This window comes from Mixophyes fleayi, chromosome 2, assembly GCF_038048845.1.
Source record: "Mixophyes fleayi isolate aMixFle1 chromosome 2, aMixFle1.hap1, whole genome shotgun sequence".
Classification (NCBI taxonomy): Eukaryota; Metazoa; Chordata; class Amphibia; order Anura; family Limnodynastidae; genus Mixophyes; species Mixophyes fleayi.
The window spans coordinates 297,444,717-298,021,432 of NC_134403.1; the positions used below are offsets into that span (position 1 = coordinate 297,444,717).

Consider the following 576,716-nt stretch of genomic DNA (forward strand, 5'->3'; position numbering starts at 1 on the left):
TTGATACATGAGGTTAATTGCTACATTGCAGATTGGTACAGCCAGATTGCAAAAAAGTGCTTAGTGAGCTATATGATCTAGTCACACAGCAATGTTGGCCAGGGGGTCAGAGGGCTGTTGTCTTGTGTGAACTGAGTAAAGGGTGATAATAGGGTACCATAGGGAGGTTAAAAGGGTGGTTGAGGAATTTTATAAGCTTGCCTGTAGAGGTGGGTTTCCAGAGAATGCTTGAATTTTAGAAGACTAGTGGAAAGTCTTGTTGTGCAAGGGAGGAAATTCCACAAAGTGGGTACAGCCCAAAAAAAAAAAAGTCCTGTAACCTGGAGTGGGTGTAGGTAATAAGTATGCAGAGATGATGAATAAGAGATGCAGATCTTGTGCATCTCTTATGTCGAGTTCAAAGCTACTTTGAGACAAGTGAGGAGATGTATGTTGGTGCAGCTTTGTTGATGGCCATGTATGTTAGAAGTATTTCATATTGGATTCGGTAAAGAACAGGCAACCAATGTAGAGCAGGTCAGCAGTGGAACAACGAATTGATTTTAATCAACCAGTTGCGTGCAAAATAGATTGAAGGAGTGAGAGTCTGATTCAGGGAAGACCGGTAAGGATGGTATTGCAAAAGTTAATGCGGGAGTTCATGAGTGGATGAATTAAAATTATTTGCAGTGTCTTGCGTGAGATATGTGCATATTCTAAAATGTTTTTAGATCTATGTAACAGAATTTAGATAGAGATTGGATATGGTTAATGGATAGTTCTCAAGGATCACACCTAGGCAGCGAGCTTGTGCGTTATGATTTATTGTCATGTCAGCACAAATAAAATTGTCAGGTAGGTATCATCATTTGCTCTGTTTTAGAAAGATTGAGTGTGAGTTGGCGAGAGGATTTCCAAGATGAAATGAGAGAAAGACAGCCACAAATGTGGGACAACACAGATGGTGACAGATTTGCAGAGGATACATTTGGTTGTCATCTGCATAGAGATGATTCTGGTATCTTAGTCATTTTCCAAGAGTAGTGGTATAGATAGAGAAGAGCAGATGACCTAGGATTGAGCCTTGTGGTACTCAAACTGAGAAAGGAAGCAGAGAGGGGGTACACTCCTCAAACACTGATGGTGCGATTAGATGTGAGAACCAGGATAGGACAGTATCCTGAAGACCTAGGGATTGCAGTGTTTATATGAGAAGAGAGTGGTCAACAGTGTCAAATGCAGCAGAATCAAGAAGAATTAGAAGAGAGTAATGGCATTTAAATATAGTAGTGATCAAATCATTGACAACCTTTGTCAGTGCAGTTTCTGTGGAGTTTTGGGAACAAATGCCTGACTGAAGAGGGACCAAGAAAATAGTATTTATATGGGTGGGTAGAGATGCTCGAGCCAGCCTTGTATCCTTTCTTAAGCGGTATTTTTTTTTTGTCGAAGTGGTTAAAAATTTGGCAAGGATTTCTCTAATTTTTGTTCATTCAAAATAAATTATTCATGAAAATAAACTTATGGTAGCCCAGAGCTGTGGTTTTTAAAGGACATGTCCATCTATAAATAAAAACTCGAACATTCAAGAAAGTTGAACAGGTTCGATGGTGGCTGAGCAGACTAGCACATGATCAATCCAACTTGTGCTTAAATTGAAGTATGTTAAAGTTTTTAAATGACAAACTTTGTGAATGATGAAGTTCAGACACAGAAGTGTTCACAGTTTAAATAAGTGTTATGAGTCGCGGTGGTGCCTCAGGCCGCCGCGACTCTCTCTGCCCGACAGGAAGTGTCCCGCCATCTCCATGACGACAGGGACGTCACTTCCTGTTTCTCCCCGGCCGTTGCCTAGGCAACGACCGGGACGCGCTGTGGTTGGAGTGTCGCGTCCCGGCATTAGTGGCAGCCGGGCGCGTGCGCAGAACATAGGGAACAACTTATTATAATTATTCACCTCCTGGGGCTGATTTAGCTGCTAGTTCCCCTGCTTGCCATTGGTCAGTGGTAGTATATAAGGCAGGGAGGGCTTAGCCTCCCTGCCGGTTATAGCTTCCTGTGCCAGTTTGCTGACCTTCCGTGTTCCCAGTGTTGTCCTCTGGATATTGAGATCGGATTGCCTGTGTATGACCCCTTGCCTGGATTTGTACCTTGCCTGTGTTTCCTGTGACCCTGACCTTTGGCGTGATTATTGACTTTCCTGTTTGCTCGTGACCCTTGACCTTGGCTTGTTCTTTGGATTCCCTGTCTGCTGCCGGCCCTCGACCCTTGCCTGGACCTCACTCCGCTTTCCTGAGTTCTCCCTAGTCGCTACGCACTTCACGGCCCTCTGCTAGTCTGCGGCCAAGTCTGTCCCCACCACTAGGGGCTCCAGTGAACACCTGACTGGCAGAGCAGACTCCGGGTTGTGCTGTACCGGCTAGAGGGGTTCCTAACAATAAGAAAGTATTTTCCTTTTTTATTTCAAATATATTTGTTTTTCAAAAATAGAACTAATTACAAACAAAAAGCAAACAGCAAACCTCAAAAACGAGCTGCAAATTCCAAACTCTAAATTCATATTGGGTCAATTTTCAATCGTACTGCTAACAAGTTGGCGGCCATCAACTGGTGAAATATGATCAAATTTCGAACAGGTTCAAAATGTCCAAGCATCTCTATAAATGGGTATGAAGAATTATAGGAAAGTCAATTTTGTACACACATAGTAACACAGACAAGGAAGAAGTACATCAAATGCTTAAAGAAAGAGGACACCATTGCTGCCTATGCACACTGGAGTAATACCTTTCGTGTACTGAATGAGCTCTGTAGAATGTACAAGGAATGTAGAAGGCAGTGATATTACTGGTTCCTACCAAATTGATTGGCTTCCAGATAATAAAATGGATCACTCCACTATCTGGTCACAAGAGGCTATTATCCCCTTGAACAAGTTCTAACATTGCCTGTGGTTACTTATAGGTAATTTTGATGAGTGCATAGGTTGGTAAACGTTGTGATGGAGGCACAAAGTGGTAAATGGTAAGATGGGGATACAGGCTGGCAAGATGCGTGATGGGGCATAACCTGGTAAATGGTCTGATAGCCCACTCACCTGGTATTTGTGATGGGACATTTGTGGGGGAAATTTATCCAGGTCTGCTCTAAGGATTTCATCACACAACCATTTTGGCAGATTTGTTTACACCTCCTTCCAAACAGAATGTGACACAAGCAAGCAGCTCTGAAAATACTATAATCATCATGAATCTCACCAGTAGGACCAATTATGGAAACTGCAAGAATCCAGTCATTAGGGGCAGCACAAAAACAGGATTGCAGTGTGGCCGAACAATGACCACAAACACAAGCGCAGTTTACATTTCTAAAAAAAATGTAATCTACTAGACAACCTGCTGAATGTGCATGTAAACATCACTGGTATTTAGCAAGAAATGGTAGCAGGAATTACAGAAACAAATAAGTAAAAATAAGAATTTCTGAAATAACTCACACGCATTCTATATACATAGGCAATGTTTTATATACGATTGAATCAAGAAATGTTAATTCATAACAGCAGATAAACTTTCTTGAATTAAGCATTTAAACAGGCCTAAAACATTGTTTATGTACATCATAACAGCATGTCACTGATTCTCATGTACAACTATCAAATTACATCACTTGTTTATTCAAAAACAATCTCTCCCAAGACTTTTAAAATTGAGATTACAATAGCTGTTATATATGCAACAAACCTAATAAATGAGCTGTTACTTAGCAACCTTGTTACCTGAAACTTTAATTAATTGAACTCTATATCAACACTCTGGTATACACTAACCAAACAGATATAATACAGTGAATAGTACAATGCATTCGCGACAATTCCAAAAGCATCATGGCCATTAGCATTATGAGAGCTTAAGCAGATACAAGCAAGCATTTAGCCAGGAAACTACAAAATTAAACCGTTGAATGCCAAGATGAGAAACACACAATAGGAAGGGCTGCCACAAGTTAAACATTTCTTCAGAACATCTCGTATTTTTGTAACTTTATATCTTTTAGTGTGTGCTCTAAATTTTACAGTCATGGACAAAAGTTTTGAGAATGACTTTTTATAAATATTACTTCTCAGAAAGTCTGCTGCCTCAGTTTTTATGATAGCAATTTGCATATACTCCAGAATGTCATTAAGAGTCATCAGATGAATTGCAATTAATTTCAAAGTCCCTCTTTGCCATGACAATGAACTTTTTCCCAAAAACAACATTTCAGCTGCATTTCAGCCCTGCCACAAAAGGACCAGCTGACATCAGGTCAGCGATTTTCCTTTTAACATAGGTAAGAGTGTTGACGAGGATAAGGCTAGAGATCACTCTGTCATGCTGATTGAGCTAGAATAACAGACTGGAAGCTTTAAAAGATGGGTGCTGCTTGAAATCATTGTTCTTCTTCTGTTAACCATGGTTACCTGCAAGGAAACACGTGCGGTCATCATTGCTTTGCACAAAAAGGGCTTCACGGGAAAGGATATGGCTGCCACCAGTGCAGAGCTTGTTCAGGAATCAGGAATGGCAGCAGGCAGGTGTGAGTGCATCTGTGAAGCGAAGACTTTTGGAGGCTGGTCTGGTGTCAAGAAGGCCAGCAAAGAAGCCACTTCTCTCCAGGAAAAACATCTGGGACTGACTGAAATTCTGAAAAAGGTACATGGATTGGACGGCTGAGGACTGGGGGTAAAGTAATTTTCACTAATGAATCCCCTTTCAGATTGTTTGGGACATCTGGAAAAACGCTTGTTCGAAGAAGGAAAGGTGAGCGCTACCATCAGTTCTGTGTCATGCCGACAGTAAAGCATCCTGAGACTATTCATGTGTGGGGTTACTTCTCAGCCATGGGAGTGGGCTCACTTACAATTCTGCCTAAGATCACAGCGATGAATAAAGAATGGTACAAAAACTTCTCCCAACCATCCAGGAACAGTTTGGTGACGAACAATGCCTTTTATCAGCATGATGGAGCACCTTGCCATAAGGCAAAAGTGATAACTAAGTGGCTCAGGGATCAAAACATCAAAATTTTGGGTCCATGGCCAGGAAACTCCCCAGACCTTAACCCCACTAGAACTTGTAGTGACTCCTCAAGAGGTGGGTGGACAAACAAAAACCCACAAATTCTGACAAACTCCAAGCATTGATTAAGCAAGAATGGGCAGCCATCAGTCAGGGTGGGGACCATAAGTTGACTGACCGCAGGCCAGGGCGAATTGCAGAGGTCTTCAAAAAGAAGAGTCAACACAGAAAATGTTGACTCTTCGCATAAACTTAATGTAATCGTCAATAAAAGCCTTTGACACTTATGAGATGCTTGTAATTTTACTCCAGTATAACATACATCTGACAAAAAAGGTCTAAAAAAGCAGCAAACTTTGTGAAAACTAATACTTGTGTCATTCTCAAAACTTTTAGCCATAACTGTATATATACACACACATTGAAAATTTATATATATATATATATATATATATATATATACTCTTTATTCATCCTCTTTGGGGAAATGTGTCCTTGCAGGAATGCAGACAGTTCAATCAGCACTTACATGAAAAAGATGAAAAACTCGTTAGAGCATTTCTTTCTTAGCCGAACACAAGGGATTGATTTCACTTTTAAATTAATATTCTGCATGGAAAGGCAGGGACCACACAGATGTGATTGTTTTACATGGACAACTTCCTGTGTGGTCCACGAAAGACATAGCTTGTACAATTAGTTTCAAAATATAGAGACCGGTAAGATTAAATAATTCACTGTACGGCTACACTAAATTCATTTGGCAATCTAAAAACAGACAGATGAATTTCAATGGGACACTGAAAAGGAGCAGCAATCCCACATAGAAGGTTGTTTTCTTTAACTAGGAAGTTAAATACCTCTAAAGCATGAATCCGATTCTGTCTATCCTCTTACAAATCCTTATCTCCTTTTCAAAATCTTACTTGAGGAAAGACCAGTATAACTACCAGTCACTCTCACACAGACACGCAGCTCTCAACGGGTCGTGTCATGGCAAAGGGGGAGGAGGATTTTACAGTGCAGACAGAGCTCACGCACAGCTACAAAATACACAACTCATTTTTTTCATGGGATTGCCGCTTTAAGTAGAAGATCGGTTTCCTTATCTGTTCTCATCAACATTTTCAACAAGTTTATAACTATATCTATAAATTAACTAAACTGATTGCACTCCACCCATAGTTTGCTTATTTTCTATATAAATATAAAGAGTGAAGAGGCATTCCTCAAAAAAAATAGAAAAGTTGCTGTAAGTACAAAAATCTCTTTGTAACAATGACAAATGAGAACAAATGATTTTACGGAATATTTGTATACCTTCAGAAATTTGTTACAAAATAATTAATTCCAGAGTTAACTTTTTCCAGGAACCGCTCCCAACAGGACAGTTGTTTACTCTCCTGCAATGTTCTGGAGACTCCTGAAATATTGATAGACCTCCCAGACTCCCATGAAATAGCCCACTGTGCTACAAGAAAATGGGTTTTGTTCCCCAACACACAGAAAGAGGTGCTCTACAAGAAAATGGCCGTCACTCTCCAGCGCGTGTGCTACAAAAAAATGCCTGACAATCTCAAAATAGCTATTAAAAGTTGTCTGTCTCTTTCAGTTCCCTACTCCTCCAGAATGTCTGCAAGACTCCCAGAATATTGGGAGAGCTCCAGGGAAGGTAAAATAATCTCTGAGATCCCCACTGTACCTCCCACACTGCTGACCTGTGCGTGTGCGCACATAATGATGCACAGACACATGCAAGTCCAGCCTACCATAACCCCGCTAATCAGTATGTGACATATCAGGGAACAGATAGAAGACTGCGGATCCTTGTGACTCAATGAGTCAGCACATGGCTTGGAAGTCATTTTTGACTGTTTTGTTTATATAATTTTGTATTTATTTTTTTATAAATTTATTAGAAGTCCAAAATGTATTTGGAAAAGTACAACATTTGATAAAGAGACTTTTGATAGTTAAAGAAATTAGGGCCCTATTAATGCAATGAAACCTTAATCACAACAATAGTTTTTCTTTGCTCTATTTATGCACCCCGTTATCACAGGCGACTGGCCCCCATGTTTCTGCATGGGAAACATTATATATTAAGCAGTGCACTGCTAGGCTAAGGCCGGAATTGCCATAGTTTGCATAAGTTTACGGTAAAATACAAATAATCTTCCCTGCAGTCCTGCTACATTTCCCTGCAGCCTCTGGCATCATGCCACCTATGTTAATTAAGAAACACATGTACATTACGGTTATCCAATAATAACTCCAGATATACTACTTTATCTGCTGGGTCTGCACTTAATTTGGCCTACATATCACATATTCATCTCAAAGCCAGAGATGGTGGAACCAGGAAATATAGCAGGAGGAGAGAGTGTGATTTTAGTAACAGACCCAATACATAATAGCTTGCAAACCATCAATAAACCTAGGTGATAACGTATCTGCCAACTCTTACCGAATGTCCAAGAGACTCCCAAGTTTCACCCTCCCAGATACCGCTTGATCTTCCTGCAAAGTGTGTGGGCCGTTATAATGCGAATTGCGCCACCATGCCCCCAAGTCTTGCTCTTTCGACACTGTGACCGGATGGGCTTCCTTCACCACCCGATCTGTAGGGGGAAGGAGGAATGAAGGGGTGTTTTTTCTGGACAGTTTATCTAAGTTTCCTTCTCACAGTCAGTAGCCAACTGTTACTGACCACTCCTACCGGTGTCACCTTACCACCAGACACTCGCCGACTGCGAATGTCAACTGTGCGATAGTTGTAGGTGAATTCGGCTGCCACCACTGGGCTCCTTTGTGGCGCCTAGAACCGCTTACTTCTGGGGTAGCTGGTATAGTTACTGCAATGCCTCTTTGCTGTGGGCTGGCTGGTACCTCCTGACTGCTTACTATAGATCAGGACTGCTGAGTAGCGGACAGAGTGTTAAAACAGAGACACTGGGTTCAACACAGGACAGCCGGGGAACGGAGCGTAAGCGCTTATCTGTTGGCCACAGGATACAGCAGTTAGTTGCAGGCAGAATCTTCACAAACAGTGGTATTTTATTGCTCAAAAGCTCTGATAAGGAATTTTACAGGCTAGTTTGAGGTACTAGCGATTCTTCAGAAGTTACAGATGGAATGACATGGTAAAATATAGCTCTTACAGTTTTGCAGCTCTGGCCTAGCAGAAGGTAACCCAGCCCCTGTCCTAGCCTCACCGCAACATCTGATAAATAAAATTCAATAATTAGCATCAAGATGCAATATATTCGCTAATCTTGCATTTCACCCTATTTAACGTACAAATGTCACATCAATCTGTGGTTTCCTAAATCACTTGCACTTTACATTATTCATGTAGTTTGTCTATCTTTTTAACAAGACATGATACAGGTAACTGCCCCAGCTGCATATTCAAGTGCTGGTTCCTCACAGATGAAAAAAGTCTAATTATCCTAAAAGAGATTTCCTCTAGAAATGTTATTAAAAAAAAACAAAAAACTTCTTCCAGCAAATAACTATTGCATCAGAAATCAATACATGAATATGAAAAAAATACATTTATACTCCCAGCGCAGGAACTTGGTCCTTTCTGGCGCTGTGCGTCAGTTACTACCTGGCGTCACAGCGCCCATACATTAAATATTTACATATAAATTAATAAATATACCCTTTAATACATATTTAATCCCTTAGTGCTGGGGTTTAACCCATTAGGCACAAAAACATCAGATATTAACTCATTCGATGCTGCAGCAGTCATCTTGGCCATGTGGGAAGTGAGGGGGACCCCGCCACAGACATTTCCCAGAGGAGATATAGAAAAGAAGTTCAATTTGAATTCTAATGTATAGGTAAATTGCTAGTCTGAACGATGGCTGAGACAGTGGGTTTAAATAACCAATATGTTTGCCTTTTAGTGAACTTTTTTAGTGAATATGCTTAAAATTAAAGCTTGGCAGTACACTACAATGCAATTATCACTAATTCAATAAGCCCATTTATAGTAAATAAACACATATTCTTTACATACACAAACTAAACATTCACCACTGGCTCAAAGCCAGGTTTGTAAAAAATGATGAAGCAAATTACAATTTGAAAAATAAGAATGAATACAGTTGATGGAAAAGGCCTTTACTTTTAACTTCAGTGTGACTAGGTTTAATGTACACTATATGGAGAAAAGTATTCGAACCATTACACCAAGAGGGATTGTAATCATCATCATCATCTATTTATATAGCGCCATTAATTCCACAGTGCTGTACAGAGAACTTACTCATATCAGTCCCTGATGGTTAGGAACTGAACTCATGACCCAAGTGCTGTGGGGCAGCAGTGCTAACCACTAAGCCACCGTGCTGCCCATAACTGACTAACTATAATGACATTGTATTCAAGCACATAAACCCATTTTCAATAATGATTTTATTAAAGTGTTTCCTTTTGGTTGCATGGTACAAAAAACAAACAAACAGAAAAACATACATTGTAAAATACAAGGGAGAAAGAAGAAAGAAGGGGGGAGGGAATCAGGGGAGGGGGAGGGGGTGGGGCAATACACACATAAACCCCTTTTGCAGTGATAACACCTTCCACTCTTCTTGGAAGGCTTTCCACAAGATGTTGGAGTGCTTCTGTGGGAATTTGTGCCCATTCATTCTGTAGAGCATTTATGAGGTTAGGCACTGATGTTGGATGAGAAGGCCTGGCTAGCAATCTCCATTCCAGTTCACCCCAAAGGTGTTCGATTGGGTTGAGGTCAGGGCTCTGTGCAGGCCAGTCGAGTTCTTCCACACCAAACTCATCAAACCATGTCTTTGTAGTCCTTGCTTTGTGCACTGGGGCACAGTCATGTTGAAATAGAAAAAGGCCTTCCCCAAACTGTTACCACAAAGTTGAAAGCATAGCATTATCCATAATGATTTGGTATGCTGAAGCATTAAGATTCCCTTCACTGTAGATAAGGAGCCTAGCCCAAACTCTGGAAAATAGCCCCATACCATTATCCCTCCTCCACCAAACTTCACAGTTGGCATAATTTAGTCAGGCAGGCAACATCCTCCTGGCCTCCACCAATCCCAGACTCGCCCATATGACTGCCAAACTGAGAAGTGTTATTCATCACTCCACAGAACACGTTTCCACTGCTCCACAGTCCAGTGTCAGTGTGCTTTACACCACTCCATCTGACACTTGGCATTGGTCTTGGTGATGTGAGGCTTGCATATAGCTGCTCGGCCATGGAAACCCATTCAATTAAGCTCCCGCCGCACAGTTTTTGTGCTTACATTAATGCCAGTTGAAGTTCAGAACTCTTCAGCTATGGAATCAGCAGAACATTGGCGACTTTTACGCACCATGTGCTTTAGCAGTCATTGACCCCCCTCTGTGATTTTACGTGGCCTTCCACTTCATGACTAAGTGCTATTATTCCTAAAAACTTGCACTTTCTAATAATACAGTTGACCGTGGAATATCCAAGAGGGATGAAATTTCACAAACAGTTTTATTGTAAAGGTGGTACCCTATCACAGTACCACGATTGAAGTCACTGAGCTCTTCAGAACGACCCATTTTGTATCACAAATGTTTGCAGATGGAGACTGCATTGCTAGGTGCTTGATTTTATACACTTCTGGCAATGAGTCCGATTGACACACCTCAATTCAATAATAGGTGTGGCCAAATACTTTTTTCCATATAGTGCATCTTTGTAGATACAGAAAAAAATGCTTTGTGGTGTCATGTAAAAACATCTGCAGCGAGAAGCCTATATCCATCATTCTGGTAGTGGAAAAGATAAAAAAAAAATTAAATAGAAAAAAAAAATTTTTTTTAGTTCAGAATGTAAAAAAGACAAAGTTGTTCATTCAGTTAATAACTGGTACACAAATACCAAATTCCATCTGCACTCATTGGCCAGACAGGAAGAAAGACCTCATTTAATACTTAAAATTAAATATATGAATTTATCATTTATTTATAAAACCTCACAATATTATGTAGCTCTGTACAGAGAATATTTAATTACTCACATCAGTCCCTGACCCTTTGGAGCTTACAATCTAAATGTCTGCCTCACACAGTGTAGTTATTAGCCTACCAGTATGTATTTGGACTTTTGGAGGAAACAGACACAAAACGGGAAGAACATACAACTCTACACAGTAACGGCCCTGGTTGGGATTGAACTCATGACTCCAGCACAGTGAGGCAGTAAAACGAACCACTATGCTGCCTACGTTAGCACAGTATGTGTGAGCCATCCACCATCACTTATTTCTCTTAATATTGTTGTTGATTTGTAAGGCACAACATTGCTCATCAGAGCCGGACAGGGGAGGGGACAGCATATATAAAACAGGGACGTACAAGGTAGCCAAAATTGATGCAAATGTGAAAACAAAGGATATGGAGCGATCAGCTTGTGAGAGTTTACAATCTAGTGGGAAAAGGGCAGAGCTAAGACAAGAGATTGGGACAGTAGCTAGGGTGCACCAATGTGAGCAGTAAAGACAGGAGAAGGGTAGGCTATATAAAAAAAAAGTTTGCTGAAAGTGTATAAACATATGAAAGCTGGGGAAGAGTCAGTTTACATATAATAGGGAATTCCATAGAAAGGCAGCAGCATGGGAGAGAAGCGATGGTTATCAGAAAGAAGGCAAGGCGCAGGTCAGAGGCAGATCTAAGACTACATGGAGGTGAGTATTTCAAGATGAGGTTTGAGATGTATAATGATGGCATTGTTGAGGGCTTTGTAGGCGAGGTTGAATAACTTGAATCAGAACCTGGAAGATCTTGAGAACCAGTATAGGGCTTGGTAGAGTGTTATAGTCTTTGTGGTGCGGCGACAGAGGATGATCAGATTTGTCGCAGCATTTAGGATGGATTAAAGTGGGGACTAATGGTTGAGAGAAAACCAGGTAGGGAAACGTTTCAGTAGTCAAGGCAGGAGATTATGAGATCATGCATAAAAAGTTTTGCTTTTTGTTGCAACTTGGGTAAGAAAAGGATAGTAAAAAACACATTTCAAATTAGTGGTTCATTGGTTATCAGTAGTGATCATTGATACGGTCATTAGATATTGATACATTTTTCATATTTTGGGTGAGGAAAAATTCTATAGATGTGGCAGCACATTATATTTTCAGAGCTCTAGAATGAAAAATGTACTTAATTAACTTACATATTTCTGTTCATGTATAATCAGGTGTGTAGGGACAAAAAGTCGAAGGACTACTTGGAGTCCCTTTTTCTTGCGTTTGGTATCGCATTTTATCACAGTTGTAACAGTGACTGTATACATAGACTCCCAATCCTATGTTAATTTTTGTCAGTGTTTCAGGGGTTGGCCAAAAATGTATACATTAGTAAATATTATTATTAATATTAAATTAACAATTAGTAACCATTAGAAAGATAGATAAATTCAATTGTTCATCTTCAAAATTTACATTGTTCATAGTCATTAACCTGGTTTTTATTCAGATTTTGTTGACAGCCTAATCTCATTTGATTGGGAGTATTTTTAAATCTATAGTCACTGCCTCACTGGTTATGGTATGTGCTATAAATTTAAACTGCTACATCTCATGTTTGTTACTGGACGAGTTTCAATATAAAAGTAAAGTGAATAATTGTTCATCATCAATACAGGTTATTTATTAAAAATTTATGAACGCAACACTTAGAGATTTTTAAATAAACAAATCAATCTGTATTAAATTTATACTAAGGCAATCTATATTAAAGAACATTTGGTAATTATACATCAATCATTTAAAGAAGTTTCACAAGTTTAGAGCAGATACCATGACTTCAGAAAGTAGCATGAAGACTTTGTGTAGATGTTCATGGGGGGGGGGGGGGAGGGGGGGAGCAGAGGGGGCGGAGGGGCAAAACACAGTCTTTGCCCACCCAACAGAAATCATGGGGGAGCACAATCCCCTCTGTCCCCCTGATTCCTACACCCCTTTGTATAATCTGCAGTGTTTGCTTGGTCTCCACTCTGACATTTAAAATTAAGTATTCTTTCAGCTACAGTAGAAGACCACATCCTCCAAGTTGGAGGACATAGAACTGTAGGATATGCCTGATAGATACATAAATCTTATCACCCAAAAACTGGAATACAAATACATGATAAACAATGCAACAGAGGAAAAACAGTGCATCTTCAATGTTTTGAATAATCTAAAAGCAAATTGTAACCCTTTAGATTATAAATTTTAGAATGTCCTCTTACTTTTTGCTTCATTGTTTGTTGTGGTATTTGTTGATCCTTTTATCATTCTTTTTTTTCCCCCTCAGTGTACAGTTTTGCAGAATATATTAGCACATAATACTACTGTATTAATATCAAATATATTTAGACTGTGTTCTTTTTCTACTTTGGCACGCACTGGGCATGCGTTCTATTGACGGAGCTCAGATAACTAAGTGCACATACAGAGATAGTATGTGGACATTATCTGTATTGGTTTGACCTAATGTCGGCTCTTATCTGCATCTAAATTCTAATTATAGACAAAGCACACAAAAAAATAGATAGTTGATTATATGCTAACAAATTAGCCAAGGGAAGTCCATGATTTTATGCTTTATTTCCTTAATACAGCAGGCAGAGTACGTGCTGTGAATGATGCAGACAGTGTTCACATGCTCATCAGCTCTCCTGTGACAGTAAGTTGCACTGTTATGTGCAGGAAAATACAGCGCAAAAGAGCAGAATTTCCTTGGCTACAAAATGCGGGCATAGAATGCATGTTGCCACAAGCATTCCAACTGCCCTATGTACCACCAACTTAAGGTGGTCATTTAAGTGACATGTTATATTCAAAGAGAAGATAGGTGTACATTGAGAGCTTTCATTATAAAAATAAATCCAAGCTTCGGTTTGTCACCATGTGAAAATGTTCTTCACAACATATGATTGTAGAAGTGGACGATACCCCATGAAAATAGATTTCTGTGGTATGGTAAGAGTTACAAATCCGCTACTAATACCTTTGGTCGCAACCTTTCCATGCACAGACACATAAAGGCTGATGAAGTGTTGGATGTTCACCCCCTGTCTTGCCTGAAATTACTCGCATACCCAGAAAGTGGGCACACCTGTATGTGCTGGTTCCTTAGGTTTGACCTGACATTTTCTTTAATTCAACTGAAGTGTTGTAGATCACAAGGAGTGAAAAGTAAATTCAAGGAAGCTCACAAGTTAGAATGAGCTGATAGCCCATTCCCATTAACAGAACTATGTGTCTACAAGCAAAAGTAAAGCACCGATTATAGTAGGCCCTGCTAAAGGCAAAGACAAAACCTTCTACTTTGTTCTCCCTTTTAGCAGATCATTCTCAAAGCCTCCCTGCAACACAGTGTACCAAGTCTTAGTGCTCGCATACGCTGCAGGCAACATCAACATTGACACAAAGTGAATGTCTGTCAGAAAGTGTGTGTGTGCACAAGTCCATTCTTTCACATTCATTTTTACATTATCAGTGCTAATGGGCATTTAGCATGCTTCAAGAATGAGCAATGAATACCTGATTTCAACACCTCTGGGTATAAATGCTTAAAGAAAAATATGACTAAAAGTTATTACTACTAAGAGGTTCTCATTACTAATGCTTTTCCTTGATATATTAGTAGAATTAAAACAGAGATCATAATTTAGATCAAATTAATTCTGGAATAAAGATAATTCCAACATGTTAACAAACTTTCACTACTGTTCTTTTAAAGGCTATTGTTTAAAAACTGACCACCAACTACATTTGAAATAAATTATACAAAACATCCTTACAAAATGTCCAACAGAGGAAATATCATTTTCTGCACCTAAAGGCCATTACCAACCATTCTAATTAGTGTGGATAGTGCATGTGAACTACACGTGCTGATTGGCTGCACTGCAATTAGTGCAACTGAATGCTTTCTGTTCCAATGAAGATATGAAATATACATACAACATTTGTAATGTATGTAAGCACAGTTTCTAAATAGCTTATCTGACAGGCCCAGTTACAGCTACAGTTATCACAGCCAATAAATGTAAAACATTCATTTACAGGGTAAATGATCCAGATGCAAACCAAGCCTAAATAAGGAATATTGAATCTACTTTCACAGCAGAGGACACAACACGTGAAGATTAACTGATTGCCGAGACTTACGACGTATTTAAAATTCAGCTCTTTTGCAATTGTCATAGCAGCGGAGTTGTTAAATCAGACTCTGTATATTTAATCAAGTGGGTATCTAAACCAGATGGCCACTTCTGCATTCCCTAGAGCCGGCTGCAAATTGAACGGCTTTTCACTGTGTGATGGTTTATGTTACCTACACATTTGTTTTTCATATCACATTTTATATAGATATTCATTTTTAGTAACTTGTAACACAGGTTTAAATCATCTATAGGATTACTACATGTTTAAAATTGTTTTGGATCATTTTTCCAGTATGAGCCTGGAACCATCAGGAATTATCATCGTGTACTACATAATTGAGCCTCATAGATATCCATTGTTTTTATTCAGTGTCAACGCTTCTAAATTCTGCAGACAATACTTAAATTGACGCAAATGCTTGTCAGAATGTGTTGTGGAAGTCAAATCATTGGATGAAGTAAACTAAATTAATATTGTTTTACTGTGCGATTGTGATTAGTATGCCAGGTGTAATGACGCAATGTTACGGATTAATAACACACACATTTACATTCGCACTTACACTTGTAAATAAAATACATTTATTAAGCTTCCATTCCATATTTAGTTGTTAGTAAAATGTTTTAGAGATTAATTATACCTAGATAATATTAAAGATAGGGTTTTTATAGTTCAGGTCATCTAAAAGGTAAAGAGTTTGGTCTCATATTAAAGCTTATTTCACCAGCATTAACCCAGTTTCGACAAAGTAGCAATCACATCTAGTGGTCGCAAGTTATAAGCAATATGAGAATAATACTGAAAAGTACTTTGCGGGTCAGTTTGAACTGGTGATTTGGCAGGAAGACATGTAGATAACAGTTGGGGGAAGATGCCCCCCGCCCTCGGAGAAAAACATCAAATGAACGGACATATGACCAGCAGACAACTGGAATATCGTTAACCCTGGACCAATAAAGACCTCTCTGAGTGTTATCTGTGTACATAGTGACATCATCAGTGTTTTTTTGTATACTGAAACTGCATATAAGCAAGGTCCTGGGCCATTGTTCTCTCCCTTCGCGACTGCAAACTACATGGCCCTGGGCCCAGGTGAAGCGCTAGCGAAAATGTAATGTATTCGGTTTTTATAGTTTCCTGTTCATTGTTATATCTTTTATGCACCAGCATGGCTTGCTGTAAATCCTGCTATAGTATAACTCTTTGTGCGCTGGTACCACAATAACCGCATTGGACAATGTTTATTGGTAAGCGACAAAACGAACATAACAGTGTGCATGCATATAGGTCCATTTTCTTGCAAAATTTTGGTGAATATCAGCATCAAAGCGCATGTAATAGGCTTAAGGATTATTATTATACACTTTAAATAAATACCTGTGTACAAGGCCATACAATTACATGTTATAAATCCATAACGTCCAATTTGAAAATGTAGGATAACACCTAGCTTGCAGCATTGGTAGGTTGCACTCTGCACAGAGTGCTATCCTATAGATACAACGTTCCTCACTCTGGCATATAATGCAAGCCTCTGCCAACGTCAGACACTGGCGTTCCCAACTATTTTTATGGGTAGTTTAAAAATCCTCGACATTGGGCAAGTAACTTTGCAGTGTGTACAGGCATGCATGCACCCTCAATGAACGATTTGTATTTAGATGAAATAGACTGAAATATGTTATGTGATATGTTTTCCTGACTTTTCAGATTATTTCAAACAGCAAAAGATGCACATGGAACATTTATTGTAAAACAATTAATATTTTTCATATTTTTTTTAAGCAAAATGCAGACAAATAAATGTACCTTGGTAGATTATCAGAAACTATATAATATGGTTACAAAGACCACAGGGCATAATACTGTACATGATAGGCTAAAACAAAAAAAAATATAAAGAGTGCATATTGGTAAACATTTAGGATACCTGACAGACACATTTTAGAGCCTAAGGGAGAATTTTATCTCCATAAATCTGTATATCACTATAAAAATATATGTAGGGAATTGAAACACACAAATGGAAATATTATTCTATTCTACAAAAGAACTTTAAGCCATGAAATGGTGCATGCACTATATATATATATATATATATATATATATATATATATATATATATATATATATATATATATATATATAAATAAGCTTTACCCCACCTGAACACACATGTTCATTTTATGTAGCAGACCTGCATTATTTAATTACTTACATAGCTCCAACATATTTAGGCTAGGCTAGGTACACACTGGAGAATTTTCCAATCAACTTGTTATCTACAACGACTCTACCTTCGCCCGTAGGTCTGATCGGTCAGACGATTAATGCGTACACACTAGTCACGTTTTAGGTGATTAACGAAAGACCGACCATCTGGGCAGCGAATTTTCACAGCCATGAGCAAAGGAGTCAGAGCTTGAGTAACTATCGGCAGTTGCTCGTGGATCAATCGGAAATGTATGCACACTACATGATCGTTAGGTGATTGGTTGTTCGTACTATTTAATATTTTCTGACCAAATGAGCCAACAATCGACACTTTGGAACAACTTTTGACCATCGTGTCACTATACACACTAACCCGACTTCTGACCGGACAGTCGTATGTTGGCTGATTTGCCCTTTTGTTGGGTGAAAACACAATTCCTAAGTAATAATAGTTACCCAAAGCTGCATACCAATATTTTACTGCTACATGCAGCCACTTTTCTTGGAGCTCCTCCGTTCCTCGTACAGCCGAATCTGAAACTATGGGAAAGAGGGAGTGTGGATTGAGCAGAAGGGGGGGGGGGGGGGGGGAGGTGAATCACTAGATCCTCCTCTACCACCATTTTCATGTGATCAACTACACAGATTTGCTGGGACACACATGCATGTATGTACCTGGGGGGAGCATTAGTAGGTTATCTTCCTAGGGAGTAGTGCAGCTTTAATCTGTCCAAACAAGTTGCAATATCACCAGCAACATCAGGAGAACTGTGTTTGGTCACACATAATATTGAATATTGATTGTTACCAGAAGATGACCGACATTGGCTTGGGTGTGTGACCACTTTTTGACCACACTGGAAACCTTCATGATGTCCAAAAGTGATCCAGCCAATTGGCCCGAGCGCCCAAAGGCATCATTTCATCTAATTTAGGCACGCACATGCATGTCTAAACTGGGCATTAATCCTGTTTCTTGTTTGTAACCAAATGGGGACACTGAAAAAAACAGGCAACATTTTCACAGCGTTCTACCTGAATACAAAAGACAAAGTGAAAACACTAATACTAAGAACTTACCACCAAAAACACAACAGTCACAGAACAATCCCTGCAATATACACATCAGATACTCTATGTTGATTGTGAGGGGCATTTGTTGATCAGTGAATTGTACAATTCTTCAGGGACTGTAGAATAGAATAGACTCTAAAGAAGGGGCAATACACAGGGGGAGGTGGGCACCGATGACAGGTACTACAGACAGACACTGTTGTCAGGCAGCAAAGGTTTGTGCACATTCAAAACCACTATAAAAGGCTGTAATATTAGGCAGCACCATTTGGTACATAAAGGTTTCAAAAGTGGAGAAATATGAGGTGGTTAATACAAATAGACAATTATCTGTCCTTAGGGATTTACACAACAAAGGGGGAAATCACTGACTACCATGGCAGAATATGTTGATTCGTTTTTCCCCTTTAAGCCCAAGACGATGGAAGGAATTATTTTGCTGGTTTATCATATGCTTATTTCTAGTCATGATGATGCAAATGTCTAGCCATAAAATAGAGAGAAATCAGAAAACTGCAAAAGCGGCCCCTTACACTGTTGTATTTTGGGAACAGATGGCACATAAAGACTCAGCAGATTTGTGATATTTGTGCTTGTGACAACATGTAGAAGGGAGACTGGTTAATTGTGACCACAGACAATGTGACCAAGCCGACCGCACAGCAGGACATGCTGCTCTTCCACTCTACCATGGAAATGAGATATGAATCACACACACAAATTACTAGAAGGCTGGGCATGCTCACAAATGTCTGCTAATTCAGACAGTATCAAAGAAAGGAGACAGACATGACTGAGACCAGCTCATTTACATAGACACGGCATAGACAAAGTGATGTTTACCTCCATACATGATAAGCAAGAGGAGCTATGGAAATTGTCAATTTAACATGGTACAACACCACAAAACATAGTATTTTACTATAACAGTACATTAAAACCGCTAAAGATATAAAGAAGCCCTTTAATAAGTAAATATTTATGTGGGATCTAGATAAAAGTGAATAAAATGCTGATTTTCCGTCTGCAAAAAAATAACCACCAAAATGACATGACAATTCAAATCCATGCAACTTCATGTAGATTATTGCTCATTTTGTTTCACTGGCTGGGAGAGGATTTCACAATACAGATCCATTCAACTTTTAAAAAGGTTTTATTTACATTATAAAACACGAGCTAAAAAGTTAACAGCTGTGTTATGACTAGTGTCAGGATGGGCTTACTCTGCCCCACTGTCTCAAAGCAACCAGTGATTTTATCAATTTCCTGTTCTTACTGACCACTCCTACTGGTGTTACCTGGTCATCAGACACTCACAGACTGGAAGTGCTAACTGCAAAAAAGTGGTAGAAGAGTAGTCGCTGGTACAACTAGGCTCCACCTAGTGGTGGAGAAGAGTAGTCACTGGTACAACTAGGCTCCACCTAGTGGTGAAGAGTAGTCACTGGTACAACTAGGCTCCACCTATTGGTGGAGAAGTTTAGTCGCTTGTACCATTAGGCTCTTTTACCAGCACCCGCAGCCCTAGAGGGTGCGTGGCCAGATACTGAGGCATTAGTCTCCTCCATGGGGCTCCAGCAGTGCCTTTACAACAAATGCTGACACTGCTGTACTGCAGCTGCTGGCTGAGGCTGTAGACCAGCAGGTAGACATTGCCGGAGGAGCCACAATCCCCACTTTACCAGCAGGGTGAGATAACACATTGATTTTATTATAATACATTTTCACAACTACACTGAAAATGGAACACTCCATATTTTAACACAAGGCACGAAGTGCCAGGAGCCGCAGCAGCGGACATTAACTCTTCCGGTGCTGGCCAGTAACTGCGGCATAAAGAGGGGACCCAGCCACAACTATTATATAAACCTAGGACTAAGTGATAACAAGATAGAGTTAGCCAAACATGCGTAAGTATGGCACGTTGCAGTGGTCAACTGGATACTGCACTCAACACTACTTTTCCATTGCCTTTCAATTGTAGATAAGGCAGATTATTTTTTTATTTTATTTACTAAAAGGACCTTACATACACTGATTTAATTTATTTAAGAAATATGTCTGTTATTAGACGCTCACAATCCAGTTCAAGAGATGGAGCCATTAGGCTTCCACTTCCTTGAACATTTCTAAAGCTCTGCCTTTTGGGGTAATGGAAGATTTAGTCCCTGGGGAAAGCTTTGGTTGACCCAAAGGTTAAGAGGCTCCTCCCTCACCGTGCTACAAAGACATTTGCCACTAACAAGCCTTAGGTCACTGTGCCTCAGGAAGCTAGGAGGCTTTCATCCTTTTGGAGTGGGTCCAAAGATTTGAGTCCAAAAAAGCACCTGCACACTTTTGGTTTTTGTATAATACACTTAAATGACAGGAAGCACCTACTGTAACTTTGGCTTATAAAATAAATAATTCAATAAAAATGATGTTGTCCTAAGGCCTAGAAAAGCTATTTTCTACCATTATATATTCAAAGATACCGGTAAAGAATAGAGAAGAGAGGGGTTGGAGTATTATATGCCCATTTAATCATTTGGTGAGGTTTGGTGCACAGAGGCATCTTGCTTAATAGACGGTGAATGACTTCGGGATGAATGATCCCTATGGAAAAGGGTCCTTAAATGAATACGAGAATTTAAACAAAATAAAAAAAAATATATTATTACTTTTCTCCTAGTCCCAACAACTTTTATCATTAATGATAAAATGTCCAAAAGTGAACATTTAAATAAAAATAGTTTTAATCAAATAATTTAAATAACAAAATATGTAAAATGAAACAGAACACCAAGAAAAAAACAAAACACCATACTTTTACAAACGTGAAAGAGAACGGAAACCCACATCAATGGAATGTCATTGTCTTACTGAGTCAGATCATCTACAACATGTTACTGCCAGAGAAAGTGATTTCCTGCCTCAGGATTTTAAAACTTATGAGATTACTAAATATGTGCCAATAAATCTTCACTTGAAACTTAGAGACAATATATTATAGAGGAAGCAACACCGTACCATGCCATTGTCATCACTGAGCAGATCTTTGCCCTCAAAAACAATACAGTACAATAAATACTCAGAATTCGAGACGTCTGCCGTGGTATTTATATTCAGCGGAATGCATGTTATTGTTCTCTGTTATCAGTGATTTCAGGCTCAGAGATGACAGCTATTATTTATTTAACAAGATCCACTTCTGGACATTCTCCACTCTATGTAGTGCCCCCAACCACACCCAAATACAGCTACACTAGTGCAGTATCGGTATTCTGTTATTGCCAGAAAGTCCCAGTGCAACAGATGACTCACTCTTTGACTTACAAGTATAAATATTTTAGCAGGACAACTATCTGCTTTGCATCCTGCAGGCTGGAGAACAGTCCATTTGCAGTTAACCCTAGGCTAAAATGAATGTGTCCCAGAGAAGGACCCTTCCAATGTCTATTGAGGAAATCACTATCAATAGAAGAGGATGTCTGGACATCTCTTATAAAAGGAGTTGGACTACTCCCAACTCATTACATTATTCAATGCCATCAGCTGGAGAGTCTGAACCAGCAGACATTCCATTAAGAAGAAGGTGCCATGAAACTGGATGTGAAGCACACACACGATGCCAACATCCCTTCATGTGCCTTCTGCAGCTTCCATTAGTGCATCCTGGCCGAGAGTGAGATTGCTTTATCAGCCAGAACGGTTTCAAACATTCTAAGGGGTAAATTTACTAAACTGCAGGTTTGAAAATGTGGAGATGTTGCCTATAGCAAGCAATCAGATTCTGTCTGTCATTACTATAGGCAACATCTCCACCTTTTTAAAACCTGCAATTTAGTAAATATACCCCTAAGTCTTTCAGATTTTAATCAACAGATTTAGTTGCTTTCAAACAAACTGACCTTTGCACTGTGTGTGGCTCCGTAAAGGAAAATTCTAAATAAGTCAAAATATTGTCCAATCAGATAGAACCAAAGACCAGATGACCAATGACATGCCTGTATGTGCGATTTCATTAGCCAGAAGTGGTGTGCACACATTAATGCCCAACGTTTATTGTATATTGTAATTTGTCCAAGAGCCTAAACAACCATATCAATATAATATGGCAATCTAGTGTTGACAGACAACTGGATCTGTAAATTGAACCAAAGAAAATTTCTAGTACATGCAGGCAGGGTCAGATATTACAAAAGGGTGTATGCTCTCACAATCATGTTTTATCGCACCAAAGTGTGTCATATCATTTGATTTGTTTTTCTGAACTTCCTAAAAATCAACGATGGTACGTTGTCGGGGAAATGTGGAAGTGTGTATGCACTCATGACCAGGATTGTAGGCAGATATCTGTAGAGTGTTTATGGAGACACAATCTTTTCAGCAGATGGTTACGAGAGATGAAGATCACAGATCTGAAGGTAAATTGTGTAGGTGTGTACACATGTATTGAGATGCTCATCTGGGCTTTCAGTCACTGGTGAAATTGATACAGAAATAGCATCTGGAGTAAGAATGCATAAGTGTGTAACCAGCTTTATTTATTTACATATAATGAAAAGTATACAAAGTAGGTACATCAACAACAGCGCCAAATGTCTATCATCTGGGCAGTACTAGTTTTTAGAAGACCAGAGTGGGACCATTAGAGGTGTCATACACCTAGAAGATTAACAGCTTACTGCAAAACGGACATCACTGCTTCTGATAAAAATCATTACGCGCACCGACACTATTGTTAGCTTTGCTGTTTTTTTGCATTTTAGAGAATTTGCTTACAATTAATAGGGATACTAACCTCAAAAACTTCTGTGCTTAATTCTATTTAGCCAGGGAAATATATATATATATATATATATATATATATATATATATATATATATATATATATATATATATGCTAGCCCATACTTGCCCACTCTCCCGGAATGTCCGGGAGACTCCCGTATTTTGCGAGAGTCTCCCGGACTCCCGGGAGAGTGTGACAATATCCCGGATCTGCCCACTTCACTAGGAAGTGCCCACTTCCTAGTGAAGTGGGCAGAATTAGCTCCCAAACGCCGCGATTTACCGGGAATCGCCGCGTTTGGCCCCACCCCCGCTGTCAAATGACGCGTTTGCATCATTACATCCCGGCCCCGCCCCCATCACACCCACCTCTCCCGGAAACCAACTTTGTCAAGTTGGTAAGTATGTGCTAGACAAATATTTAGTTACCCATCTGTACAGTCTATGAGCAAAAGTAGAGGAGTTAGACATTAGTCGTTAGACATTTCCGGTCTGACTTGTCCCCTGTGATTTCATGCCCCCACCCACCCAATGATGTCATATGTCCCTTGCCATTTGGCCATGCCCAAAATTATTGTACTAGGAGAGGACTATCACACCTCAATTAGACCATCAGGAGAACTCTGAAAGGAGGGAAAGTGATTATAAGAAAGTGGAGCCAAAATATGGATCTATACTAAAAGTTGAGCTTGGCAAGCAGATTACCAACAGTAGCACATAAACTAGGTAAAGTCCTATAACAAAGATATTGTTATATAACTCTCCCTTAATATTTACATCTAGCGCACACAAAATAAAAACAAAACAAAAAAAAACAAACAAACAGTACCTTTAAAGATGTCCACTCAAGTAAAAAAAAAAAAAATATACATATATTCCCCAATAGACGTATGATTTGCAAACATGGTTATTACATTTTCAAATGCCTTTTGGTGTAAGTTATTGTTACATGGGTGCCTTAAACGCTAGATGAAACTACACGACATGCAACATTCAATTCCTGTCATTGTGACAATTTGAAATTAAGACAGATTTCTTATCCCCTGTCGCTCAAGAACAATTAAGGTCAGAATGTTCACCAGAGCAGTATTTTAATGCTTATAAATTCTGCACTCTTCTAACTGGAAAAGTGCTACCGTTCAATGTGCCCTTGTGCCAACACCTTTAAAACCAGCTTCACTACTAGGCTAGGGCTACATGGGTGATTTGCAGTGACTGTGATTGCAAATGAGAGATAAAAAAAAAAAAAAAAAACATTTTAATGAGCATTTCTTGCCTAAAATTGCTTCTGATCTCCTTAAACTCTATAGAAGAGATTACTCACCTGAAGTTCATGAGAGGCAATAACATTGCAGTATTGCGTGATTGAATCATATCATCATACCATCAAATTACTTAGGAAAGCATGAGTTACAAAACAAATAGTCTCTGTTATGAGCATACACTGATGAAATTGCATTGCTAAAATTGGCCTAAGCCTAAGGGTTAAATGTATTCGAACAGCAACATTATTGAAACAAAGAAAGAATTCTGGCTATGTGCCAATTTCAATTTGGTACTAAGGAAAATAGATGAATACAATTGCTCAGACAACTATGTTTTTAAACGGAATAGGTCTGCTGACCAAAATTTTAAATAACTTTAATAAGTTTTACTTTTCCAGCAGTAGAAATCAGATTCAGTATCTGTGAACAAGGAGTTTGGTTTTAAAAACAGTTTGGCAATTTTACCAACCTAAAATATGACAAAATAGATAAAACATGTGAAATGGATAAAAATATACTATAAAAAAAACAACAACAACAACAACAACAACCGTACATACACACACATTGCATTACAGCTTATAGGAAATAAATGTACAAGCACCAAAGTGTCATGTTACAGCTTAAAAAAAAAAAAAAAAAGATGATATACAGATTTCAGCACATTAATGTTGGAAACAAATCCAGCCAAAGGCTGCAAATTTGCACCTGGACAAACCATGTTGCAATACAAGGGGTGTGATTGCAATTTTTCTTTTTTCATGCCCAGAAAGAAAATACTGCCTGTTTTATCATGTAGCACATAAATACTGGGCAGCTTTATTTTCACACTGCAATTTAGAGTTAAGCTACAACCAAACCCATCCTACTATTAAATCTGTCAAAGCATTTTAAAATTGCCCCATCCCCTGCAAACGAACATGGTTTTACCAAGGTGCAAAACGGCATCTTCCAGGTGGATTTACTCCTAACACTACATTAGGCTCTTAATGTATGCTGCAAGTTATGTCCTATCTGTTTGCACTATACATTTATCTTTGCAATCAATCGGTGTGTTTAGCTCATTATTGAACCACTCCTGTCTATGTATTAAGCAAGGACAGGTGAGATCACACTCAATAACTGTGTCATCCCAAGATGAGAGATAGTGAGTTGTTAAATAAACAAGGAACTGAAGCAATTCTTGAAAGGTGTATTCACATTTACACAACAACTTCTGCCTTCTGGCAGCAAATAGACAAGAATGTTTCATGAAAATTACACAATATTTAACCCATGTAATGAATTCCCTTTTTACACAAATGAGAAAACATAATATTTATTACATTAATATTATATCATATATAACATAGACCTAGTAAGTAGTACCCAGTGCTAGACATAAAAATATTTTTCCTTCTTTTTTCTATATTTTTCCCAAATCTTGTATGGGGGGAGGGGGGGGGGGGCTCTCATTAATTTTGTTATTTGTCCTCCCTTCTGATTCCACCCAAGATACAGTTTTCCATACAGACAGTGTGTTGTCGGATGGCTGAAGGGTGGAGACTATGGTCAGGCCGCAACAGAAATGATGGGAGCCACTGACAAGGTGGAGCACCGGAACAGTCAGAGACAACCAAAACATCTGAAGTTGCCCATAACGTTCTCATGAACGTGCCTAATTGGTTGATACATACTTGTCAAGTTTGGAGATCACCCCTCGGAGAGATCTCCAAAGTTGGCCGTGTCCTGAGGGCGTGGCCACGCTATTCGCGTCATTAGGTCCTGCCCCCTGCTATACTATATCATTTTTTGTCTATTATAGCAATGGGTGGGGCCAGGATGACGCGATTAGCCCCACCCCACCCAATTCACCAAGAAGCGGGCCGATTCAGGAGGTTGATCGGCTGTCCTGGGAGTCCAGGAGAGCTCCCAAAAATTTGAAAGTCTCCCAGACAATCCGGGAGTGTAGGCAACTATGAGTTGATGTCATGTGAAAATATCACTCACTGAACCCAATATAAGCAATATCCTTAATGCACTTCTATGACCATAATACATTTATATTATATATATCCTGTTGAATTAATAACATTTGGGAAAACTAATTTAGTTCCACTTTAAACCCATTCAGTTTTCAGCTATTTTGGTTTGAGCATGCAGAGGGGCAGGGCCGGTGCTAGGATCCCCGGCGCCCTAGGCGCAATTTTGAAATCCACCCCCCCCCCAAAATAAATCCGCCACCCACCCCCAAAATATCTGCCCCCCCCCCCCCCCAAAAAAAAAATTGGCAACCCCCCCTCCAAAATAACCGCCCCCAGGACTTTCCTTACCTTACACTCCATAACGCTGCTCCTCTCTGCAGGGTCCCGTCCCTCACTGACACTGTCGGGCCCTGATGATGATGTCACACCCGACAGTCAGTGAGGTGAGGGGGAGTGGAGGAGACGGAGGTGCGCCCGCCCCATCAGCCGTTGTAGGGCGCCGTTGCGGCGATGGTGATCCATAGCTGTGCAGCGTCCGTGGAAGGTATGCCCGCGGTTGCCGCACAGTTTTATAGTATAATGTATACCTGCTTTTTAATCCTGTGGCGCCCTTCAGAGCCCGGCGTCCTAGGCAACTGCCTAACGTTGCCTAATGGGAGCGCCGGGCCTGCAGAGGGGAATACATATGCTTACAGGATTAGTAGCTCTATAGTTGCCAACTGAGCCTAAGGCTGGGTACACACTACAGAAAATTTCTCCCAACATCGTTAATGATTTTACCAATGAGAAAGTCCCGATCAGCATGCCGATTCATATGTACACAATATACATGTTTTACTACATTTACCTTCAGATCTGTGCTCTTTATCTGTCATAACCATCGACTAAAAGATCATGACTCTGCACACTCCATAGAGATCTATAGACAGTGCCGGTCGTGAGTGCATGCACACAGCAGAATTTGCCCAAAATTGTTCCATCATTTATAGAGATTTTTAGTCTGTTTCTAAAAACAAACAATACTATGTGGTTTGGAACAATAACACATGATCATGTTAGCAAACACATTAATGCGATTTCGGACCAAAAACAGTTTATTGTTTGATTGACACAATAATCGTATTAAAATTTTTTAGTGTATACCCAGCCTAATTTCCAGGGACGGCTCCGGTTTATAGAGATTTGGCCTTGAAACTGTTTGTCCCTGGAAGTCTGCAACTAAAATTTGACCATAGAACAATAAAAGTCCTCCATATCTGCCTCTCAGAGGCAACATCCATTCTTATTTTCTGTGCTTTAAGAGTAGATATTTATTGAAGGTGAATATTTAAAATACTAAATAATGTATAATAATAAAATTGAGGAAACATGACATGATGGAGATTGTAGTGCTCCAAGTTCTGCTGAGAGAGCATCACCAGTGTCCTACAAAGCGAAGCCAGTTCACCAGAAAATTGTCTAATTATTTTAAAATGTTGTGAATTATGCTGTAATCTTTAGTGTAGCAATAAATGACTGGCCAAAAATACTCTGCTGAAATTCATATAAATAATCCCATTTGGATTTCTGACTGGATCTGTTGTGTAACAGAGAGCTGAATCCGATGGGACACTTCATTAGAAATGTAATGTCATATAAATGATGCAGCACCTACTCCCACACAAATACCTCTACCACTCCCTTCCTGCACAGTTCTTCCTCCACACAGAATTCCTCATAGTGACTGCGCTTGAAGTGTGGTCTGCAAAGTTTGCAACCAGAGGGTTCCTGTGTGGTCAGATAACCTTACTGTGAGGTTCAGATCACCAATAAACAGTCTGCTTTATCCCTTCCAGTTTTATATTTTTGTGGACATTTCATTTTGTTGTACTTGGAAATAAACCGTTGGATGAAAGCGAGTCATGTGCCGGTTCTTCAGAATGTGATTACTGATGCTCCTTGTTAGGACCGCATGTCCTAATGGGTTCTATGAAATCACCTAAGCAGATTGTTGCAACCAAAATGCAGTTTATGCTATATATGACAATACAGACATGCGGATACACAATCACCAGGAAGATGCGATTCTTTGCAGGTACAGCATACACGTGACAGAAGCGCAGTTCCTAGTCACTAATCCAGAAACACACCCAATACAATCAAAAACACAGGTTATGTCCCCTCCGTAACTCCCACAGTGGTGGAGCCAACGGTGGGCAGACTAGGGACAGTATCCAGGTTATGATAGGTGGAAAAATGATAAGACTAAACCCCTGAGTGTCCTCCCCCATGGTGGTTGGAGAGTGTTGACTCCCTGTGATGAAAGTGCCAATTGGTCTAATCCAGGGTACTAGTATAACATGACCATCATCATCATTTATATAGCGCCAGCAGATTCCATAGCGCTTTACAATTGGCCATTTTGGCTAAACATGAAAAGCTCCATGATTTTCAATGAGTTGCTTTAGAAGAGAAACATCCTTTTGGATCCCTCACAGAACACATCCAACGGCCATTGGTGGCTGGGATATTATCTTGTGTTAAGTTTTGGTAAGACTGGAAGCAGATGTGGATGGTGAGAATGGTCTGTTGGCGTATAGAGTTGTGGTAACTTATGTTTACTTGGCACATTGGCATCATAATGGTGTATATGATGCTACTGCTTGTAAACATATATCAGCCTTGTCTTTACTGTGCATTTTGTTACTACTATTGAATAATACTTTGTCTCAGATTTGGAAATCTCAGGGATCTATTTACTAAGATGCCATCAACCATAAAAACAGAGAAAACAACAATGGGCAAATGCATAATTTCTGAAGGGTTCAACGCAGGAGAAATAATAGATTTCCTCTGCCATAACATATTAAATGTTTCTTAAAGCAAACACCATATATAAATATGGGGACTGCGTAGTTCTCCGATTAATGAAGCTGTGTAAAGTTTTTCGTGGAGGAGGGGGGACTTCGCTGGGGCTCCCGAAGCAGACCCGGCATGCTAAATTACAGCAGTATTTCATTATGTATCACTGAGATTTGCAGCGATTCAAATTAATTGACATCATACTATCTTACTAAATAGACCCCGAATTTTGAAACCAGCTTGTTTAGTTTAGTTGCCTTGTAAACTTTTATCATTTGTGAATTACTGTTAAATTTGTGGGCGCTTTTTTTGTTCCAAGTGTAGGTGTGATAAATTTGATTCTGAAGCTATGACAGACCACAGGGCAAAATGGGAATCCATCACGTTTCTATGTTATGTGGGGTCTCTTTTGCCCCGTTTCATTGCTGTGAAAATATCTGCTTTGATTACAGTCTGCTTTGGGTGGATGCTTGCAGATGCAGGGTAATGGGTCCCTTTCAATTATTAGTTTCAGTCGCTTTTCCTATTTGTGCTGTTCACACTTCACTTGTTGGATCAACTTTTCTATTCATCTCTTAGGCGCTGTTACTGTGGCTGTTTGAGCCTCAGAGATGCGGATGTGCAAATGAGTTGTAGGTTTGGGTTATGCAGGTTCAAGACTTATGTTCATCCTCATTTATTATGGTTTTCTATTGATAATTTCAGGTTCATCAGCGGGTAGATCATAATGCTGACAGTTGGGTTTTACCCCGATTTGGTTAAGATTTAGGTACTGAGGCAATTGGCAAATTAAATTAGCTTTAAATTTCTTTACATTTTTTGTTTTTACGTTCACCCTCATGTTTGTGACACCCCCCCTCCCCCCCCCAAATCGCCATTCATGCATTATATAATTGTTCATTTGGACAACAATAACCTGAGCTAGATCAGGAATGTGGACGGCTTTCATTTGATTAAGCAGTATCTAGCAAAATGTGTCACCTTATTCAATGGTATTGTGCTGGTCTGGTCCAATGTCATTGCACATAAATACTACAAGGGTGAAGGGACGCTGTGAGCGCTGTCACAGTACAACAATGTCTTTGTAAAAACAATTGGTGATGTTGCGCTATGGCACAAAGAGCTTGAAAATAACAGTTCTCACATTTGCACAGAGATGGAATGTTAAGGCCATTGAACTAGACATGCTGAATTCGAACTTTCTCAATGGCATTGACCAGGCTTTGGCGGGGCTGTATGCGCACGCTGGAAGCGTGCGCTTGCCTGATTCAGACTTACCAGCCCATAATTATATTTCATGTGTGTGCATTGGAAGTTGATTCAGGAGATGGTCTTCAGGTTGGTAGCCTATGGCCCGATTAAAAAAAAAACCTGTAAGTAGTGTTAAATAGAGGCCTCAGTTTCCCACCTGGCTACCAGTGTCTATTGTGCTCATTTTTTTAAAATAATTCTTTCAGGTCATACACTATATGGACTAAGGCAGTGGATTCCAAACTTTTTCAGTTCAAGGCACCCTTAGGGTCCCCAAAATTTTTTCAAGGCACCCCTAAGCCAAAATAATTACCAAGTAGTCCCCCGCCTTGCTTAGCACTGGCCCTGGCCGAGGCACCCCTGTGAGATCTCCAAGGCACCCCAGGGAGCCTAGGCACACAGTTTGGGAACCACTGGACTAAGGTATTTGGCCACACCTGTTAATTATTGAATGGAGGTGTATCAATCAGACCAGTTGCCAGAGGTGTATAAAATCACACCCCTAGCCATGCAGTCTCCATTTACAAATATTTGTGATACAAAATGGGTAATTCTGAAGAACTCAGTGACTTCAAGTGTGGTGCTGTGATAGGATGCCACCTTTGTAATAAGATGCTTCATGCAATGTTATCCCTGCTGGAAATTTTCCACGGTCAACTGGAAGTGATATTATTAGAAAGTGGAAACGTTTAGACACAACAGCAACTCAGCCATAAAGCGGTAAAATGACAGAGCGGAGTCAATGATTGCTGAGGCACATGGTGCGTAAAAGTCTCCAACGCTCTGCTGATTCCATAGCTGAAGAGTTCCGAACTTCCCCTGGCATTAATGTAAGCACAAAAACTGTGCGATGGGAGCTTAATGGAATGGGTTTCCATGGCCTAACAGCTGCATGCACCTCACATCACCAAGACCATTGCCAAGCATCGGATGGAGTGGTGTAAAGCACACCAACACTGGACTGTGGAGCAGTGGAAACGTGTTCTGTGGAGTGATGAATCACGCTTCTCTGTTTGGCAGTCAGATGGGCAAGTTTGGGTTTGGTGGATGCCAGGAGAACATTACCTGGCTGACTGCATTATGCTAACTGTGAAGTTTGGTGGAGGAGGGATAATGGTATGGGCCTGTTTTTCAGGGTTTGAGCTAGGCCCCTTATCTCCAGTATAGGGCAACCTTAATGCTTCAGCATACCAAGCCATTTTAGACAATGCTATGCTTCCAACTTTGTGGCAACAGTTAGGGGAAGGCCTTTTTCTATTCCGACATGACTGTGCCCCAGTGCAAAAAGCAAGGGCTACAAAGACATGGTTTGAGGAGTTTGATGGCGAAGAACTTGACTGGCCGACACAGAGCCCTGACCTCAACCCCATCGAACATCTTTGGGATGAAATGGAACAGAGATTGCGAGTCAGGCCTTCTCGTCCAACATCAGTGCCTGACCTCATAATTTCTCTACAGACTAAAATGGGCACAAATTCTCACAGAGACACTCCAACATCTTGTGGAAAGTCTTCCAAGAAGAGTGGAAGTTGTTATTGCTACAAAAGGAAGACCAACTGCATATTAAAGTATATGTATTTGAATACAATGTCATTACAGTCCTTGGTGTAATGGTCAAGCATCCGAATACTTTTGTCCATATAGCGTATATAATTTCCATCTTGATTTTTGACTGACTCACAAACATTGCAACATTGATATCGTCATGCTACGTTCAATGATGCAACATTAGATTTGATAGAATGTAGAGACCACTAATCATTAACTATAGCTGGCCCCAGCGCCAATCTGGAAGCCACTGGTAAAGGTAAAGGAGTTATGACTTCTCCTTTCCTCCCAGAGCCCACAATCCAACAAAAGTAGACATCCTTATTGTTTGGGGACAGTTAAAAATAAACTATATTGTGATTGTGCACTTATGTTTGTTGGAGCGAATCCATTGGAGTATCTTTCTGGTGTATTAATGATTTGCATTCACGCCTGTGTACAGTCATGGCCAAAGGTTTTGAGAATGACAGAAGTAGAATATCAATAACATATAAAACCAAGAAGTAAAATCAAAAAATAAAATATAGATAAACTTCTTGGTTTTATATGTTGTTATCAATGGCATGTTATATATCTATGCAATGGTTAAATTTTAATTGTATAGAGAACCTTTTTTGTTTTGTTACTAAATAATTTATACAGATGTGTGTTATTGTTATATTCAATCTGCACAGTGCAGTTCTGTTTTCCTTTTTGTTTCTAAGCATTTCATAAGTGTCAAAGGCTTTCAATGACAATTACATTAAGTTTATGCAAAGAGTCAATATTTGCAGTGTTGATTTTTTCAAGACCTCTGCAATCCGCCCTGGCATGCTGTCAATCAACTTCTGGGCCACATACTGACTGATGGCCGCCCATTCTTGCCTAATCAATGCTTTGAGTTTGTCAGAATTTGGGTGTTTTTTTGTCCACCTGCCGCTTGAGGATTGACCACAAGTTCTCAATGGGATTAAGGTCTGGGGTGTTTCCTGGCCATGGACCCAAAATTTTGATGTTTTGATCCCCGAGCCACTTTGTTATCACTTTTGCTTTATAGCAAGGTGCTCCATCATGCTGGAAAAGGCATTTTGTCACCAAACTGTTCTTGGATGGTTGGGAGAAGTTGCACTTAGAGGATGTTTTTGTACCATTCTTTATTCATGGCTGTATTCTTAGGCAAAATTGTGAGTGAGCCGACTCCATTGGCTGAGAAGCAACCACACACATGAATGGTCTCAGGATGCTTTACTGTTGGCATGACACAGGACTGATGGTAGTGCTCACCTTTCCTTCTCAGGACAAGCATTTTTCCAGATGCCCCAAACAATCTGAAATGGTATTCATCAGAGAAAATGACTTTACCCCAGTCCTCAGCAGTCCAATCCCTGCACCTTTTGCAGAATATGAGTGTGTCCCTGATGTTTTTCCTGGAGAGAAGTGACTTCTTTGCTGGCTTTCTTGACACCAGGCCATCCTCCAAAAGTCTCTGCCCCACTATACGTGCAGATGCACTCACACCTGCCTGTTGCCATTCCTGAGCAAGCTCTGCACTGGTGGTGCCCCGATCCTGCAGCTGAATCAACTTTAGGAGACAGTCCTGGCGCTTGCTGGACATTTTTGGAAGCCCTGAAGCCTTCTTCGCAACTATTGAACCTCTCTCCCTGAAGTTCTTGATGATGCGATAAATGGATGATTTAGGTGCAATCTTACTAGCAGCAATATCCTTGCCAGTGAATCCCATTTTGTGCAAAGCAATGATGACTGCACGTGTTTATTTGCAGGTAACCATGGTTAACAGATGAAGAACAATGATTTCAAGCACCACCCTCCTTTTAAAGCTTCCAGTCTGTTATTCTAACTCAATCAGCATAACAGAGTGATCTTCAGCCTTGTCCTCCTCAACACTCTCACTTGTGTTAACCAGAGAATCACTGACCTGATGTCAGCTGGTCCTATTATGGCAGGGCTGAAATGCAGTGAAAATGTTTGTTGGGAGAAAGTTCATTTTCAAGAGGGACTTTGTAATTAAATGCAATTAATCGGATCACTCTTCATGACAATCAGGAGGATATATAAATTGCCATCATAAAAACTGAGGCGGCAGACTTTGTGAAGAATAATATTTGTGTCATTCTCAAAACTTTTGGCCATGACTGTCTATTGGTAGTGCGATGTTAACAAATTAACCATATACACTGAATGCAAGAAGATGGTGACAGCAGAAAGCCAAGGAAGAGACATTTTTAAAGGGATTATAAATATTGAACACTTTCAATACAAGAGGTAATCTCACATAATGGGAAAGTGTCGATAGTTTGTCATCATCATCATTTATTTATATAGTACCACCAGCCACTAAGTCCGCAGCGCTGTACAGGGAACTCACTCACATCAGTCCCTGCCCCCATTGGAACTTACAGTCTAAATTCCCAAACACACAGACAGACTAGGGTCAATTTGAGAGCAGCCAATTTACCTACTATTATGTTTTTAGAGTGTGGGAGGAAACCAGAGCACCCAGAGGAAACCCACGCAAACACTGGGAGAACATACAAACTCCAAACAGATAAGGCCATGGTCGGGAATGGAACACATGACCCCAGTTCTGTGAGGCAGAAGTGCTAACCACTAAGCCACCATGCTGTCAATAAAGAGTGTGGAATAGCAGTACTGTAGTGAGGCATTTACTTGAGCTTGTCTTCTTTATGCTCTGATCAACAGTGGTCACATGTCAAAGATAGGAAACTAAAGAATAATTAAAATATTTGCCAACATTTATAATAGAAAAGAGATGCAAAAAAATAACATCTGGTTGTATTTTTTACCCTGAGCAAAAGATCTTGGCAAATTACTGATCTTAAAAGTAGTGACCTTCCTTTTAAAAGAAAACATTGCTCTTATAAGAGTTTATTTTGTCCTAACAATATATTATTATTGTACTGAAACTGGCTGATAACTGCACTAAAAAATGTCTACACAATGAGTCACCGACAAGTCAGGCACTTACTTTGTTGAAAACTAACAAAATTAAAGTGTTACTCTTGCCTCTGTTTTCATTTAACCAATGAGGTGCGTTTAATGCAGACAATGTATAGAATTCATTAGCTGGAGTAGGAAGAATTGGGGGGTATTCAATTGTTCCTCCGGGCGCCGCCGGAACGAGCGCGTTAAAACTATTACCGTTTATACGGTAAACTTGCGCGTAAAAACCGTTAATACGGTAGTTTACTCGCTGAATTTCAGCTGCGAGATGAAATTCAGCGAGTAATTACCATATAAACGGTAATAGTTTTAACACGCTCGTTCCGGCGGCGCCTGGAGGAACAATTGAATACCCCCCATTGATCACTACAGTAAACGTTTACGTGAATGGGAAGGCACATATGCCAGAAGTATGAATAATCCTTGGAACTTTCCTTCTTCCTTGGTTTTCATGCACCATGGGTAAACTAACCCTCATCAAATGCGTAGGTCTGAAAAGATCAAATAAACAAGTTATGCCTACATTAAAATGACTTTGGAATCCTTAACACACACATTATACGTCTTTTCAAGATATTTATTTTCTCTCATTGCTAACTCTCCAGCCACCCCCAACTCTGACCATGTATGCACTTTGTGAAAGTACAGGGGCATATTCAATACTGAAGAACATTGCGGATGTGCATTTTTAACGTTACTATGGCAAATTTTCCTCTGATTTTTTCCTCACACCTCTATGGGGCGCAAGGAAAAATCAGCAGAAATTTCTTGTAAAAATCCAGCGTCATCGCGGCTAGATGAATCTCCCCCTAAGTAGCTTATGCAAAGTTATGAGTACCGTCTTCTGACATTGCTCAGGTACATACAAAATAATTTCTCATGGTACCATGATTAAAAGTAGTTAACGCATGAGCCTTGAGCATGTCCCTGCTGACTGACCAAGACTAATATATTGTTGATTTTGGTATAAAACTATTATCAATTATTGATAATTGAATGTTTATATCCTGTCACCCAGGACACTACACTGAAGAATAAACCTACATGTGAACATATTGTGCGGATGCTCGGATTTGTTATGTGGGGAGACGGTACACACAATCATGGATGATGCAGCTAAATTGCTCCTAAAATGCTAAATTGTTACTCTGTCACCAGTTATATATGTGACAGGATAGGCTTACTCCCAACGTCCTGCCGGCAGTAACGGTGGCTTTATTTATCTGTCTCGGGGTTCCTATTATCGTCAGTAGCCTGCCAGAAAGGATCACTCCTACTGGTGTTCTTTGGCCAATTGTATCAGTTGTAGGAGACGTTCTTGGAACCACTTCCTCCTTCTTGATCATATGTGTAGCTGCTGCAGCCCTCTTTGCTGGTGACTGTGGCTGGTTCCTCCTCAACATTTACAGTGGTCCAGGTCTACAGGGTAACAAGATGCTGGATTCATCACAGGACAGTCGGAGATCAATTAGAGGGTTAACTTTTCTCTGTTAGTCACAGAATTTTAGCAGATAATAGGCATGCAGAATATTTAGGAACAGGAGTCATTATTACTCAATAGTAATCAAAAAGAGCTGTTACACATCCCGAGAGGTAATGATGATACCCACACACAATAGAGACAATACGTTAACATGTGCTCTTTATATACAGCCAAATGTATTTTTCACTCGTCATAAATTCAAATAAGCATGTGAACCCCTAGGTGATGCGATCAGGGATGCCAATCTTGGAGAGGGGGGTAGAATACATTGATCCATCCAATCAGGACTAGATTTGACTGGGAGAATGGACAAGGTCTTGTACAGTTAATTTATTCCCTGGTTAGGCTTGAGGAAAAACCTCACCTCTTGCAAACCTGGGCTTAGACCAAATGCTTACTTGACCTGCAGTATCCTACATATTAATTTAATGCTACATGCATTTAGAATAATACACACCAAGTGTACTCCGACTATAAAAATAATGTTATACAATCTTATTTCTTCCCATTTTTGTGTGGGGAATTGTGGATCCAACCATACTGAAATAAATACAATAGTGTGTATATAGCATTTACCGGTAGTGAAGATACAGTCCTCCTCGTGAGGCCGGTCCTAGTAAGTCCTCTGTGTATAACCGGGCCAGTTGCTGTGTCATCTTCTTAAGGTCACTCCATTGGACCAGAGTAGCAGTCGTTCAAACCCAATGGTTTTGGGCTTATGATGATGCAAGAGGGCACCAGCTGTAGCCACAGGACTATCTATGGCATGTCCTGCAGTTTTAGGACATGCAAGTGCTATTTACAGACTATACTTGGAGTGTATATAGCAAATGGGTATGGATAGGGTATAAAAGAGAAGAGAAATCAGCACTCTTAAATGAACCTGGAAACATGCAGCTGTAAATTCGATAAGACATACATGTATAAATTAAATGAGGTTTTATTTTTGTGCATGATCTTATAGTATAGTGTGGGTGATATTAATCCATAAAGGAGAGGGGTGTGCCAATATAACCTGAATATTGCAATGTTATAGCTCTTTTGTATATATGGCAAGGCACGGTATAGGGTCTGTTTTGCAATTTACCTTCAGAAATACAAACAAACAAAAACGATGAAAGCCTTGAAGGAATGAAAGTAGCATTCACCCTCCTGTACAACATACACACACACACACATATATATATATATATTTATTTTTATTTTTATTATTATTATTTTTTTTTGGCTAGTTTCTCATTAAATTCAGGTCGAATATATCACCAATTGCACTACAGGGGAGATCTAACTTTTTTTTTTTTTTTTTTAAACGTTGCCCTCCCTTCAACTAACAGATATATGGGCTCCTATGCCAGAGATAGTTGCAGTTCAGGGTGACGTTGTATTAAACTTTCAGGTTTCAAGAGAGATGAGAGAAGCTCGAGGCAATATGCTTCATAGTACTTGCATACAGATTGCCCTGAGACGAAAGGGCTCAGAGATCCAGTCTACTTGGAGGTCCGAGTACAAAAAGGAGTGCGGCAGGAAACCCTAAAATCCACTGGGGATCTCAGCTTATAAAGCAAAAAGAACGTAAAAGAGCTAGTGTTTATTTTTCTTAACACACTCCACCCAAAACTAAACATTTATAGTTAAACTTTCCTCCAAATATGCAGTAAAGCCATGTATTCTTACTTCTAACCCTTTTCGAAAGACATTCATTTTTGTATTTTGCACCCTACACTGTTTTCCAGCAGCTATGCAAAAAGTTTATGTTGAAGAGATGTAATCTGATCCCAATAAACAACATAAATTACTGCAACAAAAAAGGAAGGGCTTCCTCACAGTAGAAAAGCATTGGGGAGTTTCAAAATGAATGAGTAAAAAGGAACATAAAAGCTTTCCATGCAATACAATACAGTAGATACAGAGAAAGACAAGTATATGCTGTCTCGACGATGGCCAAAGGTCTTTCTGTGTAAAAATAATAGTACATTATCTATGACAGAGACATCAAGCCAAGAGTGATCGCTTAAATAGACTTCTGTGTTGCACAAATGCAAAACTACTGGAACCTCTTCGGACATTAAAAGCATAATGTTAGCATGCCAACAATACAACAAGGAAGAAAACAATAGATGTGAAAAGCTTCCTTAAAAATATAATGAAGCTATTGTTACAACTTGCATTACTCAAAATGCAAACATACTGGAAATTTTGTTTCCCCAAAGCCAATGTAGAATAGATCTTTATTCTAAAAGAGTATACAATAAATGAGCCGTAGGTAAAAGCCTTGATGGCCGCGTGTGGTCACTCAATAAAGCTAGCCACAAACATAACTGGCATGAGTGTGACCCCCAGTCAACAGATAACATGGACCATTTGATAAACTTTTGTTTTTCTTGCTCACCAAATAACTACAGCAATCAAGGTGCTTAATATGTGCAGCAATAAAGGACACGTAGTCTGGTCACTCTGCCTGACCAGGATCTACTATATAAATGCCTAGTGGCGTGTGTGAAAAAAAAAAAAAACAAGCTGCAGCGCCACCTGCTGGGCAGAGTTATACACTGACCTATATATTTCTTGAAGGAGAAGTGACAGTTGGGAGTGGTTGGTGGTTGCCGGGGGTGACAGTGGGGAGTTTTTAACACCTTAAGTAGCTTGATGAAGAATGTGGCGATGAAGATGAAGAATGAGGTGATGGAGAAAAATGATGAGGTGGTGACATGTGGACAAAACCACGTTAAAAAAGGGCACTTGCGTCGGGAAGTAACGCTCTTCCCCTGAGGAGGCCTGGGCTAGGCCCAAATGCATGACAAGAACCTTTTTAACACCTTAAGTAGCTTGATTTGACTAGAATGCATGAGTATCATGCACGGGTTAACTTGTCTAACATATGTGGCCAAGTTTTAAATTGGCCCAGGCTACTTAAGTTATAGACAACACAATTAAATCGGTAAAAAAGGCAGCACGGTGAAAACAACATTGAGACTTAGGGAGAAAATCAAACCTAATAACATGTGCCAAGCAGTGAAATATTTGTGCAGAATAACTAGAACATGATGTCTGCCCTCCATAAAAGGCATATTTTAAAAAAAATGTGATGTCTCTTTTAATGAGAAAAAATTATTTAGGTTTCATATTTTGTATTTTTCTGTACAAGTGAGTAATTAGGGCTGGTAAGCCAATGGCATGTGAATAACTGCACGACTCCCCTCCTCCATATAGCATTACTGAACACTAAATAGTGGTTCCTGGAGATCTGAGGAGTGCCTCGCCTCCCCAACGCTGGAAACCTCAGGTTACTAGCTGGTAGGACTGGTAGCATTCGGCCTCCTAAACGTTCATCATACATACACCATATACCCGCACAGTCGCATATGGACATCTCATTTATGAAGTGAAGATATCACCATACATCGATACTGGCCGTGGATCTAGTCTCTAGGTAGCATCCCGCAAACACACAGAAACCCGTTAAGGAAACTACAATACACCTCTTCGCCGATTGCTCCTTTTGCGCATCCTGTTGTGAGCTTTTTCTTGGACATATCCATAAGGGAAAACATATCCACATAAAAAAAAAAAAATTTTCAAAGTTTATCCCTTACGCTACACCATATAGAAGTGCCGTACTCCTATCTGGTGTATCGTAAGTGATAGCTACTGTGCACGGATGTACTTCCTACACATTGGTACCTCCTGACCGCTTACTATAGATCAGGACTGCTGGATAACGAGCAAAGCATTAACACAGAGACAATGGGTTCCCACATGACAGCCGGGAACGGATTAGAGTGTATGCTTTTATCTGTTGGTCACAGGATACAGCAGGCAATAGTCGCAGGCAGACTCTTCAAGCAGTGATGGTTTATTGCTCAAAAGTCCCAACAAGGACAGCTAAATACATTAGTTTAAGATACTAGAAATCTTCCAGAAGCACAGATGGAATAATAGATTACATACAAATAGGAAAAGCGCAAAGCCACAAGCATAAAATATGAATAAAAATAAACAATTTATTATGAGCATATATACTCGTTCAACATGTAAACAGGATAAGATATAAAGCGAATAAACTGATATAGGCAGTAATTAGCCAATATACAGCTGTAAGTAAGCTGACTGCAATTAGTGCAAAGGTATACCCAGATCCAAGGCCAGAAAAAAATATATAGATATATGGTACCATATGTGGAAAAATATACTGCTGTTGCAGAAACAGATCACGGAATGGCACTTATGCCGAAGATTATATCCTTTTGTGACTCAATCTGTGGCAAATGGTTATATTCCCTGTAACAGTGTCCAGATAACAAGCACCGATAGGTGCAATTTAGCACCAAAAAGTTCAAACAGGTACTTAGCTTTGCTCCATAAGCCCGTGGACTTTATCCACCATGAGTAGTTACAGCCACATGTCTTCAATGCGATTGCATTGAGGAATCTTCAATCCATCTACTTGTTTTCTGAAGTGCTTGCGGACAAAGTCCGTAGTGAATTTAGTGATTTTCCCTGTAGGAATAGTTCCTAAAAAGACGGAAGGCAAATATCAGTTGATCCAACATCTATCCCCCCCGTAAGGGAGGGTTAGTCAACGTTATTGCTGGAATTTCTATAGGAATTCAATGGAGTCTGCATAAGGCCTGCGCCCCTCCCCCCCCCCCCCCCTCTAGTATCTAATCTGGCACTAAATCTTCATACAGCTGCCTCCAGTGCAAATTGCTTCGGGGTGTTCTTCCAAGGGGAATGGTGCGCAGCACCTTGGCGGGCCTCGTGGCAGTACAGTGGTTTAGTCCGTAACTTGTTAGTTTTAGAATTGATCCCACTAGTGGTCGCCATTGAGTTGTGGTCCCATCGCCTCCGTGGCAGGAATGTGGTGTTTTGGTGTAACAATCTCAGTGTGGTACAGGCAACTAACAACCAGAGCACTACCTTGTTGCCAGCAGTTAACAGCCTGTGTAAGCTGGTACTGCGCTGTCTTGCATACGACATCACATTTCGTGCTCAACGCGTTCCCGGCACAGACAATTGCATGATGGACACGCTTTCACATTTTAATTGGCGCGTCTTTAGGGAATTAGCCCCCTCTGCACAAATGACAGGTGTCCCTTGTCCCTCTTACGTTTCACAGATGGTCGAGCCAGTATAAGTGGACTCATGGAGGAGTCATTGGCCGCCCCCACCAGGAGGGCTTATCAAGCGGCCTGGCATCAATGGATAAACTTTCTGGACTCAAGGGTTCTCACCAGGGACAGCAAAATAACACGTTTCATTTCATGTGGTCATAATATCAAGATGGGGCAACTGAAACAACTATTGTGGCTACTCTGTCCGGCATCTCATTTATGGCTCGTCCTCGAGGCGAGTCGGACCCCACAAATTCATTCCTCATAACAAAGTTCCTCAAAAAGCTGAGCTAAGATACACCCCACATTAATGGATAAAAGGTGACCCATTGATAATAATATCTTGAAACAAATGATTAGTGTTTTGCCGGCAATAACAACAGACCCATACAAAGCCCTTGTGTTTATCGTTGCTTTTTACCCCTCGCATTTCACAAAGCCTTTCTGGTCAGAATTATTTGCTTAGTCCAGGGATCACTGGGGTGCTGCGCTTTTGGCTAGGAACATTGTTAGTGCTAATACACATTTATCTTGTAATGTAATTAAATCTAAGACAGATCAATACGGTAGAGGGCAGTGGTTGTACTTACCCACATGGGACGACCCGGTTATCTGCCCAGTCGCCCTTCGGTGCTAGATTAGCAGGAGTATGCCCCCTGGGGGGCAAACATGTGATTACTACATGCCAATGGTTCCCTGCTTACCAAATTTCAATGCAACGCACTGATGAATCTCTTTAGCACAAGCGGTCTCAACCAGTGTGCGGCTCACTGCTCTACTTGGCCTCCAGTCGCACATGGTGAACAATATTTCCTGAAGGAACATTATATGCTTTGCCATAGGTACCCCCTCAAGAAGATCAGGATTTGTATCATGGGCCACTCATTCGTGTACTGGGCGTCCAGACACCGTTTAGCCAGAGACTGGACCTCTTTTTCCCACCTCGTAGACATCAGGTGCCCCTTTTAACAGATTAGGTGGAGGTCAATTATTGTTAATGGTTATTACATTGTAAATACAGTAATAATAAACAACATCTGAAAGGGGTTGGGTGCATGAAAGTGAGACATCTACACTATGCAGTTTAAAGAAAATCTTTGAGGATCTAGCTGTAGAAAGTATCGAGTGCCTCAAATTATTCAGACATCAGCATGTGCTTTATCTACAAACTGACACACAAAACCGCTGCAAAGGGCAAACATAAAATATACACAGGCCTGCTAGCTAAGTGCTCATGTGATCTAAAGGTGAAAGGTAAATGCAAGTCAGTTTCCAACTCCTGCAGTAGAACTCATCATTTTAGTCCCATGACTAACAAAGGGTTTCCAGTGTTTGTAATAAAGAAGTGTTATTAACTAACAAAAGCAGAAGTTAGAGTATTTATGTTACCTAAACTAACTACAGTGCTACTTCTCTATACCAACCCTTTTTCTAAACACCAGCCTCACTTACCACCAGCTATGATCTCTACACCAAAATGCATTAATAGTGTTTAGTTCAATTATATATCATCCACTTTAGAAGTTAACCCTTACTAGAACAAATGTTGTGGTCTGTGTTTTACAGCTGGTGTTATAAATAGGGAGCATTGTACTAAAATGTGCCATGAGGTTTAGTCCCCGGTATAATAAAGTAATATTGTACAGCAAATGCACAACACACTATCAGCTCCACAGAATCTGCAGCTGAAGCCACGGAAATAAATTTCACCATGAAACCAAAACCCACTCTGCCTTGTAAACTAGGCTTATCCTTTATTTATAAGGCTCCAATATCTGCGCACACTGTACAGCTCATACATGTTCCTGTATGTAAAAGTTAATTTCAAATGATTTTGTTGAATAAAGAATTGCAACGTTTTTCAAGTTTACTGTTAGATTAAACCATGTTAAACAATTACAACAAGCCACAATACACGTACAACGGACTGCAGAACTCTGAGTATCTTTATATATAACGCAGCTGGTTATGGTGGGAGCACGCTCTGCCATCATTGTACTCAGTGTTTCTGGGACAACCCAAGGGTCTCTGGTTCTTATTAATCCAAAACCAAATTCCAATGGACAGATCTCAAACAAAAACTACAGGACCTTTATACATAGAATCATGTCGTAGCTTGGAGTACTACAAGTCCCAGGGACAACTCTACCGCAGAACTCCTTACTGTCTAGATGGGTTTCAATTATGCTAATGTTGTGTCCTAAGAGCAAGCTTAACAATTTTAATACGCACATTTTTTTTAATTTTATAGCTACTGTAATAAAGTAGGCTGAACTTGATATATACAAACTGAGTTGATATAAGGATCATAACTTCACCATTTTTATTTTATGTAATTTTTATAAAGCAGTTGGTGTGTGTGTGTGTGTGTCTGTCTCTTTAGGAGGAACTGTTGTAATTCACTTTTCTCTCCCAAAAGCACAGCAGTAAAGGTCATCTTCCTTTTTATAATGCTACAAAATAATGCATCTTTTGGGCCCTATAGAAAGTATGATTTTTAGGGGGTTTTGTATTTATTAAGGAAATGCAGTGACAGATGACAACAATGTTTTCTATTGTTTGAACACACAACTCAAGTGCTATAGTCCTCTCAAACTGTTGCATGAATAAGATAAATATCTGTGAACAGTTGAAAAATGGTCTACAGAGCACAGGGGCTGATAGGGCTTTAAATCCACATTCAGATTAATATGTGACAGCATAAGTCTCCTGGAGTGCAAGAACTACAGTATTTTGAAGAACTGTGTCTGAAAGAAACCAATAATCCAATTGCTATGCTGCAGAGAAACACACTTTTTGATTATCACATCTAAACCAATTTAATATAATATATACATACACATGGCAGTAGCAGATATTATTCAATGTGCCAGTCACTGACAAAGGATATATTTTTGTTGGCAGCTAAACACCCCTTACTTTCTAAGGCAAGGCTGAACAGTTTTTAGTAAGCGAGTATAAAATCTCTGGCCAACCATATTATAGTCAAAGCAGTGAGCTCAGAGGTGGAACTAGCGAACTGTGGGTCCCAATGCAGGGAGGCGGAGAGGAGGGAACCAGGGCCCCCGACCCCCTGCATCTACCATGAAGTGCTCCCCCATTATCTCCATGGGCCCCAGTGCACTGCACCTGCCGCACCAAAGGTAGCTCCGCCAGTGAGTGAGCACTCAAGCTTTTATCTTAGGCTTCCTTTTCCCCATTGAATATCAATGCAATAAATAATAAATAATCATATATCAACAGAAATGTAATAGATGGAGGGCAAAGCGCAATCATTGTAGAATCTAATGCTCATTAGCCAGATGTAATAAATATAGCTGCACTGCCTTCCTTAAAATGTCAAACGTTAGGGTGGTATCAGGCAGGCGCTAGCAATTTTCAAGCTACTGTCATATGAAACAGTTAAGCTGTGAAGAAACTACGTTTTCTGAGCGTAATGACTCCAAAGTGACAGAGGATGAGCATTCCCCAAACAGGTCATTGTGTCCACACAGAGAACACTAGCGCTTTTCTACCAGAAAAAAGTGCTGGCATTTAAAGAGCCCTATATAAACTGTTCTGAGTGCTATACAAGTATTATTACTGCTTTCACTTGCTGTCAGAATAGTTGTGCTCCTTCCAATAATAACTGAAGCCAAGAGCAGAGCAGACAATTAGAGCAATGGAAGATTTAGAATTCCCTGAGGATTGTGTTCTGAGCACACGCTTACTGTGTATTTAATTAAAACGTCTCAACAAAAGCCCACGTTGATATTAACGAAGAAAATGTTTGCCACGCCAATTACACACATACCAATAACCACACTTTTGACTCATTTCCATTCTGTTGCAATAAAGTAAACATCACTGTTTTCAGTGCAGTTTTAGCTTTAAAACAATGATGTCTTGTCTATAACATACATATACAGGAATAATGACTAGCTTTTAGATTTCACAGATCAATATGGACTTGTTTAGGGAGTGACTTGCTGTGAAAGTATAAATAGATCCATGCAAACTATGGTAGGACAGTGGACACCCGGAATTATTAACCATGCAAATAATAATCTGCATACTAAGCAGTACAGGTAAATGTTCCAAAAGATAAATTTAGGACAGATCTAAAGTTAATATTTGGTCATACCCTCTTAGGGGCTTTACTTATGGTCTGCTGACACTGCTTCCCTTCCCGGTGAACGCAGAAGAAAAGGATTGAAGAATGGGCGGATGTACAAACACCCACAGGTACATACCACAAGAAGAATGAAGTGGTGAGTAAAGTCCTGGTCGGATTATCCAATAAGCTGACTAGGCTTGTTGTTGGGGTGCAAAATTGTAAAAACAGAGAGGTATAAACTGAAATTTATTTTAAAATATAAAAGACTAGCTGCTCATTAAAGACAAATGTAGTGAGGTTATAATTTTTGACGTATTACCATGTAAAAGCTGAAGACAATGAGTCATCCTTGGGCAGGCGCTTGACAATAAGCGAAAATGAGAGACAAGGATGGCAACAGGCGCAGATGTGACAGCCCCCTCCCATCTTCACCCTCAATAGCGCTAGTTCATACCCAGTGGCGGATCTAGGGAGGGGGGGCGATCGGGGCAATCCGACGGCTGCACACTATGTGCAGGTCCATTTGGCAGCGACAGGCCTGGACAATGTGCTGCCCGGCTGCACTGATTGTGTTCAGAGCAGCCGGGCAGCACACTCTCCCTACCTGTCACTGCCGAGCGGACCTGCACATAGTGTGCAGCCGCCGGAATCCTCAGAAGTCAGAAAGGGGGGTGGGGCATAAATCACCCCCCTAAATCGCCCCGGGTACAACAATTTTCTAGATCCGCCCCTGTTCATACCTCTGTTCTGATACATAGTTCTGATTTTAATAAAAACAAAATGAGACAAAGATTGCCATTTCCCATTTCAAAAGTCAAGTGTAGCGCGACAATTACATTGAAGCTTTGTTCAATAAGTATCATTGTTCTATAGTTGTATTAGGACAATATCTACATTTTACCTTGAGGGGGCATTTCCCATTCAATTTAATTAATCCAAATGTACTACATATCGCAAATAAGTTTCTTTCTGTAAAATAGCCGATGCAAATACATGTAACTGAAAATTTATAGAAAATAAATATATGTACTCTATGTTCCCTTTAAGTGATATTTCTTAGAATTGTGGGTTTGTGAGCAATAGGGTGCTTATTAGCACAATTAGGATTCACGTCAGGGAATTCTCCAGTACTTTATCCTGAAGTTTCCCAGCAACAACGCAGGAACAATAAAGCAAAGTGCCTGGTAGTTTTCCACGATCCTCTGCTACAGCGGCAACAACATACGTGAAAAGAACCTATTGAGAATTCAAGGCTGACAAACCAAAAACAAACCACATACTCCGGCTTTGTGAAAAGATAGTTGTGCAGCTTTATCGGCTCTTCCTGTAATTTTAAAATAAACAGGTCTACCTATTTATACATAAACCACAGACACTCAAACATTTAGATAGTAGTGCATGCATGAGCCAGCAGTTTGTGAGCAAGTTTAAAATACACATGCATGTGGTTTTCATTCCAAGCCGTGTTAGCCGCAAATGCTTAAAGTGGCAAGACCTCAATGGGATCACACTAATGGCAGCATTATTCTGTATTTATGGTGCCATGTGGTACCAGTCCTGGTCACTGCCATCTCTGTACTACTACAAAAACTAGACAGACACAATATACATATTTCAGCCTCCGTCAAGACTAAGCTTCATAAGAACACCAATGTACGAATAGGCATTTTCTTTTATCCGCGAGATCAATTTACATATCTTGGACAGTAGAAGGTGCTCCATAATGGAATTTGTAACCTCAAATCTCTACACCACATCATGAACTTGTGCAACGTAATGTAACCTGTGTGATAGGTGTTGCTTATTTCTGTCCAGTCGCAGTACTGACTCTCTAATTAAAACCTGTAGGAGCCCCAACGAGAAAGGAGGATTTTAGGATGCTCTATAAGGAAACCCCATGGGCGTGTAGATGTTTGTCTCTATATTATAGCGAATATCAATAGATACTGTATGCAAGCAAATCCTTTAAATTGTAACCAATCAAAAGCAGGGCTTTCTTCACCCTTTTGTATCTTTTTTTACAAATGTAATGTACGTGTACCTCTTAGAAATTCTACAACGCTACATACATTTTTGTGCTTAATATATACTGGACAATATTATTAGAAAATAAAAGGAATTTATTTGCAGGACCGAAAAAGCAGATTCCAGTTTCTCTATATGAGAAAGTACTGCACCCTCCCCAAATAACCGACCAGTGGAGGGGAGTGTGGGAGTCTGCAGGATAACCTATTTCCCTAGGACCTCAATAGTTTTCAGTCCCTTACCCTGAATAATCTAGATGGCAGCACTGTGGCTGTTTGATGACCCTGCTCCACACTGTGTTTTTCAACCAACATCACTACGTTTGAAAATCGAAAATTGTAAATCTGAAATTCGTAAATAATTTTGGAAGGCGTTAGTTTCGGAAAAGAAAATATCCATCTCCTTTAAATATATAAACGTTGATCTTTAATTGATACTAGGTTACTATGTTTAGTTATCAAAATTCTGTAGGAAAAAAAAAACACACTAACATAAATTGCAAATCTAATATTGTTCATTTTGATTAATATTGTACTGTCCAGAATTCACTTATATTAAAGAACTCCAGATAGGTTGACAAAAACAATTAACCTTTCACTGAGTGATGTACATATGTAAAATTTGTAGCACAGTGGTTTACAAACCTGTCCTCAACTACCCCCCAACAGGTCAAGTTTTGAAGATTTCCCTATGTGATCACATCAAGGGTAATTACTAGTCAATTAAATTAATTATTCCCGTTAATGATTTAAGCAGAAATCCAGGAACAATGAGACTGCAGGGTTCCATGCCCAATGGGGCCTGCAATTCATGATAAAACCCTAAGCAGTTGGAAAGTAAACACTTCTCAGGGTAAGGGCTGTCAATGTCTGGTATCATGGCTTGCTGAGGCAACATCACAGGCTTTAATTATGAGAAGGCTAACTAGAGGAGGCAATTGGCTCTACCGCTGATCTCTTGCCTCACATGCAGAGGTTCCCCATCACAGCTGTGCTCCCATCTTTCCCAACACTCAAGCTACAACCATAGAAATTAGACAAAGGAGCATGCAGCCCAGCTCGTTGGGAGCGAGGGGAGGGCAGAAGAGCTGCACAAGTCACAGAAGCCGTCAGATGACGCACTTCCAGAGGGGCATTCAAACATTCCACAGTTGAGCTTGCTCTCTCCCTGCCTCTCAATACAGAATTAGAGCCATAGCTCCTGTCACTCACCGGACTGTGAGTGCTACTTCTAAGGTAGCTAGGAACCGTGTCAGTCCATTATTATGAGGTACTGCGCATGTGTAGTCCCTTTTAACCTTCAGTTCTGTTCCTTTAACTTAATTGGCTGATCAGGCAACACTCCCTATGTTAAGCACCTGTGGTCAATACCACGTTGCCTGATCTTGGAGTCTCATTCCTCATGAGTCTCTGAAGGTGTTCCAGTGCCTGCTCATGTGTTCAGCTTATGCTGATTCCTGTTTGCCGTTTGTGGTTTCCAGACCACTTCTATTCCTCGTGTTCCTAGTGACTCCAGCAGCTGATTCCTATCCGCTGCCTCCGTATATCTACAGTTACAGATTACTGCAAACTCTCCTGTGTTTCATCGTGACTCCAGCAGCTGATTCCTATCCGCTGCCTCCGTATATCTACAGTTACAGATTACTGCAAACTCTACTGTGTTTCATCGTGACTCCAGCAGCTGATTCCTATCCGCTGCCTCCGTGTATCTACAGTTACAGATTACTGCAAACTCTCCTGTGTTTCATCGTGACTCCAGCAGCTGATTCCTGTTCGCTACTTCAGCGTGTCTACAGAGTCCTGCTCGTCTCAGCGCTCCAGTCTGCATTCTACCTGCCGTCAGCTGACCCGCTGCCTACTGCTTCTACAGTGTGTCCATTTGTGTCAACTTGCCTGTTGCATCGAGTCTACGCTCCTCGGCTTCCAGCTTTGCTACATCGCTTCAACTCTCCCGTGGTCTCCTGCTGTTCTATTCAATATACTACTGCTTCCTGAGTATTTGTCATCCTTGCTGGCCTACCTACAGTGCGCTGCACCTACCTGCTGCTTCCATTCTGCAAGGACTTCTCATCTCGTCTGTTCCCTGCCGCTCAGGTATCCCTGCAGCTATACCTAACAGCCTGCTCATCTGAACCACGGTATGCATACTTCTCATTGACTGTGCTGGTGTATTGCATATCCATCTGGACTGAGTTGTTCTCCTCCGGAGTTTCCATCCTCTGAGACTATTGCTATTATTGACTGTGTTTCCTTTTGCTGGACTATTTGAGTGACTTTGTTTATCTGTGCAGTGCTGTTCATTCATTATTATTATTGTGTGCAGTTCAACGTGGGATCAAGTTCAGTGTACCCGTGTAGACTCTGCATAGCATTTATCTCCTCGTGTCCTTCCTCACATATATATTCAGTGGTACAACTTGCTAGAGGCAGACCACCGATTCCTGTTTCCCTGTGTCACCAGTTGCATATATCCTCTCACATAAGCAGTGGTACAACTTGCTACTCGCAGACCACTGACTTCCCTGTTACCTTCACCTGGATTCCATTCCTTCACTACAGACAGCGGTACAACTTGCTATACGCAGACCGCTGACTTCCACCTCCTTATTACTCCTGGACATTCTTCTCACTATAGCAGTGGTACAACTTGCCGTGCGCAGACCACTGACTACCCTCACGTGTCATTGTCCATCCAGATCCTCGTATTCAGTTACCTATTGTTTACCAGTGCTGCTAGTCATAGACTTTCTGAGCATTCTCTAACCATCTGCTGTTTCCAGTTCCATTATCACCCTGCCATCAGAATATCATATACCAACTCTACTGCTCTGATAAGACCATCAGCGGGTGATACTGGGTAAAGACTCCTAGTGCCCGTGACAGCTCCGTTCTGCTGCCAAGCAACTGTTACTCAACCATGTGGCCCAATAAAAGTCTTCTATCAGTCACATTGGTGCAAGATGTTGGAAGCTCTACCTCCCTTTCCCTCAGTTAAATTGCTTACTAAAGCACCAAAGCTGTGGTACCATCCTATGGACACTGGAGAGTACTGCTACCTGAGGATGCCTAGATGCCTGAATGGAGAAAATGTCAATTGTAAAAGCAGTCACCTGGTACACACAAACATAACTTTCCTCTGTTTGGATTTACAACTTTAACAGTGTATACAATTTTATTATGTGTATATTTGCCCCCACTCCACCTGGACTCACAAACGTGCCTTATACATCAACTTGTCCTGAGGTTTTAACGAGTACCAAGCATAGATTTGCCTTCAATTACAGATGTGTTTTTTTTTTACATAAATCACTGTGGCAGGCTAAAAGAAGAAGCTTGGTAATAACCATTTTTCCTGGATTTAGGCTGCTATTAATGATCTATAAATCTGCAGGAGTTTCCACAGAGTCTTCTGAATACCATGGCAACTACAGTCACATGGCAAAAAAGCAGATACTCTTTGGAACTCCCCTGTGAGTGGTGTCTGCCCTGTGAAATCCTAACCACTCTGCCTTCACATGACATACCGAGAGTCCAAGTGTGAGGGAGGATTTTAAAGTGCAGGCAATGCTCAGCTATATCATGTGCCATGTGACTGTGGTCCCCATGGTTAGGCAACACTGTGTAGAGTTATAAATCATTAATAGCAGCCTTAAGAAACAAACCAAAGACAAAATGGTAATTACCAAGCTTCTTCTTATAGCCTGCCACAGTAATCTATGTTAAAAAATACACCTCATTTTTCATGGGGCTGCTGCTTTAAATATAACTTATAGGAAAATTGAGTAATGATGTCTGCAGTAAATGAGTGGTGGAACTGGTGGGCTGGAGCTTTTTCAGATGGGCTTTAGGACTGCTCTCTGCCGCAGGGACCATTACAGAATCTACAAAAAGTCTTTCTAAGCAAATGCATTTCGTAATGCTGTTCACTAGATTCATTTTTTGGTAATATTTTATGGTGATAAAATTTGTCTCGAACTTTCTTTTAATGTCAAACATTGATATTGTTACACAGGAAAATGCCTGCTGGTTGATAGCAGACTAGTGCAGGTAGCTTTGGCCATTGTATTGCCTTGACCAAGCAGACATTGTAGATGCAAATTAGCCAGACTTGGTTCACCAATTGGCACCAAAGCATTTGTTTTATTGTGTAAAAACCTTCAAAATTAAGATTATTGCTGTGATATTAATGGTAAGTACTATGTTTTTCCTAGTCTATTATTTATGCTAGCCACACCTTGCTGCCATAGCTGATAGCTGTAGCAATAGCGAAATCAACTGGATCATCATCATGCAGTGAAAAGGTTGGAAAATAAACATCTGTGCTCTTCATCTTCGGTACATAATAACATATCACAGTGAAGTCAGAAAAGATCCACCTGTTCTGTCCGTACATCAATCAGCCACTTCCAAATTGACCACCCACATGTACAGCCAAAGCGGACACTCAACCTGTCATTTGGTGGAGCTGTAGGTTCAGCGCTTGTGTGCCCAGCACTCATATTATAGTCTTGTTTTATCCTACACTTGTCTCCATATACCAGTTGGCCATCACCTGTGTTTGGATGCTTCTCACCAGATGTTTTTATAATATCATCCAGGCTTCAGATACCCAAGTCCAGACACCATCTTGGCCCCTGTACCTTCTAGTCTGAGAAGTATTCTGGGGGATGATGTAGTGCATTGTTTTGAGGTCGGCAGATCTCTTACTAATGTCACAAAATTAGATCAGCCAAACCAGTTAAATGGTCCATCAAAATGATCAACTCCAGACTTATACCTACTTTAGAAAGGATCAAGATTACAAACATAAGTAAACATCATGGATCTGTCACTTAAAAACACTGCAGAGACTATAAATACCAGGGTCATTGTTTTAAGAAAGTAGAGTGATGCGACTGTCTTTGGCAGCAGGTAACAAACTGGCACATATCTAATCTAGAAATGCTAATTTTCTCGCTACCAATGTCTGAATTAATGTTTTTGGTAGGTAATGAACGACTAATATTAAATAATGTGATACTTGTCTTTTACAGGTTATAATGTAATATGATGATTAGGAGATGATCATGCTGGTTTGTGTTTAATACCATTCTTATACACCATCTCAATTAGAAAAACGTTTAAAGGTTTCCTATAATAAAGACTGCATACTACTGCAAGATGTCTTTAAAGGTCTTCATAATTCCGAACACTGTAATGGAATAGATACCCATCATCTGTGTTGTATGGTTCTGAACTACTGTTATTGGGGGACTAAACATAAAAGAAAATTACTTTTTATATTGTAGAAAACTGTATAAGATACATGTAAAAGTTTCCCTACCCTTATTGGTTATTTAAAGGGCTTTTTAGCGACTAATTAACACATGAAAACCACATAACAAATAAGATAAATAGTTTCTTGTGAACTTGTTCCAACTGTTGCGTTCTAAAATTTTATGTTGTTTTAGAGTTTTAGAACATGGCTTGACCTTTGCTATGTGTTAATGCACATCAAAATTTGTATTGGTAAAAGTGCAATGCATGAAAGGCACTTAGAAAAATGCATCACTAAATTTCATCTAAACGTGTTAGTTTTCATGTGTTTCACCCATTTACCCAACGCATGTATGTGAAAAAAATTTTCTTTTTTGTGCTCTGTTTTATCTTGCAAAAAAAACCAAACAAGCAAAAGTAACCTAAGGAGACATACTGCAGGCATAAATTCTTAAGCTTTTTTCAGGCTCTTAAAAGTATGTTTACAGTGCAACTATATTTTTATATTATTATTAGTAATCTTTATTTATTTGGCACCACAAGGTTTCTGCAGCACCGTACAAATACAAAAAAACAAAACACAAAACAAACAAACAGTAGAACAAAACAGTACAGAGCAAAACAAGTAGAACCAAGACTCCAAAAGCTGTCAGAGAAGAAGAAATGGAATTAAGACAGAAGCAAAGAGGGCCCTGCTCGTAAGAGCTTACATACTAAAGGGAGGGGAGACAGACAGCAGGCATGAGAGGAGACAGTGGAGGGGATCAGGTGCAAGAGGAGACAGGGAAGAGGGAGGTGAGGAGAACAAGGCTGGGGAAGGTTAGATGGATGGCTGGTAGGCTTTGAGGAAGAGATCCCATGTAAAAGTGCTCAGATTAGGGGACAAACGGATGGAGCGAGGGAGGTCGTTCCAGTGGAGGGGGGCAGCACGGGAGAAGTCTTGAATTCTGGTGTGGAATGAGGTGTTCAGTGCGGAGGAGAGGCGACAGTGATTGGCCGAACGGAGGGAACGGGCAGGAGTGTGAATGGAGAGGTTAGATAAGGGGCCGTGGAATGGGAGAGGACCTTGTAGGGGATGGTGTGGAGTTTGAAGAGGATTCTGTAGAGGAAAGGGAAGCAGTGCAGAGAAAGGCAGAGAGGGGAGGAAGAGGAAGAGCGGCGTGAAAGAAAGGCGAGTCTTGCAGCCGCATTGAGAATAGAGCGAAGGGGGGCAAGATGGGTGTGAGGAAGGCCAGTGAGAAGGTTACAATAATCGAGACACAAAATTATGACAGTGTGGATAATAGTTTTGGCGGCGTCCTGAGAAATTAAGGCCGAATGCAGGCAATATTCTGAAGTTGGAAACGACAGACAAAAGAGAGAGAGGAGTCGATCACTGGAGACGGACACTGAAACCGTGCAAATCAACCAAACTGCGGCCATAACCAGAACCCTCGGAGTATGGACGATTTGTAACAGAAATTTAAATTGTTGTTAAAAAAAAAAAAAAAAGACAAAAAAAAAAATTGCAGCACTTTACACCCCTATATTCAATATTAAAAATGTACTTTTCACAGTAAATGGGAATAGCTGCCATTGCTGCATGCTGATTTTTTTGGTGAAGTTAGAAAAAAAAGCCTAATATAATTCAATGAGAAGTCTTAAGGCTAGACACATGGGTGTTTCACTACCATTATATGCCACTTGCTGATGTGAAATGAGCTTGAAGCTGACCTTTTAAATCATATCAACAAAACATTAGTTTGGCATATTGAGCAGGGCCGTCTTTCCCATTGGGCACGATAGGCAGGTGCCCGGGGGCCCAGGGGGAAAGGGGGCCCTGGCAGGTCTGCTGCTGTAAAAAAATCCTGTAAAGAAGTTCAGGTCAGGTGACGATCCGGCTCACTCCCTGGTCCTCTCTTCCGTGATGCACTCGCAGTGAATGTTGGGCGTGATGACGTCATCACGCCAGACATTCACTGCGAGCACAGCATGAAGGAGCACAGCGAAGAGGATTCAACCTATCGCGATTTAAAGGGACGTTAAGAGGGGGATATATATATATATATATATATATATATATATATATATATATATATATATATATATATATATTCTCCTTTTTTTTTTTTGTTACTTATATATTTATATATAGGGGTCCCGGTGCACTGCTGTGCCCGGGGGCCCATACTGTTGTTAAGGTGGCCCTGATATTGAGGCATTTTATAGTAGTGAATTTTTTAAAGAAAAAAAAGTCACTGATGATCTGATGAGGTAATGAAAAGAAGACAGGAAGAACAAGACAAATATTAATCAGAGATATTCCTATTTTGTGATAATAGGTCACCACATGTCAGCATTTGAATGTATTATTTGTCAGTCTGATAATCTTTATTATTTAAGCCGGGAGGGTCTTTAACTCAAAACATATAAAACATCAATAAAAAGAAACTGGATTAATTAACGCATAAAGAATATATTCCAAAATAGAACAATGAAGTTTGGAAACATATCAGGAATTACATTTTACAGCATTTGAAGAACACAGGCTTTAAAATACAAAATAATGTGATTGCTTAGTACTATTATATTCATAAAATAGCTTGCATTTAACAAATAAGTGAACCTATGTATCCTGGCTGACTATTACCACTAAAAAAATAGTGTTCTTATAGGTTTCACATGTCCCAAACTAATGTTAAGGATTTACAAGTTTATTTTAGCGCACTGTTGTTGTATTTACTTACAAGTGGTTATTTTATTTATACATTCTGTTTTGTCAGTGTGCTTGTTGCACTAACTAGTAAAGAAGTGTATTATCTAGGTGTTGTGTGCCTCATCACATTAGAACATCAGTACCAAATGTGCATCGTCAGACAAATAAATGGCCTACAACAACCATGACAACGCCACTTTCATACTTGTTTCTAACACAGACAGCTAGGCTGGTGTAAAGCATGTCTTCAGACACAGCACTGATATCAAATATCGCTTAATCTCAAACATAGCACACCTACATGGAAAATAATAACAAGATACTGTCTCTTTTCAGTCACACTCAGAAAAGAAAGGGTGTAGGGCTGACAGGTCTCACAAACTGATGATTAGACATTGAAAGTTCTATCCACCCCTCTAATTATTTCCTTTCAAATATTTCACTTCTAAAACAAAACCATCCTTTTGAAGTGATATAAATTTGTGGATAGTTTTCCCTTTTGATGAAGCCTGAAAAGATAATTTAAGTGGCAAAGATGGGAAGCACCAAAGAGCGATGATTATGTCTGGGAAGCCAGCTTTACTGGGAAGACGCAAGATCAGACAGTGGAAATGTAATTAAATAATTTAGACGATAACAAGCTTTTAAATACACTCAGAACAGATGTTGTAGGCGCAGCATAGTACACAGCGGAGATAGTTGCTGTATACATTAGTATCTTTAATATATAAACAATGCTCAAGAACGTTAAAATAAAAACTAAAAATAAGAAAATAGCGAAACATGCTAAACTTTTATTACTTACAAATAAGCACCAAAATCTTCATATTATTTGCCATATATAAAAAGATATTTAATACATTTTCAGATTTTCATAACAGCAGATATTAGAGTAGTCACTAAACATATCTCCCCACTTTTAAAATTGAGGAACTGGGACAATGTTCAGTACTTGCGAGAGCTGACCCAGCCCCAGCCACCTTCAAAACATAATTTCAATGCCGCACGCAGCAATGACAGGAGTGAAGGGTACATGCCTTATAAAACTTTCCCACCGCCGGACAAAGTTGTCCACAGGCAGGACAATGGGACAGAACCCTTAAGTTGGGACAGTCGGGAGGCATGATTAAGCAATAATGTTCAGATAAAACTGCTAGTATAATAAACAGAACAAATTAAGTCACTGTATTTGACTTAGACTGTAAAGGAAGATACCAACAGACCGGTTTCATGTATTACGCACAGGCCTACTGTTACCTTTATTGATTTGGTACTTGTTAGTATACAGATGACTCCTGACTCCACCCACCTGTCATTCTATGGAGTGTTCTGTTCCCTATGAGTGGAGTGCTAGCACTACTGAAGCAAATCCTCCCCCACTGCTTGGTCCACTTAAGAGGTCAGTCACTGCCTTCCACCAAGAACTGTGTGCAAGCAGACACAGATGACATAGACTGCAAAGACTGGTGGGTGAGGAGAGACACAGTGGGATGATTAGCATTGCTGGTAGCGAGATGTGGAACAGAGTCAGGATCAGCATGGTGATGTCTGGTTTCGAGTGGCGCCTGTATAATTAACAAGTACCTTTATTTTTACTTTTTTAAGTATCACAAGTTACAGCATAGTAAATTACAGTGTAATAAAAGTAATTGTGAATATATTGGAAACTTCTACATACATACAGTTTCCATGTTTAGATGAAATATATTTTTCTTACCTTAGTGATGATTAGAAGTTCTCCATGTTCTTTGCCACCTTTCAATGTAAATCCCCAAGGAGCCCCACCAGTAAGAAATACATCTGCAAATCTATACCCTTCAACTACTTTCCTCTCCACCATCATGTTCGGTCCTTGGTCCAAGCCTGGAAGATTCCTCATGACATCAGGTAAAATCCTCTCATGTCCACCTCTAGTTTCCAAGTTCTCCATGGTGCTGGGCAGTAATGTCCCAGGTATGTATTCCTCCAGAAGTAGCAAATGATGAATATTGTTTTCTCAATCACACTACATAGCAGATTATGTGCTCTTTTCCACTATGCAAATATTAAGTATAAAAACAATGTAACCAAATAGTATATTAGAAAAAAAGAGAAATGTTCCACTTACTGCATTTATTGTCAAGAGATCGCAAGCTGATTAAATATTGAACTTTTTAGTATGAGGTCATCTAAAATAATAAAATGCTAATCACTTGTATAAGAATAGTTCCGGTTGCACATACACCAAAGGTCCAGAGAGGGCCCTACTCTTGCTCCCAATACAATGGCCATTGCTCTCACCCTTCAAGATCAAACATGGTGAGCAGGTAACACATGCCCTTGTTGATCCCGGTGAACCAGTGCAGATGAAACCACAGAAATAGTTCGGTCTCGCTCAGTCACGTCCCAGAAGTGATCTTATCGGGGACACTTTAAAGAGTTTTCCAAGAGCCACCTGTTTAAATAAAAAGCAGGAACAACAACGATCGCAGGTTGTTTAGGCTCCAAGCACTGGGTTAGTCACCTTCCTTAGATCCACACAGCTGACAATTTCCTTCTTCTGTCCCCTCCCCGATACGGCACAGGATCTGATCGCCTATTTTCCCTATTAGAAGTGACTGTGCAGAGCTGACTAGTGAGCTGGTGTCTCCTTTCTGCCTGAAACGTGAATGAATAATCAGCTCCGGCTTTTTCCTGCTTCCCCCCTCTCCAGCCTGTTACTTTCCTTTCGCAAGGGACGGCTTGTTTTTGTTTTGTTTTGTTTTGTCAGCCGGAGATTGGCGATTGGGAACTGTTGAGGGTGTACAGACACTAAATAATAAAGGGCTTGCAGGAGTCGCTTCCCTGCTGACTGGTTACCTCCCTTCCCCCCTCCTGCTTAGCAATCACTCACTGATTATCCCTAGGAGAGAATGCGTGTGTCACTAGCGTACAGTGTGGATAGAAAGCTGCTGCTGGCTCCATTATTTTTTTCACTACTTAAATTTTTTGACCAGACCAATTCATTATCTCATTTGCTACAAAAGGATTCTGAAAATCTGAAAATAAAACTCATGGTGTGTTCTTAAATATACATATATTTATTATAGCTATTTCCATCTGCTACTGATTAAGCTACTTTTTCCTGTTAAAAGCTAAAAGAGGTATGGGGGTTTCTTGTATCTAAAATATGGGTTTAAATGGAAAAAAAATATTATACATTTGCATAATTTATAAGTGTAAAATCTTAATATGAAGATATATGATATTTTACATTATAATAGAAAATAGAGTTTGATTAAACTATTGTAACTGCATAGAACTGAAGACATTCCAGGAACAAATGACCAGATAACATGGGTTGTTTTTCTAGAGTGTTTTGAATTTATGAACAAAAGAACCAATTTTTCAGATAAATGAATAACACCTTACACTCAGTATTGTCTCTCAGAGAAACATAAGCTGAAAGTGTCCAGAAAAGCATTGCAGAGCTGGGGCCTTCAGTTCATCTCTGACTATGCCGCTATCTGTGTGGAGTTTGTTCTCACAATGTTCTATGGGACATATTTAACAAGCACCGCAGAATATGAAAAATAGTTTTCAATCCTTATCGTATTGATAAGGGTTGAACTATTTCTCATTTTTATTAAAAAGTCTCCACAGGAGCAGCAGTCACGAAAAACTGCTGTTCCTGTGAAGTTAAAAACGTACCTTTTCACTGCCTCTTCGTTCCCGAAGCTGCTGTGCGCTCCACAGAAGCCTTGTGCGCATGCTCCGTCTGATAACTTCCCTGCACTTCAGTGTTGCAGAGAGCGGAGTGTGACGGAGGGATCATGTGATCCCTCCACACGCGCTGTAAAGCTCTGCTCTTCTGAAAAATAGCAGAAACGGTAATGTATGGCAGCCTGAGCTGGCGTACATTACCGTATGTATGTGTTAAAGCATTTTCATTTATTGTTAAATTGCGGTACATATCAGTCCCCGTAGACATCTACGTGGATTGCTATGTATTGCAATAAAAAGTGCAAAGCAGCAGATATCTATGATATCTGCTGCGATGCACTGTTGATAGATTAGACCAATACTTTGATTGGCGCCATTTTCGAGATATTGACATGAAAATGAGGTTGAATAAATAGGCCCCTATAACTCTCAGGATATGGATGGGCAGCAAAGTGACAGGGCACTTCAAGATGGGGGCGAGCATTTGAAGCGCTAGGCTGCCCTGTTCTCCCCTCCCCTTCAAACCCCACCACTGGTGTGCACGGCACCCATTCACTGCTGTGAACAGAATACCTCCCAACTTTCCCACCAATCGGGGAAAAGCTGTATTTTTTGTCCCTCTGTTAGCTGCGAAAAACAAGTGAAGCCTACTGATTTTTGCACAGAACTATAGGATTGGGCATGGTTTGAGTAGATTGGGCGTGGCTTTAATTGTCTCAGCTTTTCCATTGTGAGAGACTTTACATAATTAAAACATGGGAGTGGTTTACACAAATAATCATTTACTGCATACTACTAACAAAGGACCACAACACACACAAATGAAGCTTATTGTTCTTAAATGTATATTCAGATTTCCATTTACTGCACTGCCAACAAATAACCAGCTCATCAAACCTAGAAAAAGGCAAATAGATAGAAACCATTCTCTTGCTTCCAATACAAAATGAACCCATTCTGGTGGCAACTGTACAAAGCAGTGCCCATTCTTGATAACTATAAACAAAGTAGATTCTTAGGGGCTTATTTAAAAAGCCCCTAATCCCCCCAAAATGTCAGTTTTCAGGGGACCACAGCAAATGTAAGTATCCCCTCTACTTATAACTAGTGGATCCTACTATTATCGTAAGCAACAGCAAAGGTTTCTACGGATACTGCTATTTGTTGTGATTTAACCAGTTCTGAAAATCAAAGACTTGTGCCCGATGGCATTAGCTCTTGAAGCCTATGGGGAGAGCATTGTGTAAAGGGGTCTTCGGACCCCTCACCACATTTTACCTGCTCTCCCCTACTGTCATTATCACAAAAGTGGCCGATTTGAAATAGTGACCATAGAAGAGATAGGTGTTTGCCAGGACAGCCGTTTATCATGACAACTGTTCCAGCAGAACACTTTTAATAAATGGTCATGATCTTTCATTCCTTATCATTGCCATAAGGAATGAAAATGACCATGCCAAAAAAACACTTATTGTTAAATATTATTCTGGGAACCAGTATAAAAAAGCAGAGGCCATTCTGGTGGATAGTTTACAAAGCAGCACATTATTCTGGGTACCAGCATACAGAGTGGAATAAAATTCTGGGCACCAGTATACAAAACATCTTTTGGGGTACATTGTACACTGCAGTGCCCCATGCCATGCTGGTGACAACCATCTACAGCCTAAATGTAAAGTGAAGCTATAATGTCACTCATCCAGTGATGTTAATGCCCCTGCGGTGCCCATATACGGAGTGCCGGTCACTGACATGAAGGAGAAACAGCCAGTAATTTCTTAGAGCAGCTGCAGGATACTGCTCCACCAGTCAGTGTGGGACTTTGTTATGTTGTCACAGCCAAGTGCCACAATCCCAGTCTGAGAAGCCAGAGGTGTTGCCCCAACCTCCATCCTGATAAGGTAGGCAGTGCGGGTGGGGGCATCGCTTCTGAGGAAGGTGGGAGGGGCGCACCCGTGGGCATGCTCTGGCCCCGACTGCCACAAATAAGGTGCACTTCATAATATGCAGGCTGCACTAGTAATCAATGACTGAGCATGCTGCCTGCTGTACGTTAGTATGACTGATTGTTGACACTGAACATGTAGCCGCCTTGGGTGATGGTGGATTACCCAGGGGAGAGACATTGCTCAGGTGTTGATTACTAGTGCAGGCTACTTGCTATGGACTCTGCCCTAATTATGGCAGGTAGCTGTGAGGCTACTTCAGACTCAATAGGAGAGAGAGGGTAGGGAACATAGGTATGGAGGTGTCTGAAAGGAACCAAACCAGTTGACCACATTTTAAAATACTTTGCAAAGACACTCTGCTGCTCAGCATGTTATGATTGGTACCATCTCAGCAGATGATGGATCACTATAATCCCCAACATGTAATGTTTACTGTATTTGATTAGAGCATACGTTTTAACATTTTAAATACCATTACTCAATAAATATTAACCCAGAGAATAGGAATTACATTGTAAGAATTTCATCTAACATGCAGAAAAAGAAGATTATTATTCTGCAGTTGGTCAATACTGACAAATATTTTAATTTCCAGGGACACATCTTTAAAACTTGGGACTGTTCCTAAAATATTAGGGGCATTAGGCAACTGCATCTACACAAATCATAACAAGCAGCCAGTTTTGGAAATATGTGATTGAGCAGGCTGCTATTGATAAAGCTTGATGATATGCGCATATATGATAAGTGCTGGGGCTGCCAGTCATAGTAATTTACAGCAACCAGCCTGCTTAATCATTATTTACTAGTGCGGGCTGCTTGCTATAAACCACATCTGGCCCTAATTGTGGCACCTAAGAGGCTGCAGCAGGGAAAAGATTAGAGGCAAAGTGGTTTCAATAGAGGTCAAGGACTAAGTTCTAGAGAACTATGCTTCAGGTATAGACAACCAATGTTATCTTAATTTAAAACAAAAAAACATGATGTTTATAAACATCAACAGCTCTTACAAAAAAATACAACTACAAAACATTTTTGATGTTATTGTGACTTTTTTTAAATATATAAACAATCTGAAACTAACATGACTTCAAGTTATTTTTAAATAATATTTATAATAGTGAAAATAAAAAGGAGATAATCAGGGGGAGGAGAAAGTGAACAAGAAGGTGTGAGGTACAATACATGTGACTGTATAACCTCGACTAAGTAATACTCAGCAATCTATAGGTTAGCTTGCTTCAAAATAGAAATTCATTAAATACTGTGATGGAGGTTCCAGTGCTGCTCAGCATTGGATCCAGAAGAGGGGAGGCAGATTCTGAGGTTGTGATGGTGGATCTTTGTTGCCAGGCTCAGGGGGTACAGGTTACTCTAGAGGGTCTTACCTGAGTACTTCTCTGTGTAAAAAAAACAGGGTGCCCAAATCTCCTAAAATATATGTTTATTATATAGAAAGAATGTTATTTTTTCCATGCGTGCCAGACATATTTCTTAAAGGCTGAGGTAGATGGGTGGGTTTGATTGTATCCATTTTTTTTTTTAGCAATTAGCCCTTTAGCTGCGGCCAGTAAGTGAGAGACTAGTTTTGGTTGGACATGCTAACATTCTGGGGAGGTTGATAGAGTAGAAAGCCCCAGGGATAATTTGGTATCTGTTGTTCAGCAAGGTATTAATAATTATTATTATCTTTTATTTATAAGGCGCCACAAAAGGTCCGCAACACAGTACATGTCATACAGCATACAGTAATACACCACAAACAGACAACAAAGAACCATAACACATTGCATAATACATAATACATGAAAAACAAAATACAAAGACCAGACCTACTGATTAAACAAAGAATACACAGATAACATGGTAATGCAGATCAAATTGTTTACAGGACAGAGATTCCAATGTCTGAGCTCCAAAAAAACAGAGCTAGGGAAGCAGGCCAAGAGGTACAGAAGGTGATGGAATAGTAGAAGGAGAATACGAGGAAAGAGGGCCCTGGTTGTGAGAACTTACATTCTGAAGGAAAGGGGAAGACACAAATAGAGTGGTATTGAGTGGGGGAGTGGAGGTCATAGCCAAGACAAAGGAGTTCGGAGGAGGGCTGACAGGCTTGAATAAAGAAGAGAGTGAGGTGGTAATTGTTGGCAGAGAAGAGGGGGCAGCAAGGAGTGTGGGAAGAGAGGAGGTTGGAGTTATAGGGAGGAGGGAGGATTGGTTGAGAGTATTGTATGCGAGGGTGAGGAGTTTAAATTGAATTCTGTAGGCTACGGGGAGCCAAAGTAGTGACGGACAGAGAGGAACTGTAGATAGAGATAGAGTGGCCGGCAGCAGCATTGAAGGTAGACTTAAGAGGGGCAAGGCAGGGGTCGGTTAGACCAGAGAAAGGAGGGCACAGTAATCAAAGCGAGAGATTACAAGGGAGTGCATAAGAGTTTCGGAAGCTTCTATCATCATCAACATAATCATCCACATTTTTTTTATATAGCGCCAACAAATTTCGTAGCGCTTTACAATTGGGAGCAAACAGTAATAAAACAATATAGGGTAATACATACAGACAGAGAGGTAAGAGGGCCCTGCTTACAAGATTACATTCTATGGAGAAAAGAGCCTGATCTCGGATACATTCTGGAGTTGGATGTAACGCGGACAGCCAAGGCATAGCTGAGCCATGCAGTGCAAAAGTGCCAGCACTGTCTAAGTGAGCCTCACGTGGGGGACCAGAGTCCATGAAGACTCTGGTTTCCCTGCAAATTGGGGGGAGGTGGCCATATTGCCGGGGACCTCTGACAGGTAAGGTGGAGGTCCTGGGCTCCCCTAGCATGTGGGAAGGAGGGTTTGCAGCTAATCTCGTGAGGCACCAGTTATAAATGGCCCCTGGAGGGGTAATGAGAAGAGTACCCCATGTAGTGTGCTACATGAAAAAACAGGCAATATTTATCTAATGTGCAAAACAGAACACTCATTTGCACCCCTTGCATTGTAACATGGTTTTGTCCAGGAGACTGAAATAAGGATCCTCTTCATTTAAGATCCTTAATGAATCAGGCCCCTGGTTCTGATTTCTCACTCAGTCTAACTATTTATGTTCCTGTTACATATCTGGCTGACAAATACTTAGCACTCCATTCCTGGCTGAGATGGTGGTGCAACGAGAAAGCAGCTACAGCGGTACCATTACCATTTATGCAACCCATTCTGTTTGCTGACGTCTGGCCGTACATCTCTCTGGTGTTCAGCTACTCCACTTGCTTTCTGGACTGCATCCTGACCATTAGTTGGCCAACTCCACGCAATCCAAAGTGGTAATATATTGCATTGACTTTTGTACTGCTTCAAGTGCTATTATGGCCGGCTGTTCTGAGGGACTCTGGGTCTGTCTCAGAATACTTTGGATTCTCTGGACCTTGCTATACTGCTAATAAGTACACTGTAACATTCTGCTGCAAAATGTCTGCTGATTTGGATTAATCTCTTGCTCTGATATTGGGACTTTCTCTATCCTGTATTTCTGCCTCTTGATAGCAAAGCCATCTGTATATGATTCTAAACCTGATAAATCTGCATACGATTCTGAACTTGATAATCTACATATGATTCTGAGCCTGATAGTCTGCATCTGATATCCTGCGTTTGATGCTCTGCATATTATGTTTACTGCTGATCAATTGTGTTCTAAAATAAAGACTGTCACACACCTCATAATTTCTGCTGCTAACCTGACAGACTGTGTGATAGGGCAGAATTGTAAAAGGAGAGAAAAAACTAATTTGAAGGAAGTCAGTATGAGTGCGTTAATTCCTCCAGAGCCATCAAAGGAGTTGCCACTGGGGTGGGAGGGAGAGGAGGTCATTTGAGAGAGACCGAGGGGGGAGGAGAGGAAGAGATGTTTGGAAGCAGCAGGTTCTGAGGCTTTCTATAGGGATATTAAAGTCCCCCAAAATGAGGGAGAGAAGGTCAGAAGAGAGAAAGTGAGGGAGCCAGGTGGCAAACTGATCAAGGAATTGAAAAACAGTACCAGGAGAACGGAAGATAATGGCTACACAAAGGTGGATTGGGTGGAAGAGGCGGATGGAGAGTAACTCGAAGGAGGAGAAATAGAGGGCGGGTTCGGTGGGTTAACCCGAAAAGAGCAGAGAGGGGAAAGAATAATTGCCCCCAGGTCTGGGTGTGTGGGAGAAGGACATGCCCTGAATAGGGAGATAAGCAGGTTTCAGTGATGGCAAGTAGGTTGAAGGAGCTAGTGATAAAGAGATAATGGATGGAGGCCAATTTGTTACAGGCAAACCTAATATTCCAGAGTCCCCAGGATAGAGAAATGTGGATGAGGTTGTTGGGGTTGCTGGACTGCAGGATGGTGAGCAGGATTTTGAATGAGGGGCGTGACAGGGAGAGAGGGTTGGAATGGGATGAGAAACAACTATTAGTGGCCATTCAGTCGTGACGGGAGACAAGGGGAAAGGGGAACAGCAGGTGGGGAATAATCGGGCTTCTTTCTGGGGCATGGTTGGGAGAGGCAGGAGAAAGAAGAAGTGATGAGAGGGAATATATTTTTTGGGGGGAGAAAGGGGTAGGTAGGAACAGAAGAAAGCAAAAAGAAGAGCAACGAGGGGCACTAAAGGAAGAGGGTGAGAAGGAGAGAGGGGTCAGCAAGTCAGAGGGGAGGGACAGGGAGGACGAAAGGAAGAGAAGTTGGTGGGAGGAGAGGGGAGAACATAGGAAGGTTGGGCAAGTGAAGCAGAGGGATAGATGGAGAGGACAGGAGGGAGAGAAGAGCAAATCTAGAGATAGAGATGAGCGTGAGATAGAGAATTGAAGTATGAAAGAAAGAAGGGTGTTGAGAGGTTAGAAGGTGATGGCGAGAAAGGATAAAGTGATTGGAGGGAGAGAATGGAGAGGTAGCAGGAGAAAAAAACTGGTGCAAAGGAGGTAATGTATCAGCAAGGAAATGGAAAGTATTTATGACAGTAGTGATGAAGGATAGGTGAGTAAAACACAGTGGCTTGACAGTGACATTAGCTTGGAATGGAAAGGGCCTGTGTGAAATAAGGCATACTAGATGGTGCACTGAAGTGGCTGTGTATATCTAGTGGGTAAGGGGAGCTGGAGAGGCAGTTAGAGAATAAAAGTAAGTGCTACAGTAAGTGTGGTATTAAGGTGGGAATACAAGCAGCAGTAAATATTAAACTTCCAAATCATGGTAAAAGTACAGCTGTAGGAAGCATGGTTGACAAAGAGTTCAGCAGGGTGTTCCAGATGCACAAGGCAAGTGCATGGGGTGGAGGATAACATGACTTACAGATTGTTGGATGTTGTCCTCATCTAACTGTTATTACAATGTTTCCCTCCTGTTAACCTCATGTGTAACTCTTAATATGCTATATAAATCGGCATATACACTTAAAAAACCCCACACTGCCTGATCACCCTAACATAACCAAACAGGCTGACAGGCCCCACTAATCTCACACTACAAAGATATATGAAATCCTCACCTCCTCCTGGCATTATTCTCTCTTCTCTCTCCTGATCTCTCCCCTTCTCTTCCTTATATTATTTTCTTCCCTGTTCCCCACTTTCTCTCTCTGACCACCTGTTATACCCCACTCCCCTCTCTTTCCCCCATGCTCTCCTCCTTTTCAATATTTGGAAAACCCCCAACAACCTGTGAGCATCTTGTTTTTAGCCCACATTCCTGAAACTGCATAGCATCGCTGTGGTCAAGCTCTTTAATGTTGGTCTACAAGGCTGATACTGTTACCTCTCTGTTTACTAGGTAATTGGCCACGTCTAATAATATATATCACCACATGAATGTCATTGTTCTTACTATTGCTTTCCATGTTATTCTGTATTATCTGTTGTTGAGAACAATAAAAAGTTTCAAAAGAAAGATATATGAACCATTTTAGATAGTCTGTCAGGGGTGTAATATCAGATGTGATAGATTTTATATGCAGTTTTTTTGATGCGAGTGGAAATGAAGCTTGTGGCATCTCCCTCTCTGGACTCCTCCTAGCACACTTCATCAGGTAGGCAACCCAGGTCTCTTTCCCATTCCCTTTCATGATGCCTCTGAGATTCAAGGGTGACTTCAATTAACAGACTTTACGGGGATGAGATCATACCTTTTCTTAGTGGAGACTTCAAACAGATATGCTCAAATGGAGTTGGGTCTCATAGGACATCTGCTGAGGAAAGAGACATAATAAAATCTCTCATATGAATTAAAAAAAAAAAAAAAAAAAAAAAAAGATTTGAAGGATGGGAATGTCCTGTAGAGATGCCCATCGTCTCCGGACAGTCAGGTCATTGACAACTCTGATATCTGTCTGCATCCAAAGTGGGGGCCTGACATTCCAGGAAAGAAATCTGTGTTGTCCCATAATAGAGTCATAGGTGAGATCTTAGAGGAAAACTTGAATTGGCTCTTACAGTACTCCCAAATATTTAGAGAAAAATTGATTGAAGGGAGAAGATTCAGTTGTGTGGGGCACGGTTCAGTAGCTGTTATTTGGCTCAGGTGCAAGATTAGATTATAGCTTTATGTCAGGAAACCCCCTGCCACCCTGTTTCTTGGTTTCGTAAGAATGGAAAGGGATGTTCTTGGGGATTTGTCATTCCATATGTTAGTGTCCCTTTTAAGAAGGCAAAAAGGTTTATCAATACATGTAAATAAGAGTAGTAATATATTGGCACTTTCTGCACTCAACGTGATTCCACCAGAGGAACCCATCGTTTATCCTGTCATGCTTAGACATTGCATACAGGCTGTGTAAATGCTGATTCCTGTCATACAACTGCTGACATGCTTTATGAATGCTGTGACTGACATGCCTGCTAACTAGTGGGTGAACACTGTTTTCCTGTGTGTAGTAATAAAATGCAGAAAGTGCTTGTATGTCACTACCATTATTTGGGTGTAGTGTTAAAAAACAAACTCTTTGTAACTTTGTTGGCATCTTTAAATGGACACTAACCTCAAAAAGTTATTTCCTTAGTGGCAGATATAATCTGGGTACAAAAAGTGTTAATGTGTCACTTCTGTTAAGGGCTGGCTAAAGAGCCATTGCAACATTTAAAAATATTTGTATACCAGGTGAGATGACTTTTAGATGGCAGTACAGGTACTCACCAGAAAATAAGGACCCTTGATGTTGCAACATTGCAGATCTGCCTAAATTATAAACTGCTCCTCTGCTATCTGTGTATCAAGACTAAGGGCTAGATTTACTAAGCTGCGGGTTTGAAAAAGTGGGGATATTGCCTATAGTAACCAATCAGATTCTAGCTTTCATTTATTTAGTACCTTCTACAAAATGACAGCTAGAATCTGATTGGTTGCTATAGGCAACATCCCCACTTTTTCAAACCCGCAGCTTAGTAAATCTAGCCCTAAGGGGCATATTTAACAAGTAGTGATGGTGCACTATCATGCACTTACCGTGAGATCCAGGTCCCTCCGTGACACTCGCATATTTAAGAAGGGTGCATTGGATATCTGCTGCTTTGCACTCCTCTTCGTTTTTGCGAGCAGTCACCATTCTACAGTATGGTGACTGCTCCTGGCCGCAATCTAACAAGTTCCGAAAAAACATTTTTTTCTGGAAAATTGTCATGTTAATGTACACTAGCTGAAGCTGGCGTACATTATCATAATTGAAAAAATCCAATGCTGTCAGCTCTGCTCCGAAGAGCAGAGCTGTACAGCGCATGTGTGGAGGGATCACATGATCCCTTCCTGTTACTCAGCGCGCTCTCTCTGCAACGATAGTTGCAGAGACAGAGCGGGGATCTTTGTGCGCATGTGAAGTTCTTCGAAATGCACATGTGCAATTGAAGGATGAAGAGGAGCGAAGAACACCTGGAGGAGATCCTGAGACAGCGCTTCCGAAGAGGGGGGTAAGTATGATTTTTTTTTACCACAGAACAGCAGTTTATCGGAACTGCTGTTTCTGTGATCCGTTTTTCATAAATTTGAGAAATAGTTCAATCCTTATCAATGCGATAAGGATTGAAAACTATTTTTCACTTTATGAAAAGATTGATAAATGTGCCCCTAAGGCTGGGAACACACTACAAAAAATTTCTCTTTAACAATTTTACCAACAACAGAAAAAAAAAAGAAAAGTCCCGATCTGCATGCCGATTCATGCGTACACATGCATGATTTGTATGTTTTACACAATTTACTTTCAGATCTGTGCTCTTCATCTGTCATAACCATCGGTTGAAAGGATTGTGACTCTGCACACTCCATAGAGATCTATGGACAATGCCGGTCGTGAGTGCATACACACTGCAGAATTAGAACGATATTGTTCCATCGTTGAACAAGATTTTTAGTCTGGTTTAAAAATCGAATGAAGCGATATGATGTGCTTTGGAACGATACTCCTTCATCATTGCAGAGTATACACTAATACGTTTATCATTTGATTAGCCCGATAATCGTCTAAAACCCTGTATTGTGTACCAAGCCTAAATACAGCAAATGTTGAGGCCACTCAGGACAACCTACCAAAGTACTGTTATTGCTACAGAAAGTTATTTAGTAACATTGATTTTTAAAGTGGAAAAGGCCTTTAAAGGTTTGTCTAAATTTGTACAGATCCTGCTATTTAGGGCCTCACCTGCCTCACTGCTCTGTACTCTCCCTGTTACTCCAAGACAGGCACTTTAGAATGCTGAAACACCTGAGATAGATGGAGGAAGATATGTCCCTATATGGAGTAATTGTTCAAAGATCGATAACGCCTTTTGTATAGTCAAATAAATCTATATTTTGTGTTTAGTGCCATATAATACATTTTTGTGCATTATTTATAAGTTTGCTAGGGGGCAAGATTAATTTTGTTTGCTATAGAAAGAATTTAGTAAAACAAGTATAACTCTACTGACAAGAGATAAATACTTTAAACATAATTTGAATGACAGAGGCACAAGGATATACATTGTTATTTATTTTCTTTCTGTTCCCATGAACTTTACTGCCTGGATCAGGAGACAGGAGATGTTTTCCATCTGGTGAATTCCAGGCCGATTTGTATATTCTCTTTAAATTCCTTTAGTTTCCAAACAAATCAACTTTAACCTTTTGAATAGTTAATTATTATATGCCTTCTGATAGTAATGGGGTGTTACCTCTGAGCTGAGAGCGGGCAACTGCTACATACAGATGCACACACATTTTTAGCTAACATGTGGTGCTTTGTTTCTGAACTAGGCCATGCTTTACATTTACCAGGTACACAATGATATAAAAGCATGACGTGTGCACAGCTCCAGCAAACGGTTGATCTATTGCCCCCTGTCTGCTATCTGCATTATTGAAAATTTTTTGCATGGAATTTGGTCAAATCTGTTTTTTTCTCTGTTAAGCTGTAGACGTATATTGAAGACAGAAGAGCCCGAGAGAAGAAATGACAACAAAATTTGGCATGTTTTTCACTTCTCACTACTGTTTGAATACAGTACTTTGGCTAACACTCAGGCCTGATTTAACAACTTGCTTCCTATGTTGTACAACTATCTCCAAATTATTTACCTGTTCAAGCTAACAGGGCCATCTTAACAACATTATGGGCCCCCGGGGCCTTTATATATATATATACTGAAGGTTTTTTTGCAGGTTTTTTCTTTTGCAGGATTATTTATTCTAATTAAGAGCCCTGGCTATGGGGCCCCCTTGCCCGTGGGGCCCCGGGCACCTGCCCATCGTGCCCAATGGAAAAGATGGCCCTGCAAGCTAAGCCTACTTCCGTATTCCTGGAGTATGACCTACCAGTGTCTCACCTCACCCTGACCACCCGCTATACCTTTTGTCACTGGCTAGTGCAACCATTGCTCTTCTAATATATTTGGAGTTTCCTATGCCTATTTCAGCAAGCTTCTCAATGTGTCAGAATTCCATTATATCTTAATGTTTGATAAGTGATCCCACCTCCCCTTCACCAGTCACCGCCATGCAATGTGTTAGTGATGTGTGAATAAGAGATAATACTAATAGTAACCGTTATTCACATATGCTATTTGTTACAATGATAACATTTTACTGTGAAGAGGAACACTGTGGAGAAGACCAGTCCCGGCTATGTTAAACGATTTAAAACCAGATTTCAAGTTCAGACGGGCTGCTAGACTGGTGCTCAGCCCTATGTATGGTGTGGAGCAGTATTTAACATGTTACTCACACTTGTCGAAGACACTGACCGGTTCTGGAAACCCACTTGAAATAAGGATCAAAGGCCTTAATTGGTTGCTATAGGCAACATCTCCACTTTTTCAAATCCGCAGTTTAGTAAACATACCCCCTGGACCCAAATCTGTACTCCATTTGGATACCTGGATGGAATTTGGACATCTGAACTTGATCTGGACTCCCTCTGGGCACCTAGACTAGGTCTGGACTCCTTCTGAACATCTGGACACAATCTGGATTGCCTCTAGACCCCTGGACCGAATCTGGACCCCCTCTGGGGTCTGTGGTGTGGTTTTTAATCTTCATAGAACAAAAATGATAAGGAGCATTCAGCATGAAACACTTAAGGCCAAATTCCACTGGAGAAATGTGCAAAATTCTGAACTAAAAATCTCGTTCAACCATGAAAGAACTTTGTTCCAATTCTTCTGTATGCACATATTTGCAACCATCTGTCTGTCAATCTGCTGATAGTTTCTCCAACATCAACGCCTTTCTGGGCATATATATTTAAATTTATGATGCTATACATCTCCCACGTGGTGCGTTGTCAAAAATGTCAAGCAAATGAAAATAGTGATCTTTTAATGGCGAAGCAATAATAAGCCTATGACATTTATGCGTTCCTGTATTGTTAACACATGTGAAATTACATATTGTCATTAAAGTTTCATTAATTTACTGATGTGACGTGTCCATTTCTTCAATTCACTATTATTTTATTATATTAACATTACATGTTTTTTTCCTATACCTCTGTATATTTAATTTTTTATATATAACGGCAGAGTACATATTAATTTTTTTTTTAATATAATGGCAGTTTGTTGTGAGAAGCAAGAAACCACAAACTTTATGTTGATTTATTGTGGCCATTATAATAAAAAGAATTGTAGTAATTGTGCAGTTGTGAACGGAGCTGACGAACGTACACTATACACAAAGCTGTACAATAAAGTGAATGGTGATGATGTATATCCATTTCCTGAATCTTTGTTTGTGGGTGTTTAGCCTTTTATTTAAATATTTATTTAAACTTAATTATCATATTGCTGCTGGGAGGCCATATATCTGTGCATTGTGTATGGTGTCCTGATCTTGTGAGATCATGGTTATGACAGACAAAAATCACAGCTTAGACACTAAATTGTGTAAAAATCTTTTAAACCGTCTGTAGATTGTACACATGAGTAGGCGTACTATTTAGGACTTCAATCGTTGGAAAAATCGTTTACGATATTGCATCGTTAGAAATTTCCTGTAGTGTGTACCCAACCTTAGTTAAGAACGCAACAATTAGATCATTTACTACTCATGCCTATGTGAGATGTGCTCTGCCAATGTTGTGCAATGGCTTGATAAAGAGACAATAGTCTTGAAACATTAAAACCCATACTTTGTCTCAAGAGTGTGATGTCTTACTGACTTGTTCCCATTACTTGTTTTTAGGGCACTTGTGGAATCCCCTAAATACTTGCGTCATTGTTGAATTTATTGGGTGCATACAGTCCCCTTTGACTGTTGCATATTATTGGATTATTGTTGTTCAGACAGTGTAAATGTCCTACAAGTGCCCCTGATGTTGCAGAAAAGTTTGTTTGTAGACCATCCCTCTATTTCTACAGAACTGCAAATGTCCAACTCAAAATATGCCCTAAATTTTACACAGGATGATAAGTGTACTTGTAGGTACCTGAATGGTTCATAGATACTCTGAAGGAGTGCAGTTTAGTACGGTGGTGTAACTAACTATAAGCAAAGTGTACTTCTATTCTGCTATATGAAATGGACAGGGTGGACTGATGCTGCATTGGGAACAACTGCATTTCGATAACTGGTGGCTTAATAAGGAAATTAATAAGTTTTCTGAAGTCACCATTTATCAGGGGCAGGATATAAAGAGTTGACAGGAGATTACTCATGTATGAAGTCGATCCTGATTTTAAATAGAACTGCAGGGCTTTAAAGTCATGCAAAATAATATGAAATGAATGCCCAACCTCGTCTGTTATATACATGAGATTTATGTTCCCTTATTGACAGGAGATGTATGATTAATGAAGATCAAACAAGCAGTATGGGAGAACACAGTATGTATGAATGAAGGAGCAGGTAAATATGGTAGAAGGGCGTACTTTGTGGTGATGTTTCCACTTGTGCGATTGATGCACTGTGGATTACTCAGGCTTCCAAGCCGCAGTAATCATACAGATCAGATGTGCAAATGGGCCCATTGTAGGCGTTAACAAATGTATGCTCTGACATTTTAAAATACTACAAGAGCAATTATGCATAAAGAATAAAGAAATGCACCACCCCTTGCTCTTTATAAATGAGCCAATCTGTCACCATAGCTGGTCTCTGCTAGAGTGCACAATCTATGTACAGATGAATACAAGCAGAAACAGAGATAATAGAAACATTATGGTTTTTTTTTTTCCAGAATTTGAGATGTACCACTTAAAGGGGGGATACAGTATTTTACAAAATCCCACCACTTATAATCTGCCCCTATCCGTTCTTCTAGGTATTACAGAATGCTTCCAAACAGTAGTAAAATAGCAATTTCTTAAAGAATGTGTTTAATAGAAGTTTTATTTAGTATTTAAGGAAACAAATTACTGAGGTGTGTAAGTAGTTAAGGACAAGGAGAAACTATGTTGAAGTATTCAATGCATTACGATGGGCAGGTGCAAATTAAAATATGCCCTTGTCCTGGAATCAATATCTGAGCCAGGCTCAGCCTAGTCCACCAGGCTACTAGGGACATTCCTGGTGGGCCACATTGCTTGTGACTCTCCCCATGGCCCGCACTCTGCAGTAAGAGCATACATCTGTCCATTCCACTCTGGAGAGGGGCAATGTTCATTCTCCACCTGGACCACCATGGCCCATGGCTGTTGCTGATGGATCACGACACAGACACACTCCTGCCAGAGTCAGAGGCAAAGCATGTGAAGAGAAAGGTGAGGGATCTGACCATTCTCTCTTTATTGGCTGGCCATGCCTCTCTGGTAGGGTACACCAGCAGCAGATCCTGTATTCTGGGAAACTCCTGCCTCTAACAGAACGTTACCGCTTCCACGAGTTCCATTCCCTGGCCCTTGATGATGCTGAATTCAAGAACATGCCTATGGTTCTTTCAGTGGGAAAATATAGCACTGGCAAGACCACCTTTATCAGGTAAGATCCCTAATGTCACGGTTTACCACCATTATGCCAGAGTCCTATATTATCAAGGGGATAACCACTTGTCTGTAAAATATAATAAACCTTTCAATCTTTGGTATGTTTCTGCTCTTTTGATAACATGTTTACCATGTGCCATTTTCACTGGCCAGGTGGCAATCCTCTTTAGGTAAGATACCAAATGTCATGGATTTACCACCACATGTCAGAGTTCTGTAGCACAGGCTCACACTGACCTGCTGGAGACCAGGATAAATTCTGTTGGGCACCACTGCCTGTGACCCTCCCCACTGACCGCCCTCTGCAGTAATAGCCATGCCTCACTGGCACACTGAAATGCTGAAATAATATGTGCTGCTGGGATCATGCTGATGATCTGATTGGTTACATGTTGTTCTGTCCCTATCTACTTTACAACTGGGGTCTTATAGGTGAGCAGGAGATAAACATTGTTACGAAAAAGTTGCTCTCTAGAGAAACACACCTTATAAAATAAGCCCAAATTGGACACACAACAGTGATATGACACATTTTCACTTCCATTTATTACATTTTTGAATCCTAATTAGTTGGTTATGCGACATTTGTTTTCTTATGTTTGGTTAGTGATACAAATTGTTAGGCAGCATTATCTAAGCAGAGAGCTGTTATAGAGCACCTGGAGTCAATAGCCCTGATTCATTAAGGAAAGTGAAGCTAATAAAGGAGTAACTTTGCACCTTGTTGCATTGGAGGGGGAGGTAAATTTTAAATGTGATGACAGATTTATAGTTAGGTTAGGGCATGTCCTAGATCAACTTTAAATTTCAGTGTTAAAATAAAGCTATCAAGTATTTGTGTGCTACATGAAAAAACAGCCAGTATTTAACTTATGTGCAAAATAATAAACTCATTTGCACCCCTTGCATTGTAACGTGGTTTGTCCAGGAGAAAACTTACTCCTTCTTTTGCCTTACTTTCCTTACTGAATCAGGCCCAATGTCGCCCTCTAATGGTCACTTGGAAAAAAGACAGAATGCCACATCATTTTACAAATAGAGATGTTTATCTGTTTGTTGATTGTATTAAATTGCTTAAGAAAGAAAATATATTAATGTAAAGGTAAGAAGCTAATTCGTAACATTGATTTGAGAATAAAACAGCACATTTAAACAGTATTTGATGGAACATGAAACAATGCCAACATTCAATGAGGAAACATTGCTAAATAATTTTATTGGGTTCAATCCAATTGCAGTTGGCATAATGTTTATAACAATGTTGGCAAAAGTCAATGTTTTGTAACTACATACACACGTAACATATTTAATATGAATAAAATACATGCATTTTGATGATTTTGAGAAAATCCCATTCACTTTCTTTATGTATGTAAACTTTCCTTTATCTATGTAACCCTTTAATACATAAGATTATCACACAATATACATTAAGGGGTATTTACTAATCTGCGGGTTTGAAAAAGTGGAGATGATGCCTATAGCAACCAATCAGATTGTACCTGTCATTTTGTAGAATACACTAAATAAATGACAGCTAGAATCTGATTGGTTGCTATAGGCAACATCTCCACTTTCTCAAGCCCGCAGTTTAGTAAATATACCCCTAAAGGTCGTTGAGAATCAGCACTTTAAAAAATGTAGACACTAGTGGCGAAACTACAGCAACTGTGGGAGGTGTCTTGGGCCCAGAGGTGAGGGTGGTCGGCAATGCTAGTCCACCCTCCTGAGACCCCAGTTTGCTCTTTTGAACACATCATTTGGGCAGGGCCGTAACTAGGGCTGTGTGATAGGGGCGATCGCCCAGGGCACCACGCAGTTTATGAAAAAATTGAGAGCTAGGAGGGGCGGCATTTGTGTATCTCGCCCCAGGCGCTAAAATTTGAATTTACAGCTCTGCATTTGGGGCTTCACTGCGCATGCACCAGACCCACGCATGCTCAGAGGAGCCAGCAAATGTGGCCTGGCAATGCCATGCCCAGCCCCTGGTACACACATAACAAATGCAGATCAGTGGCAGCAACAGTTCTCATGGTGCTGTATATGGTGTTAAGATATAGGGGAGGAAGAATAAGTGCCCATCATTTTAAATAGAATTTGCAATGCCTTACCTATTCATTTCATGCATCCAGTTTCAGAGTGTGGCACAATCAGTCCTGGAAGGAATCCCAAAATACATGAGCACTGCAGAAATAAACATGTAGGAAATTGCACAAAGCACGGGATTCATAGCCTGGTACATTGTGGTAATGTCAAAATAAATCCAGTGACCACTTTTATGGGACTGATCCCATATTTATTGTTGCAGAGACCAAAATATATACAATATTTTGGTGTTGATACTCCCTTGTTCAGGTTTTAAGTTGTAAAATGGTTTTGGGATCTGTAATCAAATCTATAGAGAGGATAAGTTGCAAGAACTACACTTAACATTGTGAAAAATATGTAGTGTAGCTCTAGTGTGTCTGGACTGCCTGGAAAAGTAAATGTTGCTAAACTTAAACATTCCAACATCAGTGCTATAACTATTATCAAATCTGTTATTTTTTTTGTTATGGGTTATGATATTGGTTAAGCAATATTGTGTTTAGTACAATTTTTTTAACCTATAAACTAGAGATGAGCGGTTTGGATTCAGAGAAATCTGACAGATCCAAGATTTGGGGCTCCGATTAGAACCAAAACACGACTCCATTCTTCACAGCAAAATCAGATTGAACATAATTTGCAGGAGAATATCAATGCAAATCTCATGAGAATTTTGAATCGATAAATGTGTTTGATAATAAATTATGAATGGTTGAATTTAAGGAACCAATATAAATAAATATAAAAAGATAGATATACTAGTGCTTCTTTTGCATAGTGACAATAAGCATACAGGGCCGGTGAATGTGCTCTGTATACCTTAGATGCCTGAGCCTGACTTGTTTCCTTGTATGATGGGCTAGTGTGACGATTATGCAGTATATCTAATGACTGATTGTTATTTTCTGTTGAATTCATGTATGACAATGTATATTGAATGTAACCTTGTAATGTAATCTCAACGTGTGCTTTGCTAGATGACATGAGTTTGAACCTATCCACTTCTTTGAAACTTGCCAGGCCCGAGATAAATAAGGATTTTGGAGGAGTTTGAAGCTCCAAAGTTGTATACCATCTAGCCACTCAAGCAGTGCAGAGGTGAGAGATTCTCTGAGGTGTCCAAACATATATCTTAGTGATAGATAATTTACTTAGGAAAGCTCTGTGTAATTTTGGGAATCAATCTGACTTAATTGAAAATGTAATTTCTAAGGGGGAGATAAAGAGCCTGTAAGAAGAGTTTAAAATCTTCTGCCTTAGACAATAACATATATATTTTCATGAGGGGTCTATCAAGACTGAAATGTCCCATTTTTCTCAATTGTGTTCCCTCACACACCAAGTTTTAACTAGTAACTCTAGTGACTCTGATTTTATTTCCTATTTTATTTTCTGAAATTTATTTGTGCAATATATTGTATGTCTTGTTATTAATTTTTGTAACTAAGCCTTGGAACCATTTTTCAGATTGAATAAATGAAATCTAGTGTGTTATCCGTGTTTCTTTGTGAATTTACGGAGCCCAGGGAGGCTCATGCTACATGTGTATATGGTTTAAGTCTGAAACATTAATAAGTGGTTCTGGTGAACGTAAGGACACCGTAATAAATCCTTTGTGGTGGTAGAAAAGGTGTATTCATTGCTAAGGTGACGTCAGTCACCGCCAGCTGTTCAGATTGCTGTATCTGGGAGTTTGTGGCTGGGAGTTTGTGACTTCCGGCATCTTCTCTTCTTGGGAGTGTGGTGCTTGCCTGCAACATCATAGAATGTAGTAAACAGCTATTAAAAATATGATTTCATTTTTCAGAAAATCTTACTCTGTCATTCATTGTTTTGGAGTCTTTTTAAAAATATCTTTGAGGTTATCTGCTCAGGATGAATGAGTCTATGAATCAGCTGTTCTTCTGTGTGATCTATCCCTATCTATCCTATTTTGAAATAATGAAAAAGAGAGACAGCAGAGGAAATATATCAGCCATTGCAACATACAGTCACTGTAATATTTGCACATTTGTACACATAGCGGTGTAGCACACACCGGAGGTAATTTATGGAGAGCAAAATGGCCAAGCACGAATCCCTGTTTGGAGTGCCATAAATCTCTATAAATATGTCTAGATTTCCAGCATAGACATACGGATAAAGGTTGCAGAGCTTGCAGAGGAGCAGAGCTTTGCATCTGCCGATGGGAGGAGATAGTCAATGTGAGGGTTTTCCTAGAAAAGTTTGGAGTTGATGATCAGTGCACTGGAACAATATTTTAATTTTCAAAGCCAGATTATTGAAATAAGATCAATATGGGGAGAGGGGACACAGACATTTCTAGCCTGCAAGGCAACTGGATTTTTGCAATAGTTATTGGGGAGTGGATCTCATCCTACACGATCATTGGGAAGAATTTTGTGCCTTTCACAATGTTTCTAGGCACACTTTGCCCGTTCTAAACAAACCGTTGAACACACAAAAGTGCCGTATGTAATAAACTCATTTCCCTCATGATTAATGTAAGTCATAAAAACCTGAGAAATATTTAAGAAGAAAAACAGAAATGTTTTATTTATTGGATAGGGGTGGTTGGATTTTTAACGTAACGCTTATTTGTTTTTAATAGTGTGCTTCTTCCAGAAGTCAGGCTAAAAAAGTACATCTTTCGTGAAATCACTCTGCGCACGCCCACAATGTGGGGGCATGCATCTGTGCTTGTGCAGACTTGTGTAATTCTGTGGTTTACGGCAGCCTGCTCTTTGGGAGCCGAGCAGTGGAAGGACGGGGCGTTCTAATGTTGGCTGAATGCAGTAAATGTGTGTTTACAGAAATGCAGCTAATGCAGACCTGCAGATACACACACGTATGCCTGGTAGGAGGCGTATCTATTGCACGTGCTACACAGCAGGTGCAAGTATTCACTGATGATGATTTGTCGCAACCAAACGCATATGCTGCTGATGTGCAATCCATAAATAGATATAAAAGGAGAAGTTCTTCCAGAAATGTCACCTACCGACAGGGCCGGATTTACCGCTAGGCACCTGCCTAGGGCCGAGCGGTCCCCAGGGGGCCCAGAGGTAAGCCAGCGGGGAGGTGTCACCAGCCCAAAAAAATAAATATTGCTGCAGAGGAAATATTGCAGCCTCCTCCCCTTCTCTCCGCTCCATTGCGTTCCACTGAATGTCGTGCGTGAGTGACACTGTGTGAAGTATTTAACACACAGTGATTATAGAAAGATTATATGCAGACTGTAGTTTTGAATTTTTAGAAGTCATTCAGTAACTCAAGGTTATAACATCTATGAGGGTGACTCGCCAGGGTAGTAGAGCACATATTGTGCTTAGTAGTAATACATTTTTTGGGGAAAGGTGTCCTGTAAGGTGAGCACCAATATAATTTAAATGTTTGCATCCTTTTTCTGACAATATTGCACTACATACTGATCTCTCATTCATGCTTATGAGAAACGGTTACACTTGGATGTAGTTTCAGGTATGCGTTTGATCCTTAGATTATTTCCCTTTTTTAAACTCTTAGGGCTAGATTTACTAAGCTGCGGGTTTGAAAAAGTGGGGATGTTGCCTATATCAGATTCTAGCTGTCATTTTGTAGAAAGTACTAAATAAATAAAAGCTAGAATCTGATTGGTTGCTACAGGCAACATCCCCACTTTTTCAAACCCGCAGCTTAGTAAATACACCCCTTAGTTTTTTAGCTCTTAGAGTTCTCTGTTCATATAATATGGGTCCTATCTGTGTCTCATTGAAACCACTGCAAGTCTTCATGGAGTTTCTCCTCTGTTGACCTATGAAATGCAAGGCCAGATATGTCTGATTTGATTGATGTGACAATCTATTGTATTTCAGCTTCAAAAACAATTGCTTAAGGTGTGTAATTATGTAAAACCTTGTAAGGACCTTGTAAAGTTATCCCCGTTTGTAATGGGTGCTGAGTCAAGAAATTCACCCTGTTCGGCTGGAACATCCGCCAACTGCAGCGTCTCCGACTGTAGGCGAGTTTTGTCCTGCTTTGTGAAGTATTGGGTAACTTCTGAGAAGTCATCTCTTCCTGATTGACAGCTTTCCACTGAGCATTACAGGAGGGTAAATGAGATAGTAGTAGGTGACAAGCCATCCCATAAAATGCTAAAAATAAGCTTAACAATTGTCAGGAGCAACTCTCCTAAGCAGCCATTTACTAGGAGCACCCCATATGACCGCCTCTCAGCTATCCTCTGTTTATATTGGCTTAATATTCATCCTATGAAGAATATGATGAGTATGATTTAAAATTATGCTAGATCCTTTGACAAAATATATGGTCCATGGTCTTTATTCTTTAACCGCTGGGACCACAGTGTGATGCAGTGTAATGATAAAGGAGGACACAGTGTGATGAGATGGGCTGTAGAGAGGGCACCAGTGTGATGCAGTGTAATGATAAAGGAGGGCACAGTGTGATGAGAAGGGCTGTAGAGAGGGCCACAGTGTGGTGCAGTGTAATGATAAAGGAGGGCACAGTGTGATGAGAAGGGCTGTAGAGAGGGCACCAGTGTGATGCAGTGTAATGATAAAGGAGGGCACAGTGTGATGAGACGGGCTGTAGAGAGGGCACCAGTGTGATGCAGTGTAATGATAAAGGAGGGCACAGTGTGATGAGAAGGGCTGTAGTGAGGGCCACAGTGTGATGCAGTGTAATGACAAAGGAGGGCATAGTATGATGAGAGGGACTGTAATGAGGGGCCGCAGTTTGATCCAGGGCAAGCAGCGTGAACTTCTTTAGGTTCAAGGTTCAAGACAGTAGTATTGTAATTTCACTTGGAAGTATGATTTACTTACAAATACAGATAATAGTAATAAAACAGCAGGCTCTTCTACAAGGTTCAGGTACAGCACAAAACAAATATTTGCAAAAACATAAAATAGTTGAAATTACATATCATCCACTAAAAATGCTGCTTTTAGGTGTCACTGTCCCTTGTCCTGAAAGTCAGGTCTGCTCTGGGACATAAGTAACGCTCTGGCGAGCGGGCGCTGCACACTTCTACCAATGATGTATGCAACAATGCAGGGTTTTTGCTGTAGGAGGGTGGCCTAGCTCTTTTCATCTGCTAGGCACACCCTCAATAATGCAAGCCACACCCCCAATAGTATGGTCAATCCTCTTTTGACGGTGTGCTGCCGCTTTATGGCGGATCATAGCTTGCCCTTCTAGTCGGCTATAGGAGTTTATGCTATGGCAAAAAATGATAGTCCTATGGATTGTTTCAAAGAGGGGACCCAAACCAGTATCTTGCATAGGGCCCCATGAGCAGGGGCCCTAGGCAATGGAAAAAAATGGAAAAAATGCAGGTGGTCCAGTCACCGAGCCCATGGTTGTCCACTATGGGACCGGCCCGAGGGGGGGGGGGGCAGATGCCCCCCAGCCCAGCCTGCTCATGAGTTCTAAATCCAGCACTGCCTACTGATATCCAACTAAATGCTAAGTCGGGAAATATCTGAAGGACTTGTTTAATCGGCTTGTTCATGTTTATATATTTTTTTATGTATGTGCATTATTATTTGTGTTTTCATTTAATAAATGTTTTTAAAGTATTACTCTATGTTGCTATTTTATATATTTTTCTGGGTTCACAAGGAGTGATGTGGTACATACTAAAGAGATTTGATTCTAAAATAAACCTATTGAGAAAGGAGATATGCTCTGTATTATAAGATTGTTGGTACATTCATTCATTTCTATTCATTTATACACTATATGGACAAATTATTTGGCCACACCTGTTAATTATTGAATTGAAGTGTTTCAATCAGACCCGTTGCCAGAGATGTATAAAATCAAGCACCTAGCCATTCAGTCTCCATTTGCAAACATTTGTGATACAAAATGGGTGGTTCTGAAGAGCTCAGTGACTTCAAGTGTGGTATCCCTGCTGGATATTCCACGGTCAACTGTAAGTGATATTATTAGAAAGTGGAAACATTTAGGAACAACAGTAACTCAGCCACGTAGCGTAGGACCACGTTAAATCACAGAGCGGGGCCAATGACTGCTAAGGCACATGGTGCATAAAAGTCGCCAATGCTCTGCTGATTCCATAGCTGAATAGTTCCAAATTTCCACTGGCATTAATGTAAACACAAAAACTGCGTGGCGACAGCTTAATGGAATGGGTTTCCATGACTGAGCAGCTGCATGCAAGCCTCACATCACAAGACCAATGCCAAGCGTTGGATGGAGTGGTGTAAAGCACACCGACACTGGACTGTGGAGCGGTGTAAACGTGTTCTGTGGAGTGACGAATCACGCCTCTCTGTCTGGCAATCAGATGGGTGAAAACAAAAGTGGAAGCTGCTCAAATCAATTTATAGGCCATAACAGGTGCTTGAAAGGGTGGGGTTATCCTGCAAGGAACATACACACAACATTTTTTCCCCAAGCACACTGCTATAGCCAGCAACAGATCTGCCATTTCTACTGTAGATAAAAATGCAAAAGTCTTTGTTGCACACATTTGCAAATGTATGTTTAAGCCATCCGCCACGCCAAGGCGCTTTTGCTAATAGGATGGTCCTACTCTAAACAATGAGAGTCCCATATATTTGGGCCATACATATGTGTTTTTAAATTGAGAGCCAACTTACCAAAGAGGTACCCCAGAAGCCTCCAAACAGCAATTCAGTGCCAGTACCCCCTCTCAGCTACTGACACCAACATGCCTCTCAGACAAATACAAAAGTGGAAGCTGCTCAAATCAATTTATAGGCCATAACAGGTGCTTGAAAGGGTGGGGTTATCCTGCAAGATGGGTGAGTCTGGGTTTGGCGGATGCCGGGAGAACGTTACCTGCTGGACTGCATTATGCCAACTGTGAAGTTTGGTGGAGGAGGGATAATGGTATGGGACTGTTTTTCAGAATTTGGGCTAGGCCCCTTATCTCCAGTGAAGGACAATCTTAATGCTTCAGCATACCAAGTCATTTTGGACAAAGCTATGCTTCCAACTTTCTGGCAACAGTTTGGGGAAGGCCCTTTTCTATTCCATCATGACTGTGCCCCAGTGCACAAAGCAAGCACTACAAAGACATGGTTTGATGAGTTTGGTGTGGAAGAACTTGACTGACCCACAGAGAGCCCTCACCTCAACCCCATCGAACACCTTTGGAATGGACTGGGACAGAGATTGCAAGCCGGGCCTTCTCATCCAACATCAGTGCCTGACCTCATAAATCCTCTACAAAATGAATGGGCACAAATTCCCACAGAAACACTCCATCATCTTGTGGAAAGTCTTCCATGAAGAGTGGAAGCTGTCGTTACAGTCTCTGTTGGTGTAACGGTCAAACATCTGAATACTTTTGTCCATATAGTGTATTTCACGGGTGATGTGTTAAAGCACTGGACCATTCAGTTGTTTTTTTTCTGTCCACGGGAAGACGTTACTTGAAATTTCACAGATCTTTTGGATACCTGCTTAAAAAAGAAAGATTTCTGGTATAAAAACACATTATAAATGTGGTATTACAGGGTGTTTATTTTTAGGAAAACAATATTGCACTATTACATGGATCTATATGAAAAATGTTGGATTACCATAATACACAGACGGGCTGTATATGATCGCTTATCTGGTACGCAGTTCTAGGCACCTTTTTGTACCATTGTTTTCTTTTTTACTGAATTTACGTGGGTATATATATATATATATATATATATATATATATATATATATATAGTGACACCATCAGGGGAATAGGTACCATCTCCAGGGAAGATGGCAACGAACAGCAGCAGCAAACCACACAAGTCCAAAGGTTTTAGGTTAAAAGCCACAATTAGTTTGTTCACCAGCTTGCAAACAAAACAAAACATAAACAAAATCCTAGCCGTCTGGCTACTGGCTAAAACATTTTAGCGACACCCTCTCTCAGGTGTTGGACCTTGTGTCCAAACACACACTCAACATATCATTGCTCACCACAGCAGAGTCTCTTATGAGCCATCTGGCCTCCTCCCCAGGTTGAGAGACTGTTTGCATATTCTAGCTACAATTTCATAGGCAATTTCATAGGCACCTCTCAGGTGCAACTCCTGATCATTCTGTTTAGAGACTGGCAGATCAGAAGACCCGGACTGAATAAATCTCTGACAAGGAAAGAATGGTGGAGGAACGTAATGTATATGAATAGAAGAGCGTGAGTAGTGCATAAGTGGCATATATCCTCTCCACTCTCCCCTTATCACATATGCTCCCACCATCCTCCACATTACATTAATACCCCTCAATACGTTACATTACAAATCCCTACTAAATTAGATTATTATTACCCGACATTAATATTATCATTTATTTATATACCGCTACCAAATTGTGCATCGCTGTACTAATGTTTGTCACTCCCACATTGCATTAATATTTGCCACCTTACATTAATTGTCCCATCCAGCCCTCATGTTACGTTAACATCCCCACTACATAACCTTAATATCCCACCCTACATTACGCTGATACCATTCCACCATCACAGTTACCCTGAGCTACAGAACTTAATTTCTGTGTGTGGCATTCTTCTCTGTCTGCCTCCTGCACAGGGCCGGTGCTAGGGTTCTCAGCGCCCTAGGCAAAATTTCAAAATACCGCCCCCCCCCCCCCCCCCCTCCCCAAGACACGCCAAATACCCACTTCCCAGACCCTTACACACTTCACTTTCGGTAAAAAAAATTAAAAAAATAAGCCTTACCTCCTACAGCGGTCTGGCTGCCGTGATGTTTCATAGAGAACGTTGTCCAGACGCCACTGCTGTCCAGGGGCAATCACAGGATTTCTAGAGGGGAAGTATCCAAGTATTAGATATGGGAACAAAAACTTGTGAGAATGACCCATCACACTCTGCTCCCCCTGCAGCATACTGCCCCCCCACTGCTTGACCATGTCCTCTGTCCCCCCCCTGCAGCACCATGTCCTCTGTCTCCCCCCTGCAGCTCCATGTCCTCTGTCCCCCCCTGCAGCACCATGTCCTCTGTCCCCCCTTTGCAGCACCATGTCCTCTGTCCCCCCCCCCTGTAGCACCATGTCCTCTATCCCCCCCTGCAGCACCATGTCCTCTGTCCCCCCCCTGCAGCACCATGTCCTCTGTCCCCCCCCTGCAGCACCATGTCCTCTATCCCCCCCTGCAGCACCATGTCCTCTGTCCCCCCCTGCAGCACCATGTCCTCTGTCCCCCCCCCTGCAGCACCATGTCCTCTGTCCCTCCCCTGCAGCACCATGTCCTCTGTCCCCCCCCTGCAGCACCATGTCCTCTGTCCCCCCCCCTGCAGCACCATGTCCTATGTCCCCCCCCTGCAGCACCATGTCCTCTGTCCCCCTCCCCTGCAGCACCATGTCCTCTGTCCCCCCCCCTGCAGCACCATGTCCTCTGTCCCTCCCCTGCAGCACCATGTCCTCTGCCCCCCCCCCATGCAGCACCATGTCCTCTGTCCCCCCCCTGCAGCACCATGTCCTCTGTCCCCCCCCTGCAGCACCATGTCCTCTGTCCCCCTCCCCTGCAGCACCATGTCCTCTGTCCCCCCCCTGCAGCACCATGTCCTCCGTCCCCCCGCCTGCAGCACCATGTCCTCTGTCCCCCCCCTGCACCACCATGTCCTCTGTCCCCCCCCCCACAGCACCATGTCCTCCATCCCCCCCCTGCAGCACCATGTTCTCTGTCCCCCCCCCCCTGCAGCACCATGTCCTCTGCCCCCCCCCCCCTGCAGCACCATGATTTTATTGGCACGTCATGCTCTATATTTGACTTGCAGCAAGTCAATAATAGAGCATGAGGTGCCAATAAAATAATTATTTTATCCACCATAGTTTTTAAATTAAATATAGACCATAATGTGTGACATAATAATAAAAAAATCCCACCACAAACATTTTTTGGGCCTCCACACTTCCCCTTTGGGTACCCCATTTTTTATAAAATGAAATTAATAATACAAAAAAAAATAAAAGATAAAGATACTTACGGTTTTGGATGCTGAAGGCTGTTCAGATGCAGGGAGGCTCTTCTGTAATGGCTGCCCACCGCTCCTCAGCTTCTTTACACCAGACGAGAGGGTGGAGCAGCCGTGGCATGCTGGGAAGGGAGGGGGGCGCTGGGTAGCAAACTTTATTCACACTGTCTGTCACTGACAGACAGTGTGATATACATACTGCACAGGCGCCGCGGAAGAGTGACCCAGTGTCACCTGATCACTGATGTCAGTGATCAGGTGTGTGACAGACAGCGGGAGCGACGGGCCGGACAGCCTGGGCGGACATTGAAGAAACAGCGGCGGCACCCGGCCGCCGCTGCACCACCTCTCCCACTTCTCACCGCTGACTAGATTTTCAAATCTAGTCAGCGGCAGCGGCGCCCTGCAGGTCCCGGCGCCCTAGGCAACTGCCTAAGGTTGCCTAATGGGAGCGCCGGGCCTGCTCTTGCATGATCTGGGGGATGGAGCCAGGAGAGCAAAAGGAAAGGGGAATAACAGAAGGGGAGGATCAGAGGGGGGTGAGAGAAAAAGCTGAGGGGAAGGAAAGGGAGTAGCAGAATGGAAGGGATAGGTGGTGCAGGAAGCTAGCTGGACATCAGACTGCCTGTACCTACGTCTACCAGCCTAAACATCTGGCCCTAGGCTGACAGACAAAGAGCTGAGATAATCAGGGCATGAGGATGATCCCTGCTGACAACAGTAGGACATTTAATAGGCTTGCTGATCCCTGTGGAGGAGCCAACTACCACGAAGGACCAAAATGCTGGGTCATCCCCCTATAGTCCAGGTTGGCCAGACCTGTGCCCCTTGTCTCCCTCCTTCTACAGAGTGAGCTAAACAGAGGCCCATAGCTGTGCTTCCCACTGGAGATTTCCTTGTTACCAAAGTGGGCCTGTCCAAGCCTGTAACTAGCATTCACATATAAAGCTCTATACAATGAATATATCAGACATGCACATATAGGATAGCAACAGTTATTTTTCTTGTGGTCATTCTCCTTGCAATACGAAGGTCAAATGGATTTAGACCTTATCAAATATATGGTCAAACATGGGATTACCACACTTAGGAACTACAGATTCAGCACTACAGATGATGTTCTACATTTGATCTGCTTATATATTGATTGGAGAGGCAGCTGTGCAGTCCAAGCAGCATTCTTGATTTAATGTACTCTGACTGTAATCATTCAAAGTTCTCGAGGGTGGCAATCCCTGAAGCCATAACATCGGCGCAAGGTGTCTGCAGATGTTCCAGAGACACCTCACGCCAGATTCAGTGTGTGTGTTTGTGTGTGTGTGTGTGTTAGGGAATTTATACTGTAAGCTCCAATGGGGCAGGAACTGATGTGAGTGCGCTCTCTGTACAGTGCTGCGGAATTGGTGGAGCTATGTAAATAAATGGTGATGGTGATGAATGTCACATAAAATGAATGGCATAGTCAGAAGTTGGAGAAGGTGTCAATGTGTTTTCTTCTTTTTTTGCAATTTGTTTCTTATTGTGGGAGACCCTTTATAGAGAGAGGAGGGTTCAGTGAATTTCCACTGTACTGTTGTTACCGCCAATGTTATGTAGATCTGATAGCAGTTTTCATTTAACTTCAATCAGATTTACATAGCACTATCACTAATAGTGTTGGTGTTAGGGAATAATTACATAATCACCTTTTAACTAAATTATTATTTTATGGCATTTGGATGCACCTGCAATAAATCCAAATCAGCCTCTATCCTAACAAACATTAATAAGATGTTATTGGTCAAAGTGTGTACACCAGGAAAACACAGGAGTTTTGCCTTCAGCACGTCTAAAAGAAAAGTGATACTCTGAACTGCAATATGGCCTTTATGGTCAGTGATTATAAAATGGACTGTGGCATAATTTTACAGGAAGGCAAATAACAATTCTCAACAAAAGATATTTGGCAAAAGTTATTATACTCAAACTATGATTATAATTTTGATTTTGAGGCTTTAATGATGTGAGTGTTACTAATATTTTCATTTAGAATGATTACACATAGTCCATTCTCAAATATGCTGATTTGAATGCAGTTCTCAAATAATCTCTGTTGGCTGGTATGGTGCCTTCTATCTTTGCATTTCAGGATGTTCTGTTTCGTAATGGAACAAAAGTCATGTGTTTAATGTGCCTGTGTGAACAAGCCTCAAAAGAAAAGCAGAAATACTTGATTTTAATTTAACACAGGAGGCTATTTAAAATGCAAATTCCTGTCTGCTACAGTATGGCACTCTGAGTCAATGTGGCTTACCCTAAAGTGTCTCTTCTTTAAGTGACTAGCACATTAGATGCATTTTGTTGCAGCCTTATTTAGTAGTAAGTATGTACGTAGTATAAGTGTGTACTATAAACCAAGCTGGCAAAGTCTCCTGAGTCATTCATTGAATAAGACAAGGCAGAGACATAGCTGTAGGGATTGTAAAGCACATGATCAGAGTAAACTCGTGATGAACAGCACCGAAGAATGAAGCCTAGAAGTCAAGAAGGAATTTGATTAAGAATATCCTTTCTTTTTCTGACTTGTGTGTACTTGAAGGGTTTGGGAGCACAGCCATGGCTACTCCCCGGCTGGAGACTTTCTGCTGCCTCAACAGGGATCCTGCCACCCAACTAGTGCTGGATTATCAGCCAAAGGTGTTTGGATCTCTCTGTATTGGTAGTGGGCTGGTTAGTCTGCTGCTGACTATTGTACAACTGCTACCAAAAACAAAACAAGGCTGTATAAAACGGTGGAGGTCCTCCTTGCCTAAACCATCCTCATCAAGAATACTTCTCCTAGTCATTGTCTGTGACCTGCTTGGATGCTTAGGTAAGGAGATACAGTTTGTGTTTCTTTTGTATCAATACTTGCTTGTGTGTTTTACTTATATGACCTAAAACTTTATAAATGACTAATATTTCAAGTGTTTTCTATTCATAACAGCATGTGCAGTTATTAAGTCACTGCTGGTAGTACGGTGAGGATTTTATATCAATCAATTCAATGCTGCACAACTTGTTTAAAATGAATACGTACAGTAAGTTTATAATGTATCAACTGGGAAAAGCAAAATAAAAAAGTAAAGAAGAATATTTCAATAAGAGCAGTGTTAATAACTTAAGCCATTAATGCTTGGGAAGTTATAGTTGGATTCAGAGAGAACATTTAGAATGGTCATCAGATTAATTAGGTGTGTTTATAATATAGAGCTCAGGGGTCTGTCTGACATCGTGGGTGAGATTCATAGAGGTGCACAGGAAAAAACGAGCGGGGAGCAACAGCTGGCAATGTGTGCGTCACATGGCCGGCAATAGAATGTCCCACTATATTTGAAACCAGTCTTATCTGTAGCTTTATAATGAAGATTTTCAGTCTAAAAATAAAGTATACAATGTATTACCAGCAATAGTCTTATTTCGTTATACAGGTTACAAGTGGAGTTATATAGCGTTCTTTCTTGCTCCTCAAGAAGATTTGTTTAGTTCTATTTCACAGATAATTTGAAACTTATTTTATTATTTGGTTCATAGATTGCTATTCACAGCTATAAAATTACTATTTCAGCTCATTGGGTTTAACTACACTCTTGCAAACTGCAAGGTACTTTTGTACAGAAGTGGTCCAGAACTAGCAAACTGCATGTGACTAAAGAATAACAATTGTGATGTGTGTTGTATAGCTCACTACAAGGTAGCCCAGTCTGTATGGGAACAATAACCTATTTAGTGGGTAGAGAACATGCCTCCAATACATACAGAGACATATAGTTGTGTTCTGTTCTAATAGTTATCTTGCACTGAGGCTTTTTTCTTCACTGTACTCAGGGGAGGAGTGGCAAATTTTAGCCCTGGGGCCAAGACTCAACTCAGCAGCAGATTAGTAACATTTTAAAGGGGAAAAAATGCAGGTGACCCAGCCCAAGGTAGCCCACTAAGGCACCGGCCCCGGGGGCATAGGCCCTCTGTCCCCCAACCCAGGATGCCCCTGTCTGTGCTGAGACTATTTTAGCACTTTTGGACTGGTCACATTCCTAGATCAATATCAGAGATTTGTTTATACATTACCCCCACAAATTATACCTTATTTGTTTTAGAAGCTTAGGTATGTCAGAAAATAGCATTAATCTGCTTATATCTCCTGACATGAGGAATAAAACCTACCAAAATGTCCAAAAAAGTTTTTAATTGACAGTGCAAGAAAATGAACTACAAGCAGATGTGTATAACTTTGACAAAACAGCAAAAAGTAAGATTCTACACTTGGATAAATAAATAAACTGGATTGCCCCCCTCTCTCCCCCAAAAAAGTTCCCAGCACCAGCGCTCATAGCCTAGGCTGGTAGTGATAATACTGTGGCAATAAACAGCTGCTACTAGCACTAAGCTATGAAAGGTTAGGCTGGTGGTGGGTTTCCCTTACTCTATATCAGGGAAACCAGCAGTGTGGTGTCCCCTGTAATAGTGTCACACAGCCCTACAATGTTTAGTATATGGCTGAATTCCCTATGAGAATCAGGCCCACAAAAAATTGCGACCCTCCCCCTAAAAGAAACAAAATCCATTCTAATGTTAATGTGATCCCTATACTGTGGGATGGATGGAGATTTTAATTATTTTAAATACATTTAATCTATTTTTTAAAATAAAAAATATTTGTTTTTTCCCCCCAGCAAAAAGACATTGGGAGAAAGAGGTACACCACCAAACACTAGAAAAAGAAACACAAAGGGGCAACAGAATTAGGGGGAGATGATTAGAGACAGAAACACAGGGGAAGGGGGGCAAGAAACACAGATGAGACACAAAACCATGGAGTGGTAAAGAAGTCAGGGATGGGCTGTGAAAAAAGTGTAAGTGAACAACATGTCCCACTAACCTGAGTAGAGGTGGAGGCGGGACCAGTGTTATTTAAAGTAAATTATAGCGCACTGCCTTCTTTATGGTAATATTCAGCATAAAAGGTACAAAAGGGGAGCCCTTTTAGAAGACAGGACCACCAGAGCAGAAATAAGGGGTCTGTACAGCAACAATAGGCTTCAGAGCTCCTGCATTCTTCTGGTACCCCCATTATGACTATGGGGGCGCCGGTCTACAAGAAAACTTCCAAGCTCTGCATCCTGGAGGTGGAGGTGGGGACTTGAGCTTGGCGGGGGGGGTGAAGGGTTCCAGTCAAGTTATAACCCCCCCTAAGTGCGTGTCTGACAGGTGCTTGTGGAGCTACAAGTGCCAACATACCCATGGGCACAGAGGTTTGCATTATTGGTCCTCTAGACTTTTATTTCACAAATACCACATTTATAAATTATGAGCTTCTGGGATTTCAGTCTCCTTATCCTAGGAAATCAGGTAAACCAAAATTATATCACCCAAGGTGAAATTATATATCACCAACAACCGAGTCAATAGACAATAATTATGCAAAAAATAGGTTTCTAATCCCACATACTGAGAAATCTATAGCTACCTGCACCAGAAACGCAGGACTGAAGGTCACAGACATAATGCATCTGGAAAATATATAGGACAGTGGTCATGTCTGATATGTAAGGGTAAACATATGTTTTTTATTATATTGATTAGGACTAGTTGACTACCAGTAGAGCATAATATTTTTTTTTCAGACACGGCAACACTTACTACTTCCTGATTGGGACACCATTTAAAGTACATACTTGTGGCACTTCAAGTGGCAACATGCACAGGCTGTTACGTTTACCCAACTATAGCACAAAGAGGAAACAATAAAATAAAATAACTCTGCTCTGTCACAATTAATGTGTAGGATACGACACTGGGGAGAGGGGTTTAAACTCTGGGGTGAGGATGAAACTCACTGTTTAAAAAACTGGTCTCAGCAGTGCCTCTGTGGTTCTTCTTTTGGCATCAAACCACCTTTCCAAAACTACATAGTGTTTCATAACAAATTCTGCACAGATGTTTTTTTTTTCCATTGTCTTGAATTAAATGCATAAAATGTGTAGGAACAATATAGGTAGCCCAACAAGTCATAATGGGCCTGATTCATTAAGGAACTTAGGCAAGAATTTGAGTAAGTTTTCTTACTTAGGTTTTCTGGACAAAACCATCTTGCAACGCAAGGGGTGTAAATTAGTTTATCATTTTGGACATAATTAAATACTGGCTGTTTTTTCATGCAAGAAAACTTACTCCGTTTCTTGCCTAAGTTCCTTAATGAATCTGGCCCAATATTTAAAAAAAATAGACAACTGAGGGTACCTCTGAGTTTATCAAAGTCAGGATGGGTTTTATATAGAGTAGGGTGTTATTTATCACCAGACAATAACTATTAAGGGGTCACCCTCTCTCCCGTCTTTTGGCTTGTCATTAATTTTATGTAGACGGTGGTTGAGGAGGTGTAGCTTAATGACGTAATCACATTTCAGGGTGTTAATATAACTAAGCCCCATCCCCCCCAACCACTACTGCTAGGAAATACTTGGGGAAGGTGGGGAAGGGGTGCCAGGTAACTATAACGTCCTTAGCACAGAAGCACAGAAAAGGTTACATGTGGAAATGAATAAGGAAGAGGGCTGAAGGTGGCAATTATACCAGAAATGGGTTTGAAATGAGTGCAAATATAAGTGGATATGTGTGTGTGTGTGTGTGTGTGTGTGTGTGTGTGCATGTGTGAGAGTGAGAATGCAACATTTTGACACCATATAATTTTCCTTTCAGGTGTTACACTACGATCAACAGTATGGATCTCTTCCCCATCTTTTATTGGCAATATATCAGTAAAGAACACTACAGATATTTGGCCTATTGCTTTTTGTGTTGGAAGTGCAGTAAGTATGATGATACTTTTATCCCTGTTTAGTTGCTTCAGCATATAAATAAATGTTTCAGCTATTGTAAGGTTGACTGCTTTGTTGTATAACTGTATACTGTCTGTATGAAGCAACATCGTCTTCCAGGCCTAGATTAGTTGAAAGGCCACAGACAGAGGCCTATTTAATTAGCATGCCACGTGGCTTATGTCCTTTACCTGTGAGCAGGGCCAGACTGGCTATCTGGCAGTTCTGGCAAATGCCAGACTGCCAGTTATAAACTGGCCGGACCCATTACTCGGCAGACAGACTGTCATGCCGGGTTCTGGCATGACAGTCTGTGCGCCGAGTAATGGGGCTGGCCCTACACTGACTTACTTGTGGCCGCGCTTCTACCCTCCCTCCCTCCCCTATGAATGGCTTAGTGACACATGGGATCGTGCACCATGTGACATGTGCCGTCCCATGTGTGAAGAGAGACTACAGAGCGTGCCTTGGATCGAACAAGGTAAGAGAGGGGTAGTTTGTTAGTTTGTGTGTGTGTGTGGCAGGGTATAACTATAGTGTGTGTGTGTGACATGGTATAACTATAGTGTGTGTGTGTGACAGGGTATAACTATAATGTGTTTGTGACAGGGTATAACTATAGTGTGTGTGTGTGTGTGTGTGTGTGACAGTGTATGACTATAGTATGTGTGTGTGGGCCAGTGTATGACTATAGTGTGTGTATATGTGTGACAGTGTATGACTATAGTGTTTGTGTGTGTTTGGGCCAGTGTATGACTATAGTGTGTGTATGACAATGTATGACTATAGTATGGGTGTGTGGGCCAGTGTACGACTACAGTGTATGTGTTACAGTGTATGACTATAGTATGTTTGTGTGTGGGCCAGTGTATGACTATAGTATGTGTGTGACAATGTATGACTTTAATATGTGTGTGTGGGCCAGTGTATGACTATAGGGTCTGTGGGCCAGTGTATGACTATAGTTTGTGTGTGTGTGGGCCAGTGTATGACTATAGTGTGTGTGTGACAATGTATCACTTTAATATGTGTGTTGGGCCAGTGTATGACTATAGTTTGTGTGTGTTTGGGACAGTGTATGACTATAGTGTGTGTGACAGCGTCTGACTATAGTATGTGTGTGTGGACAGTATATGACTATAGTGTGTGTGGGGACAGTATATGACTATATTGTGTGTGGGAGACAGTATATGACTATAATGTGTGTGGGAAACAGTATATGACTATAATGTGTGTGGAGGACGGTGTAGGACTATAATGTGTGAGTGTGGGGGATAGTATATGACTATAATGTATGAGTGTGGGGGACGGTATATGACTATAATGTGTGTATGTGGGGGACAGTATATGACTATAATATGTGAGTGTGGGGGACAGTATATGACTATAATGTGTGAATGTGGGGGACAGTATATGAATATAATGTGCGAGGGAAGGGGGCAGTATCGGACTGGGGCATGTAGGGCCCACCGGGAGACTGCAACGCTAGGGGCCCACAAGAGGGGGTGTGGCCAGCCATCATAGAGGCGAGACCAGACACTAGAGGGGGAGTGGTCAGCCCACGAAGGACAGCTCGCACCATAGAGTAGTATTTAAAGAATGCAGTGTGTATAAAGAGTACACAGTCTTGACCTGCCCCTTAGATTGGGCAGAACAGTCACCAAAAATCTGGATTGTCCCAATAGACCAGGATTGGCTAACCTGTGGCACTCCAGGTGTTGTGAAACTACAAGCCCCAGCACGCTTTGCCAATTTATAGCAGCTTATTGCTGGAAGGGTATGCTGGGACTTGTAGTTTCACAACACCTGGAGTGCCACAGGTTAGCCAAACCTGTACTAGACTCAGAACATTTGACAGACTGTCCTACCTGTTCTTGTCCCTTTTACCACCTGTGGCTGCTGGTTTCTTTAGCTGCGGCTTGTCTGGATCCTGGATGTTGGGGGCCCTATTTGGAAAAAATAATGGGTAGATTTAGAAAATTTCAACCAGCCCTGGCGTTAAATCAATAGGACCCACAAATAATACTTTGCCACCACCTACCACACACACATTACATTGCCACAAGCCTGCTGTGCCATCACACACACTACTGTGCCCCTTAATCACCATGCTGTGCCTCCTTATGATCGCAGAGATTGGGTAGCTCATCTGTTAAAGGCTAATTAACACCAACACTGAAAACTGTTTTGGGTGGAACTTAAATAAGTTAAACATAAATAAAAAACCTGTGTTCCAGCAAATCTCCCCATTCAGGGGCCCCCCTATTCCATCAAGGGGGGGCTGTCCTTGCTCCTGTCAGCAACATGATATTAATGGACAGCTAAGAGAGCATCGCTGGATTGCAGTGGACTTTTTCATGCAGACAGCATGTGAATCGCCCACACACTGCTGGCAGGAGAGAGGACCGCATGGATGGAAGCAACACCCTAAACTAAGTCCTTGCCTTTATGTTTAATGTATTTAATTCCACCATAAAAACTGTTTTTCAGTTTTTATCTTAGAAAGTTTTTATTAGTTTTGAAGAATTTTTGAAGGGGTACAAAAATAAAAATGGGAGGAAGGGAAGGACAATAAAACAAAATGGGGTAGGGCAGTGCCGTAACTAGACATTTTGGTGCCCTGGGCGAGATAGGGCACCGGCGCCCCCATCTAAGTGGGAGTGGCATTTGACAAGTGGGCGTGGTCAACCTAATGTGGGTGTGTCTAGCACTTTACTGAAAGAATTTGTATATATATATATACATATCTGCACCACCCTAGTTACGGCTCTGTGTTGTCGGTAGTAATGATTTTTAATGCAAATTTTTTTTCTTTCGTTACACATGGACAATATGTATAGGTGCTCTGCAATTCATGCACACAAACCATCTTTGTAAATCATATCATCCTTATTAAAATCATGTTAAATCTTTCAAACAAATATAATATTAATATGCTTCTTTACTTTGCTGAGGATTCTAGTATGAGACAAATATGATATGATTTTAGTTGAAATAGCAGAAATGTAAATATATTCACCATCCATCACATAGTCCTCATGAGGAAAATCCTGAATATACAGTACTTAATTTGCTAAGTAGCAGCTGGTGTTAAATTGGATGAAACCAGCATCTTCTAAGGGGCATTGTTATTCCTCCAGTGTTGACCTTTTGTCTTAATCAATAATATTTGGAACCATCTGTCCAGAAATTATTTTGTGGAGTTTAAAAATGAAAAAATACATTGACTATTCAACAGCTTCACTTTCTGGTGTGTTCAACTGCATATTAGAATTGCAGTCACAATATATTAGTGTTTCACATTAGTCATAGGTAAAACAGTTACAGTGATACTTCTGTTTAATCCCCTCTATATTATTAAGAGCCTGGATTTACTCCTCCAGAATCCAGAAACAGATTAGTAGAGAAGACAGATACAATTAGAAGCCAAAGGGAATCATGCAACATTTTACAGAAGCGGCTAATGGATACATGGAATATATTTCTAACAGATGATGTGGAGACACGGGAGGGGACAAACAGCAAACCTGGAGGAGAGTGCAGACAGGACGCAGCGGAGCCTTTCACTCAAGATGTGCCTTTGCCTTCCGCAGTGGAACGCATGTGCGTTCCACAGACAGGAAGTTCGGTATTTGGAACTTCCTGTCTGTGGAACGCATATGCGTTGTGTTCCACTGTGGAAGTCTTTTCTTATTACTGGCATCAGAGCTAGGTAGCGGGCGGCTGCTGCGCCCTCTTTGGGCTTGCGCCCTGGGCGACGGCACCGCCCACACCACCCTAGTTACGGCTCTGGGGTAGGGGGGTACATAGTGGGTGAGGAACACAACCGTATATCAAAAGGTACATGTTATAGCCAAAAGTCACACATCAGAACCATTGCAATAAATTATTACTGGCACAATAACAGACCTAGTAGCCCAACAGTATTCCCTCTCTTAGGACATAGCTCTTACCCATACCAATCTCCCACCCCCTCTATAGGACTACATAGATCTACTAGAAGCTATAAGTTTGAGGGCTGGACCCTCAAGCTTTGTGCTTTTCAGTTTTAAGAGGAATAATACTGTTACCTGTGCTGCCCATATAACAATGACGTTGAGAGGGTTGCTGGAGATTTGTGTCCGCTTCTTTCAGTGTCACCAGCTTGTGACCTGGGTCAGGTTAATTTGTCTCCTTGTGTCTCCGGGAACAAACGACTTTATTTGGCAGGGAAACCGATGATTTTCTCTACAGAAGACAGCAACATTGTGCACAGTATCACCATCCTAGTAGAGGTGCCACCTGTAGACGATGGGCCGTCATCTGCTCCTCTGTCAAGAGGCCGGTCGCTCGAAGTTCGTGGTACTATGTGCCCTCAGTGCTGCCCTAGCCGGGGGTGCCCAGGAACGCACAATGTGTTGGGATGTCGCCTTCTGCACAGAGTAAGGCACTTTGCGCAAAACCCCTTTACCTTGGCCTTTTTGCCGGGGCACCTGCGCGGTAGTGTGTAGTCTCCCCGCCGCCGTCGCCATCGCACTTGTCATCTGGTCTGTAAGCTCCGCCCTAACAACAGAGGGGGCGGAGCTTAATCGCAAAGGGGCCTACCGGCAGTTAGTCCGGCTGTCCGGCAGGCCAGTCCAAGGCTGGAAGGGGGGGTCTTAATATAATGTGGGAGGTAGGCTATTAATCAAATGGTGAAGTGCAGGTGGCAGCTAATTATTGGGTGCTATTTTATTTGTGGGGTGATGGTGGGGCAATTTAATTTAATAGTGGGGCCTATCAATTTAAGATTGGTTGATTGGATTTTAATTTAATGCTGGGAGCTATTAATTGAACGTGGGGCTGTTTGGGGAAAATTGTTATATTTATTAAACGTAAATGCTATTTAATTTCTTGGTGGGGTTGTTTGGAGGGACGGAAATAGGTTTATTTATTAAATGGGAATACTATTAATTTAATGTCAGGGCTAGTTGGAGGGAAATAAATGTATTTATCAAATGTGAATTCTCTTATTTTAATGTTGGGGCTGGAGGGGGGGTCTAATTTTAAAATGTGGGTGCTATATTGATTTAACAACAGGGCTGGTTGGAGTTTTCTAAATTTCATGTACTCATTCTTTTTCCCCAAATAGGGCCCCCAACCTTCCAGGATCCAGACAAGCAGCAACTGATCTAAAGACACCAGCAGCCACAAGTGATGAAATTGACAAGACAGGTAGGAGAGAACAGGATAGTCTGCCAAGTGTCCTGAATTTGGTGAGTGACTGTCCCGCTTAGTCAGGATTTGGTCTGATTATAAGGACAGTTGGGAGGTATGTCCTGCTTCACACTGTACTGCTTGTGATGGCAGAAATGCGTGCACCTTACAGTAGTGCACACAGTATTGCCTGTGTATTTATCGTAAATGTGTCTAATAACCATATTATATCATAGAGCCCCCTGTCTTAAGTGCCTTGGGCCCCCGAGCATTAATTCAGTTCAAGTCAGCAGGAGGAATCTGATAGTTGCTCCCAGTCCCAGACAGGACAGAGACTGCAGAGCAAGCCAAGGAGCTCTAAGTCTCAATGAGATTTATTAATCTCGTGAGACTAAGAGCTTCCCTGCTCACGCTACAGGAAGTTCCCACCCGAGGGATGTCAGCAGCATCAGAAGCATAGATAAGTAGAGTGGACTGGGGTGTCAAAATGTGTCTGGGGGGGTGGTGGCGTGATGTGGATGGGGAGGGCCTGATAAATGTAATGTTTTATTATAATGTATGTATCAACGCACCATGTTGACCACACCCCCAACATAATATGGCTACGCCCTTGGCGGCGCCACCTCTGCACGGTGGCACACAGGATTTTCCTGATCATCACAGAGGTGGGCCCGTGTGCTTTAAATGCCAGGGCTGATTTTTAGTCCCAGTCCCGCCCTGCCTGTGAGTGTGCGTGAGTTACTTCAAATGGTGTTTAGGGAGTTAGGCAGAGGTCAACCACTGGTGGGGCCTACAGTAACCCATAGCCTAAAGAGTGACACTGACTTATGTGGTGACAAGAAGAAAACCTGGAAAAGGTGAGGTAATATTAATTGTGAGGTTTATCAACCTTTTTCCCTCCAGGTGCAGGGGTTTACACAAGCATCAGTTACACAAGCATAATACCTGATGGTGATACCTGACTCTGTCAATCATCATTGTCACTTTTTAGTGTGAACCCAGTGTTTCATTTCAAATGCAACCTGATGGTTTTACAGCTGAATTGAGCAAAGTTTCTGTTATATATTTATATAGTGTTAAGGAGACTTACTAAGTCACGTAGCTTTGCAAAGCATATCATACACGAATATCTATGTATAAAATATCAATTACAGAGCATAGCCAGGCCAGACAATTCTTATGTTGTTACTTTAAAAAGCAGAACAACCCGTGACTAAACATTTCCTGCAGGGAATGTTACCCCTAGTGTGATGGCAGAATGTACCTTCACAAGATTAGATTTAGTTTTGCAACTCCTCAAATGTGTGAAATTAAAAATTAAACGACTGCCTTAAATATGATGACTAAGTCAGGCATCCAATCATCTAAAATCTGATACTTATGAAACACATATTGGACCCTACTTATAATGGAGGCTTAGTGGTACATTAGATGCGATTTGTTGATTTCATGTATGTATATATGTTTTACCCATTTATATGTTTTATTAAATAGATGTTTTAGTTGAGTATTTCTACCATATTGTCTCTGATCAGCACTGTTCCTAATTTGTTTTGTTTCTTATATGAATTTGTTGGAGAGAGGGAGAGTGGCTACAATCTGTATCAAAACAGTGGCTGTAATTATTTCCAAAAACTAGGAGGCTCTAATATACTCCATCTTTTAACATTTCTGTATAATTAGTCCCTGAACATGTAAAGTAGTAACTCTATCATCTATAGCAAAAAAAAGAGTCATGCTTGATTGTGACCCTATGAACCCTGGAAAAGGAGGAAACATCTCTATAAAATACACCATCTGAAATATTTGTGGAATTTAATGTAGTCATATACGTTTATTTGAAAATGGTGTATGTGTGTTTCTTTTGGTATAATTTTGCGGCTGGTTTTCACTATGGAGGGATGGGGTATTTCATTTTTTCCTTACACAAGGCACTGTACAAGAGGACAGATTTATTACAGGTGGTGAGTGGACCTGAAAATTGGAATACTAATTATTTAATATTGGGCTATTTTGGGGGATATAAGTGTATTTTTTAAATGTAAGTAGTACCATTCATTTAATGGCAGGGCATGCCGGGGGAGAAATAAGTCTATTGATTAATTCTGAATGCTGTTAATTTAATGTTGGGGCTAATTTTGGGGGGTAAATATGTCTTTTTATTAAATGTGAACGCTATTAATTTAATTTTTTGAGCTGATGTCTATTTATTACTTATGAATGTAATTCATTTAATATCCGCACTGGTTTCAGGTAGGGAGGCCTAATTGTTAAATGTAGGTGCTATTGATTTAACATTGGACTAATTGTTGCGGAAGAGGGGTTAGAGAAAGCTTAAATGGATCAGTCACTACTAGACTTTCCATATTTTATGTACTTATCCTTTTTGTCCAAACAAGACTCTAACATTCCAGGAACCAAACAAGCAGCAATTGAGCTTAAGACACCAGCAGCCACAGGTAGTGGGAGTCTCAAGAACAGGTAGAAGAGATCAGTACAGTCTGCCAGCTGTCCTGAATCTGGTGAGGTAGTGCCACCTTTGTGTGACTGTCCTGCTCAGTCACGAGGATAGTTGAATGGTATGTCCTGTTTCACACTGTACTGCTCCTCCCAACTATCCTTGCAGTTGGGACAAAATACTGCATGAGCGGGGCTGTCACACACAAATAAGACTACCCCACCAGAATGAGGACAGTTGGCTACCATTGCCCATGTATTTGAAGGGGAAACGAAGAGCTGGGGAGCAGTCTAGTGCTGCCTCAAATGATAGCCACGGCCCTTGCATACACTCTGGCAGTGTGCTATGGAACCTCCCATCTATAAATCCTGTGCATGCAGCAGCCCCATAGCACCTTAATACATTCTTAACTAGATGGTAGGGCAGCTTTCAAATGATAAGATTGAAGTGCAGTTCTTAGCATGTCTAGGTGTACTATGAGCACTGTAATGAAAATATTCATACACACAGAAGGGCCACGTGTAATAAAAGCAGTCAGGATGTCCCCTCACTCCCTTGATTTATTTAAGCCATATGTAATGCTAAACTGAGCTGTATTTTTGGAGAATAACAGAAACATTTATTCTTTTACAACCGGTGCTACAGTGATAAAAGGGTTGAACTTTGACATCATTTTTCCACAGTGCAGCTCCTAGAGATTTTTCCATGTATACCTTGATGTGTACTGGGTGGACCTTCAAGCATCAGGGCAAAACCAAGGTGCTTAGTGCTGCACATCGTTTAGTCCAGAGATGGAATAATATTTGCCTGTTCCTGCTTGTAAAACGGCTTACATTCATTTACATTAGTTAGGAATAGGCAGTGGATAACAATTTTGAGTTATTGCCAGAGGTTTTCACTGGGATTAATGTCAGAATTCACCGATCCACTAAGGAACATTTATTTCCTTCATTTTCAGCCACTCTAGTATTGCTCTTGCCGAATGCCTTACCGTCCCCCCGGCCCCACCTCCCTTTTCCTGGACAACTTCGCTGCCTGGCTCCCCCACTACCTTTCCTCCGACCTCCCCTCCATCATACTTGGCGACTTTAACATCCCTATTGACAACTGCTCTGACCCTGCCACCATCAAACTTCTCGCCATTTCCAGCTCCCTAGGCCTCACTCAGTGGACCTCCTCCCCCACCCACTGTCTTGGTCACTCCCTGGACCTTGTCTTCTCTCATCTTTGCGATCTCACCAACTTCTCCAACTCTCCCTTCCCTCTCTCTGACCACCATCTACTCTCCTTCACTCTGTCCTCCTCCCCTGCTCCCACTTCGCCTAAAGCTACCTTCACTAGGCGCAACCTTGAGGCTATTGACCCTACCTCTTTCTCCTCCTCTCTTGACACTCTCCTTTCACCTCTTCCCTCCCTGGTCTGCCCTGACCAGACATCCTCTCTCTACAACCTCTCCCTCTCTAGTGCCTTGGACGCTTTTGCCCCGGCCTCTTCTATTCGCCAGCGCCGCCTCATTCCCCAACCCTGGCACTCCAAACTCACCCGTTCCCTCCAAAAGTGCTCTCGCACTGCTGAACGCCTATGGAGGAAATCTCGCTCCCTGGCCGACTTCCTTCATTTCAAATTTATACTCACCTCTTTCTGCTCCGCCCTCTACCTGGCTAAACAATCCTTCTTTAAGTCCCTGATTTCTTCTCAGTCCTCCAATCCCCGCCACCTCTTTGCCACTTTCAACTCCCTCCTCTCTCCCCCTTCTCCTGTCCCACCTTCCCTCTCCGCTTCCGACTTCTCCACTTTTTTCTCTTCCAAAATTGAGAACATCTCCTCCTCCCATCCCTCGCCCGCCCTCATCCCTTCTCCCTCCAACATACAACTCTGGTGCTCCTTCTGCCCCACCTCGGGTGAAGAAGTTCGCTCCCTCATTCTTTCCTCTCCACCCTCCACCTGTCCTCTAGACCCTATCCCCTCTCACCTCCTTCGCTCTCTCTCTCCTACTGCCTGCTCTTACCTTGCACACCTTTTCAACCTATCGCTCTCCTCTGGTGTAGTCCCCTCTTCATTCAAACATGCTCTTATCTCTCCCATCCTCAAAAAACCCAATCTTGACCCCACCTCTCTTGCTAACTATCGCCCTATCTCACTTCTCCCCTTTGCCTCCAAATTACTTGAGAGGATTGTCTGTAGCCGCCTCACTAGACACCTCTCGGACAATTCCCTCCTCGACCCTCTTCAATCAGGTTACCGCCCCCTCCACTCCCCCGAAACTGCCCTGGCCAAAGTCACTAATGATCTACTTTTAGCCAAATCCAAGGGTCACTTCTCCCTGCTCATCCTCCTTGACCTTTCTGCAGCCTTCGACACCGTGGACCACCCCCTCCTGCTTCAAACACTTCTCTCTCTTGGCCTCTCTGGATCTGTCCTCGCCTGGTTCACCTCATACCTCGCTAACCGCTCCTTCTCTGTATCCATGTCTGGCTCCTCCTCCACTCCCTCCTCCCCTCTCCCTGTTGGTGTCCCTCAGGGTTCTGTTCTTGGCCCTCTACTCTTTTCGCTTTACACCTCCTCCCTGGGGGCTCTCATCTCCTCCTTCGGTCTTCAGTATCACCTTTATGCTGACGACATCCAACTCTACATCTCCTCGCCCGATCTCTCCTCCACCCTCCTCTCTCGTGTATCTGACTGCCTCTCTGCCATTTCTTCCTGGATGTCCTCGCGCTTTCTCAAAATTAACATCTCCAAAACTGAACTCATTGTCTTTCCTCCCCCTAGACTCCCCTCCCACCACATCCTCTCTATCACTGTTAACAATACCACCATCTCCTCTGTCACCCAACACTGGTGCCTGGGCGTCACCCTCGACTCCTCTCTCTCCTTCGCCCCCCACATCCAATCCCTTGCCCAAGCCTGTCGCTACCAGCTACGCAACATTGCCCGCATCCGGCCCTTCCTCTCCCAAGATGCCACCAAAACTATCATCCACGCACTCATCATCTCCCGCCTTGATTATTGCAACCTCCTTCTTACTGGCCTTCCCCTTTCCCATCTCGCCTTCCTCCGCTCTGTACTCAATGCGGCTGCAAGGCTCATCTTCCTTTCTCGCCGCTCCTCATCCGCCTCCCCTCTCTGCCTTGCCCTACACTGGCTCCCCATTCCTTACAGAATCCTTTTCAAACTCCTAACCGTCACTTTCAAGGCTCTCTCCCAGTCTACCGCCCCCTATATCTCTAACCTCCTCTCTATTCACACCCCTGCCCGCCCCCTGCGCTCGGCCAATGACCGTCGCCTCTCCTCCACTCTGATCACCTCTTCCCACTCCAGAATCCAAGACTTCTCCCGTGCTGCCCCCCTTCACTGGAACAACCTCCCTCACTCCATCCGTCTTTCTCCCAATTTGTCCTCCTTCAAGAAGGCACTCAAAACGTACCTGTTCCTAAAAGCCTACCAACCTTACACCTAACCCCGTCATCTTATCTCCTCCACCTGCTCTCCCCCTCTCTCCTCCCAGCCCCCCTGTTCTCTCCCCACTTCTTCAACTTGCTCCCTGTGTGCCTGTGTTCTGTCTACCCTCCCTTAGGATGTAAGCTCCTTTGAGCAGGGCCCTCTTCCCTTTGTTCTCCATACCTGTTCTTCTGCTCCGTCTTTACTGCATTAGCCTGCCTGGAGTCTCTGAAGTTTTGGTATTTTTTGTTTACTGTGTGTAATGTTTCACCTTGGTTAGTCTACTGTTTGTGCTGTGTACGGCGCTGCGGAACTCTTGTGGCGCCTAACAAATAAAGGATAATAATAATAATAATAATAATGCTTTGGATCATCGTCTTGTTGAAAGTTCCTTCCCAGTTTGAGTTTTTTTGGCAGAGGGCAGCTGGTGCTTGTCTAGGATTTGTCTGTAATGTGCACCTGTCCTCTTCTCATTGATTATATATGTTGCTACCACTAGAATATTTCATATTGGAAATGGTGTTATGTTGCTGCTGTGTAGTGTTTCATTTGCACCATAGATAGATAAGAATTTAGTTCAAACAGTAGAGGGGTATTTATATTTTGAAAGTAAATGACAGTACGTGATGCATGAACTTCTGGCATAGGTGCAGTGTGACTTTTTGGAGGTAATGTACTGCAGCTGTGCAAATGTGATATTGCAGATATAAGGGGTATGAATACTTTTTACATTTGTTTTTACATTTTTGTCAATTATGGAAACAGTTTGGCATATTGATTTTGATATGTGATGGCACGCCATACTTTATGGATCAGTGCCAAAAATCCTATGTCTATCTCTTTCAAATTCAGACTCTGTGGCAACAAAATGTGGAAAAAGTGTTGGGAGCTGAACACTTTTTCAAAGCACTAGTATTTACCATTCCATCCAGCCGTCTGCACTACCTAACCTAATCTTTTGGCACTTGCTAGACCCAGTGTCGGACTGGGGCATGAAGGGCCCACCGGGGGACTGCAACACTAGGGACCCACCAGAGGGGGTGTGGCCAGCCAACATAGAGGCGAGAGCAGACACTAGAGTGGGAGGGATCAGCCCACAAAGGACAGATAGCACCATAGTGTAGTATATAAAGAATGCAGTGTGTATATAAAGAGTACACAGTCTTGACCTGCCCCTTAGATGGGGCAGAACAGTCACCACTAGACCAGGCTTGGCTAACCTGTGGCACTCCAGATGTTGTGAAACTACAAGCCCCAGCACGCTTTGCCAATATATAGCAGCTTATTGCTGGAAGGGTATGCTGGGACTTGTAGTTTCACAACACCTGGAGTGCCACAAGTTAGCCAAGCCTGCACTAGACTCAGAACATTTGACAGACTGTCCTACCTGCTCTTGTCCCTTTTACCACCTGTGGCTGCTGGTTTCTTTAGCTGCGGCTTGTCTGGATCCTGGATGTTGGGGGCCCTATTTGGAAAAAATAATGGGTAGATTTAGAAAATTCCAACCAGCCCCGGTGTTAAATCAATAGGACCCACAATTAATACTTAGGCCTTCCTCCAGCCCCAACATTAAAGTAATAGTATTGCCATTTAATAAACCTATTTCCCTCCCTCCAGACAGCCCCTGCAATACATTGATCGCATTTACGTATAATAAATATACCTATTTCCCGCAACCATCACTGCCATTAAACAATTCATATTCACATTTAATAAATAGACCTCATGATCCTCAAACCCACATTCAATTAATAGCCCCTAAATCACCCAACTTAAATTAATAGTCCCCACTATAAAATTAAATTACCCCACCCTCACCCTACAAACAAAATAGCACCCATTATTTAGCCACCACCTACCACACACACACATTACATTGCCACAAGCCCGCTGTGCCATCACACACACATTACTGTACCCCTTCATCACAATGCTGTGCCTCCTTATGATCACACTGCACCCTCCACGCTGCTTTTGCCCCCCTTCTCCTGGCACCCCTTCATCACCCTGTGCCATGCTGCTTTTGCTCCCCATCACCCTGTGCCATGCTTCTGCTTTGGCCCCCCTTCACCCTGTGCCATGCTGCCCTGGCCCCTCTTCACACTCTGCCATCCTGTCTGTGCACCCCCTGCACACTCTGCCATGCTGTCTGTGCTCCCCCTTCACACTCTGCCATGCTGTCTTTGCCCCTTTTCACTCTACCATGCTGTCTTTGCCCCTTTTCACTCTCCTCCATGCTGTCTTTGCCCCTTTTTACTTTCTGCCATGCTCTCTGTGCTCCCCCTTCACCCTCTGCCAAGCTGTCTGTGCTCCCCCTTCACCCTCTGCCATGCTCCCCCTTCACTCTGCCTTGCTTCCCCTTCACTCTACTCCCCCCTTGCTTCCGTTCCTTCACTTACCTTTTCTATCGGCTTCTTTTTTCTCTTCTGTCTTCTTCCCGACTGCTCTCTGCGCCGCTCCTCACTGAAAGACAGGCGTGATGATGTCACACCTGACATTCAGTGCGAATGGAGCAGAGATGAGTCAGGGAGCGCCGCGTTCACGTGAGTATTTTTTTTTACATTTTCCGCTTCCCCCACCAACGAAGAGGGGAGCAATCAGGGTCGGGGCCTACCAGGGGATAGCCCAGTCCCCCGGCAGGGCCAGTCCGACCCTGGCTAGACCTCAGCATTATCCGGATCTTTCAGGACTCTGTTCTATTCTCTGCACCATCGTGGTCCCATCTAGACCTCTGCACCATCACGGACTCAACGGAACCTATTGTCCCATTTGCTCCTATTGTCACTTATAACCCCCTCCCTTTAGAATATAAACTCTGGGGCAGGGTCCTCTACCCTGTGTTTCATGACTGTCTATTCTCCGTCTTCCACCCCTTGTCTTTTGCTGACTTGTGTTATGTATACAATGTGATTTGTTCTATTAATTGTATTCATGCATTTTGTTAGGAACTCCCAAGTCAGTACAGTGAAACTCGGGAACTACTCAGAAGGCCAGGTGTTCGCTGGAGCCCCTAGTGGTGGGGACAGACTGGGCTGCCGGCCGACCGAGGGTCGAGTAACGTATACTGACTTAAAGGAGTTCCCAGGAGTGGAGTGATTGGTGGACTGTAGTATAAGAAGAATCCTAGGTCAAAAGGTCACAGGCACAGATGCAATATCCAAGGGCAAGCGAAGGGTCAAACTCACAGGCAGAGAAGCAAAATCCGAATTCCAGGCAAAAGGTCAAGGTCAGAAGAGAAGGGTCACAGGTCCAATAACAAGCAAGGGTCAAAACACGGGTAGTCAAATCCAAGGTAGCAGGAACCAAAATGGATAGCACAAGCAAGCAGCAGAACTGAGGACAGAACGCTATAACCGGCAGTGAGGCTGCAGACCTCACTGCCCTAAATACCACAAGCCACCAATCAGAGCCTAGCTCTGAGTCTCACACAGCCCCTATGATGATTGCATTAATCAGCCCACAGGCTGTGTTAAATGACGCGCATGCGCCCGGCCCCTAGTACCGCCGGGACGCAGCGCTCGATTATCAGCATCGGACCGTTGCTTTGGCAACGGCCGACCAGGAAGCGGAAGTGACGTCCCGGTCGTCAAGGTGACGGCCGGAACGCTAGCAGAACCAGGAGACGAGCCGCAGCGGCTCGTAACACATTTATTATTCTTTTTATTTGTACCCATGTACATGTTATTGTCCCTGTCTTATCTTTTGCTGAATTGTGTCTGTATGCCATGCATTTTGTTTTTGTGGTACATGTATCCATGCATTTATTATTCTACTTCACTCTACTCTGTTTGTACTTACTGTTATCATATATGTCCCATCTTTACACTCTGTACTGCCCTGTGGACCCTTTGTGGTGCCTTATAGACTAAAAAACTGGAGTGAGCTGTATTGTTATCTGCTGAACCCAAATGGTAAGGTAGCATTTTTTTTTTAACTGTCTTGAACATTCTAGGAAGTATTTTTGGATATAAAGAATTCCAGTCAAATTTAATCATTTCTTAAAATACTTATTCATAAAATCATTCTCCTAATCCTAATTTCCCTTTGAACTGAGGACCTGGAGATCTGGGCTTCTGTAGATTTCATGCTAAATCAATAATTGCTCACCACTCTGGCCCCCAAGAGTACTGCTCACCACTGTGGCCCATTGGTATGTAGAGTTGGTTATTGTCACTAACAACTGGGTTTTGGCTTTAATACATACAGTCTGATCAACTGAACTGTGAAATTACTCTAAATATAGCAGTTGTAGACTAACAGTGCAGACTATCTGTAAAAAGGCTGGTAATGGTTGAGCATATATCCATCACATATTGTTACACACATAGTGCTGCAGCCAGGTCTGGGAGGCAAAATCTATTCGTCTCTGGCAATACCAGTGCTACAAAAAAACACACACAAATGCACAAGTGAGTTTGCTAAAACCACGTTTTATGTCAATTACTCTAGAGATGCCTTTGTTTTTTCTGCAGATGTGGATACAGCTATTCTACAGTGCAAGTTTCTGGTGGTTGTTCTGCTATGCAGTGGATGCTTACCTAGTGGTGAGAAGATCAGCAGGAATAAGGTATTTCTAAATACTTGTTATGCACAGCACAAGAAGAATTGTTACTATAGATGGATAGTGGCCTTTTAGAATGCTTGTTATGAAGCATACCGATTGCATCAGCTGCTCCACACTCACATAGAAGAATATCTGAGTGGGTGGGCTAACCATACTCACATAGAAGAATATCTGAGTGGGTGGGCTAACCACACTAACATAGCAGAATATCTGAGTGGGGGTGCTAATGTAGCGCATGGTGCTGCACTTATGACTACTATATATCATAATTGTCAACTCTCCCGGAATGTCCGGGAGGCTCCCGAAATCCGGGTCGGTCTCCCGGACTCCCGGGAGAGCAGGCAAGTCTCCCGCATCTGGCAAATACCTGGCCAAAATAACGTGATTCACTGTGAATTGCGTCATTTTGGCCCCGCCCTTGCATAAAAACATATTTCCTATGTAGGGGCGGGGCCAAAATGATGTGCTTCACCGAGCCCCACCCCTCCTGCCCTCTAGCTACGTCCCCTGTCCGGGATCTCCTAAAAGTAGGCAAGTATGCTATATATAGATGTATATGATGTATTTATGACTAATTAGGCATGTATGATGATGATGATGTACCAGATCAAGCTGTTTACCTAAAAAACCTGAGCTCCAGCAGGACATCTCTCTATTAATCAGCAAGTGTGCCAAGGATGATTATAGTTGTAGAACCTAACTTTGCCTGTCCATTTGCATAAAACAATTTACGCAAATTAATGAAATATACATAAATCAAAATTTTAAATATAGTATTTTGTCTGAAATGGTATAAATTTTAACTTACAATTTTTTTCCATAGAAAATATAAATGAATTTAACTATATTGTTGCATGGTGTTCCTCCCCTTCAATATGTGTAACTACATGCATCAGTTTTTAACCTTTGAGGGATAACAGTTTACCAAACTAGAGTGTACCAAGTGTTACAAGTTTGCCATACAATGTATTTTTTCCTACTCGTCAGCTTTATCATGTGAGACTGTTCTTTCATTCTTAGAAGTTGCAGGATGATATTAATGTTTCTGAAGCGTTTGCGCTTTAGAGGTTTAGAACTTGTGGCTAGTGTTGTTTTACTAATGTCATGACCAGAGCTAAAACTAATGAATATGTCTAACAAAGCATTAAGACTGTGTTTAGCATTATTTTTCATTATTAACTCTGTTTATTTTGACCCAGGAAATCATAGAATGTCATAGGAACCATAGAATCGTCTAGATCAACAATTCATGTCCATGATTAAGAGAACATTTCTCTGCTTAAAACAAAGGCTACTAGTTTAAATACAGGGTGTTGAGAGAGAAATTTGTTTATCTTTGCCTCTATTGTTTTAAAGTTCAACCTTTGGTAATTTAGAAGAAAAATTAATAATTGTAACCGGTATTCTAACCGACTCCATTCAGCCTGTAAATGATTGGAAAGTTCGTGGCCAGATTAACATGTTAAAAGAGTTGGTTGGATGATTTTAAATGAAAAAACTACATATCATTTGATATTTATTTTATTTTTATTGTAAGCAGAAGACGTATATGACGTCAGGTGACAGGGTCTTAAGGGACAGGGATAGTATCCAAAGGGATAGGGAGCTAGGGAGAGGGTGTCAGGGGATGGGGGTGAGGGACCCATCAGACAGGGTTACATGCTAAAGAGGAGAAGGTGGCAGGGGTGTAGGAAATGATGCTGCATGCTGACTGGGCTTGAGTGCATTATGACAGGTGGACCACATGTTGTGGGTATATGATATGTTATAGTGTTATCAGTCCAGTCTTACGTAGGTTGGTGTTGGTTGCTGCTTTTGCAGCAGGATTTCATGTACTTTGTTCCCTGCATTAGTGGTTTCCAGGCACTTTAAAGAAAGAAAAATAGATATTTCTGGTGCACAAACACATATAATGAAAATAATAGGAGCCAAGTCATATTCTATGGTGATATATATTTTTTAACAGTCTTTTGACTTCATAAAACATATTGGTCCTGATTCATTAAGGAAAGTAAAGCAAAAAAATGTGTAACTTTTACCTTGGCAAAACCATGTTGCAATGCAAGGGGTGCAAATGAGTGTATTGTTTTGCACATAAGTTAAATACTGGCTGCTTTTTCATGTAGAACACAAATCCTTGATAAATTTAATTTTACACTGAAATTTAAAGTTGATTTAGGGCATGACTTACACTATCTATAAATCTGTCCCCACACTTTAAATTTACCCCCCCCCCCCTCCAATGCAACAAGGTTTTGCCCAGGTGCAAAGTTTCTCATTTTTTTGCTTTACTCTCCTTAATGAATCAGGACCAAGGTATTTATACATACATTATTTAAGTATATTCAATATTTCTACATAATCAATCCCACAAATTTTCATAATTTCTCAGGTTTATTGGGAGATACTAAAATCCACATGCATCAGAAGCTGACACTCACCACCTTATAATGGTTATTACCCCCTCTTCTCTTTTTTTGTGCTGTAGAATATGGAGTAATGGATTATAGGTCTTCCAACCCTAGTTTGCAGGTCTCCTCTTACTAATATCTCTATGTTGCGCTGATTGATCCCGTGTACTAGAATCTCTGGATTCTCTCTGCTAGGTCTCACATAATTCGCTCTCAGCTTACACCCATGACGTTGGATTCTGGATTCTGCTAAGCTACTTTCTTTACTTGGATCCTCTCTTGTTTCTCTCGACACTCAATTTGAACTAGAACTAGGACTAACCCAAAACTAACTGGACATTTCACCATCCTCTCCTTAAAAAGTGCATCACTATCACTCTTATGTCCAAATTGAATATTTCAATCTGCTCCTAGTAGCACAATACACAAAGGATGCCACCTCTAAATGTCAATAGGTTAGGGTCAAAAGGATAGTCCACACCCAGCTCCACCAATAATTTACATGGATTACACAGCATCAAAGATCTCCCACCCCTGCAAATCAGAGTCACAAATATTATCTTTATGACTTGAACAATTCACTTATAACTTGAACATCAAGTCAACATATGCAGGAAGCCTTGCCAGCCCAGGTCTATCAACATTTCCAGGAACAAGGGGAACTTGGTGGCTCTCTGCAAATATTCATGAAGATGGGAAAAGGTACATTTATGAGTTGTAGTCACCTTGGTGTGGCTTCCAAACCTTAGTTCCATCTGGGCCATTATGAAACATGAAATACCCTGCCTCTCTGCCATAGTTAGACACAAAGAGGAACTTGTGTTTAAGAACACATTGACCTCTGAATCTGACCATCATTTCCTCCTTGATTTAAGTAGACACCTCAAAGCTATGTCACTAGTCTAGATTGACCTTCTTTTGGGCTAGTAGATGATCTCTTACCCACTTGTGCTGATGAGTATTGATCTCATAAAAACCTTCTCTGAGAATGCCGGGTATTGGAAACAACATCTTGACACTGTGCTGTAACATCTCCTTGGCAAGACTCAAGGATAATACCCCATTTTGAAAGCTCATCCCTGGCAATACCCAGAACACCAAATGTACATTTTCACGACTGCAGTGATTATAGTGGGTAAGGTTCAAGATTTTTTATGTATCTATCACTTTAGGATTTTAAAGGTCTTTAGAGCTAATTTATGCATGTTGGTCACATTACACAAGATAACTTGAGTGAGATAGCTGTTTATGTATTGAATATGAAGGCACAGGAGACCAGTGAATGAGAAAATAGGGTATGCTTCGATGGCTACCTACTGTCACTTAACAATGGTTGCCAGATGTCACTTAATTTATGGACAGCGGGGCCTGATTACCCAATAGGCTGTCTATACTGCAGCCTAGGCAACAAGGCTTTTTTGGGAGGCATATGATTATAAGCTTTTAGGGGAGACAAGGATGGCGACAGGTGCAGATGAGACAGCCGCCTACAAATCTTCACCCTCAGTAGTAATCATTCATGCCTCCATTCTGCTATACGGACAAGTTTGTTTTTACTTACGGTGTATTAGCCTGGATTGGACGGTGAGGATGCACCATGAGTGTAGTAGTCTAGTCAGGCCCTGATGAACACTCATTTTGAAATAAGCAAAAATTTGCTAATGATCAGTAAAAATATAACATTTTACTGACAATGTTAACTTGAATGTAACATGAACCACACCAGTTATTTGTGCCATAGCAGAGTTGTGAACCATTATTTCCAATTCAAGATGCCATCTATCATTTTTGATAGATTGCTTCTGTAATGTGTCAATACAAGAAATTGGTCTTCAGTCATGTTTTTACATTATATCAGGAACCATGACACAGTTGCCACTTTATCATAGCCCACATTACTCAGCAGCGGCGGGTTGGGAACTTAAAGTGGCCGGCAGGGCCAAATAAATGGTAGGCAGGGCCCAGTAAGTGTGTGCACCCAGTGTGTCTGCCCGTGTGTGTGCCCAGAGTATGTGTGCCCAGTGTGTGTGTACCTGTATACGTGTGTCCTGTTCTTGTCACTTTCACCTCCTGTAGCTGCTGGTGTCTTTAGCTCAGTTGCTACTTGTCTGGATCCTGGAATGTTGGAATCCCTATTTGGAAAAAAAATGGGTACATGAAATTTAGAAAACTCCAACCATCCCCAGTATTAAATCAATAGCATATACATTTACTAAATAGCCATCCTCTCTCCAAACTCAGCACCACATTCAATTAATAGACTCCATGCTACCCCATCTTAAATTAATAGGTCCCACCAATAAATTAAATTGCCCCACCATCACCCCACAAATAAAATATTACCCATTAAATAATTAGCCCTCACCTAAACACCACCATTAATTTAATAGCCTTCCTCCCACAAACATTATATTATGAACCCCTCCTCACACTCTATTTTAAGAACCCCCCTCCCTTCCATCCCTCGCACATAATATTAAGAACCCCCCCTCCCTTCCAACCCTCTCACATAATATGGAAGGGAGGGTGGGTTCTTAATATTATGTGCGAGGGATGGAAGGGAGGGGGAGTCCTTAATATTAAGTGCGAGAGATGGAAGGGAGGGTGGGTTCTTAATCTCTCGCACTTAATATTAAGAACCCCCCCTCCCTTCCATCCCTCGCACATAATATTAAGAACCCCCCTCTCATCTATCCCTCTCACATAATATTAAGAACCCCCCTCTCTTCCATCCCTCTCACAAAATATTAAGAACTCCCCCTCTCTTACATCCCTCCCACTTAATATTAAGAATTTATTTATTTAAAAAATAAAAATAAAAAATAAATACATTCAGCAGCCGCCTGAGGCTAGCAGCCTACTGAGAAAAGTCCTGGTAGGTTATATGGCCAATCCGCCCCTGTTACTCAGGCCTCCACATCCTGGGACCATGTACTTTTCAGCTTGGCTCTAATAGAGAGATCATGACATTGTTGGCGCAGCCTCTACAATCAACTAACCGTAATATAATTTAGGCATTTTTTACAAAGCAGGAAGTGCTGATGAACTGCAAACCTCAAGATACAGAGAAGTGAAGACTGAATTTACAGAACAAATATCTATGTCCAAAGAGACACATTTTTAGTTTCAAACGTGCCAGCTATAGAAGTAAAATAGGGAGAATGAACGGGAAGGTAGGAGGGCATCAGGGAAGTGGAGCAGAGAAAATGCCGGATGACCCGAACCACCAGCAAGAAACTGGTTACAGTTAAGGAAAGGTCTACACACAAGTGAAGAGGATCTTCAGCCCATTTGTAGTGGAAGCGGGTAACTCAGAACGGAAAGAGTGTGTTAAAATGTAATAACCATGGATTCCAAGTGGCAATAAATGGTTCTTCTAAACTTAGCAAAATACTTGTTATATATGAATTGACCGTAGTCGACTAGTCAGTGCGTTCTGGAGGGTCAATGGGCTTCCATTTCAAAGTGATAGAGCAAGTAACAGCCCAGCAAATATACCAAATGAGCTTACATGTATGTTTCAGGATATAGAGGTCCAGGAGGGGAATCAAAACGAATTCCCTGAAGCAAGATAGCTGGACACCTACTGAAGTCAAGAACAAATCACCCACTTCTGACCAAAAAACACATAGTGTTCAGCTACTCCACTCAATATGCTTGAACGTACCTGTTTGACTTTGCTTATAAGTAGCTTATACAATAGCCAATCAAATAAAATATATACATATTTCAATACACTGCTAAAAAAAGCAGTGTCTATCCTGAAAAAAAAAGATTATGAAATGAGCTTAAAAAAATAGAAACATTATAATCAATGAAACCAACATACTTAAAACATAAACAATGGTCTGGTCATTAAGTAGTTAATATATTTTTGATAAGTAATCTATGAACATGAGCTCAAAAGAATTATATGGAATCTCTGTAGCATTCAGGTGACCCACGCCCAATAAAGTGCTTTACAGTTTAATTCAAAGAATATTATCAAACATGCTGTATTATTTCTAAAACATGCACACAAATTATTACATGTCAATGATGTTCTGGTGACCTCATTCATAAAATGATGTGACAAATGATATAATCATGTGAATTATGACATCACAGAGAGCATTCCAAATAGTATCTATTACAACACTGATAATTATTAATTATGTCATTTATTTGTCAGACCATTTTATGAATGGTATCCACAGAAAATTCAAGGTGGGTAGTGGGGATTAATTAAGGTTTGTGCAGATCTTTAATAGCAAGATTTCCTGTTTTGTTTATAAAATCTTGAAGGTATTTCAGTGACTTTATTAAAATTTTAAACAAGTGTTACAAGCTATAACAAATAATTCTGACAATAGAGCAAGAAGGAACTGGAGGTGAAGGCTTGTAGGCTGCCTGTTGCCCAGCACTGGCTTAGACTCTATGTCAGAAAGAGCATAAAGTAGGAGAATATATAGGAAGTATTCTTTGTCATATTTTTGGGATCCTATTTTATTCCCCTGGATCAGAAGATGAAACATAATTGAGAGTGACCTATAGGTTGCTTTATTGGTGTAAGTATGTGATTTAAAAAATGTTTATATATTAAATTAAAAAGGTCTCCTCTGGACAGTTGCCCGGTCAGACCATGCCTTGTGCTGGTACTGATGGGAGTTCCTGATCCAAGGGGCAATCTGAGAGAGTTGTGCAAGGGACATGTGGCCCATGGACCCTCGCCCCCCTTAATCTGGTTCTGCATACAGTATACATGTCTGCTGTAAAACAAGAGGCAGGAATAAAGTGTTTGCACTAAGCCTATGTGAAATAAATAGTTAAAAAAATAGAAGTTATTCATTTTTTCTCTGAGCTGCAAGTTAATACAAAGTTATATTATATAAATAAATTAACTTGGAAGTCATGCTTTCATTCACGCATTATCCACATGTTACAAATACATCATTCTTCCTTTCTACTGATAGCCACAGGCAGGAAAAAACTCATCTGTATTTCACATGAGCAACTGCTCTTAAAAGGTCAAAAGGAACGTGATTTCTTATGATATGAGCTGAATTATAGTAAAAAGAATTAATACAACCAGAAGTTTAGGTTTGGAATAACTATAGTGGGGAATATAGTGGTAGAGAGCCACCAGAGGGTGTGTGGCCAGCCAGTAGAGAGGCTTAACCAAACCACTAGAGTGGGTGTGGTAACCCACAAATGACAGCTAGCACCATAGTGTAGTATATAAAGAATGCAGCGTGTATATAAAGAGTATACAGTCTTGACCTGCCCCTTAGATTGGGCAGAACAGTCACCAAAAATCGGGATTGTCCCACTAGAATTAGAACATTTGACAGACTGTCCTGCTCCCTCCTACCTGTTCTTGTCACTTTCACCACCTGTGGCTGCTGGTTTGTTTAGTTGCGGCTTTTCTGGATATTGGACTGTTGGGCGCCCTATTTGGAAAAAAAAATGGGTACATTTAGAAAATGTCAACCAACCCTGGCACCAATCAATCGCACCCACGATTAATAATTAGGCCTTCCTCCAGCCCCAACATTAAAATAATAGTAAACCCATTTAATAAATAGATCTATATCCCTCCAACCAACCCCAACATTAAAGTAATAGTATTCCCATTTAATAAATAAATATATTTTCCTCCCTCCAAACAGCACCTGCAATAAATTAATAGTATTTACATTTAATAAATATACCTAATTCCCGCAACCGTCACTGCCATTAAATAATTCATATTCACATTTAATAAATAGACCACATTCTCCCAAAACGCACCCCCACATTCAATTAATAGCCTCCAACCACCCCATCTTAAATAAATAGTCCCACTATTAAATTAAATTGCCCCACCATTACCCATAAACAAAATATCATCTATTAATTAGATACCAACTACCTCACAAACACACTACATTGCCACAAGCCCCTTGTGCCATCACACACACACACACTACATTGCCACAAGCACCTTGTGCCATCACACACACACACACCACATTGTCACAAGCCCCCTGTGCCATCATATATGTATACACACACACATACACACTACATTTCCACAAGCCCCCTGTGCCATCCCACACACATACACACACACACACACACCTACACATAGACTACATTGCCACAGGTCCCCTGTGCCATCCCACATATACAACTAAACACGCACACTACATTTTCCCCAGTGGCATCCCACACACGCATTACATTGCCACAAACCCCAATGCCATCACACACACTACATTGCCACAAGTCCCCTGTGCCATCACACACACATTACTGTGCCATCACACTGCATCCTCCATGCTGCTTTTGCTCCCCCCTTCATATGGCCCCCCTTCTTCACACTGTGCAATACTGCTTTTGCTCCCCCTTCTCCTGGCCCCCTTCCTCACACTGTTGCATGCTGCTTTTGCTCCCCCCTTCTCCTGTTTCCCTTCCTCACACTGTGCCATACTGCTTTTGCTCCACCTTCCTTACTCTGTGCCATCCTGCTCCCTCCCTTCATCACTCTATGCCATCCTGCCCCTCCCTTGCCTCCTTTCCTTTATTGGCTTCTTTCTTCTCTTTTCTTCTCTCGTTCTCTACTGTCTTCTTGCTTGCTGCCTGGCTCCGCTCTGCACCACTCCTCACTGAATGTCTAATGTGATGACATCACGCCCGACATTCAGTGTGAAGGGAGCAGGGAGGAGTGGTGCCGTCTCTGCGATCAGGTAAGTTTTTTTGTTATTGTTGTTATTTTGTTAGTACCCCTCCCCACCAACGAAGAGGGGGGAGCTATCGGCGCTGGGGCCCACCAGGGAATACCCTGGCTCCCCTGCGGGCAAGTCCGACCCTACAGGTGGCATGTAGTGTGAGAGAAGGAATGTTTTAGGGGGCAATATAAAAAATGTGCATAACTCTTTTTTTTTTAATCTTAAAGGTAATCTCACCATAGTTTCATCTGGACCAATGTACCCCAGTCCTACACTGCATGTAACTTTATTTACTGATTCCATCCAATGTCTTACAGAAATGGAAGTTGCTCAATCAATTTATAGGTTCATAGCAGGTGCTTGAAAGGGTGGGGTTATCCTGAAAGGAACAAACACAGAGAAAGAAATCCCCCAGCGCACTGCTATTACCAGCAAAGGAGCTGCTATTTCTACTTGTACATAAAAATGCTTCCAGTGTCTTCTCACCTGGAATGAAAGATGATTCAGTCCAGGGAATGCGATGATAGATGTGCTGCTTATCCAATAAGAAGACTTGGCAGTCTGTGCTTTTTTTATGTGACTCAGATAAGGAGCACTCGGCCATGTAGATGGTGCTCTTTAGAAAATGAAATTAGCCAATCCAACATTTCCCCCTGATCATGGAGAATGAAAGTTTTGTCATCTCCTATCTCTCACTCTGCACACATCCCTTTACCGCCAGGGTGCGTTGGAAGGGAGTCCTGCCACAGCGTGTTAGAAGGCAGAGCCCAGCGCTGACAGGATTGCATGGCCCACAGTCACACAAGGGGGAGGGATTAAAGAGCCTGCCCACCTTTTTTTTTTGAGGCATACAAAAATCTTTCTGGTGGCCATCAGGAGCATGGGGGGAAGGGGGTGTTTCTTGGCAACAGGAAAGCCCCTCTAAGTGCTCTCCTTAATGGAATTAAACTCAAACAACTGTAAAACTGTATGAAAGTGCCCATGCCATTAAATATGAGAGATAGATTAAAACTTACACGAAGTCTATTGAAATTAAAAGGTTGCCTTTCAACTGAAGAATGCTGTCTTCAACTGGCACAGACACAATTTTATAGATCTCATGTCAGTGTCCAAATGATTTCTCGTGTAATTATAATGTGGATTAAATTGTAGATCAATTTATTCTAAATCTTAATGCAGCAGTTATGTACCTATAGACGTGCCTTTACATTTCCAAATGGATTTACCAATGGACACAAAAGGTTAAGTGGACCCTGTTAACATGCTTTAAAATGTGTACTCAGTATATTCGTGTTGACCTAGTACAGGCCTTTTAGCTCGATTCAAGATTTTTCAGATGGATGTGCCATACATCATCATGTACCGTCATTACATCATCATAAAGCCAGGAACAATTCTCACATGTGTTTTAAGGATACATATTAGCTTTTCAGTCATAATCCAGTTAAAGCATCTGTACCTCCTGAAAAATTAAGTATTGATGTTTTTCATGCTTTAACAATTTGCTGCTTAGCTAGTTTAGCTCTGATAACACAGTTTATGCACAAATGTATTTATAGAGTTAATTTTACTATTGGAAAAGGGCTTCTAAAGTTTTTCTGTAATTTTTTGTTAAAATTTGTGGTAAGACTTTGTGCACATGAACATCTTTGTATCCATTACTTCTCCATTCCATTTGTTCGCAGATGAGCTTAGGAGAGACAGGAGAGACTCACATATGGGTAATTGATCTCTATTGAGAGATATAGGGGTAGATTTACTAAAACATGGGTTTGAAAAAGTGGAAATGTTGCCCATAGCCACCAATCAGATTCTAGCTGTCATTTTGTAGAATGTACTAAATAAATGATAGCTACAATCTGATTGGTGGTTGTAGGTAACATCTCCACTTTGCAGACCTGCAGTTTAGTATACCCCATAGTGTTAGTAAGTATGTTAAGTCGAATATGCTCTACTTTCCATAGTTTCTTTTCATTTATTTGCACTCAAGCTACAGAAATGAAATGGACTCTGAGTATTCATCTCTGCTCTGTTCACCTTTCAAAAAAATGAATGGAGGATAGGGAGGTATGGTGTGCTTTAAATAAGGTCGTAGTGGTGGTATTCTTGGTGGGACTAATTGCCACCATTATTGTATCTTGCAGTATGCCTCTAAGATTAATATATTTATAATGCTTTTAGCTGAGGTTCTGCAGTTATTGCTGATCGATGGACTTGCAGCATCCTTTTCCTGGCACCTAATCATTAGAAGCAGAACAAACAGGGAGAGTTTCAGATCAATAACCACTTGAGATCAGAAGTAGAGTCCCTCTTATGTCTTCACATTTATGATAAATACACACTTATGGTGATGTTATTACAAAACCTAAAAGAGATGTAGGAATGTTCGAACATTTTTCTCATGTTCTCTGCACTGCTATGTTGGAGATAATGATTTCATTTATACCATTTGCTCATAGATATGCTCTCACATGGTAACTATCTTGTTTAAAGTTGATGATGCAATACTAATTGCATAAATATTAAGTGGACTTGAAGTTAAACTAAAATACACATGTATTGTTGTTTTTTCAGTACAATTGTCCTTTATCATATGATGGCATGGGGCCTGGCAATTCTGCTTGGTGTAGAAGGTGTTGCTATGCTCTACTACCCTTCAGTATCAAAGTAAGTATCACCGTACTCCATTTATTATTCAGGCCTGTCTTTATGTACAGTCTCAATGAGAAATAAAGTGCTTTCCTCCCAGATATTTGGCCTTCTATGGTACTTACCTGAACTATAACCACCATAGACTGTGATTAACAGCTTTCTGTATGGTGCGGAAATGGTAAGTTCCTAAGAATGATATAGGTGACTTAGCACAAAGAGGGTGCTCTTGTGGAAATTATATCCAGCACTCCTTGTTGCCAGATACTCATCTAATGGTCTATCTCACTTAGATAGATAGATAGATAAATAGATAGATAGATAGATAGATAGTCAACTTGGTCTTCAGTGGCCTGACTATATGCTGTCCAATGTCATGGAGATTGACCTGACTAGCGTAAATCTGTTTTCATGCCAATCAATTCCAACTATTTGTAGTGGGAAGATGATACAACAGTGGCCACAATTGTCCAGTTTAAGAAGCAATGAAGAGACAAAATGCCGGCTTGAACCCCAGCAAAAGGCTCTTTCACTGCTTTTTGTTACTTATTAAAGGGTTAATGTCATAGAAATCTTAGATTTCTCTGACATTACCCAAAGTTTGGGAGCTTATCACTGAGGTTTGCAGCGATACATAATGAGGGCTACCACACTGGGATCATAAATAAACTCCTAAATCTCCTCAAAAAATGTACTAGTTATATACATTTTGCTAGATAATGTATTTAACCAAAGGTTACTGATAGTATAGGAGTTACATTTACAAGGTACATTTAGTCTTTACGGCTCAGTGATGCAGTCTCTGAGTTTGTTCTGGCTTTTTAGATGAAGGACTGCTTGAAATATTGGGCTGGACAATCAAGTTGTGAAATACGTTCCAAGACCAATCCTGAGAGAGGAAAGAGGTTGGTCTTGCTGGTAGCATATAACATTGTTTGGAGTTTAGTTTTATGGAGAGTCAGAGGCAGCAGTTTGTCCTGCTAGATCTTATGTGGTACATGGCCTTAAATATTAGGCTTTTATTGAGTGGCCTAAAGCAGAGTATTTTGATGTGGACTGTTTGGGAAAAAAATAAATGACATAGGATATTCCCATAAGTATCCACTGTTCCTCTGAAATTTGAGAAACCTGTCTGGTTGAATCTATAAGTAGTATCAAGCTTGCTGCAAACTAGAGGTAACCTAGACACCTTGCCAATCCTCATAAATCTATCAATCAATTAAGGAAAGCAATATTTTTTACTGAGTATTAACATTGCTTGTGCACAATTTCTTCACACACTACTAAACGATTTCAAACTTTTACACCATCTGGGACAGCCTGTCAACCATGAAGCATCCCCAGCAGCATGCACATAGCTTCAGGTCGGGCATTACCAAGTATATTTTGTTTTACCACCAAATGAATTTTTGTTGTATCATTTTCCCCCTATTAGTAGTTTCAATTAATTAGCGTGAAAAACCTATTCATGCTAGTCAGTGCAAACTCCACTACATTGCACTGCTTATACTCAGGCAGCAGAAGTACAAAACTCTTCAGCAAACGGTATTAAGTAGATATACTCTGCTAATAGAGTGTATCAAATGAATATTTAGTGATGCCAACCTGGAACTTATCTTCATGGAAATGCATTTGAGGTAAACGGCTGCTGCTAAAATGAGGCCAAATCCCAAAAAATAAAACATATATTAAAACTAAATATCAGAGGCCTCTAGCTATACATGTGACCATGATAATCAGGTTTCTGTAGTGACCTCTATCACTTCTACAATCCCAGTTTTGTATCACCAATGACATTGTTGGTATATTTACGGGTTTACATAAATGTCAGGTCAGTAGGAAAAATATGTTTGGTTTGATTTTGTTTTCCAGTTGTGAGGAAAGTCTGGAGCATGCCATTCCTCATTATATCACCACCTATGCCCCTCTTCTGCTTGTAATGGTAGCTAATCCAATCCTGTTCAGCAGAACCGTCGCAGCAGGTAATAAAACACAACAGTCATATTTATTGATGTACATTGTGGCACATTTGAGGTTTATTAGCTTTAATAATATAATATAGAAATGTTGGGATTGCCATTTGTTTTTTCATACAGAATCGCACAGACTTATTGATTCCAGCCTGTGACCTTATGTACAAAATAGCTTTGGTTCTCGATTGCCTGTGTTATTAGTGACCTGATTTGTCAGACCTTGTTCCTGTCTAGTCATCACTTGTTCTCTCATACTTGTCAACTTTCACCTTTGTATGGCCCTAGTTGAAGTCTCAAGGGCTCTGTACTAAAATCATGGTGGCACACAGGTATTGGAACTTACTACTGAATGGAATGGGAAAGTAGTTGCTATAGGTGCAGGAGCATGCCAACAATAGTTTCCTGGCATTCCTCTGGGGTTTTTAGGTGTCAGACATGGCAAATTACAATACCATCTGTTTTAGGAATAATGTACTTTTTTTTATAATTGTATACAATTCTCAGTGATCAATGTGTTTGTATTATGTTTTATTAGTTGCCTTATTATTAAAAAGAAGACAAGGAATCTATACAGAAAATGAAAGACGCCTAGGAACAGAAATTCAGATTCGGTTTTTCAAGATTATGTTGGTCTTCATAATATGGTAATCTGGTTTTGGGTTTATTTTTTATGTGCATAAAATTGACAAAAAAATATAGCAAAAAGTAATGCATTAAACTGGTGAATGAATTTTTAACTAGAAATCAGAGTGATGTAGTGCTTTGAAGTACTGGAGTATTGTGGTAGGTGTTACAGTGTCACTTTATATTGTATGCAGGGGCGGGCTGGGCCGGGGGGCAGGGGGGCATCGGGCCGCTCTGTCTGACAGCTGTTTGGGCCCCCCCCCACCCCATTGAATACAATATTTAATCTATATTACAAGCAGCCGCATCACAAGACATGCAATGCGGCCGCGGCAGCTCACAGGCCGCATCGCGTGTCATGTGATGCGGCCGCTTGTGCGCCCCCCGGGCTGAACTTTACCAGCCCGCATCTGATTGTATGCACTTAGAGATATAGGGCCTGATTCATTAAGGAAAGTAAGACAAAAAAGGAGTACATTTTCTCCTGGAAAAAACATGTTACAATGCAAGGGGTGCAAATTACTTTATTATTTTGCACATAAGTTAAATACTGGCTGTGTTTTCATGTAGCACCCAAATATGTGATAGCTTTACTTTTACACTGAAATTTAAAGTTGATCTAGGGCATGCCTTACCCCAACTATAAATCTGTCTCCACATTTTAAATTTACCTCCCCTCCAATGCAACATGGTTTTGCCAAGATGCAAAGTTACACCATTTTTTTAGGTTTACTTTCCTTAATGAATCAGGCCCATATTGTTTTAGGTAACTGACATATAACTTTAAATCAATCATTCTCACCACTCAGTCTCATCAATACTTTTCACTATATGTTTGAGTGGAATCACACCCCAAGTAACCCACACATTTTAAGTTATGATGTCACCATCAAATGATTCATTTAAAACCAGTGGCCTAAGTGGACATTTAGAAGTGTCACTATGGGAATTTAGAAGCGTCAGTATGAAAAATGTAATGGCAATGTAAGTGAACGAAATGTAATAGTGTTATAATGGAGGCAGTAGGAGAAGTGGTGGTATGGCATACCACCATATATACCATCACTGTTTAAAACTACCTACACATGGTAAGATTATGGTTGGTTAATTTGACCAACTGTTTTATAGTAAAAATTAATATTGCCTGGATTTCATACTGCAGGGTGGAAAACCAGGTTGGCCAGAGTCAGTCACCTATGTGACATCATAGACTGTCCCAATGCATTCCAATAGTACTGGATCACGGCAAGCCATTTGGCCCACCACGTATGTTGCCTAATTGATCACAGATCGAGTCACTCTGCAATGCTCCAATATGATCAGATTGTAACTTGTGCAACAAGCATTATATATACCACCTAATGCCATCAGATTCCCACTACGCATTTAGCACACACATTGCAGGCCATCCTACAGCTCTCTAGATGACAAACAGATGCTATTGCTCAAAGAGACTTGTAAACTTGCTTAGAGCATCAAGAACAACTTTTAAGAGTTTGTAATGGAAACCTATTGTGTGTATACATAAAATGTTCTAAAAACAATATCAATGATTTGGTCTATGGCTAGGGAATATTTGGTTATGCTCCCAATTAGTAGTCAGATCAAAATGCAACAACTTATATACATTTTTTGTCTTCTGTTTTAAACTTTTCTTTCAAGCAGGGGTGCTGCTCTCATGCTCCTCTCATGGGTCATTGTGTGAACCTTGCTTTAGGTGCCACAATTCTAGAGGTAGTAGAAACGAGGTTCTCACCTCACCTTCTGACCCCTACCTCTTCCTCCCCAATACCTCCAGTCATAAGATCTGTGATTCCTTTTACAGCCACTGTATTAGAAGCAGAGGGACACCATGAGTGCCCCTACACCAATCCTGGAAATTACAGGGGTTGGTAGGAGCATTAAAAATGCCATGTCAAGTATTAGTTGTCCTAATGTAATAGGAAGGTCCGATTCCCTTACTACACCCTTTGAAGCTTGCCTGTGCTACCATAAACCTTACATGGCGGAGCACCTGTCTTGATAAATCATGGATAACCTATAGTAAGGGTACACATATATGAATACTTAGTTGGTATCACCTTTTATAATGCAAAAAGCACACAAGCGATCCCAGGCCTGGCAGGGCCCATCTAAGAAATCATTCATAATTGGTTTCTTATTTTCTTATACTCTCTAATAAAGACTCCATCAACTCTAGAGTTATGTTGATAAACTATTTCCTGGAATGTCCATCTATTTCTCTATTGTATAAGTTTCAATATACATACAATGTAGATATAAGACAGGTCAATCACTTATTTAGTGAAGTGATCACTGAAACAACAAGCATAGCTAATAAAAATGAGACAAAATAACTTTGCAAAATGTCCACAGTGCTGTTAAACTTTGAGGTGTGTGCGCATTTCATCATTATCATCATCATCAATATTTATTTATTTAGCATCAGCAAATTCTATAGCATTTTACAATTGGGGACAAACACAGTAATAAAACAATACCGGTTATACAGACAAAGAGGAAAGAAGGCCCTGCTCGCAAGCTTACAATCTATGGGACATTTTCCAAGGAGTCCTCTCCTACACCATATAGATCTGACTGCAGAAAAGAAAAGACAGACTCTTCTGCAATTGCTGAAAGGGTTTTGCTGAGGTTAAGTCATGGCATGGTTAGGATAAGTGATACACTTCACCCAATGAAACGTATCAATTACGTTGTAAATTAGCTTAAGCACTAACACCTTTTATTGCAAATAAAGAAGAGTCTGTTTTTGGTTCATAAATGGACTTGCATCTTACTGTCTTCTAAGGATAATAATACTTTCCACTTACAAGTTCAGAGTGCTTAGAATGGTTACAATAATTTCTGATGTTGTCAGTATTGCTGAGTGTAGGAATTTGGCTACCAGGAGGAATCACGGCACACAGTCAGCTTTTCGTGCCTGTTCATCTCACTCTGCTGGGAGTTCTCATCTGAGACTAAAGATGCTGTAGATACATTTAATTGCAATGAACCTGAAGGTTGAATCAATAATTTCTGGGTTGCACATTTAAGATCTGACTGGGCAAATCTGTTAAACATTTGGTGATTCCTAGCCCCACAGGGGTTTGGTGCTTATTACTTAAAGAGACCATTGGTGATTGGCTTCCTGTGCTTTGGAATGATCCTAGCACCTGGCGTTTTGGGAAGAGTGACAGGTACCTGCCAAACGCTAACTGCTGACATTGCTCATTCCTTTTCAGGGCAGTGTATTTTATTAACCTTTTATATCAGCTAGATAACTTAGCAAAATGCAAGTTATGTTGTTAAGCAAATACAGGCTAATTTTTTAACTGTATTATGTATGCAACTGTTTTATGCTATATAAAAATAATATGAATAGTAAGTGGGTCCTGATGTACGTTGAACTAGTTGAATTTAATGTTCACATGTGAAGTTTACTGATTTGGATACTGTTATAACCAGCTGTGTTTTGGTGAAGTAGGCTCAGTTTACAGTGAAATGTATTTGCCCTTTGTATGACCTGAATGGAGTCCCATGAATTAATTGTATTTTGCAAACTGTACGTCATCAGTTTAGAAACTTTAACTGTTGAAAACCACGTAAAGTTACTACATAGCAAGAAAGATCATATGCTAGTAACTACGGGCCTGATTCATTAAGGAAACTTAAGCAAAATTAAGTAAGGCAAAACCATATTGCATTGGAGGGGGGGTACATTTAAAATGTGATGGCAGATTTGGATTTGGGGTAGGACATTTCCTAAATCAACTTTAACTTTCAGTGTACAAATAAGCTATCAAGTATTTGTGTGCTACATGAAAAAACAGATAATATTTTCCTTATGTGCAAAATAATAAACTAATTTGCACCCCTTGCATTGCAACATGATTTTGTCCAGAAAACTTGAGTAAGAAAACTTACTCAGTTTTCTGCTTAACTTTCCTTAATGAATCAGACCCTACATATTTTTTTATCATTTAGAAAATAAATGTATTAGATACAATATTGCCTAGTGAGTGGTGTAGATGCACTGCTCACTAGCACCTTCCATTTAAAGTACCCTTAGGTCTGCCATCTGAATTCTGTTTCACACTAGGCACCAATATACCCTACAAATGCTCTGTCACCATTCAAGTGTGACTGTTGCAGTGAATACCCACACTCATACTGCTCGATTCCCTCACAGGTTGGGCAACCATCAACCTACTCTATAATCTCTCTTGAGCTCAATCCCCGACTCTCCCTTAATTTAGTTTGCAGAATTATTTTCCCTGAAATCTAGAAAGTTTATTTTTAGGCTGAATTATATTATGAAACTTTAGGCCTTCGATGAAAAACATTGCTTTGGAATGTTGGAAACCTTAAATTTCTTAAACATCATTACCCAATATACCCAGAATTCCACTATCAATATACCTATAAAAAAATACAGTTAAACATAATTAATATAGGATTTAAAGAGTAAAATAGTAACAAATAATTTTGGATGGAGAGTATTGAATCAAAAAAATAGTGCTTATTTGTGCTCCATGATCTGTTCACCAGATCCTCTGGGGTCCAATGAGTCTTACAGTCAACACTGACAGCTGCAACATGTGAGAATTTGCAGCAATACCACCTACAGATGACAGGCGGCAGTGAATGTCAACCATGACAACATTATTTTTCACTGCCTGCAATCAGTAAAGCCTTTGTAACAGCTTCACTCCTACAAATCATTGAATTGTACTTGAATATGTGCAGGGCTGGATTGGGACTAAAAATTAGCCTTGGTATTTAAAGTACACAGGCCCACCTCAGTTCCAGCAGGAAAGAAACTATGTGCCGCCGCGCAGCAGCAGCCCCGAAAAAGGGCTGACTAAATTGTGTTGTGGGTGTGGCCAACATGGGGCATTGATATATACATTATAATAAAACATTATCACGCCCTGCAAGCCACATCATGCCATCCCCCCAGGCACATTATGACACCCCCAGCCCACTGTACTTATCTATGCTTCTGGTGCTGCTGACATCCATAAGGGTGGTGGGAACTTCCTGTAGAGTAAGCAGGGAAGCTCTTTGTCTCACGAGATACTTAGAGCTCCTCGGCTTGCTCTGCAGTCTGTGTCTTGTCCGGGAACTGGGAGCAGCTATCAGTTCCCTTCCCCTAACCAGAGGTGGATTAAGGCTCAGGGGGCACAGGGTATTTAAGACAGCAGGGCCCCTATTATGTAACATGGTTAACATTTTAGACAAGTACACAGACACTACTGTTAGAAGCACACAGCCCTGCCTTCACAAACAGTACGTTGTGAAGCGGGACATACCTCCCAACTGTCCTTGCAGTTGGACCAAATCCTGACTAAGTGAGACAGTCACCCAAATTCAGGACTGTCTTCTGCCTGTCTTGGTCATTTTCACCACTTGTAGCAGCTGGTTTCTTTAGCTCAATTACTTCTTGTCTTGATCCTGGAATATTGGATGCCCTATTTTGAAAAAAAATGGGTACATGAGATTTAGAAATCTCCAACCAGCCCCAGTGTTCAAACAATAGCACTCACGTTTTATAATTAGGCCTCCCTCCAGTCCTCACAGTAATAATATGCACATTTAATAAGTAGACCAATTTCCCTCCAACCAGCCCCAACATTAAATTAACAGTATACACATTTACTCAAAACATATCTCCCTCCCTCCAAACAGTCCCAGCAATAAATTAAATAGCATTAAAGTTTAATAAATATAGCAATCTTCCACAACCATCCCCTGCAATAAATAATTCATATTCACATTTAATAAATAACCCCCCACCCCAAAATCAGCCCCATATTCAATTGATTGCCCTAAACCACCCCAGCAATAAATGAAAGGTTCCTTCACCTCACCTTAAATAATTAGCCCCCACCTACACTCCACCATTAAATAGCCTACTTCCCACACTATATTAAGATCCTCCCTTCCCTCACATATTATATTAACATACTGCGCACACAAACACGCACACTATATGAACATGGCTAAACACACACATGCACACTATAGCAACACGGGGCCACACATACACTCTATAGCAGCACGGGGCCACACACGTACACTATAGCAACACAGGGCCACACACGCACACTATAGCAACACTGGGCCACACACGCACACTATAGTCACACAGACACACTATAGCCACACTATAGTCACACAGACACACTATTGTCATAGAGACACACTATACTATAGCCACACAGACACATTATAACCACACTATAGCCACACAGACACACTATAGTCACACAGACACACTATAACCACACAGGCACACTATAGCCACACAGACACAATGTAGCCACACTATAGCCACACAGACACACTATAGCCACACTATAGCCACACAGACACATTATAACCACACTATAGCAACACAGACACACTATAGTCACACAGACACACTATAGCCAAACAGACACACTATAGCAACACAGACACACTATAGCCACACAGACACATTATAACCACACTATAGCCACACAGGCACACTATAGCCACACAGACACATTATAACCACACTATAGCCACACAGGCACACTATAGCCACACAGCTAACGGAGAGTCAGTGAAGTGCCGCCTATGCAAGTGATCACATAGGACGGCACCTGTCACGTGGTGCCGTCCCATGTGATTACTTGCCTAGGTAAGGTGACACTTCACTGATTCCTCGTACGCCGAGCAGCTCGCAGGGAAGAGGGAATGGCAAGTCCAGCCCTGAATATGGGTGTATGTGTATACAAGTTACATTTGACTTTTTTGTTAACAAAGTTGCGTTCACATTGTGTTCGAAGATAAATCAGGCCCCAAATCTCTATAATGTAAGCGTTCACAGGCAGAGTCTGAGCTTCCTGTTGTCTTATGTCTGTCTACTGTCCGTGTCGATCATAAGTCCTGTCATGTCTTTTGCTACATTTTGTGTGAGTCACCACAGTTTTACTCACAGTTATCTGTGCTACTTACGTGTAATTGCCTCTTGTATTTGTGATTTTGCTTACTGTATTAATTGATTAATAGCTAGTGTCAGGAGATAACTACACACATGGTGATATCACAGTATTGTCTGACCACATTTTCCAAATGACATCAGAACATTTCTGATCAAAGGTTATTAGTGTAGATGGGTGATTTGTGCCCACACATGTTGAGATTTGTGTGCAATTAGTTCTAAAACTATCTAGCTGGCCATCAAGTGCGGCATAAAATCAGATAAACTGGTAATATTGTATAAATCGTTTTATTTAAATTAGAAACAAATAAATTCTTTCTTGATTCTATATTATTAAAAATGATTAAATTACTATTTTAAAAATAATTACATAAAAATAGAGGCTGATCAGTTGTTTTGACTGTTTTCAATTTGATTTTTTAATTCCTTTAAAGCCTATTATATAAACAGAATAATGTAGCATTGGAAATATTATATTTTAACACACAATTCTAATTCTAATTGCTTTATGAAATAGTATATATACAATACTGTGCAAACGTTTTAGGCATGTGTGGAAAAAATTCTGCAAAGTAAGCATGCTTTAAAAAATAGAAGTATTAATAGTTTATTTTTATCAGTTAACTAAATGCAAAGTGAATGGACAGTGTGTATATATATAAACATATATTATATATATATATATATATATATATATATATATATATATATATATATATATATATATATAAAAATTCCTTATATCAGCATATAGATGATTTACCTATTTTTTCTAGTACATGACAATATTGTCTTCAAGTTTTATAATATATGTGATATCCCAGAAGAAAAATGCATGACAGATGAGGTTAATAAGAACCTCAATATTCCCAGGTATTCTCAAAATACTGAGTAGCTTTTATTACAAAGAGCTGTGTGTTTGTGGGGAGGATGGGTTGTAACAAATGTGTCTGCTTTTACCATTATGAACACTAATATTTTTGTTTAATCTTTTTATCAGTTGGTTGTCCAATATTATCAATGAAAGCCTTTTGTTGTATCTGGAAATGCAGCCAGACATCAATGCAGATCAGCTGAAAAATGTCAGGAATGCAGCTCTTATCACATGGTTCATCATGGTAAGCCAAGCATGACTTTAATTAACTTACATACTATGACTAATGAAATATGCACCAACACTTCCTGTGATTGCAGCTATTCTATATATAGTAATACTTCAAAGTATTACAATGATGAAATAATAAAAAATAGTTGCATTAAAGCTGCAATCCCATGAAAAATAATGTAGTCTGATTACTTGTAAGAATAATCATGTGGTTGTTCTATTTTCCTTAGTGTTTTTCTTCAAGCTACAAGTAATTATTTACATTTTTTTAAGTCTGTCGTTTACCATGGCAATTGTAGTCACATGACGGACTATGATGCCTGAGTGAGCAGAAAGGATTTGGAATGATGCTTTCATCGGCATGGACATCCATAGCATAATTCCCCTCACCACTCCTTCCTCTGCCATCACTTGACCACTGAGGAGCTTCATGACTGACCGGCTCAGACTCAGAGATTTAAATCTATCTAAATGGGAGGAACACTGCTTCCCTTTATAGGATATGTATAATGCTGCCTCTATGGAAAACTTAGAGGAATAGAGGTGGGTCCCTTACCTCTAGAGCAAAGATACAATAAAGGTTTTGATTTCCCTCGTGCTCTGAAATGACAATAATCAAGGTGTAGATGATTGTGATGCAGATAATAAAGTGACAATTTTTATTAATAAAATAAAACAAATTTAGCAAAGCAGATGCGTATCATAAAAGGTCCAGACCAAATAAAGAATATTCAAATCCAATCAATCTCTTATAGCACAATAATTGATACAAACATTGTATATAAAAGATCTTAATCACTGAGACCTCCTATCCCTTATACAGGTAATGACAACAAAAGCCATGTTTATAACCAGGATAGGTTTCAAAACAGCAAAATTATAGTTCAACAAGCCATACATATAAGCCGAAAAAGTCCAATATAGACTGGGGGACAAACGTTCAATTGCAAGTGCCTTCTAATCTTGTAACTATATTTCTCAGTCCATATGACTCTAAGTAAAGTCAGTAAGTCCAGTAAAGCTGGTCAATAAGTACTTTGGAATAAGCAGTGTCAAGTTCTGCAAACTTTAAAGGTGTCAGACTCACCACATGCTGTGTTCGGCGTTTGTATGGTAATAAACGGAGCCAGTTGTTTTCCCTCAAATGTGCTGCCGGAGTGGGGTGTAGATGCAGAAGTCACCCATGGTGGTAATCTCTGGTTACCCGGTCCTTAATTGCCCCTTATCCAGCATAAGATTTCCTCAACAGGGGTGATCTATTTATTAGAATCTGGTTACAAGATTAGCAGTGACGTCATTTATGTGCTGGGGCGCATACCTGAGGCTATATGATCTGGTTAGTGCAAAGCTACTTTGCCAGAGTATTGAGTCTATCTCACCGGCAGGGGCAGGCTGGGCTGGGGGGCAGGGGGGCATCTGCCCCATGGGCCGGTCCCATAGTGTGCTACCTTTGGCTGGGTCACCTGTTTTTTTTCCTTTAAAATGTTCCTAATAGGCTGCATACCTGTTCCTTTGTGTTTCTAACCCAGCCTCTGTTTGACTACTGTTTGATCGCTACCCGTCATACTGATCTAACTATTCATGTTGAGTATCACTTGTCTACAGTATATGCTGCTCCAGGTTTCAGTCATGACTATTACCATCAGTGCATAGTATTGCTCTGAAACCCATGAGTGAATCTACTGCTGAATTAACTGTATAACTAACTCCTAACTCAGTTGTTAATGAACCAGTATGTGTCTTCCTGCCCATTCATTGTTTACCCCATGGTGTTCTCGGTGCTTTACCCTGGCTGAGGTTTTGGCTTCAACTCTATTACACCAAGTTACCATTGCCACTTTAAGGTTCTCTGAATCTGATGATGTATATGTTATTGCTTGAGATTGTGTTTAATTTCAAAGCAAGTTGCCATTTGTAATCTGTCAACTGCTATTTGGTTGCACTGCACTTGCTCCGGTGCTGTACTCTGGCTGGAGAGTAATCATTCTGTGAGACTGTGCTATAATTGCTGTGATCATATTCAGTGGATCACTATGTGTGAATATTACTAGTATTATTGGTCTGGAAAACCGGGAATGGGCCGCAGCTGGAGCTTCTCACAGAATCCTCTGGGAACTGTGCCTGAGAGCTACTTTGCTGCCTTTTGTTTCTTTCTCTGCACAGTCCAGACATTTTAGAACAGTAATGTAATTGTTACGAGCCGCGGCGGTACTCACAGCCGCAGTTTGCTTCCTGTGCCTCTTCCTGGCGTCTCGGCCGTCGCTGTGCCAGGGCAACGGCCGGACGCCGAAAACTATCTTTAGGCGCTCCGGCAGGCTCAATAGCCGGGCGCATGTGCAGGAGAAGTCCCAGCCTGTGGGCTAATTAAACAGTGTGGCATTAATTAAGCAGGGGGCTGTGGATGATTTCAGAGCTAAGCTCTGATTGGCTGTCAGTAGTATTTAAGGCAGTGAGGTCTGAAGCCTCACTGCCGGTTATAGTGATTTAGACCCTGTCTTGCTGACCTGCTCCTGTTTGCTTACACTGTCCTGTGGATACTCTGTTGGATTTCCCGTGTATGACCTCTGCTAGGATTTTGGATTCTGCCTGTTTTCTCGTGACCCTGACCCTTTTGGCCTGTACCTTGGACCTTGCTACCTTGCCTGTGACCCCGACCTCTGGCATGTTAATTGACTGTCCCGCTTGCCTGTGACCCTTGACCTTGGCTATCATTTTGACTACCTGATGCTTTCTACCAGACTCCTGGCCTGCCGCTGTGGTCCTGCCTTACCAACCCACACTACATCTGTAGCTAAGTCCTGGGGGCATCTGAGTACCGGTGAGCGCATCAAGCTCTAAGGGAAAGGCGGCTTCTAAAGGTGAAAACCTCCGTCATCTAGTTCTGTGGGTTGGTGATCAGGCCAACAGCCTAACAGTCATAGAGTAAATGATATATGACTGCATTTTTAGATCAACTTTTAATCGTCAAACCTGTTTTCTTGTTCCTGTTACACCTGCTATAAATAGTGAAGTGTATTGCTGTAGTTACAGAAACTGCTAATGAGTATTAAAAGTTGCCAGCCATTGAAGTCTGATTGTGTATGCATCTATTAAGAACATAATGACACTTATATTAACGTTCAGCACTTCTGCTGTAGCAAAAGAAGGCTTATATCAGTGGTTCCCAAACTTTTTCAGTTCGCGGCACCCTTAGAGTCTCCAAATTTTTTCAAGGCACCCCTCCAAAATAATTACTGAGCAGTCCTGTTTTAGAAGTAGTTGGGTCAAAAAAATGTAATAAGTATTTAGGTCAGGACAGAAATACTTATTTAGTTGTATGCAAAAATGCCCCCTCTACATCCAGACACACTGCCCCCTGTCACACTGTCCCCCTTCTCTGTCACACTTTCCCCCTCCTCTGCCCTCTGTCACACTTCCCCCTCTGCATCCAGTCACTCTGCCCCCTCTCACGCTGCCCCCTCTGCCCTCTGTCACCTCTCACTGCCCTCTGTCATGCTGTCCCCCTCCTCTGTCACGCTGTCCCCCTCCTCTGCCCTCTGTCCCCCTCCTCTGCCCTCTGTCACACTACCCCCTCTGCATCCAGGCACTCTGCCCCCTCTGCAGCCCTCTGTCACGCTGCCCCCCTCTGCTGCCCTCCGTCACTCTGCTGCCCTCTGTCACTCTGCTGCCCGCTGCCCCCCTCTGCTGCACGCTGCCACCCTCTGCTTCCCTGCTGTCCTCCTCTGCTGCCCTCTGTCCTCCTCTGCTGCCCTATGTCCTCCTCTGCTTCCCGCTGTCCTCTGTCCTCCTCTGCTTCCCGCTGTCCTCCTCTGCTGCCCTCCTCTGCTGCCCGCTGTCCTCCTCTGCTTCCCGCTATCCTCCTCTGCTTCCCGCTGTCCTCCTCTGCTGCCCGCTGTCCTCCTCTGCCGCCCTCCTCTGCTGCCCTCTGTCCTCCTCTGCTGCCCTCTGTCCTCCTCTGCTGCCCGCTGTCCTCCTCTGCTGCCCGCTGTCCTCCTCTGCTGCCCTCTGTCCTCCTCTGCTGCCCGCTGTCCTCCTCTGCTGCCCTCCTCTGCTGCCCTCTGTCTTCCTCTGCTGCCCGCTGTCCTCCTCTGCTGCCCGCTGTCCTCCTCTGCTGCCCACTGTCCTCCTCCGTTGCCCTATGTCCTCCTCTCCTGCCCGCTGTCCTCCTCTGCTCCCCTATGTCCTCCTCTGCTGCCCGCTGTCCTCCTCTGCTGCCCGCTGTCCTCCTCCGCTTCCCGCTGTCCTCCTCCGCTTCTCCCAGCCATAAAAAAAAGAAAGAGCACATAAACTTACCAATCCGCCGGGCGCCGGGACCCAGCAGCCTCCTCTCCCGCAGCTGTCACTGACGTCGATATTCAGTGACAGCTGCGGGAGAGAGGAGGCTGCTGGGTCCCGGCGCCCGGCGGATTGGTAAGTTTATGTGCTCTTTCTTTTTTTTTATGACTGGCCCGCGGCACCCCTGGGAGCTGCGGCGCACAGTTTGGGAACCGCCATTTGGTCCTGGAATGCTGCTGTGAGGGCGCTCAGCAGTGAAGCTCTACTGCAAGTATACAGGGAACCACTGGAACTCAAGCTCACAATGTTATGATTATACTCTGATCAGGATAATTCTGAAAATAGAATGCCGATCTTTCCCAAAATGTCCTCTTCTTATCTTGTGGTTTTTTGCTGAAAAGACCCCAGTCTGTGTTTATTTGTTTATTGCCTCTTGTCAATCTGTTTGATCTGCTGTCATCAAAAGGAGAATTTCATCATCATCATCAGTTATTTATATAGCGCCACTAATTCCACAGCGCTGTACAGATAACTCATTCACATCAGTCCCTGCCCCATTGTAGCTTACAGTCTAAATTCCCTAACATACACACACACACAGACACACACACACACACACACACACAGTCTAGGGTCAATTTTGATAGCAGCCAATTAACCTACCAGTATGTTTTTGGAGTGTGGGAGGAAACCGGAGCACCCGGAGGAAGCCCACGCAAACACGGGGAGAACATACAAACTCCACACAGATAAGGCTATGGTTGTGAATCGAACTCATGACCCTAGTGCTGTGAGGCAGAAGGGCTAACCACTAGGTATAACTGTCGATGGTATATACATTCCCCATATGTATATGTGCAGAAGAGTATATTAGTTGTAGTGAACTTTATGCACAGTTCTGCTATGTTCCATAAGGGTTCCATTATATGGCATATAATTGGAAGACATTAATAGAACTGTCGGACCTGAGAGCAATAAATCAATTGTAAAACAGAATAGCATACTAGCACTTCTCTTTCATTGAGAAAACAGCGCAGGTGGGTTTCCGTCAAAGAAGAAGAGTGAGTGTGGTTTTTCAGTTTTTGTTATATTTTAAAACTGCTTTGCATTTGTATATCAGGATGTAGATATGTTATATTCTTTATTTAACAAACATTGGGACTTTTGTCATATTTTATCTCATTTAATAGCATTCTCTATTTGTGTTGTGAATGAATTCACGTGTAAGAGAAACTTAGCTTTTGTAACACTACATTTGTGTTGGAAATCGTTTGGTTTAGTCTCTTGGTTTGATTGTATTTTGAACAATCATTAGGTTGATTGTATTTTGAAATAATTCAGGAAGCAACTGTAGACTTCTTATGAGTATTAACTCTTGAACTAAAGCTTAGTAAATGTTGGTTTTCCCGTTAATAGTGAGTATAAAATAGATTTGGAGGTGGGGGGGGGGGGCTGGTTAGTTGTTATTAAACAGACTGGGTGGTTTTGTTTTTAATAACCATTTCACACCCATATGCCGCACTCATTTTTATGTGGCGCCCCTGGTCTGTAATTTTACTAACTGGTAAACCTTCATTCAGTTAATTGAATGTATACATTTTGTAAGCATCCAGCTGCAGGCAAGTCACATTGCAACTAAAGCTAAAGAGAATACGCCTGCAATGGTGGCTGATGGTGGGAAAAACTATCCAGCCAGCACACTACTGATCCCAGAACCTTCAAATTTAATAATTCATTAAAGAAACCATGGAGCTCCTTATGTCATCCCAGCCAGAGCCAGATTTAGACCTCATGGGGCCCTAGGCAAGATACTGGTTTGGGGCCCCCTCCCTGAAAAAATCCATAGCACTATAGTTTTTAGCATTACATATATCCCTATTCAGGGGCTGGCTGGCAGACTTTAGCCCAGGGGGGCAAGGACATAGCACTGGCCCATAAGTAGCGGCCCATTTTTAAAGGTTGGTCTCACCGCCGGCCCTGGGAGGGTCCTCTGGGGACCGCTGGGCCCTAGGCAATTGCCTAGGTTGCATAGTGGTAAATCCGGCCCTGATCCCAGCCAGCTACATCCAGAGCTACTGTGAGTTCAAGGAACAGCTTGCCCAAGTATCCAAATAGGTTAAAGCTAATGAGCACAGAATTGGAAAAACCTTTTCAAGCATAACTTCAATTAAGATGAATGCTTTAACCCTGCAAAAGTGTCATAAACAGTTAGTGGATGCAATCGTAGACCTCAAAATTAACTTAAGGCTGGTGGGTTGTTATATTATTATATATGAATTATACCCACAAAAACAGCTTTATGGTTAGCAAATAAAAAAACAAAAACACATTCCTTTTAGAGAGACAAAAATGTATTTATTTCAAGATTATTTAAGGTTATGAAACCAAGGAAAAAAATATCACCATTATGTGCAAAACTATTACAAAATGTCCACAAATATGCCCTTCTGACATGGTAGAGGTCAGGTGTTTTGAACTGCATTCACAAACTGTGGTGGCGGGGGTAGCAGAGTAGAGGGTGTGGTTGTATAGGGAGGTCACCTGGTTGGGACAGCCCAGGGTCATTATAGGGGAAAGGAGAGTTTCAAGTGAGCAGGAGAAGACAGTAGGCACAAAATTTCATCTAGAGAGGGAGGGTTTTGGAGAGGGGAGAGGTTCAGCAGAAGGAGAAGGAAGAGATGGAGGTCAGAAAGTGGGAAGGAAGAGTTGGAGAATTCAGAAAAAGTTAAGTGGTTTATGGCAATAGCCTGGTACCTATTTAGCCTGAATAAGAAAAATAGTTGTTTTTTCTCTGATCAGCTGACAAATTACATAAAAACATATCACCTGTTTCCCATCTCTTACAAAGTACTTTAAATGTGCCCTATGGAATGTATGCTTTTTTTTGTAATAAACTCTATAGACGACCACTTCCTCTCAAACAACCTGAACCTTCATTGCTTACATAATCAGACACTGCCTCACCTGCAGCTCTTTCACATGGTGACCTCACCCACACTTCCATACCTGGTATCAGACAAGGACGTGGGTTTGGAATATGTCTTTCCCTACATTGTACATTTGCAGTTTTATCAAATGTCCCATCACTCATGTTCATATCTTTTGGAGTACATTTTATTAGGATTTTCAACCCATTCCCCATGCGTGTTGCTGTGAACTATCGTTCCTTTTCTTGAACATTTCTCTGTCAGTGGACTGACTGATCTACTCATTGGGATAGCCACTGCCTTGATCTTGTTTTCTCTGGACTATGTTCAGTTTCTTATTACCTTAAAACTAATTTTTCCCTCTTAGATTATCACCTTATCAACTACAAGCTCTCCACCATTACTTCAATCTGTCTGCTGTCAAACTCTACTAAGCCTCCTCATACCCACAGAATTCTTAACTCAACAGCTTTCCACCTTTCTGTAACAGCTTCTCTCCCCAATTTTTACATTTTCTTCTACTGATCTTTCAGTAGCACATCTTCACCAAACCCTAGAATCAGCTCATGATCAAGTGTCTCCCGCTGCACTTCATATAGCACATGGCATACTAAAGAAACATGACATCTAAAAATTTCTCGCAAAGCAGAACATTATTGGCTTAAATCTCGTACCACTAGTGATTTCCTCACATATACTGCTATTGAAATGCTCTGGACACTGCCAAACAAACAGGCTTCCACTCTCTCATCTCTGCTCAAGCTTATAACCACAATGTTAGGGTTTGGTAAACTGGATTCTTAGGTCTGCCCAACTTGGCACTACTCCCAGTAAGTCGCGAAGTCTAACGAACAGATGGTTTTCACCAAGACCCACCGCAAGTTGGTTTGGGCTTAGCTGCGTCCGTCCACAAGTCGCAGCCCTTACCAGGAGTATCAGGCGAGACCCTATAGGGGAGTGAGTAGAATAAGATGCTGTAGGGAGGCAGGAACACAAGACCAGAAGCCAACGGGATAGTGGAGTCAGATGGAGCGTAAGCTCTTAAGCCAGCGGCACAGTAGAGACCGGTAGAGAGTGAGCTCTTTAGCCAGCGGCACAGTGGAGACAAGTGGAGCGTAAGCTCTTCAGCCAGCGGAACAATGGAGAAGATGAAATGTGAGTTCTTTAGCCAGTGGCACAATGGAGACAGGTGGAGCGTAAGCTCTTTAGCCAGCGGCACAATGGAGACAGATGATGTGTGAGTTCTTTAGCCAGCAGCACAATGGAGACAGATGGAGCGTCAGCTCTTTGGCCAGTGGCACAATGGAGACAAGTGGAATGTGAGATCTTTTGCAGGCGGCACAAGACAGATGAAGTGTAAGTAATTCAGCCAGCGAGACAGCGGAGACAAGTGTAGCGTGAGCAGTTCAGCCAGCGGCACAGCGGAAACAGGTACAGCGTGAACAGTTCAGCCAGCGGTATAGCGGAGACAGGTGGAGTGTGAACAGTTCAGCCAGCGGTATAGCGGAGACAGGTGCAGCGTGAGCAGTTCAATCAGCGGCACAGCGGAGACAGGTGCAGCATGAACAGTTCAGCCAGCGGTACATTGCGGAGATAAGTGCAGCTTGAGCAGTTCAGCCAGTGGCACAGCGGAGACAGGTGCAGTGTGAACAGTTTAGCCAGCAGTATATTGCGGAGACAGGTGCAGCTTGAGCAGTTTAGCCAGCGGCACAGCGGAGACAGATAGGCGCTGAGGATACAAGGTAGAACACACAGGAGACAAGACGGTAAGTCTAACCAGGCAGGTAACTTGATTAACAGCCACTGAGGAGAAGGGGGAAGTGCCTTTTAAAGTTTGGAGCCAGACTGATTAGCCAATAGAAAACTTGCAGAGGACATAAAGGATAAGGTCCGCGCATGCGCAGAACCAAAGTCAGGACGCCAGCAGCTGAAACATGAATCAGTGAGAAACAAATGAGCATGTCGGTCTTTGGTTATGGAAGCCGAATGACCGTCGTGTGACACACAAACACCTTTTTAATACATTTTAATCTCTTCTCAGCCCTCCCTCCCCAAACTTTCTCACTACTATTAGTGCCCAAGATCTTGCTTCCTACTTCAAGAACAAGATTGGTAAGATCCAACATGAAATGGTATCCTCTTCTACGACAAATAACCAACTCAATTCCTTCCCTACACCCTCTGGCACCTTCTCTTCATTTGATCCCACAAATGAAGATGAAGTATTTACTCTCTCCTTAACTTCCTACTCTACTACATGTTCTCTTGATCCAATACCCTCATAAATTAGTTGATCCCTGTCTCCTGTGCTAATCCCAACTTTAACTAAAATCTGTAATCTCTCTCTCTCTCTCTCTCTCTACTGGTATATTTCCATCATAATGCAAGAACGCTGTTATCTCCCCTATTCTGAAAAAAACAAAATACATTCCCAAACTCTCTCTCAAATTACATTTCCCATTTCTCAGCTCCCATCCCCTTCTAGCTTATTGAGAGACTTGCCTACACTCGACTCACACGCTTTCTTTCCTCACACAAGCTAATAGACCCTATTCAGGCAGGTTTTTGTTTCCACGACTCCACAGAGACTGCAGTGACTAAGGATGTCAATGATTTGATCATTGCTAAATCATAAGGCCATTTTTCACTACTAATTGGATATCTTTGCTGTATTTGACATTGTTGACCTCTCTTTTCTAATACAAATGTACCAATTCCTAGGTCTTCAGGACACTGTCCTATCCCGGTTCTCATCCTACCTATAACATCACTCTTTCAGTGTTCGTTTCTCTAGACTCCCCACCTCTTCCTTTATCAGTTGGGATACCACAAGACACTGTCCTAGGCCCTCTACTGTTCTCTATCTACACCACTTTTCTTGGAAAACTAATAAGCTTCTTTGGATTTCAGTATCATCTCTATGTGGATAATACGCAAATTTAAATATCCTGTCTGGATCTCTCACCATCAGTGTTGGTCCATGTTACCAACTGTCTTTCTGCCATTTAATTTTGGATCTCCTCTCGCCAACTCAAACTCAATTTTTCAAAAACCGAGCTAATGATATTCCCACCAGCCAACAGAAGTTACCTACCTAACATTTCTATTTCAGTTGACAACGTGACAATAGATCCTACCACTTAAGCTTGCTTCCTAGGTGTGATCCTTAATGCAGAATCACCCTTTGTTTCCCACATCCAATCTATATCTAAATCCTGTTACATACTGTACATCTCAAAAATATTTCCAGAATACACACATTTCTCACTCACTGTAAAAAGTTTAATTGATGCACTCATTATCTTGCGCATTGACTATTGACTACTATCCTTACTGGTCTTCCCTTAATCAGATTCTCACACCTACAACCTGTTATGCATGCATGGCTAGATTGATTTTCCTTGCAAATTGCTCCTCCTCTGGTGATCTGCTCTGTTAGTCTCTACATTGGTTGCCTGTTTTTTACTGAATCCAATATAAAATACTTCAACTAATATACAAGGCCATCAACAAAACTGCAGTTCCCTTTTCTTGAAATATCTCCCAACTCAACACCTCAGTTCTTCACAAGTTCTGCGTTTCTCATCCTCACTCATTTTCTGCTCCCACTTGCGGTTACAGGGCATTGTTTGGCTGCATTTACTTGTGGAATTTACTCCCTCACACATCAAGACTTTCTACTAGTCTTCAAACCTTCAAGCGTTCTTTGAAAGCCCAGGCTAGCTTGTCAAATTCCTCTTAACATCCCTAGGGTACCCTACTACCACCCTCTACACACTTCATATAAAACTTGTATGTGTTCTTTCTATACTCAATCAACCCTCTGACCCCCGACCAACATTGCTCTGTGATTGGATTATATAGCCCACTAAGCACTTTCTACCTTTGCAATCTGGCTGAAACAATATGCAATTTGTAACACTTAGGGGTATATTTACTAAACTGCGGGTTTGAAAAAGTGGAGATGTTGCCTATAGCAACCAATCAGATTCTAGCTGTCATGTTGTAGAATGCACTAAATAAATGAAAGCTAGAATCTGATTGGTTGCTATAGGCAACATCTCCACTTTTTCAAGCCCGCAGTTTAATAAATCTAGCCCTTAATCTCATGTATCAAACTCCTATTGTCATAAAAATTGTAAGCTTCTGAGTGGGCCCTATTACCACTCTGTCTATGTGTAACACCCAGTATTGTTTTATTACGGTGTTGTTCCCAATTGTAAAGCACTACAGAATATGCTGGATCAATATAAATAAATGTTAATTATAATAATGATAATAATAAACAAGGTGGGAGAAGACACGATCAAGGGAATGACCACGACAGTGAGTAGGGAAGGAGGTCCATTTTGAAAAGCTGAAGACCAGGAAGGACCAGGGGGTAAATGTATTAAAGGCCGATTTCCGGCGAGTTGAAAAAAACGGAATTTAATACATTTACCCTCAGAAGTTTGATGAACGGTGGGTCAGAGGGATTGTCAAGTGGAGATGTTGCCTATAGCAACCAATCAGATTCTAGTTGTCATTTTGTATAATGTGCTACAAAAATGATAACTAAAATCTGATTGGTTGCTATAGGCAACATCTCCACTTTTAAATATACCTCAGTATCTTTCCCATCTAAGTAACAATTACCACAATCTCCACTTCAGGCTTTGTAAGCACCATGTATCCAAACACTTAACCAACACTAGACATTCTACTAACTTCCATTACAAACCCATTTTCTTGCATTCTCCATGCAATCTGCAAAACAAAAACATCTATTTTACTTTCTTACAAAACTTTTAGAGACATACTACAACTCCTATTGCTGTACACTTTAACCAAACATTGTATAACTTTTTTGCTATACACTTACTTTAGCCAACATTATACAACTCATATTGCTAAATATATTAAACATTATTACAATAAACACTGGACATATAAAACATACTTATCTATTCCCTTATGTTCATATTACCACAGCCCAAGAGGACTCATAAAATACTCCACTTTTCCTGTGTCCAAAATAGGGAGAAAGAGAGAGAGTGTGTGTGTGTGTGTGTGTGTGTGTGTGTGTGTGTGTGTGTGTGTGTGTGTGTGTGTGTGTGTGTGTGTGTGTGTGTGTGTGTGTGTGTGTGTGTGTGTGTGTGTGTGTGTGTGTGTGTGTGTGTGTTGACTCCAGGGGGTAAATGTATCAAAGTGCGAGTTTGCCAGCGTGTTTAAATCGCGGCAAATCGCGGGTTTACCCGCGATTTTTTTTTTAAAAAAATGGAAATGTATCAAGTTGCGATTTTGACACTCATGTTCAAAATCGCTGGTCATCTCTGGCGATTTTGAGCGATGTAAACACTCCCGAGTTTAGCTAACTCTCCTGTGTTTGGCAAACTCTCCTGTGTTGTAACTTGTAACAGTGAGTTGTAAACACATCACTGTTACAACGACCTGTCATACAGCTGCCAGAGCTCTGGCAGCTGTTAAAATGTTAAAGAACAGATAAAAGTTGAAAAAAAAAAAAAAGCGTGAGGTCCCCCCACTATTAATGCTTAACCCTAGTGCTGCCTGACTAGTGCTGGTCCCGTGAAAATCGGGGAAAAATTTTGCGTGGGGTTCCCCCGATTTTCACTTTACCAGCACTAGGCAAACCAGCCAGGGTTGGCGGCACTATAGCAGGGAGATGCGCAGCAGGGGTCCCCCTTCCATAATGACTAACCAACCCTAGACTGTTCAGCGCTGGGCTGGATTCCCTAGGGAGTGGCGTCCGCTGAAAAAACGAGCGGGCCCCCCCCCTAGAAAGAACCAGCCCAGTGCTGATAGCACTAGGGCTCTTCCTACCACCCCTGGGCTGTGGGTAGTAGGGTAATACGGCGTAAAGTAGTAAAAAAACCAAACTGACACCAATTTTGTTTGTGGAACTACAAGTCCCAGCCAGCCAGGTTGCCAAAAACAGTGTGGCCATGCTGGTGCTTGTATAACTACAAGCACCAGCATACCCACGGCAGCCAGGGCATGTTGGCACTTGGAGAACCACAAGTGCCAACATGCCCTGACATCCCTGGCTTGCTGGGCCCTGTAGTTCCACAAAGAAAAAAGTTTACAAAGCCACAACAACCTCTTATAAACCACATACATTTATTAAAAATAATAAAACCCACAATAAAGACACTAACCACCCTCTTTTAAACCACAAGTATTTATTAAAATAATAAAACCCAAATACTTACCAATGATGCCTTCTTTCTTGCTCCAATGTCACTTATTATTTGTAAATCCATCTTGCCGGCTTGCCCCAGTCCCAGCCATTTGTACCTCCATAAGGGAATCTTTGCCAACAGGAACTCTTCGCCCAGAAGGGGCACATATTTGTACATCCCGACTCTTTAGTGTTGCTTGAAGATAAAAAATAAAAAAAACCAGGAGCCGCCGCAAACACCTCCTACCTAGTAGGAGGTCCGTTTTGCAATGCTCTTACGCTGTTTGCGTAAGAGCTAACTACTGTATTATGGTATTTTCCCACGCTAGTGGGGAAATCGCATAATACTGTATCTAGCGCTTACCCAATTGTGGGTTTTATTATTTTTAATAAATGTATGTTTATAAGAGGTTGTTGTGGCTTTGTAAACTTTTTTCTTTGTGGAACTACAGGGCCCAGCAAGCCAGGGATGTCAGGGCATGTTGGCACTTGTGGTTCTCCAAGTGCCAACATGCCCTGGCTGCCGTGGGTATGCTGGTGCTTGTAGTTATACAAGCACCAGCATGGCCACACTGTTTTTGGCAACTTGGCTGGCTGGGACTTGTAGTTCCACAAACAAAATTGGTGTCAGTTTGTTTTTTTACTACTTTACGCCGTATTACCCTACTACCCACAGCCCAGGGGTGGTAGGAAGAGCCCTAGTGCTATCAGCACTGGGCTGGTTCTTTCTAGGGGGGGGGGCCCGCTCGTTTTTATCAGCGGACCCCACTCCCTAGGGAATCCAGCCCAGCGCTGAACAGTCTAGGGTTGGTTAGTCATTATGGCAGGGGGACCCCTGCTGCGCGTCTCCCTGCTATAGTGCCGCCAACCCTGGCTGGTTTGCCTAGTGCTGGTAAAGTGAAAATCGGGGGAACCCCACGCAAAATTTTTCCCCAATTTTCACGGGACCAGCACTAGTCAGGCAGCACTAGGGTTAAGCATAAATAGCGGGGGGACCTCACGCTTTTTTTTTTTTCAACTTTTATCTGTTCTTTACCATTTTAACACTGCCAGGGCAGTATAACAGTGATGTGCTTGATAGCAGCGTGTTGTATCTGGCGTGTTTTGAAGCGAGAGTTTGCTAACTCGCAGCTTCATACATTTGAGAGCTGTATAGCTGCAGTGGCAAACAGTCGGGAGTTTGATCACTGGCGATTTTGCAAACAGCGATTTTGACAGAAGCACAACTCTGGCGATTTTGCATGAAATCTCAGCTTCATACATCGGCGAGTTTCAACTCTCCTGAGAAAATCGCTGTAGTTGCAAACTCGCAGCTTGATACATTTACCCCCAGTTCTTTGTTATGTAAATGTCGACAGGCTTCAAAGGCCAAAACCTGTTTTTGTAGTTGGGGCATACTTTTTGATGTTCCTGGAGAGGGGGTGGGGTGTGTGAGCGGAAGGGGACAGGACTTGGTGAATCGTGCCAAAATGATGCAATTCCCTGATAATTGCATCATGGCAGCTCTCATTTGAGAGATTTGGGAGGATGTCCTACTTTCCAGGGAGTCCAGGAGACCTACCCGGAATTCGGGAGTCTCCCGAACATCCCGAGAGAGTTGGCAAGTGTTAGTTTAAGGTGGGAGAGTAGGGTTATGTGCAGGGAAATCAGTTTTGATAATGGCTTCTCCTGATGGAAAATGGAATATATTATATATAATATAGATTATATATAATGTTCTTCAGGAGGACAACATGAAATTGAAAACCAAGGAAATTAACCAATTGTATAAATGACTGACACTTATACATTGTACAGGCTTTGCAGTTCTGCACTTTCCTTGGTTTTATTTCCCCTATGGACCAATATAATTTACATGTGCTAGTAATGCTATGTGTTAAAACTCTTTGTGCATGCATTCACTTGCGCTATGCTTATTAAATGACCCTGTCTCAAGCTGCATTATTTATTATAGAGAATATAATATTTTTTGTGTTCTTCCGTGGAAGAGGGGGGTAATGGAGATGCTAGCGACAGACTACATCAATTTGAAGCTTTATTGGGGGCATATGACACTGTTCTTCAATAAGGAATTCCATCAGTTGAGGTTTTGTGAATAGTGGTGGGAATCATAGTCTTAAACAAGTTAAGTTGCCTTTGTAACACAAGTTTCTCCTGAACATGCCCCAACTGCCGTCCCACTGTGAAGCCTTTATTTAGCCATGGTAAACCAAAGTCTGGGTAACTGGGTCTTTCCAGCATTTGTTTTTTCTTATCACATTAAGAATTATGTAATGTAATTTGCTTTAGGGGCATTGAAACCACAGCTGTGAAGAAGCACCAGCTTTCAATGTACTTTGCGTCCCTCATTTGCTGATGTCTTTCCTTTGTTTTGGTAGATGCTTGAATGTATCATAGTAATATTTCAATATGTCAAATGAACTGTTCAGATCAACTATTTTCCTACTTTTTAGGGCATACTGAATCCATTGCAGGGCTTCCTGATTACTCTGGCACTGTATGGATGGACAGGATTGGATATCGATTTAAAGTTTCAGCAGAAAGAAATCACTTGGGAACATCTGTCCAGTTCCTCAGCTGCTGAGACGGCACGAAATGGCAGAGTTGGTTCTTTCCTGAACTATCCTGGCTACATCCAGGACCCAAACAAGTCTGAGATGGGGAATAGCCAGCAAACTGATGAAGCAGTGAGCATGCTCTCTGAAGGTAATGAGAGTATAGATGAGAGTATAAGCAGGCACTCCCCAATTTACCAAGGCTGGTAATTATTAGATATTTGCATCAATTGTTTATTATCACTTCAGTATTTTCCTGGAATCTTCACCAATGAAAAGGCTTAAGTTTTGTGTTGTGGGACTACTGTGTAATTATACAATGTTTCTCTTTACCGCTAAAGAAGTTATTAGAAAACTTGTATTAAAATGTATCCATTTACATACACAGAAGACCATGAGTAAGGTCCTTTTTTTTTATACCGCAACAACATATATAGATTGATCTAGTTTCTCATCCTTTTAGCCCAGCACCAGATTCTTGTGTTTTTGATCCATCATCTGATATAAGGTGCATAGGAATGCAGCCAATTAATTCTCTAGAAACCAGTGACATCACAAAGTGTCTAGTGCCTCAGTGATGTCACTGGTTCCTAGTGAATTTTACATTCACATGAACACTAGTTCAGCCATGAAACAGCTGCCTCCTATGTATGTACAATAAGTAATACATTTTTATGAACGTGATCACTGAACATATGAGTGCATTATTACTGTTTATCTATTGCAGTTTTGGAAGCTAATTCGTAATGGAATCTTTGCAATCAGGTATTCACTATATTACACCACTATATTTTCCCCCTTAGTCCTGGCCAATGTTGAACTGGAATTAATATTACTATTATGTGATGCTACGAGTACTCTATGTGTACTCCATCATAGCTATTGAAGTACTCTATGTGTACTCTATCATGGCTATTGTAGTACTCTATGTGTATTCTATCAGGGATATTGTAGAGCTACCTATATTTTCATGTAAAAAGTCTGTAAAATTATAATTACACCCATAAATGAATGATTATTTCTACCCAATGTTGACTGGATAATCACATTTTATTGTACAATGTAATTTGCTTTGCATTATCAAAATATTCTTATTCATTGATGGTACAACTAATAGGTAGTAGAAGAATCTACATAACATTGTTCTACCTCACTGTAACAGCATGTAAGATGTATGTAGTATAGTGACTAATTATTACATTTTTCAAATGTAACCAGTCAGATGGAGCCGTTCCTTAAATGATAGTGCTCTAAGGTGTTCATCCAATTAGTAGGGTTAGGTGGATCGGGGGTGTTTGTACAAATGTGTGCACCTACTTTTTCACAGTTACAGGGGAATTCTGTGCGTTTTAGAAGGGCTCATCGCCTTTTTCTATCTGCAAAAGGACTTGATATGGTCTTGTCTTGTACTTCTCCCAGCTGCACTCAGTGAAAGAACATTTCTAGGTTCACTTCAAGCAATGTAATATAAACAACCTTCAAAAACACAATCATGACAGATATTATTAAGACAATCCTGGCAGTCTCCTAACTCTCATGATTACTTGAAGGCATAAATTAAGGACAATTGAAGGGGTTGTTTCTAAAGTGTTAGTGGGGTGCACTTTAAAATGAGGTTTCACTAGTTTCACCATGCACATTTTTACACACATCCCCAAAGCTAGTAGCAGATGTTCTGGGGTTAGTGTGCAGGGGTCATACACAACGCTGACAAGTAGGTGCACTTGTATACATATGCATTGCCGGTCCACACTTTTTGCGGTTTGTAAATGAGCCATCTAATTTAAATGACACATGTATGTGTTATATCCTAAAATATATACAATTAACATCTTATATTATACATGACTCTTATGTGTCCCACATTAGGTGAAACCCCCCTTAACGATCTATTTATTATGCTGGTTACCTTTCAATTTCATGTTGTCTTTCTAAAGAAGATTATATATAATCTATTATTATATATCCCATTTTCCATCAGGAGCAGTCATTATCAAAATGAACTGATTTCCCTACACATAACCCTACTCTGCCACCCTAATATTTAGTGTTTTATAATAGTGTTTCTAAATGACAGTAGCATCACAATGTTTACTTTTTCAAGATTCTGAAATCTTTACAATAAATATTTTTGCAAATATACGTTTCTCTTTTATTGTATGTATTTCAATCACAAGTACAGTGACAAACATGTTGTTAAATAAATCTTTTGTTTGTTCGTTTTTTGCTTTATATTTAAACTTTATAAAATATATCATAGTAAATCATGGTAGAAAATTGAGATGGCTTTAACAGTGGTGTTATACAGGAAAAGTATTGTAAATAAATTTGTAAGTTTGACCTGTATATATTATATACAAGTAACAACAGAAGAAAGTGAGGTCATTAGTAGGACATTGGTTGGAGCAGCACCAAAGAGTATAAGATTTAATCTTATTGTTCTCATTGAAACCAGACCTCAGTGAGTTTCTCCATAGTGTTTGATAAAGTAGCAGTTAATCTTTCACTTTTTATGCAACTAGGTTAACGAAGGAGACAACTAGGAAATGTGGTTAGTTATGTTCCTGTGCAGGATTATGCCCTTGAGCAGTCTGTAGTTTCTGAATAAACAGATACAAAATATATGTACCATAAACCAAACCTTTTCATTAAAGATTAGTGAAGTTGCGGTCCTATCACAAATAGAATTTTGCAGCGGAACATGCTGCAGATCTGGTGATACGTGCATTCAAAGGTTAGTGGAAGACAGCGTGTGGGGATGTTTGGCCCCACACTCTCGGGCAAACAGTCGTATGCAGTCGGAGCCTCTGAATTGTGACAAGGCAGCTGGTCTGGCGAACATGTAGACATTTTGGAGTTCCACTCCACATTTGTCATGCTTTTCTGTGAGAAGTTCCATTGGAGCTTGCATGGCTGGTGTCAGCATGATGGGGACTTTTCTCCCTCGTTTGCGAGTGAAGTGCCGACAGAGCTTCCTCTCAAACTCAGAAAAGCGCTAGGAACACATTTTCATGGAGATCCGAAGTATTTTTTGAGGAGAAGGTAGTCAGCAACATTTTTGAAACTTCCCCTTCCCTTCTTCAATTGAACAAGATCACCTGTGCCAGGGTGACTTTTGCAAGTAGTGCCCAGTGGTTAACTGTAGGCTCGGTGGACAGACCACTTCGGTGGGCTTGCTGCTTCTCATCAGGGTACAGATGCATCTTTTTCACAACTTCCATGAAAGATAAGAGCTGAGGCATGTTCCACTTGGACTCCTTAAAAGTTTTCAAGGCAGCCGATGAGATCAACTCATTCCATCTTGCCTCATATATCTTCCTGAAATTTCGTGTGTTGTCACCGCAGCAGTGCAGGCCTCCATCATGGCTTGGCATCATCATCATCATCATTTATTTATATAGCGCCACTAATTCCGCAGCGCTGTACAGAGAACTCATTCACATCCATCACATCACATCCTTGCAAACAAGCCCTGGCAGGCTACACAGTGCATGAAGCCTTCAGCATCCATCTCTTTGTCTGGAAGTTTGCACAGGACCAGAAGGCCATGGCCTGCCCTCATTGCCTCAGCATTGTGTGCAAAGTTGCCCCCATTGCAAAGATGTGCCAATTGCATGCATCTTTCTGTCAAGTGCTTGGGGAATTTCAGGGCTCAAGCTACTTTGGTCTCATTTCAGTGAACATGCTCCATGTGCCGGGCAATTTTTAAAAGGGACTTCTCACAGTACAGGCAGTACCGCTTTTTGTTATACACCCTGGAGCCATCACTGTTTCTGGTTAGCATTTAAACAGATACCACGTAGTCTCTCCGACCCTCTGTGTATAAAATACAGCTGCCAGAAGAATGGTCATACATAGAACTCATCTCTGGGTACCTGCACTCTGCTGCGCTGGTGGGCAACGGGTCATCACCGCTGGTGTCTGAACCGATCTCCTCTGAAGTGTCAGGGGCATACTCATCTCCACTGCTGTCTGGGCTATAGTCGGAGCTACCGGGGAGCTCAGTCATGCTTCAATGTCCCTGCTTTACCTTTAGTAGCAGACGGATTCGACTGTGTCTTTACCCGCTTGATGTATAAAGCGCTGGCACGCTGCAGTCACTTCCTATTCTTGCTCCTGCTATACATTTGGACGGTATACTGGCCTCTGGTCGTCGGATGCTCACATACTTTCCCCTCCACATTGGACACACGCACACTTTTGTTCCGACATGTGATTCGCGGGGACATGACAGATTTTTATGCTGAGCATATCAGCAAGTCCCCTGCATTGATTATACTTGGGAAGATTGGTGGGGACCTCAATTGTTGTCCCCACTACGACTCAGATCCCCACAGTGTTGGTGTGTATGCAGGTCACTGCCCCCACAAGCATATAAATGCAAGTACACACACACACACACACACATACACACACACACACTGGACAGCCAATGAACTTACTCTCAATCTCTGCACAACTAAGTGGACCACTCTTGGAGATGGACGTAATTGTAGTATTCATATGTTCTTTTCAAGATATTTACTGTCTCCACCATATGGCTTTTGTAATTCCAAATAAATTGCTTAAAAGCAGATGTGAGTAAAGCCCCTTATGTACTACCAGTGGAAATATTTCACAATAGTAGAAGAATTTAGGGGAAATATTCATTTTAACCAGATATCCTGCCCATTAACAAGCCTTTGTAGTGTTTCCTTATTGTAGGGTGTGAATATCTGAGAGTAAACTAAGGATATTCTGGGTGAATAAAGTAGGACAGAATGCAATGTAAGTGTCACACTCCCAGTTTGATGAGCCAAGGATGCCATCCCCATCTCCCACCAGCCAGGGTAAGAAGTGGTGGCACAAAGCCCAAGAAGAGGGGAAGATTCTGAATTGATATCTCCATATCCACTCCCTCATCCACCCCCCCACCTTTCCGTACTCCCCCCCCCCTAGCCACCTTCCCTTCCACTCCTTCCGCCCCACCACGGGCGAGGAAGTCCACTCTCTCATTTCATCCTCCCCTACCTTCTACCTGTCCCCTGGATCCCATCCCCTCCCACCTTCTTTGCTCCCTTTCCCCCACCACCTGCTCCCACCTCGCTCACCTCTTTAATCTTTCCCTCTCCACCGGCATCTTCCCCTCCTCCTTCAAACATGCTCTTGTATCCCCCATCCTCAAGAAACCTAATCTTGACCCTACTTCTCCCTCTAAATATCGCCCATATCACTTCTCCCCTTTGCCTCCAAAATTCTCGAGAGGCTCGTCTACAGCCGTCTCTCCTCCTACCTTTCAGAACACTCCCTCCTTGATCCTCTCCAGTCTGGTTTCCGCCCCCTTCACTCCACTGAAACGGCCCTAGCTAAAGTCACCAACGATCTCCTATCTGCTAAAGCCAGGGGCCCCTTCTCCCTTCTCATCCTCCTTCATCTCTCTGCTGCCTTCGACACCGTCGACCACCCCCTCCTCCTCCACACCCTCCAGTCCTTTGGCCTCTCCGGCCCAGTCTTGTCTTGGTTCACCTCTTACCTTGCCGACCGATCCTTCTCCGTCACCACCTCTGGATCTCTCTCCCCCCGTCCACCCTTCCAGTCGGGGTCCCTCAGGGCTCTGTCCTGGGACCCTTACTCTTCTCTCTATACACCTCTTCCCTGGGTGAACTCGTCAGCTCCTACGGCCTTAACTACCACCTCTATGCTGACGACACTCAACTTTACCTCTCCTCTCCCGATCTCTCCCCCTCCCTCCTCTCTCGGGTGTCCGCCTGCCTCTCTGCCATCTCCTCCTGGATGTCCTCTCAATTCCTCAAACTTAACCTTGCCAAAACAGAACTCATAGTCTTTCCTCCCTCTCACACCTCTCTATCACTGTCGACAACACCTCTATCTCCCCTGTCCCCCAACTTCGCTGCCTCTGTGTCATCGACTCCTCTCTCTTCTTTGGCCCCCACATTCTCTCTCTTGCTAAATCCTGCCGTTTCCAGCTGCGTAACATCGCTCGCATCCGGCCTTTCCTCTCCCAAGATGCCACCAAGTGTCTTATTCACTCTCTGATCATCTCCCGCTTTGACTACTGCAACCTCCTCCTTACTGGCCTCCCCCACTCTCATCTCACTCCCCTTTGACCTGATCTTAACGCAGCCGCTAGGCTTATCTTCCTTTCTCGCCGCTCCTCGTCTGTCTCCTCCCTCTACCTATTCCTTCATTGGCTCCCCTTCCCCTACAGATCCCTCTTCAAGCTTCTTACTCTTACATACAAGGCCCTCACCAACTCCACTGCACCCTACATTTCCACCCTCCTCTCTCTATTCATGCTCCATCCCGCCCTTTCCAATCTGCCAATGACCGTCGCCTCTCTTCCCCCCTGATCACCTCCTCCCATATGCGTATCCAAGACTTTGCCTGCGCTGCCCCCCTCCAATGGAACAAGCTCCCTCCCTCTATCAGAACTTCCCCTAATCTGTCCAGTTTCAAACGGGCTCTAAAAACCCACCTTTTTCTTAAAGCCTTCCAGTCTCCCACTTAACTTCCTACCTTATCTTCTGCCTCTTCCCCTTTATCCCCCTTCCCTTATCCTTATCCTCCATTCCTCCTTCTCTCCCTCCCTCCCCCGTGTCTCTCTGTCTGTCTACCCCACCCCTTAGATTGTACGCTCCTTTGAGCAGGGTCATCTCTCCTCCTGTCTTCACCACTTTTAACTCTGCTCTCCAGCTACCTAGCTCTCCTCCTCAAGGACCTTCTTCTCTCCGTCCCCTCTTGCTCCCTCCTCTCCACTCTGGGGGTTTCCCTGTCATCCGTGCCCTCCCTCTTGGGCTCCGCCGTATGTGGGACCTTCCCCTCTCCCCTCCCCCGCCCCTCTAGCTGTGCTTTGAGCTCACTGAGTTACTGTGCTTATTGTTTACTGTACTGTGCTGTCTCACCTTGTATTGTAAATTTGTTTGTCCCTGTACGGCGCTACGGACAACTAGTGGCGCCCTATAAATAAAAATTAATAATAATAATAATAATAATAATAATGGGGATAGGCTTCTAGGGCACCTCTAGTACTTGCACTGGCTCTGCTGAAAACACTATATAAAAGATCAAATTTAGTGCCTTCTACATAAATTATACAACATGAGACTGCAAAAGCATCAGGAAATGCAACAGTATATAAAAGCCATTCTAGAAATGCCATGGCAGTTAAGAAGAATATGAGATTACATTAAATATATAGATGTAGTAGCCTTACTCCTTTGCAGTCTTCCTGAATTATATGGGAATTTAATTAAAGTAATTGAAGTTAGGTTATTGAACCAGAATCAGAACTCACAATGGAATTTGTCACAGGGAAGTTAAATGATGAATAAAACAGAAGGAAGAAAATTAGAGCATAAAACGACTGTGAGAACAGAAACGGCTTTTAAAGCAAGATAAATTCTGAAAGCTAAAGCAGAATGCAAAGTGTGTTCTCGCTGTAAGAAACTAGACCTTTAAAAAATTGTTACATTTGGAAAATGAGCAAAGCAGGTGAGTGTCCATTACAACAAATTAATCTGCAAATGCTAGCATTGAATATAGTCAGTAGAATGGGCATATGAAACTTAGTAAAGAAAGCTCATTAAAGGGGCAGTGAGTAACACGACTTATGACAATTTTGTTTTCCTGATCAAATAGCCTGATACAGATCTGAAAGTGTTTCTTGCAAACAGGGCTGCCATCAGAAACCGTGGGACCCAGTACTAATTAATCTGACAGGGCCCCACTCCTCCCTCTTCACCGTACATCCTCCCTTTCCCATTAGACAGTGGATGCGCTTCGCCCTCCTTATAACAGAGTGGATGAGCTTCCCCCCTCCCCATAACACAGTGGATGAGCTTCCCCCCTCCACATAATACAGTAGATGCACTTGGTCCCTCCTCATAACACTGTGATGAGCTCCACCCTCCCCATAACACAGTAGATGCGCTCCCCTCCCTCACCTCCCATAACCCAGTAGATGCTCTCCTCTCCCTCCCTCCCCCTAACACATTGGATGAGCTCCCCACCTCCCCATAACACAGTAGATGCACTCACCTCCCTCCCTCCCCATAATAAAGTAGATGCACCCCCCCTCAACACAGTGGATGCGCTGCGCATCCCTCCCTCCATCCCCATAACACAGTAGATGCTCTCCCCTCCCTCCCTTCCTCCCCATAACACAGTAAATGCACTCCCCCTCTGCTCCCCTCAACACAGTGGATGCGCTGCGTACCCCTTCCTCCCGCCCCATAACACAGTGAATGAGCTCCCCTCCCTCCCCATAGCAAAGTAGATGCGCTCCCCTTCCACTCCCTCAAAACAGTGGATGTGCTGCGTACCCCTCCCTCCCCGTAACACAGTAGATGCACGTAGCCCCCTGATGGCAGCAGTGCTTGCAAAAGAGGGAGGTCAAAATGTTAATGAAATTGCTTAAGCTGTGTCACAAGGATGGAGGAATTTGCAAAATTGCTGTGATTTGTAACATTTCTAACAAGGGCATGAGTCTCTGTTCATTTCACAGGCAAAGTATGCACAGTTTAGTATTATTCAGAAATCCTAACTGATCAACAGTCACCTGTATGGAGCTGAAAACAATTAAGTTAATGACACTATTCTGTTCCTAAATCAGAAGTTCATTCATGCATGGCATTGGTTACTTGGACACATGCATCCAGATTTAATAAATTAACTGATGAACAAAAACATGGGGGTATATTTACTAAACGGCAGGTTGGAAAAAGTGGAGATGTTGCCTATAGCAACCAATCAGATTCTAGTTATCGTTTATTTAGTACATTCTACAAAATGATAACTACAATCGGATTGGTTGCTATAGGCAACATCACTTTTTCAAACCTGCAGTTTAGTAAATATACCACATGATCTCTGATTGAGCTAAATAACTGTCCAATATTCTGATGAAATGCACCTGCTGTATTAAAACTATAAAGATTCTTGTTAGGAACACTCTCTCAGCTGCCGTTCACTATATGAGGTTACACACGATTGCAGCCTGCAGTCTCTCTCTACCTATCACACAGGTTATAGACCTATTGAATCGACCCCAAACACAGCGCTCTCATCCCCCAGACACTTCAGGTTTGCCACCACCTATTGAATACGGGCAATAGGACCCCAATATACTGTCCAATACTGGCACTCAATGCTTCTAGCTATCCACAGACTAGCAAGACCCACACCAGCATGCAAAGGGTTAACTCTTCACACCTCCAGACTGTTACACAAATGTAAATGCAAGCACACACAGCTTGTTAATCAAATGTATCAACAAATCACACACTGGCATTCAAAGGGTTAACTTGGCCGAGCTATATTCTTCTTAACATGCTAATGGATTCGTTAAAGTATCAAGGACGCAACATATTATATTAGAGATTTAATATACAAAAGTACAGGGTATACAGATATAAAAAATAAGTAATAATCAAATAACAGATTGATATAACATACACAAGTAAAGCAGTTTAAAATAAAAGGGGTTACATTTAGAATAGCACTTACATGAATTGCTTTTCTGGCCAAGGGAAATTGGCTTGGAAGATGGACAGCTTATCAATGTGAATTGATTTCCCAAAAAGTCTGACAATTTGTTGTAACTGGTTTCAGTTATTTAAAGACACTTCCACACCTGTCTCCGCCCCCAGGGGTTGTGTCTGTGATACTTTTTTCAATCACCATTTGCATGTTGCCTGATTTACTACCCAATTCTACTATGTGACCTAACTTTTCTGTGGAGCGTCACACAGACCAAATTTCATTATTAATACATCCCTTATGAATCTGTCCTTCTTTTGATACCAAACACTCCTAAATAAAGTGTATTTGCAGAGCTTACACTCATTTCCTTAACTTCTCTGTGAGGCAGAATTCTGAACTTGACGTATGAGCTGTCATTCATCATGCTATTGAGGAATATGTGGTTGATCACTACTTTTGTTGATTTTAAGTGGCATATTTTAAAACTGAATTCTTTTTGTCTATATCATATATAGCCTACATCAGCACATGGCCTCTTTGAGCCAGACAACATGCTGTGCGGTTCCTAAAAGTCTATTCAGGTGTCACAACTCCATTCCAGGCCAGGGTGTATCTCATAGTAGGAGCTCTTTGACGCTGCCACAGGTGACACTCCTATCTTCTCACACTGGAATGTGCAAAGCCATAAAATACATTTACATCAGACTTTCTGTCTTCACATTTTACAATTTTGTAGCTAAACTTCAATGGATTCATTTGATATAACATATTTACACTGCAGTTATGATTTATTACTTATTCCCCACAATTATGTGATGGGTTGACCCTTATAAATAACTGTAAGTTCTCTATGTTCACGAGATTGCTACTACCTAAAGCAGATCAGAGCAGAGCAAACTATCAATTAGAATTTTACCAAAGTGATGGTTGCAGGGCCAATGAGAAAAGAAACCCAGCTGGAAACAAATATCTAATGAAGCACAAAAGTGAGACACTAGAACATCTCACGGAGTACATAGCAGCATCATTTGCTATGAACTGATAATGGAGAAAGTATATGTGCATAAAAACGCAGGCATATTTTTGGAAGTAGGATACTAAGCACCAAACTACTGTACCTGATACTCCAGAGTAAAATAGATTTGCAGAAAGAAAAAAATAACTGCACAAACATCTAGAGGACAAGAAATATGCTAAGGAATATGATAATGGACACCAGCAATTAAATCAAATCCTGGAGAGAAGCATTAATCACAGCAACTTACTTATAATATTGCCTGCCATCAAAATGAATAATCGCCACCCGGTATGAGCTGTTGGTAAGAATCCAAGTGTGGGCCATCTGAGAATATTCAGGCATATTTACACAAACCCGAATTTAAGAGTGCTTAGTATTGGGAGATAGAACAGAAGACATATCAGAACCTAAAACTTGGAAAGAGATGAGTCTGGTGTCAGAGAAGGCAAGAAATGGGAAATGGCAACACAAGAGTAATTGAGTCCTTGCATAAGAATGAAATAGGCATAGGAACTGATTCATTAAGGAAAGTAAGGCAAAACAAAGGAGTACGTTTTTTCATGGACAAACCATGTTACAATACAAGGGGTGCAAATTAGTTTATTATTTTGCACTTAAGGAAAATACTGTCTGTTTTTCCATGCAGCACACAAATACTTGATAGCTTTATTTTTAACTGAAATTTAAAGTTGATCTAGGACATGCTCTACCTCAACTATAAATCTGCCATCACATTTTAAATAATCCCCCCCTCCATGTAACATGGTTTTGCCAAGGTGTAAAGTTACTCATTTTTTGCTTTACTTTCCTTAATGAATCAGGCCCATTGCGTCAATTCGCAAAGCAATAGGGTTAAATGGATATTTAATTACAATGCAAAGTAGAATTTGAATGTTAGAAAGCTAGACTCATTGCCAAAGGTTTGCAAAAATGTAGTGAAGTCTATAGTAAAACATTTGCCTCAATGGTAAATCTTAAAATAAATACATAAACGTACATTTTTGTATTCATTCACAGTACAAACGCATATCTTAGGCAAAAAAGGCATACACCAAACTCTATGGGCCTGATTCAAAAAGGAAAGTAAGGCAAAAAATGAGTAGGTTTTCTACTGGACAAACCATGTTACAATACAATGGGTGCAAATGAGTTTATTATTTTGCACATAAGATGAATACTGGCTGTTTTTGTCATGTAGCACACACATACTTGATAGCTTTATTTTTATACTGAAATATAAAGTTGATCTAGGACATACCCTACCCAAAATATAAATCTGGCCCCACATTTTAAATTTACATCACCTCCAATGCAACATGGTTTTGCCAAGGTGCAAAGTTACTCATTTTTTTATGCTTTACTTTCCTTAATGAATCAGGCTCTACCTGAGCACCCTAGTGACACTGCAGGCGGCATTTTTAAACCAAAGAAAGAGAGAATTACTTTTGTTTAGCAGCACAGAAAATGTAAATGCAATTTAAAATATCTCAAGTTCTGTCAGGTTATATAAACTTTTACATACATATTTGTGAATGTTATTAGCAGTTGTTTTATAGAAGACAACTTGTACAAGTTTGACTGGCCCTTTAAGCAAGCAGACAGAATCTTGAATAAGAAGGTAAATTACGTTTTCTTGCATGGAGGACATGGTTTATTCACTAATTAAGAAAATAATAGATGGATATGAGTCTTGATTTACACAAGCTGAATATGTCATTGCATATCAAGCTTGTTAGCAAGTGTTCTGGTTACATAAATTCTGTTTGGACTCGGGGATGGACATGCATGAATTAGTCCCTACTCTAGAAGACAATTAAGGATATATAAAGGGAGACTTATAAAACATAGATATTATTGAACTGCAATACTGTCAAACTGAGACACTGATTGTGATGCATTGTCCAAGCCACTACTCAGTGAGAGGAACCCATGAATTTTATGGAATAATTCCTATGCTGTTTACAGGGGTTGTTACAGTTACCACAGACATAGATTATTCCACAATAACTAAAGTGTTTACAGTAATTTATAACGGATTACTGCAGGAGAATGGACTGATCGCTAGGCAATGTTAGCTTATGTGTTACCTATGACCCTCTGTTTGGATGTGTTATAGGCAAGTCAGTGTATACTGATTATAGCTCAATTCTTGTTCTCCAAGTATGTATTCCTGTCTTCATTTACAAAGGATGAGAAACTATGCCTCTCATGGCGTGATTGATTTTAGATACCTGGGCTGCTGACATATTGTCATAACCCATACCATAATCTTTGTTGGTTGTTGTTTATTTAGTTTCAAGAAAAGTCATGGTACAGTGTATCTAATTAAAATAGTTGCCAATCTGTGCTAACTCCATACCTATCATTACTTCAGTTTGATAGCAGAGGAGAACAGTAGATATCATATTACCGCGATAAATCACTAGTGTTTATTATCCAATGATGCTCATCCAGTCTGGTTACAACCGTGAATTTAGTAAGTAAATAAAACAACCTTCTTGACCAATAGTACAAAAATAAAGTGATCGGAAATATGACTTCCTATGGACACATGAGATGCACCACAGCCATTATTTGAATGGGCTACAATTGTAGAAGGCTTCTGTTGCCCTCTGAATGCCCTTTATAACGTTTTCTTTTAATTTTTATCATTACAGAACTTAAAAAGACTTTTATTAGTAAATGATTATAAAATTGGCTTGACAATTTGTTTGTAAACTGCCAAACTATTTAATCAAAGACCATAGCTCAGACAGTGCAGCCAAATTACATTATTATTATTATTATTACCACCATTTATTTATATAGCGACACTAATTCCGCAGCGCTGTACAGAGAACTCATTCACATCATTCCCTGCCCCTTTGGGGCTTACAGTCTAAATGCCCTAACGCACACACACACACACACACACACACAGCCAGACACACAGACAGACACACAGACAGACACACAGACTAGGGTCAATTTTTTAGCAGCCAATTAACCTACCATCGCATGTCTACAAACACACTATTAAATATTATTTGAAAATGTACCTTGTGAAACCCCATTAAAATAAATGAACTATTGAAATAAATGTGTGAAGCTCCACTATTAAATAATTATAAATTCGGGCAGGGTGCACCCACCCCCCCCCCACAATTCTTAAACCAGCTCCAGCTCTAGACAGCCTGGGACGATTCCCACTCCATTGGTGGGACAATGTGTTCAAATCCCTGTTGCTATAGTGGAAAATAGACTGAGGCTAGACAGCCTGTGCTTGTTCCTCATATTAACAGGGAAACCTGTAGAGAGGCTCCATGCTATGGGAGGGTCCTAAAAAACCCAATATGGTTAAAATACATTGGAGCTCTTCCTGGCACCCCTGGGTTGTAGGTACTGAGGTAATGAAGAATGGGATCTCTGGAGCGGTAATTGTGCCTCCTCAGTAGTTCCAGTGGTTCATCATTGTTGAGCGATCCCTGGTCATAGTGCAAATATAGTATAAAAAAAGTAAATAAAACACAAACATTTGTAAAAATTTAAATTTCAACAACATAAAATAATCTCTGATACCCTCATTCACCACTATTATTACAAAAGGCTCCTTCTTGTCCAAATACAATTCAATGGAATTCTTGCATAATCTAATCCAATGGAATTCTGTGATTTTTTTTTTATTCTAAAAGGAAATCGTACATCTTTTTCTTTCATTTGTAATCCACAAAGAAATCCAAATTCGATCTTTCTCTTCCTTTTTTTAATCCAAAATTCAAGCCTAACAAGATCTTCTATGAATCCACTGGAAAGAAGAAAAAAAACCATTTAGACAATGGAAACTACTTTACGTTGACTCCTGATATACACTCTTATCGTATATAAAGAATTGCTGATTACATGGAAAAATAAATATAGACCAACAAAATGACCACATATACTTAAACTCTTGACAGAACTTGACATTTGGCACTGCATTTCCATCTATTCAGCTTCATGCAAATTATTTCCCTCTGTTTTCAATCATCTTAGTTTGTAGAAGCTGTTCAAAATTCTTCATTGAACAACCTTCCTTCAGTCTGGAAATAACGTTACATTTTCCAGGCTGCTATACCTGGAAAATACTGGTGCGGTGAGTATTTCACAAATGGAAGGTGTAGGGGCTGGAGTTATTTTTTAGTATTGATATGTGTTTCTATGACTTGCCCAATTAGTACATTTGCTCTGGTAATAACTGGCTTTGTATACAACTGATTTTTCTTCCCGAAACAAACTGTATTTTCCTTTGCTAACATATTGGGATAAATAGAGAAGTAAAGAGCAGAAATAGGAAAAATGCAGTTAACCATTATCGTCGTAACCCCACAAATATTTTGCAAAATTTATTCTACAACTATTTTTGTTTATTGAGATACCTAATATTAGTACTTTATTAAAGATTATGGGGGTGAATTCACATTAAAGGATGACTGTATATGTGCAAATATGTGTCTCCACAGTTTTGTTTCCTTGTCTGTATTTTATTATTTGAGTTATATAAATTTCAAGATACATACACCCTTAAGTCTTGTGCATAGTAGACATATGTGACAATCCTCATAATCAACTCGAGAACTGCAACCCTCTTGTATACACACAGAATTCCTACTTGGTAAGGTGCATCTTTTAAAGATACATGTAACAACCCAAAAGAAGATGCACTGCAAAGGGTATTTTGAATTTGCATCCGCACTCTCATACTGGTACTGCCCTTGTACATGAACACCCCTGATCTGTCTCTCCAAGTGCAAGAGGCGGCAAATGTCAGATAAATTCAATCCAAAATACAGACGCAAGCTGTGCACATTTATAGTGTGACTAATTTTATGTGGAATGCAAAATTACACCATGTAAATGCACTTAAGTGCAACTCTAAATCATCATTGTTCACTAAGTATCATAATAAATGTTATAAAAAATGGTGTGTTGTTTTTTTGCTGTTTTGGACTTTTTAAAACACGTTTTACATTTTAATCCTCTTTAAGGAGGCGGTATTTTCTTTTTTTTCTTTGAATAAGAAAAGCATGTATTTACATAAAGAAACATAAGCTCAGGTGTAAGTGCTAGGTCCATGGCTCTACCTCCTCTATAGTCAGGGTTGAATTGTGGAGTTAAGTAGCATTGAAAAATATTCTGAAACTTGTCAGTAGGCTGGTTCAAAGCAACAGGAGGTGGGGCAATGCATTTGGTGCCATCGTAGCTAGGGGCATGGGTGTCACTTTGGAAAGTGTGTCCCCCAACCTCATTCCTTACCCATAAAACACAGTGGCAATTCTGTGCACACCACTGTTAGGTGCATGTGGCATACCTTTCATGAGCAAAACAGAGAGACCTCCCAATTGCCCCTGCAGTTGAGACATAGTACTGACAGTTCCCACAAAATTGGGACTATCTCACCAGAATCCGGACAAATGACAGATTGTGCTGTTCACGCAAATTCATGCAAAATCATGCAGCTTTCACTACATGCTGCTCCTTGTGTCTTAAGCTCAATTGTTGCTTGGGGCGAGACTGGTGCTGTTTGGAAATTGGATAGGTATTGTTCACCTCCTAGAAAGCAGAGCAACGAGTGAACACTATAGGTTTATATCCCCTCAAACCAGTTTTTAGGGGTGCAACATTGTGTCAGGGAGATGTATAAACTGAAATTAATTTTAAAATATAAAAGAATAGTTGTTTTTCAAAGTAAAAAGAAGTCATGAAAGACAAATATAGTAAGGTTTTAATCTTGACGTGTTCCCATGATAAAGTCTGAAGACAATGAGTCATCCTTGGGCAGGCACTTGAGGATAAGCGAGTAGGAGAGACAAGAAAGGAGACACATATTCACCCACTTCAGTCCTCCGTTCTGCTATACAGTTCTGATTTTAATTGGTGACAAAGATTGTTGTGATGCTATTAATAAGCCAAGTGGAGCGGATGTTTGAAAAAACAGAAACATAAACAAGTGTGAGAAAGAAGCTGGATTTTAAATTAAGGACTAGTTCGTTTTTACTAACGCATATTAACCTGGCGTGAAAAGAGAAGGGGTGCTATGAGCATGTTAGCCAAAGGCAACCTGAAACCTTAATCAGGCCCTGCAGGTGACTTTTAACATCTGTCTTATATTACAGTAGTGGGTACATTATTTCTTATAATACACTAATTTAAATTTGAAACAAACAAGCTGCATGCATGAGGTGATTCAGGCATGTTTTACCTTCCGTGGTTAACACTTTGACATTGAGTCCTGTTACACAAATGACGCCAGCGATCACCAAGTATAAGTTGTGAGGATATATTTTAGAAGTGTTTTTAGGTGTTTTCTGGCTTTAATTTAATGGGACAGATACAATATTATATTGCAGATTACAAAACAAAAAAACACTTATGGTTTACCAGAATATGAGTCAATTCTCTTTTGTTTTGCTAGGTTCTGAAGCTAGCACAATTGAAATCCACATATCCAATGAACTCCCAAACTTAGATGACATAGCGGCTGACGAACCAGTCGAAAACGGCGAAATCCAAAAGCTGGTGAAATGACTGCCAAATCGGGCCAATCCCAGGACACCGACCATGAGTTTTATCCCTACCCATATTACCATATAGAATGACAGGATAATTCACTGAAAATGCAGTTTTAATACAATTATGGCCCTAGCTATGAAAAATGTGGACAACAATTGACACCTAACATATTGTAACATAACAAAAATCGCCAATAAAAGTGATAGTTTGAACCCTAACTGGGTGGGGGGGGACTGATGAGTGATACCCATTGGGAAAGCAAAATAAAGAAATGTCACAGCTGTTCCCGGTGCCACATCCTTTGAACGCCTCAGTATGTAAATGACGTTGTGTGTTTGTTTATACAAAGATGTTCATGGGTGACAATATATACTTCCTTCAACACTTAAGACACAAATTACCTCACTCACAAGAACAATAACTACGTTTCAAAATGGAGTCATCATTTAATACTGCTGGCAAAGTAATTTATACTTTTTTTTATGTAATGTATTCCTACAAAATATTTTATGTCTTTGAATAAGGATAATAGGGAAAAAATATCTGCCCTTTTAGTTATATTTTTTTATGTTTTGAATTGTGTGACTCCATTACAATGTGTGGAAAAATTAGTGTAACATTTATAAGGATACTAGAAGTTTTTGACCGTCTAAGAGCACAAGTCAGTGCCTTTATGCAGGTTCAAATCCAAGGTGACTTGTAGTATCTGTAATAAATATAACAGCCGGTACATAATTCCTTATAATACACAAGTGAGGGTAATATGTATAAACTCCTGAAACTATCTGTATAAACAGTGATGCCATTGTCTCAATGTTCATTAGGATAATTTGGGAATTTTAAGTAGTAACATGATCACATAACTCATTGCCGAGTTTTAATGTCCTTCTCATTTACAGCAGGAGATACATTACCCCATATATAATACACAAAACCTCCTAGAGAATATTGCAGGGATGGAATCATCACTGGTTATAAATGAGGACATCACCATCTATGTTCATAGCACCCCATAGCAAGCAAGTTGTGTTATTTGGTTCAAATGTTACCTTTAAAGGAAAATAAGGAGTAAGACAACTTTAAACATTAGAAAAGCTCTGGCCACAAGGCAATAATAATCCTAGTAGCAGCAGGGCTTACCTGGCTGAAGAGATCATCCCAGTATGGGATGCAAGTCACGTGATGCTCCAGGAGTGTACTCCTGCTGTTGAGTTTCATAACTCCTCAAAGATAACATCCACCCCAAATATGACTTTCCAATAAGTTTACACAACACTCTCAGTAGTGACCACTTTGGAAAATAAACTTCTTCTGCATTGCTGGTGGTGGAATAGTAGATACTGTGTGCTGACTGGGATGAGTACCCCACACATGCAAGAGGTCTGTATGTCTACTTTGTAGAACGTGGTTTTCCTGGAGTTCTATAAGGAATGTATGTAGAGGAAATGGTTGTACAACTTGCTCATGGGACATGCATTGCAGTCTGTTGCCTACATTTACAAGTAAATATGTTCAAAATCCACAGCAACTCAGTTCAAAAGGACAGTCATTGAATGATTTGTAAATTAGTTGTTAAATAATTCTAATCCGCACGAATCAGATAAGATTACAAAATAACAATAATGTAACACTAAATATTTATAAATAATTATTTTTCAGTTTCCATATATTTTACCATCTAGATTATATTATTAATTTTTATAGTATTAATTGTATGTGCAAATAATCAATTTTCCTTTGATTATTTACATATAATAAGGCATGTGGACAGTAAATTATGCTTGTAATAAGTTTTTGAAGTCTGGAAAACAACTAAACTGCCCTATTGTAGCTAAATGCAAAACATATGAAGGTGCAAATGAAAATATGCGCTAAGTATTCAAAGAAGCACCGGTTTATAAATCTACTGACATCACTGAGCCACAAGTCCTGGAAAAAAAAGTGCTTTGGAGATGACTTAATTAATATTTTTAACACAAACATTGTCTAGCAGAGCGTTTGTACCTACAAGGACAAGAGGTAATCAACTGCTAGTGGAAGAAAGAAGGTTTTATGATCTCTTTAGCTGTAATTAGTAGAGGGCATTATGGGAATGATTGATCTTGGGAATTGTTGGGGCCAGGAAGGAATTTTTCCCCATTTAAGGCTGAATCGCCAACGTCACAGTGGGGTTATTGTTTTGTATTCTTCTTGATCAATCTAATAAGGGTCCATATAAGGATGAGCTTAATCGACATTTGTCTTTTTTCAACCTTATTAACTATCATCATCATCCTCATTTATTTATATAGCGCCAGAAAATTCCATTGCGCTTTACAATTAACTATGAAACAAAATAAGTTCTGTGTGCAATAAATCTATAAGAAACTGACATGTAGTTCTCAATGTATTAATGAACTTTTACCAGAGGCCACTGCAAGGGGTATCCAGATCGGGTTATTCCCAGAATAACCAAACCAAAACCATAGGCCAAGTCCGAAGCTGTCCATGGATCAAACCCCACTGCATTCCAGCTGTATAAATTAAATACATGGGAATGGTTCAGCCTTAAATGATCCCATGGTTGCACAATTATAACATATACATCATTATTAATATATAAAGTGTAATACATAAAAAACAACAATGTATGCGATCAGAGTGCCTCTACTATACCTCTGTCATCATAGGCCCTGGCCGCTGTGGACTATTGACAAATCAAAGACCGCTGAGGAAAATCTTTATTAAATGCTTTGATCAAACATTCACTATCAGGATAAATTTGTGTTCCAGTCAATTAAATGACAGTCAGATGTTAATTTAATGGGTCCAATAGAGATAACTGTAGTCAGTCTCATTAATCCAAAAAGTTTAAGAAAACATTTATTGAATTAGAGGGGTTTCTCACATACAGAAAACATTATTGCATTGTTGAACGGAAAAAGATTGAATTCAGCAGCCTCACCGTAGATCCATTAATGGCATAATTAGCCACAAATACAGTATATTCACTGTGGAATGTCAATTCCATTGTGTATATTTCTTTTGCACATGCAAATATTTATAGACTCACTCTTGAGTACCTTGTGAATATTGTTAAGTTAAAGAGACATTATAGAGAAACATTATTTGATTTGAAGATCGTATCTTGAAGATTAGAACTTTCATGTCAGATAAATAGCATTTTACTGTTGACATGGCCTGTAAGTACTTTGTTCCACTGGAGATTACGGGGATATTTTCAAAGGTGGTGATAAATGATTGGCTAAACACTGGCAAAAGAACTTCATAATCTCTATAACTTTCTACACTGAGTGGTAAACTGGAGTACTAGTGGAGGATGTATTTTTACTGACATTTTTACTGGAATTCTGCTTCTATCACTCTTAGACAATATCTCCTAATGTCAGTATTTCTCTTTGCCATAGCCAAGAAAGATTTTACTCACATATAAATGTAAACTATCCTCTATATTTTAAACCGAACATTTATAAAGTTAACCTTAAAAATATTTTTTCTTTTAAGTCACAATTGGCATATGAGGCCTCAGTTATGACCCTGAATGAATCCCCCCACAGTCCATGTAAATCTGTGTTTATATTAAAGAGCACATGACAAGGGCAGCCATTTTGTTAGCTGAATGCACATTCACGAGAATTTAGCCTATTAATTCACTAAGAAAGAGTGACAACACTGTAACTTTATATCTCAGTGATGTCATTGGTCAATGCATTCGCAGGTTGTATTCTCATGAATATTAGTTCAGTCTTCAAAAGGGTTAGCTCCTCTTTGAGCATCAGTAATGTCACCAGTCTGGGGCAGAACTCTGCATTGTCTGACTCCATAGCAAAGTTTGGGTAGAGGTCTGGCAAAGTAACCTTCCAGGCTCCCACTCCCCCATGACCTCTTCTGAGCATGAGCAGCTGTATATGCCATTCAGTAGAGGACTCTGCTCTGTTCTTTTTAGAGTAGAGCAGCAGCCTTCGGGGGTGATGTGGGGCCCCATGGTGTGCGGCAGGCCTCCTGCGGCTGCGCCCACGATAGCTCTGCCACTAGTTCTGAATGAGTTTACAGTCCGCATTCCCCTGAATATTGGCTCAGCTTACAAAATAGCTGCCTATACTATGTGTAGAAGTCAGGTGGAGCAAAGTGGAAGTAATAAAAGTAAATTATATTTATTGTATGCACAAGGATATTTTTTTGTTGTTTGCCACAAAGACACAGACATAGAATAAAAGAGCAAAGCTCAAAATCAAAAAAGGGTACCGAGTCTTTAATATACCTTGTATTTTTTTACTTTGTTTTTGCATGACTTAGACAATCCCAACATTTGCATTTTTTCTCATTTTTAGAATTAAGATTTTTAACATAAAAAATATTTGTTTTTCTTTTCAAAAAATACAGTGGGTTCTTTCTCTTCAAAAGTTCATCTTTCTTTTTGTAAAAAGCTTTCCCGGCGTTGCGTTCTTATAAAAAGCATGTCACACTGTGTCATGAAAAGTGCCCTTAAAAGCTAAGCTGTGGAGGGGAAAACTCCTCAGTGCAGTAGAGGTCCTCAGTGCTATGAAAATGCAATGCTGGACACTCCATACTGAACTTGTTAAGAGCATATCAAGATAGGAGCCAAGATAGTGACCAGAAAAAAAAGAGATTTTCGCAAAAAGCAAGATTAAGCGTTTCTTCAAGTGTGTTACTAGCCAGCAGGTCACATTGATTGTGGACAAAGGAGAAAAGCTGAACTGAAAGCAACATTAGTTCCTTACTTAACCGTGTGATGTCCCCTAATTCACTAGTTTGAGCTGGTAGAAAACCACTGAACAGATAAAGTAAGCAAACAAAAAGTAGTCTAGAAAATAGAAAGTGTTGTCATACAAAGTCATGTAGATTTTTTTTTTAATTAAAAACTGGTCTTTGTAGGTCCTTTGGGAAAACTATCTAAATTAGAGATTTGAAGTAACACAAATTAATATAAATCGGTTTTCCCTTTTGGTTCATCGCATCCTTTTCCTTTCTTTTTCTATCTTGACTTGCATTGTGTTTTCACTTTATTTTTTGGCACTGCTGTTTCTGCCATAACAACTCTCAAACCAGACATGGGAATCCAAAAATTTGGCCTGCTACTTCTGAGGCAGAAATACAGTAAGACCGGCTGGAAAACCGTCAACTCCAGGAGGATGTCTTGTGAAACGGGTCCATGAAGATTGTGGACATCCTCCAGTGTTCTGCGATTAGGGAGGTTTGGTTATGTTGTACGTTCTGACGTTGTCAGGATTGTACAATGCCGGAATCTGTGATTTCAGACAGTGCACATTTGCTGCTGGTCCATTTAAACTTTATGGATTATTGGCTTCACTTCCTCAGATCCAAAACACAGACCTGGAAGGAAAAGTCACATGTCAGTAAAGGTAATGGCTGAGATAACTGTTCTGTGACTGCATTGCTAATCATATTATAATGTGACATTGTAAATTTTCCTCTGTAAGGGATAAATAGTGCCCCACCTTGCTATTAAGCAATAATCCATTATACCAAAAATAAAACAAAAAAACCCACAAACACAATTTTGAATTAAACTTACATTAAAGACTCCAGAATACTGAGTCACTGCATTTTAAAATAAAAATATAATTCAAATATCTACTTTTCTTGTTTTGTGTTACAATTTTGGTATGATAGACAGAAGTCTTTGGGAGTTGCCACTCCTTGGTTCCAAATTTCATTCATTAACCTGGCCCGCATGGCCTCTCTGGGAGGTACACGGCTTGTGCATTCCCCCTTCCCCATAAAGGCAAAAACCCTGTGCTGACAAGACAAGATTTAGGGGTCTGTTTTAAAAAATCCATTAACAGTGCCTGTGGTTTAGGTAGGTAGCAGTTTTTTGTTTGTTTGTTTCTTTTTAATGTAGCATTCATAGTTAAATACTCACTGATCCATCAGATGCACTTGCTCCTACTTTGTCACCTCTGGCATTCCAGCAAACTTCAAATATTCCTCCTGTTCCTCTGTAGCTGTGTACTAGAGATCCACTCTGCCAATAATATAAGGAAACGTTTAATATCTGTTTTTGTTTTCTGGATTCAGTTCTTTTTATTTACGATTATTGCTTTCCTACGTCTATGCACTTACCTACCAATCTTATATAGAACATAGACAAAGAGCACATCTAATTTAATCATTTTACCTATTAAGGGTCTCTTTACAGACTAGTTTTATCCCAAGTGTGTTTGTATACCTTCACAGTAGCTTTCATGCCACATGTGTCCATCGGTTTCAGCGAGTGACCTCTTCTTTTTTCGACCTTTAGGGGTATATTTACTAAACTGCGGGTTTGAAAAAGTGGGGATGTTGCCTATAGAAACCAACCAGATTCTTGTTATCATTAATTTAGTACATTCTACAAAATGACAGCTAGAATCTGATTGGTTGATATAGGCAACATCTCCACTTTTTCAAACCCGCAGTTTAGTAAATATACCCCTTAATGTTACAGCTAAGCTCAGTGGTCGAAGTGGGATGGCATACGGTAGTAGTGCCTTCATTGAAAAACTAGCAAATTCCATTCACTTACATTTTATATACTGTCACTTCTAAATTCCCATACCCCAACTTCTAAATTTCCACTTCGACCACTTATAAAAAAACATGCCCTGTATGACAATGTAGATCACGTCATCTATTTAGTTGTAAACGGGAACTGAAGTATGTGCAGTGATCAAGTTTGCTTGTACATGAAACACAGAATCCTATGTATAAAATATAGGTTACAATGTCTATATGTTTACTAAAATCTAAACTTACCTGAGTGTTCCATATATGGACGCATTTATCAAATGAGCCACTAGCCAGATACTTTCCATCAGGACTAAAGGCTACACTATAGACAGGTTCTTGATGTTTTGTTAAAGTATGGATGCAAACGCCTCGCTCAACATCCCATAGTCGGACTGTTGAATCAAATGAAGCACTATAAAGAGAGAAGGAATAATAAAAAATGCGTGAATACGTTTAATTTTAGGCAGTAACAGTAATTGTACATGACAGCTTTAGTTATTAGATTGACTTGATCTGATTACAAGATTACAGCAATTTGTACCATTTCTAATTAAAATATTACTTATATATGAAATAAGTACACAAAGCATGGTCCAATTACTATGGTCAATGACATGTTGTGGCAGAGGTAGATAGTGTGATAGCCACAGTAGGAATACACAATAGTATGTATTGATAGTGCAGCATAATGCTTTGTTACTTTAGTGTTTAATGCAATGTAGTTGTTGGTCTTCCTATAATTTGTTTTATGTCTTTCTAGCAGTGTGTTTAAAGTAGTTGATTAATGTGTTTGACTATTTGATTATTTTCTGAATAATACATTTCAATTAAATCTGGCACTTTAAGGCAAGAGTTACATTTCTCATGTTCTGCATACTGGATGCATATCTGCTAATATCAGGAATGCTTCAATATCATCACTTGGACCTATTGTATTGTGCCATGTCCTTGTAGAATATAGGGCTCGAAACTTACAAGCTTACAATATAAATTGACATATCTTTGTATTAACCTTGCTAGCATGATGTTTGAGTTTGGGTTGCTGGTGCCGGGACCTGTCGGGCTCCATTTGATTGTGTAGATCTCTTTATTATGGGCCTGCAGGTCATGTACACAAACGTCCTGTTTCATACTCCAGATCTACAGTAAACACATAAAGAATGACAATACTGAGAATAATGGTGTTCAAAGTAGCTGTGTGCTTATTAGGTGAGAGCCTCCGGCTATTGGCCAACCATAAAAATCAATAGTAGACAACCATAACATGGGCTAAAACAGGCTCTGCTGTCAATAATATTGATATAATGATGAACAGTGGGAAAATGTGAAATCACACAGAATTGATTAGGGTGGAATCAAACAGTAGACTGACATGGAAATTCAAGAATGGCAGTTCTCCTCCTCAGGGGATATGATCAAACCCCAGTTTCATTAACAGATTCAGTTATTTTACAAAAGGCACTAAATTGAACACACACACAAAAAAATCTAAAATAATATAAAAATAAACATGGATGTTTTGAAGCATGCTGCTGAGGAACAATAATAACTATATGACTTAATATGTTTTTAATTATTTTTAACTAAGGTAAAATAATGTTTTTATAAATGTTTTCAGGAAATATTTACTGGTCTGAAGATACAATAGTTGATCTATGGTTGGGCATGGCCTGGAAGGATTAAGATGGGGATTATTTTGTCCTGATTTCTGCTATTCCAATGTTGGGAAGCAATGTTATGTCCGAGCACTGGGGCTGCCAGTATGTGATAAAGTATAGAAGTGGAATGAGCCAACTGTGATGTACATATGGAGCACAATCCATCTTTACAAACAATGTTAACAAAGAGCTGCAGGGAAAGAGCTCAAACCACAGCTGGATCATACATTAGGCAACATAAGACTAAGGTCAAAGGACATAGGTCATAGGTCTAAGGACACAGGTCATAGGACATAGGTTTAAGGACATAGGTCATAGGTCATAGGTCTAAGGCCCAGTGGACACGGAGGACCCAGATTACCCAAATTCGTTTATTTGTTTTAATGTGCGGTTTTTGACAAAAGGAGGATATAGATGGGAGCCCAAATCAGTATCATGCCTAGAGCCTCATGGGGTCTAAATCTGGCTCTGGCTCAAACTCAGCCTGTTGCATATCAATTCATCTTATTAAGAAATGCACACACAGGCATGGGGCAGACATATTAACTGTATTGCAACAGTACAGGGCAGCAGAGCCCTCAGAAAATCCTGCCGGATTCTGCAGATTTAATGGTAACAGATATGCACATGGAAGGTGTATGTTACTCTGGCATTTCCTAGGTGCTTGTTGTCAGTAATAGTGAATATTGAACATTGACTTTGATTTCAAAGGGACATTTGCTGTAAAAAAATATAATTTAGATAAAGGTGAGTTTGTTACAAAATAAGGGCCACAACAGCAGGCAACAGGTTTTTATGGGCTCCTGTATTCATAGCTAACGTGGTAGTGGCAATAACACCAAGTTTGCTTAGAACCACATATACCATATAGATTTGTTATAGTGCTAGCGGCAGTTTGACTTTTCCTTGTGGCCCTATCCATGTAATAGAACTTTGAGATGTACACAATATGAAATAATTTGGGGGTGCTGTAAAATGCCATGTGCTAAATGAAGTGAGGTCAATAAATGTTGTTATCTAAAAGTCTCCAGTGATGCTTTTACAGGAAATAAGTCCATCTATAATATTATCTTTAACAAAACATTTGTTTTTTTACATATCTCAGGCAACTTACCTTCAATGTCATATCATCTGAGCATGAAGCTAGAAGCAGCCCTGATGGGTCCCATTTAATTGCATTTACTTCATTCTAAAAAAAATGTTATATTGTAAAGACAGTGGGAATGCATCTGCTATCCAGTGGAGGGCAATCATGTATCACTTTAGAACACCGTATTATCCATGTATAAGACATTTTTCACAAAGCTCATTTCTTCCCTGGTGTTCGACAATAATTCTTTACAAACCTATTTTTTCTGGCCTGCATTTTATAACAAACAGTACACGTCAGAGGTTAATGCCAAAACTGCTACAATTCTTCTTTTCAGCAAAGACGATTAGGGTGCTGTCTTTTTCTCCTATGTCACAGTGGATTGCCCCTGTATTTCAGCATTGGACCCACTAGAAAAACAGTCTCCATGGCTTTGCATGGCAGCACCACTGCTTTGCAACTAACATCCTGATTTACCAATCTGTGCTGTTCAGCAAGGACAGTGGACACCACAATTTAAATTGAATTGAATGAACTTTTAGGTGGAAAGGTTCATTATTTTCTACAGGAGTATGCCATCCCAGCATTCTCATCATACAAGCTCTTCTGTCGTGGCCCCACCTGTTTTATTATGGGATCGGTGTAGAGTAACAAAAAAATAACAAAAAACACACACCTGTCTTTGGAGTAATGATTGTACTCAGCTCTATTTAGCTCAGTGCCAGTCTGTGGTATGAAAAACTAATGGGTTAATATAATATCTTATTAATTGCATCTTTCTCAAACAAGCAGATCATGGGGGCATTCACACCCTCCACACAAACACACATACACCCTCAAATGAGCCATGTGTGTTGTGCGGCACCTAGAGAATTTGCGCAGTCAGTGTGCAACACAAGACAGAGTAAACAAGGCACTTCTGTTGGCAAGTATCCCATGAATAGTGACTGTTTAGAGGTAGAACCTTTGTTGTTTTACCAGATGGAGGGAAAGAAACTTACTCTCTAAAAATATACATGCATTTAGTTTTCCTTAAAGTTTATTATTTTGCTTTAGTTAGAGAAGTGTCCCTACCTCTTTCTTGTTGAAACATATCTTTCACTTACTACATTTCAAATGGGAAAGTGGTGAAATAAGCACACACTTAAGTCTGCCAAGTACCCATATTGAAATTTGGAAAACGCAATACTTTAACAGGACATATTTAAATTCTATTTTGCATGCAGTTTTTAATAGCTGCACAGTGCAGTGTTGCTGAAACACATTTAAGAGCTATGGTACACAAGTGACTTTTCATTCTCAAAATGCTACTAGCAGAAGCAGAACTGTCAGCATGTTTGGTATAGTAAAGCCATTAGAAATGTGGCTTTATCACCCTCTAATATTGCAAAATAATTAAATGAACCTGCCCATACTGTAGCTTATAGTGTATTTGTGGTATTAAATGGTTATATTACAAAGCATTTTTTTGATTCTACAGAGAGCCCATGAGCTGAGCAACTAGATAACTGTCTAACTTGGTCCCATGTGGCTTGTCAAGTTGGACAATATCAGGTTGTCCTGCACTGTGGACAAGCTGCTGGATAATTTTTCATGCCGGTGTTAGATGGCTGGACACACAGAGCACTAATGGTCATCTTCCAACTGCAATATTCAACCTGTCCCATAATAAGTGATCCTATTGATTTTAATAAGATCATTATCAGGCATAATGTTGTTTTGGGGCCACATCTGCTGTAATATTGAAGCCAAAATAAAGGCAAACAGGTGAATGACTGAGGGAGACATATGGCTTGGTAACATTGAATACACACTATTTAAAAGAGGAGCATCAACAGACGCGGGCCGGCAGGTTGCAGCCCGGGGGGCGCACAGGCGGCCGCATCACATGAGACGCGTGTCATGTGATTCGGCCGCATTGTGTGACAAGTGATGCGGCCGACGGTAGTATTCGGCCAGTATTGCATCCACGGGGGGGCGGCCGGCCCGAACAGCCGTTAGACAGAGCGGCCCGGACCGCTGCCCCCTTTCCCCCCCGGTCCAGCCTGCCCCCGAGCATTAATAAATATTTAAAAACATTATTATTTTATAACTATTTTGAGATTTAGCATCATATATATGTAAGAAAGAAAACTTGAGTGTCAAATAAATCAGTTTTCTTAAAAGCAAGTTGTCCTTTTACATTGTCACTTTATTTGTGTTTCCATGGATCTGTTCATTGTGACTATTGTGATTTACGTGGGGGGATCAAATTGATTGTCATTTGCCTAAGTTACACAAATAATGGGTCAATGCATAAAAAGTAGCATGCTATTGAATTAATAGTGTGAATTAAAAATATTTTTAAGCTGAATTGATCACATTAAACAATACCAACTGTTCATGAAACTTGTATTTACACTTTTGTTTTCAGAAAGCAAAGGGAATTATTACTCCTGTAAATCTATAAACCTGTTATTATAAACATAATTTCCTTAACATGAAACAATATAGGATTACTCCCATGCTTTCTGCTCCATTCTGTGACCTAATGCTTACACTATATATGATCATTATATTATTGCAATATTGTTTTAATATAGCAGTTTTCAATTAAAGAGCAAACTTATTTCATATCGTCATAGAATGTGCTTTTCCTGCAGTAAATTAATAGACCAATAGACAATATTCCCTTTTGGATGACATTTTCTGCATGATTCAATACTTACTGTATGTCCTTGAAAGGTTTTGACTGGGCGATCACAGCCAAGTCTGCAAACATGAATACACATGTCGGTGCTACAAGAGGCAAAGGTGGTATTGTTCTGCCAGTCCACATCTAGCGCCGGAGCTGTAGGGAAAATACAACAGGATTCAAAAACTTTATAGATAATCATTATCATCTCATGTAATCTCCCCCATTATGAGATTATCCATATGTAGAATCCTTATACCCAAAATGCACTATTAGACGCTTATCCTTTTCTAGATACACACCTTATACAAGTGTATTTAATGGTTGGCTGCTTTTTCATTTCAAACTGTTGTAAATCGGACCTCCCAGTAAAACAGACCTCCCCACCGCTAGATCATTCACCGTGACATTTTTGGGTTTTATATTACCTATGTGCAATACTATACCACATTGAACACAGTTTGAAACGGTTTCCCCTGACAACCCGGCAAGTGATCAAGAAGCAGCCAGACATTAGACACACTCTCACAGACTGTGTACTTTGTAAAGGGAGAGAGCCATGTAAGGCAATTGTTTAGCAAACATGTCCTTAGGGGGTAAGCATTTAAGACATACATATTTCCTATGACTGAGAGATATATATTGATTTTTGTGATAATTTTGTACATAATTGGGATTGAAACTGTGCACTGTTCTCTTTGTACAATCAAGAAGTTGAATAATAAGAAAAATAGCATCTGAGAATACATGTAGGTACAGTACCTGAATGAAATGGAAACTGTTGTTTTGCCTCTCCTGTGTGAGCATCCCAGATTATAGTTGTCTACATAGAGAAAAGTACAAATAGCATTAACGGTGTAAGTTTCTCTAGTACATAAAATACAGGAACAAAATCCCTACTTTAAATAGTTCCACTGTAAAACAACATTATTCCATCCTTTGCCTCTTAATCGTTTTGTCATCTGGCATATCTGTGATTCATACATCAGTATTTGGTCAAACTGGTAAACAATTATATTTTATTACAGTTTACTCACCCCACAGGCATTTCTGTGGAGCATTCAGCTTAATCCTTACAAAGTTTAACCATTTTTACCAGTGTAAAATAATTTTAGGCTGTGCCTTCTAAACAGCATTATTAAAAGAAGAATCATTTAAATTTAAATCATTGGGTAGTTATTGTATTACAGTTAGTGCTAGTGATGAATTTCAGGTATGAAACATGTAATGTAATGTAAACCTGGACTATAAATAGCCTTTTTTCTTTTAAACTAGTGCCAGGTTGTGAATACTATTAAAAATCACCCCTGCAGACTACAATAGCTTGTATCATAACAATAACAATACCCTGTCCTAAATGCAGTTCACACCCCCAACATTTAAAATTAGTAAGGCTGGGTACACACTGGAGCATTTTCGTCCAATACTCGGGCAAATCAGCCGACATACGAAGTCGGTTTAGTGTATATAGAGACACAATGGTCAAAGTTGTTCCAAAGTGTCGAATGTTGGCTCATTTGGTTGGTCGTACTGTTTAATATTTCCTGACCAATCCACCTAACGATCATGTAGTGTGTTCAAGTTTCCTATTGATCCAGGAGCAACTGCCGATAATTCCTCGAGCTGCGACTTCTTTGGGGGTGTGTGTATGTTAATTTATGATGCCTGTACCAGTCACACCTGGTGCAGTGTCCGCACGTCACTCATTTGGCAATTAGGTGCTTCTAGCGGTAAAGCAATAGCAGGTGTCTATTGCAGTAATGCGTACAACATATGTCTGCCATTTTAATTAGAAACCTTTGTCAGTGTAGTGTTGTAAAAAAACAACATTTCATTTATATGTGTATTGCTTATGTCTGCCTCCTTAATTATAGCTATGTGTCACTTTATTGAACACTCAATACACATTAATAAAAATGCAAAATATGTATTACATTTGACCGCATGCATAATTATATACATTTTTGTATATAACATGTGTTTGTGATTCCTATAGATGTGTATAGATGTGTATTTTATATATGTCTGGTTGCACATTAGTACACCTATGTAAATTGTTCTGCATGATGCACCTGTATTCTGTAAAATCCTTTACATGTATATTGAACTTGTTTTATAATTGAACTTTTATTTACTTGTTAATGCATATATGTGTAAAATACACAGAATAAACCTCACATTGTACATCCAGCAGATTTATTGTTGAATTCTGTAGAATAAATGAACAGTTGAAAAATAAAATGTTTCAAAATATATATATATATATTAGTACTATAACATTGGACTTTTTAATGGTGAAAGTGGCTAGTGCTTTGTGGCATAAGTGTGTGCTTTGTTTGCTTTTTCATGAGGTTTGGGGTGGGTGCTATTGAACATGCTCTGCCCTTTATTTAAATTGCTTGGGGATATCTTTACATGGACCTTTATAAGTCTTTCAGTGTGTACGAAATTCTAATCTTTGTTCACGACAATATGGTGGTCAAAAGTCGCTACCCGGATGGTCTGTCTTTCATTAATCATCTAAAACGTGACTAGTGTGTACGCATTAGTCATCCGAGCGATCGGACCTTTGGTCTAAGGTAAAGTCGTTGTAGATAACACGTCGGTCGGAAAATTCTTCAGTGTGTACCTAGCCTAAGACAGAATAGAAGATCCATCCGATTCCCCCAAATGACCCCACCCACATTTGACAAAAAACACACCCATTTCTAATAGGCCACATTCCTTTTATAAGTTGGATTTTTTTTTTTTTAAACCTCTTATATCTCGTATTTTCCTAAACCATCTACAATGGCTGAGGATGTTTAGGTTTTAAGTTTAGAGAGCACTTGTTGTCTACACACACAATGAGGTTTTAACCTATCAGTTTACTAGGAAATTACCTTTAAGCATTGATGATAAAGTGTCTAGTGATGTCACTGGTTTGTACTAAATTGATAAGCTTGGGCTGCATGGTCAAGAATATTTGTTCAGACATCAAAATGACTATCTGGAGGACACTTTAAAAACAGATGAGTTACAAGAATGACATGATCATTGCATGGCCTCTAGGATATTTCATCGTCTCTGAAAGCAAAGGCACACCGTACATTTCCTGGAACAAAGGCATTTGTGCTTGTGGGAACAGAGAGATGGCTACAGATGGAGTAAACTTTGCTTCACAGCACTGGAGATTTCTCAGTTATAGCCCAATGAGCTCAGTGGTGAATAAAGACTTCTTCATCTGTATAAGTGAGTTCCAGGAAGTATGTGGGAAACGCTATCAATAAGGCTAAAGTCACCTAGTCCAAAATTGGCGGGGAAAATACTTAACTAAAAGTAATGTAAATGTAGATTGACTGTCAAATGTGTTAGGCTTTGTACATTAATCACATAATACAATTTAGATTTTATTTTACCTTTATTACAGTCCAATGCATACCTTATCAACTCCTGCACTCAATATGTAGTTCCCCTTCTTATTCCACTTCAGTGCAAAAATGGGACCTTTATGTTGTCCTAACGTGCTAGCAAGATTGCCTGTAGAGAGTGTATGACAATGTTCATTTTTACAATTAACATACCGTTTGTGTACAGAATATTATTATTATTCAACACTTGTTTTCTCAATTTTTGGAATTATTCAAGGCTGATGTGAAAAAATAGTACAATTTTGGAGATGCAGATTCAACTGTTTTATTACAGGAAATTGGCGGGGTATCAAAAACCACCAGGCATCTGAGTATTATACTGATGGGCACATTAGCGCATATGGGTAACTTTTTGAGCATACCTTGCAAAGGCTGCTTGTCTATGCAATACTAAGTTACAGAAAAAAAATTATTTCTCTTTTAAAAATCTCTTGACATAAGCTTTCTGAAAATAGTACATTTGAATTTTTTATTAAACAGGTACTTTTTGAAATAGTAGAGGGAATCTTTGTAGGACCATAGCAAACTATTTTTATTCACTTTAATTTACATAACACCTGCATTCTCTGCAATGATTTAAATTGGGAACAAACACAGAGGTTAAAACAAACCAAGAGGCTAGATTGTAAATAGAAAAAAAAGACAAGTGTCACAAGGACAGAAACAAGTATAGTGCTATTTGTTAGCACCTAAATATTATATCTAAAAATTATCTTCTTGAATCATGGACCTCTCATCAATTATATTTGTGCACATATGACTGGAAGCTTACGGCCAACCTGAAGTAGACAAAGTGGCCTTGAAAATTGATTGTTATTAATGTACCATCAAAACTAAGCAAGATTTTAATCAACACAAATATGTCTGTTTTGGACAACCAAAATATGATGATCTCTAAAAATTGTGGGTAAACAAAAATGTATGTATGTATGTTATATTTGCTGATATATTTTAAAAATAAGTTAAAATTTATCATTATTATCTTTCATTTATAAGGCGGTGCAAAAGGTCCGCAGTGCCGTACAGAGAGCATTGCATGATACTGTTTTGTTTTTGCCCTGTATGCTGTGTACTAAGTGCAATTAAATTATCGACCCAGCTGAGAAGAGGTGCACTGGGCAAGTGAGTGACTCCCAGAGTACTACAGAAACTATAAAAGGGAAGGTGGAGGTGCAGGCTGGACTTGTGCCCAGGAGTGCGGGTACAGCTAACAGGGTCAGGGCCCATGATGGAGATGCAAAGGAAGGGGAGAAGAGGATACCAAGGGCAGGGGCCTAGTGTCGAGGTTGCAAAATGAGGTTGGGGTGCCAAAGGCACAAGTCACAGGAGGAGGACATAAGAATAAGAGGGCCCTGCTCGCGGGAGCTGACTCTAAAGGGAAAGGGCAGACTACACAGGAAACACAAAGAAGGTCGATAGGGTGAGTGGACTATGAAGAGTGAAGAAGAATCAAGAAAAGGCAGGTTGAGGATTGGACAGAGTAAGTTAGGCAGAGGAAGGGTAACAGGTGACTTTGAGTGATCGTTTGAAGATTTGCAGGATAGGGGATAGCCTGCTAAGTAGTATTGCGTAATGTGTACTTTAATATGATATTACAGCTGTAACTTTATTTCAGTTCATTTTAGCTGTCAGGTTTGTGAATACTCCTTAAAAAACTTTAAATATTTTTTTTTCATTTTTGAAATGAGACTATCCTTTTACACCAAATTTGTACACATTTTTAATATAACTTTGCTGCACCTGGCTAGTCCACCATTTATGACATTAATGTATGAATGGTACTTACTATAAATGAATATTGAGTGATAACCTGACAAGCATATTATTCCTTCCTGTATGAGCCCTTTTTCATGCAGTACATATTAATGAGTCTTGCTAGCTATTGTTCCCACTATTCATTTCAATACAAACACAGTAGGAGTCTTTAGAAACAGCAAAATGTGTTGAAATGAGCCAGTGGAGTGTTAACACACTGTCATAAAAAACCCACATTTTAAATGTGCATAAGGCACAATATGTATTTATAGCTGGTGTAGATGTTGCTTAATTAAAGCAAATACAATATTATATAGTCTAAGTTAATAAGTATGTTCTATATACGACTAGGGAAATATTGTTAAGGAGAAAACACATTAAGTACCTAGTAACTTTTATACATTAAATCTATGTGTATTTACATAATTCTTTTTTTTTTAGATCATGCAATTCCACTTGGAACACTAAAAAATTGCTGCGCCTGCAAACACTTTTAGTCATAATATTTACTGTGAAATCATGGGTGCATTGTATTTACATCTTAATTACAATATTTCTCCCTGCCATTTTATTAAACATAACATCAGCCATAACAATAGGAATATTGTCAAGTTAAGTTGCTGCAAATTCAATAATAGTGATTTTATAAGTGGAAAGTCTTGCAAAAAAAAAACCTCAAATACTTATGTAATGTTGAATTTACCATCCTGCGTCCAAATTCTTGCAAAGCCATCATATGATCCTGTAGCTAAGAGTGTGCCATCAGCCTGTTGGAAAAGAAAAATATAAAACAAATTAGTCAAATTGTCTGTTTTCCAACTCTGGACTTAGCATTGCATTGAATATGTCAGCATTTCGCCAGCAAACACTGAAAGCAGAACCGTCATGGGCGTCAATTTATTAAGTGGATCTGCAGATTGTCTGTAATTACATAATGATACTAATACTACTATTACTAATAATAATAAAATTATGATTATTATTACATAACCATAATCAACAATTACAAAATCATCATTGTGCTCTGCTTAAAGCAATTTGTGCACATAAATATTAAAGATAAAGGTTATTCAGTGGGGCGTGATTAGATATGACAGTGGTAGCACTTGCAGTGGGCAGATTCCATGTGATAATTAATGTGTGCATCATTTTGGTGAGCTCCCACCACTGACATGAGCTTTTCACATGACCATAGAACTTGGGCATAGTGTTATTTTGAGGCTTGATTAAATGGCTGAGGGGGGTGATGAATTGGCTGGGTGAGTGAGTGAGTGATGAAATGACTGATTGGATGGGTGATGAAATAGCAGGGTGGATGGAGGATCAAATCCCAGGGAGGGGGGGGGGGGGGTGAAATGCCGCTGGTTGATAAACTGTCTGAGGGGGGTAACAAATTTAAAGCGGTTGATGAAATGACTGAAGGGGGGCGTGATCTCTGTATTGTGTGGTGTTTACGAGGATGCTCTCTGTATTGTGTAGTGGTCACAAGGATGTTCTCTGTGGTCACAGCAGTCACTGGAATGCTAAATACTGTTATATGGGGCTGATAAATATTTGTATTCGATTTAATGCTGGATAATATGAATATTCATTATATGACTTGGTAAGGTGGAGGGGGGGGGGGGGTGGGACTACAGATGTATTAGCCTAGGGCGGTTGGAACCCTTTATCAGGTGCAGTATATGTGCTGTGTACATGACCTTCATCATCACCTACAGTATTTGGAAGGTGCTGCAAAACTGCAACACTGGAGAGCCAGAGTGACAAATCACCTTAGATGTTTCATGGCCTTACATGTTTCCCAAATGAAAAGAAGCATATTGACATATTAATATCATAAGGATTAAAATACATTACTGAGTACCATCTACTGAACCTTCGGTTTATCATCAGTTCTGGGTGGGAGTTGCTTTTCCCTAGTTACCAGCTGAACTGAAAGCTCACATAGGCAGAACTTTTTTGTAGTAATTGTATATTTAGATTAAGAACCAAAACCAACTTTACATGGACTGACTTTAAGAATCAGTCCTTATGGTAATAGAACCTGAAAGTCCATTACTATTGGTGTTGTTGTTCCTACATTGCATAGTACTTTGGATCGCTTTGTTTTGATTCATAAATACTAATAATGTCATCAGAGTTAGCTTTGTGCATTAGTAATCAGCAATGTTTAAGAACTGGACTCTTAATTTCAGACATAGACAGTAACATCAGTTTAAATTATAAATCTTCATTAGCAACAACAAATTCTGTATCAGCATGTTCTCTACATGACTAAGAGTGTTTTTCAGATATCCATTAGTGCATAACACATATATTATTCACATACTGCATTATAACTCAATCCAGTGCACACAATATGCAAATGAGAAATATTTTCTTTGAAAGACCATTAAACCATTTTAAACAAGCTAATGTAAACATATTACTTCAAAGAATCAATATATCTATGGAAATGCAGAGTGCAGTTTTAAGGAATCGTCTGGTACAGATCAGGGAGATAATTAACAGTCTAGAATGTGATAATTAGAGATCAAAATGTATTGCACTAAATAAAATATTTACATTTTGTTATTAATAAATTCTGACAGTAAATAGCTTACATTCCAGTCCAACGAGGTGACATCTTTGTTGCTCGGAACATCTTGTCCCCCTTCTCGTATACAATGCCTTAAAACTAGCTGAGTGGTGCTACTACTGTTTTCATTCAAATTCCATATTCTTGCTGTCGAGTCTCCAGACCTTAAAATCGGAAAATATGAGAAAAAAAGATGATCTTCATACTATTGTAGCCATGGACAACCATTATTTTCACTATTAAAGATCCAGATAACTTGGAATAACTAAAATAATAAAATAAATAAATTTTATACTTATACTTATAAGTATACTTATTTTTTTTTGGGTGTGTTTTTTTCCATGATTTAAAAAGACTATGTACTTTTACATAGGCTTTACCAGATGTACCTGCTTGCTGATTCTGCTCATATGTGGACTGCTTTGAATCCATTTTAATGAGCCCAAACCACTTGTAGTGCAAAATATTCAATAGATAATGCTGCTAAATATGACTTAGGCAAAGTTTGGGTGGGTTCGGTTCTCGGGGAAGCAAGCCCGCCCATCTCTATTTAAAACAAACACACAACGCTCTGTACGCGTGTCTTAATGACTCACTGTTTACTGCATTACTTAAGGGTGTATCAGTGGTCGCAGTGGGTCCACTGTCTCAGAGCCCATCTCTTACTTCTATTCTCAACAGTGGGTGCCGACCCTCTCTGTCAGCATCTAACCTGCTAGATTTTTTTGCACTCTCCCACAGACATGCAGGGCAGGTCCCATTTATGCGCACAACACACAACATGATGACTTATGTGCGTACAGGCACGTGCATGCCACGCACCTCATAGCTTGTCAGCCACAGACTCGATGAATTAGATGGTGCTGCCTGGCTTACACATTGATGTGAGATATTGACTATTTACACCATGATTTACATCTGGTCCTATAATCCTGTGCAGAGCATTTGACTTCCTTGGCAGTGAAGCAGGTGTGCACCTATGTGTGTGTAAGCACATTTTCACATCTCACTTCAGCACATTTTGGTAATATTAGTAAATTATCCTCTATGCATTTATGCTTCTAAATTTCTCCTTATTAATGTATACTAAATATAAAATAATGGTATGAATACTCTGTTATTATCAGTTTGCTTTGGCATGTAAGTGTACTCTTTAACCATCTAAAATGAATAGATGATAACCTGGTCACAGCCCCAGGCTACTTCCATCTTCTATTTAGAGATGGTGAACATGGTTACTCTGGGACCTAGGTAGAATGACTGAAGTCTAATAAGATCCTAAGCACTCAAAAAATATGTAACCTGTTATCTATGGCTGCCATCTCTATGCCCATCATAGGAGGCTTCAGGTTGACCTGGAAGTCATTGTGAACAGGTTTATTTTCTCTATCCAAGTGGTGTTCTTTTCCTCAGGACACATGTATGACTGCCAACATCATACGACAAAATGAGCAGATGGCCAAAAGGCTACATCATTAGCAGGTTAGGTTAAACAGAATTTCCCTTACTGATTGCTTTGGGGCCTTTGTTGTACATATTTAGTGGCATGTCCCAAGGTGTCCTAAGTATGGGCTAGGTGACGTAGCTGGTGAACAACCTCTTTCCCAGCCTGACTATGCTGACCCCAAATAACTCTCATTGTCAAGCAACCCTCATTGCCTACTGGGAATAGGGGCTGTTCAGAAAACTTTTTTTTTTAAATTTAATTTGTATGATCTTTTTATCAATTTGACTTTTTACATTTGCATTAATTACATTTCTAAATTTGTATTAATAATGTGATGTTGTTAACCACTATCTGCATTCAACTATTTTGTAACTTCTATTATTATGTTATATCATCTTTATTATATGTATGAAACATATGTTTGTTTGGTTTTGTACTTTTACACTTTTAAATATAAACCTACTTTGTGGAAAATGACATTATCTTTCTATTGCTAAATTCAGAAACAACAATACATTCCAACAGAAATTACACTTTTCCAGTATCCTAGATGCATTAAAAGTGTTCCACTTGCACAGTTATTAATATTAACATCCCACTTACCCAGATGCTAGGAGATCACTGACTGGATTCCAGGCACAGATGAATACCTCTGACTCATGCCCACGAAGGACTGTTGCTTTGTTAGGTGGAATTTCCACATCACCATCAATTTCCATTGGTTCTGCATGGTTATCTGCAAAACACATCAGAATCTTGTCATACGTCAAATATCACACAATGGTTATTTAATTATACTGTCAGCCGCTGGTGAGGGAAGAGTAATTTGTGAGTCTGCCCTGTATCGAATTTTAATTCAATAGAATTACCAAAGGAAAATTGAAATGTTGAAATTCTAATAATTTTCTGTGATAAGCATCATTTTATATTCAACATGCTTTATGAAAACTTCTAGCGAGAAGGTTGACATTGTAATTACATTTATAAACCAATTCTACAAAGACCAGAAATACTTAAGATTATAATGATTAATCAAAAACTGTGTGCCCAATTTAGTATGTGTATTTAAGAAAACTACAGTATTGAAAGTATTTGCTCTAAGAAAATTTACACTAAACATATATTAAAACAATGTAACAATAATTATAAAAAGACTAGATCCTATCCAACTGTCAGAGCCAGTGGAGGAATATACATCTTACAAAGATCTGAATTATTGTAATTAGAATAAACTACTGCTGGTATTATATGCTAATTAAGCTTCCAAATCATTAGAAAACTATAGGTAAGCAGGGGTGCACACAGGGGGGGTTTCTGGGTCTCCAGAGACCCCTCCCCTCTGCTAACGAGGTGCTACACATAGCGGCACTGTACTATATAGCAGCCGCGACGCTGTCAAAGAAGCATCCGTGGCGGTGCTGTATTGTATACAGCACCGCCGCGGACCCTTCTTTTACAGCGCCGCGGCTGCTGTATAGTACAGTGCTGCCGAAACGGAGCGGGCGCATGCGCAGCAGCTCTCTCGCTTTCCCCCTTCTCTAAAAATCCTGCGTGCGCCCCTGGTAAGATGTTAAAGATACATTATCCCTATTGCCCTCTGTATTTGTCTTCTGCAAATATAATGTTTAAAAACTGTAACTAAGGTGTTACTAACTAACAAGCACAGAACCACTGTCTTTTCACTCTTACGGACGTGTGACAATACTCTCACGATACAACAGTTGGAAGCATAGTCTATGGATAGGGCAGTTCTTGCATCACTGGGGGTATGGCCAGGTAAGATATCAGAAAATATAATGGACAGCTGTCAAAGTGGGTGCTGTCCCAAACCATACATCGGGTCAGACCATAGAACTGAGTCTAGCATATAAACACCCTGTACAAACCACAAATAAGCAGAGTACATATTAGAAAGTTAAACCATCTAAAATGTTATATGTGCACTACTGAAGTTTTTTTAGGTAAGTACAGCTCATCCCAGGGTAAGGCGAGTTTTGTTTTTGGCATGTTTTGGCAAAGACAAGAAGCACCTTGTTTTTAAAGTAGTAAGGGTAATAACGTCAATTATAACCATAAACGACCCTCAATAGTGATGTTTGCATACAAAATTTTCCAGGCTGTAATGCCTGGAAAAGTGTCCACTGCATGTAAGCGCCAACAGGTGTTCACAAGTCACTAATGGGGATACCAAGCATAGGACCTCGTCAGTTGTAAAAGTTGGGGGAACAGTGGTTAAGAATGAAATATAACTTGATGCCTGGACTCTCCCTATAAATGGGACATGATAGTTTACTTACTTATTGCATGTGCCCCATTTTCTTCACCATTCACAGTGGCTGCTCCATTCTTTGGTGTGTTCTGCTGTAATGCAGGAGCGGCTGATGCAGTGGTGACAGGTGCTGCACTTGGTGCAGATACTGCTGTAGCAGCCTGTTGCTGAGCCAACTTCTCTCTGAAGGCTTGTTGTCTGGTTTGTACAACATCTGGCATCACAGCATCAATCAAAGATAAAGATTCTATTGGCCGACCATCAAACACTGTGCCGTCCTAGACAAAGAGGTTAGTATATATGTTATGTTTTGATTCTCTATACAATACTTTGTAAAAGGCAATTTTAAAATCAAGAGTGCTGCTCCTGACAACAAAGGTAAAATAATGACAAAAGAAAATGAAACAAATGTCATTATCTAAAAAAAGTCTGACAAGTCTAAAAAGCGAGTTTACTATGACGTTGAAGATGTCTTTAGATTTTCCAAAAACCAATTGTTTGAAAACTATATTTAGGTAAAAAAACAAAAACATTATATTCTTTTTTTTACCCTATCCTGGTCCTTGAGTTGACCAATTGTGCAGATGATATATGGAACTGTAGAAATAAGTGAAAATACAATGCTTCCACACATTCTCAGATTTATTATACTTACAAATCCACAAAAAATAACTTTCCTTTCTCTGTATTTTTTGTTTTGAAATATTAATTCCAGTTTGCAAAAACAACATTAGCAAGTAGTTTGCCAAATAAGCACAATGTACAAGAATTTTACAGCACAAGTTACAATTCCCCCATTAAGACCCCTGTCCATCATCGATGCTGATTACTTTAAACAGAACCAAATGATTTTGAGTCTAAATATAAAAGCACCGTATCATGAAAAAAGATGTTGCCTAATCCTGCCAAGTATAGGGAAATACATATGCAATATTGTTGTCACGGATCCTGTGTTTGGAATAGGCCTCGAAGCCCCGCTCTACATAGACTTACCCCTAGAGACGTGCGGAGTCTAACGGTAGAGAGGTATTTACCAGGAATCCCTGCAAGGGAATATGAACTTAGCTGCCCTATAGCCGGTTGCGGTCCAATAAAGGGAATTAGAACAGGATGAGATGGAACCGTGGAGTGGAGCAGGACTGCTGGACGATAAATGCAGAGATTCAGGTGAACGGCAGTAAATCAAAGCGTTGAGGTCTTTAGAAAGAAAATAGCTGAGAACAGAACAGATTATGAGGGACGAGGTTCCTGCAACAATACCGCAGGTCTTGATCGTTGAACAAGTAACACAGGATACCAACTGAGAGGTGGTGAACTGCAGAGAACTGATGCACTGAGATCCCTGGAAAGCGAATAGCTTGAGAACGGGACCGATGCTGAGGACGAGGTTCTTTCAATAATACCACATGTCTTGATCGTGGAACAGGTAACACAGGATACCGATGTGCAGATGGGAGCCAGAGAGAACAGCGTCCTAACAGGTAAGGAGACCTGAAGATCTAGCACCTTAGTAGAGAAGCAGGTGCTTTAAACAGACAGAGCTGACAGGCAATTAGCCAATCAAGAGAATGCAGGAAGTTTTGAAAAGACCAGGTGTGCGTATGCTCAGTTCAGACCAGCAAGTGAATGCAGGGAGTGAGAACCAAGGGACACAGGTAAAAACATTGACCAAAATGCAGGTTAGCTGGTGCAATGTGTGACAATTGTCTCTGTCAACCATTTACACAGGTTCTGAAGTTTTTGAACACTATAGCCCCTACCTATTATAGTGAAAGCCTTTGTTAAGCAAAATCATCTGTTCTTGCTGGATTTTCTCCCTCTACATCAAAGGGTTAGACCCCACCAAAGAAAACTTGCACAGGGTTTCTTTGAACAGTTACCCTTTGCCTATTTACCATGAATAAAGTGGGTAGAAGAACCACCATTGTCAGATATAGCAGGGACTAATGAATGAAAACATGCTTTATTTACTTAAACAAATCATGTTTCATTCCAGATTCTGGCCAAAGTTTTTTCTTTATTTGTTTTATATATATTCTTAACATTTAATTTTAATTAATTTATTAATTTATTTTTTTGTAGTGGAAGTGGTAGCACTGTCAAGACTTCCAGTTCCACTGCACATATTTGATCTGGCAAAGCCAGTTAGTAAGTAAATAATTAAATATCATAATTGATTAAAATACTAGTAGGTTAATTGGTTGCTATCAAAAAATTGACCCTAGTCGCTCTCTTTCTGTCTGTCTGTGTGTATGTGTGTGTGTATGTTAGGGAATTTAGACTGTAAGCTCCAATGGGGCAGGGACTGATGTGGGTGAGTTCTCTGTACAGCGCTGTGGAATTAGTGGTGCTATATAAATAAATGAGGATGATGATGAATGCTGGTAGTTATAAATAACAGGAAAATGTAGTAAGGTGATGATACAAGGGCAGGCGGCTGCTAAGCCAAGGTCTATGTGGCCTTTCCACATGACCAGACCAAGGAAGTACTAGACAGAGCCTCCTGCCAAAGTGAAGTAATATATGTGTACTGTTTTGCAAACTGGAATACAGGAAACTACAGTGTGGAAACCACTCCTCTTCCCTTCCAGTCAATGGGCCTCCAGTAAGCATGATGGTCGTTAAGGGTGAAATATAGGTGTTAATGAATCAGCCCCTTGGCATCATTTAGTCCACTTATGGTAATGCCCTTAGCCCTAAACTGACCTTGGAGAATGGTAGCTCGTAGCTTTATAGCTTCACCTTGTAGACTCTAGGGACTGTCTGAGATATGTATATATTAGTATTGCGTTATAATGCCATTATTTATTTTTTATACAAATACGTTGACAATAAAGTGTACTTGAAGATTGGAAGAAAAATGGGACAAAAGCAAAGGCTCTCTAGGCAAGTTAAATTCTACACACAGGCTGCAAACAGGCTCTATACAATAGTTGTGTAAGCTAGGATAGTCCTGGAGCAAAACAATTATTATATGCACCTATAATTATTTACATTAGACAAATAAAAAGGGAACATAATTACACATTTAGTGCGCCTTTACGTTTACCAAATTCTATGTCAGGGGGGAGACAGTTCTAAGTTAGAAGACACAGACTGTGCAACGGCAAGTTTCTATTTTCTGAGGATACTGGGTTAAGTTTTTCTCTCCACATGGCCTTATTTCAATATTTGCTGTATGAATGTATGTATTTATATCACCCCAAGGATTTAGGCTATCCTAATGAATGGATTACTTTCAAATCCAAATGTCAATGATTCCTTTGGTAATATTCTTGGATATTTCAGCAGTTTATGTTACAATTAAAAACAAAAAAACTAAATTCTATTTGTCCCCATGACCCAACTCTTTCCTTGTTTTCTTCCTACCACTGTTTTAGTGTCTCACACAATGGTATAACCTCATCTCTTCCACTTTCAGCTGGAGTACCTAAATTGCTCTGTCCTTGGCCTCCTTCTGTTTTCAATCTACACTTTATCCCCTGGTAAAAGGATAGAGCCTATGGCTTCCGAAACCACCTCTACACTGACAATATTCAAATGAATCTCTCTACTCCCCAAGTCACTCATTCCTCGCCGTCTACTGTTACTAAATTCATATCTGCTATATTGTCTTAAATGTCCCCTCCCCATCTTAAACTAAACGTATCTAAAACAAAATTAGTAATATTTATGGAATTTCTCGTGCCTCATATCCCCAAATTTTTCATCAATATAAACAGCACAATCTTTACACCTGCTTCTCATGCCTCTGCCCTCCACCTTGCTCCTCACATCTAATATTATGTAACATCTTCTAAAAAAAAAGCCACCAAGGTCTATGTTTATATAATTATTATTTCATGACTTATTCATTGAAGCTCTTTGTTCCCCTTCACAGCTTGATCCCGCTTTAGTCCATTATAAATGCTGCTGCCAGGCTTTTCTACCTCACCAATTGCAACTGTCCCAGTCTGCCAACCTTGCAAGGCTCCGCTAAGGGTAAAATTGTAAGTAATGTCCTTAACCCACAGCCATCCACAAATCTATCCCGGTCTATATCTTTACCCTTATCTCAAAGTAAAATCATACTGCCCAGTACGCTTCTCCCAAGACCTGTTGCCACTTGTTACCTCCTAATAAATACATATACAGGAAAATTCGGGAGTGGCTCTTCTCCGTGAACTCTCTCGCTCCATTATTTGGTGCCCCAACTTCGATACCTTTAATTAGCGAGTGAAAACTCATCTTTTCAGAGAATCTACACTGTCTCCTCTTTTTTCCACCATTCTGCTTTTACACGTCTATTTACCAAAAGTTTAAACCTGCTTACCTCCACTTAGCACACTAACTTGTTCACTTTAGGTTGTAAACTCTAATAAGCAGGGTCCTCTCCACCCTTTTGCATCAATTTTTTAAGCATCAATTGTCTGTGTACTTCTTAAACGTGATACAGTAGTACAGAAAATATGAGGGATTTATAAATACTGAATGATAATAATAATAGGGGCCAATTTGGCCCCTGTACGCCGCTATACCATGAATAGTTATAATTCTGATATATATATATATATATATAAAATTTATGTTGCTTTTTTATTATAGGATTTCTTGTATTGTACAGATATTGAAATAAATAATGAAACCTTTTTTTGAGACTTATCTACACTAATGTTATTTCCCTCTTATTCTCTTTTTTTTTACTTTGGAAAATAATGATAAAACTGCTATAAAAAACAGCTGATAACTGTGGACAAAAGGCAGCTGATAAAAAAAACTGCAGTCCTCCTGTTGATAAGAAAACAGTACTCGATCACAAACATACATTTTTTCCTTAAAACTTGATTATATATTTTCCTATAAATGCAATTACATTACTAATTTAGAAAAATGAAATATTCAGTCTAAAGAGCTTGCCACTTAATCTCTTTGTTGTAGACTAAGACAAATAGCAGATGTTACTTATTTCTACAGAAACAGTTAAATACAAAATAATGGGAAAGTAAAACAAGTTCAAGGATTGAGCTTTGTTTAATTTGGAAGTACATTACACACATTCATCTCCTATGTTATACCTTAATAAAACAGCAATGCTACATCTCCAGCATAACCCCTGTCATTAGTATTATATAAAAGGTCAACATGCCCCCTCTCTTACATTCTCAGTAACCAACTCAATGATTTTGGAAACGTTGGGTGTGCCCTAATCATGGTAATCAAACCATGGGCTGGTCAGCAAGGGGCAAAAAACTGTGGCCCACCCTTATTGCTGAACATTACTATTCCCATTTCCAAGAAGCACAAGGGTTCTTCTTAGCCAGCCTGGTGCTGATGATGACCCGGGTAATACCTTGAAATAGCATTTACTAATGAACATCTCAAGATGGCCCTGAATTATGACAATCATGAGAGTGTTTTGCCTACTGACAATGAAAGCTTATTACATGCACTGGGTAACAATTTAATAATTGAAGTGTGTGGAGGGAGTACTTTGCATTACACTACTATTTCTAACTAACCAAATATATATATGTGGGGCTCCCATATCTTGGTTTTCCCAGCTCTGTCCCAGATTTCATGCCAGTAGAAATGCATGTATAACTTGGAAACCTTTTTACTAAAATACAGAATTCTAATACATCTAGATTAACTGGAGGTTATAAATACCTACAAGTCTACAAGCCCCAAGATGAACAAAACTTCATGTCCCATGGGTGTTGTGGATTCATATTTAAAAATGATGTAAGCACTGAGAAATTGATAGCTCCAATCAAGCCATGTACTCGATCCATATAGTTTAAACATGGTAATATATGTTGCTTGCACACATTATATAGTACAATACATAGTGAATATGCTTTTTCATCTCTCTTCAATGCTACATACAGTATAAAAGACCTTGAGGAAGTCATGCATCAGTTTCAAACTCAAGTGACAATGCAATTATATTTCAAAATGTTCAGATCAGACTGAGCAGGCAATCAGTTATGTGACTCATACAATATAAATGGAATCTGCAGTAATTCTCAGTGCATAACACAGATCTACTGTTACAGGTCATCATGATTGTATGGATAACAGATACAGCATGTAAGACTGTGAGGATAAGGTGCAGCTATCCATGGCTTAAGAGCTCCAAGATATCATATATCTGCTTGTGATGTGAAGGCACAATGATGTCAGAAATTACTTAGAAATGGATGATAATATCCAACTTTAACAGTCATATATATATACACACATATATATATATATATATATATATATATATATATATATATATATATATACACACACACACATATATATATACACACATATATATATACACATATATATATACACACATATATATATACACATATATATATATATATATATATATATATATATATATATATATATATATATATTGTAACAAAAGGAGGCATTTAGCCAAAGTTGAGGCGGTCTTAGCTTCATTAAGGTCAGCAGGGTTAACAGCTAACCCAGAGAAATGGGCCATAGCCATGAGGGAAGCCAAATATTTGGGGTACGTTGTTGGTCGAGGGTATGTCAAACCTCAGCTAGACGAAGTGGAGGCAGTGAAAAATTGGGCAAGACCAGAGAAAAAGTCACAGTTAAGAACCTTTTTAGGCTTAGTAGGTTACAACAGGCGGTTTGTAAGCCACTTCACCACTAGAGCTGCTCCACTAACGGACATGTTAAAAAAAAAGTTGTCCAGATAGATTAACCTGGTCTGATTCTGCAGAAACCGCCTGGTCTGATCTTCGGTTAGCTCTTTGTTCCTCCCCAGTTCTACAAGCACCGGATTTTACCCAGAGGTTCTTCCTCCAAACTGATGCTTCTGGTGTTGGCTTTGGTGCAGTCTTGTCACAGGAGAAGAATGGAGTAGAAAATCCTGTCCTGTACCTAAGTTGTAAGTTGCTTCCAAGGGAACAAAAATATGCCACTGTGGAGAAAGAATGTCTTGCCATAAAATTGGCTACAGAAGCTCTGCGCTATTATCTCCTAGGCAGAGAGTTCACCTTAATAACAGACCAGGCACCATTGAGATGGATGCAGAACAACCGGGAGGTAAATGCCAAGGTAACTCGCTGGTTCTTGGCACTTCAACCTTTCAAGTTCTCAGTAGAACATAGACCTGGGATTCTACACAAAAATGTAGATGCGTTGTCACGAAAATATGCGCTCCTCGCGAAGTCCGCGCCCCCCTACTTGGAGACGGTAGGGGGAGGGATATGTAACAAAAGGAGGCATTTAGCTGGCAATATATGCAGAGAAAGCAGGGAAGTACAGTAAAACATTTGTGCAGTAATGCACCTAGATTGAATGTAAAGACTTATGTATGAAAAGCAATAGTTTAAGTTTGGTTAAACTTACATGATTTAAAATCCTTCCTCTCAGCAAACAGGCAGGGTGTGTCTGTTAGTGCAAACAGAGCCAGGGATGGGCGTTTCCTTTTAAAGAGAAGGTGGGTGTGTCACCTGTCCATCAAGCTAAGGCTGGGGGAGGAGTATCAGGTATAAAAGTTTGTTTGTATCATTTGTGCACGGAGACCAACGCTGGGGAAGCTGGCTGGTCTTGAGAGAGAGCTGGTCTATGTATAGCTAGCGTTTAGGGTCTCCATAATTGCTGTGAAAGAATACGGTGTCAAAACATTTACCATCCTGACAATAAAACTACATAAAAAGGAAGAAGTTGTTTGCGTGTGCTTCAGCAGTAGCGGGCTCTTGCCACAATATATATGTGGCAAGAGCTCCATCTCGTTGACTATAATCAAACTAGGTTCGCTATTTTCATTATTTATCTCTAATTGAAGTCCGTAAAATCTTCGTATGGTTAGGCATCATTAATCATGAGTAAAACAATATACATATGTTCAAACCTACTCTCACGTAGGCTAATATAGACTATGGGTTGGGGAAGCAAAATGAGTTAAATGAGTTTGGAGCCCATTTTATAATGGATATTTCATCCGTTGTTTGGAAATAGAAGATTTTTGATGGAAAGGAGATTATCTCATGTGCCTTTTCCACATTATGCAATAGGAAGCTCAAACACCCATTTGATCTTCTCATTTCCAACAGCTAATGAAATGTTAATGTCTTATTTGTCTGTGTCGTTACTATGTCTAGAGTTAAGACACTTACTTCATTGATGCTGATCTCAGCTTCCACATACTGTAAACCTTTCTGCAGGATAGAGATAAGAGCTGCAGGTGGCACTAGTGTCCCATTGATGTTTGACTGGCTGATATGGCTTTCAATACCGAATGTGAACGCAGAGTGAGAGAAACCTGAAAAACACAAGAAGCAGCCATGATATTCACCAACAACACCCCTGCATTAAAAAATAACAACAACACAGATTTATAATCAGTCATTTATTCAGCTACTGGTTGGATGCACCACAGTATATTTCACAGTCTCATTCACAAAAGTATCTCAGTAGGTAATAAATTTCATATCAATGATGTGACATTTTCGTCTCTGATAACACACTCTGCTTATTCCTTACAGGCACTTTTATTAGCATTATGCTAGATGTCAATGATTATGGCTTTGAAATGACTGTGTCTGCACAGGAAATAAGAACATAATTATCTCCAGCATTCTAATTGATTCAAATCTCCTGGAGAGATAAGAGTGTATACCAGATCATGATGGGATATGCAACATTTGCCGTTAGTCATGTGACCAGTAGAGACATCCAGCACCATCCGTTAAACATATTAATGAGTCATCATCATAGGTTTGTGGCACCAAATTGATAACCACAATATAATTTATTTAAAAGTGATATACACAGCTCTATTTAATCAATGAAATATTTAAATTTCAGATTTAAAATACAGATAAGATAACAAAGGTCATTTTTGAAAGTGCAAAAGTGAGGCTGCTGTAGCACAAATGTGTTTGTGCCAATGTTTGAACAAACATGCTGAGTCTCTACGTCAACTTTCTGGTGTCTGCAGGATTGGAAAATGTTGTATGTTCATATCAAAATGTGCGTTAGGTGTACTCGTCTTGCTCATTTTACGCCACATGCAAAAGTTTGATTTGGTTTTGCAATACAAGAAATTTAAATGAGATAAAGGAGGTATTTATGGGGCCTATACTTTCAATGACAAACTTTTTGTACTTTCTAGGTGCACTTTATACAGGTTTAATGGTGACACATGTAATAAACACAGTCCCGATGTCATCGTCATCTCACTCTCTTAAATTGTTTAAGACAAAAATAAGGCTTTATAGAACAATAGTTGAGGAGGTAAAAAGGAATAAATGAAGAGGTTTGTCAGAAAGTGGTAGGAGGGTGGACTTTACATTGACATTTTTACTATTTCCACAATGCGCATTTACAGCTGGACCCACAAAAAGTTTTGTAGATCATGTTTACAGGTACGTTTCAAAGAGTATAATGTGGGCATGCTGTTTGTTATGTTATCGTTGTGCAAAACAAGAATGCCCTGCAGGCCTGTATGTCTTGTGGCTTGTTAATGAGTCTTATTGTGTGAGTCAGCCTGGGTACACACTACTGTGTTTTCTGCCCATTATCAGGCCAATCAGATGATAAACGACCAGTTGACCCAATATCACAGTACTGTGTACCATGCAAAGAGGAACGATTATCGTTTCAAAGCCCATTGTTTCATTAAACAAGATTTTTAAACTGAACTAAATATCTCGGTCGATGATAGAACAATGTCGTTCCAATTCTGAGAAGTGTATTCAGTTGGGTTGGGTACACTTGAACGCTGACGATAAAAAACAACAGAGAAAACTTATAAAAAAAAAATCAGATTTCATCCAAAAACGATTGCAATATACACAGACTTACCTGAAAACCGACTCTGCAGATTTGCGATGGCACCAGAAGGCTGACAGGAGCTCATTCCGAATGGACAGCTCTCCGGCAGTAGAGTTTGACGTCAGTGCTTTCTCCATCCATGTTAATTTAAAGCGGCAATGTCGGGACCCCGCAGGTTAATTGTTACCAGTTAACCGGCGGGGTCCGGACATTGTCAGCGTTCTGGTGCCATCGGAAATCTGCAGAGTCGGTTTTCAGGTAAGTCTGTGTATATTGCAATCGTTTTTGGATTAAATCGGATCATTAAACTGACATGTGCAACCATCTCTCTTCTCTGTGATTGTTAGATTTATAGGGGGTATCTGTGAGGGTAAATAACTGCTTTCTCGCCATTCACCAGTGATCAAGTTCTGTCTGGATCCATCCTATGCAGGTGATGGGTGCAGGTCATTTGCAATCTCTGTGTTAACCCATTAGTGACCACAATATTTTTTTCCCACATAATCAAATCGATGTTTATATTTATGACCCAGATGCAACAAAAACCCCCCTGTTATACATTGTTTGTATTGATGGGGATTTGATTACCCTACAATGACCCTTGTGATTAGATTAGGGTTAAGAATCCAGGGTGACCAACTACGCAGGGTATCTCAGGAAGTGGCATTGGACTCGCGCTCACGAACAGGATACAGGGGTGTTTGACATTGAGGGCTGCATATGGCAGCATTGGACTCGGGCGCATGTTCCTTGCAGCAGATGGTTATGACAGATGAAGAGCACAGATCTGAAGGTAATCGTGTCCAACGGGTATAGTGTGTACACATGGATTGGCATGATCTGGACTTTTTTTTCCCTCTCTTTAGAATGTTGCTGCAACTATCGCATCGTTAGAATTTTCTTGTAGTGTGTAAACAGCCTCAATATATCAGCCAAATTTCAACATGATATATGAAATTAATATTGTGGGTCTCTGGTGGAAAGCTAATCTGCTTAAAATAATTTTCTTCTAAGCCGTCCCTGCTATTGGAAGTAATTATATGTCTGAATTTCTTATAAATTCTTTAAGAATAACATGTTCTTATGTTTTCATTTGCATATTTCTTGTACAGTGTATAATCTAAAACCACACTGAAAAAGCCCTGCTGTGCGATTTGTGAGGATAACATATAAATTAAGGAAAGAAGTAATTCACAGTGCATTGTTGCTAGGAGTGATATTTATGTCTTAAAATGAAAAGAAAAGATTAACAGCTTGTTAAAAAGAAATGTTCTGTCATCACAACACGGAAGTTATAATACTGTATTTTTCAGAAAAGAAAGAAAAATAAGAATACTGTATGTTTCACAATATCATTGCGGACAACATAGAGATAGATATATATATATATATATATATATATATATATATATATATATATACATACACACAGGCTAGGGTCAATTTGATAGCAGTCAATTAACCTACCAGCATGCCCTTGGAGTGTGTGAGGAATCCAGAGCACCTGGAGGAAACCCACGCAAACACCGGGAGAACATAAAAACTCCACACACACAGATATACATAAATATAGATATACATATCTATATCTATATATATATATATATATATATATATATATATATATATATATATATATATATAGTTTCAAAGTACAATCTGCAGCAGTAAGTCAAAAAGATGAAATGTATCATCCATAGCAGCAAGTCAAAAGTAGCAACAAAATTGCAATACACTCATCTTGGAATGGCCTGGAAGTTAATAATAGTGTAATATTGTATGCTTCAGTGCTCTGGAGGCACCTTATTCAAGGGCTGCCATATAGATACTAGAGATGAGCGCACTCGGATTTCTGAAATCCGAGCCCACCCGAGCATTGCGGATCCGAGCCGAATCCGAGACAGATCGGGGTATTCCCGCCAATTGCAAAACTGAAACCGAGGCTCTGAGTCATAATCCCGCTGTCGGATCTCGCGATACTCGGATCCTATAAATTCCCCGCTAGTCGCCGCCATCTTCACTCGGGCATTGATCAGGGTAGAGGGATGGTGTGTTAGGTGGTCCTCTGTCCTGCTATATCTCGTGCTGTTCAGTTCTGTGCTGTGCTCTGTGTTCTGCTCAGTCCAGTGGTGCTGTGTCCTGTGCTCTGTCCTTCTGAGTTCAGTGGTGCTGCTGGGTCCTGTGCTGTGTCCTGTTCAGTCCAATGGTGCTGTGTCCTGTGCTCTGTCCTTCTGAGTTCAGTGGTGCTGCTGGGTCCTGTGCTGTGTCCTGTTCAGTCCAGTGGTGCTGTGTCCTGTGCTCTGTCGTTCTGAGTTCAGTGGTGCTGCTGGGTCCTGTGCTGTGTCCTGTTCAGTGGTGCTGTGTCCTGTGCTCTGTCCTTCTAAGGGCATTGTTATTTCCCCATTATTCCCAAATTATAAAAAATGTAAAAAAAAGTTTTAAAAAAAAATAACAAAAAAAGTAATTATAAAAAAAATAAAAATATCCCAAAACATTCCTGCAGTATAAGTCCATTGGTACTGCTATATTACAAAGTTCACTGATTTTGCAGTATAAGTCCATTGGTACTGCTATATTACAAGTTCACTCATTCTGCAGTATAAGTCCAGTGGTACTGCAATATTACAAAGTTCACTCATTCTGCAGTATAAGTCCAGTGGTACTGCAATATTACAAAGTTCACTCATTCTGCAGTATAAGTCCATTGTTGTTACTGCCATATTACAAATTTCACTGATTCTGCAGTATAAGTCCAGTGGTACTGCTGTATAACTCCAGTCCAGTGGTACTCTCCTGTGCCGCATATAATTTTTAAAGGCTTTGCCGAGTGTGTGTGGCTTCGGGGTACACTCTCTTGTGCTACATATAATGCAGAACAAAAATTTGGAGGATAAAGTAGGGAAAGATCAAGACCCACTTCCTCCTAATGCTGAAGCTGCTGCCACTAGTCATGACATAGACGATGAAATGCCATCAACGTCGTCTGGCAAGCATGATGCCCAATCTCCTAGTACAGGGCATGTAAAATCCAAAAAGCCCAAGTTCAGTAAAAGTAGCAAAAAGAGAAACTTAAAATCATCTGAGGAGAAACGTAAAGTTGCCAATATGCCATTTACGACACGGAGTGGCAAGGAACGGCTTAGGCCCTGGCCCGTGTTCATGACTAGTGGTTCAGCTTCACCCAAGGAACTAAGCCTTCCCCCCCCCCCCTACAAAAAATTTAAGAGAGTTATGCTGTCAGCAACAACACAGCAAACAACTCTGCCTTCTAAAGAGAAATTATCACAAATCCCCAAGGCGAGTCCAAGGGTGTTGGTGGTTGCGAAGCCTGATCTTCCCATCACTGTACGAGAAGAGGTGGCTCCTTCCACCATTTGCAGCATGCCCTCTGCATATGCTGGAAGGATCACCCACAGTCCAGTTACAGATTTGGCTAATGAAGGTGTGAATGTTGTACACCGGGAGGAGAATATTGATGTAGCTGGCGCTGAGGAGGATGTTGATGATTATGATGCAGACAGATACCAAATTGCCTTTCTCAATTTCTATTTATATTCTAGATTATATAACGGCTGAATAGTTTTCTATTTTACTCCTAATGGAGAGGGGATCTGATGCAGACAGATACCAAACTGCCTTTGTCCATTTCTTTGTATATTTGAATTTCTAGTTCTACAGTCTATGCAGGCTGCTTTTTTTATATTCAACTACAAGTGTAGGGCGGGGGGCGCATAGATAGCCACCAAAGTAACGTGGTCCATTTAATTTCACTTTCTAGCTCCACAGTCTGTGCAGCCTGCTTTTTTTTATCTTCAAAGTATTTACAAGCCTTGCAATCTAAATTAACTAGAGGTAGTGACGTGCTAGAACTCCACCCTCTATATGCTGCAGAGGATGGAGGAGCATCAAAAGGCCATTCAAGCCTACACAGCCACCTACGACATAGGAAAAGGAGTGGGGATGCGCCTGAGTCAAGCGCACTGGAGAATGATTTCCGTGTTGTGCAAGGGTTTGCAGCCATTTGAACTTGCCACACGAGAAGTCAGTTCCGACACTGCCAGCTTGAGTCAGGTGATTCCCCTGATCAGGCTTTTGCAGAAGCAGCTGGAGAAAGTGAGGGAGGAGCTGATACACCATTGCGATTCCACCAAGCATGTAGCTCTTGTGGATGAAGCCCTTCGTACGCTTTGCCAGGATCCGAGGGTGGTCAGTCTTTTAAAGTCAGATGAATACATTCTGGCCACCGTTCTCGATCCTCGGTTTAAAGCGTATGTTGTGTCTCTGTTTCCGGCGGACACAAGTCTACAGCGGTGCAAAGACCTGCTGGTCAGGAGATTGTCCTCTGAAGAGGACCGTGACATGCCACCAGCTCCACCTTCATTTTCATCACTGTTTGTGCAGTTCCAAAAAAGAGGAACTGCCATTTCTATTGCTACCTTCTTTCTTTCTGTATTTCCTGTGTCCTGTGGAATGTTCTGCTAAGGGCATTGTTATTTCCAAGTTATCCAAAAGTTCTAAAAAAACAAATTAAAATTTATAAAAAAAATTGTAAAAAATTAATTTTAAAAAATCAATAAATAAATAATAAAAAAATGTCCAAAAATAATTGGAAAAAAATATTACAAAATTTTTAAAAAATCTAGCTTGTACTGCTATTTAAAAGTCTAACTACGATCATTAACTGTTGCTGTACCCAAAAATAATAGGTACTGCTATTAAAGTACAGTCCAGTGGTACTCTCCTGTGCCGCAGATAATTTGTAAAAGCTTTGCCGAGTGTGTGTAGTTATGTATCACAGGTTTTAAGAAGAGGCACAACACTGACAACCTGTTAGAGAAACTGAGGGAAATAATCTCTCTGTGGCTCACCCCACTTAGATTCTCCTGGGGATTCGAATAACTGCCATTTCTATTACTACCTTCTTTCTTTCTCTATTTAAAAAAAAACAAAAAAACTGTCATTTCTATTACTACGTTAATTGTTTGTGCAGTCACAAAAAAGAGGAACTGCGCCCTTAACTGCTATGTTGGTTTTAGACGTCCATCCGGTGTCCGCCATCTGTGCACTGGAATTCAGACCAGTTTAGGGTTTTATTATTATATTGTGGCCCCGGTACCAAATTGGGTACCGGGGCCACTCCACTACGCAGTCCAGATACTTTTTTGGTGGAATTTAGACCAGTTGAGTGTTTTTTTATATTGTGGGGACCACTCCACTACGCAGTCCAGATACTTTTTTGGTGGAATTCAGACCAGTTGAGTGTTTTTTTATATTGTGGGGACCACTCCACTACGCAGTCCAGATACTTTTTTGGTGGAATTGAGACCAGTTGAGGGTGATATATTGTGGCCCTGGTACCAAATTGGGTACCGGGACCACACCACTATGCAGTCCAGAAAGCTACCTCGGTGAAACGTTTTGGACTAAAAACAATATTGTGAGGTGTGAGGGTGTTCAGAATAGACTGGAAATTAGTGGAACTGATTGTTATTGAATGTTATTGAGGTTAATAATAGCGTAGGAGTGAAAATAAGCCCAAAAACTTGATTTTGGAACTTTTTATGCTTTTTTGAAAATAAATCCGAATCCAAAACCTTAAATCCGAACCAAAACCTTTCGACAGGTGTTTTGCGAAACAAATTCAAACCCAAAACATCAAGCAAATCCGAACCCAAAACACAAAACACGAGACACCAAAAGTGGCCGGTGCACATCCCTAATAGATACTGAGCACAGACCAGTCAATAACGGCACTCTGATCACTTATTAACACCCCCCACCATTACATTCACCTGCGCACAGAACGTGCACACTAGCTAGCAAAAAAAAGGAACAAAAACCACAGCACCAAACTACAAAAATAACCAACCAAAGCATGTATGTATGTATAACCCCATCATGTATATACCACCAAGTTATATATAATCTCATGTATTTAGATGTTACAACACAAATGTAGATTACGAATGCTGTTTAATTCCCTTATATTACCTGTTGACCTTTAACAGATCACATATCATGGACACTGAAAATCCTCCCATATAAATGGAAAAATATAGTTATTCCATCTGACTTAGCCAATCACATATATAGGGGTATATCATAATCATCACCATTTATTTATATAGTGCCACTAATTCTGCAGTGATGTACAGAGAACTCACTCACATCTGTCCCTGCCCCATTGGGGCTTACAGTCTAAATTCCCTAACACACACTCACAAACAGACAGACTAGGGTCAATTTGCTAGCAGCCAATTAACCTACCAGTATGTTTTTGGAGTGTGGGAGGAAACTGGAGCACCCGGAGGAAACCCACGCAAACATGGGGAGAACATACAAACTCCACATAGATAAGGCCATGGTCTGAAATTGGAGTCATGACCTCAGTGCTGTAAGGCAGAAGTGCTTAGCCACTGTGCTGCCCAAAATTTACTAAACTGCAGGTTTGAAAAGTGGAGATGTTGCCTATAGCAACCAATCAGATTCTAGCTGTCGTTTTGTAGAATGCACTAAATAAATGAAAGCTACAATCTAATTGGCTGCTATAGGCAACGTCTCAACTTTTTCAAACCTGCAGTTTAGTAAATATACCCCATAGTGTGAAATTCACAGATGTTTCCAAACATTTTAAAACAGGTCAAAAAAAAAAAAAAAAAAAAATCCCCAAAAACATATAAACTTTCAAATGCTGGTTATATAATCTCATTCTACAGAGATACTAAATAGCTGATCACATGATCGGACTACGTGCCTAAACTCATGAAGTCAAAACAATAAACTCGCTCCCTTAAAATCCCCATACCTAAAGGAGAAGAGACATGTATAAATACAGTTTGTTAGTATCTCCAAAAAATCAGCATGGAAAAGGTCTCATTGTATATAATGTATTAGGATAGCTGATCCCTGTGTGCAATGTTGTTAGATAGCCAATCACAAGATCGGTCATGAAAGTCAGCACTTGAAACGGTTTAAAATAGCAGAAGCCACTTCCATGATAACCATATTGAGTCGGCATATCAGACCACTACATTGCCAGTCATGTGATCATATAGTGCCATCTGCAATATGGATCATACACACAAAACCAAAATCAATCATATATAAGGAATATTTTGGTAAAAAATCCCAAAATCAAATAAATCCTTACAAAAAATATAAATAAAAGAAGAAACAGAAAACATAAAAACACATAAACAAAACTATTGAGTGAAAACACAAAAACAAATTAAATCTATAATAATTAATAAAGAAACAGATATTACAAAAAATGCCACTTTTCTAAATCCATGAATGCTTATGTTCAATAAATATTCACAATGTTTGAATCAATACAATAAATGTACATTCATCTACTGTACAACTATTAGAACAAAAACCTAAAAGTAGAACCATACTCAAAAAACCTTTACACAAAGGCTCTATAAAAAGAGGGACAATTCTTAATTTAAACCATAGGGTGTCACTGCATTCACCCAATGGATCAAGCGAGCTTCTTTTGTAATTACAGTTTATCATGATCTCTTCCTCTCCGTAATAGCAAAATCTGATCAATTGTCATAAATCTAAATTGAACAATTTTATGATTGAACTGAACAAAGAGGCATGATACTGGTGGAGTTTAGATGTCAACTTGTAGCATGGCTTTTTTAATGGTAGATCTATGCATAGCTATCTGTTCTTTTAACATGTGCAAGGTCTTGCCAACATGATTTTCTGACATGAAAAATGATGACATACACAACAAACTTGTTGTCACAAGTGAGCCATTGGGTAATATTAAATAATTTACCTGTACATGGATTGGTGAATTTATCCACAGTTAAAAGAAATGGACAATTGACACATCCTGAGCATTTAAATACGCCAAATCTGGGTGCAAGCCATCCTGTAGTTTTGCTCTGTGCAACATTCTGCACTATATCATTCCGAGTCAGAATATCTTTAAGATTAGAACTCAATTTATAGAAATCATCGATCGTAAAGAACCGGGTCTGAGTTTAATATGTGCCAATGTCAGTGAAAGACTTTACGTACCTTCTTGGAACTTATTGAAATGGTAATATTGAAGATGAAATGATCATTTTTTATTATTATTAGTGTCCTTGTCTCTAACAGCTTATCTCAATCAAATTGTAAACATTGAAGGATCGTCTCATTAATCTCTCCTCCATTATAGCCTCTTTGTAAAAAGAGATCACCCATATCTCTGAAAGCTCCTGGTAATAGTTCCTATTTGGATTTTATATGAGCAACTATTATCATTTGACGCAACGGTAGTGCTCTCTTCAATGGTTTGGGATGAAAATTACCTGTTTGTAGCAGGGTATGTTTTTTTTTCTTCTGTCACCTCTCGGTAAACAGTAATTACAGAAAGGTGACAGGTGTTTGCGCCTGGGAACTTTTTGCTGTTACTTGGGGATTGGAACTACACCCCCTTTCCACTCGCGTTGGCAGCAAAACTCACATACATTCTACATAGGGAAGCGCCCCCCCCCAAGCATTACCGTGCACTAGTGATTACAAAACCCATATCTTAACGAGTAATAGTAACATGAGGAAAGTTGATTGTCACTGGGCTAAAGATCAATGTAAATCTAATAGTACTGTCAAGTTTATCAATGAACGCTGTGAGGAACATTTCGTTCCCAGTCCACAGCATGAAGGGGTCACCAATATATCTTACATAAAACAAAATATAACGTGAAAAAACAGAATCTCCCAAAATATGTATATTCTCATATTGATGCATAAAAAGATTTGCATACGATGGGACCATATTCGATTCCACTGCAGCCCCTTATAACTGCAATTAAAGAGATTTGATCAAACAAAAAATAAATTTTATGTAGAATTCAATCAGTAATTAATATTAAGAAGCCCATGGGGGGACCTTCATACTGTGGACTAGAGGAAACAATGTCCCTCATGGCACTCATACCTGCTGAATGAGGAATGCTTGTCTAAAGACTGGACACATCCAATGTGACCAAAAGACAAGATTTGGGAATGTTGTTTACACTTGATAACCATTTCAGAAAGTGCGCTGTATCACATGTAAAGGAAGATGTCCTTTGCACAACGGGTTGCAAAAAAATAATCAACAAACTGAAAGAGAGGCTGGCACAAGGAGCCACAAGAGGAGATAAAGGGTCTACCCAGTGGGTTAACCAAAGTTTTATGTACCTTCGCTAAAATGTATATAACAGGAAGGATGGGATAATCATGTTTTAAAAAACTTGCTGTAGTCTCATTAATCCAGGTATTATTCATACCCAAGAATATGATGTTATCAATTTCTGCTTTACAGATCAAATATCAAACTTTTATATATAACACAGCTCATCCACTGTCTTCTAACATCCCGAATATAATCCTGACAATTAAGCAAAACTATTCCCCCAGCCTTGTCCATGGGGCAAAAGATCAGATTAACATTATTACATAATGATTTAACAGGATATCCCTATTCAAATTAATATGACATCCCTTTTGTTTATGTAAACAAGGTAATATAATCAAACTTACTTTTAAGGTACAAAAGTCCCCTGACCTCTCGTAGCACCTTGTGTCTAGTAAAATAATCCTTTACTCTAAATTGTCTATGAAAATTGTAGAATTCAACCTCAAAGTCAAAGGAATTTTGATGAGGAGTCTGTATAAAAGACAATTCCTTGGAAAGAACACACATTTCAATTGGAGTAGGAGTATAATCAGTGAGATTAAACACTACTGTTTCCTTCTATTCTATTGAGATGTATTTGGTTGAGAACCTATGTTGACGCCCGCCCCTTCTAGCTGGCTTTTGTTCTTTCTTTCCACCTGATGCGGGTACCAATATCATTTTTTGCAGATGAAGCTGAAACAACATTACTGGATTGTGACTGATCACAGTCACTCAAAGAGGTATATGACTTAAGATCACTAAAGGATCTCACACATCTCTGATGTCTAAACCTCCTAGGGGCTGAACACTGGTGTCTATTCTCACTACCAAATAACCAAGCATATACTAGCTTATCTTTAGAATATTCTTTTCACCTTCTTATATTTTTCTTTTTTAAATGACAACAGATCAGCCTTGAAAGAAATAATCATTTATATATATTATTATGTTGAAAGCCAACTATAGATGTATTTGATTTTAAAGTACTGAGGGAGAGGGAGCTCCAGCTGCCGGCCTCCCAAACGCCAAACATTTTCACATATAGAGCCCCCCAGTCTACACAATCAGACGTTCCTAGGTCTCAGTAAATATGGTGTTTTCTTGATGACAAAATGTGTTAGTTTTTCTCCTTGATAAGATGAAGTACTGTTGTTAAACTGTTGTGTTCTTACCCCACTATGTACCCCCCCCCTTTTTACCCTTTGCACCTTGTCCTTTACTTACCTCCTTCCTTTTTTGCTTTTTGCATCCCTTAATCCTTTAGAAAATCAATAAAAATACTACTGAATTTAAAAAATATTCAACAATATGGTAAATATTCATGGACATATATATTTGGTCCCTCTTTAATCCCCCCCCCTTCCCCAGTGTAAGTACTACTAACCTGTTTTTTTGCTAATCCTGATTGACCAATTTGCATATAATGTGAGACCCAAGTCTTTATAGCTAATGGCGCCTAATTGGATAATTAATTTACTGTAAAGCAGTGATGAAACAAAAGTAGATCGTGGAGATTCAGTGAGTGATAGAAGACACTACAATTTCCTATTGGAAAAAGTGGAGTTTTTCAATTTAAAACAACTTTCTTAATCATGTCTTTAGCAAAAAAGAGAATATAAGGATAACTCCTAGCAAATTAAAGTTATATTCAAGGTACTTCCTCTGAAGGTAATAAAGCATCTTTGGTATTGTGGTTTAAAGCAGAGATTGTTGTCTGATACCCATTTGTAAATGGATGGCTTTGCTAGAATGGCCATACCTTCCTTTGTGATCCAACCAAGGCGGTCTTAATAAATGGTCATAAGGGGAATTTGTCATGGGTCTATGAGGTAATAGGCTCCCACTAAACATTATGGCTCAGGATGGAGCCTCTACCTTCTCCATTGTGTATCCTAGGAAGACAACAATGGAGACCTTTTTCCAACAAAATGTTGATTGGAGTAGGTGATCTAAGCTGTTTTGGGTTCAATTTAGAGGAAAAAGGTAACAAAACTCTAATACTAGATCTGATGAAACTAGCCATAACATTTGCCTATCATATGCCACAATTTATAACGATCCTAAACTTTTGCAATATATTATGTATCATCTGACTAAGCAGACAAGCCCTAGTCCAAGCTTAAGTTTTAATGTAAACTAGCCTAAGCTTTTTACTTATCCTTGGCCCTAAAAGCGCACTAATTTCAACTCTCAAAAATCTCAATTTGAGACTCAGATCAGCAGCCTATGAGTAACATATTAATGGTAAAAAAAAAAAAAATCAAGGTAGTCCAGTGACCTAGCCCAAGGTAACCCACTATGAGACTGGCCCTGGGGGAAGGGGGTGGGGGTAGATTCCCCCTGACCCCCAACCTAGCCATCCCCTTAGTGTCAAATATTTCCATAACAGTTTTGTGACAAAGAACGAACAAAAAGGACAAGGGTTATACCATCGGAATTATATTGCGGTACATGACTAAAAATGAGTGTGGTTATGCACATTTTTGTCGTGGCTATGATTATTTTAAATAGGAGTGAGACTAGGTGAAGGTTCTGTAAAAATTAACTTCCATATTCATAAAAAAAAAAATATATATGATCTGCAAGGATAATTCTTTACATTTTAATTGTAAAGCATTTATTTACATAGAACAGATTGAGGCAATTGCAACTGTTTTATTGTAGCTTTTGAGAACAAAATCCCTAAAATGGGATTGGTTTTATTTTACTAAGGCTGAATACTGAAAACTGCATTCAAAATAAATAAAACTTTATCAGCAGCTGTTTGCGAAACAATCAAATACATATGTAAATCATTGGCTTTTTGCAAGTCCCCTTATCATGAATTATTGTAGTTTCTGTGATCATTTCAGTGGATTAAATCAACACACCAACACTACACACACTGAACAATGCTAAAAATATTTTACCGTTTTTAAGATTAAGTAATGTGTCTGGGTTTGCTTGTGGGTAGCTGAACAGGATGCAGATAACATTGTCGGAACCTGTGTATCAGCACAATGTCCTTACTACATTGATCTAACAGTGAGGGCTTTATGACAGCTGTGTCAGGGCACAGATAGCAACAGGAAGTTCTGGACTTTAGCTCCCTTTGTTCACACAAAAATGACAAAACAAATAAAATAAGTCCCTTATGTATTATTTAGTCTTTTTTTCATTTTACTAATGTAAAATACACCTTAATTAAAGTATTACTTAAACTTAACATTTAATCAATAATGCTAGGCCTCTAGAAAACTTTAAACAATAAGGAGCTTAATATTAAAGCAAACAAAGATTGTACTTTAAATCTGCATTACACCTAGGAACAATTTCCTAGGTGGACCCATCCCTAGATGCAGCCCCAGGGACTGCTCATGCAGCCGTTTTTCCCCAAGGTTCCTTCTTTTCTCTGCCAATCCTGGCCTAAAACCACAGGGGATGGGTTGAAGGTAGATGTGAGTCGGAGGATCAATCACAAGGGAATTTGGCTTGTGATTGGTCCTCCCACATACCTCTAGCTCCAACCCATGAGTGGGAGGACCAATCACAAGCCGCATTGCCTTGTGATTGGTCCTCCCACTTCAAACACCCTCTGTCGCCATTTAAAAATGGTAATCTTTGTTTTTTATTTGCATGTAGCAGTCACCGGGGCTCTGGTTCGAGGGATGGAGCACCTTAGGAAAAACCTTTTCCTAGATGGTAACTCAGTTTTAACAGGTATCAAAGTCTCTGTATTCTAAACTTAGGCGTTAAAAAAATATCTCCACGATAATGATATATATCAAGATATCCATATAGTAGAATATATATATAAAAATATATGTATTGTGTAATATATATATATATATATATATATATATATATATATATATATATATATATATATATAATACTCTGAAATGCCTTTGAGGATTAATCCACAAAATTGTCTAGCATTATGTGCCAATGTTTCCTTCGTCAAGGGGAAAGTGAAGAAAACCACCAGCTGGTTGAAACATTGGCATTCACCGCTAAACACTGTTGCTGATTAACTATTAACACTCCTTTAAATCTTGAGACCATTTCAGACACACCCACTGCTAACAGGTTAATACAATCAAGCATACAGCCGTGCAATCTCCATAGTCAACCATTAGCAGCATAATGAGTTATACTAAGTAGCACAGTGACTTTCAACGTGACAATGTCATAGGAAACCACCTTTCCAATTAATCAGTCAAATTTCTGCCCTGTTTGAGCTGCCTTAGTCAACTGTAAGTGCTATTATTGTGAAGTGGTAATGTTTAAAAGCAACAACAACTCAGCCAGGACTCCAGAGTGCTGAAGCGCGTAGATTGTAAAAATTGTCTGTCCTTGATTGCAATACCCACTACTGAGTTCCAAACTGCCTCTAGTAGTGACATGAGCACAAGAACGGTTTGCCAGGAACATCATGCATTGGGTTTCTATTCGCAAACAGCTGCAAGTCGCAGGTCATCAAGCGCAATGTCAAACATCAGCTGGAGTGGCATGACAATGCCTCCAGGCACAAAGCAAGGTCCATTAAAACATGGTTTCTTGAGTTTGCTGTGGAAAAACTTGACTGGTCAGTACAGAGTCCTGACCTCAACCCCATCAAATACCTTTTGGATGAATAGGAAGTCAACTGCGAGCCACATCTTATTGTCCAACATCAGTAAGTGACCTCACTAATGCTCTTGTGGCTGAATGGATGCGAATCGCCACAGCGATGTTCCAGAACCTACAAGAAAGCTGTCCCAGAAGAGTGGAGGCAAAGGGGGGACAATCTCCATATAAGTGCCCATGGTTTTGAAATGAGAACAAGCACATTTGGATATTATGTTTAGGTCTATCTAACTTCAGTTTGCAAACTACATCTAGGCTTATATGGCTACATAAAGTATGGGTTTTATATTTTATATATTTTTTTATCTTTCATAGGTACTTATACTCTATCAATATGATATCACATCTATCTGTCTGTCTATTTATCGCACTTATGCAGACTACATGTATGCTTCTACGGCTAGACCAAATTCAACTTTTTATTGTAGAATACACAGATATGACATACAATAAAAAGTATTTAAACAGAGGTATTATTCTATATAATATATATATATATATATATATATATATATATATATATATATATATATATTATAGAATAATACCTCTAAGTTGCATCACTAAATTACAATTTGTTTATGTTACAAAGAAAATAGGCGTTTATCCTATTGAAGTAAGTTTGACTGTAAGAAGGGTAAAGGTATAGGAGAGAGAGGGAGCTATGGGGTGAAGAGGAGATGATGGAATCCAACAAGGGAGTATTAGTGTTTTCCAGAAGCTCTCTAGACCACACCTAGCTGCATTGAGAACACAGAAAGCAAGCACATCTAGGTGCTCCTGCACCCTGGGATTACATGACCAACATAGAAGCTCCAATGGTTTTCATCAATAATCAAATATAATACTGTTTTCATAATTTTTTTTTATCTCATCACAAAATGTAAATTTTGGGGCATGGCCACCAGATATGGAGGAATGGACCAATCTGAACATTTGTTCCTCAACAAATAAGGGGTGGTTGTGGGGAAAATCGTAGGTAATCTAGTTGGGACCAGGGACCATCTATAGTGAATTTTACAGAGATTTTTCCTTTCCTTGGTATATGAAACCCTTGACTATCCTCCATCGAATATTCGCCCAAATTTCTACATCTGGCAGGGGACCTTGGTCTTTATCCATACGGACATGTGCTTTAAAATGGAGGTAATTTTGGGTTCTAATAAGATGTTATAACATTAATTAAGAAGAATGGGACTCCTGGACTGGCAGCTGTGCCTCACCAGTAGTCCCACTATAAGATATGTTTCATTTAAATCAAGCGTAAAAAAAAAAAGAAATAATGATTTGAAAACAAACTCTAGTTGAATAAACAACTCCCCAAAACTTTCGTTCCCTACTAATTATGTGAAATAAAATATTTTTTTTCGTTGTTCAACAAACCATACCTGATTTTGTGTGTTTTTTTAGAATTCATGTGTTCCGGCACAGCATGAGTTGCACCAAAATAAAAGGGTGGTAGATCACCATATAGTCACTAAATCTTGCAACCCCTGACCTAAAATGCCACACATATGTACATTCTCAATCCCTCAGTTCATCTTCTCTGCCACTGTATAAGAAACAAAGCAATTCATTATGTCACTCATAGACATGGGCTTCCTAGTGCTTTATGTGTATTCCTGTGCTGTCACACAGGGGCATCATGAAATTAATTGTGAAGCTGTGTAATGTGTCTGTAGTGACCAGCAATACATAGAGCTAGGGCATATTTATTCGCAGCAGATATCGTGGATATCTGCTGCTTTGCATTCTGCTTCATTTTTGGGAGCAGTCACCATTCAATAGTATGGTGACTGCTCCCTCTCGCAATCTAACAAGTTCCGAAAAATTGTTTTTTTTCCGAAATTTATCATGTTAATGTACGCCAGCTGAAGCGGAGATTAATATATGTACAACTTTGTAATTAATATGATTGGGTTACATTTGACCTTTGACAGAGGTGGTTTAATCCCGGCAAACCCAACATCTTCTTGTCTGTGATATGTTGTTAACTGTCAGCTGAATGCGTACACTAAAATCGGTAAAAACACTTTTTGCTATGTGACAAAAAATAGACTGATGTAAGAAGGGGGTGAGAGTAGCACCAGAATGGGTATCTCTGCACTGTGGACAAAGGATGAGGCTTTAAAATGTCTGATGCAAAGAGTTCCTCTTTAACATCATCTCCTAAATGGGGTTGTCATAGCTAATAATGAGATGATTATCTTATATCACAAGAAAATACAAAAGTGCATCTAAGCAGCTTTCCTGTTATCACAAGTGACATTCTTCCTCCTTAGCAGTATAACTTCATTAGCTGTTCTATTTCTCATCTGAAATGTCACAATTCCAGTATCTCACCATAGCACCATCACAGGTCCTTACTGTTGATGACATAATATGAAATCCTAACTATAATGTCTTCATTCTACTGTGAAGTGTGAAAAAAACAGTTAATCTTGACATTTAAGTGAGATATGAGTTTTCACATTATCCTTTCAGTGTTTTTCTGCTTATAAAATATATCTATTTTTAACACTCAAATGGATGTTGCTATGTTCTATAAGATGCAACTGTGCTATGCTAGCTATAACTTTCCAACTGCCCAACTTTTCTATCATGCTGGAATTATATACATATATAAGACAAGCTTCTGTAGCATTTTGCCAATGAATTATGTAAAACAATCAGATAAGGCCGATTTCATCAGTTATTGGTAAAAGTGAAGCTTTCAAGTCTATTTCATAAATCCTTCATAAATATAAATATGGATATTAAGTGAAGCACTACACAAATGTTTTATTCTTACTGTAATTTTCTACTCGTTTGAATAAAATATTAACCACTTTTAAAATACTGCTTAGAATCTTGGAATAGTGTAAAGGAAAAGTTTACTTTCATTAACTATATATAACTGTATATGACCCTAAGGCTCATGTTATGTAGCAGAAATCTCAATCTCCTGGCTTTAGTTTTATAACAAAGACCTAACTAGGTTGATGCAATGGCTTCTTCCTTTACTGTTGGTCTACATGGTATAAACATTAATGGCTCAAAAGCAATTCAATTGAGACACTTGCCATAGGTTACAAGGTAATAAAGGCTCCACTTAGCACATCAAACTGTTAAAAGGATTACCTCCCTGTTTGTTGTCCATGAAATCATACCCCTAACATTCCCAAAATGTCCTATGTATCATTTATGCTGATTATCCATCATCATCACCATTTATTTATATAGCGCCACTGATCCGGCAGCGCTGTACAGAGAACTCACTCACATCAGTCCCTGCCCCATTGGGGCTTATAGTCTAAATTCCCTAACATACAGACAAACATAGAGAAAGAGATTAGGGTCAATTTAATAGCAGCCAATTAATCTACCAGTATGTTTTTGGAGTGTGGGAGGAAACTGGAGCACCCGGAGGAAACCCACGCGAACACAATGAGAACATACAAACTCCACACAGAAAAGACCATGGTCGGGAAATGAACTCATGACCCCAGTGCTGTAAGGCAGAACTGCTAACCACTTAGCCACCATGCTGCCCCATCTTATAAATTGCCTTTGTTACTTACTCACAGTGAAGCCATTTTTTGGGTTTGACCAACATTTATGAGATCGTTGCCTGTCAACCACTGGTATCTCATGAATATTCATGCAGCAGGCAAAACGGCGGCCCTCACTGACTACAGGTGACAGGTGACCTTTAAACATGTGGCGTCCCCATTTAGAATGAACATATCATTAACAGATAAAGTTCAGTGTCCTTTTTACAATAGCAAAAAAAATGTGAAAATATGATCTGATTAGCTGGCAGTGGGGAGGGAGAAGTCTGCTACCATAACTGTGTGTCCTTAAACATTTGTGCATATCGGGTGATGTATTTTCCAGCATTACCAGCCAGCTGGAAGAGCCTGAGAGTTACACGAAGGCAGCCTACACTGCCCAACTGCAGAACTATAATGCGACCATCCCAGAAAAATTCCAGACATGCCAGTATAACAATGCCAAATAAGCCAGATGCTACTGAAAGAAATGTATCTTCTGTATCCTGACATCTGGATAAACCGTCATTTAGAAGGGAGGAGTGGAGCTGGAAATAAAATGTAATACAGCACGCCACTAATCTATTACACAAAGCAATGTGCCTCTTAATAAAATGTGTATATACAGTAAGAAGACATTAAATCCGTTATATGTTGGCAAAGTTATTTTCCCCACTGATATTCGTGGGAAATAAGGGTGTGATTTTTGGAATAACAATACACGTCAGGAAAATTACATTTTTGAATTTAACCATCAGCTGGTTTATAAGAGACTAAAAGGTATAAATATATAGAATGATACTGACATATAACAAGCATGCAAGAGGCGCTTGGCAGCTTACTGTATGTCCGATCACAATGTAGAGGGTCTACAAGTTATGAGAGGTGAGATGAAATACAAAAGGTAATAGGGAAAACAATAAATAACTAAACATAAACATTGTTTGTTGTTATACTAAGTTAATAATGACAATGAAAAAAGCAAAATACCACCACACAAGCGGTGAAGTACTCACCACCCAACTTGTATAACAATATAAGTCATTTCTTTTTTACCTAACGCTCTGTATGCAACTGTCATCTTTTGCCCCCATCAAGTCACAGAATATATGAACTATCTGTCCCTACCATCCCCCATATATATACCTGTTTGATACTGCTCCACCTTTCCAAGAAATTCAACACATGTACACAGGGCCGCCAAGAGGAATTTTTGGCACTGGTACAGCAACATCTTAGAGCCACTTCCATAGCTGCCATAAGGGGCGTGGTCACAACAGGTTGGTCGCACAGGAAGGCCAGGAACCATAAGCAGGACTGGGCCTGATACATTTCCTTCACGGAAATATGGTGAACATTTGAGTGACTGCTTGCCGCACAGATCAGTTCCTCAGCCCCCTTCCCTGTCTCACTGCTTATGACCTCACATCACAAGGCACGCATCATGTGACATACACATGGTCCCATCAAGCAGGAGAGGCAGATAGAAGACTGCCTCTGCTGCACTGGAGGGAAGATGGTAAGTGTGGGGAAGGGGATTTCAGTACTTGTTGTTTGTAAGATGTTATACAGTAGTAATAGTAAAATTATTTGGACAGAAATGCAAAGAATGCTGTAATAGGCAAATTATGTATAGTAACTACTTCCTGGTATATTCAAGAGACTGCTTGAAATAAAAAATGATTAATTTTGCGTTTCAAAAATGAGCAATATTCAAAGAAATGAAGCTATAAAGTATAATAGTTACCTGTATAGTACATATTTTTGTAAATACTTTTTTCTTTTACCATTTGAAGATCTGTGACATTGTCGGGCCAGATTATGTGCCACATGGAGCTGGGGCTGAAAATTATAAAGGGCCTACTGTGAAAAGTGTTGTCCCATCGGAGGTGTGGCCAGATGTGTGTGGGCGTGGTCAGCACCATGGAGGGCATAGCTTGCACTTCCCTCCAACCACCTACATCTCTCTCCCATCCTCTCTTATATAAAGAGTGCACCACTAAGTGGTTCACACAGCATGTATGTAAAATGAAGAGTAAAAATATGTTCCAGCTGTCCCTCAGGACAGTACCCTAAAATTAGGACTATCCTGATGGAATCCTGAGAGGTAAAGGTATGTTATTCTATTGACGATTGAAGACAAATATACAAATAATGCATGTTATTTTTATTTATAGTGCTTTAACAGAAACCCACATGAAAAATGCACATTTACTGTTTTTTAACATTGAACAAAGTACAGGGTGCAGAAAACTTAAGAAAAAAATGAATAACAAAACTTGACTCCAAGTATATATATATATATATATAAATACACTGTCTATTGTATGTATCTATATTGACAATATATAGACTCTATCTATCTATCTATCTATCTATCTATCATTGTCCACTCAGGTATACCTGAACACCTGCTAGTTTAATGCACATATCTAATCAGCCAATTAAAGACATGGTCAACAATTGCAATTGTTGTTTAAACCAAACACCAGAATAGAGAAGAAATGTGATCTAAGTTACTTTTACTGTAGAGTGATTGTTGGTGCCACACGGGTTGTTTCAGTACCTCAGAAACTGCTGATTTCTTGGGATCTTTAGACGGAGTCTCTAGAGTTTACAGAGAACAATGCTCAAAACCAAAACCAAAAACACACAGTGAACGCCAGTTCTGTGGGTGAAAACACCTTGCTAATGAGAGACGTCAGGAGAGAATGGCCAGCTTGGTTCCAGCTGACAGAAACTTAATTAACCATGGATGGTATGCAGAAGAGCACCTCTGAATGCACAGCACATCCAACCTTGAAGTGGATGTGCTACATCAGCAGAAGACCACACAGCACCAATGTGACCGCCACACAATACACAGCACCTTTGGGACCAACACACAATATATAGAACCCTTGTGACCACCACACAATACATAGCACCCATATGACCACCAAACAACACATAGCACCCTTCTCACCGCTACACAATACAGAGGGCAACCTTGTGACCAGCACACCATACAGAGGGCAGCCATGAGACTGCCACCCGATACAGAGAGCAAAATATGATTTTTATTGATACAGACATACTGTGCAGTTAATGTGTGAGAATGTGATTATCAGCTGTTGGTCATTTTCATACCTCCTAACACCTCAAATGGCCAAAGGAGAATGTATAACATTTGTTATATATAACTATTCTTTCTTCAATTGTTCATACATCTGAGCAGACTTCAAAATACAAATAGTCAAACACAGTTAACTGTCAGTGGCACCAGGACACAATCTCTAATGAAAAAGTTGACAATTTTGTTGTAAGAAAGGAACTGATCCCTATGCTAATACACACTGATTCCGATTATGTGCTGCTTCATACTGCTGTACTCGTGAAAGGGAAACTACAGCCACCTAGTAATAGTGCAATCAGAATTATCCTTGTATTTGAAGTGTATGGGAAGAGGTTGGTTAGCGTCCTAGCATGCTTTTCATATCTGCTCTGGTGGCGTAGAAACTTGTCCCTATGTATGTTGGGGCATAGGGATGTCTGGTCTCCGTCATAGACCGCATCACTGACATTATACCCACATATAATTGAAAAAAAGGTTTTTAACAAATATAAACACTAGATTAAATCACTGGGGTCATTACATGTTAATCATATTACAAATTGAGTAATGGCCATGGGGATACTTATAAAAAGCCAAATTCTTTGTTTCAATTACATACCTTACATGAATTATTGATGGGGTAATCTTTTTTATGTATTTAGATTTAGTTGCTATGGATACTCTTTATATCTCTTTCCTATCTGACCTAGTTAGGTACCAGAAATGTACTGAAGATATTTGTGCAGGGAAAAATAAAGTAACAGTACATTGCAGTAGTACAGTTTGTTGCGCTGTTCTCCAGCTTTATTTTTTAGCACCCTCTGTATTTTGCATGTTGTAAAAGTAATCAAAATGAGGTATAGACGGAAGTAGAAATGTATAGTAAGGGTGTGCCAAGGACGTCCCGACGCAGATGCAGCCGATTCAAGTCTCGAGTAAATACACTAGTTTCAGCCATATCATTTGCACCAGCTACAGGGCAGATGTAAGTGCCGACTGACAGTGATCACGGGCACTGCATAGTATTTGTTTGGAAAAGTACACATATGCATGCTATTAGCTAGCACAGAATATATGTATATAACTAAGATAAAAACACATTGCACGTACAGTGCGCATTAAGAACATCTTGATTTATGTATTTAATGTAAAAAAATATATATAAAATATTTTTTTTTAACCAACCATATTTTTATTAATGATTATACTGTTTACAGTTCATTTATTATATAATATATCTGTTTTTGAATGCATCCTGATGTGACCTTATATTGCACATATGCTTTTGTATATACTGTAGCTCTTTCTGTCTGTTACTATACAGCACATAACGTTTAGGCAGAGCATTCCTAGACCCAGATTCTAATGGAAACACATCTTGGGGTCCACATGGATTTTAATATGGCCAATACGTTTATGTTCCATGCTCTTTTTTAATTGAAAGTTGCTTGCAATTTACGTTCGGACTTAAATCAGGCCCAAAATGTTCAGTATAGGAAGCTTCTCTAAGCCTAACGATTCTGCTGCTTGTTAATTTGTGGTGAGTATGACAGGGTAGAGCTACATGCCTGATTTTGTTGCACACACATCTGATACAACAATACATTGGATAAAATATACATGCAGCATTATGCAACTGCACACAACTTGTACTGACACAGCAATTTAGCTGTCATCATTTATTTAAAATTGTTTATTCTGCTCATTGCCTGGGAATTGCAAAAAATGTTCTCTACATATATCTCACAAATTTAAGGTATGCAAAACCAGAACATGCACAAGAAGGAGTGTTGGACACATCCGTTGGTAAGTGTCAATCTATTTGTAAGATAAGGTTTGGATTAAGTCTTGTATTTTCTGACAAACTGATAATCCCTGAGCAAGGCCTGATTAAGGGTTCAGGCCGTCCTAGGTCTACGCTCGTAGAGCTCCCTCACCTTCCACGACAGACAATTATGCGGTAGGCAAAAACAAACCTGATCTTAATTTAAAATCCGGCTTCCTTCACCCTCCACCGATAATTACATATGAATCTTTTTCGAAACTCGGCTTCATTTGGCTTTTTAAACTGGTCACGATAATCTTTGTCACTCATTTCACTTTCATTCAACCCAGAATATTGTAGCAAAACTAAGGCGCGAACAAGCGTCACTTAGGGTGATATCACAATTGTGCACACCCAAAAACCTTGAGCCCTAGGCTGCAACCTAAGACAATGTATATTTTAAATTACAGGTAATACCACTTTCATACTGCCGCCCCGGCAATATCCCGGGTTTTTCAAGCCGGGTTTTTGCCGGGGCTCGGAGCGTCCCAGCTCAGAAACACCATTCATACTGCACCTCGGACCCGGGTATTTCTCGGGTTGACCCCATTCATACTGCACAAGTCTGTGCCCTGGCAATTTGTGGGAGTCATCACCAGAGCAGTTTTCATTGGCTGAAAAATGAAGACTGGATGCTGCTTCAGTGTTTAAATCCTGGCAGAAAAACCTGAAGTTTGCTTCCTTTCACACAACTAGTATTTCCCAGACTTTGTACCTCTGTAATGTGGGATATCAGCTACATCAGACACCCAAATAAATACACAGCACTGCACTTTAATCAGGACAAGTAGCCTTTAAAGGGAAATATACTCTATTAGCATGATTTATAAAAATAAAAAAGTACAATAGTGATGGTATGCCTTCTCTATATATCTCCAATCATGTATACCCAATGGTATATTTATGTATGTAATAGCCATTAATAAAATTTCTGTAAACTGCCCTTCTTTTCATATACATTCTTTGTATTCTCCTGCTTTAAATCCTCCAGAGACAGGCAGACAGCCAATCATCTTGTTTTCTGTGCAACCCGGGTTGAAAAACCCGGGTTGCACCATTCATAGTGCAGGCAACCCAGGTCCGACCTGGGAATTACCCCTCGATGAATCCCGGGTTAAAGACCCGGGTTTTTAGACCCGGGATTTTTGACTTGTACCATTCATACTGCACCAAGACCCGGGTCGTTTCAGCTCGCCCCGGGAAAAACCCGGGATTTTGGTGCAGTATGAACGGGGTATTAGAGATCAATTATCTGAAATCTCGGTATCCAGAAAGTTTGGAAAACCAGAAAGTAGAAACAAGCACAGTAAATTATATAATTAGAGAGTAATACACTTTCCTACTCTCCCGGAATTTCTGAGAGTCTTTTGAATTCCAGGTGCCTCTCCCGGACTCCCAGGAGAGCAGGCTGTCCTCCCACCCCCTGCCTACATCCTAGCATACTGGGTGGGACAAGGACCTCAATGATGTCATTAGTTGCGAATCACGTCATTTTTGGAGGGGTGGGGCCAATTCATTCTATACATTGCACCACGCCCCCGTCCCCACTAGCAGCTTGACCTCCCCTAGGGGATCTCTCGGAGGGGAGTCAGAAAGTTGCCAACTGTGGCGTGATGCCAAGTTATTACATTTCATTCTGCATATTTTAGGCATGGTGCTTCAAATTACGAAAACATTGCTCATCAGGAAATCCTCCAGTCCCAATCATATGGGATAATAGATTCATACATGTATTAATTGTTTAAGTTTATTTTTAAATATGCATTTACTTTATTTCTTTTTTATTAATTTTCTTTTAAATACAAGCATACGTTTTTAACGTGAAAGTAAGGCACTATTCCTGAGTCCTTGAATATAGTCATTTACATAAAACGGAGCTACTCTTTTGCACCCATCAGCACTATATATCAACTGTAATAATAAGGAATATTGTTTATAACAAATATATTTAATGTACCTTCATGCCCTGAGAGCTTTCATATCTTAAATGTTAAAGGAGGTCAAGGAAGTCTTCTATTGACTTCAGCTGCAGATCTCATAGGTGTGCTGCAAATGGAATACATTTCTGTACGATAACAATGCATTTTGTACTCTTAGTGCTGAGTTCAAACCAAGTATCAGTAGAACAACAATATTTGAATTCTTCTCATTTCTCAGCCGCCCCGCTGTTACACAGCTGAGGCTTATTTGTAATGTTCCAGGAATGGTTCATTGTTCACAATTCTGTTCTTCTCTGCCATGTTACCACGTAAATAGCAAAGTTCTTAAAGGAACATTAGGCAAATTCTTAAATTAATTCTTTGCGCTACATTTACAGAATGATGCATAGCACAATTCTGCAGGACTTCCAAGAAAATAATATTGGTAGAGAATTAACAGCATTTCAAATGTTGATCTTTAATTTTCAAAAGCGACAATTTTAAAAGGGTCATAATTTATTTTACTTTGTTAAAAGAAAAGGGACCAAATGCCAGCATTTAAGATAAGTACATTGGATACATTACAGATAGGTTCAAAATAACAGCACAAATATTTTGTATATATCAGTCTAGACTAGAGCAAAGCCATGGGGACAGTCCTGATTGAGTTCATTTAGTCATCACACCCCTGCCCACACAGTGGTTCATGTTGAGTTGAACCCAATTTGTGTTTTTTGCATATAATACGCTTTCTTACATCTGAGCATGAGCACAAAGCACCTACCAGTGCAAAAGTAAAAAAGCGTACTATACGCCAAAAATGCAAATTGTGTTCAACTCAACATAAGCCCCTCAGTGTTCATCAATGTGAGCAAGACACAATTTGCGCATGTGGCTGGGGGACCGGGATCGTGTGGCGGCCATCTTGAAATTGACTCCGGCGTCGGGAGGATTAATACACGGCGCCAGAGGGGTTAAATCACTGGCGCTAGGCACCCCGTGAAAGGTTATTAATAAAAATGTTTTAAAAGTAAATAAAAATGTATTTTGAGATGTGCGCTGCAGCGTTGGCTGGGTAGCACCCAGCGCTGCAGCAGGGAAAGGGTTAAACCCCGGCGCCTAAAAATGTACTTTAAATGGAAAAGTGTTTGTGTAGGTGTTAAAGAACTGTCGCTTAGCGCTGAAGGGGTTAACTTCCGGCAGTGTAACTGTATATTTCAAATGTAAAAATGCATATTTTAAATGTAAAAGTGCAATGTATATATGTATAATGAAGAAAGAGTACTTACCCTGTGCTGGGGCTGCAGAGGCAGCCCTGGATCCCCTTCACCCTCCGTCAGCCAGCCTCAGTGGGTCCAGGAGGTGCAGTGCCTCTTGGGGGTCACAGGAAGCTAAGTCCCTAGTTGGAGCTCCAATAGCTTCAACCAGCGACAGGGCAGGGACCCGGAGCAGGGTCCCTGGAAGTAACTTTGGGCGGGAGATTTAAAAGATAAATATCTCGCCCCAGACAGAGAGGCATCAGGGGAGGAGAGTGAGCTGAGCCCCCCCACTCCCTGGCAGTTTGTGGAAAGGGGGAAAGTATACTCCCCCCTGCCACTAGCAGCAATGTTAAAGGTGTTAAACTCTCTTTGATTCACGTGCAGGGTGCATGAATCAGCCCAGATTGGTTAAAGGGACAGGAGGACGGATTACCTCCTGCTAAAACAAGTCTCAAATGTTTATAAAAAAAAGCTCTGTTTTGTATTAAAAGCTGTTCTTCTTGTATAATCTGACCTGAGCACTGATACCTTCAATCACTGTGACTGCAAATAAACATCACTTGCTTCATAGACCTGCTTGGAAACTTCTCTATCCTGTGACCTACAGATTAGACCCAACTCTAATCCGTTCTCCGGCTGTTCTGAGGTTTGGACTCAGCACCCAGTATCACCACTCTGCCCGCTACCCAGCATTGTGATAGGCCAGGGGGGATCCATCTACAGCAACCCTGATATATAGGACGAGGTCTGGGGTACCAGCCCAGGTATACCAGTAAAAGGGTACGCTAGCAGCGTCAGTCACCCCTAAGAAACCCGGTTCTGGGTGCCGTTAAGGAGTCCAATGGTGGCAGCACTTGTAAGCCCCTCCTTCTGCGGCAAGAGGGCGCATTTGGGATAACGAAAGGGAACAGTGGCAAAGTAAGCCCAACCGGTTCCCAGCAACAGCAGACAGGGTGGCACAGACGATCCATCCTGTCACAGCGCATATCCGCATTTCCTGCCTGTGCTAAGAAGTCTTGGGGGTATATTTAATAAACTGCGGGTTTAAAAAGGGGAGATGCTGCCTATGGCAAACAATCGGATTCTAGCTGCCATTTTGTACAATGTAACTAGAATATGATTGGTTGCTATAGGCAATATCTCCACTTTTTCAAACCCGCAGTTTAGTAATTCTAGCCCTTGGGTATAATGCAACAAAAGAAAATTATACCCAGAAATGAGATGTGACATATAGCAACCAATCACAATCTGTCTAACAGAAGTATAGCAAATGAACGCACTCATCCTTCAGTTTTCCTCTGCACTAGTAGTAATAAATAGCCTGCATTGTGTCATAACAATGTTGAAATTGGGCATTTCCATTTTGTTACATTAATACTTATTTTTCTCTGACATTATATTACTGTTGAAGTTTAATATTTGGACAAAGTTGGTAATTAATAATTTCTGCACACTACAATCAGTTGTGATGCCATTAATACGCAACATAATTATTATTGTAACATTTAAATATGTTTAAAATATTTTCTATCTTTTAATATAAAATATGAAGTGGTGAAGAGGCTAATTAATTTCCAACATTTAAATTACAATGAGTTTGGTATCATTCTGTTTGCAATTGCATGAGAACATTTCCGGTATTATTTATGTAGCATCTGCACATTGCGAACGCTAGTTATAAATAATGTCACTTTTCATATACCAAATAGCAAGTCCAGAGATGTCATGAAAGAACCAGTTTATACAGGTCTAGAGGCTGGTGCCTAAGGAAGGACACCTGGCCACTTCAAGGATCAATGACCAGAGAAATCAACCAATGGCACGTAAGTTCTTGGAAGGTCATGACCCATCAACCAATGAATGTGGACCTTAATCCTGTAACTGTGTATCTTTGTGATGTGCTTTTTACAACTGTACAGTGTATAAATTGTTCCCCCCTGGCTTTGGAAATCAGGGCGTTCTAATTGCAGCTTGTGTTAGTGCTAATAGCGCAAGCGTATGCATGCCAAACTTTTCCTCGTAATACTTTGCGAATAAAACCTTTTGTGCTTTGGAACCACAGCGATCACATCAGAGAGTCTTTATTGCAAATGATAGATATGGACATAACATTACACACACATTAACTTATGTATGCGATCATCTTGATCTCTATGTATATACAAGTATGGGATCCATTACCAATAATGCTTGGGAGTTACGGTTTTCAATGTAAGTGGATTTTTTGTCATTTGGAGCACCCTTTTCTCCATATTAGATTACATTTACAATGTTCCTGTCTTTCTTCAGACAGTCCCTGACATTATCGTCCTCATTCAATTCTTTAGAAGTGCTCCTCACAGTAACAGTCGAATGGGCACTTGGTAATCAATTTTGCGTGTATGAAAGCAGGAACTTTAATTGTTAGTTTTATTCAAAGATTTTTGAATAATGAGTTTCTGGATAAAAGATCCCACACCTTTTTGGTGACCCAAATCTTCTATGAGAGGCCATGGAAATCCATGGAGACCTCCAAAAACCGCCATAATTTACTGTATTCTATATTTCTGTTATTTATTTTAACACACAAGCTTGACTAGTGAACAATGATGGGATGACATCAGAACTCACAGATTATAATCAATGACATCACCGTTTATCCAGATACAGGTACAGGAGTATATAAATATATCAGCGCCACTAGTTTTATAATGAAAATATAAATTAGCCACACATCACAAAGCAGGGTTTTCTTCTGATCAAATAGATTGTAAAGTTCAGTCATAAGAACTGTGAAAGTCCTTTTTTGAAACTAAAGGATTTTATCTGCTGTCAATTATTACATACCCTCACTTTCTGTCTTTAATGACTGCAAACGGACTAAAGGCTTTTTTCAACTTTGGGAGAGCGATATAGATTTATTGCCCAGTTTATTAAAGGTCAATTTCACTCTTGTTTTGGTTTAACATCATGGTATGAGCTTAGATTATTGTCAGATGATCCTCTAATTGTTTTTTACGGAAGGTTAATGTCACTCTAAACACCTCCCTGATTTATTTGGTCGCATCTGGGTCTCAAGGGTTTTAATGAATTAGGGCTTATAGATTTAAAAACAGATAATTTTTATAAACTTTTTCTAAGTTTTGTTACGCCTGTTAATTATTTATGTAAAATTCAAAGGATTGTATGATTATATATGTTTTATTGCTGCAATTTTGTATCTTTTTCCTTCGTAGATGAAATTATTTAAAAAATAAAAACTTTTAATGACTGTAAATGGAACATACTAGTTTATCCATCACCTACTCACAGTGGATACAGCCATTTCAGGTGCTGATACAAAAGTCAATGTAATGGATGAATTTACAGTGCACATAACTCTATTATTAATGTCAGGCCATGTAAACTATCTCAGCTTTTTGCTAAATCTGAAATTAGAAACTGAAAGTGCTTAAACTACCTATTTTTGGAAATCAATGACAAACTGATGAGTTAACATTTGAATAGTAGACACATATACCCTAATATCAGGATTTTGTTCTATAACATGAACAAATCTTTACCTGACTCCTGAAGATAGCGATACACCAAGAAATTCACCTCGTCGCTGGTTATGCTCATCTTAGCCCAACCTCAAAATGATGAGGTCTACAGGAAGTGAGATTCCCGCTCTGAAAGAAGAAAAATAGATAATGTAACAAACTGTATATTGTGCTTTATAAGATATATTGAATAAGCATATTTTAAATGCAGAACATGTAACAACCAGAGAGTAAAGTTGCAGTGAAATTACCCACAAGTTGAATTTCGTGGAGGGACAGAACATTTTTCAGATATGCACAGTTATTGTTCTGCAATGAATTTGTAAATTTGTACATTTCACTTTCAAAAGACTGTATAAATAGAGCTGGGACAATCCCTGTGTCAGTTTACCCTGCTCAGACAAAAATGATAGGTGTCAATCTGCAGAAAATACTTACTGTCAAATTCTGGCAAAGAAATGGTTAAAATTCCGTGGAACAGTTTTGATCAATAACACACTAACCATGATGGAATATAGTGCAGTGGTTCTAACTGACTGTTAACGTGGCCCTGGAATCTATTTGAAAATGTTACATTTTGCCCATGTCTTATACTCTGTTCAAATAATATTGCTTTGTAATGCCAAGCAACGACTACTGTCATTGAGTGACAACAGAAAACAATAGAGGAAGAAATATTACATTAAAGGCAAAGACCATTTAAAAATAGAAATACATAATAATTAACTACTTAATATAAGGATCATTTTACACTATTGGCTACTATGCGTTACTGTAACTGACAGGCAGTTACAGCATCTCTCCCTTGCTGTTTTTGATGTCCATTTTCTTATTGCTTTTTTTGGTCGCCAGGGACAACAGTATCATACCTCTTAACATTTTAAAAAACAAAATTGTGACAATATAAGCCCCCTTGCCATGATCCACCCAAATCCCATCCCAATCAGCCCAAACCAGGCATCATTGCAATAAAACACATTTATGTTCTCATGGAACTACGCTGCATAAAAGGTAACAGAATCGGGACAGTCCTTGAAAAATCAGGACTGTATGGAGGTATGTTGTAGGCTGGCTTCCTCTGCCGATATGATCGGCTGATTAATAGTATATGACCATAAGAGTTAGGGGCTGTCAATTATCCAATCGTGCTGTTGAAAAGTCTGAATTTAAGTCAAACAATGAAAAATGTAAACATGCAGAGAAATCCAGCCATCTATGCAGATCTATATGTATTATTAAACACATTTTAGGAAAATACTATAGTATCTTTTATTTATATAGTGCTAACATATTACACAGAGATACACAGTCAGAGAATGTTTATTTTGCTATCAGTCCCTGCCCAATGGAGCTTATTACCTAATTTCCCTAACGCAGGTACAGAGATGCATACCCAACAGGGCCAAGTTAGTCACAAGCTTATTCACCTACCAGTATCCCAACTGTGGGAGAAAAAAACAAGCCCCTTGAGGCAACCCACATAGACCCAGGAAGAACATACAAACTCTACACAGTTAGAACCATGGTCCTAAGTAAACCCAAGGCCACATCACTGCGAGGCGTCAATGCTAACCACTGTGCCGAAAAATACTTAGGAACAGTACATTCCCCTTCATTAACAATTAAATGTCATGCCCCCGTAACAAGAACACTCTCCATTTCGTACAAATATTAGGTGGCTCTGCCCTTTTGCCCTCTCTGCTTCACAACAAATATGATATTAAGTATGTCTATTATGTTCTTATAAATGTATCTATTCTCTTTGTATTCTGTCACCTCCAGTTCACCTAGCAACATTCCACTGTAATTGTGACAACAAATATACTGTCTGTTACTCCTAAATAATACAGTGGGGAATATTTTCTATTTCTCTCTTCCTGTTCTTGCAGCTGTCCGCTTACCGTGTAAAAGTAAGGCATGGTAATGTTTTGATACTTCAATATATTCATTCCCCAGGGGTTATGGAATTAACATGCAAAATGATTTCATTTTTGATGAAACATTCTACAACACAAATGCCATGTTTTTAATCAGTTAATAGAAAATAAAACAAAAAAGTATCCGTGATAATTAATGGAGCTCAAGCGCACTATGGGCCCCAGCTATAAGTGAGGCTTCAAATGGGCTATGGAAGACAGGAATATCAATAGATTAGCAGCGAGCCAAAGTCTGTTGTCTCCATGGAGAAGTTTATTACAGCTGTCACAGCAACCAGCTATATATGATAAGGATAAATAGGACAAAACAACTCACAAAACATGTATCCACTGATATCTTATTAGACCCTCAATAAATCTTCCTTAAAGTGGATCCGTCACTGTCACACACAGTGGAGGCAGCCATTTTGTGTAGGTGATGCGTCCACTTTAATAAGAGGCAAAATATTTTTATTTATATTTTTTCACATTAAAAAGGAAAAAGTCTGACTAAAATTTAATTTGCTTATACAACACAAGAAGGAAAACTAAGATATTAAGATTGACAAATACTGTCAAAGTAATCATCCAAACCTGGCCTAACAGTTCCATTTTTTTGTCAACTCATTCACTCCAAGTTGGTGTTTTTTGGTTGCTTTGTGGAAACAATAAAGGACCAATGATGATCGGGTTTGAGAACCGTTCAAAATAATACTGTCAAAATGTTTCATTTCCCATAATAATATATCTGAATGTACTGCCTACAAGTTACTTCACTAATTCGAGAGCCTGAGCCAGTCAAAATGTGGCAAATTATAAATCTCCTCAAATCTTATCAGCACCTTTTTTGTACAAACATATATAACAGTTTGCATACTTTGCCAGATTATGTTAAATGATGAATTCTTTAGTGAGTGGTACATTTATCCCTACAAAGATGGAGATCAATGGAAGTTTCCATCTAAAGCTATTAAAGAGTAACTCCAGTCAAAAACTATAAAACATGATTTTGTGGTTTTATGGGAGGTTATATTTCAAGAATCAGGAATTATTCCAGTAAGCTGCTTTACCAAGCCTAACGATTTTAATTAAGCAAAATAATTTTTATCATGTTTGAGTGTAGTTAGAGACCCTTAAAGACTACTTCCATTGCTATGTGTATTCTCTTATCCAACGTTATAAACATACAGATAGTTGACAAAACCATGGAGTTTAGTTCTCTACATACACTATATGGTTAAAAGTATTTAGACGCTTGACCATTACACACTTAGGGCTAGATTTACTAAGCTGCGGGTTTGAAAAAGTGGGGATGTTGCCTATAGCAACCAATCAGATTCTAGCTATCATTTTGTAGAAGGTACTAAATAAATGAAAGCTAGAATCTGATTGGTTGCTATAGGCAATATCCCCACTTTTTCAAACCCGCAGCTTAGTAAATATAGCCCACAGAGAATGTAATGACTTTGTATTCAAATACAATTACTTTAATAGAGAGCAGGTCCCCCTTTTGCAGCAATAACAGCTTCCACTCTTCTTGGAAGTATTTCCACAAGATGTTGGAGTGTTTCTGTGGAAATTTGTGCCCATTCATTCTGTTGAGCATTTATGAGGTCAGGCACTGATGTGGGATGAGAAGACCTGGCTCGCAATCTCTGATCCAGTTCCTCCCAAAGGTGTTCCATGGGGTTAAGGTCAAGGCTATGTGTGGGCCAGTCAAGTTCTTTCACACTGAACTCATCAAACCATGTCTCTGTAGTCCTTGCTTTGTGCACTGGGGCACAGTGATATTGGAATAGAAAAGGGCCTTCCCCAAACTGCTGCCACAAAGTTGGAAGCATAGCGTTGTCCAAAATGACTTGGTATGGTGAAGCATTAAGGTTGCCCTATACTGGAGATAAGGGCCCAGCCCAAACTCTGACAAAATAGCCCCATACCATTATCCCTCCTCCACCAAACATCACAGTTGGCATAATGCAGTTAGGCAGGCAACGTTATCCCGGCATCCACCAAACCAAGACACGTCCATCTGTCTGCCAAACAGAGATGTGTGATTCATCAATCCACAGAACACGTTTCCACTGCTCCACAGTCCAGTGTCGATGTGCTTTACACCACTCCATCTGATGCTTGGCATTTGTCTTGGTGACGTGAGGCTTGCATGTAGCTGCTTGACCATGGAATCCCATTCCATTAAGCTCTCGTCACACAGTTTTTGTGCTTACATTAATGCCAGCGTAGGTCTATAACTCTTCAGCTATGGAATCAGCAGAGCATTGGCGACTTTTACGCTGCATGCACCTTAACAGTCGTTGACCCCACTCTGTGATTTTTGATGTGGTCTTCCACTACGTGGCTGAGTTGCTGCTGTTCCTAAACACTTCCACTTTCTAATAATATCACTTACAGTTGACCATAGAATATCCAGCAGGAATGAAATTTCACGAACCGTCTTATTGCAAAGGTGGCGTCCTATCACAGTACCACGCTTGAAGTCACTGAGCTCTTCAGAGCGACCCACTTTGTATCACAAATGTTTGTAAATGGAGACTGCATGGCTAGGTGCTTGATTTTATACACCTCTGGCAACAGGTCTGATTGAAACATCTCAATTCAATAACTAACAGGAGTGGCCAAAAATACTTTTGTCCATATAGTGTATGAGAGTTAAACCTACTGGACTTCTACAAAGCACATTTAATTTTCAAACAGGGATCTATTTATTATTATGTGGCGATATATCTTTAAACAAAATCACCTATGTCTGCAACCAAGCAATAAAATATTGCCTGGGCTGCTCAGATGCTGCGAGGCTCCTGGCCCAGAGTGGTAGGAGTTACTTTACAGTTTCACCGGGGCAACCTGAGGGGATATGTGTATGTGTGACCTGACTAGCATGGTCACGTATGCGCAGTGGAACTTAAAGCCAAGATTAGGACGTTCAGTACCATTTATTAAAAAAAAAAAGAAAAGTTAATTTTAAAAACAAAATAAAACCATATTTGGCTACTCTTCTGTAATTCCCTAGAGGCTACCAAATTTCAGGGAGTCCTCGTAGGTACCCTCCCAGGTCTCGGTGCAGGCAGGGCTTAATGGGGCAATGAGCATCATTAAGCTCCACCCTCACTATGCATTCAGGGGGCGGGGCTACGGTGTCGCAAACGCGTCACCTCACCACCCACTGAACTGTCACCAGATCTTCCGCAGGGAAGGTTATAAAAACTGTCAAGTATAAATAAAATACTCAAAAACAAAAGATTGCTGCTGTAAATAAGTAGTGATCTTATAATTATTTGATTTGATTTTAGTGATAACAATAAGACAAATGTGTTTAAAGTAAAAAAAAAATAAATCACAATTTTGTACTTTAATAATTCAACACAGTAAATAACGCAAAAGTAAACAAAATAATTAAAAGGAGTTCTATGTCTATTTTTTCTGTATTTGTTGCTGTACTGGAGCCCATTGTTAATTGTAGAATACATTAATACCGGATGCTAACAATACCTACTTAATAATCGCTGACCAATTTCTCTGTATAAGCTCAATTGTCTGTTTCCCCCATACACTCATCTAAATATTTTCTGTATCTGATCCATGTATGTACCAGGTCAGCAATCAATGCTAAGGATCCCAGTTTTTTTTGTTTACCATTTTCCCGCATGATTAGGTTAGTTTATAGATGTTTCCTATAATCACTTGACAACATGTACCATTAAACTGCAACACATGCAACAGTTTTCTTAATTCCAGATATCACAACATCTAACTCTTTGGACAATAGATTCCCAAAAAAGTATACCTCAGCCTATAGATCTCTCAGACTTCCGAAGCACAGAATAGGCAGTTTACCGAGATAAAGTTATGCACTGAGGATGCCTGCTACACCTCCTGCAATATAGTCTAGTGAGAGACTAAACAAATTATGTCACATCCTGGAAACAGCAGTCTGGGGTGAGACAAATCCACAGTCTAGTCTGCAAAGAAGCGAAAATATATCCATAGAAAAAACTGACTCCAAAGTGCCATGAAGATTACAATCCTACCCCTTCATTTTGAGGTTTGAAGGTGTGTACAGCCTCTGACATTAAAGCTAAGACCAACCTATGTTTATCATATCTATTTGACTCCATGCTCCCTCTTGTTTTTCTTTTATATATATCGAAAGTTAAGCATATCATATAGACCCAGTGAGCTTCATTTATTATAGAAAAAAAACCCCATCTATCAAGGGGTTACCACCGTCTACTCCTAGTGAGATTGTGTACTGCCACAGTCCTCTTATCGCCATCGCTACCTCAGGATGGCGATAGCACAGGATATTGATTGAAAATTATATTTTTATATATATATATATATATATATATATATATACACACACACATACACACACACACATATACATATTTAAATAAAACATTTTCTTCTGAAGAGTCCCAGGATATATTATAGTTGAAATATTTAAAGAAATATTTTTAGTTTTGTGTTGAAAGTGGAACTGGAAATCCAAATCAGGGCTTCTAGTACCACTGCACATGTGTGAAATGGCAAAGTTGGGTCAAATATGTAACTGCAGGCAGGACTGGCTGGTAAGAGGAGACAGTATCCCTGTAAACTGCGGAAATACAAGATTTGCTTTCGCTGCTATAAGCGGCGAAACAAAATCTTAATTATAGCAAATAATAGTAAACAGTGCCAGGGGCGCACGGAGGATTGTCGACCCAAAAAAAAACAACCCGAGAGAGAGGCGCATGCGCAGCAGCTCCGTTTTCGTCAGCTCTGTCCTATACAGCAGCCACGGCGCTGTCTAAGAAGCGTCCGCGGCGGTGCTGTATACACTACAGCACCGCCGCGGACGCTTCTTTGACAGCGCCGCGGCTGCTGTATAGGACAGTGGCCACTTAGTTAGCGCAGGGGTGGTTTCTAGAGACTCAGAAACCCCACCTGTGTGCGCCACTGAGTGCCCAGTGTATGGTGTACAGCTACACATTGTCCATTATACAGCTCCCAGAACCAATGTCCTCGGTATACTAGTCCATTGTATACAGATAGGATGCAGTTTATGGCTGCTGTCATAGTAAAAATTAATTGGGAGACATGTTGTGCTGTTAGTACTGCAAAGCACATAATACGACATGCACATGGGAAAGTAGAAAGTCAGGGAAACTCACAAATTTCAGGGAGTCCTTCAGGACTCTCGACAGAGTAGGAGTAGTATCTCCCGGATCCCGCTTTTAGATGAGGTGGTGCCGTGATAACGTGTTTCACTGCAAACCGCGTCATCACAGCCCTGACCCCATTGCGTGATGACAACCTGTGTCTTTCTGTAATGTGGATGGGCATGTGATGACGCGATTTGCACTGTGAACATGTTCCTTGACCTCCCCTCCAAAGAACCAGGCAAATATTTACAGGGACAGACACAAAAGTAGGCATACTCACACCAGACGTACTCATCCATAAACGCATGCACCTATCCAGTATGTTTTAAAAGACCACTAAATTCAAAAACAGTAATTTTGGCTATGAATCATAAAGATAAATACAATGTTCTGCATGAACCTGGCATTATACTGTTGTTCTATTAAAATGTAAAATATTACCTACCCACTTAACTGTGAGTATGGGGTCACTAAAACCAATAGGTCCATCTCTATAGCTGTTTACATGCCTAAACTAGCAATAAAAAAATTCTAACAAAAGCCTGATTTATTTATGCCAGTGGTAAGGGACTTCCATAATCCGATTCAAATTACTCACCCTTATCTATAAAGACCTCAACAACACCGCCCCTTTATGCATCTCAAGTCTCATGTCAAAATACTCTACTTCTCCTCCTCTTAGGCTTACAACTGACCTGCACCTTGCCTTGGATAACAACTTGCCTACAAGACTTCTCCCATTCTGCTACCTATTTATGAAATTCCCTACCACAATAGTTGGCAACTTTCTGACTCTCCCCTCTGGAAAACCCCGGATGGGAGGTAAGCGAAGAGGTGGACATAACGCAGCGAACCACGTCATTTGGCCCAATTCCACAATTGCATCATCTTGCCCCGAGGGCAGGGCCAAAATAACAAGATATGCAACGCATCGGGCATCGAGGTCCCTGACCGGGCAACTTTGCTTGGAAGTGACAGTTCTGCCAAAATAGGAAGAGTTGGGAGACATCCTTTATTAGCACTTACCGACTCCCACCTATACTACTATCACTAATGCACCCTCACAACTGTCCCAATCTCCACTCTGAGCCACACCCTCTCCTTTTGTTTCAGCGGTGCGCTTATCCAATTAGTATGAATATTCTCGCATAATCAGGGCCCTCCCTAATCATTGTTTTCATGTCTGCATTTACGCTGTCTACCTTGTATGACCCTATATTATGTATGTGTTGTTTTCCGTATTGATGTTTTATGTATGTCCTGTTTCCCCAACTATAATAATAAGGAACCTTGTTTAGCTCAGTATTATCTAATACTTGCTGTCAAGTTACAAATTGACTGAGCAACTTCCATTTGTGTATTGCTGTTTCTTAGGCATGTATGGGATCAGTAGCTGACAGGGAGTGCTCATCTTTCTATAGTCATTTTGGTAGTTAGCTCTCAATTTAAAACCACATGAATATGGGGTTAGAGTTAGATCCACTCTATTAGCAGATGCTTCTTGACGTGGCAGGTGGCTTGTCATACATTTGCAAATATGTGTATCTGCCCAGGGCCATCTTAACAACATTATGGGCCCCCGAGCAAAGCAGTGCACCGGGGCCCTTAGATATAGATATAGATGTATACAGATACAGATATAGATATAGATATATAGAGATAGAGATAGATAGATGTACTTGCTCAGTGACCCTTTAAGGTTTTTTTGCAGGTTTTTTTCTTTTGCATGATTATTTATTCTCATTAAGAGCCATGCCTATAGGGCCCCCGGGCAGCTGCCCATCGTGCCCAATGGAAAAGATGGCCCTGTATCTGCCACTCCTGCAGTTTATGTACAAACAGAATATCAGCTCCTACTGTTTCTCTGTGGTGTGCTGGGGGAATTTTTGGTGTATGTCTCTTTTTTAGGTAGTATTTTTTTATATATAGTTCTGTCAAATAATAGATTTACTTAAACTAAAGTTTTAATCTATTTTTATTTATCTGCTAAATTTAAATCTGTGTGTTCATTAGCTCTTTAAATTGGAAAAATTTGTTGAAATCCCAAAATGAATATTTGTTAACATTGAAGTAATTTAGGTATATTTAGTTGCGTTTTTGTCATTTGATATATTATATCCCTTATTTAATGAAAAAGTATATTTTTGTATATTTTTTTTTTGTAAACTGAAGGAAAAAGCCTCCTCTGTTCTTAAAAATGTGATCAAGAGACAAAATTCCTGTGATATAATAGCACTCTTTTTTTTGAGCAATTTTGGCATGTCCCACTCCTGTGACTTTTTGACAAACGTTCTTTCTATAAATATATCAAAGCCTGAAACCAGATATTTTCTTTCTATGAGTGCATTCAAACATGTGCCATTTGAACTTTTGTACATCTAGATATTTATTTGGCACATCTCTCCTAGTTATTCTATTTCAAATGTTGGCTGTTCCCAAAAATAACTACATTATAGTCAGAATTCTTTCTTTATATTGTTTACTGGAGCTGAATAAAAATAGATAGTTCAATCTAAATTATTTATTTTATAATTCTATGAAGAGTTTGTGAAACTAAAGTTGCTTTGCTTTGGAATTATTAGAGAGATATGCATATAATACAATGTCCCCTTTATGCATAAATAAAATCTCTTTATCTATATCTATTACTTTCACCTTCTGTTTTATATTCGGCCATCCTCACCCAAGAAAATTAGCAGAAGTCCTTCTAAAGGGCTCTAAACTATGGCTAAACTGAAGTTAAAGTCTGCATAGTGTCGAAGTCAGCAAATTGGATAAAGTCATTTCAATTGATATTGGTTGTCTTTGTCTGAAAATATGCGTAGAGCACGCTACGGAGTGGAAGGGCGTGTCCAGCCGCAACACGTGGCAATAATAGTTTTTACACTTTTGTATACATTTGCACAAACACACACATTTGTAAATAGTACACATTAATTGTAGTTGCAACACATAGTTATTTATGTCAAAATATAGTAGTGTTTATGTGTAATATTATAAGTTATATGCATATTAGTAATACATATGGTACAGGTTAAAGAAAATGTCTGGTATCATATTAATCTCCTTTACATCAGCAGCTGTCCGGTTCATTCGATTGCACATTGCATACTCTAGTTATTGATGTTAGGGAATAAACCATTACTGTGATACTGACTATAAAATGCTAATGGACTAGTTGAAACTGGAGTCTTGGCGGGAAGATCGGAGCACATCCGCTGGAGAGATGACCCCCACCTTTGGATTCTTTAGTTTGAACTAGCCTATGATCTGCAATCCCCTGGACCTTCCTGAAACCTGGACCAATAGAAGCAAGCCACACCATCTGCATTGTTTTACTGTATTTCTGTTTGCATATAAGCAGGAGCTTTTCATCTAGTGTTGAGTCATCTTGACCACAGACTTCAGACCTGAATGACTGTTCACTGGATCCAGAGCGCCTGCGATAAGTAACGGCTGTACTTATTATTATTTCGCTTGAATTATTCTGCTACATTTTGAGAATAAATATTTGTGCGTTGGAAACACAAATCGAGATTCGACAATCGTTATTGGATAGCGACAAAACGTGCATAACAATTGTTCAACACAAAGCATGTCAAGCACATAACAACTGCTTCAGGACTCCTATGTCATACTTGCCTACTTTTTTGCTCTAAGTTCTGGGAGATCCCAGAAGGGGGAGCCAAAGGGTAAGTGACAAGTGTGGGGACCGTGATTATGCATTTTGTATGATCAGGGCTTCTAGGCCCAGCCATCTTCACAAGGGGAAGATGCAGGATACGAGAAGGGGGCCTAATCTCCTGGCAGGCCAGGAGAACTCCACAAATTCGGGAGTCTCCTGGACTTCCGGGAGGGTAGGCAAGTAAGTCCTATGTATGAAATCTACATGTATACAAGTGACGTTTTCCATAGTTTGAACTAGAGATGTTCACTCACCCCCGTGTTTTGGTTTTGGATCTGGATTAACTTCGTGTTTTAGTTTTGGCAAAACCGCCCTAGTGTGTTTTGGTTTTGGATCCCTATATTTTTCTAAAATCCCTATTTTTTTTTTCTAAAATAACATAATTTGGTTCTTTTTTTGTTACTACAGTATTATTAACCTCAATAACATTTATTTACAGTCATTTCCAGTCAATTTTTGTCAAGTGACAAGAACACTGCTACCCCTTCTGTTTCTGTATGAGCAATGGCACTGACCAATGACACTGGAGACTGGAGAGTGACAAGAACACTGCTACTCCTGTTTCTGTGTGAGCAATGGCGCTAGATCTCCTGGGAAGGGAAGTATCCAAAACTCACGAGATCCGACAACGCACTGATGACGTTTTGCTTTGATGCAGATCCTAAGACGTGCGAAAGTACCGATTCGGCTCGCGAGCCTACTCGGATCCCCTAAGTTCGGGTGGGTTCGGTTTTCAGAAAACCGAGCCTGAGCATCTCTAGTTTGAACTATTAAAATTATGTTGTGCCCTTATTAGGAATACTCACTTTGAGAACTGAACTGAATTACCAGTAAATTTCAGAATGGAAAGTTCATCTAACAGAGATTCATAGCTGTCACAGACGTGACCTTAGTACCTGCAAGTATTGGCACTACTACACCAGGAGGCGCGGAGTCTAACACGCCGCTGGTGTTCACCAGGGACCCCCGCAAGGAAGTTTGGACTTAGCGGCAACGACGTGCAGGTCGCGGCCCTCCCAGGTAGCTACTTGCGAGATATAGAGAACCGTAGTCAAACAGGCAGAGTCAGGAACCAACCGGGCAGATGAGGTACCGAATCAGAAGACAGAGAATGGTCAGCAAGCCGAGGTCAAACCAGAATATCAGGATGGAACAAATGGAGAATCCGAAAGCGAGGTCAGGAAGCCGGGTCAAACACAGGAAACCAGATATAACTATACAGGAACGCTGGAGACTAAGTAAACCAGTTGTTCTGGCACCCTAATGGTGTCAGAGCAGACTTTAAATAGGAAGTGAAGCTTCCTCATTGGTGGGCAGGGAGTCGGCGGTCAGCTGTTCTGACCCCCGTCAGGAACTAGAAAGACGCGTCCCGTTGCTATGGCGACGGGCGCGCCTGCGCACCTCGCCGCCGGAAGAGGCGTCCCCGTTGCTTGGCAACGGGGCGCTCTGCAGACAGACGTCCGTCCCTGCTCGAGGAGGAGGCGCAGGGACGGCGTCTGACAGTACCCCTCTCCTTACAACTGGGGGAATCACTGGGTACAGAACGATGTTTCAGGAAGTCTGCCAGTAGTCTAGGAGCATGCAAATCTTCTTTAAAGACCCAAGATCTCTCCTCTAGGCCGAAGCCTTTCCAGTGTACTAGATATTGGAACCGACCTCGAACTTTGCGTTCAGCAAGAATTTGGCTAATCTCATATTCATTGCCCATAGTAGTGGAAATGGCCTGAGGAACAGTAGAGGTATGAACAAATTTGTTTAGGACCAGCGGTTTGAGGAGGGAAATATGGAAGGTGTTATGAATCTTCATCTGTGGAGGGAGTTGGAGTCGAACCGTAACTGGATTAATTACTTGAGTTACTGGGAAAGGACCAATGAAACGAGGTGCAAGTTTCATGGAAGGAACCCGTAGTTTTAGATTCCTGGTGGACAGCCACACTTTGTCCCCCACTTGGAGAGCTGGCACAACTCTTCTATGATGATCGGCAGAAGATTTATAATGCCGTCCGGATTTCAGGAGGTTCTCTTTGGTGGTAGCCCATAACTTAGCCATATCTTGAGTCATGGCATGGGCGGCAGGAACCGTGGAGGAGGTGGAGGAGAACGTGGGGAGGGTAGGATGAGTCCCATACACAGTGAAGAAGGGCGAAAACCCAGAAGAACAATGGACATGATTGTTGTGTGTGAACTCGGCCCAAGGTAGCAGAAGACTCCAATTAGATTGGTTAAGAGAAGAGAAACAACGAAGGAACGCCTCCAGGTCTTGGTTTACTCGCTCCGTCTGGCCGTTCGTCTGGGGATGATATCCAGAGGAGAACTTGAGAGTAATACCTATATCTTTGCAGAAGGCTCTCCAGAAGCGAGACACGAACTGGACACCTCGGTCAGAGATTATTTCCAGAGGACACCCGTGGAGACGAAAGATTTCTTTGATGAAGACTTGTGCCAATCTGGATGCAGATGGAAGGCCTTTTAGAGGAACGAAATGAGCCATTTTAGAGAACCGGTCTACTGTGACCCAAATGGTGTCAAAGCCGCTGCTGGGTGGCAAATCAGTAATAAAATCCATTGAGATGCTGGACCATGGGCGATCAGGAATCGGAAGAGGTTGTAACAATCCAGCGGGGGATTGTCTAGGCACTTTGTTCTGGGCACAAATAGAGCATGAGGCTACAAACTCTTGGACATCCGTACGGGCAGTTGGCCACCAGTAATGTCGTGATAACAGCGAGAGAGTCTTCTCAGTACCAGCATGACCGGCAAATCTAGAGGCATGAGCCCAACGTAACGCCTTTAAGCGTAGATGTGGTACTAGGAAAGAACAACCCACAGGAGGAGTACGGGTGATGGCTACAATACAGGAGGGTTCAAACACTGGTGGGGGTACAGTAGTGGGTGAAGAATCGGAGACATCGAAAGAGCGAGAGAGGGCATCAGCTTTGGAATTGAGATAACCAGCACGATAAGTAAGAATGAGATTAAAGCGGGCGAAGAATGAGGACCATCTGGCTTGCCGGGGGTTGAAACACCGAGCATCCCGGAGATAGATGAGGTTCTTGTGGTCGGTGAATACAGTAACAGGATGACGTGCCCCTTCTAGAAGATGACGCCATTCTTCAAGCGCAGACTTCACCGCCAATAACTCTTTATCCCCTATACCGTAGTTAAATTCAGAGGAAGTGAATCTCCTCGAAAAGAACCCACATGGCAGTAGTCCCCCTGAAATGGATTCTTGTGAAAGAACTGCCCCGACTCCTACTGCAGATGCGTCCACTTCTACCAGGAATGGTTTATCTTGATCCGGTTGAACAAGCACAGAGGCGGAAGAAAAGGCTTTCTTGAGTGCTTCAAAGGCGTCGATGGCCTCCGTGGGCCACACATGAGGATTAGCAGTTTTCTTAGTCAGAGCGGTAATTGGTGCGATGATAGAAGAAAACCGTGGAATGAACTGCCGGTAATAGTTGGCGAAGCCAATGAATCTCTGGGTAGCTTTCAGACCCATAGGTCTAGGCCATTTGAGGATGGCAGATAGCTTGACTGGATCCATCTGTAGACCGGAGCCTGACACGATGTAGCCCAGGAAGGGAATCTGTGGCTTCTCAAATACACATTTCTCCAGCTTACAATACAACTTATTGGCTCGTAGACGAGACAGGACCTCTCTTACATGAACACGATGGCTGGTCAAGTCTGAAGAAAAGATTAAGATGTCATCCAGATAAGCTACTACGGAGATGTAGAGAAGGTCTTGGAAAATCTCATTAATAAAAGATTGGAAAACAGCGGGGGCATTGCACAACCCGAAGGGCATGACTAGGTATTCGAAGTGGCCTTCTTTAGTGCAGAATGCAGTCTTCCACTCGTCTCCTGAGCGTATACGGATGAGGTTATACGCCCCCCGCAGGTCGAGCTTAGTAAAGACCTTGGATCCCGCGATTCTATCAAAGAGCTCAGAGATGAGAGGTAACGGGTATCTGTTCTTTATAGTGATGGCGTTCAATCGCCGGTAGTCAATACACGGCCGTAGGGAACCGTCTTTCTTCTTGACGAAGAAGAATCCCGCGCCCGCGGGAGAGGAAGATTTCCTGATAAACCCACGTTTAAACCCATATCTCAGAGATATAGGTGGTCATCGCAGTATTCTCAGGGAGAGATAGGGGATAGATTCTGCCCTTAGGAAGAGGTTTATCCGGTAGTAATTCGATGGAGCAGTCCCAGGGCCGATGGGGGGGCAGGATCTCGGCCGCAGCTTTGCAAAACACATCCTGATAAGCAATATATGGACGTGGCAGTTCAACATGTGGAGATATCAGAAGACACGGAAGAGAGGTCTGGCTGGGTTTTAGACCAGACAAACAGGACTTAAAACATTGTGGGCCCCAAGAAGTAACCATCGCACGATTCCAATCAAATTGGGGTGAATGAAGCTTGAGCCAAGGTAATCCTAGAATGACGGTGTTGACAGAACGAGGAAGAACCAGGAACTCGATGACTTCAGAATGTAGCACCCCTACCGTCAGCCGGACTGGAGCGCAGGCGTGAGAAACAGACCCGTTGGAGATCCGATTCCCATCTACCGCGGTGAGGAATAACGGCTGAGGCAATTTGATAGTAGTTAATTGGAGTTGCGATGCCAGAGTGGCAGAGATGAAATTTCCGGCAGAGCCGGAATCCACAAAGGCTAAGGTCTCAAAGGGGCCGACAGAGGTATGCAAGGAGATGGGCATGAGGCAGTCGTTGCTAGCAATGGTGTAGGGAGTAATAACTCCAACTCCTAAATCGGCCTCCCTTCCACCGATTAGGAGGGGGCGTTTCCCGGTCTCTTGGTACAAGATGAGATGGTATGACCAGGATCTCCACAATACAAACATAGATTTTGCTTGAAGCGGCGTTGACGTTCCTCGGCGGACAGCCGGGAACGGCCGATTTGCATCGGTTCTTCAGGAAGGACCGGGTTTTGAAACATGGGAGCAAGGCGAGTAGAGGACCGTCTGGAAGTGGCACGTTCCATAGTCCGCTCACGGAAACGTAGATCAATGCGATTGCATAACGAAATCAGGGAATCCAAATCAGCGGGAAGCTCACGGGAAGTTAACTCATCCTTAACTCGGTCAGAGAGTCCTTGCCAAAAGGTTGCTACCAAAGCTTCGTTATTCCAACTGAGCTCAGAGGACAGCGTGCGGAATGGTATAGCATACTGCCCGACGGTCAGGGATCCCTGGCGGAGGTTAAGGAGACTGGAGGCAGCCGAGGAGATGCGTCCGGGCTCATCAAAAACCTTGCGGAAGGTTTCAATGAAGGTGGTGACGTTGGACAGCATAGGGTCATCTCGCTCCCACAGGGGGGAGGCCCAAGCAAGGGCCTGTCCGGATAATAAGGACATAATAAATGCCACCTTAATGCGTTCAGAGGGAAAAGATGCAGGACTACACTCGAAGTGAATCAGACATTGATTAAGGAATCCTCTGCATCTTTTAGGCTCGCCATCAAACTTGTCCGGTGGAGAGAGTCTCAGGGCTGTAGAGGAAACCACTGCAGGAGAGGAGGAGGTGGCGGCGACTACCGCGGTAGTCACGGGAACATTTTGAGCAGAAGCCATGGAGACCTGGAGGGTCTCAAGACGAGTTGCGACTCCTTGGATACAGTGAAGTAACTGTGCCTGCTCTGCTTCTTGCTTCTCCACCCTATGAGCCAAGTGGAGTAGGAGGTCACGTGCAGAGGGTTCATTAGCTGAGTCGGTTGACATGGCCAGAGCAAACTGTCACAGACGTGACCTTAGTACCTGCAAGTATTGGCACTACTACACCAGGAGGCGCGGAGTCTAACACGCCGCTGGTGTTCACCAGGGACCCCCGCAAGGAAGTTTGGACTTAGCGGCAACGACGTGCAGGTCGCGGCCCTCCCAGGTAGCTACTTGCGAGATATAGAGAACCGTAGTCAAACAGGCAGAGTCAGGAACCAACCGGGCAGATGAGGTACCGAATCAGAAGACAGAGAATGGTCAGCAAGCCGAGGTCAAACCAGAATATCAGGATGGAACAAATGGAGAATCCGAAAGCGAGGTCAGGAAGCCGGGTCAAACACAGGAAACCAGATATAACTATACAGGAACGCTGGAGACTAAGTAAACCAGTTGCTCTGGCACCCTAATGGTGTCAGAGCAGACTTTAAATAGGAAGTGAAGCTTCCTCATTGGTGGGCAGGGAGTCGGCGGTCAGCTGTTCTGACCGCCGACAGGAACTAGAAAGACGCGTCCCGTTGCTATGGCGACGGGCGCGCCTGCGCACCTCGTCGCCGGAAGAGGCGTCCCCGTTGCTTGGCAACGGGGCGCTCTGCAGACAGACGTCCGTCCCTGCTCGAGGAGGAGGCGCAGGGACGGCGTCTGACAATAGCATACACTGGAGCATGGTGGTATCATACTTCCCAACAGAATCACGAAATCAGGACAAAACCCACACTCCGCACACAATTTGTTTGGTAAATGTTAAACACTGCACAATTTTTGTTGAGTTCCAACCCTTTGCAGCCCGAGAATCTGGATGTCCAGGCAAAATTGAAAAAGATTGGGAGGTATGTTTCATACTCACTTCTACGGGTTTATCGGTGGGACAGGAGATCCATATGACCAACTATGAGCACTAAAATATGTTTAAATGTGGTCTGCATATATATGAAGGTGGCACACATTAAAATGAAAAATGTCTTTAATGCATTGAAAATAACTGATAATAACTTATAAAAACAGGGATTACTGTGATATATGGCTAACAATGCTGACGTTTTAGGTCTTTGCTATCAGTGGAATGATATAATAAAAGAGCTCTGGGATATATTAAAAATTCTTCTGGAAAATGAAAATAGCTTCTTTTTAATACTTTTAACACAAGTGCACAATTTAACCCCATATGTACAAGCATGGTCATTTCCCCCAAAAATGTGCTTATAATTATACATACGCACATCAATATTTATTTTATATATCAAAAATGTTTTACAACAGTCAACAGTGGCGCACGCAGGGGGGGTTTCTGAGTCTCTAGAAACCCCCCCTGCGCTAACTAAGTTGCCACTGTCCTATACAGCAGCCGCGGCGCTGTCAAAGAAGCATCCGCGGCGGTGCTGTATTGTATACAGCACCGCCGCAGACGCTTCTTAGACAGCGCCGCGGCTGCTGTATAGGACAGTGCTGGCTAAACGGAGCTGCTGCGCTCTCTCGTGGGTTTTTTTTTTTTTTGGTCGGCGGCGAGAAACCCCCCTCCCCGACAATCCTCCGTGCGCCCCTGGTCAATAATATCAAACTGGTATCTTCCTTTCATACGCTTACTTTTTACAGATTCCAAAGGCCAATTAACACAAAAGTTGTGCTACAATTTTAAAGAATGAGTTACTAATATGTTTAGATAAAAACCTTGCATGCCTGATATTTGTGTAGTCACAAAAATTGATCATTGAGAATTATCACTGTTTCCAGGTACAACGACAATGTCAAAGATTCACACATGAAGCATTACAGAGTCCTGCTAGTCCCATTTCCATCACTCATGAAAATACTTCCCAGAAGGTTACTTTCCTTTTTAAATATTAAAATGTTATTAGATGTTAAGTAATAACTTCCTGGAGCCTTTCAGTCGAGATGTTAAGTTAAGCGAAAGCAATAAATATGAATAATGCCTTAACCCTTTTGCAAGGATTTCTTGAGTCACATAGTGTTAGAGTAGAATATAGAATTGTTGTTTGTAATGTTATTGACAGATGCCTATTTAAAATTTCTAAAATACTACCCAACCAACAAGCAATAAATCAAAGCCCCTAAAAGCATCAAAATAAGAATGGTGAAAAAAACAGGTTAAAGGTTATTTGGGTTGTAACTTCTGTCCTTAAATACAATGTAGTGTTCTAATCAGAGACAATGATTTTAAATGAATTACATTTCTTTTAGTTATTTTAATAGTTTCACCACCCAAAAAAATATTAAAACAGCAGCATTGAGACAATGTAAGACTGTGGGCTTTATAAATATAAATTTCCAAATCAATGACAAGATTAAAAAGAGAAAATATAGAGATTTACATACAAAACATGACAAATTAACCCAGAGATGCAACAATTTAGACTGTAAGCTCCAATGGGGCAGGGACTGATGTGAATGAGTTCTCTGTACAGCGCTGCAGAATTTAGTGGCGCTATATAAATAAATGATGATGACGATGATGATGATGAAGGGGGAACCAGGCAAAACCATCAGTATTATAAAATGATTGTAAAAGATGGTAAATTAAACTAGACTGGGGCGTATTTAGTATCTGAATATATTGGATGCTAATTCATATTTGCTAAGCAATAGTCCGACTGTCAGCAGAAGCTGCTTCAAAATGCAATGCAATAACAGGTAAAATGTATGAGTAAATATGTGAAAAGTTATTGGCTGAAGCATTTGTACATGAGGTTTTTGCTGGACCAAGAATGTAAACTAGGGACCCCAATGCATAACATTTTAACTGATCCCACCTTCTGTACCGAGAATATCTGGCAAATTTACGCAAAACTGGAAGGACTCATAGCTCCCTCATTGAGAACTTAATGTCTCAATCTTTTAAACAGGTAACATAGTATTTGGACAAGTTACAAATATGTAGAGAGCAATTTCAAAAAGCTATTACTTTTAGTGTGGGCCACAAATAAAACAAAAATAATTAATTAATTCATTAGTGATAATTAAGTCCCTTATAGTGTTCGCCGCCCCTCTTAGATTGTAAGCTCATTTGGGTAAGGCTCTCTTTACCTTCTATTTCATGTAATTGTTTGCAATTTGTTTGTGCCATGACCCCCTCAATATACAGTGCTGCATAATATGTTAGAGCTTTATAGATAAAGGATAATAATACTTTGACCTAATATTTGCAGCATAGTAAAAAGCTATTGGGAAATTAAAATCAACATTAAAAAACAGCTATAGCTCCAATAACCACAACAACAAAAAGGTAAAACATGATGCTTTTTTCTTTTAATCTTCTAGATGTGATAAATATACATCATACAATTTAGATAACAGTGGTAGGTCTAAGTAGGTCCGATTTCAAACAAATCCCAACTCTGTATTGTTTTGGCCAGTGTGCAGAAGGGCATGTGCTCCCCAAGCTGGTCCTCTACTGAATGCTTTGTATTGGCATTCGGTTGGCTAGGAAGTAGTGGACACTCTAGCAGGCCACATATGTCATCCACTGACTCAGATTCATACTATGGGGTTCCTGCAGCCTATGTGCTTATGGTGACTGAGGTGGCCTTATAGGCTGCTACCAATACTATCAGACTGGCGGGATGTCTGGCTAAGGAATACAATGGGAGTTTTTTTGCTCCCATAGGCAAGGCTTTAGTGTTTGTACCCTGCCCCTCCCTCGCAAGAGACAGAAAGCAGAAAAGGGAAGACAGAAACAGAGTAAAAAGTACAGAGAAAAAGGAAAGAAAGTACAGGTTTCTTCCACCTGAACCGCTGTTTCTTAAATGTTATGCTGCCTGGCTGACGTGATATTCACTGACTTGAGCCAGGCAGTGGGAGGCTTGAAAATAAAGGTTCAAGTGGAAGAAGATGCTCTGATGAGCTACAATGAACTCCATATAATTAACAAGTATCTTTACTTAAAAATAATTAAAAAATACTGCAATAAATGAAGACACCATCTGAGGATGGCATTATCAAAACAGGTAGTATCACATCAATGCTTGATAAATAGGCTCTGCCAAAGGGGGTGATTGCTGATAGTAACCATTTTGTCGGCAAAAAGTTTTTTCACCTTTTGATAAATCATCATTAAAATGTGTACCTGAAGCATCCTTTTAAGGATAGCCTGTTGCAGTAAGGTAACAATGGAGGAGATTGGAGCAGGCGCAAATAAGTTCTATAGGGGGCATATATATATATATATATATTCTAGGGGGGACATTTACTTTTTTTATATTTCATTTACTTTAATCTATTGTGTCGGCTGTGTGAAAAATGTATACTCTCTTTTCTGCTTTTTATTTAGTCTGATTATTTCAGACCAAGGGCCACGTATGCTGCCCATTGATGACATTGACATTGGTTGTGAAACAATAATCCAATACATATTGCATTATAGGATGGATAGATAGATAGATAGATAGATAGATAGATAGATAGATAGATAGATAGATAGATAGATAGATAGAGAGATATTGTCTTTAAATACTTTCAGGAAAAATAGGCTAAATTGAATTTGTCGAATTAATGATTCATGTGTGTCAGGTATATTTTCCAGCACCGGCTCATGCATTATATTTGTGATAAGGGAATTAAAATGTAGGCATATGATAGAACCGAGATGGTAATGGAAAAATGATTTGGTTTAATCTGATTCATGCAATACTTCCAGGAACAATCATCCATGATAATAATATATATATTTTATGAGTTCCATAATTCATTGTTACATTATTGAAAAGGTCTAATTTTAAACATGGCTATTCTGAATTATAGCAGTAAGGTCAGTTAGGTCCCAGGCACGTTTCTATAACTACCATACAGTAAGATTTCTAACTTGAGTAACTGCAGTACTGGACTGAGTTTGCAAAATCATGTCTATTGTTGTGTTTCTCTACATATTTATCTTGAGTTGTGTGGATCTATTGGGAAATATACTGACACAAATAAAAGGCTTAACTTCGCTGCTGCTGAGTAAAAGATTAAAATATTTGATGCAGAGCAACATACTGTTTTTCACCATTATGTTTTCATAAAGGTGCAAATGAATGGATAACTTCACACTTGTGGTTTTTTTAGATGCTAGATGTTCATAACGGACCTAGTTTGTAAATATAGCCCCTATACTATCTTTAAGCTATTTATATATACACTCTCTATAGTGTATATAGCACTTACATGTCCTGAAGCTCTTGTCACCTGCGGTGGGTGTGAGGGGGGCTATAGTTGGTCCTCAGTTAGCCTCCTCTATTGCATCACTAACCCGTTTCCATTGGGTATGAACAGAGTGGTTGAAATAGAGTTTCAAATTGCTCTGTGGAAAACCGATGATGCGGTAAGTTAAGGAGGACAATAAGGAGGGGGCCTGGGGTAGACGGTGGTCACACAATGGTCAGCCCACAAAGATGGCAAGAGCTTCAGTAAAGATAAGTACTATACACACTATGCTAAAGAGTGTGTAAAGAAAATGGTGTCAAATAGGATAAGGTTTACATTAGCAACATAAGCCTTGGACTATTATGCAGATAAAACCACTAAAACAACCAAGAAAAGTGGAGTTATCCTTTAATTTGAGCCTATATGAAAACATCATTATTAAAAAAAAAAAACATTATCCTAGTCTGCATCACATCTTTTTTTAATTCATTCACATTAAACATGCTGTGCCCTTGAAATAAACCAGCACTATCCGGGGTTATACATGTCATTCCAAGCATTGAAAACTAAATGTATACAGGACAGTGCTCATACAGTGTATTCTATATTAGATCTTATGGGTGCTCTATTATTAAGAAAAGTATTTGCTATAATGGACCCCTTTTCATACTTGTCAAAATTTGAATAACATTTCATTTTCCTATTTGAATTTATGTAGAAATTGGATAGTATGCAGTAAAGCACCTGGGAATAAGAAATAACATCTAGACATGATCTGTCAATTGTACTTCTAAATCTCATGTTCAATAAATCAGCATACAAAATAAATAATGAAAATTGCATTCAGCGCACATAGCAACAGAACTGATTAAAGTGATGCTACCATGTTTTTAAACGGTGCATATTTAACACATACAAAATCAGCTGATACTGTTGAAGGCATTTATTAACATATTCCTATAAGATTTTGCTATGGGAGTTATGAAGAAATGTATATTGTATAATATTACAACTGCATAGCTTCCCACTGTTTTACTTAACTGTACTTATGTAACAGTGTAGCAAGACAAGGGAAGACCGCAAGACCTTTACATTTCGCAACATAAGCCTTGGACTATTTTGCAAATAAATCCTTTCTTTGATGCACAACCATTGTTTTATTTTTATTATCAGATAAGGAAAAATAAAGCCCAATTAGGGCCCAAGGTTGTGTGCGTTACACTGACACTCCAGCTCTTCCAAGGATTTGTAACACTGGCTCAGTCCAGTTCTTTCCTGTTAGAATGTTCACCACCCTCATTTATATATTCCTGTATCTCCCTCTTCCATCCCATCTTCCATCCCACCCTCCCGTCCCCCTTTTTTGAGATGTTGCCTTTATCATTGTTTTTTCTCTGTTTAACATTTTACATTTTCAGATGAGGCCACAACTAAGCGGTACAGAGGTTTTGAGTGGAGTTGAGCCGCGGAGCAGCTGTATGTGTTAATCTCGCCTGAGCAGGGAGATCTGGAGCTGGCCTTTGCGGGAGGTCCGGAATGAACCAAAGGAGGGGATGGTGGGTCTCTGTGACCTGGGAGGCACCGGAGGGTACGGCCTATTTTATAGTATTGGTTGTTTTAGCAAACTTCTTTTCTGTTGTTATTTACTATATACTTTATGATGTGTATGCACAATTTATGGAGTGTTCAAGGTAAAGACATCAAGTGATAGGGCGTTTAGTCATTTTCCTTTTTCTTTTCAAAACTCTTTTCCTCAGTTTCCCTCCACCTCTTTCTCGTACTCGAAGAATCACACAATTGGGTCTATTTACTAATGCATGGAAATAGGGCTGTTTTTCTGTTACTGCTAATCGCTTCCAAAGAAAACCACCTAACGCGTGATTTATTATTACTGGCCCAGAGCATTAGGAGTTAACATACTGCTATGCCAGGTCAGTCTGAGGGGATCTGTGCATGTGCGACCCTGCTAGCCGGTTCACACATGCGTAGTAGAACCAAGACAAAAAAAAGAAAAAAATGTATATATAGATAAAAAATAATAAAATAATTACCATGTAAAAAAATGCATTCAAATAATGACGCATTTATTTAATTGAGTACTATAGCCGGAGATGCCACCACTATCACTCACAGTCACCCTTTAATGTATAGGGTGACCTTTAATATATAGAGCCCAAAGTTAGAGCTGGACATGATCCAAAAAAACCAAAAAGATTATGCCAAGCTAAAGTTATCTCACCACACTATGCTTATTGTCTACTAAATATAAACAACCTATTCTCCTGTAAATCTGGTGGCTAGATCCAAACAACCAGATTGCAAAATACTTCACATTTGCTGCTTACTGTTTAGCTCTATGATACCGCCAGCATCCCAGCGGGGATCACTGATTTATCAGATTTTGTATTCTGACACTAAAATCAGATAATATTGTCACTCACATCAGTCCCTGCCCCATTGGAGCTTACACTCTAAATTCCCTAACACATACACAGACAGAAACACAGACAAGGGTCAATTTTGATAGCAGGCAATTAACCTACTAGTATGTTTTTGGAGTGTGGGAGGAAATCGGAGCACCTACAGGAAATCCACGCAAACACGGGGAGAACATACAAATTCCACACAGATAAGTTAATGGTCGGGAATTGAACTCATGAACCCCAGTGCTGTGAGGCAGAAGAGCTAACCACATTATCTATCCTCTACCTCTATCTATTATCTCATCACTACACGTTTACCTGCACAATATTTTGCACAACTTTATCAGCACTCATTATATGTAACATGTAGCTATGTTCCTTATGATTTTGTATGTTTGTTTTTTGTTATGATGTACACTTAGTAACTGTTGCTAGTCATTAACTGTCACCTCCTACTTCTTCCTTACCTAGACCTTTAACTACCTATTAACTCTGTTATATCTAGTATCTTCATCACATACTTCATCTCTGTCATATTTACTAGAGATGGTCACTGACCCCCGTGTTTTGGTTTTGGATTCGGTTTTGGATCTGGATTACCGTCGTGTTTTGGTTTTGGTTTTGGTTTTGCAAAACCTCCATTGCGTGTTTTGGTTTTGGTTTTGGTTTTGTTTGGTTTTGTTTTGCTATTTTTTGGGAAAATCCATGTTTTTGGGCCTAAATTAACCCAATTTAGTGCTCCAACTGTTTTAGAGACAAGTAATCTAATTGTTGAGGTAATAAATCATCCCAAAAAACAGTTTAATTCTTCGTTGGTAGGCCTATTCTACACACAAAACAGATTGTCTTCCTCTCCATCTATGCATATTGGCAATGCAGCCATCGTCTTTGAATGTATATTACACCCTACACTTATAGTTAAATATGTAAAGAAATGGAAAAAGCCAGTTTGGTTTCTGTCTCTCAAGGCCCCCCTCCACTTGTATAAAATACCAAAAAATTCAGCCATTATAGACTGTACAATATTAATTGACATGGAGAAAGCCAGTTTGGTTTCTGTCTCTCAAGGCCCCCCTCCACTTGTATAAAATACCCAAAAATTCAGCCATTATAGACTGTACAATATTAATTGACATGGAGAAAGCCAGTTTGGTTTCTGTCTCTCTAGGCCCCCCTCCACTTGTATAAAATACTAAAAAATTCAGCCATTATAGACTGTACAATATTAATTGACATGGAGAAAGACAGTTTGGTTTCTGTCTCTCTAGGCCCCCCTCCACTTGTATAAAATACTAAAAAATTCAGCCATTATAGACTGTACAATATTAATTGACATGGAGAAAGCCAGTTTGGTTTCTGTCTCTCTAGGCCCCCCTCCACTTGTATAAAATACTAAAAAATTCAGCCATTATAGACTGTACAATATTAATTGACATGGAGAAAGACAGTTTGGTTTCTGTCTCTCTAGGCCCCCCTCCACTTGTATAAAATACTAAAAAATTCAGCCATTATAGACTGTACAATATTAATTGACATGGAGAAAGCCAGTTTGGTTTCTGTCTCTCTAGGCCCCCCTCCACTTGTATAAAATACTAAAAAATTCAGCCATTATAGACTGTACAATATTAATTGACATGGAGAAAGACAGTTTGGTTTCTGTCTCTCTAGGCCCCCCTCCACTTGTATAAAATACTAAAAAATTCAGCCATTATAGACTGTACAATATTAATTGACATGGAGAAAGCCAGTTTGGTTTCTGTCTCTCTAGGCCCCCCTCCACTTGTATAAAATACTAAAAAATTCAGCCATTATAGACTGTACAATATTAATTGACATGGAGAAAGACAGTTTGGTTTCTGTCTCTCTAGGCCCCCCTCCACTTGTATAAAATACTAAAAAATTCAGCCATTATAGACTGTACAATATTAATTGACATGGAGAAAGCCAGTTTGGTTTCTGTCTCTCTAGGCCCCCCTCCACTTGTATAAAATACTAAAAAATTCAGCCATTATAGACTGTACAATATTATGAAAAATGGACAAAGCCAGTTTAGGGTCACTCTGTCTATGACACCCTACCCTTAAGGATAAATTGCCCTAACAGCAGCCTTTCAAGATGGTATGTGATATGGAAATGCCACAAGTCCCTTTCCTCTTTGGGGGTAGATTGCACCCTACACTTACATAGAAAGTTTTAAAAAGATGTTATCGGCATCATCTTCAGCTTCATCCTCACCCTCATCAGTGTTATCGTCATCATCACAGACTATCAATTCATCGCCGCTTGAATCCGCCATTAGAGAACAGTCAGTGCTTGCATGTCTTGGATGGTGAAGGCCTTCCTCGTGGAAGATGTAGTTCATTTTTATAAACATCATTTTCTCCACATTTTTGGGAAGTAACCTTCTACGGCGATCACTGACTAAGTTCCCTGCTGTGCTGAACACTCGTTCAGAGTACACACTGGAGGGTGGGCAGCTTAGGTATTGCAAAGCAAGTTTGTACATGGGTTTCCAAATAGCTTGCTTTTCTTCCCAGTAAGGAAAGGGACTGTCTGACATTTCCATATCAACTACCTCTTGAAAGTAATCCTCCACCATCCTTTGCATGTTTATACTCATATTGGATGGACTTATGGGCAAAGTGACACTTTTTTTTGAAAAATCCTTCAAACCAGCCCAGATGTTAAATTGTTCTCGTCTGCCCCCTGTGTCTTCCCTGCTTCTTTTTTGGAAATTTAATTTTTTACGAGCAACAGCTTGAGAAAGTGAAGGAGGACACGTCGTCAAGCCGAGGCCCAGTTCAGCGGCCAACTTGCTGAGCAATAGCTCCTTGCAAAAGTTCACATCTCGCTCATTTACAAGTAAAGACTCAATGTAGGTTTTAAACCTTGGATCAAGCACAGTGGCCAAAACGTACTGATCCGAGTTCAAGATCTTAATAACTCGAGGATCATTGTGAAGCGAATTAAGTACTTGATCGACAAGGCCAACATACTTTGCTGAATTGCTTGCTTTCAGCTCCTCCTTCATTTTCTCAAGCTGCTTTTCCAATAGTCTAATTAAAGGAATGACTTGGCTCAAACTAGCAGAGTCTGCACTGACCTCACATGTCACAACTTCAAATGGTTTCAGCACCTTGCACAGCACTGAAAGGATTCCCCACTGTGCAAGAGTGAAATACATCCCCCCTCCTTTCCCAATGTCATGACTTGTGCAATATGCTTGGATGGCTTTGCGCTGTTCCTCCATCCTCTGAAGCATGTACAGGGTGGAATTCCACCGAGTTACCACCTCTTGCTTAAGTTGGTGGCAGGGCAAGTTAAACTGCTCTTGGAGCTGCTGTAATCTCCTACATGCTGTGGCTGAATGCCTGAAATGGCCTGAAATTTTACGGGCCACCGAAAGCATCTCCTGCACCTCACGGTTGTTTCGTAGGAAGCTCTGCACCACCAAGTTGATGGTGTGAGCAAAACAGGGAATATGTTGGAAATCACCCAGCTGTAATGCTCGCACTATATTGTTGGCGTTATCTGAAATGACATACCCTGGGGAGAGTCCGAGTGGTATAAGCCATGCATCAATCACATCTCTCAGTTTGCGTAACAAATTGTCAGCCGTATGCCTGTTAGTGAAGCCGGTGATACAAAGAGTGGCCTGCCTGTGACAAATGTTACGTAGTGGTGTACATGCTGCTGCTGTTCCTGCTGGTGAAGGTGAATGACCAACCCAGTGGGCTGTCACAGTCATATAGTCTTTGGTTTGGCCACTTCCACTTGTCCACATATCTGTGGTTAAGTGAACAGTGGGCAGAATGGCATTTTTCAGCGCAATCTCTACATTTTTACACACTTTTTGGTATAGTTGTGGAATAGCTTTACGGGAGAAATGGTGTCGCAATGGAATTCTGTAACGCGGACACAAAACCTCAATTAACTGTGAAAAACCAGCTGCGTTTATGGTGGAGATTGGACGCAGATCTAACACTAACATTGCAGCCATGGCGTCTGTGATTCGCTTGGCGACTGGGTGACTGCTGTCATATTTGCTTCCCCTCGCAAAGGATTGTTTCACAGTTAATTGCTGAAATGTAGGACTGCTCATTTTATTCACCTGCCTCTGGGATGACGATTCACCCCCAGCAGCAGCAACAGCAGCAGCAGGACTAACGCTTTCTTCAGAGGAATCAATAATAGTGCCGGAGTCATCCAGCCTTAAGTGGGATGCCGGGCTAACTCCGAGCGCTACTGAGGATATTGATGAGGATGGTGTGGTGGGTGTATTTTGTGGCCGTCGGTATGTCGGTGAGCGGAGGGTCTTAGCTGATGAGGGAGTGCTTGTATTCTTTTGGGAAGAACTTTCAGCTTTTCCCAACACTTTGCCATGAACTCTCGTTAAATGGCGTAACATAGACGAGGTTCCAAGATGGTTAAGGTCCCTCCCTCGACTGACTGTGGCTTCACATACACTACAAATGGCTATACAATTGTTGTCTGGATTTGGGTAGAAATAATTCCACACATAAGAAGTGGATTTTTTTGTTTTATGCCCAGGCATGACAATGGCCTTTTTCTTGTCACGTGCCAGAACTGCTGCCACTGGTGCAGGACTTACACAAACAACCTCATCCTCATCAACATCCTCATTAGCGCCCTCGTCGCCTACACAAATCTCCCCCTCATCCTCTTCTAATTCCAAAGTGGCATCCTCAATTTGGGTATCACCGGCTACACTCGGGCTATTAAGGCACACATCAGCAGAATGCTCACGATTAGACATCCCACTGTTGGATGGACTCTCCACAGGGATTGTTGTCATTTGTGAATCAGAGCAAATATTCTCCTGTAATGCCTCACTGGTATCTTGCAGCTCAGCTTTGACGCGTAACAGTAGTTGTGCACCAATTGTAGGCTGGGTAACTTTTTGGGATCTGCCACTAATAGCCAAAGGTGAAGGCCTCATTCTCTCTTTGCCACTGCGTGTGTAGAATGGCATGCTTGCAATTTTTTTTTTATCGTCACTTAACTTTTGCTCAGTTACACTTCGTTTTCGCTTCAATACAGTAAATTTTTTTTTGGTTTTTGTTTTTTGCACTAATTTGAAAACACTCTGTTGTTTGACATCGCCTTGGCCAGATGACGTACTGGGAACACTAACATCAGGACTGGTGACAGAACCTGGTTGCTCATTTAGATCATATGTGGACTGCTTTGAATCCATTGCGTAGATACTGCTGACAGATATGACTTTTGACAGCCAGAAATATTAATGCACAATTAGAGAGGACACCCCAAAAACACTGAGGAGTGCTTAAAATTATTGAGTAGATACTGCTGACAGATATGACTTTTGACAGCCAGAAATATTAATGCACAATTAGAGAGGACACCCCAAAAACACTGAGGAGTGCTAACATTTATTGAGTAGATACTGCTGACAGATATGACTTTTGACAGCCAGAAATATTAATGCACAATTAGGGAGGACACCCCAAAAACACAGAGGAGTGCTAAAATTTATTGAGTAGATACTGCTGACAGATATGACTTTTGACAGCCAGAAATATTAATGCACAATTAGAGAGGACACCCCAAAAACACTGAGGAGTGCTTAAAATTATTGAGTAGATACTGCTGACAGATATGACTTTTGACAGCCAGAAATATTAATGCACAATTAGGGAGGACACCCCAAAAACACAGAGGAGTGCTAAAATTTATTGAGTAGATACTGCTGACAGATATGACTTTTGACAGCCAGAAATATTAATGCACAATTAGAGAGGACACCCCAAAAACACTGAGGAGTGCTTAAAATTATTGAGTAGATACTGCTGACAGATATGACTTTTGACAGCCAGAAATATTAATGCACAATTAGGGAGGACACCCCAAAAACACAGAGGAGTGCTAAAATTTATTGAGTAGATACTGCTGACAGATATGACTTTTGACAGCCAGAAATATTAATGCACAATTAGAGAGGACACCCCAAAAACACTGAGGAGTGCTTAAAATTATTGAGTAGATACTGCTGACAGATATGACTTTTGACAGCCAGAAATATTAATGCACAATTAGAGAGGACACCCCAAAAACACTGAGGAGTGCTAACATTTATTGAGTAGATACTGCTGACAGATATGACTTTTGACAGCCAGAAATATTAATGCACAATTAGGGAGGACACCCCAAAAACACAGAGGAGTGCTAAAATTTATTGAGTAGATACTGCTGACAGATATGACTTTTGACAGCCAGAAATATTAATGCACAATTAGAGAGGACACCCCAAAAACACTGAGGAGTGCTTAAAATTATTGAGTAGATACTGCTGACAGATATGACTTTTGACAGCCAGAAATATTAATGCACAATTAGGGAGGACACCCCAAAAACACAGAGGAGTGCTAAAATTTATTGAGTAGATACTGCTGACAGATATGACTTTTGACAGCCAGAAATATTAATGCACAATTAGAGAGGACACCCCAAAAACACTGAGGAGTGCTTAAAATTATTGAGTAGATACTGCTGACAGATATGACTTTTGACAGCCAGAAATATTAATGCACAATTAGAGAGGACACCCCAAAAACACTGAGGAGTGCTTAAAATTATTGAGTAGATACTGCTGACAGATATGACTTTTGACAGCCAGAAATATTAATGCACAATTAGAGAGGACACCCCAAAAACACTGAGGAGTGCTAACATTTATTGAGTAGATACTGCTGACAGATATGACTTTTGACAGCCAGAAATATTAATGCACAATTATGGGGGACAACCCAAAAGCGCTGGGGAGTGCCAAATATGAAGAAAAAATAATAAACCTCTATCCTCCTCTCTGCACTAGCGATTTTGGTTAGAGCAATTGCAAGAACAATATTGTATTCTTTCTCTGTCCCTGCTCTAATTAGCCTATGACTACACCCTGCTCTCTCCCTCTGTCAAATGGCGATGGATTGCTGTGGAGGCGTGTATTTATAAAGTTGAAGTATCGCGAGAACCGAGTCCCGAGATCCGACGACGTCACAATGACGTTCGGCCTCGATTTGGATTCGGAATTGGCGGGAGAGTACCGAGCTGCTCAGCTCGGTACTCGGATACCCAAAGTTCGGGTGGGTTCGGTTCTCGGAGAACCGGACCCGCCCATCTCTAATATTTACCAGCAATATCATGCTAAACTAAGAATAGTGTCACTTATATTTGCCCTAAATCCCTAGATCTTATCGATACTCAATACCACACACACAACCACATTTCTTTGTTCCCCATCTCTACTCATCCCTTTCACAAACACCATCCAGTCTGTTATTTATGTCGATCCTATGCACCATATTTGCCAATTTTAAAAATCTTGATCTCCTGGAGGGGAGGTGAAGTGGTAAGATGCATGGAGTACCAAATTGCATCACGGTGGCGAAAGGCGTCATTGTGGCCCCCCATTCCACCCACTACACTAGGAAGTGTACCAGATCTAGGAGAAAGGACTTCTCTCCTGTGGGTATGGGAAAACCACCAAAATTTGTGAGTCTCCCACATATTCTGGGAAAGTAGGAAACTGTGATATCCACCTAACCCTATACAGCTTCTCGTGCTTCCTTGCCCACCTCATCTCAGGATGGCAATAGCCATTGTATGTTTTTTCCAGGCTTCCATTTACATTTTGCATATGTGAGCCAGCAATGCTGGACTGGCTGGCAAAGAGGTAATAGTCCTTCTCAGGCACTGTCCCTCTTCTGCTCCGGGACGGCCGCCTGTCCACACTCCTGCTACGTCTGTTTCCCAAGCAACCAGAGGCGGTACTTCTGTCTCACCGACGGGGTCCTCTGCACATGCACGTCCCATTGCTAGACAACGGGAGACTACTGGGAGCTCTGGCGGCGTCCAATGACGCTGCACCGCCGGCGTCCAATGGCGCTGCACTGCCGGCGCTAATCATTGGGTGCACTCCTCTATATAAAGCTGCCTCTGCCACCAGTAGTATTGGGTCCCCCAGCTCCAGCGTTCCAGTTGTTTATGCTATCTGTTTTCCAGTGTATGACCTTGGCTGTTTCCTGACTCTTCTTCTGATTGCTCCCCTGATTGTGGCTTACCTGGTATCTACTAACTGCCTGTTCCTGACTACTCCTTTGGATATCCCTGTGTACCGCCTATGTTTGAAAGTTAGATATCCGGCTTGTTATTAGACTACTCCTTTGGATATCCCTGTGTACTGCTATTGTCCGAATTTTACCGATCCGGCTTGTTGTGACCACTCCTGTGGAATCCTCGTGTACCACTACTGTCTGAACTTCCTACCGGCTAGACTACCATGCACTGTTCTCTGTATCTCGCTGCTAACTCATTAGGAGGAAGGTAACCTGCGTGTCTTCCACAACAAAACCCATACCTCCTTGCGGGAGTTTTCCTGGAGAAGACCAGAAGCGCACATCTTGAGCCATGCCAACTCCAGCAGGTACATTTCAGTGTTCAGATCTGTGACATTCCTCTTATTGCTGCCATCTAGCATCACCGTGGAACTGATTATCTCTCAGTTTCCCATGCAGAATCTTTGTAAATTGTGGCTATAGGAGGTTTCTTTATTTATAATCTATAGACAATCTCAGTGTTAATCAAAATCCTACTAAGAACCAGGATATATTTTCTCTTTAAATTCTAAAACATCCTAACAACACCAAAAATATATTTATATACATAGAATTATAAAATATTCCAACCAGAGGGAAAGACAAATAGGAAAAAAGGAGTTATATCTTATAATTTGCCTTTGTCTTAAACAAAAAAATATTGTAATACTATTCTGCAACAAAAAGGTGAAAATTCAAATGCTTATATAACACACACTATATACTGAGGAACCATGCTTCCAAGCCCAAAAAAAACAAGCATAGAATAAAACACCTGTCTATTTATCACACTTGCTCATGATGAAGCAGGGCATCAATGTTTGATAATTGAAGTGTCACAGTACTGTAAACTCATAGCTTTACAATATTGACATTGCATAATCACAATTTGCGTAAAAGCCAGTTCTGTTTATCTGCATGTCTAGTGTAAGTCAATCATGCATTTATTTTCATTCCAAAATCCATGGCAAAACTACACTATATGAATGACAATTTAAGAAAATGCACTCAACTTGTGTTTTATAGGAGGAATTTATTTCTACAGTCATTCCAGTCTTTCAGCGGCTTAATGTCTGACATCTGTCATTATACAATGCTGGTTATCATAAAGCTAATATATTGCATCAGTCTAAAATCTATTGATTTATTAATGTTTGTAAGGAATAAAATAGCAAGTCATGTGAAATGCCACCACAGAAAAACAGTTAATATATATGAAACCTTGGTGAGAGTTTTCATCAAAGTATGGTACGCTTTAAGGATGCTAAGTGCAAGAGTGGGACGTCACAATGCAATTTGTGTCATTACTTCTACCCCCGCTCCGTGCTATGCAACAATGTAATTTGCATATTTATGCATCATGTATATTTTTGCGGGTTTAGTACATAGTGATGTTAAATTTGTCACTGAATTCAGGAATACAGAACATATAGAAACGTAGTAACTTGGATCCATTGTCTACAGACATAAGCACTAGTCTAGGTCTAGCCAACCTGTGGCCTGCACCAGTATGTGTTAATATAAAATGGACAGAGCCAAAGGCATCCCATTAAAAGTGGTGGGAAACTACCAATTACAACTACCTCCAAGCCAGTGGCAATTTTGCAGGGCTTCAGAAGCCCTGCGGACACTTTCAGACTCATGTACACCTATAAAATGCATAACATCCACACCTTGTAGTTCATTATTACATTCCCTCTTGCAAACCTTGTTTTTTCATTTATAGAGATAGAGATAGAGATATATATATATATATATATATATATATATATATATATATATATATATTTTCCATAGTCCGCTTATATCCAGCCTGGTCTATACTTCTTTGGGGCCTATTTAACAATCTCCACATTTTTGTTCCATTAAGAATATATTATGCCACATAGTAGTGCCCCCATTTCATATTATGCTATACAGTAGTGCCCCCAGATGATATTATCCCAAACTAAAGTGTTACCAATTCCTATTATGCCACATAGTTGTGCCCCCATTTCATATTACGCCACGCAGTAGTGTACCCATTTCATACTATGCCAGATAGTAGTGCCCCAGTTCATATTATGCCACACAGTAGTGCCCCCTTTCATATTATGCCACACAGTAGTGCCCCAGTTCATATTATGCCACACAGTAGTGCCCCCAGTTCTTACTATGGTTTACAGTAGTAGTAGTGCCCCCCACTCACCTCTGAAGTCACACAGAGTCCAAAGTTTTTCGGTTTCCCAAAGGAGCATGGGAGGAGCTGCTGCAGGCTGAGCATGCACACCAGCTCCGCTTCGGCTGTATTGTATTTATTGCGGTCACTTGAGACAAGCAGCAGCGGGTGTTGTAAATGAACCACTTGTGCTCCCATCTTGATTAAGCTGTGCATTAGGGTATGCCTGTTCACGCCTGGAACACCGTGTGCATACGACTATGTGACCATTGAACACAGGGATATAATTTGCATTTTTATATTCATGTCCCGAACATTCAACTCAAATCATGCATGGCATACACCATAATGCTCTCTACGTTGTATGGTGGTCACTAGGATGCTCTTTATATTGTATGACTTGTCACCAAGGATGCTCTTTGTATTGTATATGTATCACTAATACTGGTCAAATTATCATGTATAACAGTATAAACATCGTGTTTTGTATGGTGCATCAATGGGAGTATTTTTGTTTAATTTGGGGGAAAAAGTGTTCATGATAGAGTGTTTACAAGTAATCACACTTATTTTAAAGTATGTGGTTTTTATCTTTAGTAAGTGTTGATAATGAAGCAAGTATCACTAAATGTATTAAGACTCAGATAAGAACTCATTTTTGCTCTGCGCAAGAAATACTTTTCCTAGGTGCAGATCTCTTGCATACCACCAAGTGTCCCAAGTTAGGAGGAACAGCTTTGTCCCGACCGGGCCAGAAATTTGGAAGGCTTGTCTTGTTCTCTGTGCATAGCCGAGCAGTGGTGAATGGGTGCTGCCCGCACTTCCACTGGTGCGTGCAACATTCAAAGGGTGTTCTTAAGGGAAGGGGTAGGGTCGTAGTCAGGCATGTCCCCTTCGTGGTGGCGCACACACCATTGTCCTGATTTCTTAAATTGAAAAGTTGGGAGCTATGCCAATGTGCCTAATGGTAATTCCAATTCTGCATTTCGTTAGTTAAGATCTATAGACAACCTCATTGTTTAACAAAAACCTACTTAAAACCCTGGTATATGTTTTCTTTAAATACTAAAACCTACTAAGAACAAAAAAACGATTTAGAAACTAGAATTACAAAATGTCACTACCAGATGGTAAGATAAATATACAATTTAGAGTCTGACATGATTAGGCTCAGAAAAAACACAGATTTATCTTATATTTTGCATTTGTCTTAAAAAAAAAAAAAAGTGTTGCAAGATTTATACCTCGTTTAGTCAATGATATCACTCTAGTTTAGAGAAATGAATTTTACAGACTTATGATTAAATATATTAAGACGCAGTGATGCTTTGGAAAACACACATGGTTTTACTAGGTTTGCTTGATTGGATGTGTTCATTCACATCATCACTTAGGCTCATAAAAATGATTATATTGTTTATGGGGTGCTCATGTACCAAAGTCATGAGGGAAATTAATGCTAATGAGAAAATAAGTCATTTGAACTAAGCTTATTTCAAATGATTTAGGGTAGCTATGAATACAAGTAATGTTTGCAAAAGCTCTCTCCTATGAGAATTTATCTGATAGGAAATTATCTTTTACCGCAGTGAAACAGACATCAACAACATTTGAAGTATATGCTGCACAGATACTGCATCATAAAACATATTTCCTAGCAGCAGCAGGGGTTACGAGATTTGAAAGAAATCTGTTTGGTTCTGTAATTTAACACACGCGTTACCATTATTTGAAAATACAAAGTGCTGAGACAAGTGTAGGACTGCTTTATAAGTAGGGATGTGCACCGGCCACTTTTGGTGTCTCGTGTTTTGGATTCGGATTTGATTGAGGTTTTGGGTTCGGATTTGTTTCGCAAAACACCTGACGAAAGGTTTTGGTTCGGATTTAAGGTTTTGGATTTATTTTGAAAAATAAAGCACAGCACAGCACAGCACGAGATATAGCAGGACAGAGGACCACCTAACACAACCTCCCTCTACCCTGATCAATGCCCGAGTGAAGATGGCGGCGGCTAGCAGGGCGGCTAGCGGGGAATTTATAGAATATGAATATTTTGAGATCCGACAGCGGGATTATGACTCAGAGCCTCGGTTTCAGTTTTGCAATTGGCGGGAATACCCGGATCTGTCTCGGATCCGGCTCGGATCGGCAACGTTCGGGTAGGCTCGGATTTCAGATATCCGAGCCCGCTCATCTCTATTTATAAGCATTTCTAATTTCTCATTTCCCATTATACAACAAGACAGTAGGTGTTGTCAGTTCCTTATTATCGTAGTTGATACTTTCTTGCTTGAATTAAATCTAGTACTTATTTGGAAATTCATTTTCTTATAGTACAGTATATAATTATCATGTAGTGGCTTTAAGGTGCTAGTGCAGGAAGGACATGCAGAGGCAAGTTAAGTACACCCCTTTGAGATGATTCTTAATTTGCGTTACACAGATCTGGAAATGCATTATCTGCAAGATGTTTTGCATCTACAGAAACGAGTGAAAGTTTAGGTGTTGATGATGATGATGATTGTCACATCTTTGCTCTGTGCTGCTTATCGCAACAATAAAAAAAAAAAATCGCCATGATTTATCATTAAAATTGTTCTCCAAAGTAAAAATAAAACATGAAAGAAAAATGTAGTAAGGTTATAATCTTGACGTATTTCCATATTTCCATGGAAAAGGCTGGAGACAATGAGTCATCCTTAGGCGGGTGCTTGAGGATAAGTGAGCTTAATAGACAGATGCAGGCGTGACAGCTCCCTCTAGCTTAACCCCTTCACTGAAGTACAGTTCTGATTTTAATGAAAATGAAATGAGTGACAAAGATTTCCGCAATCCTTTTAAAAAGCCAAGTGGAGCTATATTAATATTAATCTGGCGTGGAAGACGAAGGTGCGCTACTAGCATATAAGCCTAGGTAGACATGAACCCTTAATAAGGCCCTGCCAAGGCAGGTGAGCAACACTCAGCTGCCTCAATGATACTTTCCCGGAGCTGTAGGCTTAAATTACAGCTTTGCTGGCCCAGTCTCTGGGGATGGGCGCATGCGCCAACCTGTGTAGCTGGATTGCGCACTAAGAATTCCGCTAACAAAATGAATAAATAATAAAACAAATAATAAAGCATTTTTTTCATTCATTATCTTCCGCTATTGTCATCCTGAAATGGCAATAACAGAAGAAGAATTATAGCAATCCTTGTTAAATAGATTTCCCCATGCATTGCAGTGCTGTCACCTATGGTGACCTTTGGATAGATAGGGAGAAGCCATTTTTGCCAGATATAGGACTTTTCTCCATTTAATAGTTAGAGCTCTGGGGGGTTTGCTTGCCTTCTGGTGGACCTATATAACTATAGATGTACTAGGAAGACAACTGAACCTGGACATGGGTTTTTATTGGCTGATTGATGTCTTTTAATATATTATATAACAAGATAATAGCTCAGACTACTGCTTTTGATAATAAAAATAATATATTCAAATTATACAATTCAGTAGGAACAATCCAGATGTGGACAACATAAGTTTTCCCAGGGTTCCTGACTGTCTTAACTGTTTATGCAGTCTGTTTTATTAGTAAATGCAAATTTACAAAAGCAGGATTCTAAAATTATGAAAATATAATAAATAATTATATAGAACAATTAATAATGAAACCATGTGAACAATAAAAAAAAATTAGAAAAATAACTAAGGGAAGGGGGCACAATATATCAATAATCTGAAACATACAGCAGGACTTAGGTGACAAGGGAGAACAATGTGGTTGGGAGTGAGGTAAGGATGTGTGAAGTATGTGTTAAGTGGACTAAGGATTACAATAAGATATTTATGTTTTATTCCTATCAAGGTAATTTCTTGGGGCAGTATCGACTCATTTTGGGTCAACTTAATTAGATGCTCATTTAGAGTAGCTGACGGAAACTCTCCAAGGAACGTGAATATTAAAAGGTTATAATGTACTAAGGCTAGATAAGGTTCAAATATTTATTTTTTCTATCAGGTTCTTTATATTTCAACCAGTAGTACCAAGTGGTACCACGTTTAAACCACTCTAGGATGGTCAAAGGAAGAGGGGATATCTATCTGAGAGTAATGATTTCTTGAATCTGGAGATGGACATACTCTTAAGTCTAAAGAGCCAGACTACTGGGGTTCAATGGTAAATAAACACCTGTTGTTTCCTCTGAGACAACCTTATCTTGTTGACAAAATCCTTTCAGTTTTGGTCAAGTCCACCAAATGTAGGTTGGAATGCCAGGGGATTAATTATAGCTACAACATTGGTCTGAGGAACATTTTAAGAATACTTGGGCATCTGTACCATCTGGAATAAGCCCCCCCCTGCTCGAAGTTGGCACATGTTCCACAAGGCCCCTTTGACATTTCACTGTGTATTTGCTGCTCCCCCATACCCCTGCACTTGTCCCGACACCTGCTCTGTTCAGAGAGAATACTCTGTATCTAAGGGTGCAAGTTGCAAGAACGCAAAAAAAATTTTTGGACGAAGGCTGACTAGAGAAGCATTGTGTTAAGCACGGTGCTCTCCTGCGATGCCTACCGGGCTTACTGTGTTCTGCCAACCTTGCCACCACAGAAATACTACATAGGCTTATGTAAGAGAACTTGAAGATCAGGTGCCATTGTTCATAGTCCAGACTTTGCTCTAGTTCCATGTTCCAGCTCAGTTTTTTGGAAGAGAGTGAAAATAGAATTCAATGATTAACAAATACGTTAAAAATAAGAAAGTTCATACTAGCAACTATTATTATATTGCACTTGAAAACTTCAATAAAGTCCTTAAAACAAAATAAAAGAAAAGACCATACCCCTCTTGCATCCACCAGCTCCCAGATTGTGACAATGCTTTTACATATTTGGAAGAAAGTCTTGTAGGAAATTAGGAGGATGTATTATAGGGGTTAAATGGAATATATTTGGAGCAAAGGATTTAAAATGTTTAAATTAAGGGAAGTGGAATTCCTCAATATTAACCCATTGTTTTCTTGTCTTCTTCTTGTCTAAGGCAAGATAGACAATAACATATAAAGTGGGGGAGTTGTATGCCACCACACAAATTCTATATTAATAAGATATCAGACCTGAGTCATTAAGCAAAAGCAAAAAAAAGGGAGTAAGTTTGATCCTGGACAAACCATGTTACAATGCAAGAGAAGCAAATGAGTTTATCATTTTGCAAATAAGTTAAGTACTGGCTGTTTTTCCATGTACCACACAATACTTGATAGCTTTATTTTTTCCCTGAAATTTAAAGTTGATCTAAGACATGCCCCCTACCTCAACTCTAAATCTGTCCCCACATTTTAAATGTAGCTCCCCCTCCAATGCAACATGGTTTTGCCCAGGCGCAAAGTTACTCCTTATTATGCTTTGCTCTGCTTAATGACTCAGGCTTATTGTGTTTCAGTCTGTCTCCCCCCACCCCTTTACAAAGCTCAGCATCAGCTCTCTAAAGCTCTGTGTAAAATGTTTATTTTTAATTCCCAGGTGTTAATTATCTATATGGCTCTTAGTAAAACATTGACCCACCAGCCTAACACAGACATCAACAGTGCTCTGCAGGACTACAAGATAGGGGATAGTTTACTTCAAAGACGTGTCTGAATGTTTGAAGCTAAGCTTACATATGAAAGCTCTAATAAAAGGCTTGACACTTTTCCCTTGAACTATAGTTTTCCCCCTGAAACCAGGTAATACACATGACGTGAGATGGATCACATTCAAAGGTAAAATTCTTTATTCTGTACAGAAATTTGATTATCTACAAAACACTAGAGAATAAAGGGAGCTGTTCACTTTTACACAAAACATGAATGCTGTAATACAAAACCTGACAGATCATATATTATCTTTAGCAGTTTTTCTCTAACTATAGCTGTACATGTGTTTTGGATGATGAACTCCTTTTTACTTATATTTTTCCGAAATATGACCACAATAATAACAGCAAACTTTGTGCAAATTGACACATAATTCATGTTTCCGTTATTGTCTTTTGCAAAGATATGAGTAATATTAACAAAAGTCAAATAGGGCAGATGTGGGCAACCTGTGGATCATGATGCCAGGCAGTGTTCCAAAATCTGTTTTTGGGATCATCTGATTGTCAGATGTGCTATACACCGGGAACCACATCTTCTGGGGTCTCAGAACAATTGCACAGTAATACTTGGAATCCAGGCTGATAAAAAAGGTTGAAATCCTTCGATATAGGGATTACTGTACTGCACACAGGGCCGGATTAACCATAGGGCTAACTGGGCTACAGCCCAGGGGCCTATGGCAACCAGGGGGCCCTTGAAAGTGCTCAGCAGCAGTATTGATCGGTTGGGGGCGGGGGCGCCCCCGTCGCAATCAGTGCTGTGGTCCTTCCTGGCAAGCTGTAGTCTCCTTACTGAGGAGATCTCGTGAGTCTCACTCTCACGAGACCTCCTCAGTAAAGAGCGTACAGCGCGCCGGGGAAGGAGGTAAGTGCCGGGGGGGGGGGGGGGGGGGCAGCTCAGATGACAGGGGGGGGGGCCTCATGGGGGAATGGAGGCCCCCTTAGCCCAGGGGCCTCCATTCCCTTAATCCGGCACTGACTGCACATTGTACAAAGATATAAGAAGTCAAGGAGGACTTAGTTGACCATATAAAGGATGGAGCTGCTGATATCTTTATATAATAATATGGAGTGCTTCTCAACAACAAGACAATAGACAGCCAGAGGCTACTGTAGTTAGAGTTATTGGAATGGGGTAAATATCTCACTTGAGGTGGCACAATTCTAGGGGAGGAAGACCTCATGGCTCCTTGTCTGCTTTTACCCGCCACCCATCCAACAAGTATTGACCTCAATGTTTGCAGAAAAGAAAGCAGTACCACTGATTATTTGTCATTTACCCTGCAGTCACTCAGATAGCAGAGCAGTGACTGGCAGCGTTAGCAGAGAAGGAACAGTTTGGGCAGGATATTTCCTCTACCTCCAAATATCCCCACTCACACCGCTGGCCACCTCACAGCTATTGCAATGACTACAGGAGACAATTACAGAAGTCCCTTAGGTATCCCATAGGTGTTATAATGATTACTACATTCACAATGCAAAATGTATGAGAAATGGATGTGGTAGTTCATGTAGGTCCTACGCTGTGGGAAAGCTGAAATCTGTAGGTGCGCAGCAGCAGTTCAACTGGTTACTATCACTCCTTCCTTCATTTGTGTTATCTGTGAAAAGGTGGTCTGCAAGATTTACACCAATCAGCCACAACATTAAAACCAGTGACAGGTGGAGGGAATAATATTGATTATCTCATTGTCAAGGAGTGGGATATATTAGGCATCAAGTGAACAGTCAGTTATTAAATTTGATGTGTTGCAAGGCGGTGAAAATGGGCCTAATTTAGGAATCTGAGTGAATCTTGCAAGGGCTAAATTGTGATGGCTAGACAAACTGGGTTAGAGCAACTTTAAAACGGCAGGTCTTTAGGCAGTGTTTCTGGTATGCCGTGGTTAGTACCTACCAAGAGTGATCCAAGGAAGAACAAACGGTGAACTGCTTACAGGGTCATGGGCTCCCAAGGTTCAGGCTCACTGATACGAGTGAGGAGTGAAGGCTAGCCCAACTGGTCCAATGCCACAGAAGAGCTACTGTAGCACAAATTGCTAAAAAAAAGTTAATGCTGGCATTGATAGAAAGGTGACAGAACACAAAGTGCATCGCCGCTTGCTGCGTATGGGACTGCGTAGCCGTGTCAGGGTGCCCATGCTGACCCCTGTCCACTGCCGAAAGTGCCTACAATGGGCATGTGAGCACCAGACCAGGACCATGGAGCAATGGAAGAAAGTGGAGTGGTCTGATAAATCAAGTTTTATTTTACATCATGTGGATGGCTGGGTGCATGTGAGTCGTTTACCGAGGGAAGACATGGTACCAGGATGCACTATGGGAAGCAGGCAAGCCGGCAGAGGCAGTGTGATGCTCTGGGGAATGTTCTGCTGGAAAACCTTGGGTCCTGGCGTTCATGTGGATGTTACATTGACACGTACCTAAACATTGTTGCAGACCAACTACACTCCTTCATGGCAACAGTATTCCCCGATGGCAATGGCCTCTTTCAGTGGGATAATACACCTGTCACACTGCAGAAATTGTTTAGGAATGGTTTGAAGAACATGACAAAGCATTCAAGGTGTGAACTTGGCCTCCAATTTCCCCAGATCGCAATCCAATTGTGTATCTGTGGAATGTGCTGAGAAAAAAAGTCTGAGCCATGGAGGCACCAACTTACAGGACTTAAAGGATCTGCTGCTAACATCTTGGTGCCAGATACCACAGGACACCTACAGAGGTCTTGTGGAGTCCATGCCTCAACGGGTCAGAGCAGTTCTGGCAGCACGAGGGAGACCTACACAATATTAGGCAAGAGGTTTTAATGTTGTGGCTGATCAATGTATATGGACACAGTAAGAGTTGTAAAAAGACATAAGGCTCTATGTATTGTGCTCAGTTTTGGAGCACAACACCGTCATAAGAAATATTTAATTATTACATATAATGCAGCTAAGCTCAAAAACTGAGCAGTGGTGATGAAGAATATTGATTAATTTCCTTATCATGTATGCACCCCCTCGCTCCGTCCTGACTCCTCTGGGCATGCCCAGTGGATGGTTATGCAAAACAGCTGTCTGGAGGCAAATACATAGAAAAGAGTAGAAATGCGCCCCTTACTTGCCTTTATATATAGACCCCACCCATCAGGGCCGTTCCGAGGGTGGTGCGGGCGGTGCAGTCGCCCAGGGCGCAAAGCCAAGGGGGCGCAGCACCCGCCCGCTATCTGCCTTCAGCCCTTAAGTGAAGAGAGAGAGAGAGATTTTAATTTACCAGAGTTTGATGCTTCAGCCGTTAAGTTCCGCATGTGCGTTGCCCTGACAGTTCGGCATTTGGAACGCAAGTTTGCGTTTCAAATGTCTGTCTGTGGAATGCACATGCGTTCCATGGCGGAACTTAATGGTTGAAGCATCAAACTCTGGTAAGTTAACCTCTCTTTCTAGCTCTCTCCTCCTACCCCTCCCCCCCACCCCCCTCCTTAGATGGGGGGCGCCGGTGCCCTATCTCGCCCAGGGCACCAAAATGTATAGTTACGGCACTTCCACCCATAGATTGTAAGCTTGCGAGCAGGGCCTTCTCACCTCTTTGTCTGTTTTACCCAGCTTGTTTATTAGTTTACTATGTTTTTCCCCAATTGTAAATCGCTACGGAATATGTTGGCGCTATATAAATAAATTATGATGATGATGATGATGGTGTATATCTCTCCAGCATTATAACATAATAAAACAACCACAGGCATAGAGTTTTAAAACCAAACCCTAAATCCCTAATAGTTAATGTATATCTGACCTAGATCTACTAAAATTCACTTATATATTCTTACTCTGTAAACTGCAACTATGCCAAGGACACTCTCAATTCTTCATAACATAAACAAAACAACAAACAGTATAACTATTAGGGATGGAAGACCAATCTATTAATTAAGCATCATGCAAGTGTTTATAATATTATCTTTTAGTAATAAAGTGCCAGTTTTATGTAGCACTACACATCAGGGAATCATGCTACAAATAATTACATATAATGAATGACATGAGATGGAAGGTGAGGGTAGCCCTGCCTGCATTAGTAAGAGATTTCCTGCAATCATGTATAAAATGCCTGTACAGGTTTATAAGGTTACTATATTCCACCATAATAAGTAAGTTAACTTTTTATGCAGCATGTAATATAGGGTACACCCAGGGCCTCAGAAAAAATCGGGCCCAGTACGGGCCCCTGTGCCACCCGGGCCCCCCCCCCCATGAGCGCCCCCCCCCCCCCCTTCCCCCCATGAGCAACACATACTTACCTGGGGCCCGCCGCTGGTCTCCGCTATTCTGTCTTCAGCCTGGCTGTCACCGTGACAGCCAGGCACCAGGATCCGATCGCAGGGGTGGAGGAATCATTCCCGCTGCGATCATGTGATCTGTCACAGGCAGAGCACATGATCGCAGGGGGAATGAATCCTCCACCCCTGCGATCAGTCTGTGCTAAGCTGTTGTACCGGGCCCCCTGGTGAGCCCGGGCCCGGTACAAAAGTACCCCCCGTATCCCCCTGATGGCGGCCCTGGGTACACCTGGGTATCCTTAGACACTAAAATAGGAAAAAGTGCTTTACAATAAGAGTAGTAAAGTGGAATGATCTGCCGCAGTAGATAGGCTTGGTTTATAATCTACAATCTTTCATGGAATTTTCACATTATTTTACAAAAGAGTGTTACAAAATTATGACCTTGTAGTCTCTCTATAAAGCAGTGATAGGCAACCTTATAGACTTGAAACTTCGCAATTGAGGCCCTCTAACCTTCAAAAGGGCCGCACATTACCCTTAAGCTTAGTAATAAGCTAAAACAATACATTTAATCAAAGAAATAGACTCCTATCTGTTATAATATATCCACAAGACAAACAAGTTTTACAAGCTATGGCAAACACATCTGACAATTCAATGTGATGGAGAAAAGGACTGACGGAGCACAAAGAAGGAAGGAGCTTGGGCCGGAGAGAGGTATGTGGCCCTAGGGCCGCCTTTTGTCCATCACTGGTATATAGGATATATAGAGGGTAATGAGTGAGTAATTCCACAAAGCACCTGAAACAGAATACACAAACTAGAGAAGATTTGTTCTTTGTTCTTTTGTTCTTAATTGTTTTTTTTGTTAACCAGTATTGATGAAAAGAAGATGTTTAATAAAAACAATACATTATCAAATGGCCATAAATGTGCTTGAGATTTTAATTTGATATGGAGCTATTGTTGCAAATAATATAAAATAATGTATGCACTTTGCCTTGTATTGAAGAGTGCACAGAAGATAACATTTGCTAAATGCTGCTCATATTGTTAGTGTTATTAGCGCAGCAGCCTGATGAATAGTATAGGTTTTGCACTGTTTTTATAATGAATCAACTCGTTTAAAATTGGAACATTACAACTGCTAGATGGCATTGTTGTTGAAACATAAACGTTGTTGCTCTCAATATTTTTATTGTTGTTTATATACCAATAAAAATTTATAGCACAAGATTAAACACCCTCTTTATCCTTCAGCAAATCATGCAGGAGGATTTGAGGGAAGCTCTGCCTTTTTGCTGTTCCTGAAATATCATTGGAACTTGTCCTTCGAGGGTGGAGCTGGGTAACATGACATGATTTGCATTGTGTTGGCTCACATGCCCCCTGTGTGTGCCAGTCGGCACGTACACAGTGGTGAGAACCACCAGGGGTAATGACATCATCACCCCTGGACACACACAACATCCACGTGTGTGTGGTGAATCACACACACCTTGCTGCTGGGGAGGCTGGGAGTTTCCAGGTCTGGCCCATAAAAGCCAGACCCAGGACTTCCCCTCTCCCTCTCTCTGCCTGCCCCTGGACAACGAGCACTGTCCTGCACTACACTACACTACACTTCAGAAAATATATATTATAACACAGTACACTACAGAAAATATATATTACATAGGGATATACTGCATTACAGAAAATACACTATACTACAGAAAACCTACACTAAGCTCTATAATACAGCCACGTTCCCTACATTGCAGATAAAGAATTGGATTCAGGATACAAGGATCATTGATAATATATATATCTATAAAGCTATATGGTTTTGTAATGTGCACTTAACTATTTATATACATATAACTGTGTAGATATTGTCTGATATCTGTGATAGTTAAATCAATATTATAAATACTAATTCTTATTAAGGATACATATGTAAAGCTAGGATAGTGTAAGGAATAAAGGTGGTGAACATAGGGTTAATCTTATATTGATATACTATGTTAAGTTGAACAATGTTATGATATATGTGCATACTTGCCAGCTTTTCCTTGTTGGCTTCAGGGAGATCCCGGGGGGAGGTGGGTGTGCGGGGGCGGGGTTTGACGAATTGCTTAAGATGACACGATATTTGCGTCATTAAGCCCCCAACTTATCTATTGCGGGGGCGAGAACCGGTAGGTTGCCCTGCTCTCCCGGGAGTCCGGGAGGTCACACAGAAAACGTCATAGTGCAGATAGACAGACCTCAGAGAGGCGTTTCAAGGCATCTCTGCCCAGCAAAATGTTCCATGTGTTGCCATGGTAGTCACATGACACCGTGGAAACTGTGCAGAAATAGCAGCCTGAAGAAACAAACCTTGGAAAAATTGTAATAATCAAATTTCTTCTTAGAGCCTGACAAAGTAACTTATGTTAAAGAAACACAACTCTTGTTTTCATGGGATTGCGGCTTTAAACACAGCCTTTTCTAATTTTGAAAGCTGTTATTATCAGACACATTAAAGGGTCAGCATCTACTGCTGAATAAGGAGATGGACCAGAAGCACAAATAAAATGTATTTTGGGGTATTGATTCCTGCTCACTATTTCATATCAGCTTCCAAGATTCCAGGCAGAGCAAAGCATGAAAGGGTAATGAATTTCAGAACACACAGTGTAATGGTGTACACTGCATCAAAGCTTTCAGCAGTTGCCTAGATGCAGCTTCCCAGCAGTACTAAACAACTTAAATATAATTAGCTGGCAGGCCAATAGGCTACATTTCCCCACTGGAACACAGCTTATACTAATCCATTTATCAGGCTGACAGATGACTGAATCATTGGTAACGTGGGTCCCATTCCATTTATATATTTTGCAGTCAAAATGTCAGATCCCTATTTATATTGATGTCATTTACATTGTTGGGGGATGGAGGAGAGCAAAGGCATACTTTAGTATTAGAGGAATAAAGTCAAGTTTCAGAATTTGCACCTTGCTGAGAAATGACAATTATTCTGAAGTTACTTTAAGCCTTTAAAGAATAGAAATATACCAAAGAGCATTTGCTAGTTGTCAGGAAATAATATAGCAAGAGGCCTACAGAGAATGATATGCCACAGGAGGATACAAGCATCATTGTCAAGTTCAGACTGTTCAGATTTAACAAATAGAGTTCTGGGTGTACAATAACCTGGTGCAGGAGGCGTGTCTCTTTATAGGGCTGAGTCCAAACAGTGGCTCTTCAAGGGGTGATTCTCCAATAGAACGCAGTGGAGCCACCTGCTTTGCATTTCTGCAGACTTGAGCAACTAGATATCTGCGCCTTAGGACTATTGGATCAAGCTCAGTGAGGGTACTAACATTACAGGCTGGAACGTTTACATCAATAACATCAGGCTAAACAGGTGTTACATATTTATGAGAGGCAGGATCCAGGACCACATGTATTAAAGCAGATCTATAGCAGTTACTATAAACTATTATAGCCAAACATACGCAACCTTCTCTGGTAGTGTCTCTTCCCACAAGCTTCTCTAACATACAATGATGTATCTACTTTTTTGGAAGCATTCCATTTTAATGTTATTACTCTGATCTGTAAATGTGATCAGATACTCCTCTGTAAAGGTAATGGGAGAGAAAAATGTCATGTTCCCGTTGTGTATATCCAGTTCCAATATGAAAGCATAAACACTATAAACTTGTAAAATAGTATAATAATAATAATACGCTGATGGAGCACATTTGTTATTTAGATATGTGGCTTGTTTGTTTGTCAGAGCCGCGGAGCATGTGCCTTGTCACACAACATGCCGCCAGTTTGGGGTAGTCTTCTCTCTTGATCTGCTCTGTGACATTGCATGTTTAAAAGCAGAATTAACCTGACAGGTTAAATAAAGATGTTTATTTTAAGACTGTCTGAATGATGCCTGACACTATAGGACTGAAGAAGCAGTTAGATATGACCAGTTTAGTATTTTACATAAACTGAATAGATGTCATTATCATGAAGCATTAATTCACATTTTATTTTGTGTATCATTCCATTGTCGCTACAATACACTGTCTGTAACAAAATGTCAACAGAGCTTTACAATAAAATGTACTTAATGTTATAGATTAAGTTAGTTGCACTCAATATAAACATCCCTAATAGCCCAAAAGAGGTGATCAGACCACGAGTCATAGTCAATAAACAGTGAATGGTGAAACATGTAAATCTTTTGCTATTCCAGTTTTTCTAAAATGTTTTCATTGATGAAAGAAGACATAATAAACTAATAGAGTATAAGTCAATAAGTACCACAGACATTATTTTATGAATTACAGTAAAGTTGTTGTCCTAAAATGTTTTCTATGAAACACCCACATGTGCTAGGCATTGTCTAGTATCTCAATTCCTTTAAAGCCAGGGTGACGGGGGAGGTTGGGTGGAAAACAAAGTAAAGTGCTGGAAAGCACTTGGAGCTCACTCATTCTGCTGATGCATTGCCCAGAACTTCTAGTTGTCCCCAGGAAGCAAATAACATGAGTATGCTATGACCATGTGGTTAGACAAATGTAACTAAAAGAAAATAAAACACACACAAATTTGCAGAAATATTTTTCACGTATATTTTTATAAAAAGATTCCTTAACCCTTGCGGAGCATGTTATTAAATAGCTAAAGGGAATCTTCTTACTGAAGTAGCCTCTATGCCACTAGCAGCCCTCCGAACTTTCACCTAAGGCTTAAGTTTGCTCCTGCTTTTTGACAATTTGTTTATTAGTTTGTAACACTTGTTTAAAGGGCCTTCTGTTATGTTAATACAAATAGGTGTCTCTTTTATTAATTAAATGTATTGTTATAACTTATTACTGAGATTAAGGATAATGTGCAACTGTTTTGAAGGCTAGAGTCCCCCCCCCATGCATTGCCTATCACTGTACAATAAAAAACAAATATACAGCTGCTATTTACAGCCCTCCGACAATAAGTGACATAGAACTGATGGAGCCAGGCGAGACTTATGTCATATACCTACTGGGCAGTTAAATAAGCTATTTTCATGGGAAAGAATGAACCACTTGTGAAAATGTACATTACTTCTTGACTGGTGCAATGCAGTTCACATTTTTCATGCTTTTCGCACATTCACACAAACTTACAACCAATTTTTTTTTTTTTTTACTATACAAACGTGTAAGTGGACGTGAAAAGTCCAATTCAATGGCTAAAACCTGTGAAGTTATTGCACATGCATTGGTGATAAATTCCCTAAAAACAGTTTGCACCTCGGTAGTGAAAAATGTTACACATCAACTTTAATGTGGAAATACCCCACAACTTATGTAAAGCATGCAAAATGTAAGTTATATTAAAATATAAAATAAATTATGTTTAATAATAGCAAATCTCAGAAAAAATCCTTTGCTTCAATTCTATACCCTTTCGCTATTTTGGGCTCTATTTATTCTATTTGTAGTGATATACAAATGAATTATCTCTGCAATTAACTATTATTTTAAAGCTCAACTGCCACTGTGAATATTATCCAAAGCTAAAAAAGAGTTACTTATCTCTCTGGAGGCCCCATGTTGAGCATGGATGGGGGTCCAGAGCATACGTGGAACTGGAAGCTCAATTTGAGCTTCAACTTACATCTTTTAAATTGAAAAATTAAATAAAATAGATGCTGTTTTTTAGAAATAAAAAATAATACAGATATAATAAAAGTTATACAATATCTATCTTCTTCCCCAATTTCCATTTTTTTTTTAATTATTTCTTAGCCCCATTAATTTAAAAAAAAGATGGCATCAACAGAACAGGTATTGTGACAATACAAGTATTTCATAGATAGGCTTGCCATGCAAAGTCATAGGCATATGAATGTCCTACTGCTAGAGGGACTATTGTAGATGATTAGCGGTGATAAAAAAAATTCTCTGCAATATCCATTACATTGATAAATAACTCTCAGAATATGTTATGTATTCAGTTAAATAGTTGTCATACTAAACTCCAAATATTGTAAATCCCTTAATAAATATGCTGCTTAAAGAAATTCTGTTATGTGTTCTTCGCAGGCATTTGCGGACTGCAGGGTAATCCCCACCAATGTTTTGGCAAATAACATATTTTACATGCAATATGTGTGAGTGAAGCATGGGATCAGTGTGTGCTATAAATTCACTGTTAAAACTTAATATATAATATTTTGTCATGTTCTGTGTATGACGCATTTTTGTTTCTGACACAACCATATGCCGACATCAACAATACAATGACGTACAATTTTAGTGTTTTATTGTTGTTTTGTTTAAATCTGCTTATTATAGCAGCAAACAGAATTAACACAACAAATGTTGCTTAGTAGAGCTGTAAACAAGATAGAGTATACATATATGTCCTTTTACAAAATAAAACGGTCAGCTCAGAACCTTTCATTGAACTTACACTTTGACTTACAAACCTGCATTACTGCTATATTTTTGTTTTTAACTTAGACAGTAAAGGGGGAGGGAAAAAAGGAAAAGATGGGAGAGGCAACTAGGTGATGGTAGTATCCATTTATTTATCATCATCATCATCACCATTTATTTATATAGCGCCACTCATTTCGCAGCGCTGTACAGAGAACTCACTCACATCAGTCCCTGCCCCATTGGAGCTTACAGTCTCAATTCCCTAACACACACAGACAGACAGAGAGAGAGAGAGACTAGGGTCAATTTTTGAGAGCAGCCAATTAACCTACTAGTATGTTTTTGGAGTGTGGGGGGAAACCGGAGCACCCGGAGGAAACCCACGCAAACACGGGGAGAACATACAAACCACCCAGATAAGGCCATGGTCGGAAATTGAACTCATGACCCCAGCGCTGTGAGGCAGAAGTGCTAACCACTTAGGAATGTGGGAATTGCTGTATTGATACCCAAGTTCCCAGGTTTTGTGATGTATCATTATAGTATTAGTCAATCTTTTGATTAGTTAAAGATTGCAACGGCTTGTTTAGATGTATTATTATAATATGTATGAATCTAATGGTTCCTGGGACCCAGGACTTTGCTACTTTGCACAACATATCTACTACTAAGGTGCTGCTGCCATCTCCAGTGTGTGAGGTGCCCTTTGGGTTATCCTGTAGCCAGGCAGCCATATAATAATAGAATAAATACATTATTCCAATAATGTGGAAAACTCAGAATCTAGCAAGCAAAACTCAATAAAATAACAATTCCATTGTTTGCTGATATAAATAAAAAAGAGGTAAGCGTAAGATTTGTAATAAAAAAAAGAAATACAATTTTACTCAGTGGATATTTACGACATTTAAAACATGTTACAAATGTGAAGCTATGCTAACATTCAGCTTAGGATTTCTCATATGTGACCGCTATCACCAAGGGAAGACATTCCGGGGCCAAGTCTTAACCAACATCATGCACAGACCATCCAAAATAAAGAACGTTTTTTTAAAGCAGGTGTTCTATATTTGTTTAACACATTTCCCGAAAAGATTTACCACGGGCATGAAATGTGTAATTTTTGCAACGCAAACTACAGAGACTTATAAAAGACCTTTTGATTCTAAGCATGAGGATTTAGGGCTGTGGATACATTGAAAAAAATAGACAGGAGACAGATACACTCTGAATCTGCTTTTCATCTAATAAATGATTCAGGAAGTTTTGTCTCAATATTCCCCAGCATCATCACATAACATGTGTGGTTAAACAAGGGTCCCAAGTTAAGTTTTATTGACGTACTAGTTATTAGACCAATGCAACGCGCGTGCAAAGTTCTACTGTACAAACTTTTTAGTGGGAATAATGGGGTGCTAAATTGTGGTCTGACGCATCTATACAGGTGTCCTAAGCTCAAACTCATTTTTTTTAATTCTCTGTGCAATTATATGGTAAATTTTAGGAATATGGGGTCTATTTATTAAAATGATTTTTCAAAGCAATTTATGAATATTTTATATTTATTATGCAATACTCAGCTGGTGCAGCGAAAGCTACCCAGCGTGATAAATGTTACTTATTACCCTGGAGGCCCCAGTTCTGCTCTACTTGGGGCCTGGAACTGGTAGTCCAGTTTGATAGTGCAGTTCAAAAAAAAGATTAATTAAACCTGTCTAAAAAAAGCGCATATACAGAGAGTAAATATATTGCGGTAACCATAATATAAAAGATATATTACTACTACTATTCACCCCAGAACCCTGCGCTAAAAATAATTGATTTAATCAACAAATAATTGTTTTGGATAGTCTCCTCCTGATAACACCATCCTGAGATGGACTGCGCAAAAGCATAAGGGAACCGAAAACACATAGGACCTTATTTAGAGTAGGTCGCAAGTCCTTTTGTTCAGTGCAAAAAGCACTTTTAGCCAAAGATCAGTCTCAGTTTGCACTCCGACTGAAACGGATCTCCTCGTTGCACCTCTCTGCGCTTAGAGAGGTGTAACGGGGGAGGTATTGGGTGAGCCCAGCAATGTAAAGGCGTGTTCTTTATTTTGCGCTCTTTATTTTGAGTTGAAAGCAACTGCAGATAAGTCTCTAGGAGACATATCTTTTGCAGGTGCTTTCAGCTGGTGCAAGAGACCTTGATGTATTAAAAAACAAAGTAAAAAAAAAATTAAATTTAAAAAAAAAAGGTGTGTACCCCCTCCCAAACAGTATAACCAACCCTTGTGCTGTTAGGGGAGCAAAATAATTAAAAAATGTAAAAAAAAAAATCTGCTTTACAGGGCGCTGTGCATGATACCCTTGCATGCCAGCCAATAAGGCAGATAAATGAGTATGTTTGTGCAATTTGCACAGTATTCTAAGTCGCAGGGATCTAAAAATTCGTTCCACTCTAAATACTGTGTAAATTATGGAATGCAATTTACACTTACAATTTCAGTGTAAATTGCATCCGACTCTAAATGAGGCCCATAATGTAGAGAGGGTAATCTCTAGCGGTAACCCCCTAATATATAGGGCAAAACAAGCCCTATAGCTAGTGAAAATAACCATTTTCTTTGATGTAGGTAAAAAAAGACAACATTTTTATTTTAATGGATACCCTTATTAAAAATATATAACAAATTAAATAAATAAGTTGCAACCAGTATAGTTGCCTATTTCACGGAGTTGTGGGGGATTTATCATACACCTTGTCCTGCCCCTTTGTTGGTGTCATAAAGTCATGCCCACCTCTTCTTTTCAAAGCTCCCCTCCATATCTCCCAGAAGTAAGAACGTATGACATACGGAGATGTATGCCTGTGCTCTTTGGTCCGTCCAGAATTGGGTGAACGCAGCAACACAGAACTCCTGAGATAAGTGTAATTGATTCTCTGCTTGAAACAGAATTTGGAAATTGGTGCAAAGGAAAAAGGTTCTGAAGTCCATAGCAACTAATCAGTTGCTTTCATTTTATAAACTGTGCTAGAAAAAATGAAATGCTAGAACACCTTTTCCCTTGCATCAGTTTCATAAATGTCATCCTTAGTGTTTAGTATAATCTCAAAGACATGAAAACACACCAGTACTGGAGGCTAATTGGAATGAAGTTGCTCAGGTTCACAGCAAATGCATAGTGAACAATGCATCCATATGCCAATGTACACTAACACCTTTGTGTACAGACTATTCATTCATCATAGAGACTAATGATACCTATTTCAAGATCATTGTCATCAAACAATAGATGGAACATGTGTATGTATTATGAAAAAATGCACTATTTAAGCTGGGATTATATGCATTATTCACTTGGGGGGCATTTTACAAGCAGAACTTCACTAGTAATATTCATGAACGGAGCTGCAAAACGGTTTTCAGTTAACCGATTTACTTGAATGGTTTTTTTTTTATATAAAATTAATTGCAATTATTTGGATGAACAAATGTAGCAATAGACATAATGTACATGCTTCAACTTGCCCAAAATGTCTTTGTCTTCAGGTTTCAAAAAGAATATAAATGTGCACTTCAGCTAGTGAATGAGTTGCTGTTAAAAACATTTGTTTGTGCCTCTATAGATCAAACTAAATACCATTACCATATCATTGCCAGAAGGAACTAGATGACTCACATCAGGTATATGGCATCAGATTGGTAATAATATTTTGGGTGAAGTATAAATAAATTAATGAACACATTGGAGATTCCATTGATAACATTAGAAAACACTAATACTCTGCTATTTTTTCCAGTTTTAAAGCTGCTGTTTTTGACAATCACTGTGTGACACTGGGGAGGGGTTGTGACAGCGAATACCAATACAAATGGCTACCTGGTAGTGCAGCTTTAATTTGTTCCACTTTTATTTACACTTCTCCTTATAGAGTACATAACGAACTTACGGAATGGATTAACAATGTCAATGTAAGCTGTGTTGATCTGTCATGTGATCCTTTCAGAGTATACTTGCCGTCTTTCCTAATTAAAATAAATGGCAACTGGATCATAGATATTTTGTTATAAGAATACTTTTTGTTCTTTAATTTGCGAATGTAAGCAATTTTATTGTGTTGCACTCACAGGTACTTATATTAAACTGCACCACACACCTAGACTAGACTGTAGCATCCTTGCTGCAAGGCACCAGTGTGAAAGGACCACTTGTACTAGTAAGGGCATAATGATTTCTATTCTACACTATGTTTCTACGTTATGTGCAGTCCACTTGGCAGGCACTCAATTGCAGCGCAGGTGTCATGATGAAGAACCATATATGTGAAAGAACCCTTAAAAATGAAGCAGGAAGCAGATTATCTAAAATATGGTGTTATATGGACGCGTATACATATTTTGAACTCCCTGGTTCTTAATGTATTTAATTTGTGACCTGTGCAAATGTAAATAGCATTATGGGGTGCACCATAAAAAACAAAAAATGTCTCAAACCGGTCGGATAAAGATAGTTGATCCAGGAAATTGGATCAACAGACAATATGGCACGCAGGCCATCGTGTACAAATCTGGCCATTCAGTGTTCATTCAGTAACTGGACCCCAACTGGATACAAAGAGAAAAAAACTGCATACACAATGAGTGTTTATCATCAGCAAACAGTTTCCTCCAGTTCGACATCTAAACATTGATGTCCGAGGGTTGATTGGAATGGCAGTTGTTTTGATAACACACTTCAATTTGTGGCCAAATAAGTTTAAAAACAGTCTAATTGTAACAATTAGATTATGCATGGTTACCTAGGTTTTGGGATATTTTTTAACAACTTTATATATTTGAAGGTCAGCCTATTACAGCATTTGATAAAGTTGTACAAGGTACAAATACACCAATACTCAAAGGAAAGTAGCTGTATATACACAACATACACCATACATCAGCCACCTGTCAAATTTTATGTAGGTGTCCCTTGTGCTACCAAAACAGCTCTGAACCTTCAAGGCATGGACTCCACAGGACCTTTGAAGGTGTCCTGTGGTATCTGGCACCAAGATGTTAGCAGCAGATCCTTTAAGCCCTGTAAGTTGTGAAGTGGGGCCTTCATGGCTTGGACTTGTTTTTCCAGCACATCCCACAGATGCTCGATTGGATTGAGATCTGGGGAATTTGGACAAAGGGGGAAAAGGAGGGGGAGGACCAGGTGGACCAAGACAAGAAGATTAGAGAATTATACTGAGAAGGAAAAATGTATGCGGACGTAGAAGGCACACGTTTCCCAAACTCTAGTTTACAACAAAGTATTATGAAGAAAAGTAGTCATGCACTCCATTTTATATGTGTGCCAGATTCCAATAAGGACTCTCTGTAGTGTTGAGGCATTAGGTTGGTTTCAATCAGAGACTGTCTGAGACATGGCTGCTGAGACTATATGTCTGAACATCTTATTCTGGTGAGTAGTGACTGTTGGGATCCCAAGTGGAAGGAGGAAAAACACGGGGAAGAGGAGGAGATGGAAATGTAATAAAATGGTCACAAAATTTTAGACTAAGCTCCAAACAGAATGGTATTAGTTTGGGGCATTGCCACCATATGTATAGAAATGAGCCATCGTTTGAGCAGCCTCTCCAGCATCTGCTAGACAAGCCAGGGAAAATCTTGTTCAAATTAGTGGGGATTAAGTACCACCGATACAGGAGTTTATAAGTGTTCTCTTTCACCTTTACACAAATAGAAGTATTTGTTCTTATTTCCTCCCAGAGCTCATTGTCCAGAGTCTCCCCCCAGATCCTCCTCCCAAGCTCCTTCATGCGGGTCTTTTACATCTGTGGCAGAGGATTTAAGTTCCCAATACAGAAGGAATGTGAGACCTTTTGTTGATGACTGCATTAGGGAAAACAATTTAAAAAAGTTCTGGCATGTAAATGAAATTTAACAGTAGAATTGATATTCCGCAGCTGCAAGAATTGAAAGAAAAATGTAGATATTGAATTTCGTTTTTAGGTCATGAACTGAAGGGAAGGAGGGATCTTTAGTGATATCATTCAGGTATCTGATACCTCTTTCCTTCCACAATTCAAAAGAGGTCACCAACATACATCTTCTATCTTGTCTCAAAATATCTCCCAACTCTGCAACTCCACTCTTCACAAGATCTGCGTCTCTCATCCACCCTCATTACATCCTCCCATTCATGGTTACAGGACTTTTTTTGGGCTGCACCCATTCTATGGAATTCACTCCCTCACACAATAAGACTCTCCTCTGGTCTACAAACTTTCAAGCGTTCTCTGAAAACAAACCTCTTCAGACAAGCTTATAATATTTCTCAACCACCCTTTTAACCTCACTAGATTACCCTTTTACCACCCTTTACACAATTCACACAAAAAAACAACCCCTTGACCAACATTGCTGTGTGACGGGATCATTTAGCTTAAGAATCACTTTTTACCTTTGTAGTCTGGCTGGACCGAAATGCAAAATGTAGACTAAACCTCATGTATCAAACTCCCATTGTCCCATAGATTGTAAGCTTGTGAGCAGGGCCTTCTCACCTCTTTGTCTGTTTTACCCAGTTTGTTTATTACTTTACTGTGTTTGTCCCCAATTGTAAAGTGCTATGGAATATGTTGGCGCTATATAAATAAATGATTATGATGATGATTATACAGCCTGGTGGAAATTTAGGATTATCATAGAGTGGGATAATCGAACTGGGAGTTGGAGCTAATGTAAATATTGTTTTTTTTCGATCCCAAAGTGCTAATGTGTGAGCAATAACCGGATGACGAAGAGGCGATTTTGGACGGTTAGGTCGAGGGAGCAAGAGGAGAGAGCAGACCAAGGATATACTTAAGCCTCAATTGAGGTCCAAACTCTTGGTGAACAAGGGGTGTTACATACTAGATATTGGGCGAGTTGCATTGCCAAAGAATAGTGTTTGAAGTTAGGGACTCCTAGACCCCCACCTTGTACTGATCTCGGCATTGTTTAAAGCCTAACTCTGAGGTGTTTCTTGCCCTATAGGAATTGCAATGTATAATACAATAAAAACTTAAATACGTAGGGAGGGACTCGAAATGGCAGGGCTTGGAAAAGGTAGAGAAACCTAGGTAAAATATTCATTTTAATACAGTTTATACATCCTATCCAAGAGATGATGTGTGGATTCCAACTCTCTAGGTCGGATTTTGACCTGCGGCTGCAGACAAGGGTAGTTAGCTTGAGATAGCTGGCTATTTTGTTTTGTAATGTGGATGTCCAGGTATTTAATTATCTTTTGGTGCCATTTTAAGGGGAATTTTTGGGCCAGGTCTGTTCAGATGGGATTTGTATATTTCTGTTTTTGGGGGTTAATCTTGTAACCTGAAACACAGCTATAGATTTTAAGATCTTTAAGAAGCCAAGGTAATGTTGTAGATCACATAAAGTCAGGAGGATGTCATCCACGTACAAAGAAATTTGGCGTTCTGTCTTCCCTACTTTAATTCCATACCTTTAGGTTTTTAAATAACTATGCTGCAAGTAGCACCTATTGTATTATTTGCATAAGGTTATTATATAAAGCCTTATACATTTATTGGGGTATTTGCATTATTAGTTTTTATAAGACACTTTATGAAATAGCTTTCCCGTCCTGAAAAACTAACAGGTAATCTTTACATGACCAAATACATAAACATAGATTATGTAGGTTACAGAGGAGGGTACTGCCTGGTACCTCATTAAATAAATCAGATTTATTGGCAACCAGTAAGTTGGTAATATACTTGTATTTTTTTGTTAAATGTTACGCTGTGTTTTTTTATTCCCACAATTTTACAGACATGTACAGTAAAATCTTGTCAGATTTCCAAGAACCCATCCACGCCAACACCTAGAACACTTCTGAACATTAACAGAGATATAAGTATTGTGGTGGCATAACCTTCATTCTTGTATTATTATTATTTTTTGTTACAATACTCTGTGGTTGAAGTGTGTTCCATTACCCTGCACAGCAGAAAACCAGAGCTTGTTGCTAGGCAACCAAATATTAAAGCTGATAACTGCTGAGAATCACTAAGCTTACAGTTCCATGAAGGTTTAATCTGTAGCTAAATTTATTACCTGACTATTGGATATTTAACTGGCTGATGTTAATGCTATAATTTTGGTAAATGTCATACAAAATCACATATTCTAGTATGAAATGTTGAGTGGGTTCCACTCTTTGAAAAATAAATACTTAATTGCATTTGCATAATGTTTTCTTGGACTTCAAAAAGCAATTTTTAGCACTTGGCATGTAAAAATACATTGTAACATTATATTGTCTATTGTACATTTTAAATGCATTAGTAACATTCGTGTTTTAGATGTTTATGAATGTGAAATTAGAAATACAATGCTATTATTTTCTTTCTACATGTCATTTACACAATAATGAATGTGATAAACCACATGCAACAAATACACTCTGATAATCCTCCATACATTTTATTCCTCTAATGTCGGAAATGACATGTCTTTGGTACAATAACATTCATGACTTTATCTAATTAATACTAAAATCATAATTCCTTACTTGTGTATTGCAAGGACTAATAAGGTGGAGATAATATGAATATCACAAGTCCTTCAGATAAAGACTGGATGGCCCACCATCACTCATTTACTGCTGCTGTTGATCGCTGCAAATTTTGCACCTAACACCACATTCACATTGTTGCCCCTGAAATTGCCCCGGTTTTTCAAGCCAGGTTTTTGCTGTGTCACAGAGCATCCCAGCTCAGAGACTCCCTTCACACTGCACCTTGGATCCAGGAATTTCTCGGGTAGACCCTGTTCATACTGAACCTGAGTCTGCATTGGCAATAAGTGTGAGTCATCACAAGAGGAACTGTGATTGGCTGAAAATGGTGAGGTAATTTAAAGGGGACTTTTTTTTTTGTAAAGATGAGGCCAAAGTGGGCGGTGACTGTTCACAGCTTTGCATTAATCATGGCCAACAAGTCACTATTGCATACTTGCCAACTTTGGCAAGAGGTGCGCGCGGAGAATGGGGGAGATGGGCATGGCATTTGGGCCAGCCTCTTAAATGGCCATCACCATTTCTATCCAATAACAGCAGTGGGTGGGGCCACGATGATGCGGAATTCGCATCATAAGCCGCCCCACACACTTTAATATAGCGGTATTTAGGAACCAGGAGGTTGTCATGCTCTCCCGGAAGTCCAGGGAAGACTCCCAGATATTCGGGAGTCTGTCGGAAATTCCAGGAGAGTAGGTAAGCATGCACTATTGTGTAGCCAGGAGTTCCTGGTTCATTGTGTTTTTTGGCTGTTTTATACAGCAAATGAGAGCTTGGATGCAGCTGCTAACACTGTGCTACCTTGCACAGTGTCATTTCAGATAGAGAAAGGAGCAATTTATGTCAGAAAGCATGGCAGATTTATGCGTCATGCTTTCTCCTATCTCTCTTCTATGCAGCATTGAAATGATGTCATACTCCAGCATCCCTAATCCCCCCAATCAGCTTCTTTATGTGAGACCCAGGTTGAAAAACCCGGGCCACACCCTTCACACTGCAGGTGACTCGGGACTGACACAGGATTAACCCTGCAAAAATCCGGGTCTATTTCTTTTGCACTGACCTCTGTTCAGGATCATTGCTTTTATCCCTTATCATTGGGACAAGGTCTCATATGCTTTTTTCATTGGACTGTTTATGTTTGTACATCATCTGGATTCAGTGATATATGGATGTATAACACCTATCATTCACATAATAGTGGGGAATTGTATTACTTTGATGGTGTGATTTGTTTTTATATGTTTACATATTTGCCTTAATTGGTATATTAAATTTATATTTGATTTTTTATTTATATTAGTCTACTTGTGAGGTCACTACTCCACCAGCGCCATTATTTTCTACAACCATTAGGACACCTACTGCAGGCTTCCAAGCACCAGCTCTAAGCTAAGGAAGCTGCAATGGGCTAAATGTGCGGGCGGAAAGGCTTGTTTGTTTTGCTCCTACAGTTTACAGCAACAGTGTATAGCTGCTAACAGATAGTAGATAGCAGTGTGTTTTATTTCAGTTAACTAAAAGGGGGGAATGCAATCATTATTTTCTCCCTATTTGACATTTGTGTTGGCTCACTGCTGCTCTATTTATAATCTGGTATTCAGCAAGCTTTATTTATAACCACACGCTCATGCAAGAAGAGGCAAAAAGAAGCAATTGGTGACAAGGTCTCAGAGGGAATCCTCTGCTTCATGCTAATGTTTACTGATTAAACCTGTTTGACTGGTAACCAGGGTTGCTTTGAACCCATTACAATTTTTTGCTAATGACAGGGTGCATATCTGCTCATTTTTAAGGCAGACGGACAAGGATGATATGTGAATAAGTGAATTTGCAGATGTGAGGAAATGACAAATGATACCGGTGCTACTTTCTTACTGTCACATTACCAGTAAAATGACACTGACTATGACCTCTGTATCTCGTATAGCTCTTTAACAGCATTTGTATCCGGTCTTCTGTACTCAGTAAAACTCTTGTGGACCTTTACTGCTTCTCTATTGGCTCTAGTGCACCTAGTTGTCTACCCAGTGCTTTACAAGTTGTGCTCTGCATCCTGGTACTTGGAACGCACCCCATAGCATTTAAACAGAGGCTGGCAATGCGGGTTTCCGGATCCACCTGATAAGGTGGTAACTGTGAAATGCCACTTCAAAGTCCAACCTAACGCTTTGGACTACCCCCTTCTTTCATTTAAGATTTTCCAATTTTCCCCTAAAATACTGCTCAGATTATTCTCATGTGCTTGTCTGAAAGTAAACATGAAACTAAGGAACATCGGTATTAAAAGTATTATGTGTATTAGAATGCTTGTATTAAATAGATGTGCACTTATTGTAAAAGTATAAACAAGAATATGGAAAATGTGTCACATTGAAGGTACAGAATGAAACTAATTGTGTGTTTCAAAACTGAAGTGGTTTTATAGCGAGGAAATCTATAGTAAGACTTCCATAATAATAGGTTACTTAGATTAAAGAAAGTCCTTTTGAGGACACAAAAGATCAAGAGTGTACTTGGCTAGATACCGCACAGAGATAGCTGGGTGCATTTATTTCTCATAACCAATACATAGGAGAAAGTGCAATCAGAGCAACTAATAAAAAAATAGCTTTTATTTCCTAAACTGTACTAGAAAATGAGAGTCATAGTCTGGGTGGTTGTTTTGGGTTACAGGACCCTTTTTCTGTTGGCGCTAGTACTCAAAGAGGGTACCTAATAGAGTTATGATATGAATGGCGAAAAACAAGTGAAATTGTTTGAGAAGCCTACATTATACATTGTCCTGTCATGGTCCCTGCATTATTTAAATTGCCTTGAAAACATCCTCTCTGCCCTGTAAAATGCACTTAAAAATTCCAAACCCCAGGTGCTTACCTAGGGTACTTAGGTGATTATTATCACATTGTTTTTTGTTTTGCAAATTTAATGTCCTCTCATTGTGATGTTACTATGCGCACAAATTGGTTGTCTCTACTTGTGCACAATAACTATCAATGACTATGTTTTATAGTGTCACCCTGCTGTTCAATGGAGTTACACAACATATGTTTTCCGGGGAGCCTCTTCTGACTGGACTTCCAAAGGTTTCTGTTCAAAGAGATCCTAAAACGACCTTGACTGCCATAAAAGTTATCAGATGCGTGACCCAGCTAAGCAGTTCTTGGTCTTTCAGTTTCACTTTGTAAAACAATAAATACATTGATAAAAATATATTTAAAATATTATGAGGTAGCGTTACCAAAAGAAGGGTTGTGGTGATAATTGTGCTGCCACGATCCTTGTAAAATAGGCTTCCCCATGCTTTGAATCTTACTATAGATGACCTTTAATGTATAGGCCAAAGTGTTTTCGCTGCTGATGGGGCTTTTCACTTTATAATAGATAGACCCCTAAGTCTGTAACACAAAGATCCTTTTTCTGCAACTTACACAATTACATTTATGACATGAAAAGGGACAATTGAAGATACAGAGTAATTATTTTTGCTCACATACATAGTATTAATATTTTTGTCTTAACATAGTAAATAATAGGTTGATTATCTGCAAAATGTGAGAGGCAAATTTTATATAAGTTTGAGACGGGTAATATTTGCAAAGGCACAAAAGCTTTTAAATGACTGCATTTGTTTGACAATCCCACTGCTTGGACCAGGCAGCAAAGAAGAATTTCTAGAGAACTATTATAAGAAAAGCTCTTATTAACCATGCTTGGAAATATGGTAGAAATTGTATTGAATGTATGAATATATTTCAGAGAAATGTTCTTTATTTGAGCACAAGTAAATGTATGAAAATCAGTAAAATTTGTCCTCATTATAGAAGTATTTACATTGTTCTTTCGCATAAAGCAACATATAAGTTTAACCCAATATTCAATACAATAAGATAAATTATTGCTCAGAAAAAACCCTGTAATTTATCTGTCTCACTAAAGTGTAAGCTCTTAAGGGCAGAGCCCACTCTACCCTTTTTTTTTATTTGCACTTATTTTGTGTAACTTGTATGTTTGTTTTATGTCTGCTGTTTCCCCCACTGTACGGTGCTGTGTACTGTGACAACTTATGACAATTATTATGTTCTACAATATAGCTACATGATTTGTAACTAATATATATAAAAAATAAACATATACAAGTTGTCTGCAATGCAGAAACAGAGGTGGTAAAAATCCTGTAGGATATATCTTTGTCTACAGGTCCCAGTGGTAACATTTTTGTTAGAGACTTCAATTTGACCGAAAGTCAATGACAGATTACATTAGGAACAGAGGGGACCGTGGAAAGGCCAAAGCTGATCAGAGGGACAGACAGAATATTCACCCTGTGAGGGTACACTTTCCTTTTCAATACACAACAAGATAGTTAACTTACTCAGTCACCAATACCACCACACAGAGGGTATGTGAGGAGTTATTGACGTAGTAGGAGTTAACAAGTGTGGACTTCAACAGCTTGTTGTAGTCCCAGAAAGAAAGCTTCACCAACTATAAGGCACTGCTGCCCTGTGCATACTGCATGTTAGTGACCGTTTGTTGAATTGTGCATTACTGTATACTTGCCAACTCTCCCGGAAAGTCTGGGAGACTCCCAAAATTCGGGTCAGTACCCCGGGCTCCCGCGAGAGCTGGCATTTCTCCTGCATTCTGGAATTCCCTTGTTAAAATGGCGCGATTCTCGGTGAATCACGCCATTTTGGCCCCACCCTCCCGCAGAAACCGTCATTTCCGTCGCAGCGGGAGTGGCAAAAATGACGCATTTGGCCACGCCCCGCCCCTCTCCCGGAAACAAGTTTCAGAGAGTAGGTAAGTATGCATTACTGTTATAAAGAAATTAAAAAAATATGTATTTTTAAAAAGAGCATCCTTCCATAAATGAGAACCAGCACTAGTGACAGCCTAGACTAGTTATCACTAAAGCAAGGGGACAAGTATGTGGTGGCCTTGCAATAGCGGTAGGCTGCACGAGACTTTGCCAGGTTGGGCTGGACACACTATAACAGTGTGAGATCTCCAGGGCCAGCATTGTCAGCATGGGGCCATAGGGGAATCGTCTCTGCAAAAACATCCCCAGGTCCAACCAGTCTTGTACTGAATAACACGGGGGCTCTTCATCTATTTTTTTACTTTTAACTATTACCCTGGCATTATGGATGCTATGACATACTTGCGCACTCTCCCGGAATGTCTGGAAGACTCCCAAATTCTAGGTAAGTCTCCAAGGAGAGCAAGCCATTCTCCCGCATCCCTGCCCTCTTCTTAGTGAAGTGGGCAGGATGGGTGTCTCCATTGCCCCCCCTTCCCCATGGCAAATAAAGCTTTTGCGCCAATGCGCTGCGGGGAAAAAATTATGCGAGTCGCCGCGCTCCGCTCCTTTACGTACTCAAACTTCACTTCCCCTCCTGAATCTCCTGGAAGGGAGGAGTAAAAAGTTAGCAAGTATATAATAGGTTAATAGTTAACCGCAAGAATATATATGAAATACTATTGTGCAACTATAAATCGCTTTTTTCATTTACTCCGACCGCATCTTATCTCCAGAATATAAAATGCGCATACCTTAAGATGCGTGGAACTTGCACATATTTTTGTGTGTACAACCAGGCAGCTCTAAGTGACTGCGGAGAAGTACCTTCTCCATGAAACATAAAGATCTGCCCAGTACACTGCATCACAACACCGACAAAAGCACTGTTTCCAAACTCCAGTCCTCAGAGACGCCTGACAAGTTTTCCAGGTCACAGGTGAAATAATTATACCACCTGTGGATCTTTCAAAATGTGTCAGTTAGTAATAATTACACCTGTGCTCCAGCATAGAGATATGGAAAACATGCACTGTTAGGGGTCCACGAGGACTGGAGTTGGGAATGACTGGACTAAAGGAAAAAAAAGTCCGGGGTTCTCCAGGTACAAACCATCTGTTACTGTGATATAACTAAATTAGCCTCTATCCCACCTACAGAACGTGACTTTTCTAAGTTTCATTTTGTTAATTCTTAATTTGTAGGGTTTATTTCTCATTTAAATGATAAGCCATTTTCATGGATATTTTGAACATTTTGATTAGGGTAAATCTGGTTAAAGGTGTAAGAATGAATAATTGTTATTTAACACATAAAACAAAATAATACTACAAGCTATGTCATATATGGAATGTTGGGAATATACATCATAGTCCCAAAGAATAAAACAATACATCCAAAATATTCCACTGCAAAGCTGTATTACCACAAAGGTAATTGTAAAGCGCTACGGAATATGTTGGCGCTATATAAATAAACGATGATGATGAAAGGTAGAGAGCAGACATTGCGGCTTCTCATTGGTGCTCCCACCATTTTAAAGTGGTGAATACAAATGTTCACCGCTTCATGCAGTAATGCAGCTTTAAATAGCGTGTTCCAGCACGTTGTGTGAGCATCTTCTGCATTCTTAATCTAAGACCAGAGACAAATCATCATGTTACACTTTCTAAAAACAAATATTTGTCTCCTTCCCCCTGATCATCCGACTTTAATTCATGCCACCTGCACATGATGTAATACCAGTTGAATAGGATCAGAAAATCACGGCAGCGTTGTTAAATTGTTTTACATGCTTAGAATTTCAGATGAGCCATGGGTCTTTTGATAAAGAAAAACAGAGACTCTGGAATGTACATACAGTCTAGACAGGGTTTAGAAAGTATGTACACAAATAGGCCCTGTCTATGATTGTAGGGGGTATGGATAAATATATTATACTACATGATTAAAACAATAATTGGGAGTAGTAAAACTTTACCCTGTTCATTAGTTAATGTGTGTTCATATTACAGCCTTCAGCTGTGTTTCATTAATCCAGATCTAGTCAAAGCATAAACCTAAAGGGATTCTGGAAAAAAGCCACATTTGTTCTATGGAAATAACATCAGCTTCTCTACAATACGCGTAGGTAGTGCAGAGCATATGCAGTCATACTTGTTGCAATAAACACTTAGTGGGGGTGGTTCGTCACAGTGTTCCAAGAATAAATCTGGTATCACTAAATCTGTACCAGGTTTATCAAAGAACAAGGAATCTGATTTGTATTGTTCAGTCAGATTAGCACAAGAAATTATTCCCCCCACACATGAAATATACTAAACAGGTTGAACTAATGAAATGTTTAATGGTTTGGTACGTTGCCATGTTTGGTACGTTGCCATGTGGTGTGTTCACTGGGGGGCCAAATTGACATAGAAAGCACTTAAGTGATCACTATGACTATTGCACTCAAACGGTGACTGGACAGAGCATGCTGCGTCCAGTGTACTGAGAGGGCCAATGTTGTGGTCCACATAGTGATCTTTTGCTCACTGTTTTGAGGATTACCCATTCTGCAGTAGTCTCCAGGTACAACTATCCATAAAAACAAGCCCTGGGCAGACTAGTTGGGCCAACTGGTTCTTATCATAAAATTCTATGATTTTGACAGCACAGCCTCTACTTTTATTTGTTGTTTCTAGTTTCATAGAAACTGCAATTTCATAATCGCTGGGAATTTATATGCACATTCCACTGTACTCTATATCGACATTTGTTTGAAGATCAACGAAAGGTTCCAAATGCCAAATTATTATGTGTTGGCTAAAGGCAGCACCCTATGTACAGAATCAGACACGAGTGTTAGGCAGGCAGATCTGTTTCTGATTTGGCCTCATCCTACAGGTCACAGTGAGCAGAGGCAGACAATGCATACTTTCAGATGCGGTCATCTTCTTACTTGATTTTAAAGTCATCTATATCAGGTTTGGCTAATCTATGGGTCTCCAGGTGTTGTGAAACTACAAGTTCCAGCATGTCTTGCCAGCAGATCGCTGGCAGGGTATTCTGGGACGCACAGTGTAACAATATAGATTATACGATTATACAGATTAACAATCTATATCATCATATGAAAGATCCCAATCACTTGTTGATCGGGATAGGTGTTTTGAACCATGCAAGTGTCCATAAAGACCTTACTGCTGGAAGGGGTAGCAGTAATAAAAAATACATTGTTTTTCAACTGGCATCAGATATCCCAGTCAACAGTTACTACTGCCATTCGCATGTGTACCCCCAGCCATAGACAGTGATGCAGAAAAAATAGCATAGTCTTCACATGCAGTCATCATAGTGATGGCTTTATTTACTAGATTAAGAACTAACACTTGTTTGTGTTGTCTTTATTAAGCAGTCATATGCATAATACTTTTAATAATTACACTGGAACAGACAGAAATATATAAATGATTAACCTATTATCTTGTGGAAATATTGGGCAAAGCTAGAATTATGGATTTTTTATTTACTAAAGACTGCAAAGTAATATCAAACTTATTTATTTATTTAGTTCGTTTTTAACAGTTAATTGAACAATTGACAATATTAACAGAATAATTTAAGAAACATTCACTAAATGATTAGTCATTCTAATAATAAACAAATGTAACATTGTAAACCATTATATTATCAATATAATAATGATAGTAGGAGTGAGAGGTGGGATGGAGAGAAGGGATTGTTAGTAAAGGACAAGGGGGAAGGATGTAAACAGGAAATATATTAAGGGAATAAAATAAGATCATTGGAGTCTCTAGGGTGAAAAAAGTAGTAATGTCAACTAAAAAGACAGTAAAAATAAGAGATAAAAGCATTAAGACTCACGATAATGCCTGTGCCGTGGCCTTGAAGAGTGTGATTGAAGTGTGTTTAATAACATTATTGATAGTGGGGGACCGGTGTTCTCCATAAAGAGGCGATCAGAAGTTTGACAGCACTCAGTATGTGATCGATAAGTATAGTGTCATTTTATTAACTCCTGGAAGGTAGGGAAAAGGAAGGACACAAAGGTATGGAAATTTCCATTTAATTTTTAATCAAATTATGGACAGTATATTTGTCCAGAAGATTCTAAAACATGCCTTTGCTTACACTTAATGTCCAACATCTATATTATCAGGGTTGAGTTTGTGAAATCTAACCGGGGGGAAGGTACCATCTAAAAAAACATGTAATAGAATAGAAATGTTATTTTTAATGTATACTGGTCCATTCGTCTGGAGTAAGAATCTCCCCCATGTCACGTGAAATCATTTAAATGTAAACATGTGAGACATGAATAAAAGGAAATTCTAATGTCCTCTTACTCTCTAAGTTAGTTAACACATTAACAAAACTCCTAACAAGCCACATGAAAAGTTGTAATAGAGATAGTAGGCAGTGACTTTTGCCAGCATCCGGCCAATGGTTGCGCTAGGCATCTGCATAGAGGCGTTTAAAAAAGCCTGGGGGTGTGCACCTATGTATGTATATGGCGGTCAAAAAGGTTGCTGTATGCAAAAAATATGTTCCATGTGCCTGAATTTTTTGTGTGTAGGAAAAGAAATGGTATTTTAAATACAATGCAAATCTCAAGACTGATGTCTGTATTTAATAGGAATAAAGGGTTGTTTGTAGCTCACACAGGACTCTCCCTAGCCCTGACTTGTGCTGCTGGATGATGACTCATAACATGCAGGAACAAAAAAATGTCTGCGGTTGTTATCAGTTCACGGTTGATTGGTTATTTTTCCTCTTCTGATAGCTGCAGGCACAGAAGAAAATAGTGACTTATCAAACACTTCAATCTAGTTTGCTGAGTGTAATAGCTTACAGGAATATGGCTGCCTTGTTTTCCAGTACTGTCAGGCTCTGACCATGCAGGAGAAAATAAGGATCTAAGGATGAAAAAATCTTAATGTATTTTGCTGTGCCAGTTAACATTTATAAATAAACAGGTCTTGCATCAAAGTCTTTAAACAGATTTGAGGTTTGAAAGAATTGTATCTGCAGGGGCTGCAAATACTACATAAATAAAAATCATTATGAAATCATACTGTGACTTTTATTGTTAATTGCAAATTGACCAGTGAAGCGGTAAACATAGTTTAGCTACATTAAGGTGATCTTGTCAAGAGAAAATAAAAAAAAAAATGATATGTTTGGAATACTTAAATGTATCTCTCACAGAGAGAACTATCGACAGGGCTACAATCGACAGAGCTACAAAAAAAAAAAAGCCTTTGAGTTATACTGCTGCGCTTAGCAAATGGAAAAACATGACATGTTGGCCTTTATCCTTGACAAATTCCATTTTCATTTATTTTGTAGCAAATCCAGTGACCTAGCCCTTTATAGCAGGGAAACAAGAGGCTCTACAAACAACAATTTAAATAGCAAAGGCTGGAGGATACTAAATAGTGATTCGGTCAGGAAATGAAAATCCTGAGATATAACATGGCAAGAGCAAGACTGAACCTAAGGTCCAGAAACAAGAGAAGTAAGTTTGGGAACAGGTCAAAAAGTTGGGAAGCAGAAGACCGTATTGGGCAGGGATCAAAGGGAAGAAGTAGGTGGGGGAACTAATGAACAGGTAGGAGAAAGGAATGACATGCCAAATGGGGACTGGAGATGGGGCACATTCTGCTGTGGAAACAAATAACATGAGTTAAACTTTGGCATGGAAATAAGAGACGTGTACAAAGAAAAAGGGGAAGAGAAGTGACATGTCACAGGAGAGGGACATTGGTGCGGAAACGTGCTATGTCATGGCACAGGAGATGCTCTGTCAAGAGATGGTGGAGAAATGTAGACAAATGCGTAAGGTGGGTGGAGATGATGGATATGGGTGTGAGTTTACTATGAAAGTGAACAATGGAATGCTGTTAATATATCAAGAAGGAGGAAATTGGAAAAGGGGACTATTGAAAATTAAATTGGGGTGAAATTATTGTGTATGAGAAAGAAGGTGATGATTATCAATAGTGGAGAAAAATAAGCAAATGACGATAGAAAGCATAATGAAGCAGAAGGGGATAACAATAAGTTGAATCATGCAACATTGTAGTAGTATGTATTCTACATGGAAGACATATAAAGTGAAGCATATGTATCTCTCTGAAACATACAGATAAGAGTACTAAATAAACAACCATAAACATATAGTTGTCAGGCCTGAATAGAGTGGACATTAACCGGTATTGGCGCTACTGAGATAATAGGTGCGGAGTCTAACGTACCCCTGGTTTTCACCAGGGACCCCCGCAAGGAGGTATGGACTTTGCTGCACAGGATACGCAGGTCGCGGTCCTATTAGTCTGTTACCGGTGTAGTGAAGAGGAGTCAGACGGTCCGGGTCAAGCCAATCGGTATGCGAGGTACAGAGGGAGAATCCAGAAGAAGCGTCAAACAAGCCAAGGTCGCAGGAACACGGTGGGTCAAACAGAATATAGAATGGTCAGCAAGACGGGTCACAAGAGGAAGGCAGAGACTGGAGAATGGTCGTGGAAGCCTTGTCAAAAACAAGGAGCACAAACACAATGGGAGCTAGAGGCAGGAACCTGTTACTCTGGCACCCTAATGGCGCCAGAGCCAGGTTAAAATAGATGCAGGAGGCAGATGATAGGTTCCGTGGACAGGCACAGGAAGTGCCGAAGAAAGCATCCCGTTGCCTAGCAACGGGGCGGGCCACTGCGCATGCGCCCGACATGGCTGGGGGGCGCGACTATCCCATTGCCTGGCAACCGTCCGGGCAGAGCAGCGGAGACAGGCGCCTGACAATAGTCATGCGGTGTGCCAATCATAGTGATTATACATATGGTTACAATGCTTCCAGTCTAATGGTCTTTAGTTTGACGGTTTAAGGTAGCCGTGAACCATGTAGGAAACAGGTGATCTGCATCCAAGCACGTGCCCTGCCTAACATTGATATAATCCTTCTGTTTTAACTGGTATCACAATTGAACTCATTCCTTATGTAGTGTGAAGGATATATTTAAAACCGTATACCAAAGAGAGGCTTTCTGGATCTGGCCAATCAGAAAGTGAAGATGCTCTGCATTGATTAGAAGCTCACAGGACGCCCGGCCTGTCAGTTGCGTTGTGGGTCCTCACGGTGCATGCTCTCACCACTCCACAGGGTTTTATCTTTTTTGAAAGTGATGTAGTATACGAACATGATAAAAATTGTAGTCATTATAGGCAAGCATCACTGGCAGACTTTTTTCAGGGTGTATTGGGCAGACAAGACATTACTCATCACACAGCAAAGTCTCTCAATCTATCTGGGCACACCACCCTGCTCTACTAACTTCTCACTTGTTCCTTTGCCCAGTTCTTTCCTACAACTCCTAACATTGAATTTACCTCCAACCCCTATCAGACAACGCATTTTGATTTCCCACCCCCTCCAACACTTATAAAGTGCATCCTTTACACTTATGTATTAATCCTGAGGAAGCATATTGATGAACACAGAATATATTAAGTTTTCCCATATTTTAGTTGCTGCCAAAAGCCTCATAGCCAAAACTTGAATAAACCCTCAACCTCCTTCAATAAAGGCCATTAAAACTTAGATGGCATAAAGCCTCTATGGAAGAGATAACATATTACCTCGACAATAGAGAACATCTATATGGTCAAGTGTGGACGCCACGGCTCTTTATTGAATTCCAAAACCAAGGACATAACTCCTCAGATTAATAAGCTCGTTCTCCTTTTTACATCCATAGTATTTCTTAGAGACGTCCTATTTTACGCTGCCAAGTACCTCCAGGTTCTTAGTAACTCTGAAGCTTAAAACTTAATACAGAACATTTTTATATTTCCTTATTCAAGTTGATATTTCCTGTGGCATCCTCTTCCCCCCAACTCACTGCCACCCTTCTCTATTTTTTATACTTGTACCCCATCATATTACCATATGTTTTATTTATTAATTTGCACAATGATGTACCATCCTTACACAACAGTTATTTGTCATGTTCTTTTAACAATACAATTGTATGTTTTTTGCTGACAATTTAAATAAAGAGTTTATTTTATTGTATATTTTATCCTATTCTTTTCTCATTAGTTTTATGTTTTTGTGATTCAATAAAAGTGTCTACAATTAATATATATAGACTTTTGATCACTTTGTAAATAGTACTTTTACAGTACATTCTGAAGGGTACTTTCAGTAATTACACTTTTACTTTTGCATCCTGAATTTTAACCAAGGACCCAATTAATAGGAGGCAAGGCCTGCCATAATGATACAAATACATGACTATTGTGGCCCTATGCCTTCACTCTTGTGAGTATAATTTTACTTTAAGTCTACCTGTGATAAAGGCACTATTGCTACCATTTATTATTAGGAACCTGCTTCACATTCTCCCTACCCAAATCCAGACACCCTGCAAAAGGCCTATCAGTGCAGGTTCCCTAGCATTACCACACTTTTATCATTTATACATTTGCATACTACATTATCTTCATTCATGACAATTTTAATGATGAGACAACATCTGTGCTACCCCTTTCCTCTACAGTCATGGCCAAAAGTTTTGAGAATGACACAAATATTGTTTGTCTGCTGCCTCAGTTTTTATGATGGCAATTTGCATATACTCCAGAATGTCATGAAGAGTGATTAGATGAATTGCAATTAATTTCAAACTCCCTTTTTACCATGACAATGAACGTTATTCCAAAAACAACATTTTCACTGCATTTCAGCCCTGCCACAAAAGGACCAGCTGACATCAGTGATTCTCTCATTAACACAGGTGAGACTGTTGGCGAGGACAAGGCTGGAGATCACTCTATTATGCTGATTGAGTTAGAATACCAGACAAGACGTTTTAAAATGAGGGTGGTGCTTGAAATCATTGTCCTTTCTCTGTTAACCATGGTTACCTGCAAGGAAACATGTGTAGTCATCATTGCTTTGCACAAAAAAGGCTTCACAGGCAAGGATATTGCTGCTAGTAAGATTACACCTAAATCAACCATTTATCGGATCATCAAGAACTTCAAGGAGAGAGGTTCAATAGTTGTGAAGGCTTCAGGGTGCCCAAAAATGTCCAGCAAGCACTAGGACCATCTCCTAAAGTTGATTCAGCTGTGGGATCGTGGCACCACCAGTGCAGAGCCTGCTCAGGAATGGCAGCAGGTTGGTTTGAGTACATCTGCACGCACAGTGAGGTGAAGACTTTTTGAGGATGGCCTGGTGTCAAGAAGACCACCAAAGAAGCCACTTCTCTCCAGGAAAAACATCAGGGACAGACGAATATTCTGCAAAAGGTGCATGGATTGGACTGCTGAGGACTGTGGTAAAGTCATTTTCTCTGATGAATTCCCTTTCAGATTGTTTGGGGCATCTGGAAAAACGTTTGCGATATATGATTGCATCTGTCGGGTAGGGGTACCCGGGATCTCTGTTTTTATGAGACTCAAATTTTATAATATTTTAATGAATTGTTTGCTCCTATATATTGCACCAGAGTATTTTTCTGCTTTGTTTTTTCATATATGTTAATGATATTGATGTGAGTTGATGATCTACCCTTTGAAAGGAAAAAATCCTTGATTACAATTTCTAATTACAAGTACAATATCAAGAATTATTCCTGTAAGGGCAATACCTATGGGGTTTGGATAACATCGAAAAATTCTACATTAATATGATGCTGCCAGTAATTATCTTCACATTGTGAGTGTTTTGTCAAAAGGGGGACTTGTTCCTTTGAATAGTTCTGCTACATAAGAATTTTTGAGGATTATATATATAAGATTCAACTGTGTTAGATTAGATTGACAAAATTACATTATATATATTCTTTTTTGTCTTGTTTTATCATATGAATGTTTTTTTATCAGTGGACTCATATGGAAATCATTGAACACTTGAATATAACTATCAATTTATATTATTATCACTATACTCACAATTTTTGATTTTTGATTTTGCACCTTGTATTCACACTTATATATGAGAGATACACAGCGCTGAATAGTTCCTTTATTATTATGTTGCATCTGGAAAAACGTTTGTCCGGAGAAGGAAAGGTGAGCGCTACCATCAGTCCTGTGTCATGCCAACAGTAAACCATCCTGAGATCATTCATGTGTGGGGTTACTTCTCAGCCAAGGGAGTGGGCTCACTCACAATTTTGCCTAAGAACACAGCCATGAATAAAGAATGGTACCAAAACATCCTCCAAGAGCAACATCTCCCAACCATCCAAGAACAGTTTGGTGACAAACAATGCCTTTGCCATAAGGACAAATTAATAACTAAGTGGCTCAGGCATCAAAACATCAAAATTTTGGGTCCATGGCCAGGAAACTTCCCAGACCTTAATCCCATTGAGAACTTGTGGTCAATCCTTAAGAGGTGGGTGGACAAACAAAAATCCACAAATTATGACAAACTCTAAGCATTGATTGGGCAAGAATGGGCGGCCATCAGTCAGTATGTGGCCCAGAGTTGATTGACAGCATGCCAGGGTGAACTGCAGAGGTCTTCAAAAAGAAGGGTCAACACTGCAAACATTGACTCTTTGCATAGACTTAATGTAATTGTCAATAAAAGCCTTTGACACTTATGAAATGCTTGTAATTTTACTTCAGTATATCATAGCAACATCTGACAAAAAGGTCTAAAAACACTGAAGCAGCAAACTTTGCGAAAACCAATACTTGTGTCATTCTCAAAACTTTTGGCCATTACTGTACAGCCTCTGATACATCCAAAGAAGTTTTCAAAGAGTCTAGTGTAGAATTTTCACACCTCCTCATTCCACATTGGACCAAACCACAAATTGTCCTTGAACCATCAGCTATTATCTTGTGTTTTTGTACTTTCTTTACGTATATTTATTTTGCTTTGACTGCATCTGATGACTTTTTTCTTCCTGGGTAAGGGCTTACGTGTAATGACCTCCCTCATCAAGTCACTGTGTCCCAAACTGTGTCATGCGATTTAGCAGCTCTATCCATGATATCTTTGAACAGACATTGAGCAACATTTTAATAAATAAATTATATATGAGATTGAAGAGATTTTTAAAATGTTACTGCTGTCAATGGGATAGGTTTGTAACGAAAATTCGGTACACCTTTCTACCTGTAATTATTCTTTAAAAATGCCACAATATATCCTAGTTGCAGGACGACCATCTGTAGGGTTGCCATACTTTCTGATTACTGTATGATTACATTTATACTAAGGCTTTTTTTGTTCATGTAGCAAAACAGACAGAGTGATAACTTTATTTCCTCATGCTATGCAGAGTACAGTAGATACAAGCTGCTCTTACTGTTTAGTGGAATATTCTGTCAAAATTGAGAAGGTGCAAATTGTTAAATGAAATTCTTGACAAGAAAATCAATAGGGGGCTTCACATTAGCCCAACTCAATTAAATCCATTGAGCATGCCTGCAAGGTGGGTTATCATTTAGTGATCAAAGATTGAAACCTGTGCAGCTCCTTTTCCTCTATGTAAATAGTAACGTTTATATAATTCACTGTTAAAAAAACACTTCTCTATTTGATGATAGATATAAAGCACCAGTAGTATACATAAAAAATAACAGCAGGTAAAAAGGTATATCCCAAGGATAAAATAACACATTGCTCATGTGTGGTGTTCCTCAAAACCAACCATGTTCTGTTTGTAATGCTTCTGTTATGTATCAAATATGGAACATATTTTGAAGCCTATTTACTGTGTACAAATGGGAAGAAAATTTACATTTTAATTAAAGGATTCCTTGGCTTACAAAACAAACCCAAATTACAATGTTAAGGAAGCAAATAATATTTTTACATTGTTTATCTACATTTTTTTTAAGATGAAAAATGGAGTTTTCTTTTTTACATGAATCACTCTGGTTACCTGTTTTGTTCTGTTTACCTCAGTTTTCTTTTCTTCAAGCTGCTATTAATAGCTCACAGTTTGTTACATTACCATGGTAACCACAGTCATATGACATACGATGTGGTGAGCAGGGAGGCTTTGCAAAGCCCTGCTCTCAGCATGCACCTTCGTAACACACTCTGTACTTCTTCTGTCATCATGTGACCACTGAGGAGCTGATGATAATGATTCTAATCCTGTCTTTTGCATGTACATACTGTGGTTTGTACAGTAATGCATCAAATTACAACACAAGTTCAAATTCAGACATAGCTGCAAACAGCCCATATTTTGTCAGTGAAAGTGGTCATGGGCTCACCTGAAACTCGCATGGTTTTGCCCGACCTGGGAAGATCAGGGATGTTGCTTAATGCATCTCAATTTCCAACTGGGAACTTTGGCTGTTATGTCAAGATTGACTGACCAACAGAAATGTATGCCTAGAATTACCAATTGCTGAAAGAAGACTGAATGTCCTGTACATAAAGGAAGATGTATTACTTGTGATTTTTTAAAATAATAGTTTGCTGTAGATTAAACTGTAATAATGGCTTTTTAATGTTATCAATTATAACTGGTAAATTAGGGCATTAAGTAAGTATTTGTTTTTGTGACTACTATTAAAGTGGTGGAACAAATTATTAAAGAGCCTGAAGCTTCTACAAAAATCAACCACTTACTAGCCAAAAGAAATGTCATATGTGAGACTAATGACTTTTTCCTGCTATATATACTGCAGGGCAGGTAATATCACAGCTCTAGTTCAATAATAGATTTAAATTTGCCCAACATGTTATCTGTGGGGATTACATTTAATCTGTTTCTTATGCTAAACATTTATAGAAAAACCTAAATATAAAGTCAAAAACTGTGTTAAAAAAGGGAGTCTATCAATCAGGGAAGCCTGTGCAAGCAAGGTCAATGCACTTCAAGAACTCCTTTCAAAAATAACTTTCTACTTTTAAACGGCAGTCTCGTGGGTTCAGAATAATCACTTGAGATCTCATTACTGAATCTCACCAATATAGTTTAAAAGTCAGTTGTCAGGATTGGAAAACTGTATATAGAGCACAGGTTGCTCCCTACAGTCACCTATAGATGTAAATACTCCTAGAGTCGGCCTTCCAATTCATTGTTCATTGTGCATGGTGCTTATGTACAATATGCAAATACATGTTGTTGTTACCCATATCAACCAGGTAATATCACAGCAGTGATGGGCAGCATGCTGATATGTGTCTCTTTGATTAAATGTATTGTTTTCACTATTAATAAGATTAAGGTTAATGCGTGGCCCTTTTGAAGGTCAAAGGGCCACTGTAGTATGTGAGGTTGCCTATCACTGAATTATAACTACTATTTTTCTAGTAAAGTTGACAAAATGAACCATCTGATTGACTGCTAAAAATTATGCACACTTATGTACATATTAAATCAGGCATTTAAATACAATCTGCTTTATATGAAATAGTTACTAGTGGCATGTAGATATATATATATAAAAAGACAGGGAGCAACACAAACCCTCTCAAGACTGATTACATAAGACAATTTCTTGCACTCTTATAATTAATGAGATTAAATACAATGTCACATAGCTTATGTTTTGCAAAGATACCGAAGCTTTTCTACATATATATGTGAATGTAAATATAACCTTTTCATACTGGATCAGCTTGTATTTAAGGTTTAGTTGTACCTGATTCCAATTACCTACAGAATTCTATTTCTTGGCCTTAAAGTCACTTAGCATACTTCTGTTAACAAACCAAGAAACAAGCAGTGGAGTCATGATTCATATCCTGCTATTATAATCCTTCAATGTGCATAAATGCCAAGAATTTATAGGTAGCAGAGTAATACATCTGCTTGTCATTTTCTCTAGTGTCTACACTACATTTGGATCTGTGAAAAATATTTAACTCACAGTAAAAAGCCTGCATGGAAATACTCATACAATATACTGGCTCATTCCTATCACTACCATACCGACATTTCACATAGCATGCAAATACATTGTGGTGGTTTCTATGTGTTATTATATAACATTTGTTTTAAATAACATGCATACTAGGGGGGCAGATTCATTTGTCCACGATGTTCCTAAGAACACTGCAGACACACTTTTTTTTACTGATATTACAGTAAAAAGTAACGCAGATTTTTGCTCGCACCTCAAAAATCAGAGTCACTTCTGTAAAGAAATAAAATACATGCAAGGTGTCTTGTGGCCGCTCCGGAGGCACTTCGCGCGGATTTTTAAATAATTGAATCTGCCCCTATAAGTCAGAGAGGAGTTCCATGGCTGTCTAAAACAGGCCTGTCCAACCTATGGCCCTGCAGGTGTTGTGAAACTACAAGCCCCAGCATGCTTTGCCAGTAGACAACCAGCTGATAGCTGGAAGGGCATGCTGGGACTTGTAGTTTCACAACACCTGGAGGGCCACAGGTTGGACAGGCCCGGTCTAAAGGCAGGGGGTACTTTTACACAGGTTATGAAAGTCCTAGGTGAACTCCAATGTTTGTAATAATTGATAGTAAGTGGATACTTTATGTCTGAAATGTGTGGCTCACTAGCACATTCAGTCATAGCAAAATAAAAGAGAAAACAGCAACCATTGACTTTAACAGTAAGGGGGAATAATTAGGAAAATCAATAACAGGTATAATTGTTGCATTCCGACATCAACCGAGTCAATGGGCAGTGTATATTGATGTGCTTACAAAGTGATTAAACGTCTCATATTCATATTCACTGTTCAATCTGCTCGTCTATTAGTAGTCCAAATGTGGTTATATAATGGAGATGATGTCTGGTGTTTGTTTTTCTTGACAAAGGACAGTAAACTTTGCCTGTGACTTCTCCCTAATAAGTACTTCATGAAGCCTGGCACTCTGCACTTTGGTTACGCCTCCTTTAACACTATAAAATGGACACCTGGTTAGCGCAGCAGAAACTGGCATACGCTTGCTTCAATATTAGGCATTGTTAGATTACGCCTTCAGTCTAAGCCATTTGTACATTTGTAATTTAGGTTTCCGTCACCTTTTATTCTCTCATAATCGATGCAATTCTTCACACAGAAGAAATTGATCTTTGTGACAAAATACATTATGAAGTCTAATCAAGGATGGAAAAACAGAATACACTATTCATTTTGAACAAATATTATACATTTTAATTCCCACTGAGGCAGACATGTAATTATTTTGTGCTACTTCATTCCTGTTATTTAAAGCTGTTCATTCAACCTAACAATACAAAACAGCAAATTAGAAGAATACTGTGGACGCAAGTTTAGAATAAATGTGTATTATTGTATGTAAGTAAAGCTTGTTTATGTAGACAGAAGGTAATGCTTTCATAAACAATAAAATTAACGTTTACAGTAATATTTTTTTAGGATATTAACATGTTTGAAAAAAACATGAAACAACTAACATTATATTTTGTGAAATGATTATTGTACCTTCAGAAAGCCTGCTCTATTGTTTATCTGAATAGTTTAATGACACTATAGCTAAACATTCATAAATATATTCATAAACTATAATGCACCCATGCACAATAAGCTTTTGCTGGGTGACTGCTTGATCCTAGATAACCATGTTACCATTCATTTAACCAGTTTAATGGCTCACAGTCATGTGAATAATATGAATACACTAGTAGGCGGAGCCAATTATTTAACATACAAACAACCTAGAAACACATTATGACTTAGCACAATGTTTGTTTGCCATGTACTTTGTGTCTGTTTTAGTAAAACTCTGATTGATCTTTTCTATCCCTGTGTAGAATTCGCTCATGTTGGACCTGCAAATTCCAACATTGCCTACATCATTGCCTTTAATATTTTGACTTGTCTATAACAGTGGTTCTTCATCTGTTTTCACATACGGAACCATAAAAAAGCTTAGTGAGGAATCTCTACCTGTCCATATTCCATGCCATCCAAACTTGGGCTACAAGTTTCTGGTACCCTAACTAAAATATATATATATTTGAGTATTATGTTAAAAAGTAAGTAAGAAATAATTTGGCTTTTATCTCCATTTTGAGGCGCTATCATCTGCTTAGTGAGTAAGGCATGAATCTTTTCACACGGCATTTGGTGATGTCATTAGGGGTGGTACTAAGAATCATCTCGAGCAGAGCAACGGCAGATTGTCTGAGCGAAGTCAGTGGCAGAATGGTTAATGTCGAATGTTGCTACATTATATTTTAATTTGAATATATAGCTTTAGACCGCTAATAATTTTTTCCCACAATTACATATTTTTATCTTGTGGTAAAAGGGAACCCTTGATGGAACCTTGGGGGTGATGATGATTGTGGTGGCTAGTTTACAAAGCAATACTGTAATCTAATACTTAGCAGTGATCCCAAATGCAATAAAACTTGTGGCAGGTTCAATTAATTTTTATATAAAGTATTAGCAAAACAATCTGCTCTGCTCTACTGAGGACTGAGCAGTGCTAGATCCCCTCACCTCCGGGCCCCACAGCGGCAGCATCCCCTGCTGTGGCGACATAGGAGCGGAAAGCACAATATGTCCTTTATAATCCCATCATAAAAGACAATTCACTGTAGAGCAGTGATAAGCAACCTGATAGATACACTGCTGGGCCACATAGGTGGCGCTTTTACGTTCATAAGGACCACACATTACGCTTAAACTCAGTAATAAGTTCAAACAAAACATATAATCAATGGAGGAGACAACTATCTGGATCTTTGTAAGATGCTGAATTGGGAAGTGCTGAATTTCAGAAGTGCACTCCACAAAACAGTCAGGCCAGTAAAGTGAGGGCAAGCTCAGGAGCTTCTCTGGACTGTGAGCAAGGAGCTGACACACACTTTAGTTTTTGGTTTTCTTGTGGGGTAAATTCTAATAAGTATTTATCAACTAGTATCAGGGGTAGAAGTGGAGGTGTATACAGTGGTATGCCACACCGAAACATCTACTATCGCAATCATGGTAAAACTGTCAAATTCCATTCACTTATATTTCCGTTACAGTTTTCATACCACCACTTCTAAATTTCCTCTTTGACCACTGACTAGTACTATAAAGTGAGGCTCACAGTCACAAATTTCTTAAGGTTGGCCTAGCGGAACTGGTTTCTAAATTTTTGACACAGGGCTGTGCGGGAGCTGAGTGCAGGGGTTTAAATGTTAATGGTGGCATAGGGTATTTCAGATAGACCAACTCCGTTCTATACATAGATATTCAAGTGTTAAGTAGGATGTGTTAGTCCAACATGTAACCAATCCCATAGATATGTGAGAGAAGAGTGGAGATTTCTGTACCATTTTGACTGGCAATGTGCACAGCCGGAGTCGCCAGCAATTGAAATCCCCCCGATCCCCCCCAAATAACAGCACAGCATAGTGGCTCATGCTGAACTGGTCCTGGAAAATTGTGGTGCCAAATGCACCGACATGTGAAAGTTCATAGCCTTATTTTGCTCAAATCAAAGTCTGGACAATGCAGAACACCTATATAATGATATCCTAAAAGTAAAGTTACTGTATAATGACCTGGCCACTATGACAATGAAAGACAGTACAGTTTCTCCTCTACTACAATATATAACAACATGTTTTCCATTTTACGCTTATTTTTCAGTTTAATGTTTTGATAATGTTTCCGCCTTTATAATAGTTATCCATAAATATGAGACAGTGTAAGGCATGGGCAGATGCCTCAGTCACATCCCCTATGGACACAGCAGTATATATAGACTGGGCAGGTGCCTCAGTGATATCCCCTATGGACACAGCAGTATATATAGATTGGTCAGATGCCTCCGTGACATCCCCTATGGACACAGCAGTATATATAGATTGGGCAGATGCCTCAGTGACATCCCCTATGGACACAGCAGTATATATAGATTGGGCAGATGCCTCAGTCACATCCCCTATGGACACAGCAGTATATATAGATTGGGCAGATGCCTCAGTGACATACCCTATGGACACAGCAGTATATATAGACTGGGCAGGTGCCTCAGTGATATCCCCTATGGACACAGCAGTATATATAGATTGGTCAGATGCCTCCGTGACATCCCCTATGGACACAGCAGTATATATAGATTGGGCAGATGCCTCAGTGACATCCCCTATGGACACAGCAGTATATATAGATTGGGCAGATGCCTCAGTGACATCCCCTATGGACACAGCAGTATATATAGATTGGGCAGATGCCTCAGTGACATCCCCTATGGACACAGCAGTATATATAGATTGGTCAGATGCCTCCGTGACATCCCCTATGGACACAGCAGTATATATAGATTGGTCAGATGCCTCCGTGACATCCCCTATGGACACAGCAGTATATATAGATTGGGCAGATGCCTCAGTCACATCCCCTATGGACACAGCAGTATATATAGATTGGTCAGATGCCTCCGTGACATCCCCCATGGACACAGCAGTATATATAGATTGGTCAGATGCCTCCGTGACATCCCCTATGGACACAGCAGTATATATAGATTGGGCAGATGCCTCAGTGACATCCCCTATGGACACAGCAGTATATATAGATTGGTCAGATGCCTCCGTGACATCCCCTATGGACACAGCAGTATATATAGATTGGGCAGATGCCTCAGTGACATCCCCTATGGACACAGCAGTATATATAGATTGGGCAGATGCCTCAGTGACATCCCCTATGGACACAGCAGTATATATAGATTGGGCAGATGCCTCAGTCACATCCCCTATGGACACAGCAGTATATATAGACTGGGCAGGTAGGTAACTATAAGATGTCTGATGTGTAACTTGAGAAAGTATCATTTCTCTCTTGTCACAGTATGTTCACATGAATTCTGCCCAAAGTTATAAAACTGTGTAATTTCCATGTGTGAAAGTCTCTTTCACAGCTACAGGGCTGAGTTACCGCTGTGTCTACAAATTGTAATGCTTGAAAATTCAACCTGTCAAAGCAGCAGCATCAGGAAACTTTCCCAAAATAAAGATAAGAATGTGTTTGGATGGACTCTAGACATTATCTCAACTAAATGTTGGGGATGTTATCCAAACATATTGGGCACATCTGCTTTTAGTAGGTTGGTGAAAGAGATATATGCTCACTGCAAATAACATGCTCTGCCTTGCGTGAAATGGTTGTTGAAAAGAAGATTAATGCAGACACTAAATATCTCATTAACACCAAAATGCAAAACACGGAGCATGTCAATTTATATTAATATAACAACCTTTTTTTCACTTCTCACTTCTATTCATATGTTCCTCGATGAACATTTAGGGGTCTATTTATTAAAGGGAGGTAAACTCTAAATCCTTGCGAAAAGGGGATTTTTCACAGGTTTGGCTTTCTCCCCATGTACCGAAGTTAATGCAGCCGTGAACACATCTCAGGATGGCATTTGCAGGGTCTCCCCATATGAAAAAATGCTTTATTATTAAAATATTTTTTATTGCTTTTTTCTTGTAAATTTATTATTTAACATTTTTTCTAATATCTTTATCTTATTTTTTAACTTTAATTTTTTTTTGTAGAATCTGTGCCAGAGCGGGGAATCTGGCTCAAGCATGCATAGAGAGTACCAGCACTGGCTCGGGAGCAGTGAGACTCCTCAGAATCTTTAGCACATTGCTTTGATTGACCATTGCCATTACTTATCCCTACGAGGTTACTTTTGGTTTGGGTGCTGCTCAATCCAATTTTACTTCAGCAAAACATAAACTGCTCACTGTGTGTTCTAATTTAATATGCAAACCACTTATCCTAAATTCATTAGAAGACAAAACAAACCCCTGGACCTAAGTTCATTACAATACAAAATGAACCCATCACCTTCAATTGATTACATATATACAGTCTAGCAATCCCTCCATTACATAGATTACACACAATAATCTTTATATGTGCTATTTGTGAAGACACACAAATATCATCATCATCACCATTTATTTATACAGCGCCACTGATTCCGCAGCGCTGTACAGACAACTCATTCACATCAGTCCCTGCCCCATTGGAGCTTACAGTCTAAATTCCCTAACATACACACACAGACAAACAGACAGACAGAGAGAGAGAGAGAGAGAGAGACTAGGGTCTATTTGATAGCAGCCAATTAACCTATTAGTATGTTTTTGGAGTGTGGGAGGAAACCGGAGCACCCGGAGGAAACCCATGCAAACACGGGGAAAACATACAAACTCCACAGAGATAAGGCCATGGTCAGGAATTGAACTAATGATCCCAGTGCTGTGAGGCAGAAGTGCTAACTACTTAGCCACCGTTCTGCCCAAATATGGATATTAACAAATATGTTTTTTTGTGAATGAGTTCCTTTACTATACAATACTCCTTCATTGCAGATTTTAATTACCCCAGAGCTCTTGACTAATACTGTACAGTACTCTTTCGACAGCTGATTGGGATTACCCAATATCAATTACACAGCTAGTCTTATAACACAGGAGTAATATATAGAGCTCTCTCATCCCAAAATGAATTTATTGGTTGCAGGAAGCAAGTTGCTTCAGTACATTCCATGTGCCACTTTGGTTGTTAGGGCTCACATATGAGGAAATTATAGTTTTCAATTTGGACAAAAGCACATAAGATAATTGGTGGCTACTCATTATTTATTTATTTATTCTCAATAAACAGTATATCTGCATAGTGGCTATAATTTTATTAAGTCTGCTTTCATCAACTTGAAAAATCAGCATACTCTTCCATGTCTCGGTCTTCTTCCACAGCGAATGAGTTAATAGAATAACTAGCTTATCTTCTGACTCTTGTCTCTTCCATCCACAGTATTGCAGTGCAGCAATTCTATTAATAAGCCTGTACAGCATATCCCTAAGGCAAAGAGTATGGAGGGGAAAAACCTCTTGTGATGTTGCTTGCCTGTGCTGTTTGTACTCGGCTCATTTTCCCTGTGGGGTGACTGACATAGACTCTCATGTACTTGCACATTTCCCAGTCATATTTTAATTGTTTATGTACAGTTTTATAGAGAATAAGAAGCCACTTTTCCTTCACAATAAGCAAATGTCATGCAGCACATAGTAGGGAATAAACAATACTCAAAAGTACACAGTGATTTGATGAGTTAAAAGGTAATTTTTAATATATGTTTACAAAAATTAGAGATTATTTTTCACGTACACTACACACAATCTAAGAGGGAGATTTACTAACTTGGTGTTTGAGAAAATTACAGATTTTTCTACGCTCTGACGTGTAGTTGGTAAACCATGCAATTTACTAAAGGACAAAATACTCATCAAAGAGCATCAATCAAAACCAATATGTACGGGAAATGGCATTAAGCTGCAGTTTCCCAAACTGCTGCTCATTAGTAAAAATAATATGGGCATAGTTCAGACAAGCAAAATAGCTATCTTGCCAGTCAGAACAAAAAATACTAAGTAAAGATTTTAAATAGAAAAAAACAAAAACCCTCCCTTTCATTTTCTACAAGTTCTACCGAGCATTAGGTCCAGACCTGTGGGTGGTGAGGGGGCAGTGATTAAGCCCCCTGCACCTAGAGAGTACAGCCCAATGCTGATGAGCACTGGACCTCTCCTGGCACCCCTGGCCTGTAAATACTATGGAAATACTCTCAACATAGAGTACACACACCTGTGGCACTACAAGTGCCAGCCAGGGCCGGATTAAGGGAATGGAGGCCACTGGGCTAAGGGGGCCCCCATTCCCCCGTTAGGCCGATCACTGTTAATCGCCTGCCGCCCCCCCCCTTCCGTGAGCCCCCCTCCCTGTTAGCCAGCAGCCCCTCCCCCAAGCGCTTACCTTCTCCTGTCACTGTTGTCCTTCCGCAGCGTGCTGTTAGATCCTTACTGAGGAGACACTCTCACAAGATCACCTCAGTAAGGAGATTACTGAGCACCGCGGAATGACAGCAGTGACAGTGCTCAGCAGCACTGATCGGGCCGGTGGCGCTCCCGGCCCAATCAATAATGCTGTTGAGCTCTGTTAAGGGCCCCCTGGATGCCCGAGGCCCCTGGGCTGTAGCCCAGTTAGACCTCGGGTTAATCCGGCCCTGGTGCCAGCATCCACATGTGCACCAATGCATACTTACCCCCTCCATTTTCTATAAGACCAATGCTGAGCACATCCAGTTTTATCATGCAGTTTGGATAGGTTTGCAAGCAGCAACACAGCAGATAAGGTTCAAGTTTTCAGTCTCCAAACCACAGGACAGCAAATCCTGTAGTTTGGATCTGAAAACCTCAACCACATACACAACTGCGGCTTAGTCATTTCCTTCTAAGTGTATCTTGATGAGACCAGTGTAAATATATAGGAGCTATCATCGTCAACTTGATGGTTGTGGCTGCCCTAAAATAAGTAAATCAGTGCCATGGCCTGGGCAGACTACAAAGAATTCCATCCCCTGGTGACCAGTCTGGGATTGCTACTGGTCTCCCTGTAATAGTGTGACCAGCTCAATCTGGTGCAAGTTGTTGCTTTTTCAGAGGGATCCCATGCTTGTTGCCCACTCGTTAAGTGGTAATCAGACAAGGCTATAGCACTGGTAGTGTTTATTTTGGTGGGGGATATCTTATTTTATTTTATTGCTTTTTATTTAACTAGTAAGGACATTGGTCAAAGTGGAAATTTAGAAGTGTCGTTATGGAAAATGTAAGTGTATGGAATTTGATAGTTTTTGGCCTGTTGTAATAGGCCAAAAATGGTAAAGTTTGACAGAGGGGTGGGGCCTAATGATGCGATTTGCGTGGCCACGCCCCCACGACGCAACAGCGAGACTTCCTCTCCTGGAAATCTTGCTGCCAAAGTTGGCAAGTATGGATTAACGCAGAGATGCACTAATAATAAAGGTATTTTACTAACAACAAAGCATAAGGATGTGCATTTGTATTTGCTCAAAAGTGCTAAATTGTTCACCTCACATATAAAAAAAGAGAATGCCCAAAGCACGGTTTCATTCCTGTTTTTGGAACAGCCCTGTAAAAGTGGGTTTGTTAGTCTCGCTGAAAACAAGGATGGTTGTCACCTCAAAGCAATATTACACTTTTCAGGTTTTCTTGGTTTAGCCCAGTGGTTCCCAAACTGTGCGCCGTGGCTCCCTGGGGTGCCGCGGCGATCTCACAGGGGTGCCGCGACCAGGGACTGTGGCAATCAAGGTGGGGGACTACTTGGTAATTATTTTGACTTAGGGATGCCTTGAAAAAATTATGGAGGCCCTAAGGGTGCCACGAACTGAGAAAATTTGGGATCCACTGGTTTAGCCACATTTATCTTACTAAAAATAAATAAAATATGAGTGTGAGTGTACATCAGAACTGTCTTCACTAGGCAGATCACAAATATGTTTATAGAACATTGGATGAAATGCATTCAATCACAGTAGGTCAAAGTTTGAAGTGATGAATTTACGGTTTCCATTATGCACACTTGTGACAGACCAGCATGCATATCAAAAGTGTTTTTACAGGGGCAGTTCCTAAGATGATTATGTGGGTGTGCTCATTGTCTTGCATCCGGGAGACAATTAGGTGTACGAGTGCCAAATGTAAAATTCAGGGCACATTATTACAAAAATTAGTTTGAAAAGACAACTGATTAAAAATATACACCAGGCCATGTTTCTACCAAACCATGTATTTCTATTTAATTCTGAAATAGAACATGTTTATACTGGCAATATATTAATTAATTAATTAAGAGGTGTATATTTACGATAATATGAAGTCACAGGAAAAGTGACATATGTCTTTAACATTAGCTCACAATTGACAAGTTTGTAGACCTGTCCTCCAGAAGACAAAGAGGGCAGGTCTACAAAAGACAGGATAGGTGGCTTTTGGTGAATCACGTGATTCCACTTCAGTGGACGGGGCTACACAAATCTCACCATCCGGTAGAATTCAGACCTTCACGGGTGTCCAGGAGCTACCTGGACATTCTAAGAAAATAGACATGGATGTGCAGGCTTCCTTTATGAAGCCACAAACACGACACAGCACTAAAAGCCACACAAAAATAGAAGTTGGGTCACTGTGCCTTTCCTTCTGCCGTGTCTGAGGAACCTGATAAATGACGTATGGTAGTATGACTGGATCACTTATAAATTACTTATTTGTGGCTCGATCATGTAGAAATAATGTATTGCAGAAATTTATTTCAATCAGAGGTGCAGGCACCAATGAATAATTTGAAATGCCCTTATGGTGTTACATTGGGATGTGTTTTGTATGGAAGTGTCTTTGTTTGGGTTTGTAACTTTGCAAGAGGAAGTCTCTTTGCTGATAGCAGGAAATGCTAAGTAAGTATTTATGTGAAGTGACAAACACCTGTTTAGCCTGTATACCCAGCATTGGGCCGCTTCCTGGCTGTCTGGCGTGACTTCATTTCAGATAATGCAAGAATCAAGTTTTAGCACATAACAGAGTAGTGTAAATATTGTTAGCTTTGCATTGCATGTAAATCCATGTTTGGGAAACATATAACGTATCCTGATACTAAAAATAACTCAAACCTCAGGGGGACTGGCTTACCCTGTGTCCAAACTGTATAAAAAAAGAGACATTTTACACTAAAATGTATCATCATTCTTGTTCCATCTGACCTGATCACTGGTACCTTCAATCAGTGTGACCGCAAATAAACATCACTTGCTTCAAAGACCTGCTTGAAAACGTCTTCCAAGCTGAAAATCCTGTGACCTACAGATTAGACTCAAAATCAAATCCGTTTCCGGCTGTCTGAGGTTTGGACCTACCTTCCCAGCAACACCGCTCTGCCCGCTACCTAGCAGCTCTGGCCAGTGTGATAGGCCAGGGGGATCCATCCACAGCAACCCTGATCCATAGTGAGCGGTCAGGGGTACCAGCCCAGATGTACCAGCAAGGGGGTACCTTAGCAGTGACAGTTATCCAGAAGGAATCCGTTACTGAATGCTGGTAAAGAGTCCAGTGGTGGCAGCATTTTTAAGCCCCTCCTATTGCGGTTAGAAGGCGCATTTGGGACAACGAAAGGGAACGGTGGCAAAGTAATCCCAGCCGGTTCCCAGCAACAACAGACAGAGTGGCATAGGCGGTTCACCCTGTCACAGATTTCTGGTGGCAAGTGGTGGGATAACTCCAGGCGGCTTTTCGTGCACCAGTCAGGAGAGTAGAGTTATTCAGGAGAGGAATAACTGCAGCCAGGAGAACGCACAGAATGTCTAAGTACAGTAAAAAGTCAGACCTCGAGATACTGTGCCAAATGAAGAAGTTAGAAATTCCTTATACAGCGACAAGGCGCAAAATGAAAAAGACGCTGAAGGCCTGGGATGTGCACTACGGGTCAGCAGATGAGGAAACTGACAGTGACCATAAGGAGACAGTAAGGCGAAACCTAGCGACCCGGGTCGTCGGGGCTCACCCCGGCAATATCCCGGGTTTTTAGGTCATTGTGAATGTGGTATTAGACAGTCTTAAATTTTCAATGACTGTAACAAAATAAAAAATAGACTGTGCCTTTGAAATACTACACATTCAATAATAATCCTGCTATTAAATTCAAGCCTTAAAAGTTAAATGGAAAAAACAAGGAAATTTAAAGTGAATAAACCTATTTATGTAATTGGCGCTGTTACTGGCGACCTTCTCAATACTCATCTGGCTCCAAAGCAGTTTTTTAATTGCCCTTAGTGGGATAGTTTTAAATCATTTTGTTGTATCCAAGCTTGAAATTTGAATACCTAGCACAGCTAATGATAATTCTCATTTTTATTTGCATAAGACTTATAATATTGTATATGCCAGGTTATTTTCCACTATCAAGTATCTTTAATTTCCTGGCTTTGTAATTTAAAATAAAATAAGGAAAAAACAGAAAGTCGGTTTCAAAATGTTAATGGTTATAAATGGAATTAAAGAAAGAAATGTGCAACCACATTCTTTGACGTTCTACTTTCCAAGAATCTCTGAGTCACTTTCTAAGTCTCCAAACAACATGTGCAGTCCAATCTGCATTCTAATATAGAAGAAAAACTTAAACTCATATTTTAGATCCAATTGCAAAAGAACCTAACATTTATTATTGTAGGAAAGGCCAAAGCAGCCTGCACTATTACAGCTACTCAGACACAGATTGTCTCTCTGAGAGCCAGAGCTAGAAAGGGGACAAATGCAGTAAATTTGCAACAGCGCAAAGTCTATAAAATATTCTAACTTCAAAATCTCTCTGGAGGGCATTCCTGCATGGCTGCCAGTAACACGCACTCACACTCACTCTCAGAATGTTATGAGAAGGCAGAGGGGGGTGGAGAATGGGGTGGATTGCCATGTGACTGTGGTTGCCATGGTCATCACATGACACTGTGGAAAATCATTAAGAGCTGCCCACAGAAACAATCCAAAGAAGCATGGTAAGTCTGCCATAGTGATTCATGGGGTTGCTGCTTTAAAAGCTAAATCACATTAGTAACTTAAAAAGTATCTCAGTTTATCAGTTCAACCACTGGGACACTGAAAATTAGCAGAGTCCTGGTCCAAACCTTATTAAAGCTGGGAGCAGAGGGCAAAACTAATTTTCCATAATATGAAACCAACCCTGGTGATGTCTAACAGAATGAAAACAGCACACATTTTACTGATGTCATAAGGTGACAAATACAATCTAGTAATGTCACCTTATAGCATACAATCCAGATGGAAACCTACAACAGCATTTGACAACAAAGAAAACATTCCACTTACACTGGGGGTGAATGTAGCCAATCCACGCTTTTTATTTTTTTCTGATTCTTTATCACAGCCAGTTTCCAAGCATCTGTTACCTACGAACAAAGGTAAACATTCAAGTTATTTTTGAAACAACCAAGAACACATTTACACATATCATTTTTTATGTTTTTATATTTTTTTAAGTTTGTGGAATAGTTTAGTTTCCAGATCAGCCATGTAAACCCATACACATATGATTTACACATGCTGTGTGGCGATGAGGTCACATGTAAACTGCATGCTCACATAATACAAACTGAAATCACCAGAACTAATTGCAGTGAAAGCATACTGCATAAATACTTCATACATGTCTGTATTTACATGGCCAATCTGGTAAGCCTAAGCACAACCAACATATTGGGGCATATTCAATTCTTCCGATTCCCCGTCGCGTTAAAACTAATACCGTTATTACGGCGTTATTACGGTAATAGTTAGCCGGATTTCGGCTCAGGGAGCCGCAAGCGCGGAGCGTGAGATTTTCTGCGTTTCCGCTGACAATTGAATATGCCCCTTTGTGTGTTTTTACGCAGCCTTGCTAGATTGGCACTTGGAAATTATTTATCCCGATCCAAAAATGTCATGTTTTACAAACAGTGTATCAAAATCAGCAACATGGTCAGTAAACTATAACAATTTCTACAAAGTAGCAATCAGGCAACAAATGCTGACAATGCATTTATTTCAGAAGCGCCAACGGCTCATCATTGATGCGTGGATGAGTACATGAAGATGTTTTCTCTCCTCCATTCTTGAAATTCTTTAAATATCAATAATTTATAAATCAATGGTTCAAAGCTCAAAAGTAAACAAAATAAGAACTAAACTCAAAAACTATTGCAGGGAAAAGACATACATGCTTACAGCATTTAACCCTCTCCTGCTTATTCATAGTAATAGCACTCTCAAACATTGAGCATTGGATGCCTGTTGATGTTGAGTAGGCCGAAATTTCAGATACTCATGTTAACAGGCGTATTTGTAGGGGGAACTTGTCCCACAATATAATGTTAATTAATATCCCATGTATGGCTTTTATGCAAGTAAACTAATCACACAGTTTCTCATGCACCCCACCTGTCTATTTTAGAAATATATTGTTTATTCACTGTATCATTTAGCCTCAACTCTTTTGCACGTAGATGAAAGCTACTAAACAAAATCAGATTATGGTTCCATACATTCTTTAGAATGTTTAACATAAAGACACATTTAAACGGAGGTTGCCAGGGCATGGTGAATGGTCTTTAGCACCAAAATGAAAGGACTGCACACAGGTTGTTCCCTGAGCGACACTACTTTTGGAGTACTTTTATTTAGAAAAAGAAAACAGCATGAAGTTGCGAGGGCTTGGACTTTACTCAGATGCTAGTAATCGCTAGCGTGGATCAAGGAGAATCATATTGTGGACCTGCAACAGGTATATAAAAGTATGGCTCTCTTGTGCTAGTTTACCAGTGTGCACCATGATGTACATAATATATGGTACATGGGCTTACACAATTTAAACAATATTGGCCTGATACATTTGAACATGAATGTCCATTTGCGCACTGTGCATGCCCAGAAACGGACATTACGCAAACGAACGCAATTGCAGGCAGTATTATATCCGCAGACATCGGACACTTACGACCCTTTACAACTGGAGAGACAAAATGGGGAAGGGACGGACGAATGTAGCGCAAGTACAGTGAGGGCATAGTCACGCAGATGCAGCCGATTGAAATCCTGTGTTTATCATAAGTATGCTTGTTTTTAGCCGTATCTGTTACAACCACTACAGGGCAGGAGTAAATGTTGGGCGATAGTGATAACCGACACAGACTATTCTTTGAATTAAAAATTACATGTATGCGTGTCAGAAGCTATCACAGAACAACTATAAGCAACTAAGATATATCATATAAATGCAGTGTATGTACTGTACGGGTTGAAAACATCTATATATTTCTGTAAATAATGTATTTAAACTTTTTTTTTTTTTAAATAATTATTTATTTGCATTGTTATACTGTTGACAGTTGTTTTTTTTAATTTATGATAAAATAAAAGTTTTATGCATTCTGATGTAAACCATTATTGTACATGCGCATGTGCGCATACTGCAGTCTGTGTGTCTACGTATGGCAAATATTGTTTAGACAGAGCGTATTTCCACCCATATTGAAATTGTAACATATCTTGATCATATGCTTGGATTTGAATACAGGTAGAACTATGCACAAGCTGCATGCTCTTATTAAATATGGAATTTATGTCCAAGTTGCCTCAGACATGAATCAGGTCTTAAGTGTATTAAGAAGCCTTCAGCTATATTAAATTGCACTTGAATTTAATGTTGTATTGACCCTGGTTTGTATCATATTGTTCTATAGTTGGACTTTACACATGTACTATACAGTGTTTTCAATATTACTAGAAGCTGTGTCATATTTCTCCACTACCTTTTTGTAAAAATGGCCATTACATATTTGTAATGTATGGTGATCAGTATATTATCCAAGAATATCTGATGGCGATATCCTTACCTCCCAAACGATTTAGACAGGACAGTCCCAATTTGAGGGATTGGTTCTGCCATCCCATTCGGGACAGCTTTCTCCTGAGGATGGGAAAGAAAGGGGCTGCCTAGCGCTTCAAAAGCCCCCATCATGATGTGGCCACTACACCACCACTCGTCTTCACAGTGCCGCCTACCTAAATGTTGGGAGGTATAGATATCTCTGTCTAACTATAGTAGTTAGTAGCAATGAAACATATGGATATAAAATTACACTAAAGAAAGAAAGGGAACTGAAACACTCCACAATATTATATGCATTTGTATTTTAGAAAAACTCCCAAATCACATTACTAGCCTTGCCAACATAACTGTGATTTATGGTAAAATTGATCCCTATTGTTATGTCGCTGATCATATACTATTTTACACACTTAGCCTTGGTGTATCAGGACATGCAGAAAAAAAGAAGTTAATATTAGCAAAAACAAAAAAAATGACCACAAAGGGTTTTATGACCAGTACAACTGTATTAATTTTAGTGAAGAAGTGCTCAAAATGATGGTGGCATACCTTTCTAATACCCCATTCATAAGCAAAACAGTAGAGAAAGAGCAAAAAAGGCACTCTTTAAAAAAGCTACGAGCGAAACGTACGTTGGGGGAATGTGACGTCATTTCTGACATCACAAGCACCCGACAGTGGCTTCTGACTCCGGCATCTCTTGCCAGAGACAAGAGTCCTGAATCTACATGTAGAATCATTTATGTGCTGGAGGTACTACATTACTGTTAATATTATGCGCACATGTCAAATGAGATCTGCCTATGAAATGAGGGAATACCTGGGGGGACACTATAAGATCATTGTGTGTCAACTCAGGACGAATGGCACTATCTCACATTAATGCGTACTATAGGATATGGACTACCTAATGAACGCCAAGTAAATTTCTTAGGGAGGAATGGGATGTATAACACTGCAATCTACTTTCTAAATATTGATAGTGTAATATACACGATTTTTGACAATTGCAGGATCCTAGTGCAGTATGTTAAATATCCCAGCTAAACCTTAATAAAGAGGATCAAACTAACTAAACGTTAATAACAGTGTCTCTCTTTTGCATGCGCATGGAATTATTATATCCATATCCAGAACTGACCTATATATATACATTTAGGAATCAATTCAATATCCCCCGCTCATAGATACATCTAACTAGGTAGGGACTATATATGCAGTAATATATGAGCGGATTGTCAACCCAATAGTGTTATTGGATATCTATTGGTGATTGAACTGCTCTTTAATATTCTACTTGTGATGCATACTTTATGTCACTGTCGGGTGTTATTTGGATTTTAATACATACATTTTTAATCTTATTTCGCTGCTTTCTTTGATATTTTAATAGAATTAAATAAAATTGAAGTTTTATATTTAATTTTCATTTGTAGAGGGACTGGAGTGCCTCTTTTGCTCTCTCTCTACTGTTTTGCTTATAGTTGTTAATGTACAAGAGTGCACCCCATCTTAGTTGGGAAATTATACTAAATCATGAACAATAGATGATTAGTCCCGTATCTGTGTGCGACCACATCCTTTTGTGTTTGTAATACCCCGTTCACACTGCCTCAAAAACCCGGGTTATTGTCCGATCTGAGTATGAACGGGTCCCTTGCATCTACCCGGGTCGGATTTCTGTTTCTTTTGCAGAGTTAGTCCCAGGTAGATGCCAGTATGAACGGTGAGACCCAGGGTTTTTAAAAAGAAAAAAAAAGAAAAATAACATCATAAGAGGAGCCAATCAAAGCTCCTCTTATGATGTTGCTAGGGGGATGCGGGCAGACCTGGGTTCAGTGTCAACCCGGTCGACACGGGAATTTGCTGGGGTGGGGGGGTCTGTCACTCGCCAATATCCTGGGTTCATATACCCGGAATATTGCTGGGCAGCAATGTAAACGAGGCAATAGGTTTGTTTTTTTCCTTTTCCCAGCATATTTTGTTTATGTTTATTTGTACATTGTATAGTTTGTACTGAGGAGTTATATTATGTGTCCTTCTCCTTTCTTGATTCTCTTTGTTCAACTATATGTTCATAGAATAAATAAAAGAGTAAACCCCCAAAAATTGTTAGTAAGAGAAAAGCAAATCTGAACAACCAGGAACTGACACTTGGAAACTATGACCTCATGTATAGCGCTGGATTATATTAATTGCAAAAACTTTTATCCATGCAGGTATTTGAGGGAATTGGTTTATGCATTTTATTCTTCTTTACAATAATAAAGAACAGTATTGTGTTTTATACTTTATTCATTTCTATCTAATCTACAGTTACAGAATAAATTGCCTGTGTTTAGATTAGGTTTTGGCTCCACTATACAATTGTTATCACCAGATAGATAATTGCTCTTGCTGGCTTTTGTGACAGAGGATATGAGATACGGTAGGCTGCATAAAGCTGTTATAAATATGCATCTGCTGAATTGCATTCAGTATTATTTAGTGTAATTACTAACATGTGCAACCTTTAATAAAAAGAAGATAAATAGATTAGAACACAACGCATAATAGTATTCCATGTTCTGCTTAAAGTGTACTAATGGAACCATCATTTACATATTTTAATCTGCAACCAATATTCCTAATATTAGTTTATTTCAAGCAGTTGCTAAACCCAGCAGCACCATATTTACACATTGAGGGGCTCATGTTGAGTTGAACACAAAATGCAAAACCAAAAACAAATTGCGCTCAACTCAACATGAGCCCCTGAATCATCATAGTTTTGCATTGCAATTTTTATTTACCAATACTAAAAAAAAGCAAACTAATACATAAAAATGCATTATGTTGTCGATTACAACAAATCACTTAACTAAAACAAAAAAAAAATGTTTTGCTCAACACAAAGTATTAAGTCACAGTGCCTGCTTCATTAAGGAAAGCTAAGGAAAATTAAGCAAGTAAGGCAAAACCATGTTACATTGCAGGGGAAGGTAAATTTAAAACGTGATGGCAGATTTATAGTTGGGGTAGGACATGCGTTAGATCAACTTTAGATTTCAGTGTACAAATAAGCTATCAAGTATTTGTGTGCTACATGGAAAAAACAAATTAACTCTGTGTGTCTTTTTCTTTTATTTCGGCTATTAAGGAACTGCATTTTCCACAGAATGCACTGGCAGACTTGAGATACTTAAAGAGTGTTGGACTAGGGTTGGAGCCCATAGTAGTGTCTGCAGGGAGACGAGAGATCTTGAATTGAATGACAGTATATTTTCCAATACAACGTTTGTGCAAATATACATTTGTGCACAGGGAATCTATAGCCACAGATTGTAGATAATTGGACTTGTGATATGTGGAAAACAGATCAACAAGTTTTACAACCAGGTTGGGTAGACTTTGGAGATCAGATTTTGTGCCTGTAAGAAAATACTGACTATCAGTGAACTCTACACGTCCCCAAATAACTCAAAAATCACTAAATTCCAAAAATTCACTTATCCCTTTATATAGTGGAAGACATTTATGGATGCAAGGGTAACTGCGAAACGGGTGATTTTATCCATAGCAGCCAATCAGATTCTGTCATCTTTTCTAGTACAGTTAGAAAATGAAAACAAACAAATCTGAATTTAGCCCATGTAGTTCCCATTCTCTCATCTCTTCATTTACCCAACAAACGTATTTTTTGCTAATCTTTTTCTTTCATCTCATCACCCCCATCCCATTTTTATCTAATTTATTATCGCCTAATGTGTCAATAACTATCTATTCTTTCATAATTTTTTACCTGCGACTTGGATTTTCTCATTATTTTCTTATATTCACTGAAGTAAAATATAATTTCTATATAATCAATTCCATGGAGTATATTTTAGTAGCTAATTTTAAAAAAATGCTCTTGCCTGAAAGTACCTGCCAATGTCGCTCGATTTTATTCTTATGACCGTGCGTGAAAGATTGAAAAAAAAATGGATTTTGTATTCAGCAATAGTACAAGCAAAGGAAGTTAAGAAAAGTTCAGCTTCAAAGGCTTCTCAAATCCATAGGAAGAGAGGTAAATGGTAGGTTTCTTCTCTCCACGTCAGGAAAGTGAGCAGTTTGTTGGTCTATATTTTGCACTCAAGTACTTTGTAAGAAAATAATGTTCTGTGAGATAATTCAGCTGGAAACACTATACTGCAGCAGTGGGCAATAAGTGGCCTGCCGAGCCTTCAACTGCGGCCCCGATCTTAATCAGAATGGGTGCAGCCATCTTCCCAGTCATGTGATCTCCTCTGCACAGTGCAGGGAGGTCATGCTGCATATCTGGAGGACTGAGTGTACTCCATCTTCTTCCTCTGTATGGCCCCTTTGAAGGTTGGAGGACTGCTCATGTGGCCCTCCGGTATTTCACGTTGCCTCTCACTGTTCTACTGGGTATGGCTTAAGTAATTTCCTTTTCTTGATAATATATATGTTTTTTATTTTTTTTTACTTTTTTTTTACAGTGAGTGCATGAATCCAGGGGAATGTAATGGAGACGTGGTAGGCAAAGTTTTTGCACATGAAACTATAACTATATTGGTGGACTGTTCGCCATAAACAATCGCAAAGCAGCTTAAAAATGTAACAAATCTGGTATTTCAAAGAGATATGGTAAAATATAATGCAGCACCATGTGATTAACCCCTTCTTCCTTTTGTAGCCTTAATAAACAGCAATTTTGTTTATAAAGACTCATTAATATGAAAGCCTGGGAGGCCAGTCTCAGAGCCAGAAATTGTATTGCTTGGTTGCTGGCGCCTTGATCACCGATATACAGCATTTACTAGTGATCACTGTATTTTCCTAATATGGAACACTTCGGCATTATAAAAGTAATTACATATCCTTTGACATCATATTATGGCATTACTAGAACATACCCTCAGGGTTATGCAGACTTCAGAAAGGCAGCAAATACCTGAATCCAGGTCTCCTTCGCCAGTCTGTACTGATTGTTCCAGGCAATCTGGATGCAAAAAAGGTGATGTTCCGGTTACTATTAGAATGAGTTTACACTGGATCTACGAGTGCTGGCAATAGGTAAGACCAAGTGGAGTTTCTTGTAACTGCCACTGGCCTCCCTGGTTAAATAAAAATAAATTCATAAATAAATTAAATCCTATATTGCTTCACCGCTATATAACTATATGACATACTTTATAAATCATCATCACCATTGATTTATATAGTGCCACTAATTCCACAGTGCTGTACAGAGAACTCATTCACATCGGTCCCTCCCCCATTGGAGCTTACAGTCTAAATTCCCTAACATACACACACACAGACTGAGAGAGACTAGTGTCAATTTGAAAGCAGCCAATTAACCTACTAGTATGTTATAAATGGAGACAAATTTAGTATCCCTCTACTTAGAAAACTTAGCTAATTAAATAATGGAGTGAATTAACGGGATTGAGGGATTTTCATGATTGGAACTTTGGAAGCCTTTTAAAATTGTTTTTTACCACTATTTTTGCCTATGCTTCTCTGCATTTTATAATAAACCCTATAACCACTTGTGGTTGCAGTTGGGAGCAGCAGGGCAATGCGTACTGGATGCTTACTTGCCCCATTAACCCATGTTCAATGCAAGTGAATGCAAATTGTTCCAGGAAGTGGCCTCCAGTGACACAAATTCAAGCACTGATTGCCACCATGTTTGACATGGAGTGTCACTAGCGTTTTCCTAACGCCTGTGGATAACAAGCCTTATACCGATGGAGCACTTTTGTTTTTGACAAGCAGCTTGCCACTCGGCACATCGATTGTGCTGTTTGCCTCTAACTCTGCCACACTGTACTTGCTAAACAAGGGAGCAGTATGTAACAATAGAGCCAGGGCATGTCGTGTGGAGGATGTCTGATCACACATGTCTAATACAGCCATACTCCATCTGTATATAGTAATACAGACAATCAGTATACAACAATGACGTATAAACAGTATATAAACAAGGTAGGTCACAGGGATCTTACTCTTTTATTGTGTAATCCCTGCCACATCACAAATGGCCACTATTGGATGCATCTGCTCAGCATTTAAATATGCCATTCATTTGTATTCAAACATTGGTATCTTCTTTGCATGTCATTGGTACACTGATTGATCCTCCATACAAAGAAATGTCATAGTGGTAAAGGAAATGAAAATAGTCCTGCTAGCTTTCTAACACCACCACCAACTAATCAAATAAATAATAAACCATATTACAGAACATTTGCCAGCAACAACAATGCCACATATTTTACAGACAGAGAAATAGTTACAAAACGTAAACTAGCAGAAAATTATTTTGACTTGGCCCAGTAACCTAGTTGACCACTAAATATCACATCTTCATGTTCAGTAAGAATTAGTTTTCCTCTTAAACAGAAAGTCCATTTGTTGTATTTCTTCCTGTCTTCATTTGATAAGATGATTACATACAGTAGTTGCTGGACATCTTGCAGGACAAAGATTACGCAATGGTTGAAAACAGAAAACAGAGAACTATGACTGTTTGTCTTTTACAAATGAACACAGCACAAAATGAACAGCAGTGCAGATAAGGTCAAGTTTTGCAATGCGTATTGAGATAGAGGAAGGAAATGGAACACAATCAGCCCATGCTAGTGTGTGAGGGAGGGAGGACAGAAAACACCACAACTACCTCAGAAATCTCACATAATTCTTAAAGGCACACTTACACCTATCTGCTCTTCAGCATTTTATACATTAATGACCGCGTTCTAAACGTAATGTAGTGTTGAAAATCGTGGAATATGATAAGAACTATTGCTCACAAGTTACAATAAATTCTACTGATGAAAGCGTATCAATTGAAATGTGCATAGAAAGCACAATTAAACCCTCTTAGTTTCCATGCATCGTTATCCACTTTCCCAGTGCATATGTGGAAACAAGCACAGAACTGAAAGATACAAAATAGAGAAAAATATATTTTTTTTACAATATTTGGCAAAAAGTGTCTCCATTGCAAAAATATTTAGATCATTTTGTTTATGCTTATGAGGACAATAGCCAATAGGTACATTAAACAAAAATCAATAATGAAATAGCTTACTTTACAAATCCTAAGCATGTATATAGGATGGATGACTTTCTAAAGATCCAAATACACTATAGGAATATAATACACTACTAAGTACAGTAATTTCAGCTTTGATTTCCTAACACTTCCAGTTAGAGAATTTTGCAAGTGAGGGTGTGGGTTAACTAGTTTCTGAGAAACTGGATGCACCTGGGTGAAATTTAAATAGCTGTCGAGTTTCCTTCCAAACAGCCGATCACCACTAGGTCACAGTGGCTACACATTGCATCCCCATGCATTATAATGATTTCCCAATCACAAGCAGGAAGTCCCAATGACATGATCCTGGTGTTTTCTGCTTGAAACAGACGAAGAGGGGCTAATAATAATGTTGGTGCAGATTTTAAATGAAGTCTTTTCTGGCTGGCTTGCAGAAGAGCATAGGAGGATTCTATGTTTTATGTGCTCTCTTATTTGCAGGTTTTGCTAAATTAGTTGAACAACTTGCATTTTTTATATCAGGGCATAGTACCCTAGTAGGTCTTGCATGTGCCCCTTTTCATACATATCTTTAATTTTTATTATCCTTTATTTATGAAGCGCCAGCATACTACGCAGCTCTGTATGTTGACACAATTAAATAACATGTAATAACATGAAACAGAACATAAAGGTGGCCCTGTCCAATACGAGTTTACAATCTAAGAGAGGTGGGGAACAATTACTACATAAGGTAGCAGAATAACAGTTGTAGCAGCTGGTAATAAAAATGTGTGTGGCTACTGTAAGGCAGAAGCATTAAATATTAAAGGAGCCATTGGCGAATGGCATTTCTGTGCAACTGCCGGTGGAGTGGTATGGTTGGAATGAGGAAAGATGAGACATTGTAGAAATCTTAAGACACTCAGCTGCTGGCAAACATTACTTTCCTTTAACAGTTATCTTAACTGAACTTTCTTTTTTTATAATAAATTACATTATATATTTTGGATTGAATTAATTTTGTAAAAAGAAGAATCCCAAAAAAGTGCATTTTTTGCCCTGTATCCTGCCTACATATATATATAGTAAAGAAGATATTTACTATATAATACTCAGCTATGAAAGCTGTATCACCCCACCTTCCCCCCATCTCCCCCATTCCTGGATTATAAAGAGTGGATGGATAAAGTGAAAAAAAAAAGTGAACTTATTTCTGGTGGAATTGACGCAGTGGGGAAAAGCAAAAAAATGGTGTGGCTTCCTGAGATACATCTCTGGCATAGACCCATGGCAGAGAGAGGGTTACCCATGAGAAATAACAAAAAAGGCAAACATCATTGTCGGTTCTGGCAGAATCCTCACAAATTGTATAGAACCCAACTGAACTTCATACTAATCAGATACCTACACACCTCTTCCCACACTACACTACAGAGATTAAAATTGGCAAGCATGGACGAACATTATATTTTTACATTTCAACACCTCTATTTAATAAACCAAAGATGCTCAATGAGCTGTGAGTAGTGGTAAAGAATACTTTAGTCTAAAGAGATTGTTTATAAATAATGTTATTTTAACATAATAGCAATTTGTTATTATTTCGGTATTACTTTCGGTGTTATATTTTACTCTCCGGAGGACAGCTACACCTTTACCCTGCTGTTGCCCTGTCAAATGCTCAGTAAAGAGACCTTAGAAGATCTGGATCTTGTGGGCACAGAGACTATAAGATGGCATGTGTTGTATCACGAGTACCCATTGCCACCATTTTTGCACCAATAGGTTCTATAGTGAAAGCCTGTTCCTTTTCCTTTTATTTATTAATATTGCATTGTGATGAAAATTGTGTATAATTTAAATGTATGTTTATATAACTCTTAGAAATGTAAGTGATTTTGTGTGGGAACTTTTTTGTACAATTGTTTTTTCTCTAATTTTTAAATTTTTAATTACTAGAGCTTCGACAGTTGTGTTTGACATTTGCTTCTCTTAAGAGCCATTGCCTTTAAACTTTACTATGATGAAACAAATAGGTACTTAGTATTATCAATATTATTAAATAGCTAGAAATATTCAAACCATTTTGAAACCTGTTCTCACCCTAGTATGACAAATCTATGCAAAAGTTCAAAAACTTGCGTGAAATTTTACTTCTCTAGTCTGATAGAACTGACCATGGTTGATGTTTATTGCTGTGTTCATCACTAAAACCTCTACAATATTCATTATAATCAAGTTCAATGTACTCATAATAAGTGAATATTGAACATACACAACGTTCGTCACACATCCAGCACGTTCAACGCATGCATTCAGCTTCCGTCTGCCATTCCAAGCACAGTTCAAAGTTTAGGTCGAACCAGGGATGAACTGGCCCCAAATCATGAGCAAACCACAGTTTAATTTAAGACCTAACTGCTGTTCAAATCTATTGTAGAAACATTAGCTTTTAAGTTAAGAAAAAATACAATAGATTTTAAATTAAAAAATATGTTGATGTGATTTTCTATTAGAGACATTGATAACAGGAGAGTGTCCTGCACAATATAAATAATATTATTAGTCACTATTCCATTTTGTATCCTAATTAAAAGTGGATTACATTTTGTAAACAATATAATAAATATACATACATGCTCTGCAAGCATCCATACAACGCAGCAAGTATGTTTCACCTTGGGACCAAAGAGGGTGAGCACGTTAAAGGTCCCTGGAAATCTAGGAAAATAGTAAATACTCTGTGTCTATACCACTTTCAATTTCCCTGTGTTATGATGCATGAACGTCATATAATATAGAGCTATATTTGAACTCACAATCTTCTCACATTCTGTGCTGTTGGGGGCTTCGTTTATTCCACTATCTAACTATCAGTCTGTGGCCTCCTCTTTGCATTTATTCCCCATCCTCACTAGCATTATTTCATCAGTGAACATATCATTGACAACAACAAGATCAAATAATCAATTTCCTGAAATACTAAGTGCTGTGGAAAAAGTTTGCAGGTTTAATATTATTTAAAACTATTAGTTTAAAATATAATGTATTTGCCTTTTCTACCCCCTTTAATTGAATATTGCATTTAAATATTTTACAGCTATTTGGAGGAAAATATTTATAACCATAGCTACAAAATGACATTGTATGCAATCTAGAAGGCAATTTCCTCCTCTTACCTCCTCCATCTCTGACAGTACAAGGAGCTTTACTCCAGACCATACAGATCTAATTTAGGAAACACAGTTCACAGGAAACAGGAATGACAGAAATGCAGAGTAAACACACCATCCACGTTCAGCAGATACACAGGAGTGTAAGGCCCATACTCAATCTGAGTAGTTTAGTTCAACATGTTTTGAACACTGTTTATATATTGTATCTTTGACAAAATATTACATAATTAATAAGTCAAATAATTTAGATCAAAGCTTGAAAAAGAACTTCTAAAACTAATCAGCAACATCCTTACTGAAGTGCTCTCATATTTTTATCGCATCTCTAAGTTTTACCCTCTACAATACAGGCAGACATGTTTGCAATGACATCACATGATTATGTCGTTATTTATAACAAGCACATCATGGGCCTCTTGTGGTTGGCCGTAATTGCGCCCCAATTCATAGATGCAAATTGTGTTCACTAAAAAAATCCTCAATTGCAGGCACAGGAAGAGCTGCAAGATACATGCAGGTGTGCACTATTAGCAACGCACCTGGTTTACACAAGGCATACGGCCCATACACTTGCGCCATGTTTATAACCATTTATTTTGTCTGTAAACAAGACATTCGCTATTAGGCAGCTATAAAATGTCAAAATTCTCTCAAATACAAAATAAACAGCACCCCATCTCACATATGCAAAAAAAATTGCTTAAAGTGCAAAGAAAAGTATAACATATGCACGTGCACCACAGAAAGCACCTATCCGTGCCCACAGAGCACAGGTGGTTTGTTATTACTAGCGACCATCATCATAATCAGCTATTTGCAACTTGCCATGAGCACCCACAAATATTATGGCTTGCACAGATATGTAGGCGTCTATGTCCCTGTCTGCATTGGTTTGTAATTGCACAAACATGCCCTTACAATAATCAACCTACATTAGAATGTGCTTTCCATCCTCGTTAATCCTCTCTGGGTGCAAGTGGACTCAAGTGTCGGAATGCAAGACATAGTACTGGAGTTGAACTCAGTCTGCATTAGCCCCAATGTCACTAAAGCGGTTTCTCTTTGTTTACCTTTGAATCACAACACTAAATTACTGGACCCCATAGCATTGGTGTGAGGGCCTAGTAATGCTGGTACATCTGCATCTGGATAAATGCTATCCCTGTTCTTTGGTTGATGACCTCTACTGACTTCTTGTTGGCAGCTGCTGTGTCCGAACATGTAGAACAAATGTCCTGGCTCTGTTTCCAACAGTGAGCATGAGCCTAAAAATTTTTTTAAAAAAATAGCAGGTGACACGCAGCTACTCCAAGCTTGCGGATAACCATGAGTGCCTGTGCAGCACACACGTGACAGCATTCTCCAGAAACAGAAGAGGAGGCTCAGTTAAGATGAAGGTGAAGGACAGTCAGGGATCGCAGCAGCTATTTTAAGATCTCAACAATGACTATTTCATGTTTTATTACTCCATTTTGCCCCCTCTCTTCTCCTTCAGACCGTACCACACCTCCGGCAGTTGCACAGAAATGCCATTCGCCAATGGCGCCTTTAAAATGTAATGCTTCTGCCTCCCAGTAGCCACACACATTTCTATTACCAGCAGCTACAACTGTTATTCTGCTACCTAATGTATTAATTGTTCCCCTCACCACCTCCGGCAGCTGCACAGAAATGTCAAATGCTGCTTTAATATTGCCCATTGATAATGCTGCTGCCCTAAAGTAGCGCACATTGCCCACCAGCAGCTACAATTGTTATTCCACTATGCTATGTATAAAGTGTTCCCCACACCGCTTAGATTATCTAAGCCCGTATGGACAGGGCCATCTTTACCTTCTCTTTGACACTATTTGTTATTTGTAAAACCCTGCATAACTTGTCAGCGCTTTATAAATAAAGGATAATAAAAATTGTAGTAAGAATTGTAACAATAGCCTCCTGGTTAGAATCTAACTGAAGCCCCAAGAGCTGTGCTAACCATTGTGCTGTCCGCGGAGATACAGCGCTGGCTTAATCATGTGGCGCACCCCCGATAAACTACATATCATAATATGGAATATGATTTTGTAGAGGTAATATTTCCCCATAACAAACATGAATTAGACTCTGGTAATCTTCAAGCTACCATTAATATGCATAGATGTTGTAACCATGACCTTCAGGAAGTACAATTTATTATAAAGCTCTTGTAGATAAATAGGGAGACCAATGAGCAATTTTCAAATGTACCACATTGCCAATAAAATCTAGCAGCACGATCATATCAAGAGAACAAAAGGTCACTTTCTTGTAAACTAATAATGCTGCCTTAGCAAAGTGTTATTTTACCGGTGTGTGACTAATTAATAAAATCATCCTATTAAGTATAATTTTCTATGAACCTGGCAGTAGCTATCACATTACATAATGAAAAGGAACTTTAGCTGGGGGAACACAATGTCCAGCATGTTAGATAATTAATACGTATATTGCATTATGAACACTGCTATTCACTTGAGCTATCAAAGAGGTTTGAACAAAGGAGCTGTTCCGTGTTTCTGACTTCTAGGACAATTCACTACACTAAATTACTAGCATTGATGTGTCAAGGTGACACTAATAGTATACACGGCTACAGTATATAAAATATGCTACATAATTTGAACTGTTTTGTCAGAATAATGATCATTATACGCTGTAAACAGTGTAACTTTGTAGTGACTTTATTTATTTGCAAAATTCTTGTCTTAAAATTGATGATTACTTTTTTTTAATTTCTTAATTTTGATTATATTCTAGCTGTAATGCTTTTTTCTTTTGTTCTGGGCTGAGTTGCCGTATGCAACATCATTGTGCATGTAAATGATTTAGCGCAAGGACCAAGTGAAAGAGCAGCTGCAAAAATGGTGGCGCCTCTTCATCATCATCATCAGCTATTTTCTTCATCATCATCAGCTATTTTTATAGTGCCATTAATTACGCAGCGCTGTACAAAGAACTGACTCACATCAGTCTCTGCCCCATTGGAGCTTACAGTCTAAAACTCACACAGATTGAGAGAGAGACTAGGGACAATTTTGATAGCGGCCAATTAACCTGCTAGTATGAATAACAAAAAATGTAAATGTACGTAAATTAAGCGCACATGGATGTACAGGATAGTGTTGGGAATAATCTTCTTGATAAGTTCTCGTGATACATATGGTAACACATGAAATACAAAAAATATAAACATATAGTGTAGTAAATTTGAATATAAATGTCCTCTACCACAGAGTGACCCACAAAGTCCCCAATAGGAATGGATAGATCTTCCTACAATTCTTAAGGTATGAGAAAACAATACACTCATCAACCATGTGTCATAAACAGAAGGTTTCCTTTCAATATCATGCTTATAAGATGCTTTCTTTGTTACTTGCGTTGTATGCACAATTATACTTGTCCTCCAATCGGAATGTAGACATGTAAGGATGTTTGGATCAAACTCCCATCATACAGTTATAAGTAAAAAAAAGTCATAAAAACTCTCTGGCGCATTACCATTTTAATATCATGAAAACTTAGAAACATAAAAACACAAGATCCACATATAGTGAAATGGATATAGAATACCCTCTAGTTAGGGAGGGTAGCACTACCGAAAAACAGGCTCTCAGGGGAGATCGGATCATATAGATGTTCCAGCTGACCTTTCTCCAATGGGTGCGTCCTGAATGATAGGGATTCAATAGATCAGGAAGTCCAATAAATCAGAAAGACCTCCCTGGTTGTATTCTATAGAGAGGATATACACTGGTAAACGTGATACACTGAATTGTGTTCCTGTGTGGTTTTATCTCTGGTCTCTATAGTTACATCATAGTGAGTGCTCTGATCCTTCCTCTTAATATCACATCCCGGTCTATCTCCAGCCCAAAAAAACTGTAAAAGATTTTCCGCTTTACGAGAAATGATTGTGCATTTAATGTAATGTAATTGATAATGGAACATTTAAATTGATGGATGTATGGACACTGACACCAGTGTTTTCAAAGGGTAAAAATCTGTTGCTTATGTTTCTCATTAAAAAAAATAGGCATTTTATCTGGATAAAGCAGCATGCAGAAAGAGTAATGTGTACATTAATAGATTGATATTTCTGTCATATTTTCCTGGCCTGCATGACCCCTTACAGCTTTGCTCACTCTCACATTAAATCACCTCATTTAGTAACACCATGTAATGATTACCCATCCTATATCCATTTTTGTTACATGCCTGTCTGACTGTGCGAGAAGCCAGCAGTAGTAGCCCAGTTCATTGGTCCCTGTAAGGTAGGCTCAATTGAAACAAGTTACACTTTTAAAGACTACAATTCCCAGCATTCTCTCCTGCTGGCCTGAACCTTTTCCTTGCTGAACTACAGGAGCTATATATGCACAAATGCAGGAGATCCAGTACATATGCATATATATATATATATATATATACACACACACGCACACACATACAGGGTAATTCTGAACAACAAAATATGTGGCCAGCTGCCTTCCACACGCAACACATATAACAAACAACACGCCCTCAACACATTTTTTACACAACCTTTTGCAGATCCGATTGCATGTTGGAAAGAATAAATAGGGACTGCTGTCTCTTTATGACATTCCTTTTTCCTCTTTAAATATTGTTGTTTTTAAGATTTATATCCTAAACTGAGCATGAGAATGGGGGCACATCAGGTCTTCACAGTAACCGTCACATGTCACTTTTGGTTGAATGTTTTAATCAATTGGTCAAAATACACCTAGAACATACTTGTCGGCTTTTTCAAGATGGCGTCTGGGATCTGCCTGGGGGGAGGTGGGAGTTTAGTGGGCGAGGCTATGCAAATCACGCAATTTTGGCACTGCCCTGTGATATAATGACGCAATCGCATCATTTTACAGTGGTGGGCGGGGCCAAATGGTGCGATTCCCAACATTTTGGATATAATTCTGCCCACATCACTAGGCAGTGGGCAGATGCGGGTGGCTGCCATACTCTCCCGGAAGTCCGGCAGAGCATATTTTAACTTTATTCAATGTCATTTATTTAAAGCACCTAAATGAACCATGCCCACCCCTTGAACATAATTTAAATAATCTGGTCAAGCAAAAATCATGTTTTAGGACAGTGTTGGCTAACCTGTGACACTCCAGGTGTTGTGAAACTACAAGTCCCAGCATACCGTTCCAGCAATAAGCTGCTATATACTGGCAATGTATGCTGGAACTTGTAGTTTCACAACACCTGGAGTGTCACAGGTTAGCCAACACTGTTTTAGGATGTGGGTGCATAACTAGGCGTGTTCAGTCTGCAAGGAACGCCCTGATGCACCCAGCTGCCTTTACTCAGAAGATAAACAATGATTGCACCACTATCTTGGCATGCAGATCAATACATCATACTTACCTACTTTCTTCAGCTCTCTTCCGGGAGCCAGCCAGTGGAGGGGGGCGTGAGGGGGCGGGGCGGCCAAAATCGCGTCATTTCGGCCCCGCCCCCTGTGACGTCATGACGCAAATCGCGTCATTTGACAGCGGGGGGCGGGGCTAAACGCCGCGATTCATCGGGAATCGCGGCGTTTGGGATCTAATTCTGCCCACTTCACTAGGAAGTGGGCACTTCCTAGTGAAGTGGGCAGAATTCGGGAGATTGCCACACTCGCCCGGGAGTCCGGGAGACTCTCGCAAAATGCGGGAGTCTCCCGGACATTCCGGGAGAGTTGGCAAGTATGCAATACATTCCTCCATTAAAACGGGGGCATTTGTCCAAAAATTGGCATGCAACATGACAAAATGGCATTTCTGACACGTTCGCTGAATTTCATTTTCATATGTAACCCTTAATGTCTAATAATGGTCCTGGACTGATCCCTAATTATATAGGCTATTAAGAATATTTGTTGCATTTAGCATACAATGAATAAAATTCTGTTCAAAAGGGTAAATAACTTTGCAAAATAAAAAAAAGTCATACACAAAATGATATCAGTTGACTAATCTAGAGACACAGAAGATAAGCACATGACCTCTCAGTAGTCAACTATCTGACACAGGTTCATTACTCTGTTCCCTTATATAAACATCTACATTCTGGCCTCATTAACCCCTCTCCTAAACATTCCACAGATTCCACAGATTTGCTGATGAAATACAAGGCATATGGACTTAACCTATTACCTACAGTCCACAAACAAACCAGTGTCAGCTGTAGAATACTACAAGCCTGCTCTTCATTTCTTCAAATCATTTATGTATTATGTAAGGTAAAATTAAAATACAAAATAACACAACAAATCAAAATGTAACCCTACAATTACACTACTTCATACTTGCCTGCTCTCCCGAAATTTCCGGGAGGCTCCCGAATTTCGGGGAGTCCTCCCAGACTCCCGGAATAGTAGACAAACCTCCCGGACCCTGTAAAATGCCGAAATTCACGGCACTGAATTGCAGGAGGGGGGCTTAATCGTGTCATTAAGCCCCGCCCCCCGCTATTCAATACTTTGAATTTCTGTATTTTATGATAGGGGTGGGGCTATAGTGACATAATGACGTCCCCTCCCTCTGTCACATGATCTGTACTTCGATCTCCCGGAGTACAGATTTAAAAAGTAGGCAAGTATGCACTACTTATATGGTCAGAATCTACAGAAAAGGCATAGCTTAAATGACATTGAAGTATTTTCTACATTGAGCAAATATATGTTTGCAGACTTTTTGAGCATGGTGGGAATATTAAATGAACTCGATGCGTATTTGTATATTTTTGTGCCAGATTACTCTATTGAACATATTCTGAAAGATAAATAGCAGCAAATAATGCAGTAATGCTCCCTCCTACAGCAGCAATATTTATGAAAATGGAGCATATAACATAGATAGGTCATTGCTTTACATACTAAATAGAGTGAATATCTGTAGCTACAGTGATTCTCCACACAAAATGATTTATTGCTCAGAAAGTCAAAGTATTTATTGCTCATCATCTATCTATCTATCTATCTATCTATCGCATAATGTGTTATGAAATAAAACAGTGTATTAGGACTTGTATACACATATATTAAGTTATTTGGTCTCTCCTCAGCTTTTGACAGCTGAACAGAGGGAAGACGGAAGATCACAAAGAGATATTTGATCTCTATGGACAGATGTTGGTGCAGTACACGCGGCTATCGATGACTACGGCATCGGCTTTTAAAGATGACCATTTGCATTACACTGACATCTCTCGATAGGTAAGCTTCTGTCTCCCCTCCATTCACCTGGCAATAATGGAATAAAGAGAAATTAATATACCTAATGCCTGTGTTCACATAGCCTTACATAGGTAGGAAAGTTGCAAATAGGGAACCGGAGATCTACATAACCAACAAATTAGTGCAAGGATATTAGCTTTAATTAGCCCACTTAGGGGCCTATTTATTATTGGCCGTATTTCCCCCTGTTAATTATCACACCTTATCGAAATGATAAGGTCTGATATACCGGAGCCATTTATTATAAAATCATCCCGTGACGCACATCTGATAATAGGCTTACTATATTATATTATACTATATTAACAGCACTGGGATCTAACCCAGAGTCTTTAATGTGCAGGTCACACATGCACAGACCCATTTTTCATAATTCAACTGGAGAGCAGGAAGTCTGCCGCAGATCCCCATAGGGCAGAAGGCAAACGCCAACTTCAGATGGAGCTAGCCATCGGGGTCAAGCTCCTAAAAAGCTGAGCTTCATAAATGTGCCCAGACCGGAGTCTCCATTGAGTATTATGGGGACAGCAGTATTGTGTGGCATATTGCCTAATGCAGGAGATATCTATGATATCTACATTATCACTGTATTTAAAAATGTCTAAACCATGTGGAGAAAGCAGTGTCAGCCCCTTAATTACTAAAGGGTAAGTGTACATAAAAATAATGTATCTTTATGTGGAAAGAGTAACAATGTGTAGGCAACATATCTTCTATAAACCAATTACCTGAATGACAGTTACTGAAGTTAGTTAGTAATGTCCTAAACTGTAATATCTTTCAGTATTTACAAGTCATTTCTTTGATGCCTGCATGCACTATTTACTATTGCGTGTACAATTTCCCACGAGGTATACAAAAGCATAACTACCACTGCAGCAGAGATGCAGTTACTATGGGACTACGGGGCCTTCAGCTGGAGGAGGGGGAAGGGGGACATGTCTCCCCTGTGGAAATTTTGCTACGGGGACAAAGAATATCTAATTACGCCCATGCAGGTATGTATAAAGAGCACATACATAAGCTTGCAGCAGTTGGATCATACTAGATATAATGCTGACTAAATGCTGCTGAGTGAATTACAATCCAAGGACTTTCTGCAGAGATTCCAACACACCATCCCTGTTACCGGCAAACTGCTATTGGCAGCCGCATCTAAGTGATTCCTAATATTCATCTCAATTATCACCAGCATGCTTGAGAAAACCTCCCATTGGTACAGACAGAATGTAATTCATACATTATTATTTCTAATGCTTCACTGCAGTTAAGCATATTTTAACTTTATTCAATGTCATTTATTTAAAGTGCAAACGGTTGGCAGAAAAAGCAAAATAGTGGAAGCCATTTTGTAACTCCACTGCCAAAACCAGTTTCAGTCAGCAATCATTACAAGGGCACAAAACATCATTTATCATTATACTGTAGAAAATGTCTAATATAGCAAATATCCAAAGATTTGAACGACAGGATTTAACATACGTCAAAAGCCTAACTAAATAGAATCTGTTACTTGTATATTCATTCGTGCAGATATATACTTAATATTTATAGTTAACCATGCAAACTATGATGCAAGACAATATTACACAAACTATAGGAGCCAAAAAGGAAGTACAGCGTAAAATACAATATGTAGTAGAAGTATTGAATTAGATTGATGTGAATAACATTTCCTTTTACGACATTTAATCTATTTTGAAGCAAACGGATGTTTATTGTACAGTTACATCAACACATGGTTTTTACAGTATCATCACTCTCTACATTTATATAGGTCAATCAAAACCCAGATGTCTATTTTTGATACGGCTATGAATACGGTTATGAATAACTGTAATTTTATCATAACATGAAAGCTGTAGATTCAAAAAGGGTTTAATCATTTTAATCTTGTATGTTTTATTAACATGGTTTATTATATATATATACCGTGGGTAGCATGGTGGCTAAGTGGTTAGCACTTCTGCCTTACAGCACTGGGGTCATGAGTTCAATTCCCAACCATGGCCTTATCTGTGAGGAGTTTGTATTTTCTCCCCGTGTTTGCGTGGGTTTCCTCCGGGTGCTCTGGTTTCCTCCCACACTCCAAAAACATACTGGTAGGTCAATTAGCTGCTAACAAATTGACCCTAGACTGTGTGTGTGTGTATATGTTAAGGAATATAGACTGTAAGCTCCAATAGGGCAGGGACTGATGCAAGTGAGTTCTCTGTACAGTGCTGCGGAATTAGTGGCGCTATATAATTAAATGGTGATGATGATGATATATACTGTATTTTAATCGTTTTCACTTCACTTCATTTCAACATTAACCTTTCTCACAAATGAATGTGTTTCTGCGTTTTCATAAACTTTGGTGTGTTTTAAAGGTTCCCAATTTCTTCCAAATTTATGTTCAAGCCACTGTGAATTCCTCTGACACCTAACATGGAAACAATTGATTTTAAATATAATTACAAACTGCATTATGTGGTTGTACTTCTTCAAACCTTCACACATTCAATGGATTGTATAACGGATTTTTTTTTTTAGTCAAATAAATGTTTTAAAAAAAGATTAGTCAAATTGCTAGGCTTTAGGGATTGAAAAGATTGAAAAAAAAATAAAACAATAATTATTTTAAGCATTTAATTAAATTACAGAGAAAAGATTCCTCTGGGTGTTAGACACAATAAATATAGTGTGGGAAAGCAGAGGGTGTAATTATTGCAGATACAGATTAGACATGGTGATAAAGTTTCACACCCCATTATATTTAGAAAGCAAAGCAATTTAGGAACAATATATGTTCTTTGTATCAATAAATAAATCACATATGGCTTACAGATATGTATATATCTATAACCGAAACAAGTGAGTGTTCTAATATTTTAGGATTAATTGAGTTCTATTAAGGATTGTGGGGTAAACCTCATTATAACACAATAGATCATGCAAAGCGAAAGCTTAGATGCTAAATAAGCTCTTCTACAGAGCACAAAGGTTCTCAGTACCAAATGGTCAAATGGTTAAATAGTTCTATAAAAATAAAATTACATTTTCCATCCTTGTGGTTTCACTTTTTATAAATACCTCTCAACTTAACAAACATATGTCGTAAACAGAACCCAGTGGATTGTCTCTCCCATACATTTTATGACTTGCATTGAACCATATCTTTCTGCTCCGTTGCTGTCTGTGTATTGTATTTTATTATTGATGCGTACTCTGTCCTCCCCCTATGTACGGCGCTGTCAACCCTGTGTGGCGCCTTATAAATAAAAGATAATAATAAAAAAAAAAAACTATGGCTGAAAACATTTTAAACAAATGCTAATTATTATCAAGTCCTCTAAATTCTTATTGAATAATATTCTTATTTTAAGTAATATATTTTTAGTATTAAAAATGCATATTTTTACTTTTGAAATTTCAAAAAACATGGATCTGGAATAAGGCAGAATTTTCCCACCTATTTAAGGCTGCTTTTTTAACTTCAAAGTTACATATGTACACATTGGTTTTTCCATTAGATGTCTGCAGATTCCTAGAGTGACTAGTTTTCCTATAATATTTCTCTTCCTAACAAAATTCATCTTGGGAGCAGCTGGAAGCTCCCACTCTGTCTGTCAACAGTCATATTCTTACTGTGAGCGTTTGCAGGCTGGCTTCTCAATGCTACTCTGATCTACATCTGTTTTATGTCCATGCATTAAATGTGGCTGAATCTAAGAATACATGGGTATATAAAATAACATTTTTATAAAACGTATTGAATTTATATCCAATCGATTCATAATGTGCTCATGAACCATGATTAACAATGACCTGAACTTACAATAAATATAGAACGGAACATTGTTTTACCAAGTAAGAAACAGTTTGTTTAATGATAGTCTATAGTTAACAGACAAGGAATCACAGAAAGTAATGAGAGATGGACCTAAAGGACACTGTGAGCTAAGTGAGCATGTTTTCATTATCAAAGGCATAGGGGCAGCACTATAATTACAGCCCTGGCTAGTTGACAACCATGCTTAACAGCTACTGGTGACAACACTCAGCCAAAATTGTCAATGTCATCTGGCAGGGTGGTTTTCATTGCTTGCAGAATGCACTTACAGCCATGCATTAAGAAGGCTATACCACAAGAACGGTGGAGATACCCTACATCAAACTGTAATGGCTCCTAATATATTTAATGGTTTTCTGCTCTTCTCCATAGTTACATGGGCAAATGCAATACATACTACTTTACCAATATGGTGCTGGTTATCAGACTTGTGATGTTAAAGTTGGTGTAAATGCTATCATGCTCTGAGAATGGGCTGTTGTCTAATATATTTTGCATACTCTCAACTGTCCTGCGGATCACGACTTTGTCCCAATTCCAGGACAGTTTCGATTCCGCTTCAAATATCTCCTGGGATCGCCCCAATGCCTCAGAAGTGCTGGGCATGCCCTTGTTGCGTGTGACAAGCCCTAAAGTAACCATGGTCCAGTTTAGTATGATCACACCCTGTTCTTATGCACACACTGCCCCAATTAGGAAGAAATAAAAGTTGGGAGGTATGCTTATGTCATTATGGAATGCCTTGTGATAACATATCGTATGCTTTCCTATGTCTTTATTATGGGCCTTGGAAATTGACACAATTTTCTGGCAATTAGGCTGGGTACACACTACAGGTTTTTCACCCGATTATTGTGCCAATCACACTATAAACGCCCACTCGCCCCAATATCACATAAGTGTATACTCTGCAAGGATGGACGATTATCGCTCCAAAGCACATTTTATTGTTTGATCTGATTTTATAAACAGACTAAAAATCTCATTCAACGATGGAACAAAGTCATTCCAATTCTGTAGTGTGTATACACTCCCCACCACCATAATCACCATAGTGATTATCTCTATAGAGTGTGCAGAATAATGATCTTTTCAGCCGATGGTAATGACAGATGAAGAGCACAGATCTGAAGGTAAATCTTGTAAATCATGTAGGTTTGTACACATGAATCGGCACGCTGATCGGGACTTTGAGTTGTTGGTAAGATCGTTAATGAAATCGGGAGAAATATTCTGTAGTGTAACCTACCAGCCTAACTCTGTGGAATCGCTTCCTAGCTTCTAAATCTGAAATAACATGACATATATGACATGATATATACTGATTATGTGATATCTGACTTGTGGATTTCCAAGACAGCCAAGATTGTAGGCGTTAACATTCAAATATAACTACTAAAAAACAAAATAAATAGCTTATGAAAAAGGTACTGATTAGTTCTGAACACTTTGTCTAAAACATAACATTATGCTACAATAACAACAATAATACAATTACTGATAATAATAATTATTTTACAATATATAACCAATACTTTGTTCTGTTACTTTATATTCAGAAAGAGATTATGTCTAATGCGTTATAACACGACTATGAACAGGTACTTCTCTTTCCATTATAACAGAGCAACACCAGGGAATCAGTTGAACCATAGTATGAACAAAACTAAAAATTGTGCAATCCATCAACTTAAGTATCCTGTCACTATGAGAACAGTAACCAAGACTTTCTAAACAGCTTTGTGCCCAGTCATGACAATTTAAAAGGCATTCCCTAAGTGTTAACATGCTCTATATTTACATTTAGATTGTCAAATAATACATTTTCTTTATATAGAGTTGAAAGTGTAGTTTACATTTTAAATGCTAAAAATATTGTTACCTGTATCTGTATAAATATTAAGTTTTACAATTGAGAAGATCAGATGTACAAGTAAACATATAATCCAAATGGATAATACTTTAGTTTAGATATTTTACGATGTGGGAAATGCACAAATTTGGCATTACACTTAAATCTATTTAGCACAATCCTCTGGGGCTGGGTGCCCACTGGCATTTACTTTGCATTCGGTTTCACTGGTATTAGAACTTGTGTTTTAAAACAAAACATATGACATGTTTACTCACATTCGGGTGGTCATTTCACTGACATCAATGGGCCTGAGTCATTAAGGAGATCAAAGTATAAAAAAAGGAATAACTTTGCACCTGGGCAAAACCATGTGGCATTGGAGGGGAGGTAAATTTAAAATGTGGGGACAGATTTATAGTTGGGATAGGGCACGTCCTAGATCAACTTTAAATTTCAGTGTATAAATAAACAGCCAGTATTTAACTTATGTGTAATAAACTAATTTGCACCCCTTGCATTGTAACATGGTTTGTCCCGAAGAACATTTACTCATTTTTTTGCCTTACTTTCCTTAATGACTCAGACCCTATATGTGTTTAACTTAACACCAGTAACCTTGTCCCCAGGGCATTTCTGCTTGCCACAACATATTGTGATACTTGGAGATAGCAATCTCTGAAATTGCTTTCCATATATGTCTAATAAGCAACTCCCTATTTACATGTGAATTGGGTAACTCCTAGTTTAGTGGCGTTCTAAGCACTAGTTGATGTAATGGACATCAATAACATGAGTAGATTAGCTACTGTGGCCAAGCTAGTTGTTGCATGTCTTCACCTTTAATTGCCTCCTTTTCCATTAGAACTTAATATATACCTCCCAAATGCCCAAATATAGGCAGGGCTGTCCTGATTTGAGGGGCATTTCCAGCACATTTGTGCCTACTCACAAGAAGTTGGGATATATGTCCCCACTCAATTTGATCTGACTCCTCTAACTGAAATGACATTCAGCTCGTGATTAGACCAGTACCTCAACCATTTGATCAGGTGCTGGCAGTCATTTCAGTCAGTACCTCCTTTCCTATGGCTATCCAAGGAAGGAATTTCTATTTTCTGGCAGAATGGGAGGTTGTCTAAACCCCTAAAATATGGAAAACCCCTTAATGGAATGCATGTAACTCCAATACAAGCTGTTCCAGTTACTTCAGCTATATATTACATGTTGGTAATTTGAGACAAGCTAAAGCATAATTTCAGGGTTCATTGCAGCCTGTCAGCCTGAAGTTGACAGTACACTGGCTAATAGGGGCTATTGGTAGCCATCTTTTCCTCAGCTAGATAATGGTCCTCTAAAGGATCATGCTTGTATTCAGACCACACACACACATACCTTGAATTCTGCATTATTGAAATCTACACAAAGGCCATTCCATATATCAACCAGCACTAACAACTACAAAGTATGTATTATGTAATATGTAGAAAGTACAGATTATTTAAATTATAATTTTGTACAATGTTCACACTTTCTCCAAACCATTTTTATGTCCATTTCTAATATATATAAGGCTAGCGGCGTGTGTTAGTCTGTGTGTGAAAAAAAACAACAAGCTGCAGCGCCACCTGCTGGGCGGAGTTATACACTGACCTACTAAATTCTTAGCATTATCTAATATATAAAAGTAAAAGCCTAGCGGCGTGTGTTAGTGTGTGTGTGTGTGTGTGTGTGTGTGTGGAAAAAACTATTTTCTCAGAAAGGGCTCATCCAATTGACCTGAAATTTGGTATACTGACATTATTTTACAAAAAAATTAGAATAGTGAAGTCAGTTAACTTCCATCATCCCCCCTTCCCCCCGTGGGAGGGGTAGTAAAGGCTAAATTTACGAGTTGAGGGGTCAAACTCATTTTCGTGAGGTACATATTAGATTTATTTTGGAATCTGCTGTAAACATTTTTTTAAAATAACATTTTAAAGAATGACTGTAATAACGTAAATAAAAGTTACATAACATATAGATCATGTGGTATAATTGGCACCATATACTGTACTGATGAAACTGCAGCAGTAAATCTAGATATGCACTGATCACAGCTGGGTGATAAGACAAGATTAAGAACATTACAAAAACACTTCTGTCAAAGCAGCTGTGCCACTTGCATGTTTTTATATGCATTTAGCTTTGTTGCTTAGTAGCAGTTATGAGGGGGCTGTTGAATATACTATTGTACTGGCCACTGTCAGTTTAAATCTCAATGTTCTGCTTTAAACTGTTTTATTTTAAAATGGCAGCGTCTAGATTCTAAAGTGAATGACGGAACAGATGTCTTTTACTTTATTCAATTTTGCTAATTTAACAAATCAGAAATAGACATAGAAATATGTAGCTACTTAAGTTTAGAGAAATAACATGTATTTATCACAATAATTATTTTATGGATAATGGTGTGAGGCAGCTGCTGATTTTTCTCTGTGTATTACTGCTATAGGAGCAAGTACAACTGTATCCAGTACAACCGAGGAGCAAAATTTTTATCAGTTACGTCTGTGTAAAACAGTATGTTATCATACAAAACTTTTATTTCTAAAAAGGAGAGACCACCTAGAGCTTGATTCAGAGTGGAACACAAGCGTAAGTGTAACTTGTGATTGAAGAGATACACACAAGTATACGCATATGTAATGCGCATTCAGAGATGAAGATGCACCCAAGTCTGAATGCACCACTCAGACACACATACCTGCCAACATTTAGAATTCCAAAAGTGGATCAAAATAAGCCCCGCAATTCATCCATCCAATCTCCGCCCACAAATGAGTATGAGTATATATGTATCTTAACTTCACCCACTTTCATGTAAAGTCCCAACCATTTTATGGCTGTCAAATTGGGATGTCCGCCTAAATAGGGACAGTTGTGAGGTATGGACACAACATGCTCGACAAAACCTAATCTATTGCTGAGTGACTACCAAAGTCTCAATAAGAGTCTGCATATCATTTGCAAACCTTTAATAACAAGCGGTTTATTAGATCACATGTTCGTCAACATCATAATCATCAGTTACATACACCTGCCCCTGACCAAATAACACTCTGGTCTGAATCTAAAAGCAAATGCACCAACAGGCCCTTATGTTGCTTACACACTTTCCACCCCCCCCCCCCCCCCCCCGTCATGTCTCTTTAGGTCTTTGTGCCAAACAGTCACAAGTCTGGATAGTTACAGTTGCGTATGGTCACTTTCTCAGCAGACTCAGTGCAAAAAAACCCGCAAAGGGACCCTACGCAAATGAGGTTAGTGTTACTCTGAACCAGACCCCCTATTAGTTATACAAGCTGAAGCTGTTACGGACCATGGTTCTAATCCAAGAACCAGCACAAACAAATCATCATCATCATCATCTAATTATTTATATAGCACCACTACTTCCGCAGCACTGTACAGAGAACTCACTCAAATCAGTCCCTGCCCCATTGGAGCTTACAATCTAAATACCCTAACATACACACACAGAGACCAAGAGAGACTAAGGACAATTTAATAGCAGCCAATTAACCTATCAGTATTTTTTGGGAGTGTGGGGAAAACCCACGCAAACACGGTGAGAATACAAACTCTACACAGATAAGGTCATAGTCGGGAATTGAACTCATGACCCCATTGCTGTGAGGCAGAAGAAGTGCTAACCACTAAGCCACCGTGCTGCCCGTATTTGAGCATGCTCACTGCTTGATATCTGTATTGCAATTTAATTACCCAAGATAGCATCACTGCATATGTGAATTATTGGCAGGCACTATGAAACGGATATATACAGTTATAATTATTTTTTTTTGAGAGGAGATTATGTTAATTAAAAACTATTTATTCATAAGGAGACATTTATGAACCTAAGAGGATACAGCATCTGCAGTTATATTTGAATTTTCTGTGATTTATTCCAGTGAGGAAAATGCAGTATTCTGGGAGAGCTCCCATCTCGTTAGAATAAATCTAAATATATTATACACACACACACACACACACACACACACACACACTCTATATGGACAAAAGTATTTGGCCACACCTGTTAATTATTGAATTGAGGTGAATCAGACCAATTGGCAGAGGTGTATAAAATCAAGCATTCAGTGATACAAAATGGGTTGTTATGAAGACCTTTGCAATAAGACGGTTCGTGAAATTTCATCCCTGCTGGATATTCCATGGTGAACTGTAAGTGATATTATTAGAAAGTGGAAGTGTTTAGGAACAACAGAAACTCAGACCACGTAAAATCACAGACTGGGTTATCTGGTGGAAGCGCCCTAAAATATCCTCCTTTTGGGATCGAGTTAGGGCCCTCCTCTCCTCTCTCCATCCGTGCTTCGCCCAGAAAGACTCATGGTCTTTTCTTCTCTGTTATCCTCTGATTGATAATGACAGACAGTCTGAGAGATTGGCTTCCCATGTCCTTGCAGCTGCGCGATGCCTAGTGGCTAAGTCATGGAAACATGTCGAGCCCCCCACTATGGCGGCTTTACGATCCTATATTTGGTTTATTGCCCAGATGGAACAGATTACATCATCTACATGATAAGGATGATAAGTTCCATCAGATTTGGGCTCCTTGACTTTACTTATAACCCCTTAGCTCCTCCACCAACTCCTCCCTGTTCAGTGAAGTTCCTGTGTTTCTTACTAGCGAACAGCTCATAGGTGGTCTGGCTATTGAAGCTGTTCTCCTTTCTTGAGTGTCTGGGCAGTATTCTCTTCTGCACTTTTTAAAGAAAAATGTTTTCTCTTTTTGGTGATGACCAGTGTGCCTCTCCCTCCGCCCACATTATTTTATTATAAAATGCTATAGAATCTTGAGGAATTTATACAACAAATGTTTACACGCTTGTTTAATGACAATCTGTTGCCTTTGATATTTGCTATTCAAATATTTTCCGTTACATTGTCATCTATGTTCTTTTTTTTTTGTTATTATTTTTTTTCTATTACTGCAATGTACTAATCACTGATTCTTATCTGTATATCAATGCTATTTATCAAAATAAATAGTTAAAAACACAGACTGGGGTCAACGACTGCTAAGGCGCATGGTGCATAAACGTCATCAAACCTCTGCTAATTCCATAACTGAAGTTATCTGAACTTCCACTGGCATTAATGTAAGCACAAAAATTGTGTGGTGGGAGCTTAATGAAATGGGTTTCCATGGCCGAGCAGTTGCATGCAAGCCTCACATCACCAAGACCAATGCCAAGCTCATAGGCAAACCGAGGGGGGGGGGGGGTTTCCTAGTGCCTGGAACCCCCCTCCAAGCCTGGGGCACTGTATAATTGAGGTGGCTGGACCCTGCTCCCGCTTCACACAGCTGTGCTTGAAAAGGGAGAAATGTGTGCACCTAACAGTAGCGCACACAGCATTGCTCAGGTATATTATGGGAATAGGAAGAGATGGAGAGCAGCCAAGCACTGTCTAAAATTATAGCCATGCCCCCATTCATGCTGGTCACGCCCACTGGCGGCCTGGTGTGAAGCTTCAGATGGAGTGGCGTAAAGCACACTGAAACTGGACTGTAGAGCAGTGGAAACGTGTTCTGTGGAGTGATGAATCACGCTTCTCTGTCTGACAGTCAGATGGGCGAGTTTGGGTTTGGCAGATGCCGCTAGAAAGTTACTTTCCTGACTGCATTATGCCAACTGTGAAGTTTGGTGAAGGAGGGATAATGATATGGGGCATTTTTTCAGGTTTTGTGCTAGGCCCCTTATCTCCAGTGAAGGGCAATCTTAATGCTTCAGCATTCCAAGTAATTTTGGACAAAGATATGCTTCCAACTTTGTGACAACAATTTAGGGAAGACCCTTTTCTATTCCAACATGACTGTGCTCCAGTGCACAAAGTAATGATTACAAAGACATGGGGCTAAATGTATCAAGCTGAGAGGTTTCCAGCGGGTTTTAAAAGCCAATCAGATTCTAGCTAACATTTATTTAGTACAGTCTACAAAATGATAGCTAGAATCTGATTGGTAGCTATAGGCACATCTACACTTTTCAAACTCACTGGAAAACGCTCAGCTTGATACATTTACCCCATGGTATGATGAGTTCAGTGTGGAAGAACTTGACTGGCCCACACAGAGCCCTGACCTCAACCCCAACTAACACCTTCGGGATGAACTGGAACGGAGATTGCGAGCCGGGCCTTCTTGTCCAACATCAGTGTCTGACCTCATAAATGCTCTACAGAATGAATGGGCACAAACTCCCACAGAAACACTCCAACATCTTGTGGAAAGTCTTCCAAGAAGAGTGGAAGCTGTTATCGCTGCAAAAGGGGGACCAACTCCATATTAAAGTATATGTGTTTGAATACAATGTCATTAAAGTACCTGTTGGTGTAACGGTCAAGCGTCCAAATACTTTTGTCCAAGAGGGAATGCACTAAATTCAAGTCATCTATACGGTGCACTGTCTATGACATCAGCTCATTTCCTTCCCACTACCCTCTGACACCCTTTCTTCATTTGACCCCACAAATGAAGAGGAAATTTCTACGCTCTTCTTATCTTCCTACTCTACCTCCTGTCCTCTTGATCCTATTCCCTCGCAAATTGGTAGATCCCTGTCTTCTGTGCTCATTTCACCTCTAACTCAAATCTGTAATCTCTCACTCTCTACTGGCATCTTTCCATCACTATACAAGCATGCAGTGATTACTCCTATTCTAAAAAAACAAAACTCCGACCCAAACTCTCTCTCAAATTACCGTCCCATCTCTCAGCTCCCTTGCCCCTCCAAGCTTCTAGAGAGACTTGATTACACTCGCCTCACACGCTTTCTTTCCGCAAACAACCTGTTGGATCCTCTTCAGTCTGGCTTTCGTTCTCAACACTCCACAGAGACTGCGCTGACCAAGGTTGTTAATGATCTGATCACTGCTAAGACTGAACGCCATTACTCTCTCCTAATTCTCCTTGATCTCTCGGCTGCATTTGACACCGTTGACCACTCTCTTCTCATACAAACACTGCAATCCCTAGGTCTTCAAGACACAGTTCTATCCTGGTTCTCATCTTACCTCTCTAATCGCTCTTTCACTGTTAATTTCTCTGGAGCCACCTCTGCTCCGCTTCCCCTATCAGTTGGAGTACCACAAGGCTCGGTGCTAGGTCCTCTGCTGTTCTCTATCTATACCGCTTCTCTTGGAAATCTAATAAGTTCCTTTGGCTTTCAGTATCATCTCTATGCGGATGATACCCAAATCTATCTATCCTCTCCTGATATCTCGACATCTGTGTTGTCCCGTGTAACTGACTGTCTTTCTGCCATTTCATCTTGGATGGCCTCTCGTCAACTCAAACTTAATCTTTCTAAAACAGAGTTAATAATATTCCCACCCGCCAACAAGAGCATACCTGACATTTCTATCTCTGTTGATAACATGACCATAAATCCCACCCCACAAGCTCGCTGCCTAGGTGTAATCCTTGATTCACGCCTATCCTTTGTTCCCCACATTGACTCTATATCTAAATCATGTTACATACATCTAAAGAACATTTCCAGAATCCGCACATATCTCACACAAGACACTGCTAAAACCTTAATTCATGCACTAATCATCTCCCGCATTGACTATTGCAATTCCCTCCTTACTGGTCTTCCCAAAAACAGACTCAAACCCCTAAAATCTATTTTACATGCTTCGGCAAGACTGATTTTCCTTGCAAATAGCTATTCCTCTGTTGAATCACTCTGTATGTCTCTACACTGGCTGCCTGTCTTCTACCGAATCCAATATAAAATACTTTTACTAACCTACAAGGCCATCAACAAAGCTGCACCAACATACATCTCCTCTCTTGTCTCAAAATATCTCCCAACTCGGCAACTCCGTTCTGCAAAAGATCTGCGTCTCTCATCCACCCTCATTACATCCTCCCATTCCCGGTTACAGGACTTTTTTCGGGCTGCACCCACTCTATGGAACTCTCTCCCTCGCACAATAAGACTCTCCTCTGTTCTACAAACTTTCAAGCGTTCTCTGAAAACCTACCTATTCAGACAAGCTTATAATATTCCTCAACCACCATCTTAACCTCACTACCTTTAGCCTGTTACACAATTTCACACAAGACAACTACCCCCGGAATAACATTGTTGTGTGACAGGATCATTTAGCTTATGAGTCACCCTACCTTTGCAGTCTGGCTGGGCCAAGATGCAAAATGTATACTTAACCTCATGTGTCAATCTCCCATTGTCCCATAGATTGTAAGCTTGCGAGCAGGGCCTTCTCACCTCTTTGTCTGTTTTACCCAGTTTGTTTATTAGTTTATTACGTTTGTCCCCAATTGTAAAGCGCTACGGAATATGTTGGCGCTATATAAATAAATGATGATGATGATGATGATGAAAATAAACCCAGATATGTTCAATGTATATGAACAGGCCAGGACCGGTTTAGCAAAAATATCAAACATTCAATTACAGAGTCATGCCCACATGATTCTGTAACATATTTTATAACACACACACACACACACACATTATATATATATATATATATATATTTCAGTTGTAAAGACACAGAATTTTTCCTTTGGCTGTATGTACCACTAAGTTAGCAATTATTGTGCATTTAGATAGGAATGCATAGTTTCTCATAACTGCTGTGTCACACAAGCATAAAGATCACTCACAAGGGTAGCATTTGTTATATAATTTCAATACAACATAATACAGCATGCAAAGTGGTGATATTCAATGAAATTCAGTAAATAAAAGTACCAACCATTTTTTGCATACTTCTGTTAATGTGCCCTTCACTGACATCTAAAGAAGCCAAAGTGGCTCCAACTTTCCTGAGCAGGTTCATAAATGTTTTATTTTGTCCATCTCTGACTCTACAGCAAAGGAATACTATTTCCTGAACAGTTTTCTTTACAGTCCTGAGTACAGTGTTTATGCTGTTATTTCTATCTGATCCATAAAGCTTTTGATTTTATAATTCATGTAAAGCAACATTCAACTTGTCAAAATGTGTTTTTTTCATCTTTATTTCATGTAGAAAAATACTGTGCCAAAAGTTTCATTTAACTTTAACGTCTAATTAATAGTAACATCTTTGCTATTAAAGAGGCCTCCTGGGGATACAGACATAAAACTGCTGTAAAGTCAAGGTACATAAACAAAATCCATTAAAGTCTTCGTAGTCAATTACAACTAATTGCAATAAAAAGAACTGTGAACGAGAAAATGCTGTTGGTTTTTCAACAGGAAAAAAAATAATCCTACCGTTATGGTTGAACTCTTTTATGAAGTTAATGATTAAAATAAAACCTAATGACTGCCTCTCGTAGAACAATTTTGCTGAGCTACACACATTTTCGATAAAGTACTATTGTTCTAACTGAAGAGATAAAATAAGTAACACATTTAAACTTATATTCATTGCAACGAATCAAATTCAACATATTGTCCTAGTTATCCATTTAGCATAAATGGAGTCATTCACCCCCACACATATATAAGCCCTCATAGGACTTGGAAAAGGGAGCTAATAGATAACTGTATTTATACTAGTATTTCTGTGGAACGCAGTCCACCTTTATCAAATTTGATAGATGTGAGCTTTATCCATGAAAAATTGGTACTGATAATGCTGCATGCTGGTAATGATAATGCTGTATGCCGGTACTGTTTCCCAAGTCCTACAAGTACCTCTCTTCCACTAAGCAACAGTTCTGCTATCAGATGCACCCAGGTTGTTGGGTCATTCCATGGTGCAGTTTGACTTTGATTATTTACAGATACAAGGGCTCAATTTGAACGTACATCAGTTGTGCAAGGCTTTTATTGCTACGCTGCACATGACCACCATAAATGTGTATGCATATGTCCATATATAGATTTTATTTTGCATATCAGTGACTTGTGTCCCCTTACACCTAGAGAGGATAACAGTGGTGGCAAGCATAGGCTGAGTACAGTATGGGAGTGTTCACGTATCTCTGGCATAAATAGACGTGGATGTATCCGCAGATACAGCTTTTAGGAGGCTTATCTATTACGGGTGCTGGAGGGATGTGCAACAGTACGCAATGAGGATGATAACTATCAGCAGTAATATCCAGCAACTTCTGACTGGCTCATTGCATATTGACCTTTCCAATATATAGTATTTAAATCATTAGCATCTTGTGGGGTTTTTTGATTTTATACTGAAAATGTAATTTTCACACTTAAAAGCTATCAGGACAAAATCCTCTCTTGTTTATAGAACACTTCACTACATTATTATCTTACCAAATAGGTTAAGTTTAGTATTTACTATTAACTGTCAAGCAGATCTCAAGGCTCTCAACGTTATCTTAAGTATATACACTTGTACACCTGAGAAATGTCTGATGCAATTGCACCAGGTTTTGAGCTGGACGCATCTTGTGATGTGTCTGATTGAACATATGTATGTAAATACACTTGTTATGTGCGTCTTTTCCATACTTGCCAACTCTCCCGGAATGTCCGGGAGACTCCCGCATTTCGCGTGAGTCTCCCGGACTCCCGGGAGAGTGTGGCAATCTCCCTGATCTGCCCACTTCCTAGTGAAGTGGGCAGAATTCGGTTCAAACGGCGCGATTCAGCAGGAATCGCGGCATTTGTAAATGATGCGTTTTGCGTCATTACATCACGGGGTGGGGCCAAAATTCCGAAAGCCAAATCGAAAAAGTTGGCAAGTATGGTATTTTCCTATGTACGTTCAGAAGGCAAATGGGCCCACTTTAAATGAGCCGCACAATCTTTAAGGTAATAGCATGTTCTGTGCACTATACAGAATATGCGACAAAACCCAATCACCAAACAACTAAAACGAGAGTAAAAGCTTATATTTACTTACAAGATCTTCTCTTAAAGACCATTTTATTCCAAAGCTCAGTCAAGTATGGAATAAACAACATACATAAGCATGTTGTTTGGTAATACCTAAATAGGATGCTAAATCACTATATTCTGTGATACTAGTGGTTGAAGTGGGGGTGTATATGGTGGGAGCTTCTGATGAAGCGGCTGTAGAGCCGAGTACCGCGTCAAGCTTGTGTACTACACAGGATATATCTTGTTTGGCTATCGAGACCCCGAGGACTCATTTAGTACTAGCACGGACTGTCATGTGTTGCATCACCATCGGGTGCAGTTTATGAGACGGCTCTGCATACGCTAGACTGACAAGTTGGGTGAAGGAACAGGTGATATAACAACAGTACTATCACGAGATCTGCTTTCATTTCATTTCTGTGTTGGGACTGTGATATATATACATACACACATAGCGGTGTTGGATTATTATACCTGGAGTAAGGTGTACTATCCCAGTGGCGACATTATTGAGACACTAGAATACATCACTTTAAGGGATCTTGAGAAACATCTTCTCTTGTTCCACAGGCTGGAATCTTTATGGACTATTGTGATATATCGTTTTTCAGGTTCCGTTTTTGCCAACACGATTTACATTTCTACATCTTCTACTAGTGACCTTGATCTCTGTATTAGCCCTATTCCATTTAACCCTTCAGGTTGCTCTGTCAATAATATTTTCTACAGGTGTCTTTTGTCAGCATTTTAATGCTTTATATGTGATAGTCATGTGCTTCTTAATTTAATCTTTTTAATAGTTGGTGTCTATGGCCATATTCACACTACATTTGCATTTAGATTTATAATAAAACTATTGTGAAGTGATTTACCTAGCGCTCCCATTTCTTTTGTATATGGTGGGATGCCATACTGCCACTTCTCTTACTGCTTTCATTGTAAAAGTATAAAATTCCCTTCACATTACATTTTTCATAGCGCCAGTTCTAAATTTCCACTTGGACCACCTTCTGCATGCCAGGAGCTTTACTGCAATTCTCAGAAGGCAAATTGGTTACAGGGAACATGGAAAGTCTTGAAGTAATAATCCACAAGAATATTTCTTCCATCATGGAGGTAACATCCACTACTGCACAGTGAAAGAGAAAATGTGAAATGCATTTCATAGAAGCAGGAGTTTACAGATAGGCCAGGGAAGGACCAGCCTAATACAGATTTGTCAAATAGTTTCTTTTCAATTTCTTTACTTGTTACTAAAATATTTGTGCCAGTAACACAACTTTATAAGTAGTGTGCTGGGGGACTTATTGGAGGCATTAGGAATGGGGAAGGTTAAGATCCCTTACAGAGAGGGATCCAGAATGATGGCCACTGTAACACAAATGAACTATAAACATTTGCTTCTGAAAAATGAACCTAAAAAACCATGGAGCAGTAGATGTACAATAGTGTAGAACAAGTGTATGAGAAACATGGTTTAGGAAAGCACAAGTATAAATACAAGTCTGAATATCTATCAGACACCACACTGCTTGTAGTATAAGCATTAGCTTTTTGTGCCCTTATTAAATCCAGAAGCAAACATATGTATAGAACAAAACATGTCTCTGCTTGGTTTTTAGAACTATTTATTCTACAAAAGCATTCTATTTCGTTATATGGAGGAAAATGGCAGTGGGGGCAATTAAAGTTTTGCTATATCGTCCCTTTATACAAATCCATTCCATAGTGTAAGCACGTTTATTCCTCATTCACCCATGCCTTACAAACTCAGTTACAGCAATTATGTAGATATGCTTTAACAGAAAGCTTAAGGCAAGACCTTCTCACTGTGAAAGACAGAGAAGGGGGGACAGTGCTTAAACACGACACTCATATTTCCCTCAGGATTCATAGTTGCAGCAGAAAAGTGATAGTGACATAGTGTGTCCACTGTGCTAGATGGAGCCATCATACATGCAGGGCCCTTATGTGTACACAGTTTAGCAAAACACCCTTCTTAATAAATAAGGGGAAGTTATGGAAAATGCAATCAGCAGAGCATGGCCACAAGGAATATTAACAGAGTTTTGAAAATTTCTACCTGTAAAAGTTTGTCACCGAAAATGTCCTAGTTTCTAATTCCAACTACAAGTGACTTGTACAGTTCCATTTGTCCAGAACCCCCCTATGCTCTAATCACCACCTCCAGTATGGTCACACCCGTAATTGACCTCAATGTTTTTCAGGCAGCTCCATTGACGACATGGGGCCATCAAAAGAAGACATGTTTTATTATTTACATTTATTTTTATTTTGAATTCTTCCCCCCCTTCTCTCACCCTGTTGTGAAGGTAGGGGCCATGCAGCCTACTACTGCAGTACACAGCCCTTACCTCTTCTATGGTTGCCCCTCAGGAATAGACCTGTCAGATCTTGATTGCCCCACTGCGCTACAAGAAAAGAAGAGAGCATCCCGGAGTACCTGGACAAGAGAAAAGTGACAACAGGAAAGTAACAAAAGAGAGAGAGGAAATGGAGAGTCACTAAAGTGATTTTAAGTGGGCATTAAGCAACACAGAGGGGGGAAAGCGGGCTAAAAGAGGAAGTATATGCAGAACAAAAGGGAGATAAAGAGAGGTGGAATGATAGAAGAGAGGAATTAGAGAAAGGAAGGGAATCTCCCCTCCCCCTCCTCATTATGGGCCATTCACAGCCTTTTACCATAGAGAAGACAGTGCATGACCATTTAGTTTAGACAGTGCAGATCTTGTCCTCATCTTTACTCAAGTAAGAGGCACATGGTCTTTATGTGTGTCTATGTCTCTTCTCCATTGTCTCTTTTCATAAACTTAGCATCCCTAAATCTGACACTTCAGCTTTTGAGACTCCTCCTGCTATACTCATGTCTCTTAAAAATAAATCTAAATTTAACTGGCATTACTCATTTAATTATCTGGGAGTATATATCCCCTTAAATCCTCAGGATGTTACAGATTGCAAATATTATTTACTACTCAACCAATTTAATAACCTGAACAAAAATTGGTCCAGCTTTGAGTTCTAGGGGTTAGACTGGATAGTGTCAGTAAAAATGAGGATTACCCGAGATCCGATGCCTGTTTAAAACTATTCCCTATATGCTAATCCCAACATATTTCACAACATTTTATGCCATAATATCTAACTTTATCTAGAGAGTAAGAAAACTCAAATGACCTAGATTCCAAATGTTGAGATCCCAACATAAAGGTGGCCTGGCTTTCCCCAAACTAGAGTTTTATCAACTGACCTCTCTCCTGGACCAGTTGATTCCTCTTCTAATGGACGTATTTGTTCTGCCTTGTTAATATCAATTCTGATATTCTGTTAGTTATATATATATATTTTGCATTGTTTTGAACTCTGTTGTGTAACCCTATCCCCCCTCACCCCCTCTTTACACTTCCAGTTGTTGTTCTTCTCTATGTTCTTTTTGTTTAAAAAAATTCCATTAAAAAGAAAAAAGTACACCACGATGAATAATACCAACTTGAAGATATTTTGCCAAAAACAACCTGTTTGTTAAGATTTGTGTGATAAGGAAAATGGCATACCTTTAGTTACTATGTTTCTTTAAAGCTGCCTTTTTCTAGCAACAACTTAATATATCTAAATAACCAATGGTACTAGAGCTTTTTAACTGATAACCACAAGACAAAGTATGAAGTTGTAGCTTTAAAGACATTGGGCCTCATTCATTAAGGAAAGTAAGGCAAAAAATGTAAAGTAGACAAAACCATGTTACAATGCAAGGGGTGCAAATTAGTTTATTATTTTGCACATAAGAAAAATACTGGCTGTTTTTTTCATGTAGCACACAAATACTTGATAGCTTTATTTATACGCTGAAATTAAAAGATGATCTAGGACATGCCCTACTCCAACTATAAATCTGCCATCATATTTTAAATTTTCCTTCTTCTCCAAAGCAACATGGTCTTGCCAAGGTGCAAAGTTACTCATTTTTTATGCTTTACTTTCCTTAATGAATCAGACCCATTACATTTACACTAAAAATACTACATGCCCTTTTCCCATTTACAACAATCCTTCTTACAGCATCTTCACAATGTATACCTTAATAAACAATATAGTTAATGAATACGAACAAGGGTTAGGTATTGTGTGTTCAAACACTTGAACAAAGTAAACAAAACTAAAGTACGGTAGCTTTCCACTATAAAAAAAATGTTGCTGAAATTTATATTTTACTATCCAGAAAGTACCCTTGTGAATAGAATAAAGTTATGCAAGGTTATTCCAGCATAATGACTATGCCTGTCTGGTTTTCACCAACATATTTATGATTTCCTCCCAGCAACGTTTAAATTAAAATCACAGTTTTTCAGTGTCCAGTAGTATAAAGTGGCATGTTCATTTTCTGGGCTCGGACTGTGAAATATAACCATAAACTCATTTTATTTTCTTAACTTTATTATATTATGTAATGCTGCCATTGTGTACAGCATTGGAAACAATTTGTTGCACTCTGTGTAGAAAATTCTAGTCTTTCAAACACTCTTAGGGGCAGGATTTTGGCAAATTTAAATATCAAAGCTGTTTATGAACAGCCTAACACTGGAGATTTACTAAAGTTGCCATCTATACGGAGCAATATTATTATTATTATTATTATTGTAGAATTGTAAGGCACCACAGTGCTCCGCAGCGCCGTACAGTTGGGACAACAGTACATACATAAAACAGAGAAATACAAGGTAGACAAAATAAATGCAGACATGGAAACAAAGGGTATGAAGGACACTGTTCATTAGATAACTTACATTCTAAATGGAAGAGGGCACAGCTGAAACAAGAGGAGCAAATGTGACTCAATATATCAAACTCCAAAAAGATTAGCTTTCTGAGTTTGCCCTAAGTTGATAATGCCATCTGAGGATGTCGCTAGCAGCTATTACCAAAGTGTAAGTGCCCAACGTAGAGGAAAATGCACAGTGTAGAGGGATTACTTATGATCCCTCCCTGGCAGGGTACAACATCCTCCACTCCGTCCTGTATACAGCACTAACTAGATAGCAAAGCCTGTACCATAAGATCTTTTTTAGATAGTTTAACTGGGCATGTAATTTATTCTTAGGTGGACATCATGTTATTTGATTTGGTTTTATTATTTGATTTTTTTATGTGTGCATGCACAGACTTTTCACCGTACGTAACAGTATTAACTTGCAGGATCAGTACAGACAACAAAAATGACTTTTGCCTCTGCATTCTGAGAGGACACTTCTTCTCCGCAGATTTCAGCAGCACTGTGTTGGCTAGAAGAAAATACTAAATAGCTCAAAAAACAAGGAGCGAATAACAGCTATAAGAAAAGTTAATTAACAAAAATAAAAATCCCCAAAATGTTAAATAGGCCCCTTAGTCTTTCTGTGCTAATTAAATGGCTTTATTTTACTATATCCAATGCTTCTTATCACACTGTACATTTCAATGTATAGTTCATCGTTGATTGGCCATCTCAACGTCAGACTTCCTAAAGAGCGCATTGTGATCCAAAATAGTGGCTATAAATTCAAAAGAGGAGTAGTTTGTAGCAATGAATTTCTGCACATCATAAACAACAATATTTAAGTATAAAATAATAACACAGTCATACTAAACAAACTATTTGCATTTGAACAATTCAATCTGCATTTCTGGTATCTGAAGAATATATAAAATGGGACTATTTCTTGCTTTTTAATCTGAGCAGAAGGCTGTGCCAGATTCTTAGTTTTACCAAGTACAGTTGGATACCTCATTAAAACGGAAAAAAAAAAAACTGTCACAATATTCTATAAGCTTAAGTCACTTTAAAAATAATAAAATAACAACAATAGACAAATTTATATATCCACAAATATAGAAGACACAAATACATAATAATATAGTATATAAGAGTGTCTGCATTTACAGACCTATAACTATATCATATATGTCACATATTGAAGTCCAGCAAATACTTTTCAAACCCACTGTCATGGTCCCTTTGCTTTCCCCTCTGCTCCAGACGCAGAACCCTGTGCCACAATCCTCCTCTGTACAACAGGAGGTACATGGCCCTTTAAGAGCGCTTACCCTATTTCTAGGAATTCTGACCCGACCTATCCTGATTTCCTTTCTGGCTGTTGTTTGGTACTGTTTATGTGCCTGTTTGTGGCTGACCTGACTTGTTCTGACACTCCTTCCATTTTCGGATGTGACACTCTGCAGTCTGTTTGTGTACCAGTCCCAGCTACATTGACCAGTCTCTTCTTGCTGTTTGAAACCTGCTTGTCACGCCTGGAGGCAGGACATACTGACCAGGCCACGACCTGAGAATCCACTAGCTGCAAAGTCTAAACCTCCTTACGGGGGTCCCTGGAGAAAACTGGGGGTTCTTTAGACTCTGTACCTCTCTTACTGCCAGCGCTAATTCAGGTTGCCGAAAGAGAATCCACTGAATCCCCTAGAATTGTGACAATATATAATCTATATAACCTATAACTATACTATTATCTGTATCAAATGTTTAGAGTAGAAAGCTAAGAAATAAATTGAAAGCAAAGGGTTGCAATTGAAAAGCCATTCAGCCACACAGCATATATTATTTACATTACTGGAGTGGAAAAAGACAATGGGAAATTGTACGTAGCACAGTAAATTAACCTTGAGCTTTAGACTTTTACACCATAATAGCTAAAACAGTGGAAAAATATAGCTGCACCTATTAACAGCAAGGATAAGTGCACATGAGCTGCATCTCATTTTTCATCAAGTACAGGAAATAGAGATCCTGGAAACTAGGGTTCCTCATTTGAAGGTGCCCCTCATGCACTTGGGTATCTGCAAATAACACCAGGGGGTAAATGTATTATGCAGCGCTTTTTGCAAATCGCCGAATTTTGGTGACTTTACAAGGCAAATTTAAAACGGCAATGTCTTAAAAGGCAAAACTTGCCTTTAAAGATATTTCCATTTTAAATTTGCCCTGCAAAGTCCCTGAACTTGCCTTTAAGGACATTGCCATTTTAAATTTGCCCTGCAAAGTTGCTGAACTTGCCTATAAGGACAATGCCATTTTTAAATTTGCCCTGCAACGTCGCCGTATATCGGCGACTTGCAAAAACCAAGTCATTATGCAGGGAAAGGAAAAAAAGACATGACTTTGCCAGTCCTGTATTACATAAAGACCACTGTGTGCATGGTCAGCATTTTTCTCATAGGGATTAATGATCCCCATTATGCTGGTGTCACCCCCCACAGTTGCTCTAGTCCTAAGAAATTTTTTTTTTCGAAATCTTTTTTCTTATTGTGTATTTTCTATATTAAAGTTATTATACATACCAACGCATCTAAGTAAATAGTGTTTGTTTACATTTCTCTTATCCAGGTATCCAACTTGCAAAATATAAATGTTACCTTGGCACAAATAATACTAAAGTTTGGTGTATTAGAAAATCTGACACAGATCTAAGTAACAAATCTAAAAAACAACATATTTTAAATAATGAAACATATCAGCCAAACACAAAAACTTTAAGTGCCATTCCACATCTCCAAAAGGTAGTTAAATAACAATGCAAGAAATAGGTTTTTATGGGATCTAGAACTAATATTGGAGGAGGATTATAGCAAGTTGTATAAATAATACACGGTTGTAGGAGACTCAAGACTCGATAGTAAATATTAAAGGTTAGAAAGCACAGAAAAGATAGGAAAGGGGACGATGTCTATATGTAAACTCTTGTTGAAAAACAATCTTGCAGAAAGGTATTTATGAGCCAGGAGACAGTGCAGGTGCCTTCTGGGCAGATATACATGGCAGCAAATATACCAACAGAGTTTGATACAAATCACCAAGCATAAAAGTCTGTGCTAAATTTCTAAAATACAATTACAGATGCGAATACAAAGCAAATTTCGGGATGATTTCAACCACCCAGGTATAAAATGTGGAAACTCATTACTGCTTGAGGAACAGATTGTTATCAACTGTAATAGATAACCACTTTTACCAAGTGGTAGCAGTGGCGCACACAGGGGGGTTTCTGAGTCTCCAGAAACCCCCCCCTGCGCTAACTAAGTGGCCGTCATAGCGGCACTATCCTATACAGCAGCCGCGGCGCTGTCAAAGAAGCGTCCGCGGCAGTGCTGTATTGTATACAGCACCGCCGCGGACGCTTCTTTGACAGCGCCGTGGCTGCTGTATAGGACAGCGCTGCCGATACGGAGCTGCTGTGCATGCGCGGGTGCATGCGCAGCAGCTCTCTCGTGTGGTTTTTTTTGGGTCGGGGGGGGACCCTCTGACAATCCTGCGTGCGCCACTGGGTAGAAGAACCAACTAGAGGTGCAATTATATTGGACTTAAGTCGAACAAAAAAAAATGACAAAATATTTAATGTACAGAGCTCATAACATGGCAGATTTTTATTTGGGTTTTAATAAAACTGCATGTAAGTGGGCTACAAACACTATGTAAGTGGGCTACAAACACTATGAACTTTCGAAAGGACAATTTTGAACAACTTAGACGGACACTAAAGCTGATTGTCTGGGGATGTGTTAATACACAGAGACAAGAGCATTCAGTTTTTAAAAGTAGACTGAAAGGTCATTAGTTAAATATAGGGAATGTAACAAAATATAGAAATGACAAATCAGGCTACCATAGACAGAAATAGAAAGTATTTGACAAACAAAAAAAGTTTAAGACCAAAAAAAAGGTTTCAAATATGTAAACAGCATACAATTAAAAGCTGATATCTCTGGGCAACTAAAAGATGAACTACAAAAATGATTGGAGGACAAAAAAAAATCCAGACTTATTAAATATGTTTTTTTCCATCTCTGTTAACAAAACCTGTTGATCTGCAATAACACATACACATCATTAGATATTAATGGCCTAACTCAGAGGTAGCACATTAACAACTAAAGAACATGAAAATGAATAAAGTACTTGGCCCACATGGTATCTACCCACGTGTGATGGAGCTATCGATAAACCATTATTTCTTATATTTATGGACCCCTATATAATGGGATCAGAAGCACAGATTGGTGGAAGGCAGATGTGGGCCCAATATTAAAAAAAGGGAGCAAATCAAACACGGGAAATTACAGTACAGTAGGTAATATATTTCAAGAAATTCTAATACACAACATCCTGAAAAAATAATAATAGCAATCAGCATGTTTATTTTAAGGCACCAGCTATGCCAAATTAATACAGTGAGTTTTATGAGGAAGTACATTGCAAACTGTATCTTGGCAATGCTGTTGGTGTTTTATTTAGATTTTGCATAAGAATGTGAAGATGTCCCGCATAACAGATTGGTACATATGATAAAAGCATTGGAAGTAGGGCAAAGTATGTCCATATTTGCAGATAACACTAGGCTCTTTAGCAAAGAGCAAGACATTAAGAAACTACATAAGGACTTGCACCAAATGATGACTAGGGCAGAGAAACAGCAAATGAGATTCTTCATAAGTTCATACTTGCCTACTTTTGGAAGCAGCTGTCCAGGAGGGGGTCCATCGAGGGGGCGTGGGCACGTGTGGTGCACCGTTAGGCTCCGCCCTGTCAATCTTAGGCCATTTTAGCCAATCGCAGCAGGGGGCAGGGCCACAATGCAGCGTTTAGCCCCACACCCCACCATCTTCAACAACGGCGACGACTGGATTCGGGATTTTTGCCTGCTCTCTCGGGAGTCCGAGAGAACTCCCAAAAACTCGGGAGTCTCCTGGACATTCCGGGAGACTAGGCAACTATATGTAAGATAGGTCGTGATTATAATTGTGCCATCTTTACATTATGTTATAATTGAAGTGATACGAGTTTGAAAAAGACTTAGGTACACTAGTGGAATATAAGTAGTGGCACCCAATGTCAGGCAGCTGTTGCAAGAGCTGATAAAATCATGATGCATATAATATGGCATTGTACGTTGCTTGTTAGACATCTTGAATATGGGGTACAGTTTGGGGCAAGTATGTGCAAAATATACATAGGAGAACTTGAGTGGGTCCATAGATTTCATTTATCATTACCAATAAAAATAAATTAAATGTCAAATTGTAATGAAATACCAGATAGCTGCAGTTACTTTATTTTAAAAATAAGCAAATTTGTATATATATATACTTTTTTAATAAATGTGAACTTTTTTGGATACTACATCTGTGTCCCTCTGTATATTGATTGAGGTAACATATCGGTTAAACCCTTGATGGCTGAAGATTGACTACATCATCACGGTCTACAGAATATCCCTCCAGAGAAGCCATAACTCTTTTTGTTTCTGGTACGCATATCTCTGTACTAGTGTGACCTGTTTATATTTTTTGCACCTTGCTAATGGGACTATCTTGACTGCTACGTGGCTCTGTGTCATTTCCTACCATTTTTGCTATTTCTATCCACTTCAGATACTGTGAATATCTACATGGTGGAAAGTTTTGGCTCACTATACTCTGGTGATTAGGTTCCTTTTGTGGATTCTCTTTTCGGCTCCAATAATATACTGTACTACACTATTGTGCGCCTCCTCTTTCATCTTTTTTAGATTTTTTCCTGCTACACCGCTTGATTTAGAGGATTGGCAGCCGCACGCACAGGGGAAGTGTGACATATGAAGGAACCAGTTCAAGTTATTGGACTTTACTAATATTGTAGTACTGGTATAGTGTCATAGCGCCGTTTGTATCTATTTTATATATATATATATATATATATATATATATATATATATATATATAATACATTTGTCTGATGAGCGTTTTATAAATATGACTGTAAAGGTGACACAGAAGCATCCACTATAGCTGGAGGAAGACTACTTTCACTATCAATATAGAAAGGTCATTTTCACTGTGAGAGTTATTCAACTGTAGAATTCACTGTCAAACGAGGTAGTAATGGCAGAATCCCTGTATGGATTTAACAATGGATTTTTTTTAATTTTTTTTTTACAATGAATGAGCAGATTAAATAGTAGGGGTGACTGAGCCAGTAACTTAATCTAATTACCATGTGTTGGGCCTTATGAGGTAATACTGGATACATTGGGTGGTTTTTTTTTTTGCCTGTATCAACACACCTAGAATATATAAAAGGTTGATCCAGATGGACCGTTGCCTTTTTTCATCCTCACTGTGTAACTAATGTTACTATATAATCAGGTTATATGCTATATTAAATATTTTTTGTCTAGCCACAAGGCATCACACTCATCCCATCTAACATTTCACTAATGAAATAATCTTTATTAAACTATCAAAACCTATAACGGTTTTACAATGTATAATAATATTAGACAGAGTGCTCTTTGAAGACTCTAAAGAGAGAGAGGTAGATATATGATATATGAGAGATCTTAAATTCTTAGTGAAACCAAGCTCAGGAACTGCTTGGCACAAACTACAGAGTAAATGTAAATGATTAGGAGATGACAGGCATAGACTATCATATTTGCCTGTACAGTAACATTAACAGAAATTGCCTCTCATGTAATTGGACACTGATTCTTGCGGAATCAGTGGTGCTATATAAATAAATGATGATGATGATTCTTAGAAGAGCCAGTAGCAATGGTTTGCATGAGGATGGGCAGGGTGTGACTTGAGGGAATGAATGTGTTTTATTGCACAGTGTATGCTCTTCAGGTGTATGGAAAATATAAGTGACTTTTTTTCATCTTTGCACAGATCTAAGTACATTGGGGGATAGTTATGAAAACTAGTGCACAAGAAAATGGTGGTATTATAAAAGGGTCATTCATAAAGCTGCAAAACTAGGAATGCGTAAGAACGGTGTACAGAAATAGGTGAAACCCACTTTTGAGTAATGGTCATACAAAATATTTGTATTGAGGCATTAACAGAAATGATAAAGGAGATGAGATTGAACTTGCCAACAAAAGTAATACTCAAACTAATAGTCAAGGAGCATGATTTCACCTAGCCCACATTCAGCAACTAATGCACTGATCAGAAGCAACAACTGTTTGCACTAAGTATTTGCCGCCATCTTTATGCATAAGTCCATGTGCTTAACCGTAGAAATAATCATGCAAAAAAAAAAAAAGGGACGTCACAAAACACTGTATGCCACATTTTTGCAGTTTGTAAATGACCTATTAACTTCATACTTGCTCACTCTCCTGGAGTGCAGGCCATTCTCCTGCATTCTGCCCACTTCCTAGTGAAGTGGGCGGAATGGGGCCTCCATGATGCTATTCACCGCTACTTCCACTGTGAAATGACGCTCCTATGTCTTTGCTTCACAGGACCACAATGACACGATTCACTGCACCCCTGCGCACTCGCACTTCACCTCCCACTCGGGATCCCCTGGAGGGGAGTAAAATGGAATGCTGGGGGGGCGGGGGGGGGTGAATTGTCCTGGTAAGCATAAATTTACCTGACTTTAATTAATTGATGATGATGATGATTGGAGGGTTAGGGTGAGATGGGCATGAATTATCTGGTTGAGGGTTACAAACTGACCTTATGGTGCTACATATTTTTACTAGTTTTTATGATTGCTTTAAAAGATGACTATATGTATTTGCAGCTAGACCATTAAACTCTAGGTTTAATAATTATATGGATACCTATTAGGGATATTTTCATGGAGGAGACTAAATGGTTGCAACTAGAGTCCATTTAAATAGGGTATGTGTACTTTATTTAATATGGTGTGTGTATCTGGTGTTTGCACTAGATTGTGTGCTTTTGTGTATGAAGTTTCTTAATTGAGGTATTGGTATAGTTAATGCATTCATTAACTTTACCAATACTTGGCAACTTTATCAAGATTTCCTTCGGGAGATCGGGGGTGAGTGGGGATGGGGCTCGTCGATTCACGTCATCTGGCCTAGCCCCCCAAGTTGACACAAAATGTTCTGGCCTATTACAGCAGGGGGTGTGATGATGCGCAACTCATGTCATAAGCCTCTCGCCGCTTAACTTATCAAATGACCGAGAACCAGGAGGACTCCCAGAAATTCATGAGTCTCCTGGACATTCTAAGAGAGTAGGCAACTATGACTATAGCGAATGTGGCTGAATAGTCTAGATTTTGGGTGTTTGACCCATGCAGCCAGGACTTTGCGCTGACTACAGACATGTTGGAGTCCTGCTTTATGCAGCTCTACATAAGGTGCATTGAACACTTGTGTGTGCTGCATTTATAGAGAGAAAGCAGCGGGAGGGGGTTAAAGGGTGCTTTATTACTAGACACACCCCTACGTTGCCACACACTGCTAGTATCGGCACACAACAGACTACTCAGATGTACTCACCCCTCCTCCCGACTAAAAGTTGTGAGCCAGCACTTATTGTGCTTGAATATAGCCAGAGAAATCATTAATAACTTCTAATAGATTTATGTGAGTAGAAGTGCAATATCCTGTATGTATTTCTATGACACTTGGAAGAATTGGTACTGTGCCGTTGTCCAGTTTTTAAACCTAGGTACATTGTCAGCACTTGGATAAGGTGCTCATATGTTACTCTGATAATTAATTAGTGTCAGATCTGTATAAATTCCACAAAATTTACACCTGGGGACTCATATTCTCGGATAGTGCTAACTGGGGATGGAATAAATGGTGCATATAGTTCTAAAAAAAGGTCTATTACTTGTATGCTAATTAAAATAAGTGCATTAATCACATTCTCCTCCAGAAATCACAAATAAATATGATTTTAGTTCTTATACATTTTTATATATCTTTATATATATGTTCGTAATATGTTTTAATTTGATGATATATAATCCTTTGTATGATTTTTGAATGATAAAATATGTCAATAAATATTTATACAGTGTGAGCCTATTCTCTATATACATTTTAACCTGCCATTTTGTGGAATTTATACAGATCTGACACGAAGTAAGTATCAGAGTAACATCTGAACATCTGATCTAAGCGCTGTTTCTGCTAAACTGATTGAAGTGTTTATTGAATAGGTTTTGCATTACCTCAAAAACAGTTATAGGGGATTTGATTATATTATATTATATATTATAAGTTAATTAATGTATATCCAAGTTTTGACAAGTGCCAGAGTGTACAGGAAATTTATATAACATTTTTAGATATTTTTGATTGTCATTGATATAAATATCTGTGTGAGGTGATTCTAGGTGATTCGGAGAGGAGAAGGTCATTGACAGAATGTAGTGGGCGAGTAGGGCAGAATTTTTTGACATAGTCGGAGATGTAGGAAGAAAAAGAGGGCTTTATAAGTGAGGATTAGCAACTTGAATTGTATTTTGGAGTGAATGAGGAGCCAATGGAGGGTATGCAGAGAGGCATAGCTAAAGAAGTACCCCTGGAGTGGAAGATTAGTCACGAGGTTGCATTCAGCACAGATTTCAGATTTCATTTGACAGGCAAGCCAGAGAGGAGAAGATAGCAATAATCAAGGTGGGAAATGACAAGAGCACGGATGATGATCTTGGTGGCATACAAGAAAAGGAAAGGGGTGCATCTTGGCAGTGCTGCGAAGGTGGAGGCAACAGGACTGGATGTGGGGAGGGAAGGGACTGGATATGGGGAGTGAAAATGAGGTCAGAGTCAATAATGGCCCACAGACAGCATGCGTTGGAACAGGGGAGAGGGCAACACCATAGAGATGATTTTAGAGGTCAAATGAGCAGATGAGTTGACCAAGAAAGGAGGTATAAAGAGAGAAAAATAATGGGCTAAGAACAGAGACTTGAGGAACCCCAACAGAGGAAGAGGCACTGAAGGAATGCTTAGAGAGGTAGGAGGTAAACCAGGAAAGGACAGTGCCATGAATGAGGAGAGGAGAGGATAATCAACTGTGTCAAAGGCGGCAGATAGGTCAAGGAGCAAGAGCAGGGGGAAGTGACCCTTCGACTTAGACAAGAGTAGATCATTAGTCACCTTGGTGAGGGAAGTCTCGGTGGAGTGGAGAGAGGCGGAAGCCTAACTGTAAGAAATCAAGGAGGCAGTGAGTGGTGATAAAGTATGTTAAACATATATTTCTTTAAAGGATTTTACAGAGAAAATGTAATTCATCCATTGTTTTACTTGGTGTCTTCAACTTAGATGACCGTTGTAATTGCAATGCAATGTGTGGTTTTTAATCACAGGATGTTCTGGTCATTTTCAACATGAAAAAAAACAATTTTAAAAGAAGAATGTTGGAACATGTTGATGATATTAGAATATTCCCAAACCGCTGGCTAAAAACATTTAAATAATATTACTAATAATAATAATTTCAAGCCCAAAAGAACATAATTTTAGCCATCCTTTTAAGGTCTGGCATAGCTGTCTATACACTAATGGTCTCAATTTGAGTTAGGAGAAAATCCAGCTAAATGATTCAATGTTGCAACTGGACAAACCATGTTGCAATGCCAGGGGTGCAAACGCATTTATTTGCATGCAGGGACAATGCTACCTGCTTTTGCATATAGCACACAAATACTGGACAGATTTATTTTTACACTGCAATTTAGAGCTGAGCCAGGACAAGCCTCATTCAGGTGTGATACATATGTTCGACGGTTACATGATCAACAATTATATGTTCGACAACATAATATAGACAGGGTTGGAAAGTCGACAATACTGACAGACAATATTATTAGATCAGGAGACAGTATGATTAGGTGAACAATAATATCCCTATTCCTAACCATATAACACTGTATACATTTGAATAGTAAACCTAATAATACTGTCTACATTCGAATTGTTGGCCAAATAATACTAACTACAATTCAATTGTCGACCTAATAATACAGTCAAACATCATCATCATCAACATCAACATTTATTTATATAGCTCCAGAAAATTCTGTAGCGCTTTACAATTGGGAACAAACACAGTAATAAGACAATACTGGGTAATACAGACAGACGGAGAGGTAAGAGCGCCCTGCTCGCAAGCTTACAATCTATGGGAATTGTCAATCAATTAATACTGTTGACATTTGAATTGTAGATCTATTGTTGTTGACTTTCTGAATGTCGACCAAATGACTGTTCAGCTGTTGACTGCATACCCCTCATTCAAATTTTAAATCAATCCGCACATTTAAAAATAAAAAAAAATGTTTCAATTTAAATTGTTTTCAAATTTTTCCCCCTGTAGTACAACAAGACTTTGCAAACGGTGCAAAATTGCACAATCTAACTACATTTACTACTAACTCTAAAATAGACTCTAAGCTAGTTTATTAGGTATGTCTACCGTTCCCATGTCATTGACTGCTTAGTCACTAACATCATATACAGTATGAAGACAGTGAAATTTAAATGTAGGTAAACAGGTAGCACAGAATACATTTTGTGTGTGCAATTCCTAAGGAGAAGGAGTCACTTCCATACTGTGTACAAAATGATAATATTTTTAAAAGTGCTGTGTATTTCCCCATTGAATTTAGTCCCTAAAAAAGAGCCTAGCAAATTTAGGTTGATCCATCATTACCTGTCACACCCAAAGGATGATAAATTATTGGATGAGAGAGGAACATGTTCAGTGTCACATGCATCATTTGCTACGGCCATTCGGTGGCTAAGGCCCTTGGAACACATTTTGCTTACTCTCAGTACATCCTGAATGCTTTTACTTGTTTGTATGTTCGTATGTTTATGGAAAATATTTAAGTGGACAAATCTTTGCCCATGGATTGTTCAATATTGTATGACTTTTTGAAGCATTCAGCTTCTTTTTAGAGTGGGCATCCTCTGCCCACATCATTAATCTGTTGCTACACCTAGTCCTGTTGTGTTTAAAAGGGAACATTTTCTTTTATTGTAAGCATGTCCCTGAGGTTGAGAACGGGTTAGCTGATGCTTTATCTTAACTCCAGAATGACAGTTTACCTTTACATTTGTGCAAAAGTTGAAGAACACAGTTGTTCTTGCCAGCAATGTGGCAGCCACTAGTTGGCAATATATGGTCATTGAATGGTACAGCATGAAGAGAGTGGCAGAGTTGGGATGTGCAAGTTGACGATTACTCAAATGATCACGTTGAGCATTTACGTCTACTGCTATGGTTCTACAGGGGGACACTGTTTGCAGCTATAAATCAATGCCTGGCTGGGTTAGCCTTCTTGTTTAAGTTTTAGGGAATAAAAGGCATGAAAAAACTTTATAGTGGGCAAGGCCATTAAAGGCTATAAAAAGTGATGTTAGGAGACCAGTGTCTTTTGAAAACATTAAGATGATGGGTGAAGTATTGGAGCCAATAGGCACTTAATCTTCTAAGGATCTCTTGTGGCTTTGCCTTTTTGCAGTGCCTCACTGTCAGATATGCTCCTTAGCCAGCTGAAGTGAGAATTAGAGTGTATGTCTAGCGAGACAGGGTCCACAACTTTAACAGGTGGATGTGGGAACCTGTGACAAAAGGACATGACACCAGTGAAAAGAGATGCAACGTGCCCCTCATTTTGTGTGTGCAATTCCTAAGGAGAAGGATAGTCACTTCCATACTGTGTACACAATTCCTTAAATCATTTGACCAGACACTTCAGCATGAGTGCATCAGGAATAAGGAACATCTTATTGTTATGAATGGAGTTTTAAGGTTCCAGAATTTGACGGTAAAAATATAAGTTGAAACATTGGCTTTGACAGCATACAGTTGCCAGCTAATGCCCCAATTGAAGACTGGAGAAGTGCGACTACGTGTTACAGACCAGAGGCATGTAACTAGAAGTGCATGATGGCCATGCTGGATGTGCATGTGGTCAGGCCTTTAGAGAAAGACTGTTTTAATAGGTTACCGTTTTATTGCTATCGACCATGGCCTTATCTGTGTGGAGTTTGTATGCTCTCCCCGTGATTGCGTGGGTTTCCCTCGGGCGCTCCATTTTCCTAGCACAACCCAAAAACCTTCTAGTAGGTTAATTGGCTGCTATCTGTGTGTATGTTAGGGAATTTAGACTGTAAGCTCTATTGGGCAGGAACTGATGTGAGTGTGTTCTCTGTACAGCACTGCGGAATTAGTGGCGCTATATATATATATATATATATATATATATATATATATATATATATATATATATAAATAAATGATGATGATGATCTTAAGAGACTCTACTTCAGATTGAACATGCTGTAGAAAGTGGTAGGGCTTTGTTGCCTATTTTGCCATGACAATGTATACAAATGATTATTTTAGTGAGGACATATAAAGAACCTCTAACCAGCCGTGAACATCAGCAAAATATCTCTTGTTCTATTCACTTAATGAGCCTGCTACAGACAATCTGTAAATTATATTGTACCTCAAGCTAATGAACATACTACACATGGCCTTTTATTCCAAAAATGTTCATCTGTTGCATTTCATACAGATTGTAAATGGAAGATGGCAGGATGTAAAAATACCCAGCGTAATTGACAGAGATGAATACAAAATTTGTATCCTATTTACTTCCTTTCTTCATTTTCCGAAATGCCTATATAAATAAGTGACACAATGAGCATAGTAAGCAAATATTCTTATACTTGCTACAACTTCTACAACTGAGGTATCATAAGAACTTGTGTGCAGAATGCAGTAAAGGGAAAACATAAATAAATAAAAATTAGTTTTTCCCTACATTTAATTTTATCTTAAGAATAGTGCAGAATGATTTATTTTACACCATACGCAACCCATACAGCCCTTGACTTAGCTTTGTATGTACAATTTTGTTCCGAAAAAGTGCCTGTTATGTACTTTGTTTCTAGTAAATGGATAGGTTTCATTCTCATAAATATTGATGCAGCTCACATAAAGACCCATGAACAAGTGAAGATATTTTAAAGGGGAACATATCTGAGTATTAAAGAATAAACTGGTGAGAGTTTATGGGGAAATGGCTATTGCTGGGTAAAATGCAGTGATTGGTGGAGGTAACTGAGGGAGGGGTTTAGGTTCTTGAAGAGAAAGAATGATGTTTGCAGGTGACATCATGTCCGACATCAAGATAGTTCTAACCTGATTTAGGGCCGGTAGAAGCAGAGGACAGTAGGGACTTGTGTAAAGAAAGGAGCATGGAGGATCGTGACTGTGTGGTGGTCCATCTGGCCACTCAATGATAGTCAGTGGTGGTGGAGGAACCTCATATGGAGACAGGAGAATGGTTGCATCAGCTTCTGTAGCTCTGTAAAAGAATGAGGCCTTAGGCCTATCACACTGGCGCAGTAGAGATATGAACTCCAGGTTAAGGAGGAGGCACAGCTGGTGAGACTAACTGATCAGACAGGTAGGTGTGAGAGGTACAGGTGAGACAGAGGATGTCACTAACAATACTGGTGGTGACGAGAGTAAGTTTCTGCACCTAAGTGGTTATAAAGAATCTGTGGCATGGTTTATCTTGATTCCAGAATGACAATTTACATTTGTGCAAATGTTGAAGAACACAGTTGTACTTGACCAGGGTTTCTTTGGCAAATGGGTTGTGGAATATAGCCAGCAATGTCAGCAATGATAGATAGTCAGCAATGTGGCAGCCACTAGTTGGCACTATATGGTCATTGAATGGTACAGTATGAAGAGTGGCAGAGTTGGGATGTGCAAGTTGGTGATTACTCAAATGATCACATTAAGCATGTACATCTACTGCTATGGATCTACAGGGGGACACTGTTTGCAGCTATAAATCATTGCCTGGCTGGGTTAGACTTAGTTTAAGTTTTAGGGAATAAAAGGCTTGAAAAATCTTTATAGTGGGCAAGCCCATTAAAGGCTATAAAAAGTGATGTTTGGAGACCAGTTTGTTTTGAAAACATTAAGGTGATGGGTGAAGTATTGGAGCCAATAGGCACTCAATCTTCTAAGGATCTCTTGTGGCTTTGCCTTTTTGCAGTGCCTCACTGTCAGATATGTTCCTTAGCCAGCTGGTGGGAGAATTAGAGTTTATGTCTAGCGAGACAGGGTCCACAACTTTAACATGTGGATATGAGTTTTCGTCTCATAACTATCTTTAGTTTCTCAGGGGAGTTATTATCATCATCATAGTTCCAAATTGGGCAGATGGTGGTTGGTGTGGCTGACCTCTCAAGCAGAAAATACAACAACATGTTAATAAGGAGGCGATCATGGATAAAAAAAAAGTTATTAATAATAACAATAATTAATAAAAATGGGCACCTCTCAAGCAGACATATAGAGGCTGGGGGCAGCTGATGTTGGTTGTTAAAGACATCCCTATGGGTCCTCCACATATTTGAGATAGTTAGTGGCAAGAGATGAAAATATGTTTTTAAGTCAGGTAAAATTAAGCTATAATTAACAGGTTAAGCAAATTAGACAGAGTTGATGTTGGATACATAGTTGCAGATATAAATGTGTGAGGCTATCTACTACCTCTGTTTATGTAATCAGTAACTGATGTGGCCAATTTACATCCATGCAAGTGTAGGTGTCAGTTCTTGATGGGTTTCAGAGATGACATTGTGTTGGGAATTGATGCAGCTTCCACTGTGTAAAGGTTATAGGTGCACTTTAAGTACCTTGGTAAAATCATATTAACAGTGCTCTCTAAGACAAACATTAATCTATGAAGTTAAACGTAGTAAGTCATGTGTCAGGGCGAGAGAGTAATTTATTCCCATCTCCTGAAAAAATGCCTCCTGCCCCCTTTGTGTTACTATAGTTTTAAATACCGTGCAACATTTCTTGCTTGCTATTTTGTTGCTTTTAGAATTTGATTGAACCTGAGGATTTTATGGTAATAAGAAGCACAGATGCAGGTAGATTTTCTCTGCATTTTTTCTCAGTATAACACTTCTGTCATTGCAGTATTGGAAAGATACCTACTAAGCTTGTGAATAATTCAGTGAGGGCATTGCAGGGACATGATAAAAATAGTTAAATAGGAAGCAACATCTTTTCAGTTTTAATATATTTCCATGTCTTTCAAAATAGCAGAAAAGCAACAATGAGCCCAAATCCTGGGATCTCCTATGCAATATTGTTCAGGAATTTCTTAGTGGCAAAAGGATGTCAAGAACAGAGGTCCAGGGTTGTTATAGTGTTTTACATCTATTTGGTGAACAAATCTTGAGCGTGATAGTACGAAGTATTACATATTTGTGGCCAATTGTAAAGCACGTCAGAATATGGTGGCGCTATATAAATAAATGTTAATAATAGTAATATGGTCCTAATTGTACGTCCACCTTGTCTCTTCTTTGCCGTTCTGTACATCTTCCTGTTATGCAAACTTAAAAAACTAAAATCATGTTTTCAAGCATCACTGTTTTCAGATCTCTCAAGCAATACAAAGATGTTTCACCTAAAGAATTTCACTACAGTTTTATAATCCGGCTTTCATTTGTCCTAATATATCATTATATTGAATATGACCTAATTTATGCTGTCTGCAGGTAATGTAAATTACGTGTATGGAAGAAAATAATCTATCGCATTAGTACGTTCTCAAGAGAAGTTAACTCATGTTAGATTTCCAAGTTACCATATGGATTTTACATTATGTGCTCACTTATTTATTTCAGACATACTTGTCACTATTCTTTTCCTACTAAATAAATCTAAATGTGTCATACGGTACAGTGATTTACTTAATGCAATAGGCTACTGCAAAGTGTTAAAATCACTATAAACTCAAACTGTCAAACCAGAGTTTTATGGAAATAATTTGTAGATCACGTCTAAGAAAATAAAACATTCACATTCTCTCCCTACTTCAGTTTAAATCACAGACACTATAAAACTTAGCAGTACCATAAATTATTTTTGTATTTAATGCACAATTACCATTTGTTTTCTGAATTAACTAAAGCAAAAATATAATAAAAACCATGCATACAGCACTTGGTAACACCACCTTTGGCAGCAAGCACAGCTTTTTAACATTTTTTGTAACTAGCGAAGAGCTTTAGGGCTCTGAAATGTTCTCAGGTCTATTCTAAGGCTTTAGGTCTGAGATCCTTTGACAGATTTTTAGTAATATTCAAGTACTATTCAAGTTTAAAGTCTCTCCTGTTGCACACACTTAGCGCCTGTTTTCTCATGGCTCACCTGCTAAATCACTCTTTCTCCTTTTTCACACCGGACTCCTCCTCCCCATCCCTCCCACTTCTGGTTGGTGTCTCTCAGAGCTCTGTTCTTCTCCCTGTACACATCCCTACCTTTTCACTGGGTGAACTTATCAGTTCTCTCAGCCTTCAGTACCACCTCTATCCTGATGACACCCAAATCTACCTCTCCTCTCCTGACCTCTCCTCTTCCATCTTCTCTAAAGTGTCCTGCTGCCTCTCTGCCATCTCCTCTTGTCCCATTGAACATGGCCAAATATAAACTTACTGTTTTTCCTTCCTCTAGAGTCCCCCCTCCTCCCACCCTTTCCATTATTATTGGTAATACCAACATCTCCTCTCTGCCACAAGCACTGTGCCTGGGTGTCATCCTCGACGCCTCACTCTCATTGATCCCCCACATCCAATCCCTCACCCAATATTTTCACCTCCGCAATATAGTTCGTATCAGACCCTTCCTTTCCATTGATGCCACCAAAACTCTCATCCACGCCTTGATTATTTCCCGCCTTGATTACTGCAACCTCATCCTTACTGGCCTCCCCCACAACCGTCTCGCTCCTCTTCAGTCCATACTCATCACTGCAGCCCGACTTATCTTCCTCTCCCACCAGACTACATCTGCCTCCCCTCTCTGTCAAGCACTGCACTGGCTCCCCCTCCCCTACAGAATCCACTTCAAACTCCTCACCCTCTCTTACAAACCCCTCTCTAACTCCACTGCTCCTTACATCTGCATTCATAATTCCCCTATGAAATGTTCTCCCTTGCTTCATAAGGCTATCTCCTAGCCTGCACATCTTTAAACGCACCCTTAAAACCCACCTGGTCAGGGAAGCCTACCCTTCCTCTGTCAATCTGTCAATCCTACCCCCTGCCCTTCACTACCTACCCCTTCATGATCCCTCTTCACCAGTCTTAGTACTCCTCACCCTCTTTCTTTCTCCCTCTGTTCATTTTACCACCAGCTTCCCTAACCCTTACTTCCTGCTATGTGTCTCTTTTTAGTGTGTCGCTCTTTTCTAGATTGTAAGCTCATGCGAGCAGGGCCCTCTTATCCTCGTCTCCTCCTCCTTTTGTTACCTTTCCCCTCAGTACCCCTTCCTCATCTCTAGGCGCCTGCCCTAACTTTGGCATCATTAGTACTAGTGGACTGTTAATTTACTGCACTTTATTTGTATTGGCCAGTATGCCATGTCCTGTTTTTATTTTGTTTTTTGCCCATGCTCTATGTATGGTGCTGTGGACACTTTGTGGCACCTTAAATAATAAACAATAATAATAAAATTATATTATCTTCATTTTCAAGTGGTCAATCAGCTCTTTAGGGGAGCCCATGGTTGTTGAGAGTTGACACTACCATAGGTTAAAAGGGTCAGAGTATTTATTGAACTCTTCACCTGGCTTAATATACTGTACATGGTTGTGAGTACATAAAAGTGACTAAAATAAAATATAGGATATATAATTGATTATTCCCCATGATAAGTTGCATTTATCACATGTGAGGCAATTAACAAAGTGATTAATTTAATTAGGCTGCCAATCTCACCTGTCCATCTGTCCTATTCAGACAATCTGCTGGGGCTTTTGCCCTGTTATAAGAGGGATTTCCTACACTTGGGTAGTCTGAATGGCTCCTTCTCCAGCTTGGGAGATAATTATTATATCTATGGCCCAACTCCACAGGGGACTGCAAATGTGAAGTCCCTTTCAGGTCACAAAAGTAATACTACCTGTAAGGTCCACTATGTGTTATATGTTCTTATAGGAAAGTTAATATATTAAAAAAAATAGTGTTCATAATTCATACTGGCATCAATGTCTGGAGGTATTTATAATCAGTGAAGACAGGTCCAGGTCGAACTTAAATGCTAACTGCATAGAGAAGATGTAGTAATAGCGTCTTGTCCCAAATAGAGTACCTAATATTGGCATATTTCATAAGTACCTCTGTGTAAATTTGTGACCAGTCTATTGATGTATGGGTAAAAATACATTTAATTTTTAAATATTTCTTACTAAAATGAGTGTGTAGTGCAAATCATAAAAGGCTGTTGTGATAGCTGTATGTAATACACATACATACACACACGCTTAATGCATGCTGTACACCTAGATTTGTACTAGTGTGTCTAGATTTCCACCAAAGTGCATAGGTTAACATAGCGAAATGAACGTGTGTACAGAAGAACATAAGTATGTTTGGAATGGAATGTGAGGGCTCTCTGCAAAATGTAGAGAAGACGCACTGGTACACCTTGTTAACTTTGCTCAAAAATGCAAAAATTAGATTTTATTTTTACTAATTTAAAATTGTTGAATATATAAGGGGTGGAAAGTGTGCATTTTAGGGGTGCACAGTGCTGTGCAGAAATGTGCATTGTCAGTTCCAATCCACAAACCACTTGATTTTGCACCAACTCTGAGCTTTCAGACATCTGGGGGTAAATGTATCAAGCTGAGAGTTTTTCCGGCGTGTTTGAAAAACCAATCAGATTCTAGATGTCATTTATTTAGTACATTCTACAAAATGTAAGCTAGAATATGATTGGTTGCTATAGGCAACATCTCCACTTTTCAATCCCGCCGGAAAACTCTCAGCTTGATACATTTACTCCCTGATGTCTTTCTATATTTTTAATTAGATGCATTTTGCCCCTTACACTTGCACTTCAATACACTGCACTACAAATCTCTATACTGGCTCCCCTTGTCCTCCATAATCCAATTAAAATTTACTCAGCCATGCTTACAAAGCCTGCAACACCAACCCTTCATACATCTCAAATCTTATTTCAAAATACTTTGCCTCTTAGATCCATTGCTGACCTACGCCTTACCTGTGGGAACCACCAATAACTCCAGCCTACAAGACTCCCCGGCCGCTACCCCTACCATGTCCAATCAGACTCTCCCACAGTCTTCAGATCTTTAAACACTCTATGAAAACCCATCTCTTTATTAGAACCTATCGTAGTACTAACAATACTCTCCATACTAAAGCACCCTCACAACTGTCCCAGTCTCCACACTGAGCACTTGTTTTAGCTGTGCCTTCTTTCAATTAGATTATGAGCTCTCTCATGAGCAGGGCGCTAGACTTTGTTTAATGTCCGTATGTATATTGTCTACCTTTTATGTCCCTATTTTATGCATGTCCTGTTTTCAATACTGTAACATGCTGTGAAGCACTGTGGCGTCTTACAAATCAATAAAAATACTAATATTAATATTATTATTATTATTATTATTATTATTATTATTAATAATATCTAGACAAAATCTATCAATTTTAAAAGAAAGCTTCAAATACACAAAAGTGCCACATATAATAAATGTAGTTCACCAAATAATGTATAAACCAAGCAGTATTTTATCATAAAAATGAAAATTCACTTAAAAGGTTGGTTCTAAAGTGGTAAGAGTTTGGACTTTGAGGTGTATACTTCTGCACAGTGCACCTGTTCAGATTTTGGCATTTCTAATTTGCACAGGTGTCTCCAAAGAGTAAGCGTGCATCTTTGTGAGCGCAGGTTGGACCATCTAGGAACACGGGTGCTCAAAATGTGCCTATGTTGTGATAACTATTTCCTGCCAGCCCTAATTCTCTTATTCTCCAACCAAATTCTGTCTGTCTAGTAATGCAAAGCTGCCACCTTGGTACCTGGACTCAGAAACACAGGTAATGACACCACTAAAAACATTCTGAACCACGGTTTATGTGAGTTGTAAACCACCTCCACTCTGTTCTCCACATCTCTAGTAGCAAATCGTAAGTTCAGGGCCTGTGTTTATCTCCCGCATCCCAGGTTTCACAGAGAATCGCGTCATTTGACACGATTCTCGGTGATTCACGCCATTTTGGAGGGCGGGAGGGGGCGGGGGGAGTCCAATTGCGTCATTTTGGCCCCGCCCCCGCGACGGAGTCGCGAGGGCGGGGCCAAAATGACGCGATTGGCCTCGCCCCACCCCCGACCCGCCCTCCAGTCACGTTTCCGGGAGTTGGCAAGTATGGTTTAAAATCATGATTTAAATTCATGTACTGTAATTAATAACGATCTTATAATTTTGACAATGAATTGCAGTTATGCTTAGTGAATCTTTTCTTTTATTATGCTCAAGCAGGTACTTTTGTACTTTGAATTTGATTAAAATAGTGTTGTTCTACGAATGCCATACTATGGAAGAAGCTGACACCACTGTATAATATTATATAGTGCCAGTTACTGTCATGTGGCTACTTCAGTTCACTGAGCTCCAAACTGTGTAGACCTTTCCATCAGTTTAAATCTCCAACCTGACAGGGCGCATTATACAATACACAAAGAAGCTGTATAGTTTCAGAGTTGAAAAGAATACAAAATGGCATGGATAATGTCAATCCAGTTGTGTGCCTGAACTGATAACCCACAAAACAGACCAACACAATGATATATGACATATCAACCTCAACTGAGCCCCAAAGATAAAATGGAATTGTAAAAGTTTATTTTCTCACAATGCAGAATCACTTAGGAATGAGCAGAACAATAGCAAGATAGGCAGAGGATATTGTAAATCTTGCCCTGAAACAGTGTATTCTGTTTTTATGTTCTTTCAATCATTATGTACATAATGTAATATAAACAATATGGTAATTAAATATTTTAATTTCTTTTTTTAATTCTTTTTATATATTTAATATAAAATTTTCTAAATTTTACTAAATATTTTTTAAAATTTTAACTAATCATTGTATCCTTTTTTTACGTTCAGTAATATCAAAATGTTTCTATAGAAAAAGGTGAATAATAATGCAAAATTGTCAATTATGGGCACGCTCTCCGCAGACACTGACAACATACTAAATGCTAGGAGATAAAATGAAAGTAATGTGTTTTTCTCTTTTTTCTTTTAAAGAACTACAAATGTTAGATTTAATTTAATTTTACATGAGAATTAAATAAAAATTAAATATATCATATATATTTTACAATATGTCTCCCTTTATCCATTCAGGCTATATATCTAATATATATAAGCCTAGCGGCGTGTGTTAGTGTGTTTGTGTGTGTGTGGAAAAAACTATTTTCTCAGAAAGGGCTCATCCAATTGACCTGAAATTTGGTATACTGACATTATTTGACAAAAAAATTATAATAGTGAAGTCAGTTAACTTCCATCATCCCCCTTTCCCCCCGTGGGAGGGGTATAAAAGGCTAAATTTACCAGTTGAGGGCTCAAACTCTTGACCATGTGGGTATTTATTTACCAGAGCATGTGTTTGGTCATGGACAATAGTATGTCACATTTTCACGAGTACTAAAAAGCAGTGATGTGAAAGTGCAGGTTATGAATACTGCCCTTCAAGGAAGACTGACTGAGCACAGCGATAAGGTGTTTAGAAGAAACGTTGTGTATCGAGAGGTTTTAGAACAGTAAGACGATGGAGATTAAGGATGTGGCGATGAAGATGAAGGATAAGGTGATGGAGAAGAATGATGAGGTGGTGACATGTGGACAAAACCACGTTAAAAAAGGGCGCTTACATCGGGAAGTAACGCTCTTCCCCTGAGGAGGCCTGGCGTAGCCCCAAATGCATGACAAGAACCTTTTTAACACCTTAAGTAGCTTGATTTGACTAGAATGCATGAGTATCATGCACGGGTTAGCTTGTTACTTATATGCACATAAATGATAATAATAATTATATTATTACTACTATTATGAATAATATATTGTGATCTAATAAATATACTAATTATTATAGTTAATATTAGGAATTATAATAACAATATTACAAAGAATATATTGAGAAAATTCTATTTCTACTTTAAATGAGAATTAATTTTACAAGATACTACTTTATGAGATACAAGACTAGTACTGTAGTAACATGAAGATTTTCAGTATAATTTGTAGCTTTATAAGATGGGGAAAAAATGCAGCATCATGCAATGCCCAAGCACCTAACGGTAACGCTGGCAAGATGCTATACCACTCCAGTATTAATCTGAAACTTGTAAAGGCATAATGTAGAATACTTAAGTTTATGGAAGAATAACAGTAAAACTTGTCTTGCTGAATCCAGCATTGCATGAAAATTGAAAGTGTGTGATGTTTTATTAATGCACATATTTTGTAAAACTAGGCTAAACTAAAGTTTTAACACAATTTCTAGAAACTTACTGAAGATTTAGACTTAGGGGCATCATTCCAATATGAAAAACAGGTACGGCGCTAACCCTCCAATGATGCAGTACTATAGTCACAATACAATGTTCATACTCTATTGTCCATAACTCCCAGTATGAGAGATAATGTTCTCCTTCAATATAGCAAAAATGGAAATGTTAAATGTTGGAACTTCAAAGTACACGCCGAGAAACGTTCTTTCTCCCCTCCAAATATCCAGAGGAGTATCTCAATCAATGTTCCCTCCAATTTTGTACCCATAGAAGAGATCAAAAAACAATGTGTGTCACTATAATATCTATCAAAAAATAAGACAACTCCTTGTACCGGTGGATATCAATGTAGGTGATCTTACATTTATACAGACACCCCGTGAGTAAAAAACATCAGTTTTGGATATACACTTACATAAATAATTCTCAAACAGTGGTTGGTATGGACTTCCGGAACTCGTATCCACGTCCCTTCTATTATGTCACATTACTCCTCCTGACATGTAACCTTGTCGTAAATGCCAGAGAAAGGAGGAAAAAATAGAAGCCAGCAATGGTGTATTATCCCAAATAAAATTGTATTTAATAATCACCATTTAAAAACATGTAAAAAAACTTTCCGGAAAATATTTCTTCCCTTATATAAAACAAACATCGGGATACGTCCTCTATGAGGTTGGACTCTTACCCCATTCAGATTAAACACAGGCACGTAGGATTTTACTTTACACCTTCTCATACGATCAGGAGCCAGCTGGAAAAAATCCCCACGCAGTTGCTGTCCGATCGAGACCAAACATTCATGAGTCCGTATCTCTCCGTTGGTAACCGCCCCCCCTGCCGACGTGTTTCAATTTGGTCAATCTTTATCAAGGCCCTTGATAAAGATTGACCAAATTAAAACGCGTCGGGTGGGGCAGTTAGATGTTGAAATCAGAACAACAAGTTTCCAATACAAGCTAGAGCCTTTTATACAATTTAGACACAGGCTATTTTTAGCATCAGGATATAACCTGTTTACACAAACATGTATTTACATGCATTGCAAAGCCAATAATATTTACACTTAGCTATGCAATTCTTTAAAACCTTGCTGCGATATCCTGAGTCTCACTTCAGAGGTAGGAAACATACTAGCAAGTGAAAAGGTCTGACATGAATACCTTCTTCAGACAGTCATCGAATACACATTCCCACAGAACAACAAAACCCAAAACAAGCCACTTCCCCACATCACAATACACCAAAGGCATTGTAAACAAAGGCTCATTGTATTATATATATACACATCAGATATAATGCATTTCCTCTAGAGAGGCTAAACAGAAAAAAAACACATTTTCTACCCTAGTCTCAGAAATAACGATTGCCTATCTCAAAATATACACAATATTAAAAATAAGTGCATTGGCAATTTATATAAATAAGTGCCTCGCGCTGTTTCCTTTAAATAAATTCATACCATAAGTTATTTATATGCTATCCAGTCACAAGTAACAATATTGCAATGTGGTTACATCAGAAAGAGAGCATTTAAATTGTTAAAACTAGAAAGGTCCGCCAAGTCATTATGGAAATACAAGGAATGTAGAAAAATAAGGAAAAGGTAAATCAGCTTAGCAAAGATTGAAACAAAAAAATTGATTGCAAAAGCAAGTCTAATCCCAAAACATTTTACAAGTACATAAACTGGTAGAGAAAAAGAAAACTGATAATATTGGGCTACTAAATGGAAAACAAAACCAGAACAAATAATTGTAAAAGATAAAAATAAAGCTTATCTTTTAAATATGATTTTTCTTTTGTCTGCATTCACAAAGAAGGAAAACACCAGGATATATAGTTTGTGTAGCAGTAATCTGTGCACACCACTAAATGTTCCAAGCACATGAATAGAACAAGATTGAGACAGATAAAGCAAATGGCCCAGATGTTAGGAACATCAGACATGTGCTAAAAGGAACTAAGGTTGGTAATTGATAAACCATTATTTCTTATATTTATGAACACCGTTATAACCGGCTCGGTGACAATCAGCATCATTTCATGCCTAAGAAATATGACTAGTTTTCATGAGGAGTTCAATGTCTATGTAGTGCAACTTCTTATAAACGACTTAACCAAAATGGCAAAAGAGGCCCAACATAGCAGATGAAGTTTTATGTAGATAATTGTAGATTGTGGTAATAACTTACAGCTGAGTAAAAGCACAAAGGGAGAAATTCAATTCCCTCCAAATTAGCGCGGCTTTAAAGCTATTACCATTATTACGGTAATTTTAAGCTGGCTTTCTGAGCTGCGAGCAGAAAGCCGGAGTTGAAACTACTGTAATAACCGTGTTACTGGTAAAAGTAACGCGACCTGCGCATTATTGAATTTCCCCCATAGTGTCAGGCAGTGGCTGCAAAGGCGATTAAAGTCCTGGGATGCATGAAAAGGGGAATAAATGCACGTGATACAAACTAGACATCAATGATAGAAAGACTGTCTCATTAGGGATACTGTAATAGTTGTTAAGCTGTGGAAACTTTATTGAATGCCTTTCTTACTTGAAATGATATCTCTAGCTACAATTAATAGAGGAGGTTAAGGGCATGACAACTGTCACGCTGGGGTAATGTTTTGCCTTTTATTGACCAACACAATAGGAATTTATAAAAAGTTGAACTCTGTGGACTAATTATCTTCTATCAATCTTACTATCTATGTAAAATGGTGTCATGGACGGTCTTACAAAGACTTGGTAGGCAGATGTGGCTACAATTCAAAGAAACTGGATAAAACACACCAAAATATTTTGGAGCAAAATATGGGGAGGAAAAGAATAACCACTGCACGGGGTCTGCAACCCCATAAAATCAATAATATATATAGCAAAACACAACGCAGTGGATAAACGATTCCCCCAAAAAACTGGAATTGCAATGTGATTGGATTAAAACAAATTTATTTAAACAAAAATGTATTGATATTAAAACATTGCCCAATAGGCATGCAGAACCAAGTAGGTCCCAATCTAGAGAAATATCAGAAATAGGTGCTCCTATATAAAATATATCAAATGGAATTGATTATTAAAGTCTGATAATTAATATTCCGTTTGGGTCATTCAAAGAAACTGTATCCTTCCTCCTTTATTTTGGCATTTATACATTACATTTTACGAGATAAGTGGTTCGGTTATTATGCCTGAAATTTGCCATTTGTAAATGCCAGTAACTACATTACTTAACTCCTTAATTACAAGGATATTTTGAACATCAAAGACCAGACGCATTTCACTTATTTCGAATTGGAATATACAGGGTATAGCGTTATTAGCATTTATTGAAATAGCACCAACATATTACGCAGCACTATATGGAGAATGTGTAATCATTCACATCAGACCCTAAATTCTCTACCACAAAACCAAAAACACTAGGGTCAATTTATCAGAAGTAGTATGAAACTATAGCACGCAAAGGAAGTAAAGACAAACATAGGAAGAACTTGCAAACTCTATAGAGATAGTGTCCTGCTCATAATTTAACCCACGGCAAATGCTAATCGTAGTGTAGCTATAAAGAAAATATAGGTAAAAATAGAAAATAAGCACTTTTTGAAGTTCCAATGCTACTTTAAATCCCATATTTAGCAAACTTCTTGGTTGACACGTAGCTGCTAATCTGATTTATATTTAGTTATACATGTTTGTATGCATATGTGTGAAAAGTGGAGTAAAAGGCATCCATATGGTATATCAATTATTGTCTATAAATAGTGTTGAATGGCAAGCAGTGCCCACGTACCAAACAATGAAAACAAAAAAAAGCTTTTCTGTGAATCCTATACATGCCTTTGGTTCTTCGTTAAGACTTCCTCCAAGTTCTAGATCAGGTATAAATGTCACCAATGTGTGGATTAAGAGCAGTTATGATATTGAAATGTCAATAAAGAACAATATAGTGTCGTAAAATAATACACCTTTAATGAAACTAAACTGAAGCATTGTACACATAAAAAGTAGCTAAAGAGCTTATCTGAATGGCCTCCATAAAAGCACAATAAATTCTGCCAGTTTCATTGATGATTGATCATTGTGATGAGGATCACAATAAAACAGAAAGCAAGTAGCTGGGCAGAACTTGAGACCAGTATCTCTTAGTGGTTAGCAATCTGGAACTCCTGCCATGCACGGTTCATCTGGTTCAACCTCCTGTTTCCCATTGCGAGGAGTGGTAGTTTAAATAATTTAACTACATACTTATTAAAAGTATAAGCACTAAATGTACCAGTATATACAAAGAGCTTCCAGTTTCAGAAAAATACAAAATAATAGCATGATATATATATATATATATATATATATATATATATATATATATATATATAACACAATATAACAAGAGATAACAATTCCTGAACAACGAATGAAACTGTAATTAGACACATAGGGGCATATTCAATTGTTGGCGTTACTGCCTAAAGTAACGCAGTGCACGCACTATTACCGTCATTACGGTAATAGTGCTCGTAATCGTAAATACTGTTATTACGGTACATTTCACGCTGGATTTTAACTCGCAGCTCAGGGAGATGCAAGCTGAAATCCGGCTTAGTATTACCGTAATAACAGTGATACTTTTTCTGCGGTGGAAAACGCCAACAATTGAATATGCCCCATAAAGACTATAAAGCTTTGCCCCAAGTATTACTAATACTAACTGCAAGAAACCAAGGCAGTAATAGCTCCTGTGCATGTGGATAATTGTCCAGAAGGTATAAATCATTTACCTTTCCTACAAGAAGTTACAGGTTAGTACAAGTTACCAGAGAGTCCTAATGATTAGTGATGTCATCACAGTGCTGCACCTTCACCTGTGTCTATAAGTATCCTCCAACTGTAAGCACAAGTGGCCAGATGGAGTCCATTGGATCAATGTCTAGCATTTCCAGTTAACCTGCATATGTGTACCAGACCTTGGCTGTGAAATCAATTATTGTTTGTTTTTTTTGTCTCCTGTGTTTTAGACCCTGACTTTGAACTCTGACCATTGTTATACCGTTACAAGTAAATCGAACACTGGCTGTGAATACTACCACCGGATATTCCTTGCTCCAATAATGTACTTTGACTGTTAACTTGACTCTTGCTTATTTAGCTCCTGAATACCAAACTTTGGCTTTTAATTCTGAATGTCACCCAATTGCACCTGTGTATTGGATATTGACTGGGAATCTGACTGATGACTTCTCGGTATTGAGGTACCTGACTTTTGCTGTGAGTTCAGTTATTGCTTATTTTTATTTTATGTCTTGGACTCTGGCTGGTGAACCTTGACTGATACTTATTCAGTATTTGTAAACCGGACTTCAGCTGTGAATTTGACCACCGATACCCATTACTGTACACCGGACTTCGGCTGCAGTTTGCTCACTGTTTATTCCTCTGCTGCCTATCAGACTCTGTAGAATCATTGCCGTCAGTCGTTAACAGAGTGCCAAACCTTAGCTGAAATTTTAGCTGCTGCTTGTGTGACTCTCGTGAATCTTATTCTACCTTGAGAAGTTGTGTGCTGCTGCATTATTATCATACTTGCCAACTCTCCCGGAATATCCGGGAGACTCCTGAAATTCGGGTTGGTCTCCCGGACTCCCGGGAGAGCAAGCAAGTCTCACGCATCCCCCAATTCCCTGGCCTAAATAACGCGATTTGTGGTGAATCACATCATTTTGGCCCCGCCCCCGCAACAAAATGCCATGCTAGTTGCGGGGGTGGGGCCAAAATGACGTGATTGACCGCGCACCGCCCCCTCCCGCCCTCTGTTCACGCCTCTCTCCCGGACTGCACTGCCTGAAAGTAGGCAAGTATGATTATTATTGATTCATTGGATCCGAAGCGTAATCTCTTTGCTGTAACTCCGTTATGTGCATATCAGGCTCTGGCCTATGTTTTAACACAGCTTGACAGCTTGCACTAGTGCCCACTATCTATTAATTCCTGTGCTAATTTTTACTGCATGAATTCCGCTGTTGCAGACAGATATAAAATTGACCCTTGTTTGCAGATCTGCCTTTAACTACTTGTTCCTTATAATATATAATTATCATTAGGGGGAGCATCCGCTTTGCGAGTCCTAAATACTGTAGAGATGCTCAGACTTGGTATTCCGAAAAACACCCCCTCCCTCCCCCCCCCTAAACATCGCCAATCCGAGAAACCAAGCCGAGCCGACTCGGTACTTTCCCGCTTCCTCGGATCTGAATCGAGGCAAAATGTCATTGTTGCATCGTCAGATTTCACAGGTTTTGGATTCCATAAGTACCTCCCTCCCCAGGAGATCTAGCGCCATTGCGCACACAGAAACAGAGGTAGCAGTGTTCTTGTCTGGAAATGACTGGAAACTAATGTTATTGAGGTTAATAATAATGTAGGAACAAAAAAGAGCCAAAATATGTGATTTTAGCATTTTTTATCAATTTAAAAAAAAAAAATACAGATCCAGAACCAAAACCAAAACACGTGAGGGCGGTTTTGCCAAAACCAAAACACAAAGTTAATACAGATTCAAAACCAAAACTCGGGGTCAGTGAACATCCCTAATACATTGTAGCAGTGGCCACCAGCCACCGTATCTCTGGCTGAGAACTATCACTGCTTCAATTTGTGACACTAACAGATATATAAAATACACTATTATAAATCTTTTTTAGTAGTTGCATTGGTTTTATGAAAAGGGTGCACTGCTCTATACTGCTGCATAGTTATGGTGCATACGGATATAAAAGTTGGTGTTGTATACTTTTGGAGACATGTAAATCAAAGTTGGGGAAGAAGGCTATAATTTAAACTGTAACAGTCAGAAAACAGAATATAATTTACAGAGTATTTATATTTGTTTTTCGACTGGTTAATTACTGTTATGTGACTGTGGTACCAGAGATAGCGGGTAGTTTAAAAAGATCAACTATGTATAGGGAACAGTTATGAGTTCTACTAACCCATTACCTCTTGATAAAGTCGAGCACCCTCCCTCCTCTCACTACATACATATCTATGATGGCATGTTAAGTAAAGCGTTTCATAATATGTACAGTACTTATTTAAATTACATGAGTTCTGGGACCTTGGGATATCATTCATCACTATGCTGCTGTGAAAATCAGAGCACACAGCAAACAGATATCCTAGAAATAAACTGGGTTACTTGTCATGGCCACTGAAGACTATAGTTAGTTATTTTAGAATGAAGTCTATGTTGATATTTCTGTCTAGCAATGGATAAATTTACTTGCAGAACATACCTCTGGGTGCCTCATAGGACTTGTTGAAATTTAAGAGAAGTCAAAGTCCATCTGAGTATAGCTGACACACACACAGTCTTAGGTCGGAATAAAGGGATAAAGTTATCATACTTAGCCCTGTGTCACATCATTATTTACATTTGATTTTGTTTTTTAAATGTATATCGTTTAAAATATGTTAAAGACAAAGAGAATTGCAGAGTTAAAACAAACAAACAAAACATTTATAAACATACTACCCAGTACAATTATTAGACCTAACATTTTCCTGTCTACAGTTCGGCTGCCCTCCTATAGAAGCTGCTCATCCTTATACATAAACAACCGACATAAAAGGTTACAAGTCCCAGAGATGCTGATGGTATGAGAGCCGTACATGGTGTTACCTAGAAAAATATGTCCCTCGCATTGTCCCTGTTACTCCAAACTGGCTTAGTTGTTTTAACTCGTTTTGTAGCTGTCTGTCCATCCTTTTATCATAATACAGTAACTAGAACTAAATAATACTAATGTGCCAATTTATTATTGGGTGGAGGTAACCATCATCATATATTGCTGCAAAAGACATTGAAGTGCTGATATTTACTATACCATGGCTGCTCCACTAGCCTGGTGAAGACCCCTCCTCTCCGCAAACTTTTCCTCCTATTCATCATCAGCCTAACCTGCCAGCGAATAAAGGAAGTGCTATGTGCATGCACTGTGAACGTCTGACCCGTGAGAGACCCAGCAAAGCCAGAGGTTTCAGTTGGATCTTATTGTATAAGTCAAGTAACGCCAACAGATGACATTACTTTCCTGCGGACACCGCTGTCTCCCTAGAGGACTATGGGGAACAAGGTAAGCGCTTGTAATTAAGGCTGGTTTTTTGTTGTTTTGTAGGACCACAATTGTCTTTTTCACTTCTTACATTAGACTCTACAACCCATGCATTACAAGTCATTTGTGTGAAAGATGTGCTCATATCAAACACATGTAGAAATAGCATATTTATAACCTATTTATGCCAATATGCTGATATGGAAGCATCTCAAGATGCATCCAGCTCTGCACCAGTTGCATATGTGCCAGATTTACATCTGGCGTACTTACACCCAGATAAACTTACACCCAACCAGGTGATAAGCACAAGGACATTTATTTTAACATTCGCTATTAGGTGTGATTTAAATGAACAACCTCTATAATGTGTATGCATGAAAGTAGCAAAAAAAATTATACTAAAATGTGCCCACAACGATCATATAATATAAGCACGATCAATGAAGAAAGAACCATCGGCTAGTGCTGGCGACTGTCAATGTGTATTTGCACGAGCTCTTAGGCACCCACAAATGATACAGCTATTTGACTGGCCTATCTGCATCTCTGTGCAGGTCTGCCTCAGTTTGCAATTACATGAACACAGCCTTATTTATGTATTTCACATGATTGTTAAGTCTCACCAACTCTGCTACCAGTATTCACCAAATATAAATATGCATCATTGTTTGTGAAAGATGCATCAGATATCAGCACAATGATTTTTTTATATTTCCAAATACTGAAAATATCCCAAAAATATTTGAAATTAAGAGTTTGTAGACAACCCTATATTAATGATGTTTTTTTAAAAATAAAAAGTTTAAATAGGTCCTATAGCATACTAGCCAACTGTCCCGGAATATACGGGAGACTCCCGAATTCCAGGTAGGTCTCCAGAAAGAAAGGGAGAGTAGGGCATCCTCCCGCATCTGAACACTTCCAAGTGATCCTCAGGGAATCGAGTCATCTCAGACTTCCCCCCCTCCCTGCACGTTAAAAATGATGAGATGAGTAATTTAGCACATTGTTCAGGCAAAATTGGGCCCTAAGTTTTTCCAGAGCTGCCACACAGCAAAATAAACTTGACCATCATCACCAAAGCTCTATATATAGACTATAAATGACACGCAATGCAGATTTACAGATACAGTGCGAAATGGGGAAACAAAAGCAGAACTCATATTGTGTGAACTTTGCACCTCTGTGAAACAGCCTGGTTTGCCACAAAACTAGATATCGCTCACCTTTACTCCTAAGAATATATTGTGTCATTAATAATTGGAATTTATGTCAGGTGTAGCAACCTAATATTAAAAATGGTGTGAAAAACAGATAATAGCACACTGCGTAGAAAACATTATTCTTATAAAACAGTTTTAGGGCAACATTTCAATTGAAATGTACACGGTTTTATTATGAGCCCCTGTTCCAGTGGTGGTATATATATCCATTACAGCATGCTCGGGTGGACCACCTAGCTGTAGCATACCTCCCAACTGTCCCAATTCTGTCAGGAAACCCCAATCACTGGGCCCCAGCAGGTGTAGGGCTTCACGTGGGTGAAGTTTACCTGAAGTTGAGCATTTGTGGGCAGAATGGGCCATGGCTTAATGTTTTGAGGTATGCAGTAGCTCAGTCACTCTCACCTCAGGCTTCTATAGGGTGAACAGCAAAGAGATGGCCCTGCACATGCAGGTTTAATAACAGAAGAGTATATGTAGTGTAGATAGAGCGCAGGTAGTGTGTACAATTACCAATGTACTCTCCAGCACAGATGACTTAGCTGTTATTTCTAAAACCACTGTCTATGTAACTAACACGCTCTTATTGTGGGATTGTCACTCTTTCTCACTTCAGTATCTTTACACAGTTGTGGTCACGTCACTGTGCTCACACACCTCCAGTTACTGATATCACCTCACTCCGTTCTTGGGCTCCACCTGCAACTCTAGCTGGTGCAGTCTCAAACTTCAGGGTTTCCTCTCAGAGGAAGCACCCACTTGATGACTCACATGCAGGAAAGGTTAACAGCATCCTGCACAGACTATACCAGGAGTAGGCAACCTGCAGCTCTTCAGGTGTTTGTGAAACTACAAATCCCAGCATGCCTTGCCACCTATCTGCTGGTTATCTACTGGCAAAGCATGCTGGGACTTGTAGTTTCACAACACCTGGAGAACCGCAGATTGCCTACCCCTGGACTATACACTCCTGACTCTCCACAACCTCTATGAGTTCTAGAGCTTCTCTCTTGGACGTCAGATACACTAGAATGGTAGCACCATTTACTTGAGTATCACTTATTATAGACTAAACTCAGATTTAGACAACATATTTGCTGGATATTTGCTAGGCATCACTTGAATAGGCGAGAGCTGAAGGGATGTAAGACTTGAACTTGAAAATTTCAGTCAGAAGTTTAGTCTAGTTCAGGAACCTAGAGTCACACTCAAGTCCCACAACCACTGTCAGCATGTCCCTTAAGGCACTATCCTCACTCCCATGTCACAAGGGAAGGGACACTCACTCACCTATGTTTCAGGGGGCATGTGAAATAATGTAAAGAATTTCCTTAATTATTGTTTATTTTCACGAGTAAGAAAATATATATATATATATATATATATATATATATATATATATATATATATATATATATATATATATCCATTTTCCAAGGAGATGGGGGACACAAACATCTGTAATCCTCTTGTAGTCCATGGAATACTGAAAATAAAAAAGGCATCTGATTGGATGGCTGCCGACCATCATCCAATCAAATGCTATCTTAACTTTCACCACCAACCTATGTTGGAGCTCCCATGGCTCACATGCCATTCTACTACTCTAGTGGATAGTAGCATAAATGACAAAAAATAGGATACCAAAGTAATTACAGTTTTATGTTAAGGTTTTTAAATATAGTTCAAAACAGGCAATGTTGTATGCATTTCCACAATTTATATGGCTATAAAGTGTAAACGAAAGAGGAAGTAGAAAAAATAAATAAGCAAAAAAAAAATAGGGGAACTATGAAACTATGAGGTCCTGTATGCCATACATTGATATGGTGTGTTTAGTACCAGAAAATAATAAAATGTGGGTAAAAGAGTGGATTACAACATAGAAGCTTTCTCCATGCTCTTTATGAAGCATGTGACTAGCACAGACTCGTAATAAATATCAGAGTACATCAAAAGATATGTCAGGAAACAGTACACAATAACTAAAGGCAATGAATTTGACCTATTTTTGAGTCGACCTATTTTTGAGTCATAATATATAACAACCTAAGTTCTGCAAGTGAATTTGAAGGACTGTTTAAGAACTAGTGCTTATGTTTTCAATATCATGCAATTACAAAACAAAACAACAACTATCTACAGACTTGAAATAATCAACCAAACAATTCACTTGCAGCCAATTCTTGGTTTTGTACAGTGTACCACAGCATTACTAAACAAACTTTATAAAAATAATGAACATGATAATATTTATTATACAAGAGAAAATAACATATGCCGTGATGTTGGTTTTCTGCAGCAGGGATATTTATTTACCCAAACGATTGATGGGAATCAATCCATTTAGAGAACCACAGTTACTGTGTGACAGCAAAGTGAGGTTAATATTCTCCAGGAATCAATATCTTATAGGATGGTGGCACTGTCTTATATGGACGCACTGTTAGACATCTTCATTGTTTGAAGAAGTCTAATAAAGTCCAGCAGCAGCCCCTGATTAGGGTAGGTACACATACATACATACATACATACATACATACTCATCTCATATGTTTATTGAAAAGAAAATTTTAAATAGATATCCATTAATTGAAAAGTTTTGCATCTCACTTAGAACACAACAAGAAACTAAAATGCATATAAAATAAGCACACATAGTGGATAATTACATTTATTATAATGCTCAATTCCTTACATTGGCTGTTGCAGAGGAGGTACTGCAATCTTTATACTGTCTTGAGGAGGGTGGGAGGCTGTCATCTGACCACACCAGACGCTAGCTAGTTTACCTCTTTGCCTGTATTACCCAGTATTGTTTATTACTGTGTTTGTTCCAAATTTTAAAGTGCTACGGAATTTGCTGGTGCTGTATAAATAAATGTTGATAATGATGATGATGATGGACAGAGGTCCTCACTTCCTCCAAACCATTAGAGAATTAAGCTAACCTGGGTAACCACTTGGGCAGATAAAAAAGGGACATGGGAAGAGAAAATCTGTTTAATTACTGAATAAAAATCTATGATAATGTTTCCCATATTGTGAGGCTATAATAGTCCCAAATTTCACACGGCTGTTCTAATTTTGGGGGTCTGAAGTAGGCAGGGGACTAAAGTAACCATACCAAATGAGGCACAATTAAGGTAGATCAAGGCATCATGGGCTGGGCAGATTGTAAGGGTTGAGACATGTGTGCACCTTGGCAGACTTTCAGGTACAAATAATTATAAAATACTGTACACAACTAGATATACACCCGAATACCCATCATAACCGTCAAGAAAGATGCTATAAATTTATAAGATTTACAGATAGTATATGAAGATTAGCAAACATTGCTCTAACTTCTACCTTCACTTTTTGTCACCCTAAACTCTGTGAGATCACTGACCAGACAATTGAAAGTATGTGTCAAGTTATGTAATTGCAGAACTTGTGAGGAAACTCACACTGCAGCCAGTTTAGATGACACACCAGTAATGTTATTTCTAGCTCGTCCTTCCTTGTTTAGAAGTACAGTTCATGCTGCCTGGATGACCTTCTATTTAAAAAAATGAACAAGTGTCTACTTTAGAATGACCTCCCCATCCACATGTCCTGTCCTCCCATGCAGCAAATGGGGAGATTCCCACATTCAGGATCTGTTCTCACATTACCTGCTAAGTGGTTAGCGCTGGGGTCATGAGTTCAATTCCCGACCATGGCCTTATCTGTGTGTAGTTTGTATGTTCTCCCCGTGTTTACGTGGGTTTCCTCCGGGGGCTCCGGTTTCCTCCCACACTCCAAAAACATACTAGTAGATTAATTGGCTGCTATCAAAATTGACCCTAGTCTCTTTCTCTCTCTCTCTGTCATCTGTGTGTGTATGTTAGGGAATTTAGACTGTAAGCTCCAATGGGGCAGGGACTGATGTGAGTGAGTTCTCTGTACAGCGCTGTGGAATCAGTGGCGCTATATAAATAAATGGTGATGATGATGATGATTACCTGCTGTCTGAAGCCAAATTGCACTATGTTTGTTAAGGCAGAAACTACTAAGGAAGACTCAATTCATTCAATACTAGTGAGTAGAAGTGAATAAAGCGCTTATAGCAGTTAATGGGGATGGGGATGGTGTCTTCCATCCCCCCAACTGAGAGGTGTATATGCAGAGGGGACAAAATGGCCTGCGGTATCAAAATATGATATTGAGAGGAATTACTGGCGTTTTGGAACTATATATAAAATCTGCAATCTACTAGAGAGATACAACAAAGCACACAACACTTAGGAGTCAACTGGGAAAACAATACTAAAAAGTAGAAACATGTTTAAGTAGCTAATGTAGAGGAACACAAAATACAGACTGGCAGTAGTGGGTGGAAGTACAACAATGTTTACTACAAACAAACAGTAACCACAGACAAGGAATCCATACTGGCAAACAAAGCTTAGCATTATTCTCCCTTTGTTACACTAACACAAACCCAGTCTCACAAATACAAGTCAACAATGTGATGCATTAGTGCAGGGGTGGAAAATCCCAGGCCAGGGGTGTCTATATTTAGAGATTATATGTGATCTATATATACAGAGGAAAATAATTTTTAAATATTCAATCCGAGGGAATATATCTCTTGTAATGCCTTAGGTCAACAGAGAAAAACAATTTTATTTACTAAACTACGCTACCATACAAATAAAAATTAAAATAATTAAAGATCCCATAGATTATAAGCTTGCGAGCAGGGCCTTCTCACCACTTTGTCTGTTTTACCCAGTATGTTTATTAGTTTACTATGTTTGTCCCCAATTGTAAAGCGCTACGGAATGTTGGTGCTATATAAATAAATGATGATGGTGATGAAGTAAATTATAGTATAAACCTTCCTCCTCCTAATTGGCAGAAAGTCAATGGTCCAAGAGTCCGGGACTGACACCGGGTATCACTGTGTCTACTCTACTTCCGAAAGCGGGAGAGAAAATTTGGCATTTCAGCAACTCGCTATGTCAGGAGCCATGATTGGATGGGAGGCGCAGAATTTGTTTTCTACTCTTGACTGACTGAAAAAACATCAACATATTGAACATTTAAATTCACTAGAAATGACGGAAAAGTAACAACAGTGCAGGTAGTACAAATGTATTAATCTAAGTCAGTGACCAAGAATTCGGGACAACATATCAGAGCTGGTTTGTCTCTGTACACTTGGATAGGGTGTACTGCCAGACTGCAGGAACTTTCCCAGTGTTACAATAACACATATATATATATATATATATATATACCAACTGATGGAGACTACTATGTGTTTTATGCTTTTAAGAGTAACAATATTCCATCATGTCATAAGAACATAACAAAAATTACATCCAGACTTGTTTAAAAAACTAGGAGTAATACAGGGCAATACTCAAGTTCTAAAGTTGGTCAATTGTCAAATTCAATTTAAGTAACATAACACATGAATGTTGTGAGCAGTAATAAGTACACTGAGTATTAGATGCTGGATGGACACGCTGTAGTACTAGGCACGTTGGGGGAAATTCTGTTAGCCACAAGATTCTATATGAGGTGCCAGCAAAAGAAGAGAGACCTTTACCAAAGCATCACGCGGTAACACACTGCGTAACGCTACTGCAGCACCGTCACAAATTGAACATCCATAATGTTATAGCACAGATGGCATGTAGAGGGCTTCTAGTTTATGAAGCAGAAAACCAGAACACCCATGTCAGATGAAGTCTAGGAAAGTAAAGCTTCCGAAATTAAAGATTTCCAGTGGCAAAAAGTATGATTGTACAATGAGAATCAGGACACATGGGAGTTCAAGGAATGAGTCTTAAACAGTCCTGGGAGTATACGAACTACACTGCAGGTTTGAAAAAGTGGAGATGTTGCCTATAACAACCAATTACATTCTACCTGTCATTTTGTAGAATGTACTAAATAAATAACTAGAATCTGATTGGTTGATATCGGCAACATCTGCAGCACGGTGGTATAGTAGTCAGCACTTCTGCCTCACAGCACTGGGGTCATTAGTTTGATTCCGGACCATGGCCTTATCTATGTGGAGTTTGTATGTTCCCCCCATGTTTGCGTGGGTTTCCTCTGGGTGCTCCGGTTTCCTCCCACACTCCAAAAACATACTGGTAGGTTAATTGGCTGCTATAAAAAATTGCCCTTAGTCTCTGTCTGTCTGTGTGTGTGTGTTAGGGGATTTAGATTGTAAGCTACAATGGGGCAGGGACTGATGTGAATGAGTTCTCTGTACAGCGCTGCGGAATCAGTGGTGTTATATAAATAAATAACTAGATGATGATGATCTCCACTTTTTCAAACTCACAATTTAGTAGATATACCCCCCTGCAGTCTAGTATGGATTAGCACATTTTTCTTACTCTTAACTTGCTTTATGGACCAATTAAATTAGTCTCCTGACAAAATTATGAAAAGCAAACCTATTGCTTATTATGTGCAATAAATGACTATTTTTATACATTTTACCTGTATGAATGCCACTAGGTTTTAAAAATAGTATACGTGATGGCATTTTAAACATTCAAATGATTAAAATAAATTCACAGAAAATAATTTCTTTCATTTCCTATTGCAATAGATTGGCAAAACATGTAATTAATGGGATAGTGCGATCAAAGTACTCCACAACATAAGCTTGGAAACAACCGCATATTCAGTTTAATGACTTTAAGCATATTAAGGCTTATGTTTGGGTAAACCAAACTGATAATGGATCATATATGGGTACAATAGAGTTCTAGGTTATGTCCTAATGGACAGATAAAATGGAGCCAGGCAGCGAAAAATTGAGCAATTACCACTCCAAGTATCACCTTGCTAAGCCAAGTGAAGTCTTTTGAAGTAGTAACCTTCCCTAGACAAGCATGTGGGAAGTAACATTGTAATGAGCTTTCTAATAGTCACCAAAAGAATTGACTCTTGTTTGTTTGTGTTGTTAAAGCCTGGCTACACAGTGACTTAAGGTCCACCAAGTATGTCTAAACAGGGAATTAATAGGATTAGTCACAATGTAAACACTAGTATCCCCAATTAAAGATATTAAATCTCAACAAGTAACAGTTACACATGGATAGAAAGGCAATTAATGGAAAATCATGGCAGTATTAAATTACTTTCACAAAGTCACAAGAGTTTGCAATAGTCTCAGTCCGCAATAATAATATTTTTTTCACCTATTTGTCATTAATTTGTAAGTATATATTTTATACCGTATAAACAGGAGAATTCGATAAAGCAAAACATATCAGCAAACAATGCAAAAATAAACCAACCATCATTTGTGACAGAAATATGTTCAATATGCTGTATAATCATGTCCACTTTTTCCAATAAAGTCAGCCACAATAAACAAAAATGTAAAATAAAAACAAAACAAAAACAATGTAAAACAGACAACAAAAGATGCAACAAGTCTGTCTTTCCTTTCTTCAAAAAGTCATCTAATGAGATTAACAAGGCAAATAAGATGTTATATATATATATATATATATATATATATATATATATATATTGTTGTATACAATTTGAATTATGAATTTGGTACATGAGCTGATAAAGAGGGTGGTGCTTATTACAGAGAACCATAAAAGCTCCATAGGCAATAGAATAAAAAAAAAAGTATTGTAAAACATTCTGACATTTGACGTAAGGGATCAAACGTTGTCTTAACACACAGCCCATGAATGGGATTCCCCTCCCCCACTCTGGGGTTTCAGGAAACTCCACACACACCATCTGCAATGTGAATACTTGGCATTTTTACAGTATTCCCCCTCTCTTTATTGAAATATATACAGTAGAAGGAAGCAAATGTACTATTAGCAAAGCCCATCCCCCACTCCTTCACAAAAATAAAATGAAAATAACGAAACAACACAGCAAAACAAGAAGATCACATCATTGCATTGAGCCAAAGCACGATTTCACAGCCTCGTGGTCTATTTTCTCTTTCAGACGTATAAGGGAAATATGAACAGATTACAGTATACACGCTGCCATAATCATTATGAGCAAAATGATCACAGGGCAAGTTTTGCTTTATGACGCATCCAGAACTGTGTATATGGCAGGACATTGAGCTCTGGTTAAAGGGGGGTGGGGGTAGGGGGTGTTTAAATGCTACACAAATGAAAGCATAATCTCACTTACCTCACACTCGATGTGGGTTAAAAGACACAGCTTTTTAGTCCCGAAAGCAAGTGGGTTCTGTCCTTAACTTCACAACTTCAACACTCTCTTAGTTCTTCTTACTAACTGTGCATGATAACTCTTCTTTTGTAGATCCTGGGTTCACAAACCAAAAAATGTCAACGTTGGTCTTTTTAAATCCTCCAGAGTTTTTTTTTTTTATATATATATAAACAAGATCACACTAAAATGATTTTAAAAAAAATCCTTGATTCAAAAGTCAGGATCCTAAGGCTGTGGAAAGTTTTGTCTTTATTACAACTGTGGTATCTGTTTGGATCATTATTTTATTTTCTTCCTGTGGCAATCAGAATGTACAGCTAACTAGTTCATTAGCAGAGTTAGTTAGTCTGTGTTTGTGTGTGAGTGAAGCTCCCACAGACAGCAGCAGCAGCGAGAAGAGGGGGGGAAGAGAGAGAGAGAGAGAGAGAGGGAGAGAGACTGGCAGGGAAAAAAAAAAAGATCCACACACACATACATACAGAAACTGAGCCAGTGACCTCCTAGAGAAAAAAAAACTGCAATTGACCTGAAGTATTGAAAAAAATAACAAACATTTGCCATATATTTTTCTCCCTAGAATGTATGAGTGATCATTGTTTACAGTATTTTTCTAATCGGATACTGGAAATGAAAAACAAAACGCACATCATAGTGAAGCTTTTTAGCAGATGCTATAAACAGATAATACATAAATAACAAACAAATAATAATTACTCTGTTCAATAACAGATTAGGGAGAGGTACATAAATGTTGATTTCTCTTAATATACTTAAAGGGGGGAGGGGAATATTATCTTCAGTATATCAATATGTCACTATAGATCTGTTTGTCTAAATACATTGATGTGTGTGTGTAGTTAGATCACAATATATATATATATATATATATATATATATATATATATATATATATATATATCTCAACATAAACATTTGTTATACAATTTTTATACGTGAATGAAATACATGCAATGGTTGCGAGATATATATATATATATATATATATATATATATATATATATCTATATATATCTCGCAGTGACCCAATGTGACGTTAATGTTCCATGTCGTGCTTTAGCTACACAAATAGGAAAATTGGTGGACTTACAGCATCTTCATAATTGTGATTCAGCAGAACGGGTTACATTAAAATTGTTATTCAAAGGCGCAAAGAGTATTATATTTCTGCAGATTTTGTGTACGACTGCTGTCTGGTTCTTTACGGTTTAGCACGTTTTTCTTAGATCCTTACACATTACTGGGAAAGGAGAAAACAAATAAAACAAGAAAGGAGGATGCCTTAAAAAGCAAGCATAAGTACATGATGCAACATTGCCCTGATTACATGTGCTTCCCTTCCCCCATCGCTTGCTGGTGGGAGTGCTGTTTTTTCCGCCTGTAGGGTCACATTGTGGTTGATTGATTCTCCTTTCGCCTTGCTCAGTCATTCAGATTTGGAAAGTAAATAACAAGTTGACATCATTACAGCTTTCTGCATTACTGTGACACATTCCTCTGCTACCACGCAACATCTAATAGAAGCGCATCAAAACAGGAATAGTCGTCTACGCCCTGTCATTTTATTGTGCAGGTTAAGACAGAGGGATATATTTTTCCCTCAGTAAATGCTTTATATTTTTGGAAGGTGTTGTTTGTCACGTATCTCCGGGATTTATTTGATTTTGTCATTTCGGTTGGGGGGGGAATAACCCTTTCTGACCTAACTATATAAATAACCAGTGTGACCAAAAGAAACAAAAGCGGATTAAGAGCTGAATTCAGTTCCCAGTGATGAGACTTCAGCCATCATGGCGATGTGCAGATGCTCTCATTTCCTGGTACTATAGAACCTGTACCAGGGGCGCACACAGGATTTTTAAGGGGAGCTCCCCCCCCCCCCCCCCGAAAAAAATATATAGAGAGAGCTGCTGCGAATGTGGCCGTGCATGTGCAGCAGCTCCATTTCGACGGCACTGTATTGTACAGCAGCCGCGGTGCTGTCAAAGAAGCGTCCGCGGCGGTCCTGTATTGTACAATAATACAGCACTGCCGCGGACGCTTCTTTGACAGCGCCGCGTCTGCTGTACAGTACAGTGCCGCTATGTAGGGGCACTGTTTAGCCCCCGTTCTTTGCAGAGGGGAGGGGTTTCTAGAGAACCAGAAACACCCCTGCGTGCGCCCCTGTGTACATCACTGATTTTCCTGCACACCTTTATGGGATGTGAGCAGAATTAACCGAAGATTTGAGGCAGTACATCGCTGCTGAGGTTTAGGCTTCGGCGACACTTCTCTATCAATTGAATTTACCATAAATTTCCTGCCACAGGCACACACAATGTTAGAAAACACTTCGTAGTCTAATCATACCTTCCAATCATCCTGATTTGAGGGCTCTGTGCTGCCATCCAGACGAGGACAGATTTGTCCCATAGGTGGGAAATTTAGGAGGTGTCTCATTCACTGCTCCTGTGCATGGCAGAGCTGTATTGAATGGATGCCACGCTCACTGGTGAGCACCGCAATGAATGGTGTTTAGAGAGTAAGGGAGGAGAGTACAGAGCAGCCCAGCACTTCAAAAGCGATCGCATGCCTCCGGGAGTGTGGCCACGCCCCATTGTGATGTTTCAACGCCCCCGTTGTGACACGCTCCTGTCCCAATGCTAATTTCCCAAATGTTGGGGTGTATGGTCTAACTAGTTTGCCACACAAATTGGGGTTAATTTCTCCAGAATCCAATTGACCTACCAGTATGTTTTTGGAACGTGGGAGGAAGCCAGAACACCTGGAAGAAGCCCATGAAAGCAAAAGGAGAACATATAAACTCCACACAAATAGTGCCCTTATCAGATTAGAACCCATGATTCCAGCACTGTGAAGCAGAAATGTTAATCACTTTGCCAACATGCTGCCTATAGTTCTGTTTTGTGTCCAAGGCAATGAAAATTACCGATGTCTAGATCATTTGACACTTTCACCACTTGCTTCTCAAGCGGACAGAGTAGGGTTTTAGGATTCAATGCTATCCTAGTTCTCATCCTACTTATGAAACTGCTCCTTTATTTTTTGTGTCTCCGGATCCACCTCCTCTCCACTTCCTATAGTTTTCATCCAATAATCGGCTAAATCAGCCGACATACGACCGCTCGTTCAAAAGTCAGGTCAGTGTGTGCAGTGACACGATGGTGGAAAGTCTGCCCAAATGGACGATTGTCGCCTCATTTGGTTGGTCGTACCGTTTAATATTTTCGTTCCAATCTCGTTTCCGCTGTGTAGTGTGTATAAACTTCCAACCGATCCACAACAGTGAGTACGAAATTACAGTCATTGCTCACGACAACATGGCTGTAAAAAATCGCTAAAGGGACGTCTGCTCTTCCCTTTATCGTCCTAAACAAGGCTAGTGTGTATGCAGTCCATGGACCGAGCGATCGGACCATCGATCGCATGTAAAATCGCTCGGCATAAAAAGTTGGTTGAAATTTCTGTAGTGTGTACCTAGCTTTAGGCTGGGTACACACTGCAGAATGTTGTGACCAATGTGTTATCTACAACGATTGTAACTAGGACTGAAGGTCCGATTGGTCAGTCGATTCATGCGTACACACTATACATGTTTTAAGAACAACCGTCCGGCCACTAATTTTTGACAGGCACAACATCGGCTCAAAAGATTGTTATTCCATACACACTGAAACGATATATGAGCTCCCTGCAACAGTATGCCAAAGAAGTTTAAATAAAGGGCTGAACATCACTGGCAAGAAACGCCCACAAACTCAGATTCAGGAAAATAAATCACATATAAGGTCACATGTCACTTCAGAAATTACATGATACTGTAATGAGAATATGTATTTTCACATGTGATAAGAATACATGTTGTATAGACTTGCATAAAGCAACACATAAATGTCACATAGAGCATGTAAAACAGGTTTACTATTGCTTCTCCATTAAAGCACATTATTCCCATTCGCCTGACGTTTGGACACCGCATGACGTGGGAGAGGTAGAGACATATTAAATTTATATACACCCAGAAAGGAGTCACTGTTTGAGGTACTATCGCCAGTTGGTCGAGGGATTGGTTGTGATTTCTTACACACTGCAGCATTGGAAGGCGGTTGGGACAAGATTGTTAAACAGGAGGAGCAATCAAAGGAAACGACGATCTGTACTTTGGAACAACTCTCGTTTATCGTGTAAGTATACACACTAATGCGATATCTTACCAAACGGTTGTTTAGTGTGTACCTAGCTTTATCTACAACATTAGCACTAATGACTGAAGGTTCGATCGCTTGGGCGATTCATGCGTACACACTAGACATGTTTTAAACGATTGACGAAAGACCGATCGCCCGGGCAGCGACTTTTAACAACAGCCATATTGTTGTGTTAAAAAAATTGGCTTTCATACACACAGAAATGACATATGTGGTCCCTGTAGCGATATCCCGAAGAAATTTAAATAATAGGCCAACCATGTTCATTAAGAACCACCCAAAAACTCTTAAAACATGTTTTGTTCATTCATTCTGTAACACATACTTGTTTACTTGTTTTACAGCAGCAAATTCTTTTACTATTATGGATACTGTTGAAGAACAGCACCGTTAAAAGCACCTAACTGCAAATTGACTGAGGTGCGGACACCGCACCACATGGGAGACGTACAGGCAACAGCAATTTACATACACACGCCCCCAAAGGAGTCGCAGCTTGAGGAACAGTTGGTCATGAATCAATCAGAAATTTATAAACATTACGTGATCGTAAGGTGATTGGAATCAGATTATTAAACAGTATGACCAACCAAACCAAAGTTGGAGCAACTTTCAGCCATTGTGTATTTATAAACACTGAGTCGACATCCGTACGAACGGTCGTATGTCGGCTGCTTTGCACGATGATTGGGAAAAAAAACTCCAGTGTGTACCTAGTCTTAGTAGTAGGTCCTCTGCACTTCCTTTCTATACTACTTCTCTTGGAAGACTAATAAACTCCTTTGGGTTTCACTATCACATATATGCAGATGACAACCACATCTATCTATCCTGTCTGGATCTGTCACCATCTGTGTTGGCATGCGTTACTAAATGTATTTCTGCCCTACCATATTGAGTGTCCCCTTACCATGTCAAATATGTTCAAAAACTGAGCTTGTACAAATGACATTAACAAAGCTGCCCAATATCTATGTCTCTCATCCTCGCTCATTACTTACTCCCATTGCCAGTTACAGGACTTTTTTGGACTGTTCCCACTACGTGGAATAAAACTTTCCCCTAGCCTTCAATCTTCTTGAAATTTCACCTCTTTGGGCAAGTCTATCAAATTCCCAAATCACCTTGTTATACTGTCCAATTACCACCCTTCTCCATTGATCACACTAAAGTGACGTTCATTCTCTTGCTATACTCAAACAACCTACTGATACCAAACAACCATTGTTGTATGAATGGTTGTGTATAGCCCCAAAAAATGCTTATTCCCATTTCAACATGTAATATTTGGCCCTTATCCTCATGTTTCAAAGTTCTATTTTCCTATAGACGGCAAGCGTGCTGGCAGTGTCATCGTACCTTTTTGTTTGTTAATATCCAGTTTTATCTTGTGTTTATTCACAATCGTAAAACTCTGCGCATTATGCTGGCGTTGCAGAAGAAATTTTAATAATAATTTTTATAATAATATAAAGGCCTTGGTACAAGTCAGAATGTATAATGGATCCATTTAATAAATGTTGAGGGTGGGCATGTAATATTATTTATTATTATTTTAACATTTATTTATATAGGACCAGCATATTCCGTAGCGCTTGAAATTGGGTACTAGCAATCAAAACCATTTAACAGTGCACAACCCCTTAAATATTTGAAATCTAAAAACAGTTCATTGATTCACTCAAACACACAATAAACACAGGGCCGGATTAACCCGAGGTCTAACTCGACTACAGCCCAGGGGCCTTGGGCATCCAGGGGGCCCTTGAAATTGCTCAGCAGCATTATTGATCGGGGGGCCCGATCAATGCTGGTGAGCCTGTCCCTGCAGTCCTTCCCTGGCGCTCAGTAATCTCCTTACTGAGAAGATCTCATCTCACAAGATCTTCTCAGTAAGGAGCTTAGAGCGCGCCGGGGAAGGACTGCAGTGACAGGAGAAGGAGGCAAGTGCCTGGGGGGGTGGTGGGTGGATCACAGGGGGGGCCTAATAGGGAGGGGTGGCTCAGCTCACAGGGGGGCATCATGGGTCAGCTCACCTCACAGAAGGGCCTCACGGGGGAATGGAGGTCCCCTTAGCCCATTACCTTAATTCGGCCCTGAATAAACATAAGTATATTGCACCTAATAATTCATAATGAAACTGCTTAAAAAACTCTCCTGTTTGAAGTGTATAGTCACTTCGCAGCATTCTAATATTTTATCATTTTGTTTACCTAAGAATGTTAAGTGGGACCATTTGACTCCCTTTAAGTGGACCTTTTTCCAGCCCTTCTACATAATTCTATGTAATAATTGTTCACATAATGAGTCTTTTCTTTATGATGCAGCATAATCAAATGTACACATCCTGCATGTAACTGCTGACTCGTTGGCTCTCTCAGATGCAGCAGGGACCCTTGTTAATACAGAGATCATTGATCGATGTCAGTACACATTGACCCTTTTCCTAACACTTGATGCTTCATGAATGCTCATTGCTGTATTTATCGTGTGTCATCCTATGGAGGAATGTATAATTGATTTTTATTTTAACAGTGATGGTTAAAGTTAAAAAAAAGTCAGTGTACTCGCATGACTAAAGGGTCTACTTAGTAGAGTTCGACTGCTTTATTTTTGCTGCTAATCATGGAGAGACCTGCTGAATCTTCCGTGCCCTGCTCTATCGCCAGCGGTGACCCCTAGTTGTATAGGTCAAAGCCCTATCCTGACCAAACCATGCACTTTTGCCAGAGAAAGGGCTTTAACCACTCAATAAATAGACCCCTAAAGGTAATATTAGCTGTTGTTAGCCAGTTCCTAAATGGCAGAACCTACAAAAATGTACTCAATTTTGCCATATTTATGTACACTCTGTACTGTTTACTGTAAATCTGTTTTGAATGTGTATGACTTATTTTTTGCAAATGTTTTCTCCATTTAAATAAAAACTATAATAATATGGTTTAGCCTAATGATATTAGAGTTGTTAATCCAATTTTCGCTTTGTTTGCATATTCCTTAATTTATTTTTTTGGAATGGTTCAGCACCCATGTGCTGTACATTCCTTTACGTCATACATTTTTTGCGGATTTGTGTTGCTGTGCGGAATTTGCATTAAAAATGCAGATCATGCAACATTTTTTTGCAATGTCTTTACATAAACTCTGCTTCTAGTTTTGTTATCTATTTCTACAAATTGTGATGCTTTGTGGGGTTGCTCTGCCTGTCATTACTTATTGACCTCAACAACACTTCTAAAACCCATCCTCCCACTCTGTCTCTTGTCTAAATGCTGCTTGACTTATTGCTGGAAAGGTCAAGCACAGGCCTTGCAGCCAGTAACTTGGTGTGGACAATATAGGAGGTCGATAAGGAAATACACTTCTGAGATGACAGCTAGAAATGGTTAGGCATTTGTGCAAATTGCATCTAAGCACACAAAAAGGTTAAAAGTTAGAATTATAAATGATTTATGAGACTCAGCAATTTTGTCCCCTTACTTCCATGACTTGTTTAACAGTACAATTAGGTTAAATAAGCAGTTATAGAAGAACTCGAGGCAAAGACTTTTTTTCTTTTAAATTAAAATTAACCACGCCATGTTGCTGAGAAATTTGCACCTGTCCGTGCCAGTAGAGGTCACTCTCCAGTTCTCATCTATCACACACTTTCCTCACCAACAGCTACAAATGTTATTTCGCTACCCTATGTATCAATTGTTCATCACAACATATTATAATTGTATGTAATTTCTATGTATCATGATCCCTTCAATGTACAGCACTGCATAATATGTTAGCCTGATGGTACCTTAATCCGATGCAGAGAAACCTGACACCTCATACCCCGACACGATCGCACCCCAATGGTGTGTTCCCCGACAGACTCTTGAGAGCGATTGCTTGTAATACACACTTCAAAGGAACGCGCAGGGAGCCTAGAATGACGTCTCTTTGATGAGCGACTGTATTAATGTTAGGGGTGTGCACCGGCCACTTTTGGGGTTTTGGGTTCTGATTAGCTTGAGGTTTTGGGTTCTGATTGGTTTTGCCAAAACACCCCACTAAAGGTTTTGGTTCTGATTTTGGGTTTTGGGTTCTGATTTTTTTTTAAAAAAAGCATAAAAACTGCTAAAATCCTTTTTTTTTTTTTCACTCCTACACTATTATTAACCTCAATAACATTCATTTCCACTAATTTCCAGTCTATTCTGAACACCTCACACCTCACAATATTGTTTTTAGTCCAAAAGGTTGCACCGAGGTAGCTGGATGTCTAAGCTAAGCGACACAAGTGGGCGGCACAAACACGTGGCCCATCTAGGAGTGGCACTGCAGTGGCAGACAGGATGGCAGTTTGCAAGAGTTTGCTAGAGGTGGAAGATGGAATTGTCCTTGGGCCCTCCCACCCACCCTGATGTTGTTGAAATAGGACATTCGCACTTTAACAAACCAATCAGGAACAGTGAGCGTAGTTTAATCTCTGGTACTAATATTTCTGGACTGCAGGAACAGTAAACGTAGTTTAATCTCTGGTACTAATATTTCTGGACTGCAGAAACAGTGAACGTATTTATATATTGCAGTAGAAATTTTTTTATACTTTTTTAATAATTTTTTTATATATTTTTTTAATTATTTTTGTATAATTTTTTTATATTTTTTTTAATTATTTTTGTATAATTTTTTTAATTTTTTTTATGATTTTTAAATAATTTTAAAATAACAAATGAATGGACTTAGCAGAACAAAGCACAGGACACAGCACCACTGGACTCAGCAGGACAGAGCACTGGACAAAGCACCACTGGACTCAGCAGGACAGAGCACAGGAAAAAAGCACCACTGGACTGATCAGCAGGACAGAGCACAGGACAAAGTAACCACTGGATTAAGCAGGACAGAGTGACAGGACACAGGACACAGGAGCACCACTACAAACTACAACCTCCCTCTTCCCCGATCTGAGCCCGACTGAAGATGGCGGCCGCAAGCGGGGAATTTATGCAATCCGAGTCTCGCAAGATCCGACGAGAGACTTGGACGTCATAGCCTCTGTTTAATTTTTTTGCCCGCCGGAAATACCTGAACAGTGCTCGGATCCCGTCGGATCCGCACTGTTCGGGTGGGCTCGGATTAGCGCAATCCGAGCCCGCTCATCTCTAATTAATGTTGCTGTTAAGGTATTAATTTAAGGAGGCGCTCGCTCTACAATCTACAAGCCTTTGTAAAGCACATTGTACAGCCGGGGCCTCCTTAAATTAACACCTTAACAACAACATTAATACAGTCGCCCATGAAAGAGACGTAATTCTAGGCGTCCGTCATGTTCATGCATCGGAATCCTTTGAAATGTGTATTAAGCAGTCGCTGTCAAGAGTCTGTCAGGGAATACACCATCGGTGTGATCGTGTCTGAGTATGCGGTTTCGTGTTTCTCTGCTTTGATATGAAGACTACCACTGATGTTGGCGCTTCACAATTAGCGATTATTGTTAATCAGTTTTCTGAAATTCAATCACATATCCACATTTCCTCAAAGCACTTCTACCAGTTTTTGCAACTTCGCCACTTTCATAGTGTTGTTAAAGATCGCCTTTTATCCCAACCTCTCTCCACATTTGAAGCCCTCTGTCTACGCCAATCTTCAACCAAAGGTCTAATTTCAACACTTTACTACGAACTTGCTCCCTCTTCTTCAAGTTTTAGAGCCCCCAAGGAACTGACCTGGGAACGGGACCTTGGTGAGAAGCTCTTGGAGGAGGAATGGTCTCAGATATACGAGAATGCCGCCTCTAGTTTCATCTGCATTAGAATCAAAGAGAACGTCTACAAACTGCTATGCCGATGGTACTATGTGCCTTCGCGTCTTAGTAGAATTCTCCAAGACTCGTCTGATCGGTGCTGGCGAGGGTGTTCCCAAGAAGGCACATTCCTCCACATATGGTGGTCGTGCCCAAAACTCTCAGGCTTCTGGGCTGAGATTAGAGGCCTGATTAATTCAATTTTACATGTGGACATTCCCCTGGAGCCCAAATTCTCCATGCAGTCCATAATTAATAGAATCTAGCAGACTCAACGGATGGAGTACATGACCAGTATTATTCGGAACACTTCGAGAGCTTTCACCAAGGTTTGGGACCCATGGTTAGCCTCCTTTCAGGCGTGCCCACCTTTTACATAATCTAGTTCTAACACCTTATTTCTTTCTTGGACTTCTTTCCCCTTACATTGGATCTAGTCACTTCTCATTCTCCTTCCTTTTCCCTCTTTTCTCTTGCTCCTTTCTTCTTCTATATCCTCTTTTTCCTTCTTTCCTCTTTCAACAAAAACTATGGGTCACTCGCTACTTCTAAATTTAAAGGTTCGGTTGACCTAGCGTTTCATATGTATTACTCTGGTCATTGATTTGGTTACTTCTTGTCTATTTTTGATAACTTTTTTTAATTTGTCAATCGTTCTTTGCTGTTATTTTGACCTTGCAAAATAAAACTTTTTTAAAAAAAACGATTATTGTTATTAATAATAATAATAATAATAATAATAATGTCATTTTTACATTACGGAGCTCAATGCATGCCCACATTCTGGATTTGTGAATTGCACCATGAAAATCAATGTGTTCCTAGTTTTGTGGGCTTCTCATTATACTACCACTTTAGGACCTCAAACCTTCATTGCTTAAAACTTTTCAATTTTTCTTTGAAAATGCTGCTCAGACCGTATTATGTGTCACTTTTGTGTGTTTACCTGTTTTTGTTACATTGGTCAAAATATGCGCAAAAGCATGTCTTCCCATATGAAGTGTGTCTGGAAGGTTTTATTGTCAGTATACGCTGACATCTGGTTTTCACCATCACTGAGAATGTAAAATGTGTAAGGAGAAAAATGCTCTGCCTCCTAGTCAACTCCTCTCTCAATGTACCTACTTCTACTCTTTAGTCTCATTTAAATAAATTTGTCCTGCAAAACAAGATCTAATGTTTGCTTGTGGATACATAACGAATGTGTGTTTAGCCTGCATTCAGCAAGGACCATCCCTGATAAGCCTGGTTTCTCCCATCAGAGGAGGTTAAATTTTGCACCCCTTCAGATGCTGCCATGTTGGCCTGCAAATCCATTTGCTTAACTGTAAATACATGTGTATTTGCAAAAAATATAACATTTTTCAAGACCCATTGTAAATGAAAAATATAATAGAAAATCTTATTTTGTTCAATTTATCATTGAAAGGTCACCAGGGCAGCTGAACGAGGCTCAGCTCCCTGGCGATACTGCCTGGCAGCAGTAAGTGGATTCTTACCACTCTCCAGACCAGTGCAGGGTTCTTCGGCACATACATGAGCAGACTCGCACATGCACACTGAAAACCTGGACTTGGGCTTCCAGTTCCAGATTTACAAACAAAAATGTAATAAAGTAAAAAAAAAAGAAGAAGCAAAAACATAGACAAAAAAAGAATAAAAAACGTTATTTAGAAAAACATAAAAAAAGGATGTATTTTAACAATAAATAATTTTTCCTTCTTCAGGAAACCCGGCTATCACTATCTTTAGATGGCAATTGCAATAAAAGGACAGTTGTGGAAGTTGTAGCTCCTCTGACGATGCTAAATAGGCTCCCCCATATCCGGTGAAAACTATCATTAAGAGGGAGGGCTTCTTAAATCCATTTTTACCAGATTTTTTGCTTATTTGATGAATAGAACCCTATAGTTTTATATGACATAAGCACTGAAGGAGGTGCATATTCTGTAGTTTCATAGATTACCTTTATTGTCATTTTATAACTGTTCAGTAAAATGTATAGGCATTATTATTATTATTATTATTATTATTATTATTATTATTATGTTTACTATTATTTTTATTATTTATTCATAAGGCATCACAGATTTCATAGTGCCGGATACAGATGCAAGTAACAAATAGATGAGGTAATACACAGAAGTAGCGCAGATGAGTGCAGCAAAATACATGACAGGACATACAAGGGAGTCAGACAGTAGATAGACATGGGACAGTAGGTAGAGAGGACTCTGCCAGCAAGAGCTTACATTCTGAATGGAGGGGTGGTGAAGTGAGAAATAGTAGGACCAACAAGGAGAAAATGTGGATGGTAGCAACGGAAGAGGAGGTGATGAATAAGATGGCCAGGAGATGGTTGTCACAAATCGGGATCTTAGCCGCACTTACCTTATCCGCCGCTGTCATATCACGGCTACCTGGGTCCCTTCTGGTCATCTGCAGCATTCCCGTTCTCCACACCTTCGTTTGTAAACAAACACATACTGTTTGTTCTGCTGCATGGGCGCGGCCATCTTGGATGCAGTCAGGTGATCATTCCAAACCAACCAGATTCAGAAGCTGTGATCACATGAACTGATCAGCCAATAGTTGTTTGGGACATCCTATTTAAACCTGCTGCTGTGATCTGTTCATTGCCAGAACAACACACTTCTCTCCAGAGGATAGTTCTTGGCTTCAGTGTTCCTGACTGCATTACAAGTGCAGTGTTCCTGACTGCATTACAAGTGCAGTGTTCCTGACTGCATTGCAAGTGCAGTGCTCCTGACTGCATTACAAGTGCAGTGTTCCTGACTGCATTACAAGTGCAGTGTTCCTGACTGCATTACAAGTGCAGTGTTCCTGTCAGAATTACAAAGTGCACTGTTCCTGTCTGCATTACTAGTGCACTGTTCCTGTCAACATTTCTAGACTGCTCATTCCCTGCTATATTCTACAATGAGCAAGAAGATCATCCAGGCTGCTAAGTTCTGTTTCACTCCTGCTCCAGCTAGTCCCAAGGGTCCCGAATCGGATCAAGAAATTCAGACGACCGTGACAATGGTAGGATAGGCGAGCTTGAAAAGGTGAGTTTTGAGTGTGCATTTGAAGGGCTTAAGTTTGGGGGAGAGTCTAATGAGGCAGGGTAGGGAGTTCCAAAGATTGGGGGCAGCACGGCAGAAGTCTTGGAGGTGAGCTTGGGAGGAGGTAATGAAAGGTGAATTGAGGCGGAGATTAGAGGCGGAGTGGAGTGGTCAGGTAGGTATGTACTTCGAGACAAGGTCAGAGATGTAAGGGGGAGAAGTGTCAGTAAGGACTTTGTAAGTGATAGTAAGGAGCTTGAACTGAATTCTAAAATGGATAGGGAGCCAATGAAGGGATTTATGCAGAGGAGTAGCGGAATAGGAGTGACGGGAGAGGAAGATGAGCCTAGCCACAGCATTCTGTATGGCCTTAAGGTCAGAAAATTGAGAGACAGGAATGCCATTGAGAAGGAGGTTGCAAGACAAGAAATTATGAATGAAAAGGGACGGAATTTCTGGATGCTACGCATCCTTCTTTCTCTTCATATCTTGAATAATCATTATGAATTAGAGTTGTACTATTGCTTATTCTAATATAAAAATAGATTCAACAATACCAAAATAACAATACCCTAGCGGCCAAAGAGCATATAAAATGTTTACATGGATTCACAACTTTAGCAAGCAATACCTTTTTTTTTAAAATAACTTAATTTATCAGTTTTCAGGGTTTACAGAAAGAGAACACAATCAATAAATGAAAGCACACATTTAATACTTAAGGAACATACAGGAAAACACAATTACTTGTCACTTACATCATATAGAGTCTCTATAGTACTTTGTTCTTTGTTAGGAATAACAAAAAAGTGTGCATAAAAGCATAGATTTCTTCTTTAACCATAAATGTACCATTCTTTCCAATCTAAACAAGTGATAACTTGCTTTTACCCAGCGTACTCTTATTTTCCTTAACAGCAAACTGTGCTTAAATAGAACATGTACTTTTTCAGTGTGATGTTCCTTGAAAGAACAATAGGGAACTAGTCTACTTCTATTCAGGTTTTAGGAGATGCTGTTACTTTATGATGGGGCTGCTGCCGTCTTAGCGGTACCAGAATTTAAAACTCTAATGCTTGTAAAATGAAGATTGCATATACAGACTGTGTGGCCTTTGTGGTGGCAAATTATAGTAAATTTCATTCCTCCATTACTGATATCATAGAAAAATTGCTTGGAAGCTGTAAAAACTCAAATTAATTATTTGCACTAAAAATCAAAACAGATAAAAAAGTCAAGGGTATGTTGCTATAATGTAGTTATCACATTATTGTAGTGCTAAAATCTTAGCCATTGGAAATGTGAGTCAAATATCTATCTATCTATCTATCTATCTATCTATCTATCTATCTATCTATCTATCTATCTATCTATCTATCTATCCATCCCATCGGCTAATTATTATTATCACATTTTGAAACTTACCATATTAGTAACTACTAACAATCAGGATGCATTAGAACAAATAATACCTGGTAATTGTAGAGGGGGCAACAAATTTAAGCTTCTTAAGAGGGAAGACTATCATTTAAAAGTATAATTTAGCTATAGATACCCTGGTTCTCTTATTTGGTTTTGAAACAATACCCCCTCCACCCCAATTATATATAGGAATAAAACAGATTTTTTTCTCGACTAAATACATACAATTAATGCCTTTTGTTAAATTATTTATTTACAAAGGGGAGGAATGAGAACAAAAACATTTAGTAGCAATATGGAAACATTCAGGTCATTCCCTTTCGTGGCCTTGTTTGTTAGACTAAAGCTAGGTACACACTACAGGTTTTTCACTCGATTATTGTTCCAGCCACACAATAAATGACTGTTAGGTCTCATATCGCATTAGTGTCTACACGCCAACAATGATGTTTTATCGTAACAAAGCACATCGTATTGTTTGAATTTATTTTATAACCGGACTAAAAATCTCAGTAAACTATGAAGCAATGTTGTTCCAATTGTGCAGTGTGTATGTAGTAATGACCATCTGTAAGACAATTCTGCCGATAGTTCCTCCAACTACGCCTCTCTGGACATGCATATTTAAATATATGGTATTGTCTCTTACGTCTCCCTCTTGCTGTGTTGTCTAAACATGAAGCACATGGAAAAAGTTTTCTTTTCATAGCGAAACAATCAATAATAAACATTTTTACATGGTCAATATGTCATCTATGTGTTCCTTTATACAGGTGTATACAGCATGAATTGTTAACACATGTACTGGTGTGTTATGTCCACATTTATTTTTTTGTTGTTTCATATACCTCTATTTATGTGTGTTTAATGCTCCAGCGCTACAGGTATATTATATATATATATATATATATATATATATATATATATATATATATATATATATATATATATTTATTTATGTATAGCTACCTCTTATGGGTAGTATCAACCATATGGACAAGTCCATATTTCAGTTCACCATAGAAACCAAAAATTTATAGGCACAGGGTACTCCTTAAGTTTTTTAACTTTTTAATAAATTTTAATTGCCTTCTTTCTGTTCCTTTTTATCTTCCTAATTCCTATGTCTGTGCTTTCCTCTTTTATGTCCACATTGGCTATGGGTCCCTCTCTTTTCTTTTGCTGTGTTGCTGTGCACACTTCATCACTTAGTTTTCTTTTTGTCAATAGATGTCACTGTTTCACTTATCATACTAATCGATTCTGTTATCGTTAATTATTAACACAGTTTACTAACAAGTTTAACAAAGTTTTAATGACCACTTTTCATATTTACTTTTTTCAATGTTAGTTCAGATTCTCTTCAACTTTCATTGCTCATTGTTCTTAAAATCTGACCATTGCTTCTGTATCTGGAACCTGCTTCTTCCCCCCCCCACCCCAAGTTTATCACATAGAATATTAATCAGCTTCTGCATTTTTATTTCCTTTCTGTAATTCATTTTTTGGTATTTATTTTTGTTTGTGACAATAGTAGTCATGTTGGTCCAGCACTATGACCATCATCTCCATCTTCCTCATTGCTTTGGCTGTTTCACCTCTTCCAGTGGCATTTCTTCTTCTCCTTCCCCCTCCACTCCTTCCTGCTTATAAAGATGCTGCTAGTGCATACGTGGGCGTTAGCAGTTGGTGTGGACCAATCATGACAGCTCTAGCTGCCCAGTGGAGCATTGTGAGTGAGCGTCCATACTTCTTTAGTGTTCGTCCATGGTGGTATTTGCAGCTCTGCATTGACACATTTTAGTAAGTATTTTGAGCTTTACGAACGGATTCAATGCTTTCTATAGCAAATTGCATTGCTATTATACCAAGGAAAGTACTTTAGTACATGAGACTTTATTTTGATCATTTTTCTCTGTGTATGGAAATATTATAATACAGATTCTATAATATTTTATAGAAATTTTAGGATGGCAGCTGACAAGAGTGTTGAGCTGATTAAGTAATTCATTAGGACTATAGATCCCATCCCTGTTTGTGGCAAGCCAAGTCCAAAGAATATTCCAATAGGCAGAAGAGGATCTTGGCTTATTAGGACTTGGTGAGAATGAGCCTTCCCCATTATCCAGAGGCTACTTTAGATCAAATTCATATTTGACATCCACTATGGCCATTAGGATAATGCTGAAGAATCCTTTGCCGTTCTAGAAATAGGATCCACTTTTAGAGGGTGACATAATTCTCACATTTGCCATCTATTGCCCCGCCACAGTTTGGGAAATTCCACAATTTGTCAAAATCTTTCGGCAATAATTTGCCATTCCTCGACTGTCGATGGGAACTGCTATACATGCATCTGTTCTCAAACTGCCTATTTACATTTGTGTTTTCATTACACAGCCATCTGTCTTCAGTGAGGCAGAATTGTGTGATGTGGCAGAGAAATCTGTGATGACGACGCCTCTCACCCAGCAGACAGAATATCACCAGCAAACCACACAGCCAACCACACAGCAATCTCCGTAGGCAACAAACTGGCAGGAGGGGGAAGAAAAGGGGACGTGAGCCCGAACAAAGCGCCGTCCTGACTGGCCAGATAATAGAATCGGCAAACCATTTAATGCGAAAGGAGCTGACAACTGTGAACTGTTGGGAGAGTCTGTCACAGAAAAAATTAAAGGGCTGCTGGTTAAGAGCAGAGTGGATTTAGACCATTTAGTTACTGAAGTGCTCTATAGGGCGCTAAGGGGGAAAATTACAGCACATACTAGATTGACAGTGTGAAGATATGTGGTTCCCAAATCACTCAGACACGGTATTAGAGGAAAAATAGAAGGATGATTTATTCTGCAGATCAGGATTAAATACAGCACGACTCCTTAACGGTAGCAGGTCCCACAAGTGAGGAAATTAGTTCAAATAAATCCAGTGGGATAGGGACAGCACAGTACCTTTAACAGTAGCAGGTCCAACAAGTCAGGAAATCAGTTCAGGTAAATCCAGTGAGATATGATCCACAGCAACTCTCTGACAGAGCATCACCTCTTGGCCAAAAGTTAATCACACAAGTCCAGCTTCCCGTTAGCCTCTTTTATCACCTCCTAATCCCCCTTTGGGATCTGCCTGCCCAGTGAAGTTGCAAAAGGTCTTGATTGGTGGGCTGCTTACATTATCCAGCCCCCTCTCCTACCTTCCCAGGTGTCTTCAATCAGGTGAGCCCTACTGGGTCTGGCTCCTGACTGGCTGTAGAGCTCACTAATGGACAATAGGGAGCAAACAGAAATAACAATGATATCTTAATTCACTTAACATCTGAGTGTTCCCTGTGGAGGTGGAATTTAGCCCCTGAAGTTCTTTTCCAAGGAGATGTTATAGATACCTCACTGATACTTCCTGATAACAACATGGCTGAAAAGTGCAGTTCAGGTATGGAGTAGATTAAGGGGTTGTAACATCATACACCATGCCCGTTATTTTACAGACAGTCTGCTCCCGAATACATGATCAAGATTTCTTCCGAGTCTCCTTAAATGGGTGTCCTCCTTCTGGATGACTGGGGTGACAAGCTGGCGCAGCTCCAGGAATGTGTGATCATTCATCAGCAGGAAATTCCTGAAGTCATCGGGATTGTTGTCCCATATCCCCTGTAGCAGTGGCATATGTTGTGAAAAAGAGTGTCTCCTCCTGGAACCAACAAGTGCAATTCTTTCTTCTTCTTTTCCATTCAGTGTTTGCAGCGTTCTTGCCAGGGCAAAAGCAACAAAGCACAAGCTTTTCGTTTATTTTCAGGGGTGATCATTATATTACAATAAATCATAACAAGTGTACAGTTATGAAAGGAGTTGCTGAACGTACATTATACACAAATCTGAACAATGGAATAAATGGCGATGATGGTATTTCCCATTTCTAGATGTATGTTTGTGGGTATTGTCTGCGCTTAGGTTCAGCCCTTTATTTAAATTAATTTAGCTTATTGCTGTTGGGACGACATATATCTGTGTACGGAGTCAATGGTTATGACAGACAGTATATTGTATAAAATGTGTATAGTGTGTACCCATAAATTGGCATGCTGATCGGTACTGTCAGTCGTTAAAGTTGGTAAAATCGTTAACGATATCGCATTGGGAGAAATATTTTGTAGTGTGTATCTAGCTTAAGATAGGATTTTTACTAGCAAATGAAGCACTATAGAGCTAGTTTTACTAAGACAGAAAAGGACTGCCATGTACATGGTGTTTGACAATAGTACTAGGAATAGGACTGGCTTCTTTATTTCAGCAAATCAAATGATAACCTTTCTCTTTGTAAACAACAGCAAATAAGATTCAGCAAATTAGGTCTCTTCTAAGTATAAATCATTTTTTTTTTTTTTTACTGGATAACATGTTATCTTTTTATTTTTCATATCAAAATGATTGTACCTCTAGTTACAACATACAATGATTGTCTTAGCCCAGCAACTTTTGCATAAGATATGTCATACTTACCTACTTTCTTCAGCTCTCTTCCGGAAGCCAGCCAGTGGAGGTGGGCGTGAGGGGGCGGGGCGGCCAAAATTGCGGCGATTCACCGGGAATCGCGGCATTTGGGATCTAATTCTGCCCACTTCACTTCCTAGTGAAGTGGGCAGAATTCGGGAGATTGCCACACTCACCGGGAGTCCGGGAGACTCTCGCAACATGCGGGAGTCTCCCGGACATTCTGGGAGAGTTGGCAAGTATGAGATATGTTGTATTATTGCAATTGCATGATTTGAAAAAGTAATAGAGAATTGCAAGTTGTTGAAAGTCATAGAAATCTAAGGTATTTTGTTGTTTTGTTGCCTTTTATCTAAATTCCCTGAAAAGTAAGAAAGGAGACATTGTAGCTTTATAGATTACCTGGTTACTGATTATTTACTACTAGAAAATATTGAAAGCAGAGGTCAATTGCTATATTTTATTTATATATATATATATATATATATATATATATATATATATATATATATATATATATATATATTATATATGTATTTATACACAAAACATCATGGAAAATATATTTTGTGCAGCTCAGATTAAGAATGGATTTCTGAATGAAGTGTTTCCAAGTAAATGTATCTTAATCATTATCCATGTACAATTGCCTCATCCTCCGCTATCTCCCACACATATATTTTACTTGTTTATGGAAGATGAAAGATTTTAAGTAACACCCTCCCCCTCTCTGCACAGTTTCTAGCTTGCATTTTCTATTGTAAAGGGAAATTAGATTATGATTTAAAAAAGCAAACCTTACCCTAAATATATGTTATTACAAAAATTTGCTGTTTACTACATTCTAGATCAATGCAACAAAGAGTTTTAAAAAAAAAGCCTGGTCTGAGCATTTTACAATTCAAAGCACTAAAATAAAAAAAACAAACAAAATGTGTTAAAATGTGACTAATGAATAAAATGTTTGCATATTAAGTGTAGCTCATAATATGACACCTTTCCAAAACTAAACAGGCCTGATTTAGGCCTGATTCATTAAAGGATGTAAATACAGATTCATGCTGTGTATTGAGTAAAATTGCACAGTGCATGCTGAAAAAAGGACTACACGCCAGTGTCGCAAGTACGTCCAAATCATCTGCGAACGCAAAGGTTACATCCGACAGTCTACAATTTCATAGGTGCGGGGAACGTGGGAGGGAGGGGGTGTATGCATGTAATCAATGTACAGTAGGGCGTGCTAAGGTTGAGCAAACACACATCCATCTGATTCAAGCTCTGGGCATCTCTCAGGAGTGTGATTTTCAGCCATATCACTTGCACTAGCTATAGCGCAGATGTAAGCACTGATTAATTGTGATGATAGATGGGTATGCATGCCACAACATGTGTTTGCAATTCGAAGCAGGCGTAAAAAGGCATTTTATACACAGTAGGCTTTGAGAACAGCTCAATAAATATATTTGGTGGAGGAAAAAAGGAAAATGTTTTTATTTTTTAATATCTTTTTTTTTAATGATTATATAATTAACAGGTCACAATAATTGAATATTTTTTCCCCTGTATGTTCTACTGGGAATTTATATTGCACATATGTATTGGTTGTATCCTGCAGTGTGTTGTGCCTTTCTCAATATGGCAAGTGCTATATATGCAGAGCATACTTAGATTCAACAAGAGATGTTTCTTCAGATCCGCTTGTAGTTGAATACGGACGTACGTATGTCCAAATTCTGTGCGTTTTTAAAAAAACGGGCCTTAATGAAACAAGACCTACATCATCATCAATAATAATAATAATAGGAAAACAGCCATATTGTGGGCCTGTTTATTAAGGTTTGAAAAAGTCTATATTCAACTTTAATTTTTATTTGCTCTTGAACATTTGCTCTTTAAGGAATTCAGCAGTAAAATGAAGTGAGTGACACAGACTTTACCAAGGGTGTAAAGTTCTCTAGTTACCCCAATACAGCGTTGAAGGGGTGGGACCAATAATTATGTGGATTTTGAAGATGAATAATGAATACCTCATTAATCGATCATAATAGATAAGAAAAGAAGAAAAAACGGGAGAAGGTGCCTCGTGTGATATTGTATGACAAATTGAATTTTAATAAAAATACTTATAAACACTCCTAAGAGGCATAATATAGAACATAATATAATATCCCCAATATATGTGGGCAGCATGGTGGCAAAGTGGTTAGCACTTCTGCCTCGCAGCGCTGGGGTCATGAGTTCAATTCCCAACTCTGTGTGGAGTTTGTATGTTCTCCCTGTGTTTGCGTGGGTTTCCTCCGGGTGCTCCGGTTTCCTCCCACACTCAGCGCTGGTGCTAGGGTTCACGGCGCCCTAGGCAAAATTTCGCCGCCCCCCCCCCCCCCCCCGACTCGAACACACTAAAAAAATAAGTAGATTTTACTTACCTTTTCTTTCTTTTCTCTAGCTGATCCGCGCCTTCTTCACACAGGAGGCGGAGTGATGCATGCTGGAAGGGGAGGGGGGCGCCAGGAAAGAACTTTACTTCACAGATGCGCCGCGGATACTGAAAAACAGCACCGCCGCCGCTGCAACCCTCTCCTGAGCCGCTGACTAGATTAGAAAATCCAGTCAGCGGCGCCCTGCAGGTCCCGGCGCCCTAGGCAACTGCCTAGGGTTGCCTAATGGGAGCGCCGGGCCTGCCCACACTCCAAAAACATACTAGTGGGTTAACTGGCTGCTATCAAAAATTGATCCTAGTCTCTCTCTCTGTCTGTGTGTGTGTGTGTATGTTAGGGAATTTAGACTGTAAGCTCTAATGGGGGCAGGGACTGATGTGAATGAGTTCTCTGTACAGTGCTGAGGAATCAGTGGCGCTATATAAATAAATGGTGATGATGATGATGATGATAAATATTCTGAAATAAACGTGCAGAATAGTCGTACCGAAAACTAGGATTATTCAAGCGGAAAAAGATCTTATGTCCTTCCTGGGATAGGACCGATGGCAAGGAATAGTCCCATGAGGCGATAGTATGGATCGGTCAGTGCATCTGCAATCTCATCCTCTCTGGAGATGGTGTATGGTTGTGGGAGGATCATTTATGCTGCACTAAATTGTAGAGCGCCGGGGAGATCACAATTATTCTTTTTCTACACTGGGACACAAGCCAGCTTCACTTAGTATAATGTGAGGTTGGGGTATAATATGCATGAAAACATCCCACTTCTTGGCCCTACTAGGTGCGATGTGAGACCATGGAAATGCCCCTTTCCTTATTTCTATTGTAGAATGATGGGAGAAAGTTATAGCTCCCAGTCAGATGGTGAGGCTCTCTATAATCCTGGGCATCCGCTTGTGCATTGGGGTCTGGACTCTAACCAAGCCTAATACTGTGGACTCTGCACCAGTTTCCCTAGTGTTATGGTAAAATGGTTATTTACCAGCCTTCATGGTGAGGTGGGTGCTGAGAGAGTAACAATTAGTTCCAAAATGTATTCTTGTTGCACTTCCTGGGTTTTGTGGTGGAGTCATTGGGTACAACAATACTAACCGCATGCTGTTGTACCCCAAAGCAAGGGTACCCTCTCATCCCTATAATTACTGACACAAATTAATTATACTGTTTGTGTTACTGATTTGAATAAGCATATATCATAGTTAGTTCTAATTAGCCAAAGAATATTTATCTGTAACAGTAATTAAAATTTTGCATTGACAATCCCTCAGATGGGGGCTAGTCAGGTAATGCTTTTGTAATTAATTTTCACTAATCCAAGTTTGAAAAAAAAATAGAACTCAAATGATTGAATTCTTCTCTCTAGTAAAAAGAAAGGAAAAGAAAACTCACTCCTACGCCCAATTGCTCCAATTCGATGCATTAATCAGTCTTTCTGAGAGGAAATACTTCTCTGCAGACTGTTCTCTGGGTCCTGAAAGGTTGAAGCTGAATAAGAAAGATTTATGCAAAATTATATTTTCCACTGTCAGCTACTATGTACAGTATTTGTGTTTGACATGCTCAAACTGGGAAAATCCACAGAAACATACCAAAAATGTAAAAGTGACTTTTTTCAGGCCCTCATTAAGGGCATTGGGCTGCATGTACAGTCATGGCCAAAAGTTTTGAGAATGACACAAGTATTGGTTTTCACAAAGTTTGCTGCTTCAATGTTTTTAGACCTTTTTGTCAGAAGTTGCTATGGTATACTGAAGTAAAATTACAAGCATTTCATAAGTGTCAAAGGCTTTTACTGACAATTACATTAAGTTTATGCAGAGTCAATATTTGCAGTGTTGACCTTTCTTTTTAAAGACCTCTGCATTCGCCCTGGCATGCTGTCAATCAGCTTCTGGGCCACATACTGACTGATGGCCGCTCAGTCTTACCTAATCAATGCTTGGAGTTTTTGTTTGTCCACCTGCTTCTTGAGGATTGACCACAAGTTCTCAATGGGATTAAGGTCTGCGGAGTTTCCTGGCCATGGAAACAAAATTTTGATTTTTTTGATCCCTGAGCCACTTAGTTATCACTTTTACCTTATGGCAAGGTGCTCCATCATGCTGGAAAAGGCATTCTTTGTCACCAAACTGTTCTTGGATGATTGGGAGAAGTTGCTCTTGGAGGATGTTTTGGTACCATTCTTTATTCATGGCTGTATTCTAAGGCAAAATTGTGAGTAAGCCCAATCCCTTGGCTGAGAAGCAACACCACACATGAATGGTCTCAGGATGCTTTACTGTTGGCATGACACAGGGCTGATGGTAGCGCTTACCTTTCTTTCTAATATTATTCACAAATATATACAAGAGGATAAGAAATATGATGATCACTACCACATGTCAGATCAGTTGCTGCCGTCCTTTCCCTGTCAGGTGGCAATGATTGTACCCGGATATATTAAGGTATACAGTGGTTACCACCACATTGCAGATCTGTTATCAACATCCTCTCTCTATCAAGTGGCAGCGGATTGTGCCCTAATGTCAATTGGGTTCCGTGTATGTTGCAGGATGTTCGTCACTACACTCTGGACTAGTTGCCTAGCAACTGTGGCAGGATCCTCTCATTCTATACAGCTGGGACTTCATTGATTAAGCTGGCTACTATGTTAAAGCAGCCAGAGCCTCCTCAGCCCTCGGCTTGGCAATGGCAGCTGTGCAGCTGTCTTCAATCACTTGCTGCACTCATGCACTGCTGCAGCTAATCATCCTGCAGTCCCTCGTTGGTCCTGCTGGCTTTATAAATCTTTTTCTGTTACATAACAATGCTGGTGATAGTTTCTGCTTGACCTAGTGTGCCTTAAATCCTGAACCTGGTTTGTCTCACAGTGTTTGGCTTGGATTGTATATCGTTAATACCAGGTGAGGGCTGGCAAATATCAGCTCGTGGGCAAGACTCGACTCAGCAGCCTATATTAAAGGGAAAAAAATGCAGGTGGCACAGTGACTCAGCCCAAGGTAGTCACTATGGGAACGGCCGGGGGGGGGGGGGAGGAGGGTAAGATGCCCCCCTGTCCAATAGCCCAACCTGCCACTGGGTATTACTGTCTTCTCCTGCACCTGAGCTTGGCTTATTAAACAGAAACAGATCTGCATTTATCTCTACCTGCCCTGACCCCTGGCTTGTTAAAAGAATAGTAGTGATGACTTTTAGTTTAGTAGACTTCAAAGTCATTGTAAACCTTCTTTATCTAATAAGCAAGAGGATCTTAAGTCAAAATAGTATTTTGTAACATTCATAAACACATGACTAGAGGTTTGGAAAACGAGACAAACTTTAATGTAAAACCCTGGCATTTTCCTTTCCTATAATTACTGTATTCGCTCATGACCTGCCTACTCTGTTGCTTAAATAATTTGTCTTATATGATGTGTAACCTTTTACCTCAGAGCCATATGTTTTTTAGATTGGTGAAGTCTTAGGTGATTGAAGACAAGTTCAAGCCTAAAATTATAATGTCTTATCTTATTTTATATTAGTTCAAACATACCCAAGGCAGACTTGGATTGTAAGAAAATGTGAAACAGCTTTTTGCAAATTGAAACCACATTGTTGTTATCTTTCTTCAAAGGCATAGCACCCACCAGTCTGAGGTAACATTGTAGAAAGAAATAGCTATGGGCTAGCACTACACATTTTTGGGAAGCTTAAATACCTCAAGCCAAAAGCATTCAACTTATGGGAATAGACTACATATTCATATATGTCACATTTCTTATGCCATAATATAAGATGTTTTGACAAATTGATCTTTTCGTCAAATTGATAATTGAACATCATTTTTTTTACATTTTATTAAACTGTTCAGTGATTTTCTCTCATTCGTATACAGTCTAGGGGGTACATGTATTAAACAGAGCTTTTTGCAAGTTGCCGATATTCAGCAAGTTTAACAGCTAATTTTAAAGCGGCAATATGTTTAAAGGCAAGATTTGCCTTTAAACACATTGCCATTTAAAATTTAGCTGTCAACCTTGCCGAATATTGGGGACTTGCAAAAAGCTCTGTTTAATACATTTACCCCTAGGAATGAGTTGTATTGAGCTAAGATCAAATTCTTAAACATTGTGGTAGGGATATGATATATTGGTCTATAATCTATATGCATTGTGTCAGTTTTGTTTTTATATTTCCTGTCAATTATTTCTTTACTTTCTTACTTTATTTTCTCCAGGACATTTCTGTAGGTCACCTGTGTTAAATTTACACTAGACCAATGTCCTCAATTGTGAATGACTGTGACTGGCAACTTTATTTGTTTTCTGTTAAGGGAGGAAAAGGTGGCTGCAAGATAAATGATCATGAAATGATATCTAGTAATACACACTTCTTACAATTCTTATGCGAAGCCCGTACAGCTATCATGTTGGCCATAACTGAAGTATATATTGATCACAGTATCTGCATTGTCCCTAGAAAACTCCTCATTCTCTTATTTTAATGTCTGGCTCCTACTGTTGTTTTTGGGCTTAGTTTGTAGCATATAAAAATCTAATTTGTGCAGTTTTGTAAGCAGCTAATTGTAATAACACATTTTATGGCATTTTTACTTCCATAGGACTGAAAGATGAGATCTCTATATTTTACAAGGTGTTACATAACTGAATGAATGTTAAATAAGAGCTGTTTTGGGTGAGATGCGAAAATAAAAGAGAGCAGGCTTAAGAGAGGTGTGAAGCTAACACAAAGCAGTGAGAGGTGTGAAAGTCCATTTTCCAACAGATATATAGATCTCTTGAAATGTAGGTTACTATATAAAGTCATGTGGTTGTGTGGATAATAGGTTTGATGTAATTGAACAATAGAAACGTTTTCTGGAGTGATGTAGAAATGCAGAGCCACAGGTAACTTGTGCAAAGCTGGGTACACTGTACAGAATTTTCCGACCAATATGTTATCTATAACGATTTTACCAACGACTGGAAAAAAAAAAGTCCCAATCAGCATATTGATTCATGCACACACACTATACATGTTTTAAAAGATTTACCCTCAGATCTGTGCTCTTCAACTGTCATAACCATTGTGTGAATTGATCATGCCTCTGTAAATTCTATGGGGATTCTGATCATGCGTGCATACATACTGCAGGATTGGAAGGGTGTCGTTTCATAGCTGAGCAAGATTTATAGTTCTGCTGAACAATCAAAACAAACAATGGTTGGTGCTTTGGAATGATCCTCATTCATCGCTGGAGCATACACACTAATGCAATACGGGGCTGAACGGTTGTTTATCGGGTGATTGGCCCGATAATTGGCTGAAAACACTGTAATGTGTACCCAGCCTTAGTACATTTCTCCTTTTTTGGCACCAAAAATATTATCAAATGGGAGGTGAAGTGGAACCTCATTCACGTCTTCTCTGCATAGAGCTTTCTAAGATTATTTGTAGTAATTATCTATAATTGTCATGTTAATGCTGATTAGCATTTGATCACTGTTAGAAGTATTTTTGTTATTGCGGAGTGCAGGACAGATTGCACCAGATTGGATCAGTCCTTTAAGGAGGAATTTCCAAGTGACATTGTTATTATTATTGTCTATTATTATTGTCTGCAGTGCCATACAGATAGTACAGATAGGACATACATGAGAACAGTAAGCACAAACCATGGGAACAGTTTAGTGGACTTATAGATGCATGGATGCAATTGACAGAGCAAATCGCATGGCATATAGAAACATTTAAGCAAAAAAAAAGACTGGGACAATAACAGGTAAATAGAACATTCCAATATAACATATAAAAACAGTAGACATAACAATTGGTACAGATAAGCAGAATAATAAATGCATAGATGCAAATAACACAGAAAAATACAAGGCATACAAAAATAATTCAACAGTAGACACGAAGACAGACACGAGTAAGGCGGAGAATAGACCAACATAGAAGGCTCTGCCCATAAAAGCTTACATACTACATCACACATATTGATTGTGTGCCTAAGAGCCAAATCAATGGCTTCCAGGAGTATCCCAGGAATATTAACTGAGACTTGAGGCAGTGTCATTGAAAACGCCACTCCACTTTCCCCAGCTTCCATTCTAGTGGGGGACATAGACAAGGTTTAAGGGAGGAAATAAATTAGAGGAAAGAGCAATGGATCTATGCAATGGATCAAGTCTAACAGTCAACAGGACCTTTATAGCGACAAGCCTTCCATGCATATGATATATCTCTATATAACTCCGCCAGGCCCCTATCGAAGAACGTAATAGAAACAGGAAAAAAAGGCTTCTCACTGAAATGATTGTTAAAGAGGTTTGCCATTTTGTGACTCCATAAAGATCTTGTACCTTGAACGGCAGGGTTGCTGGAGCCAGAACGCACATTTTGCTGCATGATCTGATTCCCAGTAGGTAATAGAGGTCTGCTTACTACATCGGGAACAAGTTATATTGTACTTCGTAATTACTGCAAAGAGCACTTACTACATTACATGCTTACACAATAGTACATGTGGTAATATTTTGGAGATATGTATCACATTACAGGTACTGTGCAAAGGGACTTCAGAGCTGACTTATAGATTTAAGTGAAATGTTATAGTTTTAGTGCTGTTTCTGACCACGGTCAAATCTGATATGCAACTCTATGGGTTTCCTGAAATAAACTAATTATTTACACTTTATACGTTTGTCTGCTCTTTCTGTTTAACAGGGGCAGTCGTCAATTAGGTAGAGTACTAAAATGCATGCTAGTAACCTTAATGTAGTTGTTGAGAGTAACTACCAGTCATTATTGGGACAGTTCGATAAGTTTGCAAAATCCTGTAGTTTGTTGTTTTGATTGCACATAAGTTAAATACTGACTGTTTTTTCATGTAGCACACAAATATCAACTTTAAATTTGAGTGTTCAAATAAGCTATCAAGTATCTGTGTGCTACATGAAAAAACAGTCAGTATTTAACTTATGTGCAAAACAGAATATTAATTTGCACCCCTTGCATTGTAACATGGTTTTGTCCAGGAGACTGAAATAAGAAGTTTCTGAACTTAAGATCCTTAATGGATCAGGCCCTATGTTATTAAATGAAAATACTTTATTTGTAGTTTTTGGTTAAGACAAAGGGGAAAAAAAAATCAATTAACTGTACATTGTTAAAAGCAAAACACAGGTATCACAAGAAACAGTCATTATGAGACAATACATAATCACTTACAATGATAAATATACAATTAAGTCACTGTCCAGGACAATGGACTTAAAGGGAATTACAGCCCTTTGATTTACCCACTTTTTTTTAGAGCAAGTCATAGTCTTGTGCTGACTCAAACTGTATTGACAGCCTGTTTAACCCTGGTATAGTCTCCTCATTGTGAGCTAGGATAGTCTGGTCAGCACATTCAGCACAATGAATAAAGACTCATTGAAGTAATGATAATCAAGTGAGAAATATGATACATATTAACACAAATTGAATAGCTGGATTAAATAATCTTTCTGAACTAACAATGTTAGCTGTAAACATGCATAAGGTATAGGGAATTCAAGGTAATGTTGGTTAGTATATTAATCCTGCTTGCTGTGATTATAAAGAACCTTGTAAAAAGTAGATGGAAAATAGACTGGAGGCTAGATTTTATAAAAATCGTGTTTGGCTGAGGTTTGCACTTTCCACACATCTCCAAAATTTTCCCTGGTTTAGAGCTCCAAAGCACCAAATTTATATTAGAGATGCTCAGGCTCGGTTCTTCGAGAACCGAACACACACGAACTTAGGGGATCTTTTGCACGCCCTCGGAATTGATAATGAGGCAAAACATCATCGTTACGTCGTCAGGATCTCGGATCTCACAATTTTTAATTCCTTTTTAAGATCCAACTTAACGGTGGGTGGGAGGGAGGATGGGCCCAAGGACAATTCCATCTTGCACAATTTTTCTTTTCTACCACTGCTGTGTGCCAATGTGTCCTAGATGTGCTAGGAACTGCTACGTGTTCAGGGGCAAACGCAGGATTTGAGGATGGGGGTTTCCACAGAACACCACCAGTGGTCATGACAAGCATGGATGGGGGCGTGGCTATAATTTTAGACAGTGCTAGGTAGCTCTCCAACTCTTCCAATTCCCCTTTAAATACACGGGCAATGCTGCGTGCACTACTGTTAGGTGCATGCAGCTCCCCCTTCATGAGCAGAGCAGTGTGAAGTAGGACATACCTCCCAACTGTCCCTGTAGTCGGGACAAAGTCCTGACTGAGTGGGTCAGTCCCCAAACTCAGGACTGCCCTACCAGAATCAGGACAGTTGGCAGAATGTCCTGCTCTCTCCTACCTGTTCTTCCATCTTTCAATACTTGTTGCTGCGACTTGGGTCCTGATCTCAGTTGTGCTTGTCTGGATCCTGGAATGTTGGTTCCCTGTTTGGAAATAGCATAGGTACATGACATATAGAAATATCAGCAATGAGTGAACACAGTAGGCCTCCCTGCCTCTATGCAGTCCGACATTAAATCAAAACAATTCATGTTTTATTATTAGTGCCCCTTTCCTGTAACCAGCCTGACTGTAAAATAATTTTATTCACCTTTAATGAAAAGACCCATTTCCCCAAACAACCCCAACATTAAATTAATAGGAATCACATTTATTAAATAAACCTATTTCCTACCATACATTAAACAACTTGCATTCACTGTTAAGAAAGAGCAATCCTTTTTCCAAAACTCTGCCACACATTTAATTAATAGCACCCAAACCACCCCCCAACATTAAATTTATCATCCCACCCTACATTGATAAGTCTGCACCAACCCCACTATTAAATTAAATTACCTCACTATCACCCAACAAAATAACACCCATTAATTAGCCACTAACTACCTCACACATTACATTGCCACAAGCCCCACCGCTCCCCCGCTCGCGGGTTGGGGAAAAAGAAAGTTAATAAAAACATAAGGCACACCAGGCAGGACAGGGCTTTCCAGAGACTAGGAAATTCCCCCCTGCGTGCGCCCCTGGTGTTTGAGTCACTGCTCTGTCGCTTACCATCCAGCCAGGTCGCTGCAGTATTTGTCCGAAAGTGTATGAAAATAATATTGTGATCTGTGAGGTGGTCAAAATTGACTGAAAATGACTTGAAATTAGTGTTATTGAGGGTAATAATAATGTAGGAACAAAAAAAGAGCAAAAATATGTGAATTTAGCATATTTTAGGATTTTTCCTACAAAATCCAAAACCAAAACACACGAGGGCGGTTTTGCCAAAACCAAAACACAAAGCTAATCCAGGTCCAAAACCAAAACCAGTTCACAGGGGTCAGTGAGCATCTCTGATTTATATTGAGCAGTTTGAGGCTTGAATGTGAAATCGCTGGTCATGTGTGGCAGTTTCAGAACTGGTTTAGTCAAAGCTGCCAGAATGACGTCAGGAAAAAGAGGCAAGTTTTTAAATACTTAGTTCTGATACGCTAGTTAGCTCAAACATCCTGTCTGAAATATCTTGCCATTCATAACACAAGAGGAAACATTGACATATGAATTATTCTGAAAATCATTATTTCTTTATTATGGGCACAAAATTAGTTTATAATTAATTTATAGCGATTTTGTTTTCATCATATTGCACTGCGAAAGAACATTTGTAAATAAGTCAGAAATGATTGAACAAAACAGGTATTTCAAGATGAGTTGGGGTTACATATGATCTTTATTGTTTAAATAACAATTAAACGTATAAATTCATTACATGCAACCTCCCACCCAGTGCTTCTCCTGGTTTACCACAAGATACACTCCCAATCTTCATTTTGAGTCTCACTGCTTCGTATTTTCTCAGCATTGCTCTCTCTATATAGAGCCCGTTAGAGTCTGTTTTACGTCTGCACCTTATTCATCATATATTCCTTTTCTGTTTTTATGAATGATAAATGTTTTTATGAATTAATAAATGATGAATGTTTTATATATTATTTGTTATACTGACCGTCCAGGTGCTTCATCATTTTTTAAAAAAGAAACAATAAGCGTGATGATATAATTGAAGCTGTCAATAGCAAATTAGCTGCTGTGGGGGTGGAATGCTCAGCTGTTGAAACCTTCAAAACAATTTATCAAATGATAACTGTAAAGTTTTCTAAAGACTGTCAAGAGTAGTTTGGAACTGGGGTCAGAGCTGGACTGGGATAAATAAGCATTCCTGTCATATAGAGTAGAGCAGTCCACATTTGCGTACACAATTTTTTTTGTCGGTCTCCTGCTCAATTGTATATATCTATTGGCATCACGCTATGTTGAGTGTGAAGTAGTTGTGGCCAACTTTAAACTTAAGACTGTAAACTGTTTAAACTAAAGTGGAACTAGAAAGCTGGTAGAGACTATGCAACCAAATTTCTAGACATAAGACCACTACACTAGTGCTCTCAGGACAAGAACAACTTTTTGGCAAATGCAAATGTTGTCTAACTGTCACTTTGGGCAATAATTGGGGACCAACAGAATCATTGCTGATGTAATTTTACTAAATGTACAGGTAGTGGAGAAAAAAAATGAAAACATTTAAGTAAATGAGGCACAGTCATAATATTGAGAGCATGGGCTTCCACAGAGGTGTGGCTAATGAGATAATTAGGAATATAATATCCCAGCATGGTCAGATTTATGGATAACATGTTGGAGTTCCCTGGTTGCCTCTAATTATGGTTATCATGGCTGCAAGAGACCTCAGTGACTTTGAACGGGGTGATTGTTGGGGTGCATTTGGTATAAGAGCTTCAGTAATCAAGACAGCTGAATTTGCTAATTTTTCATGAGCAAGTTTATAAGCATGGTGTTAGCATGGTGTCAGCATGTCAGCATAGATTTTCAAGGGAAAAACTTAATCAGCAATGAGCAACAGTGGACAGAACCACATATTTCAGGATTGTGATATCCGTTATTTTGAAGTGTAAGGCAAAACAGGTGGGCCACAGGGTGCCGTCAATAAACTACCAAGCAGTGGAGGAAGATGATATGGCCAGATGGATTATCCTTCCATATATTTTCACCAAGCTGACAAGTGCCTGTGTGACGCCAATCTAACTCTGAGTGTTTGTTTTAGTGAAGGGTTCTGGTGGTTCCATAAGTTTGTGTAAGCATTTGCCTGGCATGGATTCTGTGCAGTCATTCCCTTAGAAGGCATATTTAATTCTACTCAATTCCTAATGCTTCTGAGTGATCCACTAGAGGACTCGCTATAGGTTTTTAATAGACTAAAGTCATGCCTAGGAAACCTTTGTAAATTTAAATGTTAATTTACAAGACTCACTCTAGGGGGTAAATGTATCAAGTTCCGATACATTTATGAGAATTTTTCATGTATATTTCTGTTAAAGCACTTTATAAATTCCCTCAAATTATTTCTAAAATACAGTACAGCTTTGAAATGGAGCCGCTAAACATGCCATATTCCACATCTGTTTCGGTTCCTATCATGAAGTAGTTCAAGTGGCATGTATACATTACAGAGGGAGTTGGTGCAAATAGAGGGTCATCTCCCTCCTTTCCCTCCCACTCGCTCCTGACTTTACCTGATTCCCCCCAGAAGGATTAGTGATTCCCCTCACGACATCTTTGGATGTTCTTTGTTTCTATGATGCGCAGTGCAATGTTTTGTTGTTTTGTTGTGTCTTTTCTATTTTCAGAATGTGTGGATTTATATTTGTTGTAATACTCATTGAGCAACCCCCCCTCTGTGAGGTGTTTCCCTCCTGTTTCCCCCCTTGTTGATTCCACTCCTTTTTTTTCTGTACCACAAATATTTTGCAAACACTTCAATACAAATTATTGATGAATACAAAAAAGCACTTTATAAATTAAAATAATCAACCATTTGAGGGCAGCACAGTGGCTTAGTGGTTATCACTTCTGCCTCACAGCGCTGGGGTCATGAGTTCAATTCCCGACCATGGCCTTGTTTGTGTGGAGTTTGTATGTTCTCCCCGTGTTTGCATGGGTTTCCTCTGGGTGCTCCGGTTTCCTCCCACATTCCAAAAACATACTAGAAGGTTAATTGGCTGCTATCAAATTGACCTTAGTCTCTCTCTCTCTCTGTTTGTGTGTGTGTGTTAGGGAATTTAGATTGTAAGCTCCAATGGGGCAGGGACTGACGAGAATGAGTTCTCTGTACAGTGCTGCGGAATTAGTGGTGCTATATAAATAAATGATGATGATGATGATGATGAACCATTGTTTGTATTTTTGTCTTCAATGGTCAATAAAATAACATACCTTTACCTCTCAACTGTCCCGATTTCATCAAGATAGCCCTAATTTTAGGGGACTATCTTGATTATCCAAGAGCTTGTCCCAGCATGAGGAACAGCTGGGATGTATTTCCACTCTTCACTTTACATACATGTTGTGTGAACCAGTTAGTGTTCCACTCTTTACATAAGGGAGGATGGGAGGGAGATGAAGGTGGCTGGAGAGAAGTGCAAGCTGTGCCCTCCATGGTGCTGGCCACACCCACACATCACTGGCCACACCTGTGGTGGGACGGCACTTCTCACAATAGGCCCTTTATAATTTTCAGCCCCAGGCCCATGTGGCCATTAATCTGGCCCTGGTGGTGGATTTAGAAATTGGGGAGGAGCGCATTGATAAGATGTCATGCCTTTACTTGCTCCTAGGAGAAAACCACTTGGCTAGGGTAGCTATCAGAGACACGTGACCAGTTTAGTCCAGGGTGAATGGGTCAGGAGGGCCGAAGACAAAGTCGATAAACAGGCAAACAAAAGTCTTTAAAACATTTGCAGAGAGACGAAACTCCAACTTTGCATGTGCAAAGATTGGTGGGAGTGAAGGCCTTATAAAGGCTATATACAAGGGATGTCTCCTAATCAACTGACTGCTGATGGCAGTAAATGAGAAAAATTATGCATTTCTTAGTGTTGACATTTCACTGCCACTTGTCATCTGTAGTTGGTAATGCTCAGGTAGATATTCAACTAGCTTTTGAACCAAACAAACAATCTGTGCCTCCAATATCACTTACTAATGAAGATTCAGCTTGTGGTTGTATTAAGTAGAATGCATTTTTAATCTGTGCACCTAAAAAAATAATCCTGCCACAGATGTTGCATTGTAAAGTTGTGGGTGAACTTAGGTTGAAATCTCTGCTATATGAACTGAGTTACAAATTTATGCATTTTGTAAATTGCGATGTGAGAAGAAAGATTGTGAAGTGCATAAACATATAATTTAATTTGGATAGCAACATCACCTTGACAAGTTTGAATGGAAACATGATATTTAGAATAAATTATCGAAAAGTTTCTGAAACATTTGTACGTGTTTCAGTAGATGGGAATGTTCTTTCCATTTCTTCAACATCTTTTGTAAATGTGTATATCTCCTGTATATTGGCATTAATGGCATTCCAGACCACAAAAAATTAAGTCAAATTTAGATTTAGATTTGAGGAATTTTAAGGCAATTTGGGCCAAATCTTCAAATTCTATCATTGTTGGATTTTTCTTTAGGATGTAGAATTCTCCAAGACTCCAACATATCTATCCTTGTTATCATAGAGCTTAACAGAGAGCCCTGCGGTTTGTAATGCATTGATTTCAAACACCAATTAACTTGTTTGTTAAGGATCGTATTAAAATTCCCTAAAATGATCAAATTGGAAATCATTGCAATTCCACCAGCTTTTCGAGTATCACTGGAATAATTTAAATATTGAACAACATACAGTATATTAATCACAGTAAAATTGTTTTCATGGGCTTTGCATTCTATATTAACATTCTTTCGACATCACCCTTCGTGATCTAGTTTTAAGCTCATTAAAACAAAATGTATGTGCTCATTAACCAATATCATAACACCCTTAGTATATTTGAATAATATATTTATAGTACATTTGCCCAACCTCCCACTGTTCCTTATTCTCACAAATATAAAGCTGTGGATATTTCTGAATACTATTGGCAAGCATCACAGCAGTGCAGAGGATCTACTTCATACCGAAAACAAGGCTGTTATAGAATCTACTGATCTACCATCTCTGTTCAGCTGTGGGACCCACAGAGCTCAGCTGTCATTGCTATTTCAACATCTGTTCAGCTGCCCACTGAGCTCAATTGTGATTGCTGTTACCATCTCTGTTTCGCTGCAGGACCATTTGCACCCAACTGTCAGTATCCTGGACTTCGTTGTATCAGAGCTACAGAAACTGCCTACTCTACTAACCACAGCCAGAGGGCAGTAAAGTATCCTTCACCTCTCCCGTTGCCCTGCACTATTTGGATCAATCAAAGCAAACTATCTATCTTATTACCTACCCCACACATTAATTCACATCTCTCACATCTCTCCATCATGCACCTACTCAATTTACACACTCTCCTATTGACTGTCACCACACTTCTCTTCAAACTCCTCTTCTTTCTCCATCATACTATTTCTCCCTCCCATATTATGATTTCCCATTCACTACATCCCTCCTCACTAGTCTGCAAACATGAACTGTTTTGTCTCCTGCACCCGATACAGTCACCAGCCTACATAAATAGAAATAAACCTCACACTCACAAATCCTCCTTGCATGTGTCCTTTCTCTCCCTGCTCCTTCTCATGGCTGCTGGTGACATCTCACCTAACCCTGGACCCCGTACAATACCGACTCTCTGCTCACGTTCCTCTTTCCATCCTAAACCTTACCATCAAACCTGTACTTGCAATCCCACCAACCTTATCCACATATCTCCACTATCCTCTCTTTACTCCTCATGTGCACTATGGAATGCCAAATCTGTTTGTAACACACTTGCATCAATTCATGATCTATTCATTTCTAAATTCCTCAACCTCCTGTCCATACAGAAACTTGGCTCACCTCCTCTGACACTATATCCCCTGCAGCTCTCTCCTATGGGGGTCTCTCCCTCAGCCATTCCCCCAGATCTGGAAACAGATAAGGTGATGGAGTAGGCATTCTACTTTCTCCAAGCTATACCTTCCAAGTCATACCCTCTGCACCCTCCCTCTCATCCTCTTCCTCACTTTTCGTCTATTGTATCCTCTTCACCTGCGTGTTGCTGTTATTTATCGTCCCCAAGGCCTTTTCTCACTTCTTTGACAACTTCGCAGCCTGACTTATTTCCTATCCTTTGACAGGCGTTCTCTCATATTAGGCAATTTCAACATTCCCATCGATAATCCCACTGTCTCTTCTACCACTAAACTTCTTTCACTTACTTCCTCCTTTGGTCTCTCCCAGTGGACAACATCTTCCACCCACTGTGATGGACACTCCCTTGACCTTGTCTTCTCCCACTACTGCTTCATTCTCTAGTTTCTCCAATTTAGCATTCCCACTCTCCAACCACAACCTCCTTTCCTTCTGCCTCACCTTACCTCATGCCCCCCCCCTGCACCTAATCAAGCCGCCTCTTTTTACAACAAAACACTTCAGCCTTGAACAATGCAGCCCCGGCTACCTCATGCAGTTTCCGATGATCCAAACCCCAACCATGGCTCACCAAACACTAATTGACTTATTCGGCCTCCAGCACCACCTCTACGCTGATGACACTCAAATCTATATCTCTTTCCATTCTGTACTATCACGTGTAACCAACTGTCTTTCAGCCTCAACATATCCAAAACAAAGCTTATTATCTTCCCTCCTGCCAGAATCACCACCTCCCCTCAAATCACCCTCATGGTTAATAACACCACAATTGCTTTGGTGTCACACTTGACTTTGCCCTCTGCTTTATTCCTCACATCTAGACTCTCTCCCAGTTCTGTCGATTTCACCTTAAAAATATTGCCAGAATACGCCCTTTTCTTACTCAACATGCTACCAAAATTCTTATTCTTTCTCTATTCATCTCCCGTCTTGATTACTGCAACCTCCTGCTATCTGGCATTCCCGACATTCATATATCCACACTTCAATCCATCCTAAATGCTGCTGCAAGACTGATCTTCCTCTCTCATCGCTCCACATCTGCTACACTACTTTGCAAATCCCTACACTGGCTCCATGTATTTCTGAACTGCACAACACATTTGGTATCCCTATACTTATAGAATACTCTGTGGAAATAGAAAGACCAAAGTAATAAATAAATAACGTTTACATGAAAGTGTTTCAATTTGAATGGATAATGTCTAATATTAAAATAAGGTATTATAAAATGGAGTGAGATAATTAGTAATGGGTAGACAAAAGGTAGGCAGACCTTGTTGTCCAATACTTGGTTTACTTTGACTAGAGGAAGATTAATTTTGGGGCACATTTTGCAGGCGATACCATGATAAGAACTGTTTAATTTGTTAATATGGCTACTGTCGGGCGCTAGGCCCGTGGCGCAAGTTAGGGGCACAAGGCACAGAAAACTGAGCAATAGGCCCTATTAGGTAGTGGGCATAAGCCCAAAAGGTGTACAAGGGCACAAGGCCCTTAGTTAGCTAGTCAGGGGGCTCAAAGCCCATAGTGTATTAAGGGCACAAGGCCCTTATAGTTAGATAGTGGCCTAGAGGCCATAGTGAGGAAGGCCACAAGGCCTAGATAGGCAGGGGCTAGTGCCCCTAGGAGACAGGGTACAAGGCCTTAGTTAGAGGCCTAAGCAGGAGGGCACAAGGCCCTAGTGAGTGGGTTCAGAGCCCAAGGTAGAGAGGGGAATAATGCCCATAGCCAGAGCGCAAGGCTCTGTAGGCAGCTGGGCAAAGATGCCCATGGTGTAGGGCATAAGGCCCTGGTGTAGTCAGTGGCGTGAGAGCCCTGACCAGAGTAGGGCGCGGTCCTGTGTATGAGGTAAGTACACTGAGAGGGGTAAGGTAACAGAAGAGCAGAAGGCTCCTGTTGGTGCTGTAGCAACCGGCTGGTTGGCTAGCAGCTGTGTACTCTTGTGATTAGTTTGCCATATACTGTATACTGTTTTATTCTGTCTGTGCGATGAGTATTGCTTGTATACTGTATTTTTGGTGTGCTACATATTTGTTTCCAGGTGCAAGAGGTCAGGGCCCCATTAAAGGTAGGCTCTTGTTTCCTGTTGTTGTCCTGTACTAACCTGCACTGTGGGGATAAGTGTAGTTACCAGCTTGTACACATTGCCAGGGAAGAACACACATAGTTTTCCCATCCCATAGGTCCCTGGGGTTACGCTGGTTTCCAGAGGGGGTGATTGAGTGAGTCACTGGCAGTGCAGCACAACTCGATTCAGTTCCAGGGGTGGCCCGTGGTTCTGGTTGGGGTCCCAGTCCTAAGTTCCATGCATGTTCTCTGGTGGTTTCGGAGTGGCGCACGTGTTCCGATACCTGGGTGGAGGCAGTCGGGCGGTTCAGGACGATCGCCTGTTCCGTGCGGCAGTCGACTCTCAGGTTGGTGTGCTGTTCCAGTGAGCCTCTTTTGAGCCTTGTGCAATCAGTCCTTAGGATCCATGGGTGACCCCATAGTAAGAAGACAGTCTTCTTGGTACGACCTGGGTGAAGGGGTCAGGAACTACGCTCCGGAGTAGTCTGTGAACACCGGCTGGTGTTCCCCCTAGAGTACAGTGAGTAGTTCCCGTTAGTACACACACTCAGTTAGTGTTATAGTCATTTAATCTAGTTGCGTTGCCGGCCATTAGAGAGTTGTTAGGGTCGGGTCACTTGTTGTAATAAGTTTATTGTTGTGGGTGTACACCTTAGTGTCACTGATAGCGCAGAGGGAGGCTGTGTGTTCCCTGTCATCCGCAGGTGTCAGGGAGGAGCAGGAGAACAGGACGGAAGTGCGAGTATCCCGGTGAGTATAACGCTCAATTCCCTATTTCGGTTAAGCCCTCACCGAGAGGTGTGCGAGGTACTTGAGGCGGGACTATTCCTGGTCTCAAGTGCCTGTAGTCCCCCGTGCCTTGGCAAGAGCAAAGTGAGGAGGCGGCAAGTGAGCTTGACTAAGAGTGTCTTTGCTCATTGCCGTGATCTCGGAAAGCCCTTTCCTGGTAGGCACGCCGTAATCTCTGTCTCTTTCTTAGTGGGACTTGGTTGGAGGTGACAAGGGTTGCAGTTGCTGGTCTGCTGGGAAAAGACAGTGGCTGGGACATGGGAAGCGGACAGGAGGTGACCATAGTTTATGAAGTAAGTTCTTCTGTGTGTGTCTGTCCTGTTCCCCGCAGGCGCTTTACATTTGCACAACATCAACTGGTGGAACTTCTCAAGACAGAATGTCACATCTCTCTAATAGAATTCCAGAGACTTGCAGAATCCATGGCAATATGCTTTGAAGCTCTGTCCCAACACTATATCAGCACGTTGGGCCTGAGTCATAAAGGAAGGTAAGGCAAAAAAAGGAGTAAATGTTCTTTGGGACAAACCATGTTAGTCAATGCAAGGGGTGCAAATTAGTTTATTATTTTGCACATCAGTTAAATACTGGCTGTTTTTTCATCTAGCACACAGATACGTAATAGCTTTATTTGTACACTGAAATTTAAAGTTGATCTAGGACATGCCCTACCCTAACTATAAATCTGTCCCCACATTTTACATTTACCTCCCCGTCCAATGCAACATGGTTTTGCCCAGATACAAAGTTACTCCTTTTTTATGCTTTACTCTCCTCAAAGACTCAGGCCCAATATATCTCTATTTCCTTTTTTTTCCCGCTACTTACCTGTATGCTGTTTGTGTGAAACACACGTCTATATAAACACGTTTCTAAATACAATTATTGTTATGATCTAAGCTTAACTGATTAGGAGATCAAGCTTAATTGATTGGGAGGTCTAGGCTTAATTGATTGGGAGTTTTTCTTGATATCACTGAAAACCTAGAAACTATTTTTATATTAACTGGATATGGAATCAGTTCTAAAATGTTATAATTGGCACTTCTTGCAGCTGACAGGTACAATCATGACCAAAGACAGGACAACGGGTCAGGATGGGCTGAGAAAACGAGCCAAATGACAGAGTAACAGGCAAACTGAGATGGTCAAAGATGTGTTGAAAGGCATATTGTAATTATTATGATCATACCAGTAGATAAAAGCAGACTTTCACTGCTCACCTTACTTCAACCTGACAAGTTTGTGTACTCTGCTTATGTCTAGGTGAAAAACAGTAGCTCTTCAAATGCTGTCTAAGGGTTCAGAGATTAATGGTAAAGGGTATCTCTCATGATTAATCATGTGTTAATAAAATAATATAAAATTGCACATGAGCCAGTTCTGGGAATGCACTGAGTGTGTTTGCGGATGATATGCATAAAATATCCTTTGATGAATCAGGCCCACTAAGTTTAACAAAAGCAGAGAAAATAAATGTGTACAGTGAACCACGAATGGTAATTGTGAGCTGCAAATGCAAACTTCAAACGCTGTATGTGATCTGAAAATTTTGAACCTGCAGTATGAATAGGGTCTACCGATGACTCACCTGATTTACCAATTAACACCAATAAAGTAGATTATTATCACACATTTTTAATTTAACTAAAAGGGGATTAGCTCTCATATGCTGTTTAATATTCACAATGGTGCTCTGACGTAAAGTTAGAAAACACATTTGGTTTCCAGACCACAGCATTTATGATATGACTGTGTTGATACTTGGAGATAGAAATGAGTGAAGTTGTGGCAAAATTTTGTGCAACTTAAGTTTTACCATGGAACATGCTGTCTCACAGGGGTGCGAAGTCCTGGTAATATAATCTTTGCATTCCACTTTTATTTCACCATTCTGAGGGAAGCCGCTCAGCACTGTATTTGTAAAATTACATTTTGCGGAATTTAAAGTCTATTAGCAGAACTGGGATGCTAGTGGTAATTTCATTCTGCTGTGTGGTGTGGTAGGGGTAGGACTTGAAACACTCACTAAATTCTACCTGCAAAAAATTAAAAATGGTTTATTTATTGTGTGTTTGAATGTTTTATTGTATCACTTAAAAGGCACCTATAAATGGTCTTTCCTGTAAAAGTACAGAGAGAAGTGCAAAAGACATCTATTAAAAGTAGAGATGGGCGGGTCCGGTTCTCCGAGAACCGAACCCACCCGAACTTTGGGTATCCGAGTACCGAGCTGAGCAGCTCGGTACTCTCCCGCCAATTCCGAATCCAAATCGAGGCCGAACGTCATTGTGACGTCGTCGGATCTCGGGACTCGGTTCTCGCGATACTTCAACTTTATAAATACACGCCTCCACAGCAATCCATCGCCATTTGACAGAGGGAGAGAGCAGGGTGTAGTCATAGGCTAATTAGAGCAGGGACAGAGAAAGAATACAATATTGTTCTTGCAATTGCTCTAACCAAAATCGCTAGTGCAGAGAGGAGGATAGAGGTTTATTATTTTTTCTTCATATTTGGCACTCCCCAGCGCTTTTGGGTTGTCCCCCATAATTGTGCATTAATATTTCTGGCTGTCAAAAGTCATATCTGTCAGCAGTATCTACTCAATAAATGTTAGCACTCCTCAGTGTTTTTGGGGTGTCCTCTCTAATTGTGCATTAATATTTCTGGCTGTCAAAAGTCATATCTGTCAGCAGTATCTACTCAATAATTTTAAGCACTCCTCAGTGTTTTTGGGGTGTCCTCTCTAATTGTGCATTAATATTTCTGGCTGTCAAAAGTCATATCTGTCAGCAGTATCTACTCAATAATTTTAAGCACTCCTCAGTGTTTTTGGGGTGTCCTCTCTAATTGTGCATTAATATTTCTGGCTGTCAAAAGTCATATCTGTCAGCAGTATCTACTCAATAAATTTTAGCACTCCTCAGTGTTTTTGGGGTGTCCTCCCTAATTGTGCATTAATATTTCTGGCTGTCAAAAGTCATATCTGTCAGCAGTATCTACTCAATAAATGTTAGCACTCCTCAGTGTTTTTGGGGTGTCCTCTCTAATTGTGCATTAATATTTCTGGCTGTCAAAAGTCATATCTGTCAGCAGTATCTACTCAATAAATGTTAGCACTCCTCAGTGTTTTTGGGGTGTCCTCTCTAATTGTGCATTAATATTTCTGGCTGTCAAAAGTCATATCTGTCAGCAGTATCTACTCAATAAATGTTAGCACTCCTCAGTGTTTTTGGGGTGTCCTCCCTAATTGTGCATTAATATTTCTGGCTGTCAAAAGTCATATCTGTCAGCAGTATCTACTCAATAAATGTTAGCACTCCTCAGTGTTTTTGGGGTGTCCTCTCTAATTGTGCATTAATATTTCTGGCTGTCAAAAGTCATATCTGTCAGCAGTATCTACTCAATAAATGTTAGCACTCCTCAGTGTTTTTGGGGTGTCCTCTCTAATTGTGCATTAATATTTCTGGCTGTCAAAAGTCATATCTGTCAGCAGTATCTACTCAATAAATGTTAGCACTCCTCAGTGTTTTTGGGGTGTCCTCCCTAATTGTGCATTAATATTTCTGGCTGTCAAAAGTCATATCTGTCAGCAGTATCTACTCAATAAATGTTAGCACTCCTCAGTGTTTTTGGGGTGTCCTCTCTAATTGTGCATTAATATTTCTGGCTGTCAAAAGTCATATCTGTCAGCAGTATCTACTCAATAAATGTTAGCACTCCTCAGTGTTTTTGGGGTGTCCTCTCTAATTGTGCATTAATATTTCTGGCTGTCAAAAGTCATATCTGTCAGCAGTATCTACTCAATAATTTTAAGCACTCCTCAGTGTTTTTGGGGTGTCCTCTCTAATTGTGCATTAATATTTCTGGCTGTCAAAAGTCATATCTGTCAGCAGTATCTACTCAATAATTTTAAGCACTCCTCAGTGTTTTTGGGGTGTCCTCTCTAATTGTGCATTAATATTTCTGGCTGTCAAAAGTCATATCTGTCAGCAGTATCTACGCAATGGATTCAAAGCAGTCCACATATGATCTAAATGAGCAACCAGGTTCTGTCACCAGTCCTGATGTTAGTGTTCCCAGTACGTCATCTGGCCAAGGCGATGTCAAACAACAGAGTGTTTTCAAATTAGTGCAAAAAACAAAAACCAAAAAAAAATTTACTGTATTGAAGCGAAAAAGCAGTGTAACTGAGCAAAAGTTAAGTGACGATAAAAAAAAAATTGCAAGCATGCCATTCTACACACGCAGTGGCAAAGAGAGAATGAGGCCTTCACCTTTGGCTATTAGTGGCAGATCCCAAAAAGTTACCCAGCCTACAATTGGTGCACAACTACTGTTACGCGTCAAAGCCGAGCTGCAAGATAACAGTGAGGCATTACAGGAGAATATTTGCTCTGATTCACAAATGACAACAATCCCTGTGGAGAGTCCATCCAACAGTGGGATGTCTAATCGTGACCATTCTGTTAGTCTACCCATAAAGAAGGGCCCTTTCAGCAGTTCTGCTGATATGTGCCTGAACAGCCCGAGTGTAGCCGGTGATACACCAAGTGAGGATGACACTTTGTCTTTAGAAGAGGATGTGGGGGAGATTTGGGTATCCGACGATGAGGATGCGGTTGATTGTGTAAGTCCTGCAGCAGTGTGGCACCAGTGGGAGCAGTTCTGGCATGTGAGGTTCTGGCACCAATATGCACTTTCCAAACACAAGCAGGGATGACGCAGGGGGCAGACCACAACAGTTTGACATCTGGGCTGGTTTGAAGGATTTGTCAAAAAAATGTGTGACCTTGACCATAATTCCAACCAATCCTACTATTAACATGCAAAGGATGGTGGAGGGCCTATCAGGGATTAAACTGTATTTTTCATAATTTTCACTAATAATGTTTGGGTGTAATATACACCCAAAGACGAGTGCTCAATTGCTAAGAGTCATTGATGGAGAGGAAGACAAGCAGGCTTGTCTGTAGAATTTGCAGGCAAATTGTGCTGCGTTATATAGGTAACACCCAAAGAGAAGAGCTCCATTGCTCCATTGCTAATTGTAATTGCTGAAATAGAAATAATAGGGCTGACAGTCTTGGTCTAAATCTGCAGTTACATTTTATTGTACCATAGCTCACTGCGAAACTGGAGAGGTGGCAGGGTTTAGTGATAATCTTCCTCCAACAATACTAATTCATCCCAATATCCCAATATCATAGAAGTCTGTGTAGTATGATGTAATTGCTGATAATGGCCTTCCAAAGGGAATGACTAGTTGATTTTAGGGCAGAGCTGTCACGGTTTTTGGGCAATTCTTTTACAGCACAGCAAATATCAAAATGTTTAGCGGACTCATCTGCATCACCACTGGGTGTCTTGGGAAAGCAATTTCTTTTACTACAAGCAGTTGCCAGAGAAACTGAAGGAGAAGACGTCCCAACAAGATGTTGATAAGTCTGGGATCCTTGCAAAGAAAATTAAGTATTTCATCTACAATTAAAATATAGTTAGCACATTTACTTTGTTTTATTGCACACTATAATTTTATGTAGCACCTTTTCAAAATCTATTATTAAGGCAATCACTTGACTCAAGCTAACCGTGTCTGCACTTTCTTCACAGGTAACTACTTCGCTGGACTAAAGTATATTCCCCTCAAATGCTAATCTTCTTGCAGCTGCTGTATTCTCCTACATGCTGTTGCAGAAACCACAAATTGACCCTAAATGTTTATGGACACAAACAGCATCTCCTGCATGTCATTTTTCAAAAGTTCTGTAACACCAAGTTGATAGTGTGTGCAAAACAGGAAATGTGATGGAATTCAGCCCCGCTGTAATGCTGGACCAATATTGGGGTCGTAATCAGAAATGACATATCCTCAGGAGACTCCAAGCAGGATTAGCCATCTTTCAATGACATCCCTTAGTTTTTGGAACAGTTTGTCAGCTGTATGCCTCTTAGTGAAGCTGCTGATACACAGAGTAGCCTACTTCTCAAAAATGTGATGTACCTGGGTACATGCTGCTGCTGTCCATGCTGGGGAAGGCGAATGACCAACCCAGTGGGCTTTCACAATCATATAATATTTTGTTTGCCCAGTTACGCTTGTACACATATCTGTGGTTAAGTGTACAGTGGGTAGAATACCATTTTGTCACCCAATAATGACATTTTTAGTAAACTTTCGGTACAGGAGAGAATTAGCTTTTCTAGTAAAATGGTATAGTGATGACATTTGCTAACAGGGACATAACACCTCAATTAAATGTCTTAAACCAACTGTATTAATAGTGAACATTGGACGCAGATCTAACACTAGCATAGTACCCAGGGCGTCTGTGATCCGCTTTGCGACTGGGTGACAGGTTTCATTCTTGCTTCCTCTTGCAGAGGATTGTTTAACTGCCAATTGTTGGGGGGGAAGACTGCAGGTGCTGGGATGTAGATGAGAGAAGGGAGGTAGATTATGCTGGAATGCTTGTTGTTATTTTTTTTTTAACCGAAGTTTCTGATTTTCCCAACAGTTTTCCAATAACTCGCTGAAAAATGACGAAACATGGATGAGGATCCCAGATGGTTAAGGTCCCTACCTCTACTGAGTGTGGCTTTCAAAATGCTACAAATGGATAGACAACTCTTGCCAGGATTCGTGTAAAAATAATTCCACACTTAAGAGTGGATTTTTGGTCTTATGCCCAGGCATGACAATGGCCTTTTTGTTATCACTGGCAAGAACTGCAGCAATTTTTCTTTTCAAGTGTATGAAAATCATATTGTGACATAGGAGGTGTTCAAAATTGAATAAAAAATGACTGGAAATTAGTGTTACTGAGGTTAATAATAATGTAGCTACAAAATAATACCTAAATTATGTTATTTTAGCACCAATAAATGTAATTTTTATAACAAATTGCAAAACAAAACCAAACAAAACCAAAACCAAAACCAAAACACGCAATGGCGGTTTTGCAAAACCAAAACCAAAACCAAAACACAACGGTAATCCAGATCCAAAACCGAATCCAAAACCAAAACACGGGGGTCAGTGACCATCTCTAATTAAAAGTATAAGATTATTCATTATTAGTGGCACCTACTGAGTACCAATTATATCAATGTGCTTTCTTAGGAGAATGGGTGCATTTGTTAAAAAATAGGTGCATAACATCACCACACAGCATTTGCCTGCATTTTTGCAATTGTGTAAATGACCCTTAATATCTTTGTCCAATAGAAATATATAATGAAAGCTGCTATATTAACTTTTATTTGTAAACTTGCTTGACTATAGGGCCTCCATCCCTAAAGCTTTCATTGCAATCTTTTTCTTGTTTACCATTGAAGTGATAACTTTTATAATAAGTTCTGCTAAGAGAATAATTCTAGCTATGTATGAATTTGGAACATTAAGATATATGGCTGCAAAGTTGCAAGGTCACGAAAAAGTGTCATAAAAGTAATACTCATGCGTTCTAACTTTTGTTTATTATTTATGAGTTTTACACGCAATACAAAGGATAAGGCACAGAGAGAGCTAAAGACAAAATTATTGTACATATTTGTTACATGGTGAGGGTGATCTCCCTGTGCTGCTAGCAAATGGAGTTGGATGTGGATTCTAATGGCTGTCTAGTTATCACCAATGATCTCTGCAATCGATAGACTTTACAGTAATACAGGTGGCGGCTCCTAGGTTCACTCTGCTGGGCAATAGCTGCTAGGTACAACCATGGCCAAAGACAGGACAGTGGGTCGGGATGGACAGCAGGGGTGTGAAGTTAGAAGATGAGCCAAATGACAGAGTAACAGGCAAACTGAGATGGTCAAAGATGGGGTTAAAGGCATATTGTAATTACTATGTTCATTTCAGTAGTTAAAAGAAGATTTTCACTGCTCACCTTCTTCAACCTGTGTACTCTACTTATGTCTAGGTGAAAAATAGTAGCTATTCAAATGCTGTCTAAGGGTTCTGAGATTAATGGTAAAGGGTAACTCTCATGACTATGCATGAGTTAATAAAATAATATATAATTGTTTTCTCCCAATGATATGAGCACCTGTGAAGTCCATGTGTGTAATAAAGGAAAGGTTAATCTAGCTATACTGAAATATGCATTAGGAGCCTGTGTTTTTTTCACCTAGCCAGGATGTGCTCTCAAAATAATCCTTAGAGTCCCAGCTACAGTAAAGATCAGCAGGTCAGATTTATGGCACTAAGGGATGCTGTGCTTTCAAAGAAAACAATTTGGTCATCCTAGGACCATATATATTAATTCCCTATGTTCAAAGAATATTCACAGAATATTAATCAGCTAGTAGTTATTGATGGTAGATCATATAGATCATGTGTCATCAATAGCTGCTACCTGTATAAGGAAAAGGGAGATATTCTGTTTAATTGAATTATTATTAAAAATTGTCTGTGTTTAGGAAAAAGATATTGTAGTCAGAGAATTCACAACAAAAAGTGTGTGTGAATACAGAGCCATAAAACAGGGTTGTAAAACAGATCAGTCAATCAGCATGCTTTTCTCCATAACTTCACAAGAAAGGGGGGTTTACCATTTACCAATGTTCTGTCTTTATGTTCTTAATGGATTCACATTACAGATAAGCTGGGCTGTTATAAATGCTACATATCTAAATATGGAAAGTAAACCATTACTGGTTCAGAATTATTCCTTGTAGTTCCTCAACCACACTAGCTGCATATTATTTTTCAGTCCAGAATATACTGTAACTGTTCAAAAATTTGTACTTTATAGAGCATTGTACTTTTGTCTCAATTACATTTTAGGCACTTATTGTATTTATGGAACTGAAGAATATTAGCCTTCTTTCCCTTATGGAAAAGCTCTAAGCGCAGATGGGCTACCAATGGATGTTTTCAAGCTATTTGGGGAATGCTTATTTTCTAGACTGCTACTGAAGGTATGTATGAGGCAATATTGGTAGTGCCAACAGGTCTCCAATTCCCGTGGGGGAAGGTTAAGTGTAATAATTTTTCCCCCTATCATAACCTGGCTACGGCCCTTAGTCTGCCCACCATTAGCTCCACCGCCTTGGGAAATTTAAAAGGATCAGCCATGCTTTTTACTGTATTGAGTGTGCGCGTGGATTGGTGACTAGGAACTGCTCTTCCGTCACATGTGTATGTTGTACCTGCAAAGAATCACATCTTTCTGGTGATTGTATATCCGCATATCTGTATTGCTTCTATGGAATAAACTGCATTTTAGTAGCAACAATCTGCCTAGGCAATTTCAAATAACCCACTAGGATATATGGTCCTCAAACCTGGTGAAGGTTCTCTCCCTCCAGCTCACTATCTGTAAATTCCTTGAAGTGTTTAAGGATAGAGATATCCACTAATGTGCAACAATATACATCCAAATGTTAGAATAATTTAAATCCAAAATATGTAAATGGTGTAAGCTCCCTCTCTCTGTGGTGGGTTAAGTAAATCTAACCAAAATAATGTTAATGCTACGATCTGTTATTTTGAGAATTAATATGGTTACAAAAGGATAGGCAATGATCCTTCTATCTACCTTACAGAGGTCTAAATTAAATTATGATTTAGCAGTCCCCATTCCATTTAAATATGTTTTGGCAGCCCACATTCACCAACTTCTGGGTGATTTTCAAACCCTGTGGTGGACTCCAAACTAGTGACCTATCGTTTTCCAGTCATGATGTAGCTTGTAGATATTAATGTACTTGTTAGGACAATAAATGGTCTGTAGCATATACAACAAATTAGGGAGGGGACATGTAAGGCATCTGAGAATAGTGGATTTGTAAAAAAATACACCTATTTGGAATAATGCTGAGCTTACAAAGTTAGCAGAATGGAGAGGAGGCATGAAAGAGAGATGCCTGAGATATATAGAGTATGTCAATTCTATAAAGAAAAGGTTTAAAGAAAAGTTAAGAGGAGTACCATGGTTTTATTAGATATTTTGCAACACTGCTAAGCTATATCTGTCCAGAGCAGAATGGTCTAGTTTATTTAAGATCTCTTCAATGTATAAGATACATTAAGCGATACCCAGGCAACAAAAGAATTGGTGTCAGCATTGTATGGTGAATTGATGTGTGCTATATGTGATATTGAGTCTATTACCTCACAGCTAGGACTACATGGGCTAAGTGGGTACAGACTATTGAGAATATTGCAGAGGTACAGTTTTGATATATTGTAGATATTTCTCAACAGGTCTCTATGCGCCATCCTCAACAACTGACTCAATACTATATCCCTTTCATGTTACATTAGGCTGGCCTGTGACCATATCAAATGTATAATAATTGCTATCAGAATATATTGAAGTGTCCCAAGTTTGGAAATTATTGTGAGGAAGTGGTTCAGATAATAAGTCAAGTATGAGGAGACTATTGAAGACAATTATAGCAAATTATCAATACAGAGAATATTATTTCAAACCTGGTGCAAACACTTGTTTGGACGTCTGAATAATTGTTGTCACTAAAAAATGTACATAGTGAAAACCTATCAAACTGGAGTAGACCTATCAAACTGAAATACTGATACATACATATATATATATATATATATATATATATATATATATATTTATATATATGTTATAAAGTATGTTGCAGAATCAAGCGGGCATGATTCTGTAATGTATTTTATTTTATATTGAATGCTTGATATTTTTTCTAAGCCGGTGCTGGTCTGTTCATATACATTGAACATATCTAGATTTATTTTCACTTTTTATGGACAGTGCACGGTATAGATGACTTGATTTGAGTGTATTCCCTCTTAGAATATTATGTACACTATATGGACAAAAGTTTTCAGTCGCTTGACCATTACACCAACAGGGACTGTAATGACATTGTATTTAAATACATATACTTTAACATGGAGTAAGTCCCCCTTTTGCAGTGATAAAAGTTTCACTCTACTTGGAAGGCTTTCCACAAGATGTTGGATTGTTCATGTGGGAATTTGTGCCCATTAATTCTGTAGAGCATTTATGTGGTGAGGCACTGATGTTGGACGAGAAGGCCTGGTTCACAATCTCCGTTTCAGTTCATCTCAAAGGTGTTCGATGGGGTTGAGGTCAGGGCTCTGTGCGGGACAGTCAAGTTCTTTTACACTGAACTCATCAAACCATGTCTTTGTAGTGCTTGCTTTGTGCAATGGGGCATAGTCATGTTGGAATAGAATAGGGCCTTCCCCAAACTGTTGCCACAGAGTTGAAAGCATATCATTGTCCAAAATGACTTGGTAGGCTAAAGCATTAAAATTGACCTTCACTGGGGTTAAGGGGTCTAGCAAAAGCCCTAAAAAATGCCCCACACCATTATTCCTCCTCCACCAAACTTCAAAGTTGACATAATGCAGTCAGGCAGGTAACATTCTACCAGTATCCACCAAACCCAGACTCGCCCATCTATTTGCCAAACAGAGAAGCATGATTCATCACTGCACAGAACACATTTCCACTGCTCCACAGGCCAGTTTTGGTGTGCTTTACAGCACTCCATTGGATGCTTAGTATTGGTCTTGGTGATGTGAGGATTACAGACAGCTGCTTGGCCATGGAAACCCATTCCCTTAAGCTATCGCCGCAAAGTTTTTGTGCTTACATTAAAGCCACTGGAAGTTTGCAGCTCTTCAGCTATGGAATCAGCAGAGCGATAGCTACTTTTACGTACCATGGGCCTTAGCAGTTGTTGACCCTGCTCTGTGATTTTACGTGGTCTTCCACTTCATGGCTGAGTTGCTGAAGTTCCTAAATGCTTCCACTTTCTAATAAATCACTTACAGTTGACTGTGGAATATGCAGCATGGATGAAATTTCTCGAAGCGTGTTATTGCAAAGGTGGCATCCTATCACAGTACCACGCTTGAAGTCACTGAGCTCTTCAGAACTACCCATTTTGTATCACAAATGTTTGCAAATGGAGACTGCATAGCTAGGTGCTTGATTCTATACACCTCTGGCAACAGGTCTGAATAAAACACCTCAATTCAATAATTAACAGGTGTGGCCAAATACTTTTGTCCATATAGTATATACATATATATATATATATATATAATATATATGTAGTGCCGGCAGACATGATGGCCCTCATATGTGCACTACTGTCAGGGATTGCTAAATAATAATACAATTTCCCAGCAGGCCAAGGGGAGAGTGACAGTTGGAAGGAAGAGGAATTATCTCAGAGGGATTAGTGACAGTTAGGTGTGAGCGGAATGACTAAAAACTAGCAGTTGAAGAGTGGGAGTGGGTCCCGGTCAACAGAGAAACCTGTCAGCCTGTCAGCAAAAAACAAATGTCATTTTGTCAGCAGAAAAGTCCTGTGAGTCTCTGAAGAAAATCAGCCCAGGAGGAAACAGTCGGGAGGACAGAGGCCTATTAGCTCTGGCAGGAGGGAGAGCCCTGTCAAAGTTGTCAACCCTGTCCTGTGAGAGAAACAGCTGAAATTCCCTGTGAAATGTCTGAGAAGAAAATGAAATCTAAAAGGATGAATAAACCGTTTATTTATTATTTGATAGGACTGTGTATTTTGAATCTAGTTATTAGATAGATAGGGACTTGGTGGGGAGGCCCGAAGATAATTTGTACACCCCTTTGTAGGACTGTGATAAACTATCAGGTAGTGAGAGGGAAAGACAGTTTGGAATCAGAGACTTAGATATATTGTGAAAATCTGCACCAAACAACAAAATTTACTTCAGACAAGTGACATTCATTACAGTGAAGTAAAGGTGAGAGAGCTCACTGCAGGACTGGGACTGTGTAATAGGACAAGACAAGGAGGAAAGTGTGTACATGTCTAACTTCTTCAAGTCATATTCCGCTGGAATAAAGAGAGGCTAGAAATTGTGCTTATTGGAAAAGTGAGGGATACTACAGAGTGTTACCATTAAAAGAGATTTATGTTTGACAAAGCTAAGGAAAAGTGACACCAGCCACTTTATTCTGGAGCCTTTTCTTCCATAATCTAATGTTTCTGGGATAGATAAGTGGAGAGATATTTGCTTGTCATTAATTTTCTCATAAGACCACTTACATGCATTTTATTGCTAAATATCCATATGTTGATGTATAATATGTTAAGTTAGTGGATAAGTGTTGAGTTTAGAATGTACTATTGCTAGACATTATTACAGTTGGAGAATAACTGCAAGTATGTATTTAAGGTAGAGGTACCTCCTAGCTAGGGTAAGAAAGGGTTAAGGTATTGCATTATAATTTTGTACATTTACTATATTTCAGTTGTTTTAAATTAGAGATGCCCAGGCTCGGTTCCCCGAGAACCGAACACACCCGAACTTAGCATATCTGAGTACCGAGCCGGGTCGGTACTTTCATGCTTTTTCGGAATTGAAAACGAGGCAAAACGTCATCGTTATGTCGTTGGATCTCAGGAGTTTTGAAATCTATAAGTACCTGCACTGCAATCTAGCGCCATTTCACAGAGGGAAAAAGAAGGGGTAGCACAGTCTGTAGAGCAGTTGGGCAGCAACATAGGTAGAATAGAAAGAGGAGGGGGTAGCAGTGTTCAAGAAAGTCTCTAGTGACATTCAGGAGAGCTCCATTGCTCCATTGCTAATTGCCATTGCTGAAATACAAATCCTAGGGCTGGCAGGCTTGGTGTAATTCAGCACTCACATTCCACTCTGTTATATAGGTAACACACAAAGAGGAGAGCTCCATTGCTCCATTGCTAATTGTCATTGCTGAAATAGAATTAATAGGGCAGGCTTGGTCTTCTAAATTTGCAGTCCCATAATGTACAGTGTTATATAGGTAACACACAAAGAGGAGAGCTCCATTGCTCCATTGCTAATTGTCATTGCTGAAATAGAATTAATAGGGCAGGGTTGGTCTTCTAAATCTGCAGTCCCATAATGTACAGTGTTATATAGGTTACACACAAAGAGAAGAGCTACATTGCTCCATTGCTAATTGTTATTGCTGAAATACAAATGCTAGGCCTGGCAGGCTTTTCTTCTGACTTTGCAGTCAAATTGTATGGTGTTATATAGGTTACACACAAAGAGAAGAGCTCCATTGCTCCATTGATAATTGTCATTGCTGAAATACAAATACTAGGCCTGGCAGGATTTTCTTCTGAACTTGCAGTCAAAGTGTTCTGTGTTATCAAAATGGATTCACATCAGTACACAGAAGAGCAGGAGCACCAAGCAGCTGCTGGTACCAGTCATGATAATAGTGATCCCTCTACGTCATCTGGTAAAACTATCTAAAATTGCATAGTGTTTTTAAATCAGGGAAACAAAAATGTAAAAAAACACCCTTTACCTTGGTCAAGAAAAAAAGGCCTGTAATCCAGGCAAAATTATCTGCAGAAAAAAAAAAAATTCCAACATGTCATTCTACACACGCAGTGGCAAATAAAGAATGAGGCCTTCGCCTTCCTCTATGAGTGCGAGTTCTGCAACTGTCACTGAGGCATCTTCTTGTAAGGTCAGTCGTGACCAAGCAAGACCTTGTCATTCGGACTCCAAAAGTGGTGCCCAAATACTTTTACGTGTAAAAGCCGAGCTGGAAGAAATCAGTAAGGTATTAGAGGAAAATGTATGTTCAGATTCAGAAATGACACAAATTCCTGAGGAGAGTCCATTCATGAGTGCTATGTGTAATCGTGACCATTCTGATAGTGTACCCATAAAGAAGGCCCCTTTCAGCATTTCTGCAGATGTGTGCCTGAACAACCCGAGTGTAGCCGGTGATACACCAATTGAGGATGCCACTTTGGAATTGCAACAAGATGAGGGGGATATTTGTTAAGCCAACGAGGGCGCATATGAGGATGTTGATGAGGATGATGTTGTTTGTGTAAGTCCTGCACCGGTGGAAGCAGTTCTGGCACATGATAAGAAGAAGGCCATTGTCATGCCTGGACATAAGACCAAAAAATCCACTTCTTATGTGTGGAATTATTTTTACCCAAATCCTGACAACATTTGTCTAGCCACTTCTAGCATATGTTAAGCCACAGTCAGTCTAGGTAGGGACCATAACCATCTAGGAACCTCATCTATGTTAAGCCATTTGAAATGAGTTCATGGCAAGCTGTTGGGAAAATCAGAAACTTATGCTAAAAAATAGCAACAAGCAGTCCATCATTAGCTAGGACCCTTCTCTCACCTACATCCCGACGCTTGCAATCTACACCCACAACACCGTCCTCATCAATATCCTCAGTAGCGATCGGAGTTAGTCCTGCATCCAAGTTGCTAAGGATAGATGACTCCTCCACTATCCTGGATTCCTCAGAAGAATTCTTGAGCGTTAGTCCGCCTGCTGCTGCTGGGGGTGAATCTTCTTCCCAGAAGCAGACCAAGAAGAAGACTACTAGTAGTTTAAAACAATTGACTGTTAAACAATCCTTTGCAAGAGGAAGCAAGTATGAAAGCTGTCACCCAGTCCCAAAGCGGATCACAGACGCCATGGCGACTATGCTAGTATTAGATCTGCATCCAATATCCACTATTAATGCAGCTGGTTTTAGACAATTACTTGAGGTCTTGTGTCCCCGTTGCCAAACTCCATCACAACCCTATTTCAGTAGAAAAGCTATTCCTAACCTCTACCAGAAGATTCATAAAAATGTAATTATTGGACTACAAAATGCCATTCTACCCACTGTACACTTAACCACAGATATGTGCACAAGCGGAACTGGGCAAACTAAAGATTATATGATTGTGACAGTCCACTGGGTTGGTGATTCGCCTTCACCAGCAGGGACAGCAGCAGCGTGTACCCAAGAACGTTGCATTTTTCAGAGGCAGGCTACTCTGTGTATCATCAGCTTCACTAAAAGGCATATTATTACTATATACCCACATGCTTTTGCAGAAAACTAGGTGTACCTGTGCTACTCAAGGTATCTGTGTGCATGCGTGTGTTTTAAGATTTCGTTTACTTGAAATAGTTTTCAGTAACACAATATCAGGAAATGGTTACATTTTGCCTGCCTTTTACATGTGGTCAGTTTCCAGTAAGAAGTCTTTACTGCAGCCACATACTTGGGGTTTTCTATCTGTGGTAAAAAGAACCCAATTGTGTTAAAAATAGATTGTTTATAGTACAACTCACGATGGGCTTGGTGTCAGATTACTATCCTAAAACAGAGATGCTGTAAGACAAATTTTAAAATTGTAGCCTTCTATTGCACATACTTACTTCCTATTAATGAATCGCTCTGGGTTTCAATTACACACATGTTCACAAGATTGCTGGAGGTATGTGCAATATGCACACCACATATTGTGCTATATTATCAGTGTCTGCAAAGGCTTCATCTCCTTTTGGATTCCAGGAAATTAATATTCTAAGAACAAAGTATAAATAGCACCACACGTCCTCTCAGTCATCTGGAACATGTAGGAATGAATGATTTGCTTAGTCCCTTATAACAACATCTCACTTAGTTTCTTAATATACTGAATGGGACACCTACAGTATGATCACATTGTGTGTATGAAAAATGCATTTGATAAATCTTTTACATTTATTATCAACATTATTCCAATACAAATGCAATATGTTTATAGCAAAAAAGGCAAAGTAAATAGGAGAAAATTGGTGTGCAAAACCAGAAATTTATAGACACTTATACTTAACTATACAATACAGTGAGCTGTGGTTGTCATTCTCGTAACCATGACAAAAGCGAAACAAATAAAACTCAATATTCGAGCTAATGAAAGAGATAATAAAATGTACTTTTTGCTATAGCTGTTAAAAGAATTTATATTTTTAGCATTACTTTACACCCACATTTGACTGTATTTTAAAGTTATTACTCTGCATTTGCTATGTTGTAATTTATAATTACAGCTTATAATGCTGTATTTGGTCATTTGCGTATATTAATTGAGATATTGTACCGATAACATAACCAGGTTTTGACTTGCAATTAAATGTAGTCTTCAAGGTTAAGTGGTTCCAACTGTCTCTCTCTATCTCTTCCTTAATATTTATATGATATAATATATATGTTATCACATAAAGTTTATTATAATTGTCTTTTCAGTGGGCTCCTGTAACTGGATTTACCGTTGAACCCTTGATACCCTACACCATCACATTTATAGATGATATTTTCCCTAATGTTTGTTGCCCTTTTTGAAATACAAATGAAATTCCAGTTAGGCCATCATAAAAACATACAATTTTGTAAAGAGCAAATGTTTCACTTTACACATAAATATAGAATGTAATAATCAATTTCCTTTATAAGAAATGTCTTAATTATTTTTTAATCATACCTAAGTTTTAGCTTTTGTCCTGTTTTATTTATATGATTTAATGATTTTATAATTTACCTCTCCATAATATTAAATAAACCTTTTTGTTCTCTTTTTAATACATTAACATGATGTTATATGTTTTAATGGAAAACAGTTATTTTATACCGTGCTGAAGAAGTAAAGGCACTTTTTTTCTTTTTAAATTGTGCTCTATTTCAAGGATAATGTTTAATCTTGTGTTCTCAGTGCAGAGAATGATCATCCGTCATTTTACAGCAACGTCCTTGGGGAATGCTGTGAGTAAAGATGAAGGCACAACGTGCTAAGAGACTGAGTAATTTGTTCTACATTTTTAGAAATGTTTGTTGGCACATAATATCTAATCATTTCTGGAAGAAAAAAACAGCACTTTACTCTGTAAATGAAAAAAAAATTTGTTGGAAAATTCTATGTTTTTTCTTTAGGATATAAATGTAAGACTATAAATGCTGTTTAAGACAATGGTGCAATAAACATGTGGAAATTTTTAAAAAGAAGGGCACTCCAAGGCGTGACTTTAATCCTTACATTCTGATAAGAAGACTCCAACTGCCTCCATTAATACTTTTGCATATCTATTAGTAATATAAATTCAAAGTAAAAAGAATATGAGCCAAGAGTAATTATTAGAACATTAATCATAGAAGGAAAAAAGCTAAATTCACAGAGCTCATATTCATAATATTTTTTTTTATCATCAATTGTTTTTATTACATTTTATCGAATATGTGGGGTACAGAAAGCAAAAAAGGGTGTGTGTGGGGGGTTATCAAAAAATACAAAAGACAGTGGGGTATATAGTTGGGTAGGAACACATCAATTTATGATCGGCAAATCACATGCTACATATATACAGCAATAACAATCTACATGGGATCTCCTTGGCATGGGAGGAGCACAGCGGGTTTTCATAACATTTTTAATGGGATCTTTTCATTTAATAAAGGATTGCTCTACCATCCAAGCATAAGTTTGAAGGGTTGTTATGATGTATTGTGGAGAAGCTGGCTTGTGATTGGCTAAAGGAAAAGGCAGCTTTTGAACAATTCTGTGCCACATTCTCTTGTGATATCTGAACCAGCCTCCTGTTGAATCTGCTGCCTAATCTCCTGTCAAATACTGATCAGTACAGGGAAACCCTATACTGGGAGTTTAGGGAAACCCTTTAAAGTCCTGTTATACACTTGTATTAGGATGATGAATTCTTGATATCTAAATTTAGGTAGAGATTAAGAATCTTTACGATGATCTGCATTTTCATTGTAGAAGATTAAGGTCATGTAGAGTTGAATATAAGTCCGACTTGTAAGTCCAAGAAGCGCTTTTGCATAATGCGCATGCAGAATAGAAAGATTTGCATTTCAGTCTGAGAGCACACTGAGACTTATCTCCCCTTGCATTCGTTCCCAGCCCCATGATGAATAGCACTAGGGCTATTCCCACACCAGGGTGCAATGGTTATGTGTTAATATGTAAAAAATATATTTAATTAAGCATTTTGTACACGCATTAGAGGTCCCAGAATGCCCGGACCGGTATCAAGTGTTTGTGCATGGCAGCGCTAGTAGTACTACAAATGCCAGCATACCAATGGCTGCCAGGGCATGCTGGCACTTGGTGAAGTTGGACCTGTAGTGCACAGGGAAAAATGAAAATAATACACAGGCAGCGGTTTACAAGAATATTTTAAAAAAATTCCTCCTATCATGGAAATCTCCTGGTTATGACGGCATAAATGCTAAGAGTTCATTCGCAATAGGAGTTTTGCATTTTTACTTATAGTTTTTTATTTTACCAAGACCTGTCTCTATACTTTAGAAAGAAGATGGCAGCGGTGGCAGCCTGGATCTAGGTAAGCAATACAGAGGATGACAGAGGGTATTATAGGGTATTTTTGATTTAAAATACCTTTTTTTACATAGGAAACTACGGGGCACAATTTATTTTGTAAGCATAAATTAAATCTAACTCTACATAAGACCCTATATATAAAAAAACAATCTTATATTGTTGGCCAGACATATTTGCAAGGTGGATCTCATGTGCTTCAGCAAAATCAGGTTTCACCCACCACCAGACCAACCCAATTCCTGATCACCAACCTTTTGCCACATCCCAACCACGCCCGCATTATCACTAAGCCACACCTATTTCCCAAAAGGCCTTACTTCTCTCTGGGTAACTACCTACTAACTGTTACAGTCCTGCAAATATTGGTACATTTTGGAGGCACGGTACAGCCAGAAAGCACATAGATAACACTTACTGAAGGGTTTAAACCATAGTTGCCTACTCTCCCGGAATGTCCGGGAGACTCCCGAATTTTTCTCAGTTCTCCCGGACTCCCGAGAGAGCAGGCAAAAATCCCGGATCCAGCGTCTCCCCGTTGTTGTAGATGGTAGGGGCGGGGCTAACCGAGGCATCGTGGTCCCGCCCCCTGCTGCAATTGGCCAGAATGTCTCATGATTGACAGGGGGCGGAGCCAAACGGCGCATCCCCGCGTGGCCACGCCCCCTCAACGGACCCCCTCCCGGACGGCTGTCTTTAAAAGTTGGTAAGTATGGTTTAAACCCTAGGTCTCCAAACTTTTACACAACATGTTATCATTTTGCTATAGGATTCCTCAATATTAAACATTATTTTTACCATTAGAACGTTACTTAACTAAATATAATACCCACCTATATAAATAATGAATCCATGCTTTACTCAAAACTGAGTGCAATGAATCTGTCCATACTTTTACAATAGAGCACTATAGAAGCTGCTCAATAGAAGTCTATTGAGAGCACAGAATATATTTATAGTATGATTCAGAGCGCGCCAACATTCTTCTATTTGCATTATTTATTAATGAAGACTCCACACATATATTTGCCTGTTTCTGCATTGTTTATTATGGTATGTTTTTCTTGCCACTTGCTGAGACGGCACTTGCTGACCTGCTTAAAGTTTCATGGTTGAGGCGATTGATTTGGTCTGATGCCACAGCTGAAGTACTATATCCTCCCAGCTCTACTATAGTAATTGCTAAAGCATGATCACTGCCAGCTCAGGAATAGGACCTCTTGCATGTGCAGTATTTATTATTCTTGGATGGACAGTAATTCTATTCACTGTGGATTGAGCCCTACAGACTAATAGCCCAGGAGGGTTGAAGAGGACCAGAGGCAAGTTACAGTGAAACAAATGTAAATCAGGAAATAGGAGTCAGAGATACAGGACCTTAGAAAATTAAGGGCCGCAGCATGGACTGCTCAATAGGAGTGAGAGAGGCAGACAATGACCAATACTCCATACTTGCCAACTCTCCCGGAATGTCCGGGAGACTCCCGCATTTTGCGAGAGTCTCCCGGACTCCCGGGCGAGTGTGGCAATCTCCCGAATTCTGCCCACTTCACTAGGAAGTGCCCACTTCCTAGTGAAGTGGGCAGAATTAGATCCCAAACGCCGCGATTCCCGATGAATCGCGGCGTTTAGCCCCGCCCCCCGCTGTCAAATGACGCAATTTGCGTCATGACGTCACAGGGGGCGGGGCCGAAATGACGCGATTTTGGCCGCCCCGCCCCCTCACGCCCCCCTCCACTGGCTGGCTCCCGGAAGAGAGCTGAAGAAAGTAGGTAAGTATGCAATACTCTAACCAAACAGAGAAGTCTGGGGATAAGTTATGTAAGATATCCCTAATTGCCAATGAACTAAAAATTATTATTATTATTATTATTACTATTACTATTTTGCAGTGAAAAAAGCCCAAATTGATATCAGCATTATCCTTAATATTTAATTTCATAAATCTTTAAATTGCTATTTATCATTTACCATGTTGGCATCACTTTTTATTACTGCTTATTACATTATTATTAATTTTCTTTGAATGATGATTGATTGATTTATGTGATGGGGTGATTTTGGGGCTGTGCGGTATTGAGGCAAAAAATCGTGTTAGCTCAGTAGCTTGGATGGCAAAAAAATGTAAATATAGGCCTAACCAGAGTAAAGGCCTAATAATCAGGGAGTTGGGGTGGGGTAAATGTATCAAGGTCCAATTTTTTCAGCGATTTAAAATCATGGCAAATTGTGGGTGATAACCCGCGATTTTAGTCCCCAAGTCGCCAGATTCGATTTTTACTCTGATTTACACTTTTGTGTTTGAAATGACAGCATGGGAAAATCCCTTAGACTATAAATAAATAAACCTTGCGTGTGTGCTAAACTCATTGCGTATCGAAGCTTGTACAGTGTACAAGCTGTTTTAGCGTCATCTGTCATCTTCTTTTTTTTTTAACCAAGCATGTTCTGGTTTGGAATACAATTATGGGGGCCCTACTGGCCTGCAGCTAAGAAGACTGCAATCAACAAGGGGACCCATCTGGCCAGAAGAACAGAAGATATTTCCAAGCATGGACAAATGGAATATACATTATTTTGGAACATTTCAAGCATGGACAATTGGAATACAAATTATTTTGGGACATGGTTTACAAGCATTTTTATATTAAAAGCTGCTGACAACAGATGAAGAATTCAGATTGGTAAGTATATTGGGGTTTTATTATTTTTAATCAATTTATGTGGTATAAATGAGGGTGTTTAGTGTATTTATTGGGCTTTTTTATTTTTATTGAAATGTGGTTTTAAACAGGGTGTTGCGGTTTTGTATACATTTAGTTCTGTGGTACTACAGGTCTCAGCCAGCCATGGGTGTCTCCAAGTGTTTTCCAAGTGCCAGCATGACCCGGCTGTCATGGGTATGCTGGTACTTGTAGTTATACATGCATCAGCATGCCCACACTGTTTATGGGGCATGTTGATGGTTTATGGGGGGCACTTGTTTTTTTGGGAGACCCCACTCCCTAGGGAATCTAGCCCAGTGCTGAACAGCCTGGAGTTGGTTGTCATTATGGCAGGGGGACCCCTTCCGCGTGTCCCTCTGCTATAGTGCCACCCACCCTGGCTTTGTTTGCCTAGTGCTGGTTGCTTGAAAATCGAGGAGACCCCACGCAAATTATTCCCTGATTTTCACACAACTAGCAGTAGGATGGCAGCACTAGGATTAATAGTGGTAGGACGGGGGGACCACACACATTTTTTCTTTACATTTATATATTTTTACAATTTTAACAGCTGCTGGGATCTGCGACTATATAAAAAGCCAGAGTAACAGTGATGTATTTACTAATCTCGCAGCTAGGATACAGCGTATAATATCTGTCGATTTTTAAAGCAAACTCGGGAGAGTTTACTTAATCGCAGCTTCATACGTTTGAGACTTGTATAGCTAGAGTGGCAAACAGTCGGGACTTTGATCTCTATCGATTTTGGAAATGGTGGTTTTGACAGAAACAAAGCTCTGGTGATTTTACATGAAATCTCAGGTCCACACATCAGCGAGTTTCAACTCTCCCGAGAAAATCACTGGATTTTCAAAATCGGAGCTTGATACATTTATCCCCTGGAGTGTTTTATTGCTAAGCAAGTTTGGAGCAAGGTGAAGAGTTACAGCTGAGGGGTTTTGCTGCTGTTTTACAGTCTGAGCTAACTTCCAATGATCATCCAAAATTTCTGAATACTACAGGTAAAGCATAGCCAACAAGTTTTCATTAGGCAGTTAAAACTCCCCAAAGAAAATGTACTCCTTTCCCCTGCACTGTTCAGGATTAGTGCTACGTGTAGCCATATACGTGTAGCCATCTATTTTGAAGTGAAACAACACATTAGTTTGCATACTTTGTTGAACTTGCCTTAAGCCTCATTGGGTTAATGGTTCACAAGAAACAATAAAGATTGGAGCCATATAAACTAGATGAAATAGAACAATAGGGATTGTTCGATCATCTTAAAGTAGGATGAGTTCCACTTGTCCTCTGCGGCAAAGAAAACACCAATCGCCAGTACATTCAATTATTATAAAAGTCTTTATGAGAAAAGAGAGTAGTGCTCATTAATAAAACTAACATGCAGCAAAAGATTGCCAATAATCACTTATGTTAAAAACAGCTAACTGTACTTTGTTAAAAAGCAATGTAGTCATGTAACTTATTAGCTTCTTGGTACATGCATTTTTGTCATAGATATATTCCTCTATGCTGTATGCCTTACAAAATGAAATTATGTAATCTTACACCTCCAGCATCTACTTAATATTCAAGGACTGTATGTCCTCAGGCTTTGTGCTAAAGAATTGGGATACGGCTGATATAGTGACATTATTTAAAAAGGGAGCAAGATCACAACTGGGAATGGCTGTATAGATCTGTATGCTTGGCTTTCACACTTTTAAAGAGTTGACAGGATATTTTTATTATGAAGAGCTGAGTAATATCTAGAAATATGATGGATTTGGTCTTTCAGAATTTTTCAATGCCATTTGATACCGTAAGGGACAATTGTAAAAATTAGTTCATATTTTTTATTTTTAGAACTGATGTTCGGGTCTATTTATTAAAGAGAGAAAAGCCATATCTCCAGTGCAACCAGGTGTTTTCCTTAGTGATAGTGTTTCTCCCTATCTATATACACATCCTGTTGCCGGGCTTCTCCGGCGAAATCTTCCCTCTGCAAAACATGTGGAAGCTTATTTAACAAAGAATACAGCATACATGGACTGCCGGCACTCTTCCTTTTGCTATTGCCATCCCATGATGATGATAGCAAAAGATATTCATAGAAAATATGTTTTATTTAATTGACGCTTTTTTCAAATCGCAATTAGTGGAAACATTTTTGTCAATATTTTTTTTAAGATATTAACAATTTATTTTTATTTTATAATTTTTTTGACAAGTAGAACTGGAAGCCCAAGTCAGGGCTTCCCGTTCCTCTGTGTATGCATGAACTAGCAAGCCAGGCCACGTATGCACTGATGCACCAACACCTTCTGCTAAAGCGGTATGACTTATCACTACCAGCCAGTATCGCCAGGCAGCTGTGTGTAACTTAGCTGCTGGCTTCAGTGATATTTTATTAGTAAATTGCAGGAAACCTGTGTTACAGCATAATAATAAATAGGAGTCTTTACTTGGATAAACAGGTATGTAATTTAAGAAGGGAGTGTAACATATTTATGTAAATAGATCATCCCATACTGTTTGAGATATTTTTTATTCAAGGAAAGGTATACGATATTTTCATTATCATGTTATGGTCTATAAATCTTTAGTCATACATGGTCTAGTGTTGTTCTCAAGGTCAGACATGAGGCAAAGAAGCCCCATGTCTAAGCGCAACAGAGAATGCAAGCATAGTGGGGCTGATACAAAGTGAGTACTACAACAGTTTGCATAGTATATTGTCACCCGCCGGGGTATCGGGCAGCTCACCCGACCCCCGGGAAACTTACCTGGCTCCGGCGGTCCGCTCTAATATAAAATCTATGACTGCCCTCCTATGGCGCCAAATACAAAAGGCACTTCCTCCAAACCTTCAGTGCCTGTTCCTCAGTTGCCTTTGGGTACCTAAGAAGTGGCTACTAGTATCCTGTATACTCGTCTGCAAGCTGACACTCTATTCAAGTCCGGCTACACTACTCGTCTGCAAAGCTGACACTCTATTCTAGTCCGGCTACTCTACTCGTCTGCAAAGCTGACACTCTATTCAAGTCCGGCTACTCTACTCGTCTGCAAAGCTGACACTCTATTCTAGTCCGGCTACTCTACTCGTCTGCAAAGCTGACACTCTATTCAAGTCCGGCTACTCTACTCGTCTGCAAAGCTGACACTCTATTCAAGTCCGGCTACTCTACTCGTCTGGAAAGCTGACACTCCACTCAGGTACCGACTATTCTATTCTACTCATCTGCATAGCTGACACTCTATTCAAGTACCTGCTATTCTACTCGTCTGCAAAGCTAACACTCTATTCAAGTACCTGCTACTCTACTCATCTGCAAAGCTGACACTCTATTCAAGTACCTGCTACTCTACTCATCTGCAAAGCTGACACTCCACTCAGGTACCGACTATTCTATTCTACTCATCTGCAAAGCTGACACTCTATTCAAGTACCTGCTACTCGTCTGCAAAGCTGACACTCCACTCAGGTACCGACTATTCTATTGTACTCGTCTGCAAAGCTGACACTCTATTCAAGTACCTGCTACTCTACTCGTCTGCAAATCTGACACTCCACTCTGGTACCGACTATTCTATTGTACTCGTCTGCAAAGCTGACACTCCACTCAGGTACCGACTATTCTACTTTATTCGTCTGCAAGGCTGACACTTCTATCAAAGTTCCTCTACTCTCCTGCCTTTTCAAGAGGGTCTCGCTCAGTACTCTGGCAGGGGCCGCGACCTGCGAGCATACGCAGCTAAGACCATACTGCTTTGCGGCGGTTCCTGGTGAACACCATCTGCTCGTTAGACTCCGCGCCCTGTTTGTGTAACGCTAAACTTTGCAGATCCTAGGATTCGCATTGTAAAGACTCGGGATCACTTGAGACCGTGACATATATCTTTAGTGAAATCGCTCTCTGCATGCCCAGAAAGTGGATGCACGCATATGCACCCATTCAGATTTGCGTGATTCTGACACTTATACCAGCCTGCACCAGAAGAGGCGAGACGGGGGTATTCTAAGGTAGGCCAAAAAGCAGCAAGGGCGTGTTCCCACAATTACGAACGGATGTAGATCGGGCAAAAAAAAGTTTTACTGATGCCTAATAGTGAATGCATTTGTTGCACATAAAACAAGTGGATAAAAACATGGGTGCATGTGGGTTATAAGTATTTGTGACGTATGCCTGGCATAAACCGGGCACATATGATACTAGTGCAGACCTGCATGGATCTAAAGATAATTATTACTCAGCATATGGACGTTAATATACTATTTTTACATGCAGTTTTTCTGAGCGTAAATGCAAAGGTCCCCCCAGTAGTGTTGGAATAAAACAAGAGACACAGTGCTAAAATTTCATAAACTTGTAGGTTTATTCTCTTTGCTTGCGGCGTAAGGTTTTAGCACAGTGGCATTTAAGTAGCAGTACTGCAGGTAAGCAATACTATGAGACCTTCAGTATGCAATGCTATTCAATATGTCACAAAATAAATAACAATTGAGGAATCTTGTTTCAACAATACCAGCAATATACAAACATAAAGCACTACAACACATAGGTCAATGCATAAATTTATCTCACTTTGGAGTTAGGCACTAGTTCTTCAGTGAAATGGGTTTCACTAGATAAAAACTTAAGAGACAACCGGTTGCTAACGGGTTAAATAGACAATTACGCTAAGTGCTGCTGCAGCACATTATCTTGCCAAACCAATCACAATAGACTTTTAGTACAATTATACAGATTACACTTTTCATCGAAAAATATATAAAAAATACAACAATAATTAATCCAACTTGATCAGGTTAAATGTTTTAAAAGAAATTACTGTAGACTAGGGTCACTTTACAATAGACAGAAACCCTGGGGCTAATTTATAATCTGCATGTTAAAGCAAAGTTTCAGCTAGACACATGAAGCTTTTTAACTGTCAGGATTCACTAGGATGAGTGGGATCATTCTGTTCTGCCTGGGATTGGTGGTACTTAACCCAGAGGCGCGGAATCTAACAAAGTGGAAGGTTTTCATCAGAGGTTCCCGCAAGGGAATTTGGGCTTGGTAGCTTCCACCCTGCAGGTCGCGGCCCTCTAGGGGATTTCCCAGTGAACAATGATAGAGAACCAAGTACAGAGAACAATGTAGGCACTAGATAGCTACAAATGAGTAGGAGTACTGAGTGATGCTCAGTGATAATCCACAGAGAGATAATAGGTGATTAGCAGCAGCAGCACACTTGGAGAGATGATAACGAAGATCTGCAGTAGTGACCAATAATGAGTGGAGCAGGTGATTTTCAGCAGCACAATTGGAGAGATGATGATCATCATCATCATCAACATTTATTTATATAGCGCCAGCAAATTCCGTAGCGCTTTACAATTGGGAACAAACATTGATAAGACAATACTGGGTAATACACACAGACAGAGAGGTAAGAGAACCATGCTCGCAAGCTTACAATCTATAGGACAATGGGAGTTTGAAACACAAGGGCATGTGCTACATCATATTGCACACTGGACCAGCTAGAACGCAAAGGTAAAAGTATTGAGGGGGCTGTGTGTGTTGCAATGTGTGTTGCAATGTTGGTCAGAGGGTTTTGTCTTGCGTTAGCTGTGTAGAGGATGGTAATAGGGTAATCTAGGGAAATTAAGATGGTGGTTGAGGAATATCATAACCTTGTCTGAAGAGGTGGGTTTTCAGTGAACGCTTGAAGGTTTGAAGACTTGAGGAAAGTCTTACTGTGCGAGGGAGGGAATTCCATAAAGTGGGTGCAGCCCGGAAAAATCCTGTAACCGAGAATGGGAGGATGTGATGAGAGTGGAAGAGAGACATAGATCTTGTGCAGAACGGAGGTGTCGAGTAGGGAGGTATTTCGAGACCAGTGAGGAGATGTATGTCGGTGCAATTTTGTTGATTGCCTTGTATGTTAGTAGAAGAATTTTATATTGGATTCGTTGAAATACAGGCAGCCAATGAAGAGACTGACAGATTGGTTCAGCAGAGGAAAAACGGTTAGTAAGGAAAATCAATCTAGCCGCTGCATTCAAAATAGATTGTAGGGGTTCAAGTCTGACTTTGGGAAGACCAGTCAGGAGGGAATTGCATTAGTCGATGCGAGAGATGATGAGTGCATGAATTAATGTTTTTGCGGTGTCTTGTGTCAGATATGTGAGTATTCTTGAAATGTTCTTTAGGTGTATGTAACATGATTTAGATATAGAGTTGATGTGGGGAATAAACGACAGTTGGGAATCAAGGATTACACCAAGGCAACGAGCTTGCTGGGTGGGATTTATGGTCATGTTATCGACAGAAATAGAAATGTCAGGCAGGAAGCCGTTCTTACCACTAACGAGTGGAGCAGTTAATAGGTGATTTGCAGCAGCACACTTGGAGAGATGGTAGCGATGATCTGCAGTAGTTACCACTAACGAGTGGAGCAGGTAGTAGGTGATTGCACAGCAGAGTGCATGAGCTGCTTTCAGGCCAGGAGTCTGACTAGAAGAACCAGCACTAAGAAGAGCTGGGAGGAACCTTATAAACAAAAGGTTTTCATTTTGCTAGATATGCGATATTGCAGATATGCAGTATTAAGGATAAGCGCTGACAACAACTGGCTTTTTGTTTTTTATACATATATGGGTATTTATATTGCCATGCAGCTGGTACCATATATAATACGGGATACACAGAGCACGGGCTTATTGCCATGCAGCTGGAACCATCTAATATATAAATGCTTAGTGGCGTCTGTCTGTCTGTGTGTGTGTGAAAAAAAAAAACAAGTTGCAGCGCCACCTGCTGGGCAGAGTTATACACGGACCTACTAAATTCTTAGTGTGTGTGGGAAAAAAAATTCAAAAAGGGCTGAAATTTGGCACGGCTCAAACTCATTTTCGTGAGGTAATTTTACCTCATGAACACACATGTGTAGAGGCGTGTGTTAGTGTGTGTGTGTGTGGAAAAAACTATTTTCTCAGAAAGGGCTCATCCAATTGACCTGAAATTTGGTATACTGACATTATTTGACATAAAATTTAGAATAGTCAAGTCAGTTAACTGCCATCATCCCCCTTCCCCCCGTGGGAGGGGTAGTAAAGGCTAAATTTACGAGTTGAGGGGTCAAACTCATTTTCGTGAGGTAATTTTACCTCATGAACACACATTAAAAAGGGCGCTTGCGTCGGGAAGTAACAATCTTCCCCTGAGGAGGCCTGGGCTAGGCCCAAATGCATGACAAGAACCTTTTTAAGACCTTAAGTATTTTGATTTGACTAGAATGCATGAGTATCATGCACGGGTTAACTTGTATATAATATATGCTTATTTTTTAGACTACAAGTATAACCAAGGAGCCCAGACTTAGAGAAATTTATCTTCCTTATCAAGCAGGTGATGACTGATCTTTTCTATTCGGGCTATGAAGCAAACGTAGGATTTCAGTGAAGAGAATCGCGCGTTGGGAGGAGGAGGGAGAGTGGGGCGTGTTCAGTCTGCTTCTAGGATTTGGCAATTAAACAATGGGTAGCAGCAGTAATGTGGACAGCCAATTTCAAGGAGTGGTTGTCCCTATCTAGAATAGGATGGCAAAGAAGGTAGGACCAGGAGTCTTTGGGGACTGGGTATGGAAATAGCAAAGAGATGGCTTCTGAACTTATCCCAGAAAGATTATATCCATGGGCAGGGCCACCAGATATGCATATATGTTCCAATTTGTCCACAATCCCACCAGCAAGCAGAGGATGTAGTAGGGTAGATTTTATCGGGTTTGTCAGGAGTGCAATCTTCATCTTTACTACACTTTAAATGCATTTTCTTTAAAAAAGGTGGAAATTGAACTGGAGGCTATCTGGGTCCTGATAGTTCTTCAATAATCCTCCTTTGGAGAAGGGGGTCCAAGGTTCCTCTTCCACTCCCTCTCATTTTTGTTTCCTGGAAGCATTAGACTGTCAAGACTATAATATAAAGAGAGGAGACCATACCTCTCCTCAAGGGTGACAAGAGACAAATCATCTCACATGAAGATGTAGAGTGAGGAGGCTGTCCTGACAGGAGAGATTGCATAAAATGTCTGAGTTGGAGATACTGAGGGTCAGGGAATATTAAAAAATTAGACCAGTTCACAAGGAGGCCACTAGTTGTCAGTGGAGAGACAGATCCTGGAGGGAATCTGTTCAAGCAGGCAACTGACAGTCTAAATCTCTTTGGATTTTGAGCAGACAGATATATTAGCCCCTTGTAGCCATAAACAGAATGTCTGCACTGTGAGTCACACAAATCAACAGGGGCACTACCCCCTTAGAGTAAAGTACAAGTGGGAGGCACAATAGGGTATGAGAGGAGCAGATTGCAAGGCTAACTGATAACCTAAAGATGTACCTTGTGGAGATACGGGTATTAGATAGGACGCTGTTCTAATGGAAGGAATGAAAAAGTGTGACTCGCCCAGTAATCAGCAAGGTGGTGTTAAAGTTCCTCATCCCTATCAATATTTTTCAGATGTCTTCGATAAAAAAACCCTTCTCTCCCCCTCACCCTTGTGTCTCTCTGTCTGTCTTCCCCTCCCCTTAGATTGTACACTCCTTTGAGCAGGGTCATCTCTCCTCCTGTTTCCACCATTTCTAACTCTGCTCTCCAGCTCCTTAGCCCTCCTCCTTGAAGACCTCCTGTCCTTCGACCCCTCTCGCTTTTCTCTACACCCTCTGTGGCTCTTCCTGTAATCCGCGCCTTCCCTCTTGGGCTCAGGCTTCCAGCGTATGCGGATCTTCCCTCTCCCCCACCCCTCCTGCCCCTCTCTCTAGCTGTGCTTTGAGCTTCCTGACTTACTGTGCTTATTGTTAACTCTACTGTGCTGTCTCACCTTGTACTGTGATATTGTTTATCCCTGTACAGCGCTACGGACACCTTGTGGCACCCTATACATAAAAAATAATAATAATAATAATTAAAGCAGAATTCTTACCCCTTTATTGTCCTTACAATTGCCCCATAGACTGAATTACTGGTGCACAAATTTCTTTCAGATGCATGTATTCACTATTCTATGGTCATTTCAAATATCTTATACCTTTTGGGCTTACTAAAACTCTGGGGTAAGGAGCAGAGAATCTGAGAGAGGATGGGGTAAAGGGAGCAGGTGTGAGGGGTTGAGGTGGTCAGGAGGATAGAAGCACCCTGACTTCTGCAGATACTAAATAATATAAATAAATAAATATATACATATTTTATTGTTTATTTAAAACTTGTTGTTTCATTGTCCTTAAATGGCATGTTGTTTTTCCAATTAAGTGAATGCATTCTTAGTAAACAGCATGATTAATGTGAGCTATTAGTGATGCAGTACAGTATACATAAAACAGGGTGCCACAGGACCCTGATGTGCCACTGATAGTGCCCAGTGGTACCGCATGATTGCCTTAGCTTCATCCTATTCATTTGTTATTATTTCTTGTATAATTTACTTACACAGAAGAACAATGTAAGTCAAATGAAAACTGACGTAAATGGCCGTAAAGGTTACGATCATCATTTTGTTTTAAGTTTGTGCCGTCCAATATATGATTGGTTTTCATTATTGACGTGTTGAAGTCCCAGGGAAATGTAAAGGAGTTGCTTTCTCATTTTAACATTAGCTTGCTCTTTAATTTAATAAGGACAAGTTTGTGATCAAGAAGAGAAAACATGAAGATGATTGTGATGCGAAAAGGAAGATAGATGTGGAAATACGAGTGAAAAAGATAGAACAGTTCCCACTTCTAGTAAAACTGATGTTATTAGAAGAAAGAAAAGTCAATTTTATTTGAACACCTATTTATATCTGGGATTTTCTGTGCGCATAGCCATAAATACTAACAAAAAGTGACGGCTATAATCGGTCAAGGAAGAAATGAGGGCAAGTCTGTCCAATAATCCACCTAATATCAAATCATCATCATCAACAATTATTTATTTATATATCGCCAGCAAATTCTGTAGCGCTTTACAATTAGGAACAAACACAGTAATAAAACAATACTGGGTAATACAGACAGAGAGGTAAGAGGGCCCTGTTCACAAGCTTACAATCTGTGGGACAATGGGAGTTGGATACATGAGTTTAAATCTACATATTGCATTTCTGTCCAGCCAGATTGCAAAAGTAAAAAGTGATTTGTATGCTATATAAACAAGTCTTACAGCAATGTTGGTGTCACTCACCGGACCGTGAGTGCCTCTTCCCGGACATTTAGGAACCGTGGCCGTCCACCATCCTGAGGGTCTGCGCATGCGCAGCCCTTTTCTATACTTCAGTGTATACCCCTTTAACTTAATTGGCAGATCAGGCAACCTCCCTATATTAAGCACCTGTGGTCACCACCACGTTGCCTGATCTTGGAGTCTCATTCCTCATGAGTCTCTGAAGGTGTTCCTGTATTATTCGTGTATTCAGCGCTGCTGATTCCTGTGGTTTCCAAACCACTTCTACTACTGTGGTTCATACCACTTCTACCATCAACTGTATCATCATGACTGTTTGCTGATTCCTATCCGCTGCCTCCGTGCACTACAGTCTTCTATACCACTTCAACGTTATTTTATATCTATGTGACTGTTTGCTCATCGCTATCCGCTGCCTCCGTGCACTCCAGCTTTTACCTCACTCACCTGCTTCTCATCAAGTCTGTTTGCTGATTCCTATCCTCTGCCTCTGTGCACTACAGTCTCCTGCTTGCAACTCGCCTGTGTTCAACATCGTGACTGCCAGCTGATTACTATCCGCTGCCTCCGTGCACTATAGTCTCATCTCATCTTTGCTGTGACTTCCTCGAGACTGCCGCTTTCATTACCATCTGCTACACTTCGTGATCATCAGCTCCTGTCCTGCGCTGCACTCCTGTTTCCCATCGCTGTTGGTTCCTGTGGTTGCTACTGGTTACCTCCGTGTGCCGCTGAGTCCTGCTGCGGTGGTCAACGCTATCGTCCATCTCCTGCTGATCCACTCTCCGCCTTCACGTGTTCCACTGGTCTCTACCCTCCTGTCAGCATTGGATTTGTATCTCATCTACTACCCTCTGCTGGATCATCTCCATTCTCCTGGGTCCCCTATGAGTCCAGTTCCACGTGTTGCTGACTCCTGTGGATTCGTGTCCCTGTTGGTCTACTCACCTGTGCGCTGCACCTGCTAGACCCGCTGCTTCACCTATCCAGGGACTTCCTATCCAGTCGGCCTCCAGCCGCTCAGGTACCGCTGCAATCCCATCTGACTGCTACTGCTGAACCACGGTATGCATACTTCTCATTGACTGTGCTGTGTATTGCATATCTTGCTGGACTGTGTTTGGTTCTCTCTGGAGTCTGCTATCCGCTGAGTCTATTGCCATCATTGACTGTGTTATCATTGTGCTGGACTACTTCAAGAGACTTTCTAGATTGCAGACCTGATCAGTCATTTATATATATATATATCTATATTGTGCATATTACTGTGGATCGTGTATAAGGTGCCTGTGTATATCCTGTGTTGCAGTCTTCCCCCGTGCACCTCCTCACATATATATTCAGTGGTCCAACTTGCTACCGCAGACCACTGACTACCTGGATACCTCCACTTGGATTCCATTCCTTCACTCAGACAGCGGTACAACTTGCTACCCGCAGACCGCTGACTCTCATCACCTCCTTGTTTCTGTTGGACATTCCTCCTCACTATAGCAGTGGTACAACTTGCTATCGCAGACCACTGACTACCTTCACGTGTCCTTGTCCATACAGTTCCTTGTGTATCATTACCTCATTATTACCAGTGTTGCTAGTCATAGACTTTCCTGAGCATCTCATCGGCCATCATTTCATGTTCCGTGATCACCCAGCTACCAGAGTACCCTATTACCATCTACATTGCTCTGGTAAGCCTACCATCTGGTGATCCCTGGGTAAAGACTCCTAGTGCCCGTGACAGTAAGATCAGGCCATGACAGACCCAGATGTGGAACCTACCGCCAAAGAGATGCTGCAACATCTGGTTAGCCGTGTGGAGCAACAGGATGCCCGCCAACAGCTGTTACTTCAGTGTTATCAGTCATTAACCTCCCAAGGAACATCTGGACAGACTGTGACAGCTACTACTGAAGCTCCTGTGCCTTCCTCCGTTTCCCCATTGCCATCCCAGGTGTCTATAGCTTCCACGCTTCACCTGCCTACTCCGTCAAAGTACGATGGAGACCCCAAAACTTGTAGGGGTTTCCTTAACCAATGTTCAGTCCATTTTGAGCTCCAACCTCAAAATTTTTCTACCCATCGTTCCAGAGTGGCCTATCTTATCTCTTTGTTTTCAGGACAAGCCCTGGCTTGGGCCTCCCCTCTGTGGGAGAGGAACGATCCAATATTACAAGATAGTGCCAAATTCATTTCTACATTCCGAAGTGTGTTCGATGAACCAGGTCGTGTGACCTCCGCTGCTTCCAGCATCCTCCGTCTGCGACAAGGATCTCATACTGTAGGCCAGTACGTCATTCAATTTAGGATCTTAGCCTCTGAACTTCAGTGGAACACTGAAGCCCTAGTTGCCGCCTTCTGGCAGGGGCTTTCCGATAAAATTAAAGATGCACTGACTACCCAAGAGCTTCCTTCGTCACTTGAAGATTTGATCTCTCTATGCCATCGTGTTGATATGAGATTTCGTGAAAGAGAGGCTGAGAAAACGACTTCTGCTAAAGCACCTTTTCGCTCTAACCCTCAATTTCGTCCAGTGTCACCCGCTGTGATTCCCATGGAGATAGGACGTTCCAAGTTATCTTCTGAGGAGAGGAAACGAAGAGTCAAGAATAGACTCTGTATCTATTGTGCTGATTCCACTCATGTCCTCAGCTCCTGCCCTAAGAGATCGGGAAAAGCCAGGCCCTAACTAGTTCTGGAGAGGTGAAGTTAGGGTCCCTGGAGTCCTCTCCATCGTCTATGAAATCTAAAGTCTGCGCTTTTGATGTGACTATTTCCTTTGCTACCAAAACCTTTGAGTCACAGGCATTGATTGATTCCGGAGCAGCAGGAAATTTTATTTCCAAATCGTTAGTTAATCAATGGTCTCTACCAATGATTACCTTAAAAACTCCCATTACTGTGACGGCTATCGATGGATCACGTCTCATCAACGGTCTCATCACCCAGAGTACGTCTCCAGTAACCCTTCAGATTGGTGCTCTGCATCATGAAGAGATATCGTTTTTAATTCTTCCTGTTACGACAAGTCCGATTGTCCTAGGCCTTCCATGGCTTCAGTGTCACTCTCCCCAGATTGACTGGCGCACCCCTCAAGTCACGTCTTGGGGGCCTGAATGTCACCATCATTGCCTTTCCCAAGTCATTCCTCTCAAGGTACAGCAAGCTTCCATCTCAGCTATTTCACCGGGACTCCCTCCTCAATATGCTTCATTTACCGATGTTTTTGATAAAGCTCAGTCTGAACGTCTTCCTCCTCATCGTTCTTGGGATTGTCCGATTGATCTTCTTCCTGGCAAGACTCCTCCCAGGGGCCGGGTCTATCCACTCTCGTTACCTGAAACTCAAGCTACATCTGAATATATACGGGAGAACCTCCAGCGTGGGTTCATTCGACCTTCCACCTCGCCCGCTGGAGCTGGGTTCTTCTTTGTCAAAAAGAAGGATGGATCATTACGCCCTTGTATAGATTTTCGTGGACTCAATGCCATTACTATCAAGAATCGGTATCCCATTCCGTTGATCACTGAGCTATTTGACCGCATCAAGGGAGCCCGTATTTTTACTAAGTTGGATCTTCGTGGTGCCTACAATTTAATCAGAATCCGTTCCGGTGACGAATGGAAGACGGCGTTTAACACCAGAGACGGGCATTACGAATATCTGGTAATGCCTTTCGGGCTATGTAATGCCCCCGCTGTTTTTCAGGGTTTCATCAATGAGATTTTTCGGGACTTATTATATGTATGTGTCGTCGTCTACCTGGACGACATATTGATTTTTTCACAGGACCTGCCTTCTCACCACCAACATGTGGCAGAAGTCCTCTCCAGGCTACGGAAAAATTCATTGTTCTGTAAATTAGAAAAATGTTCATTCGAATTACCCCAGATTCCATTCTTGGGGTATATTGTTTCCGGAGTTGGTCTGAAGATGGATCCTGACAAAGTAAATGCTGTCCTACATTGGCCCCAGCCAACTACTCTTCGTGCCATCCAGCGTTTTTTAGGTTTTGCCAATTACTATAGACGCTTCATTCAAGACTTTTCTTCCATTGCATCTCCTATTGTGGCCCTGACTCGAAAAGGGGCTAATCCTAAGCAATGGTCTACTGAGGCTATTCAAGCCTTTCAAACATTAAAAGAGTCCTTCTCTTCGGCTCCAATCCTTCGTCAGCCTGATGTGACACTCCCCTTTTTCCTAGAAGTAGATGCCTCTAATGTGGGCTTAGGAGCTATTCTCTCCCAACGCTCGGAACAGCAAAAATTCCACCCTTGTGCCTTCTATTCTCGGGGTCTCCTACCCGCAGAGAAGAATTATACCATCGGAGACAAGGAATTACTGGCTATCAAAGCCGCATTAGAGGAATGGAGATACTTGTTGGAGGGAGCTCGCCATCCGGTGACGATCTTCACGGATCATAAGAACTTGTCATATCTCCAGTCTGCCCAATGCTTGAACCCTCGTCAAGCAAGATGGTCTCTTTTCTTTTCCCGTTTTGAATTAATAATTACCTTCAAACCAGCTGCCAAGAACAAAAAAGCTGATGCCTTATCTAGAGCCTTTGTTACGTCCTCTGATATAGAAGAGGTTTCCAACCATACCATTCTAGACCCCAAATGTATCTCACTGGCTGCTTCATCCACCAAAACGCTACCATTTGGGAAGACCCTCGTGCCTCCTACTCTAAGGAGGAAAATCCTTTCGTGGTTCCATGCCTCTCGTTTTTCTGGACACGCCGGTGAACACAAGACTTTTGAGATCCTCTCTCGAAGTTACTGGTGGCCTTCAATGAGGAGAGACGTCAAAGAGTTCATTGCTTCCTGTGAATTATGTTCGCAATTCAAATCCTCCCGCAGAACCCCAGCAGGGTTGCTGCGACCACTACCCATTCCGTCTAAACCATGGACCCATATTAGTATGGATTTCGTTACTGACTTACCACCTAGTAAGAACCATAACACTATTTGGGTGGTAGTGGACAGATTTTCGAAGATGGCTCATTTCATCCCTCTGTCTGGTTTGCCTTCCTCGTCTATCCTGGCTGAACATTTCATTAAAGAGATCTTCCGTATCCATGGATGTCCATCTGAGATTGTGTCCGATAGAGGAGTACAATTCGTGTCCAGATTCTGGCGAGCCCTTTGTAAAACCTTGGGCATACGATTAGCACTCTCATCTTCTTACCATCCACAATCCAATGGACAAACCGAACGTGTCAATCAAGATCTTGAGACTTTTATAAGGATATTTTCATCAGCCAATCAAGACAACTGGGTAGAGTTACTCCCTTGGGCTGAGTTCGCCCATAACAACATGTACCATGAGTCATCATCCAAAACTCCATTCTTTGTGGTCTACGGTCACCATCCGTCTTTTCCGGAATTTCCTGCCCTCCCGCCCACCCAAGTTCCTGCGGTGGAAACTGTTTGTCAGACCTTTAAAAATATCTGGTCTCAGGTCAGAACCTGTTTAAAGAAGACATCTGTCAAATATAAATCTTTCGCTGATAAGAAGAGGCGGGCTATTCCACCACTAAAAATTGGAGATCGTGTCTGGTTATCCACAAAAAATATTCGTTTGAGGGTTCCATCCATGAAATTCGCCCCTCGTTTTATTGGTCCATATAGGATCATTCAAGTTATCAATCCAGTATGTGTGAAACTCCTTCTTCCTAAGAGTCTTCGGATTTCTAATGCCTTCCATGTATCTTTGCTCAAACCTCTTATTATCAACCGTTTTTCAACTCCTCCCTCAGCTCCGCAGCCAGTTCAAGTTCATCAGGAGGAGGATTTTGAGATTACCGAGGTACTAGATGCAAAAATTTCGCGAGGAGTCCTCCACTTCCTCGTTCATTGGAAGGGCTTTGGTCCTGAGGAGCGTTCTTGGATCAAAGCTGAAGATCTTAATGCTCCTGCCCTTTTGAAGAAGTTTTACTCCAAAAATCCGGACAAGCCCGGTTCCAGGCGTTCTGTGCCCACCTTTAAAGGGGGGGGTACTGTCACTCACCGGACCGTGAGTGCCTCTTCCCGGACATTTAGGAACCGTGGCCGTCCACCATCCTGAGGGTCTGCGCATGCGCAGCCCTTTTCTATACTTCAGTGTATACCCCTTTAACTTAATTGGCAGATCAGGCAACCTCCCTATATTAAGCACCTGTGGTCACCACCACGTTGCCTGATCTTGGAGTCTCATTCCTCATGAGTCTCTGAAGGTGTTCCTGTATTATTCGTGTATTCAGCGCTGCTGATTCCTGTGGTTTCCAAACCACTTCTACTACTGTGGTTCATACCACTTCTACCATCAACTGTATCATCATGACTGTTTGCTGATTCCTATCCGCTGCCTCCGTGCACTACAGTCTTCTATACCACTTCAACGTTATTTTATATCTATGTGACTGTTTGCTCATCGCTATCCGCTGCCTCCGTGCACTCCAGCTTTTACCTCACTCACCTGCTTCTCATCAAGTCTGTTTGCTGATTCCTATCCTCTGCCTCTGTGCACTACAGTCTCCTGCTTGCAACTCACCTGTGTTCAACATCGTGACTGCCAGCTGATTACTATCCGCTGCCTCCGTGCACTATAGTCTCATCTCATCTTTGCTGTGACTTCCTCGAGACTGCCGCTTTCATTACCATCTGCTACACTTCGTGATCATCAGCTCCTGTCCTGCGCTGCACTCCTGTTTCCCATCGCTGTTGGTTCCTGTGGTTGCTACTGGTTACCTCCGTGTGCCGCTGAGTCCTGCTGCGGTGGTCAACGCTATCGTCCATCTCCTGCTGATCCACTCTCCGCCTTCACGTGTTCCACTGGTCTCTACCCTCCTGTCAGCATTGGATTTGTATCTCATCTACTACCCTCTGCTGGATCATCTCCATTCTCCTGGGTCCCCTATGAGTCCAGTTCCACGTGTTGCTGACTCCTGTGGATTCGTGTCCCTGTTGGTCTACTCACCTGTGCGCTGCACCTGCTAGACCCGCTGCTTCACCTATCCAGGGACTTCCTATCCAGTCGGCCTCCAGCCGCTCAGGTACCGCTGCAATCCCATCTGACTGCTACTGCTGAACCACGGTATGCATACTTCTCATTGACTGTGCTGTGTATTGCATATCTTGCTGGACTGTGTTTGGTTCTCTCTGGAGTCTGCTATCCGCTGAGTCTATTGCCATCATTGACTGTGTTATCATTGTGCTGGACTACTTCAAGAGACTTTCTAGATTGCAGACCTGATCAGTCATTTATATATATATATATCTATATTGTGCATATTACTGTGGATCGTGTATAAGGTGCCTGTGTATATCCTGTGTTGCAGTCTTCCCCCGTGCACCTCCTCACATATATATTCAGTGGTCCAACTTGCTACCGCAGACCACTGACTACCTGGATACCTCCACTTGGATTCCATTCCTTCACTCAGACAGCGGTACAACTTGCTACCCGCAGACCGCTGACTCTCATCACCTCCTTGTTTCTGTTGGACATTCCTCCTCACTATAGCAGTGGTACAACTTGCTATCGCAGACCACTGACTACCTTCACGTGTCCTTGTCCATACAGTTCCTTGTGTATCATTACCTCATTATTACCAGTGTTGCTAGTCATAGACTTTCCTGAGCATCTCATCGGCCATCATTTCATGTTCCGTGATCACCCAGCTACCAGAGTACCCTATTACCATCTACATTGCTCTGGTAAGCCTACCATCTGGTGATCCCTGGGTAAAGACTCCTAGTGCCCGTGACAGTTGGTCAGAGTGTCAGAGGTTCTTGTCTTGTGGGAATTGTGTAATAGGGTAACCTAGTAATGTTCAGAGGGTGGTTGAGTAATATTATAAGCTTGTCTGAAGATGAGGGTTTTCAGAGAATGCTTGAAGGTTTGTAGACCAGAAGAAAGTGTTATTATGCCAGGGAGGGAATTCTATAGAGTGGATGAAGCTCGAAAAAATTCCTGTAAACAGGATTGAGAAGATGCAATGAGAGAGAATGAGAGACGCAGGTCTTTTGCAGAACGAAGTTGTTGAGAGATATTTTGAGACATGTGAGGAGATGTATGTTGGTGCAGTTTTGTTGATGGCCTTGTAGGTTAGTTGAAGTATTTTTTATTGGATTCGGTCGAAACAAGCAACCAATGTAAAGATTGACAGAGTGGCTCAGCAGAGGAAGAACGATTTACAAGGAAAATCAATTTAGCTGCTGCGTGCAAAATAGATCATAGGTGCTCGAGTCTGTTTAGGGGAAGACCAGTAAGGAGGGATTTGCAATAATCAGTGCGGGAGATGATGAGTGCATGAGTCCTGTGTAAGATATGTGCGTATTCTGGAAATGTTTTTTAGATGTATGTAACATGATTTAAATATAGAGTTGATGTGGGAAACAAGGATAGTTGTGAGTCAAGGATCACACTTAGGCATCAAGCTTGCGGAGTGGGATTTAAGGTCATGTGGTCAACAGAAATCGGTTGGCAACTTCTGGTGGTTGGTGGGAATATTATTAACTCTGTTTTTGAAAGATTGAGTTTGAGTTGGCGAAAGACCATCCAAGATGAAATGGCAGAAAGACAGTCAGTTACAAGGGACAACACAGATGGCGAGATATCAGGAGAAGATAGATACATTTGGGTATCATCTGCATAGAGATGATATTGAAATCCAAAGGAGCTTATTAAATTTCCACGAAAAGCGGTGTAGATAGAGAACAGCAGAGGACCTAGGACTGAGCCTTGCGGTACTCCAACTGATAAAGGCAGAGAAGCAGAGGGGGATCCAGAGAAATTAACATTGAAGGAGTGATTAGAAAGGTAGGATAAGAACCAGGATAGGATAGTGTCTTGAAGACTAGGGATTGTAGCATCTGGGAAATGCATCTGCTAACCACACCAAGTTTTTTCTGTTTTTTTTCTGTATTTTATTGTTATCTATAATGTTTGTGAAAGTATACACTAACAGGTTTGTACATTTTATATTTTGTATGTTTGTTTTATGCACTTGTATGTTTTTATTATTGTTATTATTATTATAATTGTTTTTATTAAGGCTAAGTACTTTTGGGAAGCGATTCTAATAAAAAATTTACTAGGGGTGCCACAGAATAAGATATATGACTGGAGGGTGCTGTTACTGAAAAAAGGTTGAAACCACTGATATAATTAATAAGGTGTTTAGAGTAACGCTCAAAAAGTTTTATTGCTTACAAATGGGGCATTCACATAACTTTTTTGAATGGTCAGTGCAGAGACAATACTGGTGGGCTGACCTATGTCTGCCGTAAATCTCGCGCATATGCCATTAATGCACCTTGTTGAGATGAGAAAGACTGGACTTACATACTCTATTTTTACATCTAAACAAGGTACAAATGCTACTAATGCAGAGCCAGATGGTTGTATACACATGATATATTTACATCTGTTTTTTTGAGCACATATGCATCCAACTCCGGCCGGAAGTGTATTTGGATAAACCGTAACCACACTTACTACTCTAATGAATGTTGTCGGCAGAGCTGACATACAAATCTAAGTTACAAAAAAAGTTCCTTACACTGACAAAATGATTCACTCCAATATACCAGGTTAAGACAGATAATACAGGATGTACACCAGATCTGGGCAAACTGATAATGTGTGCAGTATACGTCACAGAACAATGCAGACAGCAATACAAGTGAGTGTAATAATTAAATTGTTATTAGGCAGAGAACTGTGCAGGAGTCACTATTCACTTAAGAGATACTGAGCGACATTTCTCAGCCTGATTTGTGAAATTATTTGGTAGATCTGATTTTCAGCTTCAACAGGAGTGATTTGCTCAACACTTGCTATTGGTTGTTAATATATATCAAACCCAGTGTATTAACAAGCTAAATAAAATACCTGAAAATATAGCAAATCTATCCAGCATGAGTTATGTATTTCTACATTGCACAAAACATACATATTTCTGTATTTGTTTAGGATGCAAAGCTTTTGTTTTTAAATCACAAGGATAGTGCAGAATTTAGAATCTCTGTAACAGGCTTGCAGTTTCCTAGAAAATAGAATTACTGGTCTTTACTGATCAAAGCACAATTTTGAGCGTATTTTGCACAAAATCACTTTACACATGACCAGATCTGAAACGTATGGCCGTAAACGTCAAACACAAAGGACACATACTACAGCCTACGATTTTGGGGAGTGAACAGGGAGGTGAAGGGGAGTTTTGCCATAGTCAATGTACAGTAAGGGCATGCCAACTCAAATGCATGCAGCCATGTCCGAATCCAGCTCTGGCTATCTCAAAGTTACTTGTTTTTCTTCCATATCGCTTGCTCCAGCTGCAGGTCTAGTCTAAGTCCTGGTCAGTAGTGATGATAGTATCATATGCATGCTATAACATGTGTTTGCAATCACAGATATTTTATGCTCAGTAGACATTTAAAACATCTTATTAAATGTATTGCATGGAAAAAAACACTTTTTTTATAACTGTTTTATCATTAATGCCTATATAATTATTAACAGGTGACATTCCTTTAATATATATTTTTTCTTTTCTGTGCGAAATTATAGTCCATATAAATATTGGACGTATCCTGCAGCATCTTGTGTAGTAAGGCACAGCAGACCTGCACCTGAGTTCAACAGCACACAAATCTTGAGATCCATGCATTGATGAATTCGGTCAGGCGCAAAGCCTAAATATATGCGTTTAATGCTAAATGAAGGTTGCGTTCAGTATGCGTGCCTTGATGATTCATGCCCACTATGTGCAGATTGGTGGATTCACAAAGGAGTGTAGTGTTGTCAGCTTTTTGTCCTATAGCAGAGCCCTTATAGCAAATATATGTGATGCAGGATGTGGCTATTGCTGTTTTATAACAGATAGGTAGGAAGTATTTTATTACAATTTCATTTTTAAAATATCTGCAGTGTTAACTCAGGGTAAGATTGCACAGAAGAGAAGGAACTTGATCGCTCTATGCATACAATGCTTACTACTATACAATAAACATCCTTATGCTTCAGTAAAGATTACACCAAACGACAAAACTTAAAGTGCCAACAAAATATTCTAAGCTTCAACATTTAGCATCTAGAGTTCTAATTTTGTCATGATAATCATACTGTAGCAAACAACAAATATTGAATTGTTTGCCTTTTAATGCCACGACTGGCCACTTGGTGGACTCCTACTGCACATACTGGGTAGATACAGTACTTTACTCTGCCCATCCCCATAATCAGAAAAACATTGTCATGTGGTTTAATAATAAGATATCTATTTGAGATGTGAAAATTAGTAACGTAGAATCAGTTGTACCTAAGCTTTTCCAACACATGAATTCATCCTGTTTGTCTGTTCATACATTTGTGTTCAAATTAATTTCCATTACAGTATACAATACACTATATGTACTAGAGCAGTGATGGGCAGTAGTGTGCACCCCAGTTCCTTTGTGCTTTATTGTCAGATTTGTTTGTTATAGCTTGTAACACTTGTTTAAAATGCCTGCTGATTCGTTATTGCAGATGGGTTTCTCGTCGTTTCATTAAATGTATTGTTTTAACTTAATACCCAGATTAAATATAATGTGCTGCCTTTTCAAAGTTTCGGGTAGCACCTGGAGGGTATCAGGTTGTTTATCACTATGCAGTGTATTTTTACGGTGATTTTTTTTATAGTGGGACACCAACCAGGACAAAATGCATAGGGCTTTAGCTAATAACAACTTTTACCATAGGCACTGCCATGGGCATTGCATGAGATTAGCAGCCCAGTCCACTTCTCTGACAATTAAGGGCCTATTTAAGACCATTTACTATTCTAGCCCACTACCCAACATCTCTTATTGTTGCTATTAGCAGCGGTAAGAGATGAGTTAACAGAGCTATTTAATAATTTACTCCCGCTGGGACAGATGCTGTGATAAACAGCTGTATCGGCGAAGACTGCCCAATAGTTTTTACCTTTTGCCACTTGCTGATTGCAGAGGCAAATGAGTATACATCTGGGTTCTGTAATAGTTTATTCACTGCGCATGTACATCCAATGAACATGCGGGCAGCACCGTGGCTTAGTGGTTAGCACTTCTGCCTCACAGCAGTGGGGTTATCAGTATGATTCCCGACCATGTCCTTATCTGTGTGGAGTTTGTATGTTCTCCCTGTGTTTGTGACAGTTTCATCCGAGTGCTCCAGTTTCCTCCCACACTCCAAAAACATACTGGTAGGTTAATTGGGTGCTATTAAATTGACCTGAGTGTCTCTTAGTCTGTGTGTATATGTTAAATAACTTCCACCATACAGTGAAGAAGTACATACAGTATGCAACCAACAGAACACTATAAAGTTGTAACCAGGCTCGGGCTGGGAGGTATCAGCCCAGGGGGCACACAGACGGCCGCATCACGTGACACGCAAAGCGGGCGCGTCATAGAGATGGTGACAAAAAAAATAATTATTGCATCCACGGCGGGGGACGGGGGGAGGCGGCCGGACCGAACAGCCGCTAGACTGAGCGGCCCGGGTGCCCGCTGCCCCCCTGCCCTTCCGGTCCAGCACGCCCCTGGTTGTAACAGTAGGAAAGTAAAGTATAGTACACTAGTACTCCTCTGAAAGTATAGTACACTAGTATTCCTCTGAATATGTATGTATGCAGAGATATTCACTTACGTCAAGAGATAGCAATTTTTACATATGCGCAGTTCGATTTGTTCAATAGTATTACGTGATGGTAGGAAAATGGTAATGCATGTAAAAAAAATAAAAATAAAAAATAACTTGATATCTTTAGCTTTGCCAAACCATGGTAACTGTAAGGATCATCACTTACCTGCTACTTGCTCCACGTCCCGTTCTCCGTGTCACTGCATTTTTCCTGATTGCGACGGGTGTTCTCTGGCCAAGCAGCTTCAGAGTGACGTGTTCATGTGTCCGCTGCATGGGGAATTTGAATCTGCTGCTCATGTAAACTGGCTCTGAACACTCAAACAGTATCAGAGCAACAGGATTTCCTCCTTGGCATCTTGGTATCCTAACCTCCTGTGACCTGGCTGATTCCCTGTGCTTGATCTGGGCTTGTGTTCTAGCTACAGAGTTTGGTATTCCCTTGGCAAGTTTCTTCCCTCTGGTGTCTGAACTGACCATTGACTACGTTATTGGACTCGCTCTGTACCGCTTTTCCTGTTTATGTACTGGACCCGGTTTGCTGACTACGATTACGGCTCCCACTGCTACTTCCCCTAACATGTCAGAGTGCTGTTCTGAGGGCCATGACCTGAGAAACTTTGGCAGCAAAGCCCATACAACCTTGCGGCGGGTCTTGGTGAAGACCAGGATGTTCATTAGACTCTGCACCACGATACGGCTGGTGCCAACTTTGTGTGACAGTAACACAGTGACCTATATTTCCATAAATAATCAATGCGTGTACAGTGAATTACTTTGTACCATGTTAAATATTAGTTTACCCTTTGATACATCAGTACTTTTATTTTTAATAATATATAATGTGTTATTTTCTATGATTTAGCAGGTTCTGGGGTTTAACTTAGAGTAAGCTTTCGCAATTGTGCCATCATGTATATGTAGCTATTCACAAAAACATTTCTGAAAATAGAATTGTGTTAAAAATTGTTAGACACCATCTAGTATTTTGAGCTATATGTGCACTAAAACTTATGTTTAGAAGTAATCTAAACATGTCCTGGTTGGTGTCCACTATAAAAAAAATCACTGTAAAAATACACTGCATAGTGATGAACAACCTGATACCCTCCCGGGCTGCCCAAAACTTTCAAAAGGGTGACAGTTAAAATATTTAGATGTATTTGAAAGTACTCACTTTGTTGGATTCTGTGAAAAGTTTGTTCAGTAGAACATAATTTTAATAAATGCCTGTAAAACAAAGACATTTAACTTCATATTCTTACAGTATCCTCAAGTAACAAATTTTCCTTTAAGGTTTAAGTGATCCTGTTAGCTCCAATATTTCAAGAGAATGTGGAACAGCAATAAGAATCACATTTATGCAGCTTAATCATTGTAGCATGTATAGTTGATAATAAAATGTTTTGCTATTCCATTTAGTGTTATAGCTAGTATGCTAATAAAAAATGATTTGCACGTTTTGAAATCCATCAATAAATCTAGGTCCTTGAACTTATTTGCATGTTTATAGAAAATTCAAGGTAGGTTCAGCTTAAAATCCCCCCATACAAAATAGAATGCAAGGAAACAATTATGTGATAGCAAAATCTGTACACTCCTTCACCCAGCACCATTTGTATTTTTAGTGCAGTCTACTGACATGCATTGTGCTTCATCTGAAGCTGGTGTGCTACTTATTGCATTGACAATTTCAATAGAAATACATTAAATTGACATTAGGCTTTGAAGTCTAACAGCATAGAGTGGAGAGAATGAAATTGCCTAATGCTATCATCAATTAAGGAACAATTCTGTTTTTCTGTGGTATAAAGTAGGCAGAGTAAAAAAGTCTGGTGGGTTCCACACTTAGAAACCTAATTCTGTTTTCTTTGTGACGGCTTCATCATCTGCATTGTAGTGGGATCCTTCCTCAATCAACGCGTTGACCTACGGAAAACTATCAACCTGTCACCGGATCACACATGCTCTGATCACCTCAAGATCTGTTCACCTGCAGCAAGAAACACTGATGAAAATTTGGGATGGGCAGACTGGGTGTTTTTCGGGATGCATAGCTGAGGTAGGGCACCTTTCCCAAACCCTGTTGCTTCTTTCCAAGTTACACTAGCTAGATGTTCACCAAGGAAACGTATTCCGCTACTGGCAAAGCAGTAGTGGCACAACTTGAATCCTACCCGTCGTAGATTAAACTTCTACAACGCTGCACCTGCAAACAACACACATGCACACCCACCCGCAGTCTGCTAAGCTACTTACGCTAGTAGAGTGTGCATTCCAGAATAGTGAAATAAAGCACAATCACCCTAATAACAACAACTATGTGGTACTGCTGTGAAACTAATAACTAGATTAGTTGGAGTGCACTATACTGACTAAACCTAATACCCCACAGAGAATAATAGGCAACACAATGCAAAATAATGCATTGTAATGCGATGCAGACAAAACAATATATCACACAATGCAGATAGGCAGTGAAAAGCAATAAACAATCAAGGATTACTCACCTCAGCCTATCTTTAATGGGGGTCTGACTGAGGTTCCTATGGAAAAGAGTGCACACCAGCAGCCTACCTTTCATGAGGGCCTGACTGCAGGAAGCCGGGGATTGTCAGCTCAGGAAAACGGGAAGGGTGTGGCTCAGTGATAAGTGGCTAGTAGAACCTGGTGCCATCACAGGCCTAGTGCAAGAAGAATATTGGAGTCACAGGTAATTTGCCTGATGCTAGCGCCTCTTTCTAGGCTCTGAGTCTAAATACTTCTTTTTCCACAGACTCTAAGTCTGAATGAAAGAAGCACCGACCTGCGGCCTGAATAAATACCACACAGGCTTTAAGCCTGAATGAATATGTTGCCCAGCCAGGCTCTAAGCTTGATAAGAGTTAGGATACAGGTTTAAGGCCTGAATGTGCCCAAATGGAATGATACCTTGAAGGGGACACGAAAGAGCAGTCCTCTGAGTTGGTGGCTAGTAATGTTGCATACTCTTAATCTGGAGTCTAGTATATAAAGGAGGCCACAATCTGGTGGCTGTGAAGGAAACCTCTAATTTTATGGCTTGTTTGTGAAATACTTTCAATTAGGTGGCTAGTATAGAATGTAGACTGCCAATCTATCGGCTAATGCTTGCCATAGACTTCTGATATGTTAACCATATAAGGCAGACCGCCAGTATGATGGTTAGTATGTAAAGCAGAACTAAATAGATAACTAATGAATAGTATTTAAAACAGACCTCCAATACGATGACTAATGTTTACTTTAAAACAGGCTTCTAATATGGTAGCTAATGTATAGCAGATGATCAATTAGGTGACTGTTACTTTTGCCATTCTCACTCTGGTATCTAATACTGAATTTAAAGGAGACTTCAATATGGTGGCTACAATATAAAAGAATCTTCTAATCACATGGCTAGTGTCTGGCAAACTTATAATTAAGTGGCTAGTATTTAAATCAGGCCTCAAATATCATCATCATCATCATCAACATTTATTTATATAGCGCCAGCAAATTCCCAGGCACTTTACAAATATGATTGTTAGTTTAAAGCAGATTTATAATCTGGTTGCTAGTATATAAAGAATATTTCTAATCGGTGGCTAGTGTATAAAGGAGCATTCCAAACTAGCTCTAGTGTATATAACTCTTAGAATAACATTTATTCATATGCTGTTTGCAAAAAATACTGAGCTGAATGTATTTTGTAATTTAAAATAGCTCCCTGTCTCTAGGTGACATTGTTAACTTATTAATAAACTAGAAAAATAGAACACTGAAAACTAGAAAATGACAGTTTACAGAGATGTATGTTGCTGCAATGCAAGAAGCAGTTTGTAACTTTTGCACTTAAAAACATCTTCTTTAGCTTCAAAATGCCTGGGCAAAGCAGTGACTTATCTGCTGCTAGTAGGTTGCGGGCTCAGGGCAACAGTGATAGTCAAAAGCTCATTTAAAATGGGTGAAATATTGGTGATAATAGCAACTCAATGAAGTTCACAAATGTGACAAACTAACGCTACCAGTCATGTCAGTGTAAAGGGTACTTGCTGCTAATACGGCCAAAGCCTATTCCACTCTCAGATAATTTGATAAAAAAAAAAAAAATGTCAAAATTATCATTTTAGATGATGGCCAAATTGTGCTGCACTTATGCAAATGCAGTCAATGTAAGACCTATTTAAGACCCTCAGCCTTCAAAGGGGAAGCACAGAAGGAGCAGGGAGTGCACACTGTAGAGAATGTCACATGACGCAGAAGTTGGCTGTCCCAGTACTAATCATATTGAGAGCAGCCAGCTGGGGAGACCATAAGCCTCGGCTCAGAGGGGCCCACGGGCTGCCTGTTGTCCACTGCTGGCCTACATGGTTTTGGAAAATTAATACAAGTGTTCCATTTAACTACAGTGCTACTATGTGGCTTCCCAGACAGTTGATGCTCAACCAAGTGATTAACTCATATAAGAATATTTTTAAAAACAAGTCTGTGGAAGAATACAAATGGAAAACAGAGCACATGCAATGACAATGTACCCAATACAATTGATATTAAAGACATATGATTAAAGTCAGGAAAATAGTACTTTGTATGCAAGAAACTTGGACACATAAAGGTCGGCTGGTGAATTTGGAAAGATAATACAGAAGTGGAAGTTGCTCAATCAATTTATAGGCTCATAGCAGGTGCTTGAAAGGTTGGGTTATCCTGAAAGAAACAAACACAGAGAAAATTCCCCAGCACACTGCTATAGCCAGCAAAAGAGCTGCCATTTCTACTTGTACATAAAAATGCGAAAGTCTCAGTTGCACACATTTGCAAATGTATGTTTACGCCACCCGACACTCCACGGCACTTTTGCTAATAGGGTGGTCCTAACTCTAAACAGTGAGAGTCCCATATATTTAGGCCATACATATATGTATTTTTAAATTGAGAGCTAACTTACCAAGAGGTACCCCAGAAGCCTCCAAATGGCAATACAGCACCAGCACTCCACCTCAGCTACTGACACCAGCATGCCTCTCAGACAAACAATATAGAAGTGGAAGTTGCGGAATCAATTTATAGGCTCATAGCAGGTGCTTGAAAGGGTGGGGTTATCCTGAAAGAAACAAACACAGAGAAAAATCCCCCAGCACACTGCTATAGCCAGCAAAAGAGCTGCCATTTCTACTTGTACATAAAAATGCGAAAGTCTCAGTTGCACACATTTGCAAATGTATGTTTAAGCCACCCGCCACTCCATGGCGCTTTTGCTAATAGAGTGGTCCTAACTCTAAACAGTGAGAGTCCCATATATTTAAGCCATACATATATGTGTTTTTAAATTGAGAGCTAACTTACTAAGAGCTACCCCAGAAGCTTCCAAATGGCAATACAGCGCCAGCACTCCACCTCAGCTACTGACACCAACATGCCTCTCAGACAGACAATACAGAAGCAAACAATACAGAAACAGTTTACCAGTCTTAGAGCGTTGACATAGATGTGTGTTGCAGCAAGAATGAGCTTTTAAGGGTTGATCTTTAATACAAACATCCTTGACTTCAACATGCCTGGACAGTGCAGTGAATTAACTGCTACAAATACAAAGACATTCCAATCTGGAGGCTAGTGTTCAAAACAGACCTCCAATCTATTATTTTCATTTATTTACACAATGTCACTAAATTCTGCATCACTGTTTAGTAGGTAAATAGAGTGTAGTACATAAATTGAACAGGTTTAACATGCAAAATGCAAAACAAGCAAATGCAATATGCAGATGAGTCAAAAAGCAGAAATGCAATAATATTAAGAAATTAAGCATAGTGCATTCAACACAGAGAAAGAATGTGGGCACACCCAGGCTGGATGAACAAGAATTGAGACTGGTAGGCTTTGATGAACAGTAGTCACTCCAATGTTTTAAATCAGTATTATTTTAAACATTAGAGTGACTATTGTATAAAGGACAGCTCCAATTGTGTGTCTAATGGGGCAGCACGGTGACTTAGTGGTAGGCACTTCTGCCTCACAGCACTGGGGTCATGAGTTTGATACCTGACCATGGACTTATCTGTGTGGAGTTTGTGTGTGTGAATATTAGGGAATTTAAACTGTAAGCTCCAATGGTGCAGAGACTGATATGAGTGAGTTCTCTGTACAGCAATGCAGAATTAGTGGCACATATAAATAGCTGATGATGATGACAATGTATGAACAAGATTTCCAATTTGGTGGCCAGTGTTTAAAGTACCACCTTCCCATCCCCAAGTTTTACTGACCTCATTCCTCCCTTCACTCTGCCACTTATAGCTAGTGGAAAGACCTACCGAAAGTTCCCTGCACTCTGATTTGTTAATAGCAATTAGTTAGGAACTAATTATAAATAGAACTCAATTTGGCTGCCAAAGTGTATTGTATAAACAGCTTCTGCATGTGGATACTATCAATATATTAGAATGATTGAAACTGTCCTTTCGATGGTAATGATAGTGGCTCTTCCTCCTTGCAATTAGCAAAGCAGGGAGCTGCCAAATCTCCCAGGGCTCTTATGTAGCTGCCTGCATCCCTGACAACACTAGCTCCACAAGCGAAGCTCCAATGAGGCAGGGACTGTAAGCTCCAATGGGGCAGGGACTGATGTCAATGAGTTCTCTGTACAGCGCTGTGGAAACAGTGGAGCTATATAAAATAAATGGTGGTGATGATGATGATGATACATGCACTATATGAGGCACATGGACACTCCCAGGCAGATATGTCAAGTTCTGATGTGTCATGAAGAGATTTTTCTCACATGGATTTTTTGCTCCACAGGCGGTGGGGTGTGGAGGGTGTTTTCTGTCATTCCTGAGCTCGCCTTATCATTAATGTCACTTAATGTCACTTAAAATCCTCTGTAAGTAAAGTTCTTATATATAAAAGTCCCATTGATTGTAAGCTTGCAAGCAAAGCCTTCTCATCTCTTTGTATTACCCAGTATTGTCTATTACTATGTTTGTCCCCAATAGTAAAGCGCTACGGAATTTGCTGGCGCTATATATATAAATGATTAGGTTGTTGGAGTGGATGAGAGTAAAAATGTTGAAGAGTGCAATGTAAATTGGGTTTCAAGTGTTTCTATATCACATATTTATGATATAATATTCATAGCATTTTTATGCTTTTTATTGTTCTAACTCAAAGCATTAGGCAATAAGTACAGCTTTCAGATTTTCTTATAATTATTTTTGCAACATTTTATGATATTCCCTGAAAAGTGTTTAAATACAGCATAATTAACACCAAACTATGGTTTCATAAAAGTATTTCCCTTTTACTTGAACATGGAAAAATAAAAATAAGCATTATTTCAAGAAATATTGCTATGTATTTGCAATAAAGCTGAGCATTTCATGATCTTGGCAAAATATGTAATGGTTATTTAATTGTTCACGGGTAATCTCGCTGTTATATATTATGATAGATGGGATTTATTACAGGTTTATGTTAGAGTAGAGTAGGAAGATATACGCACTTGGTGATACAGTACTTTGGTTTAAAAATTAAATTCAATAAAGGAAAATTATAACAGTAAATCATTATACATTTAGTGGCCATAAGAATATTTAGTGACCATTTTAATTGAAGCCATTTTCTAAGCATCAGTCTACATAGCCAAATTCCTGTTGTGCTCATATTTTATTATTGTTTTTTTAATTATTATTTTTATTAAAGTGTTTAATGGTAATGCCGAAGGGGTACAGGAAAAGAAATGGGTAGGTGATGGGGTACATTGTGGGGAGCATACAAAACAGATTGCACCAGAGGATATAAATTAACATCACCAAAAAGCCACATGGTCATATGAAAGAACCAGAAACAGACACTATTGTAGAATATTCAGTTAGGTATCTGGAGAGTGCTTATATTTTCTTTATTTGTTCATGAATTGGAATTTATCATATTTAACTTTCAGTAATTTCCAGTAACTGCTGCAATAAGTTATTGTTATTATGATATCAAAGATAAGAAATATTATTATTCTTAGGGGCACAGAACAGACCACAATAGTGCACATGCTTTATAGCAGGAATGCAAAGTGTTCACACAGCATAAGAGGTGAAGTTTGGTGGGACTCACAGGGAATGTATGAAAACAGGTGCAAAGGAAAAGGCTGAGTTGGCTACAGCAACCAATCAGATGTTTGCATTCATTTTCTAACTTGCACTAGAATAATAGCAGATTTCGACCAACAAAGTAATAGACAATTAAGAAGTGTAAAACTGTTGGTGAAAAGATGTAATAGACAAGTGTTGCAAACATACTTGCCTACTTTTAAAAAAATCATTTCAGGGAGACCATGCAAGTAGGCACGCACCACACATTACCAAGAGGCATGTCATGCACTGCCCAAAGGTTGTGTCCTGCTTCACCCGAATGGTGTGTCTAGCTCTACCCATGGAACCTATATACTATGAACAGTGTGCTGTCAAAGAGTGTTTATGCATTTGAGGCACACCTCCAGAGGCTGTATAGTGTAGCAGGAGTAAAGGGAAGATTATGGCCAAAAGTTTTGGGAATGACACAAATATTATTTTTCAAAAAGTCTGCTGCCTCAATCTTTATAATGGTAATTTGAATATACTCCAGAATGTCATGAAGAGTGATCAGATGAATTGCAATTAATTTCAAAGTCCCTCTTTACCATGACAATGAACTTTATCCCAAAAATATTTCCACTGCATTTCAGCCCTGCCACAAAAGGACCAGCTGACATTAGATCAGTGATTCTCTTGTTAACACAGGTGGGATTGTTAATGAGGACATGGCTGGAGATCATTCTGTTATACTGATTAAGTTAGAATAACAGACTGGAAGCTTTAAAAGGAGAGTGGTGCTTGAAATAATTTTTCTTCCTCTGTTAACCATGGTTAACTGCAAGGAAACGTGCAGTCATCATTGCTTTGCACAAAATGAGCTTCACAGGCAAGGATATTGCTGCTAGTAAGATTACACCTAAATCAACCATTTATCGGATCATCAAGAACTTCAAGGAGAGAGGTTTCGATAGTTGTGAAGAAAGCTTCAGGTCGCCCAAGAACATCCAGCAAGCGCCAGGACTGTCTCCTAAAGTTTATTCAGCTGCGGAATCTGGGCACACTCAGGGCAGAGCTTGCTCAGGAAAGGCAGCAGGCAGGTGTGAGTGCATCTGCATGCACAGTGAGGCAAAGACTGTTGGAGGATGGCCTAGTGTCAAGAAGGCCAGCAAAGAAGCCACTACTCTCCAGGAAAAACATCAGGGACAGACTGATATTCTGCACAAGGTACAGGGATTGGACTGTTGAGGACTGGGGTAAACTCATTTTCTCTGATGAATCCCCTTTCATATTGTTTGGGGCATCTGGAAAAACGCTTGTCTGGAGAAGGAAAGGTGAGCGCTACCATCAGTCCTGTGTCATACCAACAGTAAAGCATCCTGAGACCATTCATGTGTGGGGTTGCTTCTCAGCCAAAGGAGCGGGCTCACTCAAAATTTTGCCTAAGACCACAGCCATGAGAAAAGAATGGTACCAAAACATCCTCCAAGAGCAACTTCTCCCAACCATCCAAGAACAGTTTAGTGACGATCAATGCCTTTTCCAGCATAATGGAGGACCTTGCTATAAGGCAAAATTGATAACTAAATGGCTCGGGATCAAAACATGGAAATTTTGGGTCCATGGCCAGGAAACTCCCCAGACCTTAATCCCATTGAGAATTTGTGGTCAATCCTCAAGAGGCGGGTGGACAAACAAAAATCAACAAATTCTGACAAACTCCAAACAATGATTAGGCAAGAATGGGTGGCCATCAGTAAGTATGTGGCCTGAAGTTGATTGACAACATGCCAGGGCGAATTGCAGAGGTCTTTAAAAAGAAGGGTCAACACTGCAAATACTGACTCTTTGCATAAACTTAATGTAATTGTCAATAAAAGCCTTTGACACTTATGAAATGCTTGTAAGTTTACTTCAGTATACCATAGCAACATCTCACAAAAAGGTCTAAAAACACTGAGCAGCAAACTTTGTGAAAACTGATACTTGTGTCATTCTCAAAATGTTGTCAATGACTGTATTTATTTTACTGTAACTGTTAAGGTTACGCTGGTGATAACCAAGCACTGCTTGGTAAATAAGGTCTTCCAGACTGTGTCTGCAAAACAACTATTAAAGTGCAAAATGTAACAGTAAGATAGCACATTGATCGGTCAGAGGTATGGGGTTAAGTGTGGTGTGCAATAGACAGGGATGGGCTATAGAGGGATGGAGAAAGTGTGCAATGACAATACATATGGAGGACATGGTGATAAAGAGGTGGGTACCAGCAGGGATGATTTTGAGAGGAGCCATATAGGGCTGAAACCATAGAAAGTTTAGGTTAAATATGTAGTTGTTTGTGAAATTACCCAAAAGTTAGCCCCTGGATGTGAAGGGCAATAACTATAATGAGAAGTGGGGTATACAGGTACGTCAGTAGATGGAGATTTCATGCAATGGTAATTAGTGGGATCCGCCTATATGGTCACTGGGAACAGCGGACAATGGGATGTTGGTGACATAAAAAACCGGGGTGGGGTACATAATGAGAGATGAAAAATACATACATTGATAAGTAAAGGGGGTTAGATATTTGGGTGCAATGATAAGGGCATGGGGCTGAGGAGATAAATAGCACTAAGAGCAGAGGATATGGAGGTGAGGTGAACTCTGATATGTGGGTGTGCAATAATAATGAGGAGAAGCCTGTTATATACAGTGCAATCACAGGGATAGAGGGTAGTTTTTTGAAGAAAAGGCAACACTGAATAATGGAATATAGTATGGAGGTGACAGGATAGAGATGATACATAGATAGGCACAGCATGGAACCTCATCCTGCTCCCAGCCTCAACTCTCCGCTGGATGCTGGAGAACAAAGTGACTGTGTGTTGAGTTGCCACATCCTGTATCTCTCCCGATGTGATGTCACCTGGGTCACGTGATTATTCTGGTGAAGGATCCTACATAAAGCGCATCAGTCACATGATGCATAGTATTATATTGGTGCTATTTTTACGGGTGGCTTTTTCGAGCATAAATTATACCCAACATGCATCCAATTTAGCATCTGGTCCACTGTGCTTGGATGCAGGCAAGATGTAAAAAATGCATTTACAATCACACAACTATTTAAAAAAATTGCACATGTACAAAGACAGAAGAAAGTAGAACATCTATACATCTACATAATCAATTATCTTAAAAACATTAGGGCTGATGAAGAGTGGGAAATACACCAGTTTGAGTAGCGTATCTTGAAATTACTCTGCACATGTCCAGAAAGTGGACGCATGCATATGCGTAATTCTGGCAGGATGGGGGAGGGAACATAGGTAGTGTACAATATGCAAATGTGGCTCATGCAGAACTGCGGAAACACGCATATAGGCCTGTTAAGCAGAATATCTTTGCCCCTGTGTTATGTCCATTTCTATCGTCACCTATAAAGATTGTCCAATGCAATTAATGTGGTTCCAACGCACAAGAGATTTAATAGCAATATATAACAAAATACAATAAAGTATATGAAAGTATAAACGATACATTACGTTTGCGCACTGAATTCAGTAACAGCCATCAATACTGAAGTCTGCAGTCAAAGAGGCAGTTACTAGGACCAGTGCTTGTTTATATACAGTTTGGTTTGAAAAAAACAGTGATGATGTCACAATGTACAAAAGGATAGCACTAAAAAAAGTTCTTCATTGGTTCAGGGTTTAAGAAAGTCTAGTACAATGCAGGTCATAGGTCAGTTTAAAGGATTCCTTTCCAGAGGTGGGGGCAAGTCACTCCTACATCTGTGTATATGTGTTGCCTAAGGGAATTGACTAAACCTTGGTTAAACCAGCCAATTAAAAGAGTACTTTGAGAATTAATCTTATACTAATCATAAGTAGCGACCGCTATGTGCAATCACTTCTCCGATGATACCAGATTCCTGCTGGTAAAATGTGGATTAATATAAGACCAACCACCATACATTTCTTAGGAGCTGAAGCTTAAATACCTTTAATGTAAATTTATATTTGTATAAATAACCTTTAAGTTTTACTAATAATATGATGTGAGTTGGAAATTTATTAAAAGTAAACTATTTACTTGCGAATGTAAATGTATTTGTTCTTTTTACCTGAGATCTTGTGTCTGTTTATACTATATTTCATTGTGCGGTCGTTGTTAAGGGTTTCTTGTTTTGTCAAGCCGGATCTTGCTGAAATATTTTGGGGTCACTGTGACTGAAGAAAGAAGATGCTTTACATGGACATTTGGAATATATTGGGAACATTGTGACTGAAGAAAGATGATTTTTTTCAAGCACATTTGGAATATCTTGTTTTTTTTAAAAATCATTTGGCTAGTTTTTGGACCCTGCTTGAATGCTCATTGCCCCTGACCTCTGCCTGTCTTTTGGATAATCCGTGTTTGCAACTTGCCCTGACCTCTGACCTGTGCTTCGGTTACTCTCTTTGCTACTGGAATGTCTCTGGTAATGCCTCCTGTATTCCGGTTGCCCTCCACTCTGCACTATGGTTACCATTGATAAACTTTCACTATTTTAGAGTGAAGTCCTGGGAGGCATCCAAGTACCTGTGAACATAATCAGTTATATGGGAAAGGCAGCTGCTAAAGGTGAAGACCTCTATCCTGTTAGAGGATAGAGGTCACACAATCACCACCCTCTGTTGCTGGTGATTGATTCTTCTGGTACAGAAGCTGCCAGTGCCGTAACTAGACATTTTAGTGCCCTGGGCGAGACAGGGCACCGGCGCCCCCCATCTAAGTGGGAGTGACATTTGCCAAGTTGGTGTGGCCAACCTAATGTGGGGGTGTGGCTAGCACTTTACGGAAATAATTCTGTTACACATATTTGCAAATGCATGATATATATATACATATATATATATATATATATATATATATATATATATACATATATACATATACAGTGGTGGGATTCAAATAAATTAACAACCGGTCTCTGCCCTACTGACCATTTAATACTTAATACTCAATACTCAAATAGGATCAGTAAGTGATACACAAAACTAGATTGTTATAAGAAAATTTTAAAATGTTAAAGAATGTTAAAGAAAAAATATTAAAGAATACCTTACTTGACAAATATCTGTTATTTAATATTATATTCATATAATGGCACATTAATGCCCCCAGTTCATATTATGCCAGAGTAATGCCCCCAGTTCATATTATGCCACAGTAATGGCTCTCTTCATCACACTCTGCCATGTAGCCTTCCTTTGCCCCTCAAAACACTGAGATGCAGCTTCCTTTGCCCCTCAAAACACTGCAATGCACCTTTCTTTGCCCCTCAAAACATTGCGATGCAGCTTCCTTTGCCCCTCAAAACACTGCGATGCCGCTTCCTTTGCCCCTCAAAACATTGTGATGCAGTTTCCTTTGCCCCTCAAAACAGTGCAATGCAGCTTCCTTTGCCCCTGAAAAACACTCTCCCGTCGACTCCTGTCTGCGCCTGACATTCAGTGGGGGCGCCGGACGGAGCAGGTGCCGATGCTGCAGAGAGGTGATTTTTTTTTTTTTTTCAAGGAGCCCTGAAGGAACCAATGGCGGGGGATGTGTGATTGTGGTAGAATTGGTTAGGACTGCAAAGAGATGCTATGTGGGCACTTTACCCTGAATGCCTGAATTGAGACCCTCTGGGGTTGGTTGAGAGAGAGAGAAAGAGAGAGAGAGAGAGACAGAGAGAGAGAGAGAGAGAGAGAGAGGGAGAGAGAGAGAGAGAGAGATGCTGACAGATAACAGAGGAAGAAAATAAAAGATTAGTGTATATGACATGGGAATTAGTGTGAGTGGTAGCTGGGGAGGGGGGCTGATTGTGATAATCATGTATTGGCTGGTACTATGCCATTGTAGGTACTGCACTGTACTTAAAAGTGGAGCACATATTTCGCAGTCATTTAAATTGCATAGGACCTTTTGATTTTTAGGATTATATAGTTGGCGTTTTTTCTTTGTATCAAATTTTTAAAATATTTTTGCAGAACTTGGCTACATTTTAAGGTGTGTTTGATTAGAGTCAGAGCACCTATTGTATACAATTTTTGAAACAGAGGAAGCCTGGGTGATCAAGAGATGAAGGTTATGGGAGTAGTCCGACAACAGCAGAGCAGAATATTTCAGCTCAGCCAAGGTCTGTGTGTGTCTATATCTTGGCAAGGTTGAAGTGGGGGTGTAATGAGGGTGTGTGGCTAGACTGACAGGTAGCAAATCAGAGCATCTATACATTAAGAAGTACAGATTATTGATGTTGATGTCAGATTGGAGCAGATGAATGGAGTCTAAAGCACATCTATATGAAACAAAGCTCAAGAAGAAAACCTAAATAGTTCTTTAAGAACTACTGCTTAAATGCTCTTACAGAAACTAGCACAATCCTTTCTACAGTTTTAGCATAATTTAATATAGGCCTGTAACTAAGCGAACACTAATAACATGTCCATAAGATATTCATCGCAATGAACACATTTTATATAACACTTTCATTTTAATGTACACTGTAAAATTGTGAACTTTTACATTCCGTGTGCGGTGGTGCAGGAAATGACTAAATTACATTGTTCTATCCTTCCTAACGAGAGAGAGAGAGAGAGAGAGAGAGATTTGCGTTCCAAATGCCGAACTTCCTGTCATGCGTTCCACTGCGAAAGTAAGGCTGTAGATACAGAGCTAGGTAGCGGGCGGCTGCTGCGCCCCCTTGGGCTTGCGCCCTGGGCGAAGGCACCACCCGCACCTGCCTAGTTACAGCTCTGGAAGCTGCACCTAATGATAATGGTTAATGGCAAATAACAGTTCGTCACTTAATGACAGAGAGAAAAGATACAGCAGAACAGATTCTAGAGCAATCGACCTAAATGTGCACATTGAAAATAGAATTTTTAGAAATTATGCATTACAAGTTTGTTGATTATCTGTCATTAAGATAATTGATTGCTTGTGCAGACCTGAGATTGCAAGAATGACAAGTGAGACCATCAGCCAAACTTTCTTAAAAGCATATGTTTGTGCATGAGTCATTCACTTACCTATTAGATGTTAAGTCTGCTGACATCTTTCAACCAAAAGTATACACGGCGGAGGGGCTCTGTCTAGCCCATAAATTTTTTCCCCAGTGGTTGCTGGCTTTCTTTTGTTGCACAAATCCTGTGGAAGCAGAAGCACCAGCATCAGGCTGAGTAGTTTTGAGAGTCTCCTCTCATTGCAGTATTTCTTTGTGTTTACTTGCTTGTTTGCTTTTCATATTTTCTGTGCATGTCTTGCATCTAATTTTACTTCTTTTTCTCCTTTTTTCTTGCCTTTATCCTTTTCTTTTCTTCACTTTACGAGCCTTTTTATGCTCTCCCTTTTCTTCTCTTCCATTCTCCCCCACTTTCTGCCTCCTAACTTTCACCTGCCCCCCCTAAACTTATACCCTTACATACAATTTCCAATTTCCTCAACCACTCACATGACCGCCCCCCTTTTAGGTATGCAACGCCCTAAAAGAAATGCCCTGCCCCCAACCAGATTCTTTGAGGTAGCCAGTGTTCATGCCAGCCGCCAGGCTCCGGCCTGGCCACCTTCTTTGCTCCTTGGGTTGCAGTGTACTGGCGCCAGCATTAGTGTTGCGCGCCGAAGAACAGTCAATGCTGACACCCTTTCCTCACTACCAGACTAGCGTGGGGACCAGAAGTCCATAAGAGCTCTGGCCATCGCCACCTCTTGCTGGTCTTGGCGAGGACGGCATACCCACCGACCAGGGCGATCACCTTCCCGAGCCCAGCCTGCTTCATCATCCTGGTCAGGCTAGTCTTCAGCAACTCTCCTGCCGGCACCCCCCACAGTGACACTCAAGCAGGGGGGCTGGCAGGTGTACTCATAATAGGGGACACACTTCCCTTATGGGGTGTACCCTCCTCCCTCCAGTTACATGCGGATGAGTATAAGGGGTGTCCAACCCACTACACCCCCAAGTCCCTTTTTGGCGGCTACACCCCTCCTCGTTCACCCAATAGTTCCGGGGTTCACTCTGGGTGATCATTATTCACCATCATGGCCATCAACCCCATCCCCCCCAACCGGTTCCCCAGACCCCCACCCCCTGACCACTTGCCCCTCCTTCCCCTGTGTTTTTTTCCAAGAGCCTCATGGTTCTGTTTATCATTCAGGGGCTTATTACCCTGACACTGTGGTCTATGGCCTACGACCCCAGGTGACACCCCCCCTGCATGACGTGGGGATAGTAATGTCGCAATATAGAGCTTTGCTGCCAAGGACCTCAGAGCCCCCTCCCTCCCCCATCGCATGCCTGCTGTTCCTTTGGTGGTCCTCAGGGATTTTTTCTCCTCCTGCACACAACATGGATGGCCCCAAGCTCACCCCTATGCCACGCCCTCCAACATCCAGCCCCGGTGGTCTGCCCAAATTCCAATGCTGCCCCCTGGCATCCTTTGGGTGATTCAATGTCCTCATGGTTTCACCCCCTGCCTGCAGCAGATCTCTACACCTTGCTGACCCCAAATATTTTGTATTGGGACTTGGTTTGAACCCTGCCCTCACCCTCGGGTAACCCTCGCCTCACCGCACAGACCCCACAACTTCAAATTCATTTACACGCATGTTTTCAATTCATTTTAATACAAGAACTGACCTCTCTTTTGTCCAGAAGCACTGGTAGCTTGAAGGCCGGATGAAGTGGGGGTGCATAGTGCACAGTCGGTCGCAAGGAGGGCCGGACAGACATCGGGTCGCCATAGCATTACATCGGGTGCCAGGTCATCTGAGACACCCCCCCTGCACAGTCCAGTGGCTCTGCCTGTGACTGAGTATAAACTGCAGGACATTTTGGCACCATAGACACAAAGTCCCTTGCTCTCTACCTTGAGTAATGACTCCTTGGATCCTGAAAGGGGACCGCGCAAGCTAATGAAGAAATTGTATGAGCATTTTGGCGTCGACAAGGTTCACAGAGGCGTGGCACACACAGAGGCTAGGCTGGTGGCAGCTGGCCGTGATATAGTGTGGTGCTTGAACACTGCTTTAATGTGCAGAATTCAGAATAGTGCAAAAGATGAGATTCGTAAAGGGATCTAGGTCAACATGTTCGCACTCACAGGTCCATTGGCGATAGAGGTCGGGGTACAAATGGAACACCTCAGTAAGGTCATTCCCCTGTGAATGAGAATGAGCAGGCATTGGCCAGATGGCTTTGCCTTTTTCCAGATAGTGAACAGATAGATTTCTTAAGTAAGGACTTTTGGTTTGGTTTCCAACTTCCAATCTGCTGTGACGTTCATGCGGCCACAGACAATAATCTGCACTCAGCTTACATTTTGCCTGATGGCCTGGCAGACAAGGTGCGCCGGGAAAGTGCCTTGGGGTGCATGATGAGTCTTTTTCATCCCCACTTATTCCAGGTTTAGTGTTGTCCCCAGTTGGTGTAGTCACCAAGAAAGTAGGGGGTAAATTTAGGCTGATACAGCATATTTCACATCCTCTGGGGGGTTTGGTTAATGATGCCATAGCCCCAGAACATCAGTCATTTGGGGCAGAATTGGTTAGGTTGTTTGGAGCTGGAGCACTAATGGCTAAGCTGAACATTGAATCAGCTTTTCGCCTGCTGCCCTTGCACCCTAATTCTTTCCGTTTCCTGGGTTTCCATCTGCCAGAAAGATTCTATGTTGATAGGTGCCTACTGATGGGTTGTGCAATTTCCTATGCTTAATTTGAAAAGTTCAGTGTTACGATACTTACCCTTCCACGTTCCCCCGCCGCTCCGTCGGACCCGGAAGCCGCACTTCCAGGTTCGGCGGTCAAATGGGACACTGCATAAATACATATCTCTGACACTTGGAGAGTGTCAGAGCAACTTACCAGTTCCTGGCTCCTGATTCCTGTGTCCTCCCTTGTTCCTGCTTCCTGTGTGTTTACTCCCCATGTACCGACCTGGCTTGTTGACCTTCCTTATTGCCTGTGCTCCTGACCTGGATTGCCTCACGCTCCTTCCTCTATTCGTTTACCTGCCTTCCTGTGTACCGATCCAGCTAGCTGACCTCGCTTCTGTTCTGGTGACCCGTGTACCGACCCGGTTTGATTGACTCCGAGGCCACTTCCTGATTCTGTCTGCATTGCCTGCCTGTGTACCGACCCGGCCTGTCCGACTACTCTCATCTTGCTCCTATTCCGCTGTACTACATTTTGGGGCAAACCTGAGGACCGCGACCTGCGACTCCTGGCAGCAAAGCCCATCCCGTCTTGCGGCGGTTCTTGGGGAACACCGGGAAGATCGTCAGACTCCGCACCTCAGGTAAGCCAGCGTTAATCAAGATTAGTAGTGAATCCAGTAAATCCGTTACATTCAGTTCCTTCCTGCACTGGTATGTATTGGCAGGAGCGGGACAATTTATTGGGCCAGTGGACTCTTCAGTGTGCTCGGACACGCTATTCGGCTCCTAGGCCTTGTTTTAAGTAGTCAGACACGGTGCACCCAACATATTGGTGATACCCCTGGATAGCAATGATTTGGGCAAGAGAAAATCCTTGGATTTGTTGATCTCCATTAGGGAGGATCTGCATACCATAAAGACGCAATGACTGACGGTTCACATTTGCTGGTCTAATGTTTTCCCTAGGCTCTCCTGGAGGGCCAACATAACTGCCCATATAATGCGGACCCTCCTTAAGTAAGGGAATCAACAGTATGCAGTTTATTTAATCAGTATATTTTAACAGAGCTGTATCTGCTTTATATTAAAATATTCTAAAGTTTAACTTTTAGGCACCCTCCCTTGTTGTCTTGTGTTGACGGCTGCTCCAACCAATTTTGTAGTTGGCTGATAGAAAGTGGAAGGGCCTAATTGGTGCCAAATCTCACAACCTGCAGTTTATAAGCAGTATTTTAAAAATGCTTTTGCAGCAATTCACAAATGATCCAACATTTTGGAAAAAAATATTTCTAGGGCTTCTTACAACCCTAATGTTGAGTCCTCAGCAATAAATGTTGGCTAAAGGTTTTAAGGTTATAATTACTAACAAACATACTGTATCTAAACAGCTTAACACATTAAAAAATGGGTTGCTTATGCAAACAGGTTGGATCTTGATCCAGCAAGAAAAGGAACTGCAATTTCCCCCTCCAACCTACATATAAAATTAATAATGCTTCCTGCTTGAGTCTTTGTTAATGTGACCTGGAAAACAGTGAGCTTGTTTGACCTCTTTTCTATGTAACTACATACAAAGAAACAAGGTTAAAATAGATCACAAACTGGATTTATCTAGTGCAGAAGCACTGTATGAAAACCAAAATGTTTTAACCCTTCTGCTTATCTCAGACATTCAGCCAACATGTCTACAAAAACAAAATAGCTGAAAATAAATATTTGTTCCTGTTTGTTGATACTGTTGATCGATATGTCATACGATTTCAAATTTGGTGAACAAAACATTGAACCATCTAACTTAAAGACCCATTCTATGTAATGATAAGGCAATAGTACTGTACTTTTTTCTTTTTTACTAATCTCCATTGAATAAAGCACTGCAAGTTTTGGGCTTCAGTCCTCTGCCTTTGATGCACCGATCACCAGGGGAATGTTAATGTTGAGAGGCGAGTGTCTCACTCACTGGGGCAGGTGGTTGCGTCACCGGGTAGTCATAGGGGGCGTGGCAAATTGCGCAGTGCAAAAGCATCAGTTCTGGAGAAAGGGAAGACCAAACTCTATATTACAACTGGACATTTATACTATATTATATATTATTTATATACTATATATTTATTCATCTACCATAAAAGCCAAAGATAGAAAAACTACTGACATCCATTAACAATATTATTTTACACAATATTTATGTGTAATGTAAATATTACTGAAGCCTATTGGGCTCAAATGAAACCAAGTGTTGTATTTGTATTAAGAGTCATCTTTATATATGTGGGTAACGGAGAACACATTACAGATTTAAAATGCTTGTTTCGCAGAAGGATTTAGTGGAATACTTTAAACCTTTGAATCCCTTTACATATGTCAATTTGGCCAAATGTTTGCCTTTAAATAATCAAAACAGTGAGCAGCATCACATGTAATACTTTCGTGAGTTTGAAGGTTTCTTTAATACAGATTGGTTACAATTGGCAAACGGCACCTAGAAATATTATAGGTGCCCTTTAAGTGCAACTGGAACATGGAAAATGTATCCCGTGAAAATATACGACTGGTCCCCATAGCAAAATTTGAATAGGGTTTTTTAAAATTTGTTTTACATAAAATTAGTTTTAAAACATGGGTGTGTCTTATTTACTTTTTTTCTTGGTGCACTACAGGTCCCAGTGGGCTCTGGGTAACTGGGCATGTTGGCACTTGTGGTTCCCCAAGTGCCAGCATGCCCTGGCAGCCATGAGTATGCTGGTACTTGTATTACTACAAGCACTAGCATGCCCAAACTGTTAATGGCAGCCTGGGCTGGTTGGGACCTGTAGTGCACCAAGGCAAAATGGTGAGTTTAATGTCAAATATATTTTATGGTCCCACACTCACTGCCTCAAGGGTGTGGGAAGAGCTCTAGTGCTTTCAGCATGTGGCTGGGTACCAATAGGAGAGGTTCACTTTTTTATTTGATGGCCCCATCTCGCTAGGGAATCCCTCTGCTGACTAGCCTGTGATTGGTTGCCATTATTGAAAGTGGACCCCAGTAGGCTGGCAAAGCCTAATGCTGGTATTTGGAAAATTAGGGGGACCCCACACTTTTTGTCCCCCCATTTTGCTAGTACCAGCCTAGGTTGGCAGCACAACGCTTTAATGTGTCTTTGGGGGGGGGGGGGGGGGGGTATGCAGCTACACACTGTTTTTTTTTTTCTTTCTTTCTGTATTTACTGTTGCGTGTAGCGGTTCTGTCGACACACAACATCATCCCTGTCAACCTTGTCAATGAACATGTCCACAGTCTGACTGTAGACATTACAATGCTGACTGTCTGACTGACAACATTAAATTTAGTAAAGAAGGTTGCTCAAAAGCTTTGTGTATTGGTTCAGGGATGACAAGTCACATTTGTGACATTCCAGTAACGTTGTTCTATAGTGGGCAGCACAGTGGCCTAGGGGAAAGCACTTCTGCCTCACAGCACTGGGGTCATGAGTTCAATTCCCATGGCCTTATCTGTGTGGAGTTTGTATGTTCTCCATGTGTTTGCGTGGGTTTCCTCTGGGTGCTCTGGTTTCCTCCCACACTCCAAAAACATACTGGTAGGTTAATTGGCTGCTATCAAAATTGACCCTAGTCTCTCTGTGTGTGTGTCTATATTAGTTTAGACTGTAAGCTCCAATGGGATGTGAATGAGTTCTCTGTACAGCGTTGCGGAATTAGTGGCACTATATAAATAAATTGATGATGCTGATGATAGTGATCATTAAAGAAACCCCAGTTAAACAAGTAGTTTAAATGACTACTCTAGAGATACATAAGTACATAGTAGTGTCATTTAACAAATTTCAGAGCAAGCCTACAATGTCACAACTGATAATGGAGGAGAGTATATAAACAGAGAAGCTCAAGTACATTTTAAATAACCAGGTAGTGTACACCAATACATCTGTTCCTTACAGTCCAGACCCAAACAGAGTTGCAGAAATATAAAGCAAAGGCTTATTGGAGGAGGCAAGAAGTATGTTTTGGATGCCAAACATCCAAACAAAAGCTGAGAAGAAGCACTAATCACAGCATCCTACTTAGAAGGTGTTTTGGTTGGATGCAGTTACCAAAGGTAAGCTTATAGAATTCTTAATCCTAAAACCTGAAAAGCGTCAGTAAGCCAGAGTCTATATTTTTTTCAATTTTCCTCATCAAAAATTCTGACACCAGCAACCAATAATTAATCAATGCCAATATGTGTGACTAGAATAGCCTGACGACTCTGTAAAACAAATTAATCTGTTGGCCATGCACTTGCAAGTTCACAACACACACAACCAGGAATCAAAAGTGAAGGTGTAACCAGATCACAAAAAGAACACCAGCCCACAGTCTCTCGTACAAAGAAGAAATATTGGAACCTGTCTTTGGGAATAGATCTGTCAGCTACCAAAGCAAGTAGCCAAGAAAAAGGAACACAAGAGGAAATTGATTCCATGTATAAAAAAGAAAAGAAACATGGTTCTGATCCAATTACCCCAAGGTCGCAATGTAATAGGACTTGATATAAATGATTGTTTAAAATAAAGATACAATGCATAGGGTGAAGTTGTGAATTTTACGGCTAGACTAGTTTCCAAAGGATACTCTCAAAAAAAAAGGTTAAAACTACAATGAACCATTTGCTCCAGAGGTAAATAATACACTTGTGTGTGTTGCAGTCAGCAAAACAATAGTGAAATTAATCTGGAAAACCCACCAGAGTTTTATATCCAAATGCAGCTCAGTTTAACCTCAAACAACCATACACCAGTTGTGAATGTAAAAATTATGTCATAAAATATTCAAAGTGACTTAAGTGCTCCTGGTGTCTCCCACCATTACCAAATAACACTTTCAATCATAAATAAATGAATACTTATTTTTGGTGAATCTTGATGTGTCATTATCCTTTTTTTTTTATTCCAAATTGAGTTTGAATGTTCTCCCTGTGTTTGCGTGGGTTTTCTTCTAAGTGCTCCGGTTTCCTCCCACACTCCAAAAACATACTGGTGGGTTAATTGGCTGCTATCAAAATTGACCTTAATCTCTCTCTCTCTCTGTGTGTCTATGTTAGGGGATTTAGACTGTAAGCTCCAATGGGGCAGGGACTGATGTGAATTAATTCTCTGTACAGAGCTGCGGAATTAGTGGCGCTATATAAATAACTGATGATGATGATGATGATGATGATCATGTGAATAAAAATTAAAATCAGCAATAGTGTAATAACATTTAAGCAAGAAATGGCTAGAAAAATTCAAGTCATCTGAATGATTTGAAATAAAAGTTCAACATGTGGATAAAGTGGTGTTCCACTTAGTGCTTCGACAGTGAAGAGGTGTCCCCCTAGTGGAAATTCACTCACGAGAGCTATACCTTAATCAAGCCTTAATGTTATACATCTGCAATGAAGTCCTTCATGGATTCAGGTTATAGATCCATGACAATATACATGGTAGAGAAGAAGAAAGAGATCTAGTAAGTTATCACACTCACATTTAAAAACAAATAAATGAAACAATATCCAAAAGAACAGATATATAGAATACTCCGATCAGAGGAACTGAATTAATCAGGCAGTGAAACCAAGTTGATCAAAGAACCGGATCCAAGATGGTTATTCTGGCTAGAATAAATACATTTCACTCATCCTCCAACACGTTTCGACATTCAGTCTTTCTCAAGGTGGATGAGTGATGGATTCAGGATCTCCATTTTATAGATCTCACTCATTAGCCAATCAGATTATACTGATGTTGAAATAAAAAATGTTTTATGCGTACAAGCTTTCTTAAATCCGGGATCTCATCCGGTGGGTCACGTTTTAATTTAAGTATGGTCTCCTCAACTACATCTACATATTGGTTTAAATCTCTGTTCAACAGTATTCCAACATGATGGATTCCATGCTGCCCACATGTTCCGTGTCACAGTCTGTCTGAAGCAGATGTAATGCCACTCCAGTTGTAATATCCATTCCTGTGTCTACATAAGTTTGGCAGTTCTTCAGGGATGAGAGGGAGGTATCCACAGAGAAAAAGGAGATTAAAGATGCAGCATGAGCAGACATGGTTTAATAATGTAGAGTTCGTTGACAGCACTGTTGGGCTTAAGGCAGCTAAGCTATTGGTAGCTTGTTTTGTGGGGGCCCAAACAAACCAAGCACTTCAGCCACAAAAGTGACACTCCTTGTCGCTTGAATGCTTACTTTTTTAAACTGTACATGTCCTTTTCAATATCTTACATAAGGGTGGGGGGAGGACCCAAGGACAATTCCATCTTGCACAACTTTTTATTTTATATTTATTGCTATTTTTTATTTTATTTTATTTATTTATTTATTTTATTTTCCATCAATTGGTACTATGTATCTACATTTACTAAGAAATATTAGACAAGTATGTGGTTTGACAGGTGGTTAATTGTATAATGAGGCATATAGCCTCTACATGTAGCTCTCTATCATGCACTATTAAGGATTATTAATTATTGGATTGTCACCTTTTTACTCTTTTCTTAGTTTATTTTATTTATTTTTTTAATTTTGGCCGTAATACATTAAGAATATATATATATAGTTATTTGTATGATGCGTGTGCTATACCTGCATTTGAGCCCTTGTCATAATGAAGGGTTAAGGTATTAAAAGGTGTTGAATAATTGATTATTGACTCACCACATATAACAGGGAGGTGGTGAATAATTCATCTATGTCTCTGAGGAAATCGCATGCTATCGATGAAACGCGTCAGTCTCTTACTATTGTGACATCTATGGTGACTTATTCAAGATTTATTGAGAGAAAATGTTTACCTGCTGATTTTGAACCCTTGAGTACACTCACATTTGTAAGCCGCAATATCGTCATCTACTCCAGTGTGGATAATATAGGAGCACAGATCCTGAGAGGCGACAGGAACCAATCTGTGTGAACAGGTTTTCCAGGGGAGCCTGTTTTGATTGCATTACCCGAGCTCACGGAGGTCATCGCTGTGAGGAGATCGAGTTTCTCCAGACCTTATTGGGAATATATCCAGATAAGTTACCAGTTATCTTGAAACACTTTGAAAGCGGATACTATATCACCTGTGATCTGTCGGGTTGTTACATTTGCTTCTCTCTGGATGATTTCTGTCTTATTTGGAAGGACTATTTAATATTTAAGAACAACAATAGAATATCAATATCTTCAATTGACTTTTTCTCTCTCTTTATTGATGGACCTTAGAGTCTAGTTAAACTTAATTCCACCCTTTATTAGGGGTGTGTTTTGGCCATTTTTGCACTATATATGTCTATTTTTATAGCATGCATATGCAGTCTTAAATTAGTTTGAGGGATTTACAATAGTGATAAATTATATGTATGATTTTAAATTGTATTTGTATATGTAATAAACATTGTGGAAAGATTCACGGCTAACGGATTTTTTGTGGTTACAATCACTGTTGCAAACATTTGTATTTATTGTTATTTCTTTGGAGGAGGCAGCCTTCTTGCAACTTGCAATTTGTGTCCTGCCATATTAAGCGCCAGAAGACTTTTTGGTTTCCACTTTTCTTTTCTGCCACTGCTGTGTGGCAATGTTTCTTAGATGTGCTATGAACTGCTGTGTGCTTGTGTCGTTGCTCGTTCACTTAGCATCCAGACAGGACGCAGCATTGTGTCCTGTGAGGTGGTCAAAATTGACTGCAAATGACTGGAAATTAGTGTTATTGAGGTTAATAATGATGTAGGAACAAAAAAAAGAGCAAAATTATGTGATTTTATCATAATTTAGCTATTTTTCTAAAAAATTCAGATCCAAAACCAAAACACGCGAGGGCGTTTTTGCCAAAACGAAAGCCAAAACACGAACTTAATCCAGGGCCAAAACCGAAACCAAAACACGGGAGTCAGTGAACGTCTCTGAAAGATAGTAATACAATGTGGTATTGGCAAAAGGTGTATTTGTTACATAAGGATCAATGTACGATTATACAGCACAGTACATAATAAAGGGATTGCATACATTCCAAGAAGATGAATATGTATGCATTATATACAAATAGAAAAATATATATAAAAAAAGGAAATATAGATGTTACATTTCTATCAATAATATAATCAATCAATACAATAAAATAATAGGAAAAAAAATGCAATTCTACAGTCTCATTTCCTACTGTGGTGATGCAAGGATTTCTGAAAAAAATATATACAAAAAAATAAAATTAAGTGAGAAAACATTTAATTTCAAAATCTTTGTTTAACTCAAAGGGTATAAGGCAATTGAGCTTGTAGATTCACTGCATTTCTGTTTTGGAGAGTTGTTTGTCAATATTTCTATACCTCCAATTACAAAGCAGTGCAAGTACAACACTTTGATGTGAACATTGCATTTCTCTGTGGTGAGATTGATAAAGATCTATGGAATAATCGCCATCAGCCAGACCCTGGAATGAAAGGTAAACCGAGTCCTTTTGCACAGATGACGCACCAGGAGCAGAGCTGATCAATATCTATACAAAAGCAAGAAAACAATTACTCTTGATTTCCCCGAATGATGTGCTAATATGAGGAAGGGGTGAGCCAAACTGAGACAACATTTTTAGATAAAGGATTTGAAAAATGTTCTTATTATCTCAGAATTCAAAACTGAGGGAAATGAAGATGGGAGTTTCCTACTCAATCAGAAAAAAAACAGAGGGCCTGATTCATTAAGGATCTTAAATTAAGAAGTTTCTTATTTAAGTCTCCTGGACAAAACCATGTTACATTGCAAGGGGTGCAAATTAGTTTTCTGTTTTGCATATAAGTTAAATACTGACTGTTTTTTCATGTAGCACACAAATATCAACTCTAAATTTCAGTGTACAAATAAGCTATCAAGTATTTATGTGCTACATGAAAAAACAGTATTTAACTTATGTGCAAAACAGAAAACTAATTTTCACCCCTTGCATTGTAACATGGTTTTGTCCAGGAGACTTAAATAAGAAACTTCTTAATTTAAGATCCTTAATGAATCAGGTCCAAAGTTAGGAAATATTAACCTATTCTGGAATGAAAAATGAATAGGGAGTGAAATGTCTATGGAACTTGAATTCCCAAAGGGCAAAATAGGGTGATTTTGTTGTCAGTTAACCATCAACATTAAATGGTCACTGTCAAATTATTGTTCATTTCTACAATTATAAGGCGAGACATTGATGCTGCAGTATTACTACTGTGCAGAAAAGTTGCAACTTCTTGAGTGCTGTAAGATATCGGAAAGTGACCTAAGGATATAAAATGACCAGCAATGTATAAAGAATCTGTAGGGGCTCGTGATTCAGTTTACTTTCAATAATTCAATCAGCTCTGGTAAAGATGTCCAGTCATGGTGAAGTCTTTAAATCTGCCGCACTATCTGGTTTACTGGACCTGCAAATAAGCAGGAGAATCCACAGCTATAAAGCTGAATATAGCTTCTCGAATGGAGAAGCCTAAACTTGTCATGGACAATGAAATAAAAAAATATGCATGAGCACAATGAATCAATCAGAGGCATTACTTAGTTATATCAAATAGGGGGTCACTGGCTTTACAGTGGTTATGCTATGCATTCAAACTAATTTTTTCTATGCCTTTTATTTTGCGTAACTGTTTATTCATTTGTATTTGTGCAACTTTAAGTAGTGTTTAAGACATTTTCTATTGTAATACTATTTGTAATTGCTTGCGTATTTGGGATATTAGTACTCTGTGATTCATGGTTCTTCCTATATAACATTAATAGAGGTAATTATAGTTTCAAATATAGCTAAAGCTATGCAATTTTAGGCAACTGGAAAAACTTTATGGACTATTAGTTACAATAACTCTCACAATGGCCTTGCTGTCTAAATGACATACATTTTCCTGGTGTAATGCAGCAGACTTAGCTAGTTCTCAGTTTTCAGTGAACATTACCTGGAACTGCAGCTCTTGCAGCTCTACATTATGTAATTTTACAGCACAAACTGTTCAAGATAAATAAATCAATCTCCCTACATCAAGGCCAGAGAATAGTGTTTTGGTGGGCTGCAGGAAACTGCACAATCTTCTAAACTTTATCAGATGGTATTTTTGTCTGAAGAATAGTGTATGAATTCAGACAAGAAGAAAATTGAAGTGTATGGTGAAATACTGTAAAGAAAGCCAGATGTATGCTACATAAAAGTAGTGTGCTCTATATAATATAATCTGACACATAGGCAACTAATGAATGCATTAAGAAGGCTAAGGAGGAGGGATGTGCGCTGGTTCCAAACTGGAATTTGAAATGTTTAAAACTGTTGTTTTTTTTATGGGTTGTCAAACTGTGCAATTTATCTAAGTAAAAGCTGCACAAATCGCATTATTTCAAACCAGCATATCGGAAACCACATTGCTGGATTTGTGACCTGGGATCTATACAGTGTAATGAATCTATTTTTAGATGTGATTGATCAAATCGAATGCGTTTTGAATATTATGCCTATATAAAGGTGTTTAGTTTATAATTGATTATTCAACTGCAACCTCAAAATAGTGACAACAATACAAATCTTATGATGTGTACAACTTCTAATTTAGCATGCCAATCATCATCATCATCCTCATTTATTTATATAACGCCACTAATTCCACAGAGCTGTACAGAGAACTCATTCACATCAGCCCCTGCCCCATTGGAGCTTACAGTCTAAATTCCCTAACACACACACACCGACATACAGAGAGAGACTAGGGTCAATTTGATAGCAGCCAATTAACTTACCAGTATGTTTTTGGAGTGTGGGAGGAAACCGGAGCACCCGGAGGAAACCCATGCAAACACAGGGAGAACATACAAACTCCACACAGATAAGGCCATGGTTGGGAATCGAACTCATGACCCCAGTGCTGTGAGGCAGAAGTGCTAATCACTAGGCCACTGTGCTGCCCTGTACCAATGAATTCAGTACTCCGATGTGATCATCATCAACAATAAACTTGCACCCGGCGAATGGATGCACAAAAATACATCTCCAAAAAGGTGTATCTTAAAGTACGTTCGTCAAAATTGGACGCAACACAAAGGGTTAAATTGGGAGAGAACAGTTTGTGCATAATGTTTGGTTTGCTACAAATGGAATGCCGTTTTTTTCTAATCCTCATGCGGTTTGCTTTAAACTGCACACAGTTTGCGTCTTTTGAAACTGCCACACATTGGGTGCGATTTTATGCAAACTGCAGATTAATAAATAATGTGATTTGTTTTACACTATTACATCTAAATTGATAGCAGTTAAAATTGCATAAAAAACTGCACTTCAATAAATTCCCCCCTCTAAGACTTAAGTGATGTTTTATCCTTTTGAAATGTGCACCAACTATATACAGTGGAATTAACCCACAAAACAGTGAAAAAAGTTATTCATTTGTTTATTCCCAAACTTTCTCGGTTTGAGGCACTCTTAGGGTCTACATAATTTTTTAAGAGCGCCCCAAAGAGAAAAAGCAGGACTGCTCTGTAATTATTTTAAGTAGTTGGGTCAAAATACCGTATTATAAGTATTTAGGTCATAAGAGAAATACATATTAAGTTGTTTGAAAAATAATACACATAAATCCAAGGAAAAGGAATATATTTTATATTTTTTTCCAATTATATTTCTGTCAAAGAACAATTTACAACACTCAACAACACAATATGTACAAAAATCATCACACTGTGCCCTCCTTCATCATACTACACCCTCCTTCATCACACTGTGCCCTCCTTCATCACACTACACCCTCCTTCATCACACTGCACCCTCCTTCATCATACTACACCCTCCTTCATCACACTACACCCTCCTTCATCACACTGTGCCCTCCTTCATCACACTACACCCTCCTTCATCACACTGTGCCCTCCTTCATCATACTACACCCTCCTTCATCACACTGTGCCCTCCTTCATCATACTACACCCTCCTTCATCACACTGTGCCCTCCTTCATCACACTACACCCTCCTTCATCACACTACACCCTCCTTCATCACACTGCGCCCTCCTTCATCACACTCCATCCTCCTTCATCACACTGTGCCCTCCTTCATCACACTCCATCCTCCTTCATCACACTGTGCCCTCCTTCATCACACTCCATCCTCCTTCATCACACTGCGCCCATCTTCATCACACTCCATCCTCCTTCATCACACTGCGCCCTCCTTCATCACACTCCATCCTCCTTCATCACACTGTGCCCTCCTTCATCACACTACACCCTCCTTCATCACACTGCGCCCTCCTTCATCACACTCTGTCCCCTTCATCACTCTGCGTCCCCTCCATCATTCTGCGCTCCCTCCATCATTCTGCGCTCCCTCCATCATTCTGCGCCCTTCACCACATCACACTGTGTCCCGTCCAACATCACACTGTGTCCCCTTTTACCATCACACTGTATCCCCCTTCACCATCACATTGTGTCCCCTTTACCATGACACTGTGTCCCCTTTACCATGACACTGTGTCCCCCTTCACCACATTACACTGTGTCCCCTCCATCATCACACTGTGTCCCCCTATACCATCACACTGTATCCCCCTTTACCATCACAATGTGTCCCCCATCACTGTTCCCTCTCTGTTCCTTTACTTACCTTTCACTTGGCCTTCTTTCTTCTTTTCCTTCTGTCTTCTTTCTTGAGGCTCCTCTATGTGCTGCTCATCACTGAAAATGTCAGATGTGATGATGTCACGCCCGACAGTCAGTGAGAAAGGAACAGTGAGGATGGAAGAGGATGCCGGGTCCCCTGCGCCTTCGGATTGGTAAGTCCTTCTTTTTTTTTTCTTCGTCCGGTGCATCTAGACAAGCAGCCCTGACCATGTCACCCCTGTGAGGGTTTGTGAAAAATCATACAGATCTAATTCTGGGGTACAGACTGAGCCATGACTCAGTTACTCCTGAAAACGGATTTAAAAACAAGGCAAAACATAATTTCACGGGAAATGTCAGATTTTGTGTGTTTTGGGTTGAGATCTTCTATGTATATCCCTCTCTCCTGTTCTCAGCTGCTGTGAGGATACCGGGTTTTTTGAACCGAAGTTCACTAGGGCACCCTGCCCTTCTAGGTTCAGGAATCACACAAGCAAGGAGAGAACGAAAGATACAACACTTTCTTTACTGTTTCTGTAGTAACACAACAGAGCATAAGACTTTACACTTTAAACAATAGGTCAGTGGATCTCCAGTGTCAATAGGCAAAGTTCCCCACCCACTTTAGGCATGCAACAGTTCCATAGGCAAAAGAGTCTGTGAACAGAAGGTTCAGGGAGTCCTGGTATCTTGCTGTTTCCGGCAGCTTGCCAAATCTCCAACAGTGTTAGGTGGCTCCAGGTATCAGTCACCCTACTGCTGTGGGCGTACTAATTTACCCAGAACCTAGTGAGTATCTCCCTATGGAGTGAGGTGATCACAGGTCCCCAGATGGAGCAACAGCCTCAAGATTAAGATAAAAAAGGACGATTATCTCAAACCCTTTCACTTATGTGGTGGGCCCAGCTTAGGATATCTTCTACAAAATGACCATCCTATCAGAATGTGCTCTGTCTGTATGTCTTAAAGGTGTCCTTTACTTAATAAACTGCCATCCTGTCTGCAACTGCTGTGCCACTTTGTTTCATAAGTATCGTTTATTTTTCTGAACTGCAATGTGTTTGTGCAGTTACAGTAAGATCAATGTTATAATATAAATACTAACACAGAAATAAAAACCGCTCAAAATTACATGATGATGATGATGAAATCCAGATCCAAAACCAAAACAGATGAGGTTTTATTCCCAATACCAAAACCAAACTGCACACATTTGTATTATTTATTTCTAAATCTTTTTAAATATTTTTATATTATTCATGAGAAGTCACTTTTTATAATTCAGTTAGAACACATAAAACTTGTATGAATAGGAAAACAATTATTTTAAAACTATGTAAAATCATCTGTATACATGTGAATATGGTAAATTAGTATTTTCTATTGTGTTAAATCAGCTCTTAAGCTGTGTGAGGAATGTCATAATGATGAGTTCTAAAAATTGCGAGGCCCAAAACAACCAGAATGACAGATAATAATCCAACATCTATCAGATCACTATGGACTTTCTGATAAATGAGGTTGGGAAATGAACAGTAACAGGCCCCAATGATGTCCACCAACATGTGTGGACAAATTGGACACTCATCTTATTGCTTGGTGCTTGCCATATGTGGATAATTTATTAATCCCCAAAAATACCATGACACAAGGCATTCTATTTTGCACATATGTACCTATTAGAACATACACTGGTAAATCCCTATTATACTTTTTGACGTTGGTCCATACCCAAGCTTTGCAAAATATTTTACAGGATAACAGTCAGATAAAAACATCGGAGGACAATGGAGACAAAAGTAAAAACATTACTTCAATGTACTGGCCACTATGACTTTTGAATCACTCTATTAATTAATTACCACTTTATTTTTTTTTCACCTAAAATACTGTTTTTATTGTTTTACATTAACGTCTTAATTAAGTCATTGAATGAGAGGATATTGGGTCTGCCAATATTTCATGTGTCATAAACGTACATTTTATTACATTGGTTCATGTGTGCATATAAATGCATTTTGCCATATAAAATGTACTTAATGGAATGACCTAGGTTATAAATAGACCTAGTAGTTGTCATTTTTTCATTATGCGGTGGAATACAAGTGATATACTTCTGAATATAGCAGCTAGTATGCGTTGTCTGGCAGGGTTTATTTTTTTGCCAAGCAAGTTCCAGAGGAATATTTGGGTTGTTTTATGCTGCCAGAAAAGAAGATTTTTTGTCCACACGATTAAAATAATTTTAATGTCTTTTTTGTTTTTCTTCATGGACAGACATGGACCCTTGGATTATTGCTTTGGTTTAAAGTTTACAAGATTTGGATAATTTACATATGAAGAACAATGATGTTGGTAAGTATTAATGGGGTTTTGTATCTGTAAATACATTTTATGGTGACAATGAGGAGAGTGTTTTTTTACATTTTATGTTGGGGCACTACAGGTCCTGGGTGCCAGGGTATGAAGGCACTCGTGGTTCCCCAAGTGCCAGCATGAACAGGTACCCACTTCACCACATGGATTCATACATTAGTCTTCAAACTTCAAGGTTCTCTAACACCCACCTCTGCAGATAAGCTTATGATATTCCTCAACCAGCATCTTAATCTCCCTAGGTTACCTTATTACCACTCTCTGCACAGCTAACACAAGACAACAACCCTCTGACCAACATTGTGACTTATCACACAGCTCACTTAATACTTTTTACCTTTGCACTTTAGCTGGTCCAATGTGCAATATGATGTATCCTAGTGTTTCAAACTCCCATTGTCCCATAGATTGTAAGCTTTCAGACAGGGCCCTCTTTCCTCTCTGTCTGTATGTATTACTCAGTATTGTTTTATTAATGTTTGTTTCTAATTGTAAAGCGCTACTGAATTTGCTGCCGCTATATAAATAAATGTTGCTGCTTATAATGATGATTTGGGCCGAAACACATCCAATAATACTGGAAATATGAGGCAAGAGCTACTGCTTGAATGGATAAGTTTTGTCAGCTATCATTTATTCCGGGATTTATATGACATCTACTTGATGTGCTTGCTATCGGCATCCTTCTGGTAGGAATACCTGCACATTATATTTGCCTGTTTGGATTTTTATCTTTTCTAGTGTAAAATAATAAATTTTGATTTTATTTTTTAAAAGCAAAAACATATTGCACTAGATATTTATTTTTAAATTTACGTCCCTACATACACTATTGAGGAGCCATTAAGGCTTGAGATATGTGAAAAAAGTAAGTGCAATACCTTGAGGGGATATTCACTATGATGAGTGATTGACATGTTTTGGTCTTGTAAGATTTCTCACTAAGGGGAAGTCATACTGTGAAAGAATAAAAAGAACAAAAAAAACCAGACTATATATTTTAAATGTTTATTTTATATGTATATTAATTCCTACAATATTACACTATTGTGTTTGTATAATTTTGTTTTTCATGTTTGATATCACACCATTGACAATCCTATTGGGGAACACCTGGCCAAGAGATAAAAAATGAAATAAATAAAATAAAAATATTATTTGAAATAAAAGTATTATTTATATATTTGCAATTGATATATGGGAGATTTATAGCGCTCTAATCTTTATATGTTCTTGATGTTTTTATATATATTTTTTCAACAAGTGTATAGTTGAAGTTCAAAGCGTTTTGAGCTGCAATCATATGTGAGGCACTCTAAGGAACCCTTTCATTTATTTTTATTCCAATTTACCTTTGTAGCAACTTTTTTGGTGTATGTTTCTGAATTTACGCTAAGTGTATAAAAGTGACCTTGGACATATTTGTTGAAAAGTGTTTTTTTTTTTGTTTGTTTTAATTTCTTATGAGATCCAATTGATGTATGCATTTCAAAATGCTACCAAAAGAAAAAAGAAAACTGTATTTATTAATAGCAAAAAATAAACTAAAGTAACTAAAGTAGTACATGAAGAGATCAATAAAATTTATTTCCAATAGACTGAAAAATAAGCCTATTTATTAAGGTGAAAAGCCTCCAGTCATTAAAGAATTAATGAAACTATCTGGTGCGTTTTTAGAATTCACACAGCTACTCTTTTTATTAGCAGAATATACACACTGTAAGTTACAGTACTCATTTAGTATACATGCTCAACATGGTCTTTTTATGTATAAAATTTCCACTTCTCCACATACATTTATTTAAGCACTAACTCAAATAATGGATCAGTTGCAAAAAAATGACTTATGTAATAAAAGCTTGAATATAAATATTTGAACATTAATATTTCAGGGACACCTTTTTCAGTTATACTCACTACAAAATCAATAAGTCAAAGTCTATTTGTCTTTTTTTTTCACTAGCAACAGTTATGAATGAAACTTGGCTCACTTATTATAACATTTTAAAATGCGCTTCTTCATTTGTTCTGTACCATGCAGACTACGTACTGGTTTTCACAACAACCCAAGGCGTTCTTTACGAAGTAAGGAGTATTTTCTCCTAGTTGGGCAGGGCAAAGCAGCAATGAGATTTAATTTTGAAAGTGATTATTGAAATAAGATAAAGGGGTGTACATGGCTCCAATTTAGGGTGTCCCTTGTTGTTAGGGGAGGGGTGTAAATGTACTTTTCTACTCTGCAAAAGAACTTTTTGCACCAGGTCTGAGATGACGGAAATTGTATCTAATCCTACACTTTTAATGGATCTCATTTTGTGCCTTCCAGTTCACTTTGAAAAGCACATTTTTAGACACAAAGGTGACACATATAATAAAGACAGTCATGATGTCCCCTCACTCCTATGAATAATTTAAACCATAATTTAGGCTAAATGGAGAAGTATTTTAGGAGTAAAATGGTAAATTTAAATTTTATGTAAGGGGTATAATAAAGTACAAAAAAGTATGTGAAATTTATGCTCAGCAAAGTACCAGCTACAATGTGGAAAGGTATATGCACTATTAAGAACATTTTCCTGTAATAACAGGGCAGAACGTCCAGTGCAGAACAATTTCAGTCCAATATAATGCCTGTATCGACAAAGGACAAAGCCCCAAACCAAGTAATGTACAAGGTGAATTCAATATGTAAGTACCAGTGCAGGGCCATCCAAATCCACTAACGTTCCAGTATTAATGGAGAGGCATTCTAAATCACCAACATCACCAATTGGCATCCTTAGCATGGAATTTAAAACATCTTATATCTTCTTGGTGTACATGGGAGTATTTGTGATCAGTTGTCTTGTCTGGTAGGTTCTATGATCAAAGTTTCTCTCTCAGAAGTTGGCACAGATGGGCATAGTTGGTTCTCTTGCAAATCAATAGGTTTCATTCTCATAACAATTAATAAGACATTCAGCTTCTACACTGCTATGGGCTTTAGTAGTATAACAGGAATTGCTTCTCCAACCCCAGTGACACAGTAACTGTGGTCACTCCTGCGTCTTCCTCACTGTTGGTGTTGCTGTTAATACTCATGTCCCATACCTTTCTGGCAGCAGTTGATGTTTGATTTCATCTTCTGGTCAGTAATATCTTCCTCTGGAGAGATTGTTATCTCATATTGTTATGGTATTGGCAAAGATACCCTGCAAGATGTTCTGGTAGAAAAATCCAAGTCATTATATTTGGGAATGTATGAAGGCATTGGGGACACAATACTAAAGTTGGGAAAGTTATCCTCTTGCCTTTGCTTTCACTCTATCATTCTGCATGTCCATGATGGTGACTTACACGTTTTCAGTTTGAGTACATGGATCTAGATTTACAGACACAGCATCTTCTTATCTTGTCCTTAACTTTGTGGTTGCCTGCTGTTGAAGGAGGAGTCATAGAATTAAATGGAGCAAACACTGAATGTTTTAAGCCACTCATTCGGTGGCTGCTTGGTCTCTTTCAGGTGGGAACATAACTGTTAAAATGTCAATACTTTCTCTAAAGAGAGGAGCTGTGACCTTTTCTGGTGGGACAGCTTATTCTGCAACTGTCTTTTGAGAATCATTGTACGGAATGTTCTTGTTAGGCATCCATCTACAGTGGGATTTAAACCGCACAGTGGCAGGGAGTTGTATCCATTTTTTGGGTAGTGCATTTATATTCTACAGTCATGGTTAAAAGTTTTGAGAATGACACAAGTATTGGTTTTCACAAAGTTTGCGGCTTCATTGTTTTTAGACCTTTTTGTCAGATGTTGCTATGGTATACTGAAGTAAAATTGCAAGCATTTCATAAGTGACAAAGGCTTTTATTGACAATTACATTAAATGTATGCAAAGAATCAATATTTACAGTGTTGACCCTTCTTTTTGAACACCTCTGCAATTCGCCCTGGCATACTGTCAATCAACTTCTGGCCACATACTGACTGATGGCCACCCATTCTTGCCTAATCAATGCTTGGAGTTTTATCATAATTTGTGGGTTTTTGTTTGTCCACCCGCCCCTTGAGGATTGACCACAAGTTCTCAATGGGATTAAGGTCTGGGGAGTTTCCTGGCCATGGACCCAAAATTTCAGTGTTTTGATCCCCGAGCCACTTAGTAATCACTTTGCCTTATCATGCCGGAAAAGGCATTGTTCCTTACCAAACTGCTCTTGGATGGTTGGGAGAAGTTGCTCTTGGAGGATGTTTTGGTACCATTCTTTATTCATGGCTGTGTTCTTAGGCAAAATTGTGAGTGAGCCCACTTCCTTGGCTGAGAAGAAACCCCATACATGAATGGTCTCAAGATGCTTTACTATTGGCATGACACGGGACTGATGGTGGCGCTAAACTTTCCTTCTCCAGACAAGTGTTTTATCAGATGCCCCGGGGGATTCATCAGAGAAAATGACTCTAATCCCTATATCTTTTGCAGAATATCAGTCTGTTCATGATGTTTTTCCTGGAGAGAAGTGGTTTCTTTGCTGGCCTTCTTGACACCAGGCATTCCTCCAAAAGTCTTCGCCTCACTGTGCGTGCAGATGCACTCACACCTGCCATTCCTGAGCAAGCTCTGCACTGGTAGTTCCCCGATCCCAAAGCTAACTCAACTTTAGGAGACGGTCCTGGTGCATGCTTGACTCTCTTGTGCACCCTGAGGACTTTTCACAACTATTGAACCGCTCTCCTTGAAGTTCTTGATGATCTGATAAATGGTTGATTTAGGTGCAATCTTACTAGCAGCAGTATCCTTGCCTGTGAAGCCCTTTTTGTGCAAAGCAATGATGACTGCACATGTTTCCTTGAAGATAACCATGGTTAACAGAGGAATAACAGTGATATCTTTGCCCTTAAACGGTATGTAAACAGGCCACTTGATACAGTAACTCTATGACTACACAAACTTCAGGATTGATGAGCTGTTACTTGATTCAGTGCACACACGTACGTATTGTTTATACTTTTATATATTTTGCTATTAAATCTCTTTTTGCGTTGGAACCACATTGATCGCATAGTACAATCTTTATTGGTGACGATAGTTATGGACATTACATTCATATAGGGGTTTATTTAACAAGTGGTGAAGAACCAAAATTCTGGCGTAGACGTGGACAAAATGCTCTTTCAACACTTTTAATTATTTATCAAAAGGATAATACTGGCAAAATCATAGCTTTTTCTGACATTAACCTAATTACCAACACTTATCGCTGTGCCCAAAGACCTCTATTGAAATGGCAGCATTAGGTAATTCATCAAGCTGTGAAGTAATGCCATCTCAGGAGGGTGCTACTGAATTTTGTCTATAGGATCCAGCTGAAGCCTCTCTCTCTTTGCCGTATCTCTCCTGGCAGAAAGCGCTATGTGAATGCTAATAGCACTTCCTCCATTTGCCAGCAGTGTATAGTGCAATTAAAATTGCACTGGGATTGGGGGGTTTGTTTTAATGTGATTCCTACCCTCATAGCCCTACAGTTTCAGATAATGCTTTGGTTTCCAGTTTTCCTTTTTCTCATAGCCCTACAGTTTTGCTTTTTAATGACAGTTTGTGTTTGTGTTCTGTTTACACTGTACTACGTTTAGCATAAGCACTTGGACTCTGTCCATGTGGGTTCCTGGTTTGGGGAAAATGTTTGACAATTAGCACAAAATAAGCAAGGGCTGTCAAGCAGATGCTTTCTTAATGGAGGATATTGATGGTTGTGAGGACATGTGGGATACATAAGAGGCAATAAGGTAATGTTAATCTGAAGTGAATAAAAAAATAATTCTTTATTTAAATAAAACACTCAAAAACTACAATGTGGATGTTGCTTGAGAACCGAAAGATGAGAATTAATTAATTAATTAATTAAATTAGTAATAGTAGTAGTTACCTAGACATCAAGTTACTGCAATTATCATGGGAGGTTGGTTCATAAACATATTCATGAATATAGTTTTAGTTGACATTTTGGTCACATACACTGAATATTGTATGAATCTCTTTTGACTGTGTTACCTGAACAATAAACCATTGTTATTGTAATGGACGTTGAGCAGCCTCCTGTAATGTTATAAAACAAGTACAAAACAGGGTCTCAGACAGTGCTCTCAAGAGTTAATTCTCCCTAATTCATGTGGATGAAAACATAATTTGCGAGCACTCCCATAATTTAGTAATGTGCCAAGATTTAACTTCCTGCCAATATTGTGATCTCTCTTTTCTGGTGTGGCATCCGGTCTGGTCCAATGCATTGAGGGCCACATACAGTCTGGTCCAACATATTCAGGTCCACATTTATCCCTTTCAATGACTCAAAGTACCAACCTGTCCAATATGTTATGATCAACATCCAGTGTGGTTCAATTTATATATGTCTTCATACAGTACTGTCCATTGAGTACATGGAATCATCAAGTCTTGTCTGATGGTCTGACATCCACCTGACACAGTCTTGTCCATCCTTGCACCTTCATCTTGCACACTGAATACTAGATGTCATGTTTTTCAATAGAACGTCCCCTTATTCCAATGCTCACAGTGTGTTACCTATACATTGATGGATATGGGGACTATCATGCCACTTTTGCCAAGGGCAATGCACACTCAGAATAGTGCATTACAAATATCAGAATAGACATGGAAAACTTTTGTTTGGGACAAGTGGTCACTCAAAGCTTGACAATGTGCCAGAGTGTGTCACCTTAGCCAGTCTACTCATATAAATCCTCTGGAATGAGTTGGACATGGCTAGAGACACTTGGTATGATCAGCGTTTTGATAGCAGCAACAAATGGCACCTTGGGGTAAATGTATCAATGTCCGATTTTTTTCAGCGAGTTAACATCGCAGCAAATCACGGGTGATAACCTGCGATTTTAGTCCGCAAGTCGCCAGGTGTATTAAACTGCAACTTTTACTCTGATAAAAATCGCTGGTCATCTCTGGCGATTTGCTGCAATGTCAGACACTCCCCGTGTTTAGCTAACTCTCCCATGTTTTCTAACTACGTGATTAGTGAACACATCACTGTTACCCTGCCTGTATAGAACCGGAGGTCCGGCAGCTGTCAAAAGTTTAAAATAGAGTAAAGTAAAAAAAAAAAGCGTGGGGGTCCCCCTGTCCGACCACTATTGACCCTAGTGCTGCCAGCCTATTGCTGGTTGTGTGAAAATTGGGGAAAAATTTGCGTAAGGTCCCCCCCGATTTTCACAAACCAGCTGGGGTGGGTGGCACTATAGCAGGGGGTCAGGCGGCAGGGGTCCCCCTGCCATAATGAAATACCAACCCCAGGCTGTTCAGCCTGGACTGGATTCTCTAGGGAGTGGGGTCCGCCGACAAAAATGAGCAAGCTCTATTTGTAGTCTAAGGGATCTTCCCACGCTGGAATTACAAATTATTCTGGACATTTCAAGCAGGGGCTATTGTAATTACAAACAATTTTGGACATTTGAAGCAGGGACAATTGGAATTACAGATTAATTTTGGACATGGTTTACAAGCATTTTCGGATTAAAAGCTGCTGACAACAGATGAAGAATTCAGATTGGTAAGTATATTGGGGTTTTATTATTTTTAATAGATTTATGTGGTATGAATGAGGGTGTTTAATGCATTTATTGGGATGTTATTATTTTTAATAAAATGTTGTGGTTTTAAGGAGAGTGTTGTGGTTTTGTAAATATTTTGTTTTGTGGTACTACAGGCCAGCCTTGGGTGTCGGGGCATGTTGGCACTTGTGGTTCTCTAAGTGCCAGTATGTCCTGACTACCATGGGTATGCTTGCGCTTGTAGTTATACAAGCATCAGCATGCCCACAGTGTTTATGGCGCCCGGGCTGTCTGGGACTTGTAATTTCACAAAACTAAAATGGCATCCTCTTGTTTTTTTAACCCCCCTCCAAGCCTGGGGCACGGTATAATTGAGGTGGCTGAACCCTGCCCCAGCTTTACATGGCTCTGCTTGAAAAGGGAGAGCTGCGTGCACCTAACAGTAGTCCACGCAGTATTGCCCATGTATATTATGGGGATAGGAAGAGTTGGAGAGCAGCCAAGCACTGTCTAATATTATAGCCACACCCCCATGCATGCTAGTCATGCCGACTGGTGGCATGGTGTGAAAACCTCCGTCTACAAATTCTGCGTTTGCTACTGGTGTTCACTAATCACACAGCTAGGAAGCAGCGTGCTGTATTTAGCAATTTTTAAAGCAAACTCGGCTTCATACATTTAAGACTTGTATAGCCAGAGTTGCAAACAGTTGGGACTTTGATCTCTATCGATTTTGGAAATGGTGATTTTGACAGAAACACATCACTGGCGATTTTACATCAAATCGCACTTTAATACATCCGTGAGATGAAACACCCGTGAGAAAATCGCAGTATTTTCAAAATGAGAGCTTGATACATTTACCCCCTTGTGTGCTAAAGGCACTCCATCAGTTTCTATTACAGGCAGCAATGCAGACATAGTAAAAGCAATACTAACATATCAAAAATATTTCTAATGTTGCATATTCTATACACCACCACACCACGGCTTTACTTTTCTTGCAACCATTTCACTACTTAATATATGTCCATTCCAGATTAAAAACCTTTGTGCTTAACTTTTCAGTCATAACATATTTATAATTGCAACTAAGTAATACGGACCTATAATGTCAATGCATAGTTTATTTTGATTATACGGCAAACATTATTTTTAAACCATACTCAGAAATTGATTATGATTACTTTTCTGCTGCTATGTGGTGAAAAAAAACCCATATTGGGCGAGTGTCATTAAGGCACGTATCTGCCCATTTTGAGTGTATCGTACGCAAAATCAGTCTGCACATGCCCACAACAGCCCTGTCCACTCCATCTACGCATGCAAAGGAAACTTACTATGTAGGGCTGTTTGGCCATAGTCAATGTACAGTAGGGGCATGGCAAATTCGAGTGATGCAGCCACGTCCGAATCAAGCTCTTGGCGTCTCAAACTTGCTTGTTTTTCTGCTCTATCTATTGCACCAGATATAGTGCTAGTCTAAGTCCTGTGTCCTAGTGATGCCAGTATTTTATACATGCTTTTACATGTGTCTGCAATGAGGAGCAACTGTAAAAATGTCCATTACGTACGGTAGACATTGAGGACAGCCTAATAAATGTTTTTCCAAGGGGAAAAAAATATTAAAAAATTATTTTATTTTACAAATTTCCATTTATAATCATAAATGACTATCCTATTGATAGGTAATTAATTGCTTAATCATTTTTTTTCAGTGCAATATTTTGAGATTTTATATTCCACAAATGTATTGTACGTATCCTGCAGTGTCTGGTCTAGTAGAGCAGAGTAAAGGGTTGAATATATAAAGTGTTGTTATGACAGTGAAGGTCTGCTTGCAGAACCATTTTTGTCTTCTGTTTCCATAATCCCTTTATCTTTGCTTGTCAATCTTAATGAGGTGTTATAATCCTCTCACAATACACCAGTCTGGCCGCACAACCTAGTGACAAGGGATGTGTATGACATCATTGGGGATGTGACTAAGTCTGTAAAAGACCACAAATATGACGGAGAGCTGGGAAAGAAGTAGCAGTCACAATCCCATGAGTTTTCTCATACCCTGCCCAGAGACATAAACCTAAAACTATTGTATGTGTCTCCGTGCCTCCGTGTCTATTGCATCTGCCTGCCTGGAGTTTCTGAAGTATTGGTACTTTTGTTTATTGTTCTGTACTGTTATACCCTGTATAGTCTACTGTTTGTACTATGTGCGGCACTGCGGAAACCTTGTGGCGCCTAACAAATAAATGATAATAATAATAATAATAATATGTCTAGTATATACATTGTGCAAACACACAAATAAGCAAATAGCATTTATAAGATTTATGTCCTTCCAAAATTGTTTCTAACGTTACTTGTAAACTGGAGATTGCAACTGACATTTATTAATCCAGTTGGGAAAGATCAATCATAGTTCTCGCATAACCTTCCCATCTACCTAGCTGTCAGCCACTGAGTACTGTTATTTTTCGGCATTCTCGCAACATCACTGCAGTTATCTGCAAAATAGCTCAACCTTAGTGCTGTAGCACATTTTGTTTTTGGAGCACATTGTTAAATAATAATGTTTGAACATTATCTTATTTATTAACAAAAAATGAGTGGACATCTTCTTAATGTATGACATTTTGGGCCTGATCCATTAAGGAAAATAAGGCAAAAAAAGGAGTAAGTTTTTGCCTGGATAATCCATGTTACAATGTCAGGGGTATCACTCCTATAATACTTTTGTCTTTTTTGACACAAAAGTATTTAACATCACATAGATTTTTCTGGCGAACACAGTGCTGCAATAATCATTTTTAAGAAAATATTTTTTTGCTACACAATGCCATGGGTGGAAATTAGTTTATTATTTGTTACAGTTATGTTAAATACTGGTTGTTTTTTCATGTATCACACAAATACTTGATAGATATATTTTAGCACTGTAATTTAAAGTTGATCTAGGACAAATTTACCTCCCCCTCCAATGCAACATGGTTTTGCCAAAGTGCAAATTACTCTTTTTATTTGAGATGTTCAGGCTCGCTTCCCCGAGAACCGAACACACCCGAACTTAGCAGATCCGAGTGGCTCGGTAATTTCGCTAGCCCTCGGAATTGAAAACGAGGCAAAACGTCATCGTTACGTCGTTGGATCTTGCAAGTTTTGGATTCTAAGTACCGCCCTCCACGGTGATCCAGCGCCATTTCACAGAGGGACACAGAAGGGGTAGCACAGTTCTTGGCAGACTCTAGTGCAGTTGGGCAGGGTCATAGGTAGAAAAGAAAGAGGACGGGTAGCAGTGTTCTTCAAAGTCTCCAGTGACATTCAGGAGAGATCCATTACTCCATTGCTAATTGTCATTGCTAAAATAGAAATAATAGGGCTGGCAGGCTTGGTCTTCTAAATCTGCAGTCACATTGTACTGTGTTATATAGGTAACACACAAAAGAAGAGAGGTCCATTGCTCCATTGCTCCATAGCTCATTGTCATTGCTGAAATAGAAATAATAGGCTGGCAGGCTTGGTCTAAATCTGTAGTCAAATTCTACGGTATTACATAGCTAAAACACAAACAGGAGAGCTTCATTGCTAATTGTCATTGCTGAAATAATAGGGCTGTCAGGCTTGGTTTTCTAAATCTGCAGTCACATTGTACTGTGTTATATAGGTAACATACAAAGAGGAGAACCCCATTGCTCCATTGCTAATTGTCATTGCTGAAATAGAAAATAATAGGGTTGGCAGTGTTCTTCAAAATCTGCAGTTACATTGTACTGTGCCATAGCTCACCCAGAAATAGTAGAGTTGGCAGTGTTTAGTGCTGAAAAAGAAATTCAAATAATAGGGCTGGCAGTGTTATTAAAAGTCACCTGTCACATTTTACTGTGCCATAGTTCATACAGAAACAGGAGGGGTGGCAGTGTCCTTGTCACTCTCCAGTCTTCAATCACATTGTTATTGTCACTCTCCAGTCTCAGTCATGATCATGCTAATCACTCTACACTATGTGCTAAAGCCTATGTTCACTTGCATAGTGGTTTAAGTCAGGGAAACCAAAATGTAAATAAAAAGCTTCTACTTTTTTAAAGAAAAAAAACACCTCTCTTATAGAGGTGAAAGTTTACTGTAGAAAAACATAAAATTGCCAACATGCCATTCTACCCAAAATATTACCAAGCATACCAGCATCAGCTAGCTCCCGACTTTCAGCTAGATCTCAGCACCTGCAATCTACACTGTCATCATATTCACCCTCATCAGTGTGTACATCATCCTCAAACAATACTAATTCATCCCCGCTGGAATCCACCTTGACAGAAGTCTGTGTACTTTGATGTAATTGCCGATAATAGCTTTCCTCATGGAATTTGTAGTTCATTTTACGGAAGACCTGTCACGGTTTTTGGGAAATTATGTAGACCAGACCAAATGTCAAAATGTTGTGTAGAATCATCTGCATCAACACTGGGTGTCTTGGGAAAGCTTAGTTTTTTTCTTGCAGCACTTTCCAGAGAAACTGAAGGAGGAGATGTCACTGTGTCATGTACCACTTGAACTGTCAGCTTGCTGACCAGGAGCTCATTGCATCTCTAGAGAGCTGGGTCAGTTGGAAAGAAAGAGAAGAGATAGCTCTTAAACCTACGATCAAGCACAGTTGCCAAAGTCTAATGATCCGATTTCAAGATGTTGATAACTCTTGGATCCTGGCAAAGTGAATAAAGTACTTCATCTGCAAGTCCAACATGATTAGCGGAATTGCTTTGTTTCATTTCCTCCTTCAAATTGTTTTGTTGCTTTTCCAAAAGTTTAATTAGGGGAATCACTTGACTCAAGCTAACAGTGTATGCACTCTCTTCACAGGTGACCACTTTGAGTGGTTTCAGCACCTTGCACAATACGGAAAGTAATCTCCACTGCGCTGGACCAAAGTACATTCCTCCTAAATTCTATTCTTCTTGCAGCTGCAGTCTCCTACATGCTGTTGCAGAATCCCGAAAATGACCCTAAATAGTTCGTGACACAGACAACATCTCCTGCATGTCATTATCATTTTTTAAAACGTTCTGTACCACCAAGTTGATTGTGTGAGCAGAACAGGGAATGTGATGGAATTCCACCTGCTGTAATGCTCTAACAATATTGGTGGCATTATCAGAAATCACATATCCACAGGAGAGTCCAAGCAGGATAAGCCATGTTGCAATGACACCCCTTAGTTTTTCAAACAGGTTGTCAGCGGTATTACCTCTGACCTGCGCCTTCTCTCATCTCTGATAACTAGCTCTCACTCCGGCCTTCAAGACTTCTCCCGTGCTGCTCCCCACTTATGGAATTCCCTACCATGATCAATCAGACTTTCCCACAGCCTTCAAATCTTTAGATATTCTTTGAAAACCCATTTTTAGCATAAGTTTCTGATTTTCACAAAAGCTTTCAATTAACTTGCTTCAAATGGCGTAATATGGATGAGGTTCCTAGATGGTTAAGGTCCCTATCTCTACTGACTGTGGCTTTACAATGCTACAAATGGCTTGACAACTGTCAGGATTTGTGTAAAAATAATTCCACACATAAGAGGTGGATATTTTGGTCTTATGCCCAGGCTGTCAGACGCCATTCGCGCACTGTGTACAGGTGCCAGGGATGGACGCCTGCTGCCTCCTTTGATGCACGTCCCATTGCCTAGCAGCGGGACGTACTTTCAGGTCTCACCGGCTGCGCATGCGCAGTGAAGCCCGCATCCCCGCTTGTCGGCGGTCAGCTGCTCCTGACCGCCAAATTCAGCTGCCACCAATCAGGGCCCTCTATAGGATATATATTCCTCTCTGCAGTCTGTGCCAGAGTATTGGTTTCACCAGCTCCAGCGTCGTGTATCCTGTTTCCTGCTTTTCTGTGTTCCTGACTTTTGGCTTTGTTCCCTGACCATTCTCTGCCCTGCATTTTTGCTCTTTTTGATTCCCTGATTTTGACCTTCAACTACCTCCTGACCACTCTCTCGGATCACCTCTGTGTACCGCACCATTGTTTGGCTTCTGACCCGGACCGTACGACTTTTCCTGCTCTCTTCCACCGCACTAATAACTAACTTGGAGAACCACAACCTGCGCACCCCATGTAGCTAAGCCCATTTTTCCTTGCGGGGGTTCCTGGTGAATACCGGGGGTGCATTAGACTCCGCGCCTCCCAGATTAGTTGCGCCAATATCAGCCAGTGGCATCCTTTAGTCATTAACGTGACACAGGCATGAAAATGGCCGTCTTCTAATCACTGGCGAGAACTGCTTCCACTGGTGCATGACTTGCCACAGTAGAGTTCATTAACAGCACTACTTGCTTAGGTGCTTAAGCCTATTGTTAACTTGTTTTGTGGGGGCCCAAACAAACCAAGCACTTCAGCCACAAAAGTGGCACTGCAGTCTTTGCTTGAAAGTGTATGAAAATAATATTGTGACCTGTGAGGTGATCAAAATTGACTGCAAATGACTTGAAATTAGTGTTATTGAGGTTAATAATAATAATGTAGGGGGAAAAAAGAGCAAATTTATCTGATTTTAGCAAAAAATAGGGATTTTAGCAAAAAATAGGGATCCAAAAATAAAATCAAAACACGCAAGGGCGGTTTTGCCAAAACCACAACCAATACCAAAACACAAAGTTAATCCAGATCCAAAATCAAAACCAAAACCAGACCACGGGCGTCAGTGAACATCTCTACTTTTTATATGCTTTCCTTTTCTTAATGAATCAGGCCCTTGCCTTAAATTAACAAAGACTAAAGCCAAGTTGATGATGGTGAGAAAACATATACAGTATTATTATATATTGGGCAATGTGTATCTAAAAATCATACTTTATTAGACCTTGACATGTGACATTTGTTATACTTAATCTCTTTTATTTTAGCATACAGTATGGGTAAAACACAAATGAAAGCTATCCTCATGGTAGACATTTCTATATGTACACAGCCAACGGGTATATATTACCCCAGCTTTCTTCATAGAATATCTCCTGCTTTGAAATAAGCGGCTTTAGTAAATCCACGTCTTTGAAGGACAGTGTCACCTTGCAATAATATTTTATCTCTCACAAAGAGCCCAAATTATATGTTAGACAAGTAATCATCTAGTTCTATAAAGGAAACAGACACTGAGATAGTAGACATTTACAGCTTGTCATTTATCTGTCAGATTCACGTTTCATCATTATTCTATTTCTTTTTTTAAATCACAAAAAACAAATTATTAAATACACTTCTACCTACATATGCTCAAATAAACAGCATTTTATACCGCAATGATTTTTTCACAGATATTCCATTTTAATATAAACAGTTTACTACTTGACACTGGAATTCAGTTTCAAATCATGAGGAAAATTCAGTTCATCAACTATATTCAGCAATACATTATGTGGAGTGAAATCATACTATTTATAATCTTGCTTGTGTTGTCTTCTTTGTGATTGCTTATGTAATCATTGATGTCATAGGTGACATGTGTGAAATTAGTGATCAGTGATGTAGTGATGTTTTGAAATGTGCTATTTATGTGATGTTATCAATAACTTAATGACTTAATAGGAAATATGTGTTATAGCCAACATGTGATAGGAAAGGAAACCAAACTGTCCTTTGTTCCCCACATCAAATCTGTATTCAAATTCTGTTATATACGTCTAAGACACATTCCCAGATTACACACGTATCTCACACAAGTCACTGCAAAAACTTTAAGTCATGCATTCATAATCTCCTCCATTGACTATTGCTATAACCTCTTTTCTGGTCTTTCCCTCACCAGACTTTCATCCCTACAATCTAGTTTGAATGCAGTGGTTGAACAATTATATTTGTAAAAAGATTTGCTTCTCTAATCCACACTCATTACTTGCTTCCATTCCCCCCCATCCCCTTCCATCCTCACACAACAAGACTTTCCTCTAGCTTCCAAACTTTCAACTGTTTCCTGAAAACTCACCTCTTCAGTCAAGCTTATCAAATTCCTGAATCATTGTTTTAATCTCTCTAGGCTATTCTACCCAATTCTACCCAATTACCAGCCATCTACACTGTTCACACAAACCTACATCCAATGCAAATAAATTCCCAGGGTGCAGGATAGTTTCAAATATGTATAGTGTTCAGTGTTAGCAAATGAACAGGAGTGGTGTTATTACACTTTTCCCCTATATAGGGACAGAAATTATAACAACTGCGATGTTACAAACTGTGCTGACAGATCAATTTCAGGAAAATAATATTTTATAATATAGAAATAACATGCCTTAGATGAAGAGTTCCTCACACAAAAAATAGACATAAACTGAGACATATGTTCACAAGAGACATTTACATACCCTTATAGTGACCTCTATCTACGTTCATTAAACCATATGTTTTTTTAACTTCATCCACTGGACAAAGCATATACCAACAAGAATGCTACAGATGAACTTTCTATGGACCGTTTTGTAAAATGTCAAGTACAGAAAGTTTCCATCAACACTGATCTTATCCTTAATGGAGATCGTGGAAAGATATATGGAGTGTAACGAGCACAGCCGTGACTCACTTACCCACGTCCCGGCCGTCGCTATGGTGACCGGGACGTCACTTCCGCCCATAACCCGGCCGTTGCCAGGGCAACGGATGGACGCTTCAGCGCTGCGTCCCGGCGGTGAGTAGCCGGGCGCATGCGCTTAGTGTATTACTTGCCTGCGGGCTAATTAATTATTAGGTGCAAGGGGGCTGGATATTGCCAGAGCTAGGCTCTGATTGGCTGGGCTTACTATTTAAGGCAATGATAAAATCCGGCTGGAGGGATTCCTAACATTATAAATGGCCCACACACTGAGATGAGGTTGTGATGGATGAAAGCGGATCCACACCGTCTCCTTAGCAGGCCATGTTGAGTCCTTGTACCAGATGATCCAGGGATTGGCTGAGCGGTTGTCCATTCAAGAAGAAGCCGCGAAAACTTCACAATCCACTCCGAGTTCCACTTGTGAACCTAAGATGAATTTACTGGATCGGTTCTTTGGAGATAGATCCCTGTTTCGAAATTTCAGGGAGAGCTGCAAGCTCTATTTCCGGTGGAAACCCCGCTCCTCTGGTTCAGAGCAACAAAGAGTCGGGATTATCATTTCCCTCCTACAAGGTGACCCCCAGCCTTGGGCCTTTTCTTTGCCACAGACCAGTTCTGCCATGCAGTCTGTAGACGCTTTCTTTGAGGCATTAGGTCTACTATATGATGACCCGGATCGAATGGCCTCCGCAGAATCTCATCTACGGGCCTTGAAACAAGGCCGGCGGTCGCCAGAGGAATATTGCACTGAATTCCGTAGATGGTCACCTGATAGTGGATGGAATGACCCCGCCTTACGTAGTCAGTTCCGTCTCGGTCTGTCAGAACAGATTAAATACTCTTTGGTGCAATACCCATCTCCTACCTCTCTGGAGGATCTGATGCACCTCTCCATTAAAATCGACAGGAGATTTAAAGAGCGGAAAACCGAAAAGAAGGCATCTTCAACTCCATCCGCCTGCATTCCTGTTTCCACGGATGGTGAGGAACCGATGCAATTAGGAGCGTATCGTCTCTCCCCTGAGGAAAGAGTCAGGAGACAATCACAAGGCCAATGTCTCTATTGTGGCACAAAAGGCCACTTTTCCCGTTCCTGCCCAAATAAGCCGGGAAAAGAGCATGCCTAGGGAACGAGGGGAGAGTTCATCTAGGTCTGCAGATTGTTTCCCCAAAAAATTCTGTATTGATTCCTGCACAGCTCACGTTCAGTGCTCGTTCTGTGAAACTATCGGCCTTCATTGACAGTGGAGCCGCTGGCAACTTCCTTGACATCGAGTTTGCCCGCTCTGCTGGGATTCCGCGGATTAAACTCCAATCTGCCATTTTGGTATGTGTCTTAGACGGTAGTCCGTTGCCAGGCGGCAAGATTACTTGGGAGACCCCACCACTACAGTTGAACATTGGCGCTTTCCATTTGGAATCCATAGTCTTCCGTCTTATCGAATGTCCGTCGGTTCCTTTAATTCTGGGCCACCCCTGGTTATCCCGCCATAACCCCGTCATGGATTGGGTAAAAGGAGAAATTGTCCATTGGAGCCCTCGTTGTACACAGTCTTGCTTGACCTCTGCATGTGATTCAGTCTATTCCGGAGCAGCTCCCTTCACAGTATCATGACTACTGGGATGTTATCTCCAAAAAGGCTGCTGACACTCTACCACCGCACCGGGATTTCGACTGTGCTATTGAGCTCATTCCGGGCTCTAAATTACCCAAGGGACACCTGTACTCTCTCTCCGGTCCAGAGACCAAATCCATGCAAGAGTATATTAACGAAAACTTGGAGAAAGGCTTCATCAGGCCATCCAAGTCCCCAGTAGGAGCAGGGTGCTTCTTTGTATCCAAGAAGGACGGTGGACTCAGACCCTGTATCGATTATCGAGGGCTGAACCTTATTATGGTTAAGAACACCTATCCCCTTCCTCTCATCTCCGTACTTTTTGATCAATTAAGAGGGGCAACTATCTTCACAAAAATTGATCTTCGTGGTGCCTATAATCTCATACGTATTAGAGCAGGTGATGAGTGGAAGACGGCATTCAACACACTCTCGGGCCACTACGAATATCTGGTCATGCCGTTTGGCATTAATAATGCTCCTGCCGTATTCCAGGATTTAATTAATGAAGTGTTACGTGAGTTCCTGGGACACTTTGTTGTTGTCTACTTAGATGACATCCTCATATATTCAAAATCGTTGTCTGTGCACCAGGGTCATGTCAGACAAGTCCTACAGAAATTGCGGGAACATCACCTCTACGCTAAACTCGAGAAATGCGAGTTCGAGGTCCAGAAGGTATCCTTCCTGGGCTATATAATCTCCTCAGAAGGTTTCTCCATGGACCCAACCAAGGTCCAAGCAATCCTGGATTGGGTAAAACCGAATAACCTCAAGGCGGTCCAGAGATTCCTGGGATTCGCCAATTATTACAGGAGATTTATTGGCGGTTTTGCTTAAATCGTGGCTCCTATCGTCACCTTGACCCGCAAAGGAGGTGATCCAGCTGTTTGGTCACAACAGGCAATAACTGCATTCGAAACCCTGAAGAAAGCTTTTGTGTCTGCTCAGGTCATCAGACACCCGGATCCTAAGGTACCGTTTATTCTTGAGGTAGATGCCTCTGACGTCGGTGCTGGGGCCATCTTGTCACAAAAAGATCCCCAGACCCACCGCTTACATCCATGTGCCTTTTTTTCAGTCAGTTTTCCTCAGCAGAAACCAACTATGGCGTGGGAAACCGAGAATTGCTGGCAATTAAATGGGCCTTTGAGGATTGGCGACACTTGTTGGAAGGCGCTGCACACCAGATCTCCATTATAACGGATCATAAGAATCTGCAGTATATACAGTCAGCCAAACGTCTGAATCCCCGACAGGCTCGTTGGTCGCTGTTCTTTACTTTGTTTAACTTTATTATCACCTATTGTCCTGGTTCTAAAAATATTCAAGCGGACGCCCTGTCCAGAAGTTTCCTGGCACATCATGCTCCGGTCACTAGCCCAGAACATATTGTTCCTGTGTCTATGATCCATGCCGGATTAACTCAAGATTTGAGCTGTACCTTACAAAGGTTCCAGAGGTTGGCTCCTGACAATACTCCGGTAGGATGCTTGTTTGTTCCTGTTCATCTAAGAAAGGCAGTCCTTACCGAAGCACACAGTAGTCAGTCTGCTGGACACCCTGGAGTCTTCAAATCATTGGAAATCCTTTCCTGTACTGTATGGTGGCCATCACTGTTTGCCGACGTCAAGAGTCACGTCTTGTCTTGTCAAGTTTGTGCCAGGAACAAAGTTCCCAGGACTCGCCCGGTAGGTCAGTTGGTTCTGTTGGCCGCTCCTGCAAAACCTTGGACACATTTGTCCATGGACTTTATCGTTGATTTACCACCTTCTGCGGGACACAATACCATTTGGGTCGTGGTAGACCGCTTCAGCAAAATGGCATATTTCATTCCACTAACCCGGCTTCCTACTGCTCGAGATCTAGCCATTCTCTTCATACAACATATTTTCCGTCTCCATGGACTTCCTTCTGATATCGTTTCTGATCATGGATCACAATTCATTGCACAATTCTGGAAATCCTTCTGTACCCTACTCGGAATTAAAATCAGCTTGTCATCTGCATACCACCCTCAGTCAAACGGGCAAACCGAAAGGGTTAACCAGGCCTTAGAGCAATTTTTAAGATGCTACACATCAGAATTCCATGATAACTGGTCCTCCTTGTTACCCTGGGCGGAATTTGCTTGTAATAACTCGTGCCACTCATCCACCAAAATCTCTCAGTTTTTTTGCAATTATGGCTTTCACCCCAGATCCAACTCCTTATACTCACTCAAATCTGCTGGTATCCAGGAGATCCGCTCCACTGCCAGAGACCTCAGACTTATCTGGACGAAGGTACACTCATCATTGAGACGAGCTTCATTTGCTGCAAAAAAAAATTCTAACCGCCACCGTACCATCTGCTCTCTCAAGGTGGGCCAGAAAGTATGGCTCTCTACAAAAAATATCAAGCTCAGACAGCCTTGCAAAAAGTTGGGCCCTAAGTTCATCGGGCCATTCTCCATTATCAAGAAGGTTAATTCCGTAGCATTCAGGTTAAAAAATCTGGTTTCGTTAAGGATCCCCAACACATTTCATTGTTCATTGTTGAAGCCGGTACTGTATCCTAGCCAATCTTCAAGTGTGCCTGGAAGAAATTCGAATAAACCACTAAGATATGTCCAAAGGATCCTGGATTCCAAAAAAGTGCAAGGGCAGGTGCACTTCCTGGTGCAGTGGAGGAACCGCGGGTTAGAAGAGCATAAAAACAAACGATTGCCTATACATTAAAAACAAACATAAAGGCTTATCTGTCACACACCATTCAGCAAACTCTTCCTAGCCAGTAGAAAATAGTCTCAATGGTGCTGGCAGGTGGCAGATGCAGTCCACCAATCCCTAACGCATTTCATCTAACAAGACTAGCAACACTGAGATACACAAGTTTAAATAGTTCATATAGTCCATATCGTCTGTAGTCAGCCAATCCGAATCCCCAGTTGTAATGAGGTATACGCCGGCACACGGACTCGTTTGGCTGCGTGTCATTTCCGGTAAGTCACTTCCGGAACTCAACTTCCGATAACCTAAAAGTCCCATATACACAGCATCACCGGTCATTAACTTCCGGCATGTCACTTCTGGTATTATGAAAGTCCTCTGTCAGAGGCATATTCACTAGCAATAGTATTTTAATATGTGATACTACTGGTCCAGCAATAAACTGCATGGGTTTGCTGGCACTTGTAGATCTACAACTGGCAGCATACCCATGGCTGTCAGAGCATACTGGTGCTTGTGGAACTATTGGAACCAGATGTGCCACATAGTAAATTACTAAAAATAAAACAAACACACAGTTTTAAAATTCCTTTATTTCAAAAAACTCACTCAATACCTTGTTTTCCTCTATAATGAGAGCCTAAACTTTTATGGTTCATCTTCTTTTACTTTTCTTTCCTTTTATTGACTGATATGCCAGCTTATAATGTGTATAATATCATATATACAGGGCCGGTGCTAGGGTCCTCGGCGCCCTAGGCACAATTTCAAAATCCCCCCCAGCACACTGCCCCGCCCCATGGGTCTCAATGTGCCTCCCCCCAGGGTCTAAATGTTCCCCTCCCCTCTCTTTCCTTACCTTAAAGGCGACTCCATAAAGATGCTCCTCGCTGCTGGGTCCCGACCCTCACTGACACTGTCGGGCCGTGATGATGATGTCACGCCCGACAGTCAGTGAGGGGAGGGGGAGTGGAAGAGAGGAGTCGGAGGGACGGTCTGCCCCATCAGCTGTTAGAGGGGAGGGTGACGGTTGCGATCCATGGCCCCTCGCCCCTCCCCGTGGATCTATCTGAAGCTGTGCGGTGGCCGCGGAAGGTATGCTTAGCGGTCGCTGCACAGTATTAAAGTACGATACTTCTGTGGCGCTCACCAGAGCCCGGCGCCCTAGGCAACTGCCTAACCTTGCCTAATGGGAGCGCCGGGCCTGCATATATACTAGGTTTTAATAAGCATTTTCTTTGATGCATTTAGATATGATACTTCTCTAATTTCTTCCCCAGTGAGACATATTTTAGTTCAGAGAGAATTATTTGGTTATATATATATATGTATCGGGTATATATATATATATATATGTATCGGGTGCTAGGGGAGACAAAGCCGCACAAACCGCAACCCCTTTCCGATACCCCAGGTACTTACCCATTCCCGAGGGACCACTGTGAAATTCACTGTGCTCTCCTTTGCAGAAATCCCCACACTTCATGGCTGATCACCCTCTTGCATCCGCCGTTACTGGAGCCTGACCTTGGGCACCCACAAGCGAAGAACTCTAAAAGGAGACAGGTGGCATACAAAGCAACAAGCAATTTGGCATGGTACCTGCCAGTGACCACTCACCAATGATCATTTCTTCTCCTTTCTGAGCAGACCAATCCTGCTGCTGCTCACCTGTCTTGGGCCACTGGTATCTGCCGAGACACAGTCGCTCAGCGGTCCTCCGCCCGCCGCCTGAACCCCGGCTGTCTTGGGGCTCTGGACTTTAGGTGCTCTTCCGGATCGGATAGAGAAGCCGTATATGCCACTCTCAACCTACCACTACACTACCCAAGGGGCCAAGTGTCCCTCTACATCAAGATCAGAGTGCCCTCCTAATGTCTACCAGGACCTAATGTCCTCTTCACTACCAAGGGTCTAATGCCCTTCTAACCACAAGGGCTTATTGGCCTGCTATAAACTATTTTGACCTGATTACAAACTATTCATAATTTAGTAATTAAACAATTTAATGAGTGTCACGTTTGCCAGAAGAGAAGATGAGGATGGTGACTGTTAGCCAGTAATTGACGCTACTGAAACAAAAGGCGTGTAGTGTAACACGCCCCCGATGTTCACCAAGGACCTCCGCAAGGAAGAATGGACTTCGCCACATGCAGCATGCAGGTTGCGGCCCTCAAAGATAGTCACTGGAGAAACAAAACGCACAACCTAAAGAATAGTCAGGGAAACTAAGGTCAGAAGCTAAGTAAGTATGCCAACAGAAACAGGATCCAAAGAGACTAGTCAGTAGCCAAGCTGCAATCAAAGCAAGGACTCAAAAGCAAGAGTCAGTAACAGGGAACAAGAATGCAGGAACAATAGGAAAAAGCTAAGTGCTGGAGCTAGGAGACCTAATACTCTGGAACCCTAGTGGTACCAGAGTCCTCCTTATATAGGGCCTTTAATTGAAGATTCGCTGGTCACTGAGGAGGGTCAGCATCCCTGCATCCTCCCGACTACAAGGGATGGACGCGTCTGACTGAAGGAGGAACGCATCCATCCCTGGCAGTCAGGAGGGGGCAGGGAAGGCGTCTGGCAATGAGTACATAACATAATATAAATAACATACAATGTATAATCTGTCCTTCCATTAATAGTAGAACATAACATAACATTTAGTGTGAACATACACACAAAAAGGTGTATGCAAAAAAAGCATACTTACACGTGTATCTCAATAGTATTTGCACCAGGTGTATGTCAGGTGTACGAATATGTATACTTATACCTAACAATAGCATAGAGATCTGGCTTGACAATTTTAGTTCTAAAGTCATATTATTGTTCTGTACACTATATAATAACGTAATTAAGTTGAACATAGACAGGAGAGAAGAGTGTCTTAACTGATGTTGATAAATATGAAAGTAGCATTTTCCATGTAAACTGTAACTAAATATAAACTACAGTTGTTTACCCCAATGGAAATTGTCTTTCCTGCAGTAGTCCACATGGAAATGACAAATAGTTAATATGTATAGATGGCCACAATTTCATATAATATACCACAAGGCTAATTAATTAAGTGCTATCAGCTGAAAAGGTCAATACACAATAAGCCAATCATAAGTTGTTAGGTAGAGCTGTTGCTGGTCATCATCATGGTCATCATCATCATAACCATCATCATCATTGCATACTTTTCACCAGTCCTGCAGTACCTACAAGTGATATGCCTCCTAAGAGGCGTATCTGGGATGCATCCATGACTGATTAAGTTTCACTTTCGTGACTACGCATTTACTGTACTCAGCTTATGCTTGCCTGCTCGGTCTCCCAGGAGTAAGGAGATGCAAACATTGAGATATGGATTTTTTGGTGTCCATATTTAAATACGCAAAAAATGCCATATGCCCAACTGTAAATGAGTGACATAATCTGTATGTAGAAGTGAAATAATATAACTGCTTAAACCTCAACCTTAATAACATTTATAGGGCTGCATTGATCGTATAGGAAAAGTGTTAGAGTGCAGCATGGTTTTGTTATTAATATTATTAGTATCCTTTATCTATAAAGTGCCAACATAAAAGATGCAAATACTGCACATATGTAGTTGCAAGTATGAATATTTGTTGAAATCAATTCTTGCCCCATTGGATCTTACAATCTAGTTCCATATCACAGTCACACAAATGCACATACACACACACGACATCCAGTTTTCAATCAGGAATTTGGACTATAGGGACAAGAGTATGTGGTAGTACATATGTAAATATGTGTGCTTTCCAAGACAAATAAATATAGCATAGGTGATCATACTGGTAAGTTTAGTATGTAGTTTATTGCAGGAGGTAAGCCTTCAGCTATAAACAGCAAGTAATTGAAGTGAGTGCATGCATTACAAAACAGCTTATGAAGGCGGACAGATTGATGCAGAAAAGATGAGCAGGATGTGTCACAGGTGAAAGTGATTAATATGAAGAGATGTTCAGGCTGCATCTTGGCAGAACATTCTGTAAGGATTTGACTTCACATGCAAAACCATACAGAATCATATTCAATATTTATTTTTTACTATTGAGCTTTTTTTGCAGTGAAAATATACATATGTCAGGTTTAGAGATAAAGATGAAATATATTAAACAACTGAACGCCAAAATAAAAATAAAAGTTACAAGCCATTTACAACGGCCATTGCTTACCGTGTTTTAAAAAGTTGAAACATTAAAAAACACTTGCATTACATATGGGAAAGGCAAAGTGTGAAAACACAAGTGTGACAGGTTAGCCTGCGCGAGCCCCATGAGATTCTCTAAACGATCTCTGAGCTTCAACACATACACCACAGAGACATCCTGGGTGGGTAGATCCCCTTCCCAAGACTCCCGAAACAGGTCAAGAGGTCCACGGACTCTGCGGCCATATAGTAGTTCAAAGGGGGTGAAACTGGTAGACTCCTGTGGCACCTCCTGATAAGCAAATAGGAGGTGCGGCAATTAGCGTTCCTAGTCCCCTCCTCTGAAGTTAAAAATGCCTGTAGTAGTCTGGGGATGGTAGGGGGCAGTACGGAGTTGCTGCACTCTGCATTTTACCCAGAGACACTGGACTAGTTCATTCATGAACTGTGTCCCTTGATTGGTTAGGATCTCACTAGGGAACCCTACTCTGCTAAATACTCCTAGATGCGCGTCCGCAACCTTTTCCGCAGTTATGGAGGACAGAGCTACAGCCTCCGGATACTGGGTAGCGTAGTCTTCCATGGTGAGGATGTACGTCTTCCCCAATCTACTGGGCACAGGCAGGGGACCTACTATGTCCACAACCACTCGCTGAAAATGTTCCCTGATTATTGGCAAGCACCTGAGGAGAGCATGTGCACTGGGCCACCTGAGATGCTGACTAACATCACAGGACTTACAGTAGGCCCGGACGTCATCTGACATTCCAGGCCATAAAAAGTTCTGTGTCAGGCGCTTCAGTGTTCGGTCTCTTTCCTGGTGTCCCGCCAAAGGGATTTCATGGGCAACTGACATTAGCTGTACGCGAAAGCCTCATGGTACCACCAGTTGAACCTGTTCCCGGACTGGTCTTTCCCCATCTACCTTCCTAGCTACACGGTACAACAACCCTTTATGCCAGGTCACACTTGTTATGTGCGTATTGTCGCTAACCAATAACGATTGTCGAACCTCGAGTTGTGTTTCCAAAGCACAAAGATTTATTCGCAAATAGTAGAATAAATATGCTCAAGCTAAGTAATAGTAAATACAGCCGTTACTTATCGCAGGCGCTCTGGATCCAGTGCAGTCATTCAATCCTGAAGTCTGGGGACAAGATGTCTGCATGCTGGATCACAAGCTGCTGCTTATATACACAATCAAATACAGTAATACAATGAAGATGGTATAGCTTGTATCTATTGGTCCAGCTCTCAGGAATGTCCAAGGGGTTGTCAATCATTGGCTGGTTCATCCTAAGGAATCCAAAGGAGGGGGTCATCTCTGCAGGGGGTATGCTCTGCTCTTCCCACCAAGATTCCTTAGTCTTAAGTAGTTCATAATTCCCTATAATTTATAACTTGTGTATGCACTCTGCGATTCCTTCGCAGAGTGAACCAAACAGTAGGATATGTAACAAGGTTCATTATGATACCACTCATGATGTTATTCCTTCAACCCGTTCTGTGTATTTCACTAATATGCATGTAACATTGATATAACATATAAATACTACTATATTTCGACATAACTGACTATGTGTTGCAACTACCATTAATGTGTACTATTTTATAAGTATGCGTGTTTGTGCGAATGTATGGTAAAAGACCAATTACTGTTGCTGCCACGTGTAGTGGATGCGTACGCCCTTTCACGCCGTAGCGTGCCCTGGTACGTCGTAGCGTACCGTACGCATTTTTTCAGACAAAGACAACCAAGTTTGCTAGACTTTAATTGACATGACTTTATCCAATTTGCTGACTTTGACAGCTCCACCCTTTGATAGTGTAATAAACTATCACCCAATCACCGTTTCAAGTTCAGGATTATACAATACTTCTTCACAGACCATGATCTCGGTATCTGGTACCACCCTTTCAGTCTCTTTCTCAGTGTTATTACTATGAGACCGTTTTCCACACTTCAACACAGTAGGAACACATTTGACAACTAAACCAATTGCTAAGATGACACCCAGTATAAGGAGAAGGAGCTTACCTACACTAGCAACCATTTCCTGTACCCACTCCCCCAGACCGGAGAACCATTTCACAGGGTTCAACCACGAGAACCAACCCGCCACCTTTTCCCCGACCTCATATAACGAAGAATTATGGCTCTTTCGAAATTCCCATTTCAGCTGTAAAATTTCATCCATCTTCCGGTCTATAACCTCTTTAGGGTCATCCGTATTATTAGTAATGTACGTGCAACATTTGACACCGAAATGGGTGGCCAGTGTCACACAGTACCCACCAGTAATAGAGGTGAGATAATTTAGTACTAGTCTGTGTTGCACCAACTCCTTCTTGTATGTTTGTAGCTCCCTTCCAGTATACCTGAAAGTGTCATCATACATTTCGGTGATATTATCTATTAATTTTGCTAGGTCTTGGATATATTTAAAGTTTAATGTTCCCCGAGCGGTCCTGGTGAGTTCTAGAGCAACCATAACTTGGAAACCAGCAGTTTCACTAATCAATTTTGTAGCTATGGGTTCCTCACCAGGAATCATATTTCTCTTGTCACGGTGTTCATACTGTGTGTGTATGTATGGTGGTGATGTAGTCTTGTGAATATCAACCATTTCTTCATGAGTAATAGTCATGATTTCAGGAACCAGTTTAGCTAAGAAACACAAGTCCTTGGAACTCGGAGTCACCCAGGAATAAGCTTTCCTTCCACAAACGAAATACACATCATCAGGGAGAACATAAGGAACAGTATACCCATGAATTATATCACACAGAGTTTTGATAAAACTACCCATGCCTAGTATCTCCATTTGCTCTAGACACGTGTCAGCATTAATGACATTTTTACATTTATCTGTAGAGACTTTTACAATGGATACCTTCTTATGTTTGGTTATACGCCCTAATTTGTGACTTCCATCAATATTCCTGCCTAGTAGTGACCTTGTGAGTCTCCCTCTAAAATGAGTGTGGCGAGCCATTGTCTGATCTGATAGGTCAGCCTACCAATTCTCCAGGCACTTTGCATGAGATATGTTTAGGCACAGCAAAGATCTGCCTATGGAGTATTGTCGAAGCGTCAGACTAGGGGACCTAGTGTTATTGTACCTTCCTTCTATGGGCCTCCCACCCCTCAATTCGAGTACCTCAGATATGTTTAGAGGGAATGGCACTAGTCCTATATTATGCTGCCCTTGAGGCACGTGAGAGCACACCCAACACTCGGTTTGGTTTAGCACCTTACCCACCAGGGAGTGATAATCCTCCAAAGGATGCCCGCCTATATTCAGAGTACTGGGGGACTGGCATCGTTGGATGCATCTCTCTTCAACTAGGGAGTCGCAGAACTTGCAGATACAATACTCATCAGACAATAGCCCCTCACACTGCCTCCGAGTTCCTGAGCTAGACCTTTTCATAACCCCTGGACCAAGTTTGATAATGGGCTGCTCTGAGTATCCTATTAACTTTTCTTCGGCCTCCATTTCATCCGTATCACTCCCAGAACTCTCCTCCATCCTCCATCCTCCTTCACAAAAATAGAATGTCCTAGAAAGAGTAAAAACAAGGACAATCCTGGAACAAAAGAAAAACAAAAACCGCCACTCCATCGCTGGAAAGATAATTCTGAGGCAACGTCTCTGGTTCAGGTGTCTCGACTGCAGGCTTTAGGTCTCCCGGAACAGGCTCACAAGTGACAGATCTATGTCGTCGGTCTCAGTTTTATCTTGCACTTTCTCCGGATTATGGACTCTCCTGCAGTGGGTGGAATGGACCCAAGTGTCTCTCTCTGCAACCTTCAGTGATGTAGTACTGGTCAGCAGCACTTGGTACGGGCCTTCCCAACGGTCTGTTAAACAACCTGAACGTAAGAAATTGCGGATCATAACATAGTCTCCAGGTTCAACATCATGACAGTTCGTCTCTGGCATACCAGGTGACAGCATTTTTAGTGTTTGTTGTTGTTGTTTTAGCTGTCTACTCATTCTTATAAGATATTGTACAGTCAATTCATTATTACACTTCAAGTCGTCTTGTGGACTCACGATCAAATGAGGTTGTCGTCCGAACAGTATCTCAAAGGGGGACAGATTAAGAGGAGGTCTAGGAGTGGTTCGAATGCTATAGAGGACCAACGGCAAAGCCTCAGGCCATGCCAACCCAGTTTCAGCCATTATCTTACCCAGCTTGTTCTTTATAGTACCGTTTACTCTCTCCACCTTACCACTGGCTTGTGGTCGGTAAGGGGTGTGAAGTCTGCTACTGATTCCCATGAGTTTACACATATTTTGGAAGATATCACCAGTAAAATGGGTACCCCTATCACTTTCAATGATTCTAGGGATACCGAACCTACACACAAAGTCTTGTACAATTTTCTTTGCAGTGAACACAGCAGTATTAGTGGCTGCCGGATATGCTTCTACCCAACCGGAAAACACATCAATACACACTAACACATACTTTAAATTCCTGCACGGTGGTAATTGGATATAGTCAATTTGTAATACCTGGAAAGGTCCGTCTGTAGGAGGGATGTGGGATGGCTCAGTTGGAATAGTTTTCCCAACATTTTTCCTCAAACAAGTAAGACATGACATTGCTTTCTTACCAGCCTGAGAGGAAAATCCGGAGCACACCAGTATGCTCTCACCAGTTTGCACATACCTTCTTTACCCAGGTGAGTCAGGCCGTGTGCTGCTTCAGCCAGGCTTGGATAGTATGTTCGGGGAGCTACAAGCTTACCTTGTCCATCCCTCCAGAGTCCTGAGGACTCTTGACCACATCCCTTCGCCTTCCAGACCGCCTTTTCCTGCAGGGAACACAAATCTTGCATTTCAATTAATTTCTGCATGTCTAATGTCTGAAAAACCATCATAGTCTCGGTCGATACAGTCATAGGTTGCCCTGCTGCCCATTTAGCAGCTTCGTCTGCCCTGTTGTTGCCCAATGACACTGGGTCTTCTTCAAAGGTATGGGCTTTGCACTTTATGACGGCTACTGTTCTGGGTAACTGTATCGCTGTCAGAAATCCTTTTATGTGTTGTGAGTGTGCCACTGGTGTACCTGCTGCTGTCGTAAAGTTTCTAAGACGCCAAAGGGCCTCAAAATCGTGCACTACCCCGAAGGCGTACCTAGAGTCAGTATATATATTGGCTGATTTACCCTCTGCCAATTCACACGCTCTCCTTAGTGCTACTAGTTCCGCCACCTGGGCTGAGTGAGGTAGACCAAGGGGTTCAGCTTCTACCACATCCTGATCATCTACAACAGCGTAACCAGTACATAGCTCTCCTGTCTCTGTCTGTCTATGGCAACTTCCATCTGTATAAAACGTAAAATCTACATTTTCTAATGGGGTGTCACGTATGTCGGGCCTTGCAGTAAAGGTCTGATTCAGGTGTTCCATACAGTCATGCGTGTCAGTATTCTTGCCTAACTCATCATCAACCAGGGTCTCCTCAACTCCCTCCCTTTGTGTCTCTAGAGACACATACGGAAGGTATGTAGCTGGATTTAAGGTGCTACATCGTTTGATGGTGATGTTTGAGGGTGCCATCAGGGCTAGTTCCCACTTTGTGAATCTAGCTGAAGAAACATGTCTGGTTTGGGCTGAATTTAACAGAGCTGATACAGCATGGGGTGTATAGATAGTTGAATTATGTCCTAATACTACGTCCTCGCTCTTACTCACCAGAAGAGCCATTGCTGCTACACTTCTGAGACATGTTGGGAGTGATCTTGCCACATTGTCTAATTGTGCACTGTAGTATACTACCGGTCTGCTAGCGTCACCATGTTTCTGTGCGAGGACACCTGCTGCACAACCATCAGCTTCTGTACAAAATAGCTCAAAAGGCTTTTCATAATCAGGTATTCCCAATGCAGGTGCTCTAGTCAGACTATCTTTAAGATTAAAGAACGCTTGCTCTGACTCTTCTGTGTGTACAACACGTTCTGGTTTTGAGGAAGAGACTAGCTCCTGCAATGGTAATGCCAGAATAGAAAAACCTGGGATCCAGAATCTACAGTATCCACACATCCCTAAGAAAGTACGAATCTGCTTCTGGCTCTGCGGCAGAGTCATGTGTTGTATGGCCTCAATTCTGTCGGTTGTCAGGTGTCTTAGCCCCTTAGTGAGGCAGTGTCCTAAGTATTTCACCTTAGTCTGACATGGGTGTAATTTATCCTTTGCCACCTTGTGCCCTGTTTGTGAAAGATGAAGCAACAACAATTTAGTATCATGTAAACATGACATAAAAGAATCAGAGCACAACAACAAATCGTCCACATATTGAATTAGAACAGACCCATTGTGGGGTTGAAAGGATTGCAAACAGTCATGTAAGGCTTGGGAGAAAATACTGGGGCTGTCAATGAACCCCTGGGGTAGTCTGGTCCATGTGTATTGCACTCCCCTGTAGGAGAATGCAAAAAGGTATTGGCAGTCAGGGTGAAGAGGGACTGAGAAGAAAGCAGAACATAGATCAATGACAGTAAAATGACTGGCAGACGGTGGAATCTGCATGAGGATGACAGCTGGATTCGGCACTACGGGGAATTGGCTCTCAACAACTTTATTAATTCCCCTTAAGTCCTGGACTAATCTATAGCCCCTCCTCCCATTCTTCTTCACCGGGAAAATGGGACTATTTGCTGTACTGGCTGTACGAATTAAAATCCCTTGTTGTAACAGCCTCTCAATAACAGGATATACCCCTAGTTCCACCTCCGGTTATAATGGATACTGTGGGATTTTTGGAGCTATCCTACCACTTTTTAGATTGAGCATGACAGGGGCTACGTTTGCCATCAGTCCAGTGTCCTGTCCATCTCTGGTCCATATGGAACCTGGTATTTCCAGCAACATCCCCTTTACTTGAGATGGACTTTGTTCTACAACAGGAGAGTGTAACATTAACCTTTGAGGGGTGTCCAATATATCCTGTACCTCATGTGCGACCTTCTCCGGTATATCTAAGAACACACCATCAGAAGTACAGTATATGACACATCCCATTTTACATAACAAGTCTCTCCCTAGCAAGTTAGTAGGAGCCGCTGCAGCCAAGAGAAACGAATGCTTAGTATGCAGAGGCCCAATAGTAACTTCAGCGGGTTTAGTTAGAGGATAATGTAACACTTTTCCCGTTACCCCCATAGCTGGAATGGTTTTACTGGTCACCTGTAGATTGAAAGGAGAGGTTATCACAGATCGGGCCGCCCCTGTATCTACGAGAAAAGTTTGTTTCCTACCAGCTATGTCAACTATCATTCTTGGTTCTTCACTCTGACTCTCAGTTAACCTCACTGGCTGTAGACTACAGGTATGACCTGACCCCTAGCGCTGACTATTGATTTCCCACGCAGCATTTGCTGCTGTAATATGCGTGGGTAGATGTGAGTCTTCTATGTGAATCCCTCCTTGGAGGATATCTATGTGACCCACCCTTCTGTGTATTGAGTCTTTCCGTTTTACAATCTCTCATGTAATGTCCTTCCTCGTTACAGTTGAAACACCTGATCACTTTAGGTTTCTTGTTATATGGGTTGTATGCTGGTGGTCGTGTATGCACCCTTTCTAGAGCCTGTATACTTACCTTCATTAACCTATCACTTTTCTCCTCCCTTTTTCTAAAAAGGTTTTTGTCATGCTCCACAGCAGACTCCCTAAGAGAGTCTACCATGACGCCTCTCGAATTAGGTAATGTGGTTTGTACTCTCGTCTTTAAATTTTCTCTAAGGCCATCCATCAGTACTCCTACAGCTACCTCTCTGTGATGTGGGTCCTCACTTATGTTGGATATCCCAGTAAACCGTGTTATCGCTGCTATAGCTCTAGTAAAGTAATCTGCTGCTGTTTCACTATCCTTTTGTTTAATGGTGAAAATCTTACTCCAATTTACTACTACTGGAAAAAAGATGGCTAAGTGTTTGACAATTTGTTCTATATTCTTTTGGTTAATCTCATCAGTCAAGGTGTCATCTTCCTCCAACAAACAATCTTCAATGAATTTTTGGATGTTAGTATTGGGAGGAAGACATGCCCTCAACACTACACGCCAATCCTTATTGGTTGGTTCGTGGGCATTTCCTAAGTCTTTAACAAATTTCTGACACTTAGCCAACTCTTTTCTAGGGTCTGGGAATTCAGTCATAATGGAACGTAATTCTGATCTAGTCCAGGGACAATGCATTGTAACATTTCTTAAAGGAACTACACCATCCTTATCCGGTTTCCCATTGGGAACTGATATTGTGCGGACTGGGAACGCACCCTCTGGTACACTGACTTCAGGGGACACTACAGGATTTGCTGGTTCTAGATTTAGAACGCTTTCACTCCTAGTGATCACGCTACTCTCACCTATCTCAGCCATTTTCTCATACTTGCGCTGAGCCTCTAGTACACTAACGGCATGGGCAATGGCCGAAATCACAGTGGGTTCATCTTCATTTTCAGATACACTTGATTGAAACTGGCTTAAAACAGGATACAACTTAGCAATTTTTCTATTTTCAGTTTTAACAACGGCTGTACTTACCCCTCCCGCCACATAAGGTGGCGGGGGCGCGCTTGCGCTGAGTTCGCCACGCTTCTCAATGGTTACATCCGCCTTGCGCGCACTTTTCGCCACGCCTACTTCCGGTTTGCATTCGCTGCTCTGCCACGTGTTACTTTCCATTTGCCACAATTTTAAACAATCATTATGTTTATTCCTCACTTTCGTTGAGGTAATCAACCATACTTTATCTTTTACAGTATTTAGTACCTCTGCATTAAAACTTCCTATTGTTGGGAAAGGCCTATCACAAGCTTTGGTCATCTTGACCCACGTGTCACAATACACAGTTGCGTATGCACCATATTTCTGACACATGAGAAACCTAGCTGAACCAATAGGGCCTTCCTTAGGCAGTACACTGACCATCTCCAGCGTATGCTTAGCACCCATGTTGAACAATATTCCAACTCTGTTGCTACAATCACAGCTAGAGATCTCTAATGCTCGGTGAGGGTATTTCCTTTAGCCGCGTTCACTCGCTTTTCTCGCACCCAGCGAGGATCCCTAATACAGAAATATCACTGTGGGCCCCAAGGGCTATCAGCTCCTCGATACCCTGGCTCAACCACAAAAATCTGTTGAGTTTATTATAACTGGGAGAACAAAGTCAATACAATCAACCAGCCTTTCCAATATAATTCCTCCTAGCTGCTTCACCAATTCGCACTAAAGATGCGGTTAGATCGCACTGCCTACCAATACTAATTAGTAGCAAACCTTGCGATCTATTGGTAGCGCTTTGTGAAAACCCGGTTTTCGCATTCGGTATACCTGCCCTGTATACCGTCCTTCAGTTGGGCAATCCGCCTCGTCAGACAGCAACTGAGCACAATGAATAATGAACAGTGTATCCTTGTTACAACATCACACACTATACACCTTTTCTGCCCAGAAAATCAAAAGTTCCCAACAACAGTAATAATATCTCAGAGGCTTTCACAAGTAATTATACTATGCATGTATAATAACTATCAAAACGATTGTTTAACCACGTGAAAAATCTACCGGAAGTTCACATACGCAAAGCAGGAAGTACAGTTAAAAACGCACAATGACAGAAAAAAGAAACAGTTTTCTCTTTTGTCCCTAGGTTCTAGTTAGCGTGCCCTAGATAATGCAAAACGGACATTCGGTTTCACAATACAGAGTAAAAATTCAGGTTTTGAACACCATGCGTTCTTACCCGTTTATGACGCCTCTCCACCCTTTGTTGCGGAACCGAAATCCGTTGGTCTTGCGTATCATCGGCAACGAAACCTCCAAAGCTCAGGAGCCCCCAAATTGTTATGTGCGTATTGTCACTAACCAATAACGATTGTCGAACCTCGAGTTGTGTTTCCAAAGCACAAAGATTTATTCGCAAATAGTAGAATAAATATGCTCAAGCTAAGTAATAGTAAATACAGCCGTTACTTATCGCAGGCGCTCTGGATCCAGTGCAGTCATTCAATCCTGAAGTCTGGGGACAAGATGTCTGCATGCTGGATCACAAGCTGCTGCTTATATACACAATCAAATACAGTAATACAATGAAGATGGTATAGCTTTTATCTATTGGTCCAGGTCTCAGGAATGTCCAAGGGGTTGTCAATCATTGGCTGGTTCATCCTAAGGAATCCAAAGGAGGGGGTCATCTCTGCAGGGGGTATGCTCTGCTCTTCCCGCCAAGATTCCTTAGTCTTAAGTAGTTCATAATTCCCTATCATTTATAACTTGTGTATGCACTCTGCGATTCCTTCGCAGAGTGAACCAAACAGTAGGATATGTAACAAGGTTCATTATGATACCACTCATGATGTTATTCCTTCAACCCGTTCCGTGTATTTCACTAATATGCATGTAACATTGATATAACATATAAATACTACTATATTTCGACATAACTGACTATGTGTTGCAACTACCATTAATGTGTACTATTTTATAAGTATGCGTGTTTGTGCGAATGTATGGTAAAAGACCAATTACTGTTGCTGCCACGTGTAGTGGATGCGTACGCCCTTTCACGCCGTAGCGTGCCCTTGTACGTCGTAGCGTACCGTACGCATCTTTTCAGACAAAGACAACCAAGTTTGCTAGACTTTATTTGACATGACTTTATCCAATTTGCTGACTTCGACACACTCCCCACCTCCATCGCTGGAAGGCTGTCGCCAGCCTGGCGCCTCGTGCCCTCCAATGAAGGATCAGAGAGCTACTCTGTCCTGAACTCTTCTCTGCGGCCCTCGTCTAAGTCAGGATACGCTGCAGGGGGGTCTATGTTGGGGTAACTAGCATCAAAGTGGGGTCAGTCAAAGTGGGTCACTCTAGTCTGCTATACTCACCGCGGGAGCTGCAATACTGCTAGGGACAGGAGCATCACTGGGCACCCCCACAAGATCAGGTTGGCAAGAGACAACATTCTCTTCATTGCTAGGGGATGTAGTCTTTCCAGAATCAAAGGGCTGGCTGTTTCCTAAAGAAATAGCAGATGTGGTCTTTTCCTCTGGGCTGGCTGAAGCTGTGGTTGCAGATGATGGCTGTTGTCTAGCAGCTGTGAGCTGTGATCTTTTCCTCTGGGCTGGGTTGTGCAGGTGTAGAAGACTGTAGTTTAGCAGCTTAGGTCCGGGTAATAGAGTTGAGAAATGCGTTCACAATTCCACCCCCAACATCATTGCCCAAGATCACATCAGTTGGGAGGCCATCCATACCAGCAACATCTGGTAACTCCTGGCCATCTCCCCAGTCCAGTTACACCCTTGCTACAGGCACTTCCTTCTCCAGTCCATCTGCCATCATAACTTTGACAGTGTGACCCTGCAATACTGCAGCAGGATCAATAAGATGGGGACTGACAACAGTAATTGAGGCCCCTGAGTCTCTAAGTCCTTCACCCTGCAGGGGTCCCACTTGGACCGGCTGCAGGTTTATCCACATTTTTTGGGGGGTCTTTTGGACAAACAAGTGACTCTCACCGCTGAGTCAACTTCAGACACGCCACACTCCGTTGGGCTGGCAGGCGTGGAAACAGTCTCTACTGGCTCACCTTCGCCAGTTAAGCCACAGAACTCGGATTAGGGGCACGAGTCTGGGGTGCTGGGGCTGTGGGACAGTCCATCCCTAAATGACGGGTTTTCCCCCAATTCTAGCACTTCTTCTCCAGCCTGGGCTCCAGTGGTCTCTGATAACTCCCAGGGACAGGACGGGGCGGTGGCTGGTGAATGGTACCCGAAAGATTTGGTCCTTGCTTTTGAGGGTGAGTAGAAGAAGGGTGTCCCCCTGATTATACAGTCCTTTGGTGTTGGCTGTTAACCTGGTGCTTCTGCCAGTGTGGCCTCACTGCCAAATACTGATCTGCCAGCTGGGCGGCTGCTTCCAGGGTGCCTGGCTTCCTGTCCAGCACCCATTCTGTCACCTCTGGTACGCATTGGCGGTGAAACTGTTCTTGGCACATTAAGACTATTACTTCCTCCACGGTCTGGGCACCTGCTCAGTGCACCCACTTCGTGGCAGACTCATGCAGCAGGTTGGCAAATTCCTCATGGGTGGCATGGAGCTTCTTGGTAAGGTTCCCGAACTTCAGACGATAGGTCTCTGGGGTAATAGTGTACCATTTAAGGAGTGCTCTTTTCACTATATCATAATCTGCACAGTCCTTTGTGGGCACCCAATGCTAGGCCTCCACTGCACGTCCTTGCAGTGTGGGCACCAGATGCGTAACCCATTCTTATCTGGGTACAGCGTGTAGCCTGCAGATCATTTCAAATAACTGCAGGTGCTCATCATTATTCACAACACAGTCCTCAAATTTAGGTCAAGGTAGAGATGACAATCCTGATCCTCTAGGGGGCGCCTCCCCCCTCGGCAGCATGGCTGGTGCCCTTCTCTCTTGGCGCTATGCCTCGATGACCTGTGCCCGCTCAGCTGCAGATGCGTTTTCCCCTAAGGTCGCCAGCTGAATCTTTAGCCCGGCAGCCCTGTGCTCATTATAGGACACAGGGGCTGGTTGTATGGGTGCAGTCTGCTGGGTAGAGGTCGCTGCAGGCTGTTGAGCAGGGATCTCTGCTGTGTGGGCATCTGGAGTACAACCGGGCTGCTGCCTTGGTCACTGCCGCCATCAGTTTCCTGCACCTGGATACCATGCTGTTGGTGCCAATCCCTCAGCGACTCTCTCATCTCCGCCTTGCTTGGCGAATGGCTGATGTCAATGTCCTTGGCACTGCACAGAGACTCGAGGTCCGCCCTGGACATGTTGGTTTAATCAGACATCTTGTGCGTTCTCCTGGCTGCAGTTATTCCTCTCCTGTATAATTCAGCTCTCCTGTCTGGTGCACGAAAACTGCCTGCGGTTATCCTACCGTTTACTACCAGAAATCTGTAACAGGATGGACCGCCTATGCCACCCTGTCTGTTGTTGCTGGGAACTGGCTGGGCTTACTTTGCCACCGTTCCCATTCGTTATCCCAAATGCGCCCTCTTGCCGCAGTAGGAGGGGCTTACAAAGGCTGCCACCATTGGACTCCCTACCGGCATCCAGTACTGGGTTTCTTCTGGGTAACTGACGCTGCGAGTGTACCACGTTACTAGTGTACCTGGGCTGGTACTCCTGACCTCTTCCTATGAATCAGGGTTGCTGTGGATGGATCCCCCCTGGCCTATCACTCTGCCCAGAGCTGCTGAGTAGTGGCAGAGAGGTGGTACTGGATGCTGGGTCCAAAGCTCAGAAACAGCCGGGAACTAATTAGATTTTCTGTCTGATCTGTAGGTCACAGGTTTCTCTGTTTGCTTGACCAACAGATTTAAGATAACATTTAATCCTCCATTTGGTTATTCTGTGTTGAACCCAGTGTTCTTGAGATAACACTGTGTGTTATCAGAAGTCCTGAACCACAGTATGCAGTAAGGAAGGATTCAGCCAGAGCAATCAGCAAAGAGGGACTGCAGCAACTACAGCACATATTGCTCAAGCAGTTTGAGCAGGTTCTGGTGAAGGAGAATAGTGGTAGCATCGATTACCTCGCTATGACTGGGGACAACACGCTGGTGTGCATTTGACACTCACAGTCACTAAGTGACTTCCTTGGCCAACTTGCCCCAATGGGATTAATCAGTGGTGACAAGTTGCTGAAAACCGTCAAAACCTTAAAAACCATGGTGGAATGGGATGGCATAGTAAGCACACACCATCACACGAAGCACTCATAATACTAATGCAACCAGGAGCGTGAAAAAGTCAAAGCAACCAGGACCATCCAAGACAGCATGACCTAAAATATAGATTAGTTACACTTAATCTGTATTTCATAATACATATACAGCAGAATTGTATACATGTTTGGGATTTTTAGAACCACATGTTATTCCCTTATAGTTACTAGCACATTTGTTTAATTTTAAAGTGTTTCTATAGGAATCATTCATATATAATTTTAAACTTTAATCTATTGTAGAATTTATAAAAAGGAAGTTAACAAACCTATTTTAGATATCTCCAAGTATCTCAATTTTGTTGGCTATTAACAAAGATTTGAAGATCAAATTGTAGTAGGAGGGTGTCAGATTTTTAAAAACAGCTGTCCATTCTCACTACATATTCCTGTAAGCAGAGCAGTGGTCAGAGTTCTTTCCAGCTGGAGAAACTATAAAGAGCTCTTTAGTTGGATGTGTTATAGGCTGGCAGAAACAAATGTATTTGCAACAAACTAAAAAAATCTAAAGGTTATAAAAGAGATTTAGATCACCAAATGTAAAAGGGGAATTTTCAGTTATTTTTTTTATATTTTCCTTCATAAACATAACTTGATCTCTGCTGAAAAAGTTCTGCCAAAATTTCTCTTTGCCACCCACTTCCAATCAATTATTGCTAAACCTAAAATGCACCTCTTCCCAATCAATATATCATGTTTTGCTGTTTAAAAATAATGTTTATTGAATTTTTTTTAAAGTAGGCTAAAAGAGTACACATATGAATAAATATATATACAAATACTTTCAGATAAATGCAAATAAATCCTGACCTATCTCTATCATGGTGGGTTTATATAATCCACCTATTGGCTGTGGATGTTCCCCAAATGTTTAAGAAGGGAAACAGTGGACCCGGCAAGGCATGAGTCTCACAGCCGGGAGCAGCTGCAAACGCCATCATATACGCACAAGTGATATGTACCAGTGCCAAAGGAACACAAAAGATGGATTAAACATTCTCTTACAGTGCACAACAAACAATGATACATACACTCTTGAAGGCCATTTAGGACTGCCAAAGTACCCTGACACTGAAGATATGTGGCTTTTATATAGAGATTAACCACACCAGATAGGGCATTGATAAACTCTATGGCCAAATGGCAGACTCTGAGGCCTTGTGTAAGTGCTCTAGAGGACTCCATTTAATTCCACATTATTGTAATTGGTAACTTACAGATGAAGATAAAGGTATTTACTGACCATTCAGTGGATGGCACAAAAGAGGTGCAACAATGTGGGAGTCCTGGGCTTCCTAGGATGTGTTGAAGGCTTAGGGCCAAAACTATCATTCAAGTATAGTTCTTTTAGCTTTGGATTCCCTCTCCACATGTTATGTGGGGAAGTGGACACATGGGGCCTGATTCATTAAGGAAAGTAAGAAAAATTAGTACGTGTTCTTCTGGACAAAACCATGTTGCACTGCAAGGGGTGCAAATTAGTTTTTTATTTTGCACATAAGTTAAAAATTGTCTGTTTTTTCATGTAGCACACAGACATTTGATAGCTTATTTCTACACTGAAATGTAAAGTTAATCTAAATCATGCCCTACCCCAAATATAAATCTGCCATCACATTTTAAATTTACATCCCCCTCCAATGCAACATTGCTTTGCCAAGGTGCAATGTTACTCATTTTATTGATTTACTTTCCTTAATGAATTAGGCCCATAAAGTGCTTTCACGTGCTCCCATTTTTGGACCTGGACCCTTTTTAATTTGGTTTCTTAATTGTTGCAATCATCCCTTAATCCTGTCAAGGGCAGTAGGAAAGTAGAACTTAAATTTGAGAATTTTCAAATTTTTATTTTCCAAAATTTCTCTTAAGATATCCAACAATAGAGGTACATTTTAAACAATATAGACAATGCCTCAGAGAGAAAAGCATCTTCCTATGGATGCATGAAGGACTATACACTCATTTTTTACCTTGTCAAATGAGGCTGCCACCTGGCTGGGTTCCATAGTCTGAAGGTACTGTTGTTTTTCATTACATTGACGCCTCTAAGATCAGTTGATTCTGACCTCCCTGGCTTTTGCGTAGGAAACTGATTTGTCTGTTATCAAGTTGCACTAATAATGAATATAGGCAGATGCCAAAAACATTGGTGTTTCTGTCATATTTTTCTATTTGACTCTTTTCTTCTATTTTTTCCCTCACACAAGTTGTAATTTAGGTAAAAAAAAACATATTTTGAGTGATAAATGCTGTTATCAACAGTTACCAATAGAAATGTTATAGTACTGAGAATCTATGGCATTCACAGTGCTGAACTTTGGCTACCCTGGGGTCGTTTAACTTCCGAATCCCTGAGATGTTTTGGGAAATACTTGAAAATATCACTGCAGTGATTAAACTGTATAATATGTAATATTTGAGTTTTCCATGGGGCTATGATCTTCCAAAATATCAATTTACACTGGTCATATAAACTGTTTCTGCAAGATAGTAGTAAGATACTTGCTATATGGAAAGCTTGGATCAAAAAGGTAATTAATACAACATATTCTTAATATGCCAGATAATTTGTAAGGGTTTATTCATTAATATTGCTATTGTCAGTATCAGTTCCCAGCATTTAAAAATGATTGGGGAGGCTTTTGTTACCTCCTCCCAAATAATTGAAACATGCCATGCATCAATATGGTTAGTGGCAGTACGAATATTGGGGGTATTCAAGCACCCACAGATGCCATATGCTTGTGATTCTGGGGGGGTCACTTCTGGGAAAGCAGGTGCATAATATTATGAGTTTACAGCTGACACTCCTTTAGGGTGAAAGTTTTATCTAAATTATTTGACTAGCTGGTTCCATTCTTATCAGCTCACTTCTTAATTATGGGAAGCTTTAAAAGGGTTACATCCTCTAAATTAGATAGATCCCCGAATGCCTCATCAGCTGGCTCAGATCTGACCCACCTGAGTGATGCTAGTGCTCTGTAGATGGGAATTAGATGGGAAAATCCATATTATGCTGGAAAAATTTCTGTCATTTTACCACTCATAAATCTTTTTCGCAAATTAGCACATGCCTGTTATAATGTAGTCTGTCATTTACTTTTCAAAGGTCTCTCAGATCATTCCCTTCTGGAGGTTTCTTTAGTGGGACAGCAGTAGCCTGGATCTATGTGATGTAGACTAAGACCATATTGGTTTAAATTACCACGTATAGCATCCAAAATTCTCCTGCTATAATGTATTACTGAAACTCTAATGAAGACTCTATCTTCTCATTTTTTTATAATATATATATATATTTATAAATTGTTTATTCTTAATACATTTTATTATATTATTTTTGAGATTTATATATATATTTTTACAAATTGTTTATTATTAATAAATACAAGAGTTAATAATCTTTTCACCATAACCAATGCTCTTCTATATTTTTGTTAGTTATTGTACAGCATACAGGACCCACAGGAATACATGGTTATGCTCCTCATTTATATTAGGATTTTTTTTTTCTCACAATATTTGCTAATTTTAAGTCCTGATCCATATCCTTCTCAACTGACCTTTAATCCTTATCAAAACATGAGAGAACTAGGTGATGATATTAGGGAAGATGGAAATGTATAGCTGTAAATTCATTTCCAAATAGACACCAGGCCTGGCTCCAAAATGGAGTAATACTTATCAGACCATCTCCTTTCTTCCATGTACATTGCTCATAATGTCTTTAATCACTTCAGGGGTGAACGGGGTTCCCATTGAATTCCCATAAACACATTTATGAACCTAAGGGAAATGAGTTTGTTGTCCATGTCCATTTCTGAAGCTCTAATAGTCTTGATCCCTAAAGTAGGAAAGGACTCTTTGTTCCCTGACTCTTACAGACCCATATATCTATTAACGACAGATGTAAAGATCTTGGCAAAAATATTGACGATACGCCTTAACTAAGTAATAGATGAGATTGTACATGCTGATCAGACTGGTTTATGCTGGGTAAATCAATCACCATCAATCTACATAGACTCTTTTGTCATCTGCAACTGTCCCATCCGGCGGATAAAAAGGCAGTGGTGGTGTCATTAGATGCTGCCAAGGCCTTTGATTCTGTGGAGTGGAGGTAATTATGGGCTGTATTACTGAAATTTGGCTTTTGGCCAGTCTACATTCAATGGATGAAACTGTTCTATTGTTGTCCCAGAGCTAGAGTATGTGTTAATGGATTTGTGTCTAATGAGTTTATTCTGGGCAGAGGCACAAGACAGAGCTGTCCCTTATCGCCTACTCTTTTTTCTGTGGCCATTGAACCATTGGCGTGTGTCATTACAGCACAATCCAAATATCTGTGGGCTGACAGTAGGTGGTAATAAGACAAAGTCACCCTATATGCTGCTGATATGCAGCTTTTCTTGTCTTATCATTGTAGCTTCGTCCCCTGTGCTTTTGCAGGTGGTTAGAGCTTTTGGCATATATTCAGGAATCTTGATTAAATGGGATAAGTCTTGTGTGTTTCTCTAAATCAAAGGACCCTGTCCATCAGGCCTAGTTTTACAGGCTCCGTTGAAGTGGACCCCCACATTTAAATACCTAGGTATATGAGCCTCTAATTATATGAGTCTTTATGTTCAATATAACCTTCATCCTCAAATTGATTATCTCAAAATCTGAATTCATGCTTGGAAGCAGTTGCCACTGACAGTTATGGGCTGGATTAATTTGGTGAACATGATCCTTCAGCTGAAGTCTTTATATGTATTACACCAATCACCAATTTATATACCCCAATCTGTTTTTGGTATCATTGACAGTATTATTTCCTCATTAGTGTGGGCGAATAAACAAGTTTGTGTTAAGTTTACTACCTTATGTAGATCCCGGAGGTCAGGGGGACTAGCCCTATCAAATCTGCGACTTTATTATTTTGCCTCTCAGTTAGTACATATCAACATGTGGCTGCAGTCATGTGGAGTCTCGGGACTTCATGAACTTTTAATCTCCGAAAAGGGCTCTAAGCATTCCAGAACCCAGTTTCTCTTAGCTGGTAGACGATCTATAGGTGACCCTCCCCCGGTAACACAAGCTCTATGGATTGGGCTTTGCTTAAAATTACAAATAATTCTGGTTATGATCCTAACACCCCTTTATGCTACAATTCAGATTTTGGTGAACTAGTAAAAATGGGGGGAGATGAGGCCTGGCACTTATATGATATCCTCCACCTTGGACAATTATATGTAGATGGGGTATTACACTCCTTTGAACAACTTCAGAGTTTGAACAGAATACCTGGAAGTCATTTCTTTAGATAGCTACAACTTATATAAGCCTCGATCTCACAGTTTAGGGGGGGGGCAGCCCAGATCTTCTTGCAAACTCCCTACGGGTATAATTAGCATGGCTGGACACAATGTATTAAGTCTCATCTATATACTCAATTCTCTTCAAAAAAGAAGGCATGGATGCTCTTTGGAGATTGCAACTCACATGGGAAACTGACCTAGAAGAGATTAGTGATTAGGCCTGAGGTAATATGTTAGAAAGTTCATGTCAAGTTACTGTCTGATTTCTCCAAATTCACTTTTTCTTCCTACATAGGGCCTCACTTCCCTCTGACTCTCCAAATTTGGTGGGAGACAGCTAGTTCTTTGCCCCAGATATGGGAGTGCAGGAGGGCACTTTTGGCATATAACATGGAGCTGCTCAGTGGTGTTATCCTTCTGACAAGAGGTGGGAAAATGTATACTAAACTAGATGTAAGATTATCCTCCATTAACCTGAGATTGTGTTTATTCAGCTCTGGTCTAAATAAGAACACACATAGATTCATTAGGTTATTTGACAATGTCCGGTTTATGTTAGCGAAAGTGTTCATTGCCAGAAAATGGATGACTCCCAATGGCCTTATTCTAAAGGACTGGATTGATCTTGTAAATGATACTGTAGAACGTGACCGGTTTATGCATATTAGTCGTAAGTTGAGTAATAAACATGAGAAAAATTTATATCAGTGGAGGATTTCTCTTTATGTTACGGAGGAATTGCGAGAGATGGATGGTACTATGCCCTGTACAGACGCATAGCCACTACTATTTTAATATTTGGGCATTATAGATATATATGCTTATTTTGAAATGATAAAGACCACTTTTTCTGACTAAGAATACTTCACAAAAAATAAGTTATTATAATGTTCTCATTATTCTTAAAAAAATAATATATATATATATATATATATATATATATATATATATATATATTATTTTAGAAAGAGGAATTGATTTAGGAAAGCAATCATGTGACTTGCATGTCACATGATTGATTTAGACACTATAAATATCGATCATGCTCACCTATTCGAGTTTTTACCTTGAAAAAGACCTCCTTGTTTGGGTTGAAACGCATCAGGTAATACTAGGTTATGTGAGGCAGGAGCTACTGCTTGAATGGATAAGGGTTGTCAGCTAACATCTTTCCTGGGATCTACATGAAATCTACTTGATGTGCTTGATATCTGCATCCTTCTGGTAGAAATACTTGAACATTATATTTGCCTGTTTGGATTTTTATCTGTTCTAGTGTAAAATAATAAATTTTGATTTTAAAAACAAAAACGTCTGGCACACAATATTTTTAAATGTACACAGAAACGATCCCTGTGGGAATATTCTCTTCATGATTTTGTAAAAAACGTTCCTACATACACTATTGAGGAAACATTGAGGCGTGAGATATATGAAAAACTAAGACTATTTCCAGTAAGTGCGCTACCTTGAGGGGATATTCACTAGTGGAATGCGGTTTACAGATTCATACTTTGTGATGAGTGATTTACAAGTTTTGGTCTTGTAGGTTTTCTCACAAAGGGGAAGTCGCTCTGTGAAAGAATAAAAAGAACAAAAAGAATCACAGACTATATATTTTGGATGTTTATTATATATGTATATCAATTCATACAATATTACACTATTGTGTTTGTATAATTCTGTTTTTCATGTTTGGATCACACCATTGTGAATCCTATTAAGGAATACCTGGTCAAGAGTTCAAATATAAGCATTATTTATTTATATATTTGTAATTGATATATAGGAGATTGATAGCGCTCTAATTTTTACATGTTCTTGATGTTTTCAGAAATATAAGTTACCCAATGAAATGCAAATAAAATATTTCTTCCATATAACTGCACCCTGCTTTTTGGACAGTATACCATCAGTTATCTGAGTTATTAGGACAGGAATCCCTCATTAGAATGTATTCACTCATAAAATACGTTTCTCATACATCATCTAACATTGAAGGATCTTTCTAAGTGCAATCGGAGATGGGAGATGCTTTTGTTTTCCTGGCAGAGCACTCATGAGGTGGTCAAGTCTGATGAATGCCAGTGAAAATATTAGTGTGTGAAAATATTAATACGTGAAAATATTAGTTTGAGCTACAGTGAAAATATTAGTTCAAGCTAAAAATTGTTGGTGCAACTTTGCTTCTTACATCTGGTATATTTTATACCCGTGAGGCTCTAACATACTGAATGAATTCATCTATGTATAATATTTGCTATGAATGTGGGAGTGAAAATTGGATATTGAAATATATTATGTGGACATTTTGTTCAGTTGATCCTTTTTTTAACAGTAGAAGTAATATCTGCGCCTATAGACATATACAACAAGGTGAGCTCTCTCTTGTGTATATATACTTTAAATGCTGCTCCTATAACAGAATATAATAAATGCAACAAAAGGAACACAATGTATCAGTATAAGAATGCAAGTGAATAAGCAACTGATACTTATTCTGCAAAAGGCTATAAATGTTATTGTCAACGTCACGTTGACAATAACATTTATAGCTTTTTGCAGAGTAAGTATCAGTGGAGCAAATGGAAGCCACAGTTCAGGTACAAACTCACCCTCAAACACTAACTACCTGATCTTACCCTATTCTTCAAAGATGTACCGGATCCCTGGGCAATGTCCATCAGAAGTGATGTTGCCGGTAACGTCTGATGTTCATACTCTGTGTATTAGCGGCTTCTTGGATCAGCAGTGGAACTGTGCCCTGTGTAATAACGGTGTCCTTTCTGGGTCAAAACAGTGTATTCATCGGCTCGAACGCGTTTCGTATGCGTTATGGGACTTTGTCAAGGATACTAATATGGTGAACGGGAGGCTATTTAATTTGTTTGCAGTCAATTAACCTACTAGTATGTTTATGGAGTGTGGGAGGAAACCGGAGCACCCGGGGGAAACCCATGCAAACACGGGGAGAACATACAAACTCCTCACAGATAAGGCCATGGTCGGGAATTGAATTCATGACCCCAGTGCTGTAAGGCAGAAGTGCTAACCACTTAGCCACCGTGCTGCCCGTAATTCAAAGAATCCATATGATAATGCATTTGCCAGACCTTGGAAGTAGATTTTCTTTATTTTATTCAGTTCTTTAGTTAGCAAGAAGGTTGGTGCTCTCTAGCTTACAGTATAGTGTAGTTGTGCATACAGTGATATTGCTCTATATGCTTTATCTGGCAATTAGCTGAGATATTGACATGATCAATCCATATAAATGTACACTTTATACTTTTTACAAAATAATAAAATAACTATGATAGGGGACAACCTTTGCATATTAGGATTATTACACATTAGGATTTTATACATCTGCGAGGTGGGGATGCCTAGGATATCTCCATCCATTACAGATGGAAATATCTTTTTTTCATAAAAAATGCATTAGCTGTGGAATCTGGCAAACAAGTTGGTGAAGGCTGATGATGCGCCTAATTTCAGGACATGTTATAATATTGTTAGTAGAATAAAAAGACGACCAACATTCTAAGGTTAGGACAAAAATAGCATTCAAAATAATTTAAATCCATTCTTATCAGAATTCATCTCTTAGAATGGTGTTAGTTAGGTTATTGGGAAGAACAGAATCGGTAGGAGACAGAGAGCAGCAGAATCACAATGCTGTGTCTATCTTATTAGTTGAGTGACAAAAGGTCTAACACACCACTGTTTATGAGGCAGAAGATAAATGTACTTATGTTAATTTACATTTTATTATTGTCATCATTTGTGTTTATTTAGTTTGTGATGAATCCTGTTAAAGTCATGGCAAAGTCATTTAATTAATTGCTAATTCACTTGAACACTTGATTTTGAATGTTCTTATAGGAGAATCACAGTCTTGCCAAGACAAACAGCAAGAAGGAGCACAATTGCTAATTTAGGAGATTTGTATGTATGTATATATGTGTGTTTATGTATACCCATATATATGTGTATGTATATATAAATATATATATATATATATATATATATATATATATATATATATATATACATGAAATGTAACCCTGTCCCATATATATAAATATATATATATATATATTGTGGCAAGAGCCCGCTACTGCAGAAGCACACGCATACAACTTCTTAAATTTTATGGTTCTTTATTGTCAGGATGGTAATAATGTTTTCACACCGTATACTTGCACAGCAATTATGGAGACCCTCAATGCTTACTATACATAGTCCAGCTCTCTGTCCAGATCAGCCAGCTAGCCCAGCGTTGATCTCCCTGAACAATGAAACAAGCAGGGTTTTATACCTGACACTCCTCCCACAGGCCTAGCTTGATGGATAGATGACACACCCACCTTCTCTTTAAAAGGAAACGCCCATCCCTGGCTCTGTTTAGACTATCAGACAACCCTGTCTGTTTGCTGAGAGGAAGCAGCTTTTAAATCATGTAAGTAAACCAATTTTAAACTACACATATGTTTTTACCTGGTTTAATCTCCACCTAGGTACATAACTGTGCCAATGTTTTACTCTACTTCCCTGCTTTCTCTGCATATTGCCAGCTAAATGCCTCCTTTTGTTACAATATATATATATATATATATATATATATATATATATATATATATATATATATATGGGGCAGGGTTAAATTTTGAATGCAATCTAGTATAAATGAAAAACTCCTTATCGTGAAACCTAAGCATTCTGGTTGCAGAGTATTTACCTATACCTATTTCATTTATTGATGTTGGTGTATATTAAATAAATGTAACTTTTAGTCAGAATATTCTGATTTGCCAGAATCTTGCAGACTGCATCCACAGACAACGCCCAATGTTAATCCACTTCTCATTTTTTCCATTTCCCAGAGTAACACATGGCTGCCTTTCATCTAACAGGCAAGATGTATTATCGTAGAGAAAGATTATATGTCATTCTCTACTGATACTCAATTATTTGATATCAGTTAATGTCACCAACTGAGAGAACTTAAGTAACTGTATTACAGTTTGGACAGTAAATGGTTTGGGATGGTGAAAGGATATGGCCAGAAAAATACATGTGGAAAAATACAATCTTTTAAAAGACCTGAAGAGTTATTTGGGCCATATTAGGAAAAGTCTGATACATTGGAAATCTTCTATTTAAAAGACTTCCACACATAAAAAGCAATGTTATATAAAATAACTTCTTGTATTTTTTGTATACACTTCCACACTTATGGCTAGTGCCTTTCGGGTCCCGTGCAGGTTAACTATTAGGGTCACCTGCCAACCCGCAGATAATTCTACTGACTTGTATTTGAAGCAGAGGCCATTTGTCAGTAATTCTTTTTTACTGCAGGAAACTAAGTACTGAGAACTATTATAATCACTGTAACACTAGGATTATTATTGATTTGTAAGGTGCCTCTATGATAAGCAGCACCATACAGTGGGGAAAACAAGACATGAGAGAGCTCACATTCTATTTGGAAGATGGCACAACTTATTCAAGAGGAATGAATGGGGGTCAGAGTGAAGATTGTGACAGTTGTGAGTGTGCTTTTGTGTGGGTAGCATAGGTGGTAGGGTACGCTCTAATAAAGAGATGAGTTTACAGAGAGCACTTAAAGATTTGAAGGCTGTGAGCATGACTGGCTGTAGTGGGCATTTCCATATGTGGCTAGTGAAGTGGCATGAGAAGTCTTGTAGGCGGGAATGAGAGGTGGTCACCAGAGAAGAGGCGTGGTGCAGATCAGGGGTATATTAATGAGGGAGAGTATTTTGAGATAAGATTTGACATGCAAGAAGGGTTTAAGCTGTTGAGGACTTTTTAGGCAATAGTGTATAGTTTGGATTCTGGAGGACACGGAAAGCCAGTATAGGGATTTGCAATGTGGTGCAGCAGATGGAGGCGCAGCGGAGAAGAAAGGAAGATCATATTAACAACAGTTGATTAGGCTCACGTTCAGTTTCAATAATCAGGCAAGTGGAAGCCAATATTAGGAGTAAATATCAGGAATAATAAAACAGGTTCTGAAACAAGATCATGAAATCAGGCTAAGATCAAATGCTGAAGTCAGTAACAGAAACAGAGTCAGTTAAAGAAACATTCCTTTCTGTTTTGTTTGTTTGAGAGGCAAGTATTGATTTTCACAAAGTTTACTGCTTCAATGTTTTTAGACCTTTTTGTCAGATGTTGCTATGGTGTACTGAAGTAAAATTACAAGCATTTCATAATGCAAAGAGTCAATATCTGCAGTGTTGACTCTTCTTTGTGAAGACCTCTGCAATTCACCCTGGTATCCTGTCAATCAACTTCTGGGCCACACACTGACTGATGACCACCCATTCTTGCCTAAACAATGCTTGGAGTTTGTCAGAATTTGTAGGTTTTTGTTTGATCCCTGAGTTTCTCAGTTATCACTTTGTCCTTATGGCAAGGTGCTCCATCGTGCTGGATAAGGCATTGTTCATCACCAAACTGTTCTTGGATCGTTGGGAAAAGTTGCTCTTCGAGGATTTGCTACCATTTTTTATTCATGGCTATGTTCTTAGTCAAAATTGTGTGTGAGCCCCCTCCCTTGGCTGAGAAGCAATCCCACACATGTATGGTCTCAGGATGCTTTACTGTTGTCATAACACAGGACTGATGGTAGCGCTCACCTTTCCTTCTCCAGACAAGCGTTTTCCCAGATGCCCCAATCTGAATGGGGATTTGTCAGAGAAAATTACTTTACCCCAGTCCAATCCCTGCACCTTTTGCAGAATATCAGTATGTCACTGATGTTTTTCCTGGAGAGAAGTGGCTTCTTTGCTGGCCTTCCTGACATCAGGCCTCCAAAAGTCTTTGCCTCACTGTGCGTACAGATGCACTCACACCGGCTTGCTGCCATTCCTGAGCAAGCTCTGCACTGGTGCTGTCCCCCGATCATGCAGCTGAATCAATTTTAGGAGACGGTCCTGGTGCTTGATGGACGTTCTTGGGTGCCCTGAAGCCTTCTTCACAACTATTGAACCTCTCTCCTTGAAGTTCCTGATGATCTGATAAATGGTTCAAACTTAATCCAGATCTAAAACCAAAACCAAAATACGGTGGTCAGTGAACATCTCTAATTTATGCATTAATTAAAGATTCCCATTTAGAGAAATATTTGCATCATTTCACATGTGGGCTCAAGATTTTCTCCAATGGAATTTGGCCTTAAAATGCAAAATTAATTGAAACCAAGGTAGAGTTAAGTTAGGTTCCGGGAGTGAATGGAAGAAACTGCAGTCACTGTGCAAGCACATTACCAACCATTTCTTAAATGTCCAATGCACATTAGGTAAACTAGCTTAGTATAGCAGAAATAGTCTAAATTGCTTATTGACAATGTCCATGAAAATGAAATCTCTGTTAGGGTTTACAGAGATTGTGAGAAATTAACTTTTGGCATTACTATCAGTTTTTCATAAGTTTTTGGGATGTTTGAGAAACTAGTGAATATATACACTGTAAGAGAGTTTGGCATTACAAGCAGTCAGCAACACAGCTCTTTTGTTTCCAGGATTATCTCTCTGGTTTATTTCCAGGAAATACATACACAACACTCCTCTATGTCCTAGTATAACTATTTCTTGTGCTCTGGACTTGGGTTTCAATTAATTATTATTATTTTCAGTACCAGACTTTTCTGTTGGTGTTTTCTCTGTATGTTCTCAATCTCTTATTCAGCTGCACATAATATTATACCCTCCCTAAATCTATACAAATGCATATCTAAATAGACATATGTATATTTAAATTCAGATTTGGCAGATTCCAATGTAGAGTTAAAATCTTAATATATTGGTCTGAACATCTACTAAATACACATTTGAATCAATTAAACTAAAATAGTGTTTCCTTATTATATATAGGATCTGTTCTTGATCCCATCTTATACTTTTACTTAGTTGTCATAGAGTCATGGTTTGCAACAGCTTTGAATCTCATCTGCTCTTGGTGAGTGGAGGGAAGGGGGGGGGGAGTCCATGCTATATGATGCTTATCTTCTGATGGGAGGATCTGGGCAGACATGCTTCTAACTAAATGTTGTCTGGATGCATGAACGTGTGCCTTGTTACACCCATATGCAAAAATAATATTCCACTTTGAGGCGGCAGATGAGATGTTTAAATGAGATTCAAGGTGTGGAAAGGGCACATTTTCGGGTACCTCTTTTTGCCCACAATAGAAGGTGCCAGTAATCTGCAGTTGTCCTATACTTTTATTAGGACTGCTTTTTACCTTCTGCATTTGATTCAGTTATGTGTATTTATCTGTGCATAAATAACCATGTAATAAACATATTGAAACACACAAATGTGACACATAATAAATGCAGTGCCAATGTCTTCTCACTCATAACACTAATTTAAGAAATAAATCAAATTAGAATAAGTAATATTTTAGGAAAATGTAGGCTTGTTTAACTACCTCGCAAATCACAAGCACAGACAAAACAGGATTTAGTGGGGACATAGGGGGCATCGGGCCAACCAGTGGTGGGCTGAGTGCAGCGCTTGTTTCTGGACACAAATGTATGCAGACCCCCTGGCTTTTAGCCCTGGATCATTATTACATCACATCCTCAATGCTTATGGGAGCCAGAAGCCTCTGCATACAGCACAGGAACAGAAGAGAGAAGAAAGAAAAGAGAAGCCTAAGTTAAGTATATTATCAAGGGGGCACTATTAATAATTACAATAGTCAAGGGGGCACTATTAATAACAGTCATCAAGGAGAAACTATATAACATTAATCAAGGGTGAACTTTTATTAGCTACAATAAAGACGATGGAGATTAAGGATGTGGCGATGAAGATGAAGGATGATGGAGAAGAATGATGAGGTGGTGACATGTGGACAAAACCACGTTAAAAAAGGGTGCTTACGTCGGGAAGTAACGCTCTTCCCCTGAGGAGGCCTGGCCTAGCCCCAAATGCATGACAAGAACCTTTTTAACACCTTAAGTAGCTTGATTTGACTAGAATGCATGAGTATCATGCACGGGTTAACTTGTTAATTATAATCACCAAGGAGGCACTTTTATTAATTTAGATAATCAACTGGGCATCAATATTAATTTACAACATGAAGTGGCCTACTAGTGTAGTATATTCAGAGCCATGTAACTGAAATTTGGGTTAGTAAGTAACTCTCTCTCCCTAAATTATGGCACTATGCTCTTAATGTTAGACCATAGGGGCTCCCCTGTATAAAGTGCTCCAGGCCCCAGAAAGCCTTAATCCAGCTCTAGGCACAGACTAACTTTATGGGCACAAACCACACAAGTACAAAAATGGCTTATGATAAAACATAGAAACACAATCACACACACACTGAAATGTGTAAAAAAAAAAATCTGCATACAGTAAATGTCATAGGAAGTAAACGTCCTTCACATTATTTCATTATAGCATCATAAAGGCTTCAGAAGTAGAGGGAAGTGTAAAACCTATTATAACAAAACTGCTTACAGTGTGTATATGTGAATTTATTCATTTTATTATTGATCATCATTTCAGTTCTGTGGTTTTATCCAATTTACCGCTTTTATTATCTGGTACATATAGCATATTTCCAGATGCTAAAAAAGATAACAGTGGTTGCAATTACTTCTGGAATCCAGAATTCATTATTTACACCACAAATTACTACGCTTAAATTTCTTCTATGTTGCAATGTTTCTAAACCTAAGAACTGTAAAACTCATGAAACACTAATATCACAAAAAAGTTTATACTAAAACCCAAATCTATTTAGTGAAATTGGCTAGTGGTTTATCTTAAAGTTGTTGCGGTAAGACTCTGGGAATACATATCGTTCTCCAGGCATTACATAATTCATAACAGGAAACAGCACATTTGGGCAGAGACCAGTCAAGATATTTAACAGTTTTACAGTTTCACTGAGTCATACATTTGGCAATTTGTAACTTGAGTCTTTCTTGGCATTATTAATGCTGAGAGGCTAGAATATAGTTCTAATGTAACTTTAATCCATTCTTCATCCCATGAATCAAAAGTCTGTTTGTCCTAAGTGTGCATTATACTTATGGGTTAACACTAGTAAACGGCATTCTTGCCTAGATAGGACTGTTTCACACAAAGGTCCAAATATATATATATATATATATATTAAACATATTTTTTTTAAATAAACACTGTGCTCTATTTAAAGGAACAGGTAGGAATCATAGAAATACTATCTCTGACATGTGGTGGGAGATTAGTCTACACCCTTCTACCACAGGGACTTTGGAGGGTAGTGAGATTTTTCCATGTTTTTTTACGGCAGAGTTTTGGGTAGATTATAAACATAGGGTTAGCTGTGCATTGAGTACCCTATGTCAGGATTATGAAAGGCCTTTCATGAACAAAAATGGTTTCTGGTTACCAGTGCCTGCATGCCTGAAATCCTCAGTAACCTTGGGGAAAAAGAATGCCACCCTGGCTGCATAAACCTGACTGTGATTACCAACCACACATTCCAGACGCAGAAAATGGAAGCCCCTTGTCAGGGTTTTCTTAATTAGATGCTATTTGAATATTATTACACACATAATATTACTTACATGTACCTTTGATTCATGCTTAGGTAAGGCCACTTTGACTTAAACCACATGGCAGCTACTCAGAGGAGCCATGTCAGACTGGGGTTCTTGCATGTTAAGATACAGCACTACTGGTTAAGCTACAGTATTTGAGACAGTGTAAAAACAAGACACAAGTAGGTTTCAGGGTGTACTGTGGACTCTCATATATAAAACTACAATACTGATGTATGCACATATTTATTGGTATATATAACAAAGCCCGGCACAAAATAAAAATGTGTCACCTTACACACACACCATTCATGCATTTAATTACATTATGGATGTGGCTTATCTAATAATTCTATAAGTAGTAATCTCACTAGTTTTATAGTTAGAGATATGAACAAATATAACAAATAAAACACCCTATCTCAAGAGCCATTAATGCCTTAAGCTGGGTACACACTACACTGTTTTCGTCCAATAATCAGCTCAAACAGCCGACATACGACTGCTCGTTCAAAAGTCGGGTCGGTGTGTGTAGTGACACGATGGTCGAAAGTCTGCCCAAATGGACGATTGTCGCCTCATTTGGTTGGTCGTACCGTTTAATATTTTCGTTCCAATCTCGTTTCCGCTGTGTAGTGTGTATAAACTTTCGACTGATCCACAACAGTGAGTACGAAATTACAGTCATTGTTCACGACATCATGGATGTAAAAAGTCGCTAAAGGGACATCCGCTCATCCCTTTATCGTTCTAAACAAGGCTAGTGTGTATGCAGTCCATGGACCGAGCGATCGGACCATCGATCGCATGTAAAATCGCTCGGCATAAAAAGTTGGTCGAAATTTCTGTAGTGTGTACCCAGCTTTAGTCTACCAAATATGTATTTCCTGGTGAAAAGGAACCTAGAGATAATTGCCATCTTCATCAGTTTGAAATTAACATATTTTTCCCTTACAATACAAATAAGTAGAGATGCTCGATTTTCTGAAAACCGAACCCACCCGAACTTAGGGAATCCGAGTAGGCTCGTGAGCCGGCTCGGTACTTTCAAGCGTCCTCGAATCTGAATCGAGGAAAAACAACATTGTTGCGCTGTCAGATCTCGTGGGTTTTGGATTCCATAAGTACCTTCCTCTCCAGGACACCCAGCGCCATTGCTCACACAGAAACAAGGGTAGCAGTGTTCTTGTCCCTCTCCATTCTCCAGTGCCATTGCTCACACAGAAACAGGGGTAGCAGTGTTCTTGTCCCTCTCCATTCTCCAGTGACATTGCTCAGTGCCATAGCTCATACAGAAACAGGAGGGGTAGCAGTGCTCTTGTCACTCAACTAAAATTGACTGGAAATACTGGAAATGTTATTGAGGTTAATAATAATAATGTAAAAAAACAAAAAAATTATGTGATTTTAACAAAAAAAATAGTGATTTTAGAAAAAAATAGGGATCCAAAATCAAAACACGCGAGGGCGGTTTTGCCAAAACTAAAACACAAAGCTAATCCAGATCCAAAACTAAAACCAAAACCAAAACATGGGGGTCAGCATGGTAGCTAAGTGGTTAGCACTTCTGCCGCACAACGTTGGGATCATTAGTTCAATTCCCGACCAGGGCCTTATCTGTTTGGAGTTTATATGTTCTCCCCGTGTTTGCGTGGGTTTCCTCCGGTGCTCCGGTTTCCTCTCACACTCCAAAAACATGCTAGTAGGTTAATTGGCTGCTATCAAAAATGACCTTAGTCTCTCTTAGTCTCTCTCTGTCTATGTGTGTTAGAGAATTTAGACTGTAAGCTCCAATGGGGCAGGGACTGATGCGAGTGAGTTCTCTGTACAGCGCTGCGGAATTAGCGGCGCTATATAAATAAGTGGTGATGGTGATGATGATCTCTACAAATAAAATTCAAGTTACTTGTCTAAATTACTTGAACAATTTAAAACTCTTCAAGATATTGACACAAAAGTAAATTGATTTATATGTCCTAGCTGGATTTTCTAAATGTATTAAATTACAGTATATATTTCTAATTAGAAATCATTTGCTCATGGATATGTTACATCAGCTGCAATTGTACCGCACGCTGCTGCTATATTGCCTATAATTAGGAACAAAAAAGTTAGATGTGTTTTTCTCCACATCTTGCTATTTTGAGTCCAATGTGCTGAAGCTAACTATACTTATATAGTATTATTTCAAATAATTACCATGTAGGGCCTCATTAATCAATGCACGTATCTGCCGTTTTTAAGCATATGGTACGCAACATCATTCTGCTATTCCCAGAACCAGGCCATAAACAGTAGCCATGACCACTCCATCTTCAAGTGCAAAGGAAAGTTACTACAGCCAGGGGCGCACACAGGTCTCCAGAAACCCTCCCCCCTTCGCTAAAAAAGTGCCCTACATAGCGGCACTGTACTATACAGCACCCGCGGCGCTGTCAAAGAAGCGTCCGCGGTGGTGCTGTATTGTATACAGCACCGCCGCGGATGCTTCTTTGACAGCGCCGTGGTTGCTGTATAGTACAGTGCTGCCGAAACAGAGCTGCTGCGCATGCACGGGTGCATGCGCGGCAGCTCTCTCGCTTTTTTTTTTGGGTTGGTGGGGTGGAGGAGAAACCCCCCCTTAAAAAATCTTCCTTGCGCCCCTGACAGCCTACAATTTTGGGGAGTGAACAGGCAGGGAAGGGGCATTTTGCCATAGTCAATTTACAGTACAGGCATGCCAAACTCAAGCGCATGCAGACAGGTCCGAATCAAGCTCTCGGAAACGCAAAGTTACTTGTTTATTTGCTGTATCTCTTGCTCCAGATACAGGGCTAGTCCAGACGTGCGTTACGCTTTGTGCTTATTCCTTAATATTCATTAGGAATAAGCACACAGCAAAACACACGTCAGCGTTCCGCTGGCAGCAACCACTCAAAGGTAATTTTTTGATTCTGTTTGCTCCATTAGATCCGAAGGCAGAGGGAGCAACAGATAGGTAGTTAGCAAGAAACGATTTTCCTTCTTTATTAGATCTATTTATGCGGACATGCAGCACTTGCTCTAATAGACCCACAGCTAGATGGAGCAAGAGAGATGTAGATAGCAATACACAATATTTTTACCTATTAGGTTTTATGTGCTCATTGCTAGCCAGTATTAGCTATTGCTTTTTCTGAGACCTATCAAGCATACAATTATTATAAATCAGCCAATTGTTTAGTCTTTTAGAGTATCTTTAGTTTATTCCCCAATACTATTTGAATATATGGCTAGGGTTCATCCAGCGGATTTTAAATCACACCATTGTTTTTAAGGTCTATTTGATTTTATATTTTTCGCTGGAATCAACAGCCAATAAAGGTTAAGTTTAAACCATGATATAGAAATTGATGAGAATATGCTCTGTATCATTGGTGCGATAGAATTAGGTTTGCCCATCCCTTCTTTTTGATGCTAGATATGCATTGAACTGGTATCACTGACAATAATTTAACTGCTGTGCTGTTGGAAAGAAATATGTAATAAAGGTGATGCCTTATTTCATCAGAAAAATGGTCTGGCACATATTCTTTCTCTCAACTATACTGTGCTACTGTGCCTGTGGCAGCTTCACATTCTTCATCTACACTAGTTTCTGCATGACAGGGGCTCCTGACCAATTAACTACTCACTGTGCCTGGGATATAGAGGATTGAGATAGACCTGGGTGGTGAGCATGTGTTTTATACCATGACACAGATTAACAGGGGACTTCCATACCAATTTTTAAATGCTTCCCTTTGCACAAAAAAATGTGCCTTCACAATCATGCATACCAATAAACCTAACCCACATGTTATCCAGCCCAATTAGAAGACAATCAGCAAACATCGATAAACATATCCTTATCAAAGGAGCTTACAGTCCCTAGGACACTCATTCCTTTATTGTACTCCTGAAACAGGTGACAGATGAAGTCTGGCTAAAGAGCCAAGAAGTGAGGGGTTATACTTATCAGAATGGTCTGTCATCATTTGGAGAGCAGCAGTTTGATTTTCTCTAGCTAGCAAGGTACTTGTAGTTATATGGTATATGGAGATATGAAACATTACTATAGTAATATTGGAGTCTATTCTTCTTTGCAGCAATTTCAGTGGCCTAGATAGCTTTTTGCTTTGCTTGAATATGTGTACACCTTTATTTGCATTTTGTTCAGGGGTGGGGGGCCCAAGGTCTAATGTTGCACACAGGCCCACCCATTTCTTAAAATGCCCCAGGCTGGAGGGCTGCAGATCACTGCCTCCTCCTAAAGTGCATGCTTTCACTAGCCAGAAACAGGTACACTTTTCAACAAAAATAAAACCATGTTTCATATCTATTTAATAACAAATTTAAATGAAAAGAACTAATTACCTCTTTCTGGCTAAAATTGACAATGGAGCGTTGGTTAAACAAGATAAGTAAAAATGTTGGACTCAGGGGAGGGCTGGTAATCTTCAGCCCGCGGGTAAGACTTAACTCAGCAGCCTATTTTAAAGGTAAAAACGCAGGTGGGCCAGTGACCCAGCCCAAGGAAGCCCATTATGGGAACGGCCCGGGGGGAAGATGCCCTCCTACCACCCAGCCTGCCCCTGGTTGGGCTTGAAACACACACACTAAATGCAGTAGAATGAACTTCTGAATCTGATCAGCCATGTACTGAATTGCCAACACCCCCAAAACATCTTTATGACCAACAAAAAGATGATCTCTCAAAATGCAAGAAAATAAAATATGATAATGATTACATCAAAATTGGTTTTACATACAGTATATTGGGCAACAATAGCAATCAAAACCACAGGGTGTTGTTTGTGGTGAAGTGCTACAAAACATTTGGGGGTTCCCAAAGAAAAAATAGAAATCTGTAGGGGGTCCCCAATGGGTTGGGAACCACTGTATTATACCATCATAGCTGTAACATTACATAGATTTGGAAAAAGGAAATATTCAGAGACAATTAGGTATTAGATTCCATACAGTGGCAGAACCAAGCAGGGACCTTCTCCCTGTGGCTGCACACTATGTGCTGCAGATCCGTGTCCGTGTGGGTCTGTCAATCTGAGCGGCCGAGCAGCATACTCTGCCTGCCAACAAGGTCCTATAGCACATAGTGTTTGGCCTCGGGCAGTCTATTGATAAAAGTCAAAATGGGGTAAGGGTCTAAATCAATCCCCCCTAAAAGTAATTATAGATCTGCCTCTGATTCCATACAAATGTTTGTCGCAATTATTACATTTTCAGCACAGCCCTCTTGATATATGTTGAACATGGCTAAACAGGGTTGGCTGTCTACATTTGCACTGGCTGATGGGTGTAGCTGGCCAGGGAGATGGTGCTATTTGTTAAGTGCGGTCCTGTGCTAAATTAAGAGATTATTAAATTGAAATAATGTAGTGGAGTATATCAGGGCATTACTTACTTTAAAGACGGTAGATAACACTATTATTTCCTCCCCATAAAAACACTAGGCTTTTGAAACATTGGTGTGGCAAATCATTATTTACAGATTTGAGTTAGTGGATCAGAACAATTCACCGGTATAGAGCTTGGGTAACGAAATTCAGCATGGTTTATATATTTTGCTTCTGAATTTGGGTGAATCGGTGCAAATAGAATTTCTATGCTTTAATACATCCCTGTCCATATCCAGAATGTTCACAAACTTGAATGTAAGTCATCTTAATGTAACACATAAAATGCAGAAAGCAGACAGTATGCACTGATGTCAGAAGGTGCAAATTGAGTACACTTGCCTCATGTAAACGTGCTTTAGGTTTCATGTCCACTGGTGACAATCTTGGGGGTGTTGTGGCAGCATTGCTGTTCTCTGATGCTACATGAACCAGTCAACATGTTAAACACAATTAACGCATAGAGATCCTC

The 576,716-nt window shown here is 40.0% G+C and overlaps 3 protein-coding genes across 4 annotated transcripts in view; 1 reads left to right on the top strand and 2 right to left on the bottom strand.

The window, feature by feature from the left end:
* Positions 1-58,569, bottom strand: part of SHROOM2 (shroom family member 2) — a 195,204-nt gene extending 136,635 nt beyond the window's left edge. For both annotated transcript variants that reach the window (XM_075196461.1, XM_075196460.1), the window contains exon 1: positions 57,488-58,569. In XM_075196461.1, the coding sequence (XP_075052562.1) occupies positions 57,488-57,700 (213 nt within the window). In that variant the 5' untranslated portion in view covers positions 57,701-58,569. The remainder of the gene's footprint in view (positions 1-57,487) is intronic.
* Positions 58,570-89,136: 30,567 nt separating this feature from the next.
* On the top strand, positions 89,137-165,145 carry GPR143 (G protein-coupled receptor 143). The gene is made up of 9 exons (XM_075196466.1): positions 89,137-89,714; positions 93,581-93,690; positions 109,243-109,337; positions 121,009-121,101; positions 122,956-123,065; positions 123,592-123,700; positions 131,651-131,768; positions 147,589-147,841; positions 164,619-165,145. The coding sequence occupies exons 1-9, from the start codon at positions 89,459-89,461 to the stop codon at positions 164,729-164,731; spliced, it is 1,257 nt and encodes a 418-aa protein (XP_075052567.1). The 5' UTR covers positions 89,137-89,458; the 3' UTR covers positions 164,732-165,145.
* A 3,709-nt stretch (positions 165,146-168,854) lies between these two features.
* TBL1X (transducin beta like 1 X-linked) lies at positions 168,855-401,326 on the bottom strand. Its single transcript, XM_075196467.1, has 17 exons — positions 400,989-401,326; positions 399,839-399,973; positions 317,507-317,586; positions 226,864-226,971; positions 196,261-196,406; positions 188,157-188,406; positions 186,463-186,595; positions 184,438-184,576; positions 182,538-182,601; positions 180,091-180,188; positions 177,432-177,492; positions 176,704-176,825; positions 174,020-174,094; positions 172,260-172,387; positions 171,494-171,659; positions 170,622-170,723; positions 168,855-170,071 (listed from the first exon to the last, which is right to left on the bottom strand). Exons 4-17 carry the CDS (start codon positions 226,919-226,921, stop codon positions 170,045-170,047), a joined length of 1,569 nt encoding a protein of 522 aa, XP_075052568.1. The 5' UTR covers positions 226,922-226,971; positions 317,507-317,586; positions 399,839-399,973; positions 400,989-401,326; the 3' UTR covers positions 168,855-170,044.
* Between the last annotated feature and the right edge of the window lie 175,390 nt (positions 401,327-576,716).

Coding starts and splice junctions, on each gene's coding strand:
- TBL1X (XM_075196467.1), bottom strand. CDS start 226,921: ATGAGCATAACCAGCGACGAGGTGAATTTCTTGGTGTATCGCTATCTT. Junction 186,596..188,156: donor AAATGGGGCACATGCAATAA/GTAAGTAAACTA, acceptor TGTGTTTTGCAG/ATAACCATGCAGAACCAATG. Junction 177,493..180,090: donor TGAGTGCAGGAGTTGATAAG/GTATGCATTGGA, acceptor TTCTCTATGTAG/ACAACTATAATCTGGGATGC.
- GPR143 (XM_075196466.1), top strand. CDS start 89,459: ATGGCTACTCCCCGGCTGGAGACTTTCTGCTGCCTCAACAGGGATCCT. Junction 89,715..93,580: donor TGACCTGCTTGGATGCTTAG/GTAAGGAGATAC, acceptor TTTTCCTTTCAG/GTGTTACACTACGATCAACA. Junction 123,701..131,650: donor ATGTTGGTCTTCATAATATG/GTAATCTGGTTT, acceptor TCTTTTTATCAG/TTGGTTGTCCAATATTATCA.